This window comes from Homo sapiens, chromosome 5 (assembly GCF_000001405.40).
Source record: "Homo sapiens chromosome 5, GRCh38.p14 Primary Assembly".
NCBI classification, from domain to species: Eukaryota; Metazoa; Chordata; class Mammalia; order Primates; family Hominidae; genus Homo; species Homo sapiens.
Window position 1 is genome coordinate 160,463,562 of NC_000005.10, and position 576,716 is coordinate 161,040,277.

At 40.5% G+C, this 576,716-nt stretch overlaps 1 protein-coding gene, 2 long non-coding RNA genes and 2 other non-coding genes across 20 annotated transcripts, besides 17 other annotated features; 3 read left to right on the forward strand and 2 right to left on the reverse strand.

Moving 5' to 3' along the window:
- Window positions 3,634-4,270: an enhancer, noted in NCBI's record as "H3K27ac-H3K4me1 hESC enhancer chr5:159894202-159894838 (GRCh37/hg19 assembly coordinates)". NCBI's record gives its function as "activates a minimal SCP1, AML or CMV promoter by ChIP-STARR-seq in primed H9 embryonic stem cells {active_cell/tissue: H9 hESC(primed)}" and the evidence as "EXISTENCE:reporter gene assay evidence [ECO:0000049][PMID:30033119]".
- Window positions 4,271-4,907: an enhancer, noted in NCBI's record as "H3K27ac-H3K4me1 hESC enhancer chr5:159894839-159895475 (GRCh37/hg19 assembly coordinates)". NCBI's record gives its function as "activates a minimal SCP1, AML or CMV promoter by ChIP-STARR-seq in primed H9 embryonic stem cells {active_cell/tissue: H9 hESC(primed)}" and the evidence as "EXISTENCE:reporter gene assay evidence [ECO:0000049][PMID:30033119]".
- Window positions 4,375-4,604: an enhancer, noted in NCBI's record as "active region_23568". NCBI's record gives its function as "activates an Ori minimal core promoter by ATAC-STARR-seq in GM12878 lymphoblastoid cells {active_cell/tissue: GM12878}" and the evidence as "EXISTENCE:reporter gene assay evidence [ECO:0000049][PMID:35858748]".
- Window positions 4,635-4,794: an enhancer, noted in NCBI's record as "active region_23569". NCBI's record gives its function as "activates an Ori minimal core promoter by ATAC-STARR-seq in GM12878 lymphoblastoid cells {active_cell/tissue: GM12878}" and the evidence as "EXISTENCE:reporter gene assay evidence [ECO:0000049][PMID:35858748]".
- MIR3142HG (MIR3142 host gene) lies at window positions 4,690-23,865 on the forward strand. The gene is made up of 2 exons (NR_132748.1): window positions 4,690-4,879; window positions 21,738-23,865. It is a non-coding gene; the product is annotated as an MIR3142 host gene (long non-coding RNA).
- MIR3142 (microRNA 3142) lies at window positions 10,883-10,964 on the forward strand. The gene has a single exon (NR_036095.1). It is a non-coding gene; the product is annotated as a microRNA 3142 (primary transcript).
- Window positions 13,928-14,476: an enhancer, noted in NCBI's record as "OCT4-NANOG hESC enhancer chr5:159904496-159905044 (GRCh37/hg19 assembly coordinates)". NCBI's record gives its function as "activates a minimal SCP1, AML or CMV promoter by ChIP-STARR-seq in primed H9 embryonic stem cells {active_cell/tissue: H9 hESC(primed)}" and the evidence as "EXISTENCE:reporter gene assay evidence [ECO:0000049][PMID:30033119]".
- Window positions 14,061-14,355: an enhancer, noted in NCBI's record as "tiled region #10249; HepG2 Activating DNase matched - State 5:Enh". NCBI's record gives its function as "activates a minimal TATA promoter and a strong SV40 promoter by Sharpr-MPRA in HepG2 cells {active_cell/tissue: HepG2}" and the evidence as "EXISTENCE:reporter gene assay evidence [ECO:0000049][PMID:27701403]".
- MIR146A (microRNA 146a) lies at window positions 21,791-21,889 on the forward strand. The gene has a single exon (NR_029701.1). It is a non-coding gene; the product is annotated as a microRNA 146a (primary transcript).
- Window positions 41,297-42,134: an enhancer, noted in NCBI's record as "H3K27ac-H3K4me1 hESC enhancer chr5:159931865-159932702 (GRCh37/hg19 assembly coordinates)". NCBI's record gives its function as "activates a minimal SCP1, AML or CMV promoter by ChIP-STARR-seq in naive H9 embryonic stem cells {active_cell/tissue: H9 hESC(naive)}" and the evidence as "EXISTENCE:reporter gene assay evidence [ECO:0000049][PMID:30033119]".
- Window positions 42,616-42,675: an enhancer, noted in NCBI's record as "active region_23570". NCBI's record gives its function as "activates an Ori minimal core promoter by ATAC-STARR-seq in GM12878 lymphoblastoid cells {active_cell/tissue: GM12878}" and the evidence as "EXISTENCE:reporter gene assay evidence [ECO:0000049][PMID:35858748]".
- Window positions 43,248-43,297: a silencer, noted in NCBI's record as "silent region_16587". NCBI's record gives its function as "represses an Ori minimal core promoter by ATAC-STARR-seq in GM12878 lymphoblastoid cells {active_cell/tissue: GM12878}" and the evidence as "EXISTENCE:reporter gene assay evidence [ECO:0000049][PMID:35858748]".
- Window positions 45,263-45,342: an enhancer, noted in NCBI's record as "active region_23571". NCBI's record gives its function as "activates an Ori minimal core promoter by ATAC-STARR-seq in GM12878 lymphoblastoid cells {active_cell/tissue: GM12878}" and the evidence as "EXISTENCE:reporter gene assay evidence [ECO:0000049][PMID:35858748]".
- Window positions 99,559-465,799, reverse strand: ATP10B (ATPase phospholipid transporting 10B (putative)). 15 transcript variants are annotated; one of them, XM_047416994.1, is made up of 26 exons: window positions 465,661-465,799; window positions 444,991-445,116; window positions 322,175-322,242; window positions 253,348-253,473; window positions 224,239-224,533; window positions 222,518-222,712; window positions 206,902-207,106; window positions 185,610-185,695; window positions 180,577-180,683; window positions 176,900-177,031; window positions 172,621-172,748; window positions 170,793-171,045; window positions 168,568-168,806; window positions 158,833-159,024; window positions 156,786-157,389; window positions 154,303-154,412; window positions 152,277-152,403; window positions 149,180-149,364; window positions 143,204-143,525; window positions 140,404-140,480; window positions 139,016-139,141; window positions 135,209-135,409; window positions 127,498-127,578; window positions 126,031-126,135; window positions 105,935-106,122; window positions 99,559-102,339 (listed from the first exon to the last, which is right to left on the reverse strand). In XM_047416994.1, the coding sequence occupies exons 5-26, from the start codon at window positions 224,511-224,513 to the stop codon at window positions 101,892-101,894; spliced, it is 4,386 nt and encodes a 1,461-aa protein (XP_047272950.1). In that variant the 5' UTR covers window positions 224,514-224,533; window positions 253,348-253,473; window positions 322,175-322,242; window positions 444,991-445,116; window positions 465,661-465,799; the 3' UTR covers window positions 99,559-101,891. The 15 variants fall into 15 exon arrangements, with proteins under 15 accessions (XP_047272950.1, XP_011532771.1, NP_079429.2 ...); XM_011534469.2 differs by lacking the exons at window positions 444,991-445,116; window positions 465,661-465,799 and adding exons at window positions 225,199-225,382; window positions 388,380-388,650; NM_025153.3 differs by lacking the exons at window positions 444,991-445,116; window positions 465,661-465,799 and adding exons at window positions 225,199-225,382; window positions 388,380-388,650 and having other exon boundaries at window positions 321,998-322,242.
- Window positions 128,814-129,314: an enhancer, noted in NCBI's record as "NANOG-H3K4me1 hESC enhancer chr5:160019382-160019882 (GRCh37/hg19 assembly coordinates)". NCBI's record gives its function as "activates a minimal SCP1, AML or CMV promoter by ChIP-STARR-seq in naive H9 embryonic stem cells {active_cell/tissue: H9 hESC(naive)}" and the evidence as "EXISTENCE:reporter gene assay evidence [ECO:0000049][PMID:30033119]".
- Window positions 142,479-143,678: an enhancer, noted in NCBI's record as "CDK7 strongly-dependent group 2 enhancer chr5:160033047-160034246 (GRCh37/hg19 assembly coordinates)". NCBI's record gives its function as "activates an origin of replication core promoter dependent on BRD2, BRD4, P300/CBP, MED14 and CDK7 cofactors, with strong dependence on CDK7, by STARR-seq in HCT116 cells {active_cell/tissue: HCT116}" and the evidence as "EXISTENCE:reporter gene assay evidence [ECO:0000049][PMID:35650434]".
- Window positions 181,444-181,599: a silencer, noted in NCBI's record as "fragment chr5:160072012-160072167 (GRCh37/hg19 assembly coordinates)". NCBI's record gives its function as "represses an EF-1alpha promoter that drives an FKBP-Casp9 reporter gene in an ReSE screen in HepG2 liver carcinoma cells {active_cell/tissue: HepG2}" and the evidence as "EXISTENCE:reporter gene assay evidence [ECO:0000049][PMID:32094911]".
- Window positions 409,661-410,239: an enhancer, noted in NCBI's record as "H3K27ac-H3K4me1 hESC enhancer chr5:160300229-160300807 (GRCh37/hg19 assembly coordinates)". NCBI's record gives its function as "activates a minimal SCP1, AML or CMV promoter by ChIP-STARR-seq in primed H9 embryonic stem cells {active_cell/tissue: H9 hESC(primed)}" and the evidence as "EXISTENCE:reporter gene assay evidence [ECO:0000049][PMID:30033119]".
- Window positions 410,240-410,817: an enhancer, noted in NCBI's record as "H3K27ac-H3K4me1 hESC enhancer chr5:160300808-160301385 (GRCh37/hg19 assembly coordinates)". NCBI's record gives its function as "activates a minimal SCP1, AML or CMV promoter by ChIP-STARR-seq in primed H9 embryonic stem cells {active_cell/tissue: H9 hESC(primed)}" and the evidence as "EXISTENCE:reporter gene assay evidence [ECO:0000049][PMID:30033119]".
- Window positions 465,089-465,590: an enhancer, noted in NCBI's record as "NANOG hESC enhancer chr5:160355657-160356158 (GRCh37/hg19 assembly coordinates)". NCBI's record gives its function as "activates a minimal SCP1, AML or CMV promoter by ChIP-STARR-seq in primed H9 embryonic stem cells {active_cell/tissue: H9 hESC(primed)}" and the evidence as "EXISTENCE:reporter gene assay evidence [ECO:0000049][PMID:30033119]".
- A 2,417-nt stretch (window positions 465,800-468,216) lies between the features above and the next one.
- On the reverse strand, window positions 468,217-475,065 carry LINC02159 (long intergenic non-protein coding RNA 2159). 2 transcript variants are annotated; one of them, NR_151858.1, is made up of 3 exons: window positions 474,893-475,065; window positions 472,429-472,548; window positions 468,217-470,072 (listed from the first exon to the last, which is right to left on the reverse strand). It is a non-coding gene; the product is annotated as a long intergenic non-protein coding RNA 2159 (long non-coding RNA). The 2 variants fall into 2 exon arrangements; NR_027111.1 differs by having other exon boundaries at window positions 468,217-470,246.
- Window positions 474,580-475,779: an enhancer, noted in NCBI's record as "MED14-independent group 3 enhancer chr5:160365148-160366347 (GRCh37/hg19 assembly coordinates)". NCBI's record gives its function as "activates an origin of replication core promoter dependent on BRD2, BRD4, P300/CBP and CDK7 cofactors, and independent of MED14, by STARR-seq in HCT116 cells {active_cell/tissue: HCT116}" and the evidence as "EXISTENCE:reporter gene assay evidence [ECO:0000049][PMID:35650434]".

The window sequence follows — 576,716 nt, forward strand, 5'->3', positions numbered from 1 at the left end:
TTTGCTGGGCAAGGATGTGTTCCCTTTGGTAAGTCATGCCTGCCTTTCCTCTGTTCACCTTCCAGGTATGGCAGTCTGCAATGTTAGTATGCACAGAAACTCATGGTGCCCTTGTGTGCCATCATCAGTACTCCAGCCCCTGTGGACTTCTGAAGGAGAGGATGCTGTGCTTCTCTTATAGGCCCAGTTCCTTTGTTTCCACATCTAGCTATGCAGAGATTTCCCATTTACACATTTTCAGTTTCAGGAGCAGAGTCTCAGGATGCAGGAACACAGCTGGTATCATTATTGTTTTTCTGCATATTGATAGTGGCAGCGTAATGTGATCCTTTTCCCTTGCGCAATGCTTTAGATAGCGCTCTGGATGTCCAGCTTGGGAAAAGGCCACATGAGACACACAACAAAGATATTTAGTAGGTGATCTCTTTGCTCTGTCATTTCCTGGGGCTGCTATGAATCATGTATTATGTTTGGCACTTTACTGGCTTTTAAAATAAATGTAATCTTTAATGCAACCTGTCAGGTATTTGTTACTTCTGATTTTATTAAAGAATGGCTTAGAGAATTCAAGTTAGTTTTTCTCAGCAAGAGTCTAAAGCCCAGCTTTTCGACGATTTCTTGTTGCCTTTACAGGTATTTAAACTGGTCAGAGAGATAAGTTCTGCACAAATGAAAATTCAAAAACATGGTATAAGGTATCTCTGCCAGACAGGCTTGTGCTCTGATGAAAGGAGGGAGAAAGTGTGGGCTGTGGCAGGCAGGAGGGTGTCTAATGATTATTATGCTTGATATGCAGCACCTTCGTGGGCCAAAGGGCATTTGGTTACATGAGAGTTTTCTTTGGATATAGGAAGTCCAGCAGGTTCACTTGAACCTGCAGGGACAAGGGAGAGCTGCATCCCGAGTCTGAGCCCCATCTAAACTGCAAGCCAGCTGATCAAGTACCAGCTCTAATCCTTACCCCAACAGCGGCTGTCTATTTGGGGAATTTCCTGAGTTTAAGAACCCCAAGCATCTGAGCTACCGAGTGGGCTGGAAACACAAACGTTGTCGTGACACTTGGGGGTATTTTTTTTATAATTGTATATGTCACAATTTCCTACTACCAGATCAAAGAGTCTGAGGGCCAAAGAATTCAGGTGGAGACTTCCCCACAGTACTCAGGGCATACCTGAGGGTCATCTTTCCAGTCTATATTTTTGTACTTTTGAGCCCACACTGTGACATTTAAGGTGAACAACAGCGAGATTCTCAAGTCCCCTGTATGTGCAACGTAAAACATGGAGCAAAAGCATCCCTTACACATGGGACCAGGTAAAACATAAGGGACTCTAGACACTGTGTGTCTGTGCTTTTCCAGGGCTCATGAAAAAAAAGTGGCTCCAAAATTCAAAAGGAAAACACAAAATTAAAGTGAGTAAATGTTTAATTTAATGGTTCCTCAAGATAACATCATAACACTGAATTGATTTATCAGCTTTAGCTCATATATCAACATCACCACGGAATTATGCAAATTGAGGACATGGTTCTGATATACGCATGTCTCAGTTAACACAGTACAGTAATCCCTTGGTATCCAAGGAGGATTGTTGCAGGACCCTCTCATGGATACCAAAGTTTATGGATGCTCGAGTCCCTTATATAAATGGTGTAGTACTGTGCTGTGCAGAATTGAGGACAGCCTATATGGGTGCATTTTGAAATATCTAATTCAATGGTGGAGACGGGGAGGGAGTGAGGTATTCAAAAGGAAGAGTGATGCTGCTTGGAATTAAAGTAAAAACAATGCAGGCCTCAAAAAGTCTTCATAACAACAATGAAGATTGCTTCCTGAGAGTAGACAACAGCTCCAACCCAGTAATTCAGTTAACTTTTGCATTTATGAGTACCTATGAGAAATGTAGCATAACACTTAGTTGGACTGGGACTCCAAACCAGATAAGACAGTGCTCTTGTCAGCAAAGAAGATTCACATTCCTTCCACACAATTCCTCTCTTTCCAGCATCTTTTTTTTTTTGAGATGGAGTCTCGCTGTGGTCACCCAGGCTGGAGTACAGTGGTGCTGTCTCGGCTCACTGCAACCTCCCCCTCCCAGGTTCAAGCGATTCTCCTGCCTCAGCCTCCTGAGTAGCTGGGATTACAGGCACCCACCACCACACCCGGCTAATTTTTATAATTTTAGTAGAGACGAGATTTCACCATATTGGCCAGGCTGGTCTCAAACTCCTGACCTCAGGTGATCCGCCTGCCTCGGCCTCCCAAAGTGCTGGGATTACAGGCGTGAGCCACCGTGCCAGGGCTTCTTTACTGACTTTTAACTCTAGGAATTTATTTAATTTCTGTGAGTGTCTGTCTTCTGGATTTTTGTCTGTGAAATAGAGACGAATACCCATCTTATCAGCATTAAGTGAGATAATGGTGGTAAAGTGCATAGCACTTTCCCTGGCATGTAATATAAGTTATATAAATGATGTTTAAGCTCTCCTCCACCCTACCCCCCAACAAAATGAAACAAAAATGACACGTATTTTGGTTGTAAAAGGATGAGGCTGAATTCATATATCATCCCTGAAAACCTGCCTCAAGATTTTAGAGTTTATTCCTCCCGAGGCAAAAGGCAGCAGATGGAGGTGCTTGCAGCTGATAGCATATAGCTACTTAAATTCTGGCTCCAAGCATCCACTTTCCTGTTTCTGGAAAACTATACTAATGACCCCCAGGTGTCACAAAGGAGCCCTTAGGAATGCCGAAGTCGAGTTAACTGACTGGAACGGGATAATGTACTTGTTAGCAGAAACCAGCAAGGGTTGAGTTCCTTCTGTTTATTCCATTTGAGTCTAGCCCCCAGTTCATGGATCCAAATAATTTTGGATTTCTTTAAACAGAATTGTCGCTAACTGAATTAGGCAGCTTTTAACCTTTTATAAAAACTTCACAAATAGGTTGCTTACTCCTTAATACAACATGGGATGTGTTAAGAGTGCCCTTAACTCTTCTGGTCACCCTTATGCTTCCTCCCTTCCATCAACCCACCCGGTTTCAGCAGATGCTGGAGTGCTTGAAGGTATGCCCAGAGCCCACTCAGATACCTGGGTCCACCCCAAACCCCCAAGGAACTCCCTTCCAATGGGAGAGAATCTCACACAAGGAAATAGTTTTGATGTGGACCCCTTGAGAGGCAGAGTAATGCAGTGTACCAGGTTCAGAGATTTGGGGACAGGAAACCTCAATTCAAATCCTGGCTCTGATATTTTCTAGCTATGTGAACTCTGGCAAGTTTCGACTCTCTTGGAACCTCGGTTTCCTCATTTCTAATCTAAGAATAGTATCTGCTTTTTAGGGTTCTTAGGAGTATTAAATAAGAACATGTTTTTATGAACAGTGTCTGGTGTATAACAATTGCTCAATAAATATTTGCTTTTAAAAACGTTATCTATAGTAGACGTTCAAACAAACCTTTTGGGAGCTCAGCAAGATAAGCAACAAAAACCTTCAGGGGAGGTCAGGAAAGTGACTACATCTGCCTGGAAGCAAAATCCTTTGAGCTGGTCTTTTTCGGTCCATGAGCACGTGACCAAGGAAAGGAAGCTATATTTTCTCGACTGGGAATTTGAATTTGCAGTTGCACATTCCAAAGGCCTTGTACGTTCTTTCCAGTTTGGGAAAAGGAGCAGCTAAGGGCACCCATGGAAACACTTACTAATTGTGTGACCTTAGGCAAGTCCCCCTAACCTCACCAAAGATAAAATTCCCTTATGAGTAAAAGGGGATCACAAAATGGAGATAATAATTCGGGCTACCTGCTATGGATGATTGCTGTGGGATTAGGGAAGATGATGCACGTGATACATTTAGCAGAGTGCCTGGTGCCTAGTAGGTGCCCATTAAAATTTAGCTATGACTGTTCTCTTTAGCTGACACACAAGACTGCCTTGAATGTTCACATTTCCAGAGAAAGGTGCTCAGGAAGATTTCTCAGTGTTCCGCCTGCCAGGTCAGTTTACAGTTCAAAGAATCCCTTTGTTCAAAGGGTGAGCAAATCCAGGCCTCGTGTATCTGCAGCAATGAAACAAGGGAGCTTTCTGCCTGATCTTCTCCCCAAAGGCAGTCTCTCTTTTTAAATGCCTGCACACATGTTATTTATTTATTTTTGGTTAACGTTTAAATTGAGGTTTTGGCTGAAACTCAGCCTGCGCGCACTTGAAAAGCCAACAGGCTCATTGGGCAGCCGATAAAGCTCTCGGGATTTCCCCGCGGGGCTGCGGAGAGTACAGACAGGAAGCCTGGGGACCCAGCGCCTGACCAGAACTTCCTCGGGGGAGGCTGCAGGGGAGCAGGCGCATCCTGCACAGAACGCTCTAGAGCGCGCAGGCCAAAGCACCAGGCTGCTCCTGACACGTGCTGCAAGAGGGTCCCCGACCCGGGGGTCCAGACCCTGCACGCATGATGGGGAAGGTGGAGGCTTCCCCCTCAGCTCCGCGGAGAGAAGCTGACACTGCCAGGCTGGAACCTTCCATTCCGGCCCAGCCTCTTCCTCCCTCGCTGTGCCGAGGAGGGATCTAGAAGGGACTTTCCAGAGAGGGTTAGCGTGCAGGGTGTGGAAATGGAATAAAAGCATATGCAAATAGGCCTTAGCTGCCTTCCTCTACCCCAGCAAATAAGAGTCTCTCCAGAAAGATGCTCTTTCTCCAAGACGCTTGACCGCTCTTCCTTTCCTGGATGGCACCAGCAGGGCCGATTGGAGTGGTAAACCCTGGGCCGGAAGGCATGCCAAAGGGTGGACAGGATGGACAGGAGACAGTAGCACAACGAGGAGGGGGAGAACAGCGGCTGAATTGGAAATGATAAAATAAAATGAAATTTTAGGAGCTCGCTGTGAGTATGAGCTGGGAAAAAATAATCATTGCAAGCTGATTTATTATGTACTTATCTTCTGTTTGAGAGGCAGCAGGCTTTTGTACAGTGGATTATTGCAGAGTAAATGGCACATTAAAGATATAATCAAGATGTTTAAGGCATATTGAAATGACATTAGAATCAAGTAGGTGAGACTTTTGTCATGGTCTAGAAATATAAAAATGTCAGTGACTTGGAGATATTTCCAGTGCTTTAGTAAAGATGTGGCTCCATTTTCAAAAGGGACATATTTTTAACCTTTTGTTATTTTCAGGGTGGGGGGGGATAGAGTGGGGTCAGGAAGTGGTTTAGAATCTCTATGGATGATAAAATAATATGCTTTAAACCTGGAGTTGTAGACTGTGGTCTCTATTTAGCAAGTCATAAACTTTCTTGCAGTGACAATAGCATGAAAATATTGGACAGTAAATATGGTGCTCTTAGGAGGTTTCAGGGTTGGAAGACTATGGCTATTACTTTTTGTTTATTGTGTTCCTATTCTCAATTTCAATCTTGTCTTTGGATAGTAAGAATTTTTTTTAAATTTTCTATTTTTTTAAAAAGAATCTTTTACATACTGAACCTGACTTGTATACTAATTGGCAAACAGTGTCACTTTTCTTTCTTGATGCCTCAATGGGTTTAATTATTGTATTACGGTATTTTCTTGTCATTTGAGACCTTCACATTCAGTGTCCTTTCTTTCTTTTTTTTCTTTTTCTTTTTGAGATGGAGTCTTGCTCCCGGCCTGTCGCCCGGGCTGGAGGGCAGTGGTAAGATCTCGGCTCACTGCAACCTCCGCCTCCTGGGTCCAAGCAATTCTTGTGCCTCAGCCTCGAGAGTAGCTGGGATTACAGATGCGCGCCACAATGCCTGGCTAATTTTTGTATTTTTAGTAGAGACAGGGTTTCGCCACGTTGGCCAGGCTGGTCTTGAACTCCTGACCTCAGGTGATCCGCCCGCTTCGGCCTCCCAAAGTGCAGTGTCCTTTATTTTATTTGTGTGCCCTGGTTCTGCTTTGATTTTGCCCCAAACCCTTCTGAGTGTAGCGCTTTACTGACACTTTATCCCCGTTATTAACAATGGGTTTTTGGACAGAACTGGCTTCTCTTTATTTGTTGTTTTTAAAATCATACTGCTGTCCTTATGCATGGTACTCCTTGGAACAGATAAGCAGCCATACAAGAAGCTCTTTGAGAGAGAGAAGGTGGACTCTGGGGGTCGTGCCGGTTGTTTGGAGTTGTTGGACTGTTAGCTTGTGGAGTGGGTGATGTTTCATCTTCAGGATTCTGTGAGGCCAGGCCTGGGATGCGGGGAGGAGCTGACTGGATGGCTCCTGGTGATGCATTCCTGGGCCCTCTTCTCATCTCTGAATTCCTAGAGTCCCACTTTCTCCAAAGGCCCTGCGGGAATCAGACGCATGCACTTCTTCAGTTCTGTGTAGTTTTAGGTTCTCAGTGGAGGCCTTTGGGCTCAACTTGTAGTAAATATTTGTTTTCTGTGGCTGTCAGCAATCTATAGTCTTGGGTGTGGTCCCTAAAAGCCAGCTTTTGGGCAATTTTTGAACTGCAATGGGGATTCCTCCTTCTGGTTGTTCTACAATCTGGCAAACATTTCTTATTTTGTTCTGGGCTTTAGTCTTATTTAATAACAAGAGAAAATCTTCTATTTTTAACAATAACATGAATTATTTTTATGACTTACACTTTGTAAAGCATTTTTGTCATTTCATGTAATTCTTTCATAAAATTTGTAAGGTTGGTAGAAACAGTAGAATTAGCACATAATGGGAACTTATTAAATATTTGTTAAATGAATGAATTAAATCCATTTGACTGCTAAGGAAATTGAAACTCAAAGAGATCAAGTGATTGATTTAAGGCTCCACTTTCCAGTAGGGACTCACATCTGATTTTTCCCATTCCAGACTGACTCTGATATAATATCTTACATACTATTTGTTACTCTTTCTCCAAGATCTTAGAAAGGTCTTTTGATTCTCTAAGAAAAGATAATAGGACAATGCAAATGCATGGATACACCATCAAAGGGGTGGCTGAGGGCTGTCTACCTCTTTGTATAGTTCTTTCCTAGGTTCCTGACTCCGCTAAAAACTCATATCCTTAAAGATATGACTATTTAGATACATTCCTTGTTGGAGATAAGAACACAAGTTCATTGCTGAATCATGGTGTATATATACAAAAAAAAGAGTGCACAAGTTCATGCTGAGAAAAATGACTATCTTGAATTTTTAATATTTTTTGGAAGTTTGAGCATAAAACTCTGCACATCTCAGGGGAAGTTAATTTCAGAGTTTTGGATGCGGAGCTGAGTATTTTCTCTAGCTTTGTCTCTTGGGGTACTGGAGGGAGTCATGCACTGCCTCCATTTTGGGGTAATCTTGGTGTGTAGCAATCAGCACTCATCTGGCCTACAGTCGTCATTATCAGCTGCCCCCACTGCTGGAGGAAATGTCACCCATATCAGTTCAGACATTAAAATAGTAAGAAAAGAGCCAGTTGTTCTAGCCAAACCCAGAATTAGGCTTAAGGTCGCCACTATGTACCAATAACATCCATCAGCTCGCCAGAGACTTCCTTCAACCGGGGACACCAGGAACAGAGAGAAGGAAGAAAAATTTCCCTGTTAAATCTAAAGCAAATTAGAGAGGGATGCCAAATGGGTGTTCCCCACAAGGGCCTTTCCCTTTGACTTCTGTAACTCGAGATTCAAAGTTTTGGCTCTGGATTATCTCCCAGAAGAAAGCTGCAAAAACAACTGTGGTTACTTCTTTACTAAACTGATCCTCTTTGCTGCTCCAGTGTGCAATTATATTGCCACACAGATAGTCTCAAACCTGTCAGTCTTTTTTGCAATTGTTTTTGTGTCTCATTGAGAAAGGACTTCCTCAAGTGAAGATTGTAAAGATTTATTTTTATATTTATCTTTGAAACTTCTATAGTTTTTATTGCCATCACATTGTTCATTTGCATTTAGTTCTGTCATCCATCTGAAGTATATTTTTGTGTATGATATAAGACAGATCTGATGTTAATGTTTTCCTCTTTAGGTACTAGTTTTTCCTCTACTTTTTTTAAAAACTAAAATTTTAGCATTAGGATCGTTTTAGACTTATAGAAGCATTGCATAGACAGCACAGAGAGTTCTCGTACACTCCGCTCTTCTGCTTTTTGATTTCTTCCTCTGCTTTGAAAGGACATTTTTACCTGGTCCTAAATTACAGCATGTACACAGATATCTTTCTAGAATCTCATTTTTATTCTATTGGTGATTTGCTATTTCTGCTCCAATGTCACATGTTTAATTATTATTTCTAGAGATTTCATAGCTTTTGCTAGGAAACCTGAGATCTCACAGGGCTTTTAAGAAGTCAAATTCAGCCTTCAGGCAAGTGAAATAATATCAACCCTGTAAGTTGTTGCTGCTGAGGTAACCTGCCAGGAAGTAACACAGCTGCTACACAGGGAAGGGAGATGATCACTGGTCACCCGCCCTTTTCTCTGGGCACAAGTCTTGGACACAATAGCAAGGACCAGGCTTTGGAGCAGAGTTTCTTCACCTTAGCGCTAGTAACATTTTAGGACTGAAAGTTCTTTACTATTGGGGGGTGCTGACCTGTGCATTGTAAGGTGTTTATCTGCATCTCTGGCCTCAACCCACTAGATGCCCCCCAACTCATGACACCTTGAAATGACAACCAACTCATGGCAATCAAAAATATTTTCGGACACTGCAAATATTCCTAGGAAGGTTAAGCCTCCCCTTCCACTCCCCCTGCCCCTCCAGTTGAGAACCACTGCTCTGGAGCCAGCCTGAGTGTTAATCTTGGCTCTACTGTTTAGTAACTGTGTGCCTTCACTTTGTCAATGAAAAACAGCCAAATTCTGTAAAGTATTTGAAGACATTTATTCTGAGCCAAATTTGAGTGACCATGGCCCATGACACAGCCCTCAGGAGGTCCTGAGAACATGGGCCCAAGGTGGCCCAGGTGCATATTGATTTCATACATTTTAGAGAGGCATGAGACATCAATCAAATACATTTAAAAAATACATTAGTTTGGTCCAGAAAGGTGGGATAACTCAGAGCAGGGGCTTCCAGGCTATAGGTAAATGTAAACATTTTCTGGTTGACGGTTGAGTTTGTCTAAAGACCTGCGATCAACAGAAAGTAATGGCTGGGTTAAGATGAAGGATTGTGGAACCCAAGTTCTTATTTGCAGAGGAAGCCTTTAAGTACTAGGCTTTACAGAGAATAGGTTGTAAAATTTTCTCTTTTCTCCTCTCCCTCTCCCTCTCCCTCTTCCCCTCCCCCTCGCCCTCCCTCTCCCTCTCCCTCTCCTCTCTTTAAGACAGAGTCTCGCTCTGCTGCCCAGGCTGGAATGCAGTGGCACAACCTCGGCTCACTGCAACCTCCACCTCCCAGGTTTAAGCAATTCTCCTGCCTCAGCCTCCCGAGTAGCTGGGACACCACCGAGTAGCTGGCGGGCACCACCATGCATGGCTCATTATTGTATTTTTAGTAGAGACAGAGTTTCACCATGTTGGCCAGGCTGGTCTCGAAATCCTGACCTTAGATGATCTGCCCACCTCAGCCTCCAAAAGTGCTGGGATTACAGGCATGAGCCATGGTGTCTGGCCCATAAGATATTTCTTATCAGACTTATAGTCAGTGTTGATGTTAATGCCGGAGAGGTATAATGAGGCATGTTCGAACCCCACTTCCCATCATGGCCCGAAATAATCTCTCAGGTTACATTTTAAAAGAGCCTTAGCTGAGGAGGAAGTCCATTCAGATGGTTGGGGTGGGGGGTGCTTCAAATTTTGTTTTTGGTTTACAATTTCCTCCTGTGTAAAATGCTAACGATAATATTGCCTATCTCCTGGCATGGTCACAAAGGCCAAATGAGCTAATTAATCACAGGAAATGCTCAGAACAGACTCTGGTAGGAAAGACCTGAGCTCAATGTTAACCATTACATTATTAAAAAAAATCCTTTACATTTGGTCTCACTCCTGATTATCCCATAGACTTCCCGTTTTTCCTACACCTCCATATCTTCTCCGCCGTGGAGCAAAATGTTTAAATCACAACAATATGCACCAAAACATTACAAGTCTATGTTAATGAAATGGAACTCTATTTTCAGGGCCCTGTAACTGCTAATTAATCAACTCCCATGATAAAGTCATCTGAGCTGTGTGTGAATTTTATTTGCAGCTGCAGAACAGCAATTCGTTAGTTAACAGGCCTTTAATTGACAATCCAGCTCTTTGGAGCAGGAGAAAGGCCCAGAAATGATTTTCTGAGCAAGATGGTAATGACAGTGGGGAAGATAAAAATCTGGATAAGGAGAAGACTGAGGATTTACTTGACTCATTAACTTGATGGCTTTGGGAATGCCGTGTTCATTTACCGTTAAAACACACCATCATCTTGCAATTCAAAGGGGGATGAATGAAGACTCGTCTTCTAGCAATTCATGTTACTTAGTCACCCAGAAATTTTTTTTTATTTTGCTTTTTGTAGCAGCAGATATTGTAAAACCATTACGTTTGTTATTAACCTTGCCTGAGAGCCTTTCTCCCGGGGATGATTATTGCTATGCGTTAAGAGCTGGTTGAGGATGGCAGGTGTGGGTTGTCTCTGCCTTTGTCCTAAAGGCTCAATTCCTTCTTCTAGTGAAACCAGGACTTGGTTTGATGAAGAGAAGGAAGTGCCTTGGACTGAGCATTGGGGACTGTAGTCAGGCTCATTGGTTTGATGGCCTTGGTGATGCTCACTTAATGCACTTAGTCAATACAGCAGAGTGGTTGGAAGCCTGGGTTCTGGAGGCAGCATGATTAAGTTGAAAACCTAGTTTCTTAACTTGCCAGCTGTGTGGCCTTTCTGAACCTTCAGAAAGGCTGCTGAATCTTCAGAAAGGCCTTTCTGAACCTTCAGAAAGGCTGCTGAATCTTCAGAAAGGCCTTTCTGAACCTTCAGAAAGGCTGCTGAATCTTCAGAAAGGCCTTTCTGAACCTTCAGAAAGGCTGCTGAACCTTTCTGAGCCTAATTTTTTTCATTTATAAAATGATGTTGATCATAGTACCTACCTCACAGTTTTGTTAGGAATTTTTAGTGAAAGAATTCATTTAGCCTCACTCCTAATAAGCATTTAATACATCTTAACTACAAAGATAACTGTTATTATTCATTTGCGAGCTTTCCATGAGCCAGGCATTGTAAGGATAGGGCACACATTCAGGTCAAATAAGACATTTTGGGCTTCCGAAGAGTTTATTCCCTGGAGATTGGAAGGAGAGAATTGTTTCCACAGAGGTAAGCATCTAAGGCTGTGGACGTGGGGAGGGAACTGGAGAAGCTCTTTGGGAGGTGGTGACCTTTATGGAGGGACTTGTGCCCAGAGACTGGTACCTGAGTAACTACAAAGGGAATGGACCCCAGATATAGGCAGAGCCCATACATATAGAGACAGAAAGTCAAGACCATAGAAACAGGGGTGAAACTTAGAATATTCTCCCCATCCCCAAATAGAAAACAGTTAAATGTATAGGCTGGAAGACCAGAGAGAAATGTATTGCCTGTTTCTGCTTAGTGAATCTAGCCATCAGTTTCTGCGACTTTAAGCATGTTTTATGCCAGGCGTCTGATTCCCAGCTGACTGGGCCCCAGAGCCTAGAGGTGCCCAGGACAAGGTGTATGGGTTGCAATTATTTGTTTGGCTGTTTGTGTTTAGTAACGTTTCTTTTCACCTTGCAGGAAGTCACCTCATGGTTATAAGGGGAATTTTTTTTACAGAAAGGGCTAGCAAAGTTCAGTACTGGAGGATCACCTTACAGCTTCTTCTTGGTAAACATTTGTTGGCCCAAAAATGTTTCCATGCTAGCTCCAGCTTTCCTCCTAAGGCGGTGCGGAGATCTAAATGAGATAATTATGCAGACTATTTGAAAATTTTTTTAAAAAATAAAGTGCTACGTTAGGTACTACCTAATTTTTTTTTATAGCTAGCATATAAAGGAATTTGGATGTATCTCCTTTACACCTTTTGAGAATGAACTGAAAGACCAGGATTAATTTAGCTTTGAAAGGATATCGAATTTATAAAGTTATACTAGGTAAGTCTCTCTTAAAAGCCACGCATATTGAAAACCCATTCCTTTATTCTAACTCTGTATAGCAAGAGCAAAGTGCCACAGTAGTATTTTTTGGGGTGAGAGCTGGCAAAGTATATTTATAACAACTTTTGGGTTCCTTTATAAATTTCTCTCATATGGTGGGAAAAATACATAAAAGGAAAGGGGGTGGATTCTTAAAAATGGAAGCAAATAGTTTCTCTGTCACAATGCACTATGACCAAATGAGGTATGGGATTTCTTTTCATAGGACAAGTTATACATTTGCCCAACATAGTTACACAATAGGACTCTGTCTTAAAAGAGAATTCAGTTTTTTATTGATCTAATGCAACTACAGTTTTCCTGGGCTGTGCGCTGGGGAAATGATAATAATGGATGGAGCAGTCATGCTGACAAATGTAAATGGTCAGTGGTTAAAAGACCTTCATATTGCTCTTTTGTTTCCGTGTTTTCTGACTGCAAATCTCATGAAGTTGACAAAATGGCTCATAGTGCAAAGTACGTCCTGGTAAATAGGAGGCAATTACTTTGCTGTGTTGCTCTGTTCTGTTCCCCATTCTGGCTGGGGAATGGCTCCGACTGTGCAGTTTAAGTTTATTTTGGCCTGGCTGCTTTGGCGGCACAGGAACAAACTAGTGCCTCACTGGAGATATAGATTCCGAAGAACTGGAGGTTTGAGGGTCTGGGTGACCAGGGACAGGTGGGGGCTGGGGGCAGCAAGGGGACCAATGGCTTACTATTCAGATCGTCACCACCCTGATGTCCAGCTTTCCATGCAATGCAGTGACTGGGAGCTTGTGGGAGGTCATCTGAAAGATACTGTGGTCTTCCGAAACAGAATATGTCAGTCAGGCAGAGGATGGGAAGATGACTGAGGACGGGAGGGGAACTTTCAGAGGGCAGAGAGAAGGAGTGGTTAATCATAATAAAAACATAGAATTTGTTATTATAAAATAATTACTCAAGAAGTGTTTTCTAATTGTCTACCATGTACCATGCACTGCTGTTGTGGGACGGGGTAAAAAGAGGCGGAAAATGTGATATCTACCTTTGAGAATTTCACAGTCTCACAGGACTTGCACCTATGGGTGCAAGACCCTGCAGGATCACATGTTAAATTGCGTGATTGGATGACAGATGTGTGGGATGATTTTTTACCCTCCTCCCAGCTGTTTTCCACACCCAACCAAAATATCTAAAAAATACAGCCTGGATCACATTCCTTCTGTGTTTCCTCTGTCTTTAGTTAAGGTCAACTCCATATTTCTCAGCAAGGCCAACATGAATCGGCTCTTGCCTTTCTGGACCTTCCTCTCCTCATGCCATCCCTAGTCTCGTTATTGACCTCAGTAGAGGAGTCTCTCTCCGTCCTCACAAGTGTGCCTGGTCACATCCTATTTGTGACCATTTGGACATTCTGTTCCCTGTGCCTGGAACTCCCTTTTACCTGGTCTTTGCCAGACCATGCTCTACTTATTCTTCAGGGTTTCTCCTTAAATGTCATTTCTTTCCAACTACCAGGTGCTTCATAGAATCTTGAGCTTTTCCACTGGTCGCATTTATCACATTTGGGCTCACTTATCTGTGTGATTATCAGTGAGATTTCAGTCTCTCCTGTTTTGTGATCTCCATGGACCATGCTGGTCTTGTCTGTGCTGCAACCCCAGGATCTAGCACAGGCCCGACACATGCAGCAGGTGCTCTGTAAGTCAGTGATGGGTGAATGGATGAGCAAGGAGAGGTTCCACTGGGTCAGTGCAGTTGTCCTTTCGAAGCACTTTGTTGCTCCTCCTGGAGCCCTTGGTGTGTTGAACTTAGCATCCTGTTTGTCTACCCTCACATCCTCATGAGCTTCCAGAGGGCAGGGATTGAATCATCATCATCTTTTCATCTGGTTCACATAGGAACTCAGTGCAGGTTGTAGGATGAAGGAAAGAATAAACTGTGTACGAATGGAGCGGGCCTTATCTGGGTTTTAAAGCTTGCCTGGGGAGGAAGGTGGAGAAAAAGTGAATTCAAGGATCCAAAATAGCAGTGGGAGCCAGGATGCAAAACAAGAGTAGGGTTTTGTTTTGTTTTAAAGCTGAAAATCTGCATTAGAAAAATACCGGATAGTCACCAGACACAGCATGACAGGATGTACTCATGCTACAAAGATGGGAGGGTTGAGTGGGGGGAGGCTTGGAATTTCCCCAGCTGAACTTTATACCTTGAACAATGTCCATCTTTCAGAGCTTGCTGCTCTCCTCAGGAGTTTTATCCATTCAACACATTTTTATCAAGCACCTATTCCATGGGGAAGATATGCCTCCCCTCAAAGAGCACGAAAATTGGCCCTTAGGAGGTGAAAAAAAACTCTATGTGTAAAGCACAAATATACATACAGTATATATAGACATATAATATATCTGTAGTGTTAACATTTCATAGTGGGGGGATTAGAAAAAAAAAAGTCTGAAAAGGTTCCTTAGAAGGATGATAATGAAAAAAAGATTGAGAAACTGACCTACTCTGTGCCAGGCATTCTTCTGGTTAAAGGGCCTACTCCCATGAAGCTTTCACTCTTACCAGGCAGAAAGACAGTAAACAAATAAGTAACTGTAAACTAATAATAAATTGTATGAGGCAGAAAAGCAGGCAAGGGGCTGGAACGTTTGGGGGATGGGTGGGGCATGTCTGTGTTTCCTTTAGGTAGAGTGGGTGAGGGATGGACTCTGATGAGGTGAGGTTTGAGAAGAGTCTGGAAGAAGTGACAGGTGAACAGTAGAAATATTTTGGGAAAGAGCATTCCAGGAAAAGGTAACAGCTTGGTGCAATTAAGAACAGCAAGGAGGCCAGGTGGGCAGGAGTGGATGGATGAGGGAAGGATGGTAGAAAATGCGATTGGAGGTAGAGGCAGGGGCCAGATGACATGGGCCTTGTAGGCCATGCTGAGGGGTTTGGGTTTTGTTCTCTGTGTGATGTAAAGTTGCTGGAGAGCTTTATGCAGGGGAGTGACATGATTTGATTTATCTCTCCTTTTTTTTTTTTGAGACAGAGTCTTGCTCTGTCTCCCAGGCTGGAGTGCAATGGCATGATCTCGGCTCACTGCAACCTCCGCCTCCCAGGATCAAGCAATTCTTCCTGCCTCAGCCTCCCGAGTAGCTGGGATTATAGGCACCCTCCATCATGCCCAGCTAATTTTTGTATTTTTGTAGAGACAGGGTTTCACCATGTTGGCCAGGCTGGTCTTGAACTCCTGACTTCAGATGATCTGCCTGACTGGGTTTCCCAGAGTGCTGGGATTACAGGCGTGAGCCACTGTGCCTGGCCTCTTTTTTTTTTTTTTAAATACTTTAAGTTCTGGGATACACGTACAGATGGTGCAGGTTTGTTACATAGGTATGCATGTGCCATGGTGGTTTGCTGCACCCAGTAATCTGTCGTCTAGGTTTTAAGCCCCACATGCATGAGGTATTTGTCCTAATGCTCTCCCTCCCCTTCCCCCCACCCTCTGACAGGCCCCAGTATGTGATGTTCCCCTCCCTGTGTCCATGTGTTCTCATTGTTCAACTCCTACTTCTGAGTTATCTTTTAATAAGATCCCTCTGACTGCTATTTGGAGGGTGGACTGCAGAGGCAGGAGTGGAATCAGGAGACCTCACTGTTGCAGATCTCCTAGGTGGGAGCTGATGGTGGCTTGGGTGAGGGTAAACAGTTAGATTCTACGTGTACTGTGAAGGCAGAGCTTGCAGGACCTACAGAGGGATCGAATGAAAGTTCTCCTTTCTACCAGCTGCTGGCCTCTCTTGTGAAGGCCAGGCTGAGTACATGTTTATCTAGCATTCTGCAGTTACTTATTTTTCATCTGTATACCTTGCCACCTTATCTAGTCTTTGAATTCCTTTAGGGAAGAAACCATTTTTGTTTATGTCTCCAAGAGCCAGACAGTGGGGCCGAATGGTCAAAAGTGTTAGTTGTATGTGCTAGGTGGATGTTTTAACTGCTTAGCTACTGCTCTTCCTCCTCCTTCTCTTCTTTTTGCTTCTCCTCATCTTTTTTAATCGAGTGAGGATGGCAATGGCATTTCTTTATGGCTTTTGAGAGTGAAGTGAGATTTGTGTGAAAGTGCCTTGTTGGCTGGTTGTGGTGTCTCACGCCTGTAATACCAGCACTTTGGGAGGCCGAGGTGGGTGGATTGCTTGAATCCAGGAATTTGAGACCAGCCTGGGCAACAGAGCAAAACCACCTAAGTTGGAGCACTTTTCCCCTTCCATGTCTGGTTTTCCTTCATGTGAAAGGGAAGGCAACGCTTACTTTAAAAAGTGGAAACTCTCAAATAATTTACATTGTATTCTAAGTGGTAAAAGGCCACATTGAGGGTGATGGAGAAGCCATTACATGTCACTTGAGGGAAGTGAGTGTCTCTAGTGAATCATTATGAGTAAACGGATTTGGTGCTGCAGCATGAGCAATACAAAACGTTTATATAGTAATCACCAAATTGTGTGGATCCAACCAGAATAAAAAAATGCCTGAGCTTTGGCTTAGGGCCATGGCTGAACGGGAGCATGAAGCCTGGCACAGAACAGAAGGAATGAAAGGCATGGATGTAGCACAGCGATAGACATAAATAGATGCAAGTTTAAGCAGAGATGAAAATGCGTGGCTGCCGCTTTTTCCCTCTGCACTCACGGCAGGCTCAGAGCTGGAATTAGAACACTGGCAACCAAACTCTAGAGCCTGTTGTCTAAGCATTACACTTTGCTTTCTCCAGATATACCCAAATGTTACCCCAGAATCCTTCTATCTGCAGATTAATTCCCCCTGCAGATTGTGGGGTTCAGGTTTATTTTACAGTGCCATTCATTTGTTCACCCACTCATTCATTTGTCCACGAATTAAAAACTACTTTTCTGCATCTGCCATGTGCCAGGCACAGTTAGGTGCCAGGGATCCAGTCGTGAATAAAACAATCACGGCTTGGGGCTACAGTTAGTGGAAGCAACACTTCTTGTTTAGGACTGTCAGTGGTGGGAGGACCCAGGATTTGTGTGATTTGCCACAAATTTAGTGGTCCCCTTTTCTGCATTGAACCAGAAAATCTTCTAATTGGTGAAGAAAATCAGCAACAATCTGAAAAATAAAATATGGCACCCTATGCTTCACCCTGGACCAGAAATTGGGCCACCTGCCATCATTTTCTGACCAGGCTGATTTAGCTATTTGACCTTCGGCCTCAATTATAACTCATGTTCAAACAGTGGTTTCTCATAGATTAGTTTACTTTGCTCCTTCCAATACCTGATTGGTGAGAGAGGACCATTTCTGAGGAGGTCTCTGATGTGTAGAGAGGTTATATGACCTGCCTAGTTCCCATAGCTGGTAGGAGACAAGCTAGGGCTAAAACCCAGTTTTAACTTCTATCACCTTTTTTTTTTTTTTTTTTTTTGAGACAGTCTCACTTTGTTACCCAGGCTGGAGTGCAGTGGCACGATCTCAGCTCACTACAACCTCCACCTCCCAGGTTCAAGCATTCCTCCTGCCTCAGCCTCCTGAGTAGCTGGGACTACAAGTGCGTGCCATCATGCTCAGCTAATTTTTGTATTTTTAGTAGAGATGGGGTTTCACCATGTTGGCCAGGCTGGTCTCAAACTCCTGACCTTATGATCCCCTCACCTCTGCCACCCAAAGTGCTGGGAGTACAGACATGAGCCACCGTGCCCAGCCTATCACCTTGTTTTTATTATCTCATCATGTTGTCATCTTAATGTTTTTAACTTTTCAGTTTCCCCATCTTTAAAATAAGGAAATTAAACTGTGTGGTTTGTAAAAGTAAGTTCCCTCCCTCCCTTCCCTTCTCTCCCTCCCTCCCTTCCCTCTCTCCCTCCCTCCCTTCCTTTTCTCCCTCCCTCCTGTTCCTGGACCAAACTGAGGGTCAGGCTGCTGTTTCTCACAGCCCAATAACGAGATGCAGATGAACTGGGAAGGAAGAGAGTTTTTATTTCTGTAACCAGTTACAGGGAGAAGGCCCAGAAATTATCACTAGACCAACTCAAAATTACAAAGTTTTCTAAGCTATATGTCTACATGTAAGTGTGCGTTCATCTAAAGACATTAGTGATTAATTTCTTTTAATCTGTAACTAAGGTCTGAGTCCTGAAGACCTTCCTCTAGAGCCTCAGTAAATTTACTTAATCTAAATGGGTCCAGGTGCTGGGGTGATTACTTATCTTGTCCCCTGCTAAATCATGGAGGTTTGGGGAGTTCCTTTAGGCCCCCAATAAACCTGTTTGTGGAGGCCTGGGGAGTTTCTTCAGACCCCCATTAAAACTTGTTTAATCCTAAATGGGTCCTGTTAAGAATTCCTTCGTTATTTTGTCATGCTTTAGTGTCCAGGCAAAACTCTTGGTGGGCTTTTGTTGCATTCCAGACTTTGTATAAGGGCACTGGCTCAATCAACTTTTAATGTTTAACCTAGCTGTCAGTCAGTGCTGGGACAGTTGTGATGGAAGCCTGCATAACTGAGACCTAGCCTCCCTCCCTTCCTCCCCTCCCCGCCTCCCTCCCTCCCTTTCTTCCTTCCTTCCATCCTTCCATCCATCCATCACTGGAGTGCCTACTATGATCAAGACATCATGCTAGAAGCTGGAAATAATGTTACACAAAACACATGCACACACCCCATTAAGAAAGTTAAAAAGCCACCCAAAGAATGGGAGAAAATATTTGCAAATTATACATGTGGGACTTGTATCTAGAATATATACAGAACCCTTACAACTCAATAATAAAAATACAAACAACTCAATTACAAAATTGACAAAAAAATCTGAATAGACATTTCTCCAAAGAAGCTATATAAATGGCCAGTAAGCACATGAAGAGATACTCAACATCATTAGCCATCAGGGAAATGCAAATCAAAACCGTAGTGAGATACCACTTCACACCTACTAGGATAACTATACTCAAAAGATAGACATTAACAAGTATTGGCAAGATGTGGAGAAACTGGAACCCTCATACACTGCTGGTGGAATTGTAAAATAGTGTGGCCGCTTTGGAAAACAGTCTGGCCATTCATCAACTGATAGCCATAGAGTTAACATATGACACAGAAATTCCACACTTAGGTATACGTCTGTGAAAGGAAAATAGATCTCAGAACTCCCAAAATCACTAAGCCAAAGGGAAGTCAAACTGGGAACTGTGTGAGGCAAACCTGCCTCCCATTTTATTCCTACGTAAGCTAGCTACAAAGATAAAAAAGCTACATACCTCCCTCACAATTTGCCCACTAGGAAATTCCTTGTGGACAAAGGACAGACAGAATTCAGTCATTCTTTTGCTCATGTGAGACCAATGCATATCTGATTGCTTCTTCTGCCCTATTATTTCACTAAGCCAGACTAAGGAATAAGTGACTATTCCTCTACCCTCCTCTCACATGTAAATTGTGTATTCAGTAAAAGGCTAACCAGAGACAAAAAAATGCAACAGTTTGTCTTGTATCTACCTATGATCTGGAAGCCCCCACCCCTGCTTCTAGTTGTCCCAGCTCTCCAGACTGAACCAATGTACATCTTACATATACTGATTGATGTCTCATGTTTCCCTATAATGTATAAAACCAAGCTGTGCCCCGACCACCTTGGGCACAATGTTGTCAGGACCTTCTGAGGCTGTGTGACAGGCATGTTCTTAACCTTGGCAAAATAAACTTCCTAAATGGATTCAGGTCTGTCTCAGATACTTTTGGGTTCACACATCCATGAGAAATGCAAACATATGTCCATACAAAACTTGTACATGGGTATTCATTCATAGAAGCATCAAATAGGCAAAAGGTAGCAACAACCCAAATGCCCATCAGCTGATGAATGGATAAATGAAATGTGGTAGATCCTAACGATGGAATATTATTCATCCATAGGAAGGATGTACTGATACGCATTAAAACATGGATATATCCTGAAAGCTAAGTGAAAGAAGCCAGTCACAAAAGGCCGCTGATTATATGATTTCATTTATATAAGATGTCCAGCATATATATAGACAGAACGTAGATCAGTGATTCCCCAGGGGTGAGGGAGGGGAATGGAGATTGACTGTTAATGGTTATGGGATCTATTTTGGGGATGATGAAAATGTTCTGGAATTGATTATGATGGTTGTACAACTCTGCAAAATACTAAAAACCAATGCATTTTTTACTTTAAATAGGTAAATTTTCTGGTGTGTGAGCTATATAGCTATAGCTCAATAAGGCTATTATATACTTATTTTATTTTATTATTATTTTTTAGAGACAGAGTCTCGCTTTGTCACCCAGCCTGGAGTGCAGTTGTGCAATCTTAGCTCACTGCAACCTCTGCCTCCTGGGTTCAAGTGATTCTTCTGCCTCAGCCTCCCAAGTAGCTGGGACTACAGGTGTGCGCCACCATGCCTGGCGAATTTTTGTATTTTTGTTAGAGACGGGGTTTCACCATGTTAGCCAAGTGAAACTTGAACTCCTGACCTCAGGTGATCTGCCTGCCTCAGCCTCCCAAAGTTCCGAGATTACAGGTGTGAGTCACCACATCTCGCCTATATACATATTTAAAAAACACTAGCATGGTCTCTATGCTTATGGAAAACAGTCTTGTTGGAGAGATAATTTTAATCAAATAATTATACAAAATTATCTAACAATTACAAATTACGGTGAAGGAAAGAATCCCATATTATGAAAGAGACTAGCTGGAGGCTGATGGTGAGGGAGTGGTAGGTAAACATTCAAGTGCTCTTACAGAGATCCCCAAGTAACAGTGGCTTAAATAAGGTAAATGTTCCATTCTTGCTGATCTATCAGTGCAGGTGTAAGCAGTCTAGGGTGTATAAGGAAGCCTCACACTTTTGGGGCTCTTCTGGCATGCTGCTCTGCTGTTCCCTGGGGGGCTGCACTCATTTGCATGGTCCACAGTGGCTCTCTACCATGTCTACAGTCCAAGCCTGAGAAGAGGGAGGGAAACAGTAAAAAACTCTCCACTCCTGCTCATATCCAGCACTTTGTCACACCAGGTGAGGAAACAAAGTCAGATGTCCATGTGTTCAGATACCACTTAAGGGTTCTATTAGTATAGAAGGAGGAGAGAATATATATTGGGCAAACAATCAGCAATCTCTGCCATAGATGGCCTCTCTGAGGAAGTGACATTGAAAGCAAGAACATCAGGATAAGTTGATGTTAAAGAGAGGAACGAGTTTTCCAGGCCAGAGGGATGGCATATGGAAGGGTCATGAGGCAGGAAAGGCCAGCTACCATGTTTAATGATGCTTAATGATGTGTGTGTCTACCATACACATCCCCTACAGATTAGTTTTTGTTTTGACAGGGTCTCTCTCTGTGGCCCAGACTGGAGTGCAGTGGTGCAATCATAGCTCACTGCAACCTCCAATTCCCAGGCTCAAGCGATCCTCCCACCACAGGCCATCATGCATGGCTCATTTTTTATTTTTAGTAGAGACAAATTCTCCATGTTGCCCAGGCTAGTCCTGAACTCCTGGGCTCAAGAGATCCACCCACATCAGCCTTCCAGACTGCTGGCCTGGTCTCCTCCAGATGTTTATAACTCATGAGTGCCAGGACTAGACCTGGTACTAGGAAGCAGCTGCATTGGATTTACCAGGCTTTTCACTCTTGTATTTTACAGGGCTGGGACAGGCCTGGACTGCAAGGAGGGGTCTTTGCACCATCTCTGAAAAGCCGATGTGTATCCTCAGCTTTGAGAACTGAATTCCATGGGTTGTGTCAGTGTCAGACCTCTGAAATTCAGTTCTTCAGCTGGGATATCTCTGTCATCGTGGGCTTGAGGACCTGGAGAGAGTAGATCCTGAAGAACTTTTTCAGTCTGCTGAAGAGCTTGGAAGACTGGAGACAGAAGGCAGAGTCTCAGGCTCTGAAGGTATAAGGAGTGTGAGTTCCTGTGAGAAACACTCATTTGATTGTGAAAAGACTTGAATTCTATGCTAAGCAGGGTTCCAAGTAGCTAAATGAATGATCTCAGCAAGTCTCTCTTGCTGCTGCTGCTACTCGTTTACATTTATTGATTACTTACGATGATTCAGGTACTGTTGTAAGTGCTTTACATGCTGTTATACGAGACTCTTGGGAGAAATCACTTTAATGAAGCTTGAGACACATGGCATTGCCATGCAATGATTTTTCCCCCCTCTTCACGGGATCAGAGGGAACTAATAGAATGTGACAATGATTCTTTAGCAGGGACTGCTGAGGCTTCTGGTTCCTTTTTAAGATCTGCAGTGAAAGAAGATGAGAAACATGGATATGCCCTTCTTTTGGTCCCCCTCTTCCTTTATTTGATCTCTACTTCCTTCTATAAATATATTAGGGCTACATTGTCCCTTTGTATTTCAAACAAGGCAAAAAGAGGTTGTAATTACACTTTACTGCAATCCTCAGTTTCTCCAGGGAACAGGAATGCAAAGGCTTTGAAGGCCTCTCTATTTGCTGACATGGTCAGCTGGGTGCCATGGGCCAAGTCCTTCTGTTGCCCTCCTCTGTCACCAAGTAAGCTAGGTCCTTTCTGAGGCTCAGGTTTGCTGTGATGATGATCACTTTTAGGCAGAAGGTTAGAGGCCTCATGAGTGCTATATGGACTTTATTAGGCTTTAGATTTGATGGGGAATAAGGGATGTGATTTGTCTTTTGGGAACTCATCTTTGATTCATCATTGTCTCTTGGTATCTTGGAATTTCCATGTCATTACAGTCTACAGAATGAAAGAGTAACCTGTCCCAGAGGAGAGGCAGGTGAAAGACTCCACAGCATGCTCATTCTCATTCTGTCTTCTCAGTGACACCGAGGTTTACTGAGTGCCCACTATGTGCCAAGCACTGTGCTCAGGGCTTTCTTTGTATGCATGATCTCAGTGAATCTCACCAAGCCTCATCTGGAAAACGGGGACAAATTAACAACAGGATGGCAAATTGAAAAACACGTAACCATGTTCTACAGATGGAAAGGGGTGCTTGGTTATTATGAAGGCCCCCTCGCAAGCGTGTGGGACATGGGTGTGTTCTCTGGGTTGTACTGATCAGATCAAGGACCTCCCCCACCCTTCTCACACTCTGCCCACTTCCGCCCTTTGCTTATCAGACCCTTAGCCAGTGACTCATTCCAGAACCAGAACCTTGGTGAAATCTCAACCGACACCAGAGATCGGTGTCTTCAGTCCTAGACTGATGGAGAAAATCCAGAATATATACTAGAAGCTCCAAATGCTCTGGGTTTCAGCTCCTCTGTGCTGTGGACACTGACTTTGGCTCAGAACTCCGATTTAGTACAAAAGGCTCATTTTTATTTCAGGGGCACTCTTCCTAAAGCAAACCTAATAAATGAAATATGGAATTCACAGATACACACACACATTAAAAAATTAACCTAGTGTATCTGTGAGGAGTAGGCAGAAATTCACTGTATAAAAGAATGCTTCATTTCATAGAGAATTTGTGTTAAGATTCCATTAGATAGTACATTTCTCAAAGATTTTTGAGGTTGTATTTGCTTTACCAAAACTTGGTTTATGTAAGTGGAAAAAGCATGTTGCAAAATAACTTGGTGTCTATGATTCAGTTTATGTAAAATAATAAATGTATGTAGGAATACGTGTGTTGAAAGATGTACATCAATTTGCTAACAATGGTTATCTCTGACGTGGTGGGATTTGAGATGTGTTTTTCTTTTTGGTTGTATTTTTCTCTATTGTTTGACTTAACACAGAACATGTTTGGTTACAACAATAAAGTTATTGAAGACAATATAACACCCAATTGTGATGAGTCCAGACAGTACTCATGCTGTGCATTTATTAGACAGTATGCCATAGAGGTGGGTCATGGAGGAGTGGAGAGAGAGCCCTGATTTGTTGTCCCATGAAGAAGATAGGCACAGGGTAATATGTAGTGTGATTCTTTTTTTTTTTGCACGAGGAGAAGTGTGTGTGTATCCGTGTAAGTGTATGGATATCCAGTGGGTAGTGGGTGTTAAGATTGCAAGTGATTTTTTTCCCCTCTCCCTTAATCATGCTTTTCTGCCTAAATAAAAAAAGAACTCTCTCCAAAAATCCATCCATGTGTGCCAGTGGTTTTTAAATGTGTTTCTTGGAGCAGCAGCATCAGTATCACCTGTGACTTTTTTTTTTTTTTTTTTGAGTCACTCTGTCACCCAGGCTGGAGTGCAGTGGCATGATCTTGGCTCACTGCAACCTCCGCCTCCTGGGTTCAAGCAATTCTCTTGCCTCAGCCTCCCAAGTAGCTGGGATTACAGGCGCCTGCTACCATGCCTGGGTAATTTTTATATTTTTAGTAGAGACGGGATTTCACCATGTTGGCCAAGCTGGTCTTAAACTCCTGACTGCAGGTGATTCGCCCACCTTGGCCTCCCAAAGTGTTGGGATTACAGGCATGAGCCACCACGCTTGGCCTGGGAATGACTTTTGGATTAGCTAACCAACCTGTGAACTTTTTAGAAATGTAAATTTTCAGGCCCCACTCAAGACCTCCTGAATAGAAAACTCTAGGGGTAGGGCCCAGCAATTTCTGTTTTACCAACCCTTTGGCTGACTTTTATGCACACTAAAGTTTTAGTACTGATAGGGTCAATCAAGGGACATCTGCATTCCCCTGGAACTGAAATATAGCTGACATTGACATGAAAGATGCTGGCCCACTCCTACAAGTATGCATGCAAGTATTCCGCAAAACTTATTTCTGAGAGATGAACAGCAGGACCCCAAAACTTCAAGATGGTTACAAGTGATATTTCCACCGGTGAATAGTAGATTTCTAGGTTTTTAATGTGCAAACTTTAGGTGCATAAAACCGCTTGAAGAAGTTGTCAATTAAGGCAGGTCATGCCCCTGACCCACAGACTAGGCATTTCCAAAGTATCTGTCATTTTAACCATCACTCACTGAATGTCATCAAGGAGGTCCTAGGACGACACTTAGAGCAACTATTCCAGGCTTTTTCAAATGCTGTTTTCCCCCTCCGTACTATTATGTTTCTTCTTCCCAATTCATCCTTTCTCTTCCTGTTGTGATTGATGGGGTCTCAGAAGCAGATTAGCCATCCTTTCGGCTCTGTGCTTGGGAGAGAATAGCTCACATGCTGCTAGAGAGGTGCCTTGGGAGTAATAATAATGATAATGGAAGTATTGATTTGCCATCCTCTGATAACAAAGGAAGGTCATGATTTATCAGCTCACATTAATGGGATGAGGTGGAAAGTTGGACACACTACCTCACAGTCTGCCTTTCCCTTGTGCTAGGTTGCTGGGATTCACTGATTTAGGGACACAGTGGTTTCCTAAGTCCTGCCAGCAGTCAAACCTTTGTTAGTTAAAATGGAAATTTCTTTTTTTCATATTTTCTCACATCTAGACTCTTGCCCTCTTTTCTAATAATATTTCAGAGAGGCAGCTCCCAGTTTGGGTGTCCAGGTGGTCAGAGAGTCTGGAAAAATGCTCTGGGGGCAGGAAACCAGGGTACAAGCCATCTTGTCTAGTTCCTCTTTGCTCTTCTTAGCACTAAGGTGATTTCACAACAGTTTTTTAAGGATGTTCTGCTCCTATCTCCTGCGGAAGCCCTTCCAAGTAGAAGAGTTAATTTTGATTATTCCTGGGAAAGTGCAGAAAATATAATTACAACTTTATTGGATATTTACAAGATACACAAGGTATCTTGTAATAATGAAAGATTTCTCTATTTTCTATATCTGAAAACTGAGGCTCAGGGAGGTTACATAATTTGCTTAAATTTCACACACAACATGTTAAGTGTCACAGCTAGGATGTTAATCAGGACTGCACAGTAAGAACCTATGTTCCTTTCACTAAAGTTTGTACTGTGTTAGGATTTACAATTTGTAAAGCACTTTAACACACATTAGTATATTTGCTGAACACCACATTCTTCCGTGAAATAGCTCTTCTTTTTTTTTTTCTCTTTGAGACAGAGTCTTGCTCTGTCACCCAGGCTGCAGTGCAGTGGTGTGGTCTCAGCTCACTGCAACCTCCGCCTCCTGGGTTCAAGCAATTCTCCCTGCCTCAGCCTCCCGAGTAGCTGAGATTACAGGTGCCCACCACCACGCCTGGCTAATTTTTGTATTTTTTACTAGACAGGGTTTCGCTATGTTGGCCAGGCTGGTCTCGAACTCCTGACCTCAAGTGATCTGGCTGCCTTAGCCTCCCAAAGTCCTGGGATTACAGGCGTGAGCCACTGTGCCTGGCCATAGCTCTTTTCATAATCCTAATTTTAGAGATAGGAAAGTGGAATTTTCAAAAGATTTTGCAACGTATCTGTGCCCCGTGCCATATAGCTGGTAACTGGTGACGTGGAGCCTCAAAACCAAAATCCCTATAGCAAAAAGATCATTTTTACTTAAAAAATGTATACAAATATACATGAACTTAGAAGGAAGGAAAGAAAAAAAATCTTTTGCCTCTGTTTCTGCAGTGTGACTGAAAACAGAAGAGCATGCATTGAGGCCCACTCTGACTTATTCCTCCACCTGTGCCTTTGGTCAGCAGGAGTGAGCCCCCGTCCATGACCAATTCCACCCCAAGGACACAGTTATACTTTAAAATATGTGACAATTGAGAAGCCATATGTGCTTTTTCTTTGGGTCCTGCAATGCTCCTAAGACTGGTCAGATTCCACTGTCTCTGATCAGCACATGTTTATTTATTTATTTATTTATTTTATTTCTGAGACAGTCTCTCTCTGTCACCCAGGCTGGAGTGTAACGGTGCGATCTCGGCTCACTGCAACCTCTGCCTCCCGAATTCAAGCAATTCTCCTGCCTCAGCCTCCTGAGTAGCTAGAACTACAGGCATGCACCACCATGCCTGACTAGTTTTTGTATTTTTAGTGGAGATGGGGTTTTGCCTTGTTGGCCCGGCTGCTCTGGAACTCTTGACCTCAAGTGATTCACCTGCCTCAGCCTCCCAAAGTGCTGGGATTACAGTTGTGAGCCACCACACCTGGCCATATTTCCTTATTTTAAAACTTATTTTTCTTCTTATATATGTAATATGAATTTATGGCAAATAAGTTTGAAAATATGGGAAAGTATAAAAGAGAAAATTTGAAGTTATTAAAATTTTTAAATTATGAAATTATGATTTTTTTTACTGGAAATTTAGAGAATTCAGAAAATCATAGGAGAAAAAAGTTATCTATACACTTATAGATTACCATTTTGGGTTATTTCTTTTCATTTTCACTTTTTTTTCTTTTACACGATTGGGATTATCTTTAATTTGTGTATCTGTGTTCTGTGTTCTGTTGTTTAACATTTTATAGTATGCTTTTCTTCATGTCCTTGCATGGTCTTTTTATTTATTTTAAATGGGTGCATATGCAGTTCATGGGCTGGATGCGCCTTTGTTTACATGATCATTTCCTTATTATCAGACATTCTGAACCTGGGTCTCCTGACTCTAAATCTGCTGCTATTTTTTGTCCCCACATATCTGTCTCTATTTCCTTTAGCTTCTTGTTTGCATTTATTTGAGAATTAATTGTGATGATTTTAGGAGTGTAAAAAACAGTATAAATAAATGTGTCTTGTATTACTACATAACGGTGCTAGTGTTGAGGATTTACTATGTGCCAATCTCTATTTCAATACTTTGAACAGCTTCTCATTAAAGCCCCCGCCTCCCACAACAACAGTAGATAGTTATTATTCCCATTATATAGATGATATCACAGACATACACAGAGGGTAAGTATCATAGCACATTCATTTGTGTCTAGCAAAACTTCAGCTTACAGAGCCATATACAAATAGGCATTTATTTGTTCTTAGCCAGTCTGAATATGAGCAACTACTACTAGCATTTGGGTTAGAGTCTCAGTGACATCAAGGCTGTTGTCACTGCAGAAATTTTCTCCTGTGCCTCTTGGTTTTAAAGTGGCTGCAAAAGCCATAGATATCACATCCTGATTCAGGGGAGGAAGAGAGAGAAACAGATGGTGTGGACTGGTCACATCCGCTCCTTTTATCAAGAAAGCACATTTTCTTTCCAGAACCCCCTTCATCTCCCCAGCAGAATTCCACTCATGCATTATTGTGTTTTTCATGACCACTGCCAACTCCAGAAGAGACTGGGAAAATGAATGTTTTAACTTTTTCAGCCTCTGGAGTGGAAGAGAGGTTTGGGAATGACTTTTTTCTTTTTCTTTTTTTGACACAGAGTCTCACTCTGTCACCCAGGCTAGAGTGCAGTGGCATGATCTTAACTCACTGCAGCCTCCACCTCCTGGGTTCAAGTGACTCTCGTGCCTCAGCCTCCCAAGTAGCTGGGAATACAGGCATGTGTCACCATGGCTGGCTAATTTTTGTATTTTTAGTAGAGGCAGGATTTCACCATGCTGGTCAGGCTGGTCTTGACTCCTGATGTCAAGTGATCCACCTGCCTCTGCCTCCCAAAGTGCTGGGATTACAGGCTTGAGCCACTGCACCTGGCCTGGGAATCACTTTTGCTCTGGATTAAGTTATGTCCCCCAGAATTCATATGTTGAAGCCCTAACCCCCCAGTGTGACTGTATCTAGAGATAGGGTCTAGGAGGTCATTATGGTAAAATGAGGTCATAAGGGTGGGGCCCTAAGACCCATAGGACTATGGCCTTATAGGAAGAGGAAGATTCAATCTCTCTCTCTCTCTCTCTCCTACCCCATCGCCACCCCCACCCCCCATGGTGACACAGTGAGAAGGCACCAAACTTGACCATGTTGGCATCCTAATCTCAGACGTCTAGCTTCCAAACTGTGAGAAAACAAATTTGTTTTTTAAGCCACCCATTCTATGGTATTTTGTTATGGTAGTACAAGCTGACCAAGACAAATAGCCACCACAAGATATCAGCGCTGGTCAAGTGTTGGTCTTATTTTTCCTAGCAGCCAATTTCATACAGGGGCCAACCATTGGCTAAGAATTGGTGTATATCACATCTCTGGCTTGGATTATGGTTGGAAGTGGCCCAGTGCCTGTCAAACCTCATCTCTCACTGAATATAACACCATCTAATACATGCCAACATTTTCATCAATATTACTGTCACCACAAAGTGCCATTAAAATAGAAGTGGTTTCATACATTATTTATCTGCAGCGTGTCTACTGAGTCATTCTTTTGCTGGAGAGCTGTCTCCTTGGCATTTATAAACTTGGTAACAAATCTGCAGCTCACTGGATTCCTATCTTCAGGCTGTGACAGGGAAGAGGAGGCTCCATGAACTGTTTGGGCTGAAAGTAGTTGCTGTATCTCTTCCACCAGCCCAGAACACATTTATTAAGTGCCTGGTTGCACGTGATCTGAACGAGGGGCTACACAGTGGACATTCTGAAAATGATTGGCTGTAACCCACTTTCTTTTGGTTAGAGGGGGTTCTAAAAGGATCCATTATTTATTAGTGATTTTCAGTTGTGATTATTTTTAAATCAGAAATTCAAAATGGCAATTCTAATCAGTGGGAATACATTAATGAATAAAATAGTCATTACTGTCTTCATGGAATTGACGTTCTAGTAAAGAGGATATTTCATATATAAAACTAGATTTCTGGCTGTTTGAAGTACCAAAAGAACTGACAACTCTGGGCTGCCTTTTTTTCGTGACAACTATCACCTGGATCCAGGGAGCCACTTTATTTATTTATTTATTTATGTATTTATTTATTTATTGAGAAGGATTCTTGCTCTGTTGCCCAGGCTGGAGTGCAGTGGCATGATCTCGGCTCACTGCAACCTCCGCTTCCCTGGTTCAAGTGATTCTCCTGCCTTAGCCTCCCGAGTAGCTGGGATCATAGGCGTGCACCATCATGCCCAGCTAATTTTTGTATTTTTAGTAGAGATGGTTGGTAGACCACCACCAACCCATGTTGGCCAGGGTGGTCTTAAACTCCTGACCTCAGGTGATCAGCCTGTCTTGGCCTCCCAAAGTGCTGGGATTACAGGTGTGAGCCACCACACTCGGCTGGTGGAGCTACTTTTAGATGGGGTATGAGAACTGTCATTTGTCACACTCCTCATCACTCCTATTGTCTCATTTGATCCACATGGAATCTCAATGGAGTACATAACACTATTATTATCATTATTACTGCCACTTGCAGAGAAAGAAACTGAGGGTCAAAGAGGTGAAGTGACTGGCCAAGGTTTTCTAACTGTAGAAGATGGAGTGTGATATGAACCCACTCCTATGCAACTTCAGAGGCTGAAGTCTTTGCCACTATGCAGAGTGGTAATTCAGGAGGCAGGAACACAAAAATATCACTAAGCAAAAACATTCAACCCATATAAGATCAAATTAGAGCAGTGTATCAGCAGGAAACAGATGGCATCCTCAAATTAGGATAACTCAAGCAGAGTTTCATAAAGAAACTATTTACAAAGGCGTGGGCAGAGTGTAGGGAAACTGCAAGGCATAGTGCAGAACCCTAGATTAGTAATAGTAGGGCTCCATTACCACTCCTAAGCCTTTAGGGGCAGATGAGGGGGTGGGTTACTGAAACTGGGGAGACAGAACTGTGGGGAGGACTGCCTTATTTGAGCTAACATCTTTTGCAATGAAATGCAGCCAACACTTGGGGACTCCACAGGGAGGGAACTTGGAGAATAAATACCCCAAGCTCGTGCTCCAAGTTGTCTCTACTCCTTCCCTTTCTTTTCCTGCCAGTGCCAAACCCAATTGGAAGTCAGAGGGCAATGAACCTTTGATGCCTTCCTACAGGTCAGCCTCTGGGAGCACAAAGTAGGGCAGAGAAGAGTGGAGAATGGCCCAGGAGACAAACTGAACACCCAGCACAGGGCGCAAGTCAAAGTCAAGAAGACCATGCTAGGGGACGAGGGAGAGTGGGGAATCAGAATATACCACCTCAAAATATGTTCTGTAGCAGAAGGATTATTTTGAGCTGAAGGCATTTGAGATTCAACAGATGCAGAAAGAAGGTTTCCCTAAGCATCCCTTATCTGACTAAAAGCAGAAACTTCTGAGAAATGAAGACTGCCGTAAATCCCTTTTCCTGGGGAAGTTTTATGGCCTTGAAGGAGATGGAAGGCTGCACCGAAATGGACCTGCATAAACAAACTTTGCAAAGATAGCTCTTATCTTCCTTGAGTTTCCCCCTATATTTACCTTCTACAGTTTTGGGAAGCCTAAACCCCAAACCCCCTTTCCCGTGTCTTGTCACATCTCTACAAATGTATCAACCTTTGTTGAAATGACTTAGAAGCCTCCAAGCCTTGCCACTTTTTTGGGCGTGTTTTCTCTAATTTATGAACCACCTCCACGGGCCACATAAACTTATAAAATCACACAAAGTTTGTATGCTCTTCCTCCTCCTGTTAATCTGTCTTTTGACAGTTTACTTTGCAGGTGCGGACACTCAGCCTCCAAAGGTAGAGGAAACATCCCCCCTTTTACAGCAGTGATGATGAGTAGGGGAAGAAATAAAGATAAGGATGAGTCCAGCTTTGATGGGGCTGGGAAAGCAACTCCTTTTCCTTCTCACTCTTTCTTACTCTCATTCCTGTGAGGCCACCTTGTCTACTAGAAAAATGATTGATTCCGCATCAGAGATTCCTCAAGTTTGCAACAAAGGACTTGATACCTCTGTTTCGATGACTTTTCAGTTGGACAGATGGCTGAACTACTGAACTATGCAGGCTGGTGTCTTCCAGTTTTTTCGAGGAATGGTAGAGGGCATTAAATTCTACGTTCAGAAAGCGACATTGTAAAACCTCCAAGACAGGTCTGCCTGTTTTTCAAGTTCTCTAAAATCGATTCAGCTCAATCCTTGTCAAATACCATATATCCTGCTAAACGGAGCTATGTATTACCCACCACCAAAAACCATTTGCTTGCTTACTTTCAGAATTTGCCATTTCTGAAATCAACTGGACCATGGCTTTAGATCTTTAGGGAAGTAGGTTTTCATCAGTGAATTTCAATCATCTTTACAGTGACATTTCCCACAGCCCACCCCAGAGACAGTGATATGAATACCACTGTCAGCATAAGTAACAGTAACAAATTCAGGAGCACTTTAGTTAACACTTTAACAATTCAAATAGTCTAGAAACCTAGTCTACCTGGTTCAGAAACAGTGTGCTTCTGAGAATACATGGGGTGAGAGGACAGAGGCACATAGCATTGTTGAATGAGAACATTCACAAGAGCCTGGTATCATAGTTAATTTAGAAATTAGTTGTGACACCATTATTTATGTCTCCATGAGCATTTCCCATTCTTTTGCTTTTCTTTCTTTTTTTTTTTTTTTTTTCTGGAATGGAGTCTTGCTCTGTCTCCCAAGCTGGAGTGCAGTGGCCTGATTTCGGCTCACTGCAACCTCCGCCTCCTGGGTTCAAGTGATTCTCGTGCCTCAGCCTCCCAAGTAGCTGGGACTACAGGTGTGCACCACCATGCCCGGCTAATTTTTTGTATTTTTCATAGAGACAGGGTTTCACCCTGTTGGCCAGGCTGGTCTCATACTCCTGACCTCTAGTTATCCATCCGCCTTGGCCTCCCAAAATGCTGGGATTACAGGTGTGAGCCACTGCACCTGGCCCCAGTTCTTTTTCTTAGATAATGGAACCCCAATATTGTTCAGAGAGTAGGCAAGCCATGTGCCTCAAAGGAAGCTGAGCTTCGCAGCCCCAGAGATCAAATTGTTTGTCCCATCCAGGTTTGGTGCCCTCAGTCTCCACCAATGCTTGCATTCGCAGGACATGTGATGCAGTTCTGACCAGTAGGCTATGAGGAGTCTTCTGGGACTGTGTCTAGCACAGTGGTTCCCCCTTACCCACGGGAGGGACATTCCAAGACTCCCACTGGATGTGTGAAACCGAGAATAGTACTGAAACTGACTGCCATCAGTCAGAACACGTTTCTGTTAACATCTTCCTTCCACACATGTAACGCCTTTTCCATCTTAACTAAGCACTTATCACACACTGTGTCTGTAACTTTTGCAGTCTGAGGTGTGACAGTAAAACTAGCATGAATTTCTTTTTCCTTCCTCACAATTTCACGGATAGAAGATTCATTCATACTGTAGATATTAGCAGCATCAGCAAACGATTTCATTGCTTATTGAGAACTTTCACCTTTTCACATAAAAGAAGCACTTTAGGCTTCCCTGGCATATTTAAATTGCCATCACTACTCCTTTTGCGCTTTGGGGCCATTATTAAGTAAAATAAGGGTTACTTGAACCCAAGCACTGGGATACTGATACTGTGACAGTAGATCTGATAACAAGATCTGACTAAGTGATTAGCGGGTGGGTAGCATAGACAGCGTGGAGATGCTGGATAAAGGGATGATTCGCATCCTGGGTGGGATGATGTGGGATAGTGCAAGGTTTCATCATGCTACTCAGAACAATGCGTGATTGAAAACTTATAAACTGCTTATGTCTGGAATTTTTCATTTAGTATTTTTGGGCCCTGGGTGACCATGGGTAACTGAAACTGAGGAAAGCAAAACTGTGGATGAGGGGAGATCATTGTATAGATCTTTCTTGCTGCTAGAAAGAGTCGCATTGGAAGAAATAGTTGCCTCTTTTTCTGCTGGACATTATCGTAGCAGCTTGTGGTATTTTGAACTGTGGCAACTAGGAAATGATGGACAGGGAACCAGATCTCCTGTTGAAAATGGGAGAGTGCAAAGATGCCGTATGACACCCATGAACCACTGAGTTCACCAACCCAAGTTCTATCCTCCCTCAGGTTTTCTAATGTGAGACAATAGGTTTCTTATTTGCTGGAGCCAGTAGACACAGGGGCCTGGATCCTGATGTGTCATACAGAGTCATGAAATTCAGGAGTCAGAGGGGAAGGAGAAGGGTAACTAATAATTTTAACAGATTATTTTTCTATTTTTTGATTAAAAATATACAAATGTAAAAATTCAATCAAGATGGAAGTGTTAAGAATGGGAACTGAAGTCTATAATTCTCCACCTCCTACCTACATATGAATGTAATGTTAAAAAAATAGGATCAGAGTAGACATAGCTAACAGTAAAGCTCAGTTCTTTGTACAAATACATGTCAGTCTACCCCATTCTTTTAAATAATATCTATAATATTCCAAAGTATAGATATACCATAATTTTTTCAATCTAATACAGGTGGTACTTTTAAAAATGTTCATCCAGATCGGTGCGGTGGCTAATGCCTGTAATCTCAGCATTTGGTGGGGCTGAGGCTGGAGGATCACTTGAGGTCAGGAGTTCAAGACCAGCCTGGGCAGCAGAGCGAAACCCTATATCTACAAAAAATTAAAAAAAAAAAATTAACTGGGCATGGTAGGGCAAGCCTATAGTCCCAGCTACTTGGGAAACATGAGCCCTGGAGGTGGGGTCTGTAGTAAGCTGTGGTCACGCTACTGCACTCCAGCCTGGGCAACAGAATGAGACTCTGTCTCAAAACAAACAAACAAACACTGTGATCCTTGGGTAAATATGTTCATGAGCCCTCAATCTCTGCCCTCAGTTATTTTCAGCAAGTCTCAGTGTCATTCAGAGAACATGCTCAGGGAGCAGCTATGTTGCACAGTGGATGGGACATGGGATTTGGGGTCAGGCAGATTGGGGCTGGGATTCATACTCCCACATACTAGCTGTGTTATCTTGGAAAGTGATTAAACCCCTTATGTCTCAGTTGTCTCATCCCTAAAAAAAGATAATAAAACCTACCTCTTAATATTGTTGTAAGAGTTAGAAATAACATATTAAAGTATCCTTTACCCAGAAAAGTTATTCAATGAACAACAGCTATTGTTTTAGGAAAGGAGCTGCCTTTGTGAAATAGTTTAACTATCGACTAGTTAAACTAGCGAAATAGTTTAACTATCGACTAGTTAAGCTAGCGAAATAGTTTAACTATCGACTAGTTAAGCTAGCGAAATAGTTTAACTATCGACTAGTTAAGCTAGCGAAATAGTTTAACTATCGACTAGTTAAGCTAGCGAAATAGTTTAACTATCGACTAGTTAAGCTAGCGAAATAGTTTAACTATCGACTAGTTAAGCTAGCGAAATAGTTTAACTATCGACTAGTTAAGCTAGCGAAATAGTTTAACTATCGACTAGTTAAGCTAGCGAAATAGTTTAACTATCTTTGGTTCTTCTCACCGTGAACACAGTGGACAAATATGCATGTGTACTTGTTAGTCTAAGATGATTACTTTTTTTCTTCTTTTTTTTAAAGACAGTTTGACTATATTGCCCAGGCACCCAGGCTGGTCTCGAATGCCCAGGCTCAAGTGATCCTCCAGTTCCAGCTTCCGGAATAGCTGGGATTACAGGCACAAACCAGTGTGCTCAGCAAACATAATTTCTTGAAATTACTCAGCAATTGTTCCCTAAATGGTGCAAGGTAGTATATGGAAACTAATCATCTAAATTCATCTTTGTGAATCCTGTAAAGAAGATAAACATTTAATCCCCATTTCATGGACTGCAGAGTTTGAGCAATTTATCAAATAGGCCAGAAATAGACATTATTCATGGTAAGAAGATCTCAATAGGCTGGAATGATGGGTCAAATTAAACAAGGTGAACTATTTTAAGGAAAAATGTAAAATTTATCTGTTTAGTTATGTTTCTTTTTTTGCATGACGCAGAATGGGAGAAATGTCACTTAATAGCAGGTATAAAAAAGGCTTAAGAGTTTTAGGTGGCTGAAGTTCAGTGTGAAGCCATAGTGTGATCCAGCTGTCTAAAGAAGCAAATATAATCTTTGTCCTCATAAAGACAAGTAAGAAACTCAAAACGAGGAAGATAATGACTCCACTTAGTTTGCTTTTGTTAGACCACATGCTCTAACAGTGGGGATGGCAAGTAACTGGCATGTGGGCTGAGGATTGTTGCTCGAATGCCCATGACAGATACCACTAATTAACCATATTCCACTGGGTTTAGATGTAGCCTCTGAACCTCTATCAACACAGTCTTTAAGGCAGCCAATAGTTTTTGAATGAAGTTGGCATGCAAGATGAAACCTACAGGTAACCAATGGACTGTAGGCTATTCTTACCATCTCCTTCCAAGGGGGCAGCTAGTGCTTATATCATGTATTCCAACCTTTTACCAGCCACAAAAGATTGAATAGGACCCAAGGGTTGTCAGTCTACAGGCTACTTTGAAGAGCTTTATTTAAACTGAAACAAGCTTACCTCACTCTGATTCCCTCTTTGGGGAGTTTGAACTTGGGAAAAGAAGGCAAATCAGAAGGTTGGTGGCAGGCCTCGAAGCTGAACTCTTAATGGAGACCATGCTGTCGTAGAGGCCAAAAGGGAGCAGAAGGAAATCAGAAAACAGAAACAAGAATGAGGAAGCAGAAGCTATGAGGTAGAGAAAATCTACAAATGGAGAGGGGATATGGAATTGGTTGGTGGCAGCAGAAATAGCAGATGAGGCGGAGAGAGCTGAGGATGAACAGAGCCCCGCTGCTAAGGGACTAACAAGAGCTCTTGTCCTCTGGGTAGAGATCCAGGTGTACTGCTATCTCTACTCCTCCCTAGAGGCCTCATTTGCCTGGGGTCCAATCAATCTGGCCATGAATTTGAGATTCTTTTTTTTCTTACATCCACTATAACCACCTCCTATCGCTTGAGGTAGCCTGAGGAAAATCTTTGTTCCTTGTCGTCAAACATGTCTACTCAAGGTTCCTTGTCTAGTTTTGGGTGTCATATTGGTGAACTGGAGCAGGTCCCCAGGAGAGAGATTAGAAGGGTAAAGAGGCCAGGGAGCTCTCACACAGAAAGAGTTTTCAAAGGGATGAGGAGTACTTACCAAGAACAGTGACCCTTAGAGTGTAATCACCAAGCAGCAGCAGTGGCATCTTAGAGATGTAAATTTCTGGGCCCACCCCGGACCTACAGAAATTGTGGGGGTAAGGCCCTGGACTACGTGGTTTAACAAGACCTCCATGTCTGATGCATGCTTAAGTTTGAGAGCCACTGGTCTAGAGAAGAGAAGACCCAGGCAGATTATGAGGATGATCTCCAGTTAACTGAAGGAGTCAGGAGGATGAGGTGTGATATGATATCCTAGAGGGCAGCACCAGAACTTTGGCTGGAAAAAATGGGAGACAGATTTTAGAACAATAGAAAGAAGACTTCACAAACAGTTAAGGCTGGTTTGAGAAAGATTTGTGCCTGGTGGGTAGTGAGCTGCTTGTTTCTGGGGGAGTTTAAGAAAGGATTGCATGACCAACAGTTGGTAGATATTGCAGAGGTCTGTGAAGTACACAGGAGAAGAGGACACTGAAAGAGGAAGCGTGCATTAGGAAGGCTCTGCAAATCAGGAACAGCAATTGAGGACTGGCATCCAAGAGCTCTCTCATTGCTATGGTAACAGTGGGGGTGGGGGTGGTAACAAGCTAATTGTGTTTATAAACCTCAGCTGGGGCTTGTTTCTGAGCACTTTCTTGAGTTAAAGGTGATTCCAGGATCCTGGTCTCTGCCATGCAACAAATCCTAACTCCTGGGACCAGGATCCTATTTTGAAATTGCTTATATTCCTATCTCTAGATTCTAGCTCCTCATTAGACTCTCTTGAGTAGGGTAGAAATTCCAATATGGGGAAACAGGTGGAGGAAATCTGATGATCAACCCAAACATCTCAGGACAGGAAGCTGCATCTAGAGTAATGAATACTAATTTCAAACCTATATATTGCATTCGGTGGGTAAAAGTGTGAGCGGTAGAAACAGAAGGCTGGATATCATCAACTGAAGAATGAGGAGGTTCATAAATTTGGAAAGGAGAGCTTTATTTCTCATAAAGGATTGCAGCCTGCAGGGTTGCCATTCTGACAGGGTGGGAAGCATAGCCTCTGGTCAGAAGCCCAAAACAGATACTCTGAGGGTGGGGCAAATGGAATAGAAATTTATGCTGAGCAGAGTGGTCGAATATACATATTCAATAAGCTATCAGAGGAATCATGAATATTTATGAAGGAGAAATATGCACACGTGCAATTGAGCTTCATCCCCCTGCTTGTGTCCCATGTACAAAAAATGACGGTGTTAGCATGATCTAAGGGTGGAGTTTTTGGCCCTTTGACATCAAAAGGTGAAGTAGACAGGAACACCCTTACTGTGCATTCTTTGTAGATTGGCCAGAACCACCCTGTGGTCGGTGGTCTCTTATCGGGCAAAAAAGGAGAGGCAGCATTAGGCGGTAGACTGATACCAGTGGTGGAGTCTTTTGAAAGGGCTGTTTTCTTTTTAAAATATTTTTAAATTTATTTTTTTATTTTCAATAGGTTTTTGGGGAACAGGTGGTGTTTGGTTACGTGAATGAGTTCTTTAGTGGTGATTTGTCAGATTTTGGTGCACCCATCACCAAGCAGTGTACCCTGTACCCAATGTGTAGTCTTTTATCCCTCGCCACCCCACCCTTTCCCCGAGTCCCCAAAGTCCAATGTATCATTCTTATGCCTTTTGTTGTTCTCATAGCTTAGCTCCCATATATGAGTGGGAACGACAATGTTTGGTTTTCCATTCCTGAGTTACTTCACTTCATCCAGGTTGCTGCAAGTGCCATTATTTCATTCCCTTTTATGGCTGAGTTGTATTCCATGGTGTGTGTGTGTGTGGCTGTTTGAGTGTGTGTGTATATATATATATACACACACACACCATATTTTCTTTGTCCATTTCTTGTTTGTTGATGGGCATTTGGGCTGGTTCCATATTTTTGCAATTGCAAATTGTGCTGCTATAAACATGTGTGTGCGAGTATCTTTTTCATATAATGACTTCTTTTCCTCTGGGTAGATACCCAGTAGTGAGATTGCTGGATCAGAAGGTAGATCTACTTTTGGTTCTTTAAGGAATCTCCACACTATTTTCCATAGTGGTTGTACATAGTTTACATTCCCACCAACAGTGTAAAAATGTTCCCTTTTCACCGCATCCACACTAACATCTATTATTTTTCTGATTTTTTGATTATGGCCATTCTTGCAAGAGTGAGGTGGTATCTCACTGTGGTTTTGATTTACATTGCCCTGATCATTAGTGATGTTGAGCATTTTTCCATATGCTTCTTGGCCATTTGTATATCTTTTTTTGAGAATTGTCTATTCATGTCCTTAGCCCACTTTTTAATGGGATTGTTTGTTTTTTTCTTGTTAATTTGTTTGAGTTTGTATCAGTCTGTTTTCACGCTGCTGATAAAGACATACCTGAGACTGGGAGGAAAGAGGTTTAATTGATCTTAAAGTTCCACATGGCTGGGGAGGCATCAGAATCATGGCAGGAGGTGAAAGGCACTTCTTACATGGTGGCAGCAAGAGAAAAATGAGGAAGAAGCAAAAGTGGAAACCCCTGATAAACCCATCAGATCTCATGAGACTTATTCACTATCATGAGAATAGCATGGGAAAGACTGGCTCCCATGATTCAATTACCTTTCCCTGGGTCGCTCCCACAACGCGGGGGAATTCTGGGAGATACAATTCAAGTTGAGATTTGGGTGGGTATACAGCCAAACCATATCAGAGTTCTTTGTAGATTCTGGCTATTAGTCCTTTGTAAGATGTATAGATTGCGAAGATTTTCTCGCACTCTGTGGGTTGTCTGTTAGCTCTGCTGATTATTTCTTTTGCTTTGCAGAAGCTCTTTAGATTAATTAAGTCCTATCTATTTATTTTTGTTTTTGTTGCATTTGCTTTTGGGTCCTTGGTCATGAAGTCTGAAAGGGCTACTTTCTGTTAAGCCCTTAGGGAAGAAAGGCTAATGATGGTTAATGAGGGAGGGGGTATAATGATGTGTATCTGAGTCTCCTATCCTGTCATGGCTGAGAACTCAGTCTTCAAGTTTACTCTGGGATCCCCTTGGCCAAGAGATGGTCCATTCAGTCAGTTGGTGGGGAAGGGGGGGGCTTTGAATTTTACTTTTAGTTTATGATATATAGTTGCATGACCTTGAGCAAGTTGCTTTTCTCTGCCTTATTTTCCTTGTCTCTTAAGATGAGACTCACATTAGTTGCTACCTTAGTGGATTGTTTTCGGATTGAGACAATAGCACTGTGCCCAGTACATGTTAAGCACTCAATATATTTAAACTATTATCATTGCTATTGTTGTTTTATCTCAATGAACTTCTAAAGTGCCTCTAAGGAGGGTAGAATAGATATTATTAACCCCATTTTACAGCCTCAGAAACTGAAGCAAAGGATATTTAAGACTCATTATGACATCATACTGCTTCACTATTGCTGGCAGGATAAAACTAGGACTTAGTTTTCCTAACTTCACGTGGACCGGACAAGGGACAGGTTCTGTACGTGTGTTCTAGAAAGGGGGACAGAATTTATTTTTTGAAAAGGCAATATAAGCACATAAGTAAAATTCTGCAAGAAGGTGTGCAGTGAAAAATAAACCTCCTTCCTATCCCCCTCATCTCCAGTTCTTTGGTCCCTTCCTGTTGACAGATCCTGTGCATCTTTCAGGAGCTGTTTCATGCATACACAAGCCTAGTGTGGGTGTGTGTGTGTGTGTGTGTGTGTGTGTGTATCCCAGGGGACTGTTTCTACAAAAGGCCCCTTCCTGCTCCTGTCCCTGATCCAGGTGTGTGTGTGTGGTGTATATGTGTTTGGGGTGTGAGGGGTGTGTCTGTGCGCATGTGTGTGTATGGTGTATGTGTGTGGGGTGTAAGGTGTGTGTGTGTGGTGTATGTGTGTGGGGTGTAAGGGTTGTGTGTGTGTGGGTGTGTGTGTGGAGCCTGTGTGTGTATGTGTGTGTGGGGTGTGAGGGTGTGTGTGTGGGGTGTGAGGGTGTGTGTGTGGGGTGTGAGGTGTGTGTATGTGCACATGTGTGTGTATGGTGTACGTGTGTGTAGGGTGTAAGGTATGTGTGTGGTGTATGTGTATGTGGGGTGTAAGGGGTGTGTGGGGTGTGTGTGTATGTGTGTGGAGTCTGTGTGTGTGTGTGGGGTGTGAGAGGTGTGCGTGTGCGGTGTGCGTATGTGTGTGTGAGGTGTGAGGGGTGTATGTGTGTGTGAGGGGTGTGTGTATGTGTGTGGTATGTGGGGTGTGTGTGTGAGACATGTGTATTTGTGTGTGTGGTGTGTGTGGGGTGTGAGGGGTGGGTGTGGTGTATGTCTGTGTGTGGGGTGTGAAGGGTGTGTGTGTTAGGTGTATGTGTGTGTGGTGTATGTATGTGTGGGGTGTGATGGGTGTGTGTGTGGTGTATGTGTGTGAGGGGTGTGTGTATGTGTGTGGTGTCAGTGTGTGTGTGGTGTCTGTATGTGTGGGGTGTGAGGGGTGTACGTGGGGTGTGTGTGGTGTATTTGTGTATGAGGTGTGAGGGGTGTGTGTGTGTGGTGTGCGTGAGGGGTGTATGTGTATGTGTGCATGTGGTGTGTGTGTGGTTTATGTGTGTGTGGGGTGTGTGTGGGGTGTGAGGGGTGTGTGTGCATGCATGTGTGTGTATGGTGTACTTGTGTGGGATGTGTGTGTGTGGGGTGTGTGTGTGGGGTATGTATGGGTGTGTGGGGTATATGTGTGTGTATGTGTGTGTGGGGTATGTATGGCAGGCCCAGTCCAGTGCTGTTTCCCTGCTTTCTTAGACCCTTTTCTCAGAACCTTGGAGTTCCTGACTGTGTGAGAAGGCATAGGCACGTGGCCTGGTGGTGTGAACACTGGGCCACTGTCCCTTTTCTTCCCCTGGCTTTTATCTCCTTCTTAAGATGCTGTCATTTTCCCAGCGGTCCTGACCTTCCTGGGGAATACTGATGGGGAATCCCAGGTCCCAAACTGCCGACTGTCAGGCCTGGAGCACAGGACAGGTCCCAGGGGTGCAGGTCACAGGCCCAGGGACCCTGTCTCTTTGGCTCTTCCCTTCTCTCCTGGGGCCTCTGCTCACCTGGCTTCTGGGGAAGTGTCAGACGTGTTCAGCTTCAGTAATCCTGCCACTTTCCCAGCCATGAGGAAAAATCTATGTGTTTATTATTATTATTGTTACTACTACTATTTAACATCTAGAAGCTTTTCCCTGACAAACAAAGAGTGGCCTTGGCTGCCTGCTACCTTGGCCAGGAGATAAGGGACAGGGCAGGCTGAGAACACAAGTCCTTTTTGGGGTCTGCTTGGCGTGTGGTGAAGCCAGGGGAAGAGAAGGGACAGTGGCCCAGTGTTAACACCACCAGGCCACCTGCCTGTGCCTTCTCACACAGAGTCAGGAACTCCAAAGTTCTGAGAAAAGGATCTAAGAAAGCAGGGAAACAGCGCTGGCCTGGGCCTGCCATACATACCCCCCCCACACATACACACACACATACCAGCAGTGAAGGCAGTGGAGAAGAGACCACCTCCTGTCAGAGCCAGTCCTCACAAGCGTGTACGCATCACAGTGGAGTTCTGGGCTCCCCGGCTGCTGGTTCCTCCAGCTTCCGCCTCTGGTTTCCCTCTTCCCTGGCCTGGGAACGTAGAAGGGTGCAGGGTGAAAGACTTGGTCTTCTACCGCATGGATTCTCTGAGCTGCCCCAGCAGGACCGTGACTCTCTGAAGCCTGAAACGATTTGAACAGCCCCCTGTCGGGCAGCTCCTCACTGGCTGATGTGGGCTTGAACATGTCAGTCATGGAGAACTCACCACTTCCTGAATCTCTCCATTGCAGTCTTGGATGGTTCTAGAGAGAGGAGCAGAACTGGAATATGTGGCTACAGCTATGTGAATTGACAGCTTCTGGGCTTTGAACCGCAAATTCCTCTTTCACTTAAAAATCCTTTGGGCTCTTGCCCTTTGTGTCTCTAACTCTTGGGACGTTTTTCTTAGGGACAGGCTTCCAGTGTCCCATCTAACACTTGGGTGAGCTGGGCCCGTTGTTCGTGGGAAGGGGTGTAAGTGTAGGGGAAATCCATTTGTCACAAGAGAGAATCAGGTAGGGGAGGGACAAGGTGACTTCTGAGGTTCTGTTCTTATGCATCTGGACTCCCACCTTCCCTCATTCTATGAAGAAGCTGGAGAGTCCGTCATTCTTGGACCTTTCCCTCAGTGCAAGGAAAACAAGTTGGAGAAGTGACAGTGTCCTGGGATGAGCCCAGCAGCTTTCTTTCCTTTCTCACTCAGCCTCTGTCTCTCTCCCCACAACCGTTTCCTGCCTGGGGCGGTACAGCCAGCAGCCAGTGCGCCTGAGCCCTGTTATTTAAAATTCAGCCGTCACCATGGCAACCTGCATCTTGCTCCATTTCAACCAGAGATACAAAGAAGCAGTGAAAGGGAAAGTTTAATAATGTTTTCTTTTTTTTCTTTTTTTATGAATCTCACTGACTGTCCATCTTTTTGTGAAATAGAAATGTTTCATTTTAGTGGCATTATCAAAATGTCATTCGTTTTCAGACCCCGTGGCTTCTGGAGGGTCAAAGTCATCACTTGCTTTCTAGGGCTGCCGCTGTCACCCCGTTTCCCCCTTCAGAATGGATGATGAGTGTTATTCCGCATTTAGGCTTTTTGAAAGATTTGAGGTTGGACTAAGTTTAGAGAGTGTTTATGGCTTTATTCTCCCTTCCCTTTCCCTGGTATCAAATCTCAGAGTCACGGCAAGGTAAAAAAAGCTAGAAGAGTCTTTAAAGATCACTGACTCTGGGGTGCCATTTTTGTTTCAGTGTGTGTAGTACCTCCTCCCCAGCATTCTGAGAGTGCTTCCTCATTACTGTCATGGAGCTTGGCCTCTGGGTGGTGTTTCTGTGATTCATGTGGAGCCAAGAATTTCCCGTAACCACTGTGACTGGCTCATGAATGAGTATACGGCCCAAAAGGTATGGCTGAGCTGCAGTTCTGGGTCTGAGAGAGAGCCTCTTTATTTTTCTGCTGAGGGGATGAAAGCCTGGAGCTGCCAGAGACCCTCACAGAGAAGGAACTTGCCTACAAGTGGAGTGAACACAAAGGGAAGCAGAACTGATGGATGGAGAAGAGAAACCAGGCTTGGATGACGTTGCTTGATATCTTAGATCGAGGCAACCCTGAATCCATGGCTTTGCAGTTTCATGAGCAATATATTCCATTTTTTTACTTTAAGCCAGCTTCAGCTGGGGTTTCTGACAGCAGAACGCCACGACTTTGATGTTACATACCTCAAGCTCCTTCTTTTACAAATGAAAGCATGGAGACCCAGTGCAGGGAGGTAGCATCCAAGGTCACACAGAGAGGCAGCTCTGAAGGTCAGGTCTCCTGGTGTCTTCAAAGCCTTTCTGTCTGCTGTCCTTCGGTCCTCTGTTTTCAGGCAGATTCTGTTACCTTTGCAGGAACAAAAGCTGAGCCTATGGATGCTCATGATCAAAAAGTATAATTACGGTGAAGACCCTTGCTCAGCTACTCATCCCAGGGTGAGGGTGAGCATTTGGGGTGATGTCCAAGGAAAGTGTCCACCCTCGGCTTGTACAAGGAAAGTGCTCACAGTTGGCTCTGCATAGCCCTGTGGACAGACCCTAGGTACACTTTGCCTGTTTTCTTCATTGAGACAAGATCTGTTTGTTCAGTCTGCAAACAAATGTCACACATTCAACCAACACTTACAATTTTATTAATTTAATTGAACAGCATTAATTGAGGGCCTCCTATGTGCTAATCACTGTTTTGGGGGCACAGATTCAATGGTCAATAAAGGGAGGCTCAGTGCCTAAGCTCATGGAGCTTATATAATTTACTGTGGACATGAAAATAACCAGAGATACATAAAACTAAGGACTGTGAAAAAGTCTTATGCTTGGAAATTTCCCCATACCATGAGAGCATAAGACGAGGGCCCATCTCATTTTCAGAGTTGGAAGGAGCCTTGAGCTGATATGGGCAGAAGGAGCAGGAGTTAGATGAGCAAAGGGAGGTGTGGTTGGGGACTAGGGGACTGAACCTTCAAAGCTGGGAAAAGGGGAAGGCAGGACTTTGAATTAATTCATGCCAGTGTTGACAGGGGGCACCATCTGCCAATGTCCTTCTCTTTTGCCACTTTAAGTCTTTCTGTTCCTGCCCTATAGATTCTCTGAGCCCCCTTATTCCCATGACTCCCTAAGTCAGTTATATAATCTATTTTCCAGCCCAGGACCTTGGATGCCTAAGTTAAGATCTGTTTCGTGCTAAAGACTAGATAGTAGCGTTTTTGTGTGTGAGACTAAACATCATTCCCATGATAACGAGGTCTGCTTTTAAAGAGAAAGATGTGGGTTGCCTTTATCCTTCCTGAAAAGTGCTATAACTTCTCAAATCTAACTTCCGTTTGATTTGCTGTCTGCTGGTGAATGTGACTGTAGTAAAGTTTATTGCCACTAGAGGGCAGGAACACCAAGGCAAAGGACTGAGAAGCGTGAGACCAGGGCTATGAAGTCTGCAGGCACACCCAGATAAGCCGATAGGGTTTGCACTGGTGTGGGACGTGTCAAATTCCAAGCCCAAACTCTGCGTGTCTGAATTCAGATACATCGTCTACACACTCAGATGATTTCATTCTGCATACTGTAATCACTATAGATGCTGGTGCCAGCAAAGAAAGAATAAAAAAGGACTTTTGGTGGGGGAGGTTCCTGCTGTTTATAAAACAACGAAATAATGTGTTGAATTTCACCTTAAAGAGTCCTTTAAAATGTTCCCAGGAGTCAGAGGACCCCAATGTTGGTTCTTAATGTGCTGTGTGACCTTGCTTAAGAAATGAAACTCCTCTGGGCCTAAATTGCCCCTTTGTAAAAGGATAACATGGTGATGTGAAAAGACTCTTCTGATTCAAAGAAGAGAAGTGGTAAAGATGATTGAGACTGGAGAACTGCCCACTTAGATGCCTATTTGTGATTTGTGTGATTTCTAATTCTGGGGGCTCTTCATACTGAGGGAGCTTTATTTTCCTGACTCATACATTTTTTTTTTTCATTTCAGCAGTTGAGTATACTTTAACAGAAAGGAATGAAGAGCTAAGGGTGGAATTTTGGCAGGTGGTGAAGGAGGTACTGTTGGTTCTTTCAAATCGCACCATGACAGTCAGTATTCTCTTTGCCTTTGATGAGGATGAGACTGATATGGGAGACTTGGTGAATATCTGTGAGAGTTACGTGTCTCCCTGAAACTCAGATTAAACCCTCCATTATCCTGGAATCCAGAGCCTTATTGTACTAGCTCATGAACCTGTCAGCTTGAGAATAAGTAGGGTGGAAACAGGACTGCTCTGGGAATGAGGGATGATATATAATGTTTTTCCTGCCGCATCATTCTAGAATGATGGACTATCTCTACGAGGCTAGGCCCCAACAAGAGGTGGAGCTTCTGCCTAAAGCCACCATCTTTTTCGAAGAGTGTCCCCCCAGGTGACTAGGTCTCTAAGGACCTAAGCTCCCTTTGGTACTCCTCTTGCTGCCTCAAGCTGGGGAAAGATGGTGGTTTGGGCTCTACCTCCATGTATTTGGGCATGAAACATCATGAAGACAACAAACCAAAACAAAGCAAAACAAGCCACAACACAAATCCTATATAAAAACCTCCTTTCTCTGGCAGTCCCAGTTTCTGGGGTTCACATTCCCAGAGAAGTTAGTCCCAAAAGACAGAGGGAGAGAGGTCAGCAGGAGTGAGATGAGGCTCTGCTTGGATTCCCCTTCCTCTCCAGACCTTTGTGGACCACCCTCCAGCTCTCTGTGGTCTTTCTCTCCCATTCCACAGCTGCCTGATTGACGGTGAAGGGCTGCTCCATGCTGCTGCTGCCATTCTCACTTAGCAAGAGATTATAAATGCCTTCAGTCTCAATTAATATAGATTAGCACCATTTTCCCCCCTCTACAGATTATTTTAATGGAAGTTCATTTTTTTGTCGGGTGGTATCAGCACCACCATTTTTTTTTTTTTTTTTTGTTCTTTTTGAGACAGAGTCTCACTCTTGTTGCCCAGGCTGGAATGCAATGGTGCGATCTCAGCTCACTGCAACCTCCACCTCCTGGGTTCAGGCGATTCTCCTGCCTCAGCCTCCCAAGTAGCTGGGATTATAGGCCAGTGCCACCACGCCCAGCTAATTTGTGTATTTTTAGTAGAGACGGAGTTTCACCATGTTGGCCAGGCTGGTCTCGACCTCCTGACCTCAGGTGGTCCACCCACTTTGGCCTTCCAAAGTGCTGGGACTATAGGCGTGAGCCACCGCGCCCAGCAGCACCACCATTTGTAATGATTGCAGAGTGTTCCGTTGTGACAGCTCCACGATTTCCTTAACCGTCTGCTCCCCACTGATGCTGCGTGGCCTCTCTGCATCTTGTCACGGGTAAAATCACAAGATCTTAGGGATCATCCTCTCTGGACAGGCTTTTCGTTTTACAGAGAAGGGAGATGGCTTTGAGCTGATGGCAGACTAGGACTAGAATCCAGGTTTTTGGATTTCCCACCCGCTGCCCTTTTCACTCTGCCAGGCTTATTGAGTGTAGGCATAAAGGAAAGACAAAGGGACCTCACAATCCTATGTGCTAGACAATTTACAGACAATGAACACAAATGTCCCCTTACACATTTTTGTATTCTCTTCCATGCTTCTACTAGTAAGTGTCCAAAATACTGTCCCCCGCTGATTGCCTGTTGGACACATTTGGTCTGACCCTCCTTCCTGTGCCCCAAAGCAGCATTTAAAACCCCTCCATACCCTTTCCCAGTTCTGTCCCCTCTCTGCATCCCCCAGGGATTAAATTTCCCAAGGGCAATTGCCACACAGAGGCAGCAACCCAGTCACAAGATGGCTAAATATAACTGTGCAGACTGCAAATAAGCCTCCGGGATCATCTGCTCCTTTGTTTAGCTTATTATCCTCCCAAATCAAACTCCAGAGGAGGCTCGCGCATCGTCCATGTTGGGCAGGACCCGTTGGGTGGATGTTTGTGTCCGACAGGAAAAACCAAACAAACGCAACTCTGCTGTGAGCCGAGTCATTCCTCTTCCCCAGTGGAGCAGGACTTGCTTTTTAGATAAAGCCAACAATCCCCAGGTTTTGATTTCCAAAGCAAATCACTGAGAATCACATCAATATTGGGAACAGATGCAACAGTCTGGCCGACCAGCTGTGTGCAGCCGAGCAGCCAGGGATGTGGAACCAGGAACAAAGAGGTGCTGGCACTGGAATGTGCTTCATCTCTGCTGTCTCTGCCTCCCTAAGGGAGAAATGGACCATGTGGTGGGCAGGGGCATCCAGGGTTCTGGGCTGTGCAGGCAAACCAGAACTGGAGATACGGAGACAGTCACCCCCAGAGACACACGTTTGCAGGTGGCAATTCTGATCCATTAGTGATGTCTGATGTGGACCCAGGTCTGGTGTAACAGGCGTGCTCTATATTTCATCTGTGTTTTAGACAAAACCAGTATCAGTACGTAGGATTTCATAGAGGGTAGGGTGGAGCTGGGTCTCCACGAAGCTCCAGGCTTAACTGAAGCCCAAAGCTGTCCCTCAAGGAGGACTGTTTTTTCCCAGAGACTGGAGGTCTACTATGAATCTTGGATGGTAGTGGGGACAAGGAACAGGGAACAACCTGTACTTGGAAAGGACCTGGAGTTTGATTTCTATCATGAAAGGGCACTGATGATGTCCATTGCTCATCAAATGGATACTTTTCAATATTTATCCTAAATAAATCCTTATCAGCACTTGATGCTACTGGCCAGTTCTTCCCTCCATTGGTTGAGATATGATTCTGCCTTTTCTTCTGTCTCTCTTGTCTCTCCTTTGTTTCTCTAGAGGTTCCATCCTCCTCTGCCATTAAATATCAGGATTCCTTCATGCTTGGCCCCAGGCCCACTTCTTCTTCCACCCGGTATTCTTTCTCTGGGCGATCTCTTCCAGCCCATTGCTTCCATTCCCACCCCCATGCATATACTTCTTTTATATCTTGAGCCATGCATACCTCTCAGCTCCAGTGGCCTCTCTGCCACCTTGACTTGGATGTCTCTAACTCACCCTGTTGGAAAATGAGTCTGTGATCTTCCATCTGTGCCTCACCTACCTGAATCTCTTCTAGTGTTTCCAGACTCAGAGGACGACGCCACCATTCACTTAAATAAGCCAGAAATCTCACCTGAATACCTCTCTGTCTGTTTCCATGTCTAATCCATCATCTAGCCTTGAGGATTTTACTTCATATTTATTTTTGAATCTGTCCACTTTTTCCTTTCACAATTACTATCCTAGTTCAAGCTACTATCACTTCTTGCCTGGACTACAAATGGGTCCAAACCTCCTAATTCTTTTTCTTAAATTCATTCCAGCTCCCAAGGTCTTTGTCAAAAGGTAGATTGAATTATCTCTCTCCCTCACCCCTGTGTCTCCACTCTGACACTTGCTTCTAGTTTCCTGTGGTACAGGTTGAGTATCCTTTATCCAAAATGCCTGAGACAAGAGGTGTTTAATATTTCACATTTTTTGGATTTTGGAATATTTGCATTATATACTTACCTGGTTGAACATACCTAATCCAAAAATCTAAAATCTGAAATGCTCCAATGAGCATTTCCTTTGAGTGTCATGTTGCCACGCAACAACTTTCAGATTTCAAAGCATTTTGCATTTTCCCATTTGGGATGCTCAACCTGTACTTCAGGACAGCTAAAACCCTGACATTCACGTGGTGCTCCCACTTTCATAGCACTTTTGCTTTTTGTGATCTCATTTAGTTCTCAACTAGCCCGTGAGTGAGTCACTGTCATCACATTTTAAGGATCTTATCTGTTTTCCTTGAAAACGGTGGCTGAGAGGTGAAGTAGCACTTCTAAGGTCATCCAAGTGATTAGTGAGACAGCCTGATTCTTCTGACTCTTCAAACTAACCTCATTTGTTTTTCCTTGCTAAAAAGAAGATTTTTGATTACATAGATGCTCTTCAGTGTCCCTTCTAGCACTCACAGTCTGTGATTCTGTGGTTTGCAGGGTCCACTGGGAAGCTGCAAAACCATTTCAAAGAGAACTTTACAGGTGAGGTGGAGAGAAAAGGTTCAAAGTCAAATTCATCTTTCTTCAGACTGAGCTTTGGATCTGAAATGCAGGGACAACAGATCAATTCTCTCTCTCTTGTGGCTTCTTCTACTTTGGACTCTCCATGACTGTGAATGGAGTTTGGGTCAGAGCTTGATGGTTACAGGAGAAGGACTGAGGGGTTTTAGTCTTGCTGGGGAAAAGACTGAACTTGGGAGGAATGGAAACCCTCAGTGTTTTGACACAGTGGATAATGAGTACTGAAAACAATCCACTGTGAATGAACCCTTGTGACAACTTGAAATAAAAGCAGGTAAGCCATAGGAATGAAGAATTTGAAGGAAGAAAGAATCAAAGCAATGAACAACCAGTAATTCCAGATTTCCAAATATGATCTGTACAGCTGACATCTGAGAACAGACCAGAAGTTTGTGTATCTAATATAGATTGCTGCATCTTTTGTTAGTATGTATGAATTAAAGACTCTTCAAGCGGCAGAAGATTGCTACTGAACTGAATGAACAAGAAGGATTCTTTTTGATGAGTTGGCCTTTCTCTGTGAACTTTTCATTAGGCTATAAACAAAAATACAGACATTTCCTTATCACAGACATAAATATGATAAATGGCCAATCTATGGACCATGTAGAGCAGAGATGATAAATAAGGTTTATTTCCCATGGTATCTCTGATTGTTTGCTCAGTGTCTTGAATACTAGGAACAGAAAGATGTGAAAGCCAAATGTGGTCTTAGTGGGAAACTGTGTGATAATCGATTAATAATGTCTGTCATGGCTGAGGAGTGACACAGTGGGAGTGCGAGTACTGATCTGGAACAGTGCTACTCAAAGTGTGGTCTGCAGATGGGTTTAAGTGTGCAAAATATGTGTTACCCATGATGAAATGAGTACAGAAATGAAAAATAAGTATTTAGAAACATTTATAGCAATTTGACATTGCTGTCACATCCAAGCATATAATTTTGGTATTTTATAAAGTATTTTTCTGTGATGGGTTGAAAATAAAAATAAAACTCAGCCCTTGACCAGCGGTAGCTTGGAAAGCACTGACGTATAGGACTGTGTTTGGTTCCTGTGAAAGACTTTGAAATGCCCTGGACTTGGGGAGCTTAGGAATGCATTCACAGGGAATCATTCACTGAGCATGGGTGTTTGCCAGTTTTCACCCTTTTACTTGGTGGAAGGATTAAGATAACTACTCAGAGATTGCCAAAAATACCTTCCCTGCCTCTACCTGTTCCCACTTTTGATTTATCCTATAAAGGCTGCATTAAGATGGATTCCTTCCATTAGTGTGTCAGTGAGGCCAACAAAGAGGTTGTGCCATTAAAAGTACTGAAGGGTGATCACAAAGAAGTGCCCAACATCCATGGTTGAACTGGCCCGGGTGGCCACTGGGGTCATGCATTAATTCACCCATTCATTTGCCAGTTCACGCATACTCATTCATTCTGGCATTCAACAACTCTTTTTGGAATGCCAGCAATGTGTGTCACAGTGCGAGGTACTGGGGATATGATGATGACCAAGAGAGACAGGTTCTTTGCCTTCATGAAAATGACAGTCTAGGAGGGGAGACAGATATTAAATCAATAATGTATATAAGTAGTGATATAAATCCTGGTAGGTGCTCCAGTGGGGAAGCATTGGTTGCTCTGAGATCAGTTAGCGGGGGTCTTATCTTAGCCAGGGCATCTTGGAAGGGCCCCTGAAGTGACAGTCTGTCAGTGTGCCTCGTCCATGGTGAGTGACCAGAGAAAAAAGACTGGATGGTCGGGTGGGAGGAGGGAGAGCATCGGGATAAATAGCTAAGCATGTGGGGCTTAATACCTAGGTGATAGGTTGTTAGGTGAGGTAAAACACCATGGCACATGTTTACCTATGTAACAAACCTGCACATCCTGCACATATATCACGGAACCTAGAATAAAATAAAATAAACTTTTTTAAAAAAGAAGAAAAAAAAAAAAACTCGAGATGATCCTGGAGAGGTGGACAAGGGAATGATGGTGCCAGACCTTGCAGGCTGCAGGAGGAGTGGTAGGGAGCCCGATGAAGTCACAAGTATGGTGCAGGCATGGTCCCTGCTCTCAGAGGCCATCAGTCTGGGAGAAAGTTACCTAAGCAAGTAGCTGTGATATAATGTGATCTGGGTTTTACAAAGGTGCACATACAGGAGGGAAACAATAAGGTTAGGGAACAGAAATGATTTAACAAAAGAAATTTCACCTTGTCACTCTCCTGCTTGGAACGCTTTTGCAGCTGCATGTTGTTTTTGGAATACAGACCCAATCTTTTCACGAGGCCTGCACATCACCCCCACCCTCCCCCAGGGATGCTTCTTTCATCAGGCTCTTCTACAGCTTTCTCTGCTCCCACTGTCCTAATTGGTCCTTCTTTTTAAATTTTTTTAATTTTAAAAATTATTATTATTATTTTTTCTCATCCTGTCTTATGGTGCTGATTGATTGGTCTTTTTTTTTTTAGACGGAGTCTGGCTCTGTCGCCAGCCTGGAGTGCAGCAGTGTGATCTCGGCTCACTGCAACCTCTGCCTCCCGGGTTCAAATGATTCTCCTGTCTCAGCATCCTGAGAAGCTGGGATTACAGGTGCGTGTAACCAAGCCTGGCTAATTTTTGTATTTTTAGTAAAGATGAGGTTTCACCATGTTGGCCAGGATGGTCTCGATCTCTTAACCTTGTGATCCAACCGCCTCGGCCTCCCAAAGTGCTGAGATTACAGACGTGAGCCACCACACCCGGCCTGATTGGTCTTTCTTTAGGACTCCAGGTACCACACATTTTCTTCCTATCTTGTGGCCTTTGTACATGTTATTTGTTTGTTTGGAATGTTCTCTTTATGCCCCCACTCTGCCCTTGTTTGTCTCTATAATTCTCTAGTTTTCCATGTCTTAGTTTAAATATCCCTAGCTCCCTAGAGAACCCTGTACTTCTCCCTCACAGTGCTTAGAACAAGTATAATTATTTATTTGCATGATTGATTTAATGTCTATCTCCCCTGATGCAGTAAGTACTTGATGCATATTGAATGAGTGAATGAGGAGACAGCTGGCCTGGCCTGAGGGAGTTAGCAGTACTGGTGTGAGAGACAGTGGATATGGGGTGTGGCTAGGGCCAGGCATGGAGAATGGGGTACGACAAGTCCCAGAACACAGCCATTCCCTCTCCATTGACTTTTCGTCTCTCCCAAGCATGTGTGAACTGAGCCGCAACATGACGGGAGCCTCTGAAAGGACACTTTCAAGGGATTAGCAATGCCAGTCCTTAGCTCTTTAGGGAAAGCAAACATCCAGGGTTGATAAGCTGTGCTTAGTCCTATCTCTTTGAATTATAGGAAAATCCTTCAACCTTAAAATTGCTCGGGGCCAAAGAGCCTCTTTTGGAATATGTTGCTCTGCAGGATGACACACATGCTGGAAGGCTGGTAGCTGGGACAGTGGTCAGGCATGGCTGGCCTCCCTCTCATTCTCCTCTATCTTGAATGGATAAGGCCTTACTGGCCTTAAGGCTTTGTTTAAGAACCAGGATGCACAGTGTCTGTAAACATTCCTGTGTTAGTCATCTAATGCTGTGTAACAGCTTATTCCAAAATTTAGGTGCTTAAAATCATCATTTAATAGCTCTTACAGTTTCTGCAGGTCAGGAATTCAGAGTGCCGGGGGCAGGACTTGTCTCTGTCCCACAGTGCCTGGGGCCTCTGTGGCTTGAATGCTGGGTGCTTGGAATCCTCTTCAGGCTTCATCACTGATGGATCTGGCGGTCAATGCTGTTGCTGGCTGGGGGCCTCAATGGCCTGTTGGCCAGAACACCTAAGTGCGGCTTCTGTGTGTGCCTGGGCTTCCTCACAACATGGTGGTTGGATCCCAAGGACAAGCATCTCAAGGAAGAGCCAAGTGAAAGCCATGTCCTTTTTAGAACCTAGTTCTGGAAGACACGCAGCCTCCCTTTTGCCCTGTTTTATTTGTTAGAAAGGAATCACCAAATCCTCCCCATATTCAAAGGGAGAGGAAATTAGAATCCACCTTTTACAGGCATGTTTTAAATATGCCACATTCCTTTAAACAAAAGCACAGAGAGGATCTTGGAATAGTGATAGCAGTTCAAATGTGAAAGAAACAATGGTTTCAGAGCAAAAATGTCTCTTCTGCGATCTTGGATGACTCTACCCTGGACAGCGTTTTGCCAGCTGGCCCTGGCCTCCCACCTCCCTTTAGGGAGATGCATTGTCCTCTGAAAAGATTCTCTACCCTTGCTTAAATAAATGTAGGGCAATCTAACTTTAGCCTGTGTGTGTGTATATGTGTGTGTGTGTGTGTCTGTGTGTGTGGTGGGGGCCAGGGTTCCTCCTGCCATCCATAGTTCACCTGAAATACTGCACACGATGCAGTCGCTGTCTGGAACATTCGGCAGATTCTTAAAGTTAAATTTGTGGTATTTTAGAACTGCCCAAAGAGAAAAATAAATAAATAAATAAGCCATGCTAATAGTGAAGAGTTATAGTTAAGGGAAGGTTCTTTGACTGAACTAGTTTAAATGTTAATTTTATTACTCAAGAGGGCACTTTGGAACTCCCTGTCATTATGGAACAATTAAACTGTAGTTCCTTATTAATTTTAAATGCCTTCCTAGGGTAATTAGTGGCATATAATGTGAATTGCATCCCATTAATGAATAGATTTTTGAATCTGAGTGGGCAAAGTCTTTTATTTGGCTATCCAACAAGACAAGGCCTATGAAAGGAACAAGTTTGGGCCCTTTGAGAATAGAGGGCCTCCCCACACCTCTCTGAGTCCAGGATGAACCCTGGCAATCCCCTAAATAAAACATGCAGTCATTAAACTTTCAGGAAGGTGTGATGGTTCTGGCTGCCTCCTTAGACATGAAGTTGGCAGGCAGAAAATGGATAGTTTTTTGGAACAAGGATTTGGAAACTAAAACAGGAGATTGAGGTTCTGAAGTCCTAGTAGCAGATCATCACTTGAGGATTTATTTTTTTTTTGGTTACTTTAAAGTGACATTTATGAAGCACCTAGTGGATACCTGGCACTTTCCTAGGCAATGGGTCTATTATTTAATTCTCAACACTACTTCATGAGATTGGTATTATTATTTCCATTTTACAGACAATGAAAACATGTCTCAAACTTAGAAATATAAGATGATATAGATCTTGACCCTAAGCTCAGGTCCGGCCCAGTCCAGAGCCTGAATTTCAACTGCTTCATCACTGCCTCTTGGTTGGGCCATATCTTTATTCATGTCTTCAGTTGCTCTGATTTTATTTTAATGCTCTTTTTGTTTGTATATTCCTTAGCTAATAAAACAGAATACCAGTGTTAAGAGATTTTTAGGGACTATAATGTGATCCCTTCATTTTATCAGTGAGAAAACTGAGGTCCAGGGATGAGGATGGACCATCTAAACCAGAGAGAGAGTAGTGACTCTTATTCTAGGCATGGCTCAGGGATGAGGGAGACGTGGCTGCTAGCAGTTCCCCAATTCCAGCTCTGTCTGCACAATCCTCAAATCCTGACCCCGAAATCTAACTCCGGCTTCCTGGGCAGGCTTCTTACCATGAGTGTCACCAGCTCTGAGAATCTAGTTAGGCCAACGTTCCTCTTGTGGGCAAACCATAGCCAACTCTGTCTTGTCCACTTGCAACTTAAATGACACCAGCCTGTGAAATACAAATTGTATTGGCACAAGCCTCCACCTTCTTGATTGACAGCACTGACCCCCTCACAGTGTTCTTTGGATTTCCAAGGCTTGTTGCAGGAGCACCCATGGCCAGTCTGTCAGCTGTGGCCTCTACGTGGCCTCCTCCTTCCTCTCTTCTGGCTCCCACCTGATAGAGTCCACAGCCTGGCAGGCCATCTGCTGAAGCCGCCCTGAGGCCCACCCCAAGAATACTGCTGGCTTTCCATGCCAAAGGACTCTCTCTGGACACCGCTAATGCTTTCAGTTTCTTATGGGCAGAGCATTGCTGGGTTATGTGGTGCCAATCAGTGCCCTGAGCTTCTGGCCTTTACCCCTCACCTAGAATATCACCAGGATGCTCATGACCATCAGTTTCTGGCCTTTACTCCTTCAAACACAGGAGCTCAAACCTATCCCAGGAATAGATGGGAAGCAGATGCAACCCCATATCTTCCACTCTCCTCTGTTCTCCTCTTTGACCCTTTTCCCCAATCCACACTCCTCCCTCCATCCTTACAGAACAAAGGCATTTATTGATTCATCAAATTTGTTCACGGAGCACCTGCTACTTGCCAGGCCTTCTGCTGTGTGCTTAGGGTACAGTTGAAACAGTCATTGTTAGTTGCCAATATTCCTCTTTCTCTCTTTTTGATAGAACATCAATTTTGTTTGGGGCAAGAATTTGTCAGACCTCAGTGAAGAGTCATTTATGATTGTTCTAAATGGATCAGGATAACACCACTCCCTCATCACCCCCACCACCCCAGCTAGTAGGCTTGAGATCCTGAACTGGATGAAATGTGAGAGGAGGCTGGGTGCTTTTGATAAAAAGTGCAGACAGGGAAGGGGGCCTGGGTGGCACTGCCCTCTTTCCTCTTTTCCTGCTTTGAATGGGGAGTTGATGTTTGGAGCTTGAGGGCCCAGAGCATCAAGCCTGAGTAGGAGGAGACGACAAGAGGATGGCAGAGCAGAAATGCAGGAAAAGCCTGGATCCTGATGGCTTGGTTGCACTCCCAGACCAACCCTGAGGTTGCCTTTCCTCTGGGCTTCTCACTTAGAAAAGAACAAGCACAGACTGGTTTAAGCCAATCTCTTCATCTGTCATTTCCAAGTTCTCCTGACAGCAGGATGGTGATACATTCACACAGTGATATGATGTGAGTGATACAGGCACAGCCCCTGCCCCCATTAAGTTCACACATCAATGAATACCGGAGATGTTGGGAAGGGCACTGAGTTGCCAACTCAGGCAATGCCTGGCACAAACTTGCTCATTCACTTTTGCCTTCTTTGCACACTGTGTCTTTGCTTGATATAATTCAATTCCATCTCTATCTGCTTTTACTTTAACTTCTAATTTCCTAGTGTAAATATGAGCCAGGAAGAGTGGATCAAGGAGGCAGCTGCTCCTCGGGGCCTGGCTGGTCTGCGGCATGGTAGATTGTGAGCTCATTTAGAGAACAGTCTGGATCGATAATGATTTCAGTTACACCGCAGGCTAAGTGTTTGAAGCCAGTGACTCCGGGAAGGGTGATGGATCCATTAGGAATGCTTGGGCAAAGGGTAGAGACTCTTTCCTTCCCTCTTCTGCTGCAAGGGGAGAAGTAATTTCTCTGTTTGGCTGTAAGGTTGCTAGGTCAGTCAGCCTGGAGAATGGTTGATTCACAGCTCAGGTTTTCTCTCAGGGGCGGGAAGTTTTGCCAACAGAGAGGCTGTGGAGGGTGATAGTTAAGAGCTCCAGCTCTGAGAATCCAGGCTCTTCCCTTTTGCATGCTGTGTGACCTTGGGCAAGTTACTCAGCCTGGCTGAGCCTCTATTCCTTTATTTGTGCTCTGTGGATAATCACAGTAGATAAGGCTTCTGTTGACTCTTAATAGGTCTTTTGTAAATCTTCTGGGAAGTGTAATCACAAAGGAGTGGAACAGTGAGGAAGTGAATTTGTGGAATGCATAGAAATGAAAACATCCAAACAGCTGGGAGTGTAACATAAATAAAGGTACTGTATTAGTCTGTTCTCATGTTGCTATAAAGAACTGCCTGAGACTGGGTAATTTATAAAGGAAAGAGGGTTAATTGACTCACAGTTCCCAGTGGCTTTGAAGGCCTTGGGAAACTTACAATCAAGGCAGAAGGGGAAGCAAACACATACTTCACATGATGATAGGAAGGAGAGGTGCTGAGCCAAGATGGAAAAGTCCTTTATAAAACCATTAGATCTCATGAGAGCTCACTCACTATCACCAGAACAGCAGCATGGGGGTAATTGCCCCCATGATTCAATTACCTCCCACCAAGTCCTTCCTATGACATGTGGGGATTATGGGAACTCCAGTTCAAGATGAGATTTGGGTGGGGACACAGCCAAACCATATCAAGTACAGAAACAACACAAAACAACATAAAAACACAAACAAAACCCAAGATATGTTGGAAAGGGGTACCTAGAATGCTCCCAGGAGGTGTGGGGAAGAACTCAGTTCTGTCTCTTTGCCTAATTCTTTTTTTAAAAAATTAACTTAACTTTTAAAAATAGAGACAGAGTCTCTCTATGTAGCCCAGGCTGGTCTTGAACTCTTGGGCTCAAGGGATCCTCCTGCCTCGGCCTCCCAAGGTGCTAGGATTATAGGCGTGAGCTACCACGCCCAGACTTCCTTACCTAATTCTTTATCCATTGGCACTGCCAAGATCCTACCCTGTGCCCTATTTAAAAAGAACTAAAACACCCCCCCTAAATATAGCAGTACTAATAAATATTTTACATGATATTCAAAGTTTTTGTATTTTCTATGGGGGAAATAGGTATCTCTGCTGATGGTGAATGTGTATCTTAATAAAACAGGGGTTTGATTTGACATCTGAATCAAGAGCCCTAAAAATGATCCTATCCTTTGATTTAGCGATTCTATTTTCAGGAAATGATTCTAAGAAAATATAAATCTGGATATGGGAAAATTTAATTAACATGGTTTTTACACAGCATTGAAAATTAGAGAGAAACTGTCCAATAATTTCTTAAATAAATTCTAGTGAATCGGTACAGTGGAATACCATGTTACCATTTACAAAATGTGAAACGATATTGAAAACTTGAGAAGAGGTTCAAGACAAATGCAGACATGATTCATGAAGACTCCGGATTTCTAGTAATACTACTGGGGTTGAAACGTGCTTCTACTGCTTCCTAGCTGTGTGATGTTGGAATGAATTACATAACCTCTCTGTGTCCAAGATTTTTCATCTGAAAAATAGGGTTTACAGATAATGGTTACTTCATGGGTTTGGCACATGGTAAGTGCCTTGTCTGCCATTAAGTGAAACTGTGAGGACACATTTCCAAAAAAAGAAAAAAAAAGAAAAGAAAAATTTATAAGTGAGAGAAAAAAAAATATAAAAATATTAAGAACATTTATTTGTTTATTCTCTCTCTCTCTCTCTCTCTCTCTCTCTCTCTATATATATATATATATATATATTTTTTTTTTTTTTAAGAGGCAGCATTTCACTATGTTGCCCAGGCTGGTCTTGAACTCCTGGGTGCAGGTGGTCCTCCTGCCTTAGTATCCTGAGTAGCGGGGACTCCAGGTGCATGTTACCATGCCCAGCTGTATACAAACTTATTGAGTACCCCCTATGTGCCAGGCTCTGTGACACAACGGTGAACAAAAGAAGCACAAATCTATACATTTGGAGGGCTTATAGTGCAGAGAAGAAGTTCTCATAAAAATTGCTGGGGGTCACTAAGCCCAGCTAGCTAATTTTTAATTTTCTGTAGAGACAAGGTCTTGCCATGTTGCCCAGGCTGGTCTTGAACTCCTGGGCTCAAGCAATGCTCCTATCTCAGCCTCCCAGTGTGCTGGGATTACAGGCATGAGCCACCACACCCAGCCCTGAGGTGGATTTTTTTTTCAATAGAGAAAATCTAAGAGGTAATACCAGTAGGCAAATGCTTAAATGGATTACAGACTGGAAAACAAGATGGCAGCAAACCAAGATACATTTTTTTGGTCAACAAATGATGTTGGAAAATGCCTGGAAAACATGAGTGAAAATGTGAACAGACAATCATTAGAACGAATTATTCAGCGGGAAGTTTGCCACACAATTGGATGAAACTACAAGATATTATTACTGTATCTGGAAAAGGTTATGTTTCAAAGATGAAGTGCACAAAGAACTCCTTTTTCATGAGCCACCAAAGAAAGGACTACCAGAGAAGGTATTTTCTCAACTGTAAATGACCTCTTTAATTAAAACAATATGTTATTGAAAAAAAATTGCTGGGGGTGTCTTTTAAAAATGCTGACGTGTGGACCCACCCTTAGAAGTCTGGATTCTGCAGTTGTGGGCGTAGGTCCAGGAGTCTTCATGTCGTACATGCACCAGAGGGTTCTGCTGTAGGCCTTTTGAGACTGCACTGGTGAATATATGCAATAACCAATATATGGTTATTGCTGATTGGAGAGGGATTAGTAGTGACTTTAATTTTTTTTTATTCCTTATGTTTTGTAAATTTCTACTCTAAGTAAGATTTTTTTTAATAATTAGAAAAAAGTAAACATTTTATATGTTTAAATATGCAGCATCTATGCCCCTCCTGTCTGCCTTCCCCTATGCCCAGCACAATTCTCATTTCTTGCACAGTAACAGAAGAACATCACACAGACTTCAGATTAGGAAACGCCTCTGGAATGGATGATGGGGGCTGTGATTCTCAGATAGCTGTAAAATCACAAAGAGAAGGTAGAAAATTTCTTGCCCAAATCATCTGCTTTTGTTTGAATGTGCTCCAGCCCTGTCTCTCTTAGGCAAATAAACCTCTTTAAAGATGCATTTCATTTGCTTTCTTTTTCTTGCAAATTCTCTTGACCTTGAGATGTATCCAGTGGCTCTGGTAATTGGTGCAGTTTCCAGAGTCATTTGTATGGACATTGTGTAATGCAGACGTACAGGGAGAAATCTCCACAGTCATCCTGTGCTTGTATCAGGTGAATTTGTATTTTATGGTTTTTGGTCAGATTGATTTTTGTGAAACACCCTGGGGTGTTTGCAAATATGAAAGTTCTTGTAGTTCTGGTTGCTTGTTTGTATTTACAGGAAGAATAAAAAGAAGATGAGAAAATTGCTCTCTGTGCTGACAAACTCCTTCTTCCCCACGAGTGTGGAAAGGAAGGAGATGAAGGGCTTCCAACAGGAGGGAAAATTAGAGGCAGTGAGATCAGAGATCAGGGTGAAAAGCTGCCTGTGAAGGCTAATTCAAACCAGGAAGCATTGTCAGGCATGGGCAGCAAGTTCATGAACACTGGGTAGGTCTCACCAAATAAACAGGTTATGATGAACAAAACTGCTGTGATTAAAGTCTTTAAAATCCCTAAACTCTGTGATGAATGGGCTCTCTGGTCCTGCCTTGAGTTTATTCTGAGGCACCATGTCCATTTTGGGCTGGTCTTTTACATAGAATGAATATCTGCTAATTTGGTTATACAAATTGAAAACTATATCTTTTCCAATCCCAAACTCAACCAAATGAAACCAAACAAAACTAGAACACCTATCTTTCTGCATGGGTTAGTTCTGATGCCTGAAGTACTTTTAGTGTAAAGGTAGGTTCAGTAAGTATGTAGCATGTGTAGCATTACTTCTTCCTTCTGAGCCCATGACAGACATTACTAATCAATTACAGTGCTCTCTACTGCTGAGGCCAGCTGTCAGCACATTCACTTTCCCCATCAAACAACCTTGATGCCTGGATTTCTTAGCATTGTCGTCATCCCTTTTGGAATCACAGTTGGTAAATACAAAGCATCTTCACTGCTATTCTTACTGCAATTCCTCTCTGTTTTATCCTTGACAAATGCCAATAAGAAGTCACAGCACTCACAATCTCCTCAGATGTGACTTTAGAATCTTCCTCAGAAACAGTTTTCCACACAGCTTCTACCAATAGATGGGATCTTGTATGGAACAGGAAAGGTATTTGCTATCCCTGGGGTATCTGAAAATTAGGAAGCAAGACATCTACCATTAACCCCTTTGTGACTTAGTTCATCAGATTAGTGTCACCAGAGAATAGAGGGGAAAAGGTCAGGTGTGTACTCTGCAGTCTGATATTTATGACCCTTCATGGTTTGGCTTCAGTTTCTATTTCTAATCAAACAGCTTATGTCTGCTCAGACAAGCCTTTCCATTTGCTTCCATATGTCTTGTCTTTTTCCATTTTTAGGTCCTCTGCTCACTCAGCTTCCCCCACCTGGAACACCCTCCCTCCTCTCCACCTACCCAATTTTTGCCATTCTCCAAGGCTTAGCTCATGGTCTGTTGGTTTCACTGAGTCTTTTCTAAGTACTAGGAATGATTTGTCTGTGGTCTAAGTTCCCACGGCATTTACAATTTATTCAACTCACTTGGCATCAAACTTCTTCCCCTGAAATGTTTGTTCCTTCTCAATGCCTACGGGTTTTAATTTTTTAACCACTAGACTATAAACCTTGCCATCAGGGTCCAGGCTTTCATCTTCCTTTGTGTTGAATGTATACTTTGGGCAAGAGCCCTTCATTTCTCCAGGGGTGATGGGAAGAGGAGCTGCAAATGGAGGGAAGAATGAACCTCCATTTTATTTGCCCTGCACTCTGGTTGAAGCCCATCTCTGTTTCCATTTGAGACCTTTTAAGTAGAATTCAAAACATAGACTAGGATGTTCGAGGGTTTTTCTAAGAAAAGCTAATGCAGCATAAAGAGATACTCAGAGAGAGGATGTAGACAGTGCTAAAGTTTGGAACCACCAACACCTGCTAATGGGATGGAGTACTGAATACATTACAGTTTCCTTTGGTTGTTCCTGCTTTAGTAGGAAGTTATGAAGATATTTAATATTCAAAATCATTTTATCCACAGTCCTGGCCTTGGGGAAATATTGCATTTTATCAAATCAGCTAGCTGCCCTGCTCAGAATCAGACATCAGATGGAGCAAGTAGAGCTTATTTTTATATTTGAAATATTTCTTAGTAAGCTAAAAAAATAAAGCTTCACTGCTACATAAAGTGATATAGGTTTTATCATTCAAAGCACAGAGTAGAGATATTGGAAAGCAGGCTTAATACTTGCTTCCTGAGTTCTTTCTATATATTTCTAAATTATGTAATGATGGTTTATCCTAAACTATTTTTCTAAATCATAATGTCGTCATATTTTTATTTATATTTTATTTAGCGAATAGAGTCATAACAAATGAACACATTAATAAAAATATTCAATGAAAAATTGGTATGCAACTCACTGAGCACACAAATTATCAGTTTCCACACAAAAGATGAGTTACTAAGAACAGAAAGTTCAATGGAGAGACTGAAACCCAAAGGGTCAACAATAGGCTGAGGCAGACATCCGGGCCAAAGTGACTCAGTGAGTTTGGGTCACAGGTGCATACTCCACTTGTTATATGACCTGTTTGTGTAAGTTCATACTTGGCTTTGAGCCACTATTGTCTGTAGAAGGTATAGCTGCCCTGCTGATGCTGTACAGGCTCTTGCTCTTGTGCTGAGAGAGAGAGAGAGAGAGAGAGAGAGAGAGAGAGAGAGAGAGAGTACCAGAGCTGTCCTTCTTGCAGATAGAGGGAGGCTAGGGCTCGACGTGGCTCTGTGCAAGCGCTGGCACCCAGAGAGAGAGAGTGAAGCTACTGACCCCTGTACGGGAGAGTTATCATCTGGCAGATGGACAGGGGGAAGCCAGAAACCAGCTTGCGCCCAGAGAGAGAAAGAGTTAAGCTGCTGATCCTGAAGGCAAGGGAGAGCCAGCCGTGCAGCTGTGCGTGGGAGTGGCCGGAGCAAGTAGCCGAAAATGAACGGTGTGTGAGAGCTAGTGTGAGTAAGCTGCTGATGAGAGAGCTGCTGAATAAAACCATATTCACCTGCCTATGGTCCCCCAAATGTTCTTTTAGCTATTCGCCCATCCACCCACTCCCCTCGGACCTCAGCTGGGGCTGGAACCTGACCCTAAGTGTGACATTTGGCATAGTTGTGGACCTGACACCAGGGAACATTTACCCTGTTATAACTACCTGCTACTGGAAACAGAGATAAATTACAGGCCCAAGATGGTTTGAGATGGGAATTACAGAGCTAGGTGATGAGGGTAGGTCAAGGGCAATACATCTGAGTTCTTCCCCTGTGGCAGAGCATTATTAACTAAAGTTTCCACCATGCCCTGTGTAAGTGGGAGAAGGAAAAACAATAGTCTCTGGGATTTCTAGGAGACTTAGAAAACAACTTTGCATAAATCCTCTTATGAATCAGTGAGATAATTTCTTGGGGGTATATGCCAGGAGTAGGATTGCTGAGTAGTAGGGTAAGCTACCACTTACCCTAGGGCAAGGTAAGGTAGGATACATGGTAAGCACCAAGAAAGTACCCTCCAGAATGACCTTTTGTTTCCATCCCCAGGAAGGTCCCATTTCCCCATATCCTTACAAAAAGTCTGATGGGTCCAAAGAGGTTTCTCGCTGTCATTTTAATTTTCATTTCTTTGATTACTAGGTGGGTTGAGCAGAGGATTTCCTTCCATGAAACTATAAGTACCCCTCAAACCATGGCATAATCATCTGTGCATCCCTGGCCTCTATTACCCAGTAGAACCTTATTAAATATCTTGTTGAATTGCATGTAATTTAGATCAATGACGGGCCCTTTCCTCAGTAGAGGATTCAGCTGTTCCAAAAACACGGTCCTTGACAATTTTAAAAGTTGGAAGCAGCTGTGTCTAGCTAAAGTCTGCCAGAATGACACAGTGATAGTGACCAGAGTATTCATTTGTTTTTCTAAAATCAAAGAACTGGTGAACCTCAGGGAATCAAAGAGGAATAGTTGGCTGGACCCATGAAGTAAAGTGTCTGATTCCTCCCTTGCTTTTGTCCACAGTGTAATATGTTATCTGCTGCTCACTCTTATTTGATCTGTTTGAAATCCTTGCCAATGGCCATCCATGGGAAATCTTCCAGTCCATCCCCATCCTGTCCCCTCTTTACTTCAGTGGTTTTAGGCACGTTGGGGTCATGCATCCCATTAAGAATCCAATGCAAGGTATGGACCTTCTCTCCTGAAAACTTATGTATGTACAAAATTTTGCACATAATCTCAGTGGACACCTGATGGCTGATGTGACAATCATTTGTTTATTTATGAACTCATTTATCTATTCACTGGCTCATTCACTTATTCACTCATTTGTTATTAAATGCTGAGGTCCAGGTTTGTTAGATGTTGGAGACTCATGAACAATGGTTCCTGCCCTCAGTAGCTTTAGTTTACTGGGGTAAATAGGTAAACAAACCAGTCTAGTATGTGGTGTTGGGCAATATTGTAGAGGTGGAGGTACTGAGGGAAGACAGAGGAGAAGCAACAAACCTGGGGGTGTCATGGGAGGCTTGGAGGAAGTGATTTCTGAGCTGAGCGCCAAGAAGAAGCACTTTCGACAAAGCAACTTGACTTTTTTCACATTAACTTATTTTTAAGTGATTACTATGGACATTGAAAGACCCTTAACCCTAGGAAAATCTCTGAAGGTCCACCTCAATCATATCAAACAAATTAGAGTTATATATATATATATATGACATATATGTACTTTTTATTGTAGTAATATATATATAAAACACAAAATGCACCATTTTTTTTTTTTTGAGACAGAGTTTTGCTCTGTTGCCCAGGCTGGAGTGCAGTGGTGTGATCTCAGCTCACTGCAACCTCTGCCTCTCAGGTTCAAGTGACTTTCCTGCCTCAGCCTCCCTAGTAGCTGGGATTACAGGCATCTGCCACCATGCCTGGCTAATTTTTTTATTTTTAGTAGAGATGGGGTTTCACCATGTTGGCCAGGCTGGTCTCAAACTTCTGACCTCAGGTGATCCACCTGCCTCAGCCTCCCAAAGTGCTGGGATTACAGGCATGAGCCACTGTGCCCAGCCTCATTTTAAACATTTTTAAGTGTACAATTCAGTAGCATGAAATACTTTCACAATATTGTGCAACCATGACCAGTATCCATTTCCAGAACTTTTTCATCACCCCAAACAGAAACACTGTTCCCATTAAACAGTAACTCCTTATTTTCCTCTTCTCCCAGTCCTTGATGACCTCTATTCTATTTTCTCTCTGTGAATTTGCCTATTCTAGGTATATCATATAAATGGAATCCTGCAATATTCTTTCATGTTTGGCTTACTTCAGTTAGCATCTTGTTTTTGAAGTTCATTCATGTTTTAGCATATATCAGAATCTGATTCCTTTTTATGGCTGAATAATATTCCATTGTATTTATATACCACATTTTAAAATTGATTAATCTGTTGATAAACACTTAGATTCACCTTTTGGTTATTGTGGGTAATGCTGCTATGAACAATGGTGTACAAGAATCTGAGTCTCTTCTTTTAATTCTTTGGGGTATACATTTGGAGTGGAATTGCTACGTCTTATGGTAATTCTTTTTTTCTTGTTCTTTTTTTAAATAGTGGTAAGAAGATGATGTGAGACCTACCCTCTTAACAAATTTTTAAGTGTGCAATACAGTATTGTTAACTATACGTGCAATGTTGTATAGCAGGTCCCTAGAACTAATTCATTTTGCATAACTGAAACTGAACAGCAACTCCCCATTCTCCCCTCCCTCCTGCCCCTGGCAACTGCTATTCTATTCTCTGCTTCTGTGAGTTTGACCATTTTTGGTATCTCCTGTAAAGACAATCATGCAGTATTTTTTCTTCTATGACTGGCCTATTTCACTTAGCATAATGTATGTCCTCAAGGTTTATCATATTGTCACATATGCCAGGATTTCCTTCTTTTTGTTAAAGGCTGAATAATATTCATATATATACCAAATTCTCTTTATCCATTCATCTGTTGATGGGCATTCAGATGTTCCCACATTCTGGCTATTGTGAATAGTGCTAAAATAAACACGGAATGCAGATATCTCTTAGAAACCCTAATTTCAGTTCTTTTGTTTGTATACCCCGAAATGGTATTGCTGGATCATGTGGTAGTTCTATTTTTAATTTTTTGAGGAACATCCACATAATTTTCCGTAATGGTTGTGCTAATCTACATTCCCAACAGCCATATACAAGAGCTCCCTTCTCTCCATATCCTTGCCAACACTGATCTTTTGTTTTTTTGATAATAGACATCCTAACATATGTCAGGTGATATCTCATTGTGGTTTTGGTTTGTAGTTTCTTGATGATGAGTGATGTTGGGCAATTTTTTATGTATCTGTAGGCCATTTGTACATCTTCTTTGGGGAAATGCCTATTAAAGTCTTTTGCCCAGTTTAAAATTATTTGTTTTTCTGCTGTTGAGTTTTAGGAGTTCCTGATATATTTCAGATATTAATGCCTTAGCAGATATATGGTTTGCAAATATTTCCTCCCATTCTGTAGATTCCCTTTTCACTCCATTGATTCTGTCTTTGGCTGTGCAGAAGTTTCTTGTAGTCCCAGTTGTTTTGCTTTCATTGCTTGTGCTTTTGATGTCATATCCAAGACATTATTGCCAAGATCAATGTCACGAAGATTTCCCTCAATGTTTTCTTCTAGGAGTTTTACAGTTTCAGGTCTTATGTTTAAATCTTTAATCCATTTTGAGTTGATTTTTGTGTATGGCATAAGATAAGTGTCTATTTCTTTCTTTGGCATGTGGATATCCAGTTCTCCCAACACCATTCATTGAAGAGATTGCCCTTTCCCCCATTGTATATTCTTAGCACTCTTGTTGAAGCTCAGTTGAAATATGGCAATTTTATGTTTAACTTTTTGAGGATATGTGTGTCTGTGTGTGTGTATATATATTGTATTTTATATATATATATATGAAATGTATATATGTCAGTAGAAATATTTGACAGGATTTCAAATTGGGCCTTATAAATTACTTGGTTACTTAATATTACTTAATTTATGATTGCTTATTTTAATTTCAATCTTATAAGATTCTTATGTTTTTATTTTGGTAATCATCTAGCGGAGTGGTTCTCATATTTAAGCATGTATCAGAATCCCTTGCAGGGCTTGTTCAAACAGATAATTAGATAATTGTCCATCCCTATAGTTTCTGATTCAGTAGATCTGAGGTATGGCCCAAAAGTTTTCATTTCTAATATGTTCTTGGGTGATGCTGATGTTGCTCTTCTTGGGGGCATATTTTAAGAACCATTGACCTTGAGAATACTTGGGAATTCTTGAGGTGAGAATATAACTTAACAACTGTTTTCAAAAGTAATGAAAATGTTATGAATACTAGGCCTAATAATTGCTGAAGTTGACATGTTATGCTTTATAGACAAACATTTATCAGTTACAATTTTGCAGTTTTAGTTTTATATTTTGTAATCAATTTCTTCAGGTCTCAAATGGTTTTATAGGTACCCTCTCAAACTTAATCACTGTGCCCAAAGTATTGATGGAGAAAATGGCCTTGCACAACATCTATAGATTTGCATTAAAAAGAAAAAAGACTGGATAGTATCCCCTTGTGTGAATGCACCATAGGAATTTCATTAATCACTTCCAATCAGTAAACCATATTATTTACATGGTTTTCCTTCTATAAGCAGAGCTTTTTTGAACATCCCTCTACCCCTGGGGTTCATACTTCTAGCTGCTTGTTAGAATTACCATTACTATACTTGGACCTCACTGCCAGAGGCTCTGATTTTATTGGTCTGAGTGCTGCAGGCATGAATATGTTTTTTTTTCAGGAATTCTTGGCAGCTTTTTCATGGCACTGTTTTTTTATTATTATACTTTAAGTTCTAGGGTACATGTGCACAACGTGCAGGTTTGTTACATATGTATACATGTTCTGTGTTGGTTTGCTGCACCCAATAACTCATCATTTACCTTAGGTATTTCTCCTAATGCTATCCCTCCCCTATCCTCCCACCCCACGACAGGCCCCAGTGTGTGATGTTCCCCACCCTGTGTCCAAGTGTTCTCATTGTTCAATTCCCACCTATGAGTGAGAACATGCGGTGTTTGGTTTTCTGTCCTTGTGATAGTTTGCTCAGAATGACGGTTTCCAGCTTCATCCGTGTTGCTACAAGGGACATGAACTCATCCTTTTTTATGGCTGCATAGTATTCCATGGTGTATATGTGCCACATTTTCTTAATCCAGTCTATCGTTGATGGACATTTGGGTTGGTTCCAAGTCTTTGCTATTGTGAATAGTGCCGCAATAAACATATGTGTGCATGTGTCTTTATAGTCACATGATTTATAATCCTTTGGGTATATACCCAGTAATGGGATGGCTGGGTCAAATGGTATTTCTAGTTCTAGATCCTTGAGGAATCACCATATTGTCTTCCACAACTAGTTGAACTAGTTTACACTCCCACCAAAAGTGTAAAAGTGTTCCTGTTTCTCCACATCCTCTCCAGCATCTGTTGTTTCCTGACTTTTTAATGATCGCATTCTAACTGGTGTGAGATGGTATCTCATTGTGGTTTTGATTTGCATTTCTCTGATGACCAGTGATGTTGAGCATTTTTTCATGTGTCTGTTGGCTGCATAAATGTCTTCTTTTGAAAAGTGTTCATATCCTTTGCCCAGTTTTCGATGGGTGGTTTAATTTTTTCTTGTAAATTTATTTAAGTTCTTTGTAGATTCTGGGTAGTAGCTCTTTGTCAGATGAGTAGACTGCAAAAATTTTCTCCCATTCTGTAGGTAGGCATGAATATATTTTTTTAAAAGATTCTCAGGTGATTTGAATGTGCAGCCAGGTTTGAGGACCACTGTTCTACATGCATCTTTGGCCACTTGTGCTGCATCTTGTCTACTCTGGGACATTGCCTTGAGATCTGAAGCTAAGTGAGAAGACTTATCATTGTCTTTTTAAAAAGTGACCCTTCCACAAGTCAAGACATACTATGTTGTAAGATCATTAGCAGCCTCAGAAAATGTCCCATTAGTTTCTTTTTCTCTAAGACACGCACACACACATACCCTTCTCTGGCAAAGATGCTTGTCTTTTAATTGCCAGGAAGATGAGAAAAAAGAACATTAAAAAGACAAGCTTTATTGAGGGGATCAGGATGGAAGCTCATTCCTTATCTTTAATAGAGTCTCAGGGTTTGTTGTTTTCATTATTTAAATTCTAGCATTGAAGAAATATGTATTGAAGTTCAGTGTTAAACCATTAGGACATATTAATAGGGGAAAAGAAAAATACATAAGTCTATTTTCTGTTTAATGAGGAATAATGAGAATCAAGTCTATCGTAATCAATGGAAGTGTTCAAGTGCTAATGTTACATTTTTGAGTTTGAGAAAATGAATGACTAGTAACAGATGCAGAGGTTTTGTCTCTGTTGTATGTGACTCTATGATCCAAGGCAAAGAAACAAGGATGATGTTCAAAATGTATAACAGCTGGTGTGGCATGGTCACTGGGGCTGGCTGGTACACAGCTCTGGTCCATGTTGACAGAACACCAGCCCTCCAGATACATTTGATGTAGGGGTGTCAAAGTTCTTCTGCTCTCATAAAATCATCCCACTTGCCTGTCATATTGCCTTGGATTCACCACTCTCTTTAGTAGAGATTTTATCATTCCTGGGAGGTAAATACAGATACACCTTTAAGGAGGGTATGTGTGTGAGGCCTTCATTTCTCAGTAGCTTTTGCCCTCAGCCTTGATGACTTTGTAATCTATAACATAAACGGATTCTTCCTTTGAAAATTTCACTGATGGATTGGAAGCAGGAGAGGTCAGTGTTGATGGGGACATGGGAAGAGGACTTGGAGATCAGTCTGGTCTATTTTGTTTTGTTTTGTTTTTTAAATCATTTTGTTAAATCATTTTGTTAACCTTACCAAATAATACTAGGTCTGGATGGAGCTGTATAGATGACCTGTTCCACTTGCCCCAATTTACGTATGAGGAAGCTGAGCCCAGAGAGGGAAAGTGATGGGGCTAAGGCCACAGCTATTTAGTTTGGCTGTGTGGAAAGAACTTCAGTGTCAACACTGGCTTCAAGGTCTGGCTGTGTTCCTGATAGCGTGCGGCTCTTCTGTTTTCCTCCAGACTTACATTTCTCATCTGCAAAGTGGGGAATACCTTTCAAAAAAAATTTAAAACATGATTCATAGAAAAGATGATGAAGATATGTCAAAGATTTTATTCAGCTCATGAATGAATGAATGATTCAGTAAGCAAGAGGAGGTGGTTCAATAAGAGAATTTGAGGAACAGATATTTATATAGTAAATCAGTCAAAGGAATGGGGAAATGGATTTGCTAAAAGATAAAAAGTTGGTCAATGTTTTATAGGGCAATGAAATTGTAGTCTTTTGGACAGAAATTTACAAGTTAACATTATTTCCCCCAATGTCTGTTTTCTGGTCAAGTAGTGAATGGTAAAATCAAATAAAGTCACAGATAATTAAATAATCCTCATCCTCTGGTGAGCCTGTTAATAACATTGAAGGGGTATGCATTGATCATCTTATTTTATTTCCAAGTTTTATTAATAGATAATTTTTCTTAATAAGAACTAGAGGAGATGATGAAAAAAATCTGTCTAAAGTATTCCCCAAATGTTACAATTTTGCAGGACAATGTGTTCCTGGACTTTTGTAGGCACTTGATTCTTCCAGAGTCCATCCATCTACATTTCTCCTATGTACACATTGCAGGAGAAAGGTGGCCTTGGAAGGAAAGAATCTCTTTCTTTCCATCCTCTTAATGCTAATCAGCCAATATGCTAAGTATTTGAAATCCCAGGCCCAGGAGGAGCCTATTCTTTGCTTGAAGCAAAGAAATAGATCCTTGTCAGTTCAGCTGAGAATGTGTTGAAATAAATCAATGACTTAAAGTTTTTGGAGCAGAAGGCCTGTTGAATTGTGGATTGGGCAGTGGCAGTTGTCCTCTTGTGTTTTGCAGGGAGGGTAGCAGTGCCTGCAATCATTTCACTTCCTTTCTTTTCTCACCTCAGTGTCAAAATACAGTCATGCGCCTTGTCTCCAAATTTAGGCCTTGACCATTAGGTCTGGTCAGTGCTGAATCAGCCCCAGTCAAGGTTCTCTTTGGACCACCTATTTCTGAATTTGCCTCTGTTTGCATTTCAAACATTTTAATTATTTGATTAAGAAATAGGCTGATCCTTGTCCTTGGACTGGCAGTGATCCCACTGAAACAGTTTGGAAATACCTAGTTTATTTGTATCTCTCACAGCTTGTATTCCCAAGCTGAACTCATTCTGTTCTCTCTCACATACCTGCAGAGATGTTAGGACAGAGAGTGCCATAAATTAACCCTTAGCTTTTAGCAAGGCTGCCTTTGGTCATGTTGTGAATGTTTGGGGAATACGTTCCTTCCTGTGCCTTTGATCCCAGGCAGCCCCCACCCTGGGTCTTGTATCTTCTGCACATCCCATCAGAAATGGGTGAGACACACTCCATTCATTCATGCCAAGGAATAAATGACTGGCAGATTATAATTTGCGAACCATCCCAGAAATTCAATTTTTAAGAAATATATTTTTTCATAAGAAAAGTTTTATTATTAAAGGCTTAGAAAATACAGAAATGTATTAAGAAGCAAATTTAAATCACCTATAATACTACTATTCAGAGATAATAAATGATGTTAATATTTTGCTGTATTTGTTTTCAGATACACACATACTTTAAAAATTCAAGACTATGCTGTTTCATTAACATTTTAATTGTGATTGAAGCTAGCTCTAAGGGTGAAATTTCACATAGGGGGTTGAAGAGATACTTTTGGGTAGGGGGAGCGGGGAGGAAGTAAATGGGAATGGGAGTGAGAATTGGGAGTGTACGGATGCCCATGAACTAACACCCTGGAGGTAGTTCCAGAGAAATGATTCTATCCAGAGAAATGATTCTCTGGCCCCGGGTTGGGCTAGCAGAGAAGGTACCTTAGAGAGAGAAGGTTTATTTTGTTATGTTTTGTTTTGCTGCGTATGCAGGGAGCAGGTGAATCTAAGGCATTGCCTTTCCAGTTTGAGAATGTACTCTAGCCTTCCCCAACTTTGCACATGGCAGCACTGCCCACCTGGTGACGCAAACTACTTTGCCTTGCCTTTTACATTCTGAAGGTTCTGTCAGAGGCATGCAAACCAGAGCGACTCCATCTTGAATAAGGGCTGGGTAACATGAGGCTGAGACCTGCTGGGCTGCCTTCTCAGGAGGTTAGATATTCTTAGTCACAGGATATTTACAGTTAAGGGAACAGGTTCAATATTTACTAAACAGACCCAGGACTTAGCAGATCCAGGACTTAAGAGACCCAAGGGATGTCCTTCTGTCTTAGATATCTTGAGAACAAAAGCATTCTTAGTTGAAGAATAAATTTCATTTTAACGATAATAACATAGATTCTTGCGGAAGAGAGTGGTTAAAAAAGATTAACAATCCTTTGTAATGAGCCCTCGTAGTAGAGCACACCTCTCCATGATTTTTGCTTTATTGTCTTATAGATAAACAAGTACTGTACCTAAGGTGGAAGTGTTCCTCCTCTTGCTTTGAATGCCCTGCTCTCTCTACAGAGTAGGCACCCTTTTATTCCTTTACTTTCTTAATAAGCTTGCTTTCACTTTAGTCCGTGGTCTCACCTCAAATTCTTTCTTGCGTGAGATCCAAGAACCGTTTCTTGGGGTCTGGATCAGGACCCCTTTCCAGTAACAGTTCTACCTTAAAAGTATATCCTGAATCTGATCACTTCTTGCCATGTTCACCGTTAAGACCTTGATCTAAGTCTCCATCATTTGTTACCCAGATGAGTTCAGTTAATGCTTTGGAAATAAACTAAGACCCATCCAATGAGAACAGGGAAAGGCTTTCTACTCAGAGCTTGCTACAGCAAGGGAATCAGCTACCACCACTTGTATTTTGGCAGAGACTCAAAGCTAGGCAGAGGAGTGGAAGAGCTTTATAGGGGAAAAAAGGGAAGGCCTGATTGAAGGCTGTTGTCATGGGGAAGCTGGAGGCAGGCTGACTAGGAGCAGGGCATCCTATGTGATTGCTAAGGGTGCATATTTGGCTTTCTAAGTTGGTTCTAAGTTGAAAGGAGGAGCAAGATTTAGTGAAGCTGTCAGTGAATAATTAAGTCCTGCCTGTTTTAGGCTAATTGTTACAGGGGTTATTATTTGGCTTCTTGGCTTGTTTGTTCTCTAGCAAACAAAGATCTAGTGGTCTGACTTCCTACAAGTCTGTCTTGGCTGGTTACTGAAGATAATGGGTTGCTTTTCAGGGCTGGTGGCAGATTGTGGGTTAGAGTTTGTAGTTTTATAGATGGTCTGGTCATCGTATACTTAGTCTTTCATGCTGCATTGAAGTTTAATGGTACCCCTTTGGCAAACACTGATACCAAGATGATTTTGAAGTAGCTGCTATTATAGTCATCTCTCTTTTTTTTTTTGAGACGGAGTCTCACTCTGTTGCCCAGGCTGGAGTGCAATGGCACAATCTCGGCTCACTGCAACCACGGCCTGCCGGGTTCAAGCAATTCTGCTGTCTCATCCTCCAGAGTGGCTGGGATTACAGGTGTATGCCACGATGCCCGGCTAATTTTTGCATTTTTAGTGGAGATGGGGTTTCACCATGTTGGCCAGGCTGGTCTTGAACTCCTGACCTCAGGTGATCTGCCCGCCTTGGCCTCCCACAGTGCTGGGATTACAGGTGTGAGCCACTGCGCCCAGACGGTCATCTATTTTTTACCGAGGAAGAACCCAAGGGTCAGAAAGGTTAAGTAACTTGCTCAAGATTACACAGTTAATAAGGAGAAGAGCCTGGCTTCACACCTTGGCAGTTTCACTCCAGAAATCACTGCCTTAAGCCTTAAGCCTCCTCTAGTCACTTAGAGATGGGGTTCACCCAGTCCTTGCCAATGTGTTAGCAGACAAACTTAAAATGGAACCTCTCTAAGTACAGAATTTGCACTTAGCTCCTCCAAAGGGTCCCTTCTTGAGGACCCTTCTGTAAGACCTAACTCATCTTTACTGTCTCAGTGAAACTTGACCCCATTCATCCCATTTTCCTTCTACGTACTCATCAGACTTTAAGACACAAAGAAGTGAATCTCTGAGAGGGAAATGATAGGTGCCATAGCATCCCTTGTATACATGCTCAGGAGTCAGGCTGCCTAGGTTTGATTCTCAGCACCCTCATTTAGTAGCTACAAACTTGGGGTTGATCTCATTTACCTAAGCCTCAGTTTCTAAATCTGTATATGGAGATGATGCTAATATACTACCTCCCCTCTGAGCACAAGATTGACATAACAGACATAAAATGCATGTATAATAGCAGGGCAGATGGAAAGTGCTCAATGTGAGTTAAAATGCAAATATCCTAGAAGACTCTTTCCTGTACCCTTAACTAACATAATATGGAAAGTGAGAATTGGAATTGTTGACAATTTGGGCTGGGAAGAAAAATAATAGATATTACTCTTTTTCAAAAATTGGGAAAAGTGAAGACTTTTTGAAACAGTTGACAAAATGTGGCATTTTACCCCTTTCCCACTCATTCCCACACATGACTCCTCACTCCATACATTATTTACTTTTTGAGATCGTCCAATGATAACAAAGGAAAAAGGCTGAATAAAATTTAGTTTTTACTGATTCAACCAAACGACTGCTCATGTTAATCCAAATAAACACATGATACATGAAGGACTTCAAATCCTATTTTATTTTTCTTCTCTGGGTCACTATAGTACTTGTAATCAGTAGAAGCCAGATAAATAGGCATCCCCTGCCTATTTACTGGAGGAACAATACAGAGATGAAACAATGGCATATCAAAGGACTTATCCTCTACTTGGGTACAGAGCACAAAAGAATAATTTAAATCACTGATTTAATAAAAGAAAAGAGATCCATACCCCCAACATGGCTCTTGTTCTGTCCAAGTGGTATCATGCAATCATCAGGTTACCTAGAGAAATTGGCACAAAGAGGGCAGAATATTGGCTTAAAGACGCCACAAGAGCTGGAATCCCTGGGTGGCCAGAGGGATGGCCTCTGGAGTCCTATGTCACAGCCATAGGCAGGGTGGCAGAGAATGTGGGTGCAAATGTAGAAGAGTAAAGTAAAGATGGGGACTTGTGGAAGTGCCTCTCTGACTGTCTCATTTTCTTAATGATTTAGAGAAGCCAAGTCAGTGGCTGAAAATGGGGGTGGGGGCTTGAGGTTTGAAAAGAGAGGAAAAGGCATGAAAGAGTCATTGCCATAGTAGGGTGGGAGGATGAATAAGCTAGCAGAAGGAGCTACTTGAGGGTCACGGTTATGACTTTGCAATGACTCAGTGGGCATGGTTGTGCTTTTTTTCCAGACACTTTCAGCTCAGGGTGCAGGTGCAGAGCAGACAGAGACTTGGTTTTAACCAAGAAAGGAGTACTTTAGCCAAGTGACTTTGACAAAGTGAGAAGAGGCCAGTGGGTTGGGCAAGAGTGAGAGATAGTAACAGTGGACCAAGGAATCTGAGCCATGTCAGGACAGACAGCCAGTGAGGACTTGGTGTCAGGGAGGTGAGACACAGTGAACAGGGGTAGAATCCATGGATCATAGGTTCCTGGGGGGTTAAGGATCACAGGAATCAGGATATTAAAGGGGGTGTTTATAGGAGGTATGACAGTGGTGCTTAGAGAGTGGGATGCTTGAAACTGAGATTTCAGAGGGGCTTTAGTGATTGCTAAAGACAAGGTCTAGGGTCTAGGGTGAGACTCTGGGAGTGAGTGGCTGAAGTGGGATGGAGGAGAAGCTCATCGAAGGTGACAAAATGAGGGAACTGAGTGAGCAGGATATAGGAAGGATCAACAATGTAGAAACTGAAATCACCAATAAGACAGGAGTGGTATTGGAGAGAATGTCAGTGAGGCAGGAGCAAAGTAGCTAAGGAACAGAGGGTGTAACCCTGAAAGGAGGACTGTAGCAAGGAGGGGTAGTGGGTGGTATAATGTGACGATATGGATTCAAAGCTGCAGGATGTTACAGAGGAAGGAAGGAGAGTGGTCTAGAAGAGAGGAAGATGGATACTACTTCATCTCCAGGCCCACTGGATGGGAGAGAGCACAGTTCTCACTTGAGAAATCTTCAGGGAACATTGCACTTTTTAGGGAGAGCTGGGATTCTGTTAATGTGGTCTTTTGGAAAATTCAGTGAACAGGTTAAGTGTATAAGCAGTCATACAAAAGAATAATAAAATGAGGCTGGGTGCTGTGGCTCACGCCTGTAATCCCAAAACTTTGGGAGGATGAGGTGGGAGAATTGCTTGAGCCCAGGTGTTCAAGACCAGCCTGAGCAATATGGTGAAACACTGTCTCTACAAAAAAATACAGAATGTTAGTCAAATATGATGGTGTGCACCTGTAGTCACAGCTACTCAGGAGGCTGAGGTGGGAGAATCACCTGAGCTGTGGAGGTTGGGGCTGCAGTGAGCCGCAATTGCACCACTGCACTCCAGCTTGGGCGACAGAGCAAGATCCTGTCTCAAAAAAAAGAACAATAAAATGAGATATGAATACACATGTTGCTATGATTGCTCAGAGGAAGAAAGAATATGAAGGAGGATGACGGAAAAGAAGGCGATATTTAGTAGTTGACCTGAGTCTTAAAGGATGGCTTAAAGTTCTCCAGTTGGATAGGAAGGAAGGAAGAAGGAATGAAGGAGAAAAGAAGGAGAAAGCAAAACATGAGCAAAGGCATGATGGCATGGTTGGATTTGGGGAATTGGAAATAGATTGGTGAGAATAGAGGAGGACGGCCGAGGGGCTGGAGAGTCAGAAACAGAGACCTCATCATGAAGGGCCTTGAATGCCACATTTTGAGTTTGAACTTTTCTTGGAAATGGTAATGAGCCATCAAAAGAGGATAAGCCAGACAGTAACTGGGTTTATAAAAAAGAATGTTGAATTAAATAAAACAACCATTCTGTGATTTTCATTTGTTCATTCACATATGTATCTATGAATGCACACATATATATGTTGGGTTATGTGATGCCAAATATGAGGTTGATTGAAATTGCTCCATCTTAGATTATTTTGGCATCTGGACTCAATCAAAAAACTGAAGATTTAAGGCAGAGGCCAGAGCACTAAGTGGCTTGGTGAAGGGAGCTAAAGACCCTGAGTGGTAGGAGGCTTTATGGACACAGAGATCTGAATTTGATTCCCACGTTGTCACTTAACAATTTATACCCTAGGACAAATATCTTACTTTCTCTGACCCTCCTTATAAGTAAAATGGGAATAATAGTCCCTACTTGAAAAGTTCGTGTGTGGATTAAGTGAGATCATGTGGTAACATATTTAGTAGGGTGACTGTCACATGCTAAGTGCTCAGTAAATATTAGTTACTTTTATGGTGCACTAATTTCAGGCTCACGTATCTTCTACATTACTTTGTGGTATGGCTGCACACGGAATACCCAGTTTTTAAAAACGTGCATACGTTGGCCCCACCCACGGGGATTCTGATGTAATTTATCAGGAGGATGGCCTAAACGTTTTCATAGCTCCCCAATGTGATTCTCATGCACAATGGAGGTTGCTGCTGATTCTCAAAGGGCTAGACTCTGAAGGAGCAGCATTAGCATTGCCTGGGAACTAGTAAGAAATATAAAACTTCTCCCATCTACTGAATCAGAAATTCTGGGATTAGGGGTCAACAATCTGTGTTTTAACAAGCTCCCAAGGTGATTCTAACATACACTTAAGTTTTCAAACCACCAAACTAGGGCTAGAAATTCAGAGTGGTCAGTTTAGCCTTTAGCATCTCTTATACCTGACATGATATATATCTGAAATCCCCTGACCATGCCCCACTCCAAACAAAATATAGGTGCCAGGTACTGATGATATGCAGCTGGATGAGGAAGACAGAATTCCTAGTGCCATGGAATGCCCAGTGTAAACACAAACAAACAAAAAAACCTAGGTAGCTGCTCTGGCCTTGGGCAGACTTGCGAAGGGTGACTTAGGTCCTTAGCGTGTCCATATCATACCTTTCTCTTCCTTAATCCCCTTCTTTCTGTCCTGCCCACGTGAAAACTTGCTCTCAGGTATGGCTCTAACTTTAGTCATTTTTAATTTAGTTCAAGCTATTCTGAGGATGAATCATGTTTGCAAGCCAGACAGTGTGCCCCTGGGGGAAGGGACTGTGTCTCTATTTCTTTGTATGGACACGCTTCTCTCCTAGCCCTCTTCCCAGTTCCATTTCCTGCAATAACATGTTGCTTGCATTTTAAGTAGTATAGTGCTGAAGAGCACTAGCTTTGGCACCATGGACTTGGGGGTTTGAATCTGCAGTTTCTTAGCTGTGTAATCTGGGGCAAATCAAGGCACTTCTTGGCAGCCTCAGTTTCCTCATCTATAAAATGGGCTTGATAATTTTTAACTTCAGACAGTTGTGAAGACTGTATAAAATAATGCATGGAACATGAGGAAATCTAGGATATAAAGAACACTCAATGAATGGCATATTGTTATCAATAGTTATTAAACTTCCTTTTCTTATATGGAAGAATAGGTTTTATCTGGAGTATATGATAAAATGAATGTCAGACTCCAGTGAATTGTTTAGAAGCTTTGGGGAAGAGTCTGTTTTCCCTGAAGCACAGTTCCAATATTGATAGTCCCTTTCCAAGCAGCCTGGAACTCACATCTTCTAATGCCTCCAGAATCACTCATTGCCAAACCCTTCCGATGCTTTCCTATGGTCTCACCAATGCTGATGCTAAAACCAACTCGAGCCAGTCCTAAATCTTCTCTTCAGGGAGTTTAATGCCTTGAAAAGGCTTCAAGCTTATTTTAATTGAATTATTTCATTCAGTGTCAGGCTTAAAGAGCACCCTACAGGGCTCCAGCTCTGAATGAATGCATTAAAAAATCAAATAATACAGATTATGGCATAATCCTTGAGGGAGATATAAATAGAATCCCCTCTGTTGCCTTTTTATTTCTCTATGTTGGTTAATAAACACACTTCTATAGCATTTGCTTTTCCCTTTTCTCCCCTAATGCTCTTTAGTTGCCTTCGTAAGGAAGAGAATAAAACTCAGAATATAACAAAATGTTGGGGAAGAATTTACCATATGAATATTCAGGGCTGGAAGGGATTTTAGACATTATCTGGTCTAATTTCTACATAATTTACCTGGTGTGGGCAGAGGTGTAGAGAAGGAGATGGGTTGGCCAAGGTCATTGAACTTCTCTTCCAGCTCAACATCACTCATCATCAGAAAAATGCAAATCTGAACCACAATGAGATATCATCTCACCCCAGTCAGAACGGCTATTGTCAGAAAGACAAAAAAATAACAAATGTCAGTAAGGCTTTGGGGAAAATTATACACTGTTGGTGTATACACTGTTGGTAGAAATGTAAGTTAGTACAGCCCTTATGGAAAACAGTATGAAGGTTTCTCAAATAATTAAAAATAGAAATAACTGCGAGATGGTCTGGCAGTACCCACCATTGGGTGTTTATCCAAAGGAAAGGAGATCAGTACATCAAAAGGACAATTGCACCCCCATGTTTATTGCAGTGCCATTCACAATAGCCAAGATGTGGAATCAACCTAAGTGTCAATCAATAGATGAATGGATAAAGAAAAGGTGGTATATATATGCAATAGAATACTATTCATCCATAAAAAAGAATGAAATCCTGTCATTTGCAGAAATATTGATGGAACTGGAGATCATTATGTTAAGTGGAATAAGCCAGGCACAGATAGACAAACTTTGCGTGTTCTCACTCATAAGTGGGAGCTAAAAAAGTTAATCTCATGAAGGTAGAGAGTAGAATGATGGTTACCAGTGGCTGGGAAGGGTGGAGGTGAAGATGAATGGAGGTTGGTTAATGGGTATAAAATACATTTAGATAGAAGGAATAAGTTCTAGTATTGGCTGGTATAGTAGGGAGACTATAGTTAACAATAATTTATTGTATATTTCAAAATGGCTGGAAGAGAACATTTGAGATGTTCATAACACAAAGAAATGACAAATGTTTGAGGTTCTGGATAGCCTAAATACCCTGATTACACATTGTATGCATGTATCAAAATATCACCTGTACCACATAAATATGTATAATTATGTTTCAATAAAATTGAGATTAAGGACCGTATATTCTCAGTATTCATTGTGTGTATATATGGGATTTTGATTACAGAATACTGTGTATAGACACACACAGACATATACACATCAGTGGAGACAACTCCATTCATTAGGCTGTTTCTTGGGGAGCACACTTTGTCTTAAAAAAAAGACTTTGCTTAGGGTAGGGTGAATCTTAAGTATTAAAAAATGCTGCTTAATTGTTCAAATAGTAAAGCAGGTGTTTTGGAGGGAGGCAGGATCCAACGAGGCTGGACATTGTGTGGGAAGAAGAGAGAAACTCGATATTCTTTCCTGGCCTCCCTTCTACTCTTTCTTCTTGACCCCTCCCTGCCTTTTCCTCAAGCAAAGCCTAGGAGGGCCTTAGAGAACAGAGACCTAATGAGGCAAATGAGAAGTGGTTACTATGGGGCATGTGATGTGAACCCCCTTCTCCATGTTTCCTCTGAGATCTTGTCTCACCTGTTGTTCTCTGCTTCTTTCAGTGAGTGTGGAAGATGTACTTAAAGTGTTGACAGTTGTTGGGCAATATAAATTTGCCTTCTTTCCCTTTTTTTTTTTCCTTCGTTGCCCAATTAAAACCTTTTCGCTGCTTGGGTGAACTCAGAGGTAGTGATCAGCCTCTTCTGGATCTTCCCTTGAGGCAGGTTTTTCTGGGGTGTTCCTTCCTCATGGAGCAGGGCATGTGGCTGGCTTCAGCACTGGCCCTTCACAGCAGTAGCCATAGGCGTGGGGGCCTTTTTGGTCATCATTATGGGAGAGTCTGTTCATGATGCTCTGATAAAAGTTTATAACCTGGGGTTTTGGATCCATACCATATTCATAGTATTTCATTTTCTCTCTATCTTGGAGAACAGACTTGGGGAAAAGAAAGACAAAACCTGACACATTAAGTTCCTGCAAAGTTTGTTTCATTTATTTTTCACATCAGACCTTATTTTGCAGGTGAGAAAACTGAGGTATAGAGAGCTTGATGATGTACAGAAAGTTACATAGTAGAGCAGGGATTATCTAAGATCAGTCTGATACCAAAGTGAGCTTGTTTGTTTTTAATAATTCCAATGGACCAGAGATGAACACTTAAAGAATCTAGCTGGAGTTAGTTAACTTAGGGGTGGGAAAAATGTTTTACTTATAGAAAATATCCTTCAAAAGAAGGAAATCCTGCCACTTGTGACAACATGAATAAACTCAGAGAGGATATTATGTTAGGTAAAGCAGAAAGACAAACACTGCATGTGCTCACTTATATGTGGAATATAAAGAGACTGAACTTATAGAAACACAGAGTAGAAAAGTGGTTGCCAGAGACTGGGGGTGGGGGAACTGGGAGGATTTTGATCAAAGGGTAAAAATTTTCAGTTACAAGATAATAAGTTCTGGAGATAAAATGTACAGCATGATGAGTATAGTTGATAATAATGTATTGTATGCTTGATATTTGCTAAGAGAATAGATCTTAGATCTTAAGCATTCTCTCCACATGCATGCACGCATGCACACACACAGGCACAAAAGTAGCTAGTCATGAGTCATTTAATGACAGGGATGTATTCTGAGCAGTGTGTCATTAGGTGATTTCATCTTGGTGTGAACATCATAGAGTGTGCTTACACAAACCTAGATGGCAGAGCCTACTACACACCCAGGCTGTATGGTCTAGCCTATTGTTCTTAGGCTACAAACCTGTACAGCATGTGCTAAATACTGTAGGCAATTGTAAAACAATGGTGTTTGTGTATCTAAACATAGAAAAGGTAAAGTAAAAATGCAGTATAATCCTATGAGACCACTGTTGCATATGCCATCCATCCACTGAAATGTGATTTGGCACATACCTGTATAGGAGGTATGAATGTGTTAATTAGCTTGACTGTGGTAATCGCTTCACAGTGTATATGTATATCAAAACATCACATTGTGCACACTAAATATCTACATTTTTTGTCAATTATAACTCAATAAACATGGGGGGATATCTACAAGCCTCTATTTTTTCCTTCTGAGCAAGAAATAAGAAGAGACAAAAACTGCCACTTGAGGGGATGAGGGTAGTAATTAAGCAAAAAAGAATCCTTGACAATGATGAGACATTCATTGGACATTGGAATCGGTTGCCAAGTATTTAAACAGGCTGAGCTTTTCCTTAAGGGTGATCTTATCTATTAACTGCCTGAGAGGGGAAAGCATAGACAAGATGATGTCTTCAGCCCCTTGAAAGCTGTGTTTGGCAAAGAATGGTCTGAGACCATGTATATCAAAATTGCCTGGGGTGCTTGAACTGGAGATTTTCATTTTTTACAAGTTTCCTTTATCAATCATGGTCCAGTCAGAAAAACAGCAATGGAGAGAGATTTAATGCAAGGAATCAGTTACTGTATCAGTTATTTATTTTAGGGTAACAAAACATACTAATACCAGTAGCTTAAAACAGAATGTTAGAAATAAACTTTCGGTGCTGCAAAAGAAATAGCACTTGAGCATAAATTTTTTCAGCAAGGCAATTTACTTCTATAGAAGGGTGCATCTCACCAATGGAGCAATGGTGAAAGCACACCGGACAAGGGAGGGGAAGGGGTTCTTATCCTAATGCAGCTGGTCCCTACTGCTGTGTCTTTCCCCTATTGGCTAGGGTTGGACCACACAGTGTAAGCTAATTACAACTGGCTATTTTAAAGAGAGCAGGGGTACAAGCCAGAGTGGCGGGGTGAGTAGTTAGGCGGGAAGGATGGTTACAGAACAGGTGACTCAGGATGACTAGGAACAGAGCAGGTGACCAAGGATGACTAAGGTCAGAGCAAGTGACCAAGGGTGACTAAGGTCAGAGCAGGTGATAGAGGCTGGGAGAGGGTTGTTTACTGAAACTGGGGGCAAGGAGAAGTAAAGAACAAGGGAGTTAAACTTTAAAATGAGGAACAAAGGACAGGGGAGCTGAATATACTGATACATTGGTTTTTTATCTCAGAACTCATTGCACTTAACAATTTACAGGCTAAAACCTTTGAAGAGAAATTTATTATATCCTACACAGAACAATCATTTATTACTGCTCATAAGTCTACTGGTAATTGGAATTGTACTGGGTTCCCTTGTATGCCTGAGGTGAGTGTCAGGCCAGTGGGGTGGCTCTGATTCTAGGGTCTGGATGGTGTATTAGTCTGTTTTCATGCTGCTGATAAAGACATACCCAAGACTGGGTAATTTATAAAGAAAAAGAGGTTTAATGGACTCACAGTTCCATGTGGCTAGGGAGGCCTAACAATCATGGTGGAAAGCAAAAGGCACGTCTTACATGGCGTCAGACAAGAGAGAATCAGAGGGCCAAGCGGAAGGGGTTTCCCCTTATAAAACCATCAGCTCTTGTGAGACTTATTCACTACTATGAGAACAGTATGGGGGAAACTGCACCCATGATTCAATTATCTCCCACTGGCTCCCTCCCACAACATGTGGGAATTATGGGAGCTACAATTCAAGATGAGATTTGGGAGGGGACACAGCAAAACCATATCAGATGGTTATTGGCTGGGGCCACTTGCTTCTACTCCGTGATGTCTCTCATCTTCTAGCAGGCTAGCCTGGGCTTGTTCATATGGCAGCACAGCAGGATTCCCAAAGTAACAGTGGAAGCATGCAAAGTCTCTTTAGATTTAGAATCAGAACTGATACCATAATGCTTTGGCTGCAATTTATTGGCCAGAGAAATTCATAAGGCCAGCCCAGATTTAAGAGGTAGAGAAAAGACCAGCCCAGACTCAAGAGGTGGAGAAATGGAATTAATATTTTGATAAGAGAAGCTTTAAAGTCACATTGCAAAGCATTGTGGAGAGAGGGAAGGGATTAATTGAGACCACTTTCTGCCAATCATCTACCATAGTTATAAAGGTGTTAAGAGGGCTGGAGGAATAGAAGGAAGGAGTATGCTAAGGATTAAAAAGAAGAAGGAGGTCTCTTGGTAAGGATGCTGCTGGTCTGGAGCTTTCATGGGCAGTGCTGGGGCCTCAGAGGGACATGTGTCATGCTGCTGCTGCTAGAATTGCTGAAGAGACAGCAAACTCTGCCAATGCTAGAATCAGGATGACTTTTTTTTTTTTTTTTTTTTTTTTTGAGACGGAGTCTGGCTCTGTCGCCCAGGATGACTTCTTTCTTGCTGCCAATGAGTCACATTGGCTGAACCTAACCAACAGCCCTGGCAAGGGAATCTGGGAAGTGCAGCATGTAGGCTTCCAGGGCTGGCAGTATAGAGCAGAGTACAGAAGCTGTGGGATTCTTATCATTGCAAAGACCCATTGCTCTAATATGCTATGATTCCAGGGCAGTAGTAAAATGTAAGCCCCATTCTATAGAGGAACACTGGCTGAGTCAACTGTGAAGTGGTGAAGGATTCCCAGGGAATTACTCTTGTTGATTTCGCACTGTGGCTTGGCTATGGGTAGAGTTGTGATTAGATAACTCATTTGAAAGGGCAAGAAAGTCAGATTTTAATCACATCATTATCTTGAAAGAGGTTATCTCTATGGAGAAAGAATAGATATAAAAATCTGATGTTTGCCAGCTGATGTGCTGTTTGGTGAATTGTCTTAGCTATTAGGACAGAGAATATTCACATGCATGTGTACGTGAGTGGGGTGTAGAGGGATGGACAATCAGAATGAAAAACTTCAAGGATGTGAATCACATGGAAATGATTAAGCAAAAAGCCAGTCTGCCAAAAGTCTGTCAGAAGACACAACTCTAGATTCTTTAATGAGAAAAAGAGATTTATAGGCATATTATTAGAGAAATCCAGTAGCTGCCATTTAGAGCCGATTACAAACTACTCCAGTTGTGTGGACACCCACAGGATGGGGTAAGGGGCAGGAAGGCAGAAGAGAGGGGAACAAATAGCACAAGGACATTTGCTACTGGGTAGTTTATAAAAATTCCACACTGAACACCTCAGATGCTTAATTATGGATCCTGTTGACATTTAAACACACAATGGACTGATGTGGAAGACTAATGTGTTGAAAATATGCATGACTTTCCTATAAGAACTATTTATCAATGATTTACCCTGGTCAATTGCTGTTTAAAATTGGCTTGCAAATGTGAAAAAACATAGCCACATAATCTTAGCTCTTTAAGACACTTTAGAAATCACTGGGCCGGGCGCAGGGGCTCATGCCTGTAATCTCAGCACTCTGGGAGGCCAAGGCGGGTGGATCATGAAGTCAAGAGATTGAGACCATCCTGGCCAACATGGTGAAACCCTGTCTCTACTAAAAATACAAAATTAGCTGGGTGTGGTGGCACACGCCTGTAGTCCCAGCTACTCGAGAGGCTAAGGCAGGTGAATCGCTTGAACCCGGGAGGCAGAAGTTGCAGTAAGCCAAGATTGTGCCACTGCACTCTAGCCTGGCGACAGAGTAAGACTCCGTCTCAAAAAAAAAAAAAAAAAAAAAAATCGTTGACCCCTTTCCCCTCATTGTGCATATAATGAAACTGGAGCCCAGAAACTAAAGCAGATAGTCTGAGGCCACACAGCTGTCTAGAACTCAAGCTTCATGGCTCCCAGCCCAGTGGGTTTATATTCCCCCCAACTTTGACAATATTTGTACCTTGTAACTTTTTTTTTGTTTGTTTTCTTGAGACAGGGTCTCACTCTGTAGCCCAGGCTGGAGTACAGTGGTGTGATCATAGTTCACTATAAACTTGAACTCCTGGGTTCATGCAATCCTCCCACCTCAGGTGCCACCATGCCTGGCTGTACCTTTTGTTTTGACAGAGGCTTGGTCTATATCTAAGTGAAACTTGAATGCCATGTTTTCTAGATTCATCAGAATCACCTATGGGGACTTTTTCAAAATAGATATGACTTAGACCCAACCCAAGTCTTCAGAGGCAGAACTCAGAGGTGAGGGAGCAGAGACTTAGGAGTGTTTATTTAAAAATAAACCTTGTTATGAGATTCTGAAGCCCTGCCTGCCATTTCCCTTGCCCCACCTTGTGCTAAGAATATATTTTAAGGCACTGTTTAGCAGAAAGGAGATTTCTTTCCTGTCTACATACTTTCAGTTGGGTAAGTCTTTTGCCCAAAGCTGATCCTCCACTGAGGGACTTCCCGGGAGGCTCACATGGAATACACACCCTCAGTAGAGATCTCTGTGGGCACGTCCTTTGCATTGAAGGATCAGCATGGAGTCATGATAAAGGCATTAGCCATCATCAAGTTGACTCCTTCAAGCTTCTGGAGTCCAGAGAAGTGTGGAATGATGTCCAGTTCAGGCCACCTTGAGGACTGATCCCCAGGCACCAGGCTGTTGGTGTGTTCACTCAATGGTGAGTGCCAGTTACAATCAGGGAGGGGAGCCAGCGCTAGGGATAAGTGGGTCTGAGGAGACCTTGTCTTTCTTGTCCAGTGCAATATCTGCAGCTCCTAGAACATTTCCTGGCACATGCTAGGTGTTCAGTAAATATTTGTTGATTGAATGAATGAAACGGAGTCCCTTATGGGTGTCAACGGTGAAACATCTGATTTTAATGTATCTTGAGTCACTCCATGTTCTCTTTCTAGAAGTGTGGTTGGATTCTGAGTGTAGTTGGGATTCATCCAGTAAAGCTCCATGAGGCTTAATATGTGATGATAAATCATAACCCTCCTAGGTGCTCAGAATCAATTTCACATCTCATCTGTTATCATGAGCAGAAGGTGTGAGAAAGTCCCCTTACAGCGGTAATACATCAGCTCACAAAAATCAAAAATGCCTGAAGATTAGAGAAGGGAACACTGTTATAGTCCATGGTGCTTAATCAGCTACCCAGACATTGATGGATTTCAGGGGATATTTACATCTGAATCATGGCATCCAGAATGTCCCAAGCAGAACCCATAGTTTATGGGCAGCATAGAAGCAATTTATAAAATTCATTTCTTACTATCTATAGTCAGAAACTAGGTCTCTCTTTGTAGAAATATTCTCTAACTAGAAAAATAAGAACAGAACTGGAGATGAAGCACTCTCTAGAACAATGAAAGTGCAAGGCTGCCAGAATCCTCACTGTGCCCATGACAGATAGGACTAACTGGTCGTAGTTTACTTTCCTGCCATGCCTGGGAGCAGCCTCATTGCTGCTTCTTCTTCTTTTTTTTTTTTTAAAGTTTTATTTTAACTTCAGAGGTATCTGTGCAGGTTTGTTACATAGGTAAACTTGTGTCATGGGGGTTTGTTGTACAGATTATTTCAGGTATTATACCTAATATCCATTAGTTATTTTTCCTGATTCTCTCCCTCCTCCCACCCTCCAATAGGTCCCATTGGGTGTTGTTCCCCTCTATGTGTCTATGTGTTCTCATCATTTAGCTCCCACTTGTAAGTGAGAACATGCAGTATTTGCTGTTCTGCTCCTGCGTTAGTTTGCTAAGGATAATGGCCTCCAGCTACATCCATGTCCCTGCAAAGGACATGATCTTGTTCTTTTTTAGCCTCATTGCTTCTTAATCCAAGGCTCTAAGAAGACACTGCTGGTTGATCTGAGGTAGAATGCTGAACTGAAACTCATTGACCATCACTGATCTAGAGTTTGTCTTTGATTATTATTTCTCTGGAAAGATATTAGCAGGCAATAAGAGAGAGTAAAGGGGAAAGCAAATGAAATACCAGGGGTTTGGAAAGAATCTTGAATTAGATCAGCTGGTCCTTTCCCTTTCTTCTGGGCAGGGTAATATTCAAAGTAATTGACTGAAGAATTCCTCAATGGCAGTGTTTCACTAATGGAGATTTTGGAGTCTATGCATCAGAATCACACTGGTGATAATGAAGGTACTTGTGCTTCTCTGAAGACTTACGGAATCAGGACCTCTGGGTTTGAAGCCAAGGACACTGCATTAGGACAAGCATCCCAGTGTATCTTAGTGACTTTAAAGTTGGAGAGACACTGCCCTATGGAGACCTGGATTCTAGTCCCAGCTCTGCCATGCAGTTGCTTTGTGAACTTGGGAACGTCTCTTTCCTAAGCCTCAGTTTTGTCATCTTAAAGAGGAATAATAACATTTGTTCCATCTGTCTGCCTCACAGGGCTGTCATGAGGCTCAATTGAGATGAAGGCACCTGAGAATGCTTTGGAAAGAAGTAAGTGCTGTAAACATGGGATATATTTTTGTCCACCTGTTAAACTTGATAGAGAGTTGGGAAACTGAGTTGGATTTTTAAAAGTGCATTATAAATTTACCAGGAGTCAGTGATCTATGAAAAAACGTGATGACATAGAAAAAACAAAACAAAACAAAACAATTCTGTTGAGTAGACCAGAGCGGTTGTTATCAACCATGGTTACAAATTAGAATCATCTGGGGATATTTTAAAACTACTTAAGCCAGGGAGCCATCAAGGCAGAGTTAAAGGAGAACTCCTGGGTAGGAGCTGGGCAATGGTGAGTTGTTGCATTTGGCTGACATCTAATACTGGATTTGAGAATCAGTTGTTGGCACTAAGGTGCTATTGAAACTTTCTAAGCAGGTAAGCGATGTCTCCTGTCATGATAGAAGCTTAAGACTGATCCAGAACAATCCAGACTTTGGTGGGTAGGAACACAGGTTTTGGGATTGGAGGAACTAAAGTTAAAATCCAGCTTTGCCTCATACTAGCCATGTGGCCATTTGTAAATAACTTAATGTCTCTGAGCTTTAGTTTCCTCTCTAAAACAGAAATGGAGATACCTTGTATGGATATCCAAGATAAGAGTTGTAGGCAGAGCATCAGTACAGGACCTAAAATACTGTAAATGCTTAAGAAACGGTAGTTATCATGGTGGGCACTCTTATTATCCTTCTCAATCCCAAACTTTCTGAGTGCTGGATAGTTGTCAGGGTTAGACGGGCTTGGTGGCCTGGGCTCTAATTGGTAAACTGTGCATCCTGATGTGATTTAGCACTGTGTTCAATGCCACCTCCTTTCTCTGAAGGACTTCTGGAGAAGTTGCTATGCTTAAGCAAGCTTCTTTCCCTACAGCCATGTCTCAGGGATACAGAGTCAAAGCGTTCCCATTTAGGATGACAATATATAAATCACATGCACATTTATAATTTAAAATGCAAGGGAGGAAGTAGAACTTTTCAGAAGGCCACAAAGAATAAAAATATAATTCACATAAAGACATTGGCATTTTCTTAGTGCTTACTGGCAGGTGGTTCCATTTTGGCCATTCTACAGTGAGAACTCCTGGGCTGGGCATAGTGGCTCACTCTTGTAATCCTAGAACTTTAGGAGGCTGAGGTAGGAGGATTGCTTGAGCTTAGGAGTTTAAGACCAGGCTGGGCGACATAGAGTCCATTTCTACTAAAACAAAAAAAAGCTGGATGTAGTGGCACATGCCTGTAGTCCCAGCTACCTAGGAGGCTGAGGCAGGAGGATGGCTTGAGCTTGGGAGGTTGAGGCTGCAGTGAGCTGTGGTCATGCCGCTATACTCCAGCTTGGGTCACAGAGCAAGAGTCTGTCTTAAAAAACAAACAGCTGCAACAAAAACACCCCAAACCCAACCAAAAAAAGTGAGAAATTCTCAGCCAAGACTTACTGATGGCAGAAACACAAATAACTGATTTCATCTTGGAGGATCCAAGGAGATGTATTTTAGGTTTTGGAGTTTGCCTGTATAAAATTTTCACTAAAGGTGGGGGATACCTTCCTTATTATCGAAGCTTATGAGGGTGAGCAATGCATCCCTTCAAGAGAGAAGGGGCAGAAAATCTTATCGATCTGGATCTATCTGCCTGCACCAGGGGACTTTGCTGGGATTTCATGTTCATCTTTTTCCTTCTTCTGTCTCCCTCTCATATCTCTGTGGACTTTCAAAATATACAGCTGCTTCTGTACTAGCATGGTGGGTTCCTTACACCTTTTCAGTCCTTACTACTTTATAGACTCTAGAGGTTTGGAGGATTTTAGAGATCATCTGGTGGCTTCAAACTTGTGTCCTACAGATTAAAATGAAGAATTTTCTTTACACAAAATCATAGGGGAATGCCTGGAATGTGAAACAGGTAGGATGAAAGCAGCTTTAGTGATGTAGGGAAGGAGGCCTGACCTTCTGCACCCTATGAATGGGAAACACATCTGAAAGCAATAACTTAAGCATGCCCTGAGAATGACCCTGAAAGGGAGACACACCTGAATGTGTCTTCTGAGTTTGAGAGTCCGGGAGTGGCCAACCTGGAGATTTCGTTCCTTGTCTATGAGGAACATCTGAGCCATTGGCTCATCCTGTAGGAATACAGGCCATACAGGGGATTGAGGCCCCAAATTTTGGGTTGAATGAAGTTTGCTAGGTGGAGATTGTTAGGGGGAGTGTTAAGTGAAAATGCTATAGAAACTGCATGCATTTTGTAAGTGGCTGTGGTTCTTCTGCCCAGCCTACCAGCACTGGACTCTATGTAAGGTGGTTTTCCTGTCCATCTCGCTGCCGCTGGACTGTATGTAAGGCAGTTCTCCTGTCCATTTTGCTGCTTCTGGACTGTATGTAAGGTAGTTCTCCTGTTCATCTCACTGCCACTGGACTCTCTCTCTGTATTTAAGCCCTAAGTCAAACTCCACGTCTTGTTTTCTGGCTCCGGGTCTGTCTGCAGCCAGCCTCTCAAACCTGGTGCCTTCCCCACTGCAGTCACTCACAGTTGCTCACATCTCCCCAGGCGTTTTGCAGAGCTAGGTTTAATACAACTGAATACAACTGGTCCCATGAACTCTCATTTTGAAAATGAGCTGAGTCCCCAACAGGGAAAGTAATTGGCTCAAGGTCACGCACTGGATCAGTCCAGGACTTGAAATGAGACTTCCTTACCCTTTGCCACTACCCCTAGATCCACAGATAGAGAAATCTGAAGGGTGACTGGAGACTGGAAAGTGAATGGCCCAACAGTGGATGCCTCCTCTTAGCCAGGCTGCCCCTTTCTTCAAAGCCTTATAACCCTCCACTCCATCTAGAGTCTTGAAAGAAAAATCATAAATAAAACTTCTCCCTGAACTGGCCTCTTTTCTGCCCAATATTTGTGTCCTTCTGGCTTGTTAATTTTAGTTTGGGAGTCAGAGACCTAGTGACAAACACTATCGTGCACTCTCCTTTGCTGCTCAATAAATGCTAATAAACCATAATCTGCAATCCTATCAATCGCTGCTGCTGAACCAAAATGAAAGGGCAAAGATTACTTTGGTCTGAATTGGATTTGAAAAGGCTGAAAGAACAGGCTTTGAGTGCACAGTGGAAATGCCAGTTGAATATTAATTATAGCGGTACCGCTGGCCTGCAGAAGATGCAGTGGTTTAGCAATGAGAACTGGAGAGGGGTGATCAAGTGTGGAAAACATACTTGCACATGTGGAAGCTGAGAGTGTGGTTTCAAATGGAGCCAAGGGAGCCTTGGGGTTGCTTTCTGCAGCTCTCCTGGTGCTCAGAGAGGTCTTTCTGGCCTTCTAATTTGCTCTTATTTACTGCTCAGTATCACCAGGAAGACTCAGCCAGGAGCTATCTTAGGGGCATGTTTTAATTAGTGGCCTGGGGATTCAGTATGGAGCAGCAAGGTAGATGAGGGTTCCAGACCCTCTTTGCCCCACTAATTATTTTCTACATTCCAGGAATGAGATGCTCATGTCTCTAGTGATCCAGACACATAATTACAGTAAGTCTGCTTTGCGCAGTGGGGGCCTGCACACAAACACATGAAGCATTAATGGGATGGGGGCGGGGGACAGGGAAAGAAATTTGCTTAAGGTCCTAGTTAGCCATAGGGAAGGGATGATTTCTGTCTGTCTCAACCCGTGGCAAACTTTTAAGTTATGTATACTGAATAATTTCCTACAGATCAAACTGCCCAATAGATTGTGTGACTAATTATTTCTTTCCACTTAAAATGGGAACCTCCTGGTAGGCTGTATGTTCTGGTGCAATTATGTTGGCCCCAGGCCAGGGCCAGGCCATTTTAGCCACCTGAGGAGTGTGCTAATTGTCCTGAAGTATGCTGCCTGGTGTGTGTCTCATTGCTGTAGTGGTTTTAATGGGAACTTCTAATTAAAAATGAGAGAGTCTGAGCTGGTGCATTCCTTCGGCATCAGAGGTTCAGGCAGGGCCCCTTCGAACACGCTGATGTGAGCCAGCCCATGATAGGAGCCAGCTGGGGCAGAAATTAATGTGCCTCTGGTTTGGTTTGGTTTTTCTACCAGGCATGGCTCTGGCTGTTAGAGTTGTAATTAGAACTGGGCCAACATTAACATGTCTTCTAGGGCACCAATCCTTCTCTCGGCTCTGTGTCAGTGTTTGTCGACTGTGTGCCTGTGCAGAAACTGGGAAGGAAGGAGCTGGGAAGTTTGAGCAACTGCCTGGGCCATGCCTCATAGACCAGAACCATCAATTTTCCCAGAATTTTGACAATTAGATCATCATCTGGTCTTTGCTTATGGGGAAAAGAAGGGGAGGCCGAGATAGAGACCACCTGGTATGGGGAAAGCCGGGGTGGGGGAAAGTTCTCTCCACATCTCTGCCTCCTGGTTTTGTGGTCAGGACGAGATGAGAGAACATTTTTATGAGCTAGTCCACTACTGTCATTGGCCAAGGCCTGGTGCTAGCCTTGGGAAGACCTAAGGTTGAATCATTCATGACCTGTGACTTCAGGCTCTGACATTCTAGCAGGAATGACTAAAAAACCCAACATAGACATGAGTAACTAGAAGCCTGTCTATATTAGGTTCCACAGTGTGACGTACAAAGAACTTTGGAAGTTCAGTGAGTAGGGATAGCTTTATAGAGGAAGTGGTCCTTAGAGGTCTGAATTTGAGATTTGGGCTTTGAGCAGACATTCTAGGGAAAGAAAATGGCTAGAGCAAAAGCACGAGGTTGCAAAGTACAAAATGTGTTCAGAATGCCAACAGTGTGTAAGGGTCCCTGTAAGGTTCCCATGAGCATAGGCTCTGGGCTTGGTGAGGTGGGTCAAAGTCAGGTGATGGTGGCTGAGGGAGCACCTGGTTCAGGAATTGGGGCACGAATTCGTGATTTTTAACTTATTTACTTTGGGAGTTATCTTAATATCCTTCAGGTTCCTTTCTTACCACCTGCGTACCCCGTCTGCCTCTCCCATCCAAAATCTATATTTGTGATTTGCTAATGCTTAGCCAGTCAGCATGTTTTCAGTTGACTTACTGGTGGCTTTAATTATCCTTTCCAGGAGCTGGATCAGTCTGGCTTCTAACATGTCTACTTAAAAAAAAAAAATTTCTTATTGATAGCTTGAGTGAAAGCTTCAAGGGCACTTAGGTGTAAACTGAATATGAGAACCATTAATTCAGAAAAATTTGGAACCCTGAGAAATCCTCTAGGCTAACCTCCTCATTTTAAAGGAGGAGAAGGAGAGGAGGAGAAAAGTCTCACAAGAAATTTGCAGATCTAGGAGCCCAGATCTCTTGACTCTAAATTCAGCCAGAGTTTTTTTCACTATGCTATAGAAGGAGGGCTGCCTAGTGGGTGATATTTTGGACCCCGAAGTTGGGCAACTTGAGCTTGAATCTTGGCTCTCAGCCACATACTTGTCTGCTGACTTTGGGAATGGTATCAAGCCTCAGGTTGCTCATCTATAAAATGGAACAAGGAAGTCAAATGGAAAAACACATTAGCATTTGTAGGGAACAAGGAAAGGAGGTATATTCCCTGTTTATCCTGTTGTATCAGCAGCAGTCTGATGTGTAGGCAGTCACTTCCATGGGGTCTTTTGGCCAAAGGTGATTATCTCCCCACCATGGCCTGCTGCCCTGCCCTGAGACCTCTCACTCCTACTCCCTCTTCAGGATGAAGTACTCTAAACAGCTGATAAAATAGATGAGTTACCAAGACAGAATCTCACATTAGGTCATGATGTTCATTAAAACCATGGTCTGAATGATGTCCTCTGATTATCTTGAGCCAGTTGACTGATGGTGGGGCCAGGAGGATGATGCCCTGGACCCTCATTGGGTATTTGCAGCTTCTTAATAGCCACAAATCTGAAAAAGGCAACCCAGGACCTCAAAAAGCTATAGGGGTCCAACCCATTATCTCCCCTTTACCTCTGTCTCTGAGAGCAGCCCTCACTTATGATTTTCTTCAGTAGCAACAATCACAGTATTCCTGGGCACTTCCTACTTGGGAAAGCGTCAATGGGTCCATTTGGTAAAAGCCCCCATTGAGTGGTATCCCAGAAGTTCCATTTCCACATGAAACAGACCTTCTAAATCACTCTCTTCTGGCCACCAGGCAGGCTCATGGGGGTAACTAAGAGTAAAAGAGGTGACTCTCAGCCTCTGGTAAGTTCACATCTTTCTCGACCTCTATTCCTTGCTCTTTAAGAGGAGGGCTTGTCTAGAAGCCTAGCAGATGTTAAGATGTTAAGCAGGTCTTGGATTTCCTTCTTAAAAGGAAACCCTCACTATCCGACATACCAGTCTGCTATAACTGGGGAAAGCAAATGTGTGCTTCTCTTTACATATTTGTCTTGTGCATCCAGTAAAAAGAACAAATGCTTATAAATATACATTTCTTTTTCCTGTGGGAAGAAGATAAGGTCATTTTAAGGGCTCAGAAGCAACAGTTGGTGGTGCTTTGGAATTCATTTCTGCCTCTGCAGATGAGAAAAGAAAACACTGAGAGGTGCCTTCTTACTAGCGTAGGCCACCCTTCAATTCCAGGCTGCCCTCTGCAAACAAGGTGATATGAGGAGTTCTGGAAAGATCTTCTTGTCAAACAGATCTACTGAGTCCCCTGCCATGTAGCCTAATACTTTATTATTTTACCCTTTTGGGCAAATCTTTGTATTTTTAAACATTCAAACAACCTTGGAAAGAATTGCCTGTTCATGTCTGATGAGATTGTTGAAGAGCCCTTGTTGAGGGGTGTCAGGAGACCTCAATTCTAGTCCCAGCTTTGCCTCCAAATTGCTGGGTGACCCCAGTCACATCTGCCTATCTCTTACTTGAGTTTCATTACCTGCATGAAATGGTGACATTTTACATGCAGGAATATCTTTCCCCTCGTCTTGTGGGCACATAGGTTAGCTGGGATAGGAAGAGCTCTTGACATTGGAGAAAAACATTTTCCCCAAAGTCAAGTACCTGCTCAGTCAGCCTCCCTTTGCTGTTCTGGGGTCTTCAGACCAGAAGAGAAGCACACATTTGCTTTCCCCAGGCTCTGAGGATCCTACTGTATCCCAGGTGGTCTTGGTCCCTGCAGCACCTGGGCTTGCTTTTCCATAGGCCTGACCTGTGAGGAGTTGGCCCCTCTCACAGACCTACTAAGAGTCAGGGGAGACACCGTGGCAGTCTGCATATCCTCAGAGGAGGGGCTTCCAGGCAGGGCAGTGCTTGGACAGGGGCACTAGAGACTTGTCTTGGTGTTTTAATTACCTAGTAAGCAATTATGTTTTGTTGGGGGTGTGTGAGCGCAGGTGTTGATGGAAGTTACAGGAGATGAAAGCTCCTCTTCCCCACTCCTTAGCATACCTTAGGGCCTGCATGAGGAAAAGAGGTGTTCTGGCTTGGGTTTGCCTCCTGACAGTTGGGGAGGGCAGATGCCCTGGACTCTCATCAGTTATTTGCAGCTTCTTAATAGCCACTAATCTGAAAAAGGCAATCCAGGACCTCAAAAAGGCATAGGGGTCCAACCCATTATCTCCCCTTTACCTCTGTCTGACAGCAGCCCTCACTTATGATTTTCTTCAGTAGCAACAATCACAGTATTCCTGGGCACTGCCATGTGCCAAGCACTGGGAACACAGCAGGGAATGAGTCCAGGGTTCCTCCCTCATGGGATTTTTCCACTGGTGTGTGTGTGTGTGTGTGTGTGTGTGTGTGAGGGAAGGGGAGGGAGGCAGAGAGATAGCTGCAAAATAGTAAATCACAAGGCCTTGAATATACTAGAGGTCATTCCCTCCCTGTAATCAGCCTCCCCAGATAGCTTGAAGAATCACAGCATGTTGGAACCAGTCTTGTTCCCACCTCGAGAGTTTGAGGAAACAGGTTGAAACCTGGTGAAAGGATTTGTCCAGAGGCCTCATGGAAACTGCTGGCAGACCCAAACTTGAAACCTGGCCTCTGACTTCTGGCTTCATCACCCCACACTCTCTTCACACAACCTGCCACCCTCAGTCCTGTTTCCCCTGCCCCTGATACAGGAAGAACCCCCAGTGAGGTACCTCCTCCACCGATGCTAGGTGGAGGCACCAGAACACCTTCCAACAAAAAGACTCCTGGACTTGGCTCCTGTCTGAAAATGCCCACAATCTCATTGTGGGTGTCCTGAAGTTTTGTCTGGGCAGCGCTCCTCTGGTAGTACCCTCAAAAGGCCTGCCTGCTCAGGGCATTGCCCCGAGTTTATAGGCCCCACCTCCTTTATCAGTGGAGTCCTGCCTGGGTCCCAGGTTCCCTTGGGGCTTCTCTTTTTGGGGTACCTGGGAGGATTCACTCCTTTGTGACTGCCTTCTCCTGGGGGCTCTCCACGCCCATGGGAAGGTCTGGCTGGGTGACCAACTCAGGGCAAGATATGTTAGGGCAATATAGGCATGAATTCTGGTTCTTCCTAGGTGCTAGTATCTTCCTTACTTACTGAAGCTTTTGTCTTGGCAGCAACCTGGCTGGACACGTTGTGTTGTGGTCCTTTCCTAGGTCACGCTGTAGGTCTATGACAGTTGGATGAAATTCAGGCTTGCTAATTTTCAAGCCTGCACTGCACCACCTTGCCTCTCAAGAGAATGTTGATATGACATGACAAGACCCTGTGTTACCTGGTCACCACCTGCCCTCCAGCCTCATCTTGCAGTTGTGTAGCCCCGTGATCAAAAGTACAGCCTCAGCCAGGTGCGGTGGCTCATGCCTATAATCCCAGCACTTTGGGAGGCCAAGGCAGGTAGATCATCTGAGGTCAGGAGTTTGAGATCAGCCTGGTCAATGTGGCGAAACCTCGTCTCTACTAAAAAAAAAATTAGCTGGGTGTAGTGGCAGGCACCTGCAATCCCAGCTACTTGGGAGGCTGAGGCAAGAGAATCGCTTGAACCCAGGAGGCAAAGGTTTCAGTGAGCTGAGATCATGCCACTGTACTCTAGCCTGGGTGAAAGAGTGAAACTCCAACTCAATAATAAAAGAGTACAGCCTCTGGTTTCAGACTCCACAGATTAGAATGCCACCTCGCTGCTTGTTAATTATATGACTGTGATATGTTTATAACACATCAGCTTCAGCTTCTCTGTGAGAATGTGGATGTGGTAGATTTCAAATGGCCTCAAGTTTATTTACAGCTCTTCTCATTAAAACTGGAATGTATTTTCCTATACCCTTGAAACTGGGCTGGCCTTGGGACTCGATTCCATAGAATGTGGTGGGTAGTGATGATGTGTGAGTTTGAGCTTAGATCTCAAAGGCTTTGCAGCTTCTGTTCTCACTCCCAGAGTGTTGCTGCTATGTGACAAGGCCAGGCCGACCACCTTGAGGATGAGACGTTACGTGGAGAGAGATCCCAGTCATACCAGCCAAAGCCCCCAGACAGAAGCAAGTTCAGCTGATTCTGTGTGGAGCAGAGGTGAGATGTCCTGGTGGAGTCTAGCCCAAGTTGCCTACACACAGCATCATGGGCACAGAAATGATTGTTGCATTAATTTACCAAGTTTTGGGGTGGTTATGCAGCAGAAGCTAACTGAAATAGGGGAGGGTAACTACCCTTACCTTATAAAGCTGCTGTGAGGTTTCCATGATGATGTGTGCTTAAGCCGTCACCTAGCACACAGCGAGCAAATACAGTTGTTACTACTAACGTGATCCTGTGGCACCTCCTCTGTCTTATTGGCTTCTAGCCACACCAACCTCCTTCCTTTTCCTTAAATATGACAAACTCTTCTTCTTTGGGGCTTTTGTACTTAATTCTCTGAAAGGGCCCTTCTTTGCTGTCTTGTTCTCATGATTAAGGTCTCAGCTGAAATGTCTCCTTCTTGGACAAGCCTCTGATTATCCTGGGAACCTTCCTCTCTTTTCATCTCCATTCTCGCTTCCTCTCATAATGTGTAATATTACATTGATTGACTTCCTTAGTATTATCTGTCTCCCTTTCTAGGTTGGGAATTTTTTTAAGGGCAGGAACTGGGCCTGTTTTTATTCCCTATTTTATCCTTGCTGCCTATCACAGTGCTATGTCTAACAGGCACTTAGTTGATACTGATTGAATAAAAAAAATCAGTCTCGATTTGAGGTTGGTGCTGGACCAAATCAGTCTTGATTCGAGGTTGGTGCTGGGCTTCCAGAAGGAGAGGAGTAGCTAGGTTAGAGTTCCAGACTGCACGTGCTGCTTCTAATTCTTGCAGCCCTTTTGGTTTGTGTCATACTTCCATGTTGGGTCAAATAGCCGAATATGTTCCTGATACTCTATACGTTCAGTGGGGGTTGGCAGCATTGGATGCTCAACAAATATGTGAGCTTCTCAAAGACAGATTGAGCTCCTCACAGCACCTCGCAAATTGTCAGGCATCTAGCAGGGGCTTAACAGAAATTTATTAGATAGATAAATGAATGAATGAATAAATGAATGAATGCAAAAGAGGATGGGTGGATGAGAAAGTCCTCAGAACTAGTGATAATGATATAAAAGAAGAATAATGTGAACTTAGGTTGGCAGGCAACTATGGAAAACCATGTTTATTTTTAATAAAGGATGACATTTCCAATCAGTAAAATATCATAAAAGTATAAAAATGTACTAAGTACAATCATTAGCATTATGTTATAGGGGAATAGTGGTTATAACTTTTCCCTGTAAGATGGCACATTGGATGGTCACAGTTGGCTTGATTTACAGAGGGGCAAGAGTAGGTGACCAGTTGTACCAGTTGCTCCAGTTTCCTAGGATTTGGGACTCTGTAAAAATGAGAAAGTCCCAGGCAAACTGGGACGGTTGGTCCTACAAGAAAAAGAGCAGCATCAGAGTGTTGGCTATAGTTTGGAACTTAGGAACAGGATCAGACATTATTTTTTAACTTCTCCACCTATTTTCCCTTTAGCTGTGAAATAAAAATCCCTTTTGTTATTACTGAGGGTGTTACAGCTTTCAGAGGCTTTTTTACCACTGGGTTTCATGTAATTTTGACTTAATACCTATGTCAAGCCTGGGAAGAAAGGCAGTTCTAATCAACTTGCAGGTGTGGCATTCTGCTTCAAGCCACCTGCATCCTAGAGAGCAAGGATTCAAACTCAGATCTCCTGAGGCCACTGTTCTGTTCTTTCTGGCTTTTAGTAGTAGCCAGAAATTGGGGGAAAAATTGAGGTACCTGAGATCCAAGTTTTGACTCAATCCCCTCACTGGAAACAATTCACATCATCATCACTTTGCCAGGTATGTGTACCTGCCCCTTATTGGGCAATCCTCATGCAGGATTCCTCCAAATACCCACCAGCTGGCTAGTGCTGGCATCATTATATGGCAGAGGCAGTGAAACAGTGTATTAGCTCCAGGACAGTGCTGCAAATGGCCCTTCCAGTCCAGGTTTGCCAGGAAGATGGTCAGAGGGCCAGCTCCCTGTGTCATTTGCCAACTTGATTGAATGTTTTCTGGCATCTTTGCTGAGGAGGTTCTCAAGTGATAGGTCAACTTATGGCTGGTGGCATGACTCGTAGGCTCAAAGACTCACCACACTTATTGCATCTATTTCTGTACTTTTTGCCTACTATATAGGTACTAGCTTAAGGTGGCTCAGTAACCCTTTCTGGCTTATTTTACAAGACTAGGGTTAGGCTATACTTGCCCACAGCAGACCTGGCTTCTTTGGACAGCCTATTAAAATTCTACTGTTCATTCCTTTAACACTGTTTTGAGCTTTTTTTATATAGTTGACATTTATAAACTCTAGGGATAGGAAGTCTATATAATCCTTCTTTTCCCTGTGAAGTGACACTTGCTCTGACTCTAACTGATGCAGGCCAGTGTCTTCCAGAGGCTGGAAGGGGGTTTCAGCCTATCCCCATTCTGGAATAGGCTGAATGGGGTTTCAGATTAGTTCTACCCTTGAAGATGTCATTGTTTAAGCTCAGGGTTGCCCTATCATATGGGCCTATTCTGGGTGCAGATGTGCTTATATCTCCTGATTTACAGGGTTTTTTGCTTTTGTTCTAAGAGCTGAATGAGGATGGGCAATTTTATTTAAAAATAGATACAATAAATAGCTTTAAAAAAAGAGTGCCACCTATGTCCTCTTGTCAGATTCCCCAGCTGGTGGGACATATGGTCTGTCAGCCAAAACAGGGGTCTCTGGTGCACCCGTTCCCTTTTGCATGTCTATTCTTCATGCCTCTTACACTAGCTGTGACCCTAAAACACTCAGAAGAGTCTGTGACACTGAGTTCAAATCCACTTTTCTTTCTGGCTTTTAGTAGTAGCTTTTTAGATGTGGCTTTTCTTTGGCTTACAGGCAAAAAGCAGAACCAACTCGCTGTGCCTGGAAGGGATGTTAACCCCGATTCAGCCATTACTGCAATACACTTGAGATGAAGCCCTTATGTGCACAAGTCTCTTCTGAAACTTTAACTCTGGGCACTGAGGGGTAAATAAACCCAGAAACTTCCATATCCTGAGATATTGCCTGGGTTGATACACTTCTTGAATCTTGGAAACTTACGGCACTGGGTTGTAGGCTACGCTTATCTAGAGGGTCAGAAGAATGGCTTTGGTCTAAACCGATTTGAGAACTCGATTCAACAAAAACAGCCTCCTTCTCCAAACTGTTTGCAAGATGTGCTGCCTGAGAGCAGCAGAAAACTAGAGGCCGACTGGGTTTCCCGTCTTTGTGTCAGACCCCTTGGGGCCAGCACTTCCTCCATGGAAGTCAAGGTTGTTGAAGAAAAGAATAAGACTGGCACATTGTTTCCTCTATGAAGAAGAAGGGGTCAAGGGTTATGTGGACCAGTGACTAGGTGGCCTCTGTTGAGTTTGTACAGATTTCTGCAGCTCCTCATATGGTCAGTGAACTCTGGGATCGGCGATGGCTGCTCCTCTTTGAGCACCGGCACATATCAGTCTGTCCTCTTGAGTAGGCCATTATCCTGTTAGGTCCCAGCAGGTGCTCCCCGGATGAGAGTTGAGCTGAGGAGTCCCCTGAGCATGAGTCATCCCTCATGCACTCCGTGCCACATCTCTGTTCGTGGAGTACTGACTCTTCCACATGCTTCCTCTTGGGAGGGTTAGAGCTCTTTGGGGTGCTGGCACTGAAGTCCTGTCCTGTGATAGATGACACTGGGTGGTGAGTTGGTCGAGCCACTTCGGGGACAGGGGCAGGCCTCTGTCTGCTTCTCCAACTCTGGATTTCCAGGTTTCTTTTGTCTGGGGGGAGTTTGTCAATTTTCTGAGCTTTTGAGATTAGAGACTTCCCACAAGTTCCTTGCAGAGACAGGAAAAAGTATCTGGTGGGAAACAACAGAATAAAGATATTTCTGATTTCCACTGACTTCATAAACTTCAGCATTAAAAGATAGTCTTTAGAATCCAACTCCCTGCCTGGAGCAAGATCCTCTTTACTGCTATTAAATCCATGTCTGGGCACCTCTAGTCTTGGGTAGCTCAACAACAAAAATAACAACAAAACATAACAGCTAACATTTATTATACACCAGGACTATTCTAAGTGCTTTATGTATTATTAACTCATTTTCTTTTCCCAACAATCTCATGTGGTTATTACTTTTGTTTGCCTCTGAGTACACTTGAGGAAACTGAGGGACTGAGAGATTTAATGATTTGTCCACAGCCACACAGTGGTTGAGCTATGGTCAGAACCACACTCTCTGAATCCAAAGACTTGTCTCTTTTTTGCCATGCCCAAAGCAGTCCATTCTATTTCTGGGCTACTCCAATTTAGGCAAATTTAATTGCTCTGTCATGTTAAGCCTTTGTGAAACTTGATGATTTTAAAGTACTTTTAGAATCCACATTCTTTTCTTGAATCTGTGGGCCTTGCTGTACTTGACAGTGTCATCATATTACTATGATTTGCCAGATAAAGAAATAGGGGCCCCAAGAGGTGAGGTGAGATTCCTAAGGTCTCCTGAGACGTTAACGGATCTCCCTGTTGACTGACTCAAGGATTTTATCCCCCTGCCAAGCTGCATGCAGTCTGTAGTAGACTCTGGAATTGGAAGTCTTTATCTGTGTCTAGAATCTTCTCTCTGTTCAAAGTGTAGGCAAGGAAAGGGGTGAGAATGTGAATATAACTATGCGGTGTATGGAGAAAATATACACAAGCCGTGGCAGTGGGCAACTCACATCCACTTTCCAGATGTCTGTTGCCTTATCTGAAAAGTAAAAAAGTAATCTATCTGACCTGGAGGACATCTAAGGTCATTCCCAAAGATAGTCTTTAAATATTTTTTATGTTTGAAGTCTTATAAGCAGGAAGGCTTCTATTCTTCCACTATGTCTAAAAGCTGCAAGGTGACCCCTCTACCCCTGGCCAACCCCTGCCAGTGGGCAAGAGATTTCTGAAAATTACAGTGGATCTCATGGAACCAGATAAACTTTTTTTGTTCTCTCACATCTCACCCAGTGAGGTAGTAGGGGCCATGTATGTGTCCCAGGAAATATTTGACTTTTTGCTTCAAAACTGGAATTTCCTTAGTATAAACCTTTTCCTCAAGCCACTGCCTTCCTCCTCTATTCATTTATTCAACAAATGCTTTTCAATTTCCCACAATGGGCCAGGTCCCCAAGGGATTAAGCCATGAATAGGAAAGACAAGGTCCTTGCTGTCACGTAACATGTGAATATAGTTATAAATGGAGAAGGCAATGAGAGTGTCGAACATCAAACACCTGATCACTGAAATTAAATATTTCTTCCTCAAGGAAGGAAGTGCTGACAGTTCCACCGGCCATGTATTTCTCAAATCCACGCCCTTAAATGTTTCTTCCTTGAGGAAATGCCCCCTCCATTTATAACTATAGTCACATGTTAAATGACAGCAAAAATCTTGTCTCTTGTGTTCATGGCTTAATCCTTTGGGGGCCTGGCCCATTGTGGGGATTTGAAAAGTATTTGTTGAATAAATGAATGGAGGAGGAAGGTAGTGGCTTGGGGGAAAGGTTTACACACAGTAACCTTTTAAAGCTGAAAACTGCAGGATGCATAGGAGGTAGCCATGCCAAAGGGATGAGAATCAAAACCTAGGCATGATGGCTGAAGCTTGGGGAGTGATAAGAGTAGGGGAATATGTCCTAGGAGGAGTTGGCCCAAGCAGAGCAGGGAGGAATTGGGGGCCAGGTTTATGGTTTTTGTGCTTTATTGCAGAGGTCTTGGGAAGCCCTTGGAGGGTTATAAATAGGTGACATCACACTTTGAGCCAATGATAATGGACTAGAGTAAGATCCAATAGGAGACTACCGAAATAATTTGGGGTGAAAGGGTAATAGTCTATTGGTAGTAGTGGCTGTAGAAATGGAAATAGTAGATGGGTTTGAGAAATACGTAGTGGATAGAACTGTCAGTACTTGGTGAAAGGCTAGATATGGGCATGAGTTAGCAGGTGATGTCAAGATTAATTCCCTGGGGCCTGCCTTTGTCCCAAGTGGGTAGCATTTGCTGAAAGAAACTCTAGAGATACCCAGATTTCTGGGGTGGTGCCGGTGATAGAGGGTGGAATGATGAATTCAATTAGAAATGTCTCCCAGTTTCCTCAGACTTAATATGCCCAGTAGAGGTGATGAATAGGTAGCTAGAAAGATGTGTCTGGAATTCATAAGAGAGGTCTGGGGGGAATTTATGGTGAAGAGTCGTCTGCTAAAAATTTTTAAATCCATGATAGTGATTGCTTTTTATGGAGAGAACATAAAGTTAGAAGAGAACCTAGGGGCAAGAGAACCTAGGGACAAGAGAAACTAGGTTAAGCAAACCACCAAACTTATTAAAGGAAGTAAGGCCTGTTGATAGGTCTCTAATTTTGGGATAAAAAGTTTTGTATAATTGTCTATTTGCTATCGCTTAAAATGATAAAATGGCTTGATTGCGATGTTCAGCGTGGTGAGATGGAGAGAGGCTAAGTCTTTCCTATGGGAACATCATCATCAAGTTCACTGCTCTGACTAGAGAGAGTGGGCTGCGGAATAGAACACTGGCCTTTGAGTTGGGAGAACCTAGCTCTGACTATGATCTGTGGTAGGCCTGTGAACACATTCTGGTCCCTCTTGGTACTTCAGCTGTCCCATGAGTGGGGTACTAGAACCATAGCTCTGCCCAACACTTAGCTCATGGCAAAAACAAAATGAGAGGCTAGATGGGAGAGCCTATGTCAAGAGTGAGCTCCAAGGCAAGGCAAGGCAAGGCATTTATAGTTGCTGTTGCTATTTTTCTGGAAAAGGCACATTTACTGCAGAGGGTTTAACCTGGAAATATCTGACATAGTCCCTGGGCATGGATTATTTGTCTAATGCAGGTCTTGTATGGAAGGTGTGTGTTTAAACAAATTTGAATAGTATTTAAACACTGGCAATTTCATGCACAATTTGAATTTCTGGGAAAATGCTGAAGCTCTGGAATGTTTGACTTGATCTTTCCTTGTGGCCATGATAGAAGCTGAGAAGCTCTTTCTTCCAATATCTGTACTCCATCTGGCTTGCTGAACTTGCTGGCCTGTCCCTGTAGGCATTTGAGTATAAGATTCCTGGACTAATACAATAAAGGACCATAGAGCTTCTCAAAATAATTCCTTACTACACAAAAAATTTGTAAGGCAGGAGGGTAGGAATTGATACTCCCATTTTATAGATGTCACAACTGAGGTCACACTGATTTGGTGACTTTGCTACTTTGTGGCTAACCTGGGACCACAGTCCATGTTATTTGCCTCCTTTGTCATTCATTGTTCTTTCTGTCCCATCTCTCTGTTTCTGAAACATTAGCCTCAAGGATGCCAGCAGAAGTCAAACTCCTGACTCTTGGGTTATAAAAATGGCTTATTAAAGGGAGATTGGTAATTTTAGGAAAGAAACACAGCCCTAGTGCTCAAACCTTGGGAGAAGAGCAACAACTGGTGTGAGAAAGCAGACGAGGTAGAAAGTGGGGTTTGAGAGCTGGCCTTCCATCACCCAATAGGGATTGGTGGGGCTGTTGCAGATGACGCAGGTGGCATTGTACAGGAGGGATACCAGAAAGTACATCAGGAAGCTGCCGAGGAGCACGACTCCGTGGAAAATGGTCTGTGGAGGGAAATAAGCAAACACTGTTGAAGGTATAGCTGAGATTAGGAGGCAGGGTGATCAAACTACTTGATTAACTTTGTTTCAAACTATTTTTGAAATGCAAAACACACAAAATTCAAAAAAGTGTGCAGCTTAATCTATCATTATAAAGCAAACACCAGATTGCTGCCATGTAGAATTGAACACACATACCCCAGAAGACCCTATTCTGTCTCACCCCTGCTTTTGGTGATAATTTCTATGCTATCCTTTGTAGGTTTACCACCTATCTAGGTTTTCCAACATAGCCTGTTTTTAAATGGATAAATAGAATCATGTTTCGTATGACTTTTTGTTTTTTTTCCCTCAATATTATGTTTGTGTGATGAGCCCATTTTTTCCACATGGCAGTAGTTTATTCATTTTCAAAGCAGCGCAGTATTCTGTTTTTTGATCGTATTTTGTCCTGCCTGTTTTGTGCTTTTCTTTTCCCATCCTTGTCTTTTATTTTTATTTAATTTTAAAAATTGATACTAGATGTATATATTTTCAGGGTACATGTAATAATTTGGTATATTCATATATAATTAGGGTAATCATGACATCCATGACTTTAAATATTTTCTTTATTCTAGGAATATTCAAATGATTCTCTTCTAGCTATTTTGAAATACACAATCGGCTAATGTTAACTATAGTCATTCTATTGTTCTTTTAAACATATTGACTATTTTGTATAATTTTGGGACTATTCTTTTAGTGATTACTCAATAAGTCTAAACAAGCAAATATACTGCAGTCTAAACAAGCAAATGTACTGCAGTCTAAACAAGCAAACTTACTGCAGTCTAAAGCTTACAACTAGTTTTCCATCCTCCTGAATTACACACGAGATTTAGAGCACTTTAACTCTCTTTACATCCCTCCTGGCTAATATGTTTTGCTGCTGTTTTAATTCTGTCATCTTTTAAAATCACTCAACTCACTGGCATTATTGTTTGTATGGTCAGTATTCACTAAGATCTACTCACATGTTTATCACTTCTCACGCCTCCATTCCTTGGACCCTCCACCCGAGGTATCTTTTTAAGTGCATCCTGTAAAATGTCCTTTTTGGGAGTCTGACAGTGATATGCTCTCTGATGCTTTATTTCATTGTTCTTGAAATTTGTCTTTTGATGAATATGGAATTCTTGTTAGGCAGCTATTTTCCTTCAATGTGTTTAATATGGCATTCCACTGTCTTCTGGCTTCCATTATTGCTATTAAGAAGTTATTAATCTCCACTTGTTCTTCCTTAGAAGGAAATCTTTATCTCTTAAAGCCTGCTTGCTTTTATAACTTTTTTTTGTCTTTTTGATCTATAGTTTTCTATGACAGAGTAAGTATGAATTTCTTTTTATTTATCTTGCTTGGGTTTTGCTGAGCTGGAATCTTTCATCACTTCTGCAAAATTCTCATCACAGTCTTTTCAAAGATTGCCTATATTTCATTCCCTCTCTCATTTCTTTCTGAGACTCTGATTAAATGTTTGTCAGACCACTTAAAATATCATTCTATTTTCTTAATATTGCTTCTATAATTTTCATTACTTTTCCTGTTTTATAGTCCAAATACTTCTTTTGACCAATTCAATAATTCTTCCCTTAGCTATATCTAATTTTCTATTAAGCCAACCATTGAAACTTATAGTTATTGTAGTCTTTATTTCTAAATTTTCTATTGATTTTTCAAATCTGCTAGGTTGCTTTATATAGTTTACCAATCCCTGCAGATATTTTAAAGCTTATTCTTTGTTTCTTTAGACATAGTAAACATAGATTTTCCTTTAATTTATATTTGATAATTCCAGTTTCTAAAATATTTGTTTCTGATATTTGGTTTTTCACTCATGGACTCATTCTTTTATGAGGTTCATTATTTTTGAATATGCTTATTGTGCTAAAAGTTAGACACAACTTGAGGCTTAGAATAAAGGTAACTTTCTCTAGAAAAGAATTGTGTACATCTGCATATGCATGTGTGTGTGTGTTTGTATTTTGCAATCGTTGGGCACTGCTAATCTTGAGGTACTTTAAGCTCAATTCATAGGTGAAAGTTTGGCTCACCCAGGTAACATGAACCTGGGCTACATATGTACCTGAGGCCAGTCTGTGGTCACAATTTCCCCAGGGCAAATTGGTGCTGATTTCTTTCTGCTCTCTTCAGCACAGAGGAAAAAAATCTTTGCAGTCCCAGCTGGGGAGGGAGTATAATTGGGTGTACTTCTGAGTATATCCTTACCTTGAAGTCACAGCCTTTGGGATCCTATTTTAATGTTGTCTCTTAGACTCCTAACTTAGGAGCCTAGGTATTGATTTCTGAAACTTTTGCTCAATCAAGTCTGCCAAAACAAAAGTTCATTTTTGGGATAGTTGCCAATACCCTTAAGAAAAGCATTGGCTCAATTTGTTTCTCTAGCATCTCCTTTTCCCTGAGGTTTGGTCATTGCTTTCTTGTCAGCTTGCTCATGCTTTTAAAGAGTTTTTTTTTCCCCTTTTTTAAAGTTATCCAGTATTTTTTGTTGTTCTCAGTGAGGGATGTGATCTAAATAACCTAGCGCCGTTTCCTGAAGAAGAAAGCAATTAGCTAACTTTTTCAATTGCTTTAATGGGGACTGAAACTGTCAAAGCTCTTAAAATTCTTGTTATATTTCTATCCAGGGAAGAAATAGATTCTCTTCCTGCTTCAAGTACTTTCAAAAGGGAAGCATTATTTTTCATAATTATTTTAGTAGCTGACTCCTTTCCCCAAATCACCAGAAATCACCAGTAACTATTGAGGGTACCTAGTCTGAAGATAGATTAGGTGGCTTAATAGTGCTAAAAGAGTACTTTTTCTCTTTTAAAGCAGATGGCTTCAGTGCTTTGAGAAAGAGGACTGAGTGTTCAATCAGAATACAGAATCTTTAGTCTCACCACTCATTTAATATAATGTTGAGTTCTGATTAAAAATCTTTCAGGACATTAAATCTTTTGAATGGTTTTAAAAAATCTAATGATTAAGAGAGTCATAGAGAGGAGAATTCCTTTTGGAAAATATCTTGGACTAGTTTTTAAAAGTGTAATTAAATTGCTGTGAAATATTTCATGCTTATAGACAATAAACCTCATACACCCAACATTCAGCTTCATCGGTTTTAACCTTATATTTACTTCAGATTTTATGGAAAGATTAAGTCTTACAGATACAATTAAAGCAAGTGTATATCTCTTGCAAATGACCTCTTTCATCTTGAACACAAATTCAGTGTGTATCAGTCTGACACGTTTCATACACGTGTACATGTTTACCCATGTTTATGGATGCTTTTTTGCTTTATCATATATGTATCCTTCTAGTATGGGCTGAATGTTTATGTCCTCCTACTCCCAAGTTAGTAATGTTTAAACCCTAATCTCCAATGTGATAGCATTTTGATGTGGGGCCTTTTGAAGGTGATTAGGGGGAGCCCCCATGAATGTGATTAGTGCCCTTATAAGAAAAGACATGAGAGATTTGATCCTTCTCTCTTTCATTCAGCCATGTGAGTGATAATATAGCTGGAAGGCAGCTGTCCAGGAAGGAAGAGGGCCTGAACCAGATGCTGAATCAGCTGCTGCACTGATCTTGGGCTTCTAGCCTCCAGAACCATGAGAAATGAATCTGTTATTTAAGCCACCCAGTCTATGGTATTTGTTATGACAGCCTGAGAAGACGCAGACAATTCTGCAGCTTTTTTCGCTTGCTTTTATACTTTAAAGAAGAGGGGTCCCCAGCTCCTGGGCCATGGACTAGTACCAGTCCATAGCCCATTAGGAACTGGGCTGCACAGCAGGAGATGAGTGGCTGGTGAGTGAGCATTACTGCCTGAGCTCCAACTCCTGTCAGATTAGTGGTGACATTAGATTCTCATAGGAGCACGAGAACTCTATTGTGAACTGTGGATGTGAGGGATCTAGGTTGCATGCTCCTTATGAGACTCAAATGCCTGATGATCTGAGGTGGAACAGTTTCATTCCAAACCACCTCCACCCCTCAATTCTATGGAAAAATTGTCTTCTGTGGTCCCTGGTGCCAAAAAGGTTGGGGACCACTGCTTTAAAATTTTATCTATGTTGAAAGACATAGCTCTAGTAGGTTCATTTTAACTATTACATGGTATGAACAGGCCGCAACTTATTTTTCTGATCGATGAATATTTAGGCCCCCTTTTGGCTATTAAGAACGATGTAACATTCCTGTACATGTCTCCACATATATGTGTGCAAGAGTGTTTCTGAGGTATGTACTTAGAATTGTGCCAAAAAAATGAGTACTTTACATTCCTCTAGCTGTTTTCAAATAACTCTTCAGAGTTTATGATCTACTAACAGGATAGGGAAGTTCCTTGGTTATGCTTTAACATCTTTAACACACTCCCAAAATGACTTGTCCCTATTTTATTTAGAATTTTCTACATCTGGCTGGGTGCGGTGGCTCACGCCTGTAATCCCAGCACTTTGGGAGGCCATGGTGGGTGGATCACTTGAGGTCAGGAGGAGTTCAAGACAAGCCTGGGAAACATGATGAAACCTTGTCTCTACTACAAATACAAAATATTAGCTGGGCTTGGTGGTGTGTGTGTATAATCCCAGCTGCTTGGGAGGGTGAGGCAGGAGAATCACTTGAACCCGGAGGCGGAGGTTGCAGTGAGCCCAGATTGCGCCACTGCACTGAAGCCTGGGTGACAAGAGTGAGATTCTATCTCAAAAAAAATTTTTTTTCTACATCTAATGTTAGTGAGATTGGTCTGTAATTTTCTTTCCTTGAACTGCCCATGCCCATTTTGATATCAGTTATTATAGCCATGAAAAACAAATTGCTTATTGCTGTGGTTTAAATGTATGTGCCCCCTCTAAACTCATATGTTGGAACCTAATACCCACTGTGATAGTATTAAGAGGAGGGGCCTTTTGGAAGTGATTAAGTCATGAAAGATCTTCCTTCATGAATGAATTAGATGCCCTTATAAAAGAGGATGATGGAAGCATCCTAGTGCTTTTTTTGCCCTTTCACCATGTGAGGACACAGTGTTTGTTTCATCTCTTTTTGCCTTGTGAGGACACAGCATTCATCTTTTTTTTTTTTTTGTGCCCTTCCCAAAGATGCAGCAAGAGGACACCATTTGAAGCAGGGAGCAGTGCTCACCAGACTCTGAACCTGCTGGTGCTTTGGTCTTAGACTTATCAGCCCCTAGAGCTATGAGAAATATATTTCTATTCTTTGTAAATTACCCAGTCTCAGGTGTTCTGTTGCAATAGCATAAACTGACTAAGACACTTATCTTTTTCTATTTTTTTATTCCATGAAAAAATTGATATAATAGAGATTAACTGTTCTTTACAAGTTTGATCAAACTTTAAATCCTTTGGGTCTAATGTTTTTGGGGATAGGATTTGGCTTATTCAGGCTTGCTGAGTGATCTTGACTGGATTTTGGTAAATTTTACCAAACTTAACATTGCTAAAATTAATTTAACATAGCTAAAATTTTTTTACATTCATATTTTGTTAATTGATCCAATAATGTCCTAATGGTGTGTTTTTTTTCCCTTCAGCACAGAATCCAGTTTAGGGTCAAATATTACATTTAGTTTTCATGTCTCCTTAGTCTCCTTTAATCTGGGCTATTTCGTAGCCTTTGGTTTTTTATGGCAGTGACATTTTTGAAAAATACTGGAATACTCTCACCCTACCTACCACCTTTTTGTTTAAAGAAAGAATAATGCTCATTTTGTATTTGTCTGATGTTTCCTTATGAGCATATTCAGATTATACATTCTCTACCTGGCCATGTGATCCTGGCAATTCAGATACCCTCTTTGAGCCTCAATTTCCATATCTGTAATTAAAAAAAGCACTGGATTAAATGATGATTAAAATCCCCTCCTAGGATTCTATCTAGGATTCATTTTTCATATAACAACAACCCACTAAATTCTTTTTTTCTTCTAAAAAGAAAACAATGGATTAAACAAATAAAAAAAAACCCCTAAATAGCCACAGTCAATTTGAGATTCATTTATTTAACAGATAGTTATTGTTCACACATTGGCCAGGCTCTTTTGACTAGATGGTACAAAAAACCAACTATGACTGAATTGAGCTATAATAAGCCTAGAGGTAGGATTAGCTTCAGGCAAAGCTGGATGCAGGCACTCAGCAATGTCCCATGGAATCTGCACCTCTCCCTTTCTTCATCCTGCTTTCCTCTCTGTTGGTCTCATTCTCCAGTAGTCCTTTCTACATTACGGCAAGAAATTGCCAGTTGCTCCAGGCTTCCAAACAACTGGCTCAGCAACCACAGCGGAAAGACTGCTCCTGCTTTCCAACAAAAATCCTAAGGCAGGATCTCATTGGCCAGGACTGGGTCATATGTACATGCCTGAACCAATCACTGTGAATGGGGTCGGGTAGAATTGTTTGGATGGGGTTCTGGGTCATGTCTCCATCTCCAAAACCAGGAGACAGTGTCTGCTCTGGATTGTGTATCAGTCAGGGGAGAAGAGTTACTGTGAGTGTCTAGGATAAGAGATTTACTACAGGGACTAGACCTCCCATAATTGTGAGAGGAGTGAGAAAGTGAAGCCCAGAAAAGGACTTAAAGGATAAAAGTCACCAAATTGAGAAACCAAGCACATCCAACTACAGACGTGACTGCAAAAAAGTGATGGAGGGGTCTATGGGAAGCAGTTATCTTTGAGTCTACAGCCAAGAATCTGGCCATGAGCCTAAGCTCACATTTGGTAATCAGGGCCAGAAGTTAGGAAAGGGAGCTGGAAGCAGCATAGTGCAGAGCAATTATGAAAACAATCACAATCCAGTTCAGTAAGTGTTTAATAAGAGAAATCACAAGACACAATGGGAGCCCCAAGGGGTTACAGAATCCAGCCTAGACACCAAGGAAGGCCTCTTGGAGGAGACAACATTTGAGATGAGGCCTGAAGGATGAGAAGAGAGCCAGAGGAAATGGGAGAGAAATTAGCAAATGCAGAGGCCTAGAAGCAAGAATAGGGTATTTGAGAACTAAAAGTAGCTTGGTCTGGCTGGGGTCTAAGTATGAAGTAGGAAGCATCACTGGTGATGCCAGGGGGCCAGCAGGACCCAGATATTACAGGTTCGTAAGTGAGGAGTTTGGACTCTGTCCTAAGAGCAATGGGGAACCATGGTAGGATGTGAAGCAAAGGAGAGGTAAGTATCATAGGTAGATGTTGGCACATTGGAGATAGGAGGATCTTCTGAACACATTTCCCTCCCAGGAAAAGTCCAAACACCTCAGCTGGAATGCTGATCCCTGTACCTTCAAGGGTTTGCTAGCTTTAGCTTCCTTCTCTGAAGGTAATCTGAGGAATATGGCATTGGGAATGTGATGGCATTTGTTACATTTTCAACTGCAAGTGACAGTGTGCCTGACAGCAGCTTAATCAAAGAAGAAATATCATCTTTTATAGCAAAACATCTTAAGGTTGGCAGCCAGGGGCTCAGTGTGTCCAAGAATCCAGGCTCTTTTCATCTTTCTGCTCTGGGATCTCTAGCAGTAGTTGGCTTTGTCCTTAAACTCATTGCCCAAAACAGTGGCTGCAGTGCCACACATCATTTGGTCACAGGGCACTGACAAAAGCAGGAAGGAAAAGGTGGGACAAAAGGCTTTTACCTCATGACTCTATCTTATTGATAATAATAATTAAAAAAACAGGTATCCCTTGACCTCTCATTGGCTAAGAGCTGGATCATGTGCCCACCCTGGACCAATCACTGCTGAAGGTAAAGGAATTACTGCTCCTACTTAAGACAGATCATTATTGATTTTCTGGGGCTGGAGAGCACCGCGTCCTAGGGGATTTCTAATCCTTAGGTTGGTACATAAGTAATCGTGGATTTTGCCATTAAAAGTGCTAGTATTTTTATAGACATTGAGCAAAAGGTATTTAGAATTTCCATCATGACTTACTCTTTATTTCATAAGTTGTTTAGAAGTACATTTTGAAATTTCTAAGTTTGTTAGGTTTTATGTGGCTACCTGTTTATTGCTGGTTTCTAATTTAAATAACTTGTCAGAGAACATAAACTTTATGATTTTTTTTTTCTTTCAAATTCCTTTGTGATTTAGAATTGTCTCTCTGGTAACTGGTTTGTGTATGTTTGAAAAAATGTTATCTGTTTTGAGCAAAGTTTTATATATTAGGTCAAACAATTTATTAAAAGTTTCTATACCCCTTCTATTTTTTCATCTATTTGATCTATACCAGTTTCTTATATAGTTGTATGAAAATATCAAACTATGATTGTGAATTTGTCCATTTCTTATTTTTGCTGGATGAAAAAAATCCAGTCTGTAATTTTTTTAAAGGAAGAATTTAATCTACTTGCATCAACTATGAGTACTGATATATTTCAATTTAGTTAAACATCTCATTTTGCATTTTTTGTTTGCCATCATTTTCTTTGCTCTCATTTTATTTTTAAAATTAAAATGCATTTTTTCATTATACTTTAAGTTCTGGGCTACATGTGCAGAATGTGCAGGTTTGTTACGTAGGCATACACGTGCCATGGTGGTTTGCTGCATCCATCAAACCATCTACATTAGGTATTTCTCCTAATGCTATCCCTCCCCTAGCACCATCTGACAGGCCCAAGTGTGTGATGTTGCCCTCCCTGTGTCCATGTGTTCTCATTGTTCAACTCTCACTTATGAGTGAGAACATGCAGTATTTTTGGTTTTCTGTTCCTGTGTTAGTTTCCTGAGAATGATGGTTTCCAGCTTCATCCATGTCCCTTCAAAGGACAACTCATCCTTTTTTTATGGTTGCATAGTATTCCATGGTATATATATATATGCCACATTTTCTTTATCCAGTCTATCATTGGTGGGCATTTGGGTTGGTTCCAAGTCTTTGCTATTGTGAACAGAGCTGCAATAAACGTGTGTGCATGTGTCTTTATAGTAGAATGATTTATAATGCTTTGGGTATATACCCAGTAATGGGATGGCTGGATCAAATGGTATTTCTGGTTCTAGATCCTTGAGGAATCGCCACACTGTCTTCCACAATGGTTGAACTAATTTACACTCCCACCAACAGTGTAAAAGTTTTCTCCACATCCTCTCCATCATCTGTTGTTTCCTGACGTTTTAATGATCGCCATTCTAACTGGAGTGAGATGGTATTTCATTGTGGTTTTGATTTGCATTTCTCTAATGACCAGTGATGATGAGCTTTTTTCATATGTTTGTTGGCCACATAAATGTCTTCTTTTGAGAAGTATCTGTTCATGTCCTTTGTGTACTTTTTGATGGGATTGCTTTTTCTTGTAAATTTAAGTTCCTTGTAGATTGTGGATATTAGCCCTTTGTCAGATGGATAGATTGCAAAAATTTTCTGCCATCCTGTAGGTTGCCTGTTCATTCTGATAATAGTTTCTTTTGCTGTGCAGAAGCTCTTTAATTAGATCCCATTTTCAATTTTGGCTCTTGTTGCCATTGCTTTTGGTGTTTTAGTCATGAAGTCTTTGCCCATGCCTATGTCCTGAATGGTATTGCCTAGGTTTTCTTCTAGGGTTTTTATGGTTTTAGGTCTTACATTTAAGTCATTAATCCATCTTGAGTGAATTTTTGTATAAGGTGTAAGGAAGGGGTCCAGTTTGTTTTCTGCATATGGCTAGCCAGTTTTCCCAACACCATTTATTAAATAGGGAATCCTTTCCCCATTGCTTGTTTCTGTCAGAGTTGTCAAAGATCAGATGGTTGTAGATGTGTGATGTGATTTCTGAGGCCTCTGTTCTGTTCTGTTGGTTTATATATCTGTTTTGGTACCAGTACCATGCTGTTTTGGTTACTGTAGCCTTGTAGCATAGTTTGAAGTCAAGCAGCATGAGGCCTCCAGCTTTGTGTTTTTTGCTTAGCATTGTCTTGTCTATATGGGTTGTTTTGGTTCCATATGAAATTTAAAGTAGATTTTTCCAGTTCTGTGGAGAAAGTCAGTGGTAGCTTGATGGGGATAGCATTGAATCTATAAATTAATTTGGGCAGTATGGCCATTTTCACAATATTGATTCTTCCTATCCATGAGCATGGAATGTTTTTGCATTTGTTTGTGTCCTCTCTTATTTCTTTGACCAGTGGTTTCTAGTTCTCCTTGAAGATGTCTTTCACTTCCCTTGTTAGCTGTATTCCTAGGTATTTTATTGTCTTTGTAGCAATTGTGAATGGGAGAGTTCACTCATGATTTGGCTGTTTGTCTATTATTGGTGTATAGGAATGCTTGTGATTTTTGTACATTGATTTTGTATCCCAAGACTTTGCTGAAGTTGCTTATCAGCTTAAGATTTGGGGCTGAGACAATGGGGTTTTCTAGATATACAATCATGTTATCTGCAAACAGAGACAATTTGACTTCCTCTTCTCCTATTTGAATACCCTTTATTTCTTTCTCTTGCCTGATTGCCCTGGCCAGAACTTCCGATACTATGTTGAATAGGAGTGGTGAGAGAGGGTGGCATCCTTGTTTTCTGTCGGTTTTCAAGGGGAATGTTTCCAGCTTTTGCCCATTCAGTATGATATTGGCTATGGGTTTGTCATAAATAGCTCTTATTATTTTGAGATACGTTCCATCAATACCTAATTTATTGAGAGTTTTTAGCATTAAGAGGTGAATTTTATCGAAGGCCTTTTCTGCATCTATTGAGGTAATTGTGTGGTGTTTGTCATTGGTTCTGTTTATGTGATGGATTACATTTATTGTTTATGTATGTTGAACCAGCCTTGCATCCCAGGGATGAAGCTGACTTGATTGTGGGTGGATAAGCTTTTTGATGTGCTGCTGGATTTGGTTTGCCAGTATTTTATTTAGGATTTTTGCATCAATGTTTAACAGGGATATTGGCCTGAAATTTTCTTTTGTTGTGTCTTTGCCAGGTTTTTGTATCAGGATGATGCTGGCTTCATAAAATGAGTTAGGGAGGAGTCCCTCTTTTTTTATTGTTTGGAATAGTTTCAGAAGAAATGATATCAGCTCCTCTTTGTACCTCTGGTAGAATTCGGCTGTGAATCCGTCTGGTCCTGGGCTTTCTTTGGTTGGTAGGCTATTAATTACTGCCTCAATTTCAGAACTTGTTATTGGTCTGTTCAGGGGTTTGACTTCTTCCTGGTTTAGTCTTGGGAGAGTGTATGTGTCCAGGAATTTATCCATTTCTTCTTGATTTTCCAGTACATTTGTGTAGAGGTGTTTATAGTATTCTCTGATGGTAGTTTGTATTTCTGTGGGATCAGTGGTGATATCCTCTTTATCATTTTTTATTCTGTCTATTTGATTTTTCTCTCATTAGTCTGGCTAGTGGTCTATTTTGTTAATCTTTTCAAAACACTAGTTCCTGGATTCATTGATTTTTTGTTTTTGAAGGGTTTTTTGTGTTTCTATCTCCTTCAGTTCTGCTCTGATCTTAGTTATTTCTTGTCTTCTGCTAGCTTTTGAATTTGTTTGCTCTTGCTTCTCTAGTTCTTTTAATTGTGATGTTAGGGTGTTGATTTTAGATCTTTCCCACTTTCTCCTCTGGGCATTTAGTGCTATAAACGTCCCTCTAAACACTGCTTTAGCTGTGTCCAGAGATTCTGGTACATTGTGTCTTCGTTCTCACTGGTTTCAAAGAACTTCTTTATTTCTGCCTTAATTTCATTATTTACCCAGTGGTCATTCAGGAGCAGGTTGTTCAGTTTCCATGTAGTTGTTCAGTTTCAAGTGAGTTTCTTAATGCCGAGTTCTAATTTGATTGTGCTGTGGTCTGAGAGACTGTTTGTTATGATTTCCATTCTTTTGTATTTGCTGACGAGTGTTTTACTTCCAATTATGTGGTCAATTTTAGAATAAGTGTGATGTGGTGCTGAGAAGAATGTATATTCTGTTGATTTGGGGTGTAGAGTTCTGTAGATGTCTATTAGGTCTGCTTAGTCCAGAGCTGAGTTCAAGTCCTGAATATCCTTGTTAATATTCTGTCTTGTTGATCTGTCTACTATTGACAGTGGGGTATTAAAGCCTCCCATTATTATTGTATGGGAGTCTAAGTCTCTTTGTAGGTCTCTAAGAACTTGATTTATGAATCTGGGTGCCCTGTATTTGGTGCATATATATTTAGGATAGTTAGCCCTTCCTGTTGCATTGATCCCTTTACCATTATGTAATGCCCTTCTTTGTCTTTTTTGATCTTTGTTGGTTTAAAGTCTGTTTTATCAGAGACTAGGATTGCAACCCTGCTTTTTTTTGTTTTCCATTTGCTTGGTAAGTATTCCTCCATCCCTTTATTTTGAGCCTATGTGTGTCTTTGCATATGTGACATGGGTGTCCAGAATACAGCACACCAATGGGTCTTGACTCTTTATCCAATTTGCCAGTCTGTGTCTTTTAATTGGAGCATTTAGCCCACTTACATTTAAGGTTAATATTGTTATGTGTGAATTTGATCCTGTCATGATGTTAACTGGTTATTTTGCCCATTAGTTGATGCAGTTTCTTCATAGTGTCAATGGTCTTTATAATTTGGTATGTTTTTGCAGTGGCTGCTACTGATTTTTCCTTTCCATACTTAGTGCTTCCTTCAGGAGCTCTTGTAAGGTAGGCCTGGTGGTGACAAAATCTCTCATCATTTGCTTGTCGTAAAGGATTTTATTTCTCCTTTGCTTATGAAGCTTAGTTTGGCTGGATATGAAATTCTGGGTTGAAAATTCTTTAAGAATGTTGAATATTGGTCCTCACTCTCTCCTGGCTTGTAGGATTTTTACAGAGATATCTGCTGTTAGTCTGATGGACTTCTCTTTGTGGGGAACCCGACCTTTCTCTCTGGTTGCCCTTAGTATTTTTTCCTTCATTTCAACCTTGGTGAATCTGACAATTATGTGTCTTGGCCTGTCTTGCTAGGTTGGAGAAGTTCTCCTGGATAACATCCTGAAGAGTGTTTTCCAAGTTGGTTCCATTCTCCCCATCACTTTCAGGTACACCAATCAAATATAGGTTTGGTCTTTTCACATAGTTCCATATTTCTTGGAGGCTTTGTTCATTCCTTTCCATTCTTTTTTCTCTAATCTTGTCTTCAAGCTTTCTCATTAAGTTTATCTTCAATCTCTGATATCCTTTCTTCCACTTGATCGATTCAGCTATTGATACTTGTGTATGCTTCACAAAGTTCCCATACTGTGTTTGTCAGCTCCATTAGGTCATTTATGTTCTTCTCTAAACTGGTTGTTTTAGTTAGCCATCCCTCTAATCTTTTTTCAAGGTTCTTAGCTTCCTTGCATTGCATTAGAACATGCTCCTTTAGCTTGGAGGTGTTTGTTATTACCCACCTTCTGAAGCCTACTTCTGTCAATTCATCAAACTCATTCTCCATCCAGTTTTGTTCCCTTGCTGGTGAGGAGTTGTGATCTTTTGGAGGAGAAGTGGCATTCTGGTTTTTGGAATTTTCAGCCTTTTTGTGCTGTTTTTTTCTCATCTTCATGGATTTATCTACCTTCGGGTCTTTGATGTTAGTGAACTTCAGATGGGGTTTCTGTATGGGCTTTTTTTTGTTGATGTTGATGCTATTCCTTTCTGTTTGTTAGTTTCCTTCTAACAGTCAGGCCTGTCTGCTGGAGTTTGCTGGAGGTCCACTCCAGACCCTGTTTGCCTGGATATCACCAGCAGAGGCTGCAGAACAGCAAAGATTGCTGCCTGTTCCTTCTTCTGGAAGCTTCATCCCAGAGGGGCACCCACCAGATGCCAGCCAGAACTTTCCTGTATGAGGTGTCTCCCAATCAGGAAGCACAGGGGTCAGGGACCCACTGGAGGAGACAGTCTGTCCCTTAGCAGAGCTCGAGCGCTGTGCTTCAGAGCTGGCCGTCAGGAACGTTTAAGTCTGCTGAAGCTGTGCCTACAGCCACCCCTACCCCGAGGTGCTCTGTCCCAGGGAGAGGGGAGTTTTATCTATAAGCCTCTGACTGGAGTTGCTGCTTTTCTTGCAGAGATGCCCCACCCAGAGAGGAGGAATCTAGACAGGCAGTCTGGCTACAGAAGCTATGAAGTGCTGCAGTGGGCTCTGTCCAGTTCGAATTTCCTGGTGGCTTTGTTTACACTGTGAGGGGAATACCACCTACTGAAGCCTCAGTAATGGTGGACACCCCTCTCCCAACCAAGCTGGAGTGTACCAGGTCAACTTCAGACTGCTGTGCTCGCAGTGAGAATTTCAAGCCAGTGGATCTTAGCTTACTGGGCTCCATGGGGGTGGGATCTGCTGAACTAGACCACTTGGCTCCCTGGCTTCAGCCCCCTTTCCAGGGGAGTGAACAGTTCTATCTCTTTGGCATTCCAGGCACCACTGGGGTATGGAAAAAAAAAACAAAACTCCTGCAGCTATCTCCATGTCTGCCCAAACGGCCACCCAGCTTTGTGATTGAAACCCAGGGCCCTCGTGGTGTAGGCACCCGAGAGAATCTCCTGGTCTGTGGATTGGGAAGACTGTGGGAAAAGTGTAGTATCTGGGCCAGAGTAGACTGTTCCTCATGGCTCCTCATGGCTTCCCTTGGCTAGGGCAGGCAGTTCCCCAACCCCTTGTGCTTTCCGGGTGAGGCAATGCCCCACCCTACTTTGGCTCGCTCTCTGTGGGCTGCAACCACTGTCTAAGCACTCCCAGTGAGATGAGCTGGGTACCTCAGTTGGAAATGCGGAAATCACCCACCTTCTGTGTTGATCTTGCTAGGAACTGCAGGCTGGAGCTGTTCCTATTTGGCCATCTCGCCAGCCACCCCTGCTCTCATTTTTTCATCTTTCCTACATCTGCAGAATTGACAGTTTTCTAGATTTTTTTCTTTTTCCCTTTTAGTGATTAATCTTAAGATACTAAAAAAACTGAACTCTTATGGAAAAATGTATAGTTAAATGTGTATTTTTATTCTTCTATCCACTATGAAGGCTTTAGCATAAATTACCTACCTATTGAATAGCCCTTCTTTATGTTGTGTCTTATAGTTTTAGCTTTTGTTTACATTCTTGCAGAAGTATGTTCCTTTTTTTGTGAGGGCCTATGGGTAGTTAACCTTATAGAGTTTATTTGAAAATAGGATTTATCTTGCCTTACTCTTAATAGTGTAGCTTTTCTAGTTTTATTTTCTCCTTCAGGTTTTTTGAAGACAATTACTCCATTGTCTCCTGGCTTTTATTGTTTGGTCACCAGCATAGCTGTTCCTTTTCAAGTAATTTGTCTATAGTCTCTGGCAGACTTAAGGGCTGCCTCTGTATGTTTTATATTATACAATTTAATTATGATATATCCAGGCAATACATCCAGATTTTTGATAAATTTTCATTCTCAATGACAATTTCTTCAAATATTGCTTCTCCATCATTCTTTTTTCCTCCTGATATTCCTATTTAGAGAGGCTGAAGCCATTTGTTCTAGCCACCATTTCCTCTTATTTTTCATATTTGTGTATCATTCTGGATAAGCTCCCAAAACTACATTTCAATTTGGCAGTTTATTTTTTGCCAGTGTCTGATCTAGAGCAGATCCTACAAATTGTAGTTTTAATTTCAATGACAATATTTTATTTTCAAGAATTCATTAGCTTGGTGGTTTCTAGTATCAAACAGCTTCTGATAAAACTATACCTTCTTGGGAGGCTGAGACGGGCGGATCACGAGGTCAGGAGATTGAGACCATCTTGGCTAACATATTGAAACCCTGTCTCTACTAAAATTACAAAAAATTAGCTGGGCATGGTGGCACGCGCCATAGTCCCAGCTACTGAGGAGGCTGAGGCAGAAGAATCTTTTGAACCCAGGAGGCGGAGGTGCAATGAGCCAAGATGGCGCCACTGCACTCTGGCCTGGATGACAGAGCGAGACTTCATCTCCAAAAAACAAACAAAAAACCAAAAACTATACCTCCAAACAGCTTGCCATTGTTATCTTTTCTTTAGATTTCTTTCTTGAGTAGGAGAATTTTAGACCCAGCAGTAGATGGGGTTCCAGTCTGCCCTACCCCGCAGGAGCCAGAGTCCCCATTGCCATGATCTGTGTCCTGTCCCAGTTCCCAGAAAGTCTGCAGTTTGAGCCTTCCCAGTGCCTTCTCTTCTTCTTCCCTTCCTCATTGTATTGCAGCCTCTTCTGGTGTTTCTGGCCCATGAAGAAATTTGTCCTGTACTTAAGCCTGGCTATGCCTTTTTTTGTCTTATCACTTTGTTCTGTCATTGGTACACATTGGAGCAGGATTTTAAAAAATTTTTATTTTACTTTAAGTTCCGGGATACATGTACAGAACGTGCAAGTTTGTTACATAGGTATACATGTGCCATGGTGGTTTGCTGCATCTATCAACCTGTCATCTAGGTTTTAAGCCCTGCATGCATTAGGTATTTGTCCTAATGCTCTCCCTCCGCTTGTTCCCCACCTCCTGACAGTCCCCAGTGTGTGTTGTTCCCCTCCCTGTGTCCATGTGTTCTCATTGTTGAACTCCCACTTATCAGTGAGAACATGTGGTGTTTGGTTTTCTGTTCCTGTGTTAGTTTGCTGAGGATAATGGCTTCCAGCTTCATCTATGTCCCTGCAAAAGACATGACCTCATTCTTTTTTATGGCTGCATAGTATTCTATAGTGTGTGTGTGTACCACATTTTCTTTATCCAATCTGTCATTGGGTATTTGGGTTGGTTCCATGTCTTTGCTATTGTAAATAGTGCTGCAATAAATGTTTGTATGCATGTGTCTTTATAGTAGAATGAATTATAATGCTTTGGGTACATCCCCAGTAATGGGATTGCTGGGTCAAATGGTATTTCTGGTTCTAGATCCTTGAGGAATAACCACACTGTCTTCCACAATGGTTGAACTAATTTACATTCCCACCAACAGTGTAAAAGCGTTCCTATTTCTCCACTGCCTCGCCATCTACTGTTTCTTCACTTTTTAATAATCGTCATTCTGACTGGCGTGAGATGGTATCTCATTATGGTTTTGATTTGCATTTCTCTAATGATCAGTGATGTTGAGCTTTTTTTCATGTTTGTTGGTCACATAAATGTCATCTTTTGAGAAGTATGTGTTCATATCCTTTGCCCACTTTTTGATGGTGTTTTTCTTGTAAATTTGTGTAAGTTCCTTGTAGATTCTAGATATTAGCCCTTTGTCAGATGGTTAGATTACAAAAATTTTCTCCCATTCTGTAGATTGCCTTTTCACTCTGATGATACTTTCTTTTGATGTGCAGAAGCTCTTTAGTTTAGTAAATTTTCATTTTTGTTGCAATTGCTTTTGGTGTTTTCGTCATGAAATCTTTGCCTGTGCCTATGTCCTGAATGGTATTGCCTAGGTTTTCTTCTAGGGCTTTTATGGTTTTGGGTCTTATGTTTAAGTCTTTAATCCATCTTGAGTTAATTTTTGTATAAGGTGTTAATTTTGTATAAGGTGTAAGGAAGGGATCCTGCATATGGCTAACCAGTTTTCCCAGTACCATTTATTAAATAGGGAATCTTTTCCCCATTGCTAGTTTTTGTCTGGTTTGTTGAAGATCAGATGGTTGTAGGTGTGTGGTGTTATTTGAGGTCTCTGCTCTGTTCCATTGGTGTATATGTCTGTGTTGGTTATTGTAGCCTTGTAGTATAGTTTGAAGTCAGGTAGCATGATGCCTCCAGTTTTGTTCTTTTTACTTAGGATTTTCTTGGGTATATGAGCTCATTTTTGGTTTCATATGAAATTTAAAGTAGATTTTTCTAATTCTGTGAATAATGTTGATGGTAGTTTGGGAATAGCATTGATTCTATAAATTACTTTGGGCAGTATGGCCATTTTCACAATATTGATTCTTCCTATCCATGAGCATGGAATGTTTTTCCATTTGTTTGTGTCCTCTTTTATTTCCTTGACCAGTGGTTTGTAGTTCTCCTTTAAGAGGTCCTTCACTTCCATTGTTAGCTGTATTCCTAGGTATTTTATTCTCTTTGTAGCAATTGTGATTGGAAGTACATTCATGATTTGGTGCTCTGTTTGTCTATTGTTGGTGTATAGGAATGCTTATGATTTTTGTACATTGATTTTCTATCCTAAGACTTTGCTGAAGTTGCTCATCAGCTTAAGGAGTTTTTGGGCTTAGATAATCTTTTATTTTTTCTTTTGAGATGGAGTCCTGCTCCATAGCCCAGGCTGGAGTGCAATGGCATGATCTCGGCTCACTGCAACCTCTGTCTCCCAGGTCTCAGTTTAAGCAATTCTGCTTCAGCCTCCTGAGCTCCTGAGTAGCTGGGATTACGGGCACATGCCATCATGCCTAGCTAATTTTTGTATTTTTAGTAGAGATGGGGTTTCACCATGTTGGCCAGGCTGGTCTTGAACTTCTCACCTTGTGATCTGCCCACCTCAGCCTCCCAAAGCACTAGGATTACAGGTGTGAGCCGCCGCACCTGCCCTGACAATGGGGTTTTCTAAATATACAATCATGTCATCTGTAAACAGACAATTTTACTTTCTCTCTTTCTATTTGAATACCCTTTATTTCTTTCTCGTGCTTGATTGCCCTGGCCAGAACTTCAATACTATGTTGAATAGGAGAGGGGGTTTTCAAAATGAGAACTCCATGATCCAAAACTACCTTTGAGTGGCTCTTATCAGCCACTGCCCAGCTGGTTATGGCCTGCTTTAGCTTGTGATAGTGGTGGTGGGAGGCTGGGGTGGAGAGTTCCATTGCAGAATGTAGGAACATGCTGAGCCTACTTGGGGCTATTTTCCAAATTTTTAATGCTTGTACTTCCAGAAAGCCATCTGAACTTGGCTAAGGACACATCTTTCTGTAAAGTGTTCCCTGTGTACCATTCAATCTTATCTACTTACACTATTAGCATGGATGTTAAAGGCTCACGTTAAACTGCCAGGGTTCAAAACTTGCTTCTATCTTAAACTGCTTGGGGGCAAGTTAAACCTTATTGCATCTGCCATATTTCTAAATCTGTAAAATGGGAATATAAAAACACCTAACACAAAGGGCTCTAGAGGTTAAATAATACACGCTAATCATGTAGAGAGACACTTGGTATAGACAGAATTGTAAGCTATTAGTTTTTATAGTTATTACTGACTAGAAAAATCTAATCAGAAAGGTGACATTGCCTTCTTAGATATCAAAATGTGACATTTGGATATGCTTGAGATATGGTTACCTGGAGGCACGTTTCTAATCATTCACCCTAAAATTAAATGGGGAGAATTCCTCCCTAACACAGCCTCAGGTATGTATGGTCAGTGTTTTCCTTGTCTCTGAAACACGCCTGAACTGTTTTTGTTTTTTGTTTTTTGAGATGGAGTCTCACTCTGTCACCCAGGCTGGAGTGTGGTGGCATGATCTTGGCTCAGTGCAACCTCCGCCTCCCATGTTCAAGCAATTTTCCTGCCTCAGCCTCCCGAGTAGCTGTGACCACAGGCGCCTGCTACCACACCCAACTAATTTTTTTATTTTTAGTAGAGACGGGATTTCACCATCTTGGCCAGGCTGGTCTCGAATTCCTGACCTCAGGTGATCTGTCCACCTCGGCCTCCCAAAGTGCTGGGATTACAGGTGTGAGCCACCATGCCTGGCCATACCCCTGAACTTTTTATCAATTATCTATTTTTGCAACTAATTGTCTCATTGTTTTAATATATGTTAGTTTTAACATCCTGGCTAGATGAAAAGCAAGTTGATTCCAGAATTTTATCTTTTTCACCCCTTTCATCCCTGTACAGGTAGGACATAGGGTAGGAGCTTAGTATGTATTTATTGAGTGGATTGATAACACAGAATGAAACAATTCAGAAATTTGAGTATAGTCAATGGGCAGGAGCACAGTTTTGAAGCCAAAGGGGCTCTGGGACACTTACCCATGTCTTCATTTCCATTGCCTGGTGCAAAAGGATTGTGGTGAGGGAGATGGTGTTGATTGGTGTCCCAAAGGTAAAGACATCTATATCAGAGCCCTTATAGGCCTGCAGAGGAGGAACAGACAGGCATTGTCAGGTATGTCTGTGGACTAACTTTGGCTTTGACACAGTGATTATAAAGCATCAATGAAGGCAGTTGTCAATGGAGAAGGAGGTACCCAGCTGCCATCTGTGTGGTACTGATCCGAGGAACAGGTCAAGGTAAGAAAGGAATTGATAGGACTAATTTAGAAATGGTGTTTGCAGGAGTAAGCCAAGATGGGGATTGTGAAACCATTGTGGAATGAATGAAGACAGAATTCATTGAGAGCCCATCAGACACAATGCTAACAGCTGAGGATACTTCTGTGTTTGCCTACAATGAGTTTAGTCTATTAGGCAGTGCGGATGTGGTACAATTTAAGGAAGTACGTGCTATAATAGAGGCAAGTACAAGGTACCCTGGGAACACAGAAGAGGATATATTAGCTGAGACCAGAATAAGAGGAGTTAATCACTTGGAAAGAGAGGGTAAATGCAGTTCCAGAAAAGGTCAGAACGGAGGGTGAACACAGACGGTTTGTAGAACTCCAGAGTCCTACATTGTAGGTCTGTTGAGCATATTCAAGGGCAAAAGATATAGCAGGAAAGCCAAGCAAAGACCTGGCCAGGGAGGGTATTGTAAGCCAGGAAGTTCAAGCAAAACACAAGATCCCTGCCTCCCCTAACTCCATCATCTTGCTAATTATGAAAGAATATGAGCCCAGAGGTTGGATAAGCAACAGTGTTTACCTGGTGGCAATTGCTTCCCATCCTGTTCCGTGTGTCCAGGAAGAAGACATATATTGTTTGCTACCTAAATTCTCACTATTTAAACTGAGGAATCAAACTGAGATTGGGCTGGTATCCCTTGCTATCTGCATTCTTGCTACTTTTTTTCAGATAATGTAGTATCTCATTATCGGAACTTGCTGCCTCTGAAGGCTAGCTTCCTTGACCTTCAAAGCACAAGTGTATATAAAAATCAAGGGTAGTAAATTCAAATACCTTCAGTGTTCAAGTAGGAAACAGTTAATGAGTAAAGATAGCCAGATGTAAGACAAAGGGGAGTGGTAGAGACTAAGGCAAACTGGAGAACATGCTCACAAGGTGAGCCCAGCTGCAAAGTCAAGTCCAGATTTTTGCTATGAGGGAAAAAATGACCCAGTATAAATATAGCTTTCAGTTTTTCAAGAGCCAGCAGAAATCAAAATGTTTGGGTAGTGTTCTGACTTTTCAAACACCTTGGGTTGGATGTAACCTGCAGGCTACCTGTTTGAGCCTCTGCTCTAAAGTGTCCAGAAGGACACTACTGGTCTGGAACTTTATATAAAAAGGACCAGTTCTTCTCTGCAATTTATGTGGTTAGAATGGGACTACATGACTTACCAGGTAAGGGATAAAGAAACAGATGAGGCTCTGGTAGAATGCATCCACCATAGAAATCCAGAAAGTCGACAGGTTATAGCACTGCCAGGAGAGAACACACCAATAATTATCACCCTTATAGCAAGCCTCTATTCTTTGCAAGCAACTTTCTTGCATGTGGCTGCGACAGACAACCAGACGCATACAATGCCTCTTGTATTTGTGGTAGTAGAATGGAGTAATTAGGAGTGTAGACTTGGGGGTGACAGACTTCAGTTCAACTGTGTGACCTTGTGAAAATTACTAAACTGTGCGGAGAACTAGTTTCTTCTTCCATTAAATGTGGGCAAAAATAACACAGCCTATCTCCTTGGGGTTCAAGAGGAGTAAATGCAATTGTGCCTACCTAGTAAGTACTCAGGCCTTAGTGCCTAGCCAAGTACTCAGTTATTCATTGTTATCAATCATTAGTTCTTTTGCTACTGTTGCTACAAACCTGGCAAGTGTAAAGATTCTAAAGTTTCTAAGTGGCATCTGAGAGATCTCAATCGTAGCTCGAATCACAGGTTCCCCCAAGTTTCTGAAGTTCAACAGCTCCAGAAACAAGGCTTCTCAGGCATCAGCGGCTCCAGAAACAAGCCTTCTCAGGCATTAATCTTTGTGCCTTCCCCAGGAAAAGTGAAATCTTTACAGTTTTTGGGTCTTGCTTAACTTTTAGATACTCAAGGAATTTGCTATGCAGTCAGCACTTTGATGGGAAGGGTAAACTTAGAAGAGCCCAAGGTGAACATGCACTCTCACCATGCCCCCTTCGTCTGGACTGCTTGGGTTTCTGTGTTGCTCTCTCCTCTTGGCTTTGGGCTAACAACTGGGCTTGCTGTTAGTCTATAAATAATTGCCAGATCTCAAATACTACACTTGGCTTTGCCCTTCTTTCCTCCAGGTGCAAGACACTCTCTGGCATTGCAAAGTCCCTCTTCCCAGAGCTCCCTCGATCCAGCTTCTTGCTGGTGCTGGGAGTGCATGCTGTCTGACTTCTCCAAATCATTCAGGGCTGCAGTGTGGCCTCTCTGGGCCTCCTAGGATGCCACCTGATGGCTTCTCAGGCCTGCCTTAGTCTATTTGATACCAGCAAATTCTAAAGCACATGTAATTTTGAGTTCTAAGTTTTGCCTTCCCTAATATGAAATAGAACCATTGTATACCTTACCCAATGAAAAGCAAAGTAGCTATAAATCCCAAGGGTTCTCAAACTGGGCTTTGGGGGTTCTATAGATGCATCTCAGAGCCTGGAGGGGATGGCTGAAAGGTATAGGATCCTTCTGCATGGCTCTTCCCCTTCGACTAGGGCAGTCCCATATTAATGTGTGATATAATTAAGAAATAATTGGGGCAGCCAAGATGGCCAAATAGGAACAGCTCTGGTCTACAGCTCCCAGCATGAGCGACACAGAAGACGGGTGATTTCTGCATTTCCATCTGAGGTACCGGGTTCATCTCACTAGGGAGTGCCAGACAGTGGGCACAGGACAGTGGGTGCAGTGCACCATGCACGAGCCAAAGCAGGGCGAGGCATTGCCTCATTCGGGAAGCACAAGGGGTCAGGGAGTTCCCCTTCCTAGTCAAAGAAAGGGGTGACAGATGGCACCTGGAAAATCGGGTCACTCCCACCCTAATACTGTGCTTTTCCAACAGGCTTAAAAAATGGCGCACCAGGAGATTATATCCTGCACATGGCTTGGAGGGTCCTACGCCCATGGAGTCTCGCTGATTGCTAGCACAGCAGTCTGAGATCAAACTGCAAGGCAGCAGCGAGGCTGGGGGAGGGGCGCCTGCCATTGCCCATGCTTGCTTAGGTAAATAAAGCAGCTGGGAAGCTCGAACTGGGTGGAGCCCACCACAGCTCAAGGAGGCCTGCCTGCCTCTGTAGGCTCCACCTCTGGGGGCAGGCCACAGATGAACAAAAAGACAGCAGTAACCTCTGCAGACTTAAATGTCCCTGTCTGACAGCTTTGAAGAGAGCAGTGGTTCTCCCAGCACGCAGCTGGAGATCTGAGAATGGGCAGACTGCCTCCTCAAGTGGGTCCGTGACCCCTGACCCCTGAGCAGCCTAACTGGGAGGCACCCCCTCAGTAGGCGCAGACTGACACCTCACATGGCCGGGTACTTCTCTGAGACAAAACTTCCAGAGGAACAATCAGACAGCAGCATTCGCAGTTCACAAAAATCTGCTGTTCTGCAGCCACTGCTGCTGTTACCCAGGCAAACAGGGTCTGGATTGGACCTCTAGCAAACTCCAACAGACCTGCAGCTGAGGATCCTGTCTGTTAGAAGGAAAACTAACAAATAGAAAGGACATCCACAGCAAAAACCCATCTGTACATCACCATCATCAAAGACCAAAAGTAGATAAAACCACAAAGATGGGGAAAAAACAGAGCAGAAAAACTGGAAACTCTAAAAAGCAGAGCGCCTCTCCTCCTCCAAAGGAACGTAGTTCCTCACCAGCAATGGAACAAAGCTGGACAGAGAATGACTTTGACGAGTTGAGGGAAGGCTTCAATCAAACTACTCCGAGCTACAGGAGGAAATTCAAACCAAAGGCAAAGAAGTTAAAAACTTTGCAAAAAATTTAGATGAATGTAGAACTAGAATAACTAATACAGAGAAGTGCTTAAAGGAGCTGATGGAGCTGAAAGCCAAGGCTCGAGAACTACGTGAAGAATGCAGAAGCCTCAGGAGCCGATGTGATCAACTTGAAATGAATGAAATGAAGTGAGAAGGGAAGTTTAGAGAAAAAAGAATAAAAAGAAACAAACAAAGCCTCCAAGAAATATGGGACTATGTGAAAAGACCAAATCTACGTCTGATTGGTGTACCTGAAAGTGACGGGGAGAAAGAATGGAACTAAGCTGGAAAACACTCTGCAGGATATTATCCAGGAGAACTTCCCCAATCTAGCAAGGCAGGTCAACATTCAGATTCAGGAAATACAGAGAATGCCACAAAGATAGTCCTCGAGAAGAGCAACTCCAAGACACATAATTGTCAGATTCACCAAAGTTGAAATGAAGGAAAAAATGTCAAGGGCAGCCAGAGAGAAAGGTCAGGTTACCCACAAAGGGAAGCCCATCAGACTAACAGCTGATCTCTCAGCAGAAACTCCACAAGCCAGAAGAGAGTGGGGGCCAATATTCAACATTCTTAAAGAAAAGAATTTTCAACTCAGAATTTCATATCCAGCCAAACTAAGCTTCATAAGTGAAGGAGAAATAAAATCCGTTACAGACAGACAAATGCTGAGAGATTTTGTCACCACCAGGCCTGCCCTAAAAGAGCTCCTGAAGGAAGCACTAAACATGGAAAGGAACAACCAGTACCAGCCACTGCAAAATCACGCCAAATTGTAAAGACCATCGAGGCTAGGAAGAAACTGCATCAACTAACAAGCAAAATAACCAGCTAACATCATAATGACAGGATCAAATTCAAACATAACAATATTAACTTTAAATGTAAATGGACTAAATGCTCCAATTAAAAGACACAGACTGGCAAATTGGATAAAGAGTCAAGACCCATCAGTGTGCTGTATTCAGGAAACCCATCTCATGTGCAGAGACACACATAGGTTCAAAATAAAAGGATGGAGGAAGATCTACCAAGCAAATGGAAAACAAAAAAAGGCAGGGGTTGCAATCCTAGTCTCTGATAAAACAGACTTTAAACCAACAAAGATCAAAAGAGACAAAGAAGGCCATTACATAATGGTAAAGGGATCAATTCAACAAGAAGAGCTAACTAACTATCCTAAATATATATGCACCCAATACAGGAGCACCCAGATTCATAAAGCAAGTCCTGAGTGACCTACAAAGAGACTTAGACTCCCGCACAATAATAGTGGGAGACTTTAACACCCTACTGTCAACATTAGACAGATCAATGAGACAGAAAGTTAACAAGGATATCCAGGAATTGAACTCAGCTCTGCACCAAGCAGACCTAATAGACATCTACAGGTCTCTCCACTCCAAATCAAGAATATACATTCTTCTCAGCACCACATCACACTTATTCCAAAACTGACCACATAGTTGGAAGTAAAGCACTCCTCAGCAAATGTAAAAGAACAGAAATTATAGCAAACTGTCTCTCAGAGCACAGTGCAATCAAACTAGAACTCAGGATTAAGAATCTCACTCAAAACCACTCAACTACATGGAAACTGAACAACCTGCTCCTGAATGACTACTGGGTACATAACGAAATGAAGGCAGAAATAAAGATGTTCTTTGAAACCAATGAGAACAAAGACACAACATACCAGAATCTCTGGGACACATTTAAAGCAGTGTGTAGAGGGAAATTTATAGCACTAAATGCCCACAAGAGAAAGCAGGAAAGATCTAAAATTGACACCCTAACATCACAATTAAAAGAACTAGAGAAGCAAGAGCAAACACATTCAAAAGCTAGCAGAAGGCAAGAAATAACTAAGATCAGAGCAGAACTGAAGGAAAGAGAGACACAAAAAACCCTTCAAAAAATCAATGAATCCAGGAGCTGGTTTTTTGAAAAGATCAACAAAATTGAGAGACTGCTAGCAAGATTAATAAAGAAAAAAAGAGAGAAGAATCAAATAGATGCAATAAAAAATGATAAAGGGGATATCACCACCGATCCCACAGAAATACAAACTACCATCAGAAAATACTACAAACACCTCTATGCAAATACACTAGAAAATCTAGAAGAAATGGATAAATTCCTCGACACATACACCCTCCCAATACTAAACCAGGAAGAAGTTGAATCTCTGAATAGACCAATAACAGGCTCTGAAATTGTGGCAATAATCAATAGCTTACCAACCAAAAAGAGTCCAGGACCAGATGGATTCACAGCCGAATTCTACCAGAGGTACAAGAAGGAAGTGGTACCATTCCTTCTGAAACTATTCCAATCAATAGAAAAAGAGGGAATCCTCCCTAACTCATTTTATGAGGCCAGCATCATCCTGATACCAAAGCCGGGCAGAGACACAACCAAAAAAGAGAATTTTAGACCAATATCCTTGATGAACATTGATGCAAAAATCCTCAATAAAATACTGGCAAACCAAACCCAGCAGCACATCAAAAAACTTATCCACCATGATCAAGTTGGCCTCATCCCTGGGATGCAAGGCTGGTTCAATATACTCATATCAATAAATGTAATCCAGCATATAAACAGAACCAAAGACAAAAACCACGTGATTATCCCAATAGATGCAGAAAAGGCCTTTGACGAAATTCAACAATGCTTCATGCTAAAAACTCTCAATAAATTAGGTATTGATGGGACGTATTTCAAAATAATAAGAGCTATCTACGACAAACCCACAGCCAATATCATACTGAATGGGCAAAAACTGGAAGCATTCCCTTTGAAAACTGGCACAAGACAGGGATGCCCTCTCTCACCACTCCTATTCAACATAGTGTTGGAAGTTCTGGCCAGGGAAATTAGGCAGGAGAAGGAAATAAAGGGTATTCAATTAGGAAAAGAGGAAGTCAAATTGTCCCTGTTTGCAGATGACATGATTGTATATCTAGAAAACCCCATTGTCTCAGCCCAAAATCTCCTTAAGCTGATAAGCAACTTCAGCAAAGTCTCAGGATACAAAATCAATGTGCGAAAATCACAAGCATTCCTATACACCAATAACAGACAAACAGAGAGCCAAATCGTGAATGAACTCCCACTCACAATTGCTTCAAAGAGAATAAAATACCTAGGAATCCAACTTACAAGGGACGTGAAGGACCTCTTCAAAGAGAACTACAAACCACTGCTCAATGAAATAAAAGAGGATACAAAGAAGTGGAAGAACATTCCATGCTCATGGGTAGGAAGAATCAATATTGTGAAAATGGCCATACTGCCCAAGGTAATTTATAGATTCAATGCCATCCCCATCAAGCTACCAATGACTTTCTTCACAGAATTGGAAAAAAACTACTTTCAAGTTCATATGGAGCCAAAAAAGAGCCCGCATTGCCAAGTCAATCCTAAGCCAAAAGAACAAAGCTGGAGGCACCACACTACCTGACCTCAAACTATACTACAAGGCTACAGTAACCAAAACAGCATGGTACTGGTACCAAAACAGAGATATAGATCAATGGAACAGAACAAAGCCCTCAGAAATAATGCTGCATATCTACAACTATCTGATCTTTGACAAACCTGACAAAAACTAGCAATGGGGAAAGGATTCCCTTTTTAATAAATGGTGCTGGGAAAACTGGCTAGCCATATGTAGAAAGCTGAAACTGGATCCCTTCCTTACACCTTATACAAAAATTAATTCAAGATGGATTAAAGACTTAAACGTTAGACCTAAAACCATAAAAACCCTAGAAGAAAACCTAGGCATTACCATTCAGGACATAGTCATGCACAAGGACTTCATGTCTAAAACACCAAAAGCAATGGCAACAAAAGCCAAAATTGACAAATGGGATCTAATTAAACTAAAGAGCTTCTGCACAGCAAAAGAAACTACCATCAGAGTGAACAGGCAACCTACAAAATGGGAGAAAATTTTTGCAACCTACTCATCTGACAAAGGGCTAATATTCAGAATCTACAATGAACTCAAACAAATTTACAAGAAAAAAATAAACAACCCCATCAAAAAGTGGGCAAAGGACATGAACAGATACTTCTCAAAAGAAGACATTTACGCAGCCAAAAAACATGAAAAAATGCTCACCATGACTGGCTATCAGAGAAATGCAAATCAAAACCACAATGAGATACCATCTCACACCAGTTAGAATGGCAATCATTAAAAAGTCAGGAAACAACAGATGCTGGAGAGGATGTGGAGAAATAGGAACACTTTTACACTGTTGGTGGGACTGTAAACTAGTTCAACCATTGTGGAAGTCAGTGTGGGGATTCCTCAGGGATATAGAACTAGAAATACCATTTGACCCAGCCATCCTGGGTATATACCCAAAAGACTATAAATCATGCTGCTATAAAGACACATGCACACATATGTTGTTGCGGCACTACTCACAATAGCAAAGACTTGGAACCAACCCAAATGTCCAACAATGATAGACTGGATTAAGAAAATGTGGCACATATACACCATGGAATACTATGCAGCCATAAAAAATGATGAGTTCATGTCTTTTGTAGGGACATGGATGAAATTGGAAATCATCATTCTCAGTAAACTATTGCAAGGACAAAAAACCAAATACCACATGTTCTCACTCATAGGTGGGAATTGAACAATGAGAACACATGGACACAGGAAGGGGAACATCACACTCTGGGGACTGTTGTGGGGTGGGGGGAGCAGGGAGGGATAGCATTAGGAGATATACCTAATGCTAAATGACGAGTTAATGGGTGCAGCACACCAGCATGGCACATGTATACATATGAAATTAACCTGTACATTGTGTACATGTACCCTAAAACTTAAAGTATAATAACAATAAAAAAAAAATTAAAAATACCCACTAGTCTGGCCCAACACCCTCAATAGCAAGTAAGAAACGGGTCAGGAAAGGAGAGAGGAGTTACTCAAAGTAAATGATGGAACAGTGGTCAGAATGCAGGCTTCTGACCCCAGCATACAGCTCTTTCTCTGATGCCTCCAGAGGGGAGGTAGAGGTCAGTAAGAAGCTGAAGTCACCTCCCTTTGGCTGCCCGATCTCCTTACCTCAGAGTTCTGGCCACTCTTGTATAGCTCAGGCAATGCCAGGAGTGTTTCTGCAGAGATGTCTTTGTCAAGGACTCCAAAGACAAGAGGAGGCAAGGAGGTAAAGAAGAGATTGAAGAATATCATCTGCCAGTAATCAATCATGGTGGAGCTGGAGAAACCACAGAAGAACTGATACCAGAAGAGCAGGTTGACGTAGCACTGCAGGCAGAGAGCATGGCCTTGTGAGTGGGGCTCCATGTGCAGCCGGTCACCAGCTCCTGCTTGGGACCTCTGGGAGCTGCTGGAGTGGCAGTTGCCTCATTTATAACACACAGGGTTATGTAAGGATGAGAGAGAATTCTAATCCTCGGAGCAGTAGCTACCACTGTTACTACTACTACTATTGCTACTAACATTCTTCAGGACCTGAAGGGAATTCCACTAACTTGTTTAAAGGGGAGTGGACAGTAAGTCTTCACTTAACATTGCCAATAGGTTCTTAGAAACTGCAACTTAAAGCAAAATGATGTATGGCAAGCCCCGGAATAACATTGCTTAATTCAACATCACATTTTCTAGGAACCTATTGAGGACATTAATTGAGGACTTGGTGTACTATGATGGTTAAAAGTACAGATTTTGGAGGCAGAGAGGCCTGGTTTTGAATCCCCAATTCTGTCACTTACTAGCTGTGTGACCTTGGACAAACTACTTAATCTTTCTGAATAGCATTTTATCATCTGTCAGCTGGGAATAGTAGTACTTAGACCAATGGCATGCGAAATATGAATGGCAGTGGAGTGGTAATAGAAAGGGATGTCACTGACAAAGGGGTAATAGAAAGACTGAACCATGAGCAGGACACCTGGTAGGACGGTGACCTCGTGAGAAGGTTGACTTCACTGTACTTTCCTAATGGTCATGCAGCTCAGAAGGGTGAATGACAAAATCTGCCTAAATGTTGTTCATTTTTTTCTAAAGCTCTTTCTCACTCAAGATCTCCTCTCTTGTGGGTGGGCTGGGTCACTGTTATTGTCTACCATATTGCGATATGGTTTGGTGATTTGACCAAGGTCATACATATAAGCAGCTGGTCCTGGAGTTAGAACTAGAACTTCTCAGTTATGTGGGGCTGAGGCACAGAGATGTGAAGGGTCTTGCAAGAAATCATTCAGCAGGTTTGTGTTCAAGCTGTAACTCCTATTTCTGAACTGCTGGGTCAATGTTATTTTGGAGGGGCTCTCTATTTTAACATATTGCCACTAGTAGTAACATCATTTGTAAAATTTGACCTTCTATATGTGCCAGGAGTGAGATATACATCAGTATATCAGCATATAGTACATCATTGGATGTGCAATACACACTATAGATTGTCCTAACAACCTTGCAAGGTTAATATTGCTATAGTAGTACTACGTTATTGTACTGATATATCACATGTTGATATTAACAATAATATTAACATTATTAGGCCCACTCTACAGATGAAGAATCCAAGGTTCTGACATACTGTTGCCCCCTGCCCAAATTCAGAGCTAGAGAGTGGTACAATCAGCATCTGAATTTTCAAAGTTCTTTCTCTTTTTAACTACCTCTAAACTTTCTCAGTCCTATCTTTGGCTTATACGATTAGACTTTTCTAGACACATACAGCCTGCAAAGCTGAAATATTTATTATCTAGCTCTTTGAAGAAAAAGCTTCCTGAGACCTGATGTAGACAGCCTCACGCAGGCCATGATTGGCTTGATTCCTGCTCTATACCCATTGCTCAGCCCTGTTCCCGACATACAGCAGACATTCAATTGTTATTTGAATCAATGTAGTTAATCTTAGCTCTATGCTAACACCCATCCTGGAGTTTCAGCGTTACAGAGTGCTTCTTGCCTCCTGAGGCCCTGGTAAGATCTTGCTTGTTTTTCACTTCTGCCTAACTGGAATCTTTGTACCTTGCAGGGAGTGCATTGAACCCCATGGCAGCATTGCTGATATTGGATGCCTGCTCTTTCTCTCAAGAAGCTACAGTGCGGTAATTAATTCATTGTTCAAATTTCAGAGCAGGCCAGGTTTTAATCCCCTCTGAAATTGGTTTCATATGTGGAAGTCATAGTTCTCCACCTTCTAATTGCAACAGGGAGATAATGCGGCATTAGTATCGCAATTTTGAGCATGGCATTGGGCTGGAAATAAATATCATTTAAGCTTTGAAAGCGTGGCTGCTTGGAAACGTTTTCTTTCCTATTTCACAAATTTAATGCAGAGAAGAGGCTGTGCTTATTCAAAAGAATTATTCCTTGAGCTGCCAAAAAAATTAAACAGGAGCATTTTGGATTCTAAATAAACAGTCTTTCACTCTCAAAGTGAGTTTCAAGTCAGATGGAGTGACTTGTTTGCGTAGACTTGCTGAGATAATATTACCATCAAGTTGATTGAATTTACATTACTTTTTGTCATGCTGTTTATCTACATATACATTGAACTTTGCACAGAAAGTCATTCCTGAGCAAAGGTGACTGTGTCAGAGTCTGAAAGAAAGACTGGAGCAAGAGGAAAAATTGCAATTTTGTAGCTACTACCTGGCTAATGTTTCTCTTCCATCACCTTGGTCTTAATCCTCCCCTTTTACTTATGCAAAGAGGAGTCAAATTGTTTGGAAATCTTGGGGTTTATTAAAAGCCTTTGAACTAGATAATGAAAAACTCTTTTGTTCCCTCCATTAGCCTAGCACGGTTCTGACTTCTTCCTATTCCCATTGTTAATAAAGGGCTTTTCAAAGAAGAGTCTTCTGACCGTTTTAATACCTCAGTTGGTATGTGTTTGCTTTAGGCCCTCATCAACAAGACAAACCAACATAGTTTTAGAATACACAACTTATTGTTTGTATTTTTATAGGGCTATATGTTTTTCAGAGCTCTGACACTAAGGCCTCTTGACACAGAATTATAGTTTCCCCATATTATTGATGAAAAGATTAATTAATCTCTGTGAGCTTCAGTTTCTTCAAGGTCATACAGCATGCTGGAGTCAGGTAAGACTACCCAGACAAACTCTGCACCTCAAACATCTTTGCCAAGTAGATATTTTATTTAGTATCCTGCCCTCCAGCAAATCCCTGAAAGAAAGCCCAGGGGCACTGAAGTGATATGCAAGTCCCAAGTTGAAGCCATGGGCTCCAGGCTTATATTCTGTGACGTACTTTTCACCCTCACTCTCCCAAGGCATGGGGTATAGCTCTTGCACTGAGCTGGCTCTATATACAGAGGAAATCTGATACAGTTCAGACTAGCTCTTCAAATCCTTCTTTGTTACAATAAGAAAATCTCATTTATGAGACTTAACTCCAAGAGTAATGACAGCAACAATAATAAAAAAAAGGCTAACTTTATAAACGATTACGATACGCTAATCACTTTATATACAAATTCTCATTTAGTCCTCATAGCAAATATGAGAAAGGTACTATTACCACCCATTTTACAGATGGTAAAACTGAGATTTGGGGACATTATCACATATGGGAATCTGGATTTAAACCCAACGTGTCTGACTCCAGAGTCTACACTTGCAGCTATTCATGCTGCCCTCTGTGTGCCAGGTGCTTTTCATACAGCATTGCCAATTCTCACAATAACTTCACAAAAATAGAAAGTGAAGAGTCTAGCTCAAGGTCACAGAGCTATTAAGGAACAGTTTCAAGATCTAACACTATGCCAGCCTGACTCCTTCCTTTATGCTGAGGTGCTTTGCCCACTGCTAGGGAGAGATCTGGCCCCGTGGCAAGGCCTGCCAAAGCCCTGGGTGAGAGGACGCCATAGGCTACTTACCACGTTCTTGTAGAGGTAGTACACCACCATCCTGGCCAGGCGCGAGTAACACCAGTGGCCATGCACGAGCAGCAACTTCTTGAGATGCTTAAAGCGGGTGATGGCAAAGTCGCTGGACATGACAGCCTGAGAGGTGAGAACAGACACATCAGCTTCCATCCATGGCTGCCAGTGCCCCAGAGGGACTCTCTCAAGGGCGTTGCTTTGGTCTAGGCCTACGGCCAGCAGAGTCCTAAAGACCCCTTGTTGTGGTCACTCTTGGGTAGCTTTTTGGATTCTGACACCCCACCCTCCCTTCTGGGAAATCCAAACCTCTCTAGAATCCAAGGAGGGCAGATCAGAAGGGATCAGTGGTCTAGGCTGGCTCTTCATCCGTTTATCCAGCAAGCATTGACTGTGGCCCAGTAAGTGTCAGGCACCGTGCTAGGGATGTGATGGTTAACCAGAGAGAAGGGGCTTCCATTCAAGCAATTTACAATCCTCTGAACACCTTTCACCACCCCCTGAGTCAGGCCATTGGCTCCATTCACAGATGGAGCTAAGTGACAGCTCTTCCTTTACCTGGAGCTGAAATATGTCTTCTGCCCCTGGGATTACTCAGAACAAGGCACAGTTTATAGTACTCTTTTAAAAACATGAACACTGAACATGCCTGTTTATAAGTCCTGGTATAAACTTTGGTCTAATTCCCTGTGCCTCAGTTTCCCCATCTAAAAAATGGAATAGCAATCCCTTACAGGGTGTGATGATTATTAAAATTCAATGAGATCCTAAATGTGAAGTGTCTAACACAAGCTTGTCCAACCTGCAGGTCGCATGTGGCCCAGGATGGCTTTGAATGTGGCCCAAAATTATGAGACTTTTTTTGCAATTTTTTTAAAGCTCATCAGCTATAGTTAGTGTGTTCTATGTGTAGCCCAATACAATTCTTCTTCCATTGTGGCCCAGGGAAGCCAGAAGATTGGATACCCCTGGTCTAACAGATTGCTGGCATATAGGAGATACGCAAAAGTTAACATTTCAGAACTATTCTGCAGCTTCCCAGTCAATGCTCTCTATCCTCATCAACAAATTTAAGCAGTGCCAAATGTTTACACTGGTGGTGGAAATACAATTGTTAATGGCTCAAAACCCACAAAATGTCTGTTTAAATGGGAAAATTTAGCAGTCAAGTTAGTTTGCTTCTTCCAAGCTGAATTTTGACACTACGAAAGTGTACATTTGCAAAATGATTTCAAATGTCCTTATGTCTGTCATTGCTTATGGAGGGCATTGCAACTTTGGATGTGGGTGGAAGTTCTCAGGGAGAAGTTTCTCCAACACTCTGGATATTTCCTTGTATCTCAACTAAGGACCAAAGAAAGAAGAATAGTTGCAGAGAACAATACCTGCATGCCTTCCTGTCCAGATATTCCAATTCCAATATCAGCAGCTTGAATCATGCTTACATCATTTGCTCCATCACCTGAAAGAGAGGTCATAACGTGTCTTTATTTTTGGTCCAACTGCTCAGTGACAATGAGGTAGCTCTAAAGTGTCCCCAGTTACATACAATTGAATCCTTTTAACATTACTCTAGTGCTATAGAAAGTCATTGCTATAGTGCTTAGCTTGAGAGATGTCATTTCTTCTTTGGAAAATAAGTCCTACCATTTTCTTTACCATTCAGCAAATATAGGACTTACCAAGTGTCTTTTTTTCTAGGCACAGTGTTAGGTATTGGGGATATAATGGTAATCAAGAGACTTGGGCAGTTTTCAAAAAAATGCCTTCACAAATGTTACAATGAACTTTACTGATGAGCAAATGGAGAATTTGAGCAACTTAGAGACTTGGCAAGGGTAATTCCACTAGAGAAAGGACCCAGGAGAAATGGAACTCATATCTTTCAGATTCCAGGGCCAACACACTTCCCTCGGTCAAACTTGAAATACCATATCAAGACAACTGGACAGTTTGGAGAGTGAAATCATCAGAAATTGTCAATGGTTTCCAAGGAGAGGGATGATATTGTTTTGTTTCTCAGTGTAGAGAAATGAGATTGATTCATGTTTTTGAAATATATTTAGTCACACTGAGTTTCCATTCAATGAACTGAGTTGTTTCAGGAAACTGGAGGTAAGGCATAGACACACACACACACATAAACACACACACACGGTCTCCTTCTATACCAAGACTGTTCAAGATCTTTCCATGATGAGGGAAACGTTCTATATCTGCACTGTCCAATATAGAAACCAGGAGCCACATGTGTCTATGGAAATTTTGCTGGTGAAATTCGATTTAAATTTAAGTAGCCACAGATAGCTCTATACAGTGAGGCCTTCCCCAGAAGCCAAACTCTCCCCAGTGCTTTTTCTGTAAAGGGTCAGGTGGTAAATATTTTAGGCTTTGTGAGCCAAGAAGCAAAATTGAACAGTTATTCTTGCTGAAAGACTATTAATCCTTTATAAATTTTACATTGAAAAATAGAAAAATAATTCTTAGTATCCATACAAAAACATGCCATGGGTTGGATTCAGCCTGCAGGCCATAGTTTGCCAACCCTTGTTCTTGTAGACTATGCTGCCTTCATTCTTTTCCTGGCCCTACATGTTTTCTAGCAGTTTCTCAGAATAAGCCACAATTAAATTTATATTATTATGATATAGAATATAAAATGGGAGGGAGAGAATGATTCTTCTAGTTATCTGATGACACATTTATTGGTCTTAAAAGTTTTGCCATAAGTAGCCTTTATTCTAAAATATTTCTTGATTGCATAGCAATGCATAATTTTCATCTTCCCCATGCAAAACAAATCCAACCTTTAATCTCTTCTGTTAGTGAGCCAGGAGAAGTAGAGGTGTGAAACCATGCTATTTCTCGCCACACTGGTTTTGTTTCTGTTGCTATGGGAGTGAAGCCAATATCTGACCTCAGAGAAAATCATTCTTGGGCTATTGCCTTGTGTGTGTCTGAATTTCTGAAGAGGACAATTCCAGGCATAAAAGTAGGATGTCGTTGCTAAATTTGTTCTCTGCTTTCTTTCTGCCCCACTCTTGTTATTCTCTACTGTTCTTACCTGAAAACCAGGAACAAAACCATCACGTTTAATAGGGTTTCTATTTGAAATGTTAGGAAAGAAAATCTTATCCCATGCCTGTGTAGGAGGAGGAGAGGCTGGCACCATCTGTAAGAACATCCCTAAGAGAAGGCAATATTTACTACATGCTTGGTATGTGCTGGGCAGGGGATCCAAAAGTGAATAAGGCTGACATCTTTCTACTCGAGGAACTCATGGTCTACTGAGGAGGCCATCACAGAAGGTATGACAGTGCTTTGAGCTATGCGTACTGGGTGCTGTGGGAGCCCCCAGGGGAAAGCAAAGTTAGGTAGGATTGGAAGAAGTGTTTTACAGAGGAAATAACTTGTGCAAAGGCCCAGAAGTGAGAGAGGACAAGGCCCATGGAGAATGGTAAACAGTTTCATTTGTTGGAACATGGAAAGGCAACTGTTGGAGAAAGAAAGGTGGCCACAATAAGAGATATGGCTGAGGGTAACAGAAGATCACGAAGATTCTTTTAAACCAGGTTTGGTTGTTCCTGAAAGGTGTTAAGTAAGTGCAGTTTTCATTTCTCTGTCCCAACATGATTAAAGTTTAGCCCCCTCTGAAAAATTCTTTATCAACCAATGCTAGCATCTATTGGTGATATGCTTTGTGCTGGCCTCCTATTTAGAAATAAACACACAAATTAAACATGAGACAGTACCAATCTTTAAAATCTCCCCACCAGCCATCAACACTCAGAATATCAAATCCCTAAACACCTGAAGTTGTGGCATGCATAAAGTACTAAAGGGAAAATGATCTGTATCCCAGAATTAAGATGATCTGAATATAATTACTGGCAACATTTCTTGAGCTATCTGGATTCACTGAATTCAAGGCCCCTGTTGGTTTTGACCTCCATCTAAACCCTGATTTATCTTTAGCTGACTTGCTAGTCCCAAGAACTTTGATGCACTGTCCCACTTCATCCCCTAGTTGCTGCATCTTGATTGTCATTTTGAACTCTCTCCCTCTAAGACAATGACTCACAGCCTAAGCATTCTGACTTTGAGACCTGACCTCCCACCTCTGGTCCAGCCTTTCATCAGATCATCCCTGCCAAAGTGCCACCCGCATCTCAGTATGATGGGTACCTATGGAAAGGGTCATGACGCGCAACTTGTCTCGCACCAGCTTGACTATCATACTCTTCTGGAGTGGCGTGGAGCGGCAGCACAGGACGGACCGACAATACTGGGTCAATTCCAGAAACTTCTTCTCTAGCTTTCCCTGGAAGATGGCATTCAATGTCTTCCCATCGATGACCAATCCAGCTTCTGGAACCACAGCTTCTGAGGTGATGGATGGTGTCTTGGAAGGTAAGCGGAATCCAAAGAGCTTGCGGTCTGGCTTCTGTAGTTCACGAAATTGCTTTAGCTCTTCCAATGCACAATTGAGGATGGATTCACAGGTCTCCTATAAAGAAGCATAATAATACAGTATTTGTAAGCAACCTTGGAAATGCATGTTAACAATTTCAGTTTATTCTTTAGTAAGATAGTCATAAAACTCTACTACCATAGAGATTATTTACAAGCTATTCTCCAATTTTTATATTTCTCTGCAATATTTGACATAATATCAAAGGAATATTAATTTGGAACCAAATTAACAGCCAAAATAGAAGACACTGCTTGTGAATGGGAGTGAAAGTAGCTCAGCAAGATGGAGATAGACACAAGGATGGCATAAGATAATAAATAATACTAATATAATGGTAGATAATGACAATACGTCATGCTGGTATGGTGCTTTCTATTTCTCACAGGTCATTTAAGTTCCCCTTTGTTCCTCAGAACATTCCTGCGTGGTAGATAGGGTGTGTATTCCTGATCTTAGAGATGAGGAGACTGAAATGAGATCTTTAATAACTCACCCAAGATCATCCAAACTTAGTAGTGGAGTCAGGATCATTACTACTTGAACTGTGGCTTCCTAACTGAAAAAAATACATTGTACCTGTGTTTATCAATTGTTGTATTCCATGAAGGGTGCTAAGAACTGTGGCATGAAGCATTGATCACATTGGTTTGAACGGACTACGGTTATAAAAGTCTTATTGATGGAAATAAACTTATTAATTTTTTTCTGGTGTTTGCCTTGAAATATAGTGAGAAAGTATTTCCTTTTTCAATTTTTTCTTCCATTACTTTTGATTATATCAAAAGTAGTCATATTTTGATTCAAATTTATTCTTGATATCAACTTCTCTGAACATCACTTTTTAATAAAATCATGGCAGAAAACAGCATTATCAATTCATTTATTTTTATTATACTTTAAGTTCTAGGGTACATGTGCACAACGTGCAGGTTTGTTACATATGTATACGTGTGCCATGTTGGTTGGCTACACCCATTAACTCGTCATTTACATTAGGTATTTCTCCTAATGCTATCCCTCCTCCATCCCCCCACCCCACGACAGGCCCCGGTGTCTGATGTTCCCCCACCCTGTGTCCAAGTGTTTTCATTGTTCACTTCCCACCTATGAGTGAGAACATGTGATGTTTGGTTTTCTGTCCTTGTGATAGTTTGCTGAGAATGATGGTTTCCAGCTTCATCCATGTCGCTACAAAGGATGTGAACTCATCTGTTTTTATGGCTGCATAGTATTCCATGGTGTATATGTGCCACATTTTCTTAATCCAGTCTATCATTGATGGACATTTGGGTTGGTTCCAGGTCTCTGCTATTGTGAATAGTGCCGCAATAAACATATATATGCATATGTCTTTATAGTCGCATGATTTATAATCCTTTGGGTATATACCCAGTAATGGGATGTCTGGGTCAAATGGTATTTCTAGTTCTAGATCCTTGAGGAATCGCCGCACTGTCTTCCACAATGGTTGAACTAGTTTACACGCCCACCGATAGTGTAAAAGCATTCCAAATTCTCCACATCCTCTCTAGCACCTGTTGTTTCCTGACTTTTTAATGATCTCCATTCTAGCTGGTTTAAGATGGTATCTCATTGTGGTTTTGATTTATATTTCTCTGATGGCCAGTGATGATGAGCATTTTTTCATGTGTTTGTTGGCTGCATAAATGTCTTCTTGTGAGAAGTGTCTGTTCATATCCTTTGCCCACTTTTTGATGGGGTTGTTTGATTTTTTTCCTGTAAATTTCTTTAAGTTCTTTGTAGATTCTGGATATTAGCCCTTTGTCAGATGGGTAGATTGCAAAAATTTTCTCCCATTCTGTAGGTTGCCTGTTCACTCTGATGGTAGTTTCTTTTGCTGTTCAGGAGCTCTTTAATTTAATTAGATCCTATTTGTTAATTTTGGCTTTTGTTGCCATTGCCTTTGGTGTTTTAGTCATGAAGTCTTTGCCCATGCCTTTGTCCTGAATAGCATTGTCTAGGTTTTCTTCTAGGGTTTTTATGGTTTTAGGTCTAACATTTAAGTCTTTAATCCATCTTGAATTAATATTATCAATTTTAGTAGCATTGTTTTCTTCACATAGGTCTTCATTTTACAGTGTTTCTTCATCCATGGCAAGGGAGGATGATTTTACATTTATTGAAGTGCTAAAAGTTTCTTCTAAAAATAATATTCAAAGTGAGTCAAATTATTAAGTAAAAAAAAGTACAAGTCATATACAGATTTTGGAAAAAACTGTGAAAGCAGTTCTGAAGGGCCAGGGTTGGGGAACATTGATCTAGAGATTTAGAGATTTCTGTGTGGGGGAATATGTCTGCCATAACTTATTTTTTTTTTTTTTTGAGGCAGAGTCTCACTCTGTCACCCAGGCTGGAGTGCAGTGGCATAATCTCAGCTCACTGCAACCTCTGCCTCCTGGGTTCAAGTGATTTTCATGCCTCAGCCTCCCAAGTAACTGGGATTACCAGCATGCGCCACCACACCTGGCTAATTTTTATATTTTTAGTAAAGACAGGGTTTCACCATTTTGGCCAGGCTGGTCTTGAACTCCTGACCTCAAGTGATCCACGTGCCTTGGCCTCCAAAGTGCTGGGATTACAGGCGTGAGTCACTGCACCCTGCCCTGGCATAACTTATTTTGGAAAGAATAAAGACATAGTTTATTATTCCTGTGTCTACCTTTTAAGATGCTAAATTGAGTGTTGCAGGCACTAGAATATGCATAGAGCCCAGACGGGCCACAGGAAGCAGTTCTAGGAGTGTATGCTTATACCAGAGGCACTTATCTGGAAAGAGATCAAAGTAGTCCTTTGGAAGCTGGGACTGGCACCAATTATATAAATTCCTCCAATATATGACTAAAGCAAGTCATTGGAGACATAAGCTTTAAAATTAAATCATCTCTTAATTTACTTATTTCCAGCTTTTAAAGTATACAATAATTACCATTCACTGAACATTTAGTATACCTCCTATACTGTGGTAGGAACCTCTAATATGGTGGTTCCCAGTGATCTCCACTTCCTGGTATTCATGCCCTTGTGTAATCTCCTTTTATTGACTGTGGTCTAGACCTAGAGACTCCTTTCTAATGAAGGGAATTCTGCAAAAAATGATGGGATGTCACCTCCCATATTAGGTTATAAAAAGACAGTGGCTTCCAATTTGGTGCTCTTTCTCACTTTCTCTTGGATGATTAGCCCTGAGGAAAACCAGCTGCCATGTTGTATAGCAGTCCTGTGGAGAGGCCCACAGAGTGAGAAACTGAGGCCTGCTAACAGTCATGTAGGTGAATTTGGAAGCAGAACTCCTTCCCATGCCAAAACCACCCACCTGTTGAGCCGTCAGATGAGCCCACAGCCCTGACCAACAGCTTGAGTGCAACCTCAAGGGAGACCTTGAGCTAGGGGTGCCCAGCTAAGATGCTCCTGAACTTGTAATCCACAGAAACCATAAGATAATAAATGTCTGTTGTTTCAGCTCCTAAGGTTTGGAGTAATTTGTTATGTACCAATAGATAATTAGCATAGGTAATGTACTAAAAGTAAGTAGTTTTCTTCTATGATCTTATTTAATCCTACCAGTAATCTGTGAAGTTAATATTTTTTATCTGTTTTACAGATGAAGAGAAGTTCAAGAAGAATGGTGTTTGAGCCATATTAAAACTTCAATATAGGTTGTTAATTATTAACAATATTGCAATAGCAATAATAGTGGTTTTAGTATTAGTTCCTATCTAATACTTTAGTTCCTTTTAAAATTCCTTGACTGATGAACACTTCAGTGATTAGTTAGTAATTCTCTCATCTTCCGGATGAGAATTCTGAGGTCTAGGTCGATCCCATAACTTGATTATTGCTTTAATACACCTAGCAAAGAGATAATAATCCTAAATCAATTTATAGTGAATTAGGCAAATTAAAAACCTTGGAGGAAATATCCACGGAATATGTAACTACATTAAACTAGGGTTTAAATAAGTCTAAGACTTAGAATGTATTTCCCCAGTTTCTGGCTTAACATATTATTTTTCATCCCAGGTAAAGAGATGAAAAGACTAATCTTACAGGTTTAGTGAGCCCAAGGGTGTAGGCATGGCTGAGGATTCAGGCACTGTCCTGGAAGATACTGGACAGAAAGATTCGTCATTGACTGAATTAAAGGTGGAGTATGGCTGACTGTTCCTTAGGAGCTTTGGCTGTTTAACCAATGAGCAGGAGTGCATGGCATTTAGCAGAACACATGGAAGCCCACTCGATCTCCCTCTGGCTGGCTGCCTCACTGGTTTGCAGATGTTCTCCTTCTAGAATTACCTGGAGTGAAAGAATCATTGCAAACCGAATTTCCATTACAAGCAGGACAGGCAGGCACAGGGATCAAGCATTCAAGCAAGCTGAAAATTACTTTCCTTCCTAAGCATAATATTAAAGCCCAAGTTTTCCCTGAGCTTATTTTCATTTTGAAAATTCATTAAGGTTTAATCTAATAATCTGTGCACCTGACAGGAAAGTAAATGATTTTTCCAATTCATCTAAAGGTCCTCTGGCATTTTTCATAATCTACACTAGTTTTATTTTTAAAAAAGAGGTGTATATTGTTGCTTCATGGAATAAAAATGAAATATAAACCTCCCCAACATTCTACTGTAGTCTACATCAGCCTCAGACAAAATTTAGTCCGGTGTCCTCTCTCCCTCCTTTCCTTTTTCCGTCTTCTTTCGTTTTCTCCATGGTATGTCCTCGGTGTAGGTGCCCTACGGGCCCTACGCCCACACCCCTGCAGTAGAGTGCTCTTCTGGTTAATATCCTCCATGGAATCCAACCCCTGCTTCCTTCTGATAGGAGCACACAATCTCAGTGCCCACTTCCCATCTTCATCAGCCAAGAAGATGTGGTGGAACTTTACCTTCTGCAATTTGAATTGTGAAAACAGATACTTCCCCCTAAAATCAAAACGGTGTTATAGCTTTGAATATGCCTCTTCAGCTTTCCCAGTCTTCTCTCCAAACCTCACTCCCTGCCACCCGTAATCTATTCCAGTTGAAAAGTGCCATTTTTAGATCTTTGCTTCATTCTTTCTCTTTCTCATCCCATAAAAACATATTGGCTTCATGCATTATTCCTTTCAGGTTTTTACTCTGTGGCAGACCAGCTTGACATATAAATTGATGCTGAAAATTTAAGCTCTGAATAATTTCAATTTAATTGGGACTTTTTCAATGGATAAGTTAGTCTTAAATAGTAAGAAACCGACAGTTGAGTTTCCATAAGCAAACAGTGTGGTAGAATGTAAATAGCACTAGCTCAGTTCTAGACTTAGTTCTACCTATCAGAAATAAGCAGGGTAAACCTGAGCAAGAGACTTAGCCCCAGTAGTCTTCAGTTTCCTTATCTGTGGGGAAATGGGGAGACTAGACCAATAGTAGAATTTGGGAGAGGTAAAACTTTCTAACAAGCAGTGCCAGAAGTAATGTAAAAGAGACCAGCTAGCCATGTGTGGGGATGAGATAAAGGATATTGGGCTGGATGACTTCCAGGGTCCTCTAGACTCCAAGATTCAGTGATCTGTTGGGGGTTGGGTGCTTCCCTGGTGTACCCAAATCCCACCTAGAAGCCTGTGTCCTCTTGGTTGAGGGGTTGCTCTACACGTTGATATCTGCAGATATCAATACAGAGAATCACCTCACCTGATTCTCTGTATTGATGGTATAAACAGTGTCGGTCTGATTTAACAGTCTGCAGGAATGGGCAATGTTGACCGCTGTCTCCTGCTTATCTCCAGTCAGGACCCAGAGCTGGATCCCAGCCTCCCGCAGAGTGGCAATCGTATCTGGAACTCCTTCCTGCAGCCGGTCTTCGATCCCAGTGGCTCCTGGAGTGATGAAAAACAACAGAGTTCACATTTATCGTAAAAGAGTAGTTGCTTAATTCCCCCAAAGCCATGTGAAGCCAGGCAATGTTTATTGGATAGCATCACTGTGCTAGGCTGTGTACCCAGGATATAACAGTGAACTAGATGGAGCAGGTCTCTACCTCTGAGTTCAATGGTCATTGAATAAGAATTTATAACTGAGCTATATAATGAAAGAAAGTCAGGATACCATGCGAATATACACCAGGAGACCTGAACTTCACCTGGAAAATCAGGGTGGGCTTATGCTGAGGAAGTGCTACTTAAACTGAGACCTGGGAGATAATGCAAAGAGGTGGCAGAGGAGGAAAATTCCAGGTAGAGGGATCAGTGTGTGTGAAGTCCCAGAGACTACAGTAGAGGAAGATGCAGAAATGGAGGCAGAGCAAGGTGAGAGATGAGGCCAGAAAAGGAGCTTAGGGGTGCTGGACTGGGCAGAGCCTTGTCAGGGCCTCAAAGGATTTGCAATTTATTTGGTGGTAGTGAAAGTTATTCAAGGGTGTTGTGCTGGGGAGTGATAGAATCAGTTTTGACTTTTAAGAATATCATTCTAGAGAATAGGTTTGAGATTGGAAAAGCAGGATGAGATTCAGAACTAAAAGCTACTTAGGAGGCCAGGCAGGACTGCAGAGGAGAGGCAGCAGTAGCCTGGACTGGCCTAGCAGCAATAGGAATAGAAGTGGAAAGACTGAAATCTTTGCCCTGCAACTGATCAAAGCAGAATTAATAGGGACTCATATTTTTGATAATATTCTTGGAGTGAATTAAACATGCAGATTCCATAATTTTTGAAGGATCTCAAGCTTTGCACCAGCCCTGATGAATAGATATCCAAATATTGAATAGTTGCTAAGTGATTAAGCAAAAATAAATCTGCTTTTCAATTGAGATTCATTTCAGATCACAGACTAATGGCTACCCATTTCACTCTGGGCAGGAGCACGGCATTTTGTTTCTTTTAATAATCCAGAGTGACAATAGGTTGGCAAAGTGGTTACGTTGGATGCATATTGAAAAGATTATTTCATATTTTGAGACAGCATGAAGGCATTACAGCTTTTTAGTGGTGTGCCAATTTCTCGGTGGAAAGTGGAATTCTCTTCTCAGCCCAGTCCTCTCCAAGCCATCTTGAGGGGAGACAAAGAACCCCATTATCCTGAAATGTGCCTGTTTTGCATCTGAGGGCCATATGCACAGGTAAACAACCCCATAAAAAGTGATGGCTTGAGCCTCATCTTCCCCTATAAGCGTTAGTCTGGAAGGTGAGAAGAAGCTCACTTATTACGGTGAGGCAGAGTGAAGGAGAGAGGAGGAAAAACACATTTATTTGTGTGAAAGAGAAAATGAAACAGGAAGGTTGTGAAAGCCTTTCCCAGCTAGGGGAAGCCAACAGGTTCTGATAAGTGTGTTCTCTTCACCCAGAAGAACCGGAGGAACACCTCTCACAGACTGAGCCTAGAGTGCTGTCATGAAACAAAAGAAACCTCTGGGAAGGGAGAAAGGGATCAGGAGCCTGAATGGGATGACTTTCTGGTGGCATCATCTGGCAGATAGAGTTGTCTGGCCCAGCCATCCTCTGGTTCCTGTTCAAGTGAGTTCTTGTGTTCAGCTTTAAAGGGGACCTTATGAGGTAGCAAGCAGAGGCCTCTGCAGCCGAGACATAGGAAACCAAAGGCTGAAGGATGTGGGGAGCTAATGCATGCCCCAACCCCATTCTCCCTCCTCAGCTTGTCAGCCATCCCACTTGCCAGCATCACCACTTTACAGTGACCTTGGGTCTTTCCCCTTGGAACTCCTATTTGGCTGGGCAGCTGGAGGCATGTGACTCATCCAGAGAAGCCAAGTCTCAGAGGAGTGTGTCTCTGTCCAGAACTTGGTCCTCATCCCCAGGTCAACACTGTCCACCAAGAATAAAGAAGGCTTTTTGCCACGTGGCCAGTGCATGCTGTTTGGGCATTGTTTACCCAGATTTTGCTCCCAAGGTGTGAGGACATTAATCCTGTTGAATAAAGCTCCCCTTGCTTCTTGGCAATGCCTTTCCTCCAACAGAAGCACAGCCTGTCTCTTAATCAGTCTCTGTGCTTCTCTTCTCTCTCTCAGCATAGCAATCTAACTTCCATGCTGCAGCAAGCAGCAGTTTTTGTAAAGCACAGATCTGTCCCTGCTTTCACCCTCTGCCCTCTCCAAACCTTTAGCAGCTGATTGACATGACCCTTCATAATCTGGGTCCTGCTGACCTTTCCTGCCTTCCATCATTTCTCCCCACTCTGTTTCCCCCCAGCCCGGGACCTCCAGGCCTTCAATTGGGTCCTCCTCCTCTGCCTAACCAGCTTCTCTTCTTGCTTTCAGTTCACTGCCTTCCTAGACCCTCCCTCACCCCTGTGCTAGGCTGGCATCTCCTACTTTTTGTGCTTCCATCCCACCAGGCCCATCTGCTAGCCCAGCTCTCACCAGTCTGTTGAAATTGCTTGCTCGATCATCTAGTATCCTCACTAGACTCCAAGATCTGGGAGGGCAGACTTTTTGGCTCCTGTCCCTTGTTGCAGCCCCAAAGCCTAGCATGTCACTTGGCACATAGTAGGTGCTTAGCAAACATTTGAATGAAGGGAAGAGTGTGCTGTTGGAAAAGCAGCCAAACTCAGAGGCTTCTTCCAGCAGGGAATGCAGGAATGCTCCCAGAGCATCCTCAGGAAGCTGTGTGTGGTGTCTGGGTTGGGTATTGGCATGGCCCATTTGTGCCAAATACCTGGAAGGGAACCCCAGGGAAGGCTGCTAATGGAGACATATTAGTAGTGTCAGAATCGGGGCCAAGAGCTCCCTTCTCAACTGGCTGCATTCCTTTTTTCCTATAATAATGACTTATTTTTAGCTACCAAGTAAGGTGAGTTGATTCTCCAGATGCTGTGCAGTTTCCATGAGAAGCTCATCTCGGTTGTCGAGGGATGCCTCAGCCTCACGCCGGAAACTGGCCCATCTCCGGAAGTCCTCTTCGCTTACAACCTATGGGATGGGAAAAGGCTCCTTAACAATCTTGGGTGGACCAACAAGATAATTTCCTCTCTCTTCCCACCTGCTGGGTCTCCTATTGGCCTGTTTGAACTTCCCTACATAATTAGATGGGGCTTTCTTCTCAAAGACTTTTTTTTAAATATGTAAATTAATGAAGATTTATCCTTGTGTTCCATTATCACTAAAAATCTATTGTGCTCAGATCACTGGAGATGATCTGGACAGACAAGGTCCCTGCATGCCTGGGCTTATATGGTGGTGGAAGGTGAGGGGTATTATCCAAATAAATAATTTAAAATAGTTATTTCAGGGAATGCTAGGTAGTAAATGAGTGATATGAGAAAGTGTGATGGGATAGAAGAATAACTGAATAGGGGGCTGCCTTCTTTTGAAGTTTAGGTTTCCTCGACAAAATGACCTGCAAGCTGAGATCCAATGACAGAGGGTCAATCATGGGCAAGAGCAAGAGTTAAGGCTGTGGAACGGCAATGAACTTGGCCTTCCTTCTGTTCCTTGAATGAAAGACGGAGAAAGTTCAGAAATGAGGCTGGAAAGAAAGCAGCCTGTAGAGCACTCCACCAGGCATGGTGTCATACACATGGAGTGCCCAGTAGCTGGAATAATCCAGCTAGTGGCCACATCTTCTTCCCTCAGAGTCCCATTTTAGACCCTCCTGTTGACATTACATGCATATGGTGTCTTATAGCAATGAAAAATTATTTTGTTCAAGCATCAAATATTCCCTGAGTCCCTCTGCATGGCACTATAGAGAAAACGAAAGGGAACAAGTAGGCCTTTTGCTTTTGAGGAATGCATAGTCCATTAGGGGAGGCAAAATATGCACAAATAACTTTAATAGAAAATGGTGGTAAGGGTGTAATACTGATTCAGAGTAGCAGTAAGCATTTGTTGCTGTCCCAGGTGCTGCACATGTGGTTATTTTAGTTAATCTCCATGACAACTGCATGAGGGAGGGCTGATTAGCACCATTTTACAGATAAAACTCAGAAGTGAAGAAATTGCTCAAGGTCACACATCTAAAAGTAGTGAGATTGGGACTAGTACCCAGGTGGTTCTGGCTTTAAAGTGGGCACTCCTGATCTCTAATGCTGACCTAAGAACCATAAAAGACATGAAAAGTCCTGGGGATTTATGCAAGAGAACCCATGTCTAGCCATCTAGAAATGTATGCCCATCATAGCACCCCATTAGCTTTGCTTTTGGGTGACTCATTCGGTGTCCACACTCTGCAATTCGCAGCCCTCACTGCCTGCCTGCCTTGCAGAAGTTGCAAAGTCAAAGATCTTGCAAAGCATGAGTTAGGTAATCTACAAAACTATGGCTGGGCTGAGTGCAATGTGATAGGGAGAGGTAGAGAGTGGTAGGGACTGTGGCCAACCACAGAACACAGCTGAACATATCCCTCATCACAGGAATCAACTTCTTCCTGGTTGTAGCTGATTGCTGCCATTCTAGAATGAAAACACAGTTGGCCAGATCCTCTACATTTTTAAAAGAAACCGGAAATCTAGATTTTTATGTGACCATATAAAAGGTCCCCAAATTTAAAGGAAAATAATGCATACCTAAAAAATATAATTGGAAAACAAAATTATAACTGAAAAAATGTCATGAGTTGTGTGTTACCCATTACACATATAATGAAAAGCAGGGCATGGCAAAGCCACACTGATATGGGACCTAGCTCTTCAGATTTTGGCTTCCACAAAATTGTCAGTGTCTTGGGTTTTTGTGGCAAGTCAGAACAGCTAATCTTGAAAATGTTAAAACAACCACCTCTAAGGGTCTTTTATAAAGAAAAAGAAGCAGGGTCAAGGCCATTCAGCTATTTAATGATATTCAAAGCACGCTTGGAGGAATTGTTCTTACCTTCTTGGCAATGCATAGTGTGCGCAGGCCATCTCTTGCATACAAGTCTAGATGCTTTTGGGTCCGGGCTCGGATTTTTCTCAGCTTCTTTTCCATATTAATGTCAGGTACTGTCAAATAGCCATTTTCCCGCATGAGGCCACATACAAATGCTCAGGGATCCCCATCCCCAATACCCTGGAATCTCCTGTAGTAGACTACAAATACTTTAGAGAAGGAATCCCTTACAGCCCACCTTAGAAACCTGAAGGAGCTCTCCTGGCTGTCAGGTTGCCCTGGAAGATAATGCAGGGAGTCCTTAAGCTGTCTGCTCTCTACATCTTTTCATCAAAAGCCTGGCTGAGTAAAGTGCTATGTAAGGAAGGTAGGTGGTCTAAGGTACTGTTCCCAAACAGCTGTTTGCATGAGAACCGCCTGGGAATTTAATAATTGAGATTCTCAGGTCCAGTTAAAGCCCAGCTGAATCAGGGGACTAGAAGTTTGAATCTTTATTGTTACCTAAGGTGTTTTTAGTTGATCTCTGGATGGCCAACTGACTTTGGAAACTGTTCTCTATTTATCATCTTCTCTATCTTCTACTTGAGGTCTTATATCAAATTAGGTCCCAAGACATCTACAAGCCTGGATCTCATTAGCTAAGTTCCTCATTTCATTTGTTTAGCTGAGCTAGGCCTTCTCTCAATGCAAGAAATACGTTTAGAGAAAACATTCTTTTATGCATTTCCTATGAATGTAGTATGAAAAATATGTGTGTTGCTCAAAGTCCCCTTTGTAAAGTTGTACATAAGTTTCTGTCAGAGGTAATTTGTCTTTTTCTCTTGAAATTCCAGTTCCTTTATCTAATTCTATAATAAGAATTTTTCAGCCAAGGTTGGCTGGTGTGGGGTGGGATTGATGCCATCAGCACTTCCTTTATCTAAACTGCCACAGACATCATTTATCAGTCGCTTGTAAAACTGAGCTAGGCTTCAGAATCATTTTTTACCAGGGCTGGATTGAGATTTTTTAAAGGTCCTAAGATTGAACAGAATTTGTATACCTCACCCATCCTTGTATATAATGCAAAATTAAAAATGTAATTCTTAACAGAAAAGTATAATGAAGTCCAACAAAACTCTGATTTTTCCATGATACTACTCCAAGGCTGTTTTTATATAATATAAAACTTGTTTCAAAGATTATTTTCTCATTTTTCAGGTGTTGCTGGCGCCTTAAGCATAGTCTTCATTTGTGCATCGCCTGATTCGGCACTATTTACAATATTTTATTTTTAAAGACACCAGCTCCTGAGATTAAACCTGTTTGTCTTTTACTTGTAAGCCTTGGAGTTTACCTTCTTGCTAAGGCTGCCAGGAACCTCAGCATCAAATTGAACATTTAAACACCATAAATATTATTAAACCTGAGGTCATTTTCTCCCTCCTTTCAAAGTTTTGCTTCTCAATTCTTATAGTAACATTGTGTGTGTGACTTCTATTGAAGGCATCTCTAATCCATTTTTCAATCAGGTGAGGAGCAAATAAAGAGACATCTCCAGGGCAGCTTGGATGACTGGCTGCTGAGGGATAGAGTGCCGTGGCTCCCTTGACTCAGAAGTACTGAATTCACTTGTCTGCCAGAGTCTGGGAATAAAGAGAACTAATTAGCTCCCTTCCCATTCTACACACTAATCAATCCCCATAAACCTCTTGGCCCTGATCCATGGCTGATAATGCAGGAGGCACAGGGCTGCCTGGGCAATTCTGAAGCTTGGCTGGAATCTACTATCCTGGGAGAATCATAGCCCCATAACTGTCTTCTCCTTGTTAGCAATCAGGAAGCGGCTGCACACTAATTCATGCTGTTCCAAAATTGGACACTGATATGTAGGGACTTTGGAACATTTTTCTGGCTCAGTGCACGTTTATGAAAATCCATCTGGGGGAGGCTGGGGAAAAGGATAATAAAGAGGAACACCTGAGGCTTCCCAGAGTACACCAAGCCCAGTGCAGAATTCTGGCAGCATGAAACAAGCTCTGACCTGGAATTCAGGATACCTGGGTCTGGGATTTAACACTAGTTAACCATGTTACCTCTTGTAAGTCACTTTTCTTTCTAAGTTGAGTGTGCTTTTCTCCAAAATGAAGAGTTAGGACCACAATGTGTTCCATGGTAAGATAATGGATGTTCTAGTGCAAAAGACTGTGTGGATAATCCATGTTTAAATGAGTTTGGAAAACTGGGATGAAGTTAAAGATGTTTATCTGCTACAAGACTGTACAGTCTTTAAATATGCTAATGGACACTGTGATTCCCTAGGTCCAGGAGATGTAAAATGCAGCATGTTTTAAGGATATTTGAGGAAAACATCTTGTAGGTCTGTATTCCAGTTGGGACCTGCCATACCAGGTGACACTACAACTTGAGCTTCTTATTACCATTCCACACTGCTTCTTAAACTATAGAACTCTCTGTGCCTGGAACCCTGGTAAGGCAGGACTCACCGCAGGCTGGGTCTTCCAGCAGGTCCATGATGACCGAGTCAGCACCCTTGGTGTAGACAACAATCTCGCCAGTCAGTGGGTGCCTCACAACCACAGACATTCTCTTCCTGACAGAGTCAAAGCCCAGGGTGCAGAGGAGGCTGAAGGTGAGGCAGGTGCCCTGGGGCAGGCGCACAGTCACCTGCTCAGGTGTCCGGGACACTAGTGTGAAGCTGTAGGCATGGGCAGCGTGCACCAGGGCGGCCTCATCAGGGCTCTCAGCCTCGTAACAGAACTCAGGCCTGGCCAGGTCTGTGGCTGGGGCCTCCAATGCCTCCTCCAAGGAAGTGCCTGACCCAGACTCCAGGATGTCGCCCTGGTCCCACATGCTGCTCCTGTAGCCACCGTCATCAGTGGAGTCACCTCCACTGCACACAGATGCATCATCTCTCTCATCCGAGTCTGTGGTGGCCACGTTGGCCCCTAAGCTCTCCCCGAGGTCTGTGTCAGAGGGTGCAGTGGATGAGAATGACTGGCTGAGGCTCAATAGCTTCAACTTCTGGAAGAGCTGCTGAATCTTCTCCAGGGACGTCCCCAGAGCCTTGCTTGAGGGTTTGATGGTGACCTTGTGGCCAAAGAAGGAAAGTGGAATATTACTCTCAATGTTGGAAATAATACCAAGTTGTCTTATGCGGAATATGAAGGTACTTTTGCAATAAGTGAAGCCAGATATTTTCCTCCAGCCCTGAAATTCTAAGCATTGACAATGGTCATTTTCCACTATCTTTTGATCATCCCACTGTGAGCGTGGAGAAAGGAAGGAAAAGGAGATGAGAATCAGAAACTCATAGTAAGGGTTCACATTTCCTGAACTCTCACTATAAATGCTTCTGCTTTATCTTTGAGTGCGGTATCTCATTTCATCCTCCCAATAATTCTGTGGGATGCTATCATCAACCCAACTTATGGCTGAGGACATTGAGGTACAAAAAGTCTACATAAATTGGCCATGATCACCCAGTGTGTAGGGAGTAGAGTTGGAACTCAAACCCAGGTCTCCTCGACTCCAGAGGCTGGGCTCTTGAGCTACCTGCCAGCTGAAGCTCCCAGCCAGCTGAAGCTCCCACATTAACTTGAAAATTGGGAGGTGCCTACTGTCTTTCCCCAAATGGTACTTCTTCCCCTCTTAAAAATGAATTAATTTTTAAGATAAAGCTTTCTGCCTCCAAAAACTTCCTGAAGACTTCTGATAACATGCTGACTTTTCAGTGCTGAAGTGATTTTCAGGGTGGTTTGGAATCTGGGCATAATGAAGGGAGGTTGTGGTTTAGTGCCTGGGTGAAACTTCTTGTCTTGGTTTCATAGTTGCAAGTTGTACCACCTAATTATTCTCTCAGTGACTCACAGCTCACAGGGGTGATTGGCTAAGAGTCTGTGGAAGATTGAAGGCAAATCCACCTTCAGTAGATTTCAGAGTATAACTTCACATACATGACCATTCAGCTGCATTTTTTTCCATGGGAAGAACATTACACACAGTATTATTTTTAACCCGTATATAAAAACAGAGAGCAATATAGCACAATATTACTAGAAACCATTATGGAATTGCATAGATGGTTCTGCCATTTATGAGCCATATGTCCTTCATTACCTTGAGTTTTCTGAGCTACTATTTCTTCGCTTGTTAAATCTAAGGTCCTGCCTCATAGAGTTGCTGGGTTGAGAGGATTAAATGATAATACAGGTAAAGTGCTGGGTATGGAGCCTGGCATAAAGCCAAGTGCTCAGTAATCACTAACTCTTAATGTCTACCTGCAGACACATAGACAAAGTTTGAAAGCTACACAGAAAGCTCATATGTATCTTTTTCCATTTTATTTAAAAATGAGGAAACAGACCCAGGGAGGGTAAGAGACCTATTCTAGGTTTCACTGTGATGAAATGACACTGTTGCTAGGACCCAAATTTCATGTCTCCCTGATCAGAACTTCTCCCCTCGCCCCTACCCTGCCTTCTACTCCTCTACCTCCTTTACCCTCCTCCCCCAGCCATCGCTGGTCCTTACCCTCTGCCTGGGCTCGGTGGTTGTGGACACCATGACAGAGTTGCAGATGGTTAAGGCAAGGAAGAAATCAGCAATGGAGGAGGTGGTGGAGAGGGAAGCCTTGGCAGGTCTGCTGTCTGACAAGGTCTCCAACCACAGGGCAGCATCTCGAACCTTGGTCAGTAGGTTTTTATCTGGAGTTACATCTTTTTCCTGGAAGAGAAAGGCCAGAATGAGAGTCTTTTCTGGGAAGGAAGCCCACTCCAGAAGAATCTTCACATGCCTGGGGAAAGGATGATGCAGCTTCATTGCAGTCTTGCATCCAGCATGTTTTCCTCTCCCACAGGTCTGGCCATTGCCAATTCTTATTTGAGTCCTTCCTGCCTCTCAGTGCCACATGTCCATCCATTACCAGATGCTGACAGTTCTTCACTCTCAGTGTCTTCCCACCATTTGTGTTGCTTCCAGCCATGCTGAGACCCTCTACCCCTCAATCCTGAATTTCTGCACCAGCCTCTAAACTAATACTGTTGCCTCTCACCTTTTTTTTTCTAATCCTTCCTATGTATCACCTGCACAGTCTTCTTAAAACTCCATTTCCTCCTGGCATTCTTGACTTCAAAAAACCTTCAGGAGATATCCATTGTTAGCGTGATCAATTATTTGGCATTTAGATTCTTTCACAGTTTGCATTTTCACTCTTTATTCCCATGCTTCTCAACATGGACCCTCAGCTCAGCCTGGTGGTCTGTTTGCTGCCTCTTGGATGTATACTCCTGTATTCCTCTGATCACACTTTGCTTGAAAAATCCTCTTCTACCTACCAAAATCCTACCTAGACTTCAATAACCATGGGAAGTCCCGCTTGTCCGTGAGATCCTATATAGCTCACAATGAAGTCTCTTTCTCCTGAACCACAATAGCAGATTCTTAACTCAGAATGTCCACAGGAGTCAGGCATGTAAAGTGAATGAGGAAGGTGGGCCAATGTAGAGTAGAGGACATTATGGGGTGGTGGGAGCTATGAGACCTAGCAAGTCCTACCACTATCTAAAGGGTAGCTACTGCTCTGCTGAGTGTAATGCTCCAATACTGGTCTAGTTTGCCAAGTCTCTTGATTTTTCAAGATAAAGCAAAGATGATGCATGACCTATTTTTTTTTTTTCTTTTCCTCCTATTCTTCTTTGGAAGAAAAAAGAGGACGGGCTGGATCTGACCCATGGATTTCCAGATTTTCACATCTTTCTAGAAGTTACCACTTGAACCATCCCTTTGGAATTCACTACATATTGACCTATATGTTATTTGTTGGCTTATTTTCTCTTGCTCTGGCTCCTCTATTTTACCCCAGGGATCTGATGCCAGAAAAGCTTCTCTCAGGCAGTGAGATCTTAACCAGAGCAGAGGTGGTGGTGGCAATGGCAGTGGTGGTGTCTGGTTTTGTCTATCTCCCTGCTGGCATCTTGCTTTGGCCTGTATTTTAAATTCACTTTTCTTATGTCCTTGTTTAATCTCTCTAGAGATAAGGTAAGAGCCTCAAAAATAGAGAGGTTGAGTTTTCCATGAGGCTGTATTTCCTAGAGCTCTAACTACAGCTTTTTTGAAGCAGAAGCTCAACAAATGCCAGCTCTCAATGGTTAGATATGACAAAAGCCATTTTGCACAATGCTTTCACATAAGACCATTCCTATCAGTGTTCTGAGTTCACAGCTAAATCACGGTTTAGAAGACAGTCAATGGCTGAAAATGATAGACTGAGGGAATCTTGATTAATTTGTGCAGGGTGAAGACTGAGGGCCAATGAACTTTACCCAAGTTGAGAGTTTAAAAACAAAAACAAAAAACCCATGGGAAAAGAGCCCTCAGACTTTTCTGACTACCAAATGCAATGACTCCCAGAGGTCTGATTCTGTCCTCCCTAGGGCTGCTGGCACAGGAGAGCCAGAGGGGAGGAAACTCAGACATACCCCACAAGAATGGAGCACACACTCTTCAAGAATACCAGCCTTCATTCTGGGTGCTCTTCAGGAGTCCACAGTCACACCCCAACTTGTTCATACCATTGTAAGAAGACAACTTCCAGAAAAAAAGTCTACTTACCAGAAGCAAGAGGGCTAATAAAACTGAATCAGACCTACATTTCCTTCCATTGCCCTGAAAACAATTGTGTGAACCATCCATACCATGTGGTGTCATTATTTCCAAAATCCTGAGAAGGGCACACACATATTATCCATGCTCTCTGCCTTTGACTCCAGTCTTCCTAGTAGGCGCTCACATTTGTGAAACTCTTCTTACCTTCCCAAGCAATGTCATTTATATAACCTCATCAGATTCTTATAGTCCCAAGTTGAGATGAAATGAATCCCGACTTAACTAAAACCCATAGAGACAGGCTGATTTGACCAAAGTCGCCTAGTGAGTTAGTGTAAAGCCAGAATCAGAGCTCAGACTCCTGAACTGCTAGTCTAAGGTTTTTCATTTCTGTGGTCACAGTATGTTCTCTTATTAATATTTCTCTGCAAACTTCTAAAACCAGATTCCAGGGACCATCTAGTGTTTGTCATCAAGTCACCAACACCACTCAAGGAACTCCAAACCTATTTCTCAACAGAGTAATGACAGCTCGTATTCATGTGGTGTTTCTTATGTTCTAGTACATCCATGGCCTCGTTATATCCCTGCAGTAACATTATCTATTTAGTACCATCATCCTCCCAATTGTCTCTGTATTTAAGATGAGGAGACTGATGCCCAAGGAAGTTGATTGTCTTGCCCAAGGTCACACAGTAAGTGGGAGGAATTCTTTCAGTTGATTTCAGTTAGTCTGACCCTAGAATTCATAATCTTAACACCTATATCAGGCAAGATCCTGCATGTGAAAGAAGTGGCCTTTGAGACTTGCTACCACCCAGGGTCTTTAGTGTCTGGGCATCTCAAACACAATAGATGCGTTTGTATATCTAATCCTTAAGGCTCAGCAGATAGTCCATGAGAGTGATAAAAGGGATTATGGAAAATTTCATTTTTTCAGAAAATAGATTTCTTTTTTAGGGGGAGGGTACATAAATGAGATGCTGTTAAATCTTACTGCCACAGGTACCCAAGTTGAGGAACAAACTTGGAGATGTCAAAGCTAAATCCCCTATTTTCCTGATGCCAAAATTGAGTGTCAGAAGGAGGAAACTGCTTGAGATCACACACTGATTTAGGGTCAGAACTAGGACAGTTTTCATACCACCTGACTCCCATCCTCTTATAACACACTGCTTTGTTCCAAGCTATGCATTATGTATTTCCAAATGCTGACACAGTTAACATGCTTCAAGTTATTTAGTCCATTTTCATTTACCCACTAGTCTGTAAGTGCTATGAGGGCAGAGACTGTCTCTGATGTGTCCCTCATGCCTGGTGGATTGTTAAGCACTCAAAATATTTGTTAACTGACTCCTTTCTAGGATACCACAATAGCTCACCACTGATTAACTCCTGCTGTCTGTTCATTAAAACTACTCTTTTATATATTCCCATCCAATCTTGTAGCAATGCATTAAAACAAAGGCCTTCGCTGTAAAAGGCCCTGGCTCATCCTGCAGGTGCCAGGAACAGATGTCAGCTAACCTTTACCCAGTCACCACAGACTTGTTGCCACAGGGCAAGGCTCTTCATGGCTCCTTTTGCTCCAGCCCACTGGTTTCCCATGTGGACCATTAACATTTAGAAACTTGGCACTTAGAGCACTTAGAAAGAAAGCAGTGTCCTTACCCATTGCTGACCATTGTCCAGACTATTTCTCGGAAGAAAAAGAAATATACATTTGTGGGGCCACCAGTTTTTTATGTAAGAGCTTTGTGGCAGGCAGACACTCAACTAGTTGGATTTCTTTCCATTGTAGACCATCTAAAATGCATACAAACCCCCTTTGAGGAAGCTGATTTTTGAGCTCAAACGATATCCTCAAGGGTCCTATTATCATTAGATTACACTTACTGAGAATGCATAGCATAACAAAGTCAGGCACTGGGCTAAGTGCGCTCACATCCATTATCTAATCATCCTAAGAGCACTGATATGGTTAGTATCATTCCACTTTAATTATGAAACAAGCGAGGCTCATTGAAGTTAAGTAACTTGTCCCAGGTCATAAAATCGCAGATAATGTGCTGGGACTTAAATTCGGTACTGCCTGATGCCAAAGTCTAAACCCTTTAACGCTATGCCAACATTTCTCAAACTTTAACATGTACACATGTCAACTGGGGATCTCATTAAAATGCAGATTCTAATTCAGCAGCTCCGAGTGGGGCCTGAGCATTGGCAATTCTGACAAACTTTCAGGTGGTGTTCATGCTGCTGCTCCGAGGACCACAGTTGGAGTAGCAAGGGTCTGTGTTACATGACAACCCTACTGTTTTCATTCCTTTCTGGCTGGGATGTGTTCCCACAATGAAGCCTGGGAAAAGTAGGCCAAACTCTACTCTGCTATTCTTCTTTCAGTTTTAATAATAACTCGCCCAAGTTCAGGTATAGCAGTTTGTTGCTACAGGAATCCAGAGAAGGAAATAAACAGGAACCCTGGTTCCTGAGCTTTGAAGAAAATCCTTCATGGCATAGTTCCTCTTATGTCTCTATTTCCTCCTCCTCCTCCTCAGATTGCACCTTTCATTCCAGCTACTCCGAAGAACTACAATTCTCCATCTTGCTTCTACAGATTGTCTCCTCTCACAACCTGCACTCCTCATCCACTCCTCACTAGGTGGTCTCCTTATTCCTCCAGTTAATATTTACTCCTGTCTCAAAATTCAGCCCAGGGGCCAACCTTTCCAGGAAGCTTCCTTGATGCCCCAGTATGATATAGCTGCACCTCTTCTAAGCTCCTATAGCACCTCTGCAACCACACATCCCAGCCCAGAGAGCATTGTCCCATAGTCACTGGTGCTCCTTTTGCCCCTTCATTGAGCTGTAAAATCCTGAAAGCAGGAGCAATGTTCTATTAGACTTTATGTCCCTAGTCTCTAGGACAGTATATGCCACAGAGTAGATGCTTACTGAATGTTTGTTGACTGACCCAATAAATGAAAGGCTCTTCTAAAGAAATGTAGACACTGGCAGAGGTGGGAAGAAGCAGGCCCTTCTGTTTGTTGTTGGTGAGTGTCTCAACTGGTACAACGTCTTGGGAAGAATCAACCAGAATAAAAAAATGCACATACTGGCCAATTTAGCAATTATGCTCTAAGAATACTGTAGAGAAACTCAAACACATATATAAACAGATGATGGCTCAACCATCCAACGAATTCTAGCAGTCATTAAAAAAAATAAAAGATGAGGCAGCTCTCTATTGAATGTCTACCTGTCTGTCTACACATAGGAAATATTCTTTAAAATTCATTAGGTTAAAAAAGCACAGTCCTAAACAGTGGGAACGGTATGCTTCCACTTGTGAAGGATGTGCTTGTGTATATGCCATACTTGTCTGTTTCTGTGCACCTTTGGGAAGGACACACAGAAGCTGCTAATCGTTGTTGTGCCTGAGGTGGTGGGAAGAGAGGAGGGAGGGACACTTACTTTCCACCATCAGCTTTTGGTTCCTTTCAATTATGTAACCCTGTGGGCTATGACTATTATGGCAACATTTTCCTGGTTGCTGGGGAGCTGGAGGCTAACACTGTTTAGGGCAGTGATGGTTTTGTCCTGTCTAAGGCTCTGGCCTTAATGACATTTAGTTTGAATCAAGAACTGGGAAAGTCCAATGTTAGTAAATGCTCACTTAAATAGGAACACATGGATTGTTAGGGGAAGCTTTTCCCAAACGGGGCATAAGCCCAAAGAAAAAAACTCAGTGGTGAAGCAAGAAGGGAGTTTTCCAGATCTTGTCAGTTCCCACCTCTTGTGAACAGTGTCACTGAGGCTGGGTCCCCCCACCCCGATTTGAGACACTGGGGAACAAGGGGAGTACAGATAGGCTTCACTGCTTCCTGCCCTGTGTGATCACATCACTTCCAGAAAGATTCTGTGTACTTGGCTAATTAAATCAGGACTCTTATCTAACCTTACAGTGGGAGTGTGTGTATGTGGGCTGTCCCACCGATTTGGAGCAGACTGGGAGTGCTGCATAAATCTCTTCCAAAGAAAGAAAGGCAGACCAAGATTAGTGAAAGGAGGCAGAGGTCCAATGACACCTCCTTCGCTCCTCTCTGTTGCATTCTCTTCAGAAGGGTGGGGTGGCGGGGGGGATGTCCACAAAGGAAAGCAGTGTGGAAGTTTGGAGGAGCCTAACTGGCCCCAATACAAATTTTATGATTAGGAAGATATTCTGTGGTCTGATGGCACTGAAAAACATTCTGCAAGTGGCATTTTTACACAAAGACTCTCTGCTGAAATCTTGGCTGCGTACAGACAAGGAGAAAAAAAACCCATTTCATTTTCCATCTGCCAGTACTATTAAACATTGGCTTGGGACTCAACTCACCATTTTTATAAGTATATTACCCCCACCTTAAAGCCACAGATTTTATTGCAGGCAATTAGGTGACAATCACTGATGGTTTCTTGTTTTTTTTTGTCATAAAAGAAAAAAAAACAGCTTTTGTTGTTGCTGTTTTTGTCGATTGTTATTTTTGATTTAGAGCAAAGGGCCAAGGAAGCCAACAACTGGCTTCTTTAGAAGGTGGTAGAATGCTCCCTGGAGGTTTCAGAGGCAAATTTTGACTGAGTTCACTAAGGGAAGGTAAAGAACTGGTGATTCCAAGAGATGATCAGAACAGATTGGGTGCCAGATGGGCAGGTGCAGGAAGGCACAGAAGGCAGGTGGAAGGGGACAAGTGCAGAGAGTCTGTCAGGAGTGGGTGGGGGTGGGCACCGAGACAGCCACCTGGGGCTGCCACAGGAGCTCTCTAGGGACGGCTTCAAGGATCTGACACCAGCTAGATGTATTTGATGGGTTAGCACAAGAGTCCTTAAAGGCTGCATACTTCACTCCCTTCAGCAAATGCCTCCCAAGCTGTAGAAAGTGCCAATTTGAGCCAAGTGAAGACTCTTTCCTGGTGGGGTGATGGCCTGCTTATGGAGGGTCCCCATCTTGGCTGCTCCTTAGAATTATCAGAAATTAAAATATAAGTGCTCAGGACTCACACAAGACCAAATATACCAGGATCTCAGGGGAGAGAGTTCAACAACTGTATTTCATGGAAACTCCCCATTTTCTCTTTATGACATCAGATATGTGAACATTTGTTCAAGGCAGACAGCTTCCCTTTAGAAAGATCATTTAAAACTTCCATTAGGTATCTGTCTAGAACACACAATTTTAAGAATTAAATCCTCAAAATAAACTCATGAGCCAGAACAATTGTCTTCATTTTAACAATGGGTAGGTTGAGGCTTCCATTTCAGTAAGCCCACCAAAGTCACAGAGCTAGTACATGGGGTAGCTGAGATGAAAACCTGACACATTAGACTCCACGTGTGCCTAATTCATAGCTGGAAGTTAGCCTGCAGGTCAGCAAAACATTATGTTATTTGATCTTTAGAACAGCCTGGTGAGAATTGTAAGTAAAGTATTTTCAGGTGGTGAAAGAGACATAGAAGGAGGTTTAACATGTTGCTTAAGGTTACCCAGCAAGCCAGTAGCAGAACTAAAACCAGAACCTCCATTTCCTAACTCTTAGCCCAGTGCCCTTCCTCAAAACTACTCAAAAATACAATTGTTCCACTAACCCCAGATTTTTAAGTGACCTTATTACATAAGAGTATACTTAGCTGTTCATAAAAAGAACATATCACCATCTTCCCTTCACCAGGCAACAAGAATTGGAACTTAACTCGTGTCAATTTCCTTACTGCTCCTGAATGAACTTAGTCAGAACTTGCCTTTGGGACTGCCAGCCAGGGCAGGATGATGACATCTAGGATCTGGAGATAGCTCTGGGGTTAGTGTGTCCCTCTCACTGGCCATCAGCTAAAAGCCCTGCATCCAAGATTTACTGCCTGGACCAGGGATGCAGTTTTTCTGGGCTGCTGAGACTTGTCAGACTGAACAAGGGGCAGTGAATTGATGTGACCCAACTGAGATCCACAAAGGAAAGCTTCCTTTTTCTCCCGCTCATTTTCTGGGGGAGACATACTCAGGCATGTGGGATGCCTGTGGTATCTAGAACTGGAAGATGCCAACGACACACAGAATCTGTGCCTAATGAGAATTCACTAAGGTCATTTTACAAATATTTAAGAAAATAACTCGGGGAAGTGCATTACATTTATGGGGGCAAAATTAAGAAGGATGTAGCAATATACACACCTTGTTATTATCTCGTTTGGGAAAATAAAAAAAACCATGAAAATCTTCCTGAAGACATCTATGGATCATTTCACTTGTGTATTTATGAAGGTCATATGTCTTAACACACTGTTCTTGCCTTATCCTTGCTAATGTTGCATTTCCGTGCATGACAATAACCCGAGAGGGAACTCAACTTTGTCCTCACCCAAAGTTAGATGAGTAATGACCCAGAACAGAGGCTCACAGTGTTTCTTCTTTGTCACAGTCAGAAAACACAGTCCTTGGTTATGAATACTAAGTAGCAATATGGAAAATGTTTTTGATATCAAGTTAAAGAAAATCCCAGCATCTACAATTGATATGTACCATGATTACAAAAAATGTTAAATATATGTGGTTATGTGTGTGTGTATTCATGGGGGAAATAAAAGACTGGGAAAAAATTGGCCAAAAGGACCATTTTTATAATCTAATTTTCTAATAAAGGGATGGTAGCCCTTTGGGTCCCATCTGTTAGTATGTATCTCTTGTTCAAGATTGCTGGGGCTCCCTGTGGCCTCTTGTGCAAGTGCAGAGATTCCAGATGATGTGTTTTTATGTTCCCCGGAGAAAGAGTGTGTGCAAAGGAAAGAGGAATAGGACAGTGGGCAGAAGCCCTGGTCTTGCCTTGACTTCTAAGAATGCTGTGTGATCTCTGGGGAGAAACTTGGTTTTCTTTGCTTGCTACCTGGATGTTTGCTGATGGCTATCCTAGTGGATCAAATGTGAAAGGACAATACGCAGAAAGCCCCAGACCAAAGCCACAAACAGCAATGCCCATAAGGGCCGAAGGGAATTAGTTAAGGGAATGAAATGGTCTGGGTAATCTTGACATAGATATTATTTACTTCATAACTATTTAAAACTTATTTTTGATCACCAAAAAGTATATTCTTCCATTTTTCTTCAAACACACATGCCTTACAGGCTTATCTGTTGTTTTTCTCCCTTATAGAAACATAAGCATAACAAATATTTCTAATTTCTCCTAACTGTATAATTTTAAAAACATGCATAATGAGTATGCAGTTGCCTCCACCTCAGTGACGGGATACATAGAGAAGGTGGGTGGGGGGCTGTGATGAGCTGAAGATGGCATGCCCAGTCTAAGAGTTAGGGACCTCTCAACCCAAGCCAGTTGTTGCCATGAGGAAATGCTGGCTTAGTGTGGAGAATTTTTATAATTCAATTTTTAAAAGAGAAGCAAAAAAGTCTATATGCTTACATAAAATCTCTGATTTCTAAACATTGAACATTTCTAATGAACAAGAATTGTCTATGCCAACAAAACACATGTGTGGAGTATGTACAAAACCAAGGGCACCATTTTGAAAGCTCTTCAGGGTTTGTACAATTTTTTCTTTTTCACATTCCAGAGCACCCTCCCTCTCTTCCCACAGAACACTTACAGTTCAAAGGCAAAAGTCAGGACTTACTATGGAGCTGCTGAAGGCCACAGGAGGCTGTGAGCTTTCACGGTGCCCCATAGACCTTTGCCGGTAGTGGCCCTGGATGGGCACCCGGGCACTCTGGCTCCTCCTCAGAGGCTGAGCACCTTTTTGGCTTCTCATAGTTGCTGGATCCTGGGCCCATCTAGCCGAGAAGGACAGGCATTGGTATTGGGTCCACTCTTCACCATCTGAGTCCAGCTCCTTTGGGGTCTCCAGTCGCTTAGCTGCAAGAAAGGAGTCCTGTTATTGCACTAGTTGTACCTCGGCTGGACCATGTTGGGGAAAACCTAGACTTTGTGTGGGGGGTGGTAAGAGCATGGGAAGGGCCTATGCTACTCTGAAAAATTGGCATCTGGGCTACCAAGACTGGAGAAAGAAGGGTAAAACTAAGTCCCACAGATTCAAACTCTAGTGGACTACCTACTAGTTATGTGACTTTGAGCTTTGACATAACCTGTCACTTTATTTCCTCAGAGGTTTTTTTTTTTTTTTTTTTTTTAGGTTTCTAACTCATAGGGATGTTTTGAAGATTTAATGATACAATGTGTTAAAATAACTAGCATACTCTAAGTACTGGTAATGTGGCTCTTATTATTATTACAAAGAGACCAGAAGCTCCCATGTGAATGGTCTGCTATCACCATGGCAAAGGGGATACAGCTGCTTATAATACTCTCTCCATCTTTCTCTTTCTCCATCCCTCACACTCAAAAGAATGAATACTTCTCTCTTAAGAGTTTGTTTTCTTCAAAAAATGGGTGAAGGATATGAACAGACACTTCTCAAAAGAAGACATTTATGCAGCCAACAAACATATGAAAAAAAGCTCATCATTACTGGTCATTAGAGAAATGCAAATCAAAACCACAATGAGATAACATCTCACACCAGTGAGAATAGTGATCATTAAAATGTCAGGACACAACAGATGCTGAAGAGGATGTAGAGAAACAGGAATACTTTTACACTGTTGGTGGGAGTACAAATTAGTTCAACCATTGTGGAAGACAAAGATTCCTCAAGGATCTAGAACCAGAAATACCATTTGACCAGCAATCCCATTACTGGGTATATACCCAAAGGATTATAAATCATTCTACTAAAGACACATGCACATGTAAGTTTATTGCAGCACTGTTCACAATAGCAAAGACTTGGAACCAACCCCAGTGCCCATCAGCGATAGACTGGATAAAGAAAATGTGGCACATATACACCATGGAATATTATGCAGCCATAAAAAAGGATGAGTTCATGTCCTTTGCAGGGACACAGATGAACAGGAAACCATCAGCAAACTAACACAAGAACAGAAAACCAAATACTGCTTGTTCTCACTCATAAGTGGGAATTGAACAATGAGAACACATGGACATGGAGGGGAACATCACACACTGGAGCCCATCGGGGGGTTGGGGGCTAGGGGAGGGATAGCATTAGGAGAAATACCTAAGGTAGATGATGGGTTGGTGGGTGCTGCAAACCACCATGACACATGTATACCTATGTAACAAACCTGCACATTCTGCACATGTATCCCAGAACTTAAAGTATTGAAAAAAAAGAATTTCTTTTCTTTTCTTAGAAAGTGTGTGTGTGTGTTGTGGGGGGGTGGGGAGGGGAACGAAGTTGGGCAGATGATGGCTGAAGGAATCAGATCAGTTTTATGAGTCATATTCAGTCCATGCAAGGTAACAGTCCAGGCATTTTATAGCCCTATCTCCTAAATCAAAACTTTGCCTCAGTGACAAGCTAAGAGATCTGTTAGAATAGAAGACATCTTCTGGATGTATTAAATCTGACCATGCACCTAGACACAGACCTGCCCTGACATGTCAGGTAAGGTGGCCTGAGAAATTCCTAAGCCTTGGTTGTGTGACTGGCACACAATTGGGAAATGTCTCCAATCCATTGCTGACAGATAAAAAACTCGTCTCATAAAGTGCTTTGTCTGGCACCAGACAAAGATCAGCTGAAGGGGAACCACATATGGGATAACTTCTAACCTTTGTAAACAAATGAAAGTTTACAAGTAATTGGAACAGCCCTGATCTGTGACAAGGAAGACCACAGGGATACAGGAAGCAACTTGTGGAAATGCCACACAGCCTCTAAGAGAGCCAGGAGAATGTCTTTTATCTCCTCGTTTCTTAGGAGAGCAGGGTATTTCCTTTTAGAAAGAGGGATGGAGCCCTTGGGAGCTTCTATACCATTTTCTTGGTGAGAATACTCGCTGCCCATGATGGTGCAACGTCGGAACACCATCTTGTTCTCTGTCAGGGTCCCCGTCTTATCGGAGAAGATGTACTGGATCTGGCCCAAGTCCTCTGCGATGTTGAGGGCTCGACATTGAATGGATAAATCGGTCTCTTCATCATACAGGTCAAGGTCATTGCTCAAGAAGAACACTTGCCCGAGCTTCACCAGCTCAATGGAGACATACAAAGAGATGGGGATCAGCACCTGAAAAGAGATGAGTTTCTACCATTCAGAAACCAGGCAGGTTCCCTCCCTTGGGATCCTCACTAGCAGGTAGCAAAGGCATTTCATAGAAAGTTGAGGTCAGCTCACAGGACAGACTCTCTGTGAAATTAACGGTCAATGACCTCATGCATCCCTTGGAATTCTTAGGGGAATCTGAAAAACAGGTATGTCTTCTTTGACCAGGGATGTCTAGTCACCATTGGTTGTCTGTGACTGAGCTGGGAGGGAGTGAGAGAGACTTAGCATCTCTGTTTAGAGTCCTCTGACTCCCTTTAGATCTCTGTGCCACCAAGGGCTGCTGCCCGCTTTTATAGGTATTCAGACCTATTGTTAATTTCTCCCCACTGATTCAATATCTCATATTTACCAAGTGCTTGCTGTGCATTTGATGCTGTTCTAAGTCCTGGAAATGGGAGTTAACAGAACGTAATTCCTGGCTTTGAAGAACTTGCCTTCCAGTGACAAAGAACAAACAAATAAATATATATGAGTGGTGGTAAGTTGCATGAGGAAGAATAAAGAAAAGAGGGTAGACTGATGGCTGGGTGGGATGCTTGTAAACCATGACCTTTGAACAGAGATATGAGGAAGTCAGGGTGTGAGTTGTGAGGTTATCTGGGGGAGGAGTGTTCCGAGCAGAGGAGAAAGCCAGGCACAGGCCTGGCAGTGGGGGTGGCGTTTGGGGAGTAATAGGGAGCAGGCCTTGCAGGTGAGTGAGGAGGGGGAGAGGGCTGCGAGGGGAGGTCAGGGAGGGAGTCAGGGTCCAGATCACTTAGGGCTTCATCAGCCACAGTAAGGACTTTGGATTCCACTTTGAGTGGATATGAAACCATGAGAGGATTCTGTACATAGGAGGGGTATGATTTAATTCGCATTTAAAATAGATTACTCTGCAAGATGAATGGAAAATAATCACCAATAAGAGGGCAATGAAACATCCTCCAATACTACAAGAAATGGTAGATGGAGCTCCACAAAAGGAAAACTACAACTTCCCTCATCTTTTCATTGATTGTATTTTCTTAGAGACACGAAGGTTTTAAAATTCATCTCTTCATCAATTACTGTCTCACATTTGTCTCACTTTTTTCTTCTGTCCTATATTGGGCCAGTTCTGTTCTTTTCCTTCTCAATGTATCAAATGTTAAAACACTAACTCGTGATTTCTCTCTCTCAATGTTGGGGCAGAGAGTTCTCTGTCGCTCACTGTGCTACTTTATCTTCTTTTGTTCCTAGATCATTCATGTTTTATCTGTTCTGGCAAAGGGACAGGCACATATGGGTCACTGCTGTCATCTTAAATAGAAAAGCTAATAAATATTTCCCTCCAGCTATTATCTGGGGGCAGAGTCCCCTCCACAAGGCAGGGCTGGGTCCTTAAATCACCCAAAATGTGAATACTTTCAAAGACGCACAAGAAAGCGATGACCATCTCCTCATCTCAATCCAGTTTGTACTTTCTAGTGGCCAGCACTGTTTTTTCTTTATTTTACAAAGTTGTAGGAGTTTTGGCCACATATCTTATTGGGCCCCTAGTTAGGGAGGGCTTCCTACCTGGAGCAGGATGATCATTGTGAGGAACATGTAGAAGCCCCCAAGGGCACTGGGAAGGAAGCTGCCATTGGCATCTGGCACATCGAAGGGAGGGTGTTCTTCAAAGGTCCCATTCCAGATGCTGTGACCTGAGAGGAGGCAAAACCAGGAATGAGGCTGAATCTCTACTAAGTCCTAAAGTTGGTCAATTATACCAGCCCTTGACACATTCCTAGAAATGGGTGTGCTTTGGAGGACCCCTCCTTCTTCCATACAATGTAGCTCTGTGTGTGTGTGTGTTTGTGTATGTGCATGTGTTCATGTTGCTCTAAAGTGGTTCTTCGTATACATTTCAATCCTTTGATAGGCATTAAGTTTGTTTTACAAGAGGAGATTGGCATGAGGATTACTTCTGTTTTGATTAAGTCTTGTTAAATAGGGGCTGGAAAGAGAGAAAGAAATACTTGTTCTTTTTTGTTCTGTGGTGCACACTTTTGTGCATGGGTAGGGAGCCTTGAGACCTGTCCCCTAGTCTTCCCCTTCTTATCCCATCTAATGCCCATCTACCCATCCATCCTGCCATTAATCAATTTTTCTATCCATTTATCTATCCATTCATCCATCCATCCACCTACCCATCTACTCACCCGTCCATCCACCCATCCATCAATTCTTCCATCCACCCACTCATATACCCACCCTTCCTTCCTTCCTTCCATTTATCCATCCATCCTTCCATTCATCCATTTTTCTATAGATTCATCTATTCATTCATCCATCCACCCATCTACTCACCCATCTATCCATCCATCAATCCCTCCATCCACCCACCCACCCATCCATCAATCCATCCATCTATCCATCCATCCATCCATCCATGAATCCATCCATCCATCCATCCATCCATCCATCCATCTTTCTATCCATTCACCCATCCATCCACCCATCTACTCACCCATCTATCCATCTATCCATCCATCCATCCATCCATCTGTCCATCCATTTATCCTTCTATTCATCAGTTTTTCTATCCATTCATCTATCTATTCATCCATCTACCCACCCACCCATTCATCCATTCATCCATCCATATACTCCATATACTCACCCATTTATCCATCCATCCATCCACCCTCCTACCCACCTACTTACCCATCCATCCATTTATCCATCCATCCATTCATCCATCCATCCATCTATGTTTACCCATTCATCCCTCCCTCTGTCTGACATTGATTAATTCAAGAAGTTAGTACTAATTCTTGTCATTGTGGAGTTTGCTTCCAAATTAGGGAGCCAGGCATAAAAGGACAAATCACATACAGTATGAGAGGTGCAATAGCAGAGCCTAGAATGCTGTGACAGCCCATAGCAACAGCACCAGGTACAGACTGAACTCTGTTTCCTTATCTGCAAAGGAGATAACAACACGCATTATCTGAGGATTATGTAAGGTGAAGTGCATCCAGCACCTGTTATAGAGCTCACTAAATCTCAGTGTTCTTGTCTGTTAAATAGTAATAATACCTTCTCTATAGAGTTATTGTGAAAATAGAATAATCTAATGTTTAAAATGCTCTCAGCTCCAAGAAGTATAGAGAATAAAAGGCATAGAGGATGTTGCAATGCCTAAAGATGCTTCCTTGCCCAGGAGTTTGGGCCAAATGCCGTCATACCTAACAGAAGAAAGGAAACTTACAGACATGAAGCTATTTATGTGAAGGTACTGTTATAAAGCAGATGACTAAGGACAAAACACATGGCACAGAGTAAGGGCCACTGGCCTTTAAGGGAATAAGACAAGTATGGGAAAAGCCCGAGAAGGCTGAATGGATGAGGAGGACTTGAGGGGGTCCTGGAGCCCCAGCACGTGTTGGATGGTCAGGAGGGCCAGGGCAGAGTATTCTGGTGAGGAAAGAAGAAACACCACCTTTACAAAATCAAAGTAAACATGTGGTCAAGAACTGTGGAATGGTGCTCATTTGAGAGCTTTCATCTTCTGTAGGGCTGTGCTTTAATTAGGCATCATCAGAGTCCTGTGTATGAGTTGTTAATTCAGAATAGAATTCTGACCCTCCTCATGAACTTTCTTCATTTCTTTATTGTTTTGGGGAATCTGCCAAGCAGATTCTGGTTTCCCTGTGCCTTATCTTGTCCTGTGACCTTTTAATCATTAACTTTCTTTTTCTGGAGACACAGTGAGATGATCTCAAATGTCTTTTTCACGCTGATATGCCCTGAAAAACCTGTCCTGAAGCAGAAACAACAGTTCCTGCAGCATCTTGGGGACACAGGTGGCCAAATGGGCTGGGGAGAGGGTGGGAGCGGGGACAATGGCTTTCTTGTTTCCCTGCTTCCCCTCCCCCAGGTGCTCTCCTTACAGCTGTGAGCCAGCCTCAAGTGGAGTGCTATTAGACATACCTGGGAACTCCAGGCCACCCACAAGACTCAATCCCATCTTCATCACTGTAGTGGCACACAAAGTCTCTCTGAGCCCCTATGAAGCTCTCAGCCTTTCAGACACCATCTTTCTAACAACAGCAATGGCTACGATTTCTGACTAATGCAAGTAAACAGCAAACACCACTGCTGCTCATTGGTTTCGGGTCTGCATATTTCTGGACTCAGGACATGAGTTTTTCTCTTGATTGTCCCTGGTTCTTTCTGAGATCTCCTTTAGCATCCTGAGAATCATTTTTAGAATAAGGCCATAGACAGTGGGGAGTCTTGGCCCCTCTTTATCTACACTCTGAGGATCAACTTAAAGGGCTCCAGATCACTCCTGTCTCCACCTCTCATGGTGCTCCTCACTCAGCTCGGGCCACAGACTGGCTCAGCTTTGGTCTCCATTCTTGGCCTTACTCTTGCCACATCCAACAGCCAACTGCTCCTCTGCACAAAACCATTTTCCTTCCTGCCTCTGTGCTTTGTGATTTTCCTGGGGCTAAGAGTGGCCTCTCTCTTTCTGCTCACAGCTGCCTGCCACATCCAGCCCCTACACTTGGCTCTGCCATCCTCCTCCTCTGGCAAATGTCTACTCCACTTGAGAATCAGCTTTAGCAGCTACCTCTTCAAGAAAGACTTTCCTCATTGCTGCTCCCATAATATCTGTGGTAAGGTGAATAATACCCCCTCTCTCCCCAGGATATATCCTAATCCTTGGGGCCCTATGAATACACTATCTTATATGGCCAAAGGGCTTTGCAGATAGGATTAGGTCATAGATCTTGAGATGGGAAGAGTATCTCGATTATGAAGGTGGGCCCAATGATGTAATCACAGGTGTCTTGTAAAAGGCAGGGAGAGCTACTGCTGCAGATGAGGAGAGGAAAATGTAGGCAGAGATTGGGGTGGTGCACTCTGAAGACTGAGGAAGGAACCACAGACTAAGGACTATAGGCAGCCACTAGAAACGGAAAAAGACAAGGAATAGAGCCTTCCTTCAGAGCCTCTAGGAGGAACCAGAACTGCCGATGCCCTGACTTTAACGCAGTGGTCTGCAACATTTTTGGTATCAGTGGCTGGTTTTGCGGAAGACAATTTTTCCACAGTCAGTGGGGAGGGGGAGATGGTTTCAGGGGTTTCAGGATGATTCAAGTGCATTATATTTACAGTGCACTTTATTTCTATTATTACATTGTAATATATAATAAAATAATTATACAACTTACCATAGTGGAATCAGTGGGAGCCCTGAGCTTATTTTTTTGCAACTATATGGTCCCATGTAGGGATAATGGGAGACAGCAACAGATCATCAAGCATTTGATTCTCATAAGAAGCACACAACCTAGATCCCTTGCATGTGCAGTTCACAATAGGTTTTGCACTCCTGTGAGAATCTAATGCCACCACTGATCTGACAGGAGGTACTGGCCCTTGGCCCAGGGGTTTGAGACTCCTGCCTTAACCTACTGAAATTGATTTTGAACTTCTGATCTCCAGAGCTGTAACAGAATAAATTTGTGTTGTTCTAAATGACTGTGTGTTCATGTTTTACAGCAGCAATGGGAAACAAATACAGTCTGATTCGTCTTGTTTTCATTCCATGCTACGAGAGTGCCTGTGTTCAGTAAATATTTCTTGACCAAATAAATATCAGATGATATTCTGAATAGTTAAAGAACACATACTACTTTTAGGAGATTTTCTCTTGCATTTTCATTTCATTGGCATCCCGTTAAAGTGGGCAGGGTAGGCTTTACATTTTATTAGCCCTACTTTATAAATGAGGAAGCTGAAGAAACTTGCCCAAATAAATCGATTACTGTGTCCTTGTTCTTTCCAGAACATCCCATACCTACAGCTCCAATAAGGCACATGAGGATGAGGATCCCAATGCAGAAGAAGATGTCTATATTCATGCGCCGCTCAATCTTGCTGCGTTTGTACCGGGGGCCACTGTTGTTCAGCATGGCTTTCGTCTCATGGCCTTTGAGAGAAAATGAGGAAATCAGTCCCTTAGTTCCTGTTTGCCTATGTCTTACACCATTCCCTCAGCTCTTCTCACAGGAGCTTAAGATAAAAGAGAGGCTTCACTCTTTAACCTGAACTTGCCCCGCCTCAGAAGGTTGCTGAGAACAGCTGTAGGGGCCTCACATAATTTACCAGCAGGCACTCAGTGAGCATCCCCTTCATGCATGCCAGACACTGTGGTGGGCACTGAGAGAGCTCCCATGCACAGGCTATGCCCTGTACAACTTTAGAGCGTAGCCCTCATTCTGTAGTTGCCAAAGATTTATAAGTTTATTATGGACAGAGTTCTGGCAAATGATAGTAAGCTGTCTTAAAGAAGGGCTGTCTTTTCCTAATTTGCACAAAGGTTCTGTTCCACCTGTTATGGGCTAGCAGTGGGATACAATGGCAAGACATAGGGTTCACATTCTATTGAAGATATACAAGAAGACAGAAGGGATAATTATCATTATTAATAAGTCCTATGAAATAAATAATATACAGTAAACAAAAGGCCAAGGTGGAAAAGAGGTGGTGTTGGAGAGCCTGCTCAGGGAAAGCTGCTCCAAGGAGATGACATTGAAGGGAGGCCTGAAGGGAAAGCAGAGTTGGCAGCAGAGTTTTAGGCTGGGGAACTGTATATGCAAAAGCCCTGTGGTAGGACAGTGCCTGGGACCAGCAGTTTCCCTATTTGTTTCTTTGGTCATGCCTAAGTTGTTGGTGTTGCCTGAGCAAGAGTAGTAGGGACCAAAGGTCCCCACCCCAGCACTAACCCTGGGCAGCTCCACTCCTATGTTGAAGTTTTGCATACAATTTTGGTTAAAGAAAGGATGACAAAGTTTGAAAACTACCAATCTCACCCAGTCACCTTCTTCTCCAGTAGGGGAAGCTGAGGGCTAGAGGGTAAAAAGGATCTGCCCAAAGTGAAAGAATAAGTCAATGTCAGAGTCACATTGTGAACCCAAGATTCAGATTGCCAGTGTAGTTCTCCTTTCACCAACCCCTGGGACCCAAGATCACACACCTAAGAGCTAAGAGTCAAACTGAGACTTTGTCTTTAGACAGAGCCTCTCCTTTGGGGCTGCTGAATGTTAACTACAGTGCCATACTCCTCAGCAGTCAAATGAAAAACACATCAGTTGCATATTTTCTGTGCAAAATTGAAGAAAACCAATACATCAGCTCCAGAAGCAAACGGCTTTTATGCTGTTTAGCTGGTTGTCTTGTGGATTTAAAGTAGCAACAAAACAGTAGGAGCAAAAAAACTCTAGGCTTTTAAAATTAGACTCAAGTTGCTGCAGTTGTGAGCAGGGGTTCCAGCAGTACTCCTGGGCCTGTAGAATTTCTGCCTGCCTCTCAGCCTCACTCCATTCAGGGATCCTGGGACTATCCCCTTCACCCACCTGATCCTTGCCTTCTGAGACCCCTCTGTTCTTTTGGAAAGAGTTGGGTTCAAGGGGAGGAAGTATGGGGCAGTGGATAAGAGTGTGGGCTCTAGAGTCGGAGCTCAGCTCTGTGGATACTTGACCTTGGGTTGCATAGAGTTCAACTCAGGAGGCATGTGACTTTGGGTGAGTGATCCTCTTTGTACTTCAATTCCTCATCTAAAAAATGGGAGATGATTGTGGTGTATGAAGTGGGAAAATAAATCAATACACACAAAGTACTAAATTAGTTTCTGGTAAGTTGGGACTCAGTGTTTGCTGTGAGGAGCACACACCTCTACATTGGACCTCTTTCTTCTGTAAATCTCACCTTGGCCTTTTTGGGCCTTTGACTCTGAGGCCCTGTTTTACCCGTTGATAATGTCAAGGGTGAAATGAGAATTCTGGACCATTGCTCTCACCAGGAGTGATTTTACTCCCCAGAGGACATTTGGCAACGTCTTGAGAAATTTGGGTTATCTCACTTGGTGGGGGGTGCTAATGCATCTTGTGGGTAGAGGCCAGAGATGCTGCTAAATACCCTACAGGACAGCCCCCGTCACAAAGAATAATATGGGCCAAAATGTCAATGGTGCCAAAGGTGAGAACCCCAGCTCTAGATAATAATGTTAAAAACAACTGGTATCTTCTTTCTCATAGTTTTGCGGGCCTGATGTATTCCAACTGTCGTATTAGGCCCTTTTCACAGATAATCTCATTCTAACATTATAAAGCTACAAGGTAGAAACTATTAGTCCCTCTTGCACTGAAAGTTCAACCATCCTGTTCAGGAACATGCAGAATATGAATGGATTTTACCCATAGGCAGCCCGACTAGCTGGAGCCATGGTTAACACTCCATATCTGCCACCTTATATACCACTCCCATCACCTACTCAAGGTTTCTTCTTTATTTCTGTTCAGGCAGAGAAGCAAAGCTCTAAATCTATGTGATTATGATTACCATTTTCTTTTTTGGTACAGTGGAGATTGCTGGAGAGTTCATTTTTAATAGGTTTACCAGATGGTGTTGAACTCCATTGCTAAAGATCTTCGAAATAAGTCATCTGAACTGACAAATATAATCCCCCTCTCCCAAATTAGGGAAAGCTAGCTAAATCGTGACATTATGTTTAAAAAGACCTGTTTTTCTTTGACAATCCCAAAGAGTAAATCTTATGGTAGATGGATATTTAAATGCTTTTCTATGTCCATCAGAAGTGGGGTTCTATGGAGACCAAACCAAACAAAAAAGCAATAAGCAAACTATTCCAAAGTGTCCCAGTGAGTGGAAGACTCAGAAGAAAACACATTCTGGAGTTTTCCAGCAAAGGTAGATGCTCCAGAGAGACCATGTTTCCTCTGTTGTGGCTGAAGTCTTCAGGTGTTCATGTAACAACAGGTGCGTTGCGTACCTACGAGCACTGGTGTTAAGTACTAGAGATACAGCAGCTCCAAGATTGCCCTCCAAGACTTTAGATTCCATTGTGAGAAGCGCTGCTATTATCTTTTTTCATTGGAAAGCAGGATCAAAGTGGGAAGGAGAGATAGGCCTCCATATATGGAGCCATAAAATAAATAAAGGTAATAGTAAAAACATAACTGCAAAAACAACTAAAACCCACTGAGCCCTCTCTTTGCTATAGGCAGTGCTGGATGCTTTTCATGTGCTGAGTAATTTGATCCTTACAAACACTCTATGAGGCAGATACAAATATTCTCCCCACTGTACAAATGAGGAAATTGAGGCTCCAAAGGGGAAGTTGTTAAGTTTGGTGAGGTTATTCCACAGGCTTAAGAAGATACACTTCATTCTGGCTTTAGTTAGTAGCACAAAACCACCGGGATGATTGAGTGTGAATCCCTTTCCCTATCTAGTGCAGATGGGTGATATTAACTTGGAATCTCATCATGTCTCCTGTAGAGTGAGTGAACTGCTGTGATTCCCAGCCTCCGTTTGCTTAGTTGAGAAATGGGAAGTTACATGAGTAAATGGGAAGTTACTGTGAACAGTTGTTGGTTCCCATTGACTGAAGATGGATTTGGAGGGGGAAGGATAAAGGAAAATTCAGACAAAAGAAACTACCCAGACAATGACCTGCATAGATGACAATGCCAACAGCCATCTCGGTGTTTCTGATGGTGCAGCCTCGAAGCAGAAGACTCTCACAGCCAAAGCCAGTCCTGGTCTGGTCAGGATGCTCCCTGGGGATGATGAATAAAAGACAGGGGGTGGTTTGGTGGCCTTTCCTTGCTGTCACTGGGTACTGTCACAGAACTAGAAGTGGTGAGTGAACATGATCCCTCTCCTCCCTGTTTTTTCAGAAGAGTGATGGTAGCTGAGAATCTAATCTCCTTCATGTTCAAGGGTAGATCTCTTTTTTGCTCCTAGGAGGCCTGGGTGGGAGCTAGACCATTAGAAGGGAATTGTCCACCCTGAGAAAATTGTCCCATTTACCAACATAAAAGGCAGAACTCTGGTGAAAAAGCCTTGGCTTCAATTCTCATATTCAAAATGTTTTTATGCAGGTTGCAGCAAAGAAGTCAGCCAAAACCCACCAAAACCAAGATGGTGATGAGAGTGACCTCTGGTTGTCCTCACTGTTACACTCCCACCAGAGCCATGACAGTTTACAGATGCCATGGCAACGTCAGGAAGTTACCCTATATGGTTTAAAAAGGGGAGAAACCTTCAGCTCTGGGAATTATCCATGCCTGTCCCAGGAAACTCATGAATAATCCACCCTTTGTTTAGCATATAATCAAGAAACACCCATAAAAATGGGCAACCAGTAGGGCCGGGTGCAGTGGCTCAAGCCTGTAATCTCAGCACTTTGGGAGGCCGAGGCAGGTGGATCATGAGGTCAGGAGTTCGAGACCAGCCTGGCCAACATGGTGAAACCCCGTCTCTACTAAAAATACAAAAAATTAGTCAGGCATGGTGGCAGGTGCCTGTAATCCCAGCTACTTGGGAGGCTGAGGCAGGAGAATCGCTTGAACCCGGGAGGCGGAGGTTGCCGTGAGCCAAGATTGCTCCTTTGCACTCCAGCCTGGGCTACGGGGCAAGACTCCATCTTAAAAAAAAAAAAAAAAAAGGGCAAGGGGCTGTTCTGCTATGGAGTTACCCTTCTTTTATCCCTTTCTTAATAAACTTCCTGTCACTTTAAAAAACAAATAAGCAAACAAAAGTGCAAGGGAACTGGCTTCTGGCCTTACAAGGACTGGCAGTGTTCACATGCTCATTGTCATTCAGCTTCTGGGGACCTGAACTGCAGAAGGTGAACTTCCAAGGGGAGCCTCCAGGTAGTCTTGCTTTTCATACAGGGGACAGGGGACAGGTAAGAATGGTAAAGTAAGGAAGGGCAGGTCATGGGTTCCTCTCGTTCCGAGCCACATCACTCACTCGGCCTCTTTCCTGTACCAGCTTTCACCTGCTCAACAGCTCATAAAATAGACCTCACAGGAGTGGCCCTTTGCCCAAATTATTGGGAGGCAGATCCTAAAAGTAGAGATAGTTTCTTCTTTCTTCTAGTCCAGGGAGCATTGCAGTTTTCCACCTCACACTAGAAACTTCTGAGTCCAATCAACTCTAGTTATGACCTGGGGTCTGGCCTTTACTCTATCCTGATGCCGTTCCTTTGAGATTTTCAGCAAGCTTAAATATAACTTTCCAAACCTATTTGGGAGAACAAAAAAATAATAATCCGAACTCTTAGAGCTCTTTTTTAAACGTGTTGTTCTTCAATACTTCTTATCGCTAAGTCCAGTTATAAGCCTTTTTCACTGAAGCCTCATGACAACCTTATAAGACAGGGCTTATTATCATACCCACTTTACAGATAGGGAAACTGAGGCAAGTTCATAAAGCCAGGAAGTGGCAGAATGGGGATTCAAAACTAGTCTGGCCCCAGAGTGCTATACTGCCACTCAATATGCCTTTTAATGCTAATGATTCCTCACTGTGTTTATAAACTACATTTACTTACATGATTTTGTTTGACTCTTTGTGGTCTGGGAAGTTAGTAGGATGATTATTTTTATTTATGAAAAAGTAGAAGCTCAGAGTGGCTGAGATTTTTCCAAGGCTATACAACTAGTACATGAGACATCCTAAGACCAGGGAATCTAGGTCACAGACACCCACCCTACTGAGATTTTCACTACCTTAGGGTACCTAAAGTACTACCCCACTCACCCACACTAAATCAGAGTCATTTCTATTTTCACTTCTGCTGAATATGTCAAGGAGGATGTTTCATTTCTTGCTAGTATGTTCTTGACCCTATTCTAATGTTTGTCTATCCTACTTTTTAAAGCAAAGGATGCTATGGCAAATAATAGTTAGAATATAACTGTTTTGATTTCATTGTATTAATTTTTACCTCTTAAGTATAGTAAGTGATCCTGGTTTCCCATAGGGCCCAGTGATATAAATTTTCCTTTTCAAATAAATTTTGGAAAAAGTAAGGTAATTAAAAATCTGGTAGATAAAATAGATTTTACTGAATATGATAAAAATCATAAAGGTGGTCTAAGAATGTCTGAGGTTCAGGACCCACCATTGCTCCTTCTGTTTATTAAGGAGGAGGCTGGCTGTGGATTTAATACTGGGCTAATGAACCTTGCTTGTCTCACTGTCAGTAGCTTGTGGTTTCAAGAATAATTTTAGGATGTTCTGAAGTGATAGCATATGAGAGAGGCTTCTACTTCTCTCGGTTGTAATGTTCCTTTTCAAAGAATGGTAGAAAAGGATTTGCTATCTTATAGCTGTTGTCTATTTAGCGCTCTTGGTTTACAAGGATGGTCTATTATACTTTTTATAGGCCAGCATTTCTCAACCTTGGTGTTATGAACATTTTGGACTACACAATTCTCTGCTGGGGTGGGGGGCTGTCCTGTGCATTGTAGCATCCCTGGCCCCTACCCAGTGGATGCCAACAGCACCCCTCCCCAGTTGTGGCAAGAAAAATGATTCTAGACATTGTCAAATGTCTCCTGGTTGGAGGGGTGGTTTTGTTGTTGGTGGTGATTGTCCCTGGTTGAGAACCACTGCTCTGTAGAGATTCTTTCATTCAAAAGTCGCATTTTCAAATTGGACACCCTAACTTTCAAACAGATCATTGAAAGCTGTTGATCTTCTAGCCAGCCTGTGCAGCCTCAGGGAGCTTCTAAATTAACGGAACCCACAGAAGCTTCTGGGAAACCCAGAGGCATCAGACCAGTGGGTCTGCTCAGGAAGAAGGTGGAGACCATCTGTGGGTGCCAGGCCTGAGGGTGTTCTTGCTGAGTACAGCAAGGATGTAGGAGCACAGCAAGGAATTCTCCTTCATTCCATGGGTTAGCTACTCCGCAGTCCAACTGGACTTTTAGGACTCATCCATGAGGCCCAGTCATGTGGAGGAAGGACAGGTCTCCCAGAGCAGCAACTAGGAAGAGGAGGTGCTGGGGGCTGAGTGAAGCTGGGAGAGTTCTGTCCTGAAATCCGTCTGAGAGGGGCAGGCTGGAGCAGGTTGAAAGCTGAGAAAGGCTGGCTGTTAGCCTGAGCTGTTCTGGGGAGAAAGGGTCCTAAACAGAAATCTAACAATGAGGCTGTTCTCTAAGAGGATATGGAGAGTGACTCAAGGCGTGAGGGATTTGGGATGAATCAAGTTCACAAACCTAAGGCACAAGGGGCGCCCTTCTCTTCAGAGCAGGTGACAGGCTTTACCTCCTTTGCAGCAAAGGCCTTTTCCCCAGGACCTCAGGCCCTTCTCTGCTTGTCTCCTTCTGCTCGCTCTGTGTATTTTAAAAGTAATTTGCCTATAAAAGCTATGGTTTCTCTGGTATTCTTCTTATTGTTTCTCCTTTCTATTTCTCCTCATTATATCCCTCATGGCCTGAGGACATGTGGGTGGAAGAAAGCAAAGACAACTGCATTTCAGGGAGCTGCAGGCCCTATTGGTGGAGAAATTGGTGTAACATGGCTGAGCTCCGCAATGTACGGCTATGGAAAGCACACTGGGGTTGGAGTCAAAAGACCCCCATATAAGTCCTGGCTTTGTCTTGTTCCTGCTGTGAGTTAGGGAGAATCTTTGCATCTATAAAGTCTCAGATCATCATAATCCACATCACGATATTCGCTTTCTGGGGTTGTTGTGAAGATTACACATGACAATGTTCTCTAGAAGTCCTCTGAAAACTGTTATAGCAAGCTTGTCCAACCCATGGCCCACATGTGGCCCAGGGTGGCTTTGAACATGGCCCAACACAAATTCATAAACTTTCTTAAAACATTATGAGATTATTATTATTATTACTACTTAGCTCATCAGCTATTGTTAGGGTTAGTGTATTTTATGTGTGGCCCAAGACAATTCTTCCAATGTGGCCCAGGGAAGCCAGAAGTTTGGACACCCCTGTAGAAAAGCATCGTATAAGGGCATTTACTCACATCTGTTACTATGGCTCTTATTTTGTGGGAAGACTAGTGGTCTGATAAGGGAGCAGAATTGCAGTAAAATGCTTAGGCTGAACCAAAGTTGAGGAATAAGAATAACAATTATCCTAATAGCAGGAGCCACTGTTAATTGAATATTTCCTCTCTGCCAGTTGCTGTGCTAAGGGCTTTGTGTATGCTGACAATCTTAGAAAAGAAAAACCCTTTGATATAGATATTATAATTTTATTTTATGGATGTGGAAACAGGCTCAGAGAGGTGAATTAATTTACCCAAGGTCATACAGCTTGTAATTTGCAGAACCCCGATTCAAACCCAGATCTGTCCAATTCCAAAGTCCCTGTTCTTACCTACAATGCAATATAGGCACTTAAAAAATTGATCTTAATTAAATCATATTCACCTTCCTGAATCAGAGCACAATCTTGATTTTGATGCTATTTTACTAAGGTTTTTTTTTTTTTTTTTAACAACATTGGTGAATTTAACCCTGCAACATAAATAACTATCACTCAGCAAAAAAAAAAAAATAGAAAAAGTTTCCCAATTTAAATTTCTCTAGTCCCTCTTTATCACACACACACAAATAAAATTCCTCAGGATGAAGATGCTTATTTGTTTGGTCATTTCTAGACAATATATTTTCTAGCTGCAGCGGAGATATTTACTAGCAGCATGGGACATGAGATACTTACATATAACCCTTAAATTTGTTGAGGTGGTTGTTGGGTTTCTCACACACGATGGTATTGTGGAAAAGCTCTGGTTCGAACTGTACCTCCTGTGAGAGAGAGGACTCTGTGAGTTTATTAATTCAGAGGGATCTAGTTTTAATAGGATCACTGGGAGAGCTAATCACTGTTAGAACCATTGCAAATAAGGTAATCCATGCTTTGTCACACTTTGATAGTTGTAATGTGTCAGAAAAAAAAGTTAAGTCCTCATTAAGGAAGAGAAAGCAAATGCCAGTGAAAAGTTTGATGCAGGGCAGAGGGAGGTGATTACCCTGATTGCATTTCTCTGACCTGCCTGGGTGTGGGGCTGTAGCCCAGATCTAATAGAACTTACTGCAATGATGGAATGTTCTGAGTCTGCATTGTGCAGTATGGAAGCCACTAATCACATGTGTCTATTTAGCATTTGAAGTGTGGTAGTTTGACTAAGGAATTGTTTTCTTAAAAAATTTAATTTGATTTTAATTAAGCTTAAATAGCTACATGTGGCTAGTGGTTATCACATTCGATACCACAGAAATAGATAATTAAAAAGAAGGCATTATAAATCACACCACATAGAGATATCCACAGCTAAAATGCTTGCGCATGTAATATTTCCAGGGTTTTAAATATATATATCCATTAGCCAGGCATGGTGGCTCACACCTGTAATCCCAGCACTTTGGGAGGCTGAGGCAGGCAGATCACCTGAGGTCAGGAGATCGAGACCAGCCTGGTGAAACCCCGTCTCTACTAAAAATACAAAAATTAGCCAGGCATGGTGGTGTGTGCCTCTAATCTCAGCTACTCGGGAGGCTGAGGCACGAAAATCACTTGAACCTGGGAGGTGGAGGTTGCAGTGAGCCAAGATCGCGCCACTGCACTCTAGCCTGGCAGAGCAAGACTCTGTCTCAAAAAAAAAAATTTTATATATATATATATACACACACACACACATACATATATATACATATATATACATACATATATATATACATGTACACACACACATACACACATATGTACATATACACACATATATATATCTCCACACCCACATATATTTGTGTAGGTATATACATGTGTATTTACACATTTTAACAACGAGATTCAGTGTTCATTACAACTGTCCCAGCACTGAGTAGCTAGATTAAACATTAAAAGCTGATTGAGCCAGTGTCCTTATACAATGGCTGGAATGTAACAAAGATCCCACCAAGGTTGCCTAGGCTTTTCCTGGGACTTGAAGCATGAGAGGATAATGAAGGAATTCTTATCAGGACCCTTTTCAGGATGAAATAAGTTTAATTGGTGGTCTGAAGAAACTCCCCAGGCCTCCACAAACAAGTTTAATGGTGTCTAAAGGAACTCCCCAAATCCTTATGATTTGTCAGGAGACAAGATAAAGTAATCACCTCAGCACCTAGACTCATTTAGATTAATTAAACTTACTGAGGCTCCAGAAGTAGGTCTTCAGGACCCAGACCTTAGTTATAGATTAAAAGAAGTTAATCACTTATGTCTTCAGATGAATGCACACTTACACGTAGGCATATAGCTTAGAAGGTATATAAACTCTGGAAAACTTTGTAACTTTGAGTTGGTCTGGCAATAACTTCCAGGCCTTCTCCCTGTAACTGGTTAGAGAAATAAAAACTCTCTTCCTCCCCAATTCATCTGCATCTTGTTATTGGGCCACGAGAAATAGCAGCCCAACCCTCAGTTTGGTCCAGGAGCAAAATTGACCATATTTCCTTTAATCGTTTCACCATTTAATAGGTATAGTGTTTCAATTTGTTTTGCTGTTATAAAAATGCTGTGAAAATAGTAGCTAATAGAGCAAAATAAATAGCATTTACTGGACACTTATTTCTGCCAGACACTGTAATAAGAACTTTATTATTTATTTTCAAGCTTACCGTCATTCTATGAAGTAGGAGCTTTAATTTGCCTTTCTTTAGAGATGGGAAATCTGTGACTGAAAGGTAAAGAAGGCTCCCCATGGTCAAACCTATTTAAATCTCATGGGCTGGGATTTTAATTCAAGTTCACCTGCAGACCCTCTACTCCTTACTTACTCAGCACATTGCTTCCTGGTGAACAGTCTTGTAGCTAAGTATTTTTTTTAAAGGCATTTCTGTTGTACAAACTCTTTTAGTCCAATGGGGATGAAACACAACTTGAGGTGGGGAGATCTTGCTTTCTGACTCTCCTCTACATTGACTAATCCTACGTTCAACTCATGAGCCTTCGTTTCTTCATCTGTAGAATGGGGCTAACATCACCTGCCCTGCCCATCTTAATTGTGCCTCAAAAAACAGAATCTATGTGTTAAAGTGTTGAAACATGTAACATTCCACCCAAACAGAAGGCAGCAGTGGTAAAGGTGGGATTGGAGATGGTTTCCTGGGTAGAGCTTTTAGCAAAGGGCGTGAGTTTATCACTGAAAGCTTCAAGGTACAGCTGTTCAAAGGGGTAAATTGATTAAAAGAAATGATAGCATTTTCTGGCTTCGTGTAAATATACTGTCCATTGGATTTGAGGGGGTGCCAACATAAATAAACTCTCTACTCACTTGAAATAAATTACCCATCCAGGAGTTTCTAAAAATATGGCCCTTTTCCCTCCAGGTATTGATTCTTTCAGGGACAAACACTTGCTGAGCTCCAAGATGATGACAAATCATGCTGTAATTTGTCAGCTGCTTTCATGCCCCTGATTAAGTCATGTGCTTCACTCCTGATCCACACCACTCAGCTCAGTGGTGGGTCTCTAAATCCAAACTCATTTCAGATATGACTGGCAGTGGGGTCTGAGCACTAATGATCCTTCTGTAATGCCTCGGAGTCCCTGCTGCCTGTTTAATCACACCTGCCGGGCCCCAGCAATGGTGAAGTTTGACTCTTGTTCCTCTGTTGGGGCTTCCTAGCCACCTCCCTCCTGAAATGTCCCTTCCTCCTGCTGTGTCTCCTTTCCTGCTGAGCACAGGACTTTTGTCCCCATCTTCCTCTTTTCATGAAAAGGTGACCCTGCTCTTTCTAGCTACTTGTCCCCTGGGCTCTCTTCTTCAGTTGGAGGAAGAGGGGCTGTGGAGAGGGGCATATGGGTCCTGCTGGCTGCAAAGACAACCACTGAGGCCCTGCTTGCTTTTAAGAATTTGCTGTATTTCCCTCCAGGGCAGCTGCTGGGCCAGCTCAAGACACAGAGAACTGCTGAGCCTTACAAACCTGTCAGGGTTCTTATTTATTTATTTATTTATTTATTTATTTATTTATTTATTTATTCGAGACAGGGTCTCACTCTGTCACCCAGGCTGCAGTGCAGTGGTGCGATCACAGCTCACTGTAGCCTCGACTTCCCGGGTTCAAACAATCTTCCCACCTCAGCCTCCTGAGTAGCTGGGACTACAGGCGTGCACCACCAGACCTGACGAATTTTATATTTTATAAAATAAAATTATATATGTATATATTATATATACATATATAAATACATATGTATAAATAATATATACATATATAATTTATATATAATATATACATATATTTATGTACTATACATGTACATATTATATACATAAATATAAATATATATAAAAATATATAATATATTATATAATATATTATATATTAATTATATATAATATATATTATAAAAAGATTATAAATTATATATAATATATATAATATATATATAATTATATAATATATTATATATACATGTATATATAATATATTATATATACATGTATATATAATATATTATATATACATGTATATATAATATATACATACATATTTATATTTATATATTATATATATTTATATTATATATTTATATATTTATATTTATGTATATAATTATGTATATATTTATGTATATATAGTGTATATATTATATATACACGTGTATATATAACATATACATGTATATATTATGTATACATAAATATATATTATAAATACATAATATATATTATATATACAATATATTATATATACAATATATTATATACTATATATCATATATACATACAAATATGTAGTATATATACATACGTAGTATATATACATACGTACATACATACATAGGTAGTATATATACATACGTACATACATACATAGGTAGTATATATACATACGTACATACATACATAGGTAGTATATATACATACGTACATACATACATAGGTAGTATATATACATACGTACATACATACATAGGTAGTATATATACATATGTACATACATACATAGGTAGTATATATACATATGTACATACATACATAGGTAGTATATATACATATGTACATATATACATAGGTAGTATATATACATATATTACATATACATACATACATATATACATATATATTACATATACATATATACATATATACATATATACATATATACATATATACATATATATTATATATACATATATACATATATATTATATATACATATATACATATATATTATATATACATATATACATATATACATATACAATATATACATATATACATATATATTATATATACATATATTACATATACATAAATATATATAATATATACATATATACATATATATTATATAGACGTATATACATATATATTATATAGACGTATATACATATATATTATATATACATATATAAATATATATTAATATACGTATATACATATATAAATATATGTAGTATATACGTATATACATATATAAATATGTTGTATATACGTATATACATATATAAATATATGTTGTATATACGTATATACATATATAAATATATGTTGTATATACGTATATACATATATAAATATATGTTGTATATACGTATATACATATATAAATATATGTTGTATATACGTATATACATATAAATATATGTTGTATATACGTATATACATATATAAATACGTGTGTGTGTGTGTATGTATATGTTATAGAGATGGGGGTCTTACTCTGTTGCCTAGGATGGTCTCAAACTCCTGAGCTTAAGCGAGCCTCCTGCCTCAACCTCCCACAGTGCTGGGATTACAGGTGTAAGCCATCGTGCCTGGCCAGGGTTCTTATTTTAACCTTGTTCAGGAGTTTCTGATTCCCTTGTGAGACGGTGTAATGTCCTCTCACTACCCTGTAGTTTTTCTTAGATTATGGAAGCAGCTCGCCTAACTGGACACTTCTTCTTGACCCAGCCTTTTATCTAAGGCACTGCCCTTTGATGAAAGTCTTGCTTTCCAGCAAAAGGCCTAGGGAGCCATTAAGACACAGGAAAAGACCAATCCTTTCCAGAGAAGAGTGTGTGTCTCTGCAGCTCTTTAGGTCAGACCTACCTATCTGGAGCACTTACTATGTGCCAGACACCTGTCATAAAGTTCTCACAAAAACCTTAAGAGGTTTGGACAGACATGCAGATGGAGACTAAAGTGTCTCATGGTTGGTAAGTAACAGAGTCAGGATTGCCATTCACATCGTCAGATTCCAAAGTCATTGTCGTCATCGTCATCATCATCATCATCACCTTTTATTCCTCCTCTCCTGTTATTATTATTCTGCAGCACTTATTGAATGCTTGTTGTGTACTAAGAATCAACTAAGTATTTTATACATGCCATCTTCTTTGATTCTGACAATAATTCTATCAGGTAGGTACCATTATTATCCCGATTTCAGAGATAAAGGAATTGAGGCTTAGGGAAAATCTGTGATTTTCCCAGTGCCATCCAGACAGCAAAGCCGGACAACAGGCTTTAACCTTAGCATCGCTCACTCCCTAAGAGTCTGCTCCTTAACCACAGTGTTATTTGGATGCACAGAGGAAAGATGAGTATTTATAAGCTCTCCTCTTGGCCCTATTTCTTTTCTATGTTCATTACTCAATTCCTCTGAAGGACTTAATGAATGAATACATTCTCTAATTTATAGTAGAAAATATACAAAAATTATAATGAATAAGCAGTGCAATGTGTTACCTCTTCCAAGCACATTTGCATCTTAAAGTACCTACAAAGGGTAAGGGTTAAAGTTAAGGCATTAATTGGCCTAGAAGACATTTTTTTGATAATTTTTATTTTTAAGCATTTAAATTTTTTTTTTTTGGCCACTCCCTCTATGAAGCTCACTCTAATCCCCATAGAAGGTTCCACCCCCGCCAATCAGAATTGCTCCTTTTCATGTGCTGCCACCACTGCTGCTGTTTCCATTGAACATCTCTGCCTAGATCTGTGCATCCTCTGGTAGACTGTCATCTTCCTCTGGGGCATCTCCTGTAATAACCTTGTTTTTGCAGGCACACCATAAAGATGTGTTGAGGTAAGGTTAGTAATGGAGAGGGTGATATTAGAAGTGTGTATTTTGAAAGGTGATGGGTGAGGAGATGCAAAGCAGACCTCACTGTAAAGGCTGACTCATGCCGTAGAAAAAGCCCCAGGTACAGTCTTAACTTTGATTGATGGGAGTAAGACCCCTTCTTTTATGGGACTTCTTTGGCTCAACAAATAAAAAATGTAGTCACAGTCCTAGATCCCACATTGGGCCAGTCTAGTCTTCCGTTCATTCATGCGTGCATTCAAGCTTTTATTTACTATCTATGATAGAGGAGTCATGTGGGACAGTAAGTGAGAATCAAGGGAAGAAAGGGGTGATTAACACAAATCAGTGATTGCAGCCATAAGACAACTCAAAGTTCCCAGTCCGGCTCAGATGTGTCAATAGCGGTATCTTTGAGAGCGAAGGAAAGTGGGCCTGGTGCCAGGGCGTAATCACTCCCCGGGGTTGAGGTCCTCCTCACTCACCTGTGTCCCAGGTACAGCAAGCCTGCCATCTCAGGCTGGAATATATTCCATTAGCTAGAATAGGCCATTTCCCTTGCGCTTGCCTCAAGTTTTACTTTTCTAGGCTTATTTCCTTTAAGTCTTTACAATTAATGATCGAATTGATCAATACACATGATTAAATAAATATATGAATGATCTTTTGAAATTGTTTGTAATGGATAGCTGTTTTCTGGCTACCCATCTTCTGTTTCATCCTTTTTCTGTAAACTTCTGGCTTTCTTGTGGGAAACTGCCTTTCCTTTCTGGTTTATAATTGTGATGGGAATTTAAGTCGTGATGCCCTGCCCATTAAACACTCCCACTGTGGGGCTTTGACTTGAGTGGAATGACTCAAGGGAGGAAAAGAAAGAAGGAGACTGTTAAGTAATTCCTGCTACCAAGCTGTTTCTGTAAGCTAGTGGTTCCTGATTGGTAGATTAAGCTACTGCATCTTGTCTACAAATCCCCTGTATGCTCCCAAATGCTGTCTATAGACAGAGTAAAAATAAGTCTCACACATGCATGTACCACTATCTTTCAGATTTCCAAAGGAATTATTGAGATTAATAAATTAAAATTTCATTTACCACTTCACTAGATTCACTGTAGCTTTTGGTTTTAATATATATTCTTAAATAATGGACATTGAAAGGACAACCTCTTTTTTTTATAGTCACAAAGGGTCTTTTTTTTTTAAATGGAACCCATAGGCATAAAGTTCTTACAGGGTTAGAAGAACATCTTAGACCACTTTGAAATCCCTCCGTGTCCATTAGGAAATATCATTCACGAAAGATTCTGTCGATTGAAGAAAGGGAAACCAACAAAACTCTTTCCTCAAACATAGAAATCATTTATGTATTTAGTTTTTACCAAGAGTCAAGAATGTTTACCAAAAAGACGAGTTGGATTAGTGACTGCCATGCTTCTGTGAAACTCTTGGTGTCTGTTTCTACATGATTCCCAGGCTAAAGGAATACCAAGGAGAGCCACCACAACCTGGGGATAAGGATAGCAAAATGGCGGCACTGACCGTCCTGTGTGGACTGCTCAGCTGACTGTGCCAAGGAATAGGGGTTACAGGGTAGGCAAACCATGCCAACCAAGGAAGCTACACAGGAGGTATGTTGCAACCTTGGAAGAACACTAAAGTTTTTTTTTTCATTTTAAGTTATCAGTTGTCTAAATGGTGAAAGCAAATGTTCTTCACGCCCCAGCTGCTGAGCTAGGTGATTGAGGTTTTCTTCCTGGTATACAAATTAAGCAACCCTCTGATTTCTGAGAATCCTATCTGAAAACTAATGACAGTTACCAGCATTTGATAACCTTTCTGCTTCCTGGTAGGTGAAGGTTCTTTTCAAGATAACCCACAACAGAGTGACTGGCAGTTACTTTCCTCTGGCTCTGGATGAGGAAATCATTTGCATATTCAATCACTCTAGAGGTCCCTGCCTGCCCTAGTGATTCTCCCACAAAAGCAGGCAGATTGGGCTGGAGGGCTCTGAGGGAGACTATCTTAAGGATTTTTTACAGTTTGAGTTCCCTTTTGTCAAGTGGACAAATATTCTGTTTCCCAGTTGGGCTGACTAAAAGTAATCTTGAGATCTTGCTATGGCATTTCCTGAACATACAGGGCATGGGCTTGGCATGCCAAGCAAATACTGGAAATAGGATGATTTCTTCTGTCATTTCTAAAAGGAACTAATTGTTGGCAAAATTGTTAACAATTGTCTGTGTAATTCCCTGTAAGGGCATGCAGTCGCACCCTGTATCTCTCTTGTTTACTTCTGGGTCCCCAGAGCATGCTACAGCATCCGGCAGATAGAAGGCTTTTAATAAATACTTGATGAATGAATGTGTGAGTGGTCTGATGCCTGAAATATGGGCAGGTGCCATCAGATGGCCAGTGGCACCTTAAGGGAGTATTACACAGACAAACTTTTCTGTACAAATTCTTTCTTGCTGTGGATAACTGAAACACAAGAAGATGATATGAGATCCAACACTTTGTACCTCATGTTTTGGCAAAAAAATTCACAAAGAAGAAAGCATGAGTTTCAGTTCAAGAAACTATATTAAGTTGTTCATGAGAGATATGATCACAATGTGTCACCTCTGCTGATAAACCACAAAACAAAGATCCTAGTACAGTGTCTGGCAACAGGAGGACCTCATCAGATGGTGGTTGAGTAAATGAATTTATTGAACGGACTATAATAGTTGAGAGTGGCAAGAGCAAAGTCCATGGGAGCACAGAGGAAGGAGTGATTACCTGTGGGACACCGGTCAGAGTGTTGCCTAGGCAGAGAGAGGTCAGAAGGGAAGGGCTTTTTGGGAAGAGGAATAACACTAGGGACTATAGGAGAGAGACAGAGGGTATTAAGCCCCCTTCCTTAAGGATGAACGACCATGGTCACACATAAGTTAGGTTTATATATTTCTGATGAGTCATAGATATAATGGATATTTATTGCTGTGCTGTTCAGAACTCTCACACCCCACAGACCAATTTCAAACATGAGGTTCAAGTGGAGGATGCCAATCACAGAGTCCTTTGTTTCTGGCCAGAGTTAATTTGTCTAGGAATGGGTACATTGTACCAGCCAGGCCAGGCAGTACGTTTCCCCAGGATGCTTTTCAATCTAGACATCAGGGAAGGTTGCTAGACCCTCTCTGGGGGTTAAGCTATAAAGCACAAATACTACTGGTACCACGTTTCATTCCACATGAAGGAAGTTGGTTTGAAAGATTCATACCAAACATATCACAAGAAACATAGACAAGAGATGGACATCATACTGATGGATTCTGAAGCCCTCATTCCACATGAACCTGAGGTCCAACCCACCCCATATTTTTCTAATAAATTTAATTTTTTGTCCACACTATTTTGAATTACAGTTCTGTCACATGTAACCAAGAGTCTTAACTAATCCGTATACCATATTAGATTGGTATGGTTTTCATTTGAGATATCAAATATTTCCCACATTGACCTTAAATACCTACAATTGGTTAAGACAGTGAAGGCCAATACTAAAATGTAAATACGTTGTCTTGGGTACTGGAGGTGGTGGGAAGGAGAAAACTTTAAGATATAATTCATTAATACCTTAGGCTATCATCCATAACTTTAAGATATTATCCATTAATATTTCACCTTTCAGGCCGGGCGCAGTGGCTCACGCCTGTAATCCCAGCAGTTTGGGAGGCTGAGGAGGGTGGATCACGAGGTCAGGAGTTTGAGACCAGCCTGGCCAACATAGTGAAACTCCGTCTCTACTAAAAATACAAAAAATTAGCCGGGTATGGTAGTGGGCACCTGTAATCCCAGCTACCTGGGAGACTGAGGCAGGAGAATCTTTTGAACCCAGGAGGCAGAGGTTGCAGTGAGCTGAGATCGCGCCATTGCACTCCAGCCCAGGCAACAGTGCAAGGCTCCGTCTCAAATAAAAACAAAAACAAAAACAAAAACAAAAACAAACAAACAAAATTTCATCTTTCACAAACCTAGCAGAGTTTCCTCGTAAGGCTCTAAAGGAAAAGACCTTTCAATAGAAATGTGAAAATAATGCTAGACATTGGGAAGAGGGGACATTGTGTGGGTGTGTGAGGAGAGTGTGTACCCACATGCAAGTAGAAGACTGGAGGAGATCACCACAAGGAGGCCAGAAGTCTATAGAAAATAAAAGTAACAGTTTTTCATAGGGTTGCCCCATCACCATCAAGTTATCATTATTATAAATAATTAAACCTAACATTTATAGAGCTTTAGAATTTTCATACATATGAAAATTATATTCATTTGAGAAATAAAACTACATCTAAAGAAAGTTAAGAATATTTCCCGCAATGGGATAAATAATCAGGTACGTCAGAACTGAGTTCTAATTTGGTCTCAACACTATATTACCTGGATAATCTTTGACAAATTTGATCTCTCTGAAGTTATTTTCTCATCTCTAATATGTTGCTAGTTCCTAAAATTTCAACCTCATAGAATTTCTGTGAGTGTTAAATATCAAAAGGGGGTGGTGTAATGCAGTGGATAAGGAATTTGCCTGATGTGGGAAAAAGATTACGTATTTAATGTGGATGAGGTGGACTAAAAAACCTCTATTCTTGAATTTGAAGGGTCAGCATGAATCTAGATGTATTTAATCTTAAAAGTGTCCTAGTTCTGTTCATTTAAATGGCATAGAAATAATAATCAACCCAATAGTAATAAACTCCTCTAGCATGTACTTATTGTGGTTTCTATTAAAAGGAACCAGATCTACCAAAGACCACTAACGTTATGTGAAAAGGACTCAGGAGCCACTTCTCATTTTTAAGAAGCTCCCACTGGCTAGAGATGGGGCAATAATGAAAGACAATAAATGCATTGATTTGACATATGTCAGATATTTTTAAAACCATGAGTTCATATTGATGCTAAAAAAGAAAAACCCACTGAACACCTTTGGAGGATCCTAGGCAACCAACTCATTATTTTGAAAATGTAAATGAGAGGAAAGACTCAAAAACATCCGTTTTCTCTACAGAGGACACTTAGGAGTGACCCAATACTTCACGAAGGGAAATTTTTCCTTATAAACCAATTAGAATATCACTAGTTTTTCAAATTCCATTGAAGTCATAGATCTAAACAACCATCATCAATGACTATTAACAGTGAAAAAAGATAGATGTTTGTGCCTTGAGATGGTAGCACACTGCAGTTCCTATGACATAACATTGACATGCACATGCACAAATGCCAAATCTAACCCCAGTCCGACTTAGGCACTAGATCCTACTACCATGTTGTAAAAGTATAGCGGTCAGAAAAACATGTTAAATGGTTCCACAGGAAGACAACTCACAGACTATAAGAAATCGTACAGGGGCTGGGTGCAGTGGCTCACGCCTGTAATCCCAACAGTTTGGGAGGCTGAGGTGGGCGGATCAACTGAGGTTGGGAGTTTAAGACCAGCCTGACCAACATGGAGAAACCCCATCTCTACTAAAAATACAAAATTAGCTGGGCATGGTGGCACATGCCTGTAATCCCAGCTACTCTGGAGGCTGAGGCAAGGGAATCGCTTGAACCTAGGAGGCAGAAGTTGTGGTGAGCTGAGATCGCGCCATTGCACTCCAGCCTGGGCAACAAGAGTGAAACTCTGTCTCAAAAAAAAAACACAAAACAAAACAACAACTACAACAACAAGAGAAATCATACAGGACAAACAACCTGGTTTATTAAGCAACAAAAACTATGCATTAAAAAGAGAGCTAAATGGGGCACTTACAGAATAAAAGAGATTAAAGAAATTATCTCAATACTTGTTCTTATTTGGATGCTGATTCAAACAAATGGAAAATATTGAAAACTGATTTGAAAGCTGATATCAAAGAATTGTTGCTAATTTTTAGGTATGATAATATAATCATATATTTTAAAAATCCTATCCTTCAGAGATAGTAAAATATTTACAGTGAAATGAAATATTGAAGATCTGCTTCAAAATAATTTGCAGAGAGTAGAGGGTGGGGAGACAGATAAAATAAGACTGGTTATAAACTGATTGTTGAAATTAAGTGATGGGTCCATAGAAATGTATCATATTATTCTCTCCAGTTTTGTATATACTAATAATAAGAGCTATCTATGACAAACCCACAGCCAATATCATACTGAATGGGCAAAAACTGGAAGCATTCCCTTTGAAAACTAGCACAAGACAGGGATGCCCTCTCTCACCACTCTTATTCAACATAGTTTTGGAAGTTCTGGCCAGGGCAATCAGGCAGGAGAAGGAAATAAAGGGCATACAATTAGGAAAAGAGGAAGTCAAATTGTCCCTGTTTGCAGGTGACATGATTGTATATCTAGAAAGCCCCATCGTCTCAGCTCAAAATCTCCTTAAGCTGACAGGCAACTTCAGCAAAGTCTCAGGATACAAAATCAATGTACAAAAATCACAAGCATTCTTATACACCAATAACAGACAAACAGTCAAATCATGAGTGAACTTCCATTCACAATTGCTTCAAAAAGGAATAAAATAGCTAGGAATCCAACTTACAAGGGATGTGAAGGAACTTTTCAAGGAGAACTACAAACCACTGCTCAATGAAATAAAAGAGGATACAAACAAATGGAAGAACATTCCATGCTCATGGGTAGGAAGAATCAATATCATGAAAATGGCCATACTGCCCAAGGTAATTTATAGATTCAATGCCATCCCCATCAAGCTACCAATGACTTTCTTCACAGAATTGGAAAAAACTACTTTCAAGTTCATATGGAACCAAAAAAGAGCCCGCATTGCCAAGTCAATCCTAAGCCAAAAGAACAAAGCTGGAGGCATCATGCTACCTGACTTCAAACTATACTACAAGGCTACAGTAACCAAAACAGCACGGTACTGGTACCAAAACAGAGATATAGACCAATGGAACAGAACAGAGCCCTCAGAAATAATGCCACATATCTACAACTATCTGATCTTTGACAAACCTGAGAAAAACAAGCAATGGGGAAAGGATTCCCTTTTTAATAAATGGTGCTGGGAAAACTGGCTAGCCATATGTAGAAAGCTGAAACTGGATCCCTTCCTTACACCTTATACAAAAATTAATTCAAGATGGATTAAAGACTTAAATGTTAGATCTAAAACCATAAAAACCCTAGAAGAAAACCTAGGCATTACCATTCAGGACATAGGCATGGGCAAGGACTTCATGTCTGAAACACCAAAAGCAATGGCAACAAAAGCCAAAATTGACAAATGGGATCTAATTAAACTAAAGAGCTTCTGCACAGCAAAAGAAGCTACCATCAGAGTGAACAGGCAACCTACAGAATGGGAGAAAATTTTTGCAATCTACCCATCTGACAAAGGGCTAGTATCCAGAATCTACAATGAACTCAAACAAATTTACAAGAAACAACCCCATCAACAAGTGAGCGAAGGATATGAACAGACACTTCTCAAAAGAAGACATTGATGCAGCCAAAAGACACATGAAAAAATGCTCATCATCAGTGGCCATCAGAGAAATGCAAATCAAAACCACAATGAGATACCATCTCACACCAGTTAGAATGGCAATCATTAAAAAGTCAGGAAACAACAGGTGCTGGAGAGGATGTGGAGAAATAGGAACACTTTTACACTGTTGGTGGGACTGTAAACTAGTTCAACCATTGTGGAAGTCAGTGTGGCAATTCCTCAGGGATCTAGAACTAGAAATACCATTTGACCCAGCCATCCCCTTACTGGAAATATACCCAAAGGATTATAAATCATGCTGCTATAAAGACACATGCACATGTATGTTTATTACAGCACTATTCACAATAGCAAAGACTTGGAACCAACCCAAATGCCCAACAATGATAGACTGGATTAAGAAAATGTGGCACATATACACCATGGAATACTATGCAGCCATAAAAAATGATGAGTTCATGTCATTTGTAGGGACATGGATGAAGCTGCAAACCATCATTCTCAGCAAACTATCGCAAGGACAAAAAACCAAACACCGCATGTTCTCACTCATAGATGGGAATTGAACATTGAGAACACATGGACACAGGAAGGGGAACATCACACACTGGGGCCTGTTGTGGGGTGGGGAGAGCGGGGAGGGATAGCATTAGGAGATATACCTAATGCTAAATGACGAGTTAATGGGTGCAGCACACCAACATGGCACATGTATACATATGTAACAAACCTGCACGTTGTGCACATGTATCCTAAAACTTAAAGTATAATAAAAAAAAATTTCCATTACAAAAAGCAAACAAACAAACCAAAGAACTATGCCCGAGTTTGAATCTGAGCTCAGTTAACCTAGAGAACAGGGTTTCTTAACTGTTCTTGCCTCATTTGTTAAATAGATAATAAAAGCACCTATTTTACAGGGTTTTTTTGAGTAGTAGAAAGAAATAATAGATATAGAACACTTAGAAAAACTGCCTATGGCACATAGGTGTTTAATCCAGTTATCTGTTGTAATCTCTTCTTGATATTTTATACTATTATGAAGTCATATTTTAAAAGAATCCTAGAAAATGTGATCTGTGCTCAACATTTAAGCACTGATCAACAGGTAGAAAGCACTAAGTTTCATTCTTAAATGAAATTTGGAGAAGCCTGTCAGGGACAGGTCCCAGTGCAAATCTAGCAGGAAAGAGGAACTTTCTCTGGTTCTCAAGAGCAGGCAAGGTTAGAAGATAGGTTGCTACCTTTTGCTTTAACTGAGGTTTGACATCACTGAACTGGGAAGGTAATAAATTTCTCCCTATTGGATCTCAACTCTTTGTTGGCAAAATGCTCCTCTAAGTACCTTAAAATCAATACATACTTTCACTGCAGAGGATCCAAGCTATAGCAGCTATTCGTAATTGAGCAAATGGCTTAAAAGCACTAACCATTGGTGGCATGCAAGCTAGTCAAAAGGGAGACTCAATGGAGAATTTTTAACCTGAGCAACAAACAGATACATATGATTATTACGTTGATTATTGATGCTCTAGGCCAGTGTCTTTCAAACTTTCATGTACACATGAATCACCTGAGGATCCTGTTAAAATGCAGATTCTGGTTCAGTCTGGGATGGGGCCTGAGATTCTGCATTTCTGACAAGCTCTCAGTGATGCTTACTGAAGTGGCTAGTCCGCAGATCATACTTGGCATAGCAAGTTCCCACTTGGCCCTGGGGAATGATCTGACCCATGCTTCAGTGGGACTTAGGCTTCAGTGATTTGGAAAATAGATAGCCAGGGACATGTTTGATCTGAAACACTAACTGGAAGCATTCATTTCTGATTCTTTGGCTTAGATAACTGTTACATTTATCAAAATGAATGCTATATACTCCTTTCCAGGTGTTAAATTCCTAGGTTAAAACTCTTTTACAGAAGAGGTTTCAGGTATCAGAATGTCACCAAAGAGAAAACTGTACGTTTGAATTCTCTAATAAAGTCCTCTTGCCAGCTGGACAGGTTTTTAGCAAATCCTAATTCCTTCCCTTTCCCCTCTTTTTTTAACAATGGGAAGTGAGAGTGAATCTCTCAAAAATAGGTCAATAATTTTATAAATTCAAAGATGGCCCATTGGGATAAAAGTTCCAATGAAAAAAAAAGTAGATTTAGTCCAAGAAGAATTCTGAGGAAAGGATTTGAAACTAACTCTTTGGCAGCCTTGAGGATAATCTGCAATGTCATGGGAGAAAGACCCTTTTAAGAAGTTCTTTAATGTTTATAATTTCATTTGAACCTAAACAGGAAAAGGAAGAATGAACTGCTTAAGCCATGAGGATTGTCAACTTCTTTGTTACCCTTCACCTGTTGTGACCATGTCTGTACCACAATTCAGGCTAATATTTTCTGAAAAGGTCCATAGGAATGTTAATAATATTTGTGCTGAAAAATAATTCTTAGGTTAAATAAATTTGGAGAGCTCAGGGCTAAAGAAAGTTTAACAGGCCTATTGACTCCAGGCTTTCTCAGAGACGTTAATATGTTAATGAACATTGGAACCTGCAAGAGGGGTTCACAGGACAAAAGCTTCTTAATTTGACTTGTAAACTGTAATCTGACTTGACCACGGACCATGAGTTTTTCAAGAACTGTCTCTTGGGACAAGTGCTTAGCAGACTGTGAGAAATGCAGATCTATGTGAGCTGGGACAAAGTATGTCTTACTGACTTTGAATTACCCGAATATAGTAATTCTCATCATCCAGAAGATGGTAAAAATGAGTGTGGGTATATATGTGGGGTTAGATGTTCCTAGTAATCTCTGTGGTTAGTAAAAACCCTTTTGGCAAGGTGAAGGTCTCAAAGACAGTAGGGACTTAGAGGGAGAATAAACTATCAAGAGCCATTAATACTTATTATGTAAGATATTAAATTTCCAAACAAACCATATTTGTAGGTGTTCAAAATCTCTGAGATGATTAGTGAGATTTGCTCTTTCAGTGCCTCAGAGGTTTCATGTGTAAAATAGGGATAGTAATGCCCACCTCCCATGGTGATCTTAGGCTTAAAATAGACAATGCATGTAAAAGAACTAGTATATAGTAAAAAGTACCTAGATGGTAGTTTTCTCCCCATTATTAGGATAAGTGTTTCTGGAAGCACTGGAGATGGCGCCTCTCCTTGGTTGTACAGGTTTTCAAGGAGGTGGTGGTAGGTTTATATCGAGATTGTCTGGGAGAAAATTTTTAAAAATATGCACACTCAAGTCCCTACTCAGTCCTAGTGAGTCATAATTTACTGGTGGTGATACAGAAGGATGCATATATATTGTTAAAAACTTCCCGTGTGATGATTATGATACACCTTCAACACCTGTAATATACTTGCAGCAAATCCCTTAGTGGTAGCCCACCCCTCCTACAGTAGTTCTGAGATGTGTTTCTTGGGATAAAAGTTTCTTGTGCTTAAATATTTAGAAATACTACATAATAGCACCTGTCCTTCTCCTTGGGGCTTATTAAAGTATCAGAGAAATTCTGCAGAACACATATTTGAAAGCTTGTAATCTATTGTCTTCTCATATTACTTGGCCTTGCAACATTTATTTTTCTTGCAACTCTCATCAACATGTTTGTTCAATACGTTAGGGAAATCCTATGGTACCGAGTTAGCCAGAAGCGAGTTCTATCCATACTCAGAAATCTTTCTGCCCTAAAAGTATAAGGGAGAAGCAAGGTCGCAAAGAGCAGCCAAGATGTCTCCCTCCAGGGAGCAGGCTGAGCCCACTTTCATTATCCCTGCCACCCTCTATCTCTATGTGGAAAGAATCCTGGCAACAATAAATGTGTGCTTTCAAGTAAGCATCTCTGTGTGAACGCAAGGTAACAGTTAAAGGGCCAGGGAGATGAAGTACTGAGCCTTAAAAACTGAGGCTCTGGGACCGGGCACAGTGGCTCACGCCTGTAATTCCAGCATTTTGGGAGGCTGAGGCAGGCGGATCATGAGGTCAGGAAATCGAGACCATCCTGGCTAACACGGTGAAACCTCGTCTCTACTAAAAATACAAAAAATTAGCCGGGCGTGGTGGCCGGCACCTGTAGTCCCAGCTACTCGGGAGGCTGAGGCAGGAGAATGGCGTGAACCCGGGAGGCGGAGCTTGCAGTGAGCAGAGATCGTGCCACTGCACTCCAGCTTGGGCGACAGAGCAAGACTCTGTCTCAAAACAAAAACAAAAAACAAAACAAAACAAAACAAAAAACTGAGGCTCTGGACAAACCTGGCTTTGAATCCTGCTTCAACACTTCCCGGCTCAGTGACCTTGGGCAAGTTACAGGACCTCTGTATGCCCCAGTTTCGTTTTGTATAAAATGGAGACAATAATAGTGCCCATCTCATTGGGTTGTTTTGAGGATAGACGAGATAATCATGCAAAGCCCTTAGTATGGAATCAATAAAAGTCTATTATTATTACTAAAATGAAAAAAACACTCTTGAGCAAAGTGAGGGGGAGAATCAAGAACTGAGACAGAGTAGAGAACCCTGGAAAGCTTCAAGCTCAAATAATCTTCCTTTCACATAGGAATTTACCTCTCTCTCTTTTTTGTTTTTCTTTTTGTAAATCATCTCAGCGAGTGCTCTGTGAGAACTGAGGGTTAGGGTTGGAGAGACTCATTAAATAGGCTGGTCTATAGCACCGGAGTGTGAATGACCCTTTTACCTGACTCTTCATTCCAGCTAAATCCCAAACTATCTGACTAATTAATATGCAAAACATAGTTTGGGAACTGCTGCCAAAGACAAAAAGAAGTCACTGGTTGAACTGAAACAACACTGAAATGACTGCCAGAGAGAGTAAGAAACATTCAGAATGTTGGGGTAGGGAGGCTAAAGGGGAGATTTATAAGTTTTACTGCTCCTAGAACTTTAAAAAAAACAAAAACGGTAGAATAGGCCAGGCACCGGGGCTCACACCTGTAATCCCCACACTTTGGGAGGCCAAGGCAGGTGGATCACTTCAGGTCAGGAGTTCGAGACCAGCCTGGCCAACATGGCAAAAACCCTGTCTCTACTAAAAATACAAAAAATTAGCTGGGTGTGGTAGTGCACGCCTGTAATTCCAGCTACTTGGGAGGCTGAGGTAGGAGAAACCCTTGAACCCAGTAGGCATAGATTGCACTAAGCAGATTGTGCCACCGTACTCTAGCTTGGGTAACAGAGCGAGACTGTCCAAAAAAAAAAAAAAAAAAAAGGTAGAATAGCATAGAAAGTCTCAGAGTGCCTTGCATGTGGTGAGGCTAAGGTGTCATTCTTACATACTCATTCACACGCATATACACACGTGTATGTGTGTCAGCATGTGTGAGTGTGTGTGTATCTATGTGTAATATTTTATACATTTCTCATTGTTACTGTTGAAAAGACTTGAAAGCCTCTGGTCGAAGGGCAGGCTACAGAGTTCTGAGCCCAGAAACAGGCTGTTATTGCTTGTCTAGAATGACTCTGTGAACTTAGACCAGATCTCACCCTGCCTTTTTGCAAACACTAGGGTGATTTAGCAAATGCGGCTGTAATAAGCAAAGGGTGAGAAAACTCAGAGACAGGCCCCTTGCTCAGTGATTGACTCAGAGCCTGGAGACCAGTGGACATGCTGATCTACAGTGAGTGGTGGTGGTTTCCATTTCCAGTGGTGGCAACTGCAGCCTCAGTAGCAGCAATGGTTCCCATTTATTGTGAGTCTCTTGGGTAGCAAACTCTTTATTCTGTTCTTTACTTTCCTTATACCATTTGAATTTCACAGCAAAACCATGGGATAGCTATTATTATTCCCATGATATGCATGAGAGAACAGGCTTCTGAGGACCAAATCAATCACACAAAAAGGGTTTTATGAGAGCTGTTTATCAGGTGCTTAGAGAGAGGCAAGGCAAGGTACAATGACCCTTGCTCCTAGAACTTAAAAACTTATTTTGAGAAGTTTGAGTCTGGAAAACTGCACTCTAGCTCATGAGAATCTCTGAGGAATAAATCATTTGCTTTCCTTCTCCCAAATCCTCTGACTCATTCCATTTCTCCCCAGCCAAAGGCTGGCAGAATGAAGAAAAGTGATAAAATTGTACTCTTTTCCCTGGTTAAAGAAAGGGACCATATTGGAAATCAACTCCCACAAGGAGAATTTTAATTGCAAATTGGGATATCACACCCAGCTTCAGTCAGTCAACACATATTGCCTATGAAAGCATTGATATTAATACCAACTGTTCCCTGGTCTTTTACTATGTGCCTATCTTCATGCTAAGTAAGTCATGTACCTACCATTTAGTCTTCAAAACTACCCTATGGAAAGGGAACTATTTTTGTCCCCATTTTCCAGATGAGGGAACCAAGGTGTGAGAGGACGGTAACTTGCCCAAGGTGAGATGGCTGATGAGTGGTGAGACCTGGGCTTTGAACCCATCTCAGTCAGACCCCAGAGCCAGAGCTTTTACCCACCAAACAATAATGATTTCTCCATGATGTCTGAGGTACCATTTATGAAAGGGTGGGGATTAAACAAAAGTGTCAATGCCACTGCACTCCAGTCTGGGTGACAGACTGAGAGCCAGTCTCTCTCTTTTTTTTTTTTTTTTTTTTTTGAGACGGAGTCTCACTTTATTGCCCAGGCTGTGATCTTAGCTCACTGCAACCTCTGCCTCCTGGGTTCAAGTGATTCTACCGCCTCAGTCTCCTGAGTAGCTGGGACTACAGATGCCTGCCATCACGGGGCTGGCTATTTTTTAAATTTTTAGTAGAGACAGGGTTTCACCATGTTGGCCAGGATGATCTGGAACTCCTGGCCTCAAGTGATCTACCTGCCTCTCGGCCTGCCAAAATGCTGGGATTACAAGCTTGAGCCATTGCACCCAGTGGAGACCCAGTCTCTTAAAAAAAAAAAGATATCAGTGATCTCTGTCTGCCCTCAAGGAGGCTTAAGCACTGTTGAGAAGTTAAGGAATACACAAATGGAAACATAGTTAATGATACCTTGCTGCAGTTTAGGAGGGGCAGAAGGAATATTAGGATTCGTGGCAGGAGAGATTGCTAGGACTGAGCTGGGCAGAGTGAGTTGGGATTGGATGAGCACAGAAGAGGAGTTGGTCCTAGTGATGATGGAACAGACATTAGACTCCTCAGTTCAGAGCAGAGAGTATAGTTTCCTCAGTTGAACAGAGTGGATCCCCATTTAGAAACTCTGAGGCCTTCAGCAAGTTATTTAACTTTACTAAGCCTCAGTTTCCTCATCTGTGATATGCAGATAATATCCATCTCAGAGGGCTGCTGGTAGGATTTAGTGTATCTAAAGTGCTAGGGAAAAGGAGGCATCTACTACTTTCCCCTCTACCCAGTAGGTTTAGTTCAATTTTCCAGTAGGGTAGGCTTGCATCCTTTCTATGACTTTACCATTGAAGATATTAGAAAGAGCCCTACCTGCTGTGAGAAGCCCTTCACGACACATCTTTGCTTGAGGTTTGTCTCTCCATCCAAGCTGGCAGTTTCCAGATGGCATATCCCATTGGGGTCAGAGGAAAAAAGGAGGAGTATGTCTGCTGGGACAATCTCATTGCATTTCATTTGGATGAAGTCTCCCACGCGCACATCCTTCCAGCACTTCTGCACATAGGTCTGCTCTTTTCTTGGGTGAGAGAAAGACAGGGTGTGAGTGAGCTTTAAGTTTCCTCAGAACACTAATGAAAGAATAGAGGAAGGTCCCACCAGCACCTAACTATCCACCAAGTCAGCCTGTCATGAGATTGCCTTGTATTCTACCTTACCCCTGAATGACCACCTCATAATCTCTCTAGAATAGCTAGGCATAATCTACAGAATCTCATTAGTAAAGATCTGTCTTTGGCCGGGTGTGGTGGCTCACACCTGTAATCCCAGCACTTTGGGAGGCCGAGGTGGGTGGATCATGAGGTCAGGAGTTCGAGACCAGCCTGGCCCATATGGTGAAACCCTGTCTCTACTAAAAATACAAAAATTAGCTGGGTGTGGTGGTGCGTGCCTGTAGTCCCAGCTGCTCGGGAGGCTGAGGCAGGAGAAACGCTTGAACCTGGGAGGCGGAGGTTGCAGTGAGCCGAGATTGCGCCACTGCACTCCAACCTGGGTGACAAAGCAAGACTCTGTCTCAAAAAAAAAAAAAAAAAAAAAAAAAAAACCCAAACCAAAACAAAATCTGTTCTTATGAACATTTAGAATTTTTCTTGCCTGCCAGTTCTTGACCAAGTTCTGTGTTCAGCCCTTGCTTCCTTAAAAGATAAAAATTTTAAAGGAGAAGGTAACTGTATTGTCATATTAATATGGTTCTACTGTTAATATCCACTATTTACCAGAATAGCCAGTTATTACCAAAGAAAATAGAGTTTCAGGGAACTGGGATATGGGAAAGATTGTTTTTGATTATAAGGAGAGTGACGATAGGAAAGGCGAGGATCTCTGCCACTGTCTAGGAAGATCCGGAGCCACACTGAAACAGAACACTCTGGGCAGTCCAGGAATTAGGAGGATGCTACCAGGAGTTTTGATGAAATGAGACCTCACAGTAACTGTGGAATTAGAGGGCCGAAGAAATCTGAGGAAATCTGAGGAAATTATTTTATCTTCCTATCCAATTTATCAAGCTGAGATAATAGTGACAGGAACAATGACAAATTTAGCATTTCTTACCTGCCAAGCACTTGTGTTCATTAACATTTCATTTACTTTGCATAATAACCCACAGGAGTAGATATTATCATACCCATTTCACAAGTGAGGTAATTGGGGGTCAAAAGAAATTTTTCAAAGTCTCACAAAAACAGAGCTGGAACCTGAACCTGGGTCCAGCCCGACACCAAAACCCACAGTTTTTGCTGCTTGGGTATACTACCTCCCTGCAGCCTCAGCCTTCCCACCTCCAGCTAAGGAACTCCCCACTTCTCAAGGCAATGCATCCTTTTTTTTTTTTTTTTTTTTTTTTTGAGACAGAGTCTTGCTCTGTTGCCCAGGCTGGAGTGCAGTCGTACGATCTTGGCTCACTGCAACCTCTGTCTCCCAGGGTCAAGTGATCCTCCTTCCTCAGCCTCCTGAGTAGCTGGGATTATAGGCGCCTGCCACCATGTCCAGCTAATTTTTGTATTTTTAGTAGAGATGGGGTTTCACCATATTGGCCAGGCTGGTCTCAAACTCCTGACCTCAAGTGATCCTCCTGTCTCGGCCTCCCAAAGTGCTGGGATTACAGGCGTGAGCTACTGCTCCTGGCTGCATTGTATTTTCAAAGAACTCTCATTTCAGAAAGTCTTCCTTCTGCCTAACCAAATATTTAAACAGTTCTGCTCTTCCAGGTAATACGGTCTATTCCACCTTCTACCATTCTTTAAATATTTTAAGGCATTCATCAGGTGTCCCATGAAGACTTTGGGGTGTGCCAAGCCAAATTTAACTTTCCAGGTGCCCTCAATTATTCCTCATGTGACACAGTTTCAAGATCTGTTCCGGAGGTGTGGGCTCATCTGTCTGCATTTGGAAATGTCCCGCTTTAAGTGTGGGATTTGAAACCAAACTAATATCCCACATGTGGTCTTTCTAACTGAGCCCAGCTGGCTTGAAGCTGGGTGCCTCTGAAGGCAGCCAGACCGGGAGAAGCAAGCTTTCCTTTGCTGGGCTTCTTCACTGATGCTGAGCCCCTCTGGGCATGTTCTTGTTTCTGTTTCTGCTGGAATCTGAGCTGCACTGGGCATGACACATCTACTCTTCCACAGAGAAAGAGTTGTGAATAGAATTCCAGTTTTCTCCTTTGACATCACAAAAGTCCCTGAGGAGGAAGAGGGTTTTGGTGTCTTCCTCCCCTCCTGGAGGCCCTCTGGAGAATCTCAGACAAGTCTTCCTAAGATCCAATCTTCCTGGTTATAAAAGATCTTCTCAGAAGACTTCCCCAGCCACCTGAAATAAAGGTGCTTCCATTTGGAAGGCCAAGTCTATAAAATAAACAGGGACATTGGAATTGGGGAGCAACTTTAGAACTCGAAAGAACCACAGGGTTCTGTGGAAGTGCTCTGTGGCTCTGGGAGCTCAGTGCAGCAGACACGGTTAAATGTCATCCAAATGACTATTGAGACCCCTTCTGAGGATTCTGGGGGTGATGCGTCTGTAGCATTTTAGTAATAATTCCTCCTTACATGTGAAAGCACATAACAGGTTTCCAAGCACCTTTCAGTTAATCAGCTCATTCTGTGCTTCCACTCCACCCACATCCCTTTTCTTTTCCTTTAAATTTTTGCGGGTGCATAGTAGGTATATATATTTATGGGGTACATGGGATGCTTTCGTACAGGCATGCAATGTGTAATAATCACATCATGGAAAACAGGATATCCATCCCTTCAAGCATTTATCCTTTGTGTTACAAACAATCCAATTGTACTCATTTAGTTATTTAAAAATATATAATTGAATTATTATTGACTATAGTCACCGTTGTACTATCACATACTAGGTCTTAATCATTCTATTTTGTTTTGTTTTTTTTTTTTTTTTTTGGTACCCATTAACCATCCCCATCTCCCCCCAACCCTCACTTTTATTTTCTATGAATAATAGGGGCAGTCACCCCAGATTTGTTTCCCTGTGCCATTTTGGAAATACATTTGATTATTTAAACATTTTGTTGTTTATTTATATATTTAGGGTGGGAACTCCTTCACTAAGAGTGCCATTGTAACAGTCAAACACCTCGTGGTCTCTCTGCTGACTCAGGGGATAATATTTTTCCTTCTTCAAAGTAGCCCTGGGAAAACCTGTTAAATATCCAAGTATAAGGCTACTTACAGGCATTGGAATGGTCCATACTCTCTGTGAGAAAAGAATCTCATAGAGTGAAGGAGAGACTGGTTTTCTTTTTTCTTTTTGAGAGAGTGCTTTAAAGTGTTCTTAAATATTATAGCAAAATTGTCCCAAGGAACAAAGAATGTATCACTCATTCTGTCTTGTCTTCCTTTTTTTTCTCCCTTCTTTGGCTTCTGTGTCCTACTGGATAATGCCTTTGGGGATGTGGGGTATCAGTTGACTGCTATAATCTCAGCATTCTACCCAGTATTTGAGATTGGATTCAGGGAGAACACCTTCCACTCTGAGCAAATCCTGATCGCCAACCCTCCCAGAGCAAACTGGTTTTGATAAATACTCGTTGGCCAGTATCTGCATACAGAGGCATATCAAAGGCAAGGCCAATGCACCTCCACCCATGAACACTGAATCTCATTCTCCCCCTTTGTAATAAAGGACTGCACTGCTTATTCTAGAATGTGGATTATAAAGGTGCTGGAAGATGGAGTGCTATGGAGAGGAGCTTGTGGCATATGTGTTTTTCTGAGCTGTCACTTCTGTGAGCTGGGCTGGAGTATTGTCCTGTCAAGTCCTGTCATGATCTAAGTATCAAAGGAGCCACCCACAAGTGGTAAGTCAGACTAGTCTCTCTCTTCTTTACATTACTTGCTGGATCCCAAGGAGGTCACTGCTCTACTGGTTATAATTGCCTGTCTTTTCTTTAGACATAATCCTCTCTTCCTTAGGATCGCATGCAGTGGTGAAGAAATATTCTCAGTGACTGTTGTGGGTTTGCCTTCCCCAAGACAGAGATAGCCCAGTTCCAGGGTTGAGCTTCTCAAACAGAAGCACACATACCTCCAGGATACCCTGGTAGGCATCTAGGAATAATAAAGCTATGAGATCCATATGACTTTGGGAGCATTCATTAAAAAAAAAAAGTTTAGGGGAAACATAGTTCAGTAGTTTGGCCAGTACAAAATTTGAAAAATTTTATTTATAGTAACTAAACTTAGTTATGTTATGGAATCAGAGACACATTTTGTAGGAATTTTGGGGATTAAAAAATGAGATCAGGGATATTTCCTTCTTGCCCTGGGCCACTTTATGCTGATTCTCTAGCATCTACTTTGTCTCCTCCACTGTCAGGACCATATCTGTGGAAAAGTCAGGGATGCACACAGCCCAAGGGGGTTCAGTCAGGGGAGGTGATGACTGGCCGAATCCTGCTGATACAGAAAAGCAGCATGCTCTTGCATGGAGTGAAGCCCAGGGGAGACCAGCAGCTGGCCAGGAGCCGCCTGCAGAAGTCATTCTCTCATTAATCCAGCCTGTTTCGAACAGCTGCCCCAGGTGGAAACATCCACACACCCTGGACTGTCCCCCTACTAGAGGGTCCACACCTGGGAACTGACTGCTATTTTAGTTTTATGCCATGTTCACTGCTGTTTAAAAATAAGACAAATCAACATGGCTCGGGATGAAGGCTCCATCTGGCAGATTCTGCCACGAGGAAAATTAAGTGGTGCAGTGCTAAATGGCTTTCTGAGAGGAGATAGGGATTATTAAGAGGTAAATAAACAGCAAGAGAGGTTTGTAGCCAACTGGATGCCATGGGGGAGCAGGTGAAAGGCGAAATAGAGGGAGGAGAGGATGCTGAAGGCTCCATTTCTCAAGCATCTGGATTTTATTAAGAGAGTTTCAGGCAACTAGAGTAGAGGGGATTTTTCAGAAGGATTAGTTAACTTGTGGAACTTCCCATTCCACACAGGATGATGAGCTGGCCTGGCTGTCCTTCAGGAAGCTCGAATGCCAGGCCCAGAATGCTCAGTGCCATGTCACTAACCCAGGGTGAGAGAGGAATGCCCGACAGAGTGACTGCAGCATAGGGATTGAGAGAGGCTTTGAATCCTGGCTTCTCTGCTTACAACTTGTGTGACCTACAGATCACAATGGGGTTGGGGAGGTGGATTAGACTTGCAGGGCTCAGGGAAGCACCAGAAAGAAACAGCTGAGGCCAGAGAAGCAGGGGGGTGGGGGAGGGGGGGCGACCAGGACCCCTGGCTGGGCTGGAAATAGTGGAGGACACATGTGATATTTACCAATCTGAGGATGCCTAGATATATCTGTGGAGAGCTGAGGATTAGGGTGGGAGGACTGAGGTTCTAAGTCAGCAGATTGGAGCTGAATGGCATGGTCACTGGGACGTTTTTATTAATGGGACCTCATTCATACCCAGAAGCTAGTGAGGGCTGGAACATTTGGGTTACATTAATACAGTATAAAGTTCTTTATATTGGGAGGATGTTTGAAGCCCCAGGTCTGGGGATAACCCACTCCTGACCTTTTTGACCATGTGGTGGCAGTAAAGAAAGCAGAACTGCACATAGAATGTCACTAAGCAGTGATGGCCATGGAAACACAGTGCTTCAGAGGACATGGAAGTCACAGGTGCCATCCAGCAAGATCATAGCCATGGGTTACGATTCTTCAGCCTGGGGGTATTCAAGGATATGAATTGCCTCCCAAATGCTCATCCTTTAACCTCTGCAGATCCAAATGCTGCCTTTCTCTTTTCACTCCTGGGCACTGGACATGACGGTGCACATCTTGTTGCCACACTTCCCTGTATATTACCATCCTATTTCCTAATTGTCGTGTGCATCTTCTATTTTAAAGTACGTAAGAAGCTTGCTAAGAGCTGCGATGATCCTGGGTCTTATATTTCTATATGCACATAGGGTTGGGTATAGTGTTTAGCACATGGGGAGTGTTTAGTAAATATCAATTGATTCCTTGTATATTTTTCTTGAATACAGGTAGTAGAAAGGCAGTTTTTCCTAACCTTTGGCCATTTTAACATCTTTGTTATAGATACCCTAGTGGAGACTTCTAACAATGATATTTTAAATTATTAGCTTACATGTATTGACTACCTATAATGAACCCAGCATTTAACCTCCATTACAGGTTAGCTGCCTAATAATGGAATAGCTTTTATTTTTATCATTATCCCTATTTCATAGATGATGAAACAGGCTCAGAAAGTTATCTAACTTGCATAAGGTCACACAGGTGTGTCTACAAGGACAGATGAGTGATGGTGGTGGGAGTGACATGGCTCAGCATGGTCTCGTGGCTCTGTTTTGGAGTGAGGCATGAAGCTGATTGAGCCTCAGAAGAAGGTGACATAAACCTAGCAGAGGTTGGGTTGAGAACAGGAGCCTCACCTTTTGGAATTCTGATCTCCTTAATGGCAAAACAGAGGCCATAAATCCTTACCCGTGGACATACAAATCATGCCTGATGACAAGAGTGCGGAGCATCAGGGACACCTGAATTCTTGTTTTATGACTCTCCCACCCAGTGAGTTTTGGGGAGGACCTAAAGCATTCTCTCCTGAAATGACAAGCTGAATTCGCCCAAATGGTTTATGGCCTTCTGTGAGCACAGGGTGAGGCAGTGGGAGTAGCATGGGCACCTGCAAAATGGATGCTTCAGAAAGGAGCCTGGTTTGTTGGTGCCAAGTGTAGAGCAAAGGCCTGAAGGCTGGATGCAATGGTCTGCTGGTCTGTAAGTCCAGCCAACTGCACTTTTCATAGCCAGGAATGATAATGGATGTTTTTCTGTTGTCTGCATTTTTCAGAGTCCTCCCCGAGGCCCATTTTGTTATATTATTAGAGCTTGGAGTCGAGTTCTATGGTTAAAGATTTTTTTGTCTTCTTTCATGCAGTTCCAAACTCGAGCCTGTGGTCATTCTTTCTTACTCCCCTTGGGTTAAGCTCGTGATGACTTCTGCCTATCAAGGCTACCGAACTCTCCTTAGCAATATTTAAGCTAACATTTTATGAGTGCCACAGGCACAAAGCTAAGCATTTTACATGCAGTAACTCATTTAATACCTGCAGGCAGCAACCCCAGAATATACTTTTAGGGCAAAGATAGGCTTATGACTGTATTTTGATGTTCAGATAGCCCTGGCAAAGCTTAAATTCTGCCTGGTCAATCAGTTCATCTTCTTTTGGGGGTTTCCTTGAGGGCTGTTATTCAGAGGAAATATTAGTACCAAATTGCAGCTTTATTAACAGCTGTACAAATATGATATTCTAACATAGAGTCTATGTTAAGAAGTTGAGTTGGACCAAGTGGCTGAGGCTATGAGCCAGATGAGGCCACCTACATCCCTTTTCTGAATCTAAATCTTGGTGTGGGTATGTTCAAGTGTGCTGTGGCCAGAAATAAAAGAAAGAGGGCTAACCTCTAGACAGTTTTGCTGAATTCAGATTTTAAAATTCTGCCACATAGACTAGCAGGAAAAATGAGAGCGCAAAGCATAGATTTTGCTTTTAAATCATTATAACCCTGTCCACTGGTATCTGTGGCTCAGTGAATGTCCTTGGCTTTTCCCACTAAAACTATAGAACTAGCAATTCCACCCTTGTATGTGTAGGACACACAGCAAAAAAGATAAAGCCTCAGGCTGGGGTTGGCATTGAAAAGGTTAAGCTTGAGATGATTGGAAATTAAAAAAAAAATTACTGGCTGGGCGTGGTGGCTCACGCCATAATACCAGCACTTTGGGAGACCGAAGTGGGAGGACCACTTGAGGCCAGGAGTTTGAGATCAGCTTGGTCAATATAGTGAAACCCCGTCTCTACTAAAAATACAAAAATTACCCGGGCATGATGGTGCATGCCTGTAATCCCAGCTACTCGGGAGGCTGAGGCAGGAGAATCCCCAGCCCGGGAGGCAGAGGTTGCAGTGAGTCAAGACTGCGCCACTGCACTCCAGCCTGGGCTCAAAACAAAACAAAACAGAACAAAAAACAAAAAAATTACTTAGTACTACTTATGGTGCAGGCACTGAGCTAAACAATTTATAAAGATAATCTCATTGGATCCACATGACCCTGGGAGTCAGGGGCTAGTATCGGCCCCATTTTATATAGGTTGAAATGGAGGCTCAAGTGACCAAGTATCTGCATAGGCCACATATTTGGTAAATGGCAGCTCTGAGAAAAGCCCAGGTCCCATGTCAAAGCCCTCCATGCCAAGCATCCAGTAAGGTCATTGCTTTACTCACCCTGTGGCATTGCATCCTGAAGTTTATTTCTATAGCTTCATTATTTTCAAGCCCTCTTATATGTCATCTGAACACCTTTTCACAAAATATGCCAGAGAGATATTATGATCACTATTTAAAGATGAAACACATGGGGCCCCAACTGCTTAAGTGGCTTCATTTAGGTCATGTAGTTAATTAGTGACATAACCAGGATCAGGACCTCTGGCTTCCTCCCTTGTAGGTTTCCCTGAGGACACAGGTGCAAACTCACAGACAAAAGAAAACAGACAAAAGAAAACAGGTTGCAGGCCAGGCCAGGCTAGGCCCTCGGTGCTACGCTGTCAGAAAGCTGTTTATTTTAGCAGCTGCCTGACTTACAGAAGACAGATGCTCCAAGTCTCAGTAAAAAGTCAGATTAAAAAAATATATAATCTATATTATTCTTCCACTAAGTTTCTATCATTTCTTGGTCCTGGTCTTTCTAATACCAGCATAAGCCACACATACAACATTTCATTGACACAGGAACAGGCTGTGAGCTGAAATATGTTCCCTCTGCCTGGCTAAATGTTGCTCCTCCTTCAGGGCTCTCCTGAAATTTTACTTCTTTTACTGAAAGCTTCCCTTGGCCTTGACGTTTCTGCAGGTGGGTGGGTCACCACATCCTCTGCACTTCTGTGTCCCTTTGCAGGTAGGCTACCGAAGCACGTGGGACATTGTAGCTATTTGTAAGTTCCTCGTGACCCCTAGACTGAGAGTCCTTTGAGGGCACATAAGGTTTGCCATGGCAATGCACACACTAAGTCTTGAATTAAAATTTGCTGAATAGATGAATAAGTGAGTGACCAGCTGCTGAAACTGTGGAGGGCTTAGGTTTCATTACAATAAGGAACCACCCTGGATTCCCTCAGTTCCCATTCCCTGCTCTGTACTGCATGTTTTCTGAATACAAATAAAAATTTACTAAGCTGGATGGAAAAATACAAATCTGTGGCTGGTATGGTTTCTAGATTCATTAAACTGAGCCCTGGGAGAAGCTAAACTAATACAATTCTGAAGCTAATCTCTCCTCGAAGTCATTCCATAAATCTGATTAATGGGTCACCTTTAGACCACAAACACGGTTGCTATATTAAAAGAAAATGCTCTAACGGGATTGTAATTCTGTCAACAAGGCTTCTGCTGTTTGTAAAAAGACATTTCCTCACAGTATAAACAAGTCTAGGGTGGATGATGCATGGGCTTAGGTCATGAGCAAAATTCCAAGGGCTCTAGTATTCAATTGCACAAAAATGAAAAAAAAAAGCATCAGTTGCTCAAATGTGTAAATTTGAGGTGAAATAAATAAAATGGATAGGGCTAGGGCATGAGATGTAATTTCTTATGTTGCTTCCCAGAAAAAAAAAAATTGTCCTCTTAAATCTTGTATTCTTTTCCTGACATCTGTCATGTGTCCTTGATATGGCAAAAGGATATGTCTTTTAGCATCCATCAGTTAAGATAATAACTAACACTTATCTATTTAATAGCATGTCTTAGCTTCCTCTGTTGGGGTCTTTCATAGAATCAATCCACTTCAGAGGTGGAAAAACTTTAGGGACATATAGTATAGAATGTCCCAAGATGTGTATATTCCTGCTAATACGTGGAAAGCAATTTACAAAGAGTCAAGTCTCAAAAATATTTTAAAGTGATAGTGTTGAGGACATTGAGGTGGCTTCTCCAACATCTGTTCCTCATTCTGCTGGAAACTATCTTATTTTTAAAAAAACTTTGGCTTTTACATCTTCCTGGAATGGCCCATAGGCTTTCAGGGAAGCTGACTTCATGCTGGGCTCTGTGGGTGGGGACTGTGGCTCAGGTATAACCTAGTTAGTACAATCCCATCTCTTGCCCCTAGGGATTGGTTTAGGGATGAACAAGTGAGGCCACTGAGATGTGAGGAGGCTCTAGGGAGTAGTAAGCTTCCTTGACCTTCCAAGATGGCTACCAGAAGTGTCTTTCTTTCTCTTTTCATACATGATCACATGTAGATGTGAGGGCTGGAGCTGCTGCAGCCATTTCGTTGCCATGAGAGAAGTCTCCCTGAGAGTTAAGATGACACTGAGGAGGGCTGAATGAAAAGGATTGGTGAGAGCTGGATCTAGGACGCTGATTGAACCATGCTGATCACCCTCCTACCTCAGGACACTTGTAATGACTTAAGCCAAGGAAGTCTCTTCGTTGTTTAAACCTGTTAAAATGGAAGTTTCTCCTACTTGTGGCAAAGAACATCTCAACTGACAGCTGGGTTAAACAAAGCTGATAGGCTACTTACTGAGGGTCATCCTAGAACCTTTATTCTATTAATGTGTAAATTTATTTGGCTATGGGTTCTGTTCTTCCTCAGTCCATCTCACAGGACAAGATCTAGTCTGACTCCCAAATTTCACAAAAGTGGAAACTGAGGTCTATATGTTTAAATGACTTTCCTAAGCTATTAATAGTTAGTCTGAGATCTGGGCCTAGACTACAGGCCTCTGCCTCCCAGGCCTGCATTCTTACCTCAAGGTCATACCCTCTCTCTGTCCCTTGAGGATGAACTTCAAAAGAAGAACCTAGGGCCAGAAGTGATGGCATGCCTGCAATCCCACCTACTTGGGAGTTTGAAGAGGACAGCTCAAGCCAAGTTCTAGACCAGCCTGGGCAACGTACCAAGACCCCTGCCCCCACTGCCCACCTCAAAAAAGCATCAACAAAAAAAGAAACTTATTATTCTTTTGCAGAGACTCCAGATTTCTAGAATATTTTGAAGCAAAGTTTGCAAGTTTTTGGGCTCATAAGCAAAATAGAACTTTAGGTTTCAAAAAAATAGGTCTGAAGTGTTTGAAAAAATTACATCAGTTACAAAATAATATAAAATCAGTTAAAAGTCAGGTTATTTCAAATAAAAATATTAATTTTTAGCTGCCCTAATAAAGCTCAGACAATCTGGCAACAACACTAGGCCTGTACTTCTACATAATAACAATTAGCAGAAGCTAAGTGACCAGCTCTGCCTCCTAGGATAAATGCATGGCCTCCCCACTTTGCCATAGTCACCACCATTCCCTATTGCCTCCTAACACTGATGCCAACTGTCATTGGCCATTTATCAGTCCATGAGTAATACTGCTTTTTATAAACTATTCAGTCCATTTAATTACCTATCTGGTCCCTGTAGCCAATTATTTTTGTATACTTGAAAAAGTAAAAATTCCCAAACTTAGATATTAAAAAATATTTCCAAAGCCCAGTAAATGTAAAGCAACACTGAGTTAATCAAAGATGAACAGGTTTCTTTGCTGTGTCTTTTCTTAGTCCTTCATGGGCTATGGGTCCATTGGAGGAGGGCCAGCATATATAATTTGGCCATGCACGTATTTTTTCGGAGACTATTTCTTTGTCACTGTTATTCCACTGAATACACTTTGGGAAATACTGCTATGAAAACTCCATGCTCCTCCCTGCCAGTGAGCTGGTGGACTAATGTTTCTTTTTTCTAGATTGTTATCATCTTGGTTTTCCGATGTTCCCTGGAAGCTATTTTGGAAACAACAACAGCAGCCTGGCCTAGGTCCTGCCAGCTCCCAGCACAGATGAGTCTGTGGTCTAATCCACACTGAGATTATTCCCAAGAACCAGGCCATGATTCTGCGATATTCTGGCAGAGCGAGGAGAACAGGACCAGGCTCACTGCAGCCCACGTGCATTCCTCCCTGAGGCACCAGCTTCCTGGCTTGCCACTGTGTATATTCCATGGAAAAAAAACAAGACAGTAAGGTGGAAAACAAAAAGTGACGGTGGATTGGTGCCAAAAGAAAAACGATGCTTTCTCGGCCGGGCGCGGTGGCTCACGCCTGTAATCCCAGCACTTTGGGAGGCCGAGGCGGGCGGATCACGAAGTCAGGAGATTGAGACCATCCTGGCTAACATGGTGAAACCCCGTCTCTACTAAAAATACAAAAAATTAGCCAGGCGTGATGGCGGGCACCTGTAGTCCCAGCTACTCGGGAGGCTGAGGCAGGAGAATGGCATGAACCCGGGAGGTGGAGCTTGCAGTGAGCTGTGATGGCGCCACTGCACTCCAGCCTGGGCGACAGACCAAGACTCTGTCCCCCAAAAAAAAAAAAAAAAAAAAAAAAGAAGAAGAAGAAAAGAAAAAAAAGAAAAACAATGCTTTCTCAAACACCGCTTTTTCAAAGGAAGGCATCACACCCCAGCAGTGATTTCATCCTCTCTTTATAATTTTCATATTCAAAGGCGAGGAACGACTAAATGTTAACTCTGGCTGTCCAGTGTGCTCATAACATTCAAGACAATTGGATCTAGCTGGAAAAAAAAATTATCCTTCAGATTAATTTTTCTAAACGTGCAACTGTGTCCCTCCAAGCAAAGAGACAAGAAGCTCATTTGCTGCTGAGGGATGAACATGGAGTTTCTTGCAGGGGTTCTTGGATGATATTGGTAAATACCATCTAAAGTCATTGTATTAGATACTCATCTTGGAGGTTTCCCCTGGCTACAATTTTCCAAGTGGAGTTTGACTCATAAATCCTTTCAGCAGCCAGCTCTAAGCTGGCCACCTTTCACTCCCCTGGAGAAGAGAACCCCTCCTTAGAAGTAAGCAGTGCCTAAATGGCTGGAGTACATACCTCGAAGCAAGCCTCTTTCATTCTAACAAGGACCAGAGCCAGTGCGGAATGTCTGCTGAACTGGGCTGGAGAGTCAAAAGGAATGAGATGGCCTAGGGTGCTGCTTGTGAGACATGGATGTTTTCCTTCTTCAGCAAGAAGTCAAGCTCTTACCTGCTAGAGACTCCATCATCTTAGGCTGCCAACTGCTAGCTCTGAAGGTGCTTTGTCCCTCTAGTCTCTCTGTGAGCCCAGACTCAACTCCCTTGCTTCTTTTAGGACTATGTGGGTTATCACAAAGTTGAGACACACTCTAACTCTGTCTTCTTTCCTTGCCAAGTGAGAGCATGTCCTATCCTGACAACCTAGTTTAGTCATTTGCTCAATGAAACCTTTGTAGAACAATGACATGTATAAAATGACATTAAATAAATGTCTAATGACATCAGATAGTCCAGTCATCCTAGAGTTTAATTCTTCAGATTTCAACTCACCCTAAAAAATATTGCATCTCTGTGCTTAATAATATGAGCACTTACACAAGTTAAAACAAGGTTTCTCAGCTTCAGGACAGGTGGTGTGCAGTCTTTGCTTTGGTTAAGACAACATCAGGGAGAACTCCCAAAAACAGAGTTAGTGATGAAGGAAACGTTGGGTTTGACATTCTAAAAATAATGCAATTTCAGCTTGCATTTACTGAGCATTTGTTGTATGTCATACACTGTGCTAAGTATTTTCTAAGAATTATCTCCTGCAACTCTCACAACCACCTCAGGAATTGTTCAAATTTTAGGAATTACAAAATGAATTTCAGAGGTTATATTGCTTGTCTAAAGTCAGGCAGTTAGTAAGTACTGGAGGCTGTTCAACTCAGGCAGTGTGTCTCCTGTTGTGCTTCTCCTAACACAATACTCCATTGCTCCCCCAAATACAGTGATGCCTCTTCCCTCCCAGTGTCCTCAACCAGCCTTAAATGTGCTCATGGCCACACTGGGTTAAGAGGAGATGAGAATATATGCAAAACTGTTAAATGTTAGACACATTTGAAATAGTGAAGAAAATGCTACATGATAAAGACCTCCTAATTTTAAAAGACTGACTCAATCCTCCTTTTTTCTGGATTGTAGACTATAAAGCTCACTGTAGAGAACTGAACAGCTTCCCTGAAATAAAATAATGATATCTCCCTACTCCATCCCTTCTACAAACAGTAACTGCAGTGATAGCAGCCACAAAAAGATCAGGCTGGGCCCAAGACTTCCCCAGAGTTTTTTGCTTTACCTGCTGTAGATGAGGCACTCTCGGTTATTGATGACTTTATCCGATTTGTACCTCCGGAGGTCTTCCCAAGCGTCCTTGATGGCAGTGACTGCCAGGATAACACAGATTGGTATCATGCTCACCTCAGGCTGGAAAGCATTGACCACAGGGATAAAATTCAGAACCGCAATGCCCACAAAATAGAGATTGGCAAACCGGTGTAGCTGCTCAAAAATGTTTTTGGGGACGAAGGACAACACGGTGTACTTGCTGGTCTTGATTTGATTCCCACGATGATGTCTGTTGGGGTTCTCTTTGTGAGACCATCCTTCAAAGAGCAAGTTAGAGACCACTACTCGCTTCTTGTCTTCTTTTCTTTTCCACCTTTTCCTCCCTTCCTTTTTCATCTCTGCTCAATGTTGTCTTTTTAATTCTCATAATTTAATTTTCATCTTTTACTTGCCTTCTTTGCTGAAAATTTTTCTCTCTTCTTTCAGAAGGATACTAAAAATGAAAAGCCAGGCTGCAAACCCCAGGGGAGAAACATGACAAGGAAAGAGCCTGCAGAGAACAGGTGTGTATCCACCAGGCCACTTCCTTCTACTTGTTTGAGACTCCACCTGTTGGAATGTAGACGTCACCTACAGGTGTCTTCCTTTTCCACCCTGGGCAGCCAAGAACAGGTGTACCAACTCTGGGTCCTAAAACCTACCTGGTTCTAAAAGCAAGAATTTTCAACCCAAGCAACTGAGGCTTTAAAATGGCAGACATTTTCTTGGTTTGGGAGACACTGCCTGACATCCTCCAAAGAGTTTCTCCTGAACTTAGTCTCCCAAGATAATCCAGCCATCCTAGAGTTTAATTCTTAAGCTTTCAACTCACCTTTAATAATACTGCATCTGTGTGCTTAATAATATGAGTGCTTATACAACTTAAACAAGTTTTCTCAGCCTCAGCACTATTGACATTTTGACTGGTTAATAATTGTTCCCCGGTGGTGTCCTGTGTATCGTAGGCTATTTAGCAGAACCCCCGGATTTTACCCACTAGATGTCAGTAGTACCCCCTACTCCCAGTATGACAACCAAAAATGTCTTCAGACATTACTAAATGCCCACTAGGGGTCGAAATCACCCCCCCTTGAGAATCAGTGAATTAAATAATTTAGGAAAATAAAATCGAAGAAAAGAGACTCATCCTGAGGCTATGCTGATGAGTTTGCCTAACCCATTTGCAAGAGAGAACACAGGGATGGTTTTTCTTACCTTTCATAAATTCGAATGTTGGAGCAGTTTATTGCTTTATCAAAGCGGTGTCTCTTGAAGTCCTCCATGCCATCCTTGATCATGATGACGAACAGGACAATGGCCAATGGTAACATGGTGATTTCTCTGTGGAAGACTTCCATGGAGGGCATCCAGTTCAAAATCACCAGGAACAGGAAATAGAGGTTAGCCCATCTGGAGGGGCAAGCGAAGTGTGAATAAACACTATGGAGAAGAAAAATGTACTTTCTCCCCCATTTCTTCCCTACTGTTTGGCCTTGATCAATTAAACCTTCTCTTTCAGTATCACCTCAAACATTATGGTAATGGATTTGAAGCCAAACCCATCTAGATGTATTTATTATTTCCATAGATTATTGGGGAACAGGTGGTGTTTGGTTACATGAGTAAGTTCTTTAGTGGTGATTTGTGAGATTTTGGTGCATCCATCACCCGAGCAGTATACTCTGCACCCAATTTGTAGTCTTTTATTCCTCTCCCCTTCTCACCCTTTCCCCCTAAGTCCCCAAAGTTTGTTTTGTCATGCTTATGGATGAGACTGGAGATGATTATTCTCAGGAATGGAAAACCATCTAGATTTAAATTCTGTTCCTGTTATTTACTCGTTGTGTGATTTTTTTGAGCTTATTTCCTCTTGCACAAAATGGGGATAGTATTATGGACTTTAAAGGGGTCCCATAAATATTACATGATTTATAATATTTGCATGATATACAGCAGAGGGCTCTGGAGCATAGCAGTTGCTCAGTAAATGGTCACTTATAATAATAATTACAATATTGAGGGTGATATATAAGCACATATTTTAACTTTTAATTTAAAATGATCTCATACATTATCTCAAAAGAGTTGCTGATGTTTTCAAGTTTTCCACGTGCATCTTGCTCTCTCTTGCCACAGTGCCTTTGCATGTACAGGTCTGTCTGCAGGAACATTCTGCTGACTTCTGTCCATCCCTTTTCACTCAGGTAATGCAGTCTCTCTTTCATGTTGTACTTCAATTCCCTGACTTTCTTAACTAGGCCAAGATTTCCTTATTATTCACTATAATAGCACCATATACCTCTCCTTAGAAGTATCTATTGTAGTTACAACTTTATATCAATTTATATAATTAAAAAACTAATGTCTGTCTCTTTTACTAGACAATATATTCAATAAGGACAGTATCTCTCTGCCTCTCCATTTTTTTTATGTATCTCTAGCTCCCAGCTTATGGCCTGAGACAGCATAGAACCTGACAAATATTTGTTGAATGAAAGAATGAATGAAAAAACTTCTTAAGACAAATGCATTTGGATATTAAAGGAAAGGTGGCCCCCAGAGGGTAGCATCTCTGAGTTTATCTAAGTGGTAAATACTTGTTTAAAATATGTATTGGTGGCCGGGTGTGGTGGCTCACTCCTGTAATCCCATCTCTTTGGGAGGTTGAGGCAGGCGGATCACTGGAGCCCAGGAGTTAGAGACCAGCTTGGGCAACGTGGCAAAACCCCATATCTACATAAAAGTACAAAAATTTGCCGGGCATGGTGGTGCACGCCTGTGGTCCCAGCTATTTGGGAGGCTGAGGTGGGAGATTCCCTTGAACCCAGGAGGTGAAGGTTGCAGTGAGCCGAGATTGCACGACTATACTCCAGCCTGGGGAACAGAATGAGACTCTTTCTCTAAAAAGAGTATTGTTCAGACAAGTGGATCTCTACCTATGAAATTGCTCAAAGAGATTCCGGGGCAGGAAGGTGAAGAGGGTGTATTTGGTTGTGCAGGTTCTGTTGCCAGGGTATCTCCTGGAGACCTCTTCCCAATCTTGATGGAATATGCTGTTGTTGGGGAACACGACCCGCTGCTGTGTCAAGTTGTAGCTCTGTCTCCCTTTCTCTGGAGAGAGCAGCGGTGTGGTTTCCGATGGACAATGGGGGAAGCCATCTCTGACTCTCCACTGCCACCGATGCCACGATGAGTCCACTGAGAGGGCCATTTCCAGCAGCAGGCGAAGATCTGAAAACAGACACAGGAGGAGCTATGTTTAGGAGAAACGTGCAGCATGTTGGCCTGTTCATTTCTCCCCCATCCATGCAGGGTAGACACTGAAAGTAGTCTTAACCCACACTTTGACCTACTTCCTTGTAACTAAAGGTCACTAGATCCTGACCATTTGCTTCCCTGTTGTTCCTAAAGATAGGATTTCTGACATTAGAGTCATAAGGATTTTGTTTAAGATTGAGTATCTGAGGTTAGAATCCCTATGTTCTAGGGTGACACACTAAACAAATAATCACATAAATAACATGCTCCTAACACTGGAATACGTGCCATGGGAGCATTGAAGTGGGTGGGACGTGCTTTTGGCCTAATTGGGGCTGTCAGGGATAGCTAAAGTGTGGCTTGCTGGGCTATGACCCTGCAGGTCAGAAGACTAGCTCTGGTTCAGTCCTAGTGGGGAGCTGTTCCTTCACCTTCAACTGATCTCCAGCTTCCTCACTGTGAAATCAGGAACACTATTCTTTCTATACTTATTCCACAAGATTTTTGTGAGGAACAAATTGGATAGTACAGAAAAATATATTGGGACACATCTTAAAACAAAGGAAAAGGTACCTATTCTTTAGGTTTTCTTTGGCGCTAACATTTTCTGATTCTGATGACATTTTCCAGAAACTCACCTGTGGCCGGAACCTCAAAGGAGAGTGATAAGTAGAATAGATGGGAGAGGTTCTTTCCTAGGAAATTTGTCCATGAGGTGACTGGGCTGTGCTACTGTCCAGTCAGCTGGCTTTTCTTAATCTAGATGGCTGGAGTTGGGGATAGGGGATCCCTTTTCTTTTTCTCCACTCCATTTGGTGGTTTCTGAAACCAAGTACTTGATTAAGCAGATGGTCTGCCCAGGTGGCAAAGAAATGCTGCTTTACAGCACATCAAAAAGCTTGTCCACCACCATCGAGTCAGCTTCATCCCTGGGATGCAAGGCTGGTTCAACATACACAAATCAATAAACGTAATTCATCACATAAACAGACACCATGACAAAAACCATATGATTACCTCAATAGATGCAGAAAAGGCCTTTGATAAAATTCAACACCCTTCATGCTAAAAACTCTCAATAAACTAGGTATTGATGGAAAGTATCTCGAAATAATAAGAGCCATTTATTACAAACCCACAACCAATATCATACTGAATGGAAAAAGCTGGAAGCATTCCCTTTGGAAACCAGCACAAGACAAGGATGCCCTCTCTTACCACTCCTGTTCAACATAGTGTTGGAAATTCTGTCCAGGGCAATCAGGCAAGAGAAAGAAATAAAGGTATTCGAATAGGAAGAGAGAGAGTCAAATGGTCTATGTTTGCAGATGACATGATTGTATATTTAGAAAACCCCATATTCTCAGCCCCAAATCTCCCTAAGCTGATAAGCAACTTCAGCAAAATCTCAGGATACAAAATCAATGTGCAAAAATCACAAGCATTCCTACATAGCAATAATAGACAAACAGAGAGCCAAATCATGAGTGAACTCCCCTTCACAAATGCTACAAAGAGAATAAAATACCTAGGAATACAACTTACAAGGGATGTGAGGGACCACTTCAAAGAGAACTACAAACCACTGGTCACACAAATGGAAAAACATTCCATGATCATGGATAGGAAAAATCAATATCGTGAAAATGGCCATACTGCCCAAAGTAATTTATAGATTCAATGCTATACCCATCAAGCTACCATTGACTTTCTTCACAGAATTTGAAAAAACTACTTTAAATTTCATATGTAACCAAAAAAGAGCCCATATAGCCAAGGCAATCCTAAGCAAAAAAAGCAAAGCTGGAGGCATCATGCTACCTGACTTCAAACTATACTACAAGGCTACAGTAACCAAAACAGCATGATACTGGTACCAAAACAGAGATATAGACCAATGGAACAGAACAGAGGACTCAGAAATAATGCCACACATCTACAACCATCTGATCTTTGACAAACCTGACAAAAACGAGCAATGGGGAAAGGATTCCTTATTTAATAAATGGTGCTGGGAAAGCTGACTAGCCATATGCAGAAACTGAAACTGGACACCTTCCTTACACATTATACAAAAATTAACTCAAGATGGATTAAAGATTTAAAGGTAAGACCCAAAACCATAAAAACCCTAGAAGAAAACCTAGGCAAAACCATTCAGGACATAGGCATGGGCAAAGACTTCATGACTAAAACACCAAAAGCAATGGCAACAAAAGCCAAAATTGACAAATGGGATCTAATTAAACTAAAGAGCTTCTGCACAGCAAAAGAAACTATCATCAGGGTGAACAGGAAACCTACAGAATGGGAGAAAATTTTTGCAATCTATGCATCTGACAAAGGGCTAATATCCAGAATCTACAAAGAATTTAAACAAATTTCCAAGAAAAAACCAACAATCCCATCAAAAAGTGGGCAAAGGACATGAACAGACACTTCTCAAAAGACGACATTTATGTGGCCAACAAACATATGAAAAAAAGGTCATCATCACTAGTTGTTAGAGAAATGCAAATCAAAACCACAATGAGATACCATCTCAAGCCAGTTAGAATGGTGATCATTAAAAAGTCAGGAAACAACAGATACTGGAGAGGATATGGAGTAATAAGAATGCTTTTACACTGTTGGTGGGAGTGTAAATTAGTTCAATCATTGTGGAAGAGAGTGTGGTGATTTCTCAAGGATCTAGAACCAGAAGAACCATTTGACCCAGCAATCCCATTACTGGGGATATACCCAAAGGATTATAAATCATTCTTCTACAAAGACACATGCACACGTATCTTTATTGCAGCACTCTTCACAATAGCAAAGACTTGGAACCAACCCAAATGCCCATTAATGATAGACTGGATAAAGAAAATGTGGCACATACATAGCATGGAATATTAGGCAGCCATAAAAAAGGATGAGTTCATATACTTTGTAGGGACATGGATGAAGCTGGAAACCATCATTCTCAGCAAACTAACACAGGAACAGAAAACCAAACACCACATGTTCTCACTCATAATTGGGAGTTGCACTATGAGAACACATGGACACAGGGAGGGGAATATCACACACCAGGGCCTGTTGTGGGGTTAGGGGCTAGGGGAGGGATAGCATTAGAAGAAATACCTAATATAGATGACGGGTTGATGGGTGCAGAAAACTACCATGGCACAGGTATACTTATGTACACAAACCTGCACATTCTGCACATATATCCCAGAACTTAAAGTATAATAATGATTAAAAAAAATGCTGCTTTACCTAGGAGTTTCCAGTTTCTGAACTCTTTTAAATAAACCCTACAAGCAAACTCTCAAGGTTCTTTTTGGCCAAATTTTTCTTAAAGACCCAGAAGGATATTATTCAAAGATACATTTTATAAAGTTAGAAGTTGTATATAATGGTCCTTCTCATGTAGTAGGCTCATAGGATAATTTTCTTTTGAATAAGTGGATGAGTGAATGTCAAGTACTATTAATCTTACAATTAATTACCCAGCTTGTCATGGTAAATATGATCACTTAGGAAAAAAAGTTTTATTTCTAGTTTAAATGGTAATATTTTACTTTCCTGATGCCCATATGATCTGACCCTCATCATAATTCTTCTCATAGCTTTCGTCAATCCAACTGATTTTCAGTCCACAGACCCCAAGCCTGCAGGAAGCTCTTCAGAGACTAAGTAAGCCCTTGTAGCAAGCCTGAAAAGGTAAATGTAATTACGGATGCCTATCATAATGTGACCAAAAGCAACCTTATAACATTTAGCAAGCTGGAAATAATATTGTGTATCTTCTTTGCTATTATAAAAAATGCACCTTCATGGATTTCTTTTTTACTGCAAAGGAAAAGGAAATGAAAAGATAATTTATGAATAGCATTGAAAATGCAAATGAGAAATCTTGCCTTGGTTAATGCCATCCATATCAGACTTCTCTCACTATTAGGTGGTAAGATCTTCTTAAATGAAGAGATTGGATTGATGTGGGAAATGTAGTTATTTTCGGTGGAGTAGGATTAAAAGTCCATTTATCATAAGAATAGTCTTTACTTTTTTTAACCATGTAAGATGAGCTTCCTTAAAAGTAAAGCAGATATAACTTGGATGCCAAATTAGTGAATGAAAGTTTGATGAGGAACTAAATATTTATATAGTTTCAAAGTATCCTCCCCCAATATTATTCATTATAATGATAAAAAGAATCACTTTTTAGTGGAGAAATGTGGCAGACACCACCTTACAACAGAGATCAAAGCAAGTATTGAAGCTGTCCTCACAGGGCTAACAAGAATTCTGGACAGAAATAGAGTCATAACTAAGCATTAATCAGGCTGCACTTTGACCTACTTCCTTGTAACTGAAAGTCACTAGATCCTGACCATTTGCTTCCCCATTGCTCCTAAAGATAGGATTTCTGACATTAGAGTCATAAGGGTTTTGTTTAAGATTGAGTTTCTGATGTTAGAATCATAAAGCTTTTGTTTAAGAATTGCTGAAGATGTTTTTCAGATTCTGAAGTCCGGTGAAACAGCTGACGCCAACCAGTTTGAAGACCCCACATAGGAACAGAATCAGCATGAGGACAGTTTCTTCATCTGTCTGTCCTATGATTTCACCCTGCACTCTTTGACCAATCAACAATCTTCACACTTCTGCCTGTTCTAAAACTCTTATAAACTTTAGCCCCAAACTCCTCACGGAGGTGGATTTGAGGTTTCCTCCCATCTCTTTATTCGGTAGCCCTCCAATTAAATCTCTTTCTCCTGCAACTTGACATCTTGGCATATTGATTTGCTGCACATATTGGGCGCTGGACCTATTATGGCTATAGTATCACAAATATTGAGATAAAATGACATCTTTTGCCTCCTGATATGATGTATTGAGAACATGAGTTACCTCTCTGGTAGAAACACTAAAAAACCTCAAATTGGGGGGCTATTCTATAAAACAACTGGCCTGTGTTTTTCAAGTGTAAATGGTCAAAAAAGGGGCAAAATAATTGTTTATGATTAAAATAAACTAAAAATAAAAACTAAATGTAATGCATAATTCTCGGTTGAATCCTATACTAGAGGAAGATAAAATAGGTATAAAGGGCATTATTGGACAATGGGCAAAATCTGAATATAAACTACAGTTAGGTAATAGCATTTTAACAATCTCAAATTTCCTGATTTTGATAATTATATTGTGGTTATACATAAAAACACTCTTGGTTTTAGGAAATCCACCCCAAAGTATTTAGAGGTAAAGGGCAAGATGTTTCCATGGGTCAGAAAACACACACACACACACACACACACACACACACACACACACACACACACACACAGTGGTATAGTCAGGGAAGGGCTCGTGGGAAAAGGAACATTTATTTAAAGTTACCTGAAGAAACGCAGGAGTTAGCTAGGTAGAGAGGTTGGGGAAGAGTGCTCCAGGTAGAAGAACGAGTTCCAGAAACGGGAAGAAGTTCCTGAGGTGTTGCATAGAGCAGAGGTCTTCAACCTTTTTGGCACCAGGGACTGGTTTCATGGAAGACAATTTTTCCATGGACAGTGGTTGGGGGATAGTTTTGGGATGAAACTGTTCCACCTCAGATTATCAGGCATTCCTTAGATTCTCATAAGGAGGGCGTGACCTAGATCCCTCGCATGCACAATTCACAATAGCATTGCATTCCTATGAGAATTTAATGTCTCCACTGATCTGACAGCAGGCAATGCTCGCCTGCCACTTACCTCCTGCTGCGCAGCATGGTTCCCAACAGGCCATGGACTGCTATGGGCCCGTGGCCCAGGGACTGGGGACTCCTGGTGTAGAGTACATGGAACGGGAGACAAAGAGTGGGCAGAAGCTGAGGCTGGAGAGACAGCCCAGGGTCAGATGGCCTGCTGAGGCTGTTATGCTGAGGGCAAGAGAGAGTCTGAAGAGTGCCAGGGAAATGACACATTGTGAGTGCGGATTCCAAGCATCATTCTGGCCGAAGCACATAAGGGTGGGCTGGAGGGACCGAAACTGGGGGCTAGAGGCAGCTCTTTGACCCACTGCCCCTCTCCCCTCCAAATAAAATACTTCTTCCTGAGAGTGGAACAGGAAACAAAGAGGGATTGCATAATCCCATTATCTGAGGTGTGGTTTATTGCTGCCTGCAGAAAGTTTAGGGTGGGGCACACCTGAAGAACTCCCTAAGTTCCTTCCAGTTGTAAAGCCTTTGTCTCATTCTAGATTTTTGAAATGGCACCTCCCACTAAAAATAACTTGAGGATTACCTAATTTTGCTAATTTATACTCAGATCACCTCAGGCTTGAAGTGATAATCCTCTCAAGCACCAGCCTTATTCTCTTCTAGGTACAATGTCCTCTAGATGATAAGAAGACAATCCTATATGGGGGACCTTTAGCCTAACAAGCTGGGCTAACTTCAGTTTTTTGAGGAATTCTGTTTCTCTCTCCCAAACTTTCTCCACGTTACCTGGCTCACATTTCCAATTGACTCCAGTTCCTTTCTGTTTCATTTTAATGAGCCCAAATAAACCCCATCTCTAGCAAGTTCCATTTTCACTGTTACGGGATAAATCAACTAGTCATTCATTCAATCAACAAATACTTATTGAATCCTCGTTTATATACCAGGTGAGTAAAACCTACCCATGCATCCCTTTCTGCCTGAGCTTACATTAGGTGTCTGGGAGATTTTAAACATACACGTTTAGAAATAAATATATATTCACCAACCAGGAAAAGTGCCACTGTCAAAAGACAAAATCACAACAGGTTTAAAGATCTTAATTAACTTTATTTTTGGTTCTAAAATTGGGCAGCACTTCATTTCATAAAATATAATCAGCGTTCCAATGAGCTGAGCAGAGGAGATTGGCTTTATAGAAAGGGCTGAAGAAAGCAGAAACACAAAACAAAAATGATTTCGTCATTTCAAAATTAGTTTCCTTGTAAGGGAGGAACAGGAAACAGAACAATAGAAAAATAACTGACTGGGTAACATCAGGTTACTTTTATTGTAAGGATTAAAGGCAGGGGCAACTTCCTTTTCATACCAATTGAAACTGACCTATTTGGGAAATTATGTCTCTCTCTTGATTTCTCTGAAGGTTGATAACAATTTAGTTTTAGTTTAGTGAAAATGACTCCACTCTAATTTTTAGTCTAGTCTGTTGGGGCCTAGCTTTGTCCAAAACAATGGCCTCCTGTAATTTTTATTTAATACCACAAAAGAGAGAGGGTGCAGTGAGCACATTACAGAGGGATGGGACCTTGTGTCCCAAGAGGTGGGGCTTGAACTGAGATCAGGGAATGAGTGAGAGGTGGCTGGATGGAGTACTACTGTGTGTATATATGCGTGAGTGAGTGTGTGTGTGTGTGTGTGTGTGTGTGTGTGTATGTGCTGTGTTTCTGAAAGTAAGCATCCTAGGAAGACAAAGCCATAGTTGCAAGTCTTCTGTGGCTACAGTAAACATGTTGACTTCAAGAATGGATAGAAGACCCAAGTAGGCTAAAAAGCAGAAATAAGTCTTTACTAGAGAATTATTTTTCCTCCATACCCAATTCTCTAAAAAGCATATCAGTGGGTTAGGACTATGGGAGAAAAATCTATAAAATTAAGTTTAATCTATACTTAGATTATTGATAAAATAATATAAAACCCTGATATTAGAATGAATTAGAATTTTAAAAAGTTTGGCCTTCAGTTAACTACAGGCGTTTTTAAAGCACTCTACCCTGAGGACAAAATGTGTAAATCGCAGGAAAAAAAAAGAAAAGATTTCCTATTAGATATCTAGTTAACAAATAATAACCACTGTAGAAGAAATAGTCTGGAGTTAGCAGATCTTCAAATCAATAAGTATATCAGTTTTTCACAAATTACAGTCATTCTTGAATCATCTTCTCAATTTTTACCACACCCAAATAGCATTTTTATTAAATGCAATATATTTTACTTTAGGTGAACTCACTTCTCAAAAGCTTCAATTTTTTTTTCACTGAGATAGTCTCACTCTGTCGCCCAGGCTGGAGTGCAATGGCATGATCTTGGCTCACTGCAACCTCTGCCTCCCAGGTTCAAGTGATTCTCCTGCCTTAGCCTCCTGAGTAGCTGGGATTACAGGCACCCGCCATCATGCCTGGCAAAATTTTTTGTGTTTTTTTGTAGAGACACGGTTTCCCATTTTGGCCAGGCTGGTCTTGAACTCCTGACCTCAGGTGATCCACCCACCTCAGCCTCCCAAAGTGCTGGGATTACAGGCATGAGCCACCATGCCTGGCCAAAAGCTTCAATATTAACTTTGGTTTTGAGCTAAACCTTAATACCAAAATGAAGTGGTTTGACAGTATTGATATGTTTTTTTAATAGGCACTGACAGGAACTACTTTTATTAAAATAAAAACTCTTGATCCCTTATGACAACATTGGCCTACACCTCTATGTCTCTATTTGCTGTTCTGGGAACCAGGTTCAGAAACATCACCACTCACCCAGAAAGGATCAGTCATTTCCATTATTTGTGGCTTACCTACTAATGCAGGAAAGGCTGCTAACATGGTTTGCAAGTTTCTTCCCCTCAACACAAAGTCAAAACAATAACAACAACAACAAACAACAGGTTTTTCATCAACCCTGAATTCAATAAAAAAACTCAGTGAGCCAGATTCCTATCCATGCACCCAAGCATTGTAGTAGATCAAGGAATGATTTGCAGTAAAACAATCTCATCATAAATTTCTTATCCATTTTGCTTTTTCTACTTATTTTGATTGGATTTGCTTGAGGAATGACCATCACTTAGTCTTTTACTGATTTTACCGAAACCCATTTACAGAGGAAGAAACAAAGATAAGGGGAATAGAGTGATTTCTCTGTAGAACTTGTCATTTCTTCCTAATCCATTTCAGTAAAAGCTATATTTATTAGAATACAAAATGTCCTTTTTCCACATTTTAATAAATTTTTGAAACTAGATTGTTTCACACAATTGCTATGTTAGTGTTTATTTACTTACACTCACAAAGTATTATTAAATTGATGACATTTTAGATTCAAAAAAGATATCTAGTTGCAGACAAATATGCCAGAAAACAGAAATTGCCATTTGAAAGACCCTCCATAAGTTTTGTAGTGTGGACCTGCCCAGGAAAATTCAGTGAGGCCTTCGTGGGAAAGGAATAGTCTTAGCGGAGACCTTATTCTGCAGTGGAGTTTGGATAGGCTAGAAGACTTGGGGAAGGCCGAACTTTAGCATTCCCATTTGCACTGTACTCAGCTACAGGCATCTACATATAGCTGCTTGTATGGAATCAGTTCTTATGAGCACAAAAAAGTGCTCTGTCCTTCCCAATGGGAAGAACAAGAGCTGTGATTGTGCCTTATTCACAGGCTACAAAACATGTCCTATAATTAGGATGCCAGAAGCTGACTTCCTCTAGAGAGAAAGAAACATTAAGAAGAAATGTATGCAGGGTGGGGTGGGGTGGGGATTGTTGTCTTTGGTTGGTAAAAGTGGGGACTAGTGGAAAAGAGAGAGTGAGAAAGAAATAGCAACCACCTAAAATAAAATTAATGAAAGGATGCAGTTCTGTAGAAGATAATTAAAATACATGATAAATGTAATCCTATAGAATGGGCCTTTGTGGGAAAGGAAAGATGGAAGGAGAGTCTGTTCCATAACTCAAGCATCTTCAGCATGCCACACTCAGCCCTCATCACTAGTCCTTGAGTCAATTAAAGCTTTTAACCCCCGATTGGTTTTCTCCTAGCTCCCCAACTCATAAGAGCTTTACTCCAACAGATTTCCAAAGATGAATATTTTTTTAACAGACAAGAAAATATTTCTCATCTGCCACATTACACTTTATCACCTGCCAAGTTCATTAGAGTTTAGAGTCTCACAAATTATCTTGCAAGCTAGTCTCCAATTTGGTGTATTTGGAGCTCGGATTTCTCCCTCGAACTTTACATCAAAATATCCTACTGCTTATGTGCCATTTCTACTTGTTTTCTAGGTATTTCAACTTTAACATTGTAAAACTCTTGGATTCTCTCCAAAATTCACTTTAGTTCCAGGAGTACCCATTTCCGTGAATAGCATCTCTGTTTACCTTAATGACTTAAGAGTAACCTTTGACCTCTCTTTCATTTACTACAGCCAATCTATTTTTAAGTTTTATCCATTTTTTCCCTTTAAATATTTTTCAAATCCATTTTCTTCTTAACCACTGCTCCTGGCCAAGCCACTATTTTTAAGTGTCGCAGATACTGTTGAGATTAATATATTATAATTTTATTCAAAGGCATTATTAATTTTATGGTAGGATTTGCAATTATATATTTTCTCGATTAATTAATACCAGAATTATAGCTACTATCAGGCAGAAGTTGTAAATTCTTTGATGACAGAAGAGATCTTTCACACACTGGTGTGCTAAAGACATTTGGACACATTGGTATTGTAAAGGGAGCCCAGAACTGAAAGCAGGGTACAAGGTGAAGTGCAGAGAGGAAAATCAGTGATGCAGAGTCCCTGACATAATAAAATGGTTGGGAGATGAGATATATATATATACATGGAAAGGTACTGAATAGGCTACCAATGGGAAATTGAAAGAATGGCAGACAGTAAGGACCAGAAGTTGTTAGAGATGTAAGAAAACACAGTTGACTGAGAAGGACAAGGCAAGCGTCTTGGGGAAGTAGAAATAGCCAATTAGTGAATTAGAGAGTTGAGTAGCCAGAGGCAGGCGTGAATCCAGAAAGCACAAGAATAGGCAAATGAGAAGCTTCACTTCTCATCCCCATGTCAGACCCCCTGAATCAGAAGTTCTGGGGATGGGGGTGGAAAATCTGCACTCTTCACCAGCTCCTAGGTCATTCTAATGTAGGGGTTGCCAAATAGCAAATCTGGAGAGACACTGCCTTTTATGCTCACCTATGTGTTCTCCCTTGAAAACTCGAACTACCTTTTCCCATTTTCTTCCCTTTATTCTAAGCCTGATCTCCCAGGTATCTTCCTAATGAAAGGCAAAATATCTTGGGAAATAAAAAGACAGTGCAGGCAATATTTCCTTTGTGAGAGACAGGTAAAATGAGATGCATAATTTCATTTTTAACATCCCTCTAGGCAGAAATGTGATTTCACTTAAAAATTGTTTTATAGATTCTTTTGGTATGTTTTACTGACAAAATAATTAAGTTGGATCTAATTAAAAGTAAATAAATCTCTCACAGAAGCTGGATGAATCAGTGCTGAGCTGAGAGGTGATAAAAGTTGTTCAAAGTTCATGAAGCTGAAAGCAATTAAAAGACAATAGTACACATTGACTGGCTCAGTTCACTTCAAACATATCCATGGTCTGTGAGTTACATACCAATTAGTACACCCCGGAAGAACTGAGGTGGGGGCAGGCATGGAGCAAGATCTGGGAAATTTTGGAGCAGCTTCCTTAATGGACTAGGCATCTGGCTTAGCACAGAGAATGTGGCACCAGATTTGTGAAATGGAGTGAGAAAAACTGATATGATAGTGGCTGCCTTCAGAGTTTTCCTAGGGAAGGAATATACTTTTAATCAGCATTTGGGGTAAAAGGCAAAGGGACAAGAATTAAGGAGAAAAGGAAAAGGGGGAGGGAAAGGGAGGGCAAATTAGCTGGCAAAAGCATGAGAAATAGAGATAAGATGGTAGCAGGTTTGGTGTCTGTGTTGGCAGAAAAGGGCAGAGAGATTTTTTAAAAAGTCAATATTCACTTAGAAATATGTAAAATATTATAATATAATATAATGTCCTTCCATGTTACTTTAAAATTGTTAGTGAAACTTCACAAAATAGAATTGTCAACTATGAAAGGCATCATTTGACTGGGGGTCTAGAAGTCATGAAGAAGGGGCTGTCCCCTTCTTTGGTTTCAGGCCAAAGGGAAATGATTAAAGAAAAGCCACAGGAAAGAGTGGAGAATGAGAAATACAGAAAATTCTGGAAATCAGAACCAGGGATGACTGGGAAAAACATAAGTCCCAGAGGAATTTTAGAAGTTGTGGGGGAAGTGGCACTGGATGTTCCTTAGGATCTGGGTTGGGGATTCAAGTGATTTCATCTAAGCGTTAAAGGACAAGGTAAGACAAGCCAAGATATCTGGCTTCTATATCCCACTAACCAGCTGTGTGGCCATGGGCAAGTCATTCTCCCTGGGCCCTAGTTTCTTCCTCTGTAAAATGGGAGAATTGGACTAAGTAATCCTTAAGACCCATATACATCTCTAGCACTTTCATCTCAAGTTTAATTCTCACCTCGACTTATGTCAAGTCCAGGGGGATGCATGACCATGTTAAGGGACATTTCCAGAGGGCAGACTATTTCTTCCCCAAACGGCAGCCTGGACTCTCCATGAAAGGTAAGTGATCTCACAGCACATAATTGCTAAGTAGCTGCTTCTTTTTTCAGAAATGGAGAACTTTTCATTCCTCTGTTTTGTCTGAGTTACTTTTTCATAGGTGCTTTGGGCTGGACATTCTCACACTTCCAAAAAATAGCAGAACCCTCTCAACTTTATTATTTTTCCTCTTTTATTAGATTAATAATAACAGAGTTCTCAAAAGGTCTCCGTGTTTCAAACTTCTAGTCCCAAAGTAGGGAGGAATTTCAAGAAAGATCCAACTGTCTATTGAACATTGCCCCTTGGATGTCTCCTGAGAACGTCAATCTCAGTTTGCCTCCAAACAGCCTCAGTATCTTTACCCCTACATCTGCACTTGCCCCCTATTACCTCTCTCATGGAATGGCAACCCTACCCTTTCGGTTGCCCAAGACTTTGATTCCTCTTTTACCTCTCATATCCAATCAATTATCAAGTCCTGTTGGTTGTAAGCCATTACATGTGTGTCTGTTTGCTTCACTCTCCTCTGGACCCATTGCCACACACCCATCCAGGCCACTCTCATCTCTAGCTGTGCTTACTTGGCCTCGTGATTTGTCCCTCTGCTGCCAGTTTTGCCCCCTCTAGTCTCTTTTCCACAGTGAAATCAGAAATACTTCGCCAAACTCTAGATCGACTCATGCCATCTCCTTGCCTAAAATCCTCTCTGATTTTAATTTCCCTCAGACAGCATAAGGAACAAAACTTAAACATAATTTACAACTCCTTCCCCTCATAAACTAGACACAGACTTTCTTCCCAGCCCTGTCTTTTGTTATCCTCTCTTTTACATTCTAGTCATAAGGAAATTATTTTGTGTCCATCTTTCTCTCCCACTGACACACCATCATTACCAGCATGCTGTAACCCACTTCCCATGCTCAAAAAGCCTAGCTAATTTATGATTGAGGGGCTATGTGTGTGCTCCACAGTACTCTTCCTTATCCCATTTTAGCCCTTAGTTCTGGGTAGTGAACCTCTGTACAAGTCTGGATTGAGGGATTCTACAAGGCAATCACCCTTCTACCCTAGAGCTGCCTGAGAGCAGTCACTACTCTACCCTCTACAGTGCCTGCTGGAAGTAGTCACCCCCTCCTACCCTAATGTCTCCTGGGAGCAGTTACTCATCTATCCCAGTGCCTCCTGGGAATAGTCACACCTCTACCCAATGCCTTCTGGGAACAGTCACCCCTCTGCCCCAGTGCCTCCTGGGAGAAGTCACCCTTTTATTCTAATGCCTCCTGGGAAGTCACCCCTCTACCCCAGTGCTTCCTGGGAGCAGTCACCCTTCTATTCTAATGCCTCCTGGGAGCAGTTACCCCTCTGCCCCAGTGCCTCCTGGGAGCAGTCATCATTCTATTCCAATGCCTCCCGGGAGCAGTCACCCCTCTCCCGAGGGCCTCTTGGGAGCAGTCACTACTCTACCTCAGTGCCTCCTGGGAACAGTAACCCCTCTACCCCAGTACTTTATGAGGTCAGTTGCCACTCTAACCCCCAGTGCTCCTGGGAGCACTTACCCCTCTACCCTATTGCCTTGTGAGGACAGTCATCACTTTACACCTCCTTCCTAGGTACAATGACTGACAGACACTAAGAAATACTTCACTTATTTGATAAACAAAAAACAATAATTTGTAATTTAAAATTATTTAAAAATATTTCAAAGAAACTTATTTCTATTATCTCATTTTATTCCCCAAATAATCCTATGAGGTAAATTGGGCTTGTATTGTAATGGTTCTTTTCAGCCGTAGGCATTAAATTCCTCAAAATCTCCAGTTAGAAGTAACTGTGGTTAAGGAACTTGAGAAATCATAATAGAAGTTCCCTGTTTTTGGACCAAATTTTGGGAGTATAACAAAAAACATTTTAAGCAAAACAACCACGGTAGCATGCAAAATAACGTCAATATAAATGACACTTATTCATGTAATTAACAATGTGTATGATGCAATTTCACTTGGGATCTCCTCCTCAGAACTTTTTAATGCTTGCCTCTCCTGACACAAGAAACTTGAAATTAATTTTGTTTGTAGCTAACATCTGTTATGAAATATTAAATAAAAATTATTTTGATTTTATGACTCAGGGCTTTTGACTTTTGTCTCCTTTGATCTGAGGGAATTATGAAAAACTGAATTTTTGAGATTGGTGAATTACTGGGGAAGTGTTTTGAAACTCCTTTCCCATTATACAAGATTACAAGTTCTTAACTCTGTTCAGGAGAATTTCTGGCCAAGATACTTGTAACAGGATGCTCTGTCTCAGGAAAGGCTTTCCCAGTAGAACCAAGGTACACTTCTAAGAATACAATTCACCTGCTTTCAATATTATTTATCTTTTAATAGTAGTTTATGCCACCTCTATTTTCTATATACCATTTTTATTCTTACCTAACCCTTTAGTTTCCTCTTTTCTTAAAAATGACTTGATATTTGCATATGCTAGAACTGAATATATACTGGAACTGAAACTGTTGGGGTCAACTAGAAGATCTGCAGAAGCAAATTTGTTCATACTGGATTTTCATATGTGATGAAATTGTGGTTTGGAGGATGTGACTGTGGGTAATTATTCATTTTTCCATATATTAGAGATGAATCTGATTGCCCTTTCTTCTGAAATATTTATAATAATTTATTATGTATATAATTACATATAGGCGTAACTCGGAGACTGTGGGTTTGGTTCCAGAATACGACAATGAAGTGAATGTTGCAATGAAGTGAGTCACATACATTTTTTAGTTCCCCAGTGCATAGAAAAGCTATGTTTTATACTATACTGTAGTCTATTGTGTGCAATAGCATTATGTCTAAAAAATACATAGCTTAATTAAAAAATACTTTATTGCTAATAAATGTCAGCCATCATCTGAGCTTATAAAAATAGTCATAATCTTTTTGCTGTTGGAGAGTTTTGTCTTGATGATATTTGTTTTTTTTTTTTTTAGATGGAGTCTCACTCTTGTCACTCAGGCTGGAGTGCATGGTGCGATCTTGGCTCACTGCAACCTCTGCCTCCTGGATTCAAGCCATTCTCCTGCCTCAGCCTTCTGGGTAGCTGGGGCTACAGGCACCTGGGTAATTTTTGAATTTTTAGTAAAAATGAGGTTTCATCATGTTGGCCAGGTTGGTCTTGAACGCCTGACCTCAGGTGATCCATCAGCCTTGGCCTCCCATAGTGCTGGGATTACAGGTGTGAGTCACTGTGCCTGGCTTGTCTTGATGTTATGGCTGTTAACTGATAAGGGGGGTGGTGACTGCAGCCTTATGAAATGTATTTCTTAAGTAATAAGACTTGAAAGTTGAGATTACGCCTTCATCCATAAACTACAGAATGAATATTATGTTAGCATGCATGAAAACAACATTAATCTCCTTGTACGTTTTCATCAGAGCTCTTAGGTCACCAGGGGCAGTGTTAAGGAGTAGTAACCTTTGTTATTGTTGTTGAGAGACAGGATCTTACTTTGTCACCCAGACTGGAGTTCAGTGCCATGATCACAGCTCACTGCAGTCTTAAACTCCTGGGCAATCCTCTCACCTCAGCCTCTTTAGTAACTGGGAGTGCCATGATCATAGCTCACTGCAGTCTTAAACTCCTGGGCGATCCTCTCGCCTCAGCCTCTTTAGTAACTGGGACTACAGATGTGAACTACCATGCGTGGCTATTTTTTTTTTATTATTATTGTTCGTAGAGACAGTTGCCTATGTTGCCTAGACTGATCTTGAACTCCTGACCTCAAGTGATCCTTCTGCCTCAGCTTCCCAAAGAGTTGGGATTATAGGCATGAAACACTGTGCCAGGCCAAATAGTAATCTTTTGAAAAAATTTTTTTATTTTCTTTTTCTGAGTAGTAGGTCTCAACAGCAGGCCTAAAATATTCAGTAAACCATGCCATAAACAGATGTGCTATCCTCTAGGCTTTGTTGTCCTAATTTACAGAACACAAGCAGAGTAGATTTAGCATAATTCTTAAAGACCCTAGGATTTTAGGAATGGTAAATGAGCATTGGCTTCAAGTTAGAGTCACTAGCTGCATTATTCTCTAACTAGAGAGTCAGTCTGTTCTTTGATATTTTGAAGCCAGGCATTGAGTTCTCTCCAGCTATGAAAGTTGTAGATGGCATCTTCTTCCAATATAAGGTTGTTTGTCTACATTAAAAACTCATCTACACTAAAAATCATTGTTTAGCGCAGCCACTTTTACCAATTATCTTAGCTAGATCTTTTGATAACTTGCCACAGCTTCTACATCAGCACTTGCTGCGTCACCTTGCAGTCTCGCAGTTTTATATTATGGAGATGGCTGTTTTCCCTTAAACCTTATGAAATAATCTCTGCTAGCTTCCAACATTTCTTTCATCTTTTTTTTTTTTTTTTTTTTTGTTGAGACAGTCTTGCTCTGTCACCCAGGTTGGAGTGCAGTGGCATGATCTCAGCTCACTGAAAATTCCATCTTCTGGGTTCATGCCATTCTCCTGCCTCAGCCTCCCAAGTAGCTGAGACTACAGGCGCCCACCACCACACCCGGCTAATTTTTTGTGTTTTTAGTAGAGACGGGGTTTCACTGTGTTAGCCAGGATGGTCTCGATCTCCTGACCTCGTGATCTGCCAGCCTCGGACTCCCAAAGTGCTGGGATTACAGGCGTGAGCCACGGTGCCCAACCTTATCCTTTGTTTTCTAAGACAGGGATTTGCTCTGTTGTCCAGGCATGTCCAGGAGTACACTGGTACCATCTCAGCTTATGGTGGCCTCAACATCCCAGGCTCAAGCAATCCTCCTACCTCAGCCTCCCAAGTTGCTGGGACTACAGGTGCAGGCCGCCATGCCTGGCTATTTTCTTTTGTATTTTTTTTTGTAGAGATGGGGGTCTCACCATTTTGCTCAGGCTGGTCTTGAACTCCTGGGCTAAAGCAATCTGCCCACCTTGGGATTACAAGTGTGATTACAATTGGGATTACAATCTGCCCAACACTTTGGGATTACAGGTGTGAGCCACCATGCCCAGCCCCAACTTTTCTTCTGCAGCTTTCTCACCTCTCTCTGTCTTCATAAAATTGAAGAAAGTTAGGGGCTTGCTCTGGATTAGGCTTTGGCTTAAGGGAGTGTTGTGGCTGGTTAGACCTTCTATCCAGCTCTATAAAACTTTCTTCATATCAGCAATAAGGCTGTTTTGCTTTCTTACCATTTGTGTATTCACTGGAATAGCACTTTTAATTTTCTTCAAGAACTTTTTCTTTGCATTCACAACTTGGTCAACTATTTGGTGCAAGAGGCCTAGATTTCAGCCTGTCTTGGCTTTCAACATGCATTCCTCATGAAGGTTAATCATTTTCTAGCTTTTGATTTAAAGTGAGGGACATTCAACTCTTCCTTTTACTTGAACACTTAGAGGCCATTGTAGGGTTATTTATTGGCCTAATTTCAATGTTTCTGTGTCTCAGGGAATAAGGAGGCCCACGAAGAGGGAGAGAGATGGGGGAACAGCTGGATGGTAGAGTAGTCAGGACACACACATTTAGAGATTAAGTTTGCCACCTTACATGAGTGTGGTTGGCGGTGCCCCAAAATGATTACAATAGTAACATCAAAGATCACTGATCACAAACCACTATACCAGGTGTAATAAATGACAAGGTTTAAAATATTGTGAGAATACCCAGAATGTGACCCAGAGACACAAAACCAGCACATGCTGTTGGAAAAATCATGGTGGTGTTCTTGCTTGATGCAGGGTTGCTGCAAACCTTCAATTTGTAAAAAACACAGTATCTGTGAAGTGCAATAAAGGAAGTTCAATGAAGTGAAGAGCAATGAAACGAGGTTTGCCTGTGTTATTATATAATTAATATGGATTTAATTTGTAATAATAAACAATAAAAATGAAGAGACGTTAAGTGGCTTAAGGTTGCAAGAATAGTCAGTAGTAGAGTTAAAATGAGGTCCCCACTGTGCATCCCAGACACCTTGGCTCTTGATTTTTCTACCTCAACGTGAGCCAGAATTCCACTTAGGTTTACCTCCGTAGCCTGAGTCATCTGTGATTGCCCTGGTTAGTTTGTTTAAAAATAACCTTTTTATTTTGAAGTAATTTCAGGTTTACAGAAAAATTGCAACGATAATACAGAGAGTTCCTTTACCTGAGATTCTCCTAATCTCACATAGCCAAGATACATTGGTCAAAAACTAAGAAATTAATATCGATACAGGACAATGAACTAAACAACAGACTATTCAGATTTCACCTGGGTGATTTTTTCACTTCTTAAATTAGAAAGTATTTCAAATTAGAGAAAAGTAGAGACTGGCCTTAGTGTCACAGTGACACATAGGCCTCAGGGCACCAAAAGACTCAATGGGTCAAAGATTTGTGGACTGTTGGTTTGTTTTAATATTTATTTATTTATTTATTTATTTATGACAGAGTCTCGCTTTGTCGCCCAGGCTGGAGTGCAGTGGCTCTGAGTCAGCTCACTGCAATCTCCGCCCCCCAGGTTCAAGCAATTCTCCCACCTCAGCCTCCCTAGTAGCCGGGATTACAGGCGCCTGCCACCACGCCTCGCTAATTTTTGTATTTTTAGTAGAGATGGGGTTTCACCATGTTGGCCAGGCTGGTCTTAAACTCCTGACCTCAGGTGATCTGCCCACCTCAGCCTCCCACAGTGCTGGGATTACAGGCATGAGCCACCGTGCCCAGCCCTCTTTATTCTCATCTGAAACAATACTGAGCAACTTTCTAATGTGAGTCACACTTCTTCTGACTCTTCCACTACAGTGGGATCCCCCAAATCTAGGACCCCCTAAGCTGGTATTGCTGGACAGTGATCTGGCTTTTTAAGGTAGGAACCCTGGTCTCTTGATGACAGCCAATCACAACTTTCTTGCTCCATTTGAGATGCTGAAGGGACTCTCTGGTTATTATAAAACTCATTAAATTGCAAGCAAATAAATTTCTCGATACAGACTTTCCATAGCCATGAGACAATATCACATACTTTTTTTAAATTGTAATATGCGCATGTTATGTTCTGAATAGGGGCACACAAATTCAAGTACATCTTTCTGAAGAATAATAGACCAAAGTTGTTAATCTGTTTTTTCTTAAAGAAAAGCCTATTAATATCAGATGAGTGGAAGAGAATCTATAAAGTCAAAATGACTAAGAATCTGCTATGACAAGACCACAAACCCACAGAAGCAGAAACAGAAGAAAGAGAAGAGACAAAAAAGAATTGGGAAGAAAGTAGAGACACAGGCTTCGGCATTTAAGTACTCCTGTGGCTTGAATGGCAAAATGCCCGTGGAGACTCAGAGAAGCAGCACATCGATAAATCAATCAGACACTACAAGCTTGAAGAAGAATGATAGAGTGATGTCCCCCGGCTGGAATGCCTGATGGGGGTTGGGAGTTGCACATGCCTCCAGGAAATATCCACCTTCAGAAGACTTACTCTCTGAGGTCTAGTTTTCCCCTCTTCATTAAACCTCAATTGTTGGCAAGAGACCATGGATGTTTAGAAAAACCACTGGGCATTGCTTTTTATATGCCCGTCTGATTGAGGCCACTGAGGCAGATCCACTGACGTTCCCTGGTGTCCAGGGAGGTTGACAACCACTGCAACATTTTTAGGGTGTCGTTGAGGTTTTGTTGTCTGATTTTTAAAACAAAACTAGCATTCTTTCTGAGGGTATTTTGGCTTATTATTCTGATATGTGAAATTGAGATAAAAGCAAATTAACACGTGCAGGTAGCTACACTCAACCCCCGCCCCCTTCCAATCTCTAATAACTTTATTCTGTCCTTTCATGAGAGAGCCAAGGAGATAACACCCCATCTAGTGAGTGGATAATTAATTTCAATTTTCTCAATCTTTTTAGAGTTGTACACGTGAGGATTTGGTGACTTTTTACATCTCCAATATAATGTTCTCTATCACAAATGCTTCTTAATTGTCCAGGCTATAGATATGACATCTAGGCAGCTTTCCTTTCCTTTGGACCATTAGTAAGACAAATGGCTTTGCTGTCCAGCAGTGTGGGGTGGGGCTCTGTTGAGTACAGAATCATGTAGAGAAGCCTCTGATGGTGGTAGAAGGCATGTACAGGTTTGGAATCTGTAATATCACAGGGTATAAATTGAGAAGAGAAGTAAAAGGCAAGTTTGAGTTAAATCTATTCCGCCCTTCTGCTATGTTCCTATGGCACTGAGACTTGTTCTACGTCATGATGGAAGAGCTGTCTGTCTAGGGAAAAATCCATCCTGACTCTGATTTATCTGCATAATGACAACAATGCAAGGTTCTTGAATTATCTCGTGGATTAAAGACCCCTTAGAGACTGAGATTCAGACAGTGTATATTGGCACCATGATAGCAAGCAGACAAATGATACACATCGGAGAGCCAGGCAACAGACCCGTGTAGATATGCGAGCTAGTTACGTGACAGATATGGCCTTGCAAATCAGTACAGACAGACAGACCCCTTGGAAAATAGTGTTGAGACCATCAATAACTCATATACCAATGACAACAAAAACTTGTTTCTACTTCAACACAAAAAATAAATTCTAAGTGCATTAAAGACCTGCCTCATTGAGGGATAGGGTGAGGATTAAAACAAAATACAAGAGCATATCCTTATGGTCTTGAGGTAGGGAGGAAACTCTTAGGGCACAGGTATCAATAATGAAAAACTGATAAATCTCACTATATTAAACTTTCTGTGCCCTAAACAACATGCAAAGGTAAACCACATATTGGGAGGAGATGTTTGTAACATTATTAGATACACAAATTTGAAAAGGAAAAGATAACTCAATGGAAAAATAAAAAATGACACGAACAGGTTATTCACAGAAAAGAAATCCAAATATCTCCAAATCATACAGTTATTTTCAGCTTAACTAGTAATCAGGGACATGTAAATTAAAACAGCAATGAAATTACCTTGTTATACCATCATCAGACTGGTGAAAAATGAGAAGTCTAATTAAAGTTGAGATTTGGCAAAGATGAGATGCAATGGATACTTTCATAAACAAATTTTTTTTTTTTAATTTTTTTTTTTTTATTATACTCTAAGTTTTAGGGTACATGTGCACATTGTGCAGGTTAGTTACATATGTATACATGTGCCATGCTGGTGCGCTGCACCCACTAACGTGTCATCTAGCATTAGGTATATCTCCCAATGCTATCCCTCCCCCCCTCCCCCGACCCCACCACAGTCCCCAGAGTGTGATATTCCCCTTCCTGTGTCCAAGTGATCTCATTGTTCAATTCCCACCTATGAGTGAGAATATGCGGTGTTTGGTTTTTTGTTCTTGCGATAGTTTACTGAGAATGATGATTTCCAATTTCATCCATGTCCCTACAAAGGACATGAACTCATCATTTTTTATGGCTGCATAGTATTCCATGGTGTATATGTGCCACATTTTCTTAATCAAGTCTATCATTGTTGGACATTTGGGTTGGTTCCAAGTCTTTGCTATTGTGAATAGTGCCGCAATAAACATACGTGTGCATGTGTCTTTATAGCAGCATGATTTATAGTCCTTTGGGTATATACCCAGTAATGGGATGGCTGGGTCAAATGGTATTTCTAGTTCTAGATCCCTGAGGAATCGCCACACTGACTTCCACAATGGTTGAACTAGTTTACAGTCCCACCAACAGTGTAAAAGTGTTCCTATTTCTCCACATCCTCTCCAGCACCTGTTGTTTCCTGACTTTTTAATAATTGCCATTCTAACTGGTGTGAGATGATATCTCATAGTGGTTTTGATTTGCATTTCTCTGATGGCCAGTGATGATGAGCATTTCTTCATGTGTTTTTTGGCTGCATAAATGTCTTCTTTTGAGAAGTGTCTGTTCATGTCCTTTGCCCACTTTTTGATGGGGTTGTTTGTTTTTTTCTTGTAAATTTGTTTGAGTTCATTGTAGATTCTGGATATTAGCCCTTTGTCAGATGAGTAGGTTGCGAAAATTTTCTCCCATGTTGTAGGTTGCCTGTTCACTCTGATGGTAGTTTCTTTTGCTGTGCAGAAGCTCTTTAGTTTAATTAGATCCCATTTGTCAATTTTGGCTTTTGTTGCCATTGCTTTTGGTGTTTTGGACATGAAGTCCTTGCCCACGCCTATGTCCTGAATGGTAATGCCTAGGTTTTCTTCTAGGGTTTTTATGGTTTTAGGTCTAACGTTTAAATCTTTAATCCATCTTGAATTAATTTTTGTATAAGGTGTAAGGAAGGGATCCAGTTTCAGCTTTCTACATATGGCTAGCCAGTTTTCCCAGCACCATTTATTAAATAGGGAATCCTTTCCCCATTGCTTGTTTTTCTCAGGTTTGTCAAAGATCAGATAGTTGTAGATATGTGGCATTATTTCTGAGGGCTCTGTTCTGTTCCATTGATCTATATCTCTGTTTTGGTACCAGTACCATGCTGTTTTGGTTACTGTAGCCTTGTAGTATAGTTTGAAGTCAGGTAGTGTGATGCCTCCAGCTTTGTTCTTTTGGCTTAGGATTGACTTGGCAATGTGGGCTCTTTTTTGGTTCCATATGAACTTTAAAGTAGTTTTTTCCAATTCTGTGAAGAAAGTCATTGGTAGCTTGATGGGGATGGCATTGAATCTGTAAATTACCTTGGGCAGTATGGCCATTTTCACGATATTGATTCTTCCTACCCATGAGCATGGAATGTTCTTCCATTTGTTTGTGTCCTCTTTTATTTCCTTGAGCAGTGGTTTGTAGTTCTCCTTGAAGAGGTCCTTCACATCCCTTGTAAGTTGGATTCCTAGGTATTTTATTCTCTTTGAAGCAATTGTGAATGGGAGTTCACTCATGATTTGGCTCTCTGTTTGTCTGTTGTTGGTGTATAAGAATGCTTGTGATTTTTGTACATTGATTTTGTATCCTGAGACTTTGCTGAAGTTGCTTATCAGCTTAAGGAGATTTTGGGCTGAGACGATGGGGTTTTCTAGATAAACAATCATGTCGTCTGCAAACAGGGACAATTTGACTTCCTCTTTTCCTAATTGAATACCCTTTATTTCCTTCTCCTGCCTGATTGCCCTGGCCAGAACTTCCAACACTATGTTGAATAGGAGTTGTGAGAGAGGGCATCCCTGTCTTGTGCCAGTTTTCAAAGGGAATGTTTCCAGTTTTTGCCCATTCAGAATGATATTGGCTGTGGGTTTGTCATAGATAGCTCTTATTATTTTGAAATATGTCCCATCAATACCTAATTTATTGAGAGTTTTTAGCATGAAGGGTTGTTGAATTTTGTCAAAGGCTTTTTCTGCATCTATTGAGATAATCATGTGGTTTTTGTCTTTGGCTCTGTTTATATGCTGGATTACATTTATTGATTTGTGTATATTGAACCAGCCTTGCATCCCAGGGATGAAGCCCACTTGATCATGGTGGATAAGCTTTTTGATGTGCTGCTGGATTCGGTTTGCCAGTATTTTATTGAGGATTTTTGCATCAATGTTCATCAAGGATATTGGTCTAAAATTCTCTTTTTTGGTTGTGTCTCTGCCCGGCTTTGGTATCAGGATGATGCTGGCCTCATAAAATGAGTTAGGGAGGATTCCCTCTTTTTCTATTTATTGGAATAGTTTCAGAAGGAATGGTACCAGTTCCTCCTTGTACCTCTGGTAGAATTCGGCTGTGAATCCATCTGGTCCTGGACTCTTTTTGGTTGGTAAACTATTGATTATTGCCACAATTTCAGAGCCTGTTATTGGTCTATTCAGAGATTCAACTTCTTCCTGGTTTAGTCTTGGGAGAGTGTATGTGTCGAGGAATGTATCCATTTCTTCTAGATTTTCTAGTTTATTTGCATAGAGGTGTTTGTAGTATTGTCTGATGGTAGTTTGTATTTCTGTGGGATCGGTGGTGATATCCCCTTTATCATTTTTTATTGTGTCTATTTGATTCTTCTCTCTTTTTTTCTTTATTAGTCTTGCTAGCGGTCTATCAATTTTGTTGATCCTTTCAAAAAACCAGCTCCTGGATTCATTGATTTTTTGAAGGGTTTTTTGTGTCTCTATTTCCTTCAGTTCTGCTCTGATTTTAGTTATTTCTTGCCTTCTGCTAGCTTTTGAATGTGTTTGCTCTTGCTTTTCTAGTTCTTTTAATTGTGATGTTAGGGTGTCAATTTTGGATCTTTCCTGCTTTCTCTTGTAGGCATTTAGTGCTATAAACTTCTCTCTACACACTGCTTTGAATGCGTCCCAGAGATTCTGGTATGTGGTGTCTTTGTTCTCGTTGGTTTCAAAGAACATCTTTATTTCTGCCTTCATTTCGTTATGTACCCAGTAGTCATTCAGGAGCAGGTTGTTCAGTTTCCATGTAGTTGAGCGGCTTTGAGTGAGATTCTTAATCCTGAGTTCTAGTTTGATTGCACTGTGGTCTGAGAGATAGTTTGTTATAATTTCTGTTCTTTTACATTTGCTGAGGAGAGCTTTACTTCCAACTATGTGGTCAATTTTGGAATAGGTGTGGTGTGGTGCTGAAAAAAATGTATATTCTGTTGATTTGGGGTGGAGAGTTCTGGAGATGTCTATTAGGTCTGCTTGGTGCAGAGCTGAGTTCAATTCCTGGGTATCCTTGTTGACTTTCTGTCTCATTGATCTGTCTAATGTTGACAGTGGGGTGTTAAAGTCTCCCATTATTAATGTGTGGGAGTCTAAGTCTCTTTGTAGGTCACTCAGGACTTGCTTTATGAATCTGGGTGCTCCTGTATTGGGTGCATAAATATTTAGGATAGTTAGCTCCTCTTGTTGAATTGATCCCTTTACCATTATGTAATGGCCTTCTTTGTCTCTTTTGATCTTTGTTGGTTTAAAGTCTGTTTTATCAGAGACTAGGATTGCAACCCCTGCCTTTTTTTGTTTTCCATTGGCTTGGTAGATCTTCCTCCATCCTTTTATTTTGAGCCTATGTGTGTCTCTGCACATGAGATGGGTTTCCTGAATACAGCACACTGATGGGTCTTGACTCTTTATCCAACTTGCCAGTCTGTGTCTTTTAATTGCAGAATTTAGTCCATTTATATTTAAAGTTAATATTGTTATGTGTGAATTTGATCCTGTCATTATGATGTTAGCTGGTGATTTTGCTCATTAGTTGATGCAGTTTCTTCCTAGTCTCGATGGTCTTTACATTTTGGCATGATTTTGCAGCGGCTGGTACCGGTTGTTCCTTTCCATGTTTAGCGCTTCCTTCAGGAGCTCTTTTAGGGCAGGCCTGGTGGTGACAAAATCTCTCAGCATTTGCTTGTCTATAAAGTATTTTATTTCTCCTTCACTTATGAAGCTTAGCTTGGCTGGATATGAAATTCTGGGTTGAAAATTCTTTTCTTTAAGAATGTTGAATATTGGCCCCCACTCTCTTCTGGCTTGTAGGGTTTCTGCCGAGAGATCCGCTGTTAGTTTGATGGGCTTTCCTTTGAGGGTAACCCGACCTTTCTCTCTGGCTGCCCTTAACATTTTTTCCTTCATTTCAACTTTGGTGAATCTGACAATTATGTGTCTTGGAGTTGCTCTTCTCGAGGAGTATCTTTGTTGCGTTCTCTGTATTTCCTGAATCTGAACGTTGGCCTGCCTTGCTAGATTGGGGAAGTTCTCCTGGATAATATCCTGCAGAGTGTTTTCCAACTTGGTTCCATTCTCCACATCACTTTCAGGTACACCAATCAGACGTAGATTTGGTCTTTTCACATAGTCCCATATTTCTTGGAGGCTTTGCTCATTTCTTTTTATTCTTTTTTCTCTAAACTTCCCTTCTCGCTTCATTTCATTCATTTCATCTTCCATTGCTGATACCCTTTCTTCCAGTTGATCGCATCGGCTCCTGAGGCTTCTGCATTCTTCACGTAGTTCTCGAGCCTTGGTTTTCAGCTCCATCAGCTCCTTTAAGCACTTCTCTGTATTGGTTATTCTAGTTATACATTCTTCTAAATTTTTTTCAAAGTTTTCAACTTCTTTGCCTTTGGTTTGAATGTCCTCCCGTAACTTAGAGTAATTTGATCGTCTGAAGCTTTCTTCTCTCAGCTCGTCAAAATCATTCTCCATCCAGCTTTGTTCTGTTGCTGGTGAGGAACTGCGTTCCTTTGGAGGAGGAGAGGCGCTCTGCGTTTTAGAGTTTCCAGTTTTTCTGTTCTGTTTTTTCCCCATCTTTGTGGTTTTATCTACTTTTGGTCTTTGATGATGGTGATGTACAGATGGGTTTTCGGTGTAGATGTCCTTTCCGGTTGTTAGTTTTCCTTCTAACAGACAGGACCCTCAGCTGCAGGTCTGTTGGAATACCCTGCCGTGTGAGGTGTCAGTGTGGCCCTGCTGGGGGGTGCCTCCCAGTTAGGCTGCTCGGGGGTCAGGGGTCAGGGACCCACTTGAGGAGGCAGTCTGCCCGTTCTCAGATCTCCAGCTGCGTGCTGGGAGAACCACTGCTCTCTTCAAATCTGTCAGACAGGGACACTTAAGTCTGCAGAGGTTACTGCTGTCTTTTTGTTTGTCTGTGCCCTGCCCCCAGAGGTGGAGCCTACAGAGGCAGGCAGGCCTCCTTGAGCTGTGGTGGGCTCCACCAAGTTCGAGGTTCCCGGCTGCTTTGTTTACCTAAGCAAGCCTGGGCAATGGCGGGCGCCCCTCCCCCAGCCTCGTTGCTGCCTTGCAGTTTGATCTCAGACTGCTGTGCTAGCAATCAGCGAGATTCCGTGGGCGTAGAACCCTCTGAGCCAGGTGTGGGATATAGTCTCGTGGTGCGCCGTTTCTTAAGCCGGTCTGAAAAGCGCAATATTCGGGTGGGAGTGACCCGATTTTCCAGGTGCGTCCGTCACCCCTTTCTTTGACTCGGAAAGGGAACTCCCTGACCCCTTGCGCTTCCCAGGTGAGGCAATGCCTCGCCCTGCTTCGGCTCGCGCACGGTGCGCACACACACTGGCCTGCGCCCACTGTCTGGCACTCCCTAGTGAGATGAACCCGGTACCTCAGATGGAAATGCAGAAATCACCCGTCTTCTGCGTCGCTCACGCTGGGAGCTGTAGACCGGAGCTGTTCCTATTCGGCCATCTTGGCTCCTCCCACTCTCATAAACAAATTTTTGTGACCATTTTGAGAAGAATTTAGCTTGCTTTATTTATTTATTTATTTATTTATTTATTTATTTATTTTTGAGACAGTGTCTCACTCTGTGGCCCAGGCTGGAGTGCAGTGGTGTGGTTTCGGCTCACTGCAACCTTTGCCTCCTAGGTTCAAGCAATTCTCTGACTCAGCCTCCTGAGTAGCTGGGATTATAGGTGCCTACCACTACGCCTGGCTAATTTTTGTAGTTTTAGTTGAGATGGGGTTTCACCATCTTGGCCAGGCTGGTCTTGAACTCCTGACCTCGTGATCCACTCTCCTGGGCCTCCCAAAGTGCTGGGATTACAGGCATGAGCCACCATACCCGGCCAGAATTTAGTTTTATTAAGCCGTGTTGAAAGTGCACATGTTCTTAGACCCAGCATTTTCACATCTATATACATACCTTGAAGCAATTTGCACACGTGCACAAGGAGATCTTCAGAAATATTAATTACGTCATCATTCAGTAAATGTCAAAAATGGAAACAAATGTCCATCAAAGAGTAGAATAAAAAAATTGTAACATATTTATATAATAGAATATCTAATGGCAGTTAAAATTATACTATATCTCATGAATACATAGCATATAATAATGTCTTATTAAGGGTTAACTATTATTTTGCTGTAAGTACTACTATAAGCACTTTGCATGTCAATATTAATTCATATAACTCTCATAACAACCCTGTGATGGGGGGTACTATTAGCATCCCCATTTTACAGATGAAGAAAGTAAGAAGCAGGGAAGTTTAAGTATTTAAAGGTCTCATAGCTGTCGGTGGCAGAGTTGGGCTGTGAACCAGCCCATCTACTCCAGAATTGGTGCTTTAACACTATGCTTGCCTCATAAAACAAACAGAATGCTAGGAAACAAAATGTAAAGTTGAGCAAAAAGTTCCACTGGGAAGACGATACATATGAGTCTCCATTATCTAGGGTTAGGTTCAGCCACATTTAACAACTACAAAAACAACAACAATAAGTGGCTTAAACAAGGTAGAGGTTTCTTTATGATGTAAAACAAATCTAGAGGTAGGTAGTCCAAGGCTGATATGGAGGCACCAAGGTCCTGCGGGACCCCGTTTTTTCTGTTCCATCATCCTTAGCTCTGGTTTCCATCATCAAGGTGGTGTCATGAACCAAAGGACTATTGGAGCTACATCCACCTCAGTCATGTTCCACATAGGAAAAGGAAAGAAACGGGGAAGCAACGCAAAAGATATACCTGTTAGCGGAGTCCCTTTAAGGAGGTTAGACCAGTGACCTTTGCTGTGCCCCTACAGCCACAGGAAGAGGGGGCAGATGTAGTACTTTAGCTGGGCAAATTGTTGATCAGAATAAATTGCAAGTTCTGTAAGCAAGAAAAGAAAATATTGAGTAGGCAACTAACAGTTCAGTTATAAATGCTATTTATATAAGGTTTAAAACAATGCTACATATTCTTTATGTGAAACTATATTGTTTTGAATTTTACATATACTTATGATAGTAGAAAAACATGTGTGGAAATAATACCAAGTTTAGGACAACAGTAATGCTTGGAGAAGGAGAGGAATTGGAGGAGAATACACAATAAACTTCAACTATATCTCTAAATTTTTTCAAAGAAAATCTAAAACAAAAATGATATAATGTTCAAATTTGATTAGTTGGATAGAGGGCAAAGCCTGGTGTGTCTTTGGGGAGCGTATGTATATCTCCAATTCTCTTCTTCTGTTGTTCAGTTCTCTTTTTCTGTCTCAATTTTCTCTCTTCCTGTAGAAAAAGGTCTGAATCCCTGAGAACTGCCTTCCCTGCTAAAAGTTCAAGCCCTCAGTGAACTTGGGACAGTTTGTTCCAAAGTGAAGCAGTTTTGGAGAGCACCTGCTTTAACGGTGATATATTGGTTGAGAGCTTATCAAATATCACACACTAAGCTAAGCCTTTCACCAATATGAATTTATTTAATCCTCACAAGATCCCTGGCGCTAAAACTATTGTTATTCCCATATTACAGAAGAGGAAACTAGGGCTCAGTAAAGTTAAATATCCTCCCTAAAACCCTACAATTCATGGGAGCATGTTTCAGGTTGGAATCCATACTTGTCTGACTTCAGAACTGGGGCCCAAATCTGCCATGCTGTACTGAGACACTTAATGAGCTTTATTAAAGTCCAGTCACACACCCTGCTCCATCTCCTAGTAGACTTCTAGGAAGGGCTCTCTGGTATGTACCCAAAACTAGTCACAAGGGATAAGGCGGGGTGCTGAATCTGGAATGAAAACATAGGTTGGATTTACCCTGTACTTGGTGGGATCTCAGTTGGGGGGCCACAGAGGGCCAGCCAGGCTGAGATCAAGGAGAAAGCAAGCAAGGGGCTAATTGCTCAGAGAGAGGATTTGGTCTAGAAACTAAAGAAATAGGAGGGCTGCTTAAGCATTTTGTTATTCATGGTCTTGCCTCTGCAGGGCAGAAAGCAGCAATGTACTTGAGGTAGAAACTTTGGCCAGGAATTGGATGCGTACACTGACGTCCCTAGTGCCATTTCTTTCCCAAATCTAAACTAGGTGACTAGTTTTGGGTACATACCAGAAAGCCCTTCCTAGAAGTCTACTAGGAGATGAAGCAGGGTGTGTGACTGGATTTTAATAAAGCTCATTAAATGTCTCAGTACAGCATGGCAGATTTGGGCCCCAGTTCTGAAGTCAGACAAGTATGGATTCCAACCTGGAACATTAATCACTCTGCATTCTCCTTGTCTTAGTCCATTTTGTGTTGCTCTAACAATACCATGGTCTCAGAATATCAGAGACTGGGTAATTTATAAAGAAAAGAAGTTTATTTAGCTTATAGTTTTATAGACTGTGAAGTTCAAGGGCATAGCTCTGCTTTTTGGTGAGAGCTTTTGTGCTGCATGCTAACATGGTGAAGAAGACATAGGGAAAGGGTACACACACAAAGAGACAAAACCCCAGGGGTGTCCTGGCTTTATAAGAACCCACTCTCATGGGAACTAATCCATTTTTGTGAGAACTAATCCAGTATCATCATAGCAAGAACTCACTCACTACCTTGGGAATGGCACCAAGCCACCCAAGAGGGATCCGACCCCATGGCCCAAACACCTTTCATCAGACCCCACCTCCCATACTGCTACACTGGGGATCAAATTTCAACATGAGTTTTGGTAGGGACAAACCAAACCCTAGTAACCCTCTAGAGTGCTCCTCGTGAACAGGGACTACGTCTGGTTCAAGATCCGCCACTGTCCCGGCACATAGCACAAACTTGGATGTTGAATAAACAGATGAATAAACAAAGGAATAAGTAAACTCAACAGGATTGAAGTTCGTCAGAGTTCTTTGGACTGGGACGGAACAATTAGCCAATAAATAAAAAAACTGTATTAGGTTGGTGCAAAAGTAATTGGGGTTTTTACCATTAAAAGTAATGGCGGCCGGGCACGGTGGCTCACGCCTGTAATCCCAGCACTTTGTGAGGCTGAGACGGGCGGATCACGAGGTCAGGAGATCGAGACCATCCTGGCTAACATGGTGAAACCCTGTCTCTACTAAAAATACAAAAAATTAGCCAGGCGTGTTGGTGGGCGCCTGTAGTCCCAGCTACTCGGGAGGCTGAGGCAGGAGAATGGTGTGAACCCGGGAGGCAGAGCTTGCAGTAAGCCGAGATCGCGCCGTTGCACTCTGGCCTGGGCAACAGAGGGAGACTCCGTCTCAAAAAAAGTAATGGCAATAACTGCAACTACTTTTGCAACAACCCAGTAGTTCCTGGAGGGCAAAGGCCAATGCATGATTTGTGTTTGTATGCCTTGCCTTGCCTAGCACTGTGTCCATAGTAGTGCTTGCTGAATGGTTGCTGAGTTGAATGGAAATGAGTTATTAAATAAAAACAGAGATTTATAACAATGGACTGGAATGGCATAGGACATTCAAGAGATCCGTATGTAAAGAGCCAGTGACTTGTTTGAACATAATCTCAAAACTCTACTATAAATATTATTGTCCTCATTAGGAAAAGTAAAATAATATGGCCATTATTTCGTCCATTCTATGTGCCAGGTGCTGTTGAGTAGATTATCTCTAATACTTACCATCACTTTGCAAGGGAAGTGTGATTATTACCATTTTCCAATGAAGAAACTCAGTCCCAGAAGGTTAAGCAGCTTCCTGAAGCTCAGATTATAAAAGACCCAGGCAGGATTTATATGCAGGTCTCTCAGGCCTATGATTCTGCCATCCCAAGAAAAACTAACAGAGCTATTATGGTGGTTAGACTTTTTCCTTTCACAAATGGAATTGCAGCATCAACAAATGGCAGGAAAGAAGTTGCATTTCTTCCTTCAGTAAAGATTCTGAAATGTCCTGTAACTCCTCCCAAGGCATTGGTGATTTTATGGCTACTCTGAATTTACTTGAATTGCAACTGCTAACCTAATTGTTTTCTGCTGGCAAATGTAGTGAATGTAATATAAGCCCTTATTTCCCCTTGGTGTGATGTTATGAATTGGTATTATGCTTATGGCAACTCTTTGTATACCGTAAAAATACCAACACTAATCATGAAAATAAATGAAGGGGAAAATAACCTCCAAAATATGTGCTTTTGCAACATTTATTAGAAAGCAAAAATGAAACACTGAATGTAAAGGCTATAATTTATTTTCTTTCTTTTTAAAGAGGCTTTAAAAACTAAGTGCGATGGAGTTTAAAATGAAAACACTGGCTTTCTTTCCTGGGAAATATGTCTCTTAACAAGCTTCTTAAACACTTTTCTTTGCTCCAGGGTCCTCTGGACTGAATTAAAATTAAAGTCAGCTCTCTTACAACTTTTCTTATGAGTCAGTATGCCTGAAAGCTTCTTCAATCAGGCGTTGGCCAAGAAATCTTGATCCTTGTTGTGTGATATAAAATATTCTTTGCGATGACTATCTTCTTATTTCAACAATTTCAGCACAGTTTTCTGGAAGATTCTTCTTTTTCTTCTTTTCTGCATTTGCAGCTTTTCCTTGAGTTTATAGCCCTCTCTTCCTGATAAGCTCAAACCATCCTTTCCTCATGTTGAAAATTCCTTCCTGGATGTTTTACCACATGGGTTCTTAGTTTTTGAAAGAGAAATGTTGCCTTGGTCAGCACTGTAGCTTTGGTAGAGAAGCATATAATTTGCATGCTGCTTACAAAGGTTTGCAATAAAAAATTATTCCCTCCCACAACTAAGCCGATTGCTTTTTCTTACTATTGTTGATTACACTGGACTGATTTCAATTCCCTCAGTGAATAATTGGCATAAGAGTTGGTTGCAGTAAGTAAGCCTGTTGTAAATACAAGTTGGTGTTGTCATGAAGTATGTGCATATGTGTGTGTGTGTGTGTAAATATTTATAATAAAAAGCAGTTTAAACATGGAAAGTTGCCATCTGGGCCTTCATAGGTTGGAGACTGTGCACACATCTTGCTTTTTTTGAATCACAGAACAGGATGTCAGAACACCTCGGGGTTCATGGACCATGGTGCTCTGTCCGTATGGACTGTTAATACATCCTGAACAATGAATATCCGTGGGAAATCATGATGATGCTCACTTGATTTACAATATTGATTTTTATCAAAAAGAAAATAAGGTTTTGAGGTACAAAATAGATTCTGCTAGATATCTAGTACTGCCACATCAGGGCTAATGCTCTCACTTTTGCCTCATTTAGGCCCCAGGCCATTGTCACAAGTGTCACTGCATAAAGGAAGAAGTGTGACATAAAGAGTTCTGAACAGGCTGCTGCAGTGCCCCTCAAGATTTCCAGTGAAGCTTCTGAAAATTAAACTTTTAAATCTCTGTCATTTAGGCCAGTCATCATTATCTTTAAAGTTTCAGATGACTGGGAGACTGATGAGAGGAAAATGTGAGAGGCAGGTGGAAAAGGCTAAGAGGATGGGGCTACTGTGCTGGTCAGCTAAGATGGGCCACATTCAAGCTGATGAGTGGGTTCCTAGGCCAGTCTTACAAAGAAAACATGAAGAAGAGCTAAAAGACAGAACAGATGGCTAAAAAGACTTCTTTTGACTTTATATTCCCCGATTACTATCCACACAGGGCTGACTGCTCTCTTGGCTCTTAGATTCTATGAGATGCTCCTGATTCCTTTCAATATGCCCTCCCTTAATAAGACAAAATTAAGAAACAACTCCAAAGCTGGTCCTGTCTTGGAGCCATTATAGCATTTTGCAAACAACTGGATCCAGACTACCTGGATGCAAATACTAGCTCTGCTTCTTTCTAGCTGTGAGTCTCAACCTCTCAGGATCTCAATTACCTTCTTTGTGTGGGGATAATAATAATATATACCTCTTGGGCTGTGAGGATTCCATGAAATAATATTTTTAAAACATTAGAACGAGTGCTTCGTAGGAAGTATTTGTCATAAGTGGCTGTTAACTAAACATATCCAAGCAAACAAACACATTTCAGATAGCCCACGGGTTCTTATGAGTCTATTAATCTGGGTTAAACATCTCATAATTTGGATTAAAATTTGTGTTTATACTCAGAATGGGATATTATTTCTTTGAAGATTACATTCCCTGGAATATCATCTATACAAAGACTAAGAACCACAAATTAAAGACGAAATAATGAATATAACTCATTTCCCCTTCTCCCATCTAAAATCAGGGGAAATTATTATTGAGGCTTCACTTTGTACTCATTCGTACTGTCATGTGTTCTGCCTATATTCTTCCCACTGGGTTGTTTTAGCACCACGTGAACAGATCATCCATTCCCTTATGGACTTGGTTGCTACCTTAGCTGCTCCCAAGAATTTGAAATATTCATTCCAGACCAAACAGCCTTTCTGCTGGCAGCAAGCATGTCAAAACACAGGGAAAAAGATTCAGGGATTAAAAAAAAAATAAGGCACAGAAAACAGGACTTGCCATACCAAATGGAGCAAATCTGATTTACAAATGATCTCTAACCTCTGAGATCAGCCCAAATAAAGAAGCATCTGCCATCACTGGGAACATCCAACACTCTTCACCCTGACAAGGGGCCTCCAAAGACTCGATTCCATTTCAATCTAATTGGGTCCTTGCCCTCTCCTGCTTCCCTCCAGCCATGCACAGCAAGCCAAACCATCTTGGGATGGAAAGCCAGCCCAGAGATGAGCAACACCTTGACAGTGGAAGCAGAGAGTGGAGGCAGGGCAGCAGCTCTGCTAATTACAGAACAACCAGGTGCATTGATTTCAGCTTCATACAGAGCATACTGAGATTACTGTCCATGGAATCTCAGACCTTTCACTGATGGCTGTGTTTAGATAGAATTTTCCTTTCGCCAAGGCATAGCATACACAGAAATCTTCCTGCATGAACCATCTAACCTATCTGTGGTTCATCTTAATGGCAGTGACCACATTTTCTAAGTCACAAATGGACAAGTATGTGTGTGTGAGATGAACAGTGCCTATGTCAAGAGAGATGTCCTGGAAAATCTGGGCTGACTATTTTACCTTTTCATACTTCTATGCATTAAATATTCATCGAGCATATACTAAGGTTGAAATGCTGTTGCAGAAGCTGGTGATATGGCATGAACTTGACAGGTGAGACCATTGCCTTCATGAAGCTTACATTTTGGTGGAGGAGATATATAAAGAAAAAATAAACAAGATCATATCAGACTGTGTTTAGTTCTCTGAAGGAATACACAGGGAGAAGAGGAGGAGGATGTAACAGTAGCTAACTATTATGCACCAGACACAATTCTAAGCATTTTGCTTGTATTAACTCATTTATCTGTCATAATCACCATATCATTTTGGTTATTTTCCCCCACTTGGCAGATGAGAAAATTGAGGCAGAGGGAGTAAGCATAATTTGTCCCCAAATGGCCATGGCAACTTCATCCTTTCAGTTGTTGGTCAAAATTTTTTGTGTCATTCTTATTTCTCTCTCTCCCCTTCATTCTCTCTCGCTCTCTTTTCCTGTATCTAGCCATATAAAATTAATCAAGAAATACCATGTTATTTACACTAATGTATAACAGTCTATTTCTTGTTGCCTCCACTAATACTACCCTGATCCAGGTCACCACTATATCTCCTACCTGATTGCACTTTTATTTTGCCTCCTGAGTCTGTGCTTAAAAAAGCACACGTACGTTCACTGTAGCATGAGTCGCAATAGAAAAGACATGGAATCAACTTAAATGCCCATCAATGATAGACTGGATAAAGAAAATATGGTACATATACACCATGGAATACTGTGCAGCCACAAAAAAGAATAATATTATGTCCTTTGCGGGGACATGGATGGAGCCATTATCCTTGGCAAAGTAATACAGGAACAGAAAACCAAATCACTGCATGTTCTCATTTGTAAGTGGGAACTAAATGATGAGAACACAAGGGTACAGAGAGGGGAAGAACATACACTGGGGCCTATCGGAGGGTGGAGGATGGGAGGAGGGAGAGGATCAGGAAAAATAATGGGTATTAGGCTTAGTACATGGGTAATGAAATAATCTGTACCATGAACCCCCATGACACAAGTTTACCTGAGAAGCTATAATTCCTTTTTTTTTTTTTTTTTTTTTTTAGAGACAGAGTCTTACTCTGTCACCCAGGCTGAAATGCAGTGATGTAATCATAGCTCACTGTAACTTTGACCTACAGGCCTCAAGTGATCATCCCACCTCAGTCCCCCAAAGTGCTGGAATTACAGGAAGGGGCCAGTGTACCTGGCCACATCCTTAAAAATATGTCAAGTTATTTCTCAACTGCACTCAAAACTCTCCATTGGCTTCCTATATGTTTGGAGTAAAAGTAAAGTACCATAACTATAATTCTAACTATAATTCCTTTGTATTTGTATCCCTTAGTTACTCTGCAGTTAATACTGACAGCCCTATACATTCTGGCCCCTCCTCTCTTCTCTGATCCTCTTTCTAAGTTCCCCTTCTCTCTTGTTCAGTCTGCTCCAGCTATAATGGCCTCCCAGTTGTTGTTAGGGCACACAGGTCATGTGCCCCCTCAAAGACTTCAAACCTGTGATTACCTCTGTCTTGATACCTGCAAACCTCCCTTGAGCACCTCCTCTGTTTCTTGCTCTTTTTAATGAGAACTTCCTTGACCATCCTATTTAAAACTGTAAGTTCCCTCCACTCTGGGAGCCTTTGTCCTCCTTCCTTGCATTTTTTTATTCAAAGCATTTATCATCTGATGTAATATATACATTTACATTTTTTGTTTGCTTATTGCCATTGCTTTCCACTACTAGCATGTAAACTATATGAAAACAGGGACTTTTGTCTGTTTTGTTCATTGCTTTTTCCAGAAAGCCTAGAATAGTTCCTTGTATGTAGGAAACACTAAATAAATATCTGTTGAATTAATGAATTACGGAAGAAGACCTATTCCTCTGACTTAATAAAAAAGTTTAAGATTAAAAAAGATAATGATGTCTGATTTAGGAAAGAAACAGGAGAAAGAATGACTGCAAAATAGATGAAGAAAGGAGGATATACTTACAGGGGAAGAACAGTTTGAAGAGATGGCAGTCATAAAAATAACCTGAACATACGGAAAGCAAAATCTTTGGTTGAGTTCACTCAAGTTCTGTCTTCACTGATTACCCTGCTTTACTCACTAAGAATGTCTGTGACTTGGGGAAAACTACCTTCTTCACTCTAGTTCTTGCAGTAAAATAAGGGCAGTGCATGAATGTTTCATCGTCTTACCTAGATCTAATTTTCTGGATACATCACAGGCTTACGATGGGATTTTTTTTTTTTTTTAGTTGCTCTGTCGCCAAGGCTGGAGTGCAGTGGTGCGATCTCGGCTCACTGCAAGCTCCGCCTCCCGGGTTCATGCCATTCTCCTGCCTCAGCCTCGCAAGTAGCTGGGACTACAGGCGCCCGCCATCACACCCGGCTGATTTTTTGTATTTTTAGTAGAGACGGGGTTTCACCGTGTTAGCCAGGATGGTCTCGATCTCCTGACCTCGTGATCTGCCCGCCTTGGCCTCCCAAAGTGCTGGGATTACAGGCGTGAGCCACCACGCCCGGCCTACTATGGGATTCTTAGGTAGAAGATGCACTAGCCTGTTGCCATTGATTATTCTGAATGCTACATTGGTGGGAAGAAATGGAGTGAAGGAAATGGCAAAATCTGTGACTCAGATTTTTTAATAATCTGGAAACCGAGGCCCTGAACCAAAATTTTTTTGTTTTTTTCTTTTTGATTATAATTCTGTAGAGAGAAGGACATGTAGTCAGGGAGTAGTATGGGAGTTGGAGAAGGCATTTTTGGAGAGAATAAACATGGAAGGCTAATCTCAATCATGGAATGAGAGTCTGGGGAAGGTGTGCCTTTTCCCAAACCACAGAACAATTCTAGGAAGCATCAGGAAAGCCACTGAGAGACGCGCGAGCCTAACTCAGGGTGGTGCAAGTTCCATGGCCTCACTAAGACGTTGCTTCATAACATGGTCAATGTCACTCTGGGGTGCTTTAGACCTTTTCTCTGCATGGTGAGTTTATTGTTTGCTCACACCAGGGATAAGTGCGGGGTTTTTCTTAGGAAAGTTGCCTGGCATGCAAGCCCAGCCATGTAGGCCCAGAAGAGAAGCACAGACAAGACTATTGTATAACCAAGGTGAAACAGGCCCAGGCATCAGCAACAGCCTGAGTATTTTTGGAAAACACATTTTCATCTTCAATTTACACCAGACTTGGAGTGGAGCTAAGTCATTACAAAGTGTGAGTCCTGTTCATCCCAGCCCTAGACAGCTAGCTTTGTTAAACAGATGCCATCAGGTGCTGTCTCTGGGAGGCAGGATATCCCAAGACTGCTGCAAGAATCTGGTTCCCTTAAATTTGGCATTTCCTTATTCACAGCACACTGAAGTGACATCTTCCTGTCCTGAGAGAAGATAGAGAGTTGAAAAGGGAAACAGAGAGAGCAAGGGGGTGGGGGAAGAAGGGGAGGAGGAAGGAGTAGGGGGGGAGGAGGAGGAGGAGAGATGAAGAAGAGAAGGCTGCAAGTGTGAGCTCTCATTTATTGGGTACTATGAAAGGAAAATATCTTGGGCCCTTTCAAGCTGGAAACTGCTCAGGGCAAATCTGCCTCCCATTCTAACAAACTCATCCCTCTGCTCACAGAGATAGATCCATATTCTGATTGCCTCCTTTGGAAAGACTTATCAGAAACTCAAAAGAGTGCAACCATTTGTCTCTCACCTACCTGTGACCTGGAAGCCCCCGGGGGTGGGGTGGGGGACTTGCTTTGAATTGTCCTCACCTTTCTGGAAGGAACTAAGGTACTTCTTACATATATTGATTGATGTCTCAGCTCTCCCAAAAATGTATAAAACCAAGCTGTGCCCTGACCACCTTGGGCACATGTCATCAGGACTTTCTGAGGCTGTGTCACGGATGGGTCCTCAACCTTGGCAAAATAAACTTTCCAGATTAACTGAGACCTGTCTTAGATTTTCTGAGTTTACGGTACCTGCTACATATTAGTATTATATTGGACATTATACACTGAAAGCATGAACGCCGATCCCTACAAACACCACAAGGGATAGGCACCTCTATCATCATTTTCCACAGGAGAAAACTGAGGCTTACAGGCATAAGTGAATGGCTGAGGCCACACAGGTATAAGTGGTACAGCCTACACAGGCCTGCCTGATTCCAAAGCACACGCATTTCCCGGTATGCTTTGTGAAAACAAAGGTAAAGAAGGTCAGGAAGAATATAGATGCAGGGTTCAGTGTGGTAAAGAAGTTAACCTTGCCTAAGGGAGGTCTGGCCTTTGTCCCTGGCTTCCGGTCATCTCTAAGCCCTTGGAATGTTATTCCTGAGGGTGTTTTCATTTTTATTTGCCTGGTGTGTTGGGTCCTGCCAAATAGTTTAACAATGTTTTTTTAGGGTGGGAACTTTGGGTCCCACGGTATCAGCTCAACTTCCAGGGGTGTTGGAGACTGAAATCAGCTATGTGGTCATACAACCCATAAAGGAAAATTAAAAAAAATCTCAGGATCCCAAAGTCCTTATGCCAAAGGGAAGGTTAAACCTACAGCCTGAGTCATGCAACACCCTCTTCCAAATGAGTAGCTGTTACTAGCATTATGCATTAGCCAGACCACCAGGAAAGGTAAAAGGCCTCAGGCATCTCCAAGTGTGACTGCCTCCACAGATCATTCATAGGTAAATTATTTTTTGGCCTCTTGTGAACAAGGACATACCAATTGTAACTTTAGGTCTACAATCTAAGTCTTGCTCCTAAAACTAATATCTGTTTGGTTTCACACTGATAATGTCATTACAAGCTTATCTTCCCAGGTGTAGAAGAAAGACAAGAGATCAGTCAGCTCTCTACCTACCCAGAGAAGTCTATGTAATTGATTCTTCCTTTACTTTTTTTTTCTTTTCAAACATTCACCTTATCTTATGTAAAATGTAGATTTACTGGGCACTAACTAAAGTCTCACAAGAATGTAACCATTCACCTTACTGCCTACCGTCTCTTCTTCTTGGATGCCTGCCCCTCTTTAAGGAAATGTGTAAATACTAAACTGCCTGAAAACCTATTTGGAAAAATAGCCACAGACATGTGTGTGGCTTGAGTTTTTCCCCGATACACCCTGAAGCTGGCTTAACAAACCTCTATTGATTGAGATCTTTGCTTTAGTCACTTATTTCAATTATCTAACTATACGTATGTGATAGAGCCCCAATACAAACTCTGGATACCATGGCTCAAGGGAGCTTCTCCGGGTGGCAACACTGTGTATGTTGTCTCACACTGATGCCAGGGAAATAACACACCCATGGCTCCATGGGAAGAGGAAAGTGGGAACTCTGCATTTGGGCCTTCCCTGGCTCCTGCCTAATGTGTCTCTTCTCTTGGCTGATTTTAATTGGTGCCCTTTCCATGTAATAAGACCTAACCATGAGAATAACAGCTTTCAGTGAGTTCTGTGAGTCCTGATAGTGAATTTTTCACACCTTTGGTCTTGGGGAACCCCAAGACATGCAATTGTTGTCAGACCTTAGGGTGGTCTTATGGACTGGGCTCCCTCTAATTTCACTGTTTCACGGAACCCTTTTGCTGGCTGCTTTATTCTCTCAGAATGTGTTGTTTTCATCTCTTTTTGTTTGAGTAACAAGCCCCTGGAATGAGCCACTACTTCACTGGGCTGGGACAGCAGGAAATTGGGTATGTGGGTCAAGCCCAGGAAAATGAAAATCAAGCAAGGCCTGGGAATGGTGGTTTGTTGCTAACAAGGGGAGGGTCTGGACATGGCAGCCACAGAGCTCCCTGATCCTTGTCTCAGCTCTGCTGCTGATTTGCTGAATAACTCTGGGGAACAGAGGCTAAATCTCTCTTGGCCTCAGTTTGCACATCTGCAATATGAAGATACTGAATAATTACATTATTGTTAGGCCCCTTAGGGCTTCAGATTTTCTGGGATTTCATAATCTGACAGCATGGAATGATTAAAAACTCTCTGGAAGCTTATAATGCAAGGGAGAAGTGTATTTTTCCATTTCTGGGTATTCTCGGTGGGCTGTGCCACTTGGTTCATCAGAGCATAGCACTAATGCTTATTGCTAGCACATATCTGAGCTCCACAGAGGGCAGTTCATGACACAATTTCTTCTGTCCTTCTGCCTTTCTTTCTTTTCTCCTTTCCAATGACTACTGTGTTCCACCTTTGTGTCAGCTGCTGCGCTAGCTAACAAGGATTACAAAGATGATTATGACAGATGCCTGCCCCTCTGCCCTAAAGGGGCTTGTAATGGGGTAGGGAATTGAGTCATGGAAGCAGCTAAATAGACTAAACAAAACAAAAGGCTAACTAAATCAGAGTAGCGGTACAAGCAAAGATTGAAGGAGTAAATGAATTCAGGAGGTGACAACGGTAGTGGCAGTAGCAACGGCCTACAAGGAGGTTTTATTGGACTCGAAACATGAATTTCAATAGGTAGAGATAGGTCAAAAGGTCTTTCCAAGAGGAGAAAATGGAAAGAAGAAAGACACAGAGATTTGAACTATAAAGAGTGTTTGGGGGAATGGCCCATAGTGAGCAGGTGGGTTGTAGAGTGAGGTGGGGAGATGGTGGAAACAGGAGAGAGAGTGAGAAGTAAGGCTGAAGAGAGTAATCAGAGCCCGGACAGCCTTGTCTGTCAAGTCAAGGCATTTTAATCTTACTTGATAGCAATGAAGAGATTTTTGAAGAAGGAAGGATATCTATGAAGCTATACTTGCTTCATTCTTGTTTCTTGGAACCTGGGGTTCCTTGAATCACTGATGATAACGGTCATGCTAACAGCAATAATATAAAAGCCCACAGTGTGCAACTGTAAATTCTTCTTCCAAGCACCATCACTTAAAAACAGTTTTTAACCACAGATTTAAGCTAGCTGTTAGGCACTATGCACGATGATTTATATAAATCATATAATGCTGACAAAGCCCACAGTGAGTTTACCTATTCTTGTTCTACAGATGTGGAGAGTGCAGCTCAAAGAAGGTAAGGCATCTGCAGGGCCCCACAGCCATGGGCATCAGGACCAGGGCTCTGCCTTGCTGATGAGATTCAAGTCTGTGTTCTCAACTTTCATACCTGCTACCTGCTGTCTCATTTCATTGCTACCCTGAATGGAACGATATTTCTCTTCTTCAGATGAGGAACTTGAGGCAAATAAAGATTAAGTCATAAGTCCGAGGCTACACAACCAGGAATTCATTGGCCTCCTAATGTGCTTCCCCCCGACCCCACCTGATGGGAGTTGTTAACGATGCATACTAGACACAGCAAGTACAGCTGCTATATATGCTTAGGGCTGAATGAGATGCTGGGAAAAATCAATATTTCTCTGTTGTTGGACTGGATGACTGAGTACAAAAAGCGTTTTTCTTTTGCATGTGCACACTGCCCACAAAGTAGCTTCTTTGAAGTTGTCCTGCTGCTCTTCTAGTAGCCCCTCTGGCCCCCTTGTATATTCTAGACACTCTCCAGGGTGTCTGTCCAGCTAGTACCCCTCTTCTGAAAACTGCACCTTTCCAGTCCCAGCACCATGTTTCCATATATGACCCGCCCCTGTGGACATGGTTAAATTTTAATGCATCCTCAAATCAGATAAGACAATTGAATTCTCTCCAGACCCAGAGTTGGTGGGAAGTCACTTTACTGGCAGAACACTTGGGAAAAGGACCTTGAGCCTCTGCTGCTGAGGCCGCTGGAGTTGTCCTGGCCCCTGTCCTTTCTGAGACCTGGTTCAGCCATTCTCTGGGTTCTCTGTAAGACCCCATTAACCTTCCCATAATGTCTTCCTACCCCCTTTTCTCTAGTTAGATACATAAACCATTTAACCAAGAAAATAGTTTTGATTACAGAATCTATGGGGAAGATGTAGAAACTGCTTTTTTATTCAACAGTAGTTTCTCTCATTATGATTTTCAGTCTATTTTAAATATTAAAAGTCTTAAACCCAGGAAAGCTACCAAGATGAGTCAGCCTTGTTTGCCGTTTGTGAGTAAAGATGGGGAATTAAAATGCTTCTAATGTGTTTAAGTTCAGAGCTACCATGTGGTCCTGACCCAATCTTCTGTCATAATGATCAGCCATGCTGTACCTAGGCTAATCCTCTGCTGGTGAATTTGGTTCTGCATGGGGGATACTCTCTGGCAAGTGAACAGGTACCTGCTCCTAATGGCTTTGCAAGAGTTTGACTGGTAGTAAGGTTACATTAAGACAGTCTTTCATGGGCATGAGGCAGTGGCTTTCTGAATTTGAACCCCTAATATCTAGTTGTAGAATCTGGTCAAGTAGTCAGTGAGTTGTGTGGAGAATGGGAGTTGTATGGAGAATGGGAGTTTCATGGAGTGAGTTCTCTGTTTTTGCTGGTTTTGGCCTGGGTGCCAGTGCAGTTGGTTAAGAGTACGAGTACTGGTGGAAAAATGTCTGTCTTTATGATATGAATAACTAGGGAACTAAGTCTGGGGACGATACTCACTATAGAAAGAAGGGGGAAGATCCAGAAAGGTTACTCCAAGTTCTGTCGGCCCTCATCTTTGCTTGACCCTGAATTGTCTATGCATGGACGAGGCTCAAAGATGAACTAAAAACAAACAAATATTTGAACTAAGATGGGAGCCACTGCCCACCCAAAAACAGTTCAGTTCTAATCAAGTTAAGTGCCTGCTAAAATAAAAAATCCTACAGTCTTTATAGGAAAATGTCAGGATCCAGCATCTCCATATTTAACCTTCATTATATCGAGGATGTTGAACAGGTAAGACCCCCAAAAATGTGACCAATTCTCAAAGGAAAAGACCATTAACTCAGGCCAATACAAAAAAGTGACCTAGATGTTGGAATTAATGACATGAAATTTAAAGGAAATATTATAAATACCTCAATGATGTAAAGGATAATGTGCTTACTTACAATGAATGAAAAGATTAAAAATATCAGCGAGATGGGGAAAAATGAAAAAGAACCAGATTAACCTTGGAGCCCCAAATAAAATATCCAAAATTTAAAAATTCACTGGACAGATTTAACAGGAGAATGGAAATGACAGAGGAAAGAGTTAGTAAATCTGAAGATACAGCAATAAAATTATCAATTTTTGCTTTTGTTGGTTGTGCTTTTGAAATCTTAACCATAAAATTGTTGCCTTGACTAATGTCCTGAAGTGCTTTTCCTATGTTTTCTTCTAGTAGTTTTATAGTTTCAGGTCTTACATTTAAGTCTTTAATCTGTTTTAAGTAGATTTTTTGAATATGGTGAGAGATGAGAGTCTAGTTTCATTCTTCTGCATATGGATATGCAGTTTTCCAGGCTTGATTTATTGAAGAGGCTATGTTTTCCCAGTGTAAGTTCTTGGCAACGTTGTCAAGTCAGTTGGTTGTAAATATGCTGATTTATTTCTGGGTTCTCTATTTTGTTCCATTGGTCTATGTGGCTGTTTTTATACCAATACCTGCTGTTTCAGTTACTATAGCTTTGTAGTATATTTTGAAGTCAGGTAGTGGGATGCCTCTAGCTGTATTCATTTTGCTCAGAATTTCTTTGGCTACTTGGGGCCTTCTGTGGTTTCATAAGAATTTTTGGATTTTTCTTTCTATTTCTATGAAGAATGTCATTGTTTTTGTTCTGTTTTCAGAGACAGGGTCTTGCTCTGTTGCCCGTGCTACGGTGCAGTGGCACAATCATAACTCACTGCATCCTTGAACTCCTGAGGCTCATGTGATCCTCCTACCTCAGCCTCCCAAAGTTCTTAAATTACAGATGTGAGCATCATTGGTATTTTGATAGGTATTGTATTAAATATGTAGATTGCTTTGGGTATTATGGATATTTTAACAATATTACTTCTTTTGATCCATGAACAGGGACTATCCTTTCATGTTTTTGTATCTTCTGAAATTTCTTTCAACTGTGTTTTGTAGTTTTCATTGTAGAGATTTTCACCTGCTCGGTTAAATTAATTTCTATGTCTTTTTTATTGTGTAGTTATTGCAAATGAGATTGCTTTCTTGATTTCCTTTTTAGTTGGTTTGTTACCAATGTATGATGTGAAGAATAGAGAGTGAATAAGCAATGCCACAGGAACCTGTTAGATAATATAAAATAGTCTAATATATGTTATTGAAGTTTCAGAATGAAAGAAATGAAAGGAGTCTAAGAAAAAGTAAAGAAATAATGACACAAAACTTCCCAAATTTGACAAAAGATACAAATTACAGATTCAAGATGTTCAATAAATCACAAGCAGAATAAATATAAAAATAGCCATAGGCACATAGATGTGCTAATGACCATAAAAAGTTAAGGGAAAAAGCAAATGAGAGGGGTCAGAGAAAAATGACATATATATGTCACATATGTTACATATATACGTTACATATATGTCACACATATATTACACATATATGTAACACATATGTGTAACACATATATGTAACGTTATATATATATATATATACACACACACATATATATATATATATGTAACAGTGATTTGAATAAGGGCCAGAAATGATTAGAACAACATGTTTAAAGAGCCAAAGAAAAAAAATCAACTCAGAATTATATAAGCAACAAAAATAATTATTTAAGAATGAAGGCCAGGCACGGTGGCTCATGCCTGTAATCCCAGCACTTTTGAAGGCCAAGGAGGTAAGATCATGAGGTCAAGAGATCGAGACCATCCTGGACAACATGGTGAAACCCCATCTCTACTAAAAATACAAAAATTAGATGGGCACCACCGGTGGTGCATGCCTGTAGTCCCAGCTATTCAGGAGGCTGAGGCAGGAGAATCACTTGAACCCGGGAGGTGGAGGTTGCAGTGAGCCGATATCATGTCACTGCACTCCAGGTTGGTGACAGAGTGAGACTCCATCTCAAAAAAAAAAAAAAAAAAAAAAGGAATGAAGGCAAAATATATGTTACATTAAAAAACAACTATGGAATTTGTTACCTATACTGTAGTGCATCAGACCTGCACTACAAGAAATGCTAAGGATTCTTCTTCAGGCTATAGCAGAAGTGACACCAGATGGAAACTCTTTATTCCCAGAAAGGAATAAAGAGCACTAGAAGTGGTAAATATCTATATAAATGTAAAAGAGACTCTTTTTGTGTGTGTTAAAAAATTAGTTTATAGTACATGTGCCTATTTAAAACATTACCTTCTGGGGGTTTTTATGTAAGTAAATGTAATACATGTAACAATAGAACAAAGTATAGAAGAGAATAAATAAATTTATATGATTGCAAAGCTTTATGTAAAGTGGTACATATAAACTCTAAGTAGACTATTAAAAGTTAAGAGTTTATATTAATTTATAAGATTCATAACCTAGTACAACCACTGAAAAAAATGTGAAAAGTGTAGCTTAAAAAGTCAAGATAAAAATTAAAACAAAACTTTAAAAATTATTAACATGATCCAAAAATTTTAGGAAAAGAGGAACAACAACTACTCAATAAAAACACAACAAAAGAACACATTGAAACAGAAGGGTCAAGTTGAAAGTAAATAACAAAATAGTAGACTAAGACGTAACTATATTAAAATTACATTAACTATTGAGGAAGTAAACACTTCAGTTAAAAAGCAGAAATTGTCAGAATGTATAAAAATTAATGAATTAAAAATAAGTAAGAATATAGTAGAAGAGTTCAGCTGCTTGTTTATTTATGCAAACAGTGTTGTTATCAGGTTAAAATAATAGGTTATAAGATGGTATTTGTAAGCCTCATAGTAACCTCAAATTAAAAAAGATACAATGGATACACAAAAAATGAAAAGCAAGAAACTAAATAATATCACCAGAGAAAATCATCTTTACTAAAGGAAGACAGGAAAGAAAGAAAGTAGGAAGAGAAGATTAAAAAAAAAAAAAACACCGGAAAACAAATAACAAAATGGTAGGGGTAAGTCCTTACTTATCAAGAATAGCACTGAATGTAAATGGACTAAAATCTCTAATCAAAAAACATACAGGGCCTGAATGGACTAAAAAAAAAAATCTGCTGCCTACAAGAAACATGCTTCACTTATAAAGATACATACAGATTGAAAATAAAGAGATGAAAAAAGATGTTTCATGCCAATGGAAACTAAAAAAGAGCAAGATATCTATACTTATGTCAGACAAAATAGATTTCAAGACAAAAACTATAAGAGACAATGAAGGTCACTATATAATGATAAAGGGGTCAATTTAGCAGGAGGATATAACAATTGTAAATCTACATGCACCCAACACTGGAGCACACAGATATATAAAGAAAATATTATTAGAGCTAAAGAGAGAGATAGACCCCAATACAATAATATCTGGAGACTTCAATACTTCACTTTTAGCATTGGACAGATCTTCCAGACAGAAAATCAACAAAAAAAATCAGACTTAATTTGCATTATAGACCAAATGGATCTACTAGATAATCACAGAACATTTCATCCAATAACTACTGAATATACATTAGTTTCCTTAGCACATGGATCATTCTCAAGGATAGACCATATGTTAGGTCACAAAACAAGTCTTAAAATATGCAAAAATTGAAATAATATCAAGCATCTTGTCTGACCACAATGGAATAAAACTAGAAATCAATAAAGAGAAATTTTGGAAACTTTGTAAACACAGGGAAATTAAACAATGTGCTCCTGAATGACCAGTGGGTAAATAAAGAAATTAAGGAAATTAAAAAAAATTCTTGAAACAAATGATAATGGAAACACAACATACCAAAACCTATGGGATATAGCAAAAGCATTACTAAGAGGGAAGTTTATAACTATAAGTGCCTATAAAGAGGAAAAACTTCAAGTAAACAATCTAATGATGCATCTTAAAGCACTAGAAAAGCAAGAGCAAACCAAACCCAAAATTAGTCGAAGAAAAGAAATAAAGATCAGAGCAGAAATAAATGAGTTAGAAAGAATACAAAAGGCAATGAAACAAAAAGTTGGTTTTTTGAAAAGTTAAACAAAATGGAAAAACCTTTAGCCAGACCAAGAAAAAAAGAGAAGATCCAAATAAAATAATAAATGAAAAAGGAGACATTACAACTGTTACAGAAATTCAAAGGATCGTTAGTGGCTGCTATGAGCAAAGGTATGATGATAAATGGGAAAATCTAGAGGAAATGAGCAAATTTCTAGACACATACAACCTACCAAGACTGAACGAGAAAGAAATGTAAAATCTGAACAGACCAATAACAAGTAATAAGATCAAAGCCATAATAAAAAGTCTACTAGTAGGCCAGGCATGGTGGCTCACGCCTGTAATCCCAGCACTTTGGGAGGCCAAGGCAGGAGGATCATGAGGTCAGGAGTTCGCCCAGCCTGACCAATATGGTGAAACCCCGTCTCTACTAAAAATACAAAAATTAGCCAGGCGTGGTGGCGTACGCCTGTAGTCCCAACTACCTGGGAGGCTGAGGCAGAAGAATCGCTTGAACCTGGGGGGCAGAGGTTGCAGTGAGCCGAGATCGCGCCACTGCACTCCAGCCTGGGTGACAGAGTGAGACCCCATCTCAAAAGAAAAAAAAGTCTACTAGTAAAGAAAAGCCTGGGACCTGATGGCTTCACTGCTGAATTTTACCAAACATTTAAAGAAGAACTAATACCGATCCTGCTCACATTATTCTGCAAATAGAGATGGGAATACCTCCTAACTCATTCTATGAGGCCAATATTATGCTGATACAAAAACCAGACAAAGACATATCGAAAGAAGAAACTACGGGCCAATATCTCTGATGAATATTGATGCAAAAATCCTTGACAAAGTACCAGCAAACCAAATTCAACAATACATTAAAAAGATAATACATCATGACCAAGTGGGATTTATCCCTGGGATGCAAGGATGGGTCAACAACACAAATCAATCGATGTGATACATCATACCAACAGAATGAAGGATAAAAATGACATAATCATGTTATTTGGTGCTGAAAAGTATTTGACAAAATTCAACATCCATTTATGACAAAAACCCTAAAAATTGTGTATAGAGGGAACATACCTCAACATAATAAAAGCCATATATGACAGACCCTCAACTGGTGTCATATTGAGTAGGGAAAAACTGAAAGCCTTTTCTCCAAGATCTGGAACATGACAAGGATGCTCACTTTCAAGACTGTTATTCAACACAGTCCTGGAAGTCCTAGCTAGAGCAATCAGACCAGAAAAAGCAATAAAAGACATCCAAACTGGAATGGAAGAAGCTAAATTACTTTGTTTGAAGATATGATCTTATATTTGGAAAAACCTAAAGACTCCACAAAAAACTCTTAGAACTGATAAACAAATTCAGTAAAGTTGCAGGATACAAAAATCAACATAAAAAAATCAGTAGCATTTCTATATGACAAAACTGAACAATCTGAAAAAGAAATAAAAAATCCTATTTATAATAGCCACAAATAAAATGAAATATCTAGGAATTAACCAAAGATGTAGGTTGGCTATACGAGAAATATGAGAAAAAAGAAGAGGCATTTTATAATATTAAAAGGATCAATCATTAGGAAGACATAACAATCGTAAATGTATATGTATCCAATAAGAGACCTTAAAAATATGTAAAGCAAACAATTAAAAAATTAATGGGGAGAAAGACAATCCCAGAATTATAGTTGGATATTTAATACCTTTCAGCAATTGGTAGAAATAGACAAAAAATTAGTAAAGATGTAGAAGATTTGAACGTTACTATCAACCTTTATCTTATTGACATTTGTAGACATATAACCTAACAACTCCAGCAGGCACAGTTTTTTCAAGGATACATGCTTATCAGGATATGTTAGGACAAAAAAATCAATAAATCTAAAAAGTCTGAAATCATGCAGAGTATGCTTTCTGACAACATAGAATTAGGTTAAAAATTAATAGCAATAAGGTATCCATGAAAGTCTTAAGTATTTGAAAATTAAACAATCTACTTCTAAATAATTTTGGATGAAAGAAGAAATAGGAAAAAACATTTTGAAGTGAATGATAATTAAAATAAACATCAAAATTTGTGAGATTCAGCTAAATGAGTGTTTGAGAAATAATTATAGCTTTTATGCTTATCCTGGAAATAGAAAAAGGTGTGAAAACTCAAGGATCTAGGTTTCCCTCTTATGAATTAGAAAAACATCAAATTTAAACACCCAACATATTAAAAGGAAAAAGACAATAAATATAAGTTTAAAAATTGAGGCATAAGAAATGGAGATAAAACAGAAAATGATCAATAAAATCAAAATCTTGTTTTAAAATTGATACGCCACTATTTAATTTCTCAAAAAGGTAGAAGAAATAAAATACTGATATCGCCAAGCACTATCTATTCTACAATCATGAAAGGATAATAAAGGAACATTATGAACAACTTTATGCAATAAATTTGACAACTGAAAATGAACAAATCCTTTGAAAAATATAAATGATCAAAACAGACTGAAGAAGAAACAACAACAAAAATCCCAAATAATCCTTTGTCAATTAAAAATTTGAATTGAAAACAGAGAACTTTCAAAGAAGAACCAGGCACATAGATGGCTTCACTGGTAAGAATTTCATGTAACATTTAAGGTAAAATAAGATGAATTTAACATAAACTCCTTTAGGAAATAAAAGAGAAGGGAATCCTTTTCAAATAATGTTATAAGCCTAGTATTACCAGACAAACACATCACAGGAAAAGGAAACTCTGTAGCAATGTACCTTATGAATGTAGGTTAAGAATTCTTAACAAAATATTGGCAAATCAAATCTAGTAGGATGTATTCCAGGAAATCAAGGTTGGATTTAATATACAAAAATCAATGAATTTAACTCATCATATTAATAACGCAAAGGAGAAACTCCATGTGATCATTTCAGTGGACGCAGAAAAAATATTCTATGAAATCCAACTTCCATTTATGGTAAAATCTTCAGCAAACTAAGAATGGATGGGATTTTCCACAACCCGATAAGGATATCTACACAGAACTTTATATCTATATTCGATGGTGAGAGGCTGGATGTTTTTCTTTAAGGTCAGGAACAAGGCAAGGATGTCTACTCTCGGAATTTTTATTCAACATTAGATTAGGGTAGCCAGGCAGTGCAATAAGGCAGACAAACAGACAATAGTCATATAGAATTAAAAGAGGTAAAATTATCTTTACTTGCATACAACATGATAACATATGCTAGAAAATCCTAAAAGATAGAATAAGTGAGATAAAAAGGTTGCAGAATACAAAGTCAGTATATAAAAGTCAATTGCATTTCTATATATGAGCAATGGGCAATTGAAAAATAAAATTGAAATAACTCATTAAAACTCCATAAAATTACTAAAGAACAAATGTAATAAAAATGTGCAAGGTCCGTGCACTAACAACATGAAAACAATCCTGCCATTCCATCCACTCACAGAGACCGTGCCCTGGAGGGAACATAGGTGAGAGATATGAATGGCTATGATTCCTTCAATCCCCAAGAATCTAGCCCCACTGAAAGGGATTCTGGTGTTTATGGATATTCATTTTATATCCATAAGCATTTATATCCATAAACATTTTATATTCATTTCCTGTTTTTTGTTTTTGTTTTTTAAAATTGTATTTTATTATTTTATTTTTAGAGACAGAGTCTTGCCCAGGCTATGTTGCCCAGGCTAGATTTCAGCTCCTGGGCTCAGGTGATCCTACTGCCTCAGTCCTCTAAGTAGCTGGGTCTACAGGCACAGGCCATTGTGCCCAACATTCTTTTCCTTTTTAAAAAAATAAATACTGAATAAATAAGTGAGGAAGAAGGGGAACTAATGGAAATCATCACTAAGCAAACACCATAGTCACCATAGTAATAACTGTTGCAGACAAGACCCATTAATAAATGCTAAAGTGGGAACATATATACAGGTAGGATATCCACTTTTAACAGCATTGCCCCCAGAGGCAATCCAGTTTTAACTATCTGGGGTTGTGAAAAATAAAATCATGTATATATTGTATTTAATAGATAATTTAAAGGATTTTCAAAATTAATTTTGACCAACAATAATTTTCATTTAGGGTCCACTGTCAAAGCTAATTTTTGCATATACTATAACTTCATTGAACTTCAGGAGAACTCACAGAACAGTTTGTAAAGCATTTTGTGCTTAGAGACCTCTAGCAGGGAACTTACTACCTCACAAAGCATTCCATTCCATTTTGGACCACTGAAATTGTCAACTCTCCAAATGTGGGGTTAGCTTGCTATAACCTCTGCTTATCGGCCCTGGCTCTCCACTGAGGAGCCATGTTGAAATATTATCACCTTTCCCCTGAGAGTTCTTCAAATACCTGAAGGGCTATTGGGTTCACATCTCGTCTTTTATTTCCAGGACTAAACAATCCCAGTACTAGATTCATTTTTTTCTTGTTTTCTATAATCAGATCAGCAATGGCCTGTGGTCTCAACCCAAAGCAAATGCTGAATTAGGTAATGGTACATTGGCACCACCTTTCCTCAGGTTTCTTCAGCGATTGCAAAGTACAAGAAGCCCTGAAATATCAAGAGTTCCTGCACTAGTTATGTTTCTTCACTTGGGCATTGCAAACAGTAGCAGTGGCGGAATTCTTTGGATCTTTGACTGACCTCCATCCCCAACCTATTGTCAATCTGCTTTGGAAGATACGCTATCCCTTGACAGCTCTCTAATTAACTTGGCTCCCATCTCAATGGGACTTTGTAACCTCATGGAAGAGAAATGGCCTCCCCAATCCTTACTCCCCTTGCTTCAGCCTCCATCAGGGAGCTATTCAGTATACAAGAATAATCTTTAATAAGTTGCATATTTATTCTGCAAGCAATCTCTGCTGTCTCTGTTAGTAGACTGAGTCCTCTCCCAGGCTTGTACAAACAGCTCTCCTGGAAGCAGTCATGCTTTATGAACTGTGCATAGAGTAAGCACATCACTGGCTGTCAGCTTCTGAACACTCTTTTACCCTGAAGTGCTAGAAAAAGAAGGAAAGACAAATAGTTCTGAAGAAATGCTTCAGTAAAGTTAGCAAACAGAATGGCTACACAGAATCCTCTGATGCCTCTCATTTTGTTAATGCCATTAGTCAATATATCTAGTCTCTCTATGAAGTCCAAAAGGAGGATGGGATCAGTCTCTGTAGGAGTTCTTCCCTTCTGGGAGTGAGAAATAATCTAGACTGGCGGTCAGTGACTTGCGTCCTAATCTTGACTCTGCCTTGAGTTGCCTTCAGTGATGGTTTCAAGCAGTTCCTTCTTTTCTAGGAATGGGCTACAAGAGCTTATAGGGTAAACAGCCTGTCAACTACCATTGCCAGGATGAAATGTAACAGCAACAACAATGGCATGCAAAGAATGAGAAAATCATTTATTAGGTAAATCTGTTTTGTACGTTACATTTTTCAAAGGTCCTTTTTACCCAGTTGAGCCTCTTAGTGTCTTTATAAGCAATTAGAGGCAGATGATATTAACTCCATATGAGCCCAGTAGAAAATTCTGCTGCAGAATTTGAGACAGTAATTCAAGATAACTTAATAATTAGGGACAGATCTGGAGACTAAGACTTGTCAGGTCTAATTGCTGTGCAGGGTCTTTTCATATACTGTTCTGCATATATCATCATTATCATCCTCCAAATAATCACTATCTTCAGAAATATTTATGGAGCACTTAGTAAGTGCCAGACTTTGGGCTACATGTTTTGCAAACATTATTTCTATACTGAATCATTAGAAACCCGATGAGGAAGAAATACAGCTATGGAAAACTGAGGATCCAACAGGTCAAATAACTTGCTTGAGTTGTCACTCTCAGATCTATAATGAACTGATTTGTAATTTTGAGCAACTGACAACCTCTCTGACTCTTAGTCTATTGGGTTAAATGATATCTACTTCTGGTACTGCAAGGGCTAGCTAGCATGGGACCATCTGTGCTAATGGATAGGAGAGTATCTTGAAATATGTGAGGTGACAAATGACAATCTTTTTCTCATGGTTAGTAAATGGCAGATCCAAGCCTGTGCACAGGTGTAGACATAGTGCTATATTGCATGCTAATGACATCCCCCCTAATGCTGTTACTCACATCCTTCACTGCTGGTTGTCTGCACAGAAGACACAGGAGTCCATAATAAAAACTTAAATTTTTGCCACTTGAAAAAAAAAAAGGCTAGCAAGTCCTCTGAACCCTTCCTCAGTACCAGGGCTTTTATCCTCATACTGGGCACATAGGCAGCAAGGAGTTCACTCTGGTTGGTGATAAAGAGACAATAGCTATTTTTGGCTATACCTAAGATTTACCTCTTCCATACAGGTCTTTGCTTTTCACTTGCTGAGCAAATAGGTATTGTCAAAGAAACACGTTCTTTTCTCCCCTGTCATTCTGAACTCAAGTGCAGCCACTTCAGATGAGGGCAGTGTCTACTTCTGGAAAAGGAAAGCTGAATAGAGCAGGGGAGACCCTATGTAGGTGCACAAGGAAAGAAAAGAAGGGAAGAGTTGTTTAGGGAATTTGGGGGGAGGATTTGGGGATTTTTTGGGACTTCCTAGTTTCTGGTTCTGGATGAGTTCTAAGATCATTTTGGCTGGTGACCTTAGAGTGATTGAAAGGTATGATGAAATAAGTTTTAATTGCTTTTTGAAATTATTTATTTCAACAAAAGTTCCTAAGGCAATCCCTTGACTGCATGAAGGTGTTACCTCCAGATACTTTCAGCAGAAATAGGAGGAAAGGGAATGAAGTGATAATTAAAAATCATTATAATCGCAAAGATGATAGAGGTAATAGTGTGTATTTAATGCTTACTATATGCATAGTACTTTACTAAACACTTTATACACAGTATTTTATTAAATCTTCACCACAACCCTATGGGACTGGCATTATCGCTGCCCCATTTTGTAAGTAATAAAACTGAAGCAGAGAGTTTCAGGAACTTGCCCACAATCCTGAAACTAGTTCATGGATGGATGAGCCAGGATTCAAATATAGGCTGTGGTCTGATTATGCAGTTTCAACTCTTAACCCACATGCTTACACAGGGTGTGTATCTTAAGCCCTTCGGAAATTAAGCAGGAATTATTGGAGCAAGTTGACAGGAAAACGACAATTTAAAAATATAAAGTAAAAAATAAATCATGCCTCTTGAGAAGAGAAAACCTGTCTGGGTGAGCTACACTGTCTCAGCCAAGACACTGGACATTTATCTTTCTTCCAGTTTTATAATTGTGGGAAGAAAAATCTGACGAAAGAAGGGAGTTGGAGGCAATAGGAGACTGTTAGAGAGGTCAATCAATGCAGGATTATTAAGCTAATTTTTTTTTAGCAACTGACTTGAGGTCAAGTGGCCAAGAGCAAGTGGAATGACAACAAACCACTATGATCTTGGTCTCAATCTATGAACCAGGGCGTCTAGACAAAGGATATGCTTAGCAGTACAAAAATACATTGAGTTAAACTTTTAATTTCAAAGTTATCTTTGACTATAAGGGATTATAAGACTATAGCTAAATATTACCTCTGAAATAATCAAATTCAAAATTCTCAGCTGGGATTTATTTTGTCCCCTTCACCTCAGGGGATATTTGGCAATGTCCAGAGACAGTTTTGATTGTCGAAAGTAGGGGAGGGAGAGCACGCTAGTGGCCTGTAGTGGGCAGAAGCCAGCAATGCTTCTAATCATCCTATAATACCCAGGGCAAGCTCCCACAACAAAGAATTAACCAGTCCAAAATGTTAATAATACCAAGATTGAGAAATCTGTTCTAGTTCAACTCTCTAGAAGCTTGGTATTTAAGTTCCAAATTTTATTTAAAAGTCATATTTTATCAGTGAAGTATTGAAAAAACAAAGCTCAAGAGAGGTTTAATTTATTATTTACACTGTCAGCCTCAGCCTCATCATACGAATTAAATACCTATGCCTGGTTCCAGACAAACCAGGTACCAGCAGTGCCTTTGCAAATCTGAGATGAGCCATTACCAAATTCTCAGAAGGTGCTGGAAACACCCTCTGGCCTGAGGCTCAGAGGCCCAGGATTGCTGTGTCCCTTGCATCTCCATACTTCCTTAAGCCGACCCTACTTCTGAATGCTGTCATTTCTCCCAGACCCCAGGTTGGAACAACTCTCTCCCTTTCCCGGAGACAGCAGACAAGGTTGTTTCTATCTGGCTGGGGACTGTGGCTCTCTGACTGAGTTCCCAGAGCCCAGGGTTCTCTGGAGTTGCCTCATGGGTTGCTGAGAGGAAGATTGCAGGCAGCGGGCCCCAGATTCCCATCTCCCTCAGTCAATGAGGCTTTACTTTTGTCTATACAAATACAAGAAAATTTGGGTCTGTTTGTTCCTAACCACAACTAACAACTGGACAGGTTTTCACCAAATTTGTAGAGTAACACTTGGGATATTCTCAGTTATAATTTAGGCTTTGAGGCAGACATGAATTTCTATTTGAAAGACCCTATGAAGCATTTCAATGACAGATTAGCTGAGACTGAAGTACAATGACAGGTCTTTGTAACTGTCTATTGAGACAGACAATTTACATATGTTAAGTCTCCGTAGATAGTAAATGCAAACGACGATTTCAAAGTTGACTACAAATTACAGGCTGTGAGACACGAATTCTGCTGTCAGCTCCCATTTGGAATCAGCTGTTTCTCATGTGGGCACCCCTGTGGTGTACCAGGGTGAGGAGCTGAGCAGCAGGGCAGGGAAGATTGCAGGCCCTGGGGGCAGCCTGCCTGACTCCCACACTGAGCTCTGTAGCCCTGAACAAATTACTTAACATCACTCTGCCTCAGTTTCCTCAAAGGGTTGTTGTAAGGCTTAGATGAGTTACCACAGGTAAGGTCTCAGAATAAGTAGTGGCTGGCCCAAGGCAAGGATTTGCTGCTGCTATTATTACCATTGTCATTATTGTTATGCCTTAGTAAAACATGATGAACACCAGCCCATTCTATTTTCTATGCTGGCATTCTATGTAGGATTTCACTTTTTTTTAAAAAGGTTTTCTGCTAAAAATAAATATGAAAAACCACTGGGCAGCTTTATTTTCATATGGAGTTTTTAAGACTAAATATCATTCAGTATTAAAGCCAGATTCCTCTTATTTTAAGGCATGAATCAAAATTGTCACATGACTGAGGAAAACAAAACTCCATGATGCAATTTTAGGCCAACTGATGCAGTATTCAGGAGGGACCATCCTATCTCTTCTTTACCTTTCATATTTACAGAAATCTATGCAATCCTCCAGGCATTTGCATTCATCCTCACTGTCCTTCATTAAAACTTGTTAAGAATATCAGCCATTGCAGGTGAGTCAGCATCATGTGTCCTATCTGGATCTGTAGCCTGATTGATAGAAAGGTCTCAGAAAAGCATCAGAAACACTTATAGAAGACTATGCCACCAATAAACTTAGTGACCCTGGACTGCCTGGGTTCAGATGCTGGGCTTTGACACATACAAGCTCTGTGACCTTGGCAAGCTATGGAATATCTCAACCATGGTTCAGAGAGTAGATGTTACTCACCCAGGTTCACACAGAAAACTGGCAAAGCTTGGTCTGGAACCCACAGCTCATGACCAAAGGTTGTGAAATAGCTGCCCATGGGCTGGGCCCAATTTGCACATGGACTTAGTTTAGACATCACAGTGTTTTGAAAAATACTTGATTCCACTGCCATAATTTAAATGAATTGGGAGATTTTACTTAAAACTCTAGAATCCAGCTCTTCTCTGTATCCTTGTTAATGAAACAAGGGTAATTATATCTACCTTCCAGTATTGGAATGAGGACTAATTGTGAATAATTCATGAAAGCTCTTAGGACAGTACCTCACATGTAGAATATGCATTATTGATTAGCTGATGTTGTCAGTAACATTCAAGCCAGGATTCCAGGATTTTTGTCTCCACTCTACTGCTGTCTTTCTTACCCACTAGATGCTATCTCTCTCACATCCCTGCATACAGAAGCCATGCTTTTAACCACATGCTGCACAGCCTCACTCAGAGTGGAGCCCTGGTGGGGGTTATATATGAGGAGAATTATTCAGCGTTAGGCTGGGGCAGGCACTTTCCAGTGGCTTTGAATTGATCCACTTACATAATGTTCAGGACAAGTGGCTGAGGTCTCTTAATTTTCTTTCTTTCCTTTTTTTTTTTTTGAGACTGAGTCTTGCTCTATTGCCCAGGCTGGAGTATAGTGGTGTGATCTTGGCTCACTGCAATCTCTGCCTCCCAGGTTCAAGTGATTCTCATACCTCAGCCTCCCGGGTAGCTGGGATTACAGGCACCTGCCACCACGCCCAGCTAATTTTGGTATTTTTAGTAGAGACTGGATTTCACCGTGTTGGCCAGGCTGGTCTCGCACTCCTGACCTTAAATGATCCACCCGCCTCAGCCTCCCAAAATGCTGGGATTACAGGTATGAGCCACTGTGCCTGGTCTTTCAATTTTCCAACGTGTAAGTTTTGTTGCTTAAACTAATATGTAAGCATATTAGTGTGGGCCTGGCATCCTATACCTCTGAATATTCACTACCATTTATTACCATACTCTATTGGATGATTAAGACCATCTCATTCCTCAAAAGGAAATTGTGGCCCAGAGATGGGAGGTAAATTGCCCGAGGTCACACAGCAAGTGGCAAGACTGGGATTTGAACCAATGGCTTTATAGCAGTGGTGGCAAATTGACTGCCCATGGCTCTGCCTTATTTGCAGATGGTCTTAGTTTGTTGTGCACCATATTTGGGGAAAAAAATAGCTGCCTAGGTTTTAAACAAAACTGAGACATTTCACATAGAAATCTGGATTCTTGGCTTCTCATTTGATCTGGCATCCCTGAGCCTCAGTCCTACAAGGTGACAACAGCTGGGGCTGAGTATTTTTTGCTCTTATCCAGGGCATGTACTCCAGTTCATTGTTGTCCCAATGATTCCAGGCTAAAGGACAGTCACCATTTTCTTATTCTAGAACCTATTATGTTACCTGCCTGGCCTCTGCAGGCATTTCAGTTTGTGACCCTGGATTCCTTCCTAGTACTTTTTCAAGCTTCCCAGGGCCTTCTACAGTGATGTACTGAATTAACCAGATAGCAGTCCTCTAAACAGCCTGGCGTGGGTTGAATCCTGTCCCACCAAAAAATATGTTGAGGTCGCAATCCTCAATATTTATGAATGTGACCTTATTCAGAAATAGGGACTTTGCAGATGTAGTCAAATTAAAATGATGTCTTACTGGATTAGGTAGACTCTAATCTAAAATAATATGTCCTTATTAGAAGACACAGACACAGCAGAAGGGTGGCCAGGGGAAGACAGAGGATAGATTGGAGAGAGGCTACCACAAGCCAAGGAACACCTAAGGCTACCAGAAGCTGGAAGAAGCATGGAAGGATCCCCACTTAGAGGCTTCAGAGGGGGCATGGTCCTGCCAACACCTTGATTTCAGATTTCTAGCCTCCAAAACTGTAAGAGTACATGTCTGCTGTTTTAAGCCATCTGGTTTGTGGTACTTTGTTACAGAGGCCCTAGGAAGCTAATACACAGCGCTGTCATAGCTGTCTTTCATTTTTTGTTCTCATAGCTTGCTTTTATCTTTGTCCTCCCTTTGCTTTCTCTTCTAATTCATCTTCTGGCACATTTCTGTCATCCTTCTCCCTGTTTGCCTCAAGTCCACCATAGACCCTTAGCCAGACTGATGGCTCCCAGGATGAAGAGGTATCTGGGTCCAGCTGAGCATTGAGAGAGAAAAAAAAAAAAAAAAAAAAAGCGGCCGGGGTTGTGGCGGGGAGCGCAGAGGGGTTTCGCTATTTGCAGGTGTTGATGTGGCTTACAGCTGGGTGGCACAGTTGCCAGGCTTCCAGAAACAGCTGCAGGAATCTGAAACATGCGGTGTAGATTACTGCAGTACCGCTTTTGGAAGCTGCGAGAACAATAAGCTTGCCCAGGACTTCGTGTGAATTGGCCCAGACACCTCCTCTCCCTCCCCAGCATCTTGAAACTGACTTTAACAGGCTTCTTAACATTCAGCACAGCCCTTGCTAGTGAAGCTTAGACAGGCGGTATGCTCCCTACAAAGCAAGGTGCTGACAGCTTTTTTCTTTTCCCTTCCTCATTGCTTAATCTATCCACTTCCTGATACTAATGGATTTTTAAATGAGCCCAGGACAATTGATAGCATTTCCCAATTAAAACCAAATACGCTTCATCCACCCTTCACACAGCCACTGGGTACAAAAGAGTGCTGGGGAGCACAGGCCCAGCTAGACATCTCTCTCTAGTTCTCCTGCCTCCTGCTCTCGGCCTGCAGAGAGGGCTGCCCACTCTCAGTAGACCTGGCTCCTGCAGGGGTGCTTCAAGGTGCAGGAGTAACTTCCAGATGCCAGCTGAAGTGATGCTGGCTGAGATTTCTGAGTAGTCACAAGGCTAGAGTCACAGGCAGGATTTTTTTCCAATCCTCTGTGATGTTAATTGGTTTCATAACTACTAATTTAGATGCTTCCTTCAGGACTGAGGGAAATTATTATGCAGCCATAGTAATTCATGCAAGTTTGAGGGAGGGTGGGCTAAGCATCTGGGGAGAGCATAACATCTTATTTTTTATTATTATAAATTATTAGGAATAAAATAATGTAGCTACTGCTTGAGTGCCTACTCTGGGCTAGGCCCTGCACTTGGCCCCCCGTATAAATGACCTCTAATATTCATAGTAATGTTTGGGAGGAATGATCTCTTTTGTACAGACAAGGAAATAGACACCCTCAGAAGTTAAATGCTTTATCCAACACCACAACCTAGTAAATGTCAGAGGTGCATTGAGGTAGCCTGAATCCAAATCCATGTTCTTTCTGCGACTCCAGAAGTGAGTTATTAGTATTACCGGAGAGAACATAAAGTACTATATTTGGGAACTGTGCTCAAAGTTATACCTTAGACAGTTGACACACAGTGAGGGTGCAGGGAGAGATTCATTCACTGTCTCATTCATGTGGCAGAAGAAATGCCTGGGAGTGACAGCTCTGTTACACATAAGGAATTCTATCTTCTCAGAACTTGTTACCCTCCTACAGATGGTTCAAGATTACTCTGAGCAAATGCTTCCCAGAGAGAGCTAGACACGCATGGCAGGGCCACAGGAAGAAGGAGCTGGGGGGTTCATGCCTCTTCTTTCCACAACCCAGCTGCCCTCCTCATACTGTGATAGGAAACCCAACACCTGTTCCAGTTTCCACCCCTCCTTCTCAGGCCTTGTCTTATTTATCCCTCATTGCCACCTGGTGGGGTGGGGCTCACGACTGTCACTATCATCCCTCCAATACATAGAAGGAAAATGAGAATTTAAGCAACTTGCTTAAGATGAACACATCACCTAGTTGTGGGGCTGGGTCTCATACCTGGCATTTAAAATGGCAGAAACCAAGATCTCATGTGACTGTATGTAAAAATGAGTTCAGCCTTTGAAGAAAAGCTGTGGACCACTAGAAGATGATGAAGAGTTTAACACTGGACTTCCTGGAAGAAAGAACAGGGGTAAGTAAGCATGTGTGTGGATCACAGGAGGGATCCTTTTGCCAGCTGGTCGGCCACCACCAGGAACTACTCATATAGGCCACACCCTATCTTCATGGCACTCTACCATGTGCCACCTTTAGCATTCTTGCTGTAAATTTCTCTGAGCCCGAATGAGAATGTTGAACTCCACAACAGCTAAGTTCCTGGTGCGATTACCAACGGTGAAATTAAATTTCCTCCTTCTTTTACGGGTATGGCTCACCTCCAAACTTTCATGGGCAGGTAGCAGTAATGAAAGGTGTAGAAGGTATGCAGGTTTTGATTAAAGATGGAGAATAAAAAGATGTTCTGAACTGTTTTGTTGTGGTTGCTCTTACGTACCCCATATTGGGGTCTACATGAAATCTCATTCTATAATAGAATCACTCATGCCATGTCCTAAGCTAAACATGTCATCTTCTCATAGTAGTCCATGACACCTGTTTCAGACTCTGGACATGCCCATACACAAGCTCACACAGAAGCTTGACAAGGGCTATTCTAAAGGCTTAACCTGGCCTGACCAACCTGGCCCAACCTGGCTTCTTGGTAATCAAGCAAATAGCCCCAGCCCGCTCCTCCATCACTGACTCCTGTTTAGTGAGTGGCACTATTGTTCACTCAGTCATCCAGCAACATGGACTTCATTTTTCACTTCTCTCTTTCACCCATAATAACTATTGTTGGTTCTAAGTCATAAAATTTCCAGAACCCATACACATTGCTTAATCCCCACTGCTGCCATTCTTGTCTCATCCATGACCCACACTGTTTCACTTTAGAATGTCCCCTCTTTCCCTCCACCATCACTGTTTGGCTACAGAACCATCCTCCACTCTGCTGCAGGTATGATGTTTTCACAAACCTGCTTCACATGCTTTAATGGCTCCTTATTACGGTCCAGATAAATTGCAGCCCCTTAAACATGACTTATAATAAGTGACGTCGTAATTCAGAACCTGCTAACTTCTCCAGCCACACTCATTTTTTGCCCTAAGCCCTCTCAAGCTCCACTCCAGCCGGAAGGAACTTCCAGAAGTCTTCCAAGCTGAGGTGTCTCACTTCTCAGGGCCTCTGCATGGTTCACTCTCTCAACCAGAAATGCCCCAGGACTTTTTCACCTGCTCTCCCCTACACTTTCTTTAGATTCTAGCATAGACATTTCCTAAGAGAAATCTGCCTTCCACCCATCCCTCCAAACACCAGTGTCAGTGCCTTCTGCCCCTGCCTGCAGTGTGCCCTGTGCAGATGTCCTGGCAGCTCTGCTCATGCAGTCATAGCCTGTTTACCTGCCTTTCTCTTCCAGACGGAGGGCTCTGAGAGGCCACAGCATGTGCATTATTAAGCACAGCACCAGGCCTGAAGTGGACACTCAATACATATTTATTGCTTTCCTTTCCTCCTCTCTCTGTTTTATTGGCACTGACCACATCAGCCACAGTCTCTTCCCCTCAAATATGTCCCCAGCATCCCCAGGCTCATTGCTCCCCCTTTTTCTCTCTCTCATGTTCTCCTTTTCACTCCTAAAAAGGTGTTTCAGACTCATGCTATGAAATGTCCCTTCAAAATATTTGACAAAAAACAGAGAGAAGCTTAATGTTGTTTTTCCCTCAAGTCTTCCACAGTGACAGGATGAAGTAAGCAGGTAGTGGATCTGAGTTGCCATGGAAACTGATAGCGGGCTAGTCCTTTCACTTTCTCTGTTGGGGGAAAGCATATCTCTTCCTATAACTAGGAAAAGATGAGGATTTATCCTACTGTCTGCAAAATACCTAATCACCCAAAGGACTGGTTCTCGGTGACCTAGTGCTTTCATGCTCTTCCGGAGACTCTTGGCTGCTGGTCAGAATGATCCATCAGAACTGATGTGTGTCACTGGGGCCATTTCCTTGTCCACTCTGGAACTTCATGAAAGCTTGGCAGGAGGAATTGTAAAATGTTTGACACAAAGGGTCTGGAGAAAAGAAATGTGTGTGTGCACAGTGTACTTAAGGAATGTACATCATGCACATGGATGTGTGCGTGTTTGTGGTGGGGGACAGGAGAAAGAAAAAGTATATTTCACATTTTTGTCCTGGCTGAACTAGGTCATTAGATATAATAACTAAGCAGCTCTCTGAACATGAAGTTCTAACTGTAAGGATCAGAAGAAGATTCTCTAAGGCCCAGGATGAGCGTACATCCCCCTAATTGGCTATATGTGTAGGAGTTAAAGACGGCTGCGGCTGCTCATAGGCATTTTTGACTCTAAGTAGGGCAACCACAATTCCAATTCTTAAAGAAAAAAGGATCTTCACATAAAAAGGCATTTGTGCATGCAAGAAAATAAAGATAAACCACAGCCAATTCAAACTCCAGGGGGCAAGTCCCCCTACTTTTTTTTTTTTTTTTTTTTTCAGGAAAAACAAAAACTATATGATTTCTTCCATTTGTAGAATCTTTCCATTTCCCTTTGTAGCTTCTCACTGGGGTCATCAATGCTATGAGGTGAGCATAGTGGATTACCCTAAAGTCCAGAGAGGCTAACTGACCTGTGAAAGGTTACAGAAGCAGCTTGTGACAGGCTTAATGAGGACCTAGGTCTGCAAATTTGTAATCCAATGACTATTCCACTTAGCATACAAGGACTCCCTCTCAAAGATTTGCCTTTCAGGGTCCTTTCAAGCTCTCCTTATTTTCTCTGAGTTTGCCTTATTATCTGACTTCGAATCTAATTCTACAGACAGACACCATTTTATCTTTTTGGGTTAAAGAATCTTGAAAATTTCGTTCTTTTTTTCTTAATCATTAAATGAATAGAGAAATGGATCGTTGGGTAGAAAGAAGGATTTTTTGAAGTACTGAAAAATTTGGATTTTTCACTTTGGAAAGTAGACAGCTTAAATTCAACATGATGAAATGCATCAAAGCACAAACCAGTGAAGTCAACGCGGGGATGTGGGCTTTTCATGAGATATGCAAATACAACAATACAGAGGCTTCAGTGAAGAAAGTAACTTTAGGGAAGAAGTTTTTAAAGTGTTAGTCAAAGAACATTTGGGGTTTCTAAGAAATACTTCGGGGACAGCTGTAGGGATCATGGGGTGTGTGGGGTTTGGTTGGATAGCCAAACTTTACTAGCTTCATTTTTTAACCTACACCCATCAGTTCCTCTTACTTTCTGCTTTAAGAATTACATTTGCATGCCAAATTTAGTGTGAGTAAACATAAATTTGAAAATCAGGCATTTAGAAAAATGAAAATACTGATTCATATAACAGCCAATTAAATTACTGAACCCATTAGATTTAGGAGTGTGCCAGGGGATGGTTAAGACAGAATCATTGATTCAAAAAGTTTGGACCATTTTCTGAAGGAAAAGTCAAAGGATGGCTGCCAGAGGGTGAAGCCGTGCTTATCTAAGTTTACAGTGAGGAAACGTCGTTCCTCCTTCTAAGATACATACATACCATGGGTGCAACTCAGTATGATAAGTTTAAATCCCTAGCCTCGATGTTGCTCTAGTGTAGATGGCACTCTGCTCGTTTTGAATACCTTTTCTATAAGCACCCTTGCTGTTTACGTGGAAAATTGCATGCTTGCTCCTGAGCTGGCAGGAGGGTTAAAGAAGTAGCAAGTACTCAGAATCAATTAGCTTTGATTTACAAAGCAACATCACTGATATACATAATTACAATCTCACATTAGTTATTATTCTCTATTTGCTTTGCTGAGCAACACACATGTAGAATGTGTCATTCCTACTGTGATCTGAAGAATATTGGGGTTCCTTGGAAATTCTTAAGGGGCTGCAGGAGGGAGAAGTTGTTTAAAACAAGAGAGGGTTTTAAATGAACAATGCCTTCTATTTTCCCAACAGCTATTATGTGGCAGACATTATAACAAATAACTGCAACAATAATAATGATGGTAGCTAACATTTATTGAGTCCCCATCTTTTTCCTGGTACTGTTGTAAATGTTTTACATGCATTAACTAATTTACCCATATACTACCCTTAGAAGCTGGATGCTGTTATCCTTATTTTGTAGACAAGAAAACTGAGGCACAGAGTGTTACAAAATCAGTGATGAGGTCAAGACTGAAACTCTGTCTGGCTTCTGATCCCATGATTTGAACCACTTTACTATGACTTCTTATTGTCCAAGGTTCTTCAAAGAAAATAGCCTATTAAACCCTTACAACAAGTATCCTATATTACAAAAGAGAAAACTGAGTTTCCCAAAAGAAACTTGCCCAAGCTAAACTTCATATAGCTGGAAACTACACAAATGGGCTTTGAGTCCAGATTTGAGTATAAAGTTTGTGGTAATTTCTACTATAGCAGGCAGCCTCTCAGGTATAATATAAATTATACCGTTTTCTTAAATTTAATATATACAGACATAGAGAAAGCTGTTGTTAAAATATAATAAAAATCTGTCAAGAAACATCGTTGTCATCTTCCCAAACACTGTCCATATAAATTCTTAACTCTCAAACCCATGCTTAACCTATACTCAAGAAGAGACTTTCTGGGAAATAAATCTGTCTTGGTGAATTGTGGTCTTTATGTGGCTCAGGATTTCACTGATCATGGGTCAGGAAAGAGACACTGAAAAGTCAAAACAAATAAGCTTTCAGGACATGAAATCAGGGGTATAAATAAAGATGTGAAATGAGACTCAAGGATGAGGTATGGCAAGGGTCTGTGGAAATGAAAGATGTGCTCAGACACTGTCATTTGGCAGACTGGGACTCAGGTGACCTCCAAGCTATGCCTTTGACTCTAAAATGATTGGTGTAACTCAATCCATACTTAATGATGAAGATTACCCAAGACAAGGCCACCAATGTCACCAATGTGCAATATCTAAGCAATTATTGCCTTGTTAGTTCTTTGTGGATGGGCAGGCTAATCACCAAATGACTATACCAGCAGAACCCTCCTAGTGATGACAGGGCTTTGGAGGTCTCAGGGGCTGGCACTAAAAGAAGGCACTCATGTGGCCACTGTAGTTAGCACTACAGGATAGACACAGATGCCACAGCCCTTCAAATGGGAAAAAGGCAGCCAAAGATCACCAATGTGTCACCTTTTATTTATTTCATTTTTCTACGGTTTTATTGAGGTATATTTAAGGTATAATACACTACACATATAGTCATGCTTCACCCAGCAAAGGGAATACATTCTGAGAAATGCTGTAATAGTCCATTTTCACACTGCTATATCTGTATTAGTCTGTTTTCATATTGCTATAAAGAACTACCTGAGACTGGGTAATTTATGAAGCAAAGAGGTTTAATTGACTCACAGTTCTGCAGGCTTAACAGGAAGCATGACTGGGAGGCCTCAAGAAACTTACAATCATGGCAGAAGGTGAAGGGGAAGCAAGCACCTTCTTCACATGGTGGCAGAAGAGACAGTGAAGGGAGAGGTGCCACACACTTTTAAAGGATCAGATCTCCTGAGAACTCACTCACTTTTACAAGAACAGCAAGGGAAATATCCGCCCCATGATCCAATCACCTTCCACCAGGCCCCTCCAATTCGGCATGAGATTTGGGCAGGACACAAATCCAAACAATATCAGTGTCATTAGACAATTTCGTTGTCGTGTGAACATCTCAGAGTGCATTCACACAAATCTAGATAGTATAGCCTATTACACACCTAGGCTATATTGTATAATATAAATATGTAAAATATGATATTATATTGTATAATCTAAACATGTAAAATATATATTATAGTCCGGGCGCGGTGGCTCACGCCTGTAATCCCAGCACTTTGGGAGGCCGAGGCGGGCGGATCACGAGGTCAGGAGATCGAGACCATCCCGGCTAAAACGGTGAAACCCCGTCTCTACTAAAAATACAAAAAATTAGCCGGGCATAGTGGCGGGCGCCTGTAGTCCCAGCTACGCGGGAAGCTGAGGCAGGAGAATGGCGTGAACTCGGGAGGCGGAGCTTGCAGTGAGCCGACATCCCGCCACTGCACTCCAGCCTGGGCGACAGAGCGAGACTCCGTCTCAAAAAAAAAAAAAAAAAAAAAAAAATATATATATATATATATATATATATATATATATATATATTATAATTTTATGGAACCACTGTCATATATGTGGTCTGTCATGTACCAAAATGTCATTAGGAGGTGCATGACTGCATCTAAAGTGAACAATCTGATGAGTTTTGACATATGTATACATTCATGAAATTATCATTGCAATCAAGATAATGAACATATCCATCAACCCAGAAGCTTCTATTTTCCCTTTTATAAGTCCCCACAACTCCCCACCCCTGTTATCCAGGCAATCACTGGTTAATTTCTGTTCTATAAATTATTTGCATTATGTATTTTTTTTTTATTTTTGGCATGGGGAAGGTCTACCTTTTTTGAATCTTAATTATTTTGAGTTTGATTCATATTGTTGCATATGTAATTCTTTCCTTCTTATTGTACAGATATACCACAAATTGTTTAGTTACTTATTGATATTGGGTTTTGATAGTTTTTGGCTGTATAAATAAAGCTACTCTGAACGTTTGTCTATAGGTCTTTGTGAGGATATGTTTTTCTTTTCTCTTGGATAAATACTTAGGAGGGCAATGGCTTGGTTGAATAGTAGGTATATGTTTAACTTTTTAAGAAGTGGCCAGATTGTTTACAAAGTGATTTCACCATTTTGCATTCCCAGCAGCAGTGTATGAGCATTCCAGTGGCTCCACATCCTTGTCAATACTTGGTATAGTGTTTTTAATTTTTAGTCATTCTAGTGGGTTGTAGTGATATTTCATTGTGGTTCCAATTTTCATTTCCTTATAGACTAACAATGTTGCGCTTTTCATGTGTTTATTTGCCATCCGTAATTTTTTTGATGTGTCTGTTCAAATCTCTTTTTAAAATTTTTAATGGTTGTGGGTACATAGTAGGTATATATATTTATGGGGTATCTAGGATGTTTTGATACAGGCATGCACTGCATAATAATCACATCATTCTTCCCTATTTTTTAATGGGTTGTCTTAATAAGTTATAAGAGTTCTTTACATATTTTAGACATATTGTCTTTTGTTAAATACATGTCACGCGAATATTTTTTCCTAGTATATAGCTTGCTTTATTTTTGTAAGTCTTTTTTAATTGCAAAGTTTTGATTTTATGAAATTCAAATTATTGATTTTTTTAAACAGTTCACGCTTTCTTGTTGTTTTAAAGGAATCTTCACTGAGCTCAAGGTCACTAACTTTTTTTTCTTTCTTAAAATACATTTTGTAATTTTAGATCTTGCATTCAGGTTTATGATCCATTTTGATTTAATTTTTGTTTATGGTATGAAATAGGGTTCAAGATTAATCTTTTTACATATGACTATTCAATTGTTTCAACATTATTTATCAAAAAGATTATCCTTTTCCCATTGAACTGCTGTGGTACCTTTGTCAAAATCATTTGTATGGGTTCACTTTCGGACTCTTCTGTTCTATTGATCTATATGCACAGACCTTCATTTGCCATGAAAGTAGTTATGCTTTCCTTTGAGGGCCCTGACTATGGGAATTTTTTTATTGGCTTTAAAAGTTGATATGAGCAACTCAAATGACAGTGGAGAAGATAATTCATACAAGGGTAGGGAAAATGTTAAGTTAATGTTTACTGGAGTATAAACTTTGTGAGAATAGAGATATTGTCTATATTATTCACTTTTATTCCCAGTGAATAGATTGAAAGATTAGACATGATATAATTAGAAGATAATTGAAATTGGAGCTAAGTAATCTCAGATCTAGGGCTGGCTTTGTTTTTCACTTGGGTAGTTCACTTAGTCTTCTGAGCCTTTTTTTAAAATGGAATTTTAAACAGATAAGCATAGGAAGACTGGAGAGTCAGTGTGGTATGGATGGGGGGATATATATGGTGGAGGTGTTAGATGTATCATTATTGTTTTCTTGAGACATCTAAGGGCTAATGCAGAATGTAATCCAATTTGTCTTGTGTGGCTGCAGAACAGGATTTCCCAATCTTAGAACTATTCGCATTTTAGGCTGGATAAGGCTTTGTTGCAGGGAACTGTCCTGTGCATTGTAGGGTGGTTAGCAGCATTCTGGCCTCTACCCATGAGATGCCAGTAGCACCCCGACTCCCAAGTGTGGCAACCAAAAATGTCTCCAGACATTGTCAAATGTCTACTAGGGGTAAAATCACCCTGGTTGAGAACCACCATTATAGAAGATACAAATAGTAGTCAGTGTAATAGGCTATAGGGAGTCAACATTTTTAATAGCAGGGGGAAATTAATCATGATCAGAATTACCAATAGTAGAATTAAGCTATCTAGGGTGGGAGTAGTGGTGAAAGTGAATTTTCTATTTTTATAAGCCAACAGTAGCCAATGTGACTATCCATCACAGCGGGTATTTAAACACTGGGTAGATAGCTGAAGGAGGTGAAACTTGACCTTTCTGAGCTTGTGTTGTTTTTTTTAATCTGTAACTTGAGTATATAACAATGCCAACACTACAGGTTCCTGTGAAGATGAAATGAGGTAACACACATACAGCCCTCTGAACAGCATGTAGCACATACTACATACTTGATACATGGCAGATATTATTATTATAGAGGCCGAAACATGCACTTCAGAAATACATCCCTATATCAGAAGGCTTTCATCTCTGTTCACTGTCCTCTTGGTTCCTTTACAGGAGAAGAGAAGATGCTTATCTGACTGATCAAAACATTGACATGGAGGGAACTAGGGGTCAAGATCATTGTATCCTGAAAAGCTCCAGCCTCTTTCCCGTACTCTGTCTTCCAGTCTCTGTGATAAACAGATGTAGGCAGCCAGGCCACTTGGGGAGACTGCTAACCTCTCTCTTTTCTGACTCCATGCCCACAGATGGGTGAGTAGACTTGGGTCCCTTTTGGGGCCTGGTTATTCCTCCTGTCCTGCAGGGTCATGTTTTGGAACATGGGAGTCAAGATTTAGATGGAGAGTAGAGAAAGAGAGACAGGGCAGGTAAGAAGAATAATTTAGGTCTCAGTAAACCTTGTGAATCAACCCAACCTTTTTATCAGAGCTTTGAAGCATTTTCACAGCTATCAATAATGTAACACTGTCCATCCTTTTTCACTGTCTGCCATGGTACATGATTTTCTTGGGAAACCCACAATGCAGTAGGATGATTAGCAGAGCTGGATTTGGGCTTTTTAGGGTCTCAGACTCAGTAACTTCAAAATAATAATAAACTCAGAAACACAATCCACAAAAAAATATTATATGATCATTAGAGCTTTTTTTGAGTCATAAAAAATTATGATTTAAGAATCTGGAAAAGAGGTTAGATTTGTCTTTCTGGGCCCTTTCAGATTCTAATCATTTTCTCTGAATTTGCCTTATTATCTGACTTGAATCCAATTCTAGGCACAGACACCATTAAATATTTTGTATGCTTCATAAGAAAAGTCCTGGCTGGTATCTGTCTGGTGGATCTATCTAGATTATAATTTTTTCAAAGCCTCTTCTGGAATGACGATTGACATTTTGAATAACAATTTAGTCCTTAGTTTGTATCATGAAGGAAACACAGGTAAACACGATAACTTATTCCAAGGCTTTAACCCAGATAATCAGAGAATAGTTTTGTCATTCATAAATGATGTGTCTATAATTATCATACACTGAATGCACAAAAAGAAAATAAATGAACAATTTTTTTTAAGATTGTTATTTCTCCATGTGTTTTACTGAACTCAGGAAGGCATGAGTGAATAGCTGAGGCCTTTCTAAATCTGGTCTTTCCACATATCAGAGCTTAATGTTTTATAGACACCTATGGCAATAGGCTGTATAGGAACTGTCAATATGTCTATACCCCAAGGAATATCCATAGGTCTGCTCTTTTCTGTGCTCCCTCCAAGCATGCCTTTTCACCTTCCTCATGCAAACTTTTCATTCCTTACATTCCAACCTCACCAAAGGCTAATTATTTTCTTTTCGGAAACATCTTCCTCCAGAGAGAAAAATCTGAATTTTGTACCTATTTTCTTAAATTCTATTTCCTGTTTCAATATAGTAACTCATCCTTTATTTCCACTCTGGCTGTGCTCCAGAATTTGCTTGTCAATAGGAATAGTGGAGTAATTCCAAGACCCAGCACTTCCACCGCAGCCATTACCGCAGAGGCAACGTGTAGGCCATGCTTACAGGGTCTTGGACTCTGTCTTTTACATTTCACAAATGTTCTTAGAATTGTGTCTTTACGCAATGGAGGAAAGTACCAAGAGTTTTGGAATATGGCTCCCCAAATCTGAACATCAAGAGAGGGATCAAATTTCATCCTATAATAGGCAAATTAGGCTGTCTGAGCACCTTGATACCCTCAGAATATAAGCCAACACCTTTACTTATTAACTGCTAACAGGCACTTTACAAACACTTGTAATAGCAGGCTTGTAGCTCAGCAAAAGGAGGTGTGACCGGATTTTAAATTGTGTGCTTGCATTTTGAAATAAGCAATAACCAAGCAGGCTAGAATTCTTTTTTTCCTTAAGACCTTGCTTCCTGTATAGTCTGCATACACAATACTCATGAATAAAAGGCACTGCGATTGCTCCTAATGTCCCAGTTGGCAAAACAAGGGATTTCTGCTTTCTAAACCAAAGTTCCCCGTTCTTTTGGATTATATGCTACAGTAAAATTTTCTAAGAAATTTTGGCAGCTGAATTAGGATTGCCAAATTTTTTACTTTTCCAATTAAGGTCATTAAAAGAAAAACAAAATAAAAAATAAAACCAATCAACTACTTTCACCCTCACCATGGTTTTGTTAAAAATGTTAGAAAGCCTGCTTGCCAGCTGCTTGGATACAAACTTGGTGCTATTGGTGGAACACAGCTGGAGTGAGCCTGGCCTTGCTGGCTGCATGGGAGCTGGGTGAGGCCTGTCACTGCCGGCTTTCCCCCACTTCCCTGGAGACCTGTATGATGCAGCAGAGGCAGCCATAATTTCCTTGGGAACATAACTCCATTGGCCTGAGAACCACACCCTTATCCCCCACAGTGGCCGCAGTAGGCCCTGCCCAAGGAGAGTCTGAGCTCAGACCCACCTACCCTCCCCGAAACTGATGGTTTTTCTCTACCTGCCCTAGTAGTTGAAGATAAAAGAGATACTCTCTTGGCAGCTCAATAGCCCCACCCATCACCTCAGAAACCCAAGTACTCATCCTGGCCAGCGTAGGGTAAGATTATATCCCCCTTCTACTACTGCAGCTGGTACACTCTTAAAAGTACTTTTGGAGTACTCAAGCCATGACAGCAACTCAGAACAGAACCACCCTCCTCCAAAGAAGGAAAAAACGACAGCTAATTCCACTGCCTGCAACACCATGGCTAACCAGAGGTCCTGAGTATGTCCACATGACAACTTCACTGCTAGCATAATCAGCATTCAAGAAAACCAGTGCACTAAAGAAAACTACAACCAAGGACTCTCACACAGTCCACTTCGCTCCCCTGCCAACTCCACTAGAGCAGGTGCTGGTATCCATGGCTGGAAGACCTGAAGATGGATCACATCACAGGACTCTTTGTAGACATTCGCCAGCACCAGCCTACATTCGCCAGCACCAGCCTACATTCCCCAGCACCAGGGCCCAGTAGCCTTGCTGGGTGGCTAGACCCAGAAGTGCAATAACAATCACTGCAGTCTGGCTCTTAGGAAGCCCCATCCCTAGAGAAAGCAGGAGAGCACCACATCAAGGGATTGCCCTGTGGGACAAAAGAATCTGAACAACAGCTTTTAAGTTTTAGACCTTCCCACTGAAACGGTCTACCCAAATGAGAAGGGACCAGAAAAGTAATTCTGGTAATATGACAGAACAAGTTTCCGTAACACTCCTAAAAGATCACACTAGCCCTCCAGCAATGAATCCAAACCAAGAAGAAATCTCTGAATTGCCAGATAAAGAATCCAGAAGGATGATTATTAAGCTACTAAAGGAGGTATCAGAGAAAGGTGAAGTCCAACTTTAAAAAATTTAAAAAAATGTAGGATATGGATGGAAAAGTCTCCAGAGAAATAGATATCACAAAGACAATCACAACTTCTGGAAATAACAGGTACACTTAGAGAAATGCAAAACACACTGAAAGTTTAACAATAGAATTAAACAAGTAGAAGAAAAAACTTCAGAGCTTGAAGACAAGGCTTTTGAATTAACCTAATCCCACAAAGACAATTTAAAAAATGAACAAAGCTTCCAAGAAATTTGGGATTATGTTAAACAACCAAACATAAGAATAATTGGTTTTCTTGAGGAAGAAAAGAAATCTAAACGTTTGAAAAACTTATTTGAGGGAATAATTGAGGAAAACTTCCCTGGTCTTGCTGGAGATCTAGACATCCAAATACAAGAAGCTCAATGAACACTTGTGGAATTCATCGCAGAGATCATTACCTAGGCACGTAGTCATCGGGTTATCTAAAGTCAGGATGAAGGAAAGAATCTTAACAGCTGTGAGACAAAAGCACCAGGAAACCTATAAAGAACAACCTATCAGATTAATGGATTTCTCAGCAGAAACCCTACAAGCCAGAATGGATTGGGGTCCTATCGTTAGCCTCCTTAACAAATAATTATCAGCCAAGAATTTTGTATCCAGCAAAACTAAGCTTTATAAATAAAGGAGAGATAACACCTTTTTAAAATAAACAAATGCTGAGAGAATTTGCCACTACCAAGCCAGCACTACAAGAAATGGCAAAAGGAGTTCTAAATCTTGAAAGAAAACCTCAAAATACACCAAAATGAACCTCCTTAAAGCATAAGTCTCACAGGATTAATAAAACAATGACATAATGAAAAAAAAACCCACAAAGTATTCAGACAACAACTAGCATAATGAACAGAACAGTACCTCACATCTCAATACTAATGTTGAATGTAAATGGCCTAAATGTTCCACTTAAAAGATACAGAATGGCAGAATGGATTAAAATTCACCAAATATCTGCTGTCTTCAAGAGACTTATCTGGCACATGAAGACTCACATAAACTTAAGATAAAGGGATGGAAAAAGATATTCCATGCAAATGGACACCAAAAGCAAGTAGGAATAGCTATTCTTATATCAGATAAAACAGACATCAAAGAAACAACAGCTAAAAAAGGCAAAGAGGGACATTATATAATGATAAAAGGATTAGTCCAACAGGAAAATATCACAATCCTAAATATATATGCACCTAATACTGGAGCACCCAAATTTGTAAAACAACTACTACTAGACCTAAGAAATGAGATAGACGGCAACATAATAATTGTAGAGGACTTCGGTACTCGACTGACAGCACTAGACGGGACATCAAGACAAAGTCAACAAAGAAATGATGGATTTAAACTATACCCTAGAACAAATGGACTTAACAGATATTTAAGAACATTCTACCCAGCAACTGCAGAATATACATTCTTCTCATCAGCATATGGAACATTCTCCAAGATAGACCATATGATAGGCCACAAAACAAGTCTCAATAAATTTAAGCAACTCGAAATAATATCAAGTACTCTCTCAGACCACAGTGAAATAAAATTGAAAATTAACTCCAAGACGAACCTTCAAAACTATACAAATACATGGAAATTAACAATCTGCTCCTGAATGATCATTGGGTCAACAACGAAATTAAGATGGAAATTAAAAAATTATTTGAACTGAACAATAATAGTGACAAAACCTATCAAAACCTCTCGGATACAGCAAAAGCAGTGCTAAAAGGAAAGTTCATAACATTAAATGCCTACTTCAAAAAGTCTGAAAGAGCATAAATAGATAATCTAGGGTTACACCTCAGGGAACCAGAGAAACAAGAACAAACCAAACCCAAACCCATCAGAATAGAAATAGCAAAGATCAGAGCAGAACTAAATGAAATTGAAACAAAAAATATGCAAAAGGTAAATGATACAAAAAGCTGGTTCTTTCAAAAGATAAACGAAATCAATAGACCATTAGGGAATTTAACCAAAAAAAGAAGAGAGAAGATCCAAATAAGCTCAATTAGAAACAAGATGGGGGACGTTACAACTGTTACCACAGAAATACAAAAGATCATTCAAGGCTGCTATGAACACCTTTTTGTGCCTAAACTGGAAAGCCTAGAGGAGATGGATAAATTCCTGGAAATATACAACCCTCTTAGATTAAACCAGGAAGAAATAGAAACTCTGAACAGACCAATAACAAGTAGCATGATTGAAACAGTAATTTAAAAATTGTCAAGAAAATAAACTTCAGGACCAGACAAATTCACAGCTGAATTCTATCAGACATTCAAAGAAGAATTGGTACCAATCCTACTGAAATTATCCCAAAAGATAGAGAAATAGGGAATTATCCCCAAATCATTCTATGAAGCCAGTATTACCCTAATCCCAAAACTAGGAAAGGACATAACAACAACAACAACAAAACTACAGACCAATATCCCTGATGAACATAGACGCAAAAATCCTCAACAAAATACCAGCTAACTGAATTCAACAGCGTATCAAAAAGATAATACACTATCATCAAGTGGGTTTCATACCAGGGACGCAGGGCTGGTTTAACTATACGCAAGTCAATAAATGTGATACACCACATAAACAGAAGTAAAAATAGAAATCACATGATCATCTCAATAGATGCAGAAAAAAGCACCTGAAAAAATCCAGCATCTCTTTATGATTAAAACCCTCAGCAAAATCAGCATAGAAGGGACATACCTTAAGGTAATAAAAGCTATCTATGACAAACCCACAGCCAACATTATACTAAATGGAAAAAAGTTGAAAGCATTCTCCCTAAGAACTGGAACAAGACAAGAATACCCACTTTTGCCACTTCTATTCAGCGTAGTACTGGAAGTCCTAGCCAGAGCAATCAGACAAAAGAAAGAGATAAAGGGCATCCACATTGACAAAGAGGAAGTCAAGCTGTTGCTGTTTGCTGATATAATCACATACCTAGAAAACCCTAAAGACTCATCCAAAAAGTTCCTAGATCTGATAAATGAATTCAGTAAACTTTCAGGATACAAAATTAATGTACACAAATCAGTAGCACTGCTATATACCAACAGTGACTGACCTGAGAATTAAATCAAGAACTCAACCCCTTTTATGATAGCTGCAAAAAATAAAAAATAAAGTAAAAATACTTAGGAATATATCTAACCAAGGAGGTGAAAGATTTCTACAAGGAAAACTACAAAACACTGCTGAAAGAAATCATAGATGACACAAACAAATGTAAAAACATCCCATATTCATGAATGGGTAGAATCAATATTGTGAAAATGACCATCCTGCCAAAAGCAATCTACAGATTCAATGCAATTCCCATAAAAAATGCCACCATTATTCCTCACAGAACTAGAAAAAACATTTCTAAAATTCATATGGAACAAAAAAAGGCCCACATAGTCAAAGAAAGAGTAAGCAAAAAAGAACAAATCTGGAGACATCACATTAATCAACTTCAATCTATATTACAAGGATACAGTTACCAAAACAGCATGGTACTCGTATAAAAACACCAATGGAACAGAATAGAGAACTCAGAAATAATGCCAAATACTTATAGCCAATGGATCTTCGACAAAGCAAACAAAAACATAAAATGGGGGAAACGACACCCTATTCAACAAATGGTACTGGGATAATGCAAGCCACATGTAGAAGAATAAAACTGGATCCTTATCTCTTATCTTATACAAAAATCAACTCAAGTTGGATCAAATACTTAAATCTAAGACTTGAAACCATAAAAATTCTAGAAGATAATATCAGAAAAACTCTTCTAGTCTTTGGCTTAGGCAAAAACTTCATGACCAAGAATCTAAAAGTAAATGCAAGAAAAACAAAGATAAATAGATGGAACTTAAACTAAAAAGCTTCTGCTCAGCAAATGAAATTATCAGTAAGCAGACAACCCACAGAGTGGGAGAAAATATTCACAAACTATGCATCTGACAAAAAACTAATATCCAGAATCTACAAGAAATCTGAACAAATCAGCAAGAAAAAAACAAATAATCCCATCAAAAAGTGGACTAAGGGCATGAATAGAAAATTTTCAAGAGAAGATATACAAATGGCCAAGAAATACATGAAAAAATGCTCAACATCACTAATTATCAGGAAAATGCAAATCAAAACCACGATGTGATACCTCGTTACCCCGGAAAGAATAGCCATCATTTAAAAATAAAAAAAATAGATGTTGGCGTGGATGTGGTGAAAAGGGAACACTTTTACACTGCTGGTGAGAATGTAAACTAGTATAACCGCTGTGGAAAACAGTATGGAGATTCCTTAAAGAACTAAAGTAGAACTACCATTTGATTCAGCAATCCCACTACTGTGTATGTGCCCAGAGGAAAAGAAAAGTCATATTATGAAAAAGACACTTGCACATCCATGTTTATAGCAGCACAATTTGCAATTGCAAAAATACGGAACCAGCCTAAATGTCCACCAATCAATGAGTGGATAAAGAGAACACACACACACACACACACACACACACACACACACACACACACACAGACACTCACCATGGAATACTACTCAGCCATAAAAAGGAATGAAGCAAAGGCATTCACAGCAACCTGAACGGAGTTGGAGAACATTATTCTAAGTAGGTAACTCGGTAATGGAAAATCAAATGTTGTATGTTCTCACTTATAAGTGGGAACTAAGCTATGAGGATGCAAAGGCATAAGAATGATACATTGGACTCAGAGGACTTGGGGTGAAGGGTGGGAGGGAGATGAGGGATAAAGACTACACATTGGGTGCAGTGTACACTGCTCGGGTGATGGGTGCACCAAAATATCAGAAATCACCACTAAAGAACTTAAACATTTAACCAAATACCACCTGTTCCCCCAAAACGATTGAATAATAATTTAAAAAAGTTAGAAGGACATGATCTTAGAATAAATAATCATCCCTTAAGTTAAAAGAATTAGCTTTAGAAAAAAAATATTACGTTTTCTTTATTTTTCTCATTTTGCTACAGATGACTGTGGGCACAATGGTGCTATTTCACACACACAGCTTCACCTAGATCATGGTCAAGGCAGCTGCAGTTTGACACCTGCTCCTACTCAGTCTTTGGGGGATTTTTCAAGCTTGGTGGAGAAGTTCCAGGCTCCCAGGATCATCTAGGTCAGGGATGTCAAATCTTTTGGCTTCGCCGGGCCACAATGGAAAAAAAAAAGGAATTGTCTTGGGCCACACACAAAATACTTTAACAGTAACAGATAGCTGATGAGCTTAAAAAAAAGTAAAAAAAATCCCATAGTGTTTTAAGAAAGTTAATACATTTGTGTTGGGCTGCATTCTAAGCTGCTCTGGGTAACGGGTTGGACAAGCTTGATATAAGTCAATATTCTCTTCTTTGAATTTGTATTTTCCCCATGTCACTTGAGCAATCAGAGGAAGTCACGCTTTGGGCAACCTGAGAAAAGCAGCTGTCTTTGACTGAATACTCCCAGTGTGTCAGGCACTATGCTTAATGATTACCTATATTTTAATCCATAAAAAGAAAGGAGAGATATTTTCATCCCCTTTTTCCAAATGAAGCGACTGTGCTTCAGAGATATTAAGCGTATTTTCTGAGCTCACAGTGCTATTTAATGGTAATTCTGCGATTTGAACCAAAGTCTCTCTGAATCCAAAGTCCTCATATTGGAATTATCTGTTGCCATAGAATGTATTATAAATATTACTTTGGTAGAAGCAAAAAAATGACACTTTGCTTCCAATATGGTGTGAGGGTCATGTGTGCAGAACCCCCCCCCCCAAAATAACAGGTTACTCTGACTGGTTCTGGTCCTCAAATTATTTGAACTTTAATTATTTCACATAAAGCTTGGCTCCCTAACAAAAGCAGTTTAATCCTGGATTCTTGCTATGCTGGTGACTGCGGCTATGTCTTGATCCTTCTGAATATGGCAATTGCATGAGAAAGCTGTTTTTCCACTATGAGTAGACAAATGTAAACTTGGTATCCTTGGTAATTTTTCCATATATTCCCTTAAAGATGGGTGTTTTGTGTTTGTTCTGAAGTCTGACTCCCTTGCATTTATTGGAAGTAAACTTTTTTCTCTTTCTCTCCCGAACATTTCTGTCTCTCAGTATTTCTCAGTCTTTCAGGTTTTCTTCAATCTGTTCCTCTACCCTACCTGATGCTATACTTCCTTCACTCCCAACTCCTTCCCGAGGTAGGTAGTCTCTTCCTTTCCTCCAGTCAGGCCAACCTACCCTGGAATCTTGGTCATTACCATCATTGTCATCTTCCTCTTATTTCTTCCCATCATCATCATGAATTTTAAAGCATTAATTTACTGTATGTCTAGAATTTTGCTAAATCCTTTACGCCTATTGCTTCTTTTAATCTTTATTATTTCTAGAAGTCACGTGGCATCCTCACAATTATGCTCATTTTTTAAAAAAGAAACTATGATTTAGACAGATTATGCCATGTACCTAAATTCATATGGCTGAAAAATGGTGAAGCTGGGTGTGTAAACTAGGCCTGTCCAAAATCCATGCTGTTAACTACTTTATATTGCCTTTCTTCTTGAACACTTCCACAATTTCTTGGACTGCCCATACATCATGATCTAAAGCAAGGTCATCCTCACTTTCCAGGTCCATAGAGAATTCCTATCCTCTCAAATTTTAATCAGTACCATGGCATTAGGCATTGTTCTGTTTATATCATTTGCCACTATGTTATAAGTGCCCTGCCTACTCAGCTAAAACCTAAAAGAACTGGGACACAGACATGCAAGAAATAAGTAGGAAACAACATAAGCCAATTAACAGCATCGTAGTTTTATAGCCAGAGAATATATTGATAGGTGGATTTCCCAGCAAGTTACCCAGGGTGGGCCCAAAGCTTTAAGAACATCCAGAAAGATGCATTCAGGAAGCTGATGGGCATCAGGGATTTGGCACAGTTGGCCTACTGTTTCTCTTTTCTTTTCACAAATGCTGAGAACACACAGTATGTTGGACACTGGGAGAGGTACTGGGGATGCAGAACACAGGGGTAAATGAAACAGTGTGACAGGTGAACTCTGAAAACAGGAGCCTCAGTCTGGAGTTGGCATTTTTCAGTACTGAGCAAGTAAGGGGTCTTCCCCATGTCATGGAAACACAAGTACACACAAGGCCACGCTGACCATCTCCTGTTACATCTGCTTCCTTCTCAGTGCCCCATGTATACCATTTGATGCACACTGAAAGACAGAGTTTCCATAGATGAGTTGGAGCCATATAGGGGTATTTGTTTAACAGAGGAGGGTAGTGATTTTTTAAATCCTTGGCAAATTCCATTGTCTTTACAAATTTAATTCTTTCCTAGAGACCCAGCTCTCTTCCTTCTCACCTGAAAGCTTTCAAAGACAGCTTTGTTGCCAATCCTGTCTTCTGACTGTGTTTATTATAAAGATTGACAGGAGAGTGAAGTGCGTGTTACATAAGGAACAGCACAGGATACCTGGAATTGGGACGGGGCCCACATTTCACAATTGTGGTACATTCTACAAGGCCCACACAATTGCTCTATTAAATTAAATGACTGCAATCTCCATCTGCACTGGTAATCGCCACATAGGCTGGGCGCCTTTACAGCCAATAGCCTGCAGGTGTGCAAATAAGCACTCACAGTCCATACCAGATGTCAGGGCCTAATTAAAATATAGAATGAAAGTGCTCTTCCCTAGGTACTAAGCAGGCAGCACTGTGGTGCTTCTTGGGACAGAAAATGGCAAAGGCAGAAAATTTAATTCTAGTTGTAGCAGCAAATGTCTGCAAGAAATTCACCTCCTGAGGACCACTTAGCAGTAAAAGGAAAGTCAAAAGGAAACCATCTCATTCTCTTGTTCAACATCATTTTCAGTCGGTTGCCATAGTACAATTAGTAGCATTGCCATAGCACAATCAGACCAAAAGCAGAGACTTAGAGTTAAGGATCCCAGCTTGATTTATTCAGATCCTGAAATCAGAAAAAGTCAGACATGCCCTAATGATAAACAAGTCGTACAGTTCATGATTTTGCCCGAAGGGGATGCCATGTCACCTGGATTCTAAAGGCTTAAGAGAACAGCTGAAGAGCTATTGATCAACTAAATAATGTACAAAGAGAAGTGATAGGAGGTAACTGTCTTTTAAAGCCCACGAGAGCCAGTGTTTGGGGTGATAATAAAAGTTTATAATCACTTAAGAATCTACCAAATCCTACCCCCTTTCCTCCTAATGTATTCTTTGTTTCTGTCTCTTTCTCTCTGTGTCTCTGTCTCTCTTTTTCTGCCTCCATCTCTCTCTGTCCCTCTCTATCCTCTCTCTTCTCTCTCTCTCTGCCTTTCTTGCTTTCTCTGGCTCTGTTTCTGTCTTTCTGGATGCCACTGGCTAGTTGCCCTTCCTCTGCAATTTTGTCTTTACTCTCTTCCCCACCCCACCTCTTCATCTGCCTCCTTCTCATTTCCTCCATTTATTTTGTTATGTTATGAAAAACACGGGCCTTGGAATTGCAAATATCTGAGCACGAGTTCTGGCCCTGGTATATTTTCGTTTTAGCTGAACACATTTTTTTTCCTTTTCCTTAGGCTTAATTTAAAAATCAGATGAATTGAATTCCATGGTACTCTCAAAAAACAAAATTAAGTTATTTGAAATATGGGTAGCTCCCAATTTATTTATTCAGGAACCCTAAGGAACACTCTTCTTCATTTAAAAGTGGCTTTTCACATTTCCCAGTGCAAGGTATTTTTATCTTTGGTAGTACACATGGTAATTTTGGTTAGTGTACTTTTATTTTAATAGCAAAGCACTTATTTTAACACGGTCTTAGAAAAAAATGAAATAAGCACATCAAAACCATGTTTTTATGGATGTAAAATAGTTGATCTAAATAGTATTAAGTAAATCACTGAACAGATGGTAAAATAGTTGATCTAAATAGTATTAAGTAAACTACTGAATAGATGGTATGCAATTCTGGCAAAAATAATGAAGGTGTTACTTGAATGATGGTGTAACAATTTCTATAGCGTAGGTATTTGCATACTCAGCATATATTGGGTGGACACCATACACTAGGTCTACACATTATTTTCTATCCTTTTTCTCACCACCCTCAAAAGTGACTGAGGCTCTGAGTGGTGAATACGTTTGCTGAAAGGGTTGGAACTGGGGTTGAGTCAAGGCTTTGGCCTCAGTTATAAAGTCACACACCTTCGATTATATCACAATACCCTCAGAAGTATGCACAGTGCCTGTAGGTGGTGAGTTTGTAAGAAATGATGGATGTTCACTGGCATAATCATTTAGGCAAAATGTATCCTTAAACTCTCATATCAGCCTTACAAGGTAAACATTCATCTCTTTCTTTTAGGGGTGATAAAATAGGCATAAAATGGTTAAGTGGCTTACACCTCATGCTGAGGAGTATTTGGGATTATTCCTAAATACTGTCTAATAATACAGCATCATTAGCATCTTTAACTTCCATTTCTTCTAAGTGCTGGCTGAAGAGTCTTGGGTGTCCCACATATAGGGTATGATTATAGAATAATGAGAATAATCTTTAAAGAATTACTTCATGAGCTGCTAATAAAAGGTAGATTTCTCATAAATTTATTGTCCCTTTTATAAAAGGTATATGTCCTTAAAAAATTTGATTGTGTGTATTTAAGAAACTCAACGTGATATTTTGATGTACATAGGTATAGTGAGATGCTTACTATAGTCAAGCTAATTAACATATTCATAATCTCACATAGTCTCTCCCCACTTTTTGTGGTAAGAATACCTAAATCTACTCTTACCAAATTTCTAGTATAGAATACAATATTATTAACTATTATGCTCATGTTGTACCTTAGCTCTCTGTCCCATCTTGCTTTGATCCAAGCCAGAGTTGGTAAGAAAAATGTATCTGTGGTAGGAAGGATTCTAAGATGGTCCTCAAGATTCCTGGCTCCTGTTTCACACATACTGTCTCCCACTTGTTCGGTTCCATACTATTCTAGGTACTGCTGGAAAGGGGTATGGCAGATGTATTTAAGGTCCCAAAGCAGTTTACCTTAAGACAGAGGTTAGCCTGGATAAGGCCGACTAATCGGGGAAGCCCCTCCAAGGGCTTTTCCTGCAAGAGAGATTTGAAGTGTGACAGGTGAATATTTAAGTTGCTTCCATAACTTGGCTATTATGAGTAGCGCTGCAGTGAACGTGAGAGCAGAGATTTCTCTTAGATATACTGATTTCAAATCTTTTGGGTTAATACCCAGAAGTGAAATTGCTGGATCATATGGTAATTGTTTTTAGTTTTTGAGGAACCTCCATACAGTTTTCCACAGTCACCACTAATCAACGTTTCTAATAATAGTGTATGTGCAAGGTTTCCCTTTTCTCCACAAGCTCTTCTTAATACTACCCTCAGATGATGCCTGCAAAGTGTATCATCCCTTGTGGGTTTATGTGCCAGGTTGACTTTTCTTATCTGCTCATTTCCTCCTGAACACTGTGCCTGTCATCCAGGAAGCCAACGGGAGGTGGTGTCTGTGGGATGTGGCTGTGATACCTGGACTGTGGTCTTGTGTCCTCTAACAGCAGTTCCCAACCTTTTGGCATCAGGTACCAGTTCTGTGGAAGACAATTCTTCCAGGGATGTGGGGGCATGAGGATGGTTTTGGGATGAAACTGTTCCACCTCAGATCGTCAGGCATTAGATTCTTGTAAGGAGCGAGCAACCTAGATCCCTGGCATGCACAGTTCACAATAGGGTTTGTGCTCCTATGAGAATCTAATGCTGCCAGTGATCTGACAGGGGGTGGAGCTCAGGCAGTAATGCTCATCTGCTGCTCACCTCCTACTATGCTGCCCATTTCCTACTGATCCATGGCCTGGGGGTTGGGGAACCCCTGTCCTAAAAAGCCAGTCTTCCCTGGGGCAAGTCAGCGATGCTTAACTCAGACAGATTCCCAGATATCTCTGGGTTTGCAATTCTAACTGAAACCCACAGTGTAAGTCTTTAGGGAGAAATCTGTTGGTAGCTCTAAACAGTTGCTGACACATGGAAAAACCAGGACTGTATGGACCACACTTAAGACAACCAACCACGAAAACTATTCTGCTAATTTTTAGAATTTTGTTGTGCTGACTCAGCAAGGCGGCTATTTGACGGAAATCAGGAACACCAAGGGTGTATTTGTTGTCGTTGTTAATTAACTCTGTGGTTCTGTGACCTTCGGGTTACTTAGCCTCTCTAGGGCATGTGTTAGTGGGTGTCTGAGGTTGTTCTAAGGACTGATGCTAATCTGGTTGCTAAGAATCACCTGAGGAGTTTTGAAAAGTAGAGAAGCCTGGTCTCGTTCCTCAGACATGTTGAAAAATAGTCGTAGTCTTAGCTAATGGAAGCAAATAGCTTTGTTTTAGACAGGCTTTGCAATGGCTTATCAAAGGAATAGGGAGGTACATGATGCCGAGAGCCTGAAAACAGGCTGGATGGGTAGGAAGTCTGGGTACCAGCCACATGCATATTTTAAAGGCACCTTGTGTGATGCTGATGTTCAGTCGGAATTGGGACTGTCTTGGCGAGGTGGTTTCTGGGGTAATTTCCAGCTGTGTTGGAATGATACTAATACTACTAAGAAGATTGCCCATTTATTCAGCTAAATAATTTATATGCTATTTGTTAGGTATATTAGCAGCTCCAGAGCGGCTAATAGCTGAAGAGTTATAGATTTGGAGCAGTTAATATTTTTCCAACATCACACAGCAAGCAAGTGGCAGATCTAGGCCTTAAACTCCATTTGACTTGACTCTTAACCACTCTGCTACCATTTATTCTTCAGCAGTGTAGTGGCAAGTTCTGGGTGAAAGAGTTTTAGGGCACCAGAAACATCCCACCTCTGTTCCACCGAGCAGTTACAAGGTATGTGGATATTCCTATGCCTGGCAGACAGTCTTATTGTGTGCACCCTGACCTCCTAGCTCCTTTGATCACAGAATCTAAGTAAAAGGATCGTGTTTTCATTAACAACAACAAAAGCTACTTTACAAAAAACTAATATGGTGGCTCTGAAAGCTCATGGGTCATTTGCCATTGTAAAGACTCAGGGGAGCTTTTGCGGAGTCATCACACTTGTAAATTTTCTTCTCCTCTGTTTATTCATATACAGACTCCCGATTTAGTGTTTTCCTCTGCAGGTAGGAAAATGCAGCAGTTTTTCCTAAGGGCTCTAATTGAGGATGATGTTTTCTTCTGCTGTGGTTCATTAGAAGCGTTTCCAGTGTAACCCCAGGAGGTGGACATACAAAGTAAATGACATTGGTCTTCAGTTCTGCCCCATAGGAAGAGCAACTGGAGGTCCCGGCAACTTAATGACAGCTAATGAGGACGGAGTTCTCCACAGGTTGTACTGGCTGTGCAAAGCAGCCTCCAGGCGTTATCACATTTCCCCCGGAGAAGCAGCTGAAATCTAAGTGTGCCGAAGAACCAGGGATATCCAGGGTTCTGATTCTCTTTCATCAAATTGTTGCATGACTTTAGGCAAATCTCTCAATCTTTCTTGATATTCAGAATTTGTACACGGGTAAAATGAGTTAAAAACACCCTCTGTTGGTGACTTGAGGCTTAAGGAGACATCATATCTGCAAGCTGTTGGCAAAGAATTATGTGCTTTGCCAGATTTGGCTCTATTAACTGTGCCCCACTTCCTTGGCACAGTCTGGGACCATTCTTTATATTTTCCTGAGGTGACTTATGTGTTGGGAGGCAGGTGGAAACCTGGTCCACGAAGGACTTATTGCTTTAGATTTCTTAATTTCAGGTTGGGAACAAAAATACAAATCTAGTCTCTGTATTTTGCTGGGTGTTACGTTTTGCAAGTAACAGAGACACAAACTTAGGCTCCAGCTGCGTCTGGCTTTGTCTGTTTGTGAAGGGCAAGGCCTCTTTGTTTTCTGCAGGGGGCCTCTCTTTTCTGCCTTGTTTTTACTCCCAGTTAACAATCTCACAGTGTCTTAGGGTTGCACAGAGTCTCCCTCACTGGAGGGAGTGTAACTATGAGCCATGAATAAAGCCAGCAAATGGGGAAAAATCATGCTGCTAGTATTTTACTTATGCCAGCATCGCTGCCTCCGTGGACCCACCAGGCTCCTATGGAGATTCAGATGAATCTTCTGAATCAGGGAGGCAGAACTGAAGTTTGTTTGACTCCTTTGAACGCAACTCTGTTCGTGATCTGTAGCAGTTCTGCAGAAGTCACTAGCCGTGGCCGTGTTTATCAGTCAGACCCCTGGGCTTTGCCCTGGCCTACGTCTCCCCAGGCCATGCCTGTCTGCACGCAGCCAAGTCAAACTCTATTTCCAGGGGCTGAAGTAGACCTGTATCTGCCACTGGCCATCCTAACAAAGCTTGCCCCTCGAGGACAGAGGTCTTTGAAAATGCAACTAAGCAGAGTGCAGGAAGGCAGATTTAGTCAAAGTCCCACTGCCTGATTTTAATTTGATAGTGCCTGCTTTCTTTGCTTTGTTTTCACAGCTGAAAGTCCTTCCTAGTATATATGTTTTTTAACCTCTGAGGATTACTATAGGAGCATAGGGCACAGAAAAATAAGATGCACCTTATATGTGATTGGATATGGACTACAGCACTGACATAACTTTTTGTTCTATCTCCAATCCCAGTCTCAAGTCAGCTTGACTCCTTTAAACAACGTAATGAACTATTCTTGTATGTTGCCTGGGTTCAAATCCAAGCTCCACCACTTACTAGCTACATGGGTTCAAGAACTCATTCTGCTTTCTGCAAGTTTCAGATTTTTTTTTTTTTTTTTTTTTTGAGATGGAGTCTCGCTCTGTTGCCCAGGCTGGAGTGCAGTGGCGCGATCTCGGCTCGCTGCAAGCTCCGCCTCCTGGGTTCACGCCATTCTTCTGCCTCAACCTCCCAAGTAGCTGGGACTACAGGCACCCGCCACCATGCCCGGCTAATTTTTTGTATTTTTAGTAGAGACGGGGGTTTCACCGTGTTAGCCAGGATGGTCTTGATCTCCTGACTTCATGATACACCTGCCTCTGCCTAAGCTTCAGATTTTTAACCAGTAAAAAGGAGATAATCATTGTAGCTGCCTCACAGGGCTTTTGGAGAGATTAAATGAGCACCCACTAGTATCCTATAAATATTAGCTATTGTGGTTACTGTCAAGAGTATTCAGGGACATTTTAACTAGGTGTCTTGGGGCAGCTTTATGAAGGGAATGGATGGCAGGCATGTCAAGGGATTTGATGGTATCATATCAGGCTGTAAAATCCATGGGGGCCAGGATTGTGCCTTGCTCACTTATTTCCCTATCCTCAGTGCTTGGAACATAGGAGGCACCCATAAATATTTGAAGAATTAATGAGGCAGATGACCTAAGTTCGAGTCCCAGTTCTGCTACTTTTGGTCTTGGGCAAGTTATTTACCTTCTTGGATTCTGAGTTTGTACATTTATGAAATGAGGAGAAACAATCTTTCAGGAACAGCTATAAAATTAGTCAGCTGGTACTGTGTGCTTACTATATGCCAGGCACTGGCTAGGTATGTCCCAGGGGCTACATTGTCTGATTTTTCACAGCAGCCCTGTGAGGTAGGTGCAATTACTGCTCTGTTTTGTAGCTGGTGTAACTGATATTTACAGAGGGCAAGAAATGTACCAGGTTGACACAGCTACTGAGTGATGGAGATGAGGTTTCCAACCAGTTAGACTGGTCCCATACTCTGTGGATGCTCTATGCCTCATACAGACTCTGGGATAAAGCAGGAACTCAAAATGTAGCCTCTGCTACTGCTTTTGTTATTAATAAGTTTTTCCTGTGACACTTGGCCCAAGGGAAAGGTTCAGTCAGCCTAGTCATCTCTACGCTTATAACAATATGTCCATACTTGAAAAAGCCCAGTCAGAACTCAGAGGCTGAGATTTCTCTGTGTGTTTTTGACACCCTGGCCAGCATACTGATTTAAAAATTGAAGCAAACACACGTCTTCAGAATGATTTTAGTCGGACACTTGCTAGTAATTTCCACAGGCAGCCAACCAGGAAGGCAAGGGAAAGAGTAGGTTGACACTTTTGGGGAGCTGAGTGATCTGGCAAATGGGGATAAAACAACGTAAAGGCAGGTGCCTGAGCCAGACCCTGCCTCCCTGATGTGATGGCAAATTATAAAGTTGGGGGAAAGTTTGAGAGGGATAGGATCTTTGAGGTCATCTAATCCCAGTGAGGAAAGACGACCAGAGTAACAAGGATATTCAGAGCTATGGAAGGGATGGCAATGAAGGGTCTCTGATGAAGGGTCTGCATGAACAACCCCTAAAGTGGGCACCCATGGCTTGTGCCAGGCCAGCATCCACAGCTCCATTTTCTGGTGACAGTATCTTGGTTTGGGGAACTGCCCACACAAGTTAAATATGTTGACCTGAAGCTGATGCTGTCCTTACTACACTGTGCTATCACTGCTCAAGGCTGCCCTACCCTCCTATTAATAGATAAATCCTGCTGGCCAGTCCATGGAAGAGTTCCTACACTTGCTTCCCACAGCTGCACTGGGAAATCCAAAGATGGAAGATGGAGCATTAATTTCTCTAGTCTTCCAGCAAAGTCACCTAATACAAGTACCTTTCTCTCATGGTAGCATTGTGGGGCTTGTTCAGCTAAGATACCAATTATTGAAGCAAAGTGAGAATAATCAGAGAATCACACCGGATGTGTACAGAAGCTGGCTATATGTTCCTGTTATTAATGTCACTATCCCCAACCTGGCTCCAGCAGTGACTATGTGGTTTTTATATAATCAGCAAAAAGCTACCAAACACCACCAGTGAAAGCCAAGTATTTTTCGAAACAATTCTCTAGAGGATATACTTATTGCAGCATTGTATATAAAAGGAAAAGATTTAAATCAACCTAAATATTCATCTATAAGGAGCTGTTACATAAATTTTGGTACATTTCTACTATACAATATTATGTGGCCATTAAGAGGAATAAGTAATGGTTGTGTATACTAATATAACACAATCTCTAAGAAGTAACAGGTGAAAAAAACCACCTACAGAGACTGGGTGTATCACTTAGGTTATAAAAAAAATAAGGGGCATCCACATGTGAATTTGTATGGATATAGACTCTCACTGGAAGGATACACACATACAAAGTGGTTGCTTTAGGGGAGAAAAGTAGAGGGGCTGTAGACAGTCTCTACAGAAAGCTTAATTTTCAGTAAATATTCATAATGCATTAAACATGCTTTTTACCATGTCCACGTATTATCTAAAGTAAACACATAAATAATTTTAAAGCCATAATAAATAGTTCTTCATAAAGTATAAAACTTCACTTGGAAACAGCATCTGAACTTTCCTCATTCACTCAATCCCAGTGAGGTGGCAGCATTTAAAAGCATTTTATTTTCTCCCACAGTGGAGACCACAGCTCCAAGGATGGAAGAAAGACTGCTCCAGTCCTCCAATACCCTTCCTGAAGAGATTTGATGACACAAAGTGAAAGGAAGAAGTTGTCCAAACTCCTACTCATTCAGTATTTCTTCAAAAACTCATAATAGAGCAAAGAAGAGGCTGAAAGTCAGTTTTCCCCCTCTTTTTTAAGTATCTGGGCAGCAGAAGCATCCAACTCTATCCCATAAGCCCACTTGATTGTCATCTAGGAAGTCATGGACCAGAGGATGTCACATCCAGAGAGCATCAGCTCTGGGCAAGACAATCCACTGTGGTGTGAATAAAATAACTTCTATTCATGATCACTTTTATCCAAAAATATTGACTTTTTTAAAATTACAGATATGTTATAAATACATATACACATAGTAAGGGCATATTCTGAAAAGTTATTGCTAATAGGGGTACGTTGTCAAAATATTTAGGAGACCACTTTATCGACTAATTCCAGAGAGGCGAAAGGCACAGTGGCAATAACACCAGTGTTAAAGTCAGGTGGATTTGTGTCTAAATCCAAGCTCTGTTCCTTATTAGCTGTGCTACCCTGAGTGAGTGATTCTGCTTCTCTATGTCTAGTTCATCACTTGCAAAAATGGGATAATAGTAGTAGGCGTCTTAAGAGTGACCGTGGTAAAGAGGGAATGGAATGAAGTCTGTGCAGCATTGAAGCAAAGGGAGAATGATCAGAGAATTACATAGGAGGTGTGCAGAAGCTGGTTATGTGTTCCTGTTATTAATGTCACTATCCCCAACCTGGCCCTAGCAGTGACTTTGTGGTTTTTATATAATCACAAAAAGGCTACTAAACACCAGTAGTGAAAGCCAAGTACTTTTCAAAACAATTCTCTAGAGGATATACTTATTGCAGCATTGTATATAAAAGGAAAAGATTTAAATCAACCTAAATATTCAGAATGGCTCCCACTGATTCCTACCCCCTAAGATTTACACCCTTGTATCTTCCTCTGGCCTTGAGTAGATATAGTGACTTACATCAGTGAACATATTAGGCAAAAGTGATGGGATGTCACTTCTATAATTAGGTTACAAAAGACTGAGTTTCCTCTTGCTAACCACCTCTCTTACTCTTCTTGTGTATATGCCCTAAAGGAGAGGGCAAGCTGGCAAGAAACTGAGGGAAATCTCTGGACAATGGCCAGTGAGGAAATGAGACCCTCTGTGCAACAGCCTTGGAGGAACTGAGTGTGACTAATCACCATGTCAGTGAGCTTGGAAGTGGATCCTTCCCCAGTTGAGCCTTCAGGTGGGCCTGCAGTCTTGGCTAATACCTTGATTGTGTCCTCGTAGGAAACCCCTGAGACAGAGAACTCAGGTAAGCTGCTCAAAGATTCCTGACCCATAGAAACTGTAAGATAATGTGTATTATTCTTTTAAGGCAGTTAATTTGGGGGAGATAATTTGATATTCATCAATAGACAAATAAAGTAGCTTGCAAGTACTTAACAATGGATGCTGTATACAAGCTCAGTAAAAGCTGTGGTATGGGATATTACATAGCAGATGTATGGCTATGTCCTTATCTCATACACATGGTAGACATCACTGATTATAAAATATTTTCTCCTGGTGAATCCAGATGCAGTCTCAGAATACTAACACTAAAGTTCAGGAAGCTATCAACTGTTCAGATAAAACCAATTCTAATCTAGTCAGTACTTATCATCTCTTTACTCTAATATGTAATATTCCTTTAATGGGAGACAAATTCTTTCATGGTGAGAGATAGCACTGCTAATTATTAGAACAAATCTTTGAATGTATACAAAATATAAATGGCTGACATTTCATTTCAAGAATAGATTTTCCTCTAGAGGAGGGTGAGAGAGACTGAGAGTACTGGAAACCTTAAGAGAATGGAGGAGATAAGCCTAGAAGTAGAAGCTGGGAGCATGGAAGCTCACCTTATTTCTCTTTTTAAACCATGATTTAGCCTTTTTATAGGGTTGCCATATAAATATACATGTTTTTTGGTGATTTCATAGAACATAATTTATTCTTTTATACAATAGCATCATTTAATCACAATACTAACAATGCATTTGTTTCAGAAATGCAGGCAGTTGAGATTAACCACATACAAAACTCTAAGGTAGTATGTTCAGACTTAAACATCTAGAAAATAGTTTCCAGACTTAAAAATAGTTATTAAATCTCCTTTGATCACACTAACAACTTCACTTCTATCTGTGCATCTCATTGGGGTTATTTCCAGGAACATTTTTCCCCCTTTACCCCAGTGTACTGTGTAATAACTGGATTCCTGAACTGAACACTCCTGAAACTTTTCCTACTCACCCACAAGAGAATTTATTCTTAATTTCAATAGATACTTTTAGATTCCAGCAATTGTTTAGAATTCATGATCTACTCAGGTCTATAAATTGAGATGGCATCATTAAAGTGACTACAGATTTTACTGCACTACATTCTAGGGAGGCTTTTTCCTTTGATTTCATAGTAAATGTGTTACATGTGTTATATTTATCTAAATTCAATGCATAAAAGTAATAGCATGTTTATATCTTAAGGGCTGCCATTTTGAACAAATGAAGGAATGGAGGGGAAGTTGCCATGAAAATGATGAAATTGTCAAAGGAGTAAACTGTTGTTTTGAAATAGGGAACATATCCTTCAACTCAGTATGAAATGTGTTCTTTGCCCAGTACAATAATAGTGTGGGCTATTTAAATAATGTACTCTTAGTATTTATGTGCTTCTTTTTGTTGGTTAAAGCAGAAAGATCTCTCGAAAATAAGAAGAAATCCAGGTGAATGACCACAAGGAATTGTCCTTTAGGTCCATAACATGCATATGAAATACATGGGGATCTTGAGAAAATGTATATTTGGACTCAGTAGGATGGTCTGGGTGAGGCCTAGAATTCTGCATTTCTAAGGAAGTAGTAGGTGCTGTGGATGCTGTTGGTCTGCAGATCTCACTTTGAATTGCCAAATAGCAATCGCCCTTTTGCCTTGGGGATGTTTGAAAGATTTTTAGGTCAATGCTGCTCTACGTCCAGGAGCCTGTGGTGTTGTCGGTTTGTGATGGGTACAGGGTGTTTGTTCAGTTAGCTCTTTTGGTGGGCACAGAACTCCAGACAGACATTAAGTGAGTTAGGGAAATTGAAAACCACCCTTGCTGCTCTGGGAAGGATGACAAGAATTCAAGAAACTTAGGTAAGATCCTGAATGATATGATAGAAAACATCTTTGGAAATAGAAAAGGCAAATAAATATCATTTATGGAAAGAGAAAAAATATTTCATTTTCCAGTGTGTTTTGGAGCAACTCATACTGGCACAACATAACAGAACCCATCCATTTTGCAATCTATAGAATTCAGTATAAAGTCACATGTCCAAGTTTATTCCTACTTTAATTTTCATAATTGCACAGCAACCTATCTTGTTTAAAAATGGAAGTAAAATATAAAAATAAATCAAATGCTGGCCATAAAAATAGGTTGACCTTGAGGCCAGGGTTGAGTGGTTTACATTAAAGATAAACTCTTGACTGACAAGGATGGTCCATTTACTACAACCTGCTCCTTATACAATACTTTCTGAGGCAGAATTATTTTTTGCCTTAAAACAGTAGAGTAATGCCTAAAATTGTATGGTTCTACATTTCAATTGCTGTGGGATAGAAAGTATTATATACAAAAGAGATACTGGGGGTTGAGTAAGGAGATTGGGAAGATAATAGATTCCCTAGAAATGCCACTCTTTAGGAAGTTTCTTGCAAATCTCTTCCTTTCAGGAAATATTTTCTATATAATTTATTCACTCTTTCACCAAAAAATGTTGAAACGCAGTAATGTAAATATATTAAACACTTGGTATATATTGGTCAGTAACAGCAACAACCACCAGAACTGGCTCCTGCCCACAGGGTGTTTACAGTTTAGACAAGGCACAGAGAGACGTTGCTGAAGTAAACACTAAAACAAATCTAACGGTTGTCTGCAATAACAGCAGTTTTCTTATTGTTCTGTAACAACTCGGTGTAAAAATGTGGCATCAGCAAAGTTTACATTTATTGCACTTTGTTCCCATTTTCTTCCTCCATACACACACACACACACACACACACACACACACACACACACACTCACTCACTTTAGGAGCCCAGCCTCACAGGCGTATCTGAGCCCCCAGAAGGGATCATGCAGTATCAATATTCTAGTCCTCTATGGTTCTTCCCTCCCATACCTGACCTAGCAATGACTCTTCAAGGAGCTTACTAAAGAGACAGCAATATGTGCAGAGAAATATCTCTGTGCAGAAGAATGTTTTGATGTAATTAAAAATAGTGATGATATAGCTAAGAATGACAGGTATAGTTTAAAAGAGGATTGAGTAAAGAAATTATCATTAATTCCTGAGGTGCAATACTAATCAATGGCAAAAAATGACATGTACATACACACACACACAAACTACAAAGGAAAGATATCTATAATATTGAGTTCACAAAGCGGGTTTGAGAATAGCTTGTATAAAAGGATCTCACTATGTAACATTGTATTCATATGTGTTATGTGTTTATACATAACAGGTATTTCCATTATATAGAAGTATATATACACATATATTACAAATTACATATACACATGTAAGTTGTATGCCTCCTCCAGGAGAACTTTTTAATTCAAAGGAAATTTTTTATTTTCTTCCATAAGTTATTGTGGTACAGTTTGGTTACATAAGTTCTTTAGTGGTGATTTGTGAGATTTTGGTGCACCCATCACCCAAGCAGTATACGCTGCACCATATTTGTAGTCTTATCCCTTGTCCCCCTTCCACTCTTCACCCCAAGTCCCCAAAGTCCATTGTATCATTCTTATGCCTTCGTGTCCTCATAGCTTAGCTCCCACATATCAGTGAGAACATACGACGTTTGGTTTCCAATTCCTGAGTTACTTCACTTAGACTAATAGTCTCCAGTGTCATCCAGGTCACTGCAAATGCTGTTAATTCATTCCTTTTTATAGCTGAGTAGTATTTCATCATATATATATATATGTGATGGATATATCTATCCATGGATATATCCATGGATAGATATATCCATCACATATATATATATATATCATATATATATTCCATCATATATATGATCGATATATATCATATATATACTATATATATGGGTGATATATATGGTTGATATATATATCATATATATATGATACACACACACACACACACACACACACACACACACATACACACACACACCACAGTTTCTTCATCCACTCACTGATTGATGGGCATTTGGGTTGGTTCCATGATTTTGCAATTGCAAATTGTGCTGCTATAAACGTGTGTGCAAGTATCTTTTTCGTATAATGACTTCTTTTCCTGTGGGTAGATACCTAGTAGTGGGATTGCTGGACCAAATGGTAGTTCTACTTTTAGTTCTTTAAGGAATCTCCACACTGTTTTCCATAGTGGTTGTACTAGTTTACCTTCCCACAAGCAGTGTAGAAGTGTTCCCTGTTCACCGCCTCCAAGCCAACATTTATTGTTTTTTCATTTTTTGATTATGGCCATTCTTGCAGAAGGACTTGCCTCTATGCATATACACATCCTGTGTCCCACTTATCATCGCGGCTCATCAGGGAACTGAAATTGAGGAAAATAATAATAGCTTAATCCACCTTGGCCAGGTAGCATATTTGTACTATAGCTCAAAGCTTCGAAGCCCAAGTGGTGTGGATCTTTGAGGCAGATCAATAAAAGACAGATTTTGAGACAGAAAAGTCTTTCTGAAACTCTTGGATTATTTCCTATAAATGACCAAATATAAGGCCATACACAGCTCACAGGAGACTCTTAAAACTGAATGGTGAGATCTTGCAAAATTATCTTCTTTTGGCTGCACAAAGCAATTGCCTATACTTGAATGGTGGTAAGCAATGCTTGGGACAATGAATTTGAGAGTCCTTTTTAATAGAATGAACTACTGCAGGTAATTTTCAGGCAACAACTCAAATTCTTATCTAAAAAACTAATTTTTAGCTTTTCTTTTCCTGTTGATGCCTTTTCAGGCAGGTGGAGGATTTTCTTAAGCAGTTGGTATCTGCGGAGTTATGCACATCTTTGTGAAGAGCCCAGACAAATTAGAAAGTCAAATTAGCAATGCATATTTAATGTTATTTGTAGTTGTTGTTGTTGTTTTTAAGTTGGCAGTGATGTTTACTCTTTGAGGGGGAGTTTATAATTATGCAAATTGGAGAAACAGTCTGCATATGGTATAATGATAATGCCTTGGGTTTTATATCTAGAGTCTAAGTATTTCTTTCATTTTACCCATGACTAGAGGGGAGGTTAGCCAAGGCTTGTGCCTGCTTTCTCTGCCATGATGGAGTATGTGAGGTCTTAGAACTTGAGTACCTTTATAAGCTTTCCTCTTAGAGGAAGCACTGCTGAGATTTTCATAGTATCATCTTATAGTAGATACTATTGATTGCCTTTACAATCACTATTCTTTCTTCCTTTTTTCTTTCTAATAAGATTTTAGTTTTGTTTATATATCCCCTTTTCTCCACACAACCATGTAGTTCAGGGAATGTGAGTCCCATTCTTAACATCAAGAAGGGACTAACAGTTATTCTAAACCAATCATGGTGGTTCCATTTGCTTTGCTAAGGACTGGTTTAGGCAAGGGTGTGTAACACATTTCTGGCCAATAAATGTGAGAGGAAGTTTGCTGGAGACTGATGAAAGAGACAACCCACTGAAGAGGTCATAATCCAAGTCTTGGTAATATTACTGATTTACTCCATTGACAATCTATGGACCTCTCTTACCTTGGGACTTCTTATGAGGGCCAACAACTTTTTTCTTGTTATTTACGCCACCTTGAATCTGTACTTTCTGTTACTTGCAGCCAATAGCACATCTTAAGTGATATATAATTTGACAGGTCCTATGTTGTCTGGGGAATATATACAATGGAGAAAGTTTAAACCATTTACTTGGCATCTGACATACCAGATCAGCTGACGTTTATTTTACTGGGTTGGAGGAAGAGATAGCGGTGGTGTTTTTTTTGTTCTGTTTTGTTTTGTTTTTTTAATTTAGACTCAGAGGGTACATGTGCAAGTTTATTTCATGGGTATACTGAGTGATGCTGAGGTTTGGGCTTCTAATGACCCCACTGCCCAAGAAGTAAAGATAGTACCTGATAGGTAGATTTCAAGTCTTGTTCCTCTTTCTCCTTCCCTCCTTTTTGAAGTCTCAGTGTTTATTGTTCTCATCTTTGTGTCCATGTGTAAGAAATGGTAGTTTCTCATCTTGGCAGTGGAGAGGAGTTCATTATCTCCACTGAGTGAGATGAATAATAGGAAAAACTACTTACTCTTCACACTGTTGCTTTCATTGAAACAAATGTCACCAGTCGGTTCTGATTCTCTTGTCAAAGGAAGCCTGCACGACACAGGACAGAAAAGAAATACAAAATATACAATCTCATTTTAGTATCAGCAATAATCAAGTATTTTGCCCTTTTCTCTTTAACTGGATGGCTTTAGCTTTAGACACACTTTATAGAGCAAGTGGAATAGATTCCCAGGAAGTTGTTTCAGTAGAAACATTTTATTTCTGCCAGGGAATCAGGTCTGCTACTTTATCTGCCACCATACAGAATGCAAATTATGGTCCCAGAGATCCTCAGCTAAATGCCTAATTGCTCCATGAAATGTGTGCTGGTCCAGCCACTCAGTGCATTTCATCTTTTTTGTCACATTGACTGGTTTCAGAATGGATATGGGATTTCAGACCAATGAAAGTCAGTTCTGAAACTTGTGTTGAAAATGTAGTAGAAGGTCTCTTTCTACTGTATTTGCAATGATGAAGATGGAGACCCAGAGCTGCTGGAAGCCAACATGGGAAATCAAGACTGCAGTTTTGAGTGAGAGGTACCTAGCTTTGATGTTATTTGGACCCCCAGATTTAACTATGATTGAACTTTTCACTTGTGTGAACTATACATACCCTTCTCTGCTTAGGCTAGTTTTTGTTGTTTTCTTAAGCCATTGGGTTTTCTGTTTTTCTTTTTAAAAAAATCCTCACCAATATAGAAAACAGGGCAGTTATCATAATTTTCACTTCATAGAGTATGAAATAGAAGCTCAAGAGAGAGGGCAGGGTGGGAAAATTCAAGACTCCTATTCAACGGCTCCCTCCATTCCATTCTACTGCCTAACTTCTTTCAGTAATTCATTACAGTAACTCATTACAGGAAAGAGTTGACACACTCATTGCTAACTTTACTGACTTTAAACATTTCCACTTTGGAGACAATGAAGTTGTCTTCCACAAGGCTACCAAGGGAGATAATCTATATTATTTTAGCAAGGTAAAGATTATTCACATGCATATGCACACACACATACTCTATAAAAGGCCACGGTAGGTGCTTTAGATTTGGGCAGAAGATCTCCCTATAGGGTCTGTCCAAGATGCAGCCTGGTTCTTGTTGAAGCCCTCACTCTCCAGGGGACAGCTGAACTAAGTCAATGGACAGCCTCGGCCTCCTCAGTCTTGTCCCCCTGATTTTGGTCATCTGCATGACAGCTCTCTGGTGGCCTGTGACTAATCACAAACAAACTCTCCACCCAGCTGACTGACCTGCCTAGGGCCCAGTTCATTCTCAGTGAGTCACTAAACAGAGTTCACAAAGAGAAAGTCCATAGCCCAAATCCTGCTCCTTGAAGGGTTTTGACACAGACACACACACACACACACACACACACACACACACACACACACACATTATTTGAACTACATTCACACATTGAAAATTTTTACTTAAAAAGGGTAGATTTCAAGATTCACATTAAAAAATTCCAAAAGGCTGTCAACATTATTTGCATTCCCACACAAGGACACAAGCTGAATCTGAGTGGTGTCTACAGGGTTCAGGCAGGGCACATTTACTTCGTTCACCGTATTTCCTGATCTGTCCTCCTTTACTCACTTCTGCCACGTACCTGGCTGTGTTTTCAACCCCTGCCCTAACCTTCCTACAACCTGTTATTGTTGGCTAAGCCAACTGAGATGCCACCTTGCCCTCCAGTGGCCGTGTCTGGAAGCAGCCTGGGTCCAGCTAGGTTTCCATCTTAGCCTCCAGTTCCTCCATAAATAAAATGGCACTGCTGTGAGACTTTTTAATTTTCTCTTATCCTTGTTAAATCTTCCAAGTCCTCTGTAGAAAATAGGAATTATTTATTTAAATCAGAAAAATAAGTTAATAAATGCTCTTGTGAAAGTAAAGCTTCCGTGTCCTGCGTGGGGGGCAGGAATTTGGGGAGGCTGTATGGTGGAATCAGCTAGGCACTGGAGGAGGTGTCAGAAGATTGGGACACTCTGTGATCTTTTATACTTTTATTTCTGTCTCTTGACCTTGGTTTCCCTGTCTATCAAATAAGGAAGCCGTGTGTGCTAGATCAGAAGTTATAAACTGGTGGCCCCATAGTCCGTATCCAGCTAATAGACGGTATTATTCCCCCTTATTAATTAGATGCCAACAGCTAAGAAGAACGTTTCAATTAACAATCCAGATTACAGACTTGTTGGAACTGTCTAGCAACAATCACTAATGGTCCAGTGATGGTTAGATGGGGTAAAGTTTTGCCCCTGTCCTCATCTACTTCCTAGAGGTCATACATTCACCTTCACCACCTGTTTTATTTGTTACATTCCCCTTGCCATTATAGGCATTTGCTTTTCCTACTCTCCAGTGAGATGACCTCTAGAAACCCTTTAGCCCTCATTTCTGTGAGTAGAGGCTGGTGCTCTGAGAGTTAGAGACAGACAGTCTGGAGAAGAGGAAAATGTTCTGAGCAAAAAGCTCACCCTGGGACATTCCAGTAAACCTTAATGAATTGCTCCTCCTCCCCACTTGGCCAACAGTTGAAACAGCAAGACGCCCAGGCCTTTGTGAAGGTCCCACTACATGGTTAAACCTAAAAAGGCAACAGCGGATTTTGAAAGTAGAAATATTCTTCCGTTGGGGTTGCTAGCTGAGTCTCTAAGTAATTTGCAATTCAAGTGTCTCTTTGTTTTGTATGAAAATTTGCTGCTATCTGGAAAGTGGGGAAGAGCTAAATTGCATCCTGCTGGTTTTACTTTGGCTGTATCAAAAAAGAAACTGTTAATCTGGTTCCATAATTAACTTTCCTGTTCTAAAAAGGCCCTGGGAGAGAGTCCAGAGGGTGGCTGTCAACTCCCTGCCTCTCTTCTCAATAACTCCTTTCAATAGAATGCCCTGAAAGGAGAATGATTCCAGGTGGGGATTGGTCTTGGTTTTCTAATTTTTCTTCTCCTTTATCACCATCCAACCACTATTTAGTGAATAGCTACAGTGGGTAAGGCACTGTGCTGACTAGTTGTGTGCCTAAGGATAAATAAATCCCTGTGGAGCTGCCAGAGAACATAAGTAAGTTAACTTTCTATCCATCCACCATCCATCCATCCACTCATTCATCCAAAATGAATGAGCAGATGAATATAGAAACAGTTAGGTTTCTATATTATGGCAGACACTGTGCTAGGCATCGGTATGTGATACATACAAAGATGGCTTAATCGACATTCAAAAATTCTAAAGTGGAGAGATGAATTCTGACTAGGGCCTCAATAGTTGGCTTCATGGAGAAGATAGCATTTACATTTACTTTGGCCCCTTGATATTTATGTGCATGCATACATGAGTGCACACACCTCATGTACATGCACCCATACATGTGGATGAAATGCTGGTGAGACAGGCCAATTGATTCAAGTAGAGGCATGTAGGCTGGGAATTCAGTTTGACCATCACCGGGAGACCCCTTTAGCAGTAGAAGTGGGTTTGAACTAACATTAAGTGCTAACAAATTTGAGTACAGCCATGCAACAAGGGATATGTTCTAAGAAATGCATCATTAGGTGATTTTTTTATTGTGTAAACACCATAGAGTGAACTTACACAAACCCAGATGGTAAAGCCTACTCTACGCCTAGGCTGTATGGTCTAACCTACTGTGACTAGACTACAAACCTGTACAGCATGTTACTTTACTAAATACTGTAGGTCATTGTAACAAAATAGTAAGTAGTGTATCTAAACATAGAAAAGTTACAATAAAAACATAGATAAGGTACAATAAAAATATGGTAGTAAAATCTTATGGGACCACTATTGTATCTGTGGTCTGCTGTTGACCGAAATGTCATTTTGTGGCACATGACTGTACTGCTAGGCACTGTGCTAAGCACTTTGCATCTATTATCTTAATGAAATTTCACAATGCCAAGCGTAATTATTGGCTACAGATTACAGACAGGAAACAGACTCAAGGAAGTTCCCAGGGAACACATTGGCAGAATAGATAGTGGAGGTGAGACCTAGGTTCATGTCTCATTCTAAAGCACAAGGTTTAACTTCTAGGCAATATAGCCCAGCAGGGGGTTGGGGATGGGGAACCAAAGGAGGACTTAGGTATCTGTTAACCAATCAAGCAGTCATTCAATCAACAATGTATTCATTCATTCATGCAAATACTGTATATGTTTGCTGAGTATTCTGAAGATTGGGTGTAAAGAAAACAAAATAGGCAAATTCCTTATCCTCTTCGAGCTTCTGTCCCAGGGACCTAACACTGAAGCGCTTCCCTCCTCTACAGTGCACAAAGGAGAAAGTACAATGAGGCCAGAGTTAATCTCCAAGTTGATCCCCCAGAGGACTACTCATTGGCTGACCTTTGCCTAGTTCCACCCAGACAATTTGGATGGTACCCTGTCACCTTATTTTCTTTAAAGGACATTTGTTTTATCTTTTCTCTTCTCTCTGAAATTACTGCCTTGGGTATGATACATGTATTTTCCAATCCTATCCTCAATTGCAACTTGAAAAAAGTTTGTAAAGAAGTTGTTCTTTGCAACCCACTCAAGAAACCTAAGTAATTTTTCAGTGTTGATTAGGCTATTTTAGGTCTGGCTCTGAGGAAAGTTAGAGAGAAACCCTCGTCTTAACCCTGGTTCCCAGTTCACATCTACCTGAGAAAACTACTCCTAGAAGTCACCAAATTCTGCCTTAAACCTAACCCCTGAAACATCTATTAGGTGTCTTTTATGAGTTGGTGCACAACTCCCAAGATATATGAGGTATCGCTCAAAGACACTGCTTTATTCCTGAGAATTAGAACTGGGTAGGAGTCCTGACTGTCAGGGCTATATATAAGTATCAAGGAGAAATTACCCTTTGTGTTATTGCACCTGTAAATGAGGAGGACAGTTGAAACAAGATCATAAGTTGACAAAAGGATGAGGTTGCCAAGGGAACCTTGTATTCTCTGGCAGAATAATGGCTCCCTGAAGATGCCCATGTCCTAATCCCCAGACCTGGGGAATATGTTACATCACATGGCAAAGGGAACTCTGCAAGTGGAATTAAGGTTACAGAGTTTAAGATTCGGAGATGATGCTGGATCATCTGGGTTGGCCCAGTGTAATCACATGAGTCCTTTAAGGTGAAAGAGGCAGGCAGAAGCGCTGATGAGTTACACGATGATGAAAGAAGCAGGAGGAGAGATCTAAAGTGAGAGAGACTGGATCCACTGTTGTTGGTTTGAAGATGGAGGAAGGGGGTCATGAGCCAAGGAACCTGGGCAGCATCTAAAAGCTGGGAATAGACCTCAGGTGAAAGCAAGAAAGGAAATATGGGCCTGCAGTCCTACAACTGCCAAGGAACAAAATTCATCCAGCAACCTAAGTAAGAAAGAATATAAATTTTCCCCTAGCACCTCTAGAAGGGAGCACAACTTTGCCAACATCTTGATTTTAGTCTAGTAGGACCCATGCTGGACTTCTGACTTACAGAACTGTAAGATAAATAAAGTTGTGTTGTTTTTAGCTTCTAAGTTTTTGGTAATATGTTAGGGCAGCAATAGGAAATTAATATGCTGACTATTGGTTGAATCTCTATTCATTGGTAAGTGTGATCTAGGAGCAAGTGCGGCTTGAAACCTGCCTGTGCTCAGTAGGAATTGGTGTCATTAAACATGGCAGAAAACCCAAAATGACAGTGACTTGAACACCTAAAGTCATCCTTTTGGCTTCAAACAAGTCTGGAGATAGGCAGTCCAGGGCCTTCCACCATGGTGGTTCTATGGTGTCACCAGGAAAGAAGGATGATTCTGACTTTCTGCTGTTACTTCCAGGGTTAGTGCTTATTCTTCTGATCCAAAATGGCCATCAGAGCTCTAGCCATCACACCTCAATTACAGGCAGCAGGATGAAGAAAGTGCAAAGGAAGCTGTTGCCTTAGGAATACTTCTCAGTAGCTGTTTATGATACTTGCACTTCTACCTCATTGGCCAAAACTTGGTCACGGGATCACATATGGCTCTATAGAAGGCTAAGGAGGACAATACACTCAACTAAAAGTTAGGATTCTTATCACTAAGGAAATAAGAGAATGGACTTGGAGAGAAAACTGACAGTATCAGCCTTCGTGTGGTCATTTTTGTGGGATTACTGGATGGTTCTCAAAGGGCCACAGCTATGAAAATGACTCTAGCTGGGATGAAAGCTTTTCCCTTCCCACTGACCAAAGGCTCTTCTCTCCCTCTTTACAGTCCTTTCTCCTAACTCCATTTTCCAGTCTACCTTAGTCCTATGCAGTGTTAAGGGCCCATTTCAAATCTTACCTCCTCCAATAAGTTTTCCTAAATTCTACTCAGAGGAAATAAATCCCCCCCTCCCTAAACTTTCATAAACTGGGTTCTATGTACCCCTTGTCACACTCCATTTTATGTGGGCATTGCTACTGTATGTGAGCGTATTTACTGCCTTCTGGAATGCAGGCCATCCTTTTATTCACAGTTGTATTTCCCACAATGCCTCAAACACAGCATGAACTCAATATATGCGTGACATATCAGAGAATGTGATCTTGTTCCCCAGTATCCATATTGTTCCTTTTATTTTAGAAATAAACCCTCTTCCTGGATCTAAGTGTTATCTGGGTATGTTGGTTGTGCAGCTAGAGACTTCAGAGTCAAGTCTCTTTTGTGGTTACGTGGAACCATGTGACTGTGTTAGGGCCACTGGAATATGAGCAGGCATGGTATTTGCAGGTTCTGAGTCACCTCTCTGAAGACAATTCTGCTTGCCAGGACTCTTTCCCCCACTTCTTTTCTCTTGGCTGAAAACAGTACAGCAGTCACCTTGGACCCAGAGATGGAACCCACATGTCAAGGATGGCAGAGCCAACCAGCCAGCTTGTGACTCAGGAATACCTGCTGCTGTCTACTTGCCCTAGATTGCCTACCCACCTTTGGATGTGAGGATACACACACTCTCTCTTCTAAGCTGCTTACTTAGTCTCCAGGGTAGCAGTTTACCTGTGCCTCAATTCATCCACATGATCAATGTAATTGGTCACTCTTGGCCTGTGGGTCGAAGTCTGGCTTCCTTTCTACCTGTCCTTTTCCAGGAGGGTGACGTTAACCCTAAAATGACATGACCTAAAACACTCAACTGAACACACACATGCCATGCTCTCAAAGCACTTCAGAGCACTTGATGGAGGTGTGGGTCAGGCTCTTGCATCCTGCTTAGCCAGGAGGGCTAAGGCAACAGGTTTGTGCCTAGCATTTTATTATTTCTGCTGGAGTCACTCTTGAAAATATTTTTAATCGGGAGTATGTTCAGAATTCTTAAATAATGTTTTGCACCAACATTTATTGTTGATTCATTCTTCTCAAACCCATCATTTTAGAAAATTGTCTTTTTGCTGCCTAAGTATTTTTGCCATTTGAAACTTTCTCTTCAAAGTTCCATTTTTTTTTTTTTTGCCATACTCTTTAGGAGCCTATTTAGACAATTCTGCTGAGCATGCATTTCCTAGCTGACTATTAACAATAAAATGCCTTGTGTCTGTATGTATTTTTATTTTAATATGTTCCAAAGCCTTTTACAATCGAATAGCACTTAATTATCAGAGAAGCCTGGCAAGTAATGCAGCTTAAGCGTTAGTATTTCCACTCTGTAGACCAACACTCTTCAACAATTGTGTGGTGTAACAGAATTTAACTATCCATTATGAAGTATTTATATTGTAAATACAGTCATACGCTAAATAACATCTTGATCAACAATGGATCGTGTATGCGATGGTAGTCCTGTAAGGTTACAATGGAGTGAAAAATTTCTGTCACCTAATGCCGACATCATGGCTGTCACAACATTGTATTGCAATTACTTTATTTGTTTAGAAACTTAGTGTAGCCTAAGTGTATGGTATTTATAAAGTCAACAGTAGTACACAGTAATGTTCTAGGCCTTCACATTCACTCACCACTCATTCACTGACTCACCTGGAGCAATTTCTAGTCTTGTAAGCTCCATTCATGGTAAGCACCCTAATGCAAGTGTACCATTAAAAATGTTTTTTCATAGTATCTTTTCACTGTATTTTTTCTGTATTTAGATACACAAATACCATTGTCTTACAATTACCTACAGTATTCAATAGAGGAACATGCTGTACAGGCTTGTAGCCTAGGAGCACTACGCTGTACTATATAGCCTAGGTGTCTAGTAAACTATACCATCTAGGTTTGTGTAAGTACACTCTGTGATGTTAGTACAGGATAAATTGTCTAAAAACATATTTCTCAGAATGTTTCCCTGTCATTGACATGTGACTGTAATTTTTTTATGGTAATAAAATGTCATTCTTTTAATGTATCCCACACATATAATTGACAGTTTTTGAGGAGCTAATATGTCCTAGGAACTGTCCTCAGCATGAGGAACACAGTAATGAATTAGACAGACAATGTCGCTGCTTGTAAGGATCAGGGGAGCAGTTAATGAATTGCTGCATTTTGAGCAGGATGGTGAATGTCTACTGCCTTGTCTGTCCTGCATCCCCTGTTTCCTCTGGACAACTGATTTCCTGCTGCTCCAATCATGTGATTCTGATGGGGCTGCTGACCACAGCGGAAGGTAGGCAATCCAGGTCCGGCTTTTCTTAGAATTGCATTCCTCTGGCCACAGTGATTGTTTCAAGTGAAGTCACTTGACTTAAACCAAAGCCAATCAAAGTCTTTTTAGGGATTTAGAATTTAGAAAACAGGAGAAGATAGAAGTTCTTTGATTTGTCATCACTGGGCTGGGATGAGATAATCCTGGAGTAAACTGTGGTGGTACATTTTGGCACATGGAGGAAGCCTTTTTGCAACAGAGGAAGCCTCACTTTTCCCACCCAGTTGTAAGTTCTGGCTACGTGGGTCTTCTGACTATTCTAAAAACATCAAACTCCTTGCCTCTTAAGGCATTTTGTTTGGAATGAAATGCCTTCTCCAGCCTCTTTGCCCAATGGATTCCTTCAAGTCTCATCTAAATTTCACAGACCTTTTCTTATTCCTCTACTTAAAGTAGTATCATTGCCAATATACTCTCTCATAGCACAATGTTTATTTCATTAATAGCAATTTCCAAATTTCAAAATAGCACTCTTTATTGTTATTGTTGTTGTCTGTTTCCTCCATATTGTATTATATTCCACAAATGCAAGAAATGCATTTGTCTCACTTATTTATTGTCTCCCCAGCACTATGCACACTGCCTGGCAGAGTACCCTTAATATTTGTTGAATGAATAAGTGGAAGAATGTGTAAAAAGATAAATGCTTCTCACTGACTGTAAGGTTGGAGGTCCATGATAAATGGAAATTATCCTTCCATTTCAGCATTGGTATGGTACATAAGCTATTTCATTTATCTTTTTACAAACCATCTTTTCAAAAAAAATCCTTAATCAAAAGAAAAAGAATATCTTGAGCTGAGTCTCAAACAGGATATCTCAATTGCAAAATATCTTTCTTAAAGTTTCACAGCTACCTAGACAAGAATATCTTCCCAACATTATAGGAAATTCCCACATTATCATGCATATGGGTAAAACCATTGAAGACTGGAGTAGAGAGAAGTCTTGACTCAGATTGGTGTCTACTGTACTCTCTTGGGTAAGTCATTTCCCATCTCTGTCCTAAGGTTTCTGTACCTGGCCCCTTTGTTTTCTAGCACTGAGACTTGCAGCAATTCACTCATTTCTGAGCTCCAGGATAGTCACAATGAATAGGGGTGAGAATAGTGGCCCCTAAAGAGATATGTCCATGTGCCAATCTTTGGAACCTATGAATTTTTTTTTTTTAATTTGGGAAAAGGGTCTTTGCAGATGTGATTAACTTCAGGCTTTTGAGTTGAGAGGATCATCCTAGATTATTCAGGTGGGTCCTAAATCCAATGACAAGTGTCCTTATAAGAGAAAGGCAGAGGGAGATTTGAGATCCAGTAAAAGGCAACGCGACCACAGAAACAGAGACTGATGTGATGTGGTCACAACTCAAGGAATGCCAGCAGCCACCAGAAGCTAGAAGAGTCAAATAATGGATTCTCCCCTACAGCCCCCAGAGGAAGCATGGCTCTGTGAGATTTTAGACTTCTGGCAAGCAGAAATGTAAGAGAATGCATTTCTGTTGTTTTAGCCAACAAGTTTGTGGTAATTTATATGGCAGCCCTAGAAAATAAACACAGTCCTCACTTGTACTACAGGTGTGACTGGGGGTCATTCTGCCCCCTGAGTTCAGACCCCACGTTGAGGCCAGGCTTTACTGTCACCACATTTAGTGACCTCACCACACCAACTCTAAGAACTTTAACAATTGATGTATATTTAGAGTAAAAACAGATATGGAGGACACCCTTATGTATATCATACCACAAAGCATTCTTAAGAATTTACCATTCACATTCCATTCTCCATGGCCACCGCTACTTCTCCCTCTTTCCCTGAGAACTCTCTTTTCCAGCTATCCACATCTTCCTTGTCTCCATCACCCTCTCCAAGTCCCTTTAGCCAATACATCAGCAAGTATTTAAAAAGGGCTCAATCTTGTCCAAGAAGCTATGGAGAGTTCCACTTACTACGAACGTTGTGAAAACATTAACATTGATAATAGTAGTAGGAAGGGTAACAGTAGCTGACAGTAACTGGTTGTGTGCAAGTAGCAGCCACTGTGCTAAGCACTTTCTTTGTATTCTATCTCTCAACCTTCAAAAATAGTGCCTTCTAAATGAGTTCTTTCCCAGATGCATTCAGGGTACAAGGCCCATCACATCCCTAGGACCCCCAGCGGTAGTATTGTCTTCTTGCCACACATTTACAAGCTGGTCGCGCCCTTCCAAAGGATCTCATTCCTCCAGGAGGGCATTTGATTCTAATCAGCAAATTGCAGAGAAAAGTTTCCTTTTAATATTTGTTGCACCACAACTGATTCCCTTCCCCTCTGACGTCTTGTCTATTATAGACTCTTATGGGAAGGGAGGATCTTGAGAGTGGACTCCTCACACAGGTACCTCCCACCTGCACTTGGAGGACAAGAAGGGAATCCAGAGGAGGGGGAGGAAAGGGAGAAAAGGTGGCTCTTCCAAGCCAGCTGTCTGTTAGAGAAACAAATTGAGTGCAGTTTGCCCCAGGAATATCAGGATTTTCTTTAACCTGGAGCTTAAACGGCAATCTTCTTAGGGTGGGAACTGTAGGGAAGGAGGCAGGAATCTAGAGAAAACTTCCACATACAATCTGTTCCAGCTGCTTGGGGGCACCCAAGGGTGGACAGCAAAATCTCCCCCTGAGTTGTCAGGGGGTTTCAGAACTCACTAATCACATCTAGTTTCAAAGCCTGTGGAGAAACCAGGGCCCAGGAACCCCTGGCTGGGAAAGGCATCCTTGGCTGCATCTTCCCTGATTGCCTTGCCTGCTACAACAGCTGGGCTCAGATACCCACTGCACGTGGCTCCACTGTGTCCGGCCCACAGATACAGCAAGGGCCCTGGAGGTTACCTATGGATGCATGCACAACGAATTACTCTCACTTTTTGCATCAGTACCAGCTCCCCTTTTGCTCTGAAAGCAGCTTTGCAAGTTTATCCCCACCTGTGTTCCTCCACTCCCGAGACCACTAGCTTTGCTAAATTGTTTATTGTGAGTTGCTTCTGCAGCACTTTTTCAGTCTCTCTCTTCTTGAACTTACATCACATCTCAGAATGATTTGTTTCCACTGCCGATCTTGCCTCCAGTCTAAGTACTTTGAAAGTAGGGGCTATATTTTATATATTCCATGTTCCCTAAGTGCCTAGCATTTGGCCTTTCATATAACAGATACTCAAATCTTTTTGTTTTACTAAACAACTATTCATTTAGTAGAGGGACTGCATAAGATGCTGTGTGAACAAACTAGGAGGGAACAAACTAGTGGAACTGCTGGTGTTCAAACCTACATTTTAATGAGAAAGCTAAGAAAATGCACAAACACAAACACACAGAGAGAGAGAAAGCATTAACATGGTACTAAATTTGATGCTAAATACAAGAAAAGAAGCTGTGCATGGTGACACATGCCTGTCATCTGAGCTACTTGGGAGACTGAGGCAGGAGAATCGCTTGAGCCCAGGAGTTCGAGACCAGCCTGGGCAACATACCAAGACCCTGTCATGCAAAGAAAAGAAAAGAAAAAAAGAAAAAAAAAAAAAAAGAGAAAAGAAACAAGTGTGGAAATGGAGAAGAGATAATGAAAACAAGGAGCTTAGATAAGGTGGGCAAGGGAAGGTTTCTTTGAGGTGGTGACATTTAAACCAAGACTTGAAGGGTGAGAAGGATCCAGTCAAGCCAAGAGCTGAGGAGGTTGGGGAGGGTGAGGGTGCATTTCTAGACAGAGAGGACTTGGAAGTTCAAAGGGACTAAGGTGGGAAAGAGAGTTTGACATGTTCAGAGAACTGAGGGGACTCCACTGTGGCTAGAGCTCAGCTGGTGAAGTTGGGGAAGGGAAGGGGGTTATATTGGGTTGGAAAACGTCTTCCTAAAATTCAAGTCCACCTGGAATGACCAAATATAACCTTATTTAGAAATAGTGTCTTCACAGATGTAGTTAAGATGAAATTATACTGGAGTAGAGTGGGCCCTAACCCAATGACTTGTGACCTTTCAAGAAGAGAAAACAGATGCAGAGACAAAGACAGAGACAGACAGGGAAGAAGGCCCCATGAAGACAGAGGTAGAGGTTGGAGTTACAAGTCTACAATCTAAGGAACACTGAGGGTTGCCGGCCATCACCAGAAGCTAAGTAGCAGCAAGAAAGGCTCCTCTCTCCTAGACCCTTCGAAGAGAGAATGGCCCGGCTGACTCTGATTTCAGACTTCTAACTGCCAGAACTGTGAACAAATACATTTCTGTTGCTTAAAGCCACAAAATGTGGTGATGTGTCATGGCAGCCCTAGGAAACTAATACATGGGTCAAGGAAAAGACTTTTTCTCTATTTTTTTTTTTTTTTTTTTTTTTTGAGGCAAAGGCTTACTCTGTCACCCAGGCTGGAGTCCAATGGTATGATCTCAGCTCACTGCAACCTCTGCCTCCCGGGTTTCAAGCAATTCTTGTGCCTCAGCCTCCCAAGTAGCTGTGATTGCAGGGATGTGCTACCATGCCCAGCTAATTTTTGTACTTTTATTCGAGATGGGGTTTCACCATGTTAGCCAGGCTGGTCTTGAACTCCTGACCTCAGATGATCCACCTGCCCGGCTTCCCAAAGTACTGGGATTACAGGCCTAAGCCACCACGCCCAGCCATGAAAAGACTGTTTCATCGTTAGTGAAATGGAAATCCATCACAGGGTGATAGGCTGTATCAAAAGCTGATTTTTTTTTTCAGGTTTGTGTTTTAAAAATGTGTCTCAAATGAGTAAAAAGAAGTCCTCGGACTCAGAACACTTCCCCACATCTTTCCAAGGCTACAATGTCTGTGCCATTTGCAGTGTCCTCCACCATGTAACTGCCCTCTGAGCAGGGACAACGTGGCACACTGGGAGATTAGTCATCTGATTTAACCGTCTCCACCATCAACCACTTGAGGTTTCAAAACATGTCCCTTCTATTTTTAAGCAAGCAGCAGTCTACTTCTGCATTATAAATTTAGTTCCCTTTTCCCCAGATACCTGGTGACGCCATGTGTTGTCCCTTGTCCTCCTCCTTCTAGCCCTCTTCAGTTCTAATGGAAAACATTACACAGTTCAAAGTCACTGTTAATTAATGCTGATGTTTGCTTTGCTGACATTGGTATGAAAAGTGCTTATTTGAGGGCGAGAGAGCATGTTTCTTCTAATTCTCAACACCACTTCAGTATGAACTTAAAAATCAATGGATGACTGGATTCAGATGAACATTTACAGTCTGAATTTTGCCATTCATGAATGCTAGCACCTGACACTTGGGGAAAAACAGGTAACTTAGGAGGAAGAATGGCCAAATGGGGAAATAGGGTAGAAGCTAGAAGGTTCTGGAGTGCACAGCTTTCTGCAGCCTGGCAGCATTTAGAGTTCTCAGCGTATTAGAGTTCTGGAGAAAATAATTTTCCTTCTTCCTTAAAATTGATGGATTCACTCATAGTTCTCATCCATTCAAGATGAAAAGTTTCCTGATTAGGAATTTGAACCTCAGTCTTTACCAGTTGTAACAAGGAATTTTGAGTTGGAGCACTCAGTGCCAGTTACTGAACCAAATGTTGCATATTCTTCATATCATTTAAGAAGGAAAATGGGCACCATTGGAGTTACAAGTCTGCAAGCTAAGGAACACCAAGGGTAGCCGGCCATCACCAGAAGCTAAGCAGCAGCAAGAAAGGCTGTCATTTATTGAGTGTCATAATCTTGGCTGGTACTTCATATACATTATTTTATATAATTCTGTCATTTCAGGGTAGTAAAGTATGAACTTGGAGTCCACACCTCGGTTTAAATCCTGGTTCTGCAACTTAGTAGCTAAACAACTTCGATTAGTTGCTTAATCTCTCTAAGCCTCAGTTTCCTCATCTATAAAATGGAAATAATAAAAATGTCAATCTTATTAAAATTAAATGAAATCCTGTAATACTGTCTGGCTTATAATGATGATTACAAGAATCATAATGATAATAGTAATAATTACTGTAGCATTTACTAAGTGCAAAGAGTTTACAAATGTGACCATTGAAAAGCAGAGAAGTCAGAAACTTGTCCTTTGTTAAACAGCTAAAGTGTGGTATAGGTGGAATTTGATCCATTAACGTTAGCCATTGTTAGGGTTATAATCTGGAGTTCTAACTACAGTGTTTTGTACAAAGTGCATGCTGAATAAATATTTGCAGACTGATAAATTATAGGCAGTATATTCTTGCCAGGGGAGAATCTTGGATCTTGTTTAATAGTCTCCACTTATATGGGATTTGGCTAATATAATTGGTTTCTTTCTTCACTGGATTCCACAGAGATAGGCCATTCCCCTTTGCTTCTCAGTGTTTGCTGAGTCTGAGCAGAAAGTATTTTCTAGCTGTGATTTGGGAAGAATGACATCAGCTTAAGAAACACATTTAAAACATCCATACTTCAAGGCTGAGGTATAGGCCTACTCTTCCAGGAAGCTTTGAAATTTCCCTTTCATTTGAAGCCCTGCAGGGCCCTTCCACCCAGGTCTTTCTTTTGCTTCTTATTAAATAGGTTTGTAATGTACTGTTTGCTGGCTCTTGGTCCCTTTGACATGCTGTAGAATCCTTGCCAGCCCTCAAAATCTCCTAGAGTTATTTTCAGGAGCTCTTTGTGGAGTTTCACATACACTGATGCAACTTTGGCCTCCTCCTTGATATCTGTGGCCCAGGAATCCACTAACGATGTATTCATCCAACATTCCAGCTGCCAGGGTCCTCTGTGAACACTGATTCTCTGTCCACGAAGCTTCCAAAGACACAAACCCTACTGGGGCTAAAATGACGCTACTTTATAGAAATACTGCAGATACTGTCCCTCTCTGCAACTTATTGTTCCACTCTGTCTTATTGATCCTGCAGTGCCTTTACTTATGCTCATCTCTCACGAAGTCCTCCAGGTAAACAGCTCCATTAGCCTCTCCTTGTATCACCTATCACCTTCAGCCTCAGACTACAGCCAGGCTGAGTGACTGGGAGATGTCTGATTTTTCCTTTGCAGCTCTTACTACAAAATGGCAATCACATATTTATTTTGTGCAAATTCCATCTAATGTCTATCTTTCCAATTAGAGGGCAAACTCCATGAGGGAATGGATTGAATATGCTTTATCATTCCTATATCCAGAGTAGCACAGTCTTGAACATAGCAGTGCTTAATAAAAATGTATTAAATGCATGACTACTTTGTTCTTCTGAACCCATTCTCCCCCAAATCAGGTATCCAGGTAAAGACGACAGGAGTTCTAACTCAAATCAATGCCTAGGAAGAGCTCAACCACTCACCTGGACCTCTAGCAATATACAGGCCAAGCCCAAGTTCACCAGTTAATGAGACAGAATCGAAACCTGGATTCCAAGTTCAGGCTTTGAGCTTAGTTAAAAGAGGTTTACGTGATCCTTCCCACACGGTTCTTCGAAACAGATTGGGAAGCTCTGGAGGTGGGAACAATGCCTTCTTCATCTTAGCATCTCCCACCTCATCTAGCATAATGCCTAGCAAAGAAGATCTTCCCAAGAAATATTTATCGGATGCAGGCAGCAAACATGATGGTCAAGATGAACGTTTGCCAGCATAGTAGAGTTCCCATTGATCTGCTGCAGTCTTCCAGCTGTGTCTGTAGAGGTGTTGGTTGAGACGTTGAAGGGATTTCTGCGACAACTTTTCCCTTCAGATTGCCTCTCTGGAAATGGTTAATACCAGTTCACATTAGGTGCGGAGAAACAATTTCCTAAAAATATAGATGGGGCATAAAAGCCTAACATAAGCTGAGGAAGATGACCACCTCATGACTGCCTTCTTCCACAGTAGTCAACGGGATGGGCTAAGGGCTTCCTGATTTGTCCCAATTTGTAAAGAATTTGTAAGCTGACATTACCTGAGGAAAAAATCAAGAACACGCCTAACTTAAAACCATTGCCTGTTTTCAAGCCAACCTATATCAGTGGTTCTCAACTGGAAGCAATTTTGTCCCCCAGAGGACATTTGGCAATGTCTAGAGGCATTTTTGGTTGTCGCACCTGGGGAAGTCTACCGATATCTAGATGAGACAATGCCTGCGATATTGTTAAACATCTATGGTGAATGCACAGAACATTTCCCACCAGTCATCTCCCCAACAAAACATCAGTAGAACTGAAGGGGAGAAACCCTGACTTAGACAAGTTCAAAATGCATGGTAAGGGACACTGCTAAGTTCACATGGAGAGCCTGATACCTACTGCTTAAGGCACTTGAGTTCTTTTCCATTTCTTCCAGCCTAAAGTTAGTTGCTAATGGCTTCAGCCTCCTGAATGTGGAGACTGTACATTAGGGGGCAGCTTGGTTTCAGACTTGCAACCGCTGCTGTGTCAGGATTCAAAGTATCAGAGTGTGTGTGGGGATGCTTTTGTCTGGCTTCTTCTCATCTTTCTCTTGCTGAGCTCAAGTGGGAGGTTTCTCTTCAGTTTCACGATTCTTCATCCCCCATCCCCATTCCAGAAAAAGGCAGGAGGGGAGATAATTGGGGGACAACATAAGGTTGTCAGCTGCTTGCTCAGAAGGAAGGAGTTACTTCCAGCTGAACTCACTCTCCTGCACATGCTCCCTGGGCAGACTTTTGCTATCATGGGCTTTCTCCGTGACATGCTCCTGTTCAAAAGGCTTCTGTTGGCTCACTTGGCATGGTGGGCTTGGAACCAGCTGACCTGGGCTTGACTAGCTATATAACTTTAGATCTCTAAACCTCAGTTTTTTTCCTTTTTGTTGAAGGAGGATGTTGTCATCAACTGTTTAGGTTGTGCTATATGGATTAAGAAACCACACTATCACTGCTGTTGACCACTACCCCAGTTAACATTGCCATGAAGATTATCACGTACCAGGAACTGTGCTAAATGCTTTACACATTATTTGATTTAAGCTTCATTGTAACCTACTTTTTAGAGGCATCAACTGAGGCATAGGAAGAGGCTACTTGGGCCAGGCACGGCGGCTCACACCTGTAATCCCAGCACTTTGGGAGGCTGAGGAGGGCAGATCACAAGGTCAGGAGTTCAAGACCAGCTTGGCCAACATGGTGAAACCCCGTCCCTACTAAAAATACAAAAATTAGCCGGGCGTGGTGGTGCATGCCTGTAATCCCAGCTTCTTGGGAGCCTGAGGCAGGAGAATCATTGGAACCCCGGAGGTGGAGGTTGCAGTGAGCCAAGATCATACCACTGTACTCCAGCCTGGGTGACAGAGCAAGACTCCATCTCAAAAAAATAAAATAAATAAAAAGAGGTTACTTGTTCAAGGTCACATAGCTTGTACTTGGTAGAATAATTTAAACCTGGTGGTCCTACCACTAAACTCTCCTTAATTAATACTGAGAAAGAGCTCTGGATAATGTGAGGTGCTATGCAATCTCAGAATCTTTTCCCCATGATTTATATTTGTTATTTATTTAACTGGTATTTATTGAGTGCCTCTTAGATGTCAGAGACTATGCTAGAGGAGGTCAACACAGATTTTTTTTTTCAACGTTGCCCCTGTAGGATTCATGGGGAGGCAGAAATCAAATTTCTGACTCCAGTTCCTGACTGGAACTGGAGTTACTGTGCCCTGATGTCCTCCTGTGTTCCAGAGCAGATTCAGTGCAAAAATACAAAACAAAAACAAAACTAAGTCAAATGTCCTACCCTTGCACCCATACATAGAGATAAGCAGATCTATTTGGCCAAATAGCTACTTCTATAAGGGATGAGGGTTGTGTGTTGTGTAGTCATCACTTCCTTAGGAAACATTTTTCATCTTTGTCAAAGTCCCCTTTTTGCAGTCTTATTGTAGTATGCACTTCTCCTTCTCAGCAGTTGTCTGGTCTCAATTGTATACTCATATGTGTGTATGTGATAAATAGATGAACTATGTTGTACTGTTTTGTTCATCATTTGTTCCTCAGTGTCTACTTCTGGGGTGGAATATAGAGAGTGTTCTATAAATATCTAATAAATGAACTTGAGTTCATACTATGTGTCAGCTCCTGTGCTAGGATCTTCACGTGCATTATCTTACATGTGAGAATGGATGAGTACTGACATTTTCCAGAGGGGGAAAACAGGCTTATGAGCCCATAGTCATATAGCTGGTAAATTAGGATTCTAACCCAGGTTCATATAGATCCAAAGACCCATGTCCCTTTAGTATCAAACTAGACTGGAGTTTGAAAACTACACATTTGCAAATTTGCAATCATCTTGCAGAGAGTATGATCACAGTGGGGACTGTGAGCTCCAGATTCAGTCATTTTGAGTTCAAATCTTGGTTCCATTACTTCACAACTGTTGGACCTTGGGATATGTGTGCATCTTATGACTCACTTTTCCTTATAAATAAAATAGAAATAAAAAACAGTAGCACCTCATGATGTTATTGTGAAGGCTAGTTGGATTACAGCTGTCCCTGCATATATGCAAGAGATTGGTTTCAGTAACCCCCCACCACCAAAATCCATTCATACCAAAGTCCTGCTGTCAGTATTGCAGAATTATGTGTACCAAAAAATGGCCTTCCAGATACATGGGTTCCCTCAAATATTGTATTTTCAATTTGTATTTGGCCAAAAAAAAGCTGTGCATACATGGACCCGTGCAGCTCAAACCTGTGCTATTCAAGGGTCAACTAAATTTGTGACGTGTTTAGAATAGTGCTTGGCACATTGTATGTGTCTATATATTACATGTGTTTGCTTTTATTCTCCTTGTTGGAGAAAGAAGAGCTTTAAAGACTATATATCATTGTTTATGTATCATTTTTAGGATTCTGCACATGAAGTATACTAATCTGATAAGAAATGTTGAAATTTATGTGCTGATGACAAAAATAATTTAGCAGTAATTAATAATAATGTGTGTCTCCTGCATGGCAGCTCCTCAGCGTATCCACATTAAACAATCACTTGTATTTAACAACATCTTGTTAAATTTAATTGTCTTGTTAAATCTGAATTAAGTGTGTCTTAAAGAAGCTATTTAGATCATCACTGAGGTTTTAAGCTGTCTGCTCATTTTAGAAATTGAACCAGAGCTGCCCAGAATGCTGTTAATTTCAGGTTTGGCACACGCATGTGGACATTTCTGGGTTACTACACTAACTGGGTCACGCTCACCTGGAAGGGCCACCAAGACTAACCCACATTCTCCAGAGCCAGAAACCTGTCTCGCCGCCTGCCTGCCAGGGCCCCAGGTACAGTGAAATGTGAGGCACTTAAGAGCATTTACACGGTGTGGGCAGTGGCCCCTAGTGCCCCAGAGGCTCTTGTTATCTTGTCTGTGTTTGACTGCTGTTTATGTGTGTGAGCAGCCGGCTCCAGATTTAGGGTGGAGAGGGTATTAGTCAGGGTTCTCCAGAGAAACAGAACCAAGAAGATATGTATGTGTGTGCATATTTATATTTACTATAAGGAATCGGCTCACACAATGATGGAGGCCAAGAGGTCCTGCAATCTGTCATCTGCAAGCTGGAGATGGGGGAAAGCCAGTGGTTCCAAGCCCTAAGGCCTCAGAACCAGCAGAACCAATAATGTACATCCTAGTCCAAGGGCAGGAGACCCATGGCCTAGCTCAAGGCATCAGGCAGAGAGAGTGAGTTCTCCCTTCCTCCACTTTTGTGTTCTCTTTTGGTCCTCAACAGATTGTATAAAGCCCACCCACACTGGGGACAGCCATCTGCTTTACTCTGTCCACCAGTTCAAATGTTAATCTCTTCTGGAAACACTCTCACAGATACACCCAGAAATCATGTTTAACCGGATACCTGGGCATCCTGTAGTCTAGTCAAATTGATACATAAAATTAACCATCACAGAGGGATTCCATGTAAAGAGAGTTGCCAGTCCAATTACACTCCCCTGACCCAGATAAAGGTCAACTGTGTTCCTGACACAGATCAAGGTAAGCAGGCAATCAGCATAACATCTGAAAAACAAGCTAGCAGGCTGAGTTTTGGAGGGCAGACAGATCCTGCCATCTTTCCTTCATAAGAAAACACACACATAAGGTTATCCCCCAGAACCTAGGGAATAAGGTTCAGACAACAAAAATGCAAGCTGAGAGTGGGGTTTCTTTTTACCGCTGTTTGTCTTTCAGAACTTTGGCGAAGAGGTCTTGGGAAGATGATCTTTATTGTCTAAGGAAGGGGGGGATAATGATGATAGGAACAACAACAATGATTAACATGGACTGAACTCTTAGCATGTGCTAGGCGTTTGACTAATATGTTTTTAATCCACTCAACAACCCTATTTACACAGATGCTATTTTTATTCCCATTTTATAGTTGAGGTAATTGAGAGGACAGAGTTTGAGTAACTTATTCAAGGTCACTTATCTGTAAATGGCAGAGTAAAGACTTAATCTTGGGAAATATGTATTCTTGACCAATATGCCATCCTGCCTTCTAGAATTCACCATCTTTTGCAGATGTTTATGGCAACAGAGCACTTTGTCACCCTCCAGTTACTGTAGGGAAATTTCCTTCATGTAGGAGGTCAACAGAGTGCAAATGAAATTAGCCTCATTTTCAAGAAAAGAAAAGACAAACGGGGAAGAAAAAGTACAGAGATGCACAGCTCAACCCAGTAAAGAGAGAATCTAGCAATAAATTAGAACCATGGTAGAAAACGATACATATACCTGTTAAAAAGGAATGAACAGTTCTGTTCCACCAATATGGAAATTACAAGGGAGAAATCAAGGGGCAGAAATGTATCTATAGTTGCTCGTATTGTGTTGCAAAAATAAAATTTACATGTATGTTTATAAATGCATGAAGTTTGCTGGTAAGAGTGATTGTCTCTGGTAAGGGAAACTATTTGGTGAGGGGCAAGGAAGGAGGGAAACTTAATTTTCACTGTAAACCATTTTTTTTGGCTTTTAAGTATTGTGCCATATGCCTAGATTACCTATTCAAAATGGACTTTTTAAGTTAGAGCTGAGAAAGAGAATGGGCTGTGCTTTGAGATGCTGAGCACACAGAGAATATTTAGACAGTGAGGATACCTTATCAGAGATGTTGTAAAGAATACTTTGATAACTCAGCACTCAACAATTGGATACTTTTTTTAAGCACATGTGTAACAGATTTTATAAAGCTATAATAATTAAACACAATGTATTAACTCAAGGGTAGACAAACAGTCCAATGAAATAGAATGGAAAATTGAGAAACTGATGGAGGAAGGATGGACCTCCATAGTGATAAATAGCATTAGGATAACTGAACACTCTCTGTATCCATATGATAAAAACAGAACTATTTGATCATACAATATATAATATTCTAGATGAATTCTTTTTAAATGTGATAATGTTGAATTTAATCTGAATGCTGTATTCCCTAAAATGCAGCGATAGCAGAGAAATCTCTTTATGCTTCTAAGTTTCTAGAACTGACCAACTACAATGGGCTACCCTGCTCTCACATGTTCCTACATATGGCTGACTTCTACCTTTCTCAGTGAATATGACTCCTTTTTGTACCTGCCTTTAAAAAGCCCCAAGTCCCCTGGTCTTTTACTTGAGATGCTTCTCATTAATGAATGCTATCTCTACTATAATAGCTTGAATAAAATAATCTCCATTGTCAAAAAACAGACGGGAGAGAGTTCTAAAGAAACATACTCAAAGTCAATATGAACACCTTGACTGGATCTTTATTCCATTAAAAAATCTGTAAAAGACACACTTGGAAAAGTGGAGAAGTTTAAATATGGACTGAATATTAGAATGCGTTGAATTATGGTAAATCTTCTAAGGTGTGACAATAAAATTGTGTTTGTGTAAGAAAAAAAGAAGACTTTGGAGAAAAGATTGGGGCTTCGAAACTTTCTAATGAATTTGCGATTTTATTATTCTGATATCCCCGGAAATGGTGATTGTAGCATATTCCCTATGAGGACAATACTTTGAGCATGGCAAGTTGTCTCTGAGAGTTATCAGAGGATCCTATACCATGAGCATGGCTTTGGTGACTTCAAAACTTTTGTGGACAAATTTGACTTTGTGTGTTCTGTTTTTGCTAATCATTTATCCTTCAAAAGGCTGAAGAATCTATATCATCACCTCTCCTCCACTTCCTAATTATCATTCCATTTAATCAGTTTTAAATAAACCTTTCCCTACCTTAACTGGATTGGCCACATTATTCTCTCTCCCTGGAATGTTCTGCCCCAAACTCTTGGTATGACTGGATCTTTCTTATCCTTCCCATTCAACCCAAATTAGCCATTTACAGGAAGATTTTCTGTTACCATTTTATCTAGGCAGATCCTCCATTGTTCTCTAATACACTGCCTCATTTCTTATTGATAAAGAAATGTATGCTCACTTTCTAGGGCTGCCATAACAAAGTGCCCCAAAACAAGTGACTTAAAGAGAATACATCTATTGTCTCAGTTCTGGAGGCTCGAAGTCTGAAATCAAGGTGATGGTAGGATCGGTTCCTTCTGGGGGCTGTGAGGAAGCATCTGTTCCATGCTTCTTCCCTGGTTGCTGGTGGTTTGCTGGCAGTCTCTAGTATTCCTTGGCTTGTGGAAGCATCACCCCAATATCTGCTTTCATGTTTACATGGTGTTCTACGTGTGTTCCTGTCTCTGTATCCAAATTCCCCATTTTTACAAGGACACCAAGTGTATTAGATTAATTTTAAAATTTTTCTCTAATTCGGGTTAATTTTTACTGTGAAGGCTACATAGTAAAAATTTTAGGCTTTATAGGCACTAGTTGTTCTCTGTAGCTTGTTTTACTTCTTCTAAACAAATCTTTAAAAATAAGAGAAAAATTCTTAGCCTGTAGGCCATTTAAAAACAGACTCTGCTGGCCAAAATGGGCATGGGAGTAGCAGTTGCTGATCCCTGCTCTAAACTGATGGTTTTTGTTATCATTTTATTTCATATTATCCATCTATGGCCACTAGAAAGATAGATGACCAAGTTTAAAAAAATTTTTTTTCTACTTGACACGTAATAATTATATATATTTCTGGTGTGCATAGTGATGTTGCAATACATATGCAATACATATGGTGATGAGATCAGGGTAATCAGCATATCCATCATCTCAAACATTTATCATTTCTATGTGTTGGGAACATTCAATATCCTCTTTCTAGCTATTTGAAACTGTATAATATATTATTGTTAACAATAGTCATCTTACGGTGCTATAGAATATTGAAACTTATTCCTCCTGTCTAGCTGTAATTTAGTTTTTCTCTCTTACTGTGCTTGTCTGGTTTTGACTTCAAGATTATGTTAATTTTAAATATGAATTGGAAGTGTTATTTCCTGTTCTAGCACAGTTTAACAGTGATGTTATCTGTTCCTTAAACATAGAACTCATCTGAAAAATTGCATTGGTATGTGCAGAAGGGATCGGGACTGAGAGATTTTTTAGCTATTCATTCTATTTTCTTTAATGGCTGTGATCTCTTATTGGATATCAGGCTTCTTGGCTCTTTAGTGACCATTTGGCTTTTCTTTTTCTTGAATCAAATGTGATAAATTGTATGTCTTTAAGACATTGGTCAGGTAACCTAAAGCTTTCAAAATTGTTGACCTGAAGTTGTACATAATATTTTGGATCTCTTGTTAACCTCTACAGTATCTAATCTTTCTTTACATGATGAATTTTGCCAGGAGTAAGTTTGGTTTGTGTCTTTTTAGAAAATGAATTATTTACCTTTTATTTTTTCCTCTAGTTCATTAGTTTGTTTTTTAAATTTCTTATTATTTTTCAACTATTGTACTAGGTTTTTTGTATATTAATTATGTCATCTTCTTTCATAATATGGAAATTTCAGGCATTAATTTTTCTACCATGGTTTGCAATTTGATATGTAGCATTTTCATTTTTTGTGCTAAATATTTTCAGTTTCTATTATCCTTTTTTGACCTATTTAAAGTTTTAAAAATATTCCTAAATGTATGAGATTTTTAAAAAGTTATCTTTTTATCATCAATAATTTAATCACTCTAAATTGGTTGGTATGATACCAATTATTTAGATTTATGAAGATTTGTTTATGTCTAGTGCATGGAAAATTTTGTAAATTTTGGTGTGTGCTTAAAGAGAATACCTATTCTCTAATTTGGGTGGTGGGTTCTCTGTGTGTCCATTTCATCAAGCTTGCTAAATGTATTATTCATGTCTTTCTAAATGCTTAAATTTTCATATGCTTGACCTTGTAATTAATCAGAAAGCAATTCTAACTTTCCATCAAAATTGTGGTTTTATAATTCTGTAAATTTATTTATACTTATTATGAGGCTATGTCCTTAGATGCATGAAAATTTTAGATTTCCTTATGGATTGTAATTTTTATCAGAGTTGTAAGCCTCCTTATTTCTAGCAATAATATTGCTTTAGTGTCTTTTTCATGTGATGTTGATCTTGCTTGCTATGCCAACATTTTTTTCAGTTACAAACTTTATCCTATTTGGGGTTTGTTCAACTTGTTGGATTTGTAATTTTATAGTTATCATCACGTTTGAGAAATATTCAGCCATTATCAAATATCAAAATCAAAAGTCCAGTAGGATAGGGCACCAGTCAGAGTTTTGAGTCCCGCTTTGCAGGACCCAGCTCTCAGATGACATTTCTAGACACACCCTGGGCCAGAAGGGAATCTCTGCCTTGAAGGGAAGGACCCAGTCCCAGTCCTGGCAGGACCCATCAACTGCTGACTAAAGAGCCCTTGGGCCATGAATAACCAGTAGCAATATCTAGGTAGTATGCAATGAACCTTGGGTGACACTCTGAAACTTGTTGGCTTCAGGCGAGACTCAGCATATTCTCATTGGGAGTGATTATGGGGAGAGGTTCCTTCTGCTTGAGAAAAGCAGAGGGGAAAGTAATAGGACTTTATCTTGCACCTTATGTACCAGCTCAGCTACAGGGGAGTAGAGAACCAAGTGGGTTCTTGGGGTCCCTGATTCCAGGCCTTGGCTCTTGGACAGCATTTCTGGATCTGCCCTGGGCTAGAGGGGAGCCCAGTACTTGGAAGGGTGATTCCCAGACCAGGCAGCATTCATCACAAGCTGCTGAAGAGCCCTTGGACTTTAAGGAAATGCTAGTGGTAGCCTGGCAATACTTCCCGTGGATCAGTAGTTGTAGTGGCCATGGTGTGGCCATTTCCCCCTCTTCCTACCCCTGCCTATGGAAAGGGAAAATTAGAGTGGGAAGTACTGTGTCCCATGGTTTGAGTGCCAGCTCAGCTGCAATACAGCAGAACACCAGGTAGATTTCTAAGGTTTTTGACTCCAGTCCATGGCTTCCAGACAGTATCTCTGGACCCACCAAGGGCCTGGGGGAACTCATTACTCTGAAAGGAAGGATACAAACCTGGCTGCCATTGCCACCTGCTGATTTTAGAGCTCCAGGGCCTTGAGCGCACATAGGCAGTAGCCAGGTAGTAGTTACACTAGGCTTGTGTGAGACCCACTGCTGTGCTGGCTTCATGTCTGACCCAGTGCAGTCTCAGTGGTGGTGGCCACAGGGGTGCCTGTGTTACTCCACCCCCAGCTCCAGACAGCTCTGAACAGAGAGACAGAGACAGAGACAGAGACAGAGAGAGAGAGAGAGAGAGAGAGAGAGAGAGAGAGAGAGGGAGAGGGAGAGAGATTCCTCTTGTTGGGAGAAAGTAAGGGAAGACAACAAGAGTTTCTGCCTTGTAATCCAGAAAATTCTTCCAGGTCTTATTCAAGACCATCAACGTGGTACCTCTACAAGTCTGTAAGAACCACAGTGTTATTGGGCTTTGGATGACCCTTAATGCAGATACAGTTAGATCACAACAGTCAAGTTCTTCCAAATACCTGAAAGGCCTTCCCAAGGAGGATGGGTAGAAACAAGCCCAGATTGTGAAGCTATAATAAATACTTAACTATTTAATTAAGAGACAGATGAAGACTCAGGACTATACTGGAAAACATGACCTCACTAAATGGACTAAATAAGGTACCAGGGACCAATCCTGGAGAAACAGAGATAGGTGACATTTCAGGGAATTCAAAATACCTGTTTTGAGGAAACTCCAAGAAATCAGGATAACACAGAGAAGGAATTCAGAATTCTATCAGATAAATTTTAAGAAGAGTTTGAAATAATTAAAAGGAATCAAGCAGAAATTCTGGAGTTGAAAAATGCAATTGACATACTGAAGGATTCATCAGAGTCTTTAATAGCAGAATTGATCAGGCAAAAGAAAGAATTAGTGAGCTTGAAGACAGAATATTTGAAAATACACCATCAGAGGGGACAAAAGAAAAAAAGAATAAAAAAGAATAAAGCACACCTACAGGATCTAGAAAATGGTTTCAAAAGGGCAAATCTAAAAGTTATATTGGCCTTAAAAGTGATAGAGGAAGAGATACGTGTAGATAGTTTTTTCAAAGGGCTAACAGAACTTCCCAAATCTAAGGAAACATATTAATATTCAAGCACAAGAAGGTTGTAGAACACCAAACAGATTTAATCCAAAGAAGACTACCTCAAGGCATTTAATAATCAAACTTATGAAAGTCAATAATAAAGAAAGAATCTTGAGAGAAATAGCAAGATGGCCAAATAGGAACAGCTCCAGTCTACAGCTCCCAGTGTGAGTGATGCAGAAGATGGGTGATTTCTGCATTTCCAACTGAGGTACCAGGTTCATCTCACTGGGGAGTGTCAGAAAGTGGATGCAGGACAGTGGGTGCAGTGCACCGAGCATGAGCCGAAGCAGGGCGAGGCATCGCCTCACCCGGGAAGCACAAGGGGTCAGGGAATTCCCTTTCCTAGTCAAAGAAAGGGGTGACAGATGGCACCTGGAAAATCGGGTCACTCCCAACCTAATACTGCGCTTTTCCAATGGTCTTAGCAAACGACACACCAGGAGATTATATCCCGCGCATGGCTTGGAGGGTCCTACGCCCACAGAGCCTCGCTCATTGCTAGCACAGCAGTCTAAGATCAAACTGCAAGGCAGCAGTGAGGCTGGGGGAAGGGCACCCACCACTGCTGAGGCTTGAGTAGGTAAACAAAGCAGCTGGGAAGCTCGAACTGGGTGGAGCTCACTGCAGCTCAAGGAGGCCTGCCTGCCTTTGTAGACTCCACTTCTGGGGGCAGGGCATAGCCAAACAAAAGGCAGCAGAATCCTCTGCAGACTTAAATGTCCCTGTCTGACAGCTTCGAAGAGAGTAGTTGTTCTCCCAGCACGCAGCTGGAGATCTGAGAACGGACAGACTGCCTCCTCAAGTGGGTCCCTGACCCCTGAGTAGCCTAACTTGGAAGCACCCCCCAGTAGGGGCAGACTGACACCTCACACGGCAGGGTACTCCTCTGAGACAAAACTTCTGGAGGAATGATCAGGAAGCAACATTTGCTGTTCACCAATATCTGCTGTTCTGCAGCCTCCACTGCTGATACCCAGGCAAACAGGGTCTGGAGTGGACCTCCAGCAAACTCCAACAGACCTGTAGCTGAGGGTCCTGACTGTTAGAAGGAAAACTAACAAACAGAAAGGACACCCACACCAAAACCCCATCTGTACGTCACCATCATCAAAGACCAAAGGTAGATACAACCACAAAGATGGGTAAAAAACAGAGCAGAAAAACCAGAAACTCTAAAAATCAGAGCACCTCTCCTCCTTCGAAGGAACGCAGCTCTTCACCAGAAACGGAACAAAGCTGGAAGGAGAATGACTTTGACAAGTTGAGAGAAGAAGTCTTCAGACGATCAAACTACTCCGAGCTAAAGGAGGAAGTTCGAACCCATGGCAAAGAAGTTAAAAACCTTCAAAAAAAAAATTAGATGAATGGCTAACTAGAATAACCAATGCAGAGAAGTCCTTAAAGGACCTGATGGAGCTGAAAACCATGGCAAGAGAACTACGTGATGAATGCACAAGCCTCAGTAGCCGATTCGATCAACTGGAAGAAAGGGTATCAGTGATGGAAGATCAAATGAATGAAATGAAGTGAGAAGAGAAGTTTAGAGAAAAAAGAGTAAAAAGAAACGAACAAAGCCTCCAAGAAATATGGGACTATGTGAAAAGACCAAATCTACGTCTGATTGGCGTACCTGAAAGTGACGGGGAGAACGGACCCAAGTAGGAAAACCCTCTGCAGGATATTATCCAGGAGAACTTCCCCAATCTAGCAAGGCAGGCCAACATTCAAATTCAGGAAATACAGAGAACACCACAAAGATACTCCACGAGAAGAGCAAGTCCAAGACACATAATTGTCAGATTCACCAAAGTTGAAATGAAGGAAAAAATGTTAAGGGCAGCCAGAGAGAAAGGTCAGGTTACCCATAAAGGAAAGCCCATCAGACTAACAGCTGATCTCTCAGCAGAAACTCTACAAGCCAGAAGAGAGTGGGGGCCAATATTCAACATTCTTAAAGAAAAGATTTTTTAACCCAGAATTTCATATCCAGCCAAACTAAGCTTCATAAATGAAGGAGAAATAAAATCCTTTACAGAGAAGCAAATGCTGAGAGATTTTGTCACCGCCAGGCCTGCCCTAAAAGAGCTCCTGAAGGAAGCACTAAACATGGAAAGGAAAAACTGGGACCAGCCACTGCAAAGACATGACAAATTGTAAAGACCATCGAGGCTAGGAAGAAACTGCATCAACTAATGAGCAAAATAACCAGCTAACATCATAATGACAGGATCAAATTCACACATAACAATATTAACCTTAAATGTAAATGGGCTAAAATGCTCCAATTAAAAGACACAGACTGGCAAATTGGATAAAGAGTCAAGACCCATCAGTGTGCTGTATTCAGGAAACCCATCTCATGTGCAGAGACACACATAGGCTCAAAATAAAGGGATGGAGAAAGATCTACCAAGCAAATGGAAAGCACAAAAAAAAGCAGCAGTTGCAATCCTGGTCTCTGATAAAACAGACTTTAAATGAACAAAGATCAAAAGAGAAAAAGAAGCCCATTACATAATGGTAAAGGGATCAATTCAACAAGAAGAGCTAACTATCCTAAATATATATGCACCCAATACAGGAGCACCCAGATTCATAAAGCAAGTCCTTAGAGACCTACAAAGAGACTTAGTCCTTAGAGACCTACAAAGAGACTTAGACTCCCACACAATAATAATACGAGACTAACACCCCACTGACAACATTAGACAGATCAACGAGACAGAAAGTTAACAAGGATATGGAGGAATTGAACTCAGCTCTGCACCAAGTGGACCTAATAGACATCTACAGAACTCTCCACCCCAAATCAACAGAATATATTCTTTTCACCACCACACAATACCTATACCAAAATTGACCACATAGTTGGAAGTAAAGCAATCCTCAGCAAATGTAAAAGAACAGAAATTATAACAAACTGTCTCTCAGACCACAGTGCAATCAAACTAGAACTCAAGATTAAGAAACTCACTTAAAACCACTCAACTACATCGAAACTGAACAATCTGCTCCTGAATGACTACTGGGTACATAACGAAATGAAGGCAGAAATAAAGATGTTCTTTGAAACCAGTGAGAACAAAGACACAACATACCAGAATCTCTGGGACACATTTAAAGCAGTGTGTAGAGGGAAATTTATAGCACTAAATGCCCACAAGAGAAAGCATGAAAGATCTAAAATTGACACCCTAACATCACAATTAAAAGAACTAGAGAAGCAAGAGCAAACACATTCAAAAGCTAGCAGAAGGCAAGAAATAACTAAGATCAGAGCAGAACTGAAGGAAAGAGAGACATAAAAAATGAATGAATCCAGGAGCTGATTTTTTGAAAAGATCAATAAAAATTGAGAGACTGCTAGCAAGACTAATAAAGAAGAAAAGAGAGAAGAATCAAATAGACACAATAAAAAATGATAAAGGGGATATCACCACCAATCCCACAGAAATACAAACTACCATCAGAGAATACTAGAAACACCCCTATGCAAATACACTAGAAAATCTAGAAGAAATGGATAAATTCCTGGACACATACACCCTCCCATGACTAAACCAGGAAGAAGTTGAATCTCTGAATAGACCAATAACAGGATCTGAAATTGAGGCAATAATTAATAGCTTACCAACCAAAAAAAATCCAGGACCACATGGATTCACAGCCGAATTCTACCAGAGGTACAAGGAGGGGCTGGTACCATACTTTCTGAAACTATTCCAATCAACAGAAAAAGAGGGAATCCTCCCTAACTCATTTTATGAGGCCAGCATCATCCTGATACCAAAGCCGGACAGAGACACAAGAAAAAAAGAGAATTTTAGACCAACATCCCTGATAAACATCGATGCAAAAATCCTCAATAAAATACTGGCAAACCAAATCCAGCAGCACATCAAAAAGCTTATCCGCCATGATCAAGTGGCCTTCATCCCTGGGATGCAAGGCTGGTTCAACATATGCAAATCAATAAATGTAATCCAGCATATAAACAGAACCAAAGACAAAAACCATATAATTATCTCAATAGATGCACAAAAGGCCTTTGACAAAATTCAACAGCACTTCATGCTAAAAACTCTCAATAAATTAGGTATTGAAGGGACGTATATCAAAATGATAAAAGCTATCTATGACAAACCCACAGCCAATATCATACTGAATGGGCAAAAACTGGAAGCATTCCCTTTGAAAACTGGCACAAGACAGGGATGCCCTCTCTCACCACTCCTATTCAACATAATGTTGGAAGTTCTGGCCAGGGCAATCAGGCAGGAGAAGGAAATAAAGGGTATACAATTAGGAAAAGAGGAAGTCAAATGGTCCCTGTTTGCAGATGACATGATTGTATATCTAGAAAACTCCATTGTCTCAGCCCAAAATCTCCTTAAGCTGATAGGCAACTTCAACAGTCTCAGGATACAAAATTGATGAGCAAAAATCACAAGCATTCTTATACACCAATAACAGACAAACAGAGAGCCAAATCATGAGTGAACTCCCATTCACAATTGCTTCAAAGAGAATAAAATACCTAGGAATCCAACTTACAAGGGACATGAAGGACCTCTTCAATAACTACAAACCACGGCTCAATGAAATAAAAGAGGATACAAACAAATGGAAGAACATTCCATGCTCATGGGTAGGAAGAATCAATATCATGTAAATGGCCATATTGCCCAAGGTAATTTAAAGATTTTATGCCATCCCCATCAAGCTACCAATGACTTTCTTCACAGAATTGGCAAAAACTACTTTAAAGTTCATATGGAACCAAAAAAGAGCCCGCATTGCCAAGTCAATCCTAAGCCAAAAGAACAAAGCTGGAGGCATCACGCTACCTGACTTTAAACTATACTGCAAGGCTACATTAACCAAAACAGCATGGTACTGGTACCAAAACAGAGATATAGACCAATGGAACAGAACAGAGCCCTCAGAAATAATGCCGCATATCTACAGCCATCTGATCTTTGACAAACCTGACAAAAACAAGAAATGCAGAAACGATTCCCTATTTAATAAATGGTGCTGGGGGAACTGGCTAGCCATATGTAGGAAGCTGAAACTGGATCCCTTCCTTACACCTTATACAAAAATTAATTCAAGATGGATTAAAGACTTAAATGTTAGACTTAAAACCATAAAAACCCTAGAAGAAAACCTAGGCAATACCATTCAGGACACAGGCATGGGCAAGGACTTCATGTCTAAAACACCAAAAGCAATGGCAACAAAAGCCAAAATTGACAAATGGGATCTAATTAAACTAAAGAGCTTCTGCACAGCAAAAGAAACTACCATCAGTGTAAACAGGCAACCTACAGAATGGGAGAAAATTTTTGCAATCTACTCATCTGACAAGGGGCTAATATGCAGAATCTACAATGAACTCAAACAAATTTACAAGAACAAAACAAACAACCCCATCAAAAAGTGGGCAAAGGATATGAACAGACACTTCTCAAAAGAAGACATTGATGCAGCCAAAAGACACATGAAAAAATGCTCATTATCACTGGCCATCAGAGAAATGCAAATCAGAACCACAATGAGATACCATCTCACACCAGTTAGAATGGCGATCATTAAAAGTCAGGAAACAACAGGTGCTGGAAAGGATGTGGAGAAATAGGAACATTTTTACACTGTTGGTGGGACTGTAAACTAGTTCAACCATTGTGGAAGTCAGTGTGGCAATTCCTCAGGGTTCTAGAACTAGAAATACCATTTGATCCAGCCATCCCATTACTGGGTATATACCCAAAGGATTATAAATCATGCTGCTATAAAGACACATACACAAATATGTTTATTGTGGCACTATTCACAATAGCAAAGACTTGGAACCAACCCAAATGCCCAACAATGATAGACTGGATTAAGAAAATGTGGCACATGTACACCATGGAATACTATGCAGCCATAAAAAATGATGAGTTCATGTCCTTGGTAGGGACATGGATGAAGCTGGAAACCATCATTCTCAGCAAACTATTTCAAGGACAAAAAACCAAATACCACATGTTCTCACTCATAGGTGGGAATTGAACAATGAGAACACATGGACACAGGAAAGGGAACATCACACACCAGGGCCTGTTGCTGGGGGGTGGGAGTGGGGACGGATAGCATTAGGAGATATACCTAATGCTAATGACGAGTTAATGGGTGCAGCACACCAACATGGCACGTGTATACATATGTAACTAACCTGCATGTTGTGCACATGTACCCTAAAATTTAAAGTATAATAAAAATAAAAGAAGGAATCTTAAAAGCAGCAAGATAAAAGAAACAAATCACATACAATGGAGCCCCAATATGTCTGGCAGGAGACTTTACAGTGGAAATCTTACAGGCCAGGAGAGCATAGCATGACATACTTAAATTACTTAAGGAAAAAAAATTATCCTAGAGTAGTATATCTGGCAAAAATATTCTTCAAGCATGAAGGAGAAATAAAGTCTTTCTCAGAGAAACAAAAGCTGAGGGATTTCATCAACACCAGACCTATCCTACAAGAAGTATTAAAGGGACTACTCCCATCTGAAGAAAATGACATTAATGAACAATAAGAAATCATCCGAAGGTCCAAAACTTACTGGTTATGGTAAGTACACAGAAAAACACAGCATATTATAACAGTGTAACTGTGGTGTGTAAACTACTCTTATCTTAAGCAGAAAGACTAAAAAGTGAACCAATAAAAATAATAACTACAACAACTTTTCAAGACATGGACAGTAGAAGATATAAATAGAAACAAAAAGTTAAAAAGCAGAGGGATGGAGTTAAAATGTGGAGTTTTTATTAGTTTTCTTTTTGCTTGTTTGTTTATGCAAACAATGTTAAGTTGTTATCAGCTTAAGATAATGGGTTATAAGACAGTATTTGCAAGCCTCATGGCACCCTAAATCAAAAAACATATAATGGATACAGAAAGAATAAAAAGCAAGAAATTAAATCATACTAGCAGAGAAAAATCACCTTCATTTTATGGCTATAAGTTCCTACATTAAAAAAGAAGAAAGACTTCAAATCAACAATCTAACAATATATCTTAAAGACCAAAGAAACAAAAGCAGGAGCAAACCAAATGCAAAATTAGTAGAAGAAAAGAAATAATAAGGATCAGAGCAGAAATAAATGAATTCAAAATGAAGAAAACAGTACAAAAATCAACAAAACAAAAAGTTGATTTTTTTTGTAAAAATAAACAACATTGACCAATCTTTAGTGAGATTAATGAAAAAAAAAGAGGGAAGACTCAAATAAAATCAGAGATGAAAAAGTAGACCTTACAACTGATACCACAGAAATTCAAAGTATCATTAGCAGGTACTAAGAGCAACTATATATCAATACATTGGAAAATAAAGAAGAAATGAACAAATTCCTGGACACATGCAACCTACCAAGAGTCAACCATGAAGAAATCCAAAACCTGAACGGACTAGTAACAAGTAACAAGATTACAAGATTGAAGCATTAATGCAAAGTTACCCAGAAAAAAACAAAAAAAAGCCTGGGACCTCATGGCTTCACTGCTGAGTTCTACCAAACATTTAAAGAAGAACTAGTATCAATCCTACTTAAACTATTCTGAAAAATAGAGGAGGAAGAAATACTTCCAAACTCATTCTGTGAAGCCAGTATTACTCTGATACCAAAACCAGACAAAGACACAGCAAAAGAAGAAAATTACAGGCCAATATCTCTGATGAATATTGATGAAAAAATCCTCAACAAAATATTAGCAAACCAAATTAAACAACACATTGAAAAGATCATTCATCATGACCAAGTGAGATTTACCCCTGGGATGCAAGGATGGTTCAACATATGCAAATCAATCAATGGGATACATCAGATGAACAGAATGAAGGTTAAAAACCATATGGCCATTTCTATTGATGCTGAAAAAGCATTTGATAATATTCAACATCCCTTTATGATAAAAACCCTAAGAAAGCTGGGTATAGAAGGAACATACCTCAACATAATAAAAGCCATGTATGGCAGACCCATAGCAGGCATCATATTGAATTGAGAGAAACTGAAAGTCTTCACTCTAAGATCTGTAACAAGACAAGGATGTCTACTTTCACCTAGCTAGAGCAATCAGACAAGGGAAAGAAACCAAGCGCATCCAAATTGGAAAGGAAGAAGTCAAATTATCTTTGTTTGCAGATTATGTTATCTTATATTTGGAAATACCTAAAGACTACAGCAAATTATTCAGTACAGCACAGAAAATTATTCAGTAAAGATGCAGGATACAAAATCAACATACAATAATCAGTAGCATTTTTATATACCAACAGTGAACAATCTGAAAAAGAAATGTAACAAGTAATTCCATTTATAATAGCTAGAAATAAAATAAAATATCTAGGAATTAATGTAATGAAAGAAGTGGAAGATCTTTATAGTAAAAACTATAAAACAGCTGATGTAAGAAATTAAATAAGATACAAAAAAAGCAAAGATATTCCATGTTCATGAATTGGAAGAATCAATACTGTTAAAATGCCCATACTACCCAAGGCAATCTACACATTCAGTGGAACCCCTATCAAAATAACAATGATATTCTTTACAGAAATATAAAAAAATCTTAAAATTTATAAGGAACCATAAAAGACCCAGAAGAATCAAAGCTTTTCCAAACAAAAACAACAGAATTAGAAGAATCACATTACCTGACTTTATACTACTAAGCTATAGTAACCAAAACAGCATGGTACCGGCATAAAAACAGACACATAGATCAGCAGAGCAGAATAGAGAGCCCAGAGTTAAATCCGTACATCTATAGTGAACTAAGTTTTGGGAAAAGGTGCAAAGAACATACAGTGGGGGAAAGAGCAGTCTCGTTAATAAATGGTGCTAGGAAAACCGGATATCCATATGCAAAAGAATGAAACTAGACCCCCTATTTCTTGCTATATACAAAAATCAAATAAAAATGGATTAAAAACTTAAATCTAAGACCTTAAACTATGAAACTACTGAAAGCAAACATTAAGGAAATTCTCCAGGATACTGGACTGGGCAAAGGTTTCTTGAATAATACCCCACAAGGACAGACAACCAAAGCAAAAATGGACAAATGGGATCACATCAAGTTAAAAATCTTCAGCACAGCAAAGGAAACAATCAACAAAGTGAAGACACAATGCACAGAATGGGAGAAAATATTTGCAAACTACCCATCTGACAAGGGATTAATAACCAGAATATATAAGGAGCTCAAACAACTCTACAGGAAAAAAATCTAATAATCTGATTAAAAAATGGGTAAAATGTCTGAATAGACATTTTGCAAAAGAAAACATACCAATGGCAAACAGGTATATGAAAAGGTGTTCAACATCACTGATAATCAGGGAAATGCAACTAAAAAATACAGTGAGATATCATTTCACCCCAGTTAAAATGGCTTTTAACCAAAAGCCAAAATAAGAAATGCTGGCAAGGATATGAAGAAAAGGGAACCCTTGTACGCTGTTAGTGGGAATGTAAATTAGTAAAACCACTATGGAGAACAGTTGGAGGTTTCTCAAAAACCTAAAAATAGAGCTACCATACAATGCAGCAATCTTTTTCATAGGTATATACCCCAAAGAAATGGAATCAGTATATGGAAGAAATATCTACACTACCATGTTTGTTGCAGCAGTATTTACAATAGGTAAGATTGGGAAGCCACCTAAGTATCTAGCAACAGGTGAATGGATACAGAAAATGTTGTACATATACATAATATAGTATTCTTCAGCCATAAAAACAATGAGATGCTATTATTTGCACCAACATAGATGAAACTGAAAGTCCTTATGTTAAGTGAAATAGGCCAGGCATAGAAAGACAAACTTCACATATTCTCACTTATTTGTGGAAGCTAAAAATTATAACAAATGAACTCATGGAGATAGAGAGTAAAAGGATGGTTACTAGAGACTGGGAAGGGTAGTACAGGGTAGTTGGAGGGGTAGTGGAGATGGCTAATGGGTACAAAAAATAGAAATAATGAATAAGACCTAGTACTTATTAACACAAAAGGGTGACTATAGTAAAAAATTACATATACATATATATATACATATATATATATATATATATATATATATATATATAAAATAAAGAGTGTAATTGGATTGTAACACAAAGGATAAATGCTGAGGTGATAGATACCCCCATTTACCCTGATGTGATTATTACACATTGCATGCCTATATCAAAATATTTCATGTAGATAGGCTGGATAAATAAAATGTGGTACATATACACCATGGAATACTATACAGCCATAAAAAGGAATGAAATCATGTCCTTTGCAGGAATATGGGTGGAGCTGGAAACCATTATCCTCAGCAAACTAACACAGTAACAGAAAACCAAACAACACATGTTCATACTTATAAGTGGGAGCTGAACAATGAGAACACATGGACACAGGGAGGGGAACACACACTGGGGCCTGTCAGGGAGTGGGGTGGGGTGAGGGCAAACATTAGAAAAAATAGCTTATACATGCTAGACTTAATACCTAGGTGATGGGTTGATAGGTATGGCAAACCACCGTGGCACACATTTACCTATGTAACAAACTTGCACGTGCTTAAATTTTAAGTTAACCCAGAACTTAAAATTAAAATTTAAGAAAACATATTTCAGCCAGGCTCTGTGGCCTACGCCTGTAATCCCAACACTTTGGGAGGCCGAGGTGGGCAGATCATGAGGTCAGGAGATCGAGACCATCCTGGCTACTAAAGATACAAAAAATTAGCCAGGCGTGGTGGCAGCCGCCTGTAGTCCCAGCTACTTGGGAGGCTGAGGCAGGAGAATGGCATGAACCCAGTAGGCGGAGCTTGCAGTGAGCTGAGATCGCGGCGCTGCACTCCAGCCTGGGCGACAGAGTGAGACTCCGTCTCCAAAAAACAAACAAAATAACATATTTCATATAGCCCGTAAATATATACACCTACAATGTACCCACAAAAATTAAAAATTAAAATGAAAAGCCCCAAAACCCCAATAAGTGTTTATGGTATTTGGAAAATACAAATAAGTACGCAGAATAAATCAGTCATATTTCCAGTATTAGACATAACCATGTTTACACATTTTTCTTTTTTTTGAGACGGAGTCTGGCTCTGTCACCCAGGCTGGAGAACAGTGACGTGATCTCGGCTTACTGCAAGCTCCGCCTCCTGGGTTCACACCATTCTCCTACCTCAGCCTCCCGAGCAGCTGGGACTAGCCCGCCACCTCCCCTGGCTAATTTTTTGTATTTTTAGTAGAGACAGGGTTTCACCATGTTAGCCAGGATGGTCTCGATCTCCTGACCTCGTGATCCAACCACCTCAGCCTCCCAAAGTGCTGGGATTACAGGCTTGAGCCACTGCACCCAACCCCACATTTTTCATTTTTATAAAATTGTTGTTCCAGCAGGTACATGGGCATGATCACAAATATTCATCCCAACCTAAGAAGCTCAGGAGTAGAAGTCAGTGGTTGCAACTGCTCCCAGGCAAGAGGCATGCCAGAGAAGGTCATGTCTTCTTTGAATACAGTCATTTGTTGCTTAACAATGGGCCAACAATCTGAGAAATGTCATTAGGTGATTTCATCGTTGTGTGTACATTATGGAGTGAACTTGTACAAACCTAGATGGTGTAGCCTACTACACACCTAGGGTATATGATATAGCCTATTGCTCCTAGGCTACAAACAAATACAGCATGTTTCTTTGCTGAATACCGTAGGCCACTGTAACATAATGGTTAAGTGTTTGTATATCTAAACATAAAACAGGAAGAGTAAAAATATATATTGTAATATTGTGGGACCTCTGTGGTATATGCAATCTTTCATTGACTGAAACATTGTTATGCAATGCATGACTGTGTAAAGGTTTTTCAATTGCATGTGAGAAGGCACTAGCCTGGGTGTCAAGGATCTTTCTAGTCCCAATCCGCCAATTGCTAGCTTTGGGCAAGCCACCTTCTCTCCCTGTTCCTGGTTTCCTGTTTGGTAAAATAGGCCTGTGTTCCTTAAACTCTTTTTTTTAACATTTCCAGAGCATGTCAACTAGCTTTATGCTTTGCATTAAAGTTAACCATTCTCTGGGACTTTAATTCACCTTTTTGTTTATGTCACTATTACATCCCTTAATGGATTGTGTGATTATTATCCTTTTTATGTCTCTCTACCCCACTCTGCTGTGAGCTGTTTGAGGTCAGAGACTGTCCTACATATTTCCTGTGTTCCAAGGACCTAGCACATGTCTCGCATGTAATAGTTGCTCAGCAAATACTTGTTGAATATGAGTGATATGGTTTGGCTGTGTGTCCACCCAAATCTCATCTTGAATTGTAGCTCCCATAATTCCTTCATGTTGTGGGAGAAATCCAGTGGGAGATAATTTAATCATGGGGGCAGTTTCCCCCATACTGTTCTCATGGTAATGAGTAAGTCTCACAAGACCTGATGATTTTATAAGGGGAAACCCTTTCTCTTGGCTCCTATTCTCTTGTCTGCTGCCATGTGAGACATGCCTTTCACCTTCCACCAACATTGTGAGGCCTCCCCAGCATGTGGAACTGTGAGTCCATCAAAACTCTTTCTTTTGTAAATTGCCAGTCTTGGGTATGTCTTTATCAGCAGTGTGAAAACAGACTAATACAATGAGATTTCCAATTAAAATTTATTTCACCAATGCCATTTAATTATTTCCTGCTGGTTTATCTGTATGTCAGTAGTCAGTAGCATCCTTTAAAAAAATTTGACTTTCATTTTAGATACGGGGATACATGTGCAGGTTTATTACATGGTATACTGTATCCAGGTAGTGAGCATAGTACCCAATAGGTTGTTTTTCAACACATACTCCTCTTCCCACCTCCGCCCTTCCCCTGACCAGTAGTCAGCAGTGTCTATTGTTCCCATGTTTATGTCCATGTGCACTCAATGTTTAGCTCCAATTTATAAGTGAGAACGTGCAGTATTTGTTGTTTTGCTCCTGAGTTAATTAGCTTAGAATCACGGCCTCCAGCTTCATCCACTTTGCTGCAAAGAAAATGATTTTATTCTTCTTTATGGCTGCATAGTATTCCATGGTATAAACGTACCACATTTTCTTTATCCTGTTCATTGTTGATGGGCACCTAGGTTGGTTCCATGTCTTTGTTATTGTGAGTAGCATGGCAATGAACATATGAGTGTATGTGTCTTTTTTTGTATAACTCTCTATTTTCCTTTGGGTATATACTCAGTAATGGTATTCCTGAGTTGAATGGTAGCTCTGCTTTAAGTTTTGAGCAATCTCCAAACTGCTTTCCACAGTGGTTGAACTAATTTACCTTCCCACCAGCAGTGTACAAGCATTCCCTTTTTGTTGCGGGAAGTCAGGGACCCCGAACAGAAGGACCAGCTGGAGCCATGGCAGAGGAACGTAAATCGTGAAGATTTCATGGACATTTATCACTTCCCAAATTAATACTTTTATAATTTCTTATGCCTGTCTTACTTTAATCTCTTAATCCTTTTATCTTCGTAAGCTGAGGATGTACGTCTCCTCCGGATCACTATAATTGTGCTAACTGTACAAATTGATTGTAAAATATGTGTTTGAATATGAAATCAGTGCACCTTGAAAAAGAACAGAATAACAGCGATTTTTAGCGAGGGAAGACAACCATAAGGTCTGACTGCCTGCAGGGTAGGGCAAAAAGAGCCATATTTTTCTTCTTGCAGAGAGCCTATAAATGGACATGCAAGTAGGAGAGAGATCACTAAATTCTTTTCCTAGCAAGGAATATTAATATTAAGACCCTGGGAAAGGAATTGCATTCCTGTGGGGAAGTCTATAAACGGCCGCTCTAGGAGTGTCTGTCTGATACAGTTGAGATAAGGACTGAAATATGCCCTGGTCTCCTGCAGTACCCTCAGGCTTACTAGGATTGGGAAATGCCAGCATGGTAAATATTTGGTCAGATCGGTTCTCTGCTCTCAAACCCTGTTTTCTGTTAAGATGTTTATCAAGACAATATGTGTGCCACTGAACACAGACCCTTATCAGAAGTTCTGCCTTTTGCCCTGGTCCTGTTTCCTCAGAAGCACGTGATCTTTGTTCTCCTTTTTGCCATTTGAAGCATGTGATCTTTGTGACCTACACCCTGTTCCTACACCCCCTCCCCTTTTGAAATCCTTAATAAAAACCTGCTGATTTTGCAGCTCAGGTGGGCATCATGGTCCTACCAATATGTGATGTCACCCCCAGAGGCCCAGCTGTAAAATTCCTCTCTTTGTACTCTTTATTTCTCAGCCGGCCAACACTTACAGAAAATAGGAAGAACCTACGTTGAAATATTGGGGGCAGGTTCCCCTGATACCTTTTCTCTTCAACCTTGCCTGCATCTGTTTTTTAACTTTTTAATTATAACCAGTCTGACTGGTGTGAGATGGTATCTAATTGTGGTTTTGATTTGGATTTCTCTGATTAGTGATGTTGAGCATTTTTTCATACCTTTGTTGGCCATGTGTATGGCTTCTTTCAAAAGGTGTCTGTTCATGTCACTTGCCTAGTTTTTAATGAGATTGTTTCTTGCTTGTTAAGTTACATATAAATTCTGGATATTAGACCTTTGTCAGATGCACAGTTTACAAATATTTTATCCCATTCTGTAGGTTTTGAATTTTTGGTTTGTTGCAATGGCTTTTGGGGACTTAGCCAAAAATTCTTTGCCAAAGCCAATGTTGAGAAGGGCATTTCCTAGGTTTTCTTCTAGGATTTTAATAGCTTGAGGTCTCAAATTTAAATCTTTAATCCATCTTAATTTTTGTATAGGGTGAAAGGTAAGAGTCCAGTTTCATTCACCTGCATATGGCTAGCCAGTTATCCCAGCACAATTTATTGAAAAGCAATTCATTTATTAAATAGGGAATCCTTTCCCCATTGCTTGTTCTTCTCAGGTTTGTCAAAGGTCAGATAGTTGCAGATATGTGGCGTTATTTCTGAGGGCTCTGTTCTGTTCCATTGATCTATATCTCTGTTTTGGTACAAGAACCATGCTGTTTTGGTTACTGTAGCCCTGGCTAGCCATATGTAGAAAGCTGAAACTGGATCCCTTCCTTACACCTTATACAAAAATTAATTCAAGATGGATTAAAGACTTACACGTTAGACCTAAAACCATAAAAACCCTAGAAGAAAACCTAGGCATTACCATTCAGGACATAGGCATGGGCAAGGACTTCATGTCTAAAACACCAAAAGCAATGGCAACAGAAGCCAAAATTGACAAATGGGATCTAATTAAACTAAAGAGCTTCTGCACAGCAAAAGAAACTACCATCAGAGTGAACAGGCAACCTACAAAATGGGAGAAAACTTTTGCAACCTACTCATCTGACAAAGGGCTAATATCCAGAATCTACAATGAACTTAAACAAATTTACAAGATAAAAACAACCCCATCAAAAAGTGGGCGAAGGACATGAACAGACACCTCTCAAAAGAAGACATTGATGCAGCCAAAAGACACATAAAAAAATGCTCATCATCACTAGCCATCAGAGAAATGCAAATCAAAACCACAATGAGATACCATCTCACACCAGTTAGAATGGCAATCATTAAAAAGTCAGGAAACAACAGGTGCTGGAGAGGATGTGGAGAAATAGGAACACTTTTACACTGTTGGTGGGACTGCGAACTAGTTCAACCATTGTGGAAGTCAGTGTGGCGATTCCTCAGGGATCTAGAACTAGAAATACCATTTGATCCAGCCATCCCATTACTGGGTATGTACCCAAAGGACTATAAATCATGCTGCTATAAAGACACATGCACACGTATGTTTATTGCGGCACTATTCACAATAGCAAAGACTTGGAACCAACCCAAATGCCCAACAATGATAGACTGGATTAAGAAAATGTGGCACATATACACCATGGAATACTATGCAGCCATAAAAAATGATGAGTTCATGTCATTTGTAGGGACATGGATGAAATTGGAAATCATCATTCTCAGTAAACTAACGCAAGGACAAAAAACCAAACACCGCATGTTCTCACTCATAGATGGGAATTGAACAATGAGAACACATGGACACAGGAAGGGGAACATCACACTCTGGGGACTGTTGTGGGGTGGGGGGAGGGGGGAGGGATAGCATTAGGAGATATACCTAATTCTAAATGATGAGTTAATTGGTACAGCACACCAGCATGGCACATGTATACATATGTAACTAACCTGCACATTGTGCACATGTACCCTAAAACTTAAAGTATAATAATAAAAAAAAAAGCAATTCGTTGTTTTTGTCAGCCTTATCAAAAATTAGATGGTTGTAGGTTTATGGTTTTATTTCTGGTTTTTCTGTTCTGTTTGATGGAGCTACATGTCTGTGTTTGTGCCAGTACCATGCTGTTTTGGTTACTGCACGCTTATAGTATGGCTTGAAATTGGGTAGTTTGATTCCTCTGGCTTTATTCTTTTTGCTCAGGATTGCTATTTGCACTCTTTTTTTGGTTTCATATGCGTTTTAGAATAGTTTAGAATCGTTTTTTCCTAATTCTGTGAAGAGTGACATTGGTAGGTTGATAGGAATAGCATTGAATCTCTAAATTCCAATAGGGAAGTATGGCCATATTAATGATATCAGTTCTTCCAATCCATGAGTACGTAACATTTTTCATTTATGTCATCTCTGATTTCTTCCAGTAGTCTTTGTAGTTTTCCTTTTAGCAATCTTTCATCTCATTCGTTAGCTGGATTTCTGGGTATTTCACTTTTTTTGTGGTATTTTAAATGCAATCATATTCTTCGACTCTTAGCCTAGATGTTATTAATGTATAGAAACGCTACTGATTTTTGTATATTGATTTCATATCCTGCAACCTTGTTAAACTCATTTATCAGTTCTAGTTGCCTTCTGGGGGAGTCCTTAGGGTTTTCTAAGTATAGAATGATATTGTCAGCAAATAGAGATAATTTGACTTCTTCCTTTCCTATCCGGATGCCTTTTATTTCTTTCTCTTGCTGATTGCTCTGACTAGGACTTCCAGTACTCTGTTGATAGGAGTGGTGGGAGTGGGCATCCTTGTCTTGTTCCAATTCTAAAGGGGAATGTTTCCAGGTTTTGCCTGTTCAGTATGATGTTGGCTGTGGATTTTATAGATGGCTCTTGAGGTATGTTCCTTCTATGCCTACTCTGTTGAGGGCTTTTATCATGAAGGGATGTTGGATTTTATCAAAAGCTTTTCTGCATCTATCGAGGTTATGTGGTTTTTGCTTTTAATTCTGTTTATGTGGTGAATCATATTTATTGATTTATATATGTTGAATCAAATTGCATATTTTCTTTAATGTTCTATTTTTAAAAATATTCCCAAATGCACTCGAGCAATTCACTTCTTAACTTTTTTAATTGCTGTGTGTTTGTATAGGCATTGTGACAGTTGACTTTATGCCTTGGAAGTGAAATGTTCAATACATGTGTGCTGAATAAATACATGTTTTCTGTATATGGCAAATTGTAATAGTGACACCAGATCAAATAGGTTTAAGATTTTTTTGAGCCTTAAAAACCAATGCTTTGCTTTTTCAAGTGTGCTCCCAGCTGTAGATTGATTTGAGCCTTACTTTTTACTTGTATTTATAGGCTATCCATAGAGAAAACACTGTTGATTTCATGTAATCTATGTTCATTAGAAATTGAGCCAAATTTTTATGTATGAAACTCTGGATTTTTTTTTTAAGTTGAGATTTTGATAGTTCCATTATCTGTAGAGTAGATTTTTATTGCATATTTGACAACTACGTCACTGGAAGCTCTAGAGTAGAAATGAAGACAGCAAATATAATGGAATCTAGAAGGATCACTGACAAGTGAAAATTTTACCTGAGCTTGTGCTGGCCTTCAACCTCGGACTCTTATTTTAGTTAATCTGACATCTCCAAACAATACCTTTGGTTAATTTTATTCTCATTCTCTCTATCCCTGTTTCTGTATGCCTCTTCTCAATCTCTCTCTCTCTCTCTCATACATACACAAACACACACACACACACACACACACACACAGAGTGGACAGAATAGTGTAGTGGTTAAAGACAGACTTTGAAATTGGGCAAGCTTATATTAACTCTCATCTTTGTCACTTATTTTTATATTTGCTCTGTCACTTTCAACACGCTTTTTTTTTTTCTTTTAGATTCACTCAGCCCAAAGTTCTTTATTCATTCAATGGAGAAAATAATAGTATTTCTTAGTTTGTTGTTGAGCCTAGTAAATGTGGTGACTCAGGTAAACTTCTTAGCACAGTGGCTGGCATATAGTAAGTTCTTAATTAATGGTGACTCTACCTAGCATAGAATTTTCCTTGTTTAACTGCACAGATCACTTCTGATACCTTATGATGAATAAGATTACTGAACTTTCCTAGTTTCCTCTTCTGGCAGAACACATTACCCCTACTTAAGCTTTAAATAAGCAGGAGACTTTCCTAAGTTAGGATTTCAGGAGATTGCCAAGTACATAATACTTCATTTGTGGGAAAATACAGATGAAAATCTTGAAACAAGAGAAGAATTTTGGGAAGGTCAAGTAGGTTCAATAGTGTTCAGGCACTAAAAGCTGTAATTACTAATTATGAGGTAACACCTCAGGCTTCCTTTTAAAGTCTGCTTATTTCTAGTTTGTAAACAATTCTAACAAGCATGAATCTACCCCATCTCTAAGCAAAAAGCCCTTCTGGAATAGCAGATAAGAAGAAAAGACAATTCATTGTGAAAAGTGCTGAATACCTCCTTACCAGGGAAGAGATTGAAGAAACAAACATATAAATTTATTTTAAAAAGAACAAAATTGTTTACAGTTCTATAGGATGTCAAGAGGTAATAGGCAATAAAGAGTTCCTTGATCAAGATGTGTGGAAAACACTGGTTTGAATAAAGTTAAATTTCTCACTTTTCTTTATGGCTTCCCAGAGTCTCTATCTCTAAAAACGAAAGTAGGTGAGTAAAGTATACTGGAATTTCCAATCTAACTTGAACACAGAATCCTTTTATAGAACAATAATGGGAGCTGTGTTCCACAAAAGCCAGTTTGCTTCTCTGGTCTTAGGCCTTTGTTCAAGGGGTCAAATAGCCCAGCATTTGTCAACAAGTAATCAGAACATCCAAGCAGTATAGCAATAATAATCATAATAATGCCACAGAGCAGTATGAGATCACATTGTGTTTATTATCACCTTTTAAAATAAGCCAACACCTTCAAACTGGCAATTTTACCTTCAGGAAATCAGCCTTAGAAATACTCATAAAACTCTGGCTACCTTTGTAAGATTGTTCATGACTACAGTATTTGTAGTATTATGTATTTAATAACTAAATGTCCATCAGTAAGAAATTGCCTGGATAAGTGATGGCTCAACCAATATAACAAAATACTATATAAATACTCAAAAGAATAAGGTAGTTTTATATGTACTAATAGGGAAAAATGCCCTCAACACATTGTTGATAAAAAGTGTTAAGTTGTAGAGAGAGTATATAGCAAGGTATTTATTTTAAAATTTACACACATATGCCCACACTGAAACAAATGAATGAATAAGGGTGTGTGAATGTGTACACACTTGGATGTATCTGGAGAACAAGGAGACAGGCTTTCAATTTTTACTGTATAACCTGTGCTTCTAGAATGTAGACTGCTCTTAAGATACATTTGCTCCCACTTGTCAAAGAGATAAAGCTAAATAAGCCACACGATTATACTCTAAAAAAACCCTCATCTTCCTGACGACACAAAAATACCTAAATATGATAAACAGAGAGAGAGAAGCTACTCCTAGAGAACACTGCCACAGCTGTATCATCCCGGAGGGCACGGCACAAGAAGAACAAAACCTGCCATAGGTGGGGGTAAGGAGAAACAAGCCCAATTTTTATCAATCTTTTATGGTCAGGCATGGGCTGGCATGACACATTAGAATCCTGGGCAAATCTAGCCCAAAGTAAGTCTGCAGTCACTCGTCACTCTCCAACCCTTTTCATGGCATGTGTGCCAAGTGCGTAGTGTTAATGTGCCAAACTCTGGAGTAGGGCAGGGAATCAGAGAGAGATTTTCTCTGAGGAGCCTGGGAACTTTACTAAATATAAAGCATCAGTCTACTGAAGGCTGGTGGCAGGCTAGTATGATGGAGAGATTTAACAAGGCATAGAAAACTGTTTACAGAACTAGAGAGCAGAGAGAAAATATACTACCTCAAAAGTTTATGGTTGTGCTATAAGAGGAGAGAGCAAGAGAAATCTCATACAACTTGGACAGCTGAAAGCTGGGTTGTAGAATACAGGGGAATCTTGAAACTATCACTAATAATTAGGTTCTAAGACCCAATGAAGGTAAAGCCCTAATGCTGCCTTCAAATTGTTTGATGGTAGTGGTGAAGTGAATTTAAATAAAGCTGCAGCAAATCTCAGATTCAGCTCAGTTATAGATTAGATGATTAGATTGACTCAACTCTCCACCTCAGCTGTCTGAATAGAAAGGGATATGCTCTTTTCAAGGAGTTAATATTTATTTCATCCTGTTTGATTTTCCCACACAATGTCCAGCATACAACCAAAAATTATGAGACAGGCAAAGGAGCAGGAAAAGTTGGTTCATAATCAAGTGAAAAAATAGTCAATTGTAGAAGTACAGACGTTAGAATTAGAAGACAAATATTATAAAATAACTATGATTACAATATGTGAAAGGATCTAGTGGAGGAACTGGACAATTTATAAACAGATGGAGAAATTTAGCTGAGAAATGAAACCTTATAAGACAGAACCCTATTTTTACTTTGTGTGATGTTTTTAAATCAATTACATTTGGCAGTGAGAAGACGCGTTTTAAATCTTAAAAATGACTTTAAAAGCATATTTCCAAATGTTTTCATGCAAAATAGTTAAATTATAAATTAAATACTTTAGAGGGAAACCTCAACTTTATGGGAAAACTTTGTTATGAATATAATATATGCCCTGTGGTTTCCTGGCAATTTTTCTACCATACTTGTGGGCAGTCATACAACATGAATCATCTAATAGACTCCTGGTTGTTAAAATCATAACCAAAAGGCTGTGCATGGTGGCTCATGCCTATAATTCCAGTTCTTTGGGAGGCTGAGGTGGGTGGATCACTTGAGGCCAGGAGTTTGAGAACAGCTTGGCCAACAGACAAAATCCCATCTCTACTAAAAATACAAAAAATTAGCCAGGTGTGGTGGTATAAGCCTGTAATCCTAGCTACTTGGGAGGCTGAGGCATGAGAATCGCTTGAACCTGGGAGGTGGAGGTTGCAATAAGCCGAGATCATGCCACTGCACTCCAGCCTGGGAGACATAGCAAGACCCTGTCCCCAAAATAAAATAATAAAATAAAATAAAATGGTGATCAAACCAACAGTGCTTCTAATAGGGCATAACATCTGATTCTTATGCTCCTAGGGTAATGAGCATGCTGTCTAGGGTGATGAAGTTCAGTCTTGGGCTGCATGAGGCAGATATAAATAGAGGTTGATTTTACATATATCATTAATGGATCTGTACAAAAGGATGTGCCTTTTTCAGGGCAACATTCTTTATGAAATGCTATTGATGGAGATAAATATGGATAAAACTGAAACGTACAGATGGGCCAATAGGGAGAACCATGCTTAAAATTTAAGGAAATAAAACCTTAATTACGGGCTCAAGTGACAATACTTCTTTTGGTTCACAATGTGCTTTCAGACACTCACATACAAATTCTCATCAGGCTGAGAAATTTTTGGTTACACTCCTTGTGGTATACGTTTCTTCCCCACAGATTTCTAGCCAAAGTATGGACTAATTAACATGACAGGCTTTTTCCTTGAGGACTGAGGATCTGTAAGACCTTGGTATCTTCAATTCTCCTTAAGGTGCTGTCCAGAATGAACTTAGTCTGTATGCATCTATAGCACCCCTTGACCAGATGTTTATGCCTGCAACATTTGCCATCTATACCACCTTAGTCTTATGAGAACTTATTTTGTGTGTTCCATTGAAACTGAGAATTCAGGTTTTTCTGGAAAAGTAGTGACAGCTGAGATATAGATTACTGATGAGGCTGAAGTTCCTCTGAACACATGCTCAGTGGGAGAATGTTCAAAAGGAATGTTGTGGAGCTGAAACAGAGATAATTCCTCAGCAAGATTAAAAAAAAAATCTGTAAGAGCTCTGTTTCTCACACCCTGGACTAAGATGTGACAAAAAAATAACTCGAGATAGAGAGACAAAGCAGCAAAATTGTTGGGTTGAGTTGTCAGTTCAAATTCCAAACACTGGCTCAGAAATGGACTGTGCTTGTTGAAGAACAAGCTGAGATGTATAGCTTGTGGTGTTTTGTTGTTGTCGGAAGAATGTTTAGCTTTTGCTTTCCAGTCATCTACAGGGGAGAGGGGAGTAGAAAATGACAAGTAGAAATGGAAAGAGGAGCATATGGTCATCTCTATCTGCTGCCCAAAGTTTTATAGAGCATGTTGTTCTCTGGGACCTCCCACCTGCATTGGGAATAAGCTCATGTGCTACTTTTGGATCTTGACCCACTGGCTTGAATTCAGCTTCTCTCTCACCTCAGGGGTTAAGGATAAAGGCAAGCTTGGGGCACACACAGCATTGTGAGGATAAATATTACCACATCATTTTCAACCAAAGAGACTTTTCCTTTTCCTGATTTCAAAATCTCTGTCAAGCAGCTGTTGCTTATACTGTACATGTTTGTATAATGTCTAGGAGGCAAGTTAGGCATGGCTTAGAATGTTTGGCTTCTAGGTAAAGATTTTTCTTCATGTGTTAGAAATATACAAAAACAGCAGGTCCTTCATGGGGTTTTCTGCCCTCTGATTGGTAGTCACATCCAATTTGATTAAATTGTTCTGGCTTCCTAGTTTGTTTATTTAATAAAATTTGTAATCTTTTATAGGGCCCATTCTTCGAACTTGGTCCCAACTGCTGATATCCTTGGGAGTGGAATGAAAACCATTTCAAAAGGAAGTGAAACAACTCAGAAACAGAAACTCAAATACCACATGTTCTCACTCACAGGTGGAAGCTAAATAAAGTGTTCGCATGGACATAGAGTGGGGAATGATAGACATTAGATTCAAAAGAATGAGGAGGGGAGGGAGGGAGGTAAATGATGAGAGATTATTTAATGAGTACAATGTATATTATTTGGATACACTAAAAGCTGGGACTTCATCACTATGAAATATATCCATATAACAAAATTGCACTTGTACCCCTTCAATTTACACACAGAAAATGACAGTTGGGCAACTAAACCTTGGATGACCACAAAACTCTGTAAATTCATTACTCATTGAAAAAATTTTAAGTTTTTTCATTTTTTTTCACCTCCACAGATGCTTGAATGTGGTAGACATGCTGTAACCTAGTGCTGACTGAATTATTTGTGTAATGTCTGCTTATCAATATGCTAGTTATTGCAGAGGACTAAATGAGATAAAGTTCTCTCTGCTGTGAATGACTGTCACACATATTCTCCTTGTCATTTACATTGCCCTTCCAAAGTTATCTTTCTAAAACTCTAGTCTCATTGCATTATTCTTCACACCCTACATTCTCTTCATTGCTTACTGAATAATACCCTCGGTGAACTACTTGCAAACTATCTTTGCTTCCTTAGCTTTTACCAACAAGGCAGTGAAATTATTTTTCTCCACAAGTTTCCCAGCAAGTTCAGGGTTTCATACATTTGGTCCCTCTGGTTCCTCTGACTCAATCATTCTTTTCCACATATTACACCCATGCATAACCTTCAAAGCTGAGATGAAAAACCACTTCCTTCAAGGAGCCTCCCTTCATACCCAGTCTCTATCCATTTTTTCCTTATATTCCACAGTGTCACAATTCCTTGTAGCTTTTCCCTGAACTGTGAGGTTATGTCAATAGATTCTCCTCCTAGAGCGATCAAATATTCCCTTGCTCAAGCCAAAAATGTATTTTTTTTCTGATATCTCACTTTCCCTTTTCTTAAGGGTTTTGTATTACGACAACCCTTTGCGAAAATCATACTTTGGCTTCTAGGCATATACATACACGATCTTACCACATATTCAGGCAATCAAAGTCTTCCACCTCATCAGTCAGTCCATCATGTTTTCTCATCATTGCTGATTACATTTATCCAACACTACAAATTGTTTGGTTATTATCAGAAAGAGTTTATGGTGCTTTTTTTCCCAACTAGAAAGGTCTTAAAAGCAGATATTACAAAATCAGCTACTATAAATGTGAGTGGGGTGGGTCAGCTACATATTGTTACTATACCTTATATCATACAGAAAATTTAGCTTTTGAAATATTCTCCACAAAATCATAAATGGCTTGAGGTCAAGGGATATATTTAATTCCTCTTAGTACCTGGCATAGTGCCATGCCGTGACCATAACAGGACCTTGTTAAATATTTGTTGAAATGAGTAATTTCTGAAAGGGAAACCCATGTTAGTATTTTTCTTCCTAAAATGTGTTACCATTTTACTTCATGAGAAAGACTCAGCAGAGCTTCTAAAATATAATCAAGATCTCTCTACCAAAATATGATTTTTTTCAGTAAAATCACAACAAAAGGAACACATTTTTAATACTATACTAGTCATTAAAATATCATTTGTTGTAGTTCTCTCTGAAGTTAATAATCCTTTGCAAAGAAGTCATCCTACAGAAAACACAGGAATTGCCTTCAGAGCAGAAATGTAAATAGCTATAATTTATTATCCTGCGTTTTTCAAATATACTACCATCTGCTTTAGCCCTGGAGACCATTTTAAAGTTATTTCCCCATGATCCATCCTCCACCCCATTCTTGCCCTGGAGATACGCCTGTACTTGTTATTAGCTCACCAAGACACAATAACAATTACTGTTCATAAAGGTATTTTATGTCTCATAGAAGTTTGAGCAAATTTATTGGAAGCAAATTCTTTGACATCAGGATTCTGTAATGTAGTTACAGATTGTTGGCATCATTTAGGATTAGGCAATCTCTTACTCATAAACTTTTGCCAGAATTAAAAGATTATGCCGGTACTTAAAAGCCAGCTCCAGTTGTCTTTTCATCTGGCAAAAATCTGAAAGCCCCAGGTTGCTGAACTATACTTCATCAATTCATGACGCCTCTCTTCTCTGCTTTATGTAGCATGAAGTTGGAAAACTACATGGGACAGCTGGTGCTAGACTTCCATTCTGTAGGTTCCTCACATCATACACATTTTACTCATGGGTTCAGAATGTACATTTATCCTAGATTCCTGTTAAAGTAGGTCAGGGAGCATAAGAAAACAGCCCACCTACACCATCAGAAAAACATGTAGATGTAACTTTCAAATTGTGATGTGGAAAGAATCTAGAGAAAAACTTTCACAGACAGGCCTGTCATCTGGTTATCAGGCAGGGCCAACCACTTGCATCTTGAGTGCCAAATCCCATTCCACTTCTGTTCTCTATTTGAGAGCCTCAAAATACTTAAGCCACACCTTTAAGTTTTAGAATTTTAGCTGGACCATTATTTTAATTATGTTAAAAACCATGGAAAATATATTCTTTAGTTGAAAGGACCCATTCAAATATTTTTCTTTGGCCTTCAGAATCTACCTGTGATTTTAATGAATAATGGTTAGTAATGTACATACTTTGAGAAAAAAAAGTCAACCATTATGCTAGACACCAGAGAACGATGTGGAGTAATCTTTTAAATAAGAGGGTTAGGGACATTTTTGATGATGAAATGAAATGAAGGCCAAGACCTGTGATGTCATTTGGACATTTGTCCCTCCAATTCACATACTGAAATGTGATTCCCAGTGTTGGAGGTGGGACCTGGTGGAAGGTGATTGGATCATGGGGGTGGATCCCTCATGAGTGGTTTAGCACCAACCTCTTGGTGATAATTGAGTTCTCAGTTAACATGATATCTGGTTACTTAAAAGAGTCTGGGACCTCCCCCTTCTCCCTCTCTTGCTCCCACTCTTGCCATGTGAGGTGCAAGCTCCTGCTTTGCCTTCCACCATAACTGTAAGCTTCCTAAGGCCCCACCAGAAGCTGAGTAGATGTTGGTGCCATGCTTGTACAGCCTGCAGAACCATACATCAATTAACCCTCTTTTCTTTATAGATTACCTAGTCTCAGGTATTCCTTTATAGTAAAGCAAAAAACTGACTAATACAACCTGAATGAAATGGGATATTGAATTGTGTAAAAATTTTGGGGAAGGGAGAAGGATATTCTGAAGGAGAAAACTCAAGTGTGAAGGACTTCAGATGAGAATATATTTAGGATGACGAAGAAAGTTCAGTTGCTGGAATTCAGTGATTAAGTGCAGAGTGGCAGAAAAAAACCCTTCAGATATGTAGTCAAAAACTATGTTATGAAAAGTCTTATGGGCCATGGCAAAGATATTGGATTTTGTTATGAGAAGGGGTAGCCATTGAAAGCTTTAAAAGCTTAAGTGAGACCAAAAAAAGTCAAGGGTACCACAAAGGTATAAAACTAAACACCAAAACAAAAGCACAAAAACTTCATAATAGCCAAAGGGAAAAGGAAAAGCAAAGGAACATCAGATAGAAAAAACACAGTAAATATAGTGCTTATAGTAATTACAACATAAGATGAGAGGCTTGGCAGTTATATCAATAAACACAAATGAGTTTAACTCACCTATTAAAATAAAAAGATTCTCAAATTGACCCATCAAATTTCAACTCTATGTTGTATATAAGAGACATATCTAAAATATAGCAGTTTTTAAAAAGGCTAAAGATAAAGGAATGGGCAAAAGCATTTGCCTGTTTACTAGGCAAATGAAAACAATAAGGAAGTAGGAACTGAAATCCTCATATTGGACAAAGTAGAAAACAGCATAACAGGAGGCAAAAGATATTTTATAATGCTAAAAACCACATTATAGAATGAAGCTATAACAAAACTCAATAGCATTCATGTACACAGATAATAGGTAAAATATATAATAAGAAAATTTTATTTACAATACCAACAAAAATATTTAGGAGCAAGCACAATAAGATATGTTCAAATGTATATGAAGAAACTATAAATACCTCTGAAAGATGCAAAAGTACATTTGAAAGTGGAAAGATGGCCCTTGTTCTTGTTTAGGATGTCTCAACATAATGAAAATCTCATTTTTCATTATTTTAATATCTGTTAATTATGTTAATTTATAGATTCACCCAAGAAAATATTGACAAGCTTTCTTGTCAAGTTAGATATATTGGGACTAAAGTTCACATGGAAAAATAAATGCATAAGAATAGGTAGAAAAACAGTCACTAGGAAGAGCTATGAAGGGGGTATAGTCCTATTAACACTGTAAAGACTATAATTAAAATAGTGTGGTAGTGGCTCATGAGGATACAAACAGACTAACGGAATAGAAATCTATAGAAATCTAGTATATTAAAAAGGTTGTATCTCAAATCACTAAGGAAAAGATAGTCTTTTAAATAAATGATGTTGGGCAACTGGATAACCATTTTTTCACAAATAGAAAAACAGATTCCTTCTTCATATCATATATAGGAAAATAAATGGATCAGAATTCTAAATGTAAAATAATGTAACTTTACTGCAAGAAAATATTGGTGAGTTCCCCTATATTCTAGGTTTATGAAAAAGTTTTTAGCTGATACTAAAACGTCCAGATGTGATAAAAGATTGATAAACTGACTACATATGGCAAAAATACCAGAAGCAAAGTCAAAAGACAAATGACAAACTGGAAAAGAAGGAAAAATTATCATTCTATAGCAAAATGAACAAAAGAAAAAGAGAGGCAATTTATAAAATAATATAAGCATGGGCCTTGAACATATGAAAAGCTATTTAAGTTAATTCATGTTAAGATAAATGCAAGTTAAAATTCACTGAGATACTATTTCTCACTTAGATGGGCAAAAAATTCAAAGCTTGATGATATATTTCGTTCATAGGGCTGTGGAAAACATGAATTACTGGTAGGCATGCAGATTGGTTGGAATGCAAAATCCTTACTGAGGGAGATTTGGCATCAGTTAATAAAACTATACATGCATCTGTCTTTCATCTCAGCAGCCCATTTCTAGGAATTTATCCTGAAGATACATATATATTTATGAGGCTACTCATTAAAGTAATATCTGTAGGAAACTACCAAAATGTCTGAGCATAGGACACTGATTAAACTATAACCCCATACATTCAATGGAATACAATGCAGTTGTAAACAAAGAATGAGGAAGATCTCTACGAACTGATGTAGAATGACCTCTGGGATACATTGTTAGGTGAAAAAAAAAGCAAATTGCAAAGAAGCTTACATGTTACCTTGTATAAAAGAAAGAAGGAGAAGTAAGAGAATATGTGTACATCTACTTATCTTTACAAAGAGAAACCCAGGAAGTCAATGACAAGAACAACATTGGCTCCCATATGAGGTAGGGGAATGAAGCAGAAGAAATACAGGAGGCAGTGTCACTTTTCTGAGCATATGTTTTTGTATAATTTTGATATTTAGATGTAGTTTAATGTTCTCTATATTCAATAAAAAATTAAATTGACAAAGATGGGAAGGAGAAAAATAAAACTGAAAAATAAACTCAGCTATATTTCAAATAAATAACATAACCTCACTAAAGGGGAGAGGAAGAAGTAACTAACCCAATTAATACAGGGTATTTGACTGTATACTCCTAGTTTTACATAGGATTTCTTTTTATTTAATTTATTATTATTTTTTTAAAGAAGTCTTGCTCTGTCACCTAGGCTGGAGTGCAGTGGCAAGCTCTCAGTTCACTGCAGCATCTGCCTCCTGGGCACAAGCGATTCTACTGCCTCAGCCTCCCAAGTAGCTGGGATTACAGGTGCGTGCCACCATGCCCAGCTAATTTTTGTATTTTTAGTAGAGATGGGGTTTCACCATGTTGGCCAAGGAGGTCTTGAACTCCTGACCTCAGGTGATCCACCCGCCTCGGCCTCCCAAAATGCTGGGATTACAGGCATGAGCCATCGCGCCCGGCCTACAAGGATTTCAAGGGCTCATGAAACATTTATTAAAATAGGCCACAGGCTAGCCATAAAGCAAGTCTCAAAAAAATTTCAAAGACTTGAAATGATAGACATGTTTTCAGACCATAATAGATATAAGCTAGAAATAAGTAACCAAAGGATAACTAAAAAACATTTTCCCCTAAGTTTGAAAACCAAGCAATAACTTCTAAATAACCCATGGACCAAAGAATAAATCAAAATGGAAGTTTCTAAAATATCTTAAATTACATGAAAATGAATATACGGCATATCAAAATGTATGGGATGCACCTAAAGCTATGATTGGGGAAACGATAGCCTTAAATGCCTATATTAGAAAAGAAGAAAGGCTAAAAACCAATTGTTTAAGTATATTTTACAAGAAGATAAAAAAATAAAGAGCGAATGGAACCCAACAAATGTAAACGGAAGAAGGTCAATATAAAAAATATAGCAGAAAGAATTTTAAAAATCCAAAATTTGGTACTATGAAAAAGCTAACTGATAAAACAGAAAAAAGAGAAGAAACAAATAACCAATAACCAAAGGAATGAAGGGAACTTAAGGAATATTAAAAATTCAACTGATATTTTAAAAATAATACCATTGGAAGATATGAGCACATTTGTATCAATAAATTTAAAAATTTATTTAATAATAATTCTTCTAGGATATAGCCCTAGAAAAATAAAGCCTCTTTTTTATAAGAAGAAACAGAAAATCTGAATCATCCTATATTTATTAAAGCAATTGAATTCATTATTTAAAACATTCCCACACACACACACACACAAAAATCAGGGCCCATGTGGCTTGGCTGGTAATTTCTTCCAAGAGCTAAGGAGTACCATCAATCTTATACAAGTTGTTTCAGAAAACATAAAAATAGAAAACACTTCCCAATTTATTTTATGAGGACAGCAGAGCATTGATACCAAAAGCAGATGAACACCTTAAATAAAATGAAAGAAAAATCCAAAAGTATATTATAGGTCAATCTTTTATAAACATAAAAGCAACAATCCTAAACCAAATATTTCCAGACAAATCCAGAGATTGATAGAAAGGCTAATACATAATGACCAGGTGGCATACATTCCAGGAATGCAAGGCTGGCTTCATGTTAGAAAAGCAACTAATATATTTCAACATAAAGAGGTTTAGAAAAAAGAGGAGATAAGTCATATAATCACTTCAATAGAAGTAGCTATGTGTATATGTGGGAACTGGTAAGGGTTAAAGTGAGTTGGGGATATGTTTAGTTTCAGTTTAGTGAAATATTTTTAGTGGTTTGTGGTCAGCCTTGAGTACTTAATTGCCTTACCTACTGAGTACTTACTGAGTAACTAATTGCCAGCTTTCCAAAGGTAGAAATGGCTTCTAGGTATACCCTATTGCCTGCCTCGTTGATTTAGATGTCAACAAAGAGGAGTATCTAAGCAAACACGTAAGTTACTACCAACAGAGCATTGACAAAAAAAAAAAGCTGTTAATGAGTGTTCCAATTCAAAGAGCACTTAAGCTTACCATGCAACTTAAAAGGAACTGAAAATCTGCAGTTCATTAAAAAAAATCTGATAGAGATTTCCCCAAATTTGACAAATTGTGAACCTAAAGAAACTTTTCTAAACTATATTTAAAAAGTTTTGATCAAACATACTGTAACAAAGACCAATCTATCTCTCCATAAAAAATGAGAATACAAAATTGTTTTGAAGGGGCAATTCAAGAATGTCCAGCAAAAGGACATAGGAACAAAACAATGCAGGGGTGTGATGGGCAGTGAATTCATATTATTTTTCTCAAGTTTTTTTCATTTTGTAATATTTGGGGTTATTTTTTAGCTTTAAAATTTTATACTTTTCTGTAATTTATTTTCTCATTTTTAATAATTACTCATTTTAAACTTAAATTTGTTTAGTATTATTTTCTTAAGTAGAATCCCCAAAATTGAATTAAGCTTTACAAAGTACAAAAATCTGTATATGCCTACATTTACTAGTATTAAAATAACTTCAAATATTAAGGGTTATTTTGAGTAAAACAACTGATACTCTCCAACAACCATGGTGGGAATGTAAATTGGAATAATTAATTTAGAAAACTGTTTAGCAGTATCAGTTAAAGCTCAGCAACTTCACTCCTAAATACATACCCAACAGAAATATATATATATACACACACACACATATATGTGCTAAAAGATATGCCAAAAACTGTTCATAGGAACATTCTTCATAATTGCCCCAACCTGGAAACAATCCAAATTTCCATCAAGAGTAGAAAATGTACGTAAGTTGTGGTGTACTCACATGATAGAAAACCACACACAAATGAAAATTAACAAATGACTATTCCATGAAGCAACAAAAATGAATCTCATAATGAGATTTCTCAAACTTTCTTAGCTCCCTTAGTGTCGTAGGAATTTTTTCACAGGTGCCACCACACCAAAAGAAATACATAATAGTTCTGATTATGAAGTAGTAAGGTCCCAATAACTTAATAAATACTTTGTTTTTTTTTTTTTGAGAAACAGTGTTGGTCTGTCGCCTAGGCTGGAGTGTAGTGGCTCCATATGGGCTCACTGTAATGTCCACCTCCCGGGTTCAAGTGATTCTCCTGCCTCAGCATCCTGAGTAGTTGGGATTACAGGCATGCACCAACATGTCCTGATAATTTTTGTATTTTTAGTAGAGATGGGATTTTGCTACTTGGCCAGGCTGGTCTTGAACTCCTGGCCTCAAGTGATCTGCCCACCTTGGCCTCCCAAAGTGCTGGGATTACAGGCATGAGACACTGTCCCTGACCAATACTTATGTTATAATAACTTAGCGGTCATGTTAAAAATACACATAAATTGAAAGAAAAAAACTGATATTTTTCATCCTTAAATAACCACAAGAAATTACTAATAGGATTTGTGTGCCTGTTGGGCATACCAAAGCTTCTTGAATATTGGAATCAGATCGGATTTGGCCACCCTTATTTGTTTCATGTTGACTTTTGTGTGTACTTGCTTTTAATCACAGATACTCTTGAAAATCTGGTGTTAAAAGATATAGCATCAAAAGAAATGTAGCACAATCTAATGTTGAAACTGAACTACTATGGGCTATTATTTCATTCAGTGTCTGAAAGTTGTCAATTATCACTATGTGACTCTAAAATTTAAAAAATATCCTGCTGTTTCCTTATGAGCACATTGTGGTACCCTGGGATGCTTTAGCCCGCAGTTTGGGAACCATGACTGTGGACATGACATTAAGCAAAAGAGCCAGACACCAAGGAACATATCAGTGTGGTTCCATTCACAGGTTTTAAGAACAGGCAAACTTAGTTCTTGGTGTTGGAAATTAGGAATGTGGTTACATTTGTGAAAAGGGAGAGGGTGGTGACTGGGAAGAGGCACACCAGGACCTTCTCGAAAGCTGGTAGCATTTTATTTCTTGATCAAGTGGTAGCTACATACAAAGTGTTCACTTTGTTATAGTTCATCAAGCTGTGCATTTCAGATTAGTTCATATTGTATGTGTCATAAATGAACAAAAAGTTTTTTTAAAAAAATAAAGTAAAACCATTCTAAACAACAAAATGTAAGAAATCACACCTGAAAGCGTAGAGCCCCCTGTGATACCCAAGCCAAATTAAATACATCTTCCTTCAGAACATTAGTCACTATTCTACAATTATGTGCTAACATTCTGGGGTCTCTGGCTAGACTGTGAGCTATGAGGACGGTCACCATGTCTCATTTATCTCTAATTCTCTAGTGCTTCAAATATGATGACACCAAAGACTGTTAATTATTGTTTAAATAAAAAACATTAAAAAAATACATGTACTAACAAAATTTGGTACACGCTGATGTCTTTTCCCTATCTTATATGAATGCCCCAAGTACTATTGTTTTTATGATCCATCTGTGGTCTTTCTTTTAAAAATATTCTTTTGCTTTGTGGACACTCATTTCTAATCTCCAAAGAGAATACATTTCTAAAAGAAGGGAACACAGACATGCACATATTCCCTTTAAGAATTTATTTATATATATATCACAGAGTTCCAATGCTATTGAAAGGGTAGTGCATAAACTAGTGTCAGTCCACAAACTGTTTACTATTGGGTTGTAGCAAGTTAAGTACAGGCATTGAAAATAGGTATTTAGAAATGAGTGCCTAAATTTGATTCTAGTACAATATCCAAGCATGTGCTCACTAAACTTGCCGTGTTGAGCAGGCTAGGTACCAATTTGGGTATTGTCAAACTCACATGGTGAGTTGTATATGACAGGAACTATATACTAGTCATTCATAACAGAACTAGATATTGGTCCAAGATAGATTGGACAGAAATATCTGGTTCTTCCTCATAGGTAGTTTTTAAGGTTCTGCCATTGACAATTAAAACTGGAAAAGACCAATCCCATTATTTTACAAATGGGAGAATTAAGACCTAGAGTTCACCCAGCTTCTGATCGCCAAGCTAGTAGTTTTTACTCTATAATGCCACCTGTATTCCTTAATGAGTGAGGGTTTGGGATAAAATCAATATTATGATTGCTGCTATTAGCAGTAGTAGCAACTGTAGCTACTACTAATACATATCCAGCGCTTAGTAGGTACCACCACAAAAAATTGCTATTTTTATGTCAAAAATGGTCAAGTATTTATAATTTCACATGGTTCAACTCATATGAAATGCTGATAACAATGTCAAGTGTTTTTAAGCCTTAAAGAAGGAGCATCTGCAGCCAGACTTTTTGGGTTCCCATGTTGGCTCTGTCTCTTCCTGCCACATTGTGGCTGGCAAGTTAATTACATTTTCTCTGGTATAAGTTCCTACATCCACAACATGGAGCTAATAATAGTAACTATCTCAGAGATTTATTGAGGCTTAAATGATCCTATGCGGTTGAAGCCCTTGAAATAGCAACTGGCAGATAGTAAGTACTCAGTTAATGTTAGATGTTCTGGCTACTTCCAATATTACCTCTTCGATTAATTCTCAGGACAATCTTGTGAGGTAGAAACATTTTATCCTCAGTTTATAGATAAGGAGACTGGAGCTCAAAGAGAGTAATTTGAACTGTTGTCTGCATGATTGCAAGCACATTCTCTCTGTCTTACATGCTAATTTTCAGTTCAGTGCCTGTTAAATCAAGTCTAATAGTTCCTGGGGCATTTCATCAGAATTGCCAATATTTGAGTGTATCTAGCTTCTGGGATTCTATAATAGTCAGTTATGTAAAAGACAATGCAAGCTATTTTATCGTCTAAGGAAGAGAAGCAAGTTTCGCCATTTCTCTGTTTTTAGGTCTCCAGATTCACAAGCATATTGTAAGCAATAAATAAGCTGATAACAGCTTCTGATTTTATAACAGTACAGCCTTGCGGTGACCCCTTATGTATTGCTGCTACTTCCCAAAGAACCCCCAAACCTCAGTTAGAACTGTCCCCTGGATTACTGAGAGGGAAAACTCCATGTGGCACCTGCTAACAAGAACCTGTGCTGTTAAACTTGGTTAGTGTTTTATACAAGACCAAAGAAACACTGTCTTCTCTTTTTCTCCTTAAACAGAATAAGTAGTCGAGAAATTCCTTTGAGAAGCAACAAGATTTGATTGAATTTTTCAGAATTTCTTATTATTGTGTCAAGTTCACTTGACAGCAAAGGACAAACTGCCTTTCAAATGCTATAAATGAATGCATCAGCAATTCAGAAGGAAAAACGCGGGTTATTAAGTAGGAACAAGTCTCTCTGAATATATTTACACCAGCTCATGGAAACCATTGTCCTCAGAAACCTCTGCAAAAATCTATTTTCTAGTGTCGGTATTGCTTTAAGTTTGACAGATGATGGTAAAATACAATGAAATTACCTTTGAGCTCTGATATGTATATCAGCGCCCACATCTCTCACAATTTGATTTTTTATTTTTCCAACACAGCCATCTATTTTCAATATTATCCCTGCACACTCCAGGTTTATGCCTGGGGAAAATAACTATTTATGCCTAAGTCATACTTATATGCAGAATTTACACTATATGTAAACATACACACATACAATACACATGTGTAAATACATATTAGTTAAGAGCTGGAAGGAACCTTTCAGATCTTCAAGTCTTTACTGTCACATTACAAATGAAGAATCTGAAGCCCCAACAGAAATGCTATTGAGAAGGCCACACAGAAACCTGACTTCAAAGTGAGATTTGAGAGAATAAGGATGTAGCAAGTTCCTACTATGTTCTGAGGGTTACAGGAGGCATATTCCATTCATAAGTTCTTATACCATTTCTATGATGTTGGTATCACTCCCATTTGATAGATGAGAAAATTGAGGCTTACAAAAGTAGCACAGCTAAGAAAATAGCACAGCTAATAAATGGCACAAATGAAATTAAAGCACTGATGTAACTAGGTTCTTTCTAGCATACCAGCATTTCTCTAAATACATTCACTGCCATATCACTGACATAATTTTGCTAATCCACGTGCCAACTGTATTTTAACTTTTTTGATTAATTAATGTAAACATTTATAAAGGAAAAGTTTATCACCATTTAAATAGCATGCCATAAAGAGAAGAAAACTATTGCTGAGTTTTAGCTGGACCCTGCTGCTACCTAAAGACATCAAAATTGCATCCAGCTCTCTTTGTTGAAATGGGAGATTAGCAATGGGTAGAGAGGTATTAAAGGTCTAGTCATACCAAAATGAGACTTAATGATGGAAAGAGAGTTGAGAGGGAAAACTTTTACTATGTGATCTAGCTATTTGATATAATACGTGAGTATCACCTAAAGTCATCTTTGTCCTACCTAAGATCATTTTTGGTTCTATCATGGTACCTGTTCTTCACTTTGAGAAACACTGCAGTACATATAGTAACTGGGCATGTTCTCCAGGTCATGGTTCTGGAACTCCATCAGAATCACCTGAAGGCCTATTTAAAACAGATTTCTGAGTGATCCCGAGTTTCTGACTCAGCATGTCTGCGGCAGGGCCTGAGGTTTTGCCCTTCTAATAGTTCCCGAGTAATTCTGATACAGCCGGCCCAGGAAGCATATTTGGGAACCACTGCTCTAGGTTGTACTTGGGGAGGAGGAGGTAGAGAACATACGGTAGCATGTGTGTGAAGATTTCACCATCAATCTTGCTTGTGAGTGGAGGGATCTGGAATTTTTAATTAAGCAGATGAGGCAAAGAAACAATGTATTCTTGTGTTCCTGTGTCACTTCTTCAACTTAATGAGTTCAGATTGATACTGCACCATACCAGAGCGACCTGCAAAAACTTTATCTAAGAGACAAAAGTACCTCCTCTCAAATAATACAAGTTGTTTTCAGGCTGCTAACTATCTGCAAGGCTCCCTGCATTGGCAACAGCAGCCAGTGATCACTAATAACGAAAGCAGAAAATGAGATTCTCCTTCTTTTCTCCAGACGTTTAAGACAGTACTTAATAAACAAAAAATGCCATATCCATTAATATTCTTTCTCATCTGGTTCTCTTAGTAGTAACTAGCAATTATTAAGTGCCTTCTGTGGGCCAATTATTGAATTGTACTGGCAATTACACACACACACACACACACACACTCTTTTAATGTGAGCATTTGACAGGCGCAGTAACTTGCCAAGGTTACACAATTATAGGAAGCAGAACTGTAATTCATATGCAAGTTTTATTCCAAAGCCCGTTTTTTTTCTACTAAACAATACCCACTCCTATTCTGACTACCCAACTTCATCTCTTAATAAAAGGGTATTTTATAAAAAATGAAAAGAAGAAAAGGCTCCAGAAACTTAAACTTTGTAGTTAAAAGAATTGTAAAACAATGTCACCAGAAAATGAGAAATCAGTGACATTTAATCAGCAGAAAAGCTAGAACTCCCTAGGTTCAAAGCAAAATTTAAGAATGCCTGGCTAAGTTTTACTTTAAGGAGAGTGGGTAAATGGGTAGAATCAGTCTCAGGAATCCAACGAGTTTTAGTTTACTTTTGAGTCACAAAAGAAATTTTCATTCCCTTCTGACATGGCAGAAGCTGTTTGAAGAATGAAAGTGGTAGTAGAAGCAACACTGGGCCAGGTGCGGTGCTTACGCTTGTAATCCCAGCACTTTGGGAGGCTGTGGGCGGATCACCTGAGGTCAGGAGTTCGAGACCAGCCTGGCCAACATGGTGAAACTCCGTCTCTACTAAAAAACAAAAAACAAAAAACAAAACAAAAATTAGCCAGGCATGGTGGTGCATGCCTGTAATCCTAGCTACTTGGGAGGCTGAGATGGGAGAATTGCTTGAATCCAGGAGGCAGAGGTTGCATTGAGCTGAGATTGCGCCACTGCACGCCAGCCTGGGTGACAGAGCAAGACTCCATCTCAAAACAAAACAAAATAAACAAGAAGAAGCAACACTGGATTGAGAGCTCTGAGCCTTGGACTCTGGTGTCCTTTTCTCTCAGTAATTCAGACTTCATTTCTCTAGGTCCTAGTTTTATCATCTGTAAACTAGGCAGCTAGACTAAGTTCCATTCCATTCCTCAGAGCTCCGTTCCTTTGAAAGGCAGCCTCCTTCACTGGACTTATCAGTATCACATGCTTCAAAAGATAAGGCTCATCGTTTAGCACGAGAGGAGTATGATTTAACTGTAAAAAGTCAGCATGTGGGTTTCAACCTTCAGTTTCTCAAGAGCCTATTAATCCACCCATATGTGATGTTATACTGCTATACTCTTTAAAAAATACATGATGAAAACCTGAGGAGAGATCCTGAACCCTTAAATCCATATAATTAGGCTGTAAGAAATGAATTTTCCAAGAATTTTTTAAAAAGTCATCAATGGATGAAATGACAAACTCAGTGGGTGTTATTAAGAGTAATTATAGTAACATCTAGACAGAAAACAACATCTGTGATCTGCCTGATTAATGGCTTAATGTAACTGTATGTCTGTTAATGGAATAATACTCCAAGCAGTCTTGACTGTACATTTGCAAGATCTGGAAACAGAGAAGAAACTGTGGAAGAAGGAAGTAGCAGAGTGCCAGATTGGCTTTGGGAGGTCAAGCTCCTCTCTACAGTTTTCAAATTCTCCTCTGCCTACCTGGCAAATTCAGAGAAAATTGCCTGGCAAATTCAGAGAAAAACCAAGTTCCACCAGACACAGGCATGCACTCCTGTAGGCAAAATAACTAGCAGCTCAGTATAATTTTTATTTTTAACATTACTTTTCACCTTAGGGTTAGGGATAGTGTCACTCCAGCCTTAATAGCAGGCCACAGGACTGTCCTAAATGTATTCATCACAGACCTGCATGCATGGGGCTTTTTTATTTTTTTTCTGGAAGGAGTAACTCATACTTAGGGAAAAAACACATTTTTCTTTAAGCAACAGTTTTCTCCTTTGAACTCAAAGGAAAGTCAAGCTTCCCACCTATAGTTGAAAACTACTGCAATATGGCAGCTTCAGAGTTTATCAAGATGAAATTGGGAAGCCATGTAATGATCTCATTCTCTTCCTCAAAGCTATAGTTTCTTTCTGCTTTGAGAAGAAGGCTGTAACTCCATCTGCTTCCTCAGGCTGCACTGGATGAATGCAGGATAGCAGGATATATTATTTATCATAAAATGTATTCAGGCACATTCAGACTGCAAGCCCTGTTGAGTGAGGAAGTAGCATTTGCCATCAGCTTATCATAATGAAATCAATTGACGAAAAATAAAACATTCTGTTAGAAAAGAAATGTGGATCTCGCACCCAGAAAGCCAAATGAAATTTCAAATGCAGTGTAAAGAAAAGTAGTCATATCCTGGGCCTAATTCAGAACTTAGACTTGATGATTCTAAGAGGCAATTACTCCCCCATTATATAGGTTAAGGCCAGGATGCTTTTACTTACCCCAGCAAAGCTGACGTCCCTATTGAGCAGACTCCAGTAGAAGAAAACAGTGCTTGAAAGTGGCGGTATTTCTCTCGCACACCTTGGCTAAAATAGTTCTCTTTCCTATGGAATTTTTCATTTTTCTGATTATATCTGATTATGTCAAGGCAAGGCCTCAAGCTAACACTCCCTCAGAAACTTAGAGAAGATGACACACTGAAAAGAAATAACTGTGACCAATGAAAGAAAAAGGAAAAATAAGCTGCCTCGCTAGGCCCAAGAGTGAAAGAGAAGAATAGCAAGTCTGTGAATGTGAGGCCGAGTCCCAGAACAGTGAAGGCAGTGTTCTTCGACTTGGCTGAACATTTACATTGTTAGACATGGTTCTTGCATAAATTTCTACTTCCTGTGAATCAATGAGCCAGCAATATCAAAATTCATGGTGATTTTTATTCTCTACGCATGGTACAAAATGACTTTGTCCATCTACCTTTGGTAATGCATGTAATTAAGTGTGAGACAATTATAACCTTGCAGTTCTCTTTGGGGGGCCTGAAATATGATTCAGCTGCTGGGTTTCAAGGGCACTTAAGAAAGAAAAGACTCTCTACAGTGACTTTTATATGCATGCTGATGATGAATTTGCCCTCAAAGCTTCAGAAGTCTCATTTTGCAGTAGTCATAGTTTTTATTGATTACTGTTTGATTATACAAAATAAGGAAAGTGGGACCAATATATTATAGTGGCAGATTATGTGAATGGTGCAAACTTACAGAAAATCAGAATTAGTAATGGGCTTATTGATAGCTTCGATTCATACCCTAAAATGAGATTTTCATGTATAATCCTTTTATTAAGTTACCTACAACTCAACTAATTGGCATAAATGTCATGAGCAAGTTGCTGTATTGATGGATAATTATTGATGGGTCCATAAATAAAAGAGAAGGTAGAATGAGCAGTAAGTTGATTTTAAGGGTAGTAAAAAAAAGAAATATTACCAAACTTAGGAATAAAAGGTGTTGGAAAGAAGTGAACATACTAACTTCATGAAAATCTTTACATAAGATTTTGGTTGGTTGGTAGAGTAATTGTGAACTTTGTATGTACCTACAGATCTTATCAGAATACCAAGAAGAAACATGGACATAGGAAACATTTTACAAGAGAAGAAACACCCACACCATCTAAAATCTGCATCGCTGTGTGTGTAAGACACAAGCTAGGAATTTTTAAGAACATGAAATTTGCCTATGCTTTAGACAGTCTAGAATTTTTAAAAGAGCGAGTTGGCATTTCAAAATTCTCCATCTGCTAAAGAGAAGAATGCTTAAGTCCCTGTTCCTTTACTTCCCTTCACTCAGAGTGCTCTGGCTTCTAGGGACGAGTGTGGTCTAGAATCACAGATACGGTTAAATTGCAGAATATTGCACTAGTGGGTAACTGGAGGTTATTTAGTGAAGCCCCCTTGTGCCATGGAGGAGAATGCTGAAGCTCAGAGAAGTGAATACAATTGCTCAAAGCCAAACAGGAATTTGGTGGTGAACATGGGACCTCAAACCACATTGTCTTTCTCCTAAGACTAGTATATTTTCCATCACTGGTCTTTCTCCTAAGACCAGCTCTTTCCCATTATCACTTTCCTGGTAAAGAGAGAGGCACATGCAATTTAGGAACAAATGTGTCTGTAGCATCCCTTGGGTTTTCATGCTAACCAATGAATAGAGAGTCCTCAAATATGTTCATTTTCCAAACTGCCTGGAAATCGTAAATACTAACAGACATATGGCAAATTATTTATAAAATGTGTTGAAATTAAGTGACACTGTCTGGCTAATTAGAACCCTAATAAACAAATAATAGATAAGAAATGCTATGTTCAGTTTTTATTAGAGGGACTATCTTTCTTTTGTTTGGCTGCTGGAATTTTGTAATAAATCATATTTTAAAAATCACACTCACAGAGTTTTACTTATAGTTCCTATTTCCAGCAGGCAATCTTTCTACACTAAGGCAATTTAGCATTTTTGTATGTATTTGCATTTCTTATTGACCACATCATGCTTTTCATTCCTGATTTTTACACAGTGTGTCATGTCTAGCTTTTGTATTCTTGCTGCCCAAACTAGTCAATTAAAGAAGCAATGGTAGACAGAGGCTTTTGCTCCCATCCCCGACACCAGTACCACACAACCAGGATGGATTTCATAATCTTAAGACTATCTTCTACAAGCTGTGCAAGTGTTATTAGTGGTAATTTTTATTTTTTATTATACTTTAAAGTTCTGGGATACACATGCAGAACATGCAGGTTACATAGGTATACACGTGCCATGGTGGTTTGCTGCACCCATCAACCCGTCACCTACATTTGGCATTTCTCCTAATGCTATCCCTTCCCCTAGCCCCCCAACCCCTGACAGGCCCCAGTGTGTGATGTTTCTTCCCTGTGTCCATGTGTTCTCATTGTTCAACTCCCACTTATGAGAACATGTGGTGTTTGGTTTTCTGTTCCTGTGTTAGTTTGCTAAAAATGATGGCTTCCAGCTTCATCCATGTCCCTGCAAAGGACATGAACTCATCCTTTTTTATGGCTGCATAGTATTCCATGGTGTGTATGTGCTACATTTTCTTTATCCAGTCTATCATTGATGGGCATTTAGGTTGGTTCCAAGTCTTTGCTATTGTGAACAGTGCTGTAATAAACATACCTGTGCATGTGTCTTTATAGTAGAATGACTTATAGGGTATATACCCAGTAATGGGATTGCTGGGTCAAATTGTATTTATGGTTCTAGATCCTTGAAGAATCTCCGCACTGTCTTCTACAATGGTTGAACTAATTTACACTCCCTATTGGTGCTAATTTTTACTGAGTACTTTGTGCCAGCACCATGTTAAGTGCTCTACATACTTTGACTCATTTAATTCCCTCAAAAACTTTAATAGATTGACGCAATTATTCTTATTCTACGAGAGAGAAAATGTAGGAAAAGGAATAAAATAACTGTGCTTTCACATAACTAGGAAGTATCTGGGACTCAAACTACAGATTGTTTAACCATTCACCTTTGAAGGACATCTGAGTTATTTCCAGCTCTGTTATAAAGTTGCTATAAACATTTGTGCACAGGTTTTGTGTGAATAGAAGTATTTTTCTAGAATAAATGCACAGACAGAAGTTTAATTCCTGGATTGTATGGTATGTTTAGTATTTTAATAAATGCTTGTTTAGTATTTTAATCCTAGATGTATTTGCACGTTTAGTATTTTAAGAAACTGCGATATTCTTCCAGAGTGACTATACCATTTTACTTTCTTACCAGAAATGTGTGAGGGCCCTAGTTTCTCCGCATCCTCACCAGCATTTGGTGTTGTCACTACTCTTTAGTTATTTCAATAGGTGTATAGCAATATCTCATTTTGGTTTTAATTTGCATTTTCCTAATGGATAATGATGTTGAGTATCTTTTTATGTGCTTATTTCTCAGTTATATATTTTGTTTGGTGAAATATTTCTTAATGTCTTTTGCTTATGTTTTAATTAATTTTTGTTTGTTTTTTTTTTAGTTTTGAGTGTTCTTTATATACTATACCTTTGTCGGATATGTGGTTGGGAAATGTTTTCTTTCAATCCATAACTTATCTTTTTATCCCCTTCACAGGGTATTACACAGATCAAAAGGTTTATTTACATCAATTTTTAAAGCAATATTGAATCAATTTTCCTTTTCACTCTTTGCATACTTCTAAATCTTAAATATTTATCCTATTTCTCTAAAAATTTTATAATTTTATGAATTACATTTAAGTCTATGATCCATTTTGAGTTAAATTTTGTGTAAACTGTAATGTTAAGATCAAGGTTTCCTTGTGTGTTTATTTGGATTTTCAATTGTACTAGAACCACTTGTTTTATGACTGTCCTTCCTCCATTGAATTGTTCTTGTAACTTTGTAAAAAAAAAAATTAGTTGCATATTTGTGTGGATCTATTTCTGGATTCTGGATTCTTCTCCATTGTTTATACCCCTGCCAGTACCAGTCTTGATGACTATAATCATATAAATCTTAAAATCAGGTAGATAGATTCCTTCCACTTTATTTTTTTTCAAAATTGTTTTAACTATTCTTGGTTTCATGCTTTTTCATATAAATTGTATAATAATCTTGTCTGTACCTAGAAAAAACTTTTTGGATTTTGATAGTGATTGTATTAAATTCATATACTAATTTGGGAAAAATGGACATCTTTACTATTTGAATAGTCCAATCAATGGACATAGTGTGTCTCTTCATCTATGTAGGTCCTCTTTCATTTATGTTATCAACATCGTGTAGTTTTTAGCATATGAGTCCTGTACACATTTTGCTTGCTGCACATATGTTCTGGCTGGTATACCAAAATAGAATAAATTTCTGTATGTTTATCTTGTATTCTGCAATTTTGGTGACTTGCTCATTAGTTCTAGGAGTATATTGTAGATTCCTTGGATTTTCTACAAAGACAATCATGTCACCTGCAAATAGAAACGGTATTATTTCTTCCTTTCTAATATGTATGCCTATTATTTTATTTTCTTGCCTTATTGCACTCACTGAAACTTTTAAGGCTATGTTGAATAAAAGTGATGAGAGTGAACATCATTGTCTTGTTCTCAGTCTCAGGGGGAAAATATTAAGTCTGTCACTAATAAGTATAATGTTAGCTGTATATTGTATGTAGATGATTTGAGTTGTATGTAGATGATTTGTATGTAGATTTGTATGTAGATGATTTGAGTTGAGGGAGTTCTCTTGTATTTCTATTTTACTGAGATATTTTTTATCGTGAATGGATTTTGAATTAGTTTTTTCCTGCATTAATTCCATTTGAATTTAATTAATGCATTAATTGATATGATCATGTAATTTTTCTGCTTTAGCTAGTTAATGTGGTCTATTACATTAATTGATTTTCAGATCTTGACCTAGCTTTGCATACCTGAAATAGACTCCATTTGGCCATCATGTATAATTTTTTAATTGATGAATTTTGTTTTCTAATATTTTGTTAATAACTTTTGCATTTATATTCATGAAGGCTTTGGGTCTATAATTTTTTATACTGTTTTTCCTGGTTTTGATATCAGGGTAATACCAGCTTCATAAAACAATTTGAGATATAACCTATTCTACTTTATCTTCTGGAAAATATTTACAGAATTTGAATTAATTTTTCTTTAAACAAATTGTAGGATTCCCCAGTGAAATCATCTGGGTCTGGAAATGTCTTTTTTGGAAGTTTTAAAATAACAAATTCAGTTTCCTTAACAGATATAGAGCTATTGGAAGTATCTATTTTGCATTCAGTGAGTTTTGGTAGTTTGTATTTTTTTTTTTAAGGAATTGGTCCATTTTGTCTAGAGTTGTCTATATTATTTTCTTATTATCCCTTGATTCTGCTGTGTCAGTGGTGATATCCATTTCATTTTTGATATCGGTAATTTTTGTCTATTCTCTTGTCAGTCTTGCTGGAGGTCTATTAATTCTATTTGTTGATCTTTTAAAAGAACCAGCTCTTTGCTTTGTTGATTTTCTTGTTTTCAATTTTAGGGATTTCTGTTTTTTAATTTATTTCCTTGTGTTTGCTTTGGGATATTTTTATCTTCTTTTTCTATATTTCTGAGATGGAAGCTTAGATTATTAGAGAAAATTTTCTCTTTTCTAGCATAGGCATTTAGTGATATAAATTTCTCTCTTGGCATTGCTTTAGCTGTGTCCCATTAATTTTACTGTGTTGTATTTTAAATTTTTGTTCAGTTCAATGTATTTTTCCCTTGAGATTTGCTGTTTTATTCATGAGCTATTTAGATGTGTATAGTTTAATTTTCAAGTGTTTTCAGATTTCTTTTATCTTTCTATAACTAATTTCTAGTTGGATTTCATTATGGTCAGAGAATGCACTCTGTACAATTTTAATTATTTTAAATTTGTCGACATTCATTTTGTGGCTCAGAATATATTATTTCCTGGTATTTGTTTGATGGCACTTAAAGAGAATGAATATTCTACTTTTCTTGGGGGAGAAGTATTCTACAATTGTCTATTAATCTGTTTTATTTGATGTAAAATTTTTATATTCGATTTTTTATTTTTTAAAAATCAATTGAGAGTGGGGTATTGTGGAATTGTCCATTTTTCCTCCTTTCAGTCATATTGGTTTTTGTTTTACATGCTTTGTGACTATGTTGTTTGGTGCATACATATTTAAAATTGTGTCTCCCTGGTGGATTGAGCTTTTGACCATTATATAATGTCTCTGTCTCTGGTAATTTTCTTTGTTCTGAAGTTTACTTTGTCTGATATTAATATAGGTACTTTTGTTTTCCTTGGATTAATGTCTCCATAATATATCTTTTTCCATCCTTTTATTTTTAATCTGCTTATATTGCTGTATTTGAAGTCAGTTTCTCGTAGAAAGCATGTAACTGATCATTTTAAAATCTACTTTGTCTATCTTTTTTTTAAAATAAATTTTGAATTTTGTTTCTCAAGTCACTGGTATGTAAACTGTGTTCCTTGGAGTCCCAGATATTTTCCACCTGCCAGTGGGTCTGTAACTGGAGGAAAAAGGCAGGCTGCATGGTGAGGTTCCAGGCCCCAAACCCCATGTTTTAATTGGCATAATCACTTGCATATAATGTGATTATTAATATGTTAGGGACTAAGATTACCATTTTGTCTTTTTCTTGTTTTCTTTTTCTTACCTTCCTGTGGTTGTTTGAACAGTTTTTTAGAATTCCATTTTCAGCTTTTGCATTTTTGAGTATATCTCTTTGTATAGCTTTTTGAATGATTTAGATATTGTATTATATATACACAACTTATTACAATCTATAGTTTTATCATTTTACCAGTTTGAGTGACATATAAAAAATTTACTTCTTTTCTCCTTCCTAATTTATAATATAATTTTCATAAATATGTCCTCTACATATATTTAGAAGCAAATGAAACGTGTCATAATTTTTACTTCAATAGTGAAACATAATTTAGAAAGTTTAAGAAAAGCCTATTGCATTTAGCTATTTTTTTAAATTAACATGTTATATTTTCCTTTCTGATGTTCCAAGATTACTTATTTTGTCTTTCCTTTTTGTTTAGAGAACTTCTCTTAGCCTTCTTTTAAGATAAGTCTGCTGGCAACTAATTCCCTTGGTTTTCCTTCATTTGCAAATGTCTTTTATTTCCCCCTTTATTTTTTTGTTTGTTTTCACATATAGCATTGATCCCTTTTGTTTTTAAAGGATGTTTTTACTGGGTATAGAATTATGGATTGAAACTTCTCATATAGAACTTAAAAAATATTTTTGTACTTCCTTCTGGCCCCCATGATTTTTAATGAGAAATACTCTGTCATTTAAATTATTCTTCCTCTAAGGTAAGCCATTATTCTTTTTCTGGTTGGTTTCAATATTTTTTTCTTTGTCTTTGCCTTTCAGAAGTTTAATTATATCTTGGTGTAGATTTCTTTGAATTTATTCTGTTTGGGATTTCCTCACCTTCTTAAATCTGTAAATTCAAAGCACAGGCCCCCTCCCCATAATCCCCCTTCAAATGTCCTTTAAATTTTAGATAAGTCTGTTCTAATCCCAGTCTTCTGTATATCTAAAATACATCTTTTATCTTGCTCTTTGGCACTCTACTATTTATCTTCCAGGCACAGTAAAAAACAGAAAGCAAAAAGCTCAGAAATCTGGAATTTATTAACATCTAGAGTTGATTGTTTCCCACTGCTTGTTGGAAATGGTTTGTATATCCAACACTGGTGACTGGTGACTAGATAACTAAGTTTAGTATGGCCGTCAGGTATGCTTAGTAACTTGGAGACATTGTAATATATTCTAATTGAGAAAAGAAACTTGTGCAGGGTAACTCCATTTATAAATAATGGCCTATATGTGCATCTTTGTGTGACTGGATATTTGCACGAACACAGTGATAGTATCTAAGGACCCATTTTGTGATGTCAACTCTACTTGTTGCAGAAATGTAGAAATAGCTTAATTTTTACTTGTACGTCTTTCGTTTATTATGAATAAATGTATATTACTCTTTTTATTTCTAAAAAATATAAAACAACGTACAAAGCCATTATATTTCCTTTGTGAAGATAATCTCTTTTTGGGGCAATAGTATGTTTTCCAACGATATTCAATTGTCTGCCCAGGGTTCTTGACTTTTGTACACTTAAGGATAATTTGGCTCATGAAATGAAAGCCAACTCTTGATTACTGGGAATGAATTAACTTATGTTTATCAAAGTTAAACAAATGTACAAATGTATAAAGTAGTAGAAAATATAAAATCTTAATAAATTTGTTAAAACAAGAATATATTAAAAGATATCTACTATACAGAATTAGAGAATATCTAGTAAATGTCACATTGTTTCTGTTATGATAATTACAGGACTGATTCACTAACTAAATGAGATAAGTTTAATGGGTCTTGTCTACCTTTCCCCAACATTAGGCTTGGTTCTTCCTCTAGATACATGTAAAGCAAATTTTTAGAAATGAGTTTGAAGGAATATGAAATCTCCTACACCAATTAATTTGATTTCTGAAAGAATTTTAGAAGGTAAAGATGAAACAACAATGAAGAAACTTTATACTAAACAATGTTGAAGGGGGCATGAACAGACTCAGCTAAAAAACATCAGCAACTGCAGGTTGCCTTAGTGGATAACTTTTTGGTCCTTTGTCATAAAGTATTTTATGTGATATTCAGTGCTCCAAAACCAGATATCACACAATGGTAAAAATCTGCAAAGATATTTTGTTTAGCCTTCACATACTTAAATTTTAGATTCATTGGCAGCATTCAAACATTGGGAGATTTCTCATGAGAATGAAGCTATATTTTTCAAGAAACAAGTCAAAAAAACTGTTGATGATGGGTACATATTCCCACAAGTCAAGTGCTGGCCATTGCTGAATAATGGCCATCCACTTTGGACAGGGCACAAGTATCCCCATTCCCCACCCAAACTGCTTCAGTAGGTCATATTATTTGCCTGGCCTCTGTAGCAACTCAGTTTTTAACTTCTATCTTAAAAGATTATTTTCATACTTCTTTACTTTGCTCTTTAGGATGACACTATATAATAATACTGTGTTTCAGAATCTGATGTGTAATTTTGCTTAATTTTTATCAAGTGCATTTTGTACCATCTTTTGGCCATTTTTGTTTTACTCATGATTTTGACTTTGCCATGACCTATTTTCCTTTAATTTTTCCAGTTAATCAAAAGGTGGCTGAATAGTAAGGAAGAAATTGATATTGCTATTTTACACACTAGAATAGAGAACTACCTACCATAATTCTCTTTTCTGCTCATTTTATCAGCTTACTAATTTTTAGCATATAAAACATGAATAAAAATCTCTCCAAAATAAATATTTTGATGATTATGGAATGAAACTTGTAACTTACTAAATTCTGAAGAAAGTTTTAAAATAAAATAACTGAATACTGATGTTGAAATGTTTATATCAAAAATTTAAATAGATACTTTATAGCATTAGGTAAGTCACAAAAGGGGGTCACAAAATAAGCTTGTAATTTTTTGTTCAAATCAATGCATGAGGAGAAAGGGATTAGTTTTGATATTCGTAAAGTATGGAAAAGTTTTTACACTGTATATGCTGTGCAGTAGAAGACATTCATAATTATTTATGCTGAATACAAGGAGAAGTATTGAGTTTTTTCTATTGATAAGAAAAAAGGTAATATAATCCCTCTATTTGTATAGGATAGTGGTTCTCATACCTTTTCGAATCAGGGCTCCTTTACACACTTAAAAATTATTTAGGACCTAAATGAGTTTTTATTTATGTGGGTCTATATTTACTGTATTAGAAACTTAGACATTTTAAAATAATTTACTTCTTTAAAAATAACAATATATCTATTACATCTTAACAAATGGCATATTTTAATGATAAGTAACTATATTTTCCAAAACAAAAAATTAGGAAGAATTTTTCTTTCATATTTGGACTAATAGAAAATAGGTTCTCATATCTGCTTATGCATTCAGTGTTTTGTGCTGTGTTGTTTTGGTTGAAGTACATGAAGAAATATCCAGCCTCATACATAATTGGTAAAAGGGGAATTAGTGCCTCTTTGAAAGGATTTTGGGACTATGGTGGTTAGTTTTCTGTGTCAACTTAGCTAGGCTACAGTCATCAGTTGTCTAGTTGAACACTAATCTAGATGTTGCCATGAAGGCGTTTTGTAGGTCTAAAGCCCATAATCAGTTGATTTTAAACAGGAGAGATTATTTTATATACCCTGAGTGGACCTGATTCAATCGGTTAAAAGGTCACAGAAGCAGAGCTAAGCCTTCTGTGAAGAAGAAAGTTCATCTGTGGATAGCAGTGTTAGCTACTGCTGGATAATTCCAGCCTGCCCTTCCTGATGGTTTACCCTGTGGATTTCACACTTACCTGGCCAGTCTCCATAATCACATAAGTCAATTTCTTGCAATAAGTTTATTCACTGATACCTCCTACAGGTTTCTCTGGTTAAACTGTGACTGATACAGGGACCCTGTGGGGTCCTCAGCCCTTACTTTGAGAATCGCTGGTATACAGTATTCTTTATAAAGCCTTTCATGTCACTAACCTAATTGGCTTAACATAATAATTATGTAGAGCCAATAAGGCAGAAATTGTTACTTCTATCCCAAAAGAGGGTATTTACCAAATGGTACAATCCATCAGCAGCTCTTAATCTTGATCCTTAAATTTCCAGTTCCTATTTCAATCCTTTATCAATCTTTATTCTTTACCATAATAACCTTCTAATATATTTGGAAACATATTTGCAGAAATAGATATTCATATTTTTAATACACATATGCCACATAAAAGTTCCTTGGAAACAGACCATAGGATAGAAAATATATCTTACCTATACATACTTGTTAGCCAAAAATGTATCAAATATTGATTACATAACTATTTCTAAGATATGAATAATAGTGATACAAAAGAAACATAGTGCTTTCTGTTCAAGAAGGTTGTAATTTAACATAGACAGATATGATTATTCACCTCTAAATATATGAGATGATATTTGATAAAGTGATTTGAAATCTAATTCTACTGGTGCTTATTTGAACCTCAGGCATTGGAACAGGTTCACTTTAATCTTTTTCAGCTACTTCCATTATGGGATGGAGTTCCTACCCAATATCTGATGCTCCCACTCGTTAGTGAGTTTATGGAAGACAGGGATAATAACCAATCAGCAGGTGCCTGGTAACAGCCTGTTAATTGAATGGTTGTCTGAGGTCCTAGAGAATGGTTACAACACAGAAAGGTGAAAGGGAAGAGAAAAAGTAAAAAAGTTGGGAGAAATGGCAAAACCAAAGAATGGAAGATGGAATATAAGACAATAAAATGAAAACTGAACTGGAGGAGAGGGCATGTGTTAAAAAGTAACAAGAGACACAACCTATCAAAACCTCTGGGATACAGCAAAAGCTGCGTTAAGAGGAAAGTTCATAGCATTAAATGCCCACACCAAAAAGTGTGAAAAAGCATAAATAGACAACCTAATCTCTCACCTCAAGAAACTAGAGAAACAAGAACAAACCAAATCCAAACTCAGCAGAAGAAAAGAACAAAGATCAGAGAACTAAATGAAATTGAAACAAAAAAATACAAGGGATAAATGAAACAAAAAATGATTTCTTTGAAAAGATAAATAAAATTGGTAGACCATTAGCAGTATTAACCAAGAAGAGAGAAGATCTGAATAAGCTCAATTAGAAATGAAACTAGAGACATTACAATTGGTATCACAGAAATACAAAAGATCATTCAAGGCTACTATTAACACCTTTATGCACACAAACTAGAAAATATAGAGGAGATGGATAAGTTCCTGGAAATATGCAACCCTCCTAGATTAAACTAGGAAGAAATAGAAACCCTGAATGGACCAATAACAAGCACAGAGATTAAATCAATAATAAAACGTATTGCCAACAAAAAAGTGCAGAATCAGATGGATTCACAGCTGAATTATATCAGGCATTCAAAGAAGAATTGGTGCCAATCCTACTGAAACTATTAAAGATAAAGAGGGAATCCTCCCTAAGTTATTCTATAAAATCAGTATCACCCTAATGCCAAAACAAGAAAGGACATAAAAAATAGGAAAACTACAGACCAACATCCCTGACGCAAAAACATAGACGCAAAAATCCTCAACAAAACACTAGCTAACCAAATCCAACAGCATATTACATCATGATCAAGTGTGTTTCATACCAGCCATGCAGGGATAGTTTAACATATACAAGTCAATAAATGTGATACATTACATAAAGAGAATCGAAAACAAAAATTATGTGATCATCTCAATAGACACAGAAAAAGCATTTTATAAAATCCACCATTTCTCTATGATAAAAAACCCTCAACATAATTGGCATAGAAGGGACATACCTCAAAGTAATAAAAGCCATCTATGACAAACCCACAGCCAGCATCATACTGAATGAGGAAAAGTTGAAAGCATTTTCCCTAGAACAAGACAAGGATGCCCATTTTCATTACTTCTATTCGACATAGTACTAGAAGTTCTAGACAGAGCAATCAGACAAGAGAAAAAAAAAATAAAGAGTATCCAAATTGGAAAATAGGAAGTAAAACTGTTGCTGTTTACTGATATGATTGTATACCTAGAAAACCTTAAAGACTTATCCAAAAAGCTCAGACCTGATAAATGAATTCAGTAAAGTCTCAGGATACAAAATCAGTTTACACAAATCAGTAACTGCTGTACATCAACAACACAAATTAAGAATCAAATCGAAAACTCAATCCCTTTTACAACAGCTGCAAAAAAATAAAATAAAATAGAATACTTAGGAATATACCTAACCAAGGAGGTGAAAGGTTTCTGCAAGGAAAATGACAGAACACTGCTGAAAGAAATAATAGGTGACACAAATGGAAACACATCCCATGCTCATGGATGGGTAGAATCAATATTGTGAAATTGAACATACTGCCAAAAGCAATCTACACATTCAATGCAATTCCCATTAAAATATCACCATCATTCTTCACAGAACTAGAAAAGACAATCCTAGAATTCATATGGAACCAAAAAAGAGCCCACAGAGCCAAAGCACTACTAGGCAAAAAGTACAAATCTGGAGGCATCACATTACCCAACTTCAAATTGTACTATAAGGCTATAGTTACCAAAACAACATGGTGCTGGTAAGAAAATAGGCATATAGACCAATGGAAGAGAATAGAGAACCCAGAAATAAACCCAAATACTTACAACCAGCTGGTCTTTGACAAAGCATACAAAAACAAGGTTGGGGGAAAGGACACTCTATTCAATAAATGGTGCTGGGACAACTGACAAGCCACATGTAAAAGAATAAAACTGGATCCTTATCTCTCACCTTATACAAAAATCAACTCAAGATGGATCAAAGACCTAAATCTAAGACCTGAAACCATACAAATTCTAGAAGATAACATTGGAAAATCTCTTCTAGACATTGGCTTAGACAAAGAATGCATGACTAAGAACCCAAAATCAAATGCAACAAAAACAAAAACAAATAAATGGGACCTAATTAAACTAAAAAGCTTCTCCAAAGCAAACAAAATAATCAGCAGAGTAAACAGAGAACCCATAGAGTGGGAGAAAATATTCACAACTATGCATCTGACAAAGGACAAATATCCAGAATCTACAAGGAACTCAAATCAGCAAGAAAAAAAATAATCCCATCAAAAAATGGCAAAGGACGTGAATAGACAATTCTCAAAACAAGATACACAAACAGCCAACAAACATTAAAAATGCTGAACATCACTAATTATCAGGGAAATGCAAATCAAAACTACAATGTGATACCACTTTACTCCTGCACAAATGGCCATAATTAAAAAGTCAAAAAACAATAGATGTTGGTGTGGATGTGGTGAAAAGGGAACACTTTTACACCGATGGTGGGAACGTAAGCTAATACAACCACTATGGATAACAATATGGCGATTCCTTAAAGAACTAAAAGTAGAACTACCATTTGATCCAACAATAGCACTACTGGGTATCTACCCAGAGGAAAAGAAGTCATTATATGAAAATGACATATGCACATGTATGTTTATAGCAGCACAATTTGCAATTACAAAAATATGGAACCAACCTAAATGCTTATCAACCAACAAGTGAAGAAAATGTGGTATATATACATCATGGAATACTACTCAGCCCACAAAGAGAACAAAATTATGCCCTTTGCAGCAACTTAGATGGAGCTGGAGGCCATTATCCTAAGTGAAGTAACTCAGGAATAGAAAATAAAATATTGTATGTTCTCACTTATAAAAGCGGGAGCTAAGCTATGGGATGCAAAGCCATAAGAATGATATAATGTGCTGGGTGTGGTGGCTCATGCTTATCATCACAGTATTTTGGGAGGCTGAGGCAGGTGGATCACCTGAAGTCAGGAGTTCAAGACCAGCCTGGCCAACATGGTGAAACCCCATCTCTACTACAAATACAAAATTAGCCATGTTTGTTGGTGCATGCCTGCAATCCCAGCTACTTGGGAGGCTGAGGCAGGAGAACTGCTTGAACCTGGGAGTTAAGAGGTTGCAGTAAGCTGAGATCACACCATTGCACTCCAGCCTGGGCAACAAGAGCAAAACCCTGTCTCAAAAACAAAACAAAACAAAACCAAAACAAAATAAATGATATAATAGACTTTGGGTACTTGTGGGGAAGGATGGGAGTGGGGTGAGGAATAAAGACTACATATTGGGTACAGTATACACTGCTTGGGTGGCGGGTGCACCAAAATCTTGAATTACCACTAAAGAACTTATCCATGTGAAAATACCCACCTGTACCCCCCAAACTGTTAAAATAGAAGTAGCAAGAGATTTATGTGAACAAATAAAGGGCTTCCATTTTATGAACGACTGGACCAAAAAGCTGTGTTTCATTACAAGCAAGAGGCAGTGTAGTATTGTGGCTAGGAATATGAACTTAGGTCAGTCAGATCTAGATTTATGTCCTAGTTCCATCATGTACTAGCTATATGTTCTTAGATAAATTACCTAACTTTTTTGAGCCTCAGTTTCTACATCTGTAAACATTCAGAAAGTTATTATGAAAATTAAATGTGTAGCAGTCACATAAATCTGTGTACAACTAGGATTTATGAGAGTCTCATATATATGCATATATATATATATGGATACAAAAGTATCTACAGAGCTTAAAAATGGTGGCTATTACCACTCAATAACCCATTTGTTAATATCTGGGCCCACTGAAAGTAAATTCAGTTGATGACAGGTAGTTGTAATGGGAGACAACTAGGAGAACTTACTTACCTAGCTATAGCACTGGTCTTGTTTGTGTCTATACTAAATATATAATAAAGACTTAAAAATAATTCAAGTAAGCTTATGGCCTAGATGTGAGGCATCACTTTTATTTTAGAACACACACAGAAATGGGGCTACTCCTGAGCAACTTGCCACATAGCAGAATGTCAAGGAACTAAATCTCAGGTTTTTCCAAAATTGTACAAATCTAATGATCTGCACATACTTTATTATAAAGATAAGCATGTATCCATATGATATTTTTGACTTAGATTGGGAGGATAAATGACCAATGTTACAGAACATTCACCAGAATTATAGTTGCTAATTTAAAGTAGAATTTCTAGCCTCAGAATTTGTTGGCATGGTTGTGTTTTAGTATAATAGATGTGAATCCCCTTTTCAAAGGAATTAGAAGTTTTAACTGTGGATTTGGGAAGAAATCATTGATTGGAAACTGTTATAAGAATATAGGAAAAAATAAAAGCATTAAGTAAATCACTCAATTGTCTTCGTACATTATTTTCTATTCATTTGATGCAAATATTCAAAGTGATTTTCCAGATAGAAGGGATGGATTTTTCTCAGAGCTGAACATGTATCGTTATTCAGGTCCTGTGCCTATCTAAATCACATGACAAAACTAAGGGGTAATATCACCGAAAGCTCTGAAAACCAACAAAATCCTGAGCAACATAGTGTCACAGCGTCACAAGGCAAGGGGAGCGTTAAGCCTGAGTTGTACAGTTATGTCTGGTCTGCCATGTGAAGCTCCGGTACAAAAACCAACAGCCTTTCTGCATCTAGAGAAGCTGCCAGACTACCGTCATATATGATGTGGCGTAGCAGCTAATTTTGCACAAAAGAGTCAATGCCTTTTTGACTCTTTTCCTGGATTCTCTGGCTTCCTGATTAATTTGAATATCTCAAACAGTTGGTTATTATCTCAGAGAAAACCTGTGGTTCATTTCATCCCTTTGATTCTTTCTCTCTCACTTAATGACCAGTAAACACCACAAGGTTGACAACAGAGCTTTAGGCAGTTTATGCCACATACATTGAACATTTTACTTGCTGAAGCCACTGTTATGAAGTTTGTGATTTTCTTTAAAAGAGAAAAACCTTGCATATTTTCTAACAAGAACCAAACTTCTAAGGCATATGAACAGATACACACACACACACACACACACACACACACACACACACACACACACACGATGCAACTATATCTCTCTGACCTGGAAGTCAGAGATTGGATTATAATAAGCTCATAGAGAAAAGTCTCTCTTTCCTGGACAAATCAATAGCATGATGCTACCCCAAGTTCTGGGAAGGTAAATGACCTCTAAGACTTGCAGACTGGTGAAGACTAGGATTTATTGGAATTACACATTAGACATGACTAACTTTCCAAGAATATTTGATAGGAGGGTCCTGGAATTCATTATACTTATGCAGATTAAGAAAATCAAGATTTGGGGTCCTCAGTAGTGGACAAAGCCAGGGCATAGTATTACACATGCAATCTACAAGTATTTACTTGCATTAATCTAACAGAAACAGGAAACCAAGAAATTCATATAAGGCTTGATTCTGTATTAACCACCGGGGAAAAGTATGCATTGGAATTAATTTGGAGAGACCTGGTTCTAATTTTGCTTCTGCCATCTTGGCTATTTGACCTTTGAAAGCTACTTTATCTGTCAGCCTTAGTTTCTTCATCTGCAAAATAAGCATAACAATGTCTACTTTACATAGTTATTATAAATTATGTATATAAATATATGTAAATTCTCTAGATATCTGACATATGTGTGTACACATAAACATGATCTGGTATAATAAATACTCAAATTGCAGTTGCTATTATTACCACACTCTGCCCAACTCAACTGTAAATTCAGGTACCATAACTAATTGCTTTCATTTTTTCCCATCAGAATGAGAACTGGATGATGCAATTCATCTCCTTAGCTACTGTCATATATCACCCCTACCCCTATTTGGTTAAAAGGAGCTAAGTATAGCTAAACATAAATATTATTTAAAAAGCCTGATTTCTAGGAAACAATACCAGAGACAAAAAAAAAATAGTCCTATAACTGCCTTTTTATTTCAGTTGGGGAAAAAAAAAGTCTTAGAATGTTTGCTCACAAAAACCCTTTAGATTCCCCCTGCACTTCTGGCTTCCAATTCTGCATGTAAGGATCTTAGAACTCAATGCACCATTCTAACAACAAGTGAAATGTTGAACAGACTGAAAAATCAACTCTTCTTGTATCTGTAAGAAAAGTGAGGACACAAGGCAAACCATTGCCCCCAAGATTGAAAGACAGGTGAATACAGCAAACCATGGCTTGCTGGAAAACAGACTCACAGGAAGAAATCACAGTGGGAACCTGGGCCAGGATAGGAAAAGCTGAACTGTAATGAACAAACTGCTGGAGACTTAACTGTGGACAAATCTGAGTTAAAACTCCAGAAGGACCCTGTCATGAGGGGCCAATATTTTTGTTTTAACTCTAGGAGCCTGGCCAGGTGCTCACAGTAAATAATGAACCCTTCCCCTTCAAACATGCTTCTGTCAGGGGAGGGGAAAATGAACCATTTTGAAATATACCAGGCAACTCTGTTCTTTTTAACAAGGCCTGCCCTCAGAGGAGGTTAGCCAACCAGGGCCTAAACTGTTGGAATATGATCAGAGCCTAACTGAATTAGGGGAAAGAAAATACCCAACTCCGACTCCCTCCAGCCTTCCACGTGGGAGAAGAAAAATACCTAATTCCAGTTCATCCTAGCCATCCTGTCCCATGCAAGGGGAAAGAAAGTAACCTGAGAAGCACTTGTGAAGTTCACAGTCAAAAGGCATAGGCTCGCTAAAAGACAGACTGAATCACAGGACTATAGAGTGTTTCTCCTCTTCCCATACCTTGCTAGTACAATATTAAAGCCTTATTTGTGGCTGTTTCTTTTAACTGGTACATCATGTTCAGCTATAATGGATATGATGATTATAAAAAAAATACGAGGTGTACTAAAAGGCAAGAACAAACAATAAAAAAAAAACCCCACAATTTGAGGAGACAGAACAAGCAGCAGAACCAGTCTTGGATGAGATGAAAAGAATCTCTGAGCTTGAAAACATAACAAAAACCTCCAAAACCAAAAAACAAAAAGAGAAAAAGACAAACTAAAAACTTCAGAGCAGAATATCCAAGGATGGGACAACTAAAAAAGACGTAACATACAAATGATGGAAATACTAGAAGGAGAAAAAGATCAGAGAATGAAATAAATGTTTGAAACAATACTGGCTGAGAATTTCCCCAAATTAATGTCAGACACAAAGCCAGAAAGCTCAGAGAACACTAACCAGGAGAAATGCCAAAAAAAAACACAAAAAACAAAACAAAAACCTACAACAAAGCATATTATTTTAAAACTACAGAAAATCAAAGACAAAGAATTCTGAAAGCAGTCAGAGGGAAAAAACACCATACTGTAGGTATAGAATGAAGCAAAGAATTACATCTGACTTTTCCTCAGAAAATGTAAACAATAGTAGAGTGAAATATTTAACATGTTGAGAAAATAACCAACAACCTACAATTCTGTACTTTTTGAAATTATTCTTCAAAAATACAGGAGAAATAAAGCCTTTCTCAAACAAAAATTGAGGGAATTCATTGCCAGTAGACCTGTCTTATAAGAAGTGTTGTTATTTAGAGAGGAGGAAAATACAGGTCAGAAACTTGAATCTTCATAGAGAAAGGAAGAACATCAAAGAATAAGTAAAAGTGAAACTAAAACTTTTAATTGATCAAATAGATAACAGTTTGCTCAAAATAAAAATGCAATATGCTTTATTCCATATATATGTATATATACATATGTGCTTATATATAAGTGAAAAGAATGACAATAATGATACAAGGAACAGAAGGGAGGGAATTAGAATAATTTTTACTCAATTGTTGTTATAATGTACTCACATTACCCTTGAAGAGGTATAGTGTTATTTTTATTTTTCCATAGGTTATTGCCGTACAGGTGGTATTTGGTTACATAAGTTCTTTAGTGGTGATGTGTGAGATTTTGGTGCACCCATCACCTGCGCAGTATATATACACTGCACCATATTTGTAGTCTTTTATCCCTTGCTCCCTTTTCCACTTTTCCCTCCAAGTTCCCAAAGTCCATTGCATCATTCTTATACCATTGCATTCTCATAGTTTAGCTCCCACATATCAGTGAGAACATACGATGTTTGGTTTTCCATTCCTGAGTTACTTCACTTAAAAGAATAGTCTCCAATCTCATTCAGGTCACTGCAAATGCCGTTAATTCATTCCTTTTTATGACTGTGTAGTATTCCATCATGTATATACATCACAGTGTCTTTATTCACTCATTGATTGATGGACATTTGGGTTGGTTCCACAATTTTGCAATTGTGAATTGTGCTGTCATAAATGTGTGTGCGTTTTTTTATATAATGACTTTTTTGTATAATGACTTTTTTGGTATAATGACTTATTTTCCTCTGTGTAGACATCCAGCAGTGGGATTGCTGGGTCAAATGGTAGTTCTACTTTTAGTTATTTAAGGAATATCCCCACTGTTTTCCATAGTGGCTGTACTAGTTTATATTCCCACCAGCAGTGTAGAAGTGTTCTACACTTCTACATCTGCACCAATATCTACTATTTTGATTCTTGAATTATGGCCATTTTTTCTGGAGTAAGGTGGCATCACATTGTGATTTTGGTTTGCACTTCTCTGGTTATTAATGTTGAGCATTTTTTCATATATCTATTGGCCATTTGTATATCTTCTTTTGAGAACTGGCTATTCATGTCCTTAGCCCATTTTCTGATGGGATTATTTATTTGCTTTTTAGTTCATTGTTGATTCTGGATATTACTTTTCTGTCAGATGTATAGATTGTGAAGATTTTCTCCCACTCTGTGGGTTGTCTGTTTACTCTGCTGACTGTTCCTTTTGCCAAGCAAAAGCTTTTTAGTTTAATTAACTCCCAGCTACTTAACTTTGCTTTTATTGTATTTGCTTTTGGGTTCTTGATCATGAAATCCTTGCCTAAACCAATGTCTAGAAAGGCTTTTCCAATGTTATCTTCTAGAACTTTTATAGTTTCAGGTCTTAGATTTGAGTCCTTAATACATCTTGAATTGATTTTTGTATGAGGTGAGAGTTGAGGATCCAGTTTTATTCTCCATGTGGATAGCCAATTATCCTAGCACCATTTGTTGAAAAAGGTGTCATTTCCTCATTTTATGTTTTTGTTTGCTTTGTCGAAGATCAGTTGGCTGTAAGTATTTTGGTTTATTTCAGCGTTCTCTATTCTTTTCCATTGGCCTATGTGCCTATTTTTATACCAGTATTATGCTGTTTTGGTGACTACGGCCTTAGAGTATAGTTTGATATCAGGTAATGTGATGCCTACAGATTTGTTTTTTGCTTTGTCTTGCTTTGACTATGCGGTCTTTTGTTTTGGTTTCATATGAATTTTAGAATTGTTTTTTCTACTCTGTGAAGAACGACGGTGGTATTTTGATGGGGATTGCATTGAATTTCTAAATTGCTTTTGGTGGTATGTTCATTTTCACAATATTGGTTCTACCCATCCATGAGCACGAGATGTGTTTCCATTTGTTTGTGTCATCTATGATTTCTTTCAGCAGTGTTTTGTAGTTTTTCTTGTAGCGGTCTTTTGTCTCTTTGGTTAGGTATATTCCTAAGGTTTTTTTTGTTTTTTTTTTTTCAGCTATTATAAAACAGTTTGAGTTCTTGATCTGATTCTCTGCGGTCTCTTGTTTTGGTTTCATATGAATTTTAGAATTGTTTTAGTAAATTAGAAACAGAGGAGAACTTCCTCAACTTGATGAAGAATATCCACAAAAACCTATGGTTAACATCATTCTTCACGGTGAAACTCAAAATTTCTCATTAACATCAGGAACAAGGCAAGGTTATTCCATTTCACTAATCCATTTCAATATCATAGTAGAAGTCCTAGCTAATGCAATAAAGACAACATAATAAAAGGTACACAGGTTAGGAAGAAAGAAATATAATAGTATTTGTTCACAGATGACATGATTGTCTCTGTAGAAAATCTTTAAGAATAGACAAAAACATGGCCAGGCTCTCGAGGAGCCAAGTTGGCCGAATAGGAACAGCTCCGGTCTACAGCTCCCAGCGTGAGCGACACAGAAGACGGGTGATTTCTGCATTTCCATCTGAGGTACCGGGTTCATCTCACTAGGGAGTGCCAGACAGTGGACGCAGGTCAGTGGGTGCACGCACTGTGCGCGAGCCAAAGCAGGGCGAGGCACTGCCTCACTTGGGAAGTGCAAGGGGTCAGGGAGGTCCCTTTCCGAGTCAAAGAAAGGGGTGACAGACGGCACCAGGAAAATTGGGTCACTCCCACCTGAATATTGCGCTTTTCAGACCTGCTTAAAAAATGGTGCACCACGAGATTATATCCCACACCTGGCTCGGAGGGTCCTACACCCACGGAGTCTCGCTGATTGCTAGCACAGCAGTCTGAGATCAAACTGCAAGGCGGCAGCCAGGCTGGGGGAGGGGCGCCTGCCATTGCCCAGGCTTGCTTAGGTAAACAAAGCAGCCCAGAAGTTCGAACTGGGTGGAGCCCACCACAGCTCAAGGAGGCCTGCCTGCCTCTGTAGGCTCCACCACTGGGGGCAGGGCACAGACAAACAAAAAGACAGCAGTAACCTCTGCAGACTTAAATGTCCCTGTCTGACAGCTTTGAAGAGAGCAGTGGTTCTCCCAGCACGCAGCTGGAGATCTGAGAACGGGCAGACTGCCTCCTCAAGTGGGTCCCTGACCCCTGACCCCTGAGCAGGCTAACTGGGAGGCACCCCCCAGGAGGGTACACTGACACCTCACACGGCAGGGTATTCCAACAGACCTGCAGCTGAGGGTCCTGTCTGTTAGAAGGAAAACTAACAAACAGAAAGGACATCCACACCAAAAACTCATCTGTACATCACCATCGTCAAAGACCAAAAGTAGATAAAACCACAAAGATGGGGAAAAAACAGAACAGAAAAACTGGAAACTCTAAAACGCAGAGTGCCTCTCCTCCTCCAAAGGAACACAGTTCCTCATCAGCAACGGACCAAAGCTGGATGGAGAATGACTTTGACGAGCTGAGAGAAGAAGGCTTCAGATGATCAAATTACTCTGAGCTACAGGAGGACATTCAAACCAAAGGCAAAGAAGTTGAAAACTTTGAAAAAAATGTAGAAGAATGTATAACTAGAATAATCAATACAGAGAAGCGCTTAAAGGAGCTGATGGAGCTGAAAACCAAGGCTCCAGAACTACGTGAAGAATGCAGAAGCCTCAGGAGCCGATGCGATCAACTGGAAGAAAGGGTATCAGCAATGGAAGATGAAATGAATGAAATGAAGTGAGAAGGGAAGTTTAGAGAAAAAAGAATAAAAAGAAATGAGCAAAGCCTCCAAGAAATATGGGACTATGTGAAAAGACCAAATCTACATCTGATTGGTGTACCTGAAAGTGATGGGGAGAATGGAACCAAGTTGGAAAACACTCTGCAGGATATTATCCAGGAGAACTTCCCCAATCTAGCAAGGCAGGCCAACGTTCAGATTCAGGAAATACAGAGAATGCCACAAAGATACTCCTCGAGAAGAGCAACTCCAAGACACATAATTGTCAGATTCACCAAAGTTGAAATGAAGGAAAAAATGTTAAGGGCAGCCAGAGAGAAAGGTCGGGTTACCCTCAAAGGGAAGCCCATCACACTAACAGCGGATCTCTTGGCAGAAACCCTACAAGCCAGAAGAGAGTGGGGGCCAATATTCAACATTCTTAAAGAAAATAATTTTCAACCCAGAATTTCATATCCAGCCAAACTAAGCTTCATAAGTGAAGGAGAAATAAAATACTTTACAGACAAGCAAATGCTGAGAGATTTTGTCACCACCAGGCCTGCTCTAAAAGAGCTCCTGAAGGAAGCGCTAAACATGGAAAGGAACAACCAGTACCAGCCACTGCAAAATCATGCCAAAATGTAATGACCATCGAGACTAGGAAGAAACTGCATCAACTAACGAGCAAAATCACCAGCTAACATCATAATGACAGGATCAAATTCACACATAACAATATTAACTTTAAAGGTAAATGGACTAAATGCTCCAATTAAAAGACACAGACTGGCAAATTGGATAAAGAGTCAAGACCCATCAGTGTGCTGTATTCAGGAAACCCATCTCATGTGCAGAGACACACATAGGCTCAAAATAAAAGGATGGAGGAAGATCTACCAAGCAAATGGAAAACAAAAAAAGGCAGGGGTTGCAATCCTAGTCTCGGATAAAACAGACTTTAAACCAACAAAGATCAAAAGAGACAAAGAAGGCCATTACCTAATGGTAAAGGGATCAATTCAACAAGAAGAGCTAACTATCCTAAATATATATGCACCCAATACAGGAGCACCCAGATTCATAAAGCAAGTCCTGAGTGACCTACAAAGAGACTTAGACTCCCACACATTAATAATGGGAGACTTTAACACCCCACTGTCAACATTAGACAGATCAATGAGACAGAAAGTCAACAAGGATATCCAGGAATTGAACTCACCTCTGCACCAAGCCGACCTAATAGACATCTCCAGAACTCTCCACCCCAAATCAACAGAATATACATTTTTTTCAGCACCACACCACACCTATTCCAAAATTGACCACATACTTGGAAGTAAAGCTCTCCTCAGCAAATGTAAAAGAACAGAGATTATAACAAACTATCTCTCAGACCACAGTGCAATCAAACTAGAACTCAGGATTAAGAATCTCACTCAAAACCACTCAACTACATGGAAACTGAACAACCTGCTCCTGAATGACTACTGGGTACATAACGAAATGAAGGCAGAAATAAAGATGTTCTTTGAAACCAACGAGAACAAAGACACAACATACCAGGATCTCTGGGACACATTCAAAGCAGTGTGTAGAGGGAAATTTATAGCACTAAATGCCCACAAGAGAAAGCAGGAAACATCCAAAATTGACACCCTAATATCACAATTAAAAGAACTAGAAAAGCAAGAGCAAACACATTCAAAAGCTAGCAGAAGGCAAGAAATAACTAAAATCAGAGCAGAACTGAAGGAAATAGAGACACACAAAACCCTTCAAAAAATTAATGAATCCAGAAGCTGGTTTTTTGAAAGGATCAACAAAATTGATAGACTGCTAGCAAGACTAATAAAGAAAAAAGAGAGTAGAATCAAATAGACACAATAAAAAATGATAAAGGGGATATCACCACCAATCCCACAGAAATACAAACTACCATCAGAGAATACTACAAACACCTCTACGCAAATAAACTAGAAAATCTAGAAGAAATGGATAAATTCCTGGACACATACACTCTCCCAAGACTAAACCAGGAAGAAGTTGAATCTCTGAATAGACCAATAACAGGAGCTGAAATTGTGGCAATAATCAATAGTTTACCAACCAAAAAGAGTCCAGGACCAGATGGATTCACAGCCGAATTCTACCAGAGGTACAAGGAAGAACTGGTACCATTCCTTCTGAAACTATTCCAATCAACAGAAAAAGAGGGAATCCTCCCCTAACTCATTTTATGAGGCCAGCATCATTCTGATACCAAAGCCGGACAGAGACAACCAAAAAAGAGAATTTTAGACCAATATCCTTGATGAACATTGATGCAAAAATCCTCAATAAAATACTGGCAAAACGAATCCAGCTGCATATCAAAAAGCTTATCCACCATGATCAAGTGGGCTTCATCCCTAGGATGCAAGGCTGGTTCAATATACACAAATCAATAAATGTAATCCAGCATATAAACAGAGCCAAAGACAAAAACCACATGATTATCTCAATAGATGCAGAAAAAGCCTTTGACAAAATTCAACAACCCTTCATGCTAAAAACTCTCAATAAATTAGGTATTGATGGGACATATTTCAAAATAATAAGAGCTATCTATGACAAACCCACAGCCAATATCATACTGAATGGGCAAAAACTGGAAGCATTCCCTTTGAAAACTGGCACAAGACAGGGATGCCCTCTCTCACAACTCCTATTCAACATAGTGTTGGAAGTTCTGGCCAGGGCAATCAGGCAGGAGAAGGAAATAAAGGGTATTCAATTAGGAAAAGAGGAAATCAAATTGTCCCTGTTTGCAGATGACATGATTGTATATCTAGAAAACCCCATTGTCTCAGCCCAAAATCTCCTTAAGCTGATAAGTAACTTCAGCAAAGTCTCAGGATACAAAATCAATGTACAAAAATCACAAGCATTCTTATACACCAATAACAGACAAACAGAGAGCCAAATCATGAGTGAACTCCCATTCACAATTGCTTCAAAGAGAATAAAATACCTAGGAATCCAACTTACAAGGGACATGAAGGACCTCTTCAGTAACTACAAACCACAGCTCAATGAAATAAAAGAGGAAACAAACAAATGGAAGAACATTCCATGCTCATGGGTAGGAAGAATCAATATCGTGAAAATGGCCATACTGCCCAAGGTAATTTATAGATTCAATGCCATCCCCATCAAGCTACCAATGATTTTCTTCACAGAATTGGAGAAAACTACTTTAAAGTTCATATGGAACCAAAAAAGAGCCCACATTGCCAAGTCAATCCTAAGCCAAAAGAACAAAGCTGGAGGCATCACACTACCTGACTTCAAACTATACTACAAGGCTACAGTAACCAAAACAGCATGGTACTGGTACCAAAACAGAGATATAGATCAATGGAACAGAACAGAGCCCTCAGAAATAATGCCACATATCTACAACTATCTGATCTTTGACAAACCTGAGAAAAACAAGCAATGGGGAAAGGATTCCCTATTTAATAAATGGTGCTGGGAAAACTGGCTAGCCATAAGTAGAAAGCTGAAACTGGATCCCTTCCTTACACCTTATACAAAAATCAATTCAAGATGGATTAAAGACTTAAACGTTAGACCTAAAACCATAAAAACCCTAGAAGAAAACCTAGGCATTACCATTCAGGACATAGGCATGGGCAAGGACACTTCATGTCCAAAACACCAAAAGCAATGGCAACAGAAGACAAAATTGACAAATGGGATCTAATTAAACTAAAGAGCTTCTGCACAGCAAAAGAAACTACCGTCAGAGCGAACAGGCAACCTACAAAATGGGAGAAAATTTTCACAACCTACTCATCTGACAAAGGGCTAATATCCACAATCTACAATGAACTCAAACAAATTTACAAGAACAAAACAAACAACCCCATCAAAAAGTGGGCGAAGGACATGAACAGACACTTCTCAAAACAAGACATTTATGCAGCCAAAAAACACATGAAGAAATGCTCATCATCACTGGCCATCAGAGAAATGCAAATCAAAACCACAATGAGATACCATCTCACACCAGTTAGAATGGCAATCATTAAAAAGTCAGGAAACAACAGGTGCTGGAGAGGATGTGGAGAAATAGGCACACTTTTACACTGTTGGTGGGACTGTAAACTAGTTCAACCATTGTGGAAGTCAGTGTGGCGATTCCTCAGGGATCTAGAACTAGAAATACCATTTGACCCAGCCATCCCATTACTGGGTATATACCCAAAGGACTATAAATCATGCTGCTATAAAGACACATGCACACGTATGTTTATTGTGGCATTATTCACAATAGCAAAGACTTGGAACCAACCCAAATGTCCAACAATGATAGACTGGATTAAGAAAATGTGGCACATATACACCATGGAATACTATGCAGCCATAAAAAATGATGAGTTCATGTCCTTTGTAGGGACATGGATGAAATTGGAAATCATCATTCTCAGTAAACTATCGCAAGAACAAAAAACCAAACACCACATATTCTCACTCATAGGTGGGAATTGAACAATGAGATCACATGGACACAGGAAGGGGAATATCACACTCTGGGGACTGTGGTGGGGTGGGGGGAGGGGGGAGGGATAGCATTGGGAGATATACCTAATGCTAGATGACGAGTTAGTGGGTGCAGCGCACCAGCATGGCACATGTATACGTATGTAACTAACCTGCACAATGTGCACATGTACCCTAAAACTTAAAGTAAAATTAAAAAAAAAAAAAAAACCACGGCCAGGCGCGGTGGCTCTCGCCTGTAATCCCACACTTTGGGAGGCCAAGGTGGGTGGACGGTGAGGTCAAGAGATGGAGACCATCCTGGCCAACATAGTGAAATCCTGTCTTTACCAAAAATACAAAAAATTAGCCGGGCGTGGTAGCGGGCGCCTGTAGTCCCAGCTACTTGGGAGGCTGAGGCAGGGGAATGGCGTGAACCCAGGAGGTGGAGCTTGTAGTGAGCCGAGATGGCGCCACTGCACTCCAGCCTGGGCGACAGAGCAAGACTCCATCCAAAAACAAACAAACAAACAAAGAATAGACAACTTCTGGAACTAATAAGTGATTGTATCAAGGTTTCAGGATACGAAGTTAACATACAAATGCCAATTGCTTTGTATATACCAACAATAGTCAAGTGGAATTTGAAATTCAAAACACAGCAAACACCATGTATATATTAGTACTCCTAAAAATGAAATTCTTCTGTATAAATCTAATATAAATCTAATAATCTATGTGTATAAATCACATAGAATATATCATCTATGTGAGAAACTATTATAAAAGAAATTATGTAAAAGAAATTATATAATAGATTACATAATATATATAAAATATAAATAAAAATATATAATGTAAATATTTTTATATATAGATTATATAATATATAAAATATAAATAAAATATAAATATTTTTATATATTATATATAAATAAATTATATAATATAAAAGAAACTATGATGAAAGAAATCAAAGGAAAAATCAAATAAATGAAGAGATATTTCATGGGTAGGAAAACTCAATGTGTCAAGATATCAGTTCTTCCAAACTTGATCTATAGGTTCAATACAATCCCATTCAAAATTCCGAGAAGTTCTTTTGTGGCTATCAACAAACTAAGTTTACGTGGAGAGGAAACAGATGCAGAATAGACAACAGAATATGGAAGAACAAGGTGGGAGAACTGACATGCAACTTCAAGACTTACTTTAAAGCTACAGTAATCAAGACAATGTGGTACTGGTAAAATAATTGAGAAATAGATCAACAGCACAGAGTGGAGAGACCAGAAATAGAACCACATAAGACCCATGTATATATACAATCAGCTGATCTTTGACAAATGAGCAAATATAATACAATGGAACAAAGACTGTCTTTTCAAGAAATGGTGCTGGAACAACTGGACATTCACATGCCAAAAAAAATCTAGGCACAGATCTTACATCTTTCACAAAGATTAAATCAAAATGGATTAGAGACCTAAATATAAAATACAAAACTATAAAAATCCTAGAAAATGTAGGAGAAAACCTAGATGACCCCAGGTATGGTGATGACTTTCTAGATGAAACACTAAAGGCACACTCCATGAAAGAAGTAATTGATAAGCTAGACTTTATTAAAATTAAAAACTTCTGCTCTCCGAAAGACAACATCAAGAGAATGAGAAGACAAGACATAGACTGGGAGGAAATATTTACACAAGAAATGTATGATAAAGACTATTACCCAAAATATACATAGAATTCTTAAAAATCAACAAGAAAGCAAGCAAGCCATTTAACAAATGGACAAAAGATCTTAATACACTTTACCAAAGAAGATGTACAGAGGGCAAATAAGCATATGAAAAAATGTTTATTTTTTCACATTAAATGGCATCAGGAAAATGCAAACTAAAACAACAACAGGATACCACGACACACCTATTAGAATTATCAAAATCCATTGAATGACAACACCAAATGCTAACAAGAATGGGGAATAAGAGAAACTCTCCTTCACTACTGGTGGAAATGTAAAATGGCACAGCTGCTTAAGAAGACAGTTTGGTGATATCTTACAAAACTAAACATACTATTACCATATAATCCAACAATTGTGCTTCTTGGTATTTATCCAAAGGGATTTAAAACTTTTATCTATACAAAAACCGGCACACAGATATTTATAGTAGCTTTATTAATAATTGCCAAAATTTCGGCCGGGCGTGGTGGCTCACACCTGTAATCCCAGCACTTTGGGAGGCCGAGGCGGGTGGATCACGAGGTCAGGAGATCTAGACCATCCTGGCTAACACGGTGAAACCCCATCTCTACTAAAAATATAAAAAATTATCCGGGCGTGGGGTGGGCGCCTGTAGTCCCAGCTACTTGGGAGGCTGAGGCAGGAGAATGGTGTGAAAGCGGGAGGTGGAGCTTGCAGTGAGAGGAGATGGCGCCACTGCACTCCAGCCTGGGTGACAGAGCAAGACTCCATCTTAAAATGAATAAATAAATAAAACAATAATAATAATTGCCAAAAGTTGGACGCAACCAAGATTTCCTTCTATAAGTGAATGGATAAATAAACTGTGGTACATGTACACAATGAAATATTATTTAATGCTAAAAAAGTTAGTGATCAGGCCATGAAAATACAGAGTAACCTTAAATGCATATTACTAAGTTAAAGAAGCCAATCTAAAGAGGCTACAAACTGTATAATATTCCAGAAAAGGTAAAACTCTGGAGACAATAAAATATCAGTGGTTGCCATTGGAAGGGGGAGGAGGAGGCAAGGAATGAACAGGTAGGCCACAGAGAATTTCTAGGACAGTGAAAATGTTTTTTGTGATACTATAATGATAGATACATATCATTATATATTTGTCCAAACACAAAGAAAGTACAATACCAAGAGCAAATCCTAATGTAAAACGTAGAGTTGGGATACTTAAGACGTGTCAGTGTAGATTCTTCAATTTTAACAAATATGCCATTCTGGTGGGGGATGTTGATAATGGGAGAGGCCAGGCATGTGTAGGGGATGGGATATGTAGGAAGTCTCTGCATCTTCCTCTCAACTTTGCTGTGAACTTAAGATTGTTCTAAGAAAATACATTATTTTTAAATTTAAAAATTTTATTTTTTTTGTAGAGATGGGGTCTGGCCATGTTGCCTAGCCTGGTCTTAAACTCCTGGCCTCAAGTGATCCTTCTGCCTCAGCCTCCCAAATTGCTGAGATAATAAGTGTGGCCATTGTGCCTGGGGTTAAAAAATAAATTCATAAAAAAGTCATGATTTCTTCTTTATAAAACCCTCCTGAAAACAAGAAGTCTTATTCAAAGATGAGTAATCACAAAGGAAATGTCATAAAATTTGTCAATTTAACAGGTAAATACCGTAAAGAAAAATGGTATGGAGGAATGGAAGAGAAAAAACAAGTTAAGAATAATGAACACTCAAAAATATATGGCTATGGAGGAGATAAAATTGTGACCAAGGTTTCATTGTTCACACAACACAACTAAGCCACCAAATGAAGCAATCACCATAAAACCAGATATCAAGTCAGAATTCTAAAACCTAGGGAAATTTGTAAGAATGCAGAAGAAAAAATAGAATTGGTTGGTCTGCCAAAAAAAATGAAATATAAAACTGAAGCCAACACAAAAATAAATCTAAAATGAAAAGCCATAGAAAGAAAACTAAAAACTAGGATAAATATAGTAAACATCAAATATAGGAATGGGAAAAGCAAGTTTTAAGGGATGACAGTTCAAGTCCTGATAAAGTAGGTAAATAGTTTCAGGAAATGCATTACTTACTAAATACTCAGGAATAGAAAACATCGCTTAAGAATCTCATACCCAACCAAACATCACTTGCATATAAAGGCAACAGAGAAACATTTTTGAACATGCAAGAATGTAGGAAATACTGTTCCCAAGAGTCTTTATTGAAGAATCTATTGAATGAAAACTTCAGCCCATCTGTATATGGTTACAAAAATTATAGCAAAAAAGACCTGTGGTGAGGACAGAATCACTTTAACTACAGGGCTGAGACTAAATGTCATGTATGGATAATGGTTTCAGGGTAGAATATGAGTTTTATTAACCCTGAAAAAGGTTGGAAGGAGGAGAGGGATAAATAAGGGCAGGTGGTGTGTAGTGATTTTTTTCACATTTTTATGGCTGAGAATAGTAAATTAAGCACTAGAAGCACTAGAAGTATAACAAAAGTAACATTAGCAGTAATACTGTAAACTGATTTGGGTGGTAAAGGGGAAAAGAGAACATGCCTTAGTTTATCACGTTTATAACAGAAAGTTGATAGATACTGTTTAAAGAATTAGTGAAATGATAATTACTAGAGTAATAAAATTATTGCTAGAGCAGAAGTGTAAGCCTTCCAAATTATCAAAACACACGCAAAAAGAAAAGGAAACTATAGATTAAAGGAGTTTAAAGAGTGTTAACAAAAGTATTCCGTGGACTTTACATTAAGTTATTAAGAGTTTGAGTCATTATGGCTGCTTTCGTACATTATTTTAGTGTTTGTACAGTTCAACAATCAGTGAACTAAATGTCTTTTAAGTAATTAGTGCTACTTTTCTTTTCCCTTAAGACTCTATCAGGAAATCTCAGCATCTTGAAACTGAGACATGTAATAAGTGAAGGAAAACAGTTTTGAATTGTTAGCACTCTTCAAATGAACGAATTGTACATTTTTCTCTACAGCATATTGTTTATAAGCAACATAATATTGTTAAATAAGTATAATTCACTGTTGCTACTTTAGCAAGCCTGCCAAAATCTCATTGGGACTGTTACCCTCCTCACACAGACACACACACACTCTTTTCTGGAGCCAACCATCTTGTAACAGTCTTTTGTGAATTACAAAGGGAGTAGATTAGGTGGCTTAATGTTGTACTTGTTGAAATAAACCCAATGTGTGTAAGAGTCAAAGAGTTTTCACATCTTCCAGGTAGGAGGAAATTGTATCTCACCAAAATCAGCTTCAGTTAATTGATCAGTATTTTCCAAGAAGGGGACTGACATGTATAAAGATGTATAAAGATGTTAGGTAGTATGAAATGATGTAGGATGATAATTAAAAATAATATCATATTTATGTCTATAGTGATAATTTTTCTTTTTAAGTTTCCTTTAGTATAATCAAAAGAACTGGCTATCTCAGCCTGATGCTAGCATGATTTAAACATATAACATGCTCTAATCTCCCTAATCTCCCTGTGGGAGATACCACAGCTCAGAGTTTTAGGCAGGCGTCATTATTTATTTAGAGTGAAATGTTATTTATATTTATTTTTATCATTACTTTTTCATTATGGCAATTGATATAAGTATTCCATTTATGGAAAAAATATTTTTAAAAAATTTAAGTGAAAAGTTAATTTAAAGAAAAGTAAAAAATAAATAGCAGTCATACATTTAAGCAAACATTTGAAAGGTGGCACACAAATGTCTAAAATTTGAGAAACAGTGAATTAATTCATTTATTCCAAAGGCATTTGAGTACAAGAACAAAGCACTCTACTGGATGTTTAATTGCAGGAAAAAGTTATATTCTGTCCACAAATTTGCATGTTTTGGTTGGGCAGAAAGAAAAACCCAGGAATCCAACAAATCTCTCTTTTGCTGCAATAGAGCCAGGGCCAAATTCCAATCACCGTTGGAACTGGTGGCAAGGCCTCCTCCTTCCTTTCTGTTTTTATCCCTGGCTACCCTGTTTTGCATTATGTTTGATCCCACAAGCCACCTCTGATCCTTTTGGGAATAGGCAGAGTATATAAAAAGGGAGGTGATTAATCAGTATTTGTTGAATAAATGAATACATAAGTGAATGAATAAGTAAACAGAGAAAACTGATGAGCTGAGAGGGAGAATTGCAGAGCTCTGATTGTTCTCAGCTCTCCTGTTTTAATAAGGGAAGCGGATGCAAGGAGCACACTGTGATTCTAAGAAGGAAGGCAGCACCCTGCATGGCCCAGATGGGGAATGTGAAGGCTGAACCAGCAGAAAACTAGAGAAAAAGTGGTTCCTCAGTGAGTGAGTGTCTTCTCCCCAGATGTATTTGCATGGCTGATAAGCCCATGTAAACAATGGACCCAGAAATAACTTTGCAGGCAAGTCAGAGGAAGACACCTTGGCAAAACCCCAGGATCAAATGTATTGATTCCTAACTTACAGAAATCATGAAAATAGGAGTCTTTGTTGCTGATGGAAAGGAAAGTTATTAAATCCCATTTTGAGTGGGAACTCAGCCTGAATTAATGAGAGAGAAAAAACATGGCATAGAATGAGTCTGTCTTTGCTCTCTGCTCAAGACGGGCATCAGCATGACACTGAAAGCTCTTCTAGGGACAAGAGAAAATCCCTTGTGCCTTATGAAAGTTGTTTTCATCCTAGTTGATGGGATAAATCATAAGCTATTGAAGAAAATATCTGTAGCAGAGCAAAGAGAAATGCCAGAGTGAATTTAACCCATTGTTCTTGATTTTCTAGCTTTTTGCATTTCCTACTTTGTGCTGTAGTAACTTAGATACACGTCCTCTTGCTCCTAAATTACTCTTCCAGAAGTCAGGATCTGCTTCTTGATTCATTTTTGTATCCTCCACAGTAACCACTTTTTGAGAAACAATAGGTGATCAATATATATTGGTTAAATGTGTAAATGACAGTAGAAATTTGAAAATCACCGAAGAATCAGATTCTTTTCCATGAATGTTTGAGCACCTACCAGGAAACAGACGCTACTTTTAGCCATCGGGGGAATTTTTAGAAATCAAGGCAACATCTCCTGTTTTGTAAACCCATGGCTGTGGTTGCCACAAACACAAGTTTTATACAAGCAAGGACATGAGAAACAAAGTGAGAGGTGGATAAGGCAAAATGACATGGGTGCACAGAGAAAATGGAATTGGATTTCAACCTTGGGGTTATTTAGGGTGGAGATCAAGAAAGGAACATTTGATGGAGGACTTGAAAGATAAAACTAAACAGGTACAGATAACTGGAGAAAAGCATCTCGGGATAATTTTACCATAGACAACATTTGGAGGTGGAATAAAGTAGAGTGTGTTTTGAGGCCCTGGATAGCTTAGAGGGGCTATGTGTGTGTTTGTATTGGTGAGGGGAAGTAACAGGGAAATAATCAAGAAGTTAAAGCCCATCTGGGCACAGATTTCACAGAGCCTTAAAAACCCGGCAAGGTCATTTGGGTTTAGCTTTAAATAATGAAGCTCATGGAGTGATGACACTATCAAGGCTGCCCTTTAGGATCTAGACGCAAGAATTGGCTGATCTGACCAACAAATCTAGGGAAGAATTAACATCCCTTCTTCCAGAGTGGTCCTTTTCCTTCCTAGAAATCATGAATGCACAATGCAAAAAGAACCTCTAAAAGATGACAGCTAACTCAGGGCAATGGTCCATGCCATAATTTCATTCCAGGCAACAAGAACGAACCATATAAGATAGAGACTATGGGAGAGTCCCTGTAAAGCACAAGGCACATTTGATGCTATGTGAGGTGACTATTAAAAGAAATACTTTCCTTGAAAATGCTCCATTAAAGGGAAAAACCTAAGCATTTATTTTTACCCTCCAGCAGGAAATGTATTCCTGGGTAATCAAATACCCAAAATTGATGAGAGAAGGCTCTGTTTCACAAGGAAATGTCAGCTGATAACTATAGAATGAGTGACAGAATTATGAAAAGCATTTTGCAAACTCTAATGTAATTGAGCCAGGCACGAATTTTCAATTGCTGTTAAGGCTATGAGGCAAATGGAAATACAGCTGTCCTCCAGTATCTGTGGAGGATTGGTCCTAGGACCTCCTTTGGATACCAAAATCCAGAGATGCTCAAGTCCTTGATATAAAATGGTACACTATTTGTGTATAACCAATGTATATCCTGCTATATAATTAAAATCATCTCTATATTACTTATAATACCTAATACAATGTAAATGTTATATAAATAGTTGTTATACATTATTGTTTAGGGAATAACTACAAGAAAAATGTCTGTACCTCTTCAACACAAATTTTGTTTTCTGATATTTTATATCCATGGTTGCTTGAAAACACAGGTTCAGAACCCATGGATATGGATGGCCGACCATATAAGCATATAATGACTAAAACACAAGTGAGACCTCATCACTCCTCTGACCAGAACTCACAATTGGCCCCCATTTCACTCCCAGTAAGAGCCCAAGTCCTTAAAGGCCCGCAAAGTCTTACACAATCTTGCTCCATTACTTCTCTGACCTCAACCTTGCTGTGTCTCCCCTCACTCATGTTTCTCCAGCTACGTTGACCTCCTGACTATTCTTTGGATACATGGATCACAAACCCTCCTGAGGGTCTTTCAGTCACTGTCCCTGCTGTCTGGATTGTTCTTCCCCAAGATACCTGTGTGGCTTTTTCCTGATACAGGTCCTTGTCAAGGGCCAACTTCCGGACACCCTATGTACAAGCACACTCCACCTTATTGCTACCCTCTGGCACTCCCAGCTTTTCTTACCCAACTCTCTTCTTTTTCCTAAGAGGCCCTTATCAACTGCTAACCTATGATATTGTTTGCTTACGTTGGGAGGCAGAGATTTTTGTCTTTGGTTCACTGCAAAAATCCCAGGCATCTAGAGCAACACGTGCAACATGGTAATTGCTCAAATATTTGTTTAATGTATTGCATAAAAGGCATATGGACAAAGGAGCCTGTCATAAATCTCATTTGGTCTGTGGCTCTTGCCCTGCCTCCACATGCAGTTGTTACACAGGTCAAAAGTGTAGACTGGCCTCTGTACAAGAAGGGGTAATCCTGGCCCATGGGCATACACTACCATAAATATGTGAGAAGTGATGCCTAATTAGAGGATAAAATAAATGTATAATGCTGAGAAATTAATGAGCTTTGGGAAAAGAGTATCAGCACCTCTGACAAAGAAATTTCTTTAAAAAAATCCTGAAAATGCAGCAGAGGCCAAGAGAGAAGGCAGCACCAATTTTCAGACCTGAGGCTTCTCTGCTTCAAAGATGCAGAAGTTTTGCTTCTCATAAACTTTATTAAGCAGCTATCAGAAGTCTCTCGATGTCTAGGCGGCTTCTCTAAATGTTCCTCATTTTCTGAGCTATTCTAGAAGCCACCCAGGGTCTGCCGCTGGTGAAACAGTAATTCATCTGGGCAGGAAATAAGACAATCTGCTTCTTGAATCTAGAAGGACCGTTCTTCTCTCTGGAATCAAGAAGCAGAGGGGAGGAGGCAGAGGCAAGCAGCAAAACATTCATGTAGACTGCGAAGCAATTCCATGTTCCCTTCTGCAATTGGCTCTGTCTTCCTTTGTTCCTAGGATTCTGATTTTTATGTTTTCCATTCCGGTGGTTTAAGAACCACATGACCTACAATTCATGAGGCCACAAAATGGGTAACAAGGGTCTCCAAAATCTATGAACACTAGAACACTGCCTAGATTGAATATCAGATTTTACAATTTATACACCTATTTTTGAGATATAGATGTTACTGGGGATATTGAAGAATCCATTAAAAGTGTTGCTGAATTTACATTGTTTTGTCATAACACTCAATGCAGTAACCTTTTGTCACAATGGCTTAAATAAACTCACATTGTTAATGTCACAATATTAGACAAAATCTACTGTGGGGAAAAAATAGGGTGGGGATAAGCCACCTAAACCAAGCCCATCATTTACATGCTTAATATGATGGGGAACTAGATACAGGGAGAGACCATAAGGTTTCATGGTGAAATGACCAGAGGCTTGGTAGGGTCCAGGTCTTTGGACATTGGTCCCAATGCCCTCTCAACAGCCACACTAACCTGCCAGCCAACCCCGCAGCCTTCCAACATTCCTCATTGAATAGATGTTCCCCTTACCCTTTGACATACGAGGGTTTAACCTCTACCAGGGCAGTCTGAATCGGGTGGCTAGAGTGCCCAGCTGATAGGAGGGTCTTTACTCTTCAAGGTAAGACCTGCTTCTTGCAAAAGAACCAGCTGTTGTCCATCCACAGGCAGTGGACCATGTGTAGTAATTAAAAGGAGTTGCTCAAAACCTAATTCTTCCCCTCCCACTCCCCAAAGAACTGATCAGCTGACTGTCCTGCTGCTTCTCTCACTCCCAACTAATTTGTTCCTCAGACTGTAGCCTGAGTGGTATTTTCAAAATGGAAATCCATGAATTCATTCAACAAGCCTTTGAGCACCTAGTGCACGCTGTGCACTGAAGACACATCAGTGGGCACAAAGAATCTATCCCGTGGAGCTTACATAGAAGTAGTGGGATACAGTAAATAAAGACATGTGAGAATGGAAAATGCAGGGCAGGGAATGGAGAGACATGGGGAGGGGAAACTGGGGAGTGTCTCCTATTCTTTTAAAGACTAGAACCAAAATCCTGAATAGGCCTGCAGGGATCTTCAGGACGTGGACCCAGGCTGCCTTTCCTGGCAGCCTCATCTTATGCTGAACATCTTCTCATATCTACAACCAGCTAGAGAGGCTTTGCTTCAGAACCTGACATCTCCTGTCACACCTCCTACCCTGAGGCCTTTGCATAAGCTTTTCCTTCTACATAGAATCTTGATCCCTCTCCTCCTCCCTTCCCTAGTGAATTCTTTGGAAGATTCATTTGCCATTTCACTGGGAAAGCCTTCCCTGACTCCCTCCTGGCAATGTGGTGCTTTTCCTTCAGAGTGTTTGCCTCATCCTTAATTTGCATTCTTATTATTTGATTAATGTCTGTTTCTTCCATCAAAATGTAAACTCCATGAAGGCAGAGACCATGTATTATTTGGCCCATCCTAATAAGTAATCTAATAGAAGTTTCATAGATATGTAGAATTAATAAAGAAATTATCTAAAGATGTTCTTTATGGACTAAGTGCTTCTTATGACCCTGCTGAGTTTTTTTTGTAATTGAAGCTAAAGTCACATGACTTAAAATTAACCATTTTAACATGTACAAATCGTGGCATTTAGTACATTTTCAATGTTGTGAAACCATCACCTTGATCTAGTTTTAGCATTTTTATCCCAAAGAAAGAAACCCTCCCCATTAAGCAGTCACTCCCTATTCCCCTTTGCCCAGTCCCTGGCAACCACTCAGCTGCTTTCTGTCTCTTTGGATTTGACTATTCTGGATATTTTATAAGTGCTATTATATAACATGTGGCTCTTTGTGTCTGGCTTTCACTTAGCAATGTTTCTGAAATTGCTTTTCTCTGTAGCAGGCATCAGAACTTTATTTCTTTTTATGGCCGAGCAACATTCCATTGTACTGATATGCCATATTATGTTTATCCATTCATCATCTGATGGCCATTTGAGTTGTTTTCATTTTTTTTTCTCTTTTATCTTTTAGAGCCAGGGTCTTTCTCTGTTGCCCAGGCTGTAGTGCAGTGGCACAATCACAGCTCACCGCAGCCTCTAACTCCTGAGTACAAGTGATCTTCCCAGCTTCCTGAGTAGCTGGAGCTACAGGCATATGCTGCCATGCCTGGCAATTGTTTTTTATGTTTTGTAGAGACAGGTCTCACTATGTTGACCAGGCTGAATTGGACTGTTTTCATTTACTTTTTGATGACTATGAGTGGTGCAGCTATGACCATTTGTTTACGTGTATGTGTGTGCGTGTGTGTGTGTGTGTGTATGTATGTGCGTTTGAATAACTGTTTTTAATTCTTTTGCATGTATACTAAGGAGTGGAACTGTGGAATTGTACTGTAGTTCTCTGTTTAACTTTTTCTGTACTGTAATTCTGTTAAACTTTTTGAGGCCTTTTGTGTAACAGCTACCTATGTTTGCAGTTGCTGAGGTTTGCTTCTTTGCCAACATTCTGTGTTACCAGACTGCCAGGTCTCCACAACTTGTCCTCATGCTACTTTGCCAGGTGGCAGAGTAAGTTTAATCATGCTCTGGGAGAACATCGTAGGTCCCTTGCCTCAGAATCCCATCAGTATGTGTCCTTCACCCCCAGTGATTTTCCTCTTACCTCCTTCCTCATTCTCTCTGACCTTCTCCTTCCAATGCATGACCTGCTTTTTATCTAAAAACCAGTAAGCTCCATGGAGGAAACAGGTTTTATTTTTTATTTATTTTCTTGAGACAGAGTCTCGCTCCGTCACCCAGGCTGGAGTGCAGTGGCGCAGTCTCAACTCACTGCAATCTCCACCTCCCAGGTTCAAGGGATTCTCGTGCTGGGACTATAGGCGTGAGCCACCACGCTAGAGTAATTTTTGTATTTTAAGTAGAGATGGGGTTTCACCATGTTGGCCAGGCTAATCTTGAACTCCTGGCCTCAAGTGATCCACCTGCCTCAGCCTCCCAAAGTGCTGGGATTACAGGTGTGAGCCACTGTGCCCAGCCAGAAACAGGTTTTAAATGACCCCTTGCAGTGAAAAGTTGCAAGAAAAGTTTTGATAGAAAAAGACATTTTCCTTGACTCTATTCATTTACTTAGGTGAGCTATTTTTGAAGTTTTGTAAATGGGGAAATTATTTAATCTGAGTCAATGCTCCCATCTATATGAGTGTAGGAATACTACATGTATTGTAGAGGTGAATGAGAAATATGGGTAAGAGGTCTAGAATTATGCCTGGCAGGTAGCACACTTCAATATAAAACAGTCATTTGTTATTTTTCTCCAAGCCAAGACGCTATAGCAGAGAAACAATATTACATTCATAATTATTTGCTTCAGTCAGTAAATTAATGATTTTTTTCTTTTATATGTTCTTTAGTGAGAAGCTGCAATATTCAACAGATCAGATGGTGATTAAACCTTCCTATGGCTTTTCATCGCATTTAGACTAAAACCCAAGCTCCAAGCTCCTTCCAAGGCCTCCTGGGATTCACGTGATCTGGCTCCTGCCTCTTCCTTCAGCTGTATTCTCAGGCCTCTCCCAATTTCACCTGCTCCAGCCATGCTGACTTGCTGTTCTGGTGACCTCAATTTCTTGCCACTAAGGTCCTTGGCATTAGCTGATGAACGGCCTTGAACTATGTCCCCCAAACGTCCCCAGGCTTCTGTTTTCAAATTAATGAATTGCCTCCATTCAGACAGACCATTCCTTATGCTTTACATTTAAAACAGATAATTTTTGGGGGCACTGCATGATTTTTGTTTTCCTTTAAAAAGTGATTATTTGTTTACTTGGCTGTGGTAGGTTCCCACTTTCTAAACTATGAACTACATTAAGCACAAAAACCTTGTATTGCTTTTTCCTATACACAAAGAACCTTCTACAAACCTCCCCTTTGTCAAATGAAAAAAGTCATGATTTGTCTTCCATCCCTGGTATCCAAACTGTCTCCAGTTACTTTATCTCCAATTCCACAGGCAAGTAAAAAACGATAATAAGAGACAATACAGGTATGGCTGGCAAGATGGATGAATAGGAACAGATCCAGTGTGCAGCTCCCAGCAAGATCAACTCAGAAGGTGGGTGATTTCTGCATTTCAAACTGAGGTACCTGACTTATCTCACTGGGACCAGTTAGACAGTTGGTGCAGTCCACAGAGGGCAAGCCAAAGCAGGGTGAGATGTCATGTAACCCGGGAAGTGCAAGGAGATGGGGAACTCCTTCCCCTAGTCAAGGGAAGCTGTGAGGGACTGTGCCATGATGAACGGTGCACTCCAGCCCAGATACTTTGCTTTTCCTACAGTCTTCACAACCCACAGACCAGGAGATTCCCTCGGGTGCCTACACCACCAGGGCCTTGGGTTTCAAGCACAAAACTGGGAGGCCGTTTGGGCAGACACTGAGCTAGCTGCAGGAGTTTTTTTTTCATACCCAAGTGGCACCTGGAATGCCCGTGAGACAGAACCATTCACTCCCCTGAAAAGGGGGCTGAAGCCATGGAGCCAGTGGTCTAGCTCAGCAGATCCCACCCCTACAGAGCCAAACAAGCTAAGATCTACTGGCTTGAAATTCTTGCTGCTAGCACAGCAGTCTGAAGTCCACCTGGGATGCTTGAGCTTGGTGGGGGGAGGGGTGTATGCCATTACTGAGGCTTGAGTAGGAGGTTTTCCCCTCCCAGTGTAAACAAAGCCACAGGGAAGTTTGAACTGGGGAGAACCCACTGCAGCGATGCATAGCCACTGTAGCCAGACTTTCTCTCTAGATTCCTCCTCTCTGGGCAGGGCATCTCTGAAAGAAAGGCAGCAGCCCCAATCAAGAGCTTATAGATAAAACTCTCTCCCTGGGACAGAGCACCTGGGGGAAGGGGCAGCTGCAGGTGCAGCTTCAGAAGACTTAAATATTCCTGCCTGCCAGCTCTGAAGAGAGCGGTGGATCTCCCAGCACAGTGCTCCAGCTCTGCTCAGGACAGACTGCTTCCTCAAGTGGGTCACTGATCCCCGTGCCTCCTAACTGGGAGACACCTCCCAGCAGGGGTCGACAGACACCTCATGCAGGAGAGCTCTGGCTGGCATCTGGCGGGTGCCCCTCTTGGATGAAGTTTCCAGAGGAAGAACACACAGCAATCTTTGCTGTTCTGCAGCCTCCACTGGTGATACCCAGGCAAACAGGGTCTGGAGTGGACCTCCAGCAAGCTCCAGCAGACCTGCAGCAGAGGGGGCTGACTCTTAGAAGGAAACCTAACAAACAGAAAGGAATAGTATCAACATCAATAAAAAGGACGTCCACACAAAAACCCCATTTGAAGGTCACCAACATCAAAGACAAAAGGTAGATAAATCCACGAAGATGAAGAAAAACCAGCACAAAAAGGCTGAAAATTGCATAAACCAGAACGCGCCTCTTCTCCTCCAAAGGATCACAACTCCTCACCAGCAAGGGAACAAAAGTGGTTGGAGAATGAGTTTGATGAATGAGCCTGTTGGAAGCAGGCTTCAGAAGGTGGGTAATAACAAACTCCTCCGAGCTAAAGCAGCATGTTCTAGCCCAATGCAAGGAAGCTAAGAACCTTGAAAAAATGTTACATGAATTGCTAACTAGAATAACCAGTTTAGAGAAGAATACAAATGACCTGATGGAGCTGAAAAACACAGCACGAGAACTTTGTGAAGCATATACAAGTATCAATAGCCAAATCGATCAAGCAGAAGAAAGGATATCAGAGACTGAATATCAACTTAATGAAATAAAGTGTGAGGACAAGATTAGAGAAAAAAGAATGAGAAGGAACAAACAAAGCCTCCAAGAAATATGGGAGTACGTGAAAAGACCAAACCTATGTTTGATTGGTGCACCTGAAAGTGATGGGGAGAATGGAACCACGTTGGAAAACACTCTTCAGGATATTACCAGAAGAACTTCCCTGACCTAGCAAGACAGGCCAACATTCAAATTCAGGAAATACTGAGAACACCACAAAGATATTCCTCGAGAAGAGCAACCCCAAGATGCATAATCGCCAGATTCACCAAGGTTGAAATGAAGGAAAAAAATGTTAAGGGCAGCCAGAGAGAAAGGCCAGGTTACCCACAAAGGGAAGCCCATCAGACTAACAGTGGATCTCTCTGCAGAAAAACTACAAGCCAGAAGAAAGCGGGAGCCAATATTCAACATTCTTAAGGAAAAGAATTGTCATCCCAGAATTTCATATCCAGTCAAACTAAGCTTCATAAGTGAAGGAGAAATAAAATCCTTTACAGACAAGCAAATGCTAAGAGATTTTGTCACTACCAGGACTGCCTTACAAGAGCTCCTGAAGGAGGCACTAAACATGGAAAGTAACAACCGGTACCAGCCACTACAAAAATATACCAAATTTTAAAGACCATCGAAATTATGAAGAAACTGCGTCAACTCATGGATAAAATAAGCAGCTAGCATCATAATGACAGGATCAAATTCACACATAACAATATTAATCTTAAATATAAACAGGCTAAATGCCCCATTAGAAGACACAGACTGACAAATTGGATAAAGAGTGAGGAACCATCAGCGTGCTGTATTCAGGAGACCCATCTCACCTGCAAAGACACACATAGGCTCAAAATAAAGGGGTGGAGAAATATTTACCAAGCAAAAGGAAAGCAAAAAAATGAGGGGTTGCAATCCCAGTCTCTGATAAAACAGACTTTAAACCAACAAAGACAAAAAAAGACAAGGGCATTACATAATGGTAAAGGGATCAATGCAACAAGAAGAGCTAACTATCCTAAACATATATGCACCCAATACAGGAGCACCAAGATTCATACAGCAAGTTCTTAGGGACCTAAAGAGAGACTTAGACTCCCACACAATAATAGTGGGAGACTTAACACCCCACTGTCAATATTAGACAGATCAATAAGACAGAAAATTAACAAGGAAATCTAGGACTTGAACTCAGCTCTGCACCAAGTGGACCTAATAGACATCTACAGACCTCTGCACTCTAAATCAACAGAATATACATTCTTCTCAGCACCACATATCACTTATTGTAAAATTGACCACATAATTGGAAGTAAAACACTCCTCAGCAAATGCAAAAGAACGGAAATCATAACAAACAGTCTCTTAGACCACAGTGGAATCAAATTAGAACTCAAGATTAAGAAACTCCCTCAAAACCACACAACAAATGGAACTGAACAACCTTCTCCTGAATGACTACCAGTTAAATAATGAAATGAAGGCAGAAATAAAGAAGTTCTTTGAAACCAATGAGAACAAAGACACTACATACTGGAATCTCTGGGACACAGCTAAAGCAGTGTGTAGAGGGACATTTATAGCACTAAATGCCCACAGGAGAAAGCATGAAAGATCTAAAATTGACACCCTAACATCATAATGAAAAGAACTAGAGAAGCAAGAGCAAACAAATTCAAAAGCTAGCAGAAGGCAAGAAATAACTAAGAACAGAGCAGAACTGAAGGAGATAGAAACACAAACAAAAACCCTTCAAAAAAAAAAAAATCAATGAATCCAGGAACTTGTTTTTTGAAAAGATTAACAAAATAGACCACTAGCCAGATTATTAAGAGAGAAAAATCAAATATACACAATAAAAAATGATAATGGGGATGTCACCACTGATCCCACAGAAATACAAACTACCATCAGAGAATACTATAAACACCTCTACACAAATAAACTGGAAAATCAAGAAGAAATTGATAAATTCCTGGACATATACACCCTCCTAAGACTAAACCAGGAAGAAGTCGAATCCCTGAATAGGCCAATAACAAGTTCTGAAATTGAGGCAGTAATTATTAGCCTATTAATCAAAAAAAGCCCAGGACCAGATGGATTCACAGCTGAATTTTACCAGAGGTGCAAACAGGAGCTGGTACCATTTTTTTTCTGTAACTATCCAAACAATAGAAAAAGAGGGACTCCTCCCTAACTCATTTTATGAGGCCAGTATCATCCTGATACCAAAACCTGGCAGCAACAAAACAACAACAAATTTCAGGCCAATATCCCTGATGAACATCGATGTGAAAATCCTCAATAAAATACTGGGAAACTGAATCCAGCAGCACATGGAAAAGCTTATTCACCACGATCAAGTTGGCTTCATCCCTGGGATGCAAGGCTGGTTCAACATACACAAATCAATAAATGTAATCCATCACATAAACAGAACCAATGACAAACACCACATGATTATCTCAATAGATGCAGAAAATGCCTTTGATAAAATTCAATACCCTTTTATGCTAAAACCTCTCAATAAACTAGGTACTGATGGAATGTATCTCAAAATAATAAGAGCCATTTATGACAAACCCACAGCCAATATTATACTGAATGGGAAAAAGCTGGAAGCATTCCCTTTGAAAAACAGTACAAGATGATAATGCCCTTTCTCACCACTCCTATTCAACATAGTATTAGAAGTTCTGGCCAGGGCAATCAGGCATGAGAAAGAAATAAAGCATATTCAAATAGGAAGAGAGGGAGTCAAATTGTCTCTGTTTGCAGATGACATGATTGTATATTTAGAAAACCCCATTATCTCAACCCCAAATTCCTTAAGCTGATAAGCAACTTCAGCTAAGTCTCAAGATAAGAAATCAATGTGTAAAAATCACAAGCATTCCTATACACCAATAACAGACAAACAGAGAGCCAAATCATGAGTGAACTCCCATTCACAATTACTACAAAGAATAAAATACCTAGAGTATAACTTACAAGGGATGTGAAGGACATCTTCAAGGAGAACTACAAAACACTGCTCAAGAAAATAAGAGAGGACACAAACAAGTGGAAAAACATGTCATGCTCATGGATAGGAAGAATCAATATCATGCAAATGGCCATACTGCCCAAAGTAGTTTATAGATTCAATGCTATTCCCATCAAGCTACCATTGACTTCTTTCACAGAATTAGAAAAAAACTACTTTAAATTTCATATGGAACTAAAAAAGAGCTCATATAGCCAAGACAATCCTAAGCCAAAAGAACAAAGCTGGAGGCATCACACTACCTGACTTCAAACTATACTACAAGGCTACAGTAACCAGAACAGCATGGAACTGGTACCAAAACAGATATATAGACCAATGGAACAGAACAGAGGCCTCAGAAATAACAACACATATCTACAACTATCTGATCTTTGACAAACCTGACAAAAACAAGCAATGAGGAAACGATGCCCTATTTAATAAATGGTGTTGGGCAAACTGACTAGCCATATGCAGAAAACTGAAACTGGACCTCTTCCTTACATCTTATACAAAAACTAACTCAAGATGGATTAAAGACTTAACATAAGATCTAAAACCGTAAAAACTAAAAGGTAATAGCATTGGCAACGAAACCAAAAGCAATGGCAACAAAAGCCAAAACTGACACATGGGATCTAATTAAACTAAAGAGCTTCTGCACAGCAAAAGAAACTATCATTAGAGTGAATAGGAAACCTACAGAATGGGAGAAAATTTTTGCAATCTATCCATCTGACAAAGGACTAATATCCAGAATCTACAAGAAACAAACAAATTTACAAGAAAAAAACAACCCCCTCAAAATGTGGGCAAAGGATATGAACAGACACTTCTCAAAAGATGACATTTATGCAGTCAACAAACATATGAAAAAAAGCTCATAATCACTGGTCATTAGAGAAATGCAAATCAAAACCACAATGAGATACCATCTCACATCAGTTAGAATGGTGATCATTAAAAAGTCAGGAAACAACAGATGCTGGAAAGTATGTGGAGAAATAGGAACACTTTTACACTGTTGGTGAGAGTGTAAATTAGTTTGACCATTGTGGAAGACAGTGTGACGATTCCTCAAGGATCTAGAACCAGAAATACCATTTGACTCAGCAATCCCTTTACTGGGTATATACCCAAAGGATTATAAATCATTCTACTATAAAGACACATGCACACGTATATTTATTGCAGCACTATTCACAGTAGCAAAGACTTGGAACCAATCCAAATGCCCATCAATGACAGACCAGATAAAGAAAATGTGGCACATATACACCATGGAATACCATGCAGCCATAAAAAAGGATGAGCTCATGTGCTTTGCAGGGACATGGATGAAGCTGGAAACCATCATTCTGAGCAAACTAACACAGGAACAGAAAACCAAACACTGCATGTTCTTACTCATAAGTGGGGTTGAACAATGAGACACATGGACACAGGGAGGGGAACATCACACACTGGGGCCTGTCAGGGGGTGGGGGTGGTAGGGGAGGGATAGCATTAGGGGAAATACCTAATATAGGTAACGGGTCGATGGGTATATCAAACCACCATAGCACATGTATACCTGTTTAACAAACCTGCACATTCTGCACATATATCCCAGAACTTAAGGTATAATAAAAAGAGACAATATAAAAGCATTTCCATTTACACATATGGAGATGCTGCTGCCTTTTAAAGCCACTTTGATATTGAAAGTGGGGGGGAGGGGTCACAGTTTTTAGTGGGTTATGAAGAAAAATACTGTGAGCACCCCTTCTCAGGAAAATGAAATGATAGGGACATAATACCAAATTTTCTAATATTTATTAAAAATAAGAAAGTGGGGAAAGGAAGAAAAATGTCGTCATGTAGAAGGCTTTTGGGAGACAGGGTGGTGATATGAGGAACTAAAAAGGGGTATGAGGAAACTTTGGGGGTGACGGATGTGTTTTTGGTCTTCATTGTGGTAATGGTTTCACAGGGTATGTCTAAGTTACAAATTGTATGTTTTTAATATTATATGCAATTATAATTGCAATTATAGTATAATACGTGCAATTATATGCATCTCTCCCCCCAAAAAAGATTTATACTTTTCAGAGAGAGTTCTTGTACTTTTTTCAGTGACATGAGTAATACATGTTCATCACAAATATTTTTTAAAATACAAATAAGCAAAACCAGTTTATTATATGCAATTATACCTTGAGTAAGCTGTTAAAAACTAAACAAAATTAGATGACAATGAACAGCAACAGATTTTCTCTGGCTGGGAGGCTCAGGATCTAAGCTCCTGTCAGTGGATATAATGTATCTCACTGATTCTGGGAATTCTGGAATGGGACACTCTTGAGGTCCTTTTCCCAGAGTGTGAGACAGCTGCCGTCCAGCCCTCCTCAGCTCCACCCTCAAGAGGGCTCCCTTCCCTGGTGGAGCAGAGGCAAGGAATCCCCCATCAGCCACTCCAAGGGAAGCCTTCCAGCCCAGACAAGAATGCTCTGGGCAGACGTTGTGTCGTTGTGGTTGTTGTGTTATTTTTCCCCGCATAAGAGTGTGGAGCTCAGACACAGATCAGTAGCTCCTGTAGAAAATCCACCACTTCCTGTGCAGCCATCCCAGTCACCTCTCCTGATCCTGCGCCTTCCATCTCCCAGCCTTCCCCCAACTACTGAGTAGTTCTCCAGGTTATGGACAAGACATCCCTACCCCTTTGATCTTTTCTTTTTCTTTTCCCATTTTTCTTCATGCACATTTTCTTTCTCTTTTATTCTTGTTCTAGTCTCCTTTTAAATATGAAATTAATATTTATTAAACACTGTGGGGCCAAGCGCTTTAATTTAATCCTTAAAACCACCACAGGAAACGGTTTCTGTCATGATTCCCATTTTATAGATGAGCAAAACGATGCAGTGACAAGTTCATGGCTTGCTGATGCCCTGCCTCTTGTAAATGCAGAGATAGGATTGAACCTCCGTCCCCTCCAGAGTCTCAGCTCTTAACTTCTAAATATACCTCCTTTCATGATTTTCCCAAATTGTCCTCATTCTTTTCCCTTTACACAGGTGTTAATGTATGTGCTACTGCCATTAGGTGAAGTATTGTTTATGAAATGTATTTAATGTAGAAGTGCATTAAATGGCATAGAAAATGATTATTGCATACTGTTACACATAAAGAACACATTCAATAATTATGTACATTAAGATTAGGCCATATGTATACAACAAGTTAGAAGCATATACACCAAAATATATCTGCATTATGGGATGGTAGATAAGATTTACATTTTTTTTTTATTTGTGGTTTAAAAATATTTGTGATGAACACATATTACTCATGTCATTGAAAAAAGAACAAGAACACTCTCTGAAAAGTATAAATCCTTTTGGGGGGTAGAGAAGTTTTTTTTTTTTTTTTTTTTTTTTTTAAGTCTTATAATCTCGGTTCTTTCTGACTAGCAGGTGGCGCCTCATCTCTTCCAGGAGCAACACAATGTGATTGCTCTGAAGTTGTAGGAAAATATCAAAGGTGCAAATCAAAACACATCTGAAGCAAAACTCCGTTCTCAGCTCAGAATGGGGGATTTCTTCCCTAAGAGTCACCACAAGCCAAACTGAGAAGGACCTCTGTCTGGGGAATGCTTTGCAAATATTGCGAACTTCACACCAAAGCCACATTCTACCTAAGATTTCTGCATCTCCTCCACCTCCACTACCTCTTTTCTTCTTCTTCTGGGTTTGGAACTTCCATTTATACCTACCTTTAAAATCTGTCATTGTTTGCTCTTGATACAGTGTTAAGAGAAACTTTAAAGTTTCTTACACTTCCCCACTTGATTTTGAATCAGTTCAAGTAAAGAGTTATGTCTGCTTTGTTTCTCAGTGTATCTCCAGTAGCTAAGGATTCATTCATTAAATTAAAAGTAGTTAGAATGCCTGTTTTGTTCTGAACACTGGGCTGAGTGCTGGGGATTTAGTAAGAAAAAGGTAGATGATGTTGAGGCCTCCCTAGCTTATGGGGAAAGGGCAACCAATAAACATGCCGTCAAAGCAAACATTGATAGATTCTGAAAAGTACCATGAAGGGAATACACAAAGCGATGCAATGAAGAGTAATTGAGGGGCTGATTTTAGATGTGGTGGTCAGGAAAGGCCTTACAGATAACATTTGAGTTGAGAATTGAAACTAAGATGGTTGAATAGGGAGTACATGGTAGGTATTCATTGAATATTTGGTTCATAAATGAATAGGTCAACTATTTTTCCATCATACCCAACAGTACTTTTTATACAGTAGGACACCAATAAGTTGTTGAACTTTGTTCAGAGAATAGGTTATTGAACTCCTGTTATCTGCTAAGCACCATGTCTTATAGATGACACCTTACTTAACCTCCCTAGTGACCACATGAGGTAGTTATTTATTTTCCTACATTCTGCTGTTGAGTAAAATAAAGTTAATTTGCCCAAGGTCACCCAGCTGATGCATCAGAGACCACGATCCAAGCTCTCATCTGTTGGGTACCTTCCAAAATATACCTACTTCTACTAATTCCTGATGGAGGAAAGGTATGAGGTCATATACAAAAAGAGTTTAATCAGAAAACTAACTAAAAATAAGCACATTACTATTTACATGGTAAAAATTCAAAACCAAATGGTAGTTTTATAGAAGTCACTTGCTCTTTTAAGTGTGACGTAAAATTCTAGAAAAATGAGACCTTGTAAAAAGAAAATTTAGTCTCATTGCATTGGTAATACCTCAAATAGATGCTAAGACTTCTACAAAGTATTCCAGTGGGCACGAGGGTTGAAGGACTGAGTGAGGCTTGGAACCCTATTTTCTAGGTGTTGCAATTAATTTGCTATATGACCTTAAAGAAACAAACTCACTACTTTCAAGTTCAGGGTCCCTAATTATGCCCTTGCTGTCAAACACTCAGCAACATGAGAGATTTTGGCAAATGTATAGGTGAGACCTACACGGATTAAACTTTCCTGAAAATGGAGAAATACCAGGCATTTGATGAAACAAAGAATGGCATAGTTGAAAACATTCTTGAAGTCGGTTCTGAGAGAAGGGAATGGAGCTCATGACAGAGGAAAAAGGAATAATGTCAGGCTGAGAACTGAGCATGATAGAGAAAAGTTTGGGCATCTTTTCTTCCAAATATCCATAGACTCACTGATAGCAGTGCTTAGTATTTTCTATTTTTCTGTTATGGGACCTATCAGAGGGTTCAACACATATTAGGTGCTTAACAAGTGACTGATTAATAATTTCAAATGTTCTGAGAGATTGGAAGGGACACATTGATTAGTAAGTGATAGAGAAAACAAAAATCACAAAGTCAGATGACTAAAGGGGTCCTCTGTGTAAGCCTTGGAAGTTTGTAATCAACAATTAGGATGGGCACAGAGGATGAGCCTACCTGTGTTTGAACGGGTGCACGTGAGAACCTGCTAGGAGGATCTGTGGATGCCAGCACTGGATTTAGAAGAGAAATGTCAGCAACTACTTTGCCTTAAAAACTAATGATAATATTAACTGTTAACAACAACAGTGAATGGCTATTTATTACTAGCCATGTGACAGACTAAAAAGGAAGGAGTCTTAGAGATGATCCACTCAAACCATGATAGCTTATAGACAGAGAAGCTGATGCCCAGAAACGTGCTTAGGGCTATGTATAGCTTGCTTAGATCAGACCCAAGACTGGAACCTGGTCTGCTGACTAGAAGTTTCTAAGTTGCCAAGATGGGCTTTAAAGAAGCCTCTCCCAGTTCTCGATGTGGTGAGACTGAGCAGGTTGCAGATACCAGAGCTTGAAGCCTCCCCCATGCAGTCCCCAGCTCAGCATCCCTAGAGCACAGAAAGAGGCACTTCCAGCAGGCCTTGGTGTACACGCTCTCACAGGTCCAAACACATTTTGTCTGCACTGGGAGTAGCTTTACAGAGTCATCAAAGGATCAGAGCCACAGAGCATTTACTCTGTAAATGGAAAACTTGCAATAACACGAATCTGCTTTATCCTGTTGCACAAAATGCCAACTACCTAACAATTTGATGGTCCATTGCAAATTAAATATTACAGAAGCCATGCCTACAGTTTTACTATCATTTTTCCATTCCATTTAGATTATGGTAGAGCCACCCTCTCATCATTTAAGGTATCTCTGTCACATGCTTGACAAAAATGCAGCACAGCTACTTCCTTATCTCACACAGAAGATTAGAACAGGAGCACAGTGTTGCTTGCCTGCCCTTCTTGTATTTTCCTTCAATAAAGAGGAGGTTAGGTGTGCAGAGCAGCTGTAAACTGAAGCTCTATTTGCACCCGAGGTCAGCAAGGAATAGACTCAGCTTTAGGTGTCTGTTACTCTGGCTAGCAGCCTAGGTTGGTGTCTGCCTGGTGAATAAAGAGGCAGAACATATGGGAAGTCAGGATATCTATGGGTCATCCTCACCTGACAGTTTCTTCGCCATAGGCTTGAGTACTGATGGCGTCAGCAGTAAAAGCTTCAACAAGCCCACCTGAGGGGGCTTCCTGATGAGGTTACCACCTGTACTACCCTGCTCCCCTGGAAAAGCTCCCAGCAGGCAAGGAAGAGGCTAGTGTTTTTTGTTTTTTTTTTACTATCACGAAGTTGGATATGGTTTCCTGCTTTTTAAAGGGGGCTTACATTCAGAAAACTGCAGAACATTGTTAGTCTAGTGGTTGATAGTATAAAGTCTCAGAGTCAGACTGCCAGGGTTTCCACTTCCTAGCTAGGTAACCTACTTAATCTCTTTGAGCCTCATATCCTTATCTATGTATTGAGATGGAGATATCGATAGTCTTTGCATTATAGGGCAACTGTGAGGAATAGATTTTGGGTCTTGACAATCTGCACATGGATGTAAGATAGGTGCACAGTCCTGACAAGGTACATGGTATCACATTACTAATCTAAAGATCTCTCTATAGCTATATATTTGCCTGTATGTCTGGGTGTGCGTGTGTATGTTTCATATTACCTACAATGTATATTTCAGCTAATGTGATACCTTGTCAAGACTGTCTGCCCAACTTGCAATACATATTTTAGGCAAAATATATATTTTGCCAACATCAGCAAGAGTGAAGGAAAGGGATGAGCAGATTCTTGAATTATGTACAATAATGTATCTATAATGTTCTGAAGAGCAGTTGGCACGAAGCTGTACAAATGACAGCTATTATAATCATAGGAACGTGGGGGCTGGTGGCACTTCTGTTGCCAACATTAACCATGTGTTTATTTTCATGGAGACCTTATGCTTCCCATAGATGCCAGCATAAGACAGCGTGGCTTCACATGGTGCCTGACTGTGAAGTGTGAGAAGCATAGAATGACAGCTGGAAGGGGACAAGGGGATTTGGAGAATATTGAAACAAACTCTAGCTATTTTGCAAATGGGGAGACTGAGGCCCAAAGAGAGGAGGAGATTCTTTAAGGCTATTCAATGAGTGAGAAAATGTGTAAAGTTTAAACAAACTGGAAGAAAGATTATAGCTAGCAGTTATTGAACAGTAACTCCGGACTGGGTATTATACCAAGCCCTTACAACAACTCTGCTATTTACATACTACTGTATTGTTAGTCCCATTTTACAGATAAGTAAGCTGAGGCTCAGGGAGTTTAAGAAACCAGCCTAATGTCAGACAGCTAGTTTGGTACCAGAGTTTGTGTTCTTGACTACTACATTATATTGTGTATGCAACTTTTCCTAGTAGAATTGTAGGTAAGGAGGATTTAATTTATATTCAGCCTTGTGGCATAGCCCAGCTTGGCATTTAAGATCCAGATGGGCCTATGTTTAATCCAGCCTCTGCCATTTAATAGTTCTGCTTTTGGCCTGGGGCAAGTTATTCATCTCCTCAAGTCCTGGGTTCCTCAGGTATAAGATAAGACAATCTGTGTCCATAGAGCTGCTGAGAAAATTAAACAGCAAGCATAGCCTAGTGCTTGAGACAGCTAGTTGTGACTCATAGCTCTACCACTGAAACTGTATGTGACATATTTTATAACTTATGTGGGTCCTCAATTTCCTCATCTGCAACACGTTAAATAATAAGACCTTTGCATGGTGGGCTTGTTGTAATAAGTAAAAAAGATCATTTATATAAAGCACTCAACAAAGGACCTGGGACTCAATGAGTGCCTCCTAAATGTTAGCTAGGATTGCTATTATAATGTGTTAAAAAAAAATAACCCAACTGTAGCATGTAACACATTGCAGATAGTCAATAAATGCTGGCTATTAAATGCATGATAAACTGAGTTCTTTTGTAAAATATTAAAAAGCATAAGTATTTATGCTTAGCCTCTTTCAAACCTACCTGCTTTCACTGGCCTGAAAAAAAAAATGTGTCTGGAGTAAGAGGAAGAATGTGGAGAGAGCTAAGGAAGAAATGGGACAATTTTATTTACCCAAAGACTTACAAATTTCCAGAGACCTGCCAATGCCCTTTTTCCATTTTCTCTGCACTCCCTCCATTTTGCTGCTATTATACACAGAAATATGCCCCAAGAAGTTACCTGACTTTTAGATTTTAGATTTTGAACATCAAAAGCTGGGAAAGATAGGTCCTGAGGGAAAATAGAAAATAGCTTCAATTTTCCAAGAACTTACAATGGATCAAGTACTATGCAAGGCATGTTAACGTTGTAAAATATTCTTCTATCTTTCTTGTTAATGTGTGACCATGGAAGTAGATTGTGTTTGGACCTTTGAGACATTTCACTATAGCGGGAGCTTCAAGTACAGGGATCTATTCAGAAGCAGCCTCTGGGAAAAAAAAAACAATCGACCAGTTCACTCTCCATACCCTATGCTACTCAAGTTCTCCTGGGCCAAAAAGGGGTTCCACAGACCCTAAGGAGCAATTTTCACATTTTTCTATAATCCTTCTAAACACTTTGGAAGGAGGAGTCAGTGAAAGGTGTCTTTAGGTCAATTGGTTTTGTTTCCTCTCACCTCTTTCCTGTCACAAGACATTGGTTTATTAACATTAATGTTAAACTCTAGACATTTGGCAGACACTGTAGATTAGCAGATCTATACACCCATCTCTACTTCTTCTCCTTTACTTAAATATACCAGAGTATTTAGAAACCTAAAAGAATTTCCCAGGATCTCTTGCTGCCAGGAGTAGCCACGGGGTACAATTTTGCCCAATGAAACATAACAGAGATCTGTCGGTACCCAGTACCGCCTCTCCTTCTTCCTCCTGCTCGACATGGAGTTGTCATCTTGTGACGATAAGGTACAGGAATAAGAAGCCAATGTGCTAAGGGTGGCAGAGAGGAAAGACAGAAAGCATGGGTCCCTGAAGGCATCGTTGAGTCAATGTATCAACTGGCTGCTTCCCTCTGCCCTTTTAAGCCACTGTAATTGGGTCTTGTTTGACCTGTATGTGACTTATTCCTAACTAATACAGTGAATGGGTATTTGTTATTTGTGGCCACTCAGGCTCCACTCCCTCCTAGATTTCTTTTAAAAGAACAACCTCTTTCCTGTGTGGAGCCCTGGGGAAGGAAGACTGTCAAAATACCCAGCCTTCAGTTTGCCAAGGGGTTGGCATTAATCAAATCGTTTTCTGTAATTCCTGCCATGGAGCCTTAGTTTCCTTTTATAATCTGGTTCTTCGGCCTTCATGCAGGTTCAATAAAAGCTACCTGAAATCTTTCTAATAAATTTCATATTTTCTAGATAGAGCCTGTTTCTGTTGCCTGTAGCCAAGGAACCCTAGTTGATTTTTTTTCTTTAATTTACACAACATTGTTATTGAATAGTTTCTGTCTGCCAGGCAATGTACTAAACGCTAAACTCTTTACCTGCATTATCCTATGCAATTTTTTTTTGAGATAGGTTCTGTTGCCCAGGCTGGAGTGCAGTGGTATGATCAAATGCAGCTTCTGTTTCTGGGCTTAAGCAATCCTCCCACCTCAGGCTCTTGAGTGGGACTACAGGTGTGTGTGACTGCGCCCAGCTAATCTTTAAATTTTTTTGTAGACACAGGATCTCACTATGTTGCCCAGGCTGATCTCAAACTTCTGGGCTCAAGCAATCCTCTTGCTCTGGCCTCCCAAAACATTGGGATTACAGGCATGAGCCACCACTGCACTGGGCCCCATGTAATTCTCACAAACTCCAAACAGCAGAAACTTAAGTCCATTGCAAAGTTGAGGAAACTGAGACTTAAAGAGGTTGAGTGACCTCTCCAATGTCAGCAGCAAAAAGTGTCTATGGCAGAGATAGTACTTGCCAAATACCCATGTGCTACTTGGTACTTTTCAGCCTCCCTTGCATTTAGGTTGGTCCTTGTGACATAAGAGTGATGGTGACATGTCCCACTCCCAGGCTGAGCAGCTAAAAGCTGGTGCGCCTCCTCCATCTCTCATACTCTGCGCCTCAGTGATCTTGAAGAGCTTGGAGGATGACTTGGCTACAGGTTGGATGATGGTCTCCCAACTTAAACAGGACTATGACACAGGGAGGAGTAAACCACTACCCAATAAAGCCACTGGGAGTTCAGTTTGTCTGTTGTGTGTTAGAGTTAAGTATCCTGACCAATGCATTAGCAGGGCTAGAATTTGAAATAATTTCTAGCTCATTACACTATGTCACTATGTGCTATCTTTTTACAAACACAGAACTAAAAGAGGAAATGACATCTACAAAACAAAAAAGAAATGACCCTTTTTGAGCCCCCAAGTCCTCGCCTGGTTCTCTCTCAATTTTCCCTTTGTTTTCCTGCTTTGGATTCAGGCCTATGGAGATCTCCCTAGTGCCATAATGAAATAAGCACACAAGATAATAATTGATATTAGAAAAACCTCCTCTGCCACTTATTGAATGTCCGCTGGCCCATAGTCATTGAACTAGTAAGTGAAAGACTATGGATTCAAACTATGAAAGACCTGATTTCAAAGCTCATACCCAGAATCCAAATGTTTATGTTTCCTGAGTGAGCTGCTCATCTGCTATCGAAGGATTAGGATCAACTGACATTTCTTACTTTTTTGCTTCCTCCTTCTCTTCTACAGATATCTCATCTCCAAGAGGACCCTGGGGTCAGCCAGGTTTGAGGATCACTTACTCTGCCCTCAGCAGGAACACAATGGTGATCTGAAAGGCATGGAGGCTGAAAGCAGAGAACATCCCTGGTTAGGTCCTAGCTCCCAGCATGAGGAGATTGTGGTTATCATCATGATAATGATTTTGCTAATTTTATTCCATCCATCTTCATTCCTCTGCTGAGAGGTTAGCAGGCTATACAGTTTGATGCTTATTATTCCCTTATTCTCACCATCAACACTCCTTCTGTCCTCTCATCAAATCTAAGCTTCTGCTAGCCTTTATGTCCTCCAAGTTCTGACCCTAACTTCCTTATTTCCTACCCACCGCCCTCTGCTTTAGGTAGTGATCTAAATTTAGTTCACTATCTTAAATATTAATCAAATATCTACTATGTGCCAGGTACGGTGCGAGGCTCTGGGGAATGAATGGTGGATGTAACAGATATGGCACCTGCTCACCTTAAGTGGCCTATGATTTTATGGGGGGTCAGACAAAGAAAGGCAATTGCAATGCAGTGTGATGAAGGCTCTGATAGAGAAGGGCAGGCACTGAGGCCCAGATGGCACTTCAGCCCAGACTATGAGGAAGGATGCTCTTTTCAGCACTGTAAGAAGCCAATTTATCTGGCAAAGAATTCAAAACGTGATGGAAGGTAAGACACAGCCAATGCTGTGTGTGTGTGTGTTTTTTTTAATTCTTGGTTCCCAAACAGGACATGCAGCTGCTGGTGACTCCTTTACACAGATACTGTGGCTAGAGAAATGTGATACTAGAGCTTTGGTCTTATCACATAGCACACTGGTTTCTCCATCATGTATGCCATGGTATGGTCCCTGACCACACACATGAGCAGAGGAACACTTTGGAGGGCTATGAGGCTTTTGCAGAACCATTTCTTAAGATGGTAAGTTTCCTGAATGCAGGAGCAGGATCCTGTTAGATATAGAAGGTAACTGTGCATTTCCCAATGGAACAGCAATAGAGACAGCTGAGGAGCTGATGTGCAGAGCCACCCACTGGATCTTGTTTCTATTTTTACAATTTCAATATTTCAGTAACTAATGTTTACTTGAATAACGTAGAATCACTTCTGTTTTTTCTCTTGTTTATAAAGCAGCTAAGTGACGATAACGTATTTATCTCTAATTAGGAGGGAAATAATACATTAGGAGAAAGAACTCGGGAAAAATCACAACTGCAGAGAGTGCAGGGCAATGTTAGTTTCCATCTCCAAGGCCTCTGCTGACCGACATGGAAGCTGCCGGTTGTAGGCAGCTCAGTAAAGCAGAACAACGACTGTCAGGAAGTGAAGAGATCTAATTTCCAAAACCATGGAGTGTTTCCATGATCTTGAAGAAGGCACTTCACCTTTGAGCTTTAGTTCCTGAGTTTGTTAAAAGTAGGGGTTGGGTGAATTAAAATATAGAGACTCCTCATCAAGCCCCATATGATCAGGTCTCTGCTCATTTCTCTCCTTATCCCGCCCCTCCCTTCTCCTAGTCCACTAAGCTGCATCCACACTCTGTCCTGACTCTTAAGAAGCCTGTATCAGGGCCTTTGTGTTTGCTCTCATTATTTCCTGAGTTGCTCCCCTATCCTTTTCAAGATGAGACTGGTTCCTTTTACATTCAGGTTTCAGCTCAGACAGGTTTTCCCTTGATTCTCTTAGCTAAAGCAGTCCTCCCCGGTACTACTAAATCACTTGTTTCATATTATTCATAGTATTCATCACTTTCTGAGATCTCCTATTTGTATGTATATTCTCAATCTCTTTCCACTAGAAGGAGAGCTCCATGAGAGCAGACTCTGTCAATTTCGTTTAACGCTCCAGCCCCTATATCGAGAACAAAGTCTGGCCCGTAGTATGTGCTCAGTAAATGTCAAACAGCCAACTGAATAATAAAAATAACAATGAGTACTTGTATGAGTCTGCAATTTTCAAAATACTCTGCAAAGTTTAGTCTCATTCAGGCTTCACTATCCTGTAAGTTAAGCAAAAATTATTGTATTTCATCACCAAGACTGAATTATTTTACTAGTAAGATAATCAGTTCAGTAATTTTTGAGGCTATGAAAAGGGGAAGAAACACTATATTTAATGTGCTTACAAATTTTAAGGCTGGATCTGATTAAGAAACATCAATGATTAAAAAAGTACATACACGACTCAGAATCAAGAAAATTTCATGAATAATACCTGCTATTTGGATATGGTTTGTATGGCCCCACCAAGTTTCATCATAAAATTTGATCCTCAATGTTAGAGGTGGGGCCTGGGGTGAGAAGATCTCTCATGAAGGTTGGTGCCTTTTTCCTGGGCGTAAGTTCTTACTCTTAGTTCCCATGAGAGAACTAGTTGTTGAAAAGAGTCTTTCTTCCTCTTTCTCACCTCCTGTTTATAAATGACCCACCCTCAGGTATTCCTTCATAGCAACACAAACAAACAAGGACAATGCCCATTTAAAAAATTGGGGAGAAATGTTTCCAATGGCCTGAAGCTGGCCAGTGGTAGAGGCTGACTTTCAAACTATTGTTTCTTCTGGTGCCTTTGGTATCCCAAGTGTATTGGTCATAACTAGCATAATCTCCATTACCTTCCTTTTCATGGCTCAGAGGACAAAGGAGATACAACTCAAAACTAACTCTGCTATACGTTGGACATTCTTGGAATTCTAAAATCATCATTCTTCCTCATCTCTGCCTCCACATACCCTAGGTTTTAAAACAATGACTGAGAACTAAAAAGGATAAACATGAGCTTCAATGGACCCAAAAGGATTTGGTGAGAGAAAAGAATTAACTCAAATAGAATTACAAAGGAAGACAGAGGCTTCCGTTCACCAAATGTGGCCAGGGTGCTTGAGTACAGAGCTGGTTGGAAGTAGGAGGCTAGACTAGATGCCTCTCAAGGTCATTTCTAATCCTCGACTTTGGTTTTGGTTGGGGAGAAGAGTGAACATGATCAGGCATATTGAAACTTTACCCCAAGCATGTGTGAGTCTGCTGCATTGATAGCCTGTGAAATTAAATATCTAGGTCCTAAGAAATGAGAGATGTATTTCCTACAAAAGGACTTATGATAATAAAGTTTCTTTTTCAGGAGGTCTGAGAGGGGAAGGGGGTCATCAGAGGATTATACACTTACAGATGAAATCCACCTGCAGGGACCATCTCACCCAGCCTGGTTATTTTAGATACAAAAAATACAATAGTATTGCTCCTACCTCATCCGTGAGGCAACAGCAACCTGCTTGTTAAACATAATGATGCACTAGAGATCTTAGACCGGTGTCTGGCAAATAGTAAGTGTGAAAATATTTTGGTTAAGGTCATGATTATTATATTCTAAGTTGACAAATATTTAAATAAACACTTTGCTATGTGTAAAGACTTAAGAAGACAAAGTAAAACCACTACTAAGGAGCTTGCACTCCAGTAGAGAGAGAGAGATTACATCTATAGGTGTTGAAAGGGTCTGTGTGAGAAGTGGCTGTGGGTGGAAAGGGGACAGGCAGAACTTTTGTATTCAGTATAACTATTACACTTGGGTTCTCATGAGTAGATCTAAATAAAGACCAATTAGAAAATTGGAATAAAATAATGAAGAATAAGTTACCCAAGGAAGTATGAGACATTGAGGTGAAAATGATCATTTGTAATTAGAAATATATTAAATAATTCAGCCTGGTGCAGTGGCTCACGCCTATAATCCCAGCACTTTGGGAGACTGAAGAGGGTGGATCACTTGAGTCCAGGAGTTTGAGACCAGCCTGGCCAATATCGTGAAACCCTGTTTCTACCAAAAAAAAAAAAAAAAAAAAAAAAAAAGAGAAAACTTAGCAGGGCATGGTGGTGCACACCTGTAGTCCCAGCTACTTGGGAGGCTGACACAGGACAATCACTTGAACCTGGGAGGTGGAGGTTGCAGTGAGCTGAGATCACGCCACCGCACTCTAGCCTGGCCAACAGAGTAAGCCACTGTCAAAGAAAAGAAAAGAGAAAAGAAAAGAAGAGAAAAGAAAAGGAGTAAAGAGAAGAGAGAAAAAAGAGAAGAAAAGAGGAAAGAAAAGGAGAAAAAAGAAAAAAGAAAAGAGAAAAGAAGAAAGAAAAGAGAGAGAGAGAAAGAAAGAAAGAAAGATAGTTAAATTAAGTGTGCTTTTCCTACCCCCGGGTAGATAGTTCAGCGGGGCTGTCTATCTGGCATGCCACACTTTCCTGTGTTCTCTGTAGGCTCCAGAATAGATTTCATGTAATTCAGAAGGTGTGTTCCCCTGCTTCTTTGAGAAATAGGTATTTAAGAAGACAGTACTGCAAAGAAGAGAGAATGGTGTTGAGGCCACTGGCCTCGTGGGACAAGAGGACATGCTGGCCATGACTCAATTACAGAGTAGTGTCCCAATGTTTCTCATATAACAGTCATTCTGAAGATTGTTGACAGCATTTCCAATGTGATTAAAATACTTAACTTTGTTAAATGAGGCAACAAGAACCCTTTCTAATAGGGCTCCAGGTAGCTAAACAGATGAAAGAGCTCTTTCCTCTTCTTTTATGGAAACTGGAATGGGAATTAAAAGATTCCAATTCTGGTCCCAGCTCTGTGCTTTCTGCAGCCCTCAGCAACACTGAACCACACTGTGAAACTCAGTAGGACCGGCTGCTCCCTGTTGCCCTTCTACTTCTAAAAATCCCAGAAGCTAAGATTTGATGGAGAAACTAGGATGCTAGAGAGATTCTCTTCTGGCTCCTCTTATTTCCTTCCCTCCTTCAGCATTTTGTTGGATCATGGAGGCCACACTGGCACTAGAAGCAGTTACTATGGGACTGCAGTCTCATAAAACCAGCTTTGGCAAAATAAAACATCATATTCATATTCCTAGTATTTGCATTTACAAGTGTCCTCCCTGAGCTCGTTATCCCGTCCATCCATTATCTTCTTCACCTCTATCTACTTGGCCCAAATCTCCCATCCTAATTTGGTTGTGCAACACATTTCTTTAATTTCCCTCCAACTCAAGGCCCCTAAGAAGAAAGTGCTGGCAAAAAAGCTGACGGCATTTAAAGAACCTCAGTGTTCTGTCTCCTTTATGTATTCTTTATGCTCTTGCACTTTTTATGGGGTTGAAAACCTCGCACTGATAACAATGAGTTATTCAGAGCATGCAGTGTTACTGGGCCTGGGTGTAATGTAAATGGAATTATTTGCCGTGAAAATACCCAGTCCAATCTCTTAGCAAATTGCAATTCCTGAAACTCGGTCCCTTTGGAAGGTGCTTAAATAAATGTGTATCTTGTTTGAGAGATTTGCAGCAATTCAAGAAAAATATTGGTTTCTCTCTAATACGAAAGTAGATTGTCCTTGCTTGATGTGTCATAAAATTTAATTAACAATCATTTATCATAATTTGTTAATTGCCAAATTGTTCACTGTTTGACAGGTTAGGTTGAAAAAGTAAAATTCTTCAGGGTAGATTGCAAAGTAGTTGTCACTTCAATGTATATGTCTACATATGTGTGTGTTTATATATGTATATTTATGGAACAAAATTGAACAGGTTTTTTTATGTTTTGCCTGGATAGGTAAACAACTATTTGTTAAACTAAGCTTTCTTCTATGTTGAGAACTGTGTTAGAACCAATGTCAAAGAGGTCATAAAACACTACCCTATTCTAAAGAAAGTGTGTAAGTCTAATTGAGGAGTTATGTACTTATAAACATGAACCAACTATAGTCATCCCTCATCATCCATGTGAGATTAGTTCTAGGCCCCCCGATTCCCTGTAGATACTAAAATCTGTGGATGCCCAAGTCCCTGAAATAAAATGGTATAGCATTTGAATATAACCTATCTATATCCTCCTGTATAAATCGTCTCTAGATTGCTTGTAATACCTTATATGATGCAAATGCTATCTAAATAGTTGTTTTATGCTATTGGTTTTTTTGTATTATTTGTATTGCTGTACTGCTATTTTTTATTGTTTCCCTTTTTTCTGAATATTTTAAATTCAAGCTTGGTTAATTCATGGATGTGGAACCTGCATATGTAGAGGGCTGATTGGACATGAAAACTGGAAGGCTATAGGTAGGCAAGATCATACGCCCAGGTACTAACTACGCACCTGTTCAGGGACAGAAGTTACCAACATGAAATGGAGGAGGTAGACTTTCTGCAATTTTAATGCAAGTTTGTGGAAGTTGCTCAGTGCTCCATTTCAAAGGACCATGAAAAAATTCCTCTCCGAGTTCAGATCTAGGAAGATGCCTGCCTCTCCTGAGGAACAGCATGACAACTATAATTCTGGGCAAGGCTTGTGGCAGATATTTTGTAAAGCCTGGAAGAAGGTTCACTTAAGGCTGGAGCAGCACAAGGTGGAGACTAGTTTAGGGGCTTAGAAGTGGGATTTTATAAAGACCATAGTGCCTGCAATAGTAAAGGAAGTACCCTGAATTCAGAATCAGGAGTCCTGGGTTCTCATGCTAGCCTCACAAGTAACTCCCTCCTTGAATGAATCACTAAAACCTTTTCAAATCATATTAAATTATGCCTTTAAAAGTTTTTCAAAAATATGATGAAATAACATTTGAAGGTGGGGAAGTTGTTTGAAGGTTGTGCCATAGGGGAGTCACCTCCCTGGATATCTAGGGAAGGAGAACTCACAAAAATACAGGATGAGGTATTCTCCCCACGCTTTCTCCCTGGACTCTCCCTGAAGCACACTGACTTTTTTTTTTTTTGAGATGGAGTCTCACTCTGTCACCCAGGCTGGAGTGCAGTGGTGTGATCTCGGCTCACTGCAACCTCTGCCTCCTGGATTCAAGTGATTCTCCTGTCTCAGCCTCCTGAGTAGCTGGGATAACAGGCGCCTGCCACCACACCCACCTAATTTTTGTATTTTTAGCAGAGATGGGGTTTTACCGTGTTGGCCAGGCTGTTCTTGAACTCCTGACCTCAGGTGATCCACCTGCTTTGGCCTTCCAAAGTGCTGGGATCACAGGTGTGAGCCACAGCGCCCGGCCCCACTGACTTATTTTCTAGTACCATCACACCTTCTGGAGATTTGCCCCGTATGAGACAAAAGACAGGCAGGAATAGATTAGTGGCTTTCACATGATGTTCTCTGGAGCTGTAGGGTTTGGAAGAGATGATTTAGAGCCACCATGGTGGGCAAAGAGGCAAAACAGACATTCGTCCCACACACTCACCCCTACATCTCACACACCTTTGCACACACATACACTTGCATATATACTCAGAGTACATGCTCTCCTGTTCTTTCTCAGAGCTTTCAACTGTGTTTTATACCAGCATACTGTAAAAATCACACAGCACTGAATTATTTGCATTCCCTCAGCCCGCCATCTGTGTAGAGGGGACTCTTCACTTCCTAGAACAGCCCTCCTGTAACCATAGAAACAGGGAGTAGGATGGGGGTTGATCCCCTCCTCCATGTTCCCACTGAGGTAGGAACTTTATAACAACTCTTGAGTTATGGTATATCCCTAGTCTACAGATAAGGAAACTAAGGCTCAGAAATTTGCCCAAGTCACACAATTAGCAAGTGAAAAAGCAGCTATGGAATCCAAGTCTATGTGACCGCCCTTATCATGTCTGGATTTGGGGATGTATGTGCTGAAAAGTACACAAGGCTGAGAATCAGGAAGCCTGGGCTCCAGCCCTTGTTTTGCTGAACTTTATTAATTTTAGGCAAATTTCTTATTTGGAGCCTCAGTTTTCTACTGAAGACTTTGGACCAAATGCTCTCTGAATTGAAGGCAAAAGATGTTTTTTTTGTAGATAGCTTCCCAGGGTAAGACCCCATAGCTTTAACAGATTTACTGGGGTCCATGTGCCCCCTAAATGTTAAGCACCCATTTAATAATGCTAAGCAATGAAATCACAACTGCCAATACTTGTGAGTACTGATGGTGTTCAGCATTGTCCTAAGCATCGCACATGTTTAACTCCTTTAATTCTCATGACTCTAGGAGGTAAGTGCTCCTTTATCTCCATTTTAGTGTTAAGGAAATGAAAAGAGATTAAGAAGCTTTCCTAAGGGAACAGAATAAGTCATAGATGCCAGATTTAAACCCAGGCAGTTGGGCTACAGAACCCACATTTTAACCATGACATTTCTGTTACCCTCTAATAGCCTGAGGAGGACCATCTTCCCCTGATTACAGCTGAGGCTCAAGGGGCTGGCACAGTTTAGAAAGCATCTAGTTCAGTGGATTCTAAGCCTTATCACATTCCTTTGGACTCTATTCTCTTTCCATCTACAGTGTCGTGTGGTTTACAGCATGCTGGTATAGAACACAGATGAAAGCTTCTCTGAGAAGAGAGATCAGGAGTGCCTGTGCTGTGTCTGAGTATACGTGCAAGTGTACGTGTGTGCAAAGGTGTGTTAAGATATAGGGGTGAGTGTGGGGAATTAAAGTCTCAGCATTTTTCCCCTTTGCCCACCATGGTGGCTCTATAGCATCTCTTCTACCTTATACCTCCAGAGAACATCATGTGAAAGCCACTAATCTCCTCCTGCCTGTCCATTTGTCTTATAAGAGGCAAATGAGGCACAGAGAACAGGTAGCAGGAGACACACAGCACATCAGAGGTGGAGCTGGGTTGTGGGGCCAGGGCTCCTGATTCTAGGGTACTTCTTTTTTTTTTTTTTTTTTGGTGCATTATCTCATTACTGTAACCAGGCCACCACTCATTCATGTGTGAGGGACTGTTATCAGACAAGGACACAGTTACATATCTTCCAAGGCTTTCCCTGGGCTACCTGGATGTTTAAACACCTCTAACCATGAACAGGCTGGGAACAGGCAACAGAAGGCTTTCTAGGATGGGGCAAATGGAACAAACGCTTTGGGGTGGTTTGGCAATGTCAGTAACAGTATCCTGGTCAATGTCAATGGCAGAAAAACATTCAGCTACAAGTGGTGGGATTATAATGGGGGTGAGGGCATTGATCACCTAGAAGATCTTTACAATCCTCAAGTCAAATCACACCATTTGTGTGCCTCGATTGGGCCAGCTTGGATAGGGGAGGAAGATAACAGATTTCACTCTGCCAGGCCCCCAGATTCAGGTGAGACATATTCTTGCAGACAGAACATGTCTGGGGATGTCAGACCTATTTACAAGCCACAACTCTGCTGGCGTCCCTGCCACCTACCCTCCCTTCCAGGTTTGCTGTCATGGTCCTTTGCTGCCTCAGCAGTTGTTAGCTGCAGCTGGCTGAGTGTTCCAAGGAGCAAGCTTTCGGGGAGCTGTGACCTGATTTAAGCAGTGAAGGGGACACTGTGGAGCAGGGTGAGGACCAGCAGCCACAGCTCTTCCAGGCAAGTCCCTGAGATGCTAAAGGGCTGCTCAAGGTTTATCTGCACAGTCAGCTGAGGAACATCCTCATAGGACCACAGTGAGGAAGGAGAGCTGCGTGTTCTCATTCTGTCTACTCTCCCTACTCTCCCTTTTCACACTGAGGGCCCTAATAGGGATGCAGATGATCAAGCAGTCATTGTCAGTGAGCACCTATGGGGTGCCAGACACTATGTTAGGTGCTAAGGGAAAGTGGAGATAGAGCAGGTCCCCATGAAGCTTTCAGCATAAAGGGGGAGGCAAACTTAGACCAAATGAGTATACTGGTTATAATTAGAAGTGGCAATAAACTATATCAAGAAGTGGTAATAAACTACAGAGCTAGAAGAACACATAAACAGGGGGCTTGATTGAGTCTAGGGACGTGGGCAGGGAAGGCTTCCGTGTGGCAATCACAGAATTTATCTGAGCTCTGAAGGGTTAAAATCAGCAGGAGAGGTAGGAAGAGCATCTGAATGGAGAGAACAGCGAGTATAAAAATCTTAAGGCTAGATAGACCATGATATTCACCATGATATTCACCATGATATTCACCATGAAATACCAGTGATACATCATACACATACCTGCACACACACATAAATCCTACTTACTCAGCACTTTCCATACTACACACTTCACATTTTCTCATTTCCCTTTCTTTAAGATGTTGGAGAGGCAGACACAAACAATGGAAAAGTGAAGAGAGAGGTTGGGTTGGATCATCACGGGGACAAAAGGGAGGTCTGTAACATCTCAGAATGTCCACCAGCCAAGGGAAATTTATGGAGTAGATAAACCTTGCTCAGAGGAGGATTTCCTAGGTAAAGGGAGAGAAGCATAAGATGACAATCTTAGGCAAGGAGGCACAACTTAAGTGAAAGCTTAGAGGTAGAAAATGACCTAGTACCTGTATAGGCAGCTACCAGCATTTTAGTGTTACTATGAGGGACAGTACAAAGCAGGGAGTGGGCCGGGCGCGGTGGCTCACGCCTGTAATCCCAGCACTTTGGGAGGCCGAGATGGGCGGATCACGAGGTCAGGAGATCAAGACCATCCTGGCTAACACGGTGAAACCCCGTCTCTACTAAAAATACAAAAATTAGCCGGGCATGGTGGCGCGCACCTGTAGTCCCAGCTACACGGGAGGCTGAGGCAGGAGAATGGCGTGAACCCGGGAGGCGGAGCTTGCAGTGAGTCGAGATCGCGCCACTGCACTCCAGCCTGGGCGACAGAGCGAAACTCCGTCTCAAAAAAAAAAAAAAAAAAAAAAGCAGGGAGTGGAAGATCAGGCAGGAAACCCTTGCATGGCATCCCTGTACACATTTATTCTTTCCATGAATATTTACTGGGGCATCTGCTTTGTACTAGGCCCTAAGGCTATGATACTGTGCAAAATCAGACTTGGCCCATAGTCTTGGAACCAGGACTCACACAAAGCAAGTACTCAATCCAGTGGGAAGGACAACCCAATAATCAAACAAATGGGATTTGGGGAGATGACTGGGAGGAGTCGCTAGCAGCCAACCTTTGTAGACCCTATTAAGAATGTTGGTACTCATTTTCATAGCAGTGAGAAGCTCTTAGAGGATTTTAAGCAGAGTTTTAAACAGGTTCAGATTTGTATTTTGAAAAGATGATTCTGATTGCTGTGGAAGGAGGATATCTATTCTCTGATTAGAAACCCAGCCCCTCTCTGCTGACTGATCTCTGTCATGTCAATGGAAGGGAACCAGGGAATCCACTCTACAGTGGCATCTACCCATGCAGAAATCCCAGTAGCTTCCGCTAGCTCTCTTTACACTTGGCAGCCATCTCGGGTCGCTAACGACGGCGCCTTCCTGACTGCCTCTGAGGCCAACTGCGATGTCTTGGCAACAATTCTATTAATATCAGAGCTAGGAATGAGCCAATGGAAAGCTGTTCATCCATGTAATGAGGTTTCAGTTATATTTTAGAAATGTGTCAGATAATTTGGTAAGAGACAGCAGAGTTTTTCTGTTTGTCAAGAAACAGGGGAGGTAGAACTCGAGTTCCTGAGCTTCAGCTGCAATGTGAAAATTGTCCTCTGTACTGAGATGCTTAAAGCAAAATAAGCAAATGTGAAGGGAAGGTGGCAGTGAGAGGGGCTCAGGACACCTGTGGGTGGCAATGGCAGGGAGAGTGGACACTGAATAGTGGTCAAGCACTTACAGTCGATCGAGCATCTCTGACACCATCTCATGACAGCCCTACGGGGTATGTAGAAGCTGCTCAAAGAAGAATTTGAATCGACATCTTTCTAACTCCAAAGTCTGATTTTGCCATTACTCTGATGTTTTGCTCAATTGCTGGATAAAAAAGGGCTTAATAGGTACATGTTTTGGTGTAGAGTGAAACTTATTTTATATTAGGAAGAAATGGGCTCAAAGCTATTAAATAAGAGCATCTTTCCCACCAAGCTTAGAAGAATCTCAATATTGCATGTTCCGTGTTCTCAGCATTCATGAGCTCTGACATGGTCATTCTGGGCAGCGCTCTCAAGCATGGGACATGCAAGGATCTTTGAAGAAGCACATGGAACTTACATTGAGAATTGAATCACATAGTAACAAAATGGGTCCTGTTTAACCACTTCAATGTTCCCAGATACGTAAGTCAGTGTTTTGCAACATCACTTGCCCTTCACAATCACCTGGTGAGCTTTCATAAACTCCTAGGCTCAAGCCACACCTCAGAGATGCTGATTTAGTTAGTCCCCGCTGCAGTGCTTCTCACACTTCAATGTCATGCAAACCCTTTGGAGAGCTTGGCAAAAATGGAGATTCTGATTCTAAAAACCTTGGTGGGACTTGAGATTCTGCATTTATAACAAGCTTCCAGGTGACGTCAATGCTGGTCAGGGGGCCTCACTTTGAGCAGTTGGAGTCTAGGGCGTAGTCAAAGTTGAGAACCACAGTTTTAAGGATACAGTCTCAGTTTGGTGCTAGTCTTTTTTCTCTCTTTTTAAAGGTTTAATAAATTATTATTAATCAATTATAATGAATTATACATGCAACACAAATCAAATAGTAAGCAGTGAACAAAGACACGACACCCGCTCCCCACCTTCCCCGCTATGGTCCCAGACACTAGAAGCTCATGTCCTCTATCGGATTAAATATTGTCATTCTTCCTCTACAGGATCAAATATTGTCATTCTTCCTCTACAGGATCAAATATTGTCATTCTTTCAGAGGGATCCTTGCATATACAACCATAAATGTACATGTGTATATAACCTTTAAAAAGCCACAAATAGCAGCTTTCTATTCAGCACTTTGTTTTTTTTTTTTTTACTTAATATATCTTAAAGATTGTTTCATAATTGTACATAAAGAACTGCCTCATTCTTTTTTATTGTGGTAAAATATATATAACTTTTACCAGTTTAAACATTTTTAAGTGTACAGTTTGTGGCATTAAACACATTCACAATGTTGTGCAACCATCACTACCATCTATCTCCAGAATGACTATCTTCCCAATCTGAAACTTTGCACTCAATAAATAGGGCTAGTTAATCTCAACTCTCCTTTTACAGGTCTCAGAACCAGAGCTTTCCGCAATGTCTGGCTAGAGTTTATACATGTTGCTCTGTGTTTAATTTTATAGTCACTCTCTGTTTGTGATAAGAAATACTCATTGTCCCATTAAAGTAGTCTTCCTTTTAAACAAACCTAAGTTCCATTGAAATGACAATGTCTTATAGTTATCAGTGAAGGCTGTACCTGGCTGTGCCACAAGATGTGAAAGTTGAACATGAAGGACTCAAACACAGGACATTCCCTTGGCCCTCTGCTGTGTGCCCAAATGACCTTTACCTTCACTCGCAGGAGAGCAAAGATGGCTTCCCTTTTGGGCCTCATGACTTATACCCGCAGGCAGCCTTTTCTAAGTGCTAGAGTTGTTTTCAGACCACAAAGCAGTTCCTCTTTTCTCATCCTTAATGGAATGGCAAAGAAGAATAAAGGCCTAGGCCTCTTACAGGATTTTGTGTCCTCTGATAGAGATGGGGAACACAACCCCAGGCATTTAACAGTAGGTGACATTAAGGAATGTCCCTTCTAGAAAATGACATATTTTCATGCGGGTGGGTGTCTGGCTTGAGAAAAGTCAGAGAAGGATCAGCATCTGACTCATATGAAAGTCTTCATAGCAGAACTCAGCTGAAGGGAAGAGGTAGATTCACTGTGTAGACCAGAGAAAGGGCTCAGGATTGGGAGTCCACAGACCTGGCACTGAGGTCTGGGTTTATCACCAGCTGGTTGAGTGTCTTGTAGCAAGTCACTTTTACCTCTCCAAGCACTGGTTTTCTTCATGTGCAAAATGTAGAGGTGAATATCTTATGAAGATTAAATGTAGTAATATATGGAGGTATTTAGCACTGGGCCTGCCACGTTGTTAGTGCTCAGTAAATAGAAATATTATAGTTTCAGATGATTCACTGAAAAGGAAGTAAAGAATGGAGGAGGATGTGGGCAAAAAGGCAGGTCCGAGGACACTCAGATGGTCACCACCCAGCCAAATTTTCACCTGTGACTACCCAGACTAAGTAGGCAGAGAAATACTGAGATGTCAATAGAAGACAATGTGTCTACAAAGAATTCCAATGACCCAGTACTTAACCTTCTCCCTTATTTTTACTCCTAAGCAAACCAAACAAAAACCAATCTGAAAAACAAATCTGCAATAGACACACACTTGTCTTAGAAGCTGACATACTGATTCAGTGAATATATCTTTGAGCAGCTCCTATGTACTTGGAAGCTGCTCTGGGTGCTGGGGACAGTGACACACAAGATGGAGAAGATCCTTGCACTCTCGGGCTTATATCCTAATGGGGCCCCTCCAAGCCCTTGGTCCAAGGCCCATTCAGCTGTCCCCACATATAGCCCCTGCTTTTTCTCTGAGGGTCCTGAAATGCAATAGTATCTGCTGACTTTTCTGCCCTGCAGAGGAAGGAAATAGGATGGTTTTATTTTCAGAGGTAAGCACAAGTATTTGTTTGGAAGACTTTTCAATTATTAGTAAAGAAAAAAGTTTACACTCATCGATGAAGTGTCTTTCTGTGATGTGGAGAATAGACAGAGCAGAAGAGAAAATGAGCTGTGGCCAGGGCATGAGACAGAAGCTGTGCTTGCCATCGATCGGAAGGCTGGCAAGCAAGGAAGAGCAGGGCAGCTTGACAAGGCTTGAAAACATGTCCTCAGTATTAGCTTCAAAAGGAGACTGTGCACACGAGAAACACTTGTGCATGATCTTGTGGTGGAAGAGGAAGAATTTAACATCAAATCATCCCCCAGTACATGACATTGGCCTGGAGAATGGATTCTGACATCTAAATAACTGGTTTTGAATCCCAGCTCTGCCATTTAATAGGCACTTAACCTTACCAACCTTAGTTTTCTAATCTGTAAACGATGATGACAGTATTTACCTCACGAGGTTGGAGGTTAAGTGAAAAGGTATACATATAGGAATCAGCACGGTGCCCAGGACGCTGTGAAAGTGTTATCATAAATGTGTGCAGAGCTGACCAAAATAAATGCAGTATTATGCAACTGTGGAAAATGCATTTATTCGTGATCACACAGACATTAAAGAGGATGATGTCCAAGCTTTAACTAGATTTTTCTGACTTTACGCACCTTCCTGATAACAGCCAGCTTGCATAAATACCACTTATGAGGAACAAACAGGATTTTCTTGACGTACAGCCACAATGGGACCACTGTTTTGTCTGTGTTTGTAAATGACAGGATACACAAGCTAGTCCTCAAGCCAAGAAGCCAGTTACTGAAATTATCTTATAGCACTGAAACTATACTTTAAGATCTGTGATCAAGTCCCACTTACTATTAAACCAGACTGAACAGAGAACAAGAAAGGAAAGAGAAATTGGAAAAATGCAACAGGATTGGTGTTCAAAAGGATGGGGCTGAGGCGCCTTGGAGAGACCAACACTCTGCCCTCATGTTTACCTATTGGGACATTCCCTTGATGAAAGGGTTGTCTGGGAAAGCCAGGCTGAGTAGTTAAGCAGCTCAACTATGTCTGAATAAGATTAGGCAAAAGAAAAACAAACAGGCTCCACCAGCTAGGCCAGGGCTGCAAGGACTCAGGAAAACAAGTGAGGCAGGTTTGTCCCCATCCCTTGCCAGCAGAACAGGTTTTTCAAGGATAATCTGTAATGTGTTATCAAACTACCTCTGTGAGCCCCATTCAGGCAATAGGAGTTTGGAGCAGCTGAACAGAGTTGAAGGGCATGTGTTTAATCACACAGGGTTGGGGTTAGGCCTCCGTGTTGCCACCTTCAGCTGGGTGCCCCTGGGCCAACTTTGTGTGCTCCTTAAGTTTCAGTTTCCTCTTCCTTAAAATAATGAGGATAATACTGGAATCTACTTTAGAGTGTTGCTGTGTTAGAATTACATGAACTAATTAAGTAAACTTACACATAGTAAATACTCAATAAAAGGTATTAATTATTAACTACTGTTATTACATGGGAAGCACCTGAGAGCCTTGCGTGTTTGGTGCAGACAGCAGAAGGATGACTGCTTTATCGGGGTCATGGTGCAGTGATCGTGTGCTGGGATTGCAGCAGAAGCCAGGGCCCACCTAGTTGGAGAATGATCCAGTAAAATAACTCTAATATCCAACTGGCTATCATGGCTTAAGGACACGAGAAATGGTAATTGTGTTTGACCAGCCCAGCACAGCCCTTGAAACAATTTCTTCTCGTCACTTATCCTAACATTCTAATTCAAGAGATTTTATATCAACAGATTTAAGCCAGCATAAGGAAATGTTATCACAGAGCTGAAAGAGGCCCTCAAAATGGCCAGGTCCAGAGCTCTGTCTTGGGGAACAGTAGCTCCACTGATTGCTTTTAATAAGCAAACTTATTACCTCAAGGCTTGTGTGGTTGCCTGCCCACAGAGAGAATCCTGAAGAGAGGAGAAAGTTCTGGTCAATCTGGTGAAATCCTAGAGACACAACTTAAGTCATTTGCAACAAGACACTTCACTTACCAGGCTAAAGATGACAGGACACCGATAATTACCTAGAAAGTAGATTGGATCTTGAGTATAAACTCCTGTCAAACTAAATTCCCAGTGGAGTTTATGTTTCCTTGAAAGTTTACTAAAATATGACAATGAAGAGGGAAGGCTGTGGATTATAAGAGTTCAAAGTTCTAATCCTGATTCTGGCCATGTGGCCTGCCTATTATTCATTAGTTCCTTACACTTATACAAGATGGGGATGATAGTCCCTATCTCATAAAAGAGTTGAGGGAAAAGTAGCAGCAGCAGCAAACTTTTGAAGTTCATTATGGACCTATCACTATTTAAGCTCGTCATACCTATCGATTTGTATAACTCTGACAATAACCCTAGGGGATGAGTTTATTATCACCCCCGTTTGTAGACGGGGAAACTGAAACAGAGTGGTTGGGAAAATTGCCCAAGGTCACACAGCTAGCAACTGGCAGTGCCAGCCACTGTAAGCCATGATCCAACCCCTTAGTCACTGTGATAAATTGCCTCTTGCATATAAGAGAAATGCTTCTATCAGTGGCAGATACGAAGTAGTAAATACATTTTGACTATCATGCTTATGTTATTAATTCCTCGCATGGGATACAGTAGCTGCAAATTCTCCTAAAAAGTTAAAGAATTTAAAACAGTTTGGTTTCAGCCTTGTAAACAATGTGTACTCTGAGTTAGTTGATTTCATGTTCTCCTTTGGTAAGTTGCATCTTTTTTCTTCTTTATGAAAATATCTGTCATTTTCTTTAAAGGCCATGAAATTAGGAAAATAGGAGTCCTTTTGGAACATTCTTCCTAAATCTTGGTAAACAAGACAAGTGGACAATGGTGAATAAAAGTGCACAGTTTCCAAGTACCTTCATAGGCCTCATCTCATCAGATAACATCCTGTGAAAAGCAGATGCCTGGTAATGTCAACTGATGTATCCATAAGGATTGCCAGGTAATATAGCCCAGTAGAAGGCATTGCACCTGGTGGATGAGAGCACGTGCTCTGAATCAACCAGTTTGCATTCTAATCTGGGTTCTATCACTTACCACCTGGTGACCTTGGAACTTTTAAATCTCACATTTTCAATTTCCAAAAACAGATAGTAGGCATGATAGTAGGCACTGGATAATCTACATGAGATTATCCAAGGAAGACTCTTAAGACTTAGTAAATTCTCAGTAAAAGTTCACTGCTGATATTGCTATTATCTCTATCGTGGCACAAGAAGTTGGAAAAGAATTCCTGGTAATTACCGCCAGGATTCAAGCCCGGGTCTTCAGAAACTTAATGTAATTCTCTTTTCATAATACAACATTGCTTATGGGCCCCTAGCTTCCCAGAAAATTGTTAGGGCTCTGAGTTGGCTTCTAATTCAAAATTTATTCTTTCAAAAAAAGCATTTCCTAAAATCTGCAAATGAAGACTAGCGCAGGGAAATAGAACAAGATAAGGAGAGACTTAAAAACAGGATCACAGGAGCCAACCTGAGGATCAGATATAAAATCAGATGTCTCTTAAATCAAACAGACAGGGCTGGGGCTGACGCCAGAAACGCTTAACACCCATTACAATGAAGAAGACGTAAGTGCAATAAGGGACCCATAAAAACCACCAGCATGTGAAATACTGCCAAACGCTGTGTGGTTGCCAAGGAGGAAGCATCACTAGGCTGGATTCAAATACTTCTCTCTGCAAAGCAAATAGGCTGAGTGTTAATTAAAGCGTGTAAGTTGATTCTTGAGGTAGCTGCCTGGAAAAAGAAATCCTGCCTAGAAGTCACTTCCTCTGATAGATTTCTTTTGGTACTGTGGATTTTCTGCAAGTGAAATTCTCCAAATCAAACACACCTTCCTGTGTATTCGCTGCTCCCCATTGCTTGTGGAGCTGTGTGCTTTTGAGCAAGAGCTGTATTGTGCTGTTTTCTACATCACTGTCACACTAAGTGCTTTGCAAAGGGCTCACATTACCTGTGCATCTCAAAACAACCTCACATGCTATAGAGAACAGTAGTTATTATTCCATTTTACAGAGGGAACAACATAAGAAATGCAGGCACTAAGTGACTTGCCCACAATTGCAGAGAAGAGTACAGCTCATAGAAACACCTTGGATCCCCTGATTCCAAATGTAGGCCTCTTCCCATCTTAAAAATGAATGACACCCAAAACAGAAAGAGATATGCGAGCAAAGTGCACTGGAAATTTAAGTGGGTGGCTTGATAAAGCAGGGTAAAAGGGTGCACTTTCAGCTTTCTGAAATTGTATTGGCATGACAAGTACCCCCACATCTTTAAGATCAATACCATACCTGGCATCTAGAAGGACAAGCTGGGGTGAGTCAGAAATGCTGTCGCTTTTGAAGACTGGTCAGCAGAGCCAGTCTTACCATACCTTGCTGTTTCTTAGGAGACTAAATCCATGTGATGCCATTTAGCCTTTTTATCTTACCCCAAGAATGAAATCAGCTGGTCCCTGAGCACTTAAAAATCCAGGTGTTCTTTACTTCTGTTCTTAAACCAAGATGTTTATCTTCCTGAGGTGGATTGAGCAGAGGTGTTGAATGAGAAAGAGGTAAACTGGTGGTCATGATATCTCCTGTTCCCTTCGATTACTCATTGACTCAGCAAGCATTAGGCAAGCCCCTGCTATTATTAGAGACTCTGCCAAGCCCAGCGGACACAGTAGTGTCTAGGAGGTAGAAGAAAGGTCTCTACACTCATGGGACTTTTGTGCTAATGGGAGAGTTAAAAAATAAATGGGAAGACAAGAATTTCAGATTGTGATAGGCATTATGAAAATAACACAGTGAGGGAGAGGAATTGGGGGCAGTATTTTAGATGCTGTGATCTGGGAAGCTCTCTGTGAAGAGATGGCCTTTGAGCCGAAACCTGATTAAAAATAGGAAGCTAATATTGGGAAAAGCCAAGGAATAAGTGTTCCAGGCAGAGGGAAGACAGAGTGCCAAGGTCCTGAGAAGGAAACAGAGCAACAGCCAGGGCTGCTGGCTCACTATAGGTTGGTGGACCTGATATGAGGTGAGGGTGGGGAGAGGGCCAGATTTAGAGTCATGAGTCCAGTGAACCATGCTTTGGAGGTGAGACTGGCTCGGTGTCCAGCTCTCCTTTCTCAAACACATTTCCTTCCCTTTTTTTATTGACTGCTCTAGAGCTTCAAGAATTAGCTTCACTTCTGAGTTGCACAGTCCCTGTATTCTTAATGGCACAGGCCACATGGGTTACATATTTTTGACAGGGACTCTTAACAGTCTCCAACCCCACAAGAGCGGGCCATTGAGGTCTGAGAGGAAACCAAGCTTTGAATTAGTTATTGAGCATGGTCACTGGGGATTGGGGCCGTCACCTCTGTTCTGCCTGGAGAAAGGCTATTTACAAACCCAAATAGTTCCTCACCAGCCCTGTACACTTTGAAACTGGAAGACTCTTGGTCAAATATGGCCTCATCGACTGAAGTCAAGCACATGGGTTCTGGGATCAGTAAACCCTCATTGGCTCAGTTAACTTCTCGGAGTCTCACCATCCTCATCAGTAATGATAGATAACACCTGCCTCATGGGCTTGTAATAATATATAAAGTGCTTCCCAGTCATGCTTTGCAAATCATAAGGCTTCAATAAGCTCTCACCATTATGATTTTTATTAGGCACCATCATAAAAATCCCAACTCTCTCCCTCTCTTCCCCACACACATTTCTTTCAAGTTCTTGCATAGTGATTTTGTAACCTTTTGGAAAGGGGCCTTGAAATAGTACAACTAGTGCCCAATGACTATGTGCTATAGACTGTCCAGACAGGCAACTCATTTCCAAGCAGTCAGTAGCTAAGGTAGAGATTCCTTGCAAGGGTGCTCTGCTCATCAGCATGTGAAAGGAACCACGACCACATAGAGCTATCACCATTATCATCTACAACAGCCCTCATAACACAGTCACCTGTATGCCCTGGGCAAAGAGCTTCCCAAATAGATAGAGGATTGGGGGTCCCTGGGATCCTGTTGCTGCTGGTGGCTGAGGGTGAAAACAGCTTGTAGCCCCAGGACCCAGAGTACTGAGGTGAAGGACAGCCTCAGAGGCTCCCTTTGAAGTAGCATCCCTGCCCCAGGCTGGCAATTGGTGGAGAGAACTGAGAAGAAAAATCACCCCCAAGCCTTAGGATCTAACAAGACACTTACCTCCTACCTCCTTGGTGTAAACTCCATAGCTGACAGGGAGGGTTGGCACTCCTTGGGTGTTTTTTTTCTGGTGGGACACTAGGGAGAAAGACTGAGCTGCTACCACCCCCAGATATCCCATCAAAGGGGAGCGACTGACAGAGAACCTCCTTCTCATGGGTGGCTGGAGCAGGTGGTCCCCACCCATATAGAAGCCCAGCCTTCAGTGTCACACGCCTGAACACAATTCCTCCACCCCAATTTCCTCCTCTCTGGGCCTGCTGCAGAAACCTGCTTAGCCCCACCCTCCTTATCCACTCTAGGCTCCTATTCCAAGCCCTGCATCTCCACCCTCCTCCCTTGGCTTCTGGCAGGACTGGCCTAACTAGCTCAGGCACCCGAGAGGCCACCTGTGTGCTGCTCTTAGCTGGTGGGTGGCTAACCCATGTCTCCACCAGCCCTGCTGTGGCCACACAATTGATTTTGAGAGAGCACCTGGGTTAATTAGAGCCAGAACTTGGGACTTTGGCCCTGCTATGAAAAAAATGAAGAGTACCTGTTTTCTGGTGCTTGATTAAAAATCTGTAGAAATATGAAGACCAGGTATCAGGAGATGGGGTCTCTGCTTAGCTGCTGCATGAAATGGCTTCAATACAAACCAAGTTGCCTCTGTCTTTGGTGCTAGAGATTTGGCCATGTTGCACCAGTACCTCAAGGTCGCAAGCTTTCCTCAGGATGATGCAGCATCTACCCTTATTCTCAGCAGAGAGAACCTGAGCAACAGTTTGAAATTTTCTCACAAGATGTAAAGAAATTCCAGTTTTTCCTCTGTGTAGTGTTAGGGAAATCACCAAGGAAAGTTTAGCAATGTACGGCGTGTCTGTTATTAAAAAGCAATTTGTCACCCCCATTAACACCTGTTCCACTGAATCCACAGGTGATCTTAATGGTGACTTAAATATCCTTGAAAAAGAACACTTATTCAGGTACCAAATCTAAGGATTTGGGATTTTATTTCCCTACCCTGGCAAGTTAGTATTACTTTCTTCCAGAAATTGCCAGATTTTAGGATTCATAAGTCTTATCTGGAATATGAAAAATACAGATTTCTGCACACAATTCTCAATTCCGAGAGAGCCCAGGAATTCATATTAAAAAAAAATTCTTTGAGGCGATTCTGATTTGGATTGTCTTGCACCTGTACTTGGAGAAATACTGCCTCAGAATAGATCTAAATTCTTTATTACCAGCCCGAGTTGAGTTGGGGACCAGCTATTTCACATTGTTTCCAACTCACTCTTCTACCCTCCCCTCAGGAATTCTGCAGCTGACTCCAGCATCTCCCTCCTCCCTTTAACTCACAAATGAGCTTTGTCAGAGGAGACAGCCTTGGCCTCAAAGATATTCCAGCTATAAGAGGCCTTAGAAATGATGTCATTGAACTGTTACTGCACCAGCACAGACACTGAGCTCTAGCCCTGCCCTTTCTCCACCTGAGGCCCAGGTCTCACACCTTGTCACCTACAGGAGATATGCAGGCCCCTTAAGATCACCTGTTCCAAAGCCAATTTCCCTATGCCAGCCCCTTCCCAGGCTCTCTTCTTTTGGAGAAGAACCCAGGTGTGTGGGCCCCAGAATCATCCTCTCCCTCCTCTATGGCTGAGGCAGTCTGTGTTCAGGTTCCTAATTTCTACAGTCAGACTCAGTTTTAGAATGAGATTCTCATATCCCACCTGCCTCACCAAGTGGAGTTATTATATGGGCAATTAGGTCTCATATGACCATTTGCTTATGTCAAGCATTTAATCATAAGATAAAGACTATAGGACCCATTTGATTCAATTCACATTAAGCACTTGATACGTACAGGGCATCTTGCTAGGCACAGCCAGGGGTGTGAAGAGGACCCAAGGTGTTGATGCTGTTGTTGTTACTATAATTTGCTTTGTTTTACTAGTGAATTGGGTGGAGGGCAATAATGACAGTAGGGAAATCTACCCTTAAATCTATACTTACCCAAGAAGACATGCTGTCTTGAGGCTGCTCACCCCCGTCTCATCGGAAGCTCAGGTGATTTTGTGTATACAATAAAGAATTGTTTCCTTGACTCATCTGTGCAGAGCACAACATTCTTTTTTCCCCCCAGTACTTATCACCTGGTCTCTGATTGTACCATTCATCAGATGAAATTAATAGCAGCCTAGTCTAGTGGTTACAAATACAGACTTTGGTACCAGACTGCTGGAATTCACGTCCTTGGCACCACCAGCTTTCAGCTGTGTGGTTTTGGGCAAAGTGCTGACTCTAGGGGTTTACACCACAGCAGATATTGATTGAATAATCACATACAAGTGGTGAAATGACAGTTGGGATAAATGCTAAGGAGGAAAGATACCCAGGGCTGTGAAAGCATGTGAAGAGATTTGTCCAGGTCAAAGAGTCAGATTAGAACTGGGATGGAGTTAACGATGCAGAGGAGTGGGGTTGGCATCAGATTGTTCCAGATAGAGAAACACCATGCACCCTGTGTAGTGGTCAGTATTGTTGCAGTAACAAATGATCTCCAAATCTCAGAAATTTCTACCACAAGGTTTATTAAAGGGAGACTATGCATTGACTGAAGCTTTCTTTGGCTGCAGCAGTTTCCCATTCAGGGACTTAAGCTGAAGGAACAGCTTCCTAAGTGGGATATGCTATTCTCATAGCAGAAAGAAAGACCAGGAGTACTGTGGACACCTGTCCTGCCTCTTAGAGTTTCTACTTGGATGTGGCCTCTGTCATGTCTGCTTTTGTTCCTTTGGTCAAAGCCAAAAGCCGATGGGACAGGGATGCATGGGCCTCCCACTGGGGACATAGAAAGCTGCATGGCAGTGGGCAGGAATGCACTCCTCTTACAGGGAAAGGGGTGGTGTCAGGTTTTAACTGGGGTCCGAGGGGAGTTGGTGGGGTGAGTGGCGGGTAGCTGGAGAAACACTCAAGGAATCGTAGACAGTTTTGACTTGGCTTTACTCTCTCTAAGTGCGAGTGAGTCTGGGCATGAGTGAGCCTGGGGGTGAGCCATATGTACAGCTTTAGTAGGGTAACCATACCTTTTACAGACAATAGTGGTTCTGAGCAAAACATGAGCGCACGTGTGTGATCACCTAATGCACCTCACATGGTGTGGTTACATAATGTGCAGGGCTGTGCACCTGTGCTCCAAACCCACTGAGTTATGCTGCTTTGGAAGGCTGCCTCAGCTTATTCCTGACTAAAGTGCAGCCATTTTCCTTACCCTCCACTCCCTAGGCCAAGAGTGTCCTCCGGGCAGAGACATGTGCCCATACAGCAGAGCCCTGAATCTATAACCCACAATAACAATACAGAGAGCAACAGCTACTAGGATCCCAGTTACGCTATTTATAACTATTGGGGCCCAGCATAGGCCAGAGCCTAGGGATGCCCCTCCTTCTCTGCAGGGGTTCATCAGTAAGGCTCCCTAGAAACTTATTCTCCCATGAGACCCCTTGAAGGGCTGCTGTTATGTTCTGCTGACTGTCAGGGATAAAGGTACAACATTGTGTTCCTAAAAGGGTACAGATGCCTCCTTGGGCAGCAGTTACTATGTCTAAGGCCATTCGGTTTTGCAACACCACCTTCCTGATCTGATCAACTGCATCAATTGACAGGAGGAGGGCCCCTCGGGTGTGATTCAGAGCCCGAGCGGTGTGCTCTGCAAAAGCAGTAACTTCTGCTTTTACAGTTATGATACCCACTCCAGGGATAGTCACTTCCAAGGTGAAGAACCACCAGGGGCCTCATCGCACTCACAAAAAGTGAGAGCATAGCACCTCCCAGTTATTCTGGCATCTGGGCAAAGCAGGGAGAACAGTGCCAGGTACGTAAGGCCAAACTCAGGTACAACGTCCAGGCCAGTCTGCTGGTAGGTAAGGACACCCTGTGTCCTCAATGACCCATAAACTCCCAGGGGTCATAAAATCCATCAGGGCCTGACCTTGGGTGGGGCCGCATGTTCCACCATACCTTCGGTGTGGTGACATGTGTTATGTTTACACAGGCCTTGCAGGGTAGCCATCCCACAGTGGTGTTACCCCAGTGTTCCTCTATGCACTGCCGTCCCTGAGCTGGGGGTACTACATATTTCCCCACTAGCCAGCCCCTCCCATCATAAATGCTACAGGCAAGATGGGGCAGGCATGCTATGGGTCTTGCGGAATTCTTTGTCTGCAGCTTGCCCTGTCGCATTCCAGGTGTCGGCCATGGGACTCAAAGTCTCCAGCCATGTCCATTTCTCTGCAGATGCTGAATGTATGTGCCAAGGCAAGCCATCTGCAGCTGCTCCTGGAAGGATGGTGCAGATCCAACAGTTGGAAACATTGGTCACCTCAGTGAAGGTGTGGGCCCAGTCCACAATGCAGTTGGAGCATGTCAACCTACGGTCGAAATGACAGAGCAGGCACAGGTACTAACAGAGTTAAATCATGTCCCTCAGGCAAAATACAGTCTAACCTTTCATCTCTGGATAACAATGCAGATGCCAACAGTTTTTGCCCTGGGAGATGGTGCCACACTTTATCAGCTCCGCATGGTTCCTTTGAGTCTTGTATCTGTGCCAAAGTCACAGGGAAGCTCATGATAGGCCACACAGACAGTACATATGTCCCCTGGAGAAGGGTTCCTTCCCTGGCCATTTCTCTATGAACGGTCAACCGCAGGGGCCATGTATTGAACACCCAAGGAGTGACATGCAAGTCATGATGTAGGCCCTCCCCCAAGAGAGCTATGATGGCCAACCACTGGCAGTGGGGTCTTGGAGGGTCCATGGCCAAAGCCAGGTTTTCTGTTCCCTGCCTTCAGGGGCCACAGGGGTAGGCCACAGGGGCAGGCAACAACAGGTTTCCATTCATCCCCATACCTGGTTGGAGGAGGTAATTCTTGGTGTGTATCTGCAACTGAAGGTGGTTGGGGGGTGGGCAGCCCAGTGTAACAAAGCCTTCACCAGGGCTGGACCAGCCACATTTCTGTGGCTCTTCATTCAAGGTTTGGAGCACCAGGTCCAACCTTGAACTGCGGCCCCAAAAAGATGGGGGTGTGACATGCAAGCATAACCTATTCTTCAAGAGCTCATTATATCGTTCAATCATACCCACAGCTTGCGGGTTGTATGGCACACGGAATCCCCACTTTACGTCCATTGGTTGTGCCCATTGTTGTACCTGTTGTCCAGTGAAATATGTTCCCCTATCACGCCCAATGGCCAGAGGGCAACCATACAGGGCACATAAGTGTTGCAGGGCCCAGATGGTGTTCCGCTGTTCGGCCACCCTGCAAGGGTAGGCGAACAACAGGCCTGTGGCCATGCCCACAGCTGTTAGTGTATGTGTATACTCTTGCAACTTTGGCAGTGACCCGATGTAGTCTGCTTGCCACCTAGTCAAGGATACTTGCCCTGTCATTACCTGTGTAACACTGGGCAGCTTCCTCTGTTTAGGGTATGCCTGAGCACATGCTGGGCATTTCTGACAACCCTCCCAAATGTGTGGACAGGGACAGACCCCAACGCTTATTGACCTGTTGCATCAGTTTACTCCCCATGTGTCCCAGTTTCCAGTGTAGCCACAAGGCCACATCTCATGTAGGTGCCAACTCTAACCATCGGATCTTGGCCAAGGCATCTGCCTCATCATTGCCAGGGGTGGCCAAAGGCATATGGCCTGACACGTGATAAATAGTTCTTTTTCTGATGACCCATTTCCCAGAGGTCTTGCCACATGGCTTGGCCCCAAATGGGTCAGTGGCCGACTAGCCACTTCTCTATTTTCCAGGTAGTTAACAACAAGGTTAAGCTTCAATAGACTGCCCAGATATTGGTATAGATTACCACAGGTGTCACCTCCTTGGTGATCATCATCCACACTGCTCTGAGTTCAGCCCATTGGCTAATTTGTCCACACCTGGTTTCAAACCATATGGTGTCAGTACTATGTTGGACTGCAACAGTGGTCCAGGCAGCAATAGCACCTGGGCTAGATCCATCTGTGTACCATGCCCCATCAGGAATGGGGGAATGCCCTTCCTTAAACAGTGAAGGTTCAGGGTCTAGGGGTGCTTCAGGTCCCATGGCCTTATCTTGCAGTAGCACTACAGTCCCCAAGACCTCTTGCAACTCTGCTGCTAAGACACGTGTAGTCAGTGTACTCTGCTGCTCCAAGTAGAGGCCCCACTTTGCCAAAGTGGATGTCTGTGCTGTCCCAGTCTTGGGGGTCATTACCCGTGATTGCACCTATCCCACTATCGGGTAAGTTATCCACACAATGACTGCAGCCCATCTTGTCATAATTTCACAAGCATGAAGGGCAGCAAATACAGCTGTTAGCTGTTTCTCTATCAAGGAATACTGGAGCTCAACTCCCTTCCACAGTTGGTACTAAAAGCCTACTGGAATTCTCAAGCACTCCATGCAGTCCCACAGGTCCCAACCGGAACCATCTGTGGTCACATGCACATCCAGCTCAAATTGGCACCCCTGGTCAACTACCTGTAGGGCTTGTGCCTGCTGAATAGCCCACATGGATGCCAGGAAGGCAGTCTAAGCTGCACCATCCCAGTCCTAGGTAGCTCCCTTCTTTGTTAACTGATGCAACAGTTTTATCATTTGAGCTAAATGGGGCACAAATGCCTGCCAATATCCCAGGAGGCCCACAAAAGTTCGCAGCTACTTCACCATGGTGGGCCGGTAATATGCCTGAATCTTATCAACGATAGCCTCTGGGATGGCCTTTGTCTTACCTGACCAGATAACTCCCAGGAATCTCGCAGATAATCCAGGCTGTTGGACCTTGGATTTGTTGATGGCCCAACCACATGCAGCCAAATGTTGCCACAAGAAGGGCGCCACTGCTTCTAAATCTGCAAGAGAATCAGAAGTTAACATAATATCATCAATATAATGGAATAGGTGGACCCTTTCTGGACATTGCCACGTGGCTAAATCTGTGGCAACTAGACCATGACATTTGATAGGGCTATGCTCATAGCCCTGCAGCAACACTAAAAGTCCATTGTTGCCTATCCCACGTGAAGGTGAACTGTTCCTGGCTCTCTGGAGTGATGTCTATGGAGAAAAATGCATTGGCCAAGTCCACTACATAGTGGTGCTGTCCCAATTCCATTGTCAACTGGTCCATCAAATCCATGATTGATGGTACAGCTGCATGCAAAGAGGGTGTTACTTTATTCAGTTCTCGATAGTCCACTGTCATCCACCAAGTTCCATCAGGCTTTCTAACTGGCCACACTGGAGAATTGTAGAGGCTGTGGGTGCCACGCACTATCTGCACCTCCTCCAGCTTTTTGGTTGTCTCAGTTATCTCTGTATGCCCACCTGGCGAATGGTATTGATGAGTGGAAGTAACTCGTTGGGGTTGTGGCAGGACCTGAGGCTAGTGATGTGTATGTCTGCACAGCACCAGCTTCCACATACACTTGGTGTCTGAATTCCCTGGCCGTGGTTTGTAACACCAGGCCATGTAAAATGTCCACCCCTAGAATGTATTCTGGAATGGGAGAGACATACATAGTATATAAATGGGGAGCCAAGTGGCCAATGCTGAGGTACAGAGATACAGGTTTCACTTTCACTGACCAGCCTCCATAACTGTCAGTGTAAGCAGGTTTGCCGGGAAACTTCTCCAGGTTCCCATAAACAAGGCTGCAATCTGCACCAGTATCCAGCAGTGCCAGCACCAACTGCACTTTGTTGGGGGACTAGTGGATCCCTAATTCCATATGTAGCCTCCAGTCATCTGATTTCCCCCCAAGCTGGGTGCCTCTGCCAGTTCCCTAATCAAACAGAAAAGCCTCTAGATTTCTGCCCAGCTGCAGCAAGTAGTCTTTGAGCTGAAATGCCTGGGTGGGACCTGGTCACGCAGCAATATCCTTATCCCCCTTGGGCATATTCTGGAATTGCTGCTTCAGAGATAACTGTCTCCAGAAAGTTAAGAGAACTTCATTGTCTGCTTATCGATTTTCTCTTGGTCAACCCTGGCCAAAATCAAATATACCCACATATGTGAGTGTGTCATTCATTGGAGCCCCCTTTTCTCCCATGGGGTGCCCCCAGAAGGCAGGGCATCTTCCCCTTTTGTATGGCGCAGACCCCTTGGTCCCACTGGCAACCTTCTGCTTCCCTGAGAGCCACCATAACAGTGGTCATTCCATGTATGCGGTGCCCTACCTCTGGGGTGAGGACTGTAGCCAGGGAGCCAAAGGCACTTGGGGGCACAGAACCCAACACGAGATCCCTCATGTGGGAGGTGAAACATTCATCATCTGGCCCCTGGTTTTTCAGGTCAAACAGCCTGCCACATACCCATCTCCCAGATGACTTGCACCAAATCGGCATACGACTGCCATTTACTCATGGTTTTGAGTATTTCTTCGGCATTGATCCACACTGTCTGTACGGCTGGCCATAGCCACTCAATCAGGGTGTGGTCACCTTGCCCTTGCGCCAACTGCCTGCTCACCTGCAACTGCTGATGGAGGGAGGGGTGAGTCATGATAGAGGCCAGCTTTTCCACCTCAGAGGCAGAACAGGAGATGTTATCTGCTCCCTCGTCCTGCAAATGAAGCATCCATGTGGACAGAGGTTCCTCTGGATACTGGAGACACTGCTTGCCTAATTCCTGCAACTCAGTTGGGGTATAGGCAGTATATAAAGTATTTCATATTACAGTGGGGGGTCCCTGAGCATGCCCTTGTGGCCTCAATGGCTGTTCATGATCTACCTTCTGATGGACCACTGGGTGAGCCCGCAATGGGGGTTCTTCCTCCTTCGTATCAGACGGAGTGGGGGGTCTCGGGCCAACATGATGCACCCAGGCTTGCATTCACAGCAGCCTCTAATTCCTTTTCCAAGCTCTGTAGCTGAGCCTCCAAGCATCCTGCCTGCTCCTGGAGTTTCTCATTCATGGCAGCTTCTAACTCTTTTTCTGAGCTGTGTAGCTGGGCCTCCAGGTGCCCAACCTGTGCCCAGAGGGCCCTTACCTGTGCTTTACCCCTCAGGGACTTGGTGTGTACTTCTTATAGCACAGTCAAAAATGCCATCTAACTCTGCCAGCAAAAGCTTGCTCCTTCTTTGTGCTCTGTGCTTCCAGCTTCATCTGAGCAGCATAGCTGCCACTGGGTACCACAACCCATGTTGTGGCCACATGGCTGACCCGGAATCTGTGGGGACCAAAGGCTCACTCACCTCAGGATCTGTTCATGGCGCCAAATGTCAGGTTCTAACTGAGGTCCAAGGGGAGTCAGGCGAGTGGCGGTAGCTGGAAAAACACTTAAGCAATTGTGGACGGTTTCAACATGGCTTTATTCTCTCTCTGGGCACAGGAGAGCCTGAACGTAAGCCATATATACAGCATTAGCAGGGTAATTATACTTTTTACTGACAATAGTGGCTCCAAGCCAAGCACAAGCTTTCATGGGTGATTACCTAATGCACCTCACATGGAATGGTTACATAATGTGTGGAGGGGTTGTGTGCCCGCACTCCAAAGCTGCTGAGTCATGCTGCACCAAAAGGCTGCCTTGGCCTACTCCTGACGGAAGTGCAACCATTTCCCTCACAGGTGGGAATGAACAATTGAAAAAAATAATACAATTTACTATATTAAGGCTCTGTGGTAGCAGGAAAATAACAAAAGACCTGGAGACCTGCATGGCTAGAGCTGAGAGAGCTGGTAGAGGCATAATGAGAGAGGGGATTGGGGTGGCAGGTGGCGGCCAACCCGGGTGAGCAAATCTGACCTTGATACTGTGAGCAGTGGGAAACCACTGACCTTTACCCATCTAATGTCTCTCTTTAGTGGTTAACTGAATACTTTTAATGTTTTTCTGGTCTCTGAAGTGATACCTGTTCATTATAAAAAATTTCAAAATGACAGATGAATAAAAAGAAAAAAATACAAATTACCTTTAATTTTACAACTCAAAGAACCATCATTGGTTTAAATTTTGGTGAATACATCTCTAAATGTTTTTCATGCAAATATTTTAAAAAGCAAAATTGGATCACCTTCATCCATTGTTATGAGTATTTTTTACCTTATTAAACATTCTCTCTATGATAATTTAGTCACCATATGGATGCACCACAATTTAACTGATTTCCTACTATTGGACATCTGGGTTTTTGTAATTTCTCCATTTTAAAAAAATTCCACAATGAAGTTCCATATATTTAGCAACATTGATGCAACTTTTAAGAAGGGGCATTTTTATCTTAGAGGGTATGACAGATTTTAGGCCATAGATATATGTTGCCCATTCTCACTAAAAAAGAGTTGTAGCCGATCACACACAACCTCAGAGCATGATTTGCCAGCTCTGATTATAATTATTTCATATTGCAAATTTGATCAGTGGACAATATTGTCTTATTTTTACTTTGCATTTGTTTCCTAATTAAAAATAGAACTTTTAAAAAAACAGTTCGCCATGGTTTCATCAGGGAAAGACTCATCTGATTCAAAATCTGGGCCTTTGGATTTGCTGCCTAGAATGCACTCCTGATTTCTCTTCAACAAATTATAGCTACTTTGTCCCTTATGACTCATTGCAATATTTTCTTCGGCTTTCTACAAGACTCTTTCTCTTATTTTCTCTGTCCCAATTGTCTCCTCACTGTAGAAGCTGCTAGTGAAGATACAGGTAGTGGGTTCCGCAATGTGGTGAGATGACATGACTCACATGCACATTGTCTTCATACGGAGAGGGTGCTCTCCTGTGATTTAACTTTGTGACCTTCTACAGTGTCTCACCCTGTGTTCTGCACATGTTATGGTCCATAAATATTTGTGAGTGAATGATAAGAAAAGTCACCATGGCACAAAAGAGTGGATAATTTTTGACTTGATGGATGACTCAACTGTGGAGCCTTGTATACAGATATATTAATAAAATATTGCAGACCAAAGTCATCACGAATGCCGCTCAAGATCTCTTTTTAGATTGTGCACCTATCACCAATATATTTGGATAATTTCAACTTTATGGATTCGGGGGTACACGTGCAGATTTGTTACATGGCTACTTTGCATGATGCTGAGGTTTGGGGTATGAATGATCTTGTCACTCTGAGAGTGAGCACAGTACCCAATAGTTTTTTTACCCCTTATCTCCCTTCCTCTCTCCCCATTCTAGTAGTCCCAGTGTCTATTGTTCCCATCTTTATGTCCATGCCCACCATCAGTTTTTAAGCTTTCACACTACAGCTCAGCAACATAGAACATTTTGATTTAACAGAAGCCCAATTACGTTATCTCTTTCTGATATTTTTATTTTTCCCTCTGGCTTAGAGACAAAAGCACTTACATCGATTTGAAATGTGACATAGTTTCCAGCTAATTTTTATTAAGGGTTTGAGGGACTTTTTTCTCTGGTTATAGGCTGTGCTAATGTCTTGCCACGCTAGTCTGACAATGTAAATTGCATCTGTAGTCTTCTTTTCTTATGTTATGGGGAAAGGGCAAAAGACTTAGAACTTGCAAAGGCCATTAACACAGCATTTGGCTGTGCCAGTGGTGAAGGCGGAGGAAAGGACAGCCTTGACATGGCCTTGACATGGCCTTGCCTTCAGCAGTAGTGGGTTATGTGCTCAAAGTCTCTCAGGGGCCTCAGCTAGACTGGGTAAATGATGACGTCTCTCTGTCTTTGTCTTGGCATCGTTCTAAAACTGGCCCTTCTTTATCTGTGGTCACGCGCTTGTTCCCTTGTCCTGAAGGAGCTGGGACTCAAGCATGTCCAGCCTTTGTCCCATGATGTCATGCCTTCTAAACTGATAAGAAGTGCAATTTAGGATTACTCTTTTTTTATTATTTTATTTTTTTAATTATACTTTAAGTTCTAGGGTACATGTGTACAACGTGCAGGTTTGTCACAGAGGTATACATGTGCCATGTTGGTGTGCTGCACCCATTAACTCGTCATTTACATTAGGCATATATCCTAATGCTATCCCTCCCCCCTCCCCCCACCCCACGACAGGCCCTGGTGTGTGATATTGCCCACCCTGTGTCCAAGTGTTCTCATTGTTCAATTCCCACCTATGAGTGAGAACATGTGGTGTTTGGTTTTCTGTCCTTGCAATAGTTTGCTCAGAACAATGGTTTCCAGCTTCATCCATATCCCTACAAAGGACATAAACTCATCCTTTTTTATGGCTACATAGTATTCCATGGTGTATATGTGCCACATTTTCTTAATCCAGTCTATCATTGATGGGCATTTGGGTTGGTTCCAAGTCTTTGCTATTGTGAATAGCACTGTAATAAACACACTTGTGCATGTGTCTTTATAGCAGCATGATTTACAATCCTTTGGGTATATGCCCAGTAATGGGATGGCTGGGTCAAATGGTATTTTTAGTTCTAGATCCCTGAGGAATTGCCACACTGTCTTCCACAATGGTTGAACTAGTTTACAGTCCCACTAACAGTGTAAAAGCATTCTTATTCCTCCACATCATCTCCATCATCTGTTGTTTCCTGACTTTTTAATGATCGCCATTCTAACTTGTATGAGATGGTATCTCATTGTGGTTTTGATTTGCATTTCTCTGATGGCCAGTGATGATAAGAATTTTTTCATGTGTCTGTTGGCTGCATAAATGTCTTCTTTTGAGTAGTGTCTGTTCATATCTTTTGTCTAGTTTTTGATGGGGTTGTTTGATTTTTTCTTGTAAATTTGTTTAAGTTCTTTGTAGATTCTGGATATTAGCCCTTTATCAGATGGGTAGATTGTAAAAATTTTCTCCCATTCTGTAGGTTGCCTGTTCACTCTGTGGTGGTTTCTTTTGCTGTGCAGAAGCTCTTTAGTTTAATTAGGTCCCATTTGTCAATTTTGGCTTTTGTTGCCATTGCTTTTGGTGTTTTAGTCATGAAGTCCTTGCCCATGCCTATGGCACGAATGGTAATAATATAGCCTAGGTTTTCTTCTAGGGTTTTTATGGTTTTGGGTCTAACATTTAAGTCTTTAATCCATCTTGAATTAAATTTTGTATAAGGAGTAAGGAAGTGATCCAGTTTCAGTTTTCTACACATGGCTAGCCAGTTTTCCAAACACCTTTTATTAAATAGCGAATGTTTTCCCAGTTTCTTGTTTTTGTCAGGTTTGTCAAAGATCAGATAGTTGTAGATGTGTGGTATTATTTCTGAGGGCTCTATTCTGTTCCATTGGTCTATATCTCTGTTTGGTACCAGTACCATGCTGTTTTGGTTACTGTAGCCTTGTAGTATAGTTTGAAGTCAGGTAGCGTGATGCCTCCAGCTTTGTTCTTTTGGCTTAGGATTGACTTGGCACTGTGGGCTCTTTTTTGGTTCCATATGAACTTTAAAGTAGTCTTTTCCAATTCTGTGAGGGAAGTCATTGGTAGCTTGATGGGGATGGCATTGAATCTATAAATTACCTTGGGCACTATGGCCATTTTCACAATATTGACTTTTGCTATCCATGAGCATGGAATGTTCTTCCATTTGTTTATGTCCTCTTTTATTTCATTGCACAGTGGTTTGTAGTTCTCCTTGAAGAGTTCCTTCACATCCCTTGTAAGTTGGGTTCCTAGGTATTTTATTCTCTTTGAAGTAATTGTGAATGGGAATTCACTCATGATTTGACTCTCTGTCTGTTACTGGTGTATAGGAATGCTTGTGATTTTTGCACATTGATTTTGTATCCTGAGACTTTGCTGAAGTTGCTTATCAGCTTAAGGAGATTTTGGGCTGAGACGATGGGGTTTTCTAGATATACAATCATGTCATCTGCAAACAGGGACAATTTGACTTCCTCTTTTCCTAATTGAATACCCTTTATTTATTTCTCTTGCCTGATTGCCCTGGCCAGAATTTCCAACACTGTGTTGAATAGGAGTGGCGAGAGAGGCATCCCGTCTTGTGCCAGTTTTCAAAGGGAATGCTTCCAGTTTTTGCCCATTCATTATGATATTGGCTGTGGGTTTGTCATAAATAGCTCTTATTATTTTTAGATACGTCCCATCAATACCTAGTTTATTGAGAGTTTTTAGCATGAAGAGCTGTTGAATTTTGTTGAAGGCCTTTTCTGCATCTATTGAGATAATCATGTTGTTTTTTTGTCTTGGTTCTGTTTATATGATGGATTACATTTATTGATTTGCATATGTTGAACCAGCCTTGCATCCCAGGAATGAAGCCAACTTGATCACAGTGGATAAGCTTTTTGATGTGCTGCTGGATTCGGTTTGCCAGTATTTTATTGAGGATTTCTGCATCAATATTCATCAGGGATATTTGTCTAAAATTCTCTTTTTTTGTTGTGTCTCTGCCAGGCTTTGGTATCAGGATGATGTTGGCCTCATAAAATGAATTAGGGAGGATTCCCTCTTTTTCTATTGATTGGAATAGTTTCAGAAGGAATGGTAGCAGCTCCTCTTTCTACCTCTAGTAGAATTTGGCTGTGAATCTGTCTGGTCCTGGACTTTTTTGGTTGGTAGGCTATTAATTATTGCCTCAATTTCAGAGCCTGTTATTGGTCTATTCAGAGATTCAACTTGTTCTTGGTTTAGTCTTGGGAGGGTGTATGTGTCCAGGAATTCATCCATTTCTTCTAGATTTTCTAGTTTATTTGCATAGAGGTATTTATAGTATTCTCTGATGGTAGCTTGCATTTCTGTGGGATCAGTGGTGATATCACCTATATCATTTTTTATTGCATCTATTTGATTCTTCTCTCTTTTCTTCTTTATTAGTCTTGCCAGCGGTCTATGAATTTTGTTGATCTTTTCAGAAAACCAGCTTCTGGATTCATTGATTTTTTGAAGGGTTTTTTGTGTCTCTATCTCCTTCAGTTCTGCTCTCATCTTCATTATTTCTTGCCTTCTGCTAGCTTTTGAATGTGTTTGCTCTTGCTTCTCTAGTTGTTTTAATTGTGATGTTAGGGTGTCAATTTTAGATGTTTGCTGCTTTCTCTTGTGGGCATTTAATGCTGTAAATTTCCCTCTACACACTGCTTTAAATGTGTCCCAGAGATTCTGGTATGTTGTGTCTTTGTTCTCATTGGTTTCAGATGAAACCTTCTTTATTTCTGCCTTCATTTTGTTATGTACCCAGTAGTCATTCAGGAGCAGGTTGTTCACTTTCCATGTAGTTGAGTGGTTTTGAGTGAGTTTCTTATTCCTGAGTTCTAGTTTGATTGCACTGTGGTCTGAGAGACAGTTTGCTATAATTTCTGTTCTTTTACATTTGCTGAGGAGTGCTTTACTTCCAACTATGTGGTCAATTTTGGAATAACTGCAATGTGGTGCTGAGAAGAATGTGTATTCTGTTGATTTGGGGTGGAGAGACCTGTAGATGTCTATTAGGTCCACTTGGTGCAGAGCTGAGTTCAATCCTGGATATCCTTGGTAACTTTCTGTCTCGTTGATCTGTCTAATATTGACAGTGGGGTGTTAAAGTCTCCCATTATTATTGTGTGGGAGTCTAAGTCTTTTTGTAGGTCTCTAAGGACTTGTTTGATGAATCTGTGTGCTCCTGTATTGGGTACATATATATTTAGGATAGTTAGCTCTTCTTGTTGAATTGATCCCTTTACCATTAGGTAATGGCCTTCTTTGTCTCTTTTGATTTTTGTTGGTTTAAAGTCTGTTTTATCAGAGACCAGGATTGCAACTCCTGCCTTTTTTTGTTTTCCATTTGCTTGGTATATCTTCCTCCATCCCTTTATTTTGAGCCTATGTGTGTCTCTGCACATGAGATAGGTTTCCTGAATACAGCACACTGATGGGTCTTGACTCTTTATCCAATTTGCCAGTCTGTGTCTTTTAATTGAAGCATTTAAGCCCATTTACATTTAAGGTTAATATTGTTATGTGTGAATTTGATCCTGTCATTATGATGTTAGCTGGTTATTTTGCTTGTTAGTTGATGCAGTTTCTTCCTAGCCTCGATGGTCTTTACAATTTGGCATGGTTTTGCAGTGGCTGGTACTGATTGTTCCTTTCCATGTTTAGTGCTTCCTTCAGGAGCTCTTTTAAGGCAGGACTGGTGGTGACAAAATCTTTCAGCATTTGTTTGTCTGTAAAGGATTTTATTTCTCTTTCAATTATGAATCTTACTTTGGCTGGATATGAAATTCTGGGTTGAAAATTATTTTCTTTAAGAATGTTGAATATTGGCTCCCACTCTCTTCTGGTGTGTAGGTTTTCTGCTGAGACATCTGCTGTTAGTCTGATGGGCTTCCCTTTGTGGGTAACCCAACCTTACTCTCTGGCTGCCCTTAACATTTTTTCCTTCATTTCAACTTTGGTGAATCTGACTATTACGTGTCTTGTAGTTTCTCTTCTTGAGGAGAATCTTTGTGGCGTTCTCTGAATTTCCTGAATTTGAATGTTGGCCTGCCTTGCTAGATTGGGGAAATTCTCCTGGATAATATCCTGCAGAGTGTTTTCCAACTTGGTTCCATTCTCCTCGTCACTTTCAGGTACACCAATCCGAAGTAGATTTGGTCTTTTCACATAGTCCCATATTTCTTGGAGGCTTTGTTCATTTCTTTTTATTCTTTTTTCTCTAAACTTCTCTTCTCACTTCATTTCATTCATTTGATCTTCAATCACTGACACCCTTTCTTCCACTTGATCAAATCGGCTACTGAAGCTTGTGTATGCATCACATAGTTCTCGTGCCATGGTTTTCAGCTCCATCAGGTCATTTAAGGTCTTCTTTATGCTGTTTATTCTAGTTAGCTTTTTGTCTAATCTTTTTTCAAGGTTTTTCGCTTCTTTCTGATGGGTTTGAACATCCTCCTTTAGCTTGGAGAAGGTTGTTTTTACCGATTGTCTGAAGCCTTCTTCTCTCAACTCATCAAATTCATTCTCCGTCCACCTTTGTTCCATTGCTGGTGAGGAGCTGTGTTCCTTTGGAGGAGAAGAGGTGCTCTGATGTTTAGAATTTTCAGCTTTTCTGCTCTGGTTTCTCTCCATCTTTGTGGTTTTATCTACCTTTGGTCTTTGATGATGGTGATGTACAGATGGGGTTTTGGTGTGGATGTCCTTTCTGTTTGTTAGTTTTCCTTCTAACAGTCAGGACCCTCAGCTGCAGGTCTGTTGGAGTTTGCTGGAGGTCCACTCCAGACCCTGTTTGTCTGGGTATTACCAGCAGAGGCTGCAGAACAGCAAATATTGCAGAACAGCAGATGTTACTGCCTGATCCTTCCTCTGGAAGCTTCGTCTCAGAGGTGCACCTGGCTGTATGAGGTGTCAGTCAGCCCCTACTGGGAGGTGTCTCACAGTTAGTCTATACAGGGGTCAGGGACCCACTTGAGGAGGCAGTCTTTCCATTCTTAGATCTCAAATTCCATGCTGGGAGAACCACTGCTCTCTTTAAAGCTGTCAGGGACGTTTAAGTCTGCAGAAGTTTCTGCTGCCTTTTGTTCAGCTATGCCCTGCCACCAGAGGTGGAGTCTACAGAGTTAGGCAGGCCTCCTTGAGCTGTGGTGGGCTCCACCCAGTTCGAGCTTCCTGGCTGCTTTCTTTACCTACTCAAGCCTCAGCAATGGCGGACGCCCCTCCCCCAGCCTCGCTGCTGCCTTGCAGTTCGATCTCAGACTGTTGTGCTAGCAGTGAGTGAGGCTCCATGGGTGTGGGACTCTCCAAGCCAGGCACGGGATATAATCTCCTGGTGTGCCGTTTGCTAACACCATTGGAAAAGTGCAGAATTAGGGTGGGAGTACCCTGAATTTCCAGGTACCATCTGTCATGGCTTCCCTTGGCTAGGAAAGGGAATTCTCCAACCCCTTGTGCTTCCCAGGTGAGGTGATGCCCCACCCTGCTTCGGCTCATGCTCCGTGGGCTGGGCCCACTGTCCGACAAGCCCCAGTGAGATGAACCCAGTACCTCAGTTAGAAATGCAGAAATCAACCGTCTTCTGTGTTGCTCACTCTGGGAGCTGTGGACTGGAGCTGTTCCTATTTGGCCATCTTGGAACCTCCAATTTAGGATTATTCTATTTGAAAAGCTTCATTTTATGATCTATGTGTATCACATCAATCATGTTGTTAGCTCCAAATGGGCACAATAAAATTTATTTGAAAAAAGGGAAAAACTGCATAGCCATCTGCAGTGCCTAGAATGGCAGCATGAAATCAGACCTCAGTGCATCAATATTAGATGGTACATGAATCTACATGCAGCCTAACATATGTTTGCACTGCCCTCCCCTCTTTTGCAAATATTATCTATGTCTTCAAACAAGAGATGCCCATCTCCTCCCAGGAATAGTAAGATTTTGGTTTTTAATCATTGTTTTCCAAGTAAAGCCAAGGCACACCTGAACAGGTGTTCTCTCCATGAATTACTTAATTAAAACAGCTCCCTGAAGCCCTTTGTAATAGCAGAGGAAGAAAGTGAAGCACAGAGATTTAATCTGAAGTAATTCCTTTATTAAAATTGGAGGAAATACAATCTGGCCTACACATAGGACTGCATAAAAATCCATTAGTGAAGAATGGTGCCCTTTAATAGAGCAGTGTTTCCAGAGTGTGATATGAAGACCACCTACCTTAGAAAAGTTTTGGAACTTGTGAAAAATTTAGGTTCATGGCATGACCCCGGATGTAATGAACTCTGTGAAGGTGAAGCCTGGGGGTTGCATTTTAACACCCATCTCAGAACATTTCTATGTACCAATACAGGGCTTAGGGATATTCTGGGAAAGTCTGAATGTGATATTGTCTTGTTAAAACTCTGCGTGTCAGAACATAATGTCTCTACAACTAAATTGTTAGGTCCGTGAAGATAAGGATCAAGCGAATTTGATCTGGTGTCCCCAGGGCCCAGCACAATCCTTGTCACATAGGTTTCCAGTAATTAGTTAAAATAATTAGTGAATGAATCAGGTACCATATGGCCAACTCAATTTTCAGTGCACAGGGTCCCCTCTAAACCTGATAATGTCTTGGTAAAAAGTGAGAGGTCATGGTTCCTTAAGAAGGAGAAATTGGGTCATTGGAATATTTGAGATACATAGGAACTCTGCAAGGTTTTTTTTTTTTTGTTGTTGTTGTTGTTTTATGTTTTAGACAGGATCTCTGTGGCCCAGGCTGAAGTAGTGGCATGATTATGGCTCACTGCATCCTCAGCCTCCTGGGCTTAAGCGATCCTGCTTCAGCTTCCCGAGTAGCTGGAACTACAGGCATGCATTATCCCATGAGGCTAATTTTTAAATTTTTTGTAGACAGGGCCTTACTCTGTTGCCCAGGCTGGTCTTGAACTCCTGGGTTCCAGTGACCCTCCCACCTTGGTCTCCCAAAGTGTTGGGATTACAGCTGTGAGCTACCACACCTGACCATCCTCTTTCATTTATAAGGAGGAGTTCCTCAATTATTCTTAGAAGTGTTCAAATGGTGGGGGTGAACATCTTGGTTAGAAAGAAAAGGTTGGGATCTGGAGTTAAATCTGATTCTCAATCTCTTCCTTTGTTGGTGCTGGTGAAAAAGGGTTCTTAGAAGTTACCTGGTCCACATCCTGTGATCCTTCTCATCCCTGCTGTGATGCCTAGCCAACTTCAGGGTAAGGGAGTGTTTTATTTAGATCCCTGATTCCTCTTTCAGGTCTGTGATCTAGCCATTCTCTTCTTCATGTTTTCAGTGGAAACAGAGGCAGAGGACCTACTCTTTGAGTAAAATTATATCTGAGCAGACTCTGTTTTCATTTCTGCCCCCTGACTCATTCTAATTCGATGCCCTTTTGTACCTCAAATCTTGGAAATGAAGGAGTACTCTTAGAAATGTAATAGATGACAACATTCTCAAAACTGAAGTTAAATATATGAAAAATTAACTTCTAATTCAAAAGAGAATAATGTGCTTTTAGAGAGTAATGAGCTAATAGGCAATGCTGAGGCTCTGAAAGATTTAGCATGGGTATACTGCAACTGAAGACAGTCTCTGGCTTGTTCTCCAGAAATGTGCAGCCCATCCATTGCTTTCTTGGGCACTTCTTAGTAGATGCCAAAATAGTATTTATTCATACCAAGTATTTGCTCTGCACCGGGAAATGTTATAGGTGCTGGGTATTGGTCTTGATGTCCTCAAGATACCCAAAATATGTGGCCTGAGGACTGAAAGCATCTCTACTACCTAGGAGCTTGTTAGAAATACAAACTTTCTAGCCCCATTCCATATTTATTTCAGCAGATACTCTGGGGGCTGGGCCCATCAATCTTTATTTTAACAAGCCTTGCAGGTGAGCATGGTTTATGTCCAAGGTTGAAAAGCACTGGTTTAAAAGAACCTTTGTAGAAGAAGTATCTGCTCCTTAAAAGTAGTAACCTATTGCCTTTTTGTCTCCAATTCAAATGGGATGTTCTTTGGCATGTATGTTATTATAATCATGCATCTTTTAAGATTAAAGTATATTAAATCCCAGGCATGGTTTTGAAAAAAGCAAACAGCTGGAAGCCTATTAGATCCACAACATGCATTATATCATTTAACCCAACAAGCTGGAATGTTATCCTCATTTTACAGTAGAGGAGAGTGAGGCTCATAGAATATAAAAACCTAATGTGAGATAATACAGCTGATAAGGGGCAGACCTGAGGTTTAATTCAAGATCTCGGAGGCATTAATGCCTGCATTCTTCCCCATTCTTCTGCAGATTCTTCAGGTCCTGAATTATGTTTTACTGGGCTGCACGAGGCCTTTTCTGAGTGAGTTTTAAGGGGGAAACTACATTGTTTTCACATCTTCTTGTATCATTAATAGCATCATCTTTGGACCCACAGAACCTTGAGACTTGAGCAGTTTCCTGAATATACCATACAGAGCTGGCTTGGAAAGACTCACTGGAACTTACAGGCTGAGAGAAGCCTGATTATCGTGGGATCGTCCCTCCTAACAGCTACCAAGCAGTTCCTAAAAACCATGTGTTTTCTTTATTCTGTTTCAATAGCCAAAATAAGTCATATTTCATGGGCTGGAGGAAACCAGAGTAAGCCCGGTGAAAGGATATTCATTGGGAATAAGTGAAAATTTGTGCTGAAGGCAGATCTGTGCTTTCTTCGAAATCAGAGTTATGGGGAGGAACTCATGCTCAGTTGGCCTTGAGCAAAGTAGGCAACATCACTTATTTATTTATTCATTCACCCTCTATGTCCATTTTGAATCCACAGTCACATGAATCCAAACACACAACAGGCAATTTGAACATAGCAAGACTAGTGCCGTGACAAGCAAAGGCAAGATGCTGTGAAAACTCAAGGGGGCAATCTGCCAAGGCCTGGGAGCTGAGAAAAACTTTCTGAATGAAGCATGTGGTATCTAGGCTGGTACCTGAGGTTGTTAAAGGCACCGCCAGCTGGAGAATGGGCAAGGAGAGACCTGTGGGAAGAGAGGAGGGGTTTCTCAGCAGAAGGAGCAGCATGTAGAGAATAGATTGCAGAGAGCCAGGTGATCCAGGCCTTGTAACTCTGCCCCACCTCCCTCTGCTTTTGCGGGAATTCAAACCAAGATGGAGATGGAATATGAACTTTAGTTCAAGCATTCAAATCTTGGCTTTCTTATTATTTTTGTTTATCACCATCATCATTATTGTCACTTTACTATTTTATTATTAATATTGCTAATAGGATTGCTGGCTATATTAATATAACTGTGTACTCAGAATAAGAAAGGAGAGTCCTATTTCTCTCTTCTCGGATTAGATACATCTGGGGTTCACTTCTGATGGTCCCACTTAAGGAGTATAAACTGCAGTGTTTCCAGAGATAGAAAATGGAAAACATCCCATGTGAGGAATATCTAAAAGAACTATTCTTCTTCCTTTAGGAGAGACAGAAGAGATGCCTTTCAATTGTTAAATGCTATTATGGAGAGAGGGCTTTCCTGACATTTAACTGAAGGCTGTCTCATATGAAACTCTCATAACACTCTTTAAACCATAAGCTTCCTTGGGGCAAGGACCAAGTTGTCCTACTTCTGCTTCCTAGTGCCTAGCACAGTGCCAGGTACACAATAAGTGCTCTATAAATATTTATTGAATGAATAACTGAGACAGAGTACCATATTAAGTACAATCTCTGCTAGGTTTTTCCAAGCTTTGTATTATTCCCACCAATTCTGAATGCCAGAGTCTGTTTGCACTCCCTCTCAACCAGAAATCTGTGCCTGTTTGAAAGCTCCAAAGTACATCACATCATTGTAGTTGGCTTCATGGTCTATCTGTAGATAAATCCTTTTAGAAAACTTCACCTGTAGATAAGATACAGCATTTAATGGTTCAGTAGATCAGCCTGGAGGGTTTATTTTTCACAATATGGTTTATGATGCATAAACCAAAATATACAATTGGAATCAATGATGAGAAAGTGACACTACATTTTTCAGATCCAAAGGCCTGGGAACTGAATGCTACACCTAATCTACTGCCAAGCACCCTGAGAATGCACAAGAGGAAAATAAATATGAATGAAAATTTTAATCATAGAGCTGACAGGTCCAAACACCCCAAGTAGTTTTCTGAACTCCTCAAGCATCAGATCATCTCTCCAAAGGGACACTGGAGACCATTTGGTCTAACAGCTTTTATATTTTATATGGGGCAACCTGGGCTCCCAAAAGCAAAGTGACTTCCAGTCTTCCAGATTAAAGCATCCTATAAGTGGCAGAGCAAGTGTCCTTACTCAAAGACCTGCTTTGGAGACTTTCTACTACTCTTTCTTCTTCCTCTGTGTTCAGCTAAGTATTCTTCCTCTAAAAGTCAAAGATAAGCCATAACATTAAGCAATCTTTCTTCAATTCCTCACACCTAGTAGCATGTTCTCTGCAGTCACCTCTTTTTATAGTCAGCCCATAGCAGACTTTCTTTGCCTGTTACTTCCCCTTTGGATTTTCTCTTTAGCCAAAATGGCCTATTTAAGTTGCAATGATCATTCATGTCTTGGAATTCTGGCAACCTACAGAAAAATAACAGATGCAGGAAAATCAAGTGGAGGAGGGCAACTTGAAGATCTGAGCTTTCAAAGAATAAAGAAACAGCTTCACTGACTTCTTGTTCATATTTCTAAGATTAATGTATTTAAGTACATAAAATACAAGCTCATCTCAAGCAGCTGTTCATTTATGAGGCTTTTGGCACCAGTTGCCTAGGTGTGACTTTTTGAAAATCGAATGATTGATGTTCTCTTTAATCTTGACTTTTCATGTTTTTTGGTGTGTGGATGCTTGTTCCTAACTAGATCTTAAAGCAAGTTGCAGGCTAAGAGATTTGAAGGGCACTGGAAAACTTCCCCACTCTAGATTATCTTTCCATTGGCCTATTAAACAGTCTAGAATAGACATAGAATCTTTTCATAAAGGCATTGTGTCTCCAGGGGTCTCCTATGAAATAGTTAGGACTAGCACACCTAAGGTACGATGAGCCATTAGCTATTGGATCATGGATTAGTTTATCAGGGAACCAATTTTTACCATGAAAATCTGAAAACATAATTTCTTACATAAATGAGAAGTAAAACAGTAAGTTTTGACACATGGACATTTGCAATATATGTCATGTCTAGAGGGAAAGAAGTAGGCAGAATGAGGAGATTTGGGTGGGAATAGTAAGTAATAAAAGAGTAGCAATGAGGGTACTTAATTAAAACATATTTCTTCCTTATTTTAAGGAAGAGGCAAGACTTGATAGAAAAAAAGTGCTAACTCTTTGAGAATCCAACTGTACTTATCTATTTTCGTTTTTTACCAGATACTTTGTGGATGCTTATTATACGCGCGCTTAGTGGGCAAGGCGAGGGAACAATACAAAGAGAGATACAATATTTGGTCTCAGTCTTGTTTGAATTCATAATACAGAAATGGGGGAAACACTTAACTAAAGGAAGCAAAATTGGGCAGAGTTAAATATGAGGGCAGGAAGAAGCATGTTAAGAATGAGGGCAGAAAGGAGAATAATTAGTAAATTCTAATAGTGTCAGCTTTCTGTTTTTGAGGCATCTCTGTGCTGCCTCTGTGATTCTACTTTCTTTTGGGTAGAAAGATATCCTTCCTTCAGAAAAAATGTAAAGTTTGAATTGAACACAAACAGATATTTGTCTCAGTTATGCTGAAAGATGTTTTTTCTTAAATGTGAAGCCATCCTCAACTCACCTTCTCTCTATACTACCCCGTCAGTGACTCGCTTTAGCTGATACTCTGGAAGAAGATTTGCTATCTCCACCATTTCCTATTTCCTTAGGTGGTTGCTCTTTCATTAGATTTCATCCTTTTGGTAAGAAGGGAAATGAATGCTTTTCTGTATTAACCCCAAATGCAAATACCACAGCTAAATTTACTATAACCAGAGTTCAGAATTCAGATTTTTAACCATTTACTACTCTTTGTCCCCCAAAAAAAGCTTCAGATGGAAACATCTAATTCTAGAAGTTCTCAGCTAAATTTTAATGAATCACAACATCTTCTGAGAAAAAGTTATCCATCAATTCTTGTCTCAAGCTGCTGATTTAGCTTTCTTTTATCAATTTGAGTCCTTGGCCAAATTATGCAAGTCTGGAGGTGGTGTTACGTTGCAAGGTATCTTTTATCTTAGCTCTCTGAGCTCTGGTATGTGGAAGAGATCTCATCCAGCTTCAAGGTTTTCTGGAAAAGTCTGTTTCTAAAAAAAAGTACTTGCTTATTTCAAATTAGGATAATGTAGGGCAGGACATAAATGCTGTCTCCATACATTAATCCTTAGTGGATCTCTTTTTTTCTTTCAGGTTGTCTTTTGCTCTCCCAACTCACTCTTCATTTGGGTGTTTGTGTGTGTGTGTGTTTTTTTTTTCCCCAAATCTATTTAAGAAATTGTCATGGGCTTTTTGGGCATTAGGCTCAGGGTTTCTAGAGTTTGGTTTACTATCTCATAGGTAATCCCAGATCACACAGGAGATGAACACACTACTATTACATTCATTAGTGGAAAAATGTATTTCTGTTTAGGAGATCTTTAACTTGCCTCTAAGGGCAGTAGGTGAAAGGGGCTGCGCCATGAGTTAAAAGTGCTATTGTGCTTTATAAAAGATGAGGAATGAGCTGGGCACGGTGGCTCATGCCTGTAATCCCAGCACTTTGAGAGGCCGAGGTGGGCGGATCATGAGGTCAGGAGTTTGAGACCAGACTGACCAACATGGTGAAACCCTGTCTCTACTAAAAACACAAAAATTAGCCAGGCATGGTGGCACATGCCTGTAATCCCAGCTACTCAGGAGGCTGAGGCAGGAGAATCGCTTGAACCCTGGAGGCGAAGTTCCAGTGAGCAGAGATCGTGCCACTGCATTCCAGCCTGGGTGACAGCGTGAGACACCGTCTCAAAAAGAAAAAAAAAAAAGATAAGGAATGAAGTCATATCTTGCTATATTGCCACAGAAGAGCTTGCTCCTCATATTTGCTTTGCAATAAAATCTTGTGTTTTATATAAATATGATTCAATTATGGTGCTTGAATATTAACATTTTATTCCCAAATCTGCTGACAAATCACAAATCATATTAATAAATATCCATGGATCATGTTCTTTTGTTTCCTAGAAAAGTATAAAGAGTAGAGAAAACTCTATAGGGTCAGAGCTTGAGGTGTGGCAGAGGATAAGACTGAATATCTGCAGAGTTAAGCTAGCAATAAATTTGGGTTTACATTCGTAAAGCTTGGTCACAAAATAACCTCAAGAACTTTCAGAGATAAATGATGCTGGGAAAGGATGAAACTAAACTTTCTGGCCCCAATTCAAGCACAAACAAGCTGAGGTGCTGGAGTATTGATAGCAAATGGTGCCTCAAGTAATAGCTAGAATGTTGTAAAAGGCTTTAGAATTTACCAATCATTTGCACATCTATTGTTTTTACCTGGTGCTGTGAGATGGCTGAACCATTATCCCCAATTCCAAGACAGGAGACTATTTTAAAAAATTAATGACTTACTTATATGTACAAAGCTAATAACTCAAAGAATCGGGCCTTAATCCATGTCCATTGACTTCTGGTCCAAAATCCTTTCAGGTACATCTAATCATTCAGGTTTCAGCTTAGGATATTGTTTTGTCTGGTAGACTTTTTTTCCCACCTAAGTCTATATTAGGTACATATCTCTGTGCTCCAAAAAGTACTGTATAATATACCCTATTATATATATAGCCTAGTTTGCATTGCATTGTAATGATCTATTTCCTTGACTTTATTTTCCACTGGACTGTGATCTCCATGAGATAAGTGCCTAGTTTACCATGGTAACACCAACACATGGGGCCTGGAACATGGTAGATGTTCTTCTGTAAGTATTTGCTGAAGTGGACCAAATCCCAACACTTATTTTGTCAAAGTTTGGAGGACAGCAAGAGGCCTGCCATTTAGACTGAGAAGATCCAAGTTTGAGTAAGATGGATGTTCTCAAAGAATGTCAAGTCTCTTGTGCTGCCATCTTGAAAAAATCTCATTATGGATGCCCCAGAGGGGATTCAAAAGTTCTTCCTAACACAGACCATAGTTCTTCTTTGGGAATTGACCCTGTTTATGTCTCAGTTAAAAGGTGTTTCTGCTCAACTGCTAATTGAAACTGGTAAATAAATGAGGGATCCCAAAACATCTTTCAACACACAAAACCTTTCCTGTTGCTCCCTCACCATTGTCCACGACCCTGAAGAAGAGGGGGTACATGTACTTGATTCACTGGAGAAGCTGAGTCTTTTCCCCAAAACAGCCATCCTCTGCCTGGCAGATAATTGTGGTGAAGAGATTGGCAGAAATGCCAGATGATGTCTCATCATCCCCAATAGAAAAGGAACAAACATTAAGCAGAGAAAAACAATACAAATGTCCATTTAAAAGCCATAACCTGGGTGATCCAAAATTGGAAGTGGGATGCAGGACCTCACTCCCCTTTCAAATTTGTAAATTCTACTCCATTTCTGTAAGATTTTCCAATGCAACCAGCCCAGCTAGATTTGGCTGCACTCCCAGGTACAATGCAGAGTCCATCTGTTTGATCCCTCTGTCTGGGATGGGTTTGGAAAATGAGTTGAGTGCATGGGACAATTTCCAGTTAAATGTGGATTTTCTAAAGATATTAAAAATGTGGTTATGGGTCCTGAATTTAATGAGGTCTAGGAGCTAGTGATTCCCACTGTGGGTTCTTTCCCCGAATTTTTTAGTCATACACAGCACTCCTTCACTCCCTTCTTTTTCTTCCTGTCTATAAATTTTCATTGAGTTCCCTCTACATGTCAGATACTGTTCTAAGAGCTCAGACTGTGGTAATGAACAAGCGACATTATGCATCTTAAATTATAGTTGTAGGGATAATAACAAGCCAGTAAACAAACACCACAAATACAGATAGTGATACATATTATGAAAAGATAGATAAAACCGTAATATGATTGTGACCAGGAAATAGAGGACTACTTTCTGTTGAGTGTACAGGAATAACTTATCTATGGGAGAAACATGTGAACTGACACCTCGATAAGAAAAAAATTGCCATATTACAGTCTGGGAGAGGAAGGGAAAGGAGAGTTTTCCAGGCAGATGAATATTCTGAGATAAATGTCCCCAGTGAGCCAGATTTGTTTGTGGAATAAAAAGAAGCAAGCATCTTTGAGCAAGATGCACAATGGTGAAGTAAATAGTACAGATAGAAAGTTGAGGAGGAAACAGGATAGCAGATCATGGAGAGATTTTGGAGGCCATGGAGAATAAGACTTCAAAGTATCATCTTATTTCACCAACACAATAACTGATGATATAGGTGCTATTTATATCTCTATATGTAGAGGGGAAAAGTGAAACTTAGACAGGTGAAATAGCATAGACACCGTCACCTTGCTGTCAAGTGGCAGAGTACAGGTTTGAAACCAGGCAGCCTGGCTGCAGAGCTTGTCCTACTAATTCCAACAGAAATCCAGACATTATCAGAAGTATCTTAGAGTCATACCCTTCCATCTTTCATACCACTCAATTGATCTATGTTCCCATCCCCAACACAGAACACTGGGTACCAGCATGGATGTAGGAGTTAGAGCCACATAAGTTCAACAGAAAAGATCAACTCTGCCTTGACTGCTGTGTAATCTGGGAAATTCGTCTAATTTCTATGCCTTCAGTTTTCTCATCTGCAAAATGAGAGTAATAATAGTACTTTCCTCCCACTTCTTAAAGTATTGTGAGAATAAAGTGAGATCATACCTACCCATGGTAAGTGCTCAGTGAGTTCTTAACTACTAACCAAACCAAATAAAACACCCACCACAAATACTCATTTACCACAGCCCATCTGTCCTTCCTTTGCTCTTTCTCAATGTTATCTGGGTTGCAGACCACTACTACTATCATCTAGACCTCCTGAGTCATCTGGAGATGGGATCCAGAAAGTTGCATTTTAACACACTACTCTGCTGATTCTGATGCAAACCAGAGTTTAAGTTCCCAGATGAATAGACCATAAGCCAAGAAACAGGATCTCTGTACATCTCAGTGTCAGCCTTAGAAATTGCAACTATGTTTGCAGATACATACAGTGTTAGTGTTAAATGGGATCTTGGGTCTCTTGCATGGCATTTTGATGGTAGTACAGCTAGAGTTTTGGTAGCTCATGAATCCTGACCTGCTATTGCATATCTTCCATGTTTCCTTGTTCTCACAATATTTCTGTCTGAATTATATCCAAGGAATAATAGCCAAATGGTATTTCAAGTACAATGTATAATAATTCTCAGTGCACAATTATGGTAAAGCCTAGTTTGATGCACCTGTTTAGGCTCACATATTAATATTTAATTCAAATGTTGACATCTCAGCTTGGGTCTTCAATAGGAATTTTAAATTTAATATACAAAACTAAATTCATTTTCTTTCTTCCAAATCTTCTCCTTCAATAACCAATAACCTTTCCCATTTAGGAAAAAGAATATCTATCCTTCTAGCTGCTAAAACTAAAAACTTAAAGGAATCAGTTTCTCTTCTATTTTCCTCATGACCCATATCAGCAAAATATGTTGGTTTTGTTTTTAAAACATTTCCAAGGTATGGCTTCTCAATACCCCTGATGAACCATCATTATCTCTTGCTTAAGACTGAACCATCATCATCTCTTGCCTAAGATATTGCAAGAGCAACCTAATTGGTTTTTTTGTTTCTGCTCGTACAGTCCAAAAGTTCATTTTCAACAGAGCATCCAGATAATTCTTTGGAAACCTAAATCCAACCAGATTATCTTTGGTAGGCTGAACAATGGCCATAGAAATAAGTCCATGTCCTAACCCCTGGAACCTGTGAATTTTACCTTATATGGAAAAAGAGGCTTTGTAGAAAAAAGTAAGTTAAGAATTAATTTTTTTTTTTTTTTTTTTTTTTTTTTTTTTTTTTTTTTTAGTGACAAGGTCTTGCTCTGTCACCTAGGCTGGAGTGCAGTGGCATGATCATAGCTCATTGTGGCCTCCAACTCCTGGGCTCAAGGGATCCTCCACTTGAGTTGCTGGGACTGCAGACACACACCAGCATGCCTAGTTAATTTTTTTATTTTTATTTTTTGTGGATTCAAGGTCTCTCTATGTTGCCTAGGCTAGTCTTAAACTCCTGGCCTCAAGTAAGCCTCCTGCCTTGGCCTCTCAAAGTGCTGGGATTACAGTGCTGAGCCACTGTACCCAGCCAGCAAGTTAAGAATCTTGAGATGGGGTGATGGGCCTGGATTATCTGTGTAGATCTGATGTAATCACAAAAATGTTAATAAGAGGGATGCTGGAGGAGTCAGATGATAAAGTACTGGGATGAAGGCAGAGATTGGAGTGATGCACTTTGAAGATGGAAGCAGGGCAAAAAGCAAAGGAATATGGGTAGTCACTAAACCCTGAAGAAGGCAAGGAAACAGATTATCTTCTCATAGCCTCTGGAAAAAAAAAAAAAACAGGCTTGCTTACACCTTGATCTCAGCCCAGTGAAGCTGATTTTGGACTTCTGACTTTTAGAACTATAACAGAGTCGATCTGTGGTATTTTAAACTGCTAACCATGTGGTAATTTATGACAAATTTGAAATAGCATCAACAGGAAACTTAGACAACCTGAAATGTCTTTGTTTATTCCCTCTTTCCCTGAGTAAAACCCAAAGCCATCATAGTGACCCAGAAGTCCCATGCAGTTTGCTGCCCTCTGTCTACCTGGTAACTCTGATGTCCCATCCTGTCACTCTTCTCTTGCTCACTCTGTCCAGGCAACTCAGCTTCTTTACTACTCACAGACACACAGAAATGCCTCCTCCTGTTTGCCTTTGCTCTTTTTCATATCTGGATTTTCCTTGTCCCCAAATTGTCACAAGACCAGATCCTGGCTTCTTCAGGTATGATTCGACTGTCATTTTCTCAGTGAGGGCTTTCCTCACCATACAACTTGAAATCAGAACACATCTCCCTTCCCTCCCTGAATTCCCTGGTCCACTTGCCTGTCTAATTTTGTTCCAAAGCACTTACCACCATTTGATGAACTCTAGGTTTTACTTAGTTATTGACTAGAATTATATATATACACAAACATATGTATATGTATATATATATAGTTGGATGGATGTATACCACCTACAATGATGTCTACACATAGTGGGTGCTCAAAATATTTTTGTTAGAAGGAATTGAAAGTGAATGAGACACTAACCCATTGCCACATCCAGAGTGATTTAGCATGCAGGCAGCGTGATGGCAGGGCTCCAAGGAAAACCCTGACTCAGCTAGGTGAGTGTTTCTTGAAGTTTCAGAACAAGAGAGGCAGCTGACAAGTTCTGCCAAGGGCAAGTCCTAATTTGACTTACTGACCAAGCTGTGTGTAGTGTAGGCACGTAGAGAATAGCTGAAGAGGAATTAAGGCCTTTTAATGCAGTGGCCCTATCCATTAATATTCATGGTGCAATTAATTCTTGATCTCTGACCAATTATTCCAGCAGTTTTCCCCTCTCTCTTTTAAAGGAGACCTGGGAAGGGGATGGATAAAAAGAGGTTAAAATGCCTTTCCCCTACACAGAGTTATGTCTGTACGTTTGTTTGTTTTTAGAGTCAGAGTCTTGCTCTGTTGTCCAGGTTGTAGTGCAGTGGTGTGATCATAACTCACTGTAACCTCGAGCTCCTGGGCTCTCCAGCATAGCTAGAACTACAGGTACATGCCATCATGCTAGGCTAATTAAAAACAAAATAATTTGGAGACAGAGTCTTGCTATGTTGCCCAGGGTGGTCTCAAATTCCTGACCTCAAGCCATCCTCCTGGATCACTTGTATTATAGGCATGAGTCACTGTGCCCAGCCCTAGAGTTGTATTTAAACTCTCCAGAAAGCCTCAAGAAAGTGAGTCCACATTTCGAGACTTTCTCTCAATGACAGATGACAATTCATAAGCAAAGTTTGGCTTTCTTTTCAGCATAGGGATGTGTTCCATGCAAATTAAAAGCTTCTCAGCAGTCACCCATTAGTGATGCCATGATCTACTAAATTACACACACAAACACTGCACCACGCAAATGCAAGGGAAATTGACTCCTTTGGCACCCAAACCATGGCTAGGATTCAAAGAAAATGCCTGGCTTAGCAGCTGCAGGAATGGCAAATAGACTGTCTTTACCTGTCAGTTCTAAAGTAACTGCCTGAGGTTCTGAGGTCTCACATCCCAAAGCAGTAGGAGAAAGTGGTGCTGTAAACAATTAGCAATGCTGGCTTTGGGTTTAAGAAAGCCACATGTGTCTCAATCTTGGCTGCTTTGAGTTAGAGATTTTTAGAGACTAAGAGAATAACTTTAGAAATTAAGATTAGCTTAACAAACTAATAAGAAGGCAAAGCACTGTATATTTTATATGCCTTCTTTTCCCTGGATTGTTACCTTGGCTGGTGTCCTACTTTAGCAAGGAACAAAGCAAGGGAGGAATGGGTGAAAGGATCTGGTTGAAGCTGCACGGTTAATATGAGAAACAGCAAAATTTCCCAGGTTGACAGCAACTTTGGTTTATCATTAAGCAACTGCATGTGACACACTGAAGGTCAGGCACTCACAGAGCAGTGCTTTAAGGGTGTGGAATCTTCCATGGGTGAACAAAAACCTATTTTCTTCATCCTGATCTATTATTTCTCACCATGTGAACTATTTATCAGAAAATTGGCTCTCTAACTATCAAATATATGATGGTTATTGATAAGACAAGAAGACAAGACTAAAAGAAAAAAATCAGGCATCCAGAAAAGCGCTCCTCCCCTAATCTCTTCCATTATTGTAGAATAGATTGCTCAATCTGCCGTGCTCTTGAGATTGGCTTTGATTCAGCCTCCTTTGGAGACCTGCTATTCATGTCACAAATATGGGTTTGATGTGTAGCAGATGAGGGTTTTTCAAAACACATGTTCAGTGAAGAGGGTGGTCACAGCTTAAGTGAAATCAACACAGGTTCTTGGCCTGGCTCAGACAAAAGGACCTGGGAGGAAGGATCTCTCCAAGGTCATATAAATATACCCAGTAATAATCTTACACCTTCTCCTCAATGTGCAGGTCTTCAGAAGTCCCTTGCCATGGGGCACTTTGCCTGGTACTCCTGTGATCTGTTGGTGCTTTGGCCTGTTCTGGCATTCTCAAGTATTTTTATAAAATCCTCCTCCAACATCTCTCTGCTTTGAAATTACTTTGTGGATAATCCTGGCACCCGGTCCCATACAATGCTGCTCTTGGAATTGCAAAGCTTCTGGTGGTAGAATTTTTTCCTGCAGTGTTTACCCCTGATGGTGGGGATAGTATTTGCCAGGTAACACTAGGTAGAACAGATGGCCTCCTTTTCTGCCTGGTTCCTGTTTCAATTCAGGTGATCCTCCTTTGTTGTCATGCATGTCGAAAGCCTCTCTTAAGCAATAATCTTTACTTACATTTATTGTTCCTCACTCTGCTTTTCCCTGAAAAAAATTACATGTAATTAAAAAATTTAAATGTATTTCTTTTATAAATTTAAAAGTGCACATAGTAAAATAAATTTGAAAACTGCACAGAAAATCAAGAAATAAAAAAGTCTATTTTCTGTCTACCTCTTCTACTGTGTCTCTTATGAAAGGTAAGCAACACTGATAAACTTTACTGCATACCAATGAGAAGTAAATCTCTACCTATTTCTACCTCTATCTCTATCTCTCTATCTTTATTGACTTTTCTGTATCCATCAGTCCTTTATATAATTCCTATAATTGGGGTAACATCATACATACTCTTCTACAACCAGCTTTTTATTTTTATTAAGAATATGTCAAAGAGAGAGTGTCATATAATCCCATATATTCTTTTAACCCAGTCTTTTTAAAATTTTTTTTTTGGTAGAGATGGGGGTCTCTCTGTTGCCCAGGCTGGTCTCAAAATTCTGGCCTCAAGCAATCCTCCCTCCTCCGCCTCCCAAAGTGCTGAGATTATAGGTGTGAGTCATCACACCTGACCTAACCCAGTCTTTTTTATTGACAATATATTTTGCCTGTTTGAATGCCATATGAATGTTTCAAAATGTGTTTCATTAGGTTATTTCCAGTAAGTATCATTACTTTTGCTCTTACAAACATTGCTGTGATGAGCATCCATGTGATTGGTGCACTTCTGCATAGACCTAATTTTTTTTAATAAGACTTTGCCCCTTTCCTTATGGCCTTAAGTACTTTTCTGGCATCTTACCTCATTTTGTTTTCATAGCATTAACTGTTATGTGACATTACTGATTTATTTCTGCTTATTTCCTATTGCCTCCAAATGAGAATATTCAGTATCACAAAAATAGGCAGTGTTGCCTTATTAAACTCTGTATTACCAGCACTTAGAATAGTACATGACATGTAGTGGGTGCTTAATAAATATCTGTTAATGTTTTTATAAAAATGAACCTCAACATATCTGGTGGAATGAATTTGGCTGAATGTAACCGAAAACTACAATGCAAACCAGCTAAGGCAAAAAGAAAATATATCTCACAAAAACCTGAAGTCTAGAGTTACAGCAGGCTCTAGGCATTTTTGATTGGCGCCTTAATAGTGTCATCAAGGACCCAAATTCTTTCCATCTTTTTATTGTGTCAACTTCAGCATAGGTTTTATTTTATGGAAGGTAACAAACTCAATGATGGCTGTAGGATTTGCATGTCTCACCTCCAGACATGATAATATCCAGAGAATAATGGCTCTCTCTTTCTGTGTTTCTTTTCTAGGGATAATGAATGTATTTGATAGAAGTCTCCAGAATACTGTCTTCTAACATTTTCTTAACTAAGTGAGACTTATGTAAATTTCAGAGGCAATCATTTGCGAAAAACAGAATTACCTGGCCTGGCCTAGACTAATTACCTGGAGTAGAATCAATATTGTGGAGTCATCCATAAACCTCCACACCACTTGAGCTTTGGAGTCAAACTAACAGTCCTGGTACTCTGGAGTTCTAATACTGGCCATGGGGAAGTCATAGTTAGTTATACGGTATAAATGGGACCAAAAAATGGAGGCGGAGGGTTGGAACTATTGGAGCTTTAAGGAGCTGAACTCTTCTGTAATCATGTAAAACATTTTTTGTGTTGTACACAAAAATGCATATCTTCAGACTCTCTTTACTTCAGTGATAATTTTACTAAGTACAGGTTTAGATTTAAATGTAACTAAAATTGGTGGCTTGCTCTAAGGTATTGTGTACTTTTTATTTGAATAGTAGCTCACAGAAATCAGAGGTTGTAACATGGAAGACTTCAGGAACATTCTGTGAGCATGCTGGCAGGACTGTACAACTGAAAAACCAAGATCCTATTGGGTCTACCTCCCCAACATATCACAGAACCACATCATCTCCACTCTTACAAACATAGTTGGAACGCCTTTCATCTTCTGCCTGGACCACTCCTGCCTGGTATTGCTGCCATCTCTCTTGCCTCCTGTCAGTTGTTTCTCCACATAGCCACCAAGAAAACTTTTAAAAACAAAATCATTTAGCATTAGGTATATCTCCTAATGCTATCCCTCCCCGCTCCCCCCGAGTTAATGGGTGCAGCACACCAGCATGGCACATGTATACATATTTAACTAACCTGCACATTGTGCACATGTACCCTAAAACTTAAAGTATAATAATAATAAAATGAAATAAAAAACAAACAAACAAACAAACAAAAAATCAGCATAGCATTCCCTGATTCAAATCCTCACATAGCTTTTTATCTTGCTAAGAGTGAAATGTGCTCTCCCTACCCATATTCCCTCAAGCTCTCCACCACGAAGTGATAGACCATCACTCTTTCCCTTAGGCACTGCACCCTAACCCAGTGGGATGCTCTTCTTTTTCCTTGAAGATGCCAAGTGATTATCATTTTAAGTTCTTTGTGCTGGACTTCCAATTGTCACATAATTGCTTCCTTCGGATTATTCAGGTCTCACCCCCAAAGTCACTACCTCCAGAGGTCTTCCCTGAGCACTGTAGCTAATGTAAGTCTACCCTAACTCCCAGCAACTCTCTATCTCATGTTATATTTTAATTTCTTCATAGTTTTATCACACTATAATATCTTATATATTTATTTGTTTATTTATTTTCAGTCTCTTCCAACCTGATGGTAAACTCTCTTAGGGTAGGGATTCTGTTTAGCACCTTACTCCCAGCACCTAGAACGATGCTTGGCTTAATTCAGATTTGAGTGCTTAATTAATGTTTGCTAACGACACTACCAACGTCTGTTCTTTCACCCTCTTTTTGCATAAGAATTTCACATCATATGTTACATATGGAGGCCCAGAGACTTCACAATGGGCATGGTTAGTTTGGAGAACAGAAAAGAGGGCAGTTACAGGCTTAAGATATTTTGTTAAATATGAAAAGTCCTGTATTGTGAAAGAGTGACTCTAGGGTCAACAGGTTCAGTGGGAAGAAATTAGGGGACTGATATGGTTTGGGTCAGTGTCTCTGCCCAAATCTTATGTCAAATTGTAATCCCCCGTGTTGGAGATGGGGCCTGGTAGGAGGTGACTGGATCATGAGGTGGTTTCTAATGGTTTAGCACCATCCCCCTAGTGCTCTTCTCATGATAGAGTTCTCAAGAGATATGGTTGTTTTAAAAGTGTGTAGCACCTCCCCCCGCCCCCCTTTCCTCCTGCTCTGGCCATGTAAGACGTGCCTGCTTCCCCTTTGCCCTCCACCATGATTGCAAGTTTCCTGAGGCCTCCCCAGCTATGATTCCTGTATAGCCTGCAGAATCATGAGCCAATTAAATCCCTTTTCTTTATAAATTACCCAGTCTCAGGTATATCTTTATAGCAAAGCAAGAATGAACTAATATGAGGACATTTACATACACTGACACAGCCCACAAAAGAGAATCCCAAAATTGCCAGATAAATTTCTCTTCTGAAGGAGTGATGCTTTCTTGCTAAGAGAGATGCCAAGTCAAACTGTAGAATAAATGGTTGGGAAAGAGAGGGTAATTGAAGTGAGAGGGAAAAGAAGCTGCCTTAATGGGAGCAGAGGAGGAATTTTGATAGGGAGGTTGGTGTCGAACAGCTGCACATTGAGAAAAAAGGATGAAAGAAGAAAGAGAATTTCATTATATACAGTTGTAGTCCCTTTATTTGGGTCCCTTCTCATGCTCTTGAGTGTAGAATGAAATTCCTTTCTCATTATTATTGCATACGGACTGTACTTCTTGAGCATGAAGTCCTTTGAGATTGAATCATTATAGAGATTTTAATAACAATACAACTTTAAAACAAGTGACTGAAAATAGGGAAAACTGCCTGATATGTAGTTGTAGCATGTTATTCAAAATTTAAGCAGAAACTCAAAGGCAATTTGCTGGGGACTAAAGTATAGATTAACTTCCAAACTCTGCTCCAATTCTCCCCTGACTGTGTCTACTCTATGGTCAAATAGGAAGTGCTTCTGGAGGTAGAGTGGCAGAAGCCTTTATATTTTATGACACATGGCCTCTTGGATGAAAGTTGGTCCTTTTGAATTTGGAAATGGGTACAGTAATGGCATATTGATTGCATCTATTTTCCCATCTAGAACTTTATGCCAAAATCGCTTGCAGGGTGAAGAAAATGGAGATATCATGGGACTGTGGAGAGATGAGTATGGCATCAGTTCTGGCCAAGTTGGTTGTGTGACATGGGCCAGCCCCTGATCTCTCTGTGCTTTCCCTCCTGACTCCTGAAAGCAGGGTAATGATATTCTCTTTATGTAGAAAAATGATGATCTGGTTTGGAATCTGCTCTTACCTCAGCAAAAACTGAGCCCCTGGAACGAGTTGAGCAGGCAAACAGGTGATGGGCCAGACACAGAAAACTGATGAGGGCACTGGACTGTGAGTTTGTCTGTGTGACCTTGGGAGAGCCCTGTCCCTCTCTGGGCCTCACTGTGTTGATTGTGAACTAAGGGGACTGGTTGAGACACTCTGAAATCACTCTTCCCTCTGATAATTCTGATCAGCAAAGCTGCAGGTCAGTATGTTTTTGCTGTTTCATAATCCTTAGAAAGCTGAGGTTTAGAATCAAATTAGGATACAAAAATAAGGCAGAGGATGGTATCAAGAAAGGAATAAAATAATTAGACAAGAAAGGCATCCATTCTAGTGTGGAAAATTATAAATTTGGTTAGACAATGTAATTTTACAATTGGTCAGGGGGAAGAAATTTTTAGAAGTCTTTCTGGTGAAAGTATTTCTGAAATGTGAAGAACTATGGAAAAGAAATCATTTTCCTTCTTCCTTACTCTTCATAGCTGGTCTGGAAATTTGATCTTCTTTAATGACAGGCACAGCTCTCCAGGATCTGCCCCCATCTGTCTTTTTCTACTTTATCTCCCTATAATCCTTTCTGGTCTTTCATCATTCTGTCTACTTCAGGCTTTTCCTCACAAAAGCTTTGTACTTTGCTATCTTGCAGCCTCTGCTCAAATTTTTGTCTCCTGATGTGTCTTCTCCCTTTGCCTATCTTTCAAAATCCTATACACCCTTTAATCCCGTCTCAAAGGCCCCTTCTTCCCTTCTTTCGTTCTTCTCTCCCTCTATACCCCCCTTTCCCTGTAAGTAACCTTTCTTTTAATTAAAAAAGTAACACTTGTATATGATGTACGATAAAAGCACAAAAGAGCTGTCAGGTAAATGATAAAACTTTTTCACATCCCCCCAGCTCCCCATCCAGAGCGCCCTTCTGCAAGCAGATGTTTATTACTAGTTTTTGAAGTCTCTTCTGTTACTCATAACACTGACTTCCTGGCCATTAGGCCACACTGGCTAGAGGGAGGGTGTAAATCTAATTGAGGGGTGGACAAAGACATCCTAGTCCGCTGTACACACTCATCATACAAGGTGTTCCTCAGGTCCTTATGCTGAGGAGTGTGCCCCCCAGAACAGTCCTGGGGTTTATGAATCACACAGGCTGCTATGTGAATCCACACTCTAGATCTTCCTACTTGTGTACATTGAACACATTGTTTCATCACTTTGGAGACTCTTGTTTTCTTGTCTATAAAATAGGACAAGAATTATACCTTCTTCAGGGAGTTCTTCCCTTTCACCCCCTTCTGGGTTTCTGCAGGACTCTATGTCTACTTCATTATCACAATGGCTCCGTTGAGGGCAGGGGCCATGTGGGTATGTACAGCTTCGTCTTTGAAGACCCTATTGATTCTAGCTCAGTGCCTATTTAGGTGATTAATAAACACTAAATTAAATTCAAAATTGGATCAATCTGGCTCACAAAAGGCAAAGTGTGATTTTTTTGTGGGGGAAGACATGGTGAGCAACCCAATTCTATCACCGAATTGAGGAGTGGCCTCAAGCAAGTCATTTATACATCTCCTATGCTCAAGTTTCTTATCTGTCAAATGTGGGTGGCCATTTCTACTTTACAGGACTTTTGGGAGGAAAAAATGAGAGCAGCACCTGAACTGCTGCAGGACGCAGAGTTCTGTAGCATTACAAATACCTTTCTTACCATTTTTTGTTCTCCCTTTTGCATAAAATTCTTTTTTGCAGGGACACACCATGTTCCTGTTGCTATTCCTACCCCTTCCTCCATTGAAAGCTTACAATCCTCAAGGGCTAGAGAGAAGATAAGAAACTAAGGTCTGTGCAAATATCATGAGAGTTACTTCTTTTCTAAATTCTGACAGTTTAAAACTGCATTGTTGCAACTTTCTGTCCCACTGTCAAATTGACTTGAGTGAGTCATCTCTATGGTAATTACTAGAGAAAGTCTCACGTGATAATTTATTTAACGATGGGATCCACATAGTTCTGCACATGCTTGTTCTAAAATATAGTCAGCAACTGTGCAGCAGGGCGTCAGTCACTGTGATCCATTTGGTGCCACTCAGCATCTTCTGTGCAAGTTCTAACTGCGATGTTTGATTCACTGGTACCTCATTTGATATTCAAGAAGCTTTCATGTGACTGTCCCTCAGGGCAAAACATATTGCGTACTCTCTGACCTCATCCCATGTCTCCATCTCCAAGAACGTATCCTGAGTTGATCTTAATATTAAAAGCAGAGAGAGCAGCCTTGAAATAGAAGTCAGGGAAGGCTGTCAGGCAGGTTTGGTGGTAAAAGTGGGTGGTGAATGTGGAGAGAAGTTTGGAAGGAGGCAACGGTATGTCCAGGTCAGTGGTTCTCAAACATTTTAGGTTCAGGACACTTTGCACTTATAACAATTACTGAGGACTTCCCGAAAGGTTTTCTTTACATAGATTACATCTCTCCATATTTAGCACATGGGAAATTAGAAAAAAAAGTTAAATTTTTGTAAATTTATTTCAAAATAGCAGTAATAAACTCATTACATATTGACATCAAAGAAATGATATCAATACATGTCAGCCTCTGAAAAACTTCATTTTACCCTCAAGAAAAAAAGGAAAGTGAAAAAGGCAATTAATACTGTAGTATTACTACAAAAACAATTTGAGCCAATGAAAAGGGTCTTAGGGACTTCTGAGAACCATTGGTCTAGGCAAAGACATTGGAGACTAGGGGCTGAAAGTGTTTGTGTGTGTGAGTACATATATACACGAATCTCTCTCTCTCTCTCTCTCTTTCTATAATAATGAATAGCAAATTATTTACTGTGGATTAAATATTATGCTAGTTTGCAGCCATTATTTTATCTAGTCTCCATAATAATAATGAGAGGGGATATGATTATACCCATTTGGTAGATTAAAAAATAAGGTGCAGAGAAGTTAAGAGTCAAAGTGGGACACAATTTATATGACAAATGTCAGAAAAAGATGAGTTAGACTTTTATCTTATCATAACATAGGCTATTGTATCCTGAGATATTATAGAAAAGGGCCAATGCAAACGATTGTATGTGGGGTGGTGGGGGAGGTATTCCGAAGCATGCAGATAGAAAACAAAAAGGCTTGAGGAACACTCTTTTGTGAACAACTGCAGGCTAAAGGTTATTTAGCTTTGGAGTATGACAAGAGTAGCTTCCTGGTTGCATTCTAGAGAGACAGGGAGAGATGCTTTAGTGGATGCTGTCAGGACCTGTCCACATGCCCCTTTTAAGCTGAGGCACTCATGTATTGACAGCTGACTGCTTTCAGTTGAATTTCCCTCTGAGAATTATTCTCAAAGAAGGCTGTTAATACAAGATCACACCTTTGCCCCTGGGGCAACCCCAAAGCCATGACTGATTAGCAGGCATATAACAGTCTAGCTTCCTTGCCTCTTTACAGGGCAACTGTAAAGGCCATTCCAGCTCTAGACCTCCTCATGGAATCTGCTGAAGCCTTTCTTGATTGTGTATAACTGCTCAATGCCTCCCTCTGCCCAGCCCTGTTTCCCTCACTCCTCCACAGGTACTGATCCCAAGAGCACTTCTCAATCAACATCCTGAACTCAAATCTCCCTCTCAGAGTCTGTTTCCCGGAAGAACCAACCTAAGACAAAGACAGATTCCTAAATCTTCTCCCCTTAAGCACAGTTCCCTCCAATTTCTTTTAAATATTAGGTCTCTATGAGGTTAATATTAAGCCTCTTTAAATTTAACAGTGTAATAGTTTCGACTTATACTTCTCCAGCCTTCCAGGGACAGCCTTTTCATTCCATGTTGGACACTTTTGATTTTGAGGGTTCTTTTTTCTACTGAGTTGAAAAAGCCTATCTAGTATTCATGCATTATTTTTAGTTTTCCATGTGTAACTTTACAGATTGGCCCATTCATTCTTCCATGATGCTGTTCACGTTACTATCTGGGTGGGGTCTTTAAATTGAATCAGTGAGGACCTCACCACAGTCTGAAAGCTGAACCAGAAACCATTTTAGGTACTTCGTAGTCCTGAGGTTTTCTGATTCCAGAGAGTTTTTTTTTTTCTGGTAAGTTGTTCATAATGTTCACCCTTTACATGCACCACCTTCCAGGCCAATTTGGATCCCCCAAACCATGGAAAGATGTTAGCACAACAAATTTGCTTCTAATTCTTTTTTCTATTACAGTAAAATGGGGGTAAAGATTTAAGGCCCTTTAGCCCCATGTGTTTCAATTTGACCCCATATGTCTTCTTTCTTGTGATCCAACTTATTTTTGTGCAGTGTCATCTTCCCTGCTGTGTTCTGGAAGTAGGACAATTTTCAGTGTTATTTTTAATCATGTAGCACTCAGGGAGATAATGATATTGATTAAAGTGTGAGTGTAAAGAAGGTGTTTCTTTTTGAGAGGGATATATGGAGGAAGTGTGTTTTGCTTCCAAAGCTCCACTAGGTGGCATTTTATTAAAGCAGTATTGCTACTGTGGTTTTAGAAGTAAGTGCTCACATTATTATTCTTAAAGGGATAGTATTAAGCTCCTCAAAATACGAAAACTCTATATTTTCATGGATGATTATAGTAAGGATTTTAAAACAAAAGCTTGCATATTAAAAAAATAAAATATCCAGATCCATGTCTGCCAAATCCAGCTTATTTTAAAATAATGTTTGAGACAAGATTTCTAACTTGGGCTCTGACGCTAATCTACCACATGACCTGGTGTAAGTCACTTTCTCTCTCTGGACTGATTTCTTCTTCTTTGAATGAAAGACAACAAACAAGTTAATCTCTAAGGTCTTTACTTCGAATACTTAATTTAGTAATTCTATTTCATTCCTTACTGGGTTTAAATTACAAGTTTTCTAATACCATCATCACCAAATTTATAATAAAGACAACATTAGACCATTGGTTTGTTTATAAAAAACTTTGTATAAAACATTGTGGCAATTTTAAAACATGCCAATTTTTGTCATTGAGGAGGTCATGTTAGAAGCATTTCTTTTCATACTGAGTTTCAGAATCTTTTATGTCAAGCCAAACAACTTTATCATCTGACAACCTCTTTTCTATCCTTTCAAGCTGTTGGGGAATTAGTTCCTTTTGAAACCTAGAGAAACTCATCTGAGAGAGCAAGAGAGGTCTTCACAGATAATTATCAGCATTAGCCAGGTGAAGAGGCCCAACTCTTTTGTTCCATTCTGCAAAAGAAACCTCTTTAAAGTTTTCATTTTCCAGAATGCTTTTACTTGAATTATAAAAATCCCACAGAACAGAGGCTTATAATATTTTATGTTATAGAATTTTTTCCCATCTTTCTATTAGCGACAGATAAATAGACTTAAAAAAAAAAAAAAAAAAAAAAGGATAACTCCTTTAGATCCCAAACTCCTCTGGGCCTGTGAATTTGGGCTTAAGGGAGGGCAGTTTAACTCTTTGAGAGCATTGCTGCTCTGCTGTGGATGTTGAATGAGGCTGCACTGAATCTATGGTTTGAAATCTGTTTCTCCTTCATCCCTGCTGCCATATTCACCCCAAATTCACAGAAGACTAGGGCTAGAGCTGCCAAAATCACAAAGGACTTTGCTGGTTGCCTGGCTCCATTTTTTTTTAAAGGGTATTTCATGAAGTAAGCGCCACAGTGGGAAAAAAGGAATGGCTCTTTCATAAAAGAAATTTTAGAAAGACTGTAAAGTAATCCCTGCTCTAATAGCCACGGTGCACATTGGCATTTCAACTCACTGGGAATTCCTATAGCAAGGAAATCTATACACCTAACCCATTGTTTTGCAAATCCATGGATTGCTTTGGAGGGTATAGCTTTAATGTAATAATTTTATTTTAAAGATAACGAAGAAGCAAAGTTTATTCAAGAATAAAATCAAGAATTTAGTCATAATAAAAACATAGGAGAATTGGATTCAGAACCTGAATCTCTTGGTTTTGATCCTATTCTTTTTTCTATACATTCTAATTGCAGATCCAGATCTAGAACATTCTCTAAAATTTTTCAAAATGTAATATGAATTTCATACGCCTTAAAATAAAAATGGACCTAGACGTATTTCTTGATGTTATGTTACTAATGAGCAAAGTAAGACCTAGAAAGGCTAAATGACTGTTTCATGGTCATGTGACTAAATCAAAGCAAAACTCGAGATAAGAGGTAAATTTTTTGGAGTGTCTGTCCATGAATGGTATCCATAAACATGCCATCCATCCATGATAACCCATGCCTTTGAATTAAGAATGAAGAAAATTACATCTAAGTTATTTTATACCTTATGTCCTTATCAGCCATTAATGAGTTCAGTTGAATAGGATTCTTCCTTTTGCCTTAGCAGAAGATTGTGACAATAGAACCGGTAAGTTTTGATGATACCATTGCAACCAGGAAGAGCCAATAAAAATAAGCATTAGATTAGAAATGTCAAATATATAACTTTGAGCATAAACTCACCTCTTTAAAGGTTAGCTTAGACTAGTTAAATGAGAAATTGTATTATTAATAGATTTTTGTATGCAGTTTCAGCTCTAGGTAGCAATGATAAAGAGCACACATATTAAATATAGTGATAATTATAGAAATAAAGACAGTATTTGCTAAGTGTTTATGCAGTACCAGGCACTCTGGTAAGGACTCATCTACTCTTAATACTTACCATAATCCTGTGCTCATTTTATGGAAGATTGAGCTGAAGCTCAGAGAGGTTAAGAGACTTGCAAAAGGTCACACAATAGCAAGTTATAGAATAAGAATTTGAACTTAGGAATTAGTTTCTAGAGCCAATATTCTTAAGCATTTTATAATATTAAAGAAATGTCATAATGAAAATCAAATCTGAAAATGCTATATTAGAAATGTCTTCCTCCACAACGTGGTGATTTTTCAAAGACTAAAAGACAGAAATGCCATTTGACTCAGCAATTCCATTACTGGGTATATACTCAAGGGAATGTAAATTGTTCAACTATAAAGACACATGCACACGTCTGTTCACTGCAGCATTATTCACAATAACAAAGACATGCAATCAACCTAAATGCCCCTCAACGATAAACTGGATAAAGAAAATGTGGTACATATACACCATGTAATACTACACAGTCATAAAAAAGAATGAGATCATGTCCTTTGCAGGGACGTGGATGGAGCTGGAGGCCATTATCTTAGCAAACTAATGCAGGAACAGAAAACCAAATACCACTTGTTCTTATAAGTGGGACGTAAATGATGAGAACACATGGACACATAGAGGGGAATAATATACACAGGGGCCCTCTTGAGACTGGAGGGTGGGAGGAGGAAAAAAATCAGGAAAAATATCTAATGGGTACTAGGCTTAATACCTGGGTGATGAAATAATCTGTACCAGAAACCCCCATGACACAAGTTTACATATGTAACAAATCTGCACGTGTATCCCTGAACTTAAAAAGAACAGTTAATAAAAAAGAAAAAAAAAGAAATGTCTTTTTCTCTTGAATGCTATTTCCTAGGAGGAAGCATGAAGTCTTTATTCTCCACCCACTTAAGTCAGTGATTTCTTTGCTGCTTACCTCTCAGATAAGCTCATGCTACCTTGTATTCTGATGGCTGTTTAAAGAAATGCACAGAAATGCATCTAGTTCAAGTGAACTGGAATTATATGATTTGGAGAAGGAATTGGTTAAGCTTCCATGTTCTGGGAAGAAAGAGTTTGGCAATGCAAACAATGATGTGAGAAAGGTGACCCTTAGGTCTGCATTAAAAAACAAAACAATAACTAGTCTCAAGTAAGTGGGCAGCTTTAATGAATGTGCTCATTTGCGAGATACCTGCGTATCTAAGTGTACTCTGTAATAATCTTTGTTTGCTTTCCCTTATAACTCAGGTTATAGCAGTGGCATTCTTGCCTTTTGGCGAACAAAGCAATCTTGGTTTGAATGACTAATTCCGAAGCTCCAAGATTTTTAGGAGTCCCCAGGACCTTGCATTCTCTTGATGACTTCTGTCCTTATCTCCTGCAGTCAGTTGTGCCATTGGCCCATTCTCCTGTTTTCAGGGAAGTAAAGCTACTCCCATTTTGTGAGCTAGATCACCTTACTGAAGATTTGAGGGGTCAAGGGGAGAGAAAACACGGTATCCTACAATGTTTTCTGCCACTCTTGTCTCTCTCCCCTCCTCTCCTGTTCATTCCTTGCCATTTTCTTTTTTTCCCCTCCCTTTTAGGAGCAAGTTTTCTTCCCTGCTATTAGGAGGTAGATAGTTCTGCCCTTCTCTGAAGGCTCTGTGTAAGCTGACATGCATTCCCCACTGCAGCTCAATGACCCCAAGACAGTGTCTCGGGACATTGTTCAAGAAATATGGTTTGCATATCTTAAGAGGAATTCTGTAGCATTATCACCAGAAATAAATTTTTCTCTACTTGTTATAAATGTATATACTTGAAAATAGCAAAATTATGTCTCTTCTTTCAAATTCTATCCTTCTGACTTCTCACCAATGTAGTCTATCTGTCTTACTGGTAATTTAATAACAATATTTTATGAAGAAAATAGCTCTATTTTCTAAAAACTACCATGCTATTTTTTTGTTGTTTTCCTGCCATCTAATTCCAGGTTATAAAAGTACTATGCCTCTAAGTCATTTGTTATCTCATGACTCCTCACCCCCCACCCTGTACAGGGAAAGTAGAGAGGATGCTGTTTAATTTTCTTTAAAGATGAACAAAATCAAGGCCCAGGGAGGTGAAATGATCAAAGCTCAACATGCCACATAACTGGCACCAACACCTAAGTTATTTCTAGATGTGCTCCACTGCCTTTCTCATATGCATCTCCCCAAACTCAATTTAGGAGACCACCAGTTTCACCAGCATGCACGCACCATGATAAGTTCTGCAGTTCAATTCTGGGGCTGGAAACCACTACAAAGCAACAGAAGAGTGGAAGACGCAGAGACCAAGAACATGCTATCACACTGGCCTTCCAAAGTCTTTGGTCAAGCCATCTGGGATCAGTTCTCCACCTTGCAGAAGGAATGTGCTTTTAAACTTAACTGGATTACTGTTCATGTTTAATGAGCTTCCCTTTGCCCATGGGTTGCATCCAAACTCCTGACACAGCCCTGAGTGATCTATCCTGCTTCTTTTCCATCCTCACTTGAGTTACCTGCCCCTCCTTCACTCTTTTCTAGCCACCTGGCTTTTTCATAATTTTTCAAACGTTCTACAGTACCTTCTTTCTCAGACTCCTCCCACAAGCTCTTCTTCCTGCCTAAAATGTAATCCCTTCACCTCACCTGCTACCTTCCCACCCAGTTCTATGGTTTCTACCTACTTGTCTCCTCCTTTGGAAAGCCTTTCCCCACTGGCCTGTGTTGAGGAGCTTGTCCTCACTTTTTCCCTATTTATTGATGCTATAGCAGTTATCAAAATGGTAATCATTTGTTTTTCTGATTTTTTATATTTTATGATCTCTCACTCCCGCTAGACCTTTATGACCTTTGAGTGCAGTATTTAGAACAGTCCTTGACACATAGTAAGCTTTCAATAAATAATGTTGAATGAATGTTTGAATGAATAAAAGAGTAAGGCAGCTTGGAAGAGTGTTTTCTTCTGCCTGTTCATTTATTTGCCCATTGGACAAATGCTGCTTAGACCTCACCTCCTTCTGTGTGTATTGAGGGGACCCAGGATTTGATCTGACAGGGGTCCTGTCATCCAACATTTGCAACCAAGTGGGAAGCCAGTTTTGGAGCCCAGTGAGTGAGCACAGACATGGTGTTTGCCAAACCTTCTTATCTGAAACCTTCCAGAATCTCCTTAAGGCTGCTCAACACATTCCATACCCAATACACCACGATGACCTTTAAGCTGCCAGGTCAGCTGTATTAAATGAGCATGGCTTCTTGGTTCTGTTGCAGTCCTCCAGATTTCTAGGCTCCCGTTTTGCAATTTCCTGACAAATTGCAAGGGCTCATGGGATTAGTAGCTACATTTAATCTGGTTGTTTATCATGAATTGAGAAGGCCAGAATGCATATTTTCTGCTAGAAGGGAAAACATTTTAAATTATATGTTAGGGTGCTTTTCCCAATTCTTCCCAACCCTCAGAGTCCACACAAGCCCATCTCCTTTCCCTGAACTAGACTGGCCTTTTAAATTTTCTGTATACATTCTCTCTGCCTGTCATTTTGTGACACAATCACTTATATTTGCATATTATCACCTAAATAATATTCCGTTATTATTTAGTTACTTTAGTACACATGTATTTATGTGTACATGTGTGTGAGCATGTATATGTGTGCATGTGTATTTTGCGTTCCTAGGGAGTTTCTTGGGGACAAGAATGTGCACCTCCTTTATAAACCCCACAATGTTTAGCATGGTCCTAGGAATTCACTAAAAGGTCAAGGATGTAGGTCCTAAATAATATGTCATATGTTGGCTTCTCTGGTAGCAGACATTGAGACAAAGTTTGGCTTGTAGGATTTTTGTTAGAGATCAACAAACATGGAGGGAAAGTTGGAGAAGAAAAAGCTAGGCAGATGCAGATTTGAACTGGGATGTGGCCTGACAAAGCCTCAGCCAACCCCACAGAATTGTTCTTCTGTTGGCCAAAATAACCTGGTTGTTTGGATCTTCGGACCCCTGCCTTGATCAGTCATTGTATATGAGGGTCCCTAAGAAGGGCATGCCCTTGGGTGTCTTTCTGCTGCTGAGGCAAAGCCTGAAGAAACTGTCAGCAGAAGCTGCCCACTGTCAACTGGGGCAAAAAGTCCTTTCATGAAGGGAAATCTGGGTGGCACATCTCCTTGTCCACCATACAGCAGATGATACCATCCAATCAAAACCTATCAGATTGAAGTTTGGTAAATGTTTGTGGGATTGAATCCCATTGACCAGACCTCTGGTTAAGCTGAAAGACCAATCCATGAACCCACACTTGTCCTAGTAAGAAAAAACAGTGATGCTACCTTGGCCTGAGAATATGGGGGAGATAATACATTGAAATTTAGAAGGGTGCTGGACACATAAAAAAATTCTCACACTTCCAAAATCCAGCCAGAACTGTTTCTTGTCACAGATAACTCTGCTTTGTTGACTCTAGAAATTCTCCCTGCCTTATCGTGTACCCAAATAAAAATATTTTCCTAACAATACCTGAAATCTTTACCATTTTGACATACATGATATCATCTGACTCATGTAAAAACATATGAAATAGCAATATTGCTCCCTGTCAAAAGCATTCAATGTAGGCATTTTACAGATTTATTTTTTATGTTTATGGGGTTATATTTCTGGGTTTGTGCTAAGCACTTTTCTTGGATTGTCCCATTTAATCATAAAAACAACATTATAATATAAATTCTTTTATTCCTATTTTACAGAGAGGGAAACTAAAATTCAACAAGGGGGATCAATTTGCCTAAGGTCATAAGCTAGTGAATTGTAGAATCAGAATTTTAATCCAGGCCATCTGATGCTATAGAAATTTTAAAGTTTTCTTTATAACAAAGACAACTTCTTCATTAAAGATACCTGCCTGATTTGTTTTTGGAAGTCCCCTTAGGGTTTCAAGGCCCCAAGGCTTCAAAGAGTAGAAAGCTATTCTGCATAGTAATAGTAGAGTAAGGAATTCAAGTTCCCTAGGAAGGGAATGAGAAAGTCCAGGTAGACCAGACCCTCTGCTGAGGAAGAGTTAGAAAGCACTTCTGGCTCCATCATACCCAGAGCTGCTCAGCTGAAGGTCTTTAGGAGAGCAACAATGAGTAATGAAAGTTAAAAAAAAAATCATGTATGTAATATAAATTTCCTCTTTAATCTTATAAAAGCTTCAGTAAAATTGACATTGCTTATGAAGACACTTGTAGGAGCAGATTTTTTTTTTTTTTTTTTTTTTTTTTTTTTTTTTTTTTTTTTTTGAGACAGGGTCTCGCCCTGTCACTCAGGCTGGAATGCAGTGGAGCAATCATGACTCACTGCAGCCTTGATCTCCTGGGCTGAAGTAATCCTTCTGCCTCATCTTCCTGAGTAGCTGGGACTATAGGCAAGAGCCACCATATCAGGGTAATTGTTTTTATTTTTGTAGAGGCAGGGTCTCACTATGTTTCCCACGCTAATCTCAAACACATGCTCAAGCAATCCTCCCGCCTCAGCATCCCAGAGTGCTAAGATTATAGGTGTAAGCCAATGTGCCTGGCAGGAGTAGATTTTTTAAAGCAACTTAAGGAGGTGTTGAGATTCTCATCCCTGGTTTCTGGAGACCAGGGAGACAGCCTAGTGAGACAAAGGATTCCCAGAATAATAAAACAACTAATAACTGGGTTTCCCTTTCATTTACAGATACCCATCTGAATAGTTGATATTTCTATTTCATAGCTGAAGAAATAGTGACTGTGAGACATCAGTTTGCTGACTGTCATATAGAGAATAATGACAAACCAGGCCTATAGTCTAAACTTTTCTTTATAACCCTAAGCTGTCTTCAGAAAAGATCAGAAGAAATACTGAAACAAACAAATCAAAAAGTACTAATATTTTTATTCTTCCCCTAGGTTCTTAAGTTTAATCTCTTTGACCTGAGCAGAGGAAGCCAAATGAAAAGTGAAAGCCACAAATAAGAATCCTTCTGAGTGACTGTGTGTATAATGGGAGGGAGCTCTGATCTATCCATTGCAAATACTCAGTCTTTCCCCATAAATGACAGTAATCACTGCATAATGAAGTTACAGCTCTTGGAGGTGATACAAGGAGCCAAGGGATTTTCAGCCTCAGAGACCTGAAGAAGCTACACACCATAACCCCTCCAAATGGAGGATCCTATTCCTACCCATGACAGTTTCTGCAAAGCAGTCATGAAATTTAATTCCAGGGAGATTAAGGTGCTGTTTTAGGATGCAAGCACGTAACCCTCCAAAGAGCAGCAGTGTTTATATATAGAAAAAAAACCCTGAAACATGAAAGCTTGCTATCAATTTCACATCCATAACCCAGCCAGAGCACTCTCCTCTAGCCGTCTCATTTTCACTGAAACAGGCATGCATGCCAGTAGGTTTTGTGGTCCCAGATGCCCTCATCGGACCCACAGATGGGAGGGTGGAAGAAGCAGACCAACTCAGGCAAAGGTTCTGAGCTTCAAATGTTTACTTTGTACCAGGCTTTCTCTGTCCCCAGTGCAGGTGACACAACAGAGAAGAAGAGAGATGTGAACCTTGTCCTCACAGAGCTCACAGTTTCATGGGCAAAATGAATTGGAAGATCTGGAAAACAAGACAGAGAACCAAGAGAAGTTCTTAAACTCAGGATATAAGCCTCTCAATTACTTAAACTGAGTTAGAAAGGGGATTTGGGGATAAAAAAATAAGTGAAAATTCAGATATTAAAACATTTCTTTCTAAGCCATTGATTCAGCACATAGGGCAGGGTAAAGGTATTAGTGTCAGAGGCATGTGAACAAGAGCAGTTCCATCTTAAACAGGAGCTGGGTAAAATGAGGCTGAGGCCTACTGGGCTGCATTCCCAGATGGTTAAGGCATTCTAAGTCACAGAATGAGATAGGCGGTCAGCACAAGATACAGGTAGTAAAGATGTTGCTGATGAAACAGATTGCAGTAAAGAAGCCGGCTAAAACCCATCAAAACCAAGACGACCAAAAGAGTGACCTCTGGTCATCCTCACTGCTACATTCCCACCAGTGCCATGGCAGTTTACAAATACCCTGGCAATGTCAGGAAGTTACCTTATATGGTCTAAAAAGGGAAGGCATGAATAATTCACCCCTTGTTTAGCATATCATCAAGAAATAACCATGGGCAGCCAGCAGCCCTTGGGGCTGCTCTGTGTGTGGGGTAGCCATTCATTTATTCCTCTACTTTCCTAATAAATTTGCTTTCACTTTACTCTATGGACTCACCCTGAATTCTTGGTGCGAGATCCAAGAACCCTGTCTTGGGGTCTGGATCAGGACCCCTTTCTTGTAATATCTTTCTGGTGACCACAAAGGGACAATAGTGCAGAAACCCCCAACCTAAAGGCTAACTTTGGGTAAGTGTTGGGGTACTGTAAAATCTGGTGACCACGGAAGCAACTATAGTGAGAAAACCCCTGACCCGAAGGCTAACTTTGGGTAAGTGTTGAGGTCCGATGACGTATTTCTGGTGAACCCTAAAGGGATGATACTGAGCAGATCCCCCGACCCAAAGGAAATAGACTACAGCACTGATTGGATGACTTTGGGTAAGTGGTGGGGTACCCGGGTAAAGGATGGGATTGGGTTAGAGTCCCTTCTAAGATTTAGAAGGTTGGAGACCCCTCCCAATAATGTCCCTTTCCGTTAAGAACCGATTTGGCACTACGGGATGTTAACTGTTATTCTCTTTGGGTTAACTGCCTTTGCTGATGGCTGTGGGTGACAGGGTTCCATATGTACAGGATTGTGGGACGTGGGGAGCTTTTTCCTCCCTAAAAGGAGAAACTTGAGAGATGATGGGATTGCTGGAAAAGATCCCTTCATGACAGACAGGCAGCCGCTGAACTTTTCACTGTAGCTGCAATGGGTGGGTCTTTATCTGGCCTCCCTGAGCGCCTCACTTTCCCCACCCTGCCTCAGGCAATGCTTTCCTTTCTCTCTGCGTGCAAACTGGTTGAATGGTAAAGATCACTGTTTATCTCCTGTTAAGTTTTAATTAATGGGAAAAAGAATTTGTGAGGCTATACTTAAGCTATAGTGAATCTGTTGTAGTCTGTGCTATGAATTTGTCTTTCTGTATTGTTCTGTCATAATGAGGGGTACTTTAGGATACAACGTGGGCTTAGGACAACTTAAAAGCCCACTGTTAAGACAAACCAGCAAACTGGTCAGTCATGTCCTTGGAACATGTAACTTGTAACCATGTGGCTGTGCTTTCTTTTTTCACAATGGAGGCTGAGGTTCAGGGTTCAACTCTGGCTTAGGGGATGATCCTTTATCTTCTGTCTGTCTGTGTATTTACATGTATTATATGTGTGATGTTTATATATGAAAAAGCTTTAATTAATTGGTTTAATAATAATGAAAGCTTAAATCAAATATTTTGTTAGAAAAATAAAAAGTGTAATGCCTTATAGTTCATGTGACCTAAGTAATCTTTGGGAAACAAAAACAGTTTTAAAGATTATTGGTAAAATAAAGACATTTGGTCTAAATTATACAGGTCAGATATTAAGTTCACTAAATGATTTAAGGTCATAAACTGCTTCTATGACTTTTGGAAATTGTTCAATTTACCTACTTCGTTTGTTTGTTTGTTTTTTGAGATGGAGTCTCACTCTGTTGCCCAGGCTGCAGTGCAGTGGTGTGTCTCGGCTCATTGCCACCTCTGCCTTCCAGGTTCAAGCGATTCTCCTGCCTCAGTCTCCTACTGGGTAGCTTGGACTACAGGTGTGTGCCACCAGGCCTGGCTAATTTTTTTGTATTTTTAGTAGAGACAAGTTTTGGCCATGTTAGCCAGGCTGGTCTTGAACTCCTGACCACAGGTGATCCGCCTGCCTCAGCCTCCCAAAGTTCTGGTGTTACAGGCATGTGCCACCACACCCGGCCCAATTTACCTACTTTGGAGCATTAGATTCTAGATACCGCCTGGGGACATGTGGAGTTAGCCACACCCCGTAGCTATGCTGGAGAGTCAGCTTTTATCTGCACTTCTGCCTGATGTGTCCTAGGCTAGGCTCCACACCTAGTACACAATTAAAAACCCAAACTTACCAAGGTTTTCATCAAAAGTAAAAGTCGCTAAGAGTTAACAGTATAACATACAATTGAGACTACAGAAGTTTTACATACAAGGTGTCTAAGGAAAGTAGAATGTACTTTTGGTAAAGATTGTAAGAAGGCATGGGAATATGATTTTTTTTTTTTGGCCTAGATTAAAAGGTTAAAGCATTGTTTTAAGTTAGATAGAATAAAGCTAAAGATTTGAACAAGTTATGGAAGGTTTGTAAAAAATTAATTGTAAAAGAGATTCTGTGTGTGAACATATAGGCTAAAGTAAAAGGGGTATTCTTCAGTTTTTCCATAAATTAAACATTGGAACAAAAGCACAACAGGTTTTTCTTAGAGCACTTATCTGCTCTTTAACAAAAATTGTAAAGGGAATGGCATGCTTTCCTTAAGCAATTAAAACTTGACTTATAAAGCCAATAAAAGCCCTTTGGGGAACTGGCCTCATACCTTGCCTATACAGTCCCTATATAACATTTCTGACTTGTGGTAAGTAAAGAATGTCACTTTCCAACAGGTCCAGGAGCCCCAAGTTATCTTGGGACCTCAAGAGAATGGGAATTTACTCAATTCATAGGTATTTGAGGGTACAAACCCATGGCAGATCTTGGCCTTAAAAAAAGTCTTATCTGAGATTCCTTCTGTGGAACAGAGTTCCATCAAAGCCAATTTACAAAGAGCTTATTTGAAAAATAATTATTCTTGCTGCACTTTATACACATAACCAGGCCAAGTGTAATAAAACAAATCAGTCTTACCATTATTTATCTTTAGTAAAAATGGGAAACTGGAGAGAGAAATGTTATGTTTCAAGAACTATGGTATGCTTGTTATTAAATTCTAGTCTCATTGGTTATTTTTAAGTTTGTTTCTGCAATTTAAGCTAACCCTGCTTATTCCTGTGAACCAACCGGTAATCTCCGACTGTTGCTTAGAAGAAACAAAAGGGATAGGTAATGTAAATATCTGGATGAATATTCTTATTATGGGCACATTACAATCAGCTAGCAATACCATATCAGCTTGGTTCCAGCAGTTGCCCAGTTCATGGAAAGCCTTCTTATTTAGTTTACTTGGGATAATTTTACTTATTTTGCTTTACTCTTGTGGAATATACTGTTGTTGTACTCATTTTATAGGAACACAGAATAAGCTTACTCAATGTTTTCTTAAATTGAACTCTTCCAGCTGTCACCTCTTTTCAGAACTCAAGAGTCATGAATGGCCCCCAGCATACTGTTGCTTTCTGACTGAGCTCCTCTCTACTCTGAACACAAGAGACCCTAATAGCTAGGCAGAAATATTATCGCCCCTATTCCGCCTGAAGAAGTTACAGAAAATGGATCTTCATCCCTTTGCAACCCTTAGGATTAAGGGTTCTCTTTTAAAAGGGAGGGGGAAAATGTCAGAGGTGTGTGAATCAGAGAAACTTCATCTTAAATAGGAGCTGGGTAAAATGAGGCTGAGATCTACTGGGCTGCATTACTAGACAGTTAAGGCATTCTAAGTTACAGAATGAGATAGGAGGTCAGCACAAGATACAAGTCATACAAACCTTGCTGATAAAACATGTTGCAGTAAAGAAGCTGGCTAAAACCCACCAAAACCAAGATGACCACAAGAGTGACCTCTGGTCATCCTCACTACTACACTCCCACTACCAACATGACAGTTTACAAATGCCATGGCAAGTCAGGAAGTTACCTTATATGGTCTAAAAAGGGGAGACATGAATAATCCACTCCTCGTTTAGCATATCATTAAGAAATAACCATAAAAATGGACAACCAGCAGCCCTTGGGGCTGCTCTGTCTATGGAGTAGCAATTCATTTATTCTTCTACTTTCCTAATAAACTTGCCTTCACTTTACGGAGTTGTCATGAATTCTTTCTTGCACGAGATCCAAGAACTCTCTCTTGGGGTCTGGATCAGGACCCCTTTCCCACAACATTACGACAGGGCCAGGATGGGCCGCGTTGCCTCTGCCTGGTTCCTCCTGTAGGCATGAAGACCAGCAGTGGTGTATCGGGTGGCTGAGGGACTTCTGTCATCATGCTACTCTTGAGGACCTCCCACAAAACCTTGTCCCTTTCTTTGATGACTCCTACCTCTTTGAAAACTTCTTCATCAGTAACTCCTACATGTGGCCATTCAATATTTTTATCTCAGTTGATGTGGATGGCAGTGAGAAAACATTTGGTGCCTTTTGCCACTTTGGCTTCAGTGGGCTAATAAGGAGTCCAAGATGACCCTAGAAACACTGTACCTTTAGGAAAAAATGTGGGATCTACCTTTGGTGCATGAGCTGTGGGCATCCTTGGAGGAAACCTGTCATGGCTCTACCAAGGTCATGAAGATCAGAAGGTGGGAGACTCAATTGGGGAATATGAGGACCATCCAATTCCTTCCTATCAACTGAATGATTCTTTATACTCTTCATTCTTTTTTGTTTCTTGCTCACTTAACCCACATTTTTCTCACCCTGTCTCATGTTTTCCTTTGGCACTGTGTAGCTGCAGTGTAAAAATGCCATCGTTGAGACCTAAATTATCTCTGCCTATAATGAAGTCAACCAGACATGCACTGGGCAGTCTCCCTGGGAGTGCCTTCCTTCCACAAGGAGCCTGCCCAGAAGGGTGATATCATTGTCGAACTCAAAGTTTATTCCTAGACAGATTAACACCCCAAGTATTAAGATGCTTAATCAATCATTCTTATTTTCAGCTTTATCACAATCATCTTAGGGCCCACCACACAAACACCCTAAAACATATACTCCCTCGTTCCCATGCAGAAAGCCCACATGACTTTGTGCCTGTTGGAAACTGTTATTATTTTCTACATTTCAGAATGCCACTATTTTAATAATATGTGTCTACCACTGAACTCCTTCTCAGTTTGGCTATTTTGTCATATGGGGTAGGAGAAGAAACCTAACCTAAGCCTGAGATTGATTTTCATATTTCAACCATTGAGTCCACTTTCTAGCCCATGGCTGGAGACAGACCTGAGTGCTACATGAAAATGGGAAGAGATGTCATCTCCAAGCCTGCGGATTTCATGTTTTTATTTCATGTGTGCACACACAATCTTCAGACTCTCAAAATCACTTAATCACTTTTGTTTTTAATGCCAGCCATCCTACATAATCTGGCCTTGCCTTGCATCTGCGACACATAAAATCCAGCCTCCCTTCAAGTTTACCCAAAATAACTGACTTCTACAGAAAAACATGAGTGAGTAATGTAGTCTCTATTAAAGACACAAAGAGTGACAAAGAGGGAGAGAGGTGCTATCAGGGCCCATAGCACGTATTTTAACACACACACCCACTCCCACCCAAGAATGCAGGAATTGTTTGTCTATCAAGTCTCTGTTGAGCAACTTAGTGCCCTGAAGCTTCTCAAATCTGCCATCTCAGTCCATGCAAGTGTCTTATTTTGCTGGTCTCTGTCTTCTAGTTTACCTTCCCCTTAGCATCCTCATCATAATTTCACCCACAATTATACAGAGTAGTTCAAATCTCCCAAGTTGCTAACTCAACCCCATTTCAATTTGGAGAGTGGGTGAAGCATTATCTTTAGCATAATCAAAGATTTTACGAGTTCTTGGCTCTTTTATGGAATGATATGTTTACTTTTTTTTTTCTCTCTTTTATACCTGTAGTTCTTTTCTCTGTGACAGTTTCCTTATTTTTGACTTTTACTTTCTTTTTTTCTTTTTAAATTTTGCCCTAAGTTTCAGGATACATGTGCAGAACATGAAGGTTTTTTACATAGGTATACAAGTGCCATGGTGGTTTGCTGCACCTATTTACCTACCCTCTAAGTTCCCTCCCCTCACCCTCCCACACCCCAAAAGGCTGCGGTGTGTGATGTTCCCCTCCCTGTCCATGTGTTCTCATTGTTCAGCTCCCACTTAGGAGTGATAACATGTGGTATCTGGTTTTCTATTCCTGTGTTATTTTGCTGAGGATTATGGCTTTCAGCTTCATCCATGTCCCTGCAAAGGACATGATCTCATTCCTTTTTATTTGCCTTTTACTTTCTAAGTTTTCACCAAAATTTCTATTAACCTTCAAATAATTCTTAAAATTAATTAATGAGCATCTATCTATCTAGCTGGCTAGCTATGAGATTTATCTTCCTCTATTTGTCAGGCATATAACAGTTGCTACATTGACAGCTTCATTATCAGGATGATAAACTGCTGAAATCAAGCACTGTATCAAGTTCTTGCTTTAAATTCCTCAATTCCGCTCTAATTCTAAGTAATCATCCTCGATCCAGGACACCAAACCTTTCCCATGCAGGTGATAAGTCTTTAACAGAGTTGACAGATTCCTTTCTTTGCATCAGCTGAGTCTCCATAGTCCCCTGTCCTCAAAGGACTTATTCTTCATATCCTCTCCCCATGGGAGAGGTAGGCTTCTCTCCAGGTAGGCTTTCTGTTCAGAAATTTTCCTCTGCACATCCGGGGATCTCCATAAATTGTCATTTATGGCCTAGTTGTGGTTCCTACTGGCCCTAAAAACTCCAGGATTCTCAATGTGAAAAACATGCTTCCAAATGTAAAGAGAGATAAACTGTAGAAAGAGAATTTCTAGGGAATACAAGATGGTATAGAAAATAGCCTAAATACCTTATTATTCAAAATAATCATGCCATAAAGGTAGAAAAAATTAAAGGTTAGTCCAGATATGATAGCTAAATACTAAGTGGGATCTTGTACTGGAGGAAAAACAATGCAATAAAAGACATTATTGTGTAAATAGACAAGAAATGCAGCTGGCAGCTTAGATGCAAGTTCTATACAAATCTTCAATTCAATGAAGCTGATACCTGCACTGTGGGGATAGAAGAGAATATCCTTCTCCTAAGGAAATACTCACTGAAGGGGTAAAAAGTGGTAACATATGCAACTTACTTTTCAATGTTCAGAAAAAAAGGGTAGTCATATATTAATATATGTATAGAGAAAGCAAACGGAATAAAAAGTTCAGGATAAGGAAATCTGGGTAAACAGTGTGCTCTTTGCTATTCATGCAACTTCTCTGTAAGTTTGAAATTCTTTTCTTTCTTTCTTTCTTTTTTTTTTTTTTTGAGATGGAGTCCCACTCTGCTGCCCAGGCCGGATTGCAGTAGTGTGATCTCGGCTCACTGCAACCTCTGCCTCCCAGGTTCAAGCGATTCTCCTGTCTCAGCCTCCTGAGTAGCTGGGATTACAGGCACTTGCCACCATGCCTGGCTAATTTTTGTATTTTTAGTAGAGATGGGGTTTCACCATGTTAGCCAAGCTGGTCTCGAACTCCTGACCTCAGGTGATCTGCCTCCCAAAGTACTGGGATTATAGGCGTGAGCCACCATGCCTGGCCTGAAATTATTTTAAAATAAAAAGTTTTATAAAATGATTCATGACTGTCTCCTAAATTTTACCACCACTTTGAGAGTCTCTGACTTCACTACTTCCATCATACAAGGCTCCCAGAAATGTGGTAAATCAACTGAAAATCCTATTAGGTGCTGTCCCAGCCAAAATCCCTTATCACAACTGCGGTTCCAATATTTCATCCCATATTCATATGGGATAAATGAGATTTTTAATTCATTATTGAATTAATTTTGGTAATTTGTGTATTTTTATGTGTGATATTGTGAAATACATGTTTGGTCTTCAATGCTGTTTCCTGACATAAACCTCTAAAATTCTTAGACTCTTTAAAGTGATGTCATTTTGTATGCTAATGAATTGACTGGTGGATGGCAGCCCCTAGGTAGCTTCAGGATGGTGCTGGTCACAAAAGAAGACATGCTTAGATGGTTCACATTTTTAGCCTTGTCCCGACATTTAGGGAGGGAAGAGGAGCTGAAGGATTAGGCTGATCACCAATGGCCAATGGTTTAATCAATCATGCCTGCATAATGAAGCTTCCAGAATACCCAAAAGGACAAGGTTAGAAGTGCTTCTGAGATAGTTGAACACGTGGAGGTTCCTGGAGCTTGTCATCCCTGGGGAGGGCATGGAAGCTTAGTGTCCTTTTCCCCATAGCTCACCCTATGCATTGCTTCATCTGTATCCTTTGTAATATCCTTTATAATCAACTGGCAAACATAACTAAGTGCTTCCCTGAGTTCTGTGAGCCACTCTAGTAAATTAATTGAATCCAGAGAGAGGGTCCTGGGAGTCCCAAATTGAAGCCAGCCAGTTAGAAGTTCTGCAGCCCTAGATTTGTGACTGGTGTCTGAAGAGGGGACTGTCCTGTGGGACTGAGCCCTTACTTAGCCTGTGGGATCTTTAGCTGTCTCCAGGTGGATAGTGTCAGAATTGAGTTGGAGGACACCCAACTGGTGTCTATTGCAGAACTTATTGCTCGCTTGTTGATGGGGAGAAATCTCTACACATTTGGTCACAAAATTCCTCTGTGTTGATTGTTGAGGTGTGAAAACAGAGGAAAAACAATTTTTTTTTCCCACTCACACTATGAATTTTTTCTTTTTCATAAAAGTTGTATAATTTACTGATAGGAAATTATAGTATTTCTGAAAATTATTTTAATAAATTTGGTGATACTGCCCACTCTCATTTTTAATTTTAGAAATCTCTATCTTTTACCTTATTTACTATTTGTCAGTCTAAGTAATGAAAGACAATTAGCAAATATTTTGTTAATTTTGTTGATATTTTCAACAAGCCAATATTTTGTTAAATTGATTTTATTTTTTAAAATTTCTATTTTATTGATTTTTGCTCTAATATTTATTACTACCTTCCATATTTTGCTTTGGCTTTAGAGTTTAGGTATTTTTTTTCTAATTTCTTAAGTTTGAAGCTTAGATTCTTGACTTATGATATTTATTCTTTCCCAATATAGGTACTTAAAGCTATACATCTTCCCTCTAAGTGCTGTTTTGATACATTATAAATTTTGATATGTTTTTACTTCCATCCACTTCAAAATATTTGCTAATTTTCTTTGTGATTTTTTTGACTTACAGGTTATTTATTTTAATTGACATGTACTAATTATACATATTTATGAGGTAGAGAGTGATGTTTTAATAAATGTATACAATGTGTAATGATCAAATTAGGGTAATTAGCATATATATCACCTCAAATCTTTATCATTTCTTTGTGCTAGGAAAATTAAAAATCCTCTCTTCCAGCTACTTGAAAACATACAATAAATTATTGCTAACTGTTGTCACTCCACAGTGCCACAGAGCACTAGAGCTGATCCTTCCATCTGCCTGTAATTTTGTACCCAGTAACCAACTTCTCCATAGCCTCCTCCTCCGGCTACTCTTCCCAGGCTTTAGTAAACACAATTCTATTCTCTATATCCATAAGCTCAACTATTTTAGCTCCCACATATGAATGAGAACATGTACTATTTATCTTTCTGTGCTTGTTTCACTTAATATAATATCCTGCAGGCTCATCCACATTGCTATAAATGAGAGGATTTGATTTTATTTTTTATAGTGGAATAGTATTCCATTGTGCATGTGTGTATGTTTGTGTGTATAGATACATATGTGTGTGTGTATAGATACATGTATATACATTTGTTTGTCCATTCATTTGTGGATAGACACTTAGCTTGATTCTATATCTTGGCTATTGTGAATAGTGCTGTGATAAACATAGGAGTGCAGATATTTGTTTGATATACTAATTTCCTTTCCTTTTGATAAATACCCAATAGTGGGATTGCTGAATCATATGAAAGTTCTGTTTTTAGTTTTTTGAGGAGCCGCCATACTTTCTTCCATAATAGCTGTACTAATTTACATTTTCACCAACAGTGTATAAGAGTTCCCTTTTTCACCACATCCTTGCCAGCATTTATTATTATTTTGGTCTCTTTGATAATAGCTATTCTAACTGGTGTGAGATGATATCTCATTGTGGTTTTGATTTTCATTTCTTTGTTGATTAGTGATCCTGATGGTTAATATTGAGTGTCAACTTGATTGGATTGAAGGATACAAAATATTGATTCTGGGTGTGTCTGTGAAGGTGTTGCCAAAGGAGATTAACATTTGAATCAGCGGGCTGGGAAAGGCAGACCCAGTCTTAGTCTGGGTGGGCACAATCTAATCAGCTGCCAGCATGGCTAGGATATAAGCAGGCAGCAAAATGTGAAAAGAGAGACAGGCCTAGCCTCCCAGCTTACACTTTCTCCCGTGCTGGATGCTTCCTGCTCTCAAACATCAGACTCCAAGTTCTTCAGTTTTGGAACTTGGACTGACTCTCCTTGCTCTCCAGCCTGCAGATGACCTATTATGGGACCCTGTGATCATGTGAGTTAATACTTAATAAACTTAATAAACTTAATAAAAAGTAATGTCTATTCCATTACTTCTATCCCTGACTAATACAGATTTTGGCACCAGAAGGGCTTCTAGAGGAGCAGAATATTAAAGATGGAGCTCTTTTGTTGGTTTGGAAGTTTCTGGAGTTGGGTGCTTAATATAATTAGACCCCAAAATGCTAAGGACTCTACTTCTAATAGTATGGAGAACATTGATAGTCCTTGGCATGAAATGTTTAGTGAGTTATGAAAATAAATGCATTTGACACTCCTGATTCACTGCCCATGAGAGGCAAGGAGTTTAGTGACTCTATACATAACACCTTTGACCATATGTGGAGAACCAAGGAACATGATGAAGTTGATTGGTTGCTCCTAAGTGCAGTGGACAAAGTGATGAAAGAAATGATGAATTCAGAGATTCTATCTCCTGGCTTCAGAAGCAGATACTGAGTCTCAAATCTGCTAAGATTGCTCTGAATGAGAGTCTTCTGTAGAGAAAGAGCTGAAATTGTGGAAAAACAGACATAAGCTCTTATCATGTGAGTGGCTGACCTGCAATGAAAGGTGCATGCACAGACTTGCCAGGTGTCTACTGTTAAAGTGAGGGCATTGATTGGAAAAGAATGGGACCCTGAAACTTGGAATGGGGACATAAGGGAGGGCTCTGATGAAGCTGGAAACACTGAGTTTGTAAACGCTGATGAACCTTATTATTATTATTATTATTATTTCCAGAATAAACAGCTTCCCCATCCTCAGCAGTAGCAACATCCTCTCCCTGACTCATGCTGCAATCAGCCTTTCCACTTTTGCCTGAGGAGATAAACCCTGAGCTGCCTGAGGTAACAATGATGGCCTCCCATGAGGCAGTTGCCAGGCAAGATAATGTTGATTCTCCTCAGGACAAGCCACCAACACCCCTGTTTGCTTCTAGACCTATAACTAAAGTCCTGGTGGGCCTCTAAAGGTGAAGTTGAGAGGGTGACCCATAAGGAGGTGTGCTACACTTGAAAAGAACTGCTTGACTTTTCTAATTTATAAAAACAGAAATCTGGAGAACAGGCATGGAAATGAATATTAGGGGTGTGGGATAATGGTTGAAGAAACACAGATTTGGATCAGGCTCAATTTATTGATTTGGGCTTATTAAGTAGGGATTCTGCATTTAATGTTGCAGCTCGGGGAGTTAAAAAATGTTCTAATAGTTTATTTACTTGGTTAGCTGAAATATGGATTAAAAGATGCCCCCCTGTGAGTGAGTTGAAAATGCCTGTTCTCCCTTGGTTTAATGTGGAGGAGACTGGGATGGTGGAGTGAATTAGTCATTTTAGACTTACTCATCCCATCTAGGGGGGTCCAGAAGATATACCCTTGACCAATGCCTTGTGAAATAGATTTGTGAGGGCAGCACCTGAATATTTGAAAAGCCCTGTAATTGCTCTTCTCTCTATGTCAGATCTAACACTGGAAACACAGTCACTCAACTACAACATTTAAATACAGTGGGAATAATTGGATTCTTTGGGGGCAGGGGCCAAGTGGTAGCACTAAACTATCAAAGGCAAAATGGGTATAGCTACCATAATGGAAAGCAGAGGCAGAGAAGCAATCACACTAGTCTGACTCGGGTAGAGCCTTGGCATTGCCTAATTAATCATGATGTTCTTAGAAGTGAAATTGATAGGAAGCCTACTGCATTCCTACTTATAGTACACAAATAATACTTCTATGTTGAATGGACAAAAGACTAATTTGAATTTTAAAAACAAAGAATCACGGCCCCTCAATTGATTCCGGATTTGAGCCAGTTTACTGGCCCAGAACCCCTTGAATAAAGGGGAGGCCAGGTCCCCTTGAGGAAGGACTCCACTACATTGCCGACAATTGTAGTGAATCTTTCTCCCATCCTTCCCCAAGGAGACCTCCAGCGTTTTAGCAGGAGGGAAAGGGAAATGATCAGACATTTTGGGGACTACTGGACACTGAGCTGATGTTTATTCCAGGGGACCCAAAAACGTCATTGTGGTCCTCCAGTTAATGTAGGGGCTTATGGAAGTCAGATAATTATTGGAGTTTTAGCTCAGGTCCGACTTACAGTGGGTCCAGTAGGTCCCTGGATTCATCCTGTGGTCATTTCCCCGTGCCAGAATGCATATTGGCATAGACATACTTAACAGCTGGCAGAATACTCACATTGGCTCCCTGACTGGTAGGGTGAGGGCTACTATGGTGGGAAGGGCCAAATGGAAGCTATTACGGCTGCCTCTACCTAGAAAAATAGTAAATCCAAAACAGTGTCACATTCCTGGGGGGACTGTGGAGACTAATGCCACCATTGAGGACTTGAAAGATGCAGGGGTGGTGATTCCCACCACATTCCTGTTCAATTCTCCCATTGGGCCTGTGCAGAAGACAGATGGATCTTGGAGAATGATGGTGGATTATTGTAAGCTTAACCAAGTGGTGACTCCAATTGCAGCTCCTGTACCAGATGTACCAATTTGTTTGAACAAATTAACACATCTTCTGGTACCTAGTATGCAGCCACTGACTTGACAAATGCCCTTTTCTCCATTCCTGTTCCTAAGACCCACCAGAAACAATTTGCCTTCAGCTGGCAAGGCCAGCAATATACCTTTACTGTCTTACCTCAAGGGTATATCAACTCTGGCTTTGTGTCATAATCTTATTTGGAGAGAACTTGATCACTTTTTGCTTCCATGAGATATCACACCAGTGCATTACATTGATGACACTATACTGATTGGATTCAGTGAGCAAGAAGTAGCAAACACACCGGACTTATTGGTGAGACATTTGCATACCAGAGGATGAGAAATAAATCTGACTAAAACTCAGAGACCTTCTATCTCAGTAAAATTTCTACGGGTCAAGTGGCATGGGGCCTGTCGAGATATTCCTTCTAAGGTGAAGGATAAGTTGCTGCAATTGTTCCCTCCTACAACCAAGAAAGAGGCACGACACCCAATGGGCCTATTTGGATTTTGGAGGCAACACATTCCTCATTTGGGTGTGTTACTCTGGCCCATTTATCGAGTGACCCAAAAGGCTGCCAGTTTTGGGTGGGGTCCAGAACAGGAGAAGGCTCTGCAACAGGTCCAGACTGCTGTGCAAGCTGCTCTGCCACTTGGGCCATATGACCCAACAGATCCAATGGTGCTTGAGGTGTCAGCGGCAGATAGGGATGCTGTTTGGAGTCTTTGGCAGACTCCCATAGGTGAATCACAGCAGAGGCCTCTAGGATTTTGAAGCAATGCCCTGCCATCTTCTGTAGATAACTACTCTCTTTTTGAGAGACAGCTCTTGGCCTGTTATTGGGCTTTGGTGGACACTGAATGTTTGACTATGAGTTATCAAGTCACCATGTGACCTGAATTGCCTGTCATGAACTGGGTGCTTTCTGACCCATCCAGCCATAAAGTGGGTCATGCACAGCAGCATTCCATCAAATGAAAGTGGTATATACGTGATCAGGCTCAAGCAGGTCCTGAAGGCACAAGTAAGTTACATAAGAAAGTGGCTCAAATGCCCATAGTCTCCATTTCTGCCACCCTGCCTTCTCTCCTCCTGCCTGCACTGATGGCCTCATGGCAAGTTCCTTATGATCATTTGACAGAGGAAGAGAGGACTTGGGCCTGGTTCACAGATGGTACTGCGCAATATGCAAGCACCACCCCAAAGTGGACAGCTGCAGCACTATAACCCCTTTCAAGGACATCCCTGAAGGACAGCAGTGAAGGGAAAGCTTCCCAGTGGGCGGAACTTTGAGCAGTGCATCTGGTTGTGCACTTTGCATAGAAGGAGAAATGGCCAGATATGCAATTATATACTGGTTCATGGCCTGTAGCCAATGGTTTGGCTGGATGGTCAGAGACTTGGAAGAAGCATGATTGGAAAATTGGTGACAAAGAAATTTGGGGAAGAAGTATGTGGATGGACATATCTGAGTGATCAAAAACTGTAAAGATATTTGTATCCCATGTGAGTGCTCACCAACAGGTGACCTCAGCAGAGGAGGATTTAAATAATCAAGTGGATTGGATGACCCATTCTGTGGACACCACTCAGCCTCTTTGCCCAGCCACCCCTGTAATCACCCAATGGGCCCATGAACAAAGTGGCCATGGTGGCAGGGATGGAGGTTACTCATGGGCTCAGCAACATGGACTTCCACTCACCAAGGCTGACCTGGCTATGGCCACTGCTGAGTGCCCAATTTGCCAGCAGCAGAGACCAACACTGAGCCCTTGATCTGGCACCATTCCTCGGGATGATCAGCCAGCTACCTGGTGGCAGGTTCACTATATTGGACCTCTTCCATCATGGAAAGGGCAGAGGTTTGTCCTCACTGGAATAGACACTTACTCAGGATATAGGTTTGTCTATCCTGCATGCAATGCTTCTGCTAAGACTACTATCAGTGGACTTATGGAATGCCTTATCCACCATCATGGTATTCCACACAGCATGGCCCCTGACCAAAGAACTCACTTTACAGCTAAAGAAGTGCAGCAGTGGGCTCATACTCATGGAATTCACTGGTCTTACCATGTTTCCCATCATCCTGAAGCAGCTGGATTATAGAATGGCGGAATGGCCTTTTGTAGTCACAACTACAATACCAACTAAGTGACAATCCTTTGCAGGGCTAGGGCAAAGTTCTCCACAAGGCCATGTACACTCTGAAAGTTCTCCACAAGGCCATGTACACTCTGAATCAGCTTCCAATATATGGTACTATTTCTCCTGTAGCCAGGATTCCCAGGTCCAGGAATCAAGGGTTGGAAGTGAAAGTGGCACCACTCACAATCACCCCTAATGATCCACTGGCAACATTTTTGCTTCCTGTTTCCAAGACATTATGTTCTGCTGGCCTAGAGGTCTTTTTTTTTTTTTTTTTTTTTTTTTTGAGACAGAGTCTCGCTCTGTCGCCCAGGCTGGAGTGCAGTGGCGGGATCTCGGCTCACTGCAAGCTCCGCCTCCCGGGTTCACGCCATTCTCCTGCCTCAGCCTCCCAAGTAGCTGGGACTACAGGCGCCCGCCACTACGCCCAGCTAATTTTTTGTATTTTTAGTAGAGACGGGGTTTCACCGTTTTAGCCGGGATGGTCTCGATCTCCTGACCTCGTGATCCGCCCGCCTGGCCTAGAGATCTTAATTCCAGAGGGAGGAACACTGCCTCCAGAAGACACAACAACAATTCCATTAAACTGGAAGTTAAGATTGCCACCTGGACACTTTGGGCTCTTCCTTCCTTTAAATCAACAGGCAAGAAAGGAGTTACAGTGTTGGCTGGGGTGATTGACCCAGACTGTCAAGATGAAATCAGTCTATTACTCCACGACAGAGGTAAGAAAGAGTATGCATGGAATAAAGGAGATCCATTAGGCTGTCTCTTAGTATTACCATGCTTTGTGATTAAGGTCAATGGGAAACTACAATAGCCCAATCCAGGCAGGACTACAAATGACTCAGACCCTTCAGGAATGAAGGTTTGTGTTACTCCACCAAGGAAAATCTATGACCTGCTGAGGTGCTTGCTGAAGGTAAAAGGAATACAGAATGGGTAGTAGAAGAAGGTAGTCATTAATACCAGCTATGACCATGTGACCAGCTGCAGAAATGAGGATTGAAATTGTCATGAGTATTTCCTCCTCTTTTGTTAAAAACATATTTGTGCATGTATACACTTGGACTAATAAAAGATCTTCATTTAATTTCCTTTCTGCTTTACCATGTGACATAAGATTTATTGACTTCATATCAGCATTTAAATATTGTTAAATTTTTTTATTATTATTCTTTAAGTTCTGGGATACATGAGCAGAACGTAACAGTTTGTTACACAGGTATATATGTGCCATGGTGGTTTGCTGCACCCATCAACCTGTCATCAACATTAGGTATTTTTCCTAATGCTATCCCTCCCCTAGTCCCCACCCCGCGACAGGCCCCAGTGCATGATGTTCCCCTCCCTGTGCCCATATGTTCTCATTGTTCAACTCCCACTTATGATTGAGAACATGTGGTGTTTGGTTTTCTGTTCCTGTGTTAGTTTGCTGAAAATTATGGTTTCCAGCTTCATCCATGTCCCTGAAAAAGACAAAAACTCATTCTTTTTTACAGTTGCAAGTATTCCATGGTGTGTATGTGCCTCGTTTTCTTTACCCATGCTATCATTGATGGGCATTTGGGTTGATTCCAAGTCTTTGCTATTGTGAATAGTGCTGTAATAAACATACGTGTGCATGTGTTTTTAGAGAAGAATGATTTATAATCCTTTGGGTATATACCCAGTCATGGGATTTCTGGGTCAAATTGTATTTCTAGTTCTAGATCCTTGAGGAATCGCCACACTGTCTTCCACAATGGTTGAACTAATTTACACTCCCACCAACAGTGGAAAAGCATTCCTATTTTTCCACATCCTCTCCAGTGTCTGTTGTTTCCTGACTTTTTAATGATCACCATTCTAACTGGCGTGAGATGGTATCTCATTGTGGTTTTGGTTTGCATTTCTCTAATGACCAGTGATGATGAGCTTTTTTTCCTATGTTTGTTGGCTGCATACCTGTCTTCTTCTGAGAAGTGTCTGTTTATATCTTTCACCCACTTTTTGATGGGGTTGTTTGTTTTTTTTCTTGTAAATGTGTTGAAGTTTCTTGTAGATTCTGGATATTAGCCCTTTGTCCAACGGGTAGATTGCAAAAATTTTCTCCCATTCTGTAGACTTCCTGTTTACTCTGATAGTTTCTTTTTGCTGTGCAGAAGCTCTTTAGTTTAATTAGATCCCATTTGTCATTTATGGCTTTTGTTGTCCTTGCTTTTGGTGTTTTAGTAATGAAGTCTTCGCCCATACCTTTGTCCTGAATGGTAATGCCTCGGTTTTCTTCTAGGGTTTTTATGGTTTTAGGCCTTAGGTTTAAGCCTTTAATCCATCTTGAGTTAATTTTTGTATAAGCTGTAAGGAAGGGGTTCAGTTTCAGTTCTCTGCATATGGCTAGCCAGTTTTCCCAACACCACTTCTTTAAAACTTTAAATTTCATATGGAACCAAGAACGAGTCTGTATAGCCAAGACAATCTTAATCAAAAAGAACAAACCTGGAGGCATCATGCTACCTGACTTCAAACTATACTACAAGGCTACAGTAACAAAAACAGCATGGTTCTGGTACCAAAACAGATATATAGACCAATGGAACAGAACGGAGGCCTTTGAAATAACACCACACATCTACAACCATCTGATCTTTGACAAACCTGACATAAACAAGCTATGGGGAAAGGATTCCCTATTTAATAAAAGGTGTTGCTGCCTTTCTTTCAGAGATGCCCTGCCCAGAGAGGAGGAATCTAGAGAGGCAGTCTGACTACAGTGGCTTTGTGGCACTGCAGTGGGCCCCGCCCAGTCCAAACTTCCAGGAGGCTTTGTTTATACTTTGAGGGGAAAAACCGCCTACTCAAGTCTCATTTATGGTGGACACCTCTCCCCGCACCAAGCTCGAGCATCCCAGGTCAACTTCAGACTACTGTGCTGGCAGCCAGAATTTCAAGCCAGTGGATCTTAGCTTGCTGGGCTCCGTGGGGTTGGGATCCGCTAAGCAAGACCACTTGGCTCACTGCCTTCAGCTTCGGGGGTTCTGTCTCACTGGCTTTCCAGGTGCCACTGGGGTATGGAAAAAAAAATAATCCTGCAGCTACCTCAGTTTCTGCCCAAAGGGCCACCCAGTTTTGTGCTTGAAACCCAGGGCCCTTCTTGTGTAGGCACCTGAGGGAATCTTTTGGTCAGTGGGTTGTGAAGACTGTGGGAATAGCATAGTATCTGGGCTGAATAGCACCCCTCTCTCATGGCAGGGTCCCTCATGGCTTCCCTTGGCAAAGGGAGGGAGTTCCCCAACCCCTTGTGCTTCCCAGGTGAGGTGATGCCTCACCCTGCTTCTTCTTGCCCTCCATGGGCTGCACTCACTGTCTAACTGGTCCCAGTGAGATGAACTGGGTACCTCAGTTGGAAATGCAGAAATCACTTGCCTTCTGTGTTGATCTCTCTAGGAGCTGCAGGCCAGAGCTGTTCCTATTTGGCCATCTTGCCTGGGAATAAGTATTGTTAATTTTATGTAGTAGTATTTGGGTTGGGGATTGGTGCATTTCTGGTTGTACCAAGGATAGTTGTATTATGTTAGGCATAATTATGACCTATTATTGTCTTTATTTGAACATTATATATGATCTCAGGAGGTGTGTATGGGTTCAAGTTGACAAAGGGTGGATTTGTGATGGTTAATACTGAGTGACAACTTGATTGGATTGAAGGATACAAAGTACTGATCCTGGGTGTGTCTGTGAGGGTGTCGCCAAAGGAGGTTAACCTTTGAGTCAGTGGGCTGGGGAAGGCAGACCCACCCTTAGTCTGGGTGGGTGCAATCTAATCAGCTGCCAGCATGGCTAGAATGTAAGCAGGCAGAAAAATGTGAAAAGAGAGACTGGCTTAGCTCCCCAGCCTACATCTTTCTCCTGTGCTGGATGCTTCCTGCCCATGAACATCGGACTCCAAGTTCTTCAGTTTTGGAACTTGGACTGCCCTATTGGGGAACCTTGTGATTGTGTGAGTTAATACTTAATAAACTCATATATATATATATATATTATATTCCTCTAAGAACTGAGACAAGACAAGGTTGCCAACTTTTACCACTCTTATTCAACATAATACTGAAAGTATTAGCCAGAGCAATTAGAGAGGAGAAAGATATAAAAGGTATCCAAATTTGAAAAGAGGAAGTCAAATTGCTCTGGTTTGCAGATGACATGATCTTGTATACAGACAAATTTAAAAACTTCACCAAAGAACTCTTGGAACTGATAAATGAATTCAGTAAATTTGCAGAATGCAAAATTAACATACAAAAATTGGTAGTGTTTTTATACACCAATAATGAACTGAAAAAGACATTGAGAAAGCAATCCTATTTACAATACCTACAAAAAAAATGCTAGGAATAAATTTAACCAAGGAGGTAATATATATATAGGTTTAGTTTATATATATAATATATATATAGGTTTAGTATATATATTATATATAAACCTGTAATATATATATAGGTTTAGTGTATATATATAATGTATAAACCTATAATATATATATAGGTTTAACCAAGGAGGTAATATATATATAGGTTTAGTTTGCTAATGTTTTGTTGAGCATGTTTGGCATATATGTTCATTAGAGATATTGGCCTGTAGTTTTGTTTTTAGTGTATGTGTGTCTTTGTCTGGTTTCAGTGTCAGGATAATGCTGGCCTCATAGAACGAGTTTGAAAGCATTTCTTTGTTTTCAATATGTTGAAATAGTTTGAGGAGAATTGGTGTCAGTTTATATATATATATATATATATATATATATATATATATATATATATATATAAAGGGCAGTTTATTAAGTATATATATGTATATATTCCATTAGTTCTGTCCTCCTAGAGAACCCTTACTAATACAGTGATGATGAGTATTTTTTTTTATACTTGGGAGTTTGAATGTCTTCTTTTGAGGAATGTCTATTCAGAATATTTGCTCTATTATTTCTTTGTTGTTGTTGTTGTTGAGTTGTCTGAGTTCCTTGTATATTCTGGATATAAATTCTATGCTTAATGAATAGTTTACAAATATTTTTCCCTTTATTCAGGGTCTCTGAACTCTATTGATTATTTCCTTTGCTGTACAGAAGATTTTTAGTTTGATATAATCCCATTTGCCTAGTTTTGCTTTTGTTGTTTGTGCTTTTAATGTTCTATCCATAAAATCTTTCCCCAGACCAATGTCCCCAAAAAATTTCCCAATGTTTTCTTCTGGTAATTTTATGGTTTTGTGTCTTACGTTTAAGTCTTTAATATATTTTTAGTTGATTTTTGTATGTTGTGAGAGATAGGAGTCTAGTTTTATTCTGCACATGGATATCCAGTTTTCCCAGCACCATTTATTGAATAGGGTGTCCTTTCCCTATTGTTAATTTTTGTTGACTTTGTTGAAAATCAGATGGCTGTAGGTGTGCAGTTTTATTTCTGGATTCTCTATTCTGTCTCATTGATCTATGTGTTTGTTTTTATGCCAATACCTGCTTTTTTGGTTACTATAGTTTTGTATATTTTGTAGTTGGGTAGCTTGATGCCTCTAGCTTTGTTCTTTTTGCTCAGGATTACTTTGGCTCTCTGGGGTATTTTTTTGTGGCTCCATATGAACTTTAGGATTTCATAATAAAATTTCTGTGAAAAATAGTATTTTGACAGAGATTGCATTGAATTTGTAGATTGCTTTGGGTAATATGCTTATTTTGACAATATTAATACTTTCAGTACTTAAACATAGTTGTTCTTCCAATTTTGTGTGCACTTATCAATTTCTATCATCAATGTTTTGTAGTTTTTATTGTAGACATTGTTTACCTCCTTGGTTAAATTTATTCCTAGCATTTTTTTTGTAGGTATTGTAAATAGGATTGCTTTCTCAATGTCTTTTTCAGTTCATTATTGGTGTATAAAAACACTACCAATTTTTGTATGTTAATTTTGCATTCTGCAAATTTACTGAATTCATTTATCAGTTCTAAGAGTTCTTCGGTGAAGTTTTTAAATTTGTCTGTATACAAGATCATGTCATCTGCAAACCAGGGCAATTTGACTTCCTCTTTTCAAATTTGGATACCTTTTATATCTTTCTCCTCTCTAATTGCTCTGGCTAATACTTTCAGTATTATGTTGAATAAGAGTGGTAAAAGTTGGCAACCTTGTCTTGTCTCAGTTCTTAGAGGAACAGCTTTTAACTTTCTTCTGTTCAATATGATGTCAGTTGCAAATTTGTTGGAAATGGACATTACTGTGTTGAAGTACCTTCCTTACACATCTAATTTGTCAAAAGTTTTTTTTTTAATCATAACAGTATTTCTTTTTTTTTTCAAATGCTTTGTATCTTTTGAGATGATTGTGCAGTTTTTGTCCTTCATTCTCCTAATGTGATGTATTTCGTTTATTGATTTGCATTTGTTAAGTCATCCTTGAACCCCTGGAATAAATCTCTCTGGATGATAGTGTATAATCTTTTTCATGGCTATTGGTTTAGTTTGCTAATGTTTTGTTGAGCATGTTTTGCATATATGTTCATTAGAGATACTGGCCTGCAGTTTTGTTTTTAGTGTATGTGTGTCTTTGTCTGGTTTCAGTGTCAGGGCAATGCTGGCCTCATAGAATGAGTTTGAAAGCATTTCTTTGTTTTCAATATGTTGAAATAGTTTGAGGAGAATTGGTGTCAGTTCTTCTTTAAAAGTTTGGTGTGAAGTTTTCTAACTTTAAAAGTTATTAGTGAAGCTGTCTGGTCCTGGAATTTTCTTTGTTAGGAGACCTGTTACTACTGATTCAATTGCATTTCTCATTACTGAACTATTCAGATTTTCTATTTCTTCTTTGTTTAATCTTAGTGGGTCATATGTGGCCTGGAATTTATCCATTTCCTCTAGTTTTTCCTACTTGTTGATGTTTAGTTGTTCATAGTAATCTCTAATGATCCTTTGTGTTTCTGTGGTATCAATTGTAATATCTTTTTATTTCTGATTTTATTTGAGTATTTTCTCTTTTTAAAATAAACATCTAGCTAATTTTCCATTTCACTTACCTTGTTAAAAACCAACTTGTATTCTGTTGATCTTTTCTTTTCTTTAGTCTCTCTTTTGATAATTTTATGCTGATACTAATTAAGTTTCCACCTACTACTTTTGGGTTTGGTTTGTTCTTGGTTTTCTATTTCCTTAAGATGAAACGTTAGATTGTTTATTGAAATCTTCCTGCTTTTTGATGCAGGCATTTATTGCTATTAACTTCCCTCTTAGTATTGCTTTTGTTGTATCCCATAAGTTTCGATATGTTGTGTTTTTATTTTCATTTGTTTCCATTTTTAAAAATTTTTCTTAATTTCTTCATTGATCTATTGTTTGTTTAGAAGTCTGTTGTTTAGTTTTCATGTATTTGTAGTTTCCAAAACTCCTCTTGTTATTGCTTTCTAGTTTTATTCCACTGTGGTCAGAAAAGATACTTGATATGAATTTGATTTTTAAAAATTTGTTGAGACTTGTTTTGTGGTCTAACATGTGGTCTACCCTGGAGAATACTCCATGTGCTAAAAAGAGAAATGTGTATTCTGCAACTGTTGGATGAACTGGTTTGTAAATATCTTTTAGGTTCATTTGGCCCATGGAGCAGTTTAAGATCGATATTTCTTTGTTGACTTTCTCTCTAGGTGATCTGTCCATTGCTAGGAGTGCAATGTTGAAATCTCCATCTATTATTATGTTGGGGTCTATCTTTGCCTTTAGCTCTAATGGTATCTGTTTTATATATCTGTGTGCTCAAGTGTTGGGTGCATACATATTTAAAATTGTTGTTTCCTCTGATGAATTGATCCCTTTATCATTGAGTTTTTTGCAGGCAGCATATAGCTGAGTCTTATTTATTTCCCAACCATGTGTCAGTCCATATCTTTTACTTGGAGAATTTAAACCATTTAAATTCAAAGTTATTATAGATAGGTGTCAATTGCTCCTGTCAATTTTTTTGTTTTCGGGTTGTTTCATATATCTTTATTTCTTTCTTCCTCTATTATTCTATATCCTTGTATTTGGGTGTTTTTCTGTAGTGATAAGGTTTGGTTTATTTCTCTTATTTGTGTATCTGATCTACCGAGGACTTTTATTCTCTCATGTATTTTTATGATGGTAGTCATCATCCCTTTGCTTCAGATGTAGGATTTCCTTAAGCATTTTTTTTTTTTTTTTGGTAGAACTAGTCAAGTGGTGATAAATTCCTAGTTTTTAGTTATCTGGGATAACCTTTATTTCTCCATTATTTATTTTCCATTTCTTAAGGATAGCTTTCCTGAGTATATTAATGTCGGCTAAGAGTTTTTTTGTTTTTGTTTTTGTTTTTTTTTACTTTTTCTTTCATCACTTTGAATATATCATCTTATTCTTTCCTGGCCTGTAAAGTTTCTACTGAGAAATCTGCTTAGTCTGATGGGATTTCTTTGTATGTGACATGATACTTTTCTCTTGCTGTTTTCAGAATTCTTTTATTGTCTTTGACTTTTGACTGTTTGACTATATGTGCCTTAAAGAGGACCTTTCTGTGTTGAATTTACTTGGAGGTCTTTGAGTTTCCTGGGTCCAGATGTCTATATCTTTCTCAAAGCCTGGGAAGTTTTTCACTATAATTTTATTAAATAGGTTTTTAAAAAATGTATTTTCTCATCTGTTCACCCTCTGAAACTTCCACAATGTAAAATGTGTTTGCTTAATGTTGTCCCATAAGTCTCATAGGCTTTCTTCATTTATTAAAATAAATTTATTTCTTTTTTGTCTGACTGGGTTATTTCAAAACACCTTTTTCAAGTTCAGAAATTCTTTCTTCTGCATGCTCTACTCTATTATTGAAGCTCTTGATTTCATTTTTTATTTTATTCATTAAATTATTTAGTTTAAATATTTCCATTTGGTTATTTTTTATAATATCCCTTTGCTGAATATATCACTCAGATGATGATTTTTTTTTCTGATTTTGTTGAATTGTTTCTTTGTATTGTATTATATCCTACAGAGTTTCCTTAAGATCATTATTTCAGATTTATTTTCTGACATTTCATAGATTTCTTTTTTTTTTTTTTTTTTTTTTTTTTTTTTTTTTTTTTTTTTGAGACGGAGTCTCGCTCTGTCGCCCAGGCTGGAGTGCAGTGGCGGGATCTCGGCTCACTGCAAGCTCCGCCTCCCGGGTTCACGCCATTCTCCTGCCTCAGCCTCCCAAGTAGCTGGGACTACAGGCGCCCGCCACTACGCCCGGCTAATTTTTTTGTATTTTTAGTAGAGACGGGGTTTCACCGTTTTAGCCGGGATGGTCTCGATCTCTTGACCTCGTGATCCGCCCTCCTCGGCCTCCCAAAGTGCTGGGATTACAGGCGTGAGCCACCGCGCCCGGCCAGATTTCTTTTTTATTGGGATCTGTTACTGGAGAATTATTCTGTTCCTTTGAAAGTGCCATGTTTTCTTTTTCTTTTTTTTCTTCTTTTGTTTCTACATTGATATCTATGTACTTAGTGGACCAACAGCTTCTAATTTTATGAAGTAGCTTTCATAGGAAAAGACTTTTTCCTGTATATGTGTCCATAGTATGTTTGGTAGGATGTTTTGACTTGGTTCTGGGTGGGTGCAGTAGTATACTCTTTATGTGATTTTTTTTTATGGCTGTATTCAATGTTCACGGTGTCTATAAGTGTCTCAGTGGCCTCTGCTGCAGGTGTTTGTGGAGGGTATGGTGTGGCTTTGCTGGGGTCAAGGACCACCAGGCTGACCAATCTTTGAACTTCTATGGTAGCTTCACAGATGTACGGTGGTTGTTCCACAGAATGAATAGGGTTACCAGCGATGGAAGGCCCTGGGTGGGCTAGTCATCAGGCCTACAAAGGTGCACAGTTGCTCTGCTACTGAACAGTCAGGGTTGCTGGTACAGGCAGGTCCCAAGCTGTCAGCTGTCAGCTCTCTGGAGTGTACTCATTGGCTAGCTTTGTCTTGGAGGTTGCCTCCCTGCTGTGCTTTGCTACCTGTTCCCCAGGGTGTCAGATGCTACATTGGCTTGGGTGCCAGTTTAATAGCTGCACTGTTGGGTCCAGCTAGGGTCATGCCTGTAGCCCTATGTGTGGGTATGGTGGGATGAGAGTGAGGCCCCAGGGATGTGGAGATGCAGGGGCTATTGAGCTTCAGGGAAGGATGCACTATGGCAATGGTTCCATCCTCAAAATGGTGCCATACTTCAGCAGCCTGGGTACTGGGTATTTAGGGGAGGACCCAGCATGAGTGCCTTCTCTTGAATAATACAGTCATGTGGATTACAGACAGTTCCCTACAATGGGCTTAGGGCCTGTGAGGACTGTGGGGCTCTCTTGCAGCTAGGATTGCAGGCATCTGTGATGGGAATGTGAACTGCTGGGTATCTCCTTTTCCCTTTTCTTGCACTGGGAGTCCCTCTTGGCTCTGAGCAGATCTCAGTCAGTGATATAATTTGGATTTTTTGTCCCCACCCAAATCTCATGTTGAATTGTAATCCTCAATGCTGAAACTGGGCCTGGTAAGAGGTGTTTGGATCATGGAGGAGGATCCCTCGTGGCTTGGTGCTGTCTTTGCAATAGTGAGTGAGGTTTCATGAGATCTGGTTATTTAAAAGTATATGGCACCTTGCCCCCTACACTCTCTCTTCTTTCTTGCTTTTTCTTTCTCCATGAGATGTTCCTGCTCCCAGTTTGCCTTCTGCCATGACTGTAAGTTTCCTGATGTCTCCTCAGAAGCAGATGCCACTATGCTTTCTGTACGGCCTGCAGAATTATGAGCTAATTAAGCCTGTTTTCTTATAAATTACCCAGCCTCAGGTATTACTTTATAGCAATGCAAGAATGGACTAATACAGTTGGGGACTTTTCTTCTTTTCCTATGCTACCATCCCAGGCTTCTTTGTCTCTGAGGGTCTTCACTAGTTTCTTGTTGAATTCTGCTGTTCTCCCCTAGACACGCTATTTGATGTCCAGTTGTCTACTTGTTTTTTGGTTCTTCCTTGTGGAGGAGGAGAATATTGAGCATGTCCAGTCAGCCATCAAGATGATGCCTCCCTCACCTACAGGTTTAAAGCGTAGTTTTGAATGTTATAAAATTATTTATTGATTTTGTTTTCCAGCATATAGAATATATATTATCCCATTTTTATTGCTTCTACTGTTAGGATATAAAGTGTTTAGGAGTTTATTTATTTTTTATTTTTTTATTTTTTGAGGCTGAGTCTTCCTCTGTCACCCAGGCTGGAGTGCGGTGGTGCAATCTCAGCTCACTGCAACTTCTGCCTCCCAGGTTCAAGCAATTTTCCTGCCTTGCCCTCCCAAGTAGCTGGACCTACAGATGTGCACCACCACACCCAGCCAAGAGACAGGGTTTCATCGTGTTGACCCAGCTGATCTCAAGCTCCTGACCTCAAGTGATCCACCTGCTTCAGCCTTCCCAAGTGCTGGGATTACAGGCATGAGCCACCACACCCAGCCTAATATTTTTGTCTTTATTATATTTGAATTTTATTGTGCTTTTTGGATCTATAGGTTAATCTTTTATACATTTTGCAAGTTTGCAGCCAGTATTTCTTTAGATATTTTTTTCTGTCCCTTTCTTTCTCTCTTCTCTTTTTCTGGAATTTTCAACATGCACAAGTTGTTACTCTTGATATTGCCCCACAGGTCTCTGAGGCACTGTTAATTTTCTTCATTTTTAATATGTTTTCCAGATTGTATTGTTTCTATTTATTTATTCGTGTTTGCTGTTTCTTTTTTCTTCCAGTTTAAACTTTTTATTGAATCCCTCTAATATATTTCTTATTTCAGTTATTTTACTTGCATCTCCAGAACTTCCATTTTGTTCTTTTTTATATTTTCTATTCCTTTACTGATATTCTCTATTTGGTTATTCATTGTTGTCATATCTCATTGTTGTCATATTTTTCTTTAATTCTTTAAACATGGTTTCCTTTACTCCTTCCAATATAGTTATTATAATAGTTACATTGAAGCCTTTGTCTGCTGAAGTCAACATCTGGATCCCCTCATAGATCATTTCTACTGATAGCTTTTTTTCTGTGTGTTGGCCATATTTTCAAATTTTGTTCTATTTTTCATGTTACTGTCAATAAATGGACATTTTAGATAACATAATACTCTGAAATCTGATTTTTCATTCCCAGGGGATGTTTTTGTTATTGCTTTAGTTTGTTTAGTGACTTGACTGGACTATTTCTGTCGAACATTTCTGCCTTGTGTCTTGTAAACACTGATGTCTTCATTCAGGTTTTTTTTTCTTATTTCTTTTTTCAAATTTTAAGTTTGTCTTTTTGTTTGTTTGCTTGTTTTACTCCTGCGTCAGCACAGCTTAATGATGAGACAAAGGTTGGTCAAAAGTTGTGTTTAAACACCTGGAAAGTTTTATTTTTTGCTTATGGCTCTGTGTGTAAATTGCAGAATGCCTTCAAAGTTGAGGCAGTTATCAAATATTCTGCAGCTTTTACTTTCTGTCTGTGCAAGATCTCTCATTCCAGCTAAGATGAGTAGATAGCTAGGACTCCTCTCTCATCTCTCCTGAACAGGCACATAGCATTTCAGACCACAAAACAAAACAAACAAAACAACAACAACAACAATAACCCCCGGGATATTAGCGAGACCCACTGTGTCTGCCTTGTTCCTTGGATTTTTCTACTACATTTCTGGCTAATCTGTTGCTTGGCTCAGTCAGTATTGCAGCCTGAGGCAGCTCTGATATTTGCCCTCCCAGATTGGCACTGAGATTGCTATTATTTTTTAAAATGCCTTTGGGCATGTGGCTTTTCTCCACTCTGCTCCAACTCAAGCCAGTTCTCTCTGGTGGCAGAGCTGTTTGTTCTCACACTGTGCCAAATCATAGTACAACTTCCATGCCATGGAGCTAGAAGAGAGGATGGGAACAGCCTAAAAAGTTGCAGACTCCCATGTCTTTATAGGAATTTAGTAGTTTTTCTTGAATGAATATTTCCAAGTTTATTGTATGCCTTTGGTCAATTTCCAGAGTCCTAGAATGGTTGTTTTTAACTATCTTATTCAGGTTTATCATTGCCTTTTGGGGGAGAAGATTTGCCAAATCTCTTCTCTGACATTTTGTGGAACACTATTTATAAATGTAATCAAGTTCCATAGCTGAATCCAAATACTATCATAAGATACTGTCCAGTACCCCACAGCAATCTATAAACAAATTTTAGTCTCTTCCTTACTCCCTCTAAAATGTCATACAAAATATATAATTTTACTAGTATCAAGATTAAAAGACATAGAACATAACTAAAAATATTTCATTCTTTGATCAGCCATAAGGAGAGAGAGGAGAGAGGAGTCTAGGTTTTATTCTATCATTAGTGTTCACATTCCTAACATGTTCACATTTATAATTAGTGCTCATATTTCTAATGTGAGGAATTTAGAACCTAGCAGGAATTCAACAGTATAGAATTGCACAGATTTAAACGTCATTTATTTGACTCTTTCACTTTACAGATAAACAAAGTGAGTCCCAGGTAGATTAGCTAGATGAGTAAATTTCAGAGCGCTACTTTGTGGAGACTCACTTATGTGTACATAGCTACTTTTTTTTTTTTTTTCCCTAGAGCAGTGGCAGAAAGAGCTGAAGCAGTTGAAAGGCTGTGTGGCAGGCTGATTTTTGCTGTTTGGTGGGATAAAAGTACTGGTAGTATTTCTTTTACTTTCTTTCTAAGGAAAAGAATATGCTTTGTTGTGACAGCAAGGGACTGTTTCCACAGAAAAAGAAAAATCAATTTCTACAGATACCAGCTCTGCATTCTCCTGCTATGCAGTTAGAAATACAAAATTGAAATATAATGATCAGGGGTTTGTATTAGAACTCAATTAGGGATGTATGCTGCAGAAAGGGTGTGATAAACTCACATTGCATTGCTTCTATACTCCTAGTTTAGAAGTCAGAAATATGTTTGAATCACTGATTTTAATTCTCAGAGCCCACCACCATCCCCTAGCATCTCTCACAGGCTTCTGGGCTGAAAAAAGATATCTGCTTCCAGAAATGGGCTACGCATAAACAAACAGACCTCTTTGAAAGAGGTGTCAATCTCCTGCGGTTTGACTAAAGTCTCTTAACTTCCCTCATCCCTGGTGGTGGTGACTTGTACTTCATGCCTGCTCATTCTGTTTGAATACTCTGTTTGGATTTTGCTGCAGTTGGGTCTTTCTTTGCACTTTCTATGCCAAATACTTAGCATTGGGGTACATATATGCAGCATCTGTGATCTTGGATGTGGCTGTGCATCAGACACTAGAAAAAGAGATTTTCAGCCAAAATAACAAGTAGTTTTCAAAGGGAAAAGAGAGAGGACTTGGGGAGTGGTATTTCTAGGTTCTTGAATGTCAAGATTTAAAACCATCTTATGTTAGAACTATTCTCAGAGAGCAACGAATGTTGTTCACTTGTTATAACACTGACTACAAGCCATGGAGCCAGAAAAGATGATTCTATGAGGAGGAAAAGAGGGAGAGGAGCAGGATAGAGAGAGGGAAGGATAGAAAGAAAAGCAGAAAAGGAAGATAAGAAATAGAACTTGGAGAAGGAGACATTAAGAATGGGAAAGGAAGAAATTTGGATGAAAGAAAAGAACAATGAAAGTAGAGGAAGAAGGAACCTGAGAATGATGACAACAAAAGCCCTATTACACACCATAGGACCTGGGCTCTTCTCTTCTACTTAAAAGGGATCTGTTAATCTTTGGTTTGTGTAATCCCACCTGTTGAATGAATAGGTTGGATTAGGTAACTGCTTAGATTCCTGCTGGTTTAACGTTCTGTGAAAATAATACTATCCCTTTATATACTGCACTTCACAATGTTTCCACCTGTGTAATCTTGGGTCCACCATTTTCCTCCTCACTCATTCTCAACAGTCATGCAGACCTTCCTGCTCTTTCTCCTACTTGTGGCATTCACTCCTCACCCACTGACACCCACTTAGACATTCTCTTTTCCTAAACGGTTCTTTCTAGTCTTCATGAGGCACACACTCTCAGTTAGATTTCTGCTCAAATATTGCCTCCTTGGAGAGTCCTTCTCTGACCTTCCTATGTCACAGGAGACTGCACCAGCACTCTTATATTCTCTCTCTATCCTTTCATTCAGTTCTACTTATTTTTTGTGTAGTATAATATAGTATAGTATAAGTGTAGGTGTTTACATGTTTATCATCTGTCTCCTCATAAAATGAGGATTTGGCCTTGTTCTCTGATGTGTCCTTAGCACCAAGGGCAGTACCTATTGCATAGTAGACACTTAGTAAATATTCAAAGAATAAACCTCACATCTGGCTGTGGGAGTAGACCTGGGAGGTTTTAAGACTCCCATTTAATAGATTGGGAAACCACATTGTAAAATAGGGCATCTGCTTAAAACATCCTGTGATTTGGTGGTGATTTTTGTCTTATTCCCCTGTCACTGTGTCTACTTGCCTTGCATTTGTACTAGACGTCAGCACTGTGCTTCCTCCATCCCAACACACTCTATAACATCCTGCTCTGATTAATAAATTGCAATCAATTGCAGTGCCTAATTATCTCCTTAGGAGGTCTGCAAAGAAGGTAATAGATGGAGCATACTTACCACTCAGCATGGGAGGGTAACTATGCCTGGGTAACCCAGAAAAAAATGCTTCAAGGAGAAAAAAATAAGAGAGCAAATGAAAAGTTGTTCTAAGTAAAAGTAATTAAAATGTGTTTGCTACTTCACAACATCAAGTTTAGTAAAAGTTGGATTGATGTCTACAGTGCTTAAAGCGTATTTACCCAAGTGTGTTCAGTAGCTCACCCAATTCAAAGATACCCAAGGTGCTTGATAAAAATGCAAGTGCCCAGGACTCCAGCTTGATGGAATCAGAGTCTCTGAGGGTGTAGTCCAGAAATCTGCATCTTTACTAACTTCATGATGTTTTCTGATGCACATTAGCATTTGGAATAAAACTGATCAAAAGCTTATTCAGTTTTATGCTGCTTTTTAAAAAGTTCTATGCTTTAAAGTAGGTATGCTTTCCTTTATTTATCAACAGACACTTCCTGAGTGTCTACTACGTGAGACACGCTATGCTGAGGACTTGGATACAGAGATGAATAAGATATGAGCTTTATGGAGTAAAGGTCCTCTGTCTTTTGAAATCACTGATTTCAGAGAGAAAAGATGGCACAGTACAGGGGAGGGATCCCATCCTGTGGCCTGGGCTCTGCATGAGAAGGCTGGGGTCAGGCAGTTTGAAGAGTTGTCATGTGGAATCGACAGAAGCCACCTTCTATGTGAAGAAGTGGACAGAATTAGGCCAATGTGTGCCTGTCTCAGGAAAGTTAATTTGGGCTCCATGTGGAGAAAAATTTTCCCGAGATCAGAGCTGCCCAGTCAGGGAGCAAGTGGCCCCATCACTGACATGATCCAAGTGGGTATTCAAAGAACCATCTTCTTGAGATTTTGAAAAGGGAGTCCCACAGTCAGTGGGAGGTGGCATTTCTTTGATTCTGGCTTCCTGGTGACTCTGAGATTCACTGATTCACCAAAAATACTGTAGTAAATGATATTCCAAAATCAGCATTTTGATTTATAGCTCTAAATTTTTTTCCACCTAGACTCTGAAAGGGGCACATGGCAATAAAGACAGACTTAGCATTCTTAGAGACTAGAAGAAAAAGAAAGGTACTAAGATGGATGGCTAAGATTTCTTGCATGCTTACTGTGTGCTAGCTCTTACGTGAAGCATCTTTCATGCATCACTTTATTTTGTTTTCAGAGCAATGCTACAAGATGAGTACCATGATTATTTTCATTTTACAGATAGACACAATGAGATTTTAACCCAGAGAATAGAGTACCATCTTGGAATAGGTTGGTTTTGCAGATTTTGAGATGTTAAGAAAATCTCATGTGATTATTTGACTCTTTCCCTGGTTAATATCTACTCACCTCTAGAATCTGTCTTCAATGTCAGTTCCTTGGGACCAACTTCTCTATTCCCCCTGGATTAAACCAGATCTCCTGATAATCTGCTCTCACAGTGTCCTGTAACTCTTCTTAGCTATTAGTTATTATTCTATTGCTATGAACTATTATAAAGGTAGAAAATAGTTTAAAATCCATTTAACAGAGATTCAATTTATTCTTTAAAATTGTAACTCATATAATCATATCAGGGCATCATGATTGCTGAAACTTAAATGACCCTGGAGGATTGCTCCGCCTGGAAGAGAAATACAGGGTTTCATTTTTAGTATAGCCTGCATTTGTCACACACAAGTTTCAAGGGTTATTGGCACCAGAGTTAGGGGCTCCAGCTTGCTATACCAAGTCTTCCTAGAGGACTCTCTACTGACTCTTCTTCCTCCTTCTCCATGCCTCATTCACCATTCCATAAGTGGTCAGCTATGCTGAACTACTCATAGTTCTCTCAGGAGCCTGCTGTTTCCTCTCTATCATTTTCCTGACCCTGTTACCTCCACCTGGCATTTCTGTATCCCGCCTCTCTGCTTGGATCCCTTTCAAGGCATCTTTATTTATTTATTTTTTTTTTTCTGAGAACTCACCCCCTGCTTCATTTAGCCCATACCGTATACCTCACATAGAATTCTGTAGTTACACCTGCCACACTTGATTTCACTTAATCTTCCTTCTACTACATCAGGGATCAGCAAACTTTCTGTAAAGCCTCAGTAAATATTTTTGGCTTTGCGAGCCACACAGTTTTTGTCAAAACTATGCAACTCTACTGTTGTAACACAAAAATAGCCATAGATAGTATGTAAAAAAATGGGCATGGCTGTGTTCCAGTACAACTTGATTTAGCAAAATAGGTACTGGGTCAAATTTGGCCCACAGTCCACAGTTTTTTTTTTTTTCCTTAACTCTGTTCTAGATTACAGACTCCTTCAAGACATCAAATTTGTTTTATTTATCTATTTCTACCAGATAGAACCTGATACCCAGCACAGGATAGGTGTTTAGAAGATGTTTTTTGGCTGAATATGTGATTCCAATCCTAAGATAAACTATGTCATGAGCTGAGACAATTCCCTTCCAACTCTAATATTCTAAAACCACTCTTTACATTTTGAGCTTCCATTTCGTCATCCAGTTACCCTGCACCACTCACAGAGTTTTGAAGGGGATCAAAGTGACACTGCCCTTGGATGTGGACTTCTATGAAGCAAAGGACACACGTGAGAGACTTTGTCTTCTATCAAGTGCTGTTGGACCTATAGCCAGTGAGGTCTTCACCAAAACTGAGTGGACCAGGAACATGTAAATGTGAGGTCTGGTTTGGTAAGTGTAACAAAACAAAACAACAACAAAAAAACTCCTTTGTATGTGACAAAGAAATATGCAAGGAACAATTAATCAAACAGAGGAGGCAAGGGAATCATCTGCACCTAGCAGCTGCACTTTCTTGCCATTACTTGACCTCTTCTGGTGCTGAAGTTGTCCCACTGCCTTAAAGCCATCTTATCTGGTTCTCAGGCTGTGGTGGCAGGCTGATTTGTACACCCATGTGCCAGTGCTGATTGATTCTCAGGGGCTGCCTAATGCTGAGGCTTCTCAGACTACGTCCAGTCTCAGTGAGGAGTTTTACATGAGCAAGTATTGCCCAGGGGAACTATGCATTTTAGGGGCAGGCATATCATAGACCCAGCTGCCTCGAGGACCTGAGCATGTCCACTGCACTGGGGAGCTAAGGAAAATGTGTAGGTCTTTCACACGTAGGGAAAGGAATACAAGAGAATCCGGAAAGTGAAGTGAGATGATGGTTCACTCTACCCTGAACCATTTCACAATTTTATTTAGATTCAGACCAGGAAAAATGACAGAATCTGTCATCTCTTCTTTCTTCCTTTCCTCTGAAGAGCCCAAATACTATCTAATATTATTACTATATTTGATTGCTCATAATGTGGGTCAATTATGCTCCAGTCGGCTATTCTGGAAATCTTTCTCCATTGAGAAGATTGCCCTTATTAGGAAATTAATTACAAGTTTTTCCCAATTGATTTATAAACTTGTGAGCAAACTCATAGGTCAGTTTTACCTTGTTTGGCTTCTGTCTGATAGGTTTTTTTGTTTTGCTTTCTTGCTCTTGTGAACACTCTGACTCCAGCCCATCTGTCTGCCTGTGACTCTGTCCAGCCTTGCTTTAACTGTGGCTCTGAACACTTGCTGTGCCAAAGAATCACAAGGTGAGCTTTTAAGATGGTTTGATGATTGGAACCCCACTAATGGAGCCTGTAGTTTTCTTGGTATAGGCAGAACCTGGACATGAGTGTTTTTTAAAAGCCCCCAGAGAAGATTCTAATTTTTTTGTTGAAGTTGAACACCGTCGTTAGAACTTAGGCCTCTGGAACAGACAGGAATAGTTTTAACTTCCCCAGTTATGGTGTGACTATGGAAAAGTGGTATAACTTATCTGTTCCTTACTTATTTCACCTTGTTTAGTGGGTCTAATAATAGTACCATCCTCACAGGGTTATCGTTATGAAGAACAAGTAAGATGACATGTAAAAAGCACTTAGAACAGAGTCTAGCTCGTGTTAAGTGTGCAATAAATATCACCTATTTGGCTACTGCATGTTTTGTTTTTATTGCAGTTGTTCTTTTTGTTGTTATGATGATGATGATGATGATGATGATGATGATGATCATTACTACCAGCCTGATATACAAAATTTACTTCATTTGCTTTCTCCTATACACTTTTGGATATTTCCAGGCACAGCAGCAAGCTAGTTTTCCATTTTTTGCTTTTTTATTTTATACCAGGCTATGTAAATACACAGGAAACAGAGTCTAGAACTAGAGTCAGGAGACCTAGGCTCTAGAACTCAGGTCTGTCATATACTAGTTATGTGATCTCCAGAAGTTATCTAGTTTTCTCAGTTGAAAATAGAAAACTATGACTCCCTCAAGGGGGAAAAGTTTATAGTTTTCATGCATGCTGTTCCATTAGCCTGGAATGTCTTTCTTCTTGATTCCACTTCTAGTATAATCCTTTAAAAACCAGCCATAATTTGGCTGGGCGCGTTGGCTCACGCCTGTAATCCCAGCACTTTGGGAGGCCGAGACCATCCTGGCTAACACGGTGAAACCCCGTCTCTACTAAAAATAAAAAAAGAAAATTAGCCGGGCGTGGTGGTGGGCACCTGCAGTCCCAGCTACTCGGGAGGCTGAGGCAGGAGAATGGTGTGAACCCGGGAGGTGGAGCTTGCAGTGAGCCGGGATCGCGCCACTGCACTCCAGCCTGGGCGACAGAGTGAGACTCCGTCTCAAAAACAAACAAACAAACAAACAAACAAAAAAACCAGCCATAATTCTATCTTCATGGTCAAGAACATCTGGATAGCCTCAGTTTACTTTTATGTTTCCATAGCATATTATTAGTACTTCTTTTGGCACCCTTATTTTTATTTTGTCTTGAATTATAACTTATTTCTCCTCTCTCTTACTATGAAATCTTTGAAGGTAAAGAGTACTTTTTTTTCTGTTTTGTTTTTCAATTTGTATCCTGATGTTTTCTGGAATAGAAGCTAGCATATTATGTTAGTAAACTATAGCTGCCTGCCAAATGACCTCAAAATTTCAGAGGCAGAAAAAATAAGTATTAATTTCTTGATCATGCTCTGCTGTTCAGCTGGGGAAGCCCTGCTTCAGGCTGCAGGTTTGTGAGTTGGCTGGGGTTGCTTTGTGTCTCTCATCCTTCTCTGGAACAGGTGGTTAGTTGAGGCACGTTTTTCTCATGACTATGGCAGAAGTATGAGAGAACAAGCTCAATTATGCATGTCCATTTAAATCTGTTGCTCATATTTTGTCTGTTAATAATATACCGTTGGGCAAAACAAGTCCCATGGTCAAAGTCAGCACTTATAAGAGGAAATGAAAAGTTACATAGCAGCAATTGTGGATACTGGAAGGGATGAAAAATTGTAATCAATAATTCACTGTAGCACATGTAATGGGATTGAGGAAAAATGCAAAAAAAAAAAGAGACAAATAAGCATTTCTGTCTAATAAAACACATTTTCGTGGTAGGGAAACATTTCTCAGAATGTTTATTATGGGACACTAATTCCAGCAGACATGGCTAGGTGTTTTACAATACAAGAAGGAATATTAAGATTTTATAGTAGAATAAACATGGGAAATGCCAAGTTACACTTAAATGGTTTCTGTTTTGTTAACTGAGGCAAGTTTAGAACTTTTAATTGGTTAACTTGTATGTATATGCTAAAAACAATACAGTAGACGGACTCACCAAACCTTCATGAGCATGAAACCCTCTTTTTAGGATCCTGAGCAACTCTCCTCTTGTTGGACTAGTGTTCTGTAGGACCCATTTCAGGACATATTGTGTGAAATGATGAAACAGTTTTGATGGTCTCTCTTAGAAGTGTTACTTCGGGGATTTGAAGAAGGATTAAGTTAGCGAGGGCAGAAGAATGAGCAATTAGGAAGCTAAATGAAGAATTTTTGTGTATGATATAAGATAAAGGCCCACATTCATTCTTTTGCATATAGATATCAAGTTTTCCTAGCACCATTTGTGGAAGAGTATTCTTGCACCCTTTGTGGAAGAGTATTCTTTCCCCATTGTGTATTCTTAAAGAACCCTTGTCAAAGATCAGTTGACTGTATAGGCATGGGTTTATTTTTCTGCTTTTTATTTCGTTGATCTATGCATCTTTTATATACCAGTACCAGACTGTTTTAATTACTATAGCTTTGTAATATACTTTGAAATAAGGATGTGTAAAACCTCCAGCTTTGTTCATTCTTTATATAGCTTTGGCTATTCGTTGTCTTTTGTAATTCCAAATGAATTTTAGAATTGTTTTCTCTATTTCTGTAAAAAATGGCCTTGAGATTTTGAAAAGGATTGCATTGAATGTATAGATTGCTTTGGGTAGTATGGACATTTTAACAATAAAGAGTCTTCTAATCTATAAATATGAGATGTTTTATCACTTATTTTTGTCTCATTTCTTTCATCAATGATTTGTAGTTCTCAATGAACAAATCTTTCACTTCCTTGGTTAAGTTTATTCCTAACTATTTTTTAATATACTACTGTAATTGCAATGTCTTCTTAATTTCCTTTTCATATTTTTTGTTAGTATATAGAAATGCAACTGATTTTTATGTCGATTTTGCATCCTGCAACTTTATTGTATTATTTTTAGTTCTAACAGGTGTGTGTGTGTGTGTGTGTGTGTGTGTGTGTGTACGCTTAGTCTTTAGGATTTTCTACATATAGAATCATATCATCAACAAATAGTTTTAGTCCTTCTTTTCTGATTCAGATGAATTTCTCTGTGTTTCTTGCCTAATTGCTCTGGGTAGGGCTTCCAGTACTATGTTGAATAGAAGTGATGAGAGTGGGCATCCTTGCCTTGTTTTTAATCTTAGAGGAAAAGCTTTCAGTTTTTCACCTTGAGTAAAATGGATTAAAAATTGTAATGTAAAATCTGAAACTTTAAAACTCCTAAAAGAAGACATATGGGAAAAGCTTCATGACATTGAGCATGCCAATGATTTCATGAATATGACACCAGCAGCATAAGCAACAAAACAAAATTATACAAGTGAGACTATCAAACTAAAAGGTTCTACATAGCAAAGAGAGCAATTAGCAGAGTGAAAAGGCAACCTACAGAATGAGAGAAAATATTTGAAAACTATCTGATGAGGAATTAATATCCAAAATATAGAAGTAACTCTCACAACAGCAAGAAAACAAAACAAAAACTAATTAAAAAGTGAGCAAAGGACTTAAATAGACATTTCTCCAAAAAAGACATATAAATGGCTACAGATACATGAAAAGATGCTCAGTGTCACTTATCACTCAGGAACTGCTAATCAAAACCACAATGAGACATCCCTTCACACCTATTTGAATGGTTATTTTCAAAGAAAAGATAGTCTTAGCAAAAGTGTATAGAAAATAGAGTAATTGTACACTGTTGGTGGGAATGTAAAATGTTGCAGTAACTACATAAAAACAGTATGAGGTGCCTCAAAAAAATAAAAAATGGAATTACCAATGATCCAGCTATCTCATTTCTGAGTATATCTCCAAAAGAATGAAAATCAGGATCTCGAAGTGATACATAGGTACTACCATGTTAATTGTAGCATTATTCACAATAGCTAATATATGGAAACAAGCTAAATGTCCACTGACAGGTGAATAGATAAAAATATTTATAATAAAATAAATAAAATGTTTATATATATATATATATATACAGTGAAATATTATTAATCCTTAAAAAAGAAGACCCTGCCAAGAGACAATATGGATAAACCTTGAGGACATTATGCTAAGGAAAAGAAGTCAGTCATAAAAGGACAAATACTGCATGATTTCACTTATATGAGGTATCTAAAATAGCCAAAACTCAGAATCAGACAGCCAAACTCAGAATCAGAATCAGAGAGTAGGATGGTGGTTGTCAAGGATTGAGGGTGGAGGAAAATGGGGAGTTTCTGTTAAAGAGGTATACAATTTCAGTTGAGCAAGATGAGTAAGTTCTAGGGATCAGCTATACAAGAGTGTGCCTATAGTTAACAACATGTACATTTAGAATTTTTTTAAGTGGGTAGATTAAAAAAATAATAAAATACAGCAGTCCCCCTTTATCTGTGGTTTTGCTTTCTGCAGTTTAAGTTAAGCAGAGTTCAGTATGAGATATTTTGAGAGAGAGAGAGAGAGAGAGACCACATTCGCATAGCTTTTATTACAGTATACTGTTACAATGGTTCTATTTTACTATTTTTGTTTTTAATATGTTACCATGCATAATTTATAAATTAAACTTTATTATATGTATACATGTATAGGAAAAAAACATAATATTTATAGGATTTGGTACTATCTGTGGTTTCAGGCATCCACTGGAGGTCTTGGAGCATGTGACGGTTAATACTGAGTGTCTACTTGACTGAATTGAAGGTTGCAATATTGATCCTGGTGTGTGTCTTTGAGGGTGTTGCCAAAGGAGATTAACATTTGAGTCAGTGGGCTGGGGAAGGCAGACCCACCCTTAATTGGGTGGGCACCATCTAATCAGCTGCCAGATAATACAAAGCAGACAGAAAATGTGAAGCGATGAGATGGGCCTAGCCTCCCAGCCTACATCTTTCTCCTGCGCTGGATGCTTCCTGACCTCAAACACTGGACTCCAAGTTCTTCAGTTTTGATACTTGGACTGGCTCTCCTTGCTCCTCAGCTTGCAGACAGACTATTGTGGGACCTTGTGATTGTATAAGTTAATACTTAATAAACTCCTCTCTCTCTCTCCATATATATAATATCTATATCTATATATCCATATATATATACACACTTACTAAACTCCTCTCTCTCTATATATACACACACATATATATACACATGCATATACATATACACACACTTGTATATATACACATATATGTGTGTATATATGTACATGTATGTGTGTGTGTGTGTGTATATATATATATATACACACACACACACACATACACATATATCCTATTAGTTCTGTCCCTCTAAGAGAACCCTGCCTAACACACAGCATATCCCTCATGAATAAAGGGGGAATACTGTAAATAAAAAACAGCTAAAAGGCAATTATAATAAATGTATTTCTAGCAATGTTAAGACAATTGTTTTAAGATAAAAACTCAATTCTGAGATAGAGCATGAAAAGAGTTGAGTAAATAGTCCACCTGATGATAGAAGGTACATACAGTGAAGCAACTTTTAAAAAGAAACATGCTCTTGGGGAGCTCAAATGACAAATTTTAGAAATTGAGAATTCTATGAATGCCTTTCATGCTAGAAGTCACTATACTGTCATATTGGAGCCCGGTTGATGGATCAGAGAATTATGACTTTGAATTAAAATTGCATGAAATTAAATATGATGAGATTGGCCTGTCTGGAGAATCTCCATCCTCTGAGGTGCAGTGCCTCAGGCTGCAAAGCTGAAGATGATTTTCAGGCTCAGAGGGAGTAGATTAGCAGCTCATGAAGCTCTGCAATCAGTGTCCATCTTCCCTCTCCGTCCTTTGTCCTCTGCTTTTCAACTTCTTCACTGAACTCTAATCTTGCAAACATGGAGTCATAACTCACTGGGCTCTGTTGACAAATAGCTGATTCATTGATTAGATGGATGGAACTGATAGAAGGCAGGCTATTGTTGTGAGCGGAATGAAGAGTATAGATAAGTACAGAGAGGGAGGGAACTAGGACAAAAGACGCAAAACCAATCTTGCAGAGTAGTAGAGCTCATTCTGTACCTACAGGGACCAGGTTGCAGGGAAATTTATTTAGATGTGTTTGCAAACCAGGAAGAAATTATCATCTGAGATGAAAGATAGGAGTGAGATCCACAAAATTTGAAGAGGCACAAAGAATATTAATCTCTTTTTGACAGTTTTGAAAAGAAATACATATTTAATGTCTTTTGTCTCCTCATCACTGTTACAAGTTTTTAGAATGAAGTGTTGATGCTCCCTTTCAAGAACTAAAATAATAAAGATACCTTGGGTTGGGTGCTGTGGCTCGCACCTGTAATCCTAGCACTTTGGGAGGCTGAGGCGGGTGGATCACTTGAGGTCAGGAGTTCGAGACCAGCCTGGCCAATAGGGTCAAACCCGTCTCTACTAAAAATACAAAAATTAGCCAGGCTTGCTGGCATGTGCCTCTAGTCCCAGCTACTTGGGAGGCTGAGGCCGGAGAATTGCTTGAACCTGGGAAGTGGAGGTTGTGGTGAGCCGAGATTGCACCATTGCATTCCAGTCTGGGCATTACAGAGAAACTCCAACTAAAAACAAAACAAAACAAAACAAAAACGATACCTTATATTAGAGGTAATCAGCTCACATGCCAGAGAGTCTAGGTAGATGATGATAATAGGTGGTGCTGAGCAGGGATAAATTGGGGAGGGAGAGGATAGTGATGAGTGGATCACAAGACATGTGCCACATTGAAAGCATTGAAAGCTGGGAGCAAGTACTCATCTTTGGGAATTTCATCCTTGCAGGATTGGGGACTTAGAGTTGCCAGATGTTCTTATTTTCAAGAAAGCCTACAACTACACATTTTGCCTGTAAATTATACCCTTTGGGCCAAAGCTATGAGGGTATGGTCCACATAGCACTCAGGAGTCTGTGAATTCTGTTCCACAGGACTACAGTGAGGTGGGACTGGGAATGCTGGAGTCAGCGTTAGAGTGGATATATGGATGTGTGTGACCTGAAGATTACTTACAAACTGACTTGCAATTTCCTTATCAATAAGTTGGGGTTTTATAATACCTACCTATAATAATATAATACCAACGTCATAGGTTTAAATGGCGTAATATGGTTGAAGTCACTGTAGCAGGGACAGTTAACTGCCCACTAACATTTTGTTGTCCTTTCTTGATATAGAGTCATTTTTGAGAGGTGACTGTTCAGCTTCAACTACATTTCCTAGCTCTCCCTTACAATAAGCTGTACCCATGTGAGTGAGTAGTTTTCATTATTGGGCTGAGAACAAAGTGATTTATATGTCACTTTTAGACCAATATTTCCCAGAAGCAGGGGTGCCTCTTCATCCTCTCTTTGTCAGTGGAATATATGTGATGATGAGGGTGACCAAACCACAAGACAGAAGGATCCTGGGTCTCAGAATCACCACATGTATGGAAGCTAGCTGCCAACCAGGAACATCCACTTGCATTGTTAGATAAGTGACAAATTAATGTCTGTTTTGTTTGAATCATCACACACTTTGAGATCAATTTGATGCTGTCCTGTCCCAACCTAATAACACAACTCTTGACACATGAAAGGTGCTATGTGAGTGTTAGTTCCTTTCTCTAGAATTATGTTCATAATTATACACTGTTATCTTTTCTTCTATATCTACTGCGTGTGTAGCACTCTCACATACTTATTATGTGTATACCTATGATATGTGCAGAACTATGGTGAGGAATGACACTTTGCCTGCACTGTGTCATTCCACACCACCACAGTTCTGCAAGGTAAATATTATCACTTTCATTTTATAATTGCACAATCAGCTACTCTGAGAAGTGAAGTTATGCATCCAAGGTGACCCGGCTGGTAAGTGGTGGAGATACAATGTGAACTATGTCCATCTAATTCCACACCTAGGCTCTTTCTAGTAAACCACACTATCTTCCTATCCTGGCCCTAGGGCTAAATGAAGTATAGTGGGAGAAAGATTTCACATGGCCCTGGATACTATGATAGATGCTTTTAGTCTTTATCTCTTTTAAATTAATAGAGCATAGAGCGCTTCAGGAAACTTTTCAATACTTTAGAATGATTTTTGTGACTTCCTACTGAAACTTAAAAACTATTTTTGCTTATCTAAATTGGATAAAGGATGTGATTTTCCAAAGAAACTTCACACTGAATTATTCTATGACAATAGTATCAGACTGGATTGCTCAGCTGCATTTATGATAAGTGAATGAAAAATAATTTTCAAAGCGCAAGAGACAGTATGGTCTAATCTCAAATTTATCTTTGTATCCCTAGGGCCTACGCAGTCCCTAGCATACAATAGACACCCAAATATGGTTTGGAAGGAAGGAGGGAAGGGTGAAAGGGAGGGCAGAAAGAAAGTAGAAAGGGAAGGTGAGAGGGATGGAGGAAGAGGGGAAAGGAAAGAGGGCATGAGAATGACAAGAAGAGGGGAGGATCAGAAGGAGAGGAGGGATCAGAAAGAGACTAGGAAAGGAGAGAAGAGGGAACAGAAGTAGAGAGAGAGGGAATAAGGGGAGAGAGAGCAAGATGCACCATACTACCAATCTGCAGTCTGTGTTCTATTTTGGATTGAAGTCCCAGTGCTTACACTAACTGGCAGTACAAACTCTTAATATAAATTTAGAATCTTTTCTGAGCCCCCTCTTTGAAGATGAGGAATCTGAGATTTAGTGGTTAGACACGTTTTGCAAAGTCTTTCAGCTAGTTAATTGTAGAAGCAATATTAGAACCTAATTCTCCTGAGTCCCAATTACATTACCTTTAAACAATTTTCATCATACCATTAATAATAAATGCAGTTGAGATGAAAGCAAAGAGGCTCTTGTGCAGAGAAGTCAGCATAAGTAAGTATATATGTGTATATGTGTCATTCATTATCCTGAGTCAGTGACTTGTAACAACCAAACTGACTAAATTTCATAGATAAGTTCAGTCAAGTCTCAACATACATTTATTTTTGGCAAACTTAACTCTAGAAGCTCAGCAGAGATTAAGAGAAGGAAAGAGAACGGGAAGAGTTTAAATAATGCAGGCAATCTCACCAGTCCCTCGACTCAAACATATGGCCTGAGGCAGCCCAACATGGAAGCCTCGATCTGCCATTCCTCCGTTGGTAGTAAGTTCTCTTGTGTTTCCCATGGAGTGAGCATCTCACTGTGCTGAGTGTTTAGTGTTTAAAGATACATATTTTTCATACAACATTGCCCCTGAATGCAAGCCAACTCACCACTTCATCTGGTGCTCAACTGAAGAGAGAGCAATCTGTTCCAAAATTGGAGCAAATGTAGTCTGTGTTGGATATTCTGAGAGTTAGTTTTATGATACCCAATGTAGTGCCTTCTGAGGGGCATTGAAAGGTGATTTTCAACTATGTATTCTGTTTGCTTTGGAAGCTGACTTGAGAAACCAGTCCCCTGTTGAGATATGACATCCTTGAATTGATTTCTGCCATGTAAATTCAATGTACTATTTGCTTGCTCCTCTGACATTAGCATGGCCAAACACCACACACTTTAATTGCAATTAGTGACTTTGTAACCTTGACTCAAACTGTGTTATTAGAATACATGCCTGGGTGATGAACAATATTTAAAATTCCTGTCATATTGGAGAACAAATAATACCAAAGTGGCAATTTTTTTGAATGAAAATAGTTAGGATTCCTCTAATAATGAGGACCAAGGATGAGTATTCCTTCAAAGACATGAGGTGTTTAGACTTCAAAGACTGGCTGGGTGTGGTGGCTTGTGCCTGTAATCCTAGCACTTTGGGAGGCCGAGGCAAGCTTATCACCGGAAGTCAAGAGTTCGAGACCAGCCAACATAGTGAAACTCTGTCTCTACTAAAAGTACAAAAAAATTAGCCAGGCATGGTGGTGGGTGCCTGTAATCCCAGCTACTCAGGAGGCTGACTCAGGAGAATTGCTTGAACCTGGGAGGTGGAGGTTGCAATGAGCTGAGATCATGCCACTACACTCCAGCCTGGGTGACAGAGTGAGACTCTGTCTCAAAAACAAAACAAAACAAAAACAAAAACAAAACAAACAAAAAAGTTTATATATACATATATATACGTATATATATACACACACATATATATACGTATATATATATATGTATATATATACACACACACATATATATACGTATATATATATACACATATATATACACACACAAACACACACACACACACACACACATATACATATTTCAAAGACTGGTGGACAAAAGGTTGAAGGTCCTGAGTTCAAATCTTAGCTCTACCATTGATAGCTGTGTAGCACCTGGCATGTCAATTACACTATGTGGGATCTGATTTTATTACTTAAAACATGTGTAGGCAGTAACAGTGATCTCAAAAGTTGCTTCCGGATTTTACATTATTTCGGTCTATTAAATATGTTTCCCTTTCTTGTATGCACAAGGACAAGAGAAAATAGCTCTCTAGAATCTGTTTGCACACCTGCCACTTGGTAGATCAGAAGGCAAGAACCGAATTGGAACTATAATTTGGCTCATTCCCAAATTAGAAGTTTGATGCTGTCTTAACATTCTCCTATAGGATTCTTCCTTCCTATTGCAGGTGCAGTTACCCATTAGATTCAGCTTTATTTTCTATACCCAGCATTCAAAGTGTAAGAAACCCCAGTGCATGTTTCACTTTCCTCCCACTGCAGCGTCGATTCAATGATTTTGTGATTTGCTGATGGCTCATGGTTCTTCTGGATTTTGGATATCAGGCTAATAATGCTGTATTATTTTGATGCCACCAAAATCCTGTTACCTGGGAAATCCTATCCACTTCGATCTGGTTCTTCTAAGAATCTGTGACCAAGAAGAATTGATATTTCTTCAAAGACTGAGAGTTAAAAACAAACAAAAACACAAAAAACTCTATGATCTTAAGCTTGCCTTTTCTTCTCAGCAACCAAGAGTATCACTGAAAAAATCCGGTTCCAGCCAAAGCAAAATATAGCCCCGTAACACACTATCAGCTTTTGAGTTAAGCAATAAAAGCGTCAGCAAGGAAAATACTAAGCTAAGACGACTCAAACACTAGTGAATGGGGAAGAAAAAAAAAGACATCAATGGTTGAAAATATTGCAAAGGAGTACAGAGCTTCCAATTAAAGAAATGTACCAGCTGGGCACGGTGGCTCATACCTGTAATCCTATCACTTTGGGAGGCCGAGGCGGGTGGATTGCCTGAGCTCAGTAGTTCGAGACCAGCCTGGGCAACAAGGTGAAACCCCATCTCTACTAAAATACAAAAAAATTAGTCGGGTGTGGCGGTGTGCTCCTGTAATCCCAGCTACTTGGAGGTTGAGGCAGGAGAATTGCACTGGGGAGGCGAAGTTTGCAGTGAGCCAAGATCACGCCACTGCATCCAGCCTGGGTGACAGAGCGAGACTCCATCTCAAAAAAAAAAAAGAAAAAAGAAAAAGAAAGAAATGTACCCCTTCCTCAGCTTTTGAGGAGTTCTTGAAAGAGGCGAGTGTTATCTAATTGAAAGAGATTGGATGTTTGGGAAGGGAAAAAGACAGAAAATATAGCTCATTCTAGTGAAAGAATAAATTCAAAGTTTCCTGAACCTTGTCTGAACCATTAATAGAGTGGCTTCTTCCTCTCAGGGCCAAACACAGATGTGACTTCTGAGGTCATAGAGCGATGTGTTCTTCAGATGTCTTCCTCACCAGCTTGTGAGCCCTTCACTTGCGAGGGCTAAAAGTAGGTATTTACTACATGTTTTATTTTATTTAACATGCTTTTAGAATGTCTCTGCTTTCAGTGTTCTTATCTTGGAGAAATCCTGCTTAGTTTTCTGGGCCATGAAGTCACAAAAGTAGGAAGGAAGAGAAGTGAAGTTCAAGGTCCACTTTCAGGAGTATATTTATGTATATGAGAGTAATTTGTAAATGGAAAATCTTACATGGACAGGAGTGGTGATTACCAGGGAGGCTGAGGAAACTTAACAGAATGATACACAGCTAGAATATAAGCAAAATCTAAGCAATTCCAAGTTAGACAGGAAGCATAATAAGAGTTCTGAGAAAGGGAAGGTGACTGTGGGCTGGAGCCTCGTGTCGTGTTCAGCTGCCAGAGTCATGTTTAGAAAAGCACACCCTACAGAACACTCTAGCTGAGTTTGTGGTGTGGGAAGTTAAAGAGCGCTCCTACATTTGTATTTTTCTTTTCCTTTCATTTTAACAGAGCCACAAGCCATGTAGCCTGAAGAAGCCATCTCTGCTCTTTGGCCATTGGCATCCGGAGGCGAAAAGGCAGGATCTGTGGAAAAGTCTGTACTCATTCGCTGTACTTAAAAGCCCCGATGCTCCATGATAACTAATTTATCAGAAGGTACCCTCACTGTTCAATTTGTAACAGTATCAAACACGAAGTACAAGTGATAATCTAGGGACAAAGGATGGATATGGTGATAAAAGAATAGTAGGTCATAAAGAAATATTCAGTTGATTGGATTAAAAAGAAAGCCAAAGAATGTTTCTGAAATACAGAGAGGATTCAGATGGCATGTATTCTTTCAGCTGGTCCACATTTAGCCTCTGAAGAGAAGGCAGTGGGAGATTTTGCTGAAGTTTACTCTGGGACAGGCATATTGCTAAGTCCTTCTTATGGCTTGTCTCACTCAACTCTCATAGCAAGGCTATATATTTCGGAGGATTATTGGACTCACCTTTGAAGATGTGAAAATTACTCACAAAGTAGTTACATAAGTCTGCCAATAAGTGCTGGAACCAACACAAAAACCTGGACAGTCTGAGTTTAAGGCCTACATTTTCGGGCGCTGTTCATGGTGATAGCTATCTCTTATTATGCAGTTATTATGCTGGATGATTTAAAACTAACATCTCTTTCCAAAAACTAAAACTAAGGGAAGTTGCATGACTTGCCTAATACCACACAGCTATTAAGTAGTTGAGAAATAAAAAAATTGTTTTCTTCAAAGCCACATTTTTTTTAAACTAGGAAATGAGGGAATATAGAACAAAAAACAAATCTTGACTCTTTTCTTGTAGAAACTTATAGTCTTGAAGAATACAAAAAATAAGAGACAGAAATAGCAAAAATGAAATTAAAATCCTGGATCAAGTTAACAGTTGACTGCTATGGGCCAGGAGGAATGAGAGAGAGTGACAAGGCTGGGTGGCCTGAAAGCTCTTAGGGGAATGGGGTTAGTTCTCAAATTTGCAGAAAGACTTGTCAGTTTCTCCTTTTAATTATCTTCCCATCTATCTGTTTCCCCTCCCTAGATCTTGAAATAAACCTCTTGTCTATTTTCAGCTGAATGGTACCATGGAGACAGGCCTGGTGTCCAGGAAGTAGAGATTCAAGCAATCTGTCCTGGAGTGCCTCATGACTCCTGTTCCAGGGCCAGGGGCAGAGCCTAGCATGTGTGTGGTAGGAGGTGGCTGTGCTGCTCTGTGGGCTGCAGAGGAAGGTCTCAGAGAGGTGTATTAGAAACTGGAAGTGAAGATTGCCAATTATTGACATTTCACCTAGGAAAGCTGTGGCAATAAACATTTGCAGAGAAATAAAGCCAGTGAAGTTGTGTATAGAAAGTGGGCCAAGGAGATGCTCATTAAAAAAAAGGCAAAAGCATGTCTATTATATACTTTCATATATTTCTGAGTGTCATAGAGAAAATGCTAATAGCTGCTTTGTATGGAGTGTATGCTACGTACCAGATGCTATGCATTCCTGATCTCTATTTACAGGGGTTCCTTTCTAACAGGGGGTCAAAATGAAGGGTTGAAAGAGGTTAAAGGAATATCACACATCTTTGAGTCCAGGTTGGTTTGGATCTAAAGCCTGTGCTTTTTAACTTAACACTCTACTGTTCTGCAAGTGATCAGAAACCCTATGCCACGGATAAGCCACAATTTCAGACCTTTCTGTCATATCTAGGAGCAGGTTTGTGTTGTGGTTTCTGTATTTGTGTGTGGGAAACTAGCAAGAAGAGGGGGTTATGTACGTTGAGACTGGGTCTCCTGGCAAGCACAGTGGTGGAAGTGTTTGCTTCTTCTGAGGCAGCCTCCATGAAACTTCTAATCCCTACTTCTGTCACTTTTGATCTGAGTGGTGGGCAACATCTTCCATAGAGTGTTCACAGAATAGCCAATGGCATGGCTGGCCATGTCTCTTAAGTGCACTTGTTCCTGGTTAAATGGCAGCCCAGTATGTTTCCCAGAAATTATGTATGCTTATAATAAATCATTTTCTGTTTGAACAAGCCTGAGTGGATTCTGTGGTCTGTAAAAGTCCCTGTAATTTATATTACATCATTTGACAAACAAGGAAACTGAGGCTTAGGGATGATGTGACTTGCCTACATATTCCTTCCCTCTGCCATATTCTTTTTCCATAAGTAGCCAGATTTTCTTGTAAAGTTCTTCTATGGGTAGGGTTTATCTGTAAGAAATGTGAGCTTAGACTGTTTACCTGGCTTTTACCCTCAGTGATGATTACATGGCATTATTTCAGGTAATATATGGAATTTTTTTTAACCTAACTTTAAAAGAACAGGATTTCCTAAAAATACCCTTCGCAAGAGGCAATCTATGGTGCAGTCAAATGAAGGCCATGTGGATATGTGTTGGTTTTACCTACTGGGCAGCCTTTCTCCCATTTCTGGTAAGCGTCTCCTGTTTTTCCTTGAGGGAACTCTTATTCTGCAGGCCACGTGATTCTGATGGGGCTGAATCATAAAGGCCCCCTGACAGGGGCCAGCATGTGACTGAGAGCGGCCAATCAGTGTGCTAGTGTGGTCTGGGGGAGGGCACATGTCAGGTCAACTAGAGTCCATTTCGGATGTTTAGTTTGACTTTTGAGAGTGGGAGAGCTGCATTATACCTTTGACTGAAGCATGGAAGCTTGAAATGTCAAGAGGTCATCTTGTCACCAAATGGGACAAACTTTCCTGAGAATAAAATTTAAAAAGAATGAAAGAGTTGATAACTGAGAGAGAGAACCAGATGAAGAAAAACAACTGGAGAAGGAGAGACAGAGAGATGGGCAGAAAGAGAGTGATAGACAGAAAAAGGCGGAAAGAGACAAAAGGAAGACAGAACCACAAGCAGAGAAAGAGGAGAAACCCTAGGCACATATGCATACAGATTACACAGAAACAGACACATAGAAAGACAGAGGCACAACACTCACTGACACATATAGACACATACACACACACACACACACACACACAAAGATATACATGGAGAGAGACTCCATTGAGTCAGAGGGACTCAATGCCACCATCTCTTAATGGTATCGTTAGAATTCCTAGAACCATCTGAGCCCAAAACTATATCTGTTCATTGGATTTCCTGGCTCTAAGAGCTAACAAACTTCTCTTTTCCTTAAGCCCATTTAGGTTGGAGTCCTGAAGTGTACAGACTATGAATCTGGTGTTTCTCACTCCAGTTGGTCACTCAGCCAACTCTGTGACCTCAATTTATCTCAGATCCCTTAGTTTTCTCGCCTTTAAAAAGGCAGCAATGACAACTGCTTTACCTGCCTCCAATGTTGTGAGAGCTGATGTGATAAGACTATAAAATGGTTTTGAAAGTAAAAAACAAAAAAGCTGCATAGATATATGGACATAATCATTAATAATCTATCCTGAAAAATTGTCATGGTAGGAATTTGGTGGTTGTGGTGGTGGTAGTAGTGGTAGTTTTTTTTAAATGCTGCAGTTTTCACAGTGGATAAGGCTGTAAAACAGCTAATCCACACAGACGATGCTTTTTGAGGTAACAGAATCAGCTATTAGAAGATGTCAAACACTTGGGGAGCTGATGCATCTAAAGGGAAGGAATTGCTTTCAACGGAGATGATTGCTAGTTTTAAGGACACTTTGAGGAAATGGCCCAGAAAATTAGCATGATCACCTGCTGCAAAGTGGTTCTTACTTCTTCATTTGCTTCCAGATGAAAGAAAATGGGGGAAGGACACGTTACCCTGATTTTTATTTTTACTGATTTTGCAGAGTTAAGTGTTTGGTTAAAAAGAAGAAAAATGTTTCTCTGACTTTATCCTTATGCCTCTCTCACAGAAGATGTTTTGCTTGTTATGTGTTGGTTTTGTCATTGGTTTCCTTTAGCCACAATACGGCTATAACCTCTCCCTGTGGTGAAGAACTAATAGATACATGGCAGTTATGATCAATAGGTTGCGTCCTAAAACCACACTGAAATATTCTGGAAGAAACCACCTCAAATGTATTAATTGAAAGAGCATATCTAACACATATTGAGTGCAGGACAATGAAATAGATGTTTCATGTCATGTTTGTCCTTTAGTACTCACATGGGGGATAGGTATCGAACCACATCTTACAGAGGGATGCAGCGAGGTACAGAACATTTAGATGAGAGGCTCCCAAATCTGGTTGCCCACCAGCATCATCTGGGGTGCTTATTTTAAAGACAGCTTCTTGGATTAAGAAGAGATTCTGAGATGAACAGAAATCCTGTTTCAGGAGCTTTGAGGGAGGGCCTATGAGGGTTCGGTCAGCTTCCCAGGTGATTTTGATGTGTGACCAGGTTTGGATAACATCTTGTTAAATGACATGGCTAAGACTTTACAGCTGGTTGATGGGACCAGTACCTAATTTAGGTCTAAGTCCAAATTTCACTTTCTTTTTGTTTAATCATTTTTATTGATAATCTTTCCAGGTAACTTAAAACAAAACAAACTGCTACAGACGTCCTTTGCATTGCTCCCCATACTGGAAACATTCCATCATGAGATATGAAATCACAATCCCCATTGAGTCTACACTTTTGGCCAAATGGGAAGGAATAATATTTTCCTTCTGATAATGATCTTGTCTACATTACACCTAACAGGGCAAATTAGATGCTCACTGTCCCATGTCAGGCTTGGCAAGTGACATTGGACTGGTTATCTGCTTGCTGGATAAATTAAGAGAATAAAACACATTCACTAGAGTGTGGAAGGTCAGTTCTCCTTAATAAAGGGTTTGTGGCTATGTGAAATTGGAAAAGAAATGATGTATTCTGAAGCTATTTTCATTCCATTAACTTAAGTCAAAAAGAATAAAGGCAAATGCAGTTTCAAAGATTAGCTTCCAAATCTGATGTGCATTGAAGGGGAATAACTGACTTTTTCTACTGTCTCCACTGTCCTTTCCTCCTCGGTTTAGAAACTTGGAATGAACATTCACAAATGCTGGGAGGATACATGTACTTTGTATGTTTCTCTACTATAGGACATACATTTCCTGAGTTCAGGGTCTGCAAATTTACTCATCCTTAGGGTAGGAATCACTTCTGCTTCCTTCTCTGAGGCCACGAAGGCCCTCCACCATCTGTCTCTGCTAGGACAATGAATATGGGACCCCGATGCCTTCTGACCTTTAATTCAGGGCTGGTGGTAAGCTTACTTTAATTCAGTGCAATCAGTTTTCTTCAGTTGGTCTGTATTATGGCTTGGGACATTCTCTTCCAGCAATTTTTGGCTTTCTCGGAGTATCAAGATAACTAAGAAAAGACAAAGTAATTTCAACTAGAGAAAGCAAAGTGATATCTCCAGCCCTTCTCAAAAGAGTATACATTGTTTCTGGTATACATAGACTACAGAGTCACTTCCAGAGTGTTTATGTTTTTGAGAATGATATATATGTGTGTTATATATACATACATAATCTTTCTAGTATTCACAGTAAATAGCACTTTGGAATTATTCCAAGTATTCTCAGATATTCTGAAACAAAGATTGGCATTTCGCTGTTAAAGAGCCCAGGTTGTCCATTTTTTTAATAGAAGAAGTAAATCGGGGTCCCCATTTTAGCCATAAAGAGTTAAAGGTGAAAGAGTAGGAGTGATGAACAGGAATGTCCTCAAAATGCACAGATTGAATTTTGAACCATCTGCATGCAAGTACCAAATTTCCAGTGGTAGATGGGTCCTGCGTGGGCTGGGGGAGTGCAGCATTATAAAGTTTGCTGTTTATTCAGATAAATTGTTTCACTCTGTTTTAATAGTATGCCTCCATTATGTTAACACATATTAATAGTCTTTGTCACAGAGACAAAACTGTGCTTTTAAGCCAGCCAGTGTACTCACCTTCTGGGGAGTACACTCTCCATAAAAATGAGCATTCCAATGGTTATTGCCATGAAAACTCTCTCTTAACTCCCTTGAATTCCCCTGCCGTCACATTTTGCATTTTGTCCCAGCCTTCATGAGAATATTCTTCCATTTCTGGCCACCTGAATTGGGCAGACTCTGTTTTGTCAGGCAGCTCCTCTCTCCTATACACCATGCACTTAAAATCTGTTTTTTTTCCATAGTAGGTTATTCTGGAAAACCACCTTGTTCACTCCAACCCCAGCCTCTGGGATGCTTCCACCTGTATCAGAAGACTTTGTTGGCATCCCTTTGTCCTTGCTCAGTTCCACATGATAAGCATCATTTAGCTCCCTTTTCTACTAGTTCACCAGATAACTAGATCTCATCCATTTAATTTGCATTGTAGCAGATGTCTGCTAGAAGTGAATTTAAAATAAAAGGTAGTAGCATTATGTCTCTGATGTCAAGATCTAAAATCATCAAACCCATGACTGTCTGTCTAGCACAGCCCCTGCTAACTCTGTTCTTATCTCCACCCTCAGAGAGAGAGAGATACTCAGAAATTAATTCAGGAAAATATTCACTCAATAATTTCCAGGCTCTAGTTCCAATTTCTTTGTATTTTACACATCTGCTGAACTGACCTAGAACAAATGTGACCCACTAACATGTTGTTTGTCTAGATTGGTGACTGGCCTAAATGTTCTCTTCAGCATCACCCTGTTTCTTCTTGGCCTTCCAACTTGAGAGGAAGAGTTCCTGTAGACTTCTGGACTCTAACTTCACAGACCAAAAGAATTAAACATTATCAAAAGAGAGAGAACCACCTTTAGTTCAATTTACAATCTCTTTAATCTTCTCCATTTCTTCCATTTTGTTCTTAAAGCTTATAGGAACATCTCCTCTTCCTTGAAGGAGAAATGAGGTGTGATGGGTGTGTGTGTGTGTGTGTGTGTGTGTGTGTGTGTGCGCGCATTGGGTGGGGGGGGGTCTCCCTTGAGGTTAGAATGTGCTGCCAACAATAGCCCCAGGGGATAACTGATGAAAAGAGATCTGGATAGTGAAGGTGTGGGGAAATCAGCCATTCTCAAGTGTGGCAGGCTAAAGGACAAATCGGTAAAGCCATGCCTTAGGATAATCTGTTCATATTTATCAATCAACTTAAAATACATATATTTTCTTCTTTAAGAAACAATAAGAAATGTAGAAAAGGATTTGTGCACAATGATCTGAATCTCAGCATCCTTTATTCCAATAAAAAAATCTCAGGTATTTCTTAGGTGTGTAATGAAATATCCAGACAAGATTCTGTTCTTCAGGAATAGAATTTTTAATGATGAGGAAATGATTATGCTAAGTGAAAAGGATAGATATAAAATTATGCAAATATAATACCACTTCTACCAAAAGTGAAATATTGAAAAAGGTAGCACAGAGATGTTAATTGGGTTTTGGGTGATTTTTTTCCTTTTTCTTTATATTTTCTGTATTTGAAACACACACACACACACACACACACATACACACACACACACACCCCTCCCATACAATAACCACTAGGACAAAAGGAAAAATAAAACATCAGGTTGATTAGACTTACCAAGGCAAACTTTCAGTTTCAAGCTCCCTGCAAACAGTGGAAGTCAACCCTGACATACTAAAACAAAAGGATTTATTGGAAAAATACTTGGGGCTTCTAGAATGGTGAGAAGCCTGAGGATAAGGCTGGAGAAAGACAAGTAGGCCACATTGAACATTTGTGGGGCCAGGATAAGAGTACAAGGGGTGGCTCATATACTATATGTTTAAATATTTATGAGTTATAAATCAAACTAATAAGCTATTAAATAAAAAATGTTCTATCCTTTACCCTTGCCAAATATGTATTCATAACAACAGAAAAGATGTGCTAAGCAACAGTTACTTCCAAATAACTGTGACTAGCATGCACATTTGCCCTGGGGCTATGCAGACACAGCAAAGGAATAAAGAGAGAGGAAAAAGAAGAATTCTCTCTGGCTCGCTGGATGCTTTCTTAGTCTCTTGATGGCTCAGGAAATCCATAAAAGAAGCTCCCCATTTTTATCTCTGTTGGAGGTATTCTGGGAGGCTCTTCATTCTTATGTTCAGCTGCTCACCCACCAATCACCCCTTTTCCTCCCATTCTGAGCACTTATTTCATAAGCCACAAACTTTCTCTTTATCCTTCATAGTCCAAATTATGCAACCTCTGTTCACAGAGTGCCCTGACCCCCACCTCAGCCCCTGCTGGCATTACGCTTTCATACTTTGCAAAGGAACCTCTACCCTCCCCTTTTCTCACCACTCGTGGCCCCAGGAAGGGCCTAGCCAGACCAAATATGGACACCCCAGACCAAGTTTTAGCCACACTCTCCTGCCTGCTTGCAATGAGCCACACTTTGGCCAACCCTAGGTCCTAGGAGTTTGCACACCTAGGGCAGGGTGGTCTACCCTCAGGATTATAAATATGGTGACCCACTGAATGTAGGCTGGGACCAGTTGGGCAGATAATTCTAGGGCCCTCAGTATCCAGAATAGGATGAGGGGCCTCAGGGTAAGCACATCTCCTTGGACCTGTTAGAACAAGAAACGAAGTCCTGGAGGACCAAGAATAGCCAGAAAAGCCTATTCAGGAAAGGTCTGCCATTGTTGCTGCTGCCTCTGCTGCTGGTAGTAGTTCAAGATTCAAGATTCAAGGTCCAGGGAGAAGCCCTCTGACTGGCCATACTTGGGTCTCCTGACTGCCCCTAGAGGACCAGATAGCAGTTAGAAGCAATATCATGCTACCATAGTTGAGAGGGAGAGGGGAAACTGGAAATTCTTATGCCAAGACAAGATGCAATGGAAGAGGAATTCTCCAAATGAATATGAGAATGTTAGGAGGGAGACGGGACACTATGGAATCACCTGGAAGGAAGCAAGGCCATTTATCTGTAAAATAACTTACCTGTGCAAGACAGAGATACAGGCACTACCTTTCTCTGAGAAGACTAATTCAGTAACAGTATAGAGGAGTAAAGTAGAGATGGGAAGATGAGTTAAGAACTCTCTCTACCTTGGTGTGAACATTAGTGGCCACCTCTGAGACAAGTAGTCATTTAAGATAATGTCCTCAGATTGCGCTGAGTGTGCTTGAACTCCAGGTAATTCCTTCCAAGCTCTGTGGGTTACAGAGTGACTGCTCCTGCCCACCCGGGTAGGGGGTATGTGATGCTGAGTGAGGCAGGTAGCTCTCTGTTTGCCCCCACCATGAAATGCATTTGAAGACACAGAGGCAGACATACAGTCTTGTGTCTGGAAGAATGGCCCCTGGGTTGAGGTAACCACATTGAGCCCACTATGTCTCAGAACACTTCTCTGTGAGAGATTAAATGGCTCCCTCATGGAATATTTATGTCACATGCACACAGAATGTGAAGGGACCTAGTAACACACATAAAAAGTAAAAGAATTTATGATCTCAAAATATAAATGTGAATAAATGCAGAAAGCAGGCTGGGGGAAGAACCCCTTGTTTCATACCTCAACTTGTGAGTTTAATGCCTAGATCATGGTTAAGTGCTTTTGAAAATTGTAAAGATGATCTCTGGGATTTGTGATTACAAATTGTCTCCCACATGACCCATTATTTCAGAAGCTCTAATTCAAGTGTACAAACGCCTGTGTTTCTAGGCTGAATGATTCATGGGATTGGCTATATATTTTCTCTTTCGAAGGTTAAAGCAATGGTGATGTCTTGTACCTTATTAATTTCCTCTGTTCTCTTATTTTCTCTTTGTCTTTCCATGCAAGGCTTCTCTCTCTCCTCTGCCCTCCAGCTGTGCTCTTGCTTTAAAGTAGCCATCTCTCAGATGTTGCCATTTCTGTCAGTGGGGCAATCATGGTTCTTTTTGTTCAGAATTAATACCTGGATGACATCATCTACCCGCCCTCTTTCCTCATATCTAGTCTTTCATAATTTCTGTCCTCCCTGTCTATGTTGCCTGCATGGCAACTCACATATGCCTACCATCCCTTCATTCATTCCCATGGTCACCATCCAGTTTCTATGCTTTCCCCCCTTACATCTATATTATGTCCAATGTCTCTTTTTAAAATTTTTTCTCCTTTCACTCACTCTTACATACTGTTATAAGATTAGTATATTGTTGCATAAAAAATGATAAAGTGGGGGCCGGGTGCAGTGGCTCATGCCTGTAATCCCAGCACTTTGGGAGGCCGAGGCGGGCGGATCACGAGGTCAAGAGGTCGAGACCATCCTGGCTAACACGGTGAAACCCGTCTCTACTAAAAAAACAAAAATTTAGCCGGGCGTGGTGGCAGGTTTCTGTAGTCCCAGCTACTTGAGAGGTTGAGGCAGGAGAATGGCGTGAACCTGGGAGGCAGAGTTTGCAGTGAGCCGAGATCGCTCCACTGCACTCCAGCCTGGGTGACAGAGAGAGACTCTGTCTCAAAAACAAAACAAAACAAAACAAAACAAAACAAAACAAATGATAAAGGGGATATCTCCACTGATTCCACAGAAATACAAACTACCACCAGAGAATACTATAAACACCTCTACACAAATAAGCTAGAAAATCTAGAAGAAATGGATAAATTCCTGGACACATACACTCTCCCAATACTAAAGCAGGAAGAAGTTGAATCCCTGACTAGACAAATAATAAGTGCTGAAATTGAGGCAGTAATTAATAACCTAACAACCAAAAAAAGCCCAGGACCAGATGGATTCATAGGCGAATTCTACCAGAAATACAAAGAGTAGTTGGTACCATTCCTTCTGAAACTATTCAAAACCATAGAAAAAGAAGGACTCCTTTCTAACTCATCTTATGAGGCCAGTATCATCCTGATAACAAAACCTGGCAGAGGCACAACAAAAAAAGAAAATTTCAGGCCAATATCCCTGATGAACATCAATGCGAAAATCCTTAATAAAACCCTGGCAAACCAAATCCAGCAGCACATCAAAAAGCTTATCCCCCACGATCAAGTCAGCTTCATCCCTGGGATGCAAGGCTGGTTCAGCATACACAAAGCAATAAACAATCCATCACATAAACACAACTAATGACAAAAGCCGCATGGTTATCTCAATAGATGCAGAAAAGCCTCCGATAAAATTCAACACCGCTTCATGCTAAAGACACTCAATAAACTAGGTATTGATGGAATACATCTCAAAATAGTAAGAGCTATTTATGACAAACTCACAGTCAATATCATACTGAATGGGCAAAAGCTGGAAGCATTCCCTTTGAAAACCACCACAAGACAAGGATGCCCTCTGTCACCACTTCTATTCAACATAGTATTGGAAGTTCTGGCCAGGGAAATCAGGCAAGAGAAAGAAATACAGGGTATTCAGATAGGAAGAGAGGAAGTAAAATGACATCTGTTTGCAGATGACATGATTGTCTATTTAGAAAACCCCATCGTCTCAGGCCCAAATCTCCTTAAGCTGATAAGCAACTTCAGCAAAGTCTCAAGATACAAAATCAACGTGCAAAAATCACAAGCATTCCTATACACCAATAACAGACAAACAGAGAGCCAAATCATGAGTGAACTCCCATTCACAATTGCTACAAAGAATAAAATACCTAGAGTATAACTTACAAGGGATGTGAAGGACCTGTTCAAGGAGAACTACAATACATTGGTCAAGAAAATAAGAGAGGACACAAACAAATGGAAAAACATTCCATGCTCATGGATAGGAAGAATCAATAACGTGAAAATGGCCCTACTGCCTAAAGTAATTTATAGATTCAATGCTATTCCCATCAAGCTACCACTGATTTTCTTCACAGAATTAGAAAAAAGTACTTTAAATGTCATAAGAAACCAAAACAGAGCCTGTATAGCCAAGACAATCCTAAGCAAAAAGAACAAAGCTGGAGGCATCATGCTACCTGACTTCAAAGCATACCAAAAGGCTACAGTAACCAAAACAGCATGTTACTGGTACCAAAATAGATATATAGACCATGGAACAGAACACAGTCCCCAGAAATAACAACACACACCTACAACCATCTGATCTTTGACAAACCTGACAAAAACAAGCAATGGGGAAACGATTCCCTATTTAATAAATGGTGTTGGGGAAACTGGCTACCCATATGCAGAAAACTGAAACTGGACCCCTTCCTTACACCTTATGCAAAAATTAACTCAAGATGGATTAAAGACCTAAATGTAAGACCTAAAACCATAAAAATGCTAGAAGAAAACCTAGGCAATACCATTCAGGAAATAGGCATGGGCAAAGACTTCATGACTAAAACACCAAAAGGAATGGCAACAAAAGCCAAAATTGACAAATGGGATCTAATTAAAGTAAAGAGCTTCTGCACAGCAAAAGAAACTATCATTAGAGTGAACAGGAAACCTACAGAATGGGAGAAAATTTTTGCAATCTATCCATCTGACAAAGAGCTAATATCTTGTAGATATTAAGAATCTACAAGAAACTTAAACAAATTTACAAGAAAAAAAACAACCCCATCAAAAAATTGGTGAAGGATATGAACAGACACTTCTCAAAAGAAGACATTTATGAAGCCAACAAACATATGAAAAAAAGCTCATCATCACTGGTCATTAAAGAAATACAAATGAAAACCACAATGAGATACCATCTCATGCCAGTTAGAATGGAGATCATAAAAAAGTCAGGAAGCAACAGATAGTGGAGAGGATGTGGAGAATTAGGAACGCTTTTACACTGTTGGGAGTGTAAATTAGTTCAACCACTGTGGAAGACAGTGTGGCGATTCCTCAAGGATCTAGAACCAGAAATACCATTTGACCCAGCAATCCCATTAGTGGGTATATACCCAAAGGATTATAAATCATTCTACTATAAAGACACATGCACACGTATTTTTATTGTAGCACTATTTACAATAGCAAAAACTTGGGACCAATGCAAATGCCCATCAATGATAGACTGGATAAAGAAAATGTGGCTCATATACACCATGGAATACTATGCAGCCACAAAAAAGAATGAGTTCATGCCCTTTGCAGGGACATGAATAAGTCTGGAAACCATCATCCTCAGCAAACTAACACAGGAACAGAAAACCAAACACCTCATGTTCTCACTCATAAGTGGGAGTTGAACAATGAGAACACATGGACACAGGGAGGGGATCATCGCACACCAGGGGCCTGTCAGTGGGTAGGGGGCAAGGGGAGGGATAGTATTAGGAGAAATATCTAATGTAGATGATGGGTTTATGGGTGGAGCAAACCATTATGGCACATGTATACCTATGTAACAAATCTGTACGTTCTGCCCATGTATCCCAGAACTTAAGGTATCATAATAATAAAATACAGAAACAAGCTATCTGTGAAAATGCTTTGTGATGTGTGGATTCATCTCACAGAATGGAACCTGTGTTTCATTTCACCAGGTTGGAAACACCACTCTTTTTTAAGAATTTATGAAGAGACATTTCCGAACCCATTGAAGCCTATAGTAAAAAAAAAAAAAAAAAAAAAAAAAAAAGATTACTATCAGCAAACTAACACAGGAACAGAAAACCA

Coding starts and splice junctions, on each gene's coding strand:
- ATP10B (XM_011534468.3), bottom strand. CDS start 224,513: ATGGCCCTCTCAGTGGACTCATCGTGGCATCGGTGGCAGTGGAGAGTC. Junction 177,032..180,576: donor TGGCATTGTCATCTATGCAG/GTCATTGTCTGG, acceptor TTTCTCTCAAAG/GCCATGAGACGAAAGCCATG. Junction 154,413..156,785: donor GCTGGAAGACCCAGCCTGCG/GTGAGTCCTGCC, acceptor GCTATTTGACAG/TACCTGACATTAATATGGAA.